The following is a 566,062-nucleotide window of genomic DNA, read 5'->3' on the forward strand; positions in this document are numbered from 1 at the left end:
TGACATTAATATATTGACACCTAAGATTATCAAATGAAAATTGCATAAGGAAAACAGCAAATCTTGGTAATTTAATTTAATGGAATGCAAAAGTTTCTCTGTGGATTTCAATAGAAATTATTGAAAGGCTTTTGAATTAAGAAAACAGTAAATTGTGAGCGTTAACAGGAGTTATATTTAAGGATTTCAAATGATTGTTGTCTCCATCAAGTATTCTTACAGCGAACACAATAATACCCTTGGTTGACTTGAGAATAGATCTAATTGACCTCTATCTTCAGTAAAAATTTCAACTTTCCCGTCGGTATGTAAAAAAAATGAAAACGTTTTTTTTTTATTTATTTACCAATATTTTCAAAAAATTATATTGTGATCAGATTCCAGATACTCAAAAATCAACCATTGTAAAACTTTTAGCAACTTTCGGAAAATAACCTCAAATTTTCATTTTGAGCAATTAAATCGAGGGACAGACCCTATTGAGTTTTGATTAAACTTTAGAGAAACAGAACATACGCCTAGAGTAGAAATATACCTAAAAAATGAGTTTTATCGATAAATTATCGATAATTTATCGATACTTTAAGAAAATCGCCACGTACGAAAAACGAAAAAAAAAAGAATTTTTCTGTGCTAAATCAGCTGAAAAACCGCGACAATTCGGCCGGTAAGTTTTAAATAGTGGCTTTTTAATAATAATAAAAATGCTAATTATATTACTAAAAGAAAAAATAAAGCGAACAAAGGCAATAAGAGGAAAAGTAAATTTTAAGCTTTACCCGGATTTATGTTTAGGAATTTAAAATTTTTGTTCCTGAGAGCTAAACCATTTGCCTCTAAAATTTTACAGGGCGCGCCAGATATTTCGTAGTAAATTTAAAAATGCATATTAAAAAAAAATCATTGGATCATTTCGGGTTCGAGAAGAAAGTGATTTTCCCGAAAACTATTTGACCGATTTGAAAAGTTCTTGTAGCGGGAAACGCCGGAGATGCATGGATATTTTTCGATAATGTACAGAGTGCGTTTTAAATGAATGAGAAACTAAAAATCTAAAAAAATTGAATTTTTCGGTGCTAAATTAAGGTTAAAACAGTGGCGTAGGGCGCGCCGGGGGCTACGATTTTCGTGTTTACGGTGTTCGGCTGTAGTGCAGACTGCGCGAGATATATGAAAAAACAAAGTTTGAAATCGATATTAAATTAACAAAAAAACTCGTAGAAAAGAGTTTTAAAAAAAAGAAAGAGGGAAAAACAACGCTCGATATTGACTCTCCCTCCGCCGTCGCCACCGCCGCCGCCCCCAAGGATCGACTTTCGATCTCGTTTCATTATTAATAAAAATTACTGCAATGTTTTGAAGGGTTGTCGTCGTTTCTATGGCGACCAACAATTTCTTTGTCCCCGGAGTGGCCTCGCGACGCCACTCGGTGCCCGGCGTCGATGCGAGAGTCCATATGTGTGTCAAGCCGAAGAAAAAGAAACCGCCGCCCTGGGGAATTGCATGGAAAACGGGGGAGTAGTCCCCCTGACGAACAGGTGAGGTGGGGGCCGTGTTATACGGGGGTTGAATATTTTAACTTGGAGGGGGGTGAGGGGTAAAGGGTAGGGCGTCGACACTCAAAATAAGTCGAAATTAAACGGCGCATGCGTTGTTATAATTACAGTATGTTCCACCAACCATAAGTAGCGAAAATTTTGAATTATACCAATGTTGGTGGAGTTAAAATATCTTCAAGATGGCGGCGCATCCGGTTATACAGAAATGGAGGCTCTTTGCGCAATCTACAGGGAGTTTTCTAATTGAACGTCAATAATTAAGGGGCCCAATTTGTTATGACCAATTAAATTTTTCTAGAAATGATTGGACCATCTAGGAATAGTTTTTATTTTAAAAGAAATAAGCGGCCTACCATCAATGTCTGCCAAAATAGACAGATGAACTTGCGTACGCCCGCCACTGGTGCATTTTTCAAAAAATGTGGTATACTAAAAACTGTTTACTTTTCTTTGAAAAATGAACCCAAAAATCGCGCCATCAATTATTTACCTTCGATTAGAAAACACCCTGTATATTGACGGATTTCGTTTTTTCAAAAATAAATCTAAAAAGGTTAAATTGACATTATTCATATACTTTTTATGACACATCTCGACTTAAATTTAATTTTTTCGATATTTCTAGTCCACTTTATAAAGTTGGGTCTTCATTATAAACAGGCTATGGCCCATATATAAGTTTTAAAGTTGTATTGAAATAAGTAGTACGTTTCCCCTTGTTAAAATCATCAATGTAGCACCAGTCAAATCGGGAACTTCTTAAGCGAGCTGGAAATTTCACGCTTTCTGAAAGTTAAAGTGGATTGCGAGATAACAAAAGATACACTCAAAAGAGACCATAACCGTACAGGGGTATTTTTATATTTCCCATACATTTATGAATAAACGTGTATATTTGATTTTTTTTTAATTGCTTCTTTCAGCCTAATAAACGAGACATATTACTTTGACATACTATTTCAACACCCTGTATATATGGAAATTTTACGGATCCATCCCCATCGGCCCGTAAATATATTTTTCTAAGTCGCAGGCCGGAATCGTCGAGATAGGCAACCAGATATACGCCGGATACCGATAAAGATGCCCTGGAATCTATTCGCTTTTAATCAACTCGTCAGTAGGTACGTGTACAGAGTGTTTCTCAATAAAATGTCGATCCTCGGATTATTTTGGGAGATCGATTTTCATAAACAGGGTGTTGAAAACTCATTTCAAAATATACTTACTTTTGCGCCGAAACTGCTTTAGGTATTTTGTTCATCAATTGAACTGAGGTGCCTTTTACTTGATGAAAATCCATTTAACAAAATAAATAAGAACTAAAAGTTCAGATTTTCACGAAATTATATTTTTTCACATGACAATTGTTTCGACAACACCTTGTCTTTATCAAATGTAATATTTACAAATTCCAACAAAGCAAGCAAAGTCATCATCCACGTATCTATACCATATCTATATCTATCTATATTTTCTAAATTATCAACAAAGGACTAAGTGGGTTTCCCATAATCAAACCTTCCTTAGGGATGTAAATCTGTCCATTAAATTCAAAATAATTTTGGTCTAAAGATGCTATTAAACAATATAATAAATCTTGTTTCAACAATGGGTTAACATGTTTCCAAGTTAGGGTGAAATCTACTAAATCTATGACATCCATAGATGGAATACTGGGAAATAAGTTTTGTACATCAAAGATAGAAGGGATTTTATCTTTAATTTTGTTGATTATTTCAAAAGAATTTTTTATTGCAAATTTTGGTTTAAAATCTGTGTGGAACTTTAAACTATTTACTAATTTTGATGAGAGTTTAACTGCTGGAGCTGTTACATAAGACACGACTGGTCTAATGGGCATATCTTGTTTATGTGATTTAACTAAAGAATATAATTTCGGCGATTGTAGTTTCATAATTGTTAAAAAATACTTGTCTTTGTCACTAAATAGTGTAAAATTAGCAATTATTTTCTTGACTTGTCTTTGATATAACTCGGTAGGATCGTCTTTGATACATTGGAAAAGTTCTGGTTTAAGAAAATTGTTGGTTTTTGAAATATATTCTTTGAGATCGATAGCTATGACTTTCTTCCCTTTATCTGGGCGTGTAAATATTATGTTATTTTGGTGGGAGTCCACAATACTCAATGTTCATGTCGATCCATTAGAGTTCTTCATAATAGTTACTTTTAGCGATTTTGAAAATGTAGTTTTTTGGTCGATGTAAATATTCGAAATGTTCTGCGCCTGCTCCGACGCCACTGGGGGAAAGAGACGAATAATTTTGACTCAAAAAAAAATTGTTACTACTACAAAATATCTAAAGCAGTTTATCATGGCCAACTTAGTTTTTGAGATACAGGGTGAAATCCAAAACCATAAGAACGTTATTATAGGATTTTTTCTGTAGAACCCAGTGGCGTAGCTATAAAGCAAACTCAAATTTTCATCACCCACTGCTGCAAATAAAATGAACTATGAAAAAAAATAAATTTTCAGCTTTATTTTCAAAACAACTTAATACTAATATATATTTCTGAAAAGTCAACGTAAAAAATAATATAGAGGGCGTTACACTTGAAAAAATATATGTTTGCTTCATAACTACGCCACTGATTCTACGGAAACAATCCTCTAAGAACGATGTTGAAACTGTTAAATAACTTAAAGGACAACGGAGATGTGAGGGTGGTCCTAAAATTGGTAATTTTTGGATTGCACCCTGTATCTCAAAAACCAAGGGAGCTAGGATAATTTTGTTGACGGCATCTTTAATTTCACAAAAAGTAGCACGGTGTCGCGTAAACCGCGGATTTATATCTTAAAAAAAAATCTTTAAGGTAGGCATCTTAACATGAAACACCCTGTATAATAGACGTTTCTGGGTCTATTTCGTGGCTAACCAAAACTAAACCAATTCGGATGGGTAGTGATGACGTCAGGGTATGATTTTGGTCTGTCAAAAATTGGGCCCAATGAAGTTGTTATTTTTCTGCTTTCGACTGTTTAAAAATAAATAAAAGCACAAATACGAAAGCAAAATTAAGAATATTTTAGGTGATTTCTGATTTTTTTCAAATTCAAATGAAAACGAATTTTTTAAATCAGATTTGCTAACCTTTAAATATTCTAGTGAATAACCCGTAGTAACGCCACTGTCGCATTACTTTCATTCACATAAGTAGTTTTTTTATTGCATCGTCTTTTCGGCGCTTGCAATACAAGAATTTTGACAAATATAATACACAAAATAACCCCGGCTAACCTAAAGCTCGAAGTAAACATATCTACGCCATTGACGTCGAGGGCCTGTCAAAATACTGTAATTTTTAAGTCGATCGATGCAACCGGAAACGTCTAAAATTGTTCATCGCGCGTTAAATTTTGTTTTACAGCACGTCAGATAGGAAAATGGCGACTCACCCTATCGATATTTACTATTTCCCGCCGAGCGCCCCGTCCCGCGCGACGCTGTTATTGATAAAAGCGCTCGGCATCGATCACAACGTTAAAATTACCAACATATCGCAGGGGGACCAAATGAAACCGGAATTCTTACAGGTAAACAATAATGACAGTGACGAAAGAACCTTTAAAAACCGCTTTTATTTCTATCGACGATTTTTCCGAGGGAATGTGAAGCTAAAAAATGCTTCGGACCTTTTCCAGTTTTTTTTTTTAATATTATGGAGGTTTGTTTTGACAGCATACTTATTTCTGGTAGCTATAAAGGCAGTTGTATAGACTAATATTTGATATGCGACTAACTTAATCTTAAACAAAATACAGAACAGCTGACCGACCTTTTTTAGGTTATCTTTGATTGTTATTACTTTCTGGAATCAAAATGTCATTATCCAACTTAAAGCCTAAATGAGCAGAATTCTTTTTTTTTCAAAAACTCAACTATTTTCGATTCTTCTAGATTCCTTCTCCTCTCAGTAGTAGATACATGAAGAGAGTTCAACAACACATAATCTCAAACGTTACAATCACCTCCATCAAAAATCAGACCAATTTTCGATTCTTCTAGATTCCTTTTTCTCTCAGTAGTAGATACATGAAGAGAGTCCAACAACACATAATCTCGAACGTTACATTCACCTCCATCAAAAATCAGACCGAAAATTGCGTCATTCTTATTACAGAAAACCAACGCACAGAAAGCGATACCTTAATGAATTGTATCATTACCATCCAGCCCAAAAATAGTCGATTATGAACTCTGAACCAACAACGGACACAGGAGAAATCCAGAAGATTTTTGAATAATATGACTAAAATGCAGAAGATTAAAAACCATTTAAAACGTTAAGCTTAGGACACAATACGACACAATACATTACATTTCACTAGAAGCAAATTAGTTCCAATGAATTATTCGACAAAAACCCTTTTTTAATAGATTTTAATAGGTTCTGTTCTAGATATAATTTATTTTCAGCGAATTTCGGTGAAATTCGAGAATTCTACCTAAATTCTTCCGAATTCGCCAGTAATTCTTAGGATATATTTGACATCTTACTGGTAATAGTAATTATGAATTCTGCGTCGCTTACATAGTCGTCTGGGCAATTATGTATCTGATTACCACAAAATTCTAGGATATCGTTTCAACGGGGCGAAACCCGGGCAGCAGATGCTTTATTCTGAAATCCTACAAGCTCCAAAAGCGTAACGGGGGTTTATTTTTGACGGGAGCAACATGGCGGCCCAATAAATCGCGAAAATGCAGTGCAAAGCGATTTTTCGAATGCACGAAATTTGCCGCTATATATTCGATTATTAATTACGTCGATAATTATATTTCCGATTAGGCACCCGATCGTGCGTGTGATTGCCTCATTTGGTAGCGATTATTATCTCGTACGCTATCGATTCGAAAATTTACATCCACAAAAGGAATTAATAATTGGATAAACAACGATGGAAACATTGAAATGCTACCAGCAGTAACTTTTATTATCTGTTATCCAATTTTCATTTCGGGGCCTTAAACCAATCATCAAAAATATATTGGCAAGTTTTTTGAAGCACCTTGTACAATGCCACTTCGTTGAATCTCCGATCTACTGTCATTTTCTCCAAAATTGTCTAATAAAACCAGTAAGGTTAAACCCTTATATTGAACTGAGGTGGCTTTTACTTGATGAAAATCCATTTAACAAAATAAATAAGAACTAAAAGTATGTAATTTCGTGAAAATCTCAACTTTTAGTTCTTATTTATTTTGAAACCCTTATATGCCTAAAGTTCATTGGAATACTTCGGAACTCCTTGGAGTCTTTGGAAATTTCTTTCAAATTCTTCGTTCGTCAGAATTCTACCGAAATCCCGAGGAATTCGTTGGCATTGTTCGCATTGTATTATACTAATAGGGAACAAAAACTACATTTACGGGCCTTCAAATTCATATGTCATAGTGTCAGTTTAAGTTAATAAATAAATATATTTTAAAGACAAAACTATCTATTTGCAAGGATGACGCATACCTTTTTTTTATCAGTTTATAATGTTTCATACAAATTATTAAATTTTTGCTTATTCATATAAATTCAATTAATATTTATTACTCTATACGTATGATCCTTTTTTTCCCATTATCTTCCAATACAACAATAACAACAAAATAAAACTTCTCAGATATATATAATATTAAAGCAAAACAGTAGTTTCCACGTTCCCTTTTTAACCTTGTGAGACCATTACAGTCCTATGTCGTATGACAACATATCGCTTAAGTTCATAATAAAAAAAAGTTATTTTAACTAAAACTAAGAATCCTAGTGGGACTCCAGGGAATTATGAAGAATTTCAGTGCAATTCCAAGGCATTTTAGTGCAATTTCAAAGAATTCGGACGATTTTCACTGGAATTTCAAGGAATTTTGAAGCATTTCAGCGCAATTCCAAGGGAGAATTTAAGCATAAAAAACGTGAAGCCACTGAACTGCTTAAAAATGAAAATTATTTTCGAGAGTTCTTCATTTTTTGAAAAATTCGCCTACTTAAAAATATGGAAATGTACACATATGCTCAATAAAAGTTATTTTTTACAGTAAATGTTGAGGAACCTACTGGTTCAGCATTTTAATTATAACCTACTTAAAGTAGTTACAGTGGTTACCAACTCTAGTCCTATTTTGTAAGTTCTGTAGATTATTAGTGACGCTTTCAGTACACTAGATCTTGGTACATTTACATATTTTTACGTAGGTGAATTGTAAAAATGAAAAAGCGAAAACATTTCGAAAAAATTGTGATTTTAAAACATATCATTTTTTGTTCTACAACTATTCAACCTCGAAACCAAAAATTTGTTTTATGCTTAAATTCCCTCAAATTCCTCTGGATTTCTTCAGACTTCCTCGAAATCCCTTAGAATGCCACTGAAATGCAACAAAATTCCTTGAAATTCCGATTACATTTTTCGGAATTCTTTTAATGTTCTTCATAATTCTTCGGAATAACCCTGAAATTCCTCAGAATTATTTTTAATTCCTCTGAAGCACTTCATAATTCCCAAAACTTTCACTGGAATTCTTAGGATTTCCTTGAAATTTTACTGGAATCCTTCGGAATTTCACTCGAATTTCTTTATAATGTACACCATACTTTACAATGTGTATTCGTCTGTGCAGATGAACCCTTTACACACCATTCCCCTCATCAATGATAACGGATTCATCATATACGAAAGGTAAGACTATCGGCAACATCGCAACACCAACCTAAATCGCCTGCGTTCCGATTCCAGCAACGCCATAATGAAATACCTGGTTGACCAATACGGCAAAGACGACAGCCTGTCGCCCAAAGATCCGAAAAAGGCCGCAATTGTGGACATGAGGCTGTACTTCTGCGCCTGTCACCTGTTTCCCAAGTTCAGACAGTATTACGTAAGATCGTGATGCGCATCCCACAGAGCTTCGATCTAACGAGAGGCGACATTGTTTATTTTTTGAATTTATTTGCCGACAGATAAACAGGTTTGCAGACTAGGAGGTGTGTCTTTTAAAGTAAGCACAATTTTTGGCATAATTGTTTTTTTGTTTTTCTAAGTGTTGGGTGAGACAAGTGCAAATAGTAAATTTGTTCACCTCAGTAGTAGACATCTGTGTTTTAAAAAAGTTTGAACACAAAACTTGTTTCTAGTTTTTTTTTGTATTATTTCAATTGTCAGTTGTCAAAGAACATGAAAGAGCGTTAAGACTAAGACAAATAATAATCAATTCTTCTGCCAACGAACAATCCGAGAGTCTATAGAAATTTATAAGCAACCTAACAATCTTACCCGCGACTCAGATCTTTACCTGTCACCAATGCAGAGTAAAATGCTAGCCAATTTCAGTCAAGCTCTGAAGAAACCAATAGGATGATTGGTGAAAAATTAGCTAGTTCGACTATCACCTAACTTTGCAAACTATGTATTACTAGATGCATAGAGTTTGTAAATTTGAGATAACTGTCCCATCTCGTTAGATCGGAGCTCTCTGCCGCAATCTTGGCGCCTACTTGACCCACGCGCGTCTTACAGATACCGACGATGTTCCAATCAAAGCCGCCTTCGTCCGAGGCCTTGCGAGAGCTGGAGGAAGTGTTGACGATCGCCGACGGGTACCTAAAAGACCAGCCGTGGTTCGCCGGGCACCAAATGACTGTCGCCGACTTTGCCATCGTCTCGTTCGTGGCCACCATCGACGTAAGTCTTAACTTGCGCCACACCTGCGCGGCTTCGGTGCGCAGCAGAGGGGGAACAGTGACAGAACTTAAAAAATTCAAAGTTTGGGATTTCTGGAAAAATTAAATCCTTACTTGATAATATATTTTGATAACAACGTCTGTTCTATTTTTTAAAGTGCCACCTAGTGATGAAAAAACCTCAAAAATACAATTTTCTAAAAATTTTTTCAATTTTTTTCTTCTAAGTCGGTATCTATTCTGTTCTTAATTCTCTAGGAACTTAACTAAGCAAACTATAGTAATTAACGTAATCTAAGTGGACATTTTCAGATGCCCATTTGTTTCGCAGTTTTCAGATGCCCAATTTTGTTTCATATTTTTTAGTTTTTCTCCAGAAAACCAGGCTTTTCCACTTTTTCACAAAGATGAGCAGCGAAGTAGATGCTTAAAGCAGAGTTCGATAACACATAACCACAAACCTTACATTCTGTCTAATAATTTCGACATTAGAGTTATTATGCGTTCCCCCACAAAATATACTTCAGCACAAACTTCCGAAAGCAACACCAGACTTTCCATTGTTGACCTTCCTTACATCTAAAACCAGATTGGCCACTTGTCCAAATATCTCTCAACATTTTCGTCCGTCAAGAATAAATAAATTCCAAAAATGCTTGATTAGAAACTAGAAACAGAACTTGAATTAAACACTTGTTGTAGTGCGCTTTGCAGGTCACTGGATTTTTTGGTTTTAATCTTTTAAGGCCAAACAATATTGACAACTTCAACAGGATCGTCTATTTTTCGAACACCGTGTAGCCCTGTATTTTGCCCTGTGTATTTTGTGTGTTTGTAGGTCTTAAGACCAAGAGAGAAAGTACCTTAGTACTATACGCGTATACTAAAGAATGGCTGGTTTCTGATGAATCTGATGTCACGTCTGACAAGTCATGTACTGAAAATCCTACTTAACATCATCCGCTCTCGTAAATTCAGAAGAAAACATGAGCATGATGTCTATTCAGGTCCTGATACAGATGGCCAGGGACGTAAGTTGCGATGGGTACACTTGTTTTGGTTAGTTTCGAGAAGCAGTTCGACAAGGAGCAACACCACAAATTATTTCAAATACTAATGGACTCTGGTATAGATGGCAAAATCTGGGAGCGACTATGCATATAGACAACGAAACCTCCCAAGAATCCGGAGTACGCCAGGGATGCATATTATCACCAATTCTATTCAATATTTACTACGAAATACTATTTAGACAAGGGCTTAGTGAAACAGAGGAAGGCATTAAGATCAATGGAGAGACCATCAATAATTAGACCGTGTAGTGGGAGGCATGTAATATGTATGGTATGAGGCGCAACTGCGGGAAGACCAAGTCGTATAACACATACGGAAAATGTAATATAGGAACACTGGGGAAAAGAGAATGTGCGCGAAGGGTCATTTTCTGGTAGTAGCAGCTCCAATTTATCATAATCAATTTATTTTATCATAATTTTTTTAGTTAAATATTCGCATATATTATTATTAGTGGAAGCAAGATGAACAATCTATTTTATTCTGGCTGGTATTTCATTGTCGACTATAACATAGAATAGAATAGAATGTATCGACCACGTTTTGCTCTTACAATTATGGCAAGTCATAAATACAATAAGTAAAAAAAATTGTATATAAAAAACAAGTCAATGAATAAATTATATGAAAGTGTGTTACTTATATAAAACAGTGTATAATACATAAGAACAAGACAGTGTATATAACAAAGTACAGGACGTTTATATAAATATATAGAATATAATATAGAATCATAGAAAGTCATTGCACAGTCACACAGCTCACAGACGCTTCTTTGACTTCAGTCACAGAGGGTGTACTCATGTATTCCGCGACCGAGTAAAAGCAGTGCCTTTTAAGAAAGGTTAAGACGCTTTTTTTTTAATTTTCTATTACTTAAAACTTTCACGTTAGCTGGTAGTTTATCGTACAAGTTTAAGTTTAGTGAATATTTTTGACTGTATTTTTGAATCTTGAACCGCGAAGTAGCTTGTTATTTCTAATAATTGATAATAAATATACAGACAAGGAAGTGGCATAACTTCCAACTTCTTAAAAATTGGTCGACAGCGTTCCGGATGACCTGCACCGGCAATCAAACGAACAACTTTCTTTCGGAGTTAAATTAAATTCATTGAGTGAAAGAGTACTTGAAGGGTCACTTTTTTTATAACAATTTATCTCTGGCTTCAGTTATCAAAAGTTTCTTTTTTTGAATTTACGATTTTTTTTGTATTTACTGTGAAAAGATTTATAAATAAGTTAATATTCTGGCTTTTTAGTTGTATCAGCAATGGTTTTTATCGCTGTTAACTTATTTCTCCTTTGCTTTATGTCATTAGTAAACCAATCCACTGGTGACCTTCTGCTCTCATATTTTTTTAGGGGAATGTTTTGATGTTTTGATGACTATTTCTTCAACATCATTTGACAGGTAGAAATTCTCCCATGAAATGTCATTTAAACATTTTCGATTCCTGTACCATTAATTTTTCTTCTAGATATTTGTCTAGTGAAAATTTGTTTTACCTTTTTCATGGAAATCAGTCGACCATAATGGTCGGACAAACAGGGGTCAATAATACTTGTCTTATATAAAGTTTCATCAATATTAGGCAGGTCGCTGTTGTTGCAGTGACCCTTGATTTATTGTAAACCGAAAACTACCTAAAATACACAGGAAACCCGTAAATTGTTGGAGAATACCTTAAAGTTAATACTGAAGTCACCCAATATTGATATAGATATAGAGATACTATACTATACATAACAATTTTGGAATTTTGGAATGTCACAGGCCGCCGGCGGTGTCGACTTGGCAGCCTACCCAGAGATACTTCAATGGTACCAAAGGGCCAGATCTTCGATGGCAGGTTTCGGATACGACGAAGTCATCAGGCATGGCGCCGCCATATTCGCAGAGGCCTACAAGAACAAACTGAACAGCATTTAAACCACATAGCGTCGCTTTTACGTGTAACAATACTAGTACAAAGTTCTTCTTCTTTTTTGCGATGGGCATTAGTACAGTATCAGTCACTTTCGGTTAGTTTTGTTAGTCGCGCACCGCGTTCTACGTGTTTTCCGTAGCGAATTACAATGAAAATGTCGTAACCTTAGCTAAAAGTAGCGATTCGATGTTAGGTCATGAAAATTTTTTCAGAGCGCATTTCAATTAACATAGTTAAGAGTTTGTGTGAACAAGCAACATCCAACTAACGTTAGGACGTACCCTGTCTTACTGATAAGCGACGACGCACCCTAGATGTAAGATGTTTGCCTTTGTGTATAGCGAAATGTTGTGTCAGCACCGACACCAGAGTGTTTAGGTAGACAACCACCACCCGAGTGTTATTTTGTAGTAATAAACTCTGGCACCGAGCAGAACGTACATTTCAATTACCCAAACCCATTCCGAAAGAAAGGCAATGTAGGAAAGAAAAGAGACTTTTTATAAAGTCGTAAAACTATCTCAATCACTATCTCAAAGAAAAAAAGGTAAAGTCGATGGTTTCTCGACATATTGATTTTTAAACGCATTGGAAAGGTGACGATAAAGTCGATAGTTTATCGATATTTTGCTTTTGGGACAGAACTCACAATATCGTTTCTTTATCAATAACATAGATATTTCGTTATTTCAATGTTACATAGTTTATAGTTGTCGATAGTTTATAGTTGTTTTGATTTTTGAAAAGTCGTTGGTTTATCGACATATTGATTTTTAAACGCCATGGAAAGGTGACGATAAAGTCGATAGTTTATCGATATTTTGCTTTTGGAACAGAACTCACAATATCGTTTCTTTATCAATAACATAGATATTTCGTTATTTCAATGTTACATAGTTTATAGTTGTCGATAGTTTATAGTTGTTTTGATTTTTGAAAAGTCGTTGGTTTATCGACATATTGATTTTTAAACGCCATGGAAAGGTGACGATACAGTCGATAGTTTATCGATATTTTGCTTTTGCAACAGAACTCACAATATCGTTTCTTTATCAATAACATAGATATTTCGTAATTTCAACGTCATATAGTCGATGTCGATAGTTTATAGTTGTTTTGATTTTTGAAAAGTCGCTGGTTTATCAACACATTGATTTTTAAACGCCATGGAAAGGTGACGATAAAGTCGATAGTTTATCGATATTTTGCTTTTGGAACAGAACTCACAATATCGTTTCTTTATCAATAACATAGATATTTCGTTATTTCAATGTTACATAGTTTATAGTTGTCGATAGTTTATAGTTGTTTTGATTTTTGAAAAGTCGTTGGTTTATCGACATATTGATTTTTAAACGCCATGGAAAGGTGACGATACAGTCGATAGTTTATCGATATTTTGCTTTTGCAACAGAACTCACAATATCGTTTCTTTATCAATAACATAGATATTTCGTAATTTCAACGTCATATAGTCGATGTCGATAGTTTATAGTTGTTTTGATTTTTGAAAAGTCGTTGGCTTATCGCCATATTGATTTTTAAACGCCATGGAAAGGTGACGATAAAGTCGATAGTTTATCGATATTTTGCTTTTGGAACAGAACTCACAATATCGTTTCTTTATCAATAACATAGATATTTCGTTATTTCAATGTTACATAGTTTATAGTTGTCGATAGTTTATAGTTGTTTTGATTTTTGAAAAGTCGTTGGTTTATCGACATATTGATTTTTAAACGCCATGGAAAGGTGACGATACAGTCGATAGTTTATCGATATTTTGCTTTTGCAACAGAACTCACAATATCGTTTCTTTATCAATAACATAGATATTTCGTAATTTCAACGTCATATAGTCGATGTCGATAGTTTATAGTTGTTTTGATTTTTGAAAAGTCGCTGGTTTAGCAACATATTGGTTTTTAAACGCCATGGAAAGGTGACGATAAAGTCGATAGTTTATCGATATTTTGCTTTTGGAACAGAACTCACAATATCGTTTCTTTATCAATAACATAGATATTTCGTTATTTCAATGTTACATAGTTTATAGTTGTCGATAGTTTATAGTTGTTTTGATTTTTGAAAAGTCGTTGGTTTATCGACATATTGATTTTTAAACGCCATGGAAAGGTGACGATACAGTCGATAGTTTATCGATATTTTGCTTTTGCAACAGAACTCACAATATCGTTTCTTTAGCAATAACATAGATATTTCGTAATTTCAACGTCATATAGTCGATGTCGATAGTTTATAGTTGTCTTGATTTTTGAAAAGTCGTTGGCTTATCGCCATATTGATTTTTAAACGCCATGGAAAGGTGACGATAAAGTCGATAGTTTATCGATATTTTGCTTTTGGAACAGAACTCACAATATCGTTTCTTTATCAATAACATAGATATTTCGTTATTTCAATGTTACATAGTTTATAGTTGTCGATAGTTTATAGTTGTTTTGATTTTTGAAAAGTCGTTGGTTTATCGACATATTGATTTTTAAACGCCATGGAAAGGTGACGATACAGTCGATAGTTTATCGATATTTTGCTTTTGCAACAGAACTCACAATACCGTTTCTTTATCAATAACATAGATATTTCGTTATTTCAATGTTACATAGTTTATAGTTGTCGATAGTTTATAGTTGTTTTGATTTTTGAACTGAGATAACAATAACGAATAGATCGATTATTTTTAACAACAGTTTAACAGTTTTTTAACAAAACGTAGAATATCGTTTCTTTATTAATAGCATAGTTTTGGTTAGTGTACAGGTACAGTGTCGTTTTTCAGATATTTATTTATAAAGTCGACAGTTAATAATATTTTTATTTTCGTGAGGAGGTAACAACAAAAATTAAAATCGATTGTTAATTAATAATTAAAAGATTTTGGTTATTTTAATACCATATAAAGGCATCAATACATTCGATATCGATTCATAATATATATAAAATGCATCGATATTTTAATTTTGGAACAGAGGGAACAATCTTTTTCAATAATATAGATATTTGTTTTTTTTTAATACCATGTATACAGCCGTTGGTATATCACAATTTCCTTTGTGGATCAGATGTAACAATCCGTGTTTTCGTTTTTAAACCGAGGTAGCAATAACATAAATAATGTAGGTATATCGATTTCTTTGAAAACATGAAATATAAATAGAGACAAGTAATGAAAACGGTTTTGTATTAAAATTAATAAACCTAAGTAGAGAATATAAAACACAACGCCGCCTATATCATTACCAGCAGAAATTATAACCTAAACAAATGTAGAACTGCAGTTTAAACATTTTTTAGTTTTGGTTAGTTGTACAAAAAAAACATTTTTTCCGCAAAAAAATTAAGAACTTCACTTTAACGTTGATTATTATGCTGACATGCTTTAAATAAATAATATTAATATTATTAATATTATAAGTATTATAATGAATATTAATAAATAAAATTCATACGTAGGATCAAACTCTTTTGTATTTAACTCCTTTTCCTTAGTGTCCTACTTATTGAGATAAGGTTTAGGAGCATCTGTTAGTTACTGTTTCGGAACCTTGCAAATATTATGTATTATTTTAAGGATAGAAATAAAGCAACGAATCTATCGAATTAATTAAAAACAAAACGCATAACATTTACACGTTTTATTGAAGCTAATTATTTAGGATAATATACCCCATAATACATACCATCAAGTTCAGTTAAAGCCTAAGCGAAGTGACCTCTGTGCGGCGTTTTCCGAAAATCTCAGTTCAACCGTAAACGGTTCAAAACATTCTCCCGCAAAATAAGACATTGATTTTACGCCCACCGCGGAGCCTCGCTCGCAGCATCTACTTTCACTCGCGTAATTCGGCTACTCGCCCATAGATGGCGCCACGCGTTGAAATCGCTATCGTGAAGATCTCGAGCAATAACGATATACCGACGTGAATTTAATTAAAAATGGGAAGGGGAACCTACTTCGGGAAGCAGCCGCGTAATCTAAACTCTCAGATATTGATAAACGCCTCCAGGTATCAAGGGTTATAATTCAAACTTTCAGCCGCGCCCTCAAATTCACCCCACATCCCTGTAATAAATTATACAGTTATGCTTCAACCAGAAATATAGTGCTTTTACAACGGAACCCTTGATTAAGTTTGGTTACTGCTTATTACTCCAAATATCGCAGCCCCTATAGAGGACCCTTACCTACACAACAAGCGGGATAAAAGTATGTTTTTCAATATTTTTCGCCGAGCAATTCTTGAAACGTGTACATAAAAAAAATAGTAATAATTTATTACGGTCTATTTATTTATTTATTTATTTATTTATATGTCACAGGCCATTCAACATGCAGAAGCAGCTACCCAATTACAGAATAGAAATGTTTTTTTTGTATGCTTTCTATTCTGATGATATATTTACTATAAATAGGATTCCAAACTGTGGATGAGTACTGTAGTACAGATCTTATCATGCTATTATAGACGATTATTACTGATGCTTGTTGAATGCTTTGGTTGTTCTCAAAATGAAGCCAACATTTTTTGACAGTATGAATCAAGAACAATTTTACTCGTTTAACTTGTTTCCGCTGTTTATTGTCAAGCATTAAGTTAATATCTATAAAATCATTTTCCCCTGTAAATAGATCGTATCGACTTTTTTCAAGATTTAAGAATAATCTATGGTTTCTACAATAATCAGCAAATCTGTCAAGATCGCTCTGAAGCTCTAATAAATCGAAATGTGGACGAATTTCTTTTTTTACCTTTAAATCGTCGGCAAAAGAAGCATAAACACAAAGCGGGAAACAAAGGCCAACATCGAAAACAAAAATATTAAACAGTAAAGGGACCCAGATGAGATCCCTGGGGGGCACCCGAAATTGTTTACCATTGACAACAACAAACTGATTTATTTCTGTAATATAGCTTTGCAATATAGCTTTACATTTCTACATAGTATCGTTATTAATATACAAAATAAATTAAATATAATAATAATATAGTATCAGTCACTTAAAAATTCCTGCTGTTGTCACCTAGTTCCATGATCAACTTCGCCACTAATCGTTCTCGATAAAAAATGTCTTCTTTTATTACCCGTTTTTCACACAACATACAGTGATATGGCAAGATTTCATGGCTATTTTGTTATGCTATCTAATGGATTTTGATGTCCAGAAACTCTCCTCAAAATAAAAATCATTTTCGTACAGAAATTCGTTAATTTCTTCTTCATTTGAAGAAGTATTTGGATTTTTCTAATTGACACTTAAATATTGGACGTTCTTCGCAGACAAAAATAAGTGTGAGTTTTCCATGTGAAGCCGTCCAGTACACACTTGTGTCGAACCACATTCCGGCTCATATATGCTGCCTTACCCCGTGACGGAACCTATTGAAAATGGAGGGGCTGGGAGGTCGGGAAAAAATTCTTGAACCAGAAGACGCAAAGGAAACGACTCCATAAACTTTTATTCTTGACAATTTTTGTATTTACGGTGTTCATCTATCACATACGCATATTTGAAAAAATCCGAATGACGCGATGACGTCATTTACAATTGCCACGTACTGTATGGTGTCAGAAAACAAGTAGTTTTTTGAAAACCATTTACTCCATTGGAAAAATTCGGATACAAGGAAACTAAGGAGATCCAGAGCTATATCCACTATTACGAACATTCTTGGAATTATATACAGGGTACGTCGTTTGCGGGCAAAAAATTCTAGTAGAAATTTCCGCTTTAGTGGGTGAATTATTGGCGATACTTGAAAAACTTTTAAAGATGTGATAATTTGATATGAACAGTATCGTAAACTGTGTCGATAGGGAGTTTGAGGTTTCGTATATAATAAATGCACTATATTTTTGGTCATATTATAACTCCTTATGAATTCCCGGTTGTCGCCAGTCAATATTCACCCCCCACCCCCCTTGTCAAGAGTAAAAGTAACATCGCGAAGGTGAGAATTATCTGGTGACGGGCGCTTATTGTTGGAGGTAAATAAATTTAAATAATCCGCTTCAGATAAGGGCGCAATAAAATTTTTATATACGGGAGGTTATAATGTCGTGAATAAAATTAGGCAACGGAGACAACTTTCAGGGAAATTAACCAAATCTTGCGGTTTATGGTCCGCAAACAGCACCAAGTCATTTTATGAACCCGTAAAGAAATATATCAAATCAATTTTCCACTATTGTACAGTCAAGTATCCCTTGGAACCAGAAAAATTGTCCGTGCAAGAAAAGTGTCCGCCTGAGAGACCAGGCGGCACAGGGTCGTCGAAATGACGTCATTAACTAGTCACCAAATGACGAAAATGACGTCGGCAGGACGTGAATTTGACCTACGAATGATGTCATTGGAGTGACGTCTTTTGTACGTCAACTTAAATTCAGATTTTGTTCATTACTGCCGAAAAACATTATGAGTGGAGAAAATCGAAAGTAAATTAAACCAAGTAAAGCAAATTACCTTTAGAAAGTCTTGCGAGTCGTTTTTTTTTTAAAATGTCATTTGATCTTTTGACGAAATTTAACTAACTAACTAACTTCGGGACAAGTATAAACCATTTTATAAAAGTGTTGACATAATACAATTACAGCTGTAAAAAAAAACGCTCAGTATAGACCATAACAAGCCTACGTAGAGTGATTGAGTATAAAAGTATCTATTAATGCCATAATGTACAGTGTTTTTTTTATGATTTACCCTGTATATTTGACAATAATTATAAATTGTTATTAAGTTTAAGGTTCATATCTGGAATTAATAAAGTCATTTTATGACAACATTCCGAGGTCATTTCTTGTGATGTTAATATGACATCCATCCAGAACAAACCGAAATAAAAATAAGAACAAACTCGAACAAATTAACGTTATTAATTAATTAAGTTTATTAATTTCATTGCCAATATGAAAATAACAGTGTTGGACAAACTTATTTTTTTTAATTTCATAACAACATATTTTCCTTCTTTTTTTTTTTTTTGAAGCAGTTAAAAAATATTTTATAGCCACCATAAACAATATAGTACAATATGCATACTAAGTATTCGTCAGAACGCGCTTGTTGCGTTGCATTTTGCAAAAAATACTAGTTTCATCAGCATTTCTGCTAGCTAATCGTTAGTGACGTTTCTGTCGACATCTCGGGCTTCGCCACTTATCTGTCCATAATTTATACAATGTCTCTGTTTGAACAAAGTTTCGCCATATTGAGTTTTCAGTGTATAAAATATTCATAATTTTTTTTATAATAATATTTCGACGCATAAATGTTATGGGTTTTAGAACATAATGAAGTTTTATTGCTCTAGACCATTCCAGAGTAGAGTATATCTGCGCGTTAACCTATCTCGGGCTGACGTACGAATTCCCTCAAATTTGAGCCGTAATCTCCAAGCGGTGTCGCAATTATACGGCATTTTAAATTGCAGTGCAATAAAACGTATTCTACACATTATGTTTATTTATTTTATGGGGGTTTGTTATGATGTGCGAGCGTCCTTCCACCTCGGCATCAACCGAGTCGACCGGCTTAGGCAAACACTGTTAAGCCGCAGTGCATACACGCGACGCAGCTGGATGATCCGTCGGTTTTAACGGTGACGTCATCAGTCGCTAACGCCTAACGGGGAGGTTTTATTAGCAGAAATTGTTTTTTTTTTCATTTTTTACAAAACTTCTGGGTTCCTCCTGCGTCCCAAATTGGTGACAGGTAGAGACTTGAACATTTTTAGGTTGCCCGGTTCCACGAGTGTCTTCCGCAACAGCTGATGAGTTTATTTGTCTTAGTCGTAGGACTATTTCGTGTTCTTTGAGCCTGGTTGATATTTTTCGTCCGGTCTCTCCAATGTACTCTTCGCCGCATATGCATGCAGATGTTGAGAGATTTTTGGACAAGTGGTAAATATGGTTTTGACGATATACTTCTCTAGAACTTTTGATATGTGGTCAGTGATGTTTTGAATGTAAGGAAAGACCACAGTGTAGGATTCCTTTCGGCCTCATTGCTATTGGAAGGTCGTGGTGAAGTGAATAGAATATCTTGTTTATCCGATGTAATGCTTTTTAATAATTAATTAATTAATTTTAATTATTTACGGAGCTGTCAGTTTTCCCTGTGAGCGGTTTTAATAAGAGAGGTAGATGTTTTGCTAGAGAATATATTGGAGAACCAGTGGTGCTGACAATAGGTCGAAGGGTAATCCTGGTTTGTGAATCTTTGGAAGTCCGTAGAGACGAGGAATTTTAGAGTCGTGAGGGGTAACAGATTCTTTCACGGAGTCTGATGGAGAAGAAGCCTTAATAACAGATTTAAGGTTGCCATCCATATATGGCGTAGGATCTTTTTTAAGTTGACGATATGATCCGTCTGTAAGAATATCTTGAATCTTTTCCTGATATTCATTTGTGTTCATGACTACCGCAGCATTTCCTTTATCTCCTTTTAGGATTACATTGTTTGGATTGAATTTTGGAGTTTTTAGGGCGATGCTTTGCAATATTGGATTTAGAAAGTTTCGGTTTCAAATTTTCGGATAATACGTGGCGCAAGGACGAAGTTGGAAACTTTTGAAAGAACTAATTTTTCAGTTTCCGAAAGTTGGTGCGATGATAGATTTATTACAGTGTTTGGTAGTTTTGAAAAATTGTTTATTTTTCATTCCTACAAAATAAATATAAAACGTTTATTTATTTTAAATTTAAAAAATAATAATATTTCTGTTACATGGTTATCCACGGAAATGTTAACCAGACGTCAATGGATTGGTTTCAAACGGATAACGAGTCAACTATATTCGTAAAAGGCAAAATAAAAATCTAGTCATGTCTTATATATATTGTAGCTGGAGCTGAGTGTGTTTTTGAAAGACCGCCTAACAAATACAATCGTCGGGTTTCTTCTTCTTCTTTACGTCTATGGCCACGAACACCAAGATCATTCGGCCAGTCTTCTGGTGACTTTCCTTAAGTACCAGGGGTGCCTTATTTAAAAGTGCCTTATCATCTGTTGACGTTGGCGATTATATTGGTCCATCTATAATATATATATAATCTATAATATATATATAAGTCAATTTAAAGTAAAAAAAAATAGGTTTGCTTCAAAAACTACTGATCAGATAAAAGAAAATGCTGTTTGAAAGACGACGTAATACGCTTTAATACTAGTTTAAATTGATTAAAATTTATTTCCTCTTTTGAGGTTTAGCATAGTAAAATAACTGCACGAGTAAATTAACTTTTTTTGTTACGAAAAAAAATAGGGTTATTGACAATTACCACTCCACTTATTTTTTAGTAATTTTTTTTTTAAAGTTCGCTATTGTTTCTTGTGGAATGTGTTTATTTTTTGGGTCAGATGGGTATACTAAAGTCAAAAGTATACAGTGAGACGATTTCTATGCAAGAACAATAAATGAAAATCTCCGGAAGAGCTACCAAAATACCAGCCAAAGTCAAAGTTACCGCGGTGTAGTTGAGACCAGTTTGGCCGTGCCAGAAAAACAATAACTTCCGTTGCACTATCACCGATGGGGCTTAAGATGGCGGCGTCGAATAAGAAATTGCCAACCCGCTAGATGAATAATAAAGCAGCCGCTTGATGGATTGGCGACTTAAGACGCTTATAGACGATCGATGAAATAAGGAATTTGTCGAATCAATTATTCAAACTGATCGAGTGGGGTCTCTGAAAATCAAATTTTCGAACTTTTAAAGGTCCTTCTGCTCCCGTACTCGTGAGAACTTCGATGGCAAGTTTACGGACGAAAAGTATGGACTTTTAGTTTCAAAAACAATGAATTCTAAACAAACGTGATGTGTTAGCAAAACAGAACATATACATATTCATAGGTTAAAAGAGCCAACTACAAGAAAAGAAAGAAAGAACAAATTCCGTAGGCTGCATGAAGAAGGATTCGCTACCTGGGATCGGAACACGAAATGGGAAAAAATTAAGGATACCGTAGTAACAAGATTGCTTTTGAAAAATCGTCACAATATTTTATGTCTTTCAAATTTTTGCCTATAATTTGAAAACCCTGTATATAATTAAAAAAATACCATAAATAAATGTTATTGCACTGGATCTTCTGCGTCTGCCGGTTAAAGGGTTCTGACGATCGGATGATCGATCGAAAATTATCAAAAAAAAAAAAAATTCAAGCATTTTAAATGTGGACACGGACTTTTACTTCACTGCTAAAGTTGAAATTGATATCTGCAAGTTTAGGACAGTTAACACATTTAGTACCGAATATCGGAAACACCCTGTACAATAGGTGAAAACCTTAAACACAAAAGTTCTTGCTGTATATACAGGCTATATCGCGATATAAAAGAAAGTGAGATCTGAATCATAGTCTTTTAGTTATAACCAATTTTCCATAATAGGGGGACCCATTTTTCAGTTTTTTTGAATTTGCGGCGCACCCTGTATATTTTTGAAAAATTGTCAAGGATAAAAGGTTACAGAGCCGTATCTGCTGCTTCTTCTGGTTCAAGAATTTTTTTGGTTTCGTAAGCAGGGTTTGAAAAATGATGTTTTTTGTAGGATTAGGACTTACAGAGAACAACAAAGGCCAATTATTTACTTGGATGAAACTTGGTTCGACACCTATGATACCCCGGAAAAGGGTTGGGTTGACTCAACTGATAGGTGTAAAACAAACGCGCCATCAAAAAGAGGTAAAAGAATAACTATTTTGCATGCTGGCTCTAAAGATGGTTGGATTCCAAACGGACTTTCTCTGTCTGCGAAAAATATTAAAGATTCTTCTCTGGATTACCATGAAGACACCACCGCTAATTTATTTGAAAGTTGGTTTAAAAACAAACTAGTTCCAAACATTCCTCCTAATAGCGTAATTGTAATGGACAAATGCAAGTTATCGCAGTAGACAGTTGGCTAAAACCCCTTCCTCATGTGACACAAAAGCAACAATCCAAAACTACAAGATTATACCAAAAAGCAAGTAATTGAGGTTCTACAAAGCTTGAACCTACGAAAGGAATACGTCTGTGATACTTATGCAAAAAATCTAGGGCCTACAATTTTAAGGCTTCCACAATACCACTGTACCCATCGAACATGTCCTCAAACTTATAGAAACCGAAGTTTTTAACATCCCTGGACAAAGTTGGGCAAATTCTGTTAAACATATAGAAAAATCAGAACAATCGTATATCCATATTGTAAATAATATAGAACAAATAATAATTAGAACAGGCGATGATAGCGATAGTGATACTGATATATTACGTGAATAATTTTAAGTAATTTAAGTAGGTAATGAAAATAATTTGTAATTTTATTTTATATAATATTGTTTAGTATCTTTCCAAACAAAACCCCAAATAATTAAATTCTATGCAAAGTACGGACCTGTTCGGCCATATTTCATTCTTACAGCTTGCCCGGATCTTTCCTTAATTCGTATCAGCTTCAACTTTCTTATATCTATGAACAGACTTTATCTTTTTCTCAGAAAACGCTCTGCTACCGCCTCAACAAGTATTTTTTCCCTTCATCTCTAGACCCCGAGACTCGTTCGTCGAGCCGCGCGGCATTAATTCCGTAACACCCTGTAGATAAAAAAAAAAAGTTGCGTCGCCGCGCGTGCGCCGTGTCGCGCGTAGCTCTCGTGGAAAAATGGCGCGCGACTGGCGGTAAGTTTCCGCGCAGGCCGAGGCCAGATCGCGCGATATAAACCCGACGGGCGGCACGAACGGCCGCGCAAAATACAAGCGTTCCCGCCGCGACAGCATACACACACGGTTCTGTCCGCGCGTTTTCACCGCCGCACCGAACAGCGAAAGTTTCCGCCGTCAAACGGTGAGTTTCGATTTTTTTTTTTTTTATGTGATTGATCGAATTAAATGTGAAGTTGTAGTTTTAGGGTTTTTGAAAAATTTGTTACGGTCTTTTCAGTTTTTTTTTTGTATCTTATTGTTTCATAAATTTTGGGTTCGGTGTTTAACGTGGGATGGATTCAGTTGATTTACAACAGGCCTTCCATATTCGCATCCCAGAAATAAATTTGACTGATTGATGTATGAAGGGAAATACAAACCAATAATTATATTGTTCTTTGATTTTAAATTAAATTAAATATAAATATAAAGGTAAAACTCGCCCCGTATGATAACATGATACTACTTTAACATATTTTAATTTTGATAATGTATTATTTTTATGTTCTTAATTTTCTTATTGATTTTATTGTTTCTAAAAAAGTTCATAAGCTGTTTTCAGTTTTAAAAGCAATTTTCAAAACCACGTTTAGATGTTTCGAGGATTGATAGATATTTGAAATTGTTTTTTGCAACAGGCCTTCCATATTCTCGTCCCAGAAATAAATTTTCCTGATTAATGAATTATTTATTAAATACAAAACATAAATAAATAAAATACAGGATGATATCGCAAAAATATCTAAAATAAAAGGTAAAACTCGCCCTGTATATTATTTATTCCATTATTATCATTATTATTATAACATGATACTATTTTATCGTATTCTAAATTTGATAATGTGTTATTTTTATATTCTGTATTTTTCTTGCCAACAAAATCGTTGTGTTTTCTTAGTCGCCATATTCTTAAATCCATGAGGTGCAATAACACTGATAGTTAACCCTCCAACTAGAGTCACTGATAGAATTTGTAGTTTAATACATTTAATGGCAATACCTAAAGAAGGAAACTATATTTAAAAAAAAAAAACTGTTCCCCAAATTTCAGATTATTCATTAACACATTTATTTCTGAGTTTTTGGAAAATACATACATAATCTGATCTCTGACGTTTTGGCTCTTTTAAAGGCTTAAAAAAAACTGTGATTAAAGTGATTTAATACAAAATATAAATAAATAAAATACAAGATGATATCGGAAAAATATCTGGAATTATAGGTAAAACTCGACCTGTATATTATCTATCTCATTATTATTATTAGCATGATATTATATTTTAACGTATTTTAGTTTTTATATTGTGTTATTTTTATATTCTTTAATTTAATTGGCAATAAAATCGTCTTTTTTCTTTGTCGCTCTTTCAAACATTACGGAGACTTTGCAAATGCTGTTAAATATGACATGCTGTGTGGTTTTATGCTATTTGGACATATATGACGGATAATAAAATAGTTTTTAATTTTATGTAATTTTTACAAATGTATTAGGTATCCAGAACGAAGACAACCCAATATGAAAATATTCGATAGGCTTAAAACCAACTCAATTAATTTTTGATATTTCCGCAAAGGTCGGCCAAATACGTTTAATAAGCCGTTTTAGCTACAGACACATTTGGGTCCGAAAGACCAACAACGAAGACTTAAATTTTGCCAATAGTATTTACAAAATACTAGAGATACGGATTCTTACAAGAAAACTATCTGGTCGGATGAAGCATATACTAGCGCTTATGTTGTTGCTTGTTTGTAGGCTGAAATTAGGTTAGAATATTTAAAATATTGCATATACCAAGGTAGCCTCGCACCAAATAGGAATTCTGGAAAATATCTTACCAGAAAAGAACTCTCGCTAGCTCAGGTAAACAGTATATTTTCTTCAACATCATACCTTCAAATTTAGACAATAATTTCCCTAATCAAGCAGTCCCTTAAACACTTCATAACTTCTTATGGAGCAATCTTCAAAATTAAATTTCTGCAAAAATCAACATCATACAAGAGAACTATCTTGAGAAGGGAGTTGATCTAGTACCGAGAAGCATTGCTGTACTGCCTACATTTTCATGTACCGCGGCTGGAAGGGATACATCAATCAACCTTCTTACCGCAGTTACCCAGATACAATATCCATTTTCAAAACCCTATTAACAATACTCATGTTACGTTCAACAAATAATCGTCGCGGTGTTAGGTTATCATGGTGTTAACCTTTCCTTTCTTCTTCTTCTTGTTTTAGTTATAAGATTAGTAGATTTAAGACTAGTTTTTACATCCCCTGTAAATATATCATATGATTCATATTTAATATTTCCTCGAATTGGACCAAAACGTACAAATTTCAAAAAGTTTCATGGCTCGTTCTGATATATCGTTCAAGGGAAACGCTCTGATGTTAAAAATTAAAGTATCGAATAAAAAACGGCGCAATGTGTTCAAAAAGTGAGGTGATTTTTAAGTTTTATCAAGAAGTATTTATTTATTTGTCAAAATTAATATTGTCTCGTTCAAGGTGATTCCCCCCAGATATAAGACACTTTTGTCAACTTTTCTTCCAATTGGCGAAGCAGTTCTGGTAAGAACTTCTTCGTATAGCCTTGAGTTCTTCCTGCGGTTTTTTCTTTATCTCCTCGATCGTTCCTTTCATGGGTTTCTTGACTTTTGGGAACAGGAAAAAATACGAATACGAATAGAGTTAGACACGAGCCACGATGAGTGAACAGGTGCATTATAGTGATGCAAAATCCATGAATTGTTTTCCCAAAATTCCGGAAAATTTTCGTATTGCTTCTCGCAGAAAGTATTCCATTAAATTTTTTCTTTGTACCATTTTATTTACAACAGAAAATCGGCGAACACATAAAACATATATTTTAGGGGCAAAAGTCAACTTACTTTTTGAACACACCTCTTACATCAATTTACGCGGCGAGGGAAACAAACGTTACGAATTCGTTGCCTTCGCGGATACGCATATACATGTTAGCGGAACCGAAAGGAAGATAAAACTGTTAACGGAGGCGTAGTTTTTAATTTAACTGTGGTCGAGAATCGCCGAACACCTGGCAAAACAAGAAAAATATTAGCAAAATTTCAAGGCCGCCTGAGTTTCTAGCTTAAATTTAGGTTAGGAGTGATTTTGGTTTTGCTGGACTCACTAAAGTCTACTGTTGAGCCGCTCTAACCTTCAGATCCACCAGTGGCGTATCGTCCAATATGGTCTAATTTATAATTTGTTTAAAAAAAAAAACTATTAAATACAACAGTTATAGTTAAAACTGACAGAAACGAATTAAAATTATTTTCAAATATACAAGGCGAGTCGTAAATATGTTATATATTTTTATATGGAATCGTTTACCGCTCGCTTATACAGGGTAAATCCAAATTAAACATATTAAACATATTAATGCTCTTTCATTTTTATTGAGCATTCCATTTTTACGAACAAAACTCCGAAAATTTTCAAATTATGAGAAAATGTGGCAATGAGCCTATAAAAATAATAATAAATCGGTATCGTGATAGAAGTATTACTTAGTATCACAGCGACAAATGTCCAAATAATTGAAAAGAGTTCTGCAAAGCTTCAGTTTCGTTAATGCTATTACAAAGTGTTCATTTTCAAAGCAATAAAAATTCCTAAGACATTTCGGTTTTGAATTAATATTAAAATCTCCATATCCCCGCAGGCATCACTTTAATAATAAAGATGAGGGTGATATTCTTTACCATTTTTAGAATCTTTTGATTAAAGAGAAATGCAAAGAAATTAGCACACTTGGAAATAGATAATAACGTATTTCACGAACATACTTCTCTTCTATGGAATGAATAAACAATAAATAAAAAAATACGTCTTTATTTTGGAGGACAATTCAACAAAATACAAAAAAATTACTAACTAAACTAAAAAATGGAACAGAGTGTCAGAAAAACGCCGAAATCAATGATTAAATTTCTAATATCTTAAATAACCAGTAGAATAGGTTTGGATTATGGATTTTATTGATTTTTGAAGAATTTAAATTTGCTTTGCTTTACTGATATATTTTTTAATGGCAATTACTGTTCTGTAGCTAATAAACACTGGTATTATACAAAAGTTTCTGCATGAACGAATCACAACTTAACTGATTTGAAATGGTCTATTAATACTAGGCAAAATCTTGTTATACAGATAGGTTGATTTTTTGTTTAATACGATTTTATTAAAATAATAAATGTCCTATTATTATTTATTTTTATTTTATTTTTAGCGAACGAAAGGGAAGGAAGCAATCAAATTTCGAAAAGTAACAACTCATTGCCCTTTAAATTTTAAAAATAATGTATAATTTCTTACTATTATTACAACTTTTAGCAATTTTTATTTTCTGATTCTTAAGACAATTCTTAGGTCGCATTTTTTTCAGATTGCATTTTTTTAACTGTGCAAAATGATATTGAAAACGTTCAAAAACTGAACACCCGGTATATTACGCCGTATGTTTCGTGATAATTTTTAAACAATTTTAATTTTATCAAAACGTAACCTAATTTTAGATTTTTCCTTTCATTGCGAGCCACTCGCGGTTTCTCGAGATGGCCGACGCAAAAGTGGCGACCCCCGTTAATAAATAAATGCCTCGCGCGAGGCGGAAGAAAAGCCATTTGTCCAATTCAATATTGACTCTGAAAACGTTCGGGGTCCTTTTTCTTTTCTAAAATTACATCAACGGTATAACCTTCATCTCGCGTCACTTCGTTAATTCTTTAAAAAAAAAGGAGAGAGATTAAAATTGCTTAATAGTATCTTTAGACCAAAATTATTTTGAATTTAATGGACAGATTTACATCTCTAAGGAAGGTTTGATTATGAGAAACCCACTTAGTCCTTTGTTAGCCGACATTTTTGTGGATAATCTTGAAAATATCATACTAGAACATCCTTTACGTTAAAGTTTTCTGTGGTGGTATAGATAGGTGTTCAATTTTAGAAAAAAAAGAATAATCACAAGTGCTTTTGGATTAATTAAATTTAAAAATATATATTAATTAAATCATTTATCAATGGATTCTGGTCTCTTCCGCCTTCGATAAAAAGAGTATTTCTACTCTGAACCAATCCGATTACACATAAATTGTTGTTGTTTTTTTTCAATTGTTTGGATGCAATTAAATAGGATCTACCATAATCATTGGATTCATCGGTATACCCCATGTAGCTACCAGATAATGTAGTGGCCCTACTACGGTAAAAAATGATGTGCCACAGGTGGCTATGATATTTTCGTAGAGAAAGTATGGATCTTTGGCGCATGCGCAAGTAATTATAATACGACCAAAAATATAGTGCATTTGTTGCTGTCACGTTAGGTATTGATCCTGCGAGCTATTTTTGAATAAATAGAAGGGTTAATGTCGTTTTACCTGAATTTAAATGCCGAAGCTTTAGGTAATAATCTTGTTGCATTGTATGTTAATGACCACCCTTCGATAATCCCACTCAAAAGCCATTGGTCACTTTCTTATATCTATGAATAGACCATACCTGTACTCTATTTATCTGCAGGCAAGTTTTCAAATTCAAGAAGGTTGTTTTCTTCTTCTTGTATTTCTGTATCTTCTACATAGTTCTTCAATTTGTAAACAACAACAGTCTTTTTAAAGACTATGGGTTATCATTATATTATAGTATCATTGAATATTTTACCCGATTAAGATGATTTGAGAAATTGAGAAATAACACTGCACCAAAATTTAATGATAGTACCATAAAAGTAACGAAAATATATATCGAGCACGATTACAGGCGGAGTTGATCATTGAACTCGGTGACGACAGTAGCGATAGTGCCGATTTTTTAAGTGACTGATACTTTATTATTATTATATTTAATATTTTGTATATTAATAATGATATCATGTAGGAATAAATAATAAATTGCTACTTTGTTTTATTGCTTTATGTACGAAACAAAACATACTTATATCTCGCTGGTAGTGTAGGTAAACAAATTCCTAAGCCGGTCCTGGAATGGTTACGGGTAAGGGTCTGCTCGGTAGGGGGTCATAAGAGGCTGCGGTTTTGGAGTAATAAACATTAGGCATAAAAGCACTATATTTTTGGTCCAACAGTACTATTGTCGCAGAACAGTCTATGCCCTGTGTATAAAATTACACTGTTTACACTCACATTTGGACTATTTTCGCGAAAAGGGAGCAATCGCGAAGATTGGTAGATAATCCCACACTAACTGGTAATAATAATAACAGTGCGAGATTTCTGAGGGCCAAGTTTAAGGTTACGATTCGTTGGAAATGAATCGAATAAAATCAAGCGACTTTGAACGCGTCCAGCGACCGAGCGAATCGTGTGCCGCATTGCCAAGTTTCTCGGAAATATTTTTTTTACCGCTGCACACAATCGGCTGTCCGATACGCCATTGTTTAAAAATAAAGGCAATTAATAAAGGCTCCCTTGCTTTCGACTGCCAGACGGAATGATATACGGGACGCTGCGTAAGTGCCTGGGGAATATTCTCAGCGATAAGGTTATCGGAGTACCTTTTCTTGTGGTCAACAAATGGAAAAGGGAACGGGAACACCTCGGGAGACAAGCCTGTGAAGGTATCGGGATCACTGTGAGTCACAAGTGCATAGGGAAATGTGCAAAAGGTTCCTAATTACAAATCACAAAACTTGGGTTAGGAAGGAATATATAGAGATCATTGTCAACTATTGCAGGGGTCTTCAAGGCATTTGGTAGTCCAAAACCTTTTTTTATTGTACTATTATATAATCGATGACTTGCTACAATTGTGCACTTTCTGTATGACACTTAGTTAATGAAGAAAAATTAAAAATAGCAACGATCTTAAATAATAAGAAAAGAGGAATAACGAACCTTCAGAAGGTCTCGACAGCAAAATAAGATCGCTAAGAAAATACGTAAAAGGTTTTGAGAGGAAGAAATCACGCAATAGAATCCGTTTTTTAGGGAGATATCAAAAATCAAAATTTGGGAGAAGATTCTTAAAAGTGCTGAAAGTCCATTCTGCTGACACTGAGGAAGCAGTTGCACACAGGAACTGTTTTCTTATTAGTAGCGGTTGCGTAATTCCTGGTTCATTCTTTGGTGATGTCCACCATTGCGTAAAGAAGCTCTCATCCATCTTCAGTTTTTGCTGGACATATTCACACATTCTTCTGACAGGGAAGAAAAACATTTTGCCTTTTCCTCCTCACAGATACCATTTTAAAAGGCTTGTTGATAACGTTTGATGCCGACCAGATCTAAAAGACTTTTTACTTCGGAGTTTTCAATGCATCGAAACCTCACACCCAGATTTGTTTGAATCTGTTGTTTTAATGTCAAATTGCCATGTGCTATTTTCTTTTTTTCCAGCCATTTAACTTGTTTCCACCTAATGCTCCATTTTCCACTAATTAATACTTAGTTTGTTTATTGTACCATATTGTATAAAGTGACTTTGAAATATTTTGTAATTTCTACAAAAAAAAACTGGAAATACGTATTCTTATGAACTTAAAAGCAATTAAAATCAAATAAATAAAAAAAATCATGATTTCTTTAAATTAATGATTGTTTGGCTATTACTGTTGATTTGTGATAGCATAGTCGGCACTTATAAATCACTTATAATTCAACAGAAGGATATGAATGAATGAAAATGAATAACAAGTGGTGATACCGTATTCTCTTCTTCCCAGTATTATTGTATTGTGTTGTTCAACTGATCTAACTCTCTTTGGTAACTACCTGGAGAGTTGCAGTATCATAGTGTCTTGCCTCACTTTCCATATTTTTATTAAAAAATAGTTTACACTGAGCCCACACTAATAGTTTGGGCACCAATAAAAATTAAAGCAAAACCCAAAAAAAAGAAAATTAAATAAATGTATGTATAAAACTGATTCAATTTTCTTTGGCAAGTGTTTGGAGAGCTGCCTTCCAGTCAGATACTAAGGCAGCATCATCGTGCCTTGTCTCATTTACAATATAATGCCAATTCTATGCCTTTAAATATAAAATGGTGAAAAGCAGTTATTTCGCGTGCAGCATACTTCAAGTTTGTTTTGTAATTTTTGAGAAATTTTATGTTTGCCATGATATCGTGCGTTATCAATAATAATTAAAGGCGGCCTTTCGAATTGCGGCAGTTTTCCGAAAATGCTGCCGGGAAAAAACTACGTCTACAATTCATCAAAGGATATATTTATTACGGAGGATGAGGAGGGCGATTGTAAAGTTTGAGGTTATGTTCGTCGGAAGTCTCTTTACCCATCTACCGACCAAAAAGCTTAGATTATCGTGACAATATCGAAGGTCGCCTTCTGAAAATTTCTATAAAAATCACCGAGAGCATATTCCAAGAAAATAATGGAAGAACGAGAGGTTGATTGGATGGTTAAAAGAAAAGACCATCGTACTAGCCTTGAAAAAGTGTCTGAACGTATTTTGACAGCTGCCAATTTACCGAACCAATTGCATGACATTAGAAGATGGTTATGAAATGCGCTAAGTTTCCTCTAATAGTTTCCCCCTTTAACCATTGGCGTAGGCGTGGGGTATATTCACATCCTTTTAAAACGTCGGAAACCTTCAGACTCCTGCGTAATCATTATCGTTAATATCGACAACTAATTCCCACATGCGCGAGTGTAATTTGTTCGAAAAGGCCGATTTATGAATTATTTAATAAATTTGCACGTTTAATACGAGTGTCCCCGTTCCTTGTAGCCTACTTTCTGCGATTGAGGTTTAAAACTTCGCGCGAGGCCGAAACTTTTCTCTATCTCTCTTGATCTCACTTTGTTCCTCGACCCGCACGGATACCCCAAAATAGCGTTTCATTAAATAGCCCCCCAGCTCCGGTCCCGAGTATCGCTCGCCACTATCTAAACATGGGGAACATTTGAGGGTAATGTATTTTATTCCGCATCTGCGACCGCATCCCCATTAAGCTACCTGGACGCCATTGTTCGTCACGGCGACCCAAACAATACGTATATATGTCGATAAATTGTTATTTGTTACCCCTTCGCCCCCCCCCTAGGGGGGGGGGGGGGTCGATAGACCCGAAATCCTTGGGGTGCGGACCAAAATAGTGCCGAGTTATGTTTTTGCGAAATGTCCCATTTAATATTAAAGAAAAACGTTTGTTTTCCGTACACCATGATGTTTTCTTGTGGGTAAATCCGTCTTCTCACCCAGAGTGTATTTGAATTTGAATTTTGAATGGAATCAATAAATCCTTGTGTATATATCGTGTATATCGAACTATGTTTCATCAAGGTAAATTATGGATCTGTTTTCTAATCTATATCTTTTCATTTCTTGATGTTAATTAAATCTCCAAGTACGTAAGCTGTTTGATTCCGTTACTACTTGCCTTTTGTCAAATGAGGTGGCTCACATTTTTCACGACCTGCCTTGCATCAAGTGACAAATGATCTCAACACTTCCCAAGCATAAAAAAAAAAAATAAAAAAATACTTTTTTGCTCAGAAATTATTTATTTTGTTGCACTTAAGAATACATTACATGAGTCAAAAAAAATCGAAACATACAAAAAATACTGGATTCATTTTTATTTATATTTTACACACACACTTATTCCAAATGTAAATTATGTGGCTGTGGCAGATTCTACATCTCCTTCGGGCTTTATCAGCATGAACAATCATGAGGTGACCTTGATTATCATAACGCACTTCATCTATGGCAGGTGCAAGATTTCTTTGAGTAATTGTTTTATCAGTTTTTAAATGTCGCAAAGCAATGTAAGATTTAAAATAAAATCGGTCACTTCGTCATCAAAAAACGTAAAAAATGTTTCAAGCGCAGTTTTTGCAGAAAGCCTATTTTTTAGTTCGTCACATGACTTAAATTCGTCGGATATAGGTGTGTGAGTGTACTCAATGGACTTGTCTAGACTTGCAATAACAAAGTTTTGTTTGATAGATAGAACCAGTAAATATTTTCAAAATGAAAAATATCTCGGGCACTCTGTCGCATATTTCATGAACACATTGAATTAAAGTGGACCTAAATGCGAACCTTGTGGAACACTTAAAGAGACGAATGTACCTGTTTAGTAATAAATTTTCCTGATTTGCCCGTTGTTTTCTGAACAAATCCCCAAACCCCAAAATAAAAGATTGCCAGCCAAATACGCCGAAACTTCTTAACAAGCGTCCTCGGCAACGGAGCCATTTTTGTTTTCGTCTGTAATTGTTTTTATCCATGGCTGTCGAAAATTTCCCGATGCGGATGATTAAATCCGTATCAATGAAGTCGGAAGCGTTTTGAGCCCCGGAAAAGTATTATCATTCCAAAAAACGTTGTTTCCTAATAGACGACAAATGGAGGCTATGATTAATGGAGGATCATCGAAAATACGAATATTAATGGTGGTCGTTTTGATTAATTCGTCGCCCGCCCCCCGCCGCCGCCATTTGTTATTGTTATTCCGTTTCCAGTAGTGTGACGCGGTACAGGGTGTTTCCAAACAAAAATAGTTCGATAAACGTAGGTTCTGAAAAAATTGTAGATACGGGGTGTTGAATATAAAAATCACCCTGTAGACTTCCGGGTGTCTCGAGTAAGATCGCCATAACTCGCCGAAACCCCAAGTAACTCAAAAACAAGTATTTTTGTTTACTTTAAACAACCTTTCTTGTAACCTACAACAACAAAACTCCCGTGCACAAAATATTCAAATTTTGTGAATTTTATGTCGGCTAAACCAATTAAACGTTTCTCAAAAAGGACCGAAAGGAACAATTTATAAAATATTTTCAAATATACAGAGTGGTTCATAAATATCTGGAAAATCAAATAAATATTTTTTTGTTTTAGAATTTATTTTATATTTGTCTTGTGGTTGGTTCAAATTGTTTATACAGGGTGAGTCAAATTAGGAATTTGTTATTTTATTTAGATTTTTTTTTATAATTAAATTTAATTAATATTGTTTGTTTGTAAGAAACTTTAGTTGGTTGTTTACATTTACAAGTATTATTTGTACTTATTAGGCCAATAATAATTAATTTTAAATAATTAAATATTCTCTAAATCGGAGCACAAAACTCAAAATGTCCATTATAACAGATAAATAATATTCTGATATCAATGAAAATGTAATGTTTGTAGTTTTTTTATATTGTTTAAGTATTTTTTGTACTTAATCATCCAATAATAATTGAATTTAATTAAATAAATATTCTCTAAATTGGAACATCAGATTCAAATGGTTCGTTATAACAGACATCAATGAAAACCTCAATCTTTTGTTATAAGAAAATTTAGTGTAATATAATAATGTAAGGTTACAGCGTCACCTCTTATCTTTTATACTTTTTTACATTTTATAAATATTGTTTGCACTTATTCGCCCACCTGACCAGCATTTCTATTGACACAAAAAATTTTTTTAGTAGAAACACAACGAAATTTAGAAATTCCGATAGGGTGATGGCCGGGGCGGTGGGGGCGCGTACTTATTTCCCGGGGGGCGACTTTCCAGTTCGATCTCGCGCCCAACAATAACGCGCGATGCATTAGGTATATCCGAAAGAGTAACTTTACGAACACGTAATGGAAGTCGGTATACGACGAGAGAATTTTTCATTGATTTCAATTTTCCTATTCAAGCGGAAGCTTTCGCCCGCCGCCCCCCGGGGACTTGGCGGCCCACCCGAACGGTGTATAGAGCTTTGAGCTTAGAATAAGCTCCAGATGTCGGATTTCCGCAGCGGTTTTTGAATGAGTAGTACGATTTTCGGCATGAAGAAGGCTAGTCACTTAGCAATGCCGCTGGGAGTCAAACCGGATATTTTTTCGGGTATTATTATGAACGTATCGAATGTTAAAGGTGGGCTGTGCTTCTAAATAATAATAATAATAATAATAATCAAGGTATGAAGGTACGAGAAATATAAATACCGGATGTCCAAATAATGTATATCGTTCATTATTTATTTTACAGAAAAATGTTAAATAAAAAAGTTATATATGAGACTAAGAGAGACAATTTAAAATTATTTTTAAATATACAGGGCGATTCATAAATATGCGAGAAATCAAACTTTTTTATTTTGTAAATGGAACACCTTGTATATTATGACATTAATAGATACTTTTAATCGTTCAATGTGGGATTGTCATATTGAGTGTTTTCGGTCATTCTTGGCCATGAAACGTATAGCAGCAAAGTTCATTGCGAAACTACTTAATTTTGAACAAAAACGCCGTCAATGATAATCCTGATATGCTCAAAAATACCATAACTGGTGACAAATCACGGGTATATCGTTACGACCTCGAAACCATAGCCCAATCGCCTCAACGGAAGCACCCAGAATAGCCAAGACCGAAAGAAAGCATGTCAAGTTTGATCAAATGCACATTAAGTTCGGGATGATGAAACAATTTGTTATGAAATTTGCTGAAATTTCGGAAGCTTTTGAGTACTGTAAAAAGCTTTTGCCGAAGTTATCAGAAGCTGAAATGTTAGTTGAGGATATGCTAAATTTTCTGGCCGCAGTACCGGTGTAATAAGAATGGTGTAATAACTGGTCTGGTAACTGGTCTAGCATCATTTAAGCTATGACTCACTGTATTTATCAATGCAAGACTACAATATTTGGTGATATTTCGTCAGGCCAGCCAATTTAACTACCCTAAAACCAAACAAACAAACTAAAACCTGGATTAAATTAATCGGCGATTAACGAAACGTTCGATTTTAACTGTCCGCCATTTGGGGGATAAACAATCGGCTCTGTTTAGTCTGAACGGCGGCGTTTATATTTTCAGAGGAAATCAACGCCACTGACCACCGGGAACGTTCAAAGTCGGGCGACATTTTCGAAAAATTCGACCGCTAATTGGAAATCGAATTTTACCTCGCTCGTTACTCGATAACGCCGATTATTAGAAATTAAAATCGGGTTTGAAAAGGTCGAACCTGATATGTGGCTCGCCGAGACCAATTAAGGCGAAATAAGCGCGAAGGTCGCGCCATCTAGGGCGATTTCGGCGCGGAATTACGAGATAGTATACAGTGTTTCCAAGATAAGGATGCACAGCATGGGGATCTCGGAAACTATAAGAGATACAGTGTCGGTTAAATTAGACAAAAGTTGCGCATTTTGATACCGAACAAGATCCCGTTTTACAAATTTGAAAATTCCAAGCCGTTCCGGAAATATCCGAGAAAAACCGAAATATTGCGATTTCGTTTTTATTATTTTTTAAAGCTATTTGAAATGATATGAAAAAACGGAAAACACTTTTCCATTGGCACTTTTTAATCTCTCCAAATTAACGTTAACAAATTTTCATTACAGCGTTTCGATTCCATGGAACCACCATCAACTTTGATTTTTCTTATGGGACGGAAAAAAAGTACACACAGTATTAGGTTGTGCTTTTCATTGCGAATTCAACGATGTACGATACAATACGGTTACTTATGTTTTTATCCAGAAAAATGGATTTTTAGTAAATTTCAGCATTTAAATGGAGTAGGCCATGACAAAATGACATCCAGTCAATTTCAATGACACATTAATGTTATTTGTCTTTGTTATCAGTCGATCATAAGTTTATTCCTTTAGTTATTGTTTTTGTATTTTTATTGTTGTTGTCTTTTTCTAATTTATTTTGTTCTACAATGGAGGGAGGTAATTTTACAAACGAAGAAAAATGTGATATGCTGTCTTGCTACATCTGATGCCAAAGAAATTGTGTGGAAGCCGAGCGTATGTATTCTAACAAATACCCAGAGCGGAGACAACCTGACAAGAGTATTTTTCGGCGTTTGTTATTTAATCTGAAAGAATATGGATCATTTAAGAAGCCTGCATTATCCCGACAAAAACCTTCCAATGAAGAAAACCAATACATTGTTCTACAATCTGTTATCGAAAATCCACAAACTTCTACCAGAGAAATTGAAGACCAGAATGGGGTAGCTAAATCTACAGCTCAGTTTATTTTAAGGAAAAATGAATTTAAGCCTTACAAATTCAGAATATGTCAAGGATTAAAACCGGGTGACGACGAACGACGTAGACATTTTTGTGAGTGGTATACCAGGATGTGTGGTGAGAGTTTTAATTTTCCATATAAAGTGATTTGGTCTGATGAAAGTATGGTGACCAATAACGGTATTTATAACAGGCGCAATACACACTATTGGTCGCAACAAAATCCACGTGTTAATAGACTATCCAGACATCAAGTTCGCTTTGGGTTTAATATTTGGTGTGGGATTTTTGGTAGCAAGATTATAGGCCCTATTTTCTATAATAATTCCTTAACTTCCGAGCGGTACCTTGACATCTTGAGGCACGATTTAGAAGATGCCTTAGATGATTTACCGCTAGGCGCTGTGCAAGGCTGCTGGTTCCAACAAGATGGTGCCCCAGCCCATAACTCCAGAGAAGTTTGATGGAAAATACATTGGGACTTACAGTGAAACACCTTGGCCTCCAAGGTCCCCGGACTTAACTCCCTTGGACTTTTTCTTATGGGGCTACATAAAAAATGAGGTATTCAAAGAATGTTTTGACAACGAGGAACAATTACGTCAATCAGTACGAGCAGCGTTTAATAAAATTACTCCTGAAATGTTAAGTCGTGTTTTGGAGTCTACCGTGAGACGGGCGTACTTATGCCTAGAAAATGGAGGTCATTTATTCGAACATTTGTTATAGAATTTGTTTTTCATTAACTTGTTGGATTTAGTTGTTATGTTAAATGAACAGTTAGAGTTAGTAAATAAATAAACACATTAACTCGAACTTGTCAACCATTTTCTTTTGCCTTTCATCGTTCGGATCTCATGGCCTACTACAATAAAATACTAGAAATGTATTAAAAAGCCATTTTTCTGGATAAAAACATAAGTAACCGTATTGTATCGTACATCGTTGAATTCGCAATGAAAAGCACAACCTAATACTGTGTGTACTTTTTTTCCGTCCCATAAGAAAAATCAAAGTTGATGGTGGTTCCATGGAATCGAAACGCTGTAATGAAAATTTGTTAACGTTAATTTGGAGAGATTAAAAAGTGCCAATGGAAAAGTGTTTTCCGTTTTTTCATATCTTTTCAAATAGCTTTAAAAAATAATAAAAACGAAATCGCAATATTTCGGTTTTTCTCGGATATTTCCGGAACGGCTTGGAATTTTCAAATTTGTAAAACGGGATCTTGTTCGGTATCAAAATACGCAACTTTTGTCTAATTTAACCGACACTGTATCTCTTATAGTTTCCGAGATCCCCATGCTGTGCATCCTTATCTTGGACACACTGTATAATAAAGTATTCGGGACCCAATTCTGATTGGCGCCAATGCAATGGCAGTTTAAAGGAAACATTAACGGCATAATAATAATAACAATAACAATAATAATAATAATAAGAACTAAAAGTTCAGATTTTTACGAAATTATATATGACAATTGTTTCGACAACTCATGTCTTTATCAACAATTATGAATCCACAACCGCCGAAATTATATTCTTTAGTTAAATTACATAAAAAAGATATGGCCATTAGACCAGTCGTGTCTCATGTAACGGCTCCAGCAGTAAATATTTTAAAGTTCCACACAGATTTTAAAGCAAAATTTGCAATGAAAACACACACACATTTTTGACGACAATTTTGATATTTTACATACAGCCACAAAAAGTAGAAAATTAAATTTATTGGCAGCCATGGAGATTAACAAATTAACGATCAATTATATTTAAATGCTTCTCCATTATTAAACTTAAATTCTCACAACAACATTAATTAAGGATTTATTGTGATTTTTCAGTATATGTAGTAGAAGGTAGTTTGTAAATATTACATTCGATAAATATTCGTGAAAATCTGAACTTTCAGTTATTATTTATTTTGATAAATGGATTTTCATCAAGTAAAAGCCACCTCAGTTTCACATATAAACCATTAAAAAACGGCCTCGATTGAATTCCCTCGGCCATATTTTTTTTTCAATTTTTTGGACATTCCTATGAAACGCGATAAATGTCCGAAACTTAAATCTATCAACTTCAAATTCAAAAAGCATGGGGTCGTGAAAATTTTTGGACCAAAATGTACAGGGTGAGCCGCTTTTTCGCGAAATACGAAAATTCACTCTAACGAAACTACTGTTGTCAGTTGTCAGATTCTTTTACATGGCAATATAGGGTAAGGGTAGCTAAAACGTTTAGGGTTTTGTACAATGTGTATGCAAAAAAGCATAGGCACATCTAAACTGCAATTCAAATAATGTTTTTTTAAATTTTCGAATTGTTTTGCGTTATTTTGGAAAAAATATATTCTCGCGAACACTATTAACCCGATCGGCAAAATTAGTAAACCAAAATACGTGAGAGATCCGACTATATTCGGAGTTTCATCATCAAATCAAAATCAAATCGTATCTACAGAAATTTTATTTCTTGATTTTAAAAAAAAATAAAAACCTCTTCCTTGATAGTCATCATTAATATTACAGTATGCAGAGAATTGTTATCATTATTATCTCTTACTTAACAAATTACTTTTGAAATCATTATAATGATTTTTTTTCATTGTAGTAGGCTGTGTTTGTAGGAGTTATTAATTTTGTTGTCAAGACGATTGCTTTAAATTCTGTTCTTCGCGTCTCATTAATATCCGAGCATTTTAAAAAAGAATTGTCGAGTTTACTAATGAGGAGTTGGCAGATATGCATTTTATGTATTGTTTTGTCGATAGCAGAGCGCCGAAATCTAGGCGATCATATCAAGAGCACGTGCTAATAGTCAAGGTTGACTTCAAGGGCAAATAATCTTTTAGAAGGGTCCCTTCAAAGTGCAAAAACTCCAGAAATTGAAAAAGCACTCTTCATTAACGGGTATTTTGTTTAAATAAGAATCGATCATTGTTTATCTTTGCTGTTAGAATGTTATGTATATATATATATATATATATATATATATATATATATATATATATATATATATATATATATATATATATATATATATATATATATATATATATATATATATATATATATATATATATATATATATATATATATATATATATATATATATATATATATATATGGGGTTTGTTACAGCTCGCGCCGTTTTCCCTCTCTCAACCAGACTCTCCATTCATCTTTGTCATTCCAATCTCCGTCTTCCAACCCCCTTTCCTCCATGGCTTCATCTATTTCATCCCTCCACGATCTTCTGGGTCTTCCTCTCTTTCTACGTCCCATAGGGCTCCACTCTGTGATTTTCTTTATCCACCGTCTATCGTCACTTCGTCTGACATGACCATACCATTTAAGCTGTTTTTCTGCTATTGTAGTTAATAAGTCTTTTTCTACATTCATTTGCCTCTTGATTTCTGCGTTACGTATTCTATCCATTGCGTGTTCGTTGGCAACACCTTCTCCAATATTCCATTTCGACGGCGGTTACTTTAGATTTGTTCTTTTTGTTCAATAGCCAGGTTTCTGCTCCGTATGTAATTATACTTTCTACTATTGTCTTAAACATTGTTGTTTTTGTTTTCTTTGTTAATTTCTTGTTCCATATAATGGAGTTCAGTTGTTTTATACATGTTCTACCCTGACCTAGTCTAGATTTGATTTCTTCTTCTGTTGATCCATCTTTTGTTATTATACACCCTAAGTATTTAAATTTGTCTGTTGCTTTTACGGTTTTGTTTTCATCTATTTCTAAATCTTCGATTTCCCCTTCTTTTGTTGTTAGATATTCTGTCTTTTCGAAGTTTATTTCCAAACCTACCTTCTCATATTCCTCTTTCAGCTTTCTGAGCATGTAACTCAAGTCGTCTTCATCCTGCGCTATGACCACCTGGTCGTCGGCAAAGCTTAGGGTGTATAAGTGGTCGTCGCGTACTGGGACTCCCATACCTTGACATTTTCTTTTCCATTGTGTTAGCGTCCTCTCAAGATAGATTTTAAACAACGTTGTTGATGTAGGGCATCCTTGTAGTAGGCCCTTTGATGTTGTGAATCGATTTGTGTACCTATTACCTATTTTGACCGACAACTCGTTGTTCTTGTACATTGTATCTACGGCTTTTATTAGTTCTCTTTCTATCCCAATATCTTCCATTGCTTTCCAAAGTTGTTGTCTGGGTATAGAGTCATAAGCTTTTCTTATATCTATGAATGCTAAATGGATGTCTCTGTTTTTAGCTTTTTTCTTTTCGATAGTCTGCCTTACCGTATATATCTGATCAACGCATGACTTCCCTGCCGTGAAACCGGCTTGATCTTGATCTTCTGAATGTTATGTTATTTCATTAAAATTGCAAAAGTGAAAAGAACATTTTTCAATTTTTTTTCTGAAGGACACTAATTGGTAACTAAAACAATCAAGAATTAAATTTGAAATTTGAAATCAGTGGCGTACCATCAATGTCTTCCAGAGACAAGTGAAATTTAACTGGTGTATTTAAAAAAATTGTTACATGGCACATGTAGATACTTTATAAGTTTTCTTTTTAAAAACGGACCCAAAAATCGCCCCCATTATTAATCAATTAGAAAACGCCCTGCATATTGAAATAATACTAATCGTACCTAGCAGTTCGATTCAAATTAGCCTCGTATAGTGGCAATTAAAATAAGCACGAGAGGCGGATTTTCTTTGAAGCCAGATACATACGGGTACCAACTGCACATTAATTAATCATTTAATTAGCGGCTAGGATTTAAATTTGCGTTTGGCAGCCGCAGCGGATTATAATCAATTTCGTTACAGATTCTTTTGTCTGTTAGCTCGACCCTCGTTACGGCGACCTAGAATGAGTAAATTTGCGCTAAGCAGCTTGGGTTGCTTAACGTCATTTTCCACGAAAAAACGAACTGAATTTTGATATACGTTCTTCATTGGTAACTCCGTTATGAGTAGAGATACAAAGTCGGTTTAGTATCATTTTTTCCACTGACCACGGAGGCGAAAACAGAAAAACAATTGAATGAAAATGTATTCTTTTCAAATGAAACGCCCTGTATGTATGTATTTAATATATATATATATATATATATATATATATATATATATATATATATATATATATATATATATATATATATATATATATATATATATATATATATATATATATATATATATATATATATATATATATATATATATATATATATATATATATATATATATATATATATATATATATATATATATATTCTCACGTATTGATTCACGGATGGAAAAATGTGATGACACTATATTCCGGGATATCATCCGTTCGCTCGTTGAACTCCGACTGGAATCCTGCATCCGACTGGAATATTGCAGACGTTTCGCCAAAATCTCACTTGGCATCTTCAATGCTCGCGCTCCGAAAACACTTCGAATATATATATAAAATATTATATATATTATTTATTAATTTATTTATTATATATATTTATTTATTTTATTTTTATTTTTTATTTATTTATTTAATATATATTATTATATTAATATATAATATTATATTATCCTATTATTAATAATAATAATTTATTATTATTATTAATTATTATTAATATGAATACATATGTATATGTACATAAATGTAATATGTATGTATAAATGTATGTATGTATGTATGTATGGTTGCTTAACGTCATTTTCCACGAAAAAACGAACTGAATTTTGATATACGTTCTTCATTGGTAACTCCGTTATGAGTAGAGATACAAAGTCGGTTTAGTATGATTCTTTCCACTGACCACGGAAGTGAAAACAAAAACAATTGAATGAAAATGTATTCTTTTCAAATGAAACGCCCTGTATATTTTTTACTCTAACGTTCGTAAATCGCCAACAGAACAAAAAAAGTTATAAGCAATATCAGCCCAAAATTGAAAATAACCCAATTATCAGCACATTTTTCTATTAGACTAGATGGCTTTGAGTGGTTGAGAACTTTTAAAAGAAACGGAATTCATTTCCAAATTTTCAAATTTAAGCCTAGCGCCCCTGGTAGTGGCCGGAAACACTGTATTTTTACGAACGCCACCACTGGCGCCGCAGGGCGCCCCATTGTGTTGAAGTTGCGCGATAATAACTTTTCCGTGATGACGCTGCTAAAGTTAAATATCCGTTGGCCCAGCAAAACCCAACAGTCAGATTGCGTATGGAGTTTCCATTAACATACCCATACAAACATGGCTTGGCAAGAAGGGAAAATCCGATTGAAAAGCTCGTCCGATACGCTGGGCGAAGAAGAAGGAGAATATAAAAAGTTAACCTAAAAAAAAGAATCATTGATAAATACGAAAATAATAAAATGCTCATATTAACCGAAAATGGGGGGTTGGGGGGGGGACGAATAAACCTCATTGGTGTGTATTTTTCGTAAAAATTTCAATTTTCTCGAACCAATACAGGCTGAGAAATAATCTTAGAATCTTATGAAAAAAATCGGCTTATATGTTTATAATTTTGAGAATTTCAAATTATTACGTTAAATGCTTTGGTCCGTCCTTCCTCTATAAAAGGATATTAAAAAGATTTCTACAAGTTATACCGTTTGTCGTCAGGAATGGTTGTTGCATGGGGTTGCAAATTTATACAGAATAATTAAATTTGTAGATTAGACCGAAACAAATAACTTTGCGAGGAGAGAAAAAAGAAATTGGCGACTTAAGTCAATACCATAACAATACTCGAAATTATACAAGGCATCTAATTGGGGACACTTTAACGGGGTATCTCAGTTATTTTCGCTGTCCGCTCGACGCTGTGCTACTTTTTTTGTGCAATTAAAAATGCCGCCAACAAAATCGTCATGGCCCTCTTGGTTTTTGAGATACATAGTGAAATAAAAAACTATGGATTTTGGGGCCGCCCCCGTATCTCCGTTGACTTATGAGTTATTGAAGAGTTCAAGAAACGTCCATATAGCGTTTTTTCCGCGAAATCCGGCGGCGTAGTTTGATTGTTCTTTGACCCAACCGTTTTTTAATTATGAAGCAAACATACATATTTTTGAAAGGTACACGCTATAAATTATTCTTTACAGTAATCGGAAATCATTTAGGCTTTTCAAAAATATATATTAGCATAAATTTATTTTGATTTTTTTTTTCATTTTTTGAAAATAATAATGTCGTACTAATATGATAAATATTATGTTATTATTCAGTTAAGTTGGCTATGACCCATCCATTAGAAACAAAAAAGCAAATGTCGAAGCAAATGCGAGACGGTCACTTTTTAGTTATATTTCTATGACGTATCCATTTGTTCTTTCTGTGTTTGCATCATTTTAATTAATTTTCTATAATACCGGCAGTGTATGAAAATTATGAAAAATGTGATAATGTATGTCTGTATGTTTCATACAATGCAATGAAAATGCCCATGGAGCTTCGGAAAAATATTACCACAGGTAAGGTTTTCAAAAGGATATAGTCGGTATAATTATATTATTATATTATAGAAATGTGTTTTGTTTATATTAGATATTCAACCGTTTCGAGATATACGAGGGCAGCGCCAAAATTTCCCAGCCTGAATAATGCCTGTAAAATGAGCTAAAACAGCCTCTTTTAATTCAACTTCGTCGTTAAACCTCCGCCCACGTAAGTCCTTTTTCAAATATCCAAACAAATAATAGTCGCTGGGGGCCATATCTGGACTATAGGGAGGATGATCTATCTGTTGGAACCCATAATCTAAAATGGCAGCTTGTGCAACACCAGCAGACGCACGCCTCTGGTCAGTTTTCCTCGACGTTTTACAAGTATGCAGTCTCGCAATTTATGTAATAATATTGCGTAATATTTACCAATGACAGTGGTATTGGTTTCTTTATAATCCATCAAAAGAATTCCTTCACAATCCCAAAAGATCGTGGCCATCACCTTTTTTGTTGACTGGCAGACTCTGAATTTTCTTAGAGGTGTTTCACCCATAACGACGCCACTCCAATGATTGTTTTTTCGATAGAGGGTCATAATAACGAACCATAGTTTCATCTCCCGTCACAACAGTTTCTATCATAGGCTTCGGTTCCGACCCACAGAGTTCCAAAAAATACCGCGCACACTCGACACGGCGTTGTTTTTGAATAGCCGAAAGGTTTTTAGAAACCCATCTTGCACTAACCTTATGCATATCTAAATGATCATGCAGGATTCAACGAACACTTGTATCAGATCAGAAAGCTTAGTAATTTCTGAGATTTCCTTGACCTTTAAACGTCGATCACTCAATACCACCTCTTCCACAATCGCAACAATATCTTCCGTTATGACCTCCACTGGTCGACCAGATCTTGAATTATCTTCAAGGGACTCCTGCCCCATTCGAAAACGTTTTGCCAGTATCTTGCTTATTCACACACACTCTTATAAAATCGTATATGATATATATATATATATATATATATATATATATATATATATATATATATATATATATATATATATATATATATATATATATATATATATATATATATATATATATATATATATATATATATATATATATATAATATATAATATATTATTATATATATATTATAATATATTATTATATATATATTAATATATATATATATATATATATATATATATATATATATATATATATATATATATATATATATATATATATATATATATATATATATATATATATATATATATATATATATATATATATATATATTTAAAAACGATGTTAAATAGTTTCTTTTGTTCTCGTAGAAAACTTTGGCATTTAACTTGAAACCTGAAACCATGCAAGTTACGACACACGTTTATACGGCAAAACATCAAAATCTTTATATTAAAATTTGAAACACCCCGTACATTTTCGACGGATAAGCGGCAAGAAAAGTTGTCCAATATCCGCCTTTCGACGTTTTCCCCCCTGTGCGCCGCCCTCCCGCCCTTTCGCGTGATTGAACTTTCGGCTTAATTTTCGAAGCTTTTGCGTCTTTGTGGTCCGTGTTATCCGGTTATCTTTAATCTCGGATTAAATGGAGTACACTGAGCGAAAGTCTCTTAGCGCCATTTTTGGTATTTCATATTCATCTCTCGGGAGATTCGTTTCGTCTCTTTCCGCCCCCCCACCCCACATTTTTTTCCCGACGAGCCAAACAGAACTAACCAAATCGCTTTATCCGTGCGCGACTAGAGTTTTCTGTCCACGGGCGAACAAGACAGGTCGACCCGATTATTTAAATATTTATCAAATTGACATGATTCGATATCTCTTAATTATGTATTTATACTTACGAGCTACAACTCGGCGCATTTATTTATATATAATTCATTGCCGTTTTCGTCAGATTAAAATAAGTTTTAATCGATACGACTGGTAATTTCTCGCCAACTACTCTAAAGTAGTGATGGGCGATTATGAACGATACCATTATTCGTATTAATGGTACAGTGGAAACTCTATATAGCGAACTTGAAGGGACTGTTTTTTTTTTTCGTTACAAGAGTTTTCATTATAAAGAGTTATAGGCACTTAAAAAATAACAATACGCATAAGTCTTCTGTAATATTTAATTATTTTGTATACATATTTTACCATCTGTCGTGTTATTGTCTATAACATTTTAAAATAACATATATACGTTTTTTAACACCTTTATTTTCGTGACCTTCTACTAGCATGGCTACCATAGAACAGAGACCCCCGCGAACCATGGAATCTCCCTGGTTGCATCGGTTGCCTGATGGCACACCATCTACTTAGGAATATTTTATATAAATATTTAAGAACTACATTTAATATTTCAAATTATTATTTTGAATTTTTTTAGTATGGCAATACGCATTTCGTACTTTGGCTTGTATTTTCACCATTTCTTCGAGATAAAAAAAAAATTCTTTAGCAGCTTAACTGAATATAGGGCTAGCAGAGCATTTGATAAAGGCACGGTGTTGCCGAAACAGCTGTCATTTAAATATATTTATGTGAAAATCTGAACAACGTTTGCTCTTATTTAACTACCTGAGTTTCTGCTACACCAGTACTTTCCGAAAGGATATTTTAGAAAACTGGCATCATCGCTAATGCCGGAAGAGACGGACTTTCACTTCTTTTTAAGTACAAGAAAAATTATAAATTTAATAAAATATCATTTACTTCCTCCCGTAAATCGAAATAATCTTATAATTCATTTCTTTACTTCTCGCATCATTCAAAAATCGTCACGAGTTATACCCCTGATGAGGAAACAAGTATCAAAAAAGGGTCTTGAAATGCGTAAAATACGAAAAGACTGCCCCAAAAAACATCCGCAAGGTTTTAGTCTGCTCCAGTTGCGATTCATCGGGTCTTTGCTTCACATTAAACGTGAATACGCGCGATGCAACGTTGCCGATATTTTTCGGCTTAGTTTTATTCAGGATCGTGTTATATTCGACACGCCTGCATAGAACAATCGCAAATTGCGACTGATTGGGGAAATTGCACGCCGACCGCATAAACGATGTTCAGGAATTACCGCATTAGGCGCCAATAGATTTTTCTTCCGGCCGTTTTGATTCAAATATTCCGCAAACCGCAACAATCGCGTAGCGACTACTTTTCGCTCAGCGTATACTCCTGTTTTCGTCCGGAAATGTCATTCTAAATTTAAGAACGGGCGATGGCTAGTACAACGCCCGAAAATGCTAATTAATTCACATGGACGGGGGCGTAAAACGTCCATTATCGAATCAGCGGTGGCATTTACCCAGAATGCAACGTTTCGCGCGTCCGTGACAACTAGCATGACAGTCGAAACCGTGCTCCGTTATTTATGGTCTGCGACGCGTCTTTCATCCTCATTTCATGTCGGGAACTTTTCTAATTGCAAAGTTCGCGATAAATACAGGGCAAGAAGATCCCGAACGTCGTCGCTTCAGTTATTAATCGCGAGAAAAGTTGGTTGACGAAACTTGGCCACGACGTAACGCAAAAGTTCCGATTTTTGACTCGCGTATCTATGCAACACACAACGCAAGTTTCGCCGTGCGAACGGGAAAGTGCATCGAGGTTAGAGCGTTTCAAATTACGCGTAATAATTAAGGGTCGCTTTGGGCGTCCGTGATTTGCGTTTTAAATTGAATTAGATTCCAGCGGTAGAGAAAATTGCAGATGTTCCCGGACAATGCTCTTAAGCAAGGTTTGAAGTGCAAAGTCGTTAATTAGCCCTTTCAGGACGGGATACGGCTGTCTCGGGGGTACTAATTGGTGCCGCTGCGTCGTTCGGGCCAGTGGCGTCGCGAATATCTTTAATTACCACGATTTTTCTCCTATTATGCTAGTTTTCCGTTGTCGAATTTGTTACCGTTTAAATCCGCCCCCGATGTTACGAGTTGTACACAAACGCAATACAATCGTTTGTAAATTGCATTCGTGTGCCGTAATTTCGTCGGAATTATTTGATCGCATGTTTAGATAAACGGCCGACAATCGCGAACATGAAAATTTGCGATTTAGCGAAGTAACATTGACAAATAATTATTCCACGTGAGACGTTGCGAAACACGCCCTAATTATTAATATTATAACCGGGTCGAAATCAACGCTAATGGTTTAGTCGCGGAACCAAATTGTTATTCGATAAAAAGCGTCGATCTCGAACGGCCGCCGCCGGCGCCATCTGTCGGTATTCCTCGGCAGCGGCGGTTCTCGCCGCGTCCCATAGATGGCGCGGTACGATTAAAAGAAGATAGGCCTTATTTCTTTCGGATTAATTTTTGGAATATTATACATTCGAAACAATACACTGACAAAGCTTCCGGGCAGTATAACGGTGAATAAAGCATCTGCGGAGCAAATTTGGTACTGATCACAACTCGGTTTGTTAGTTATGACAGCTAAATTTTGAAAGACAAATAAGTAAAATCACGAGGCGATTATGATGAGCACGTTTAATAATAAAAATTGAGGAGGCAAATTACATCGCTTACAACGGAAAAATTGTTATGAGCGGAAAAAAATAATCTAGGAATGAAACTTTTATTCGATCAAAAATATCGATCTTGATCAGCCGGTCGTCGGTGGCGTCATAGGTCGGGTGTTTCATCATCATCTTCCGTGATTTCAATTTTATTTCCATTTTTCATAGAGGTTAAACCTATAAGTTTATTAAAGCAAACGCTTTCTGGCTAAAAATACCTGGTAATTTAATCAAAATACAACAAATTAATAAAAAATACGTACAGAAATACATGTAGAAATTACATTGTGTACGCGGATAATAAATTGACCAAGTTTTCCGGTATCCTAACATTGAATAAAGAACCTGCATGCCAAATTCGGTACTGATAAAACTCGGTTGTCTGTGATTATGTTTTGACAGCGGGACTGATTTTTAAACGATTTTTAACAGTTTGAGTATAAGGATTAAGTTTACCAATAAAAATTAGGTGGGCAAGGTTGGCATCTCAGTATCACAGACGTCGATAATTAAACGCTAATGATCTAATTGTGGAGAAAAATTGTTATTCAATAACAACCATGGATTTAGATCCAACGCCGGCTTCGCCATCTGTCCGCAACCTCGAAAGTCGCTGTTTCCGGCGCGACCCATAAATGGAGCTGCACGGGTAACTTAAAATGCATATTGTTTATATCAGGTTATTAATTTTGAGAATATTAAATGTCTCGAACAACTCCTTATAGTACGCGAGCGTTGAACTGAGAATTTTATTCTGTATTATAATGGCGAAAACTAATTTCGCCACTGATAAAGCTTAGGTCGGTTTTGGTTACGATTTGACAGCTGGCTTTCAAACAATTCAATAAATAAAACCACTATGTTTCAGGTGCTGAATAGAATCAAAAAATTAAAATACAATTTTTTTAGACTTGTTTTATCATGCAATACTTCCAGTTTTTTAAACAAATCGTCCTTTGAGTAGGTTTAAGTGAGTTAAGTTTAATAATAAAAACAGTGGGCAAGGTACGTCGTTCGCATCTCGAGATCACAGTCTCGTTCGAAACCGGCCACCGATAGGCCGACGTCGAAATTTTCCGCCATTGTAAATTAAATCGAGCGAGACGTTAAATAAACGCTAACACGCTAATTACGGGGTGAAATTGTTTTTCAATAACAACCGATTCAGATCAGACGCCGGCGGCGCGACCTGTCGGCCTTCCTCGATAGTCGCTGTTTCCGGCGCGTCCCATAGATGGAGCCGCACGATTAACGTTAAAATGTTTGAACCAGATGATTAATTTTGAGAATGTTAAATGTCCCGTCCTAGTAGTGCGCGAGCCTTAAACTGACAATTTTATTGGGTGGCGTTGGGTTATTTGACAGCTGACTTTGAAATGACAAATAAGACCGCTAGGCGAGTATAAGGGGTATTTTTAATAATAAAACTTAAGGGGGCAAGGTACATCGTTCACAAGGGAGAAACACGTCCGAGTCCAAGTCTCAGTATCACAGTCTCGTTTGTAACCGAGCGAATCGGCGTCGGGGGGCCTCAATCGATGTCGAAATCGGCGAAATCCTGGCCCAGCCACCCCACGCAGATGCAATAGTGCTGGAACAGCTGGACGAGCAGCTCCCGCTCGTCCAGAAACTCGATCTTCTCGATGCGGTGCCGTTCGGTGGCATCGATCGAATGGTACACCTGTACCATGTCCCACGCTTTCGCGCCCGCCCACCCGTTGTTGACGAACCTGCCCTTCTGGGTGTCGAGATTCTTGCACTGCGAGATACCAGCGAGGCTGCACCCGCGCGCCTTCAAGTTCCCCAGCATGATGTCGCCGAACGTGTCGTTTATGTTGCACATCTCGTAATTGACGAAGAAGCCGCTCTCGAAACTGGACGAGATCCACGCGAGGAGGCGGTTCACGCACTCACTCTCGATGTAAACGAGGACGCACTCTGCAATGAACAACGTCGGCCTGTCGAATTTGATCTGCGCCTGGTTCAGTTTATCTTTCAACTGCGCTATGTTACGCAAATCGACCCCCAAACAGTGGTAGTTGCCCGAGTGCAGGTCGACGGGGCTGAAAAACACCTCGCCGTCCTGCTCGTAGATCCTGTCGAGCAACGGTTTGTTTCGTTTGATCACGTAACACTTCTTCGAGGTGACAGTCGGAAAGTCCAGCTCGGTGTAGTTGGCGATGACGACGCCCTCGTCTTTCAGCCTCCAGTAGAGGGTGTCGAAGCCCGCGCCGAAGTTGACTATCTGCGCGGTACTCCCGGCTCTGCTGATAAACTTTTGGACGAACGAGTCGACGCTTTTGATCCGCGCGAAATAGCCCCTGTTGATTTCTGGGGCCCGCCTCTCCGTGTGCTTCACGAAGTACGATATGTAATTGTCGGTCCAGTAGCCCAACTGCACGGCGCCCCGCTTGCACTCGCTCGCGTCGTCGTTCGTCGCTATTACCGGTTGATCGCCCATCTCTGCAACCGAAAAGTTAGGTTATGTTGACGCTACGCTTATTTCGCACGAAACGCTCGCCGAAAAGAAAATTGATTATCTCTCCGCGACGAAACGAACTGAGAAATCGACACGGGAACGGCAGAGCTCGGCCGTAGGCAACACGCCGAGCACGCGCGTTGAAATGTGGGTTATCGCGTTTCGCCGATATTGGAACTACGTACGAGGCTCAGACGCGAATATGACGCCATCGAATGTGCGTTCTTATAGTCGATACGATTGGCGATGGTATGCTAAGCAAAACAATCTGATAATGTACATTTTAAACCGTTTATTCATTATATTTTGACTCCCACCTAGAGGATTATTTTTGAAAACAAACGACCATCGCGAGCTGCGATAATTACAGCAAAATACTTTTTTTTTACTGGAATGCCCTATACATCATTAGGTTAAATCGTAGATCCTTTTTGCTGATTTCAAAAACAAATAGTTTATTGACATTTCATTTAGCCGTTTTCGAGATATCTCAGGTTAAAAATAATCATTCAATTTCTGGCCATATTGTTCAAAAATGTTCTTCATTCGGCAACGAATCAAAACTAAAATTCTGCAGCGTTAGTTACAGAACTTTGGATATTTCAATACTGACGCAGAAAAAGGGCAAATAATAAAATATTATTCGAACGCACATAATGTTGCAAGGGTTAAAAGAGAATATCGACAAATATATCCGGGTACAAGAGTTCCTTCAATAAATACAGTTAGTAATGTAATTAAACAATTTGAGGACCGAAATAGTGTCACGTGGAAGGCCAGGACAATATAGAGAAATTTTGATGACGGTTATGTATTATCTAAATAATAATTATAGACTTTGGATAGGTAGGCAAGGAAGTATCAAATGGCCTGCCAACAGCCCGAACCTGAATCCTTGTGACATTTTTTGTGGGGATACTTAAAAAATAAAATTTATTATAATGGGCCTGAAAGTGACAAGAGAAAGACTTAATATCGTTTTACAAGATCTAAACAGAGAAAACCCTGATTTTATCACCTTGTGTATTAATAGGAAGTTGAAAGGAAATATTGTTCGATGTATAGAAAATAATGATAACTTACGCTTACCTTGATTAGTTGAGTAGGCCATTGTGAAAACACTGATTGCTATCAAGGCAGACTTGACCATTTTTAAACAATATGGCTATTGTCCAGAAATCGAAGAAAAATTATTTTTAAACTGAAATATCTCAAAAACGGATAAAATGAAACGTCAATAAACTATATGTTTTTGGAATCAGGAAAAAAAGATCTACGATGGCATTCCATCTAAATATTTTCATAAGATAATAGTGAAAAAATCTTCAAAATTTTGTCTTTACACTTTTTTTTTGCTACCTTTCAAAAATTAACCGAAAAAATATAATTATGTAATAATGTAAGCGATGGATCCGCGGATAAAAATTCGAAAGCCAATGTCATCGGCGGGCGAGAGGCCTTTCGTATTTCACGCGTATTGCGGGTTGCCTGCGATCATTTGATCGTCATCGGTTTGGTCGCCTTCGAACTGTCGAAAACCGGTCGTTTATCTTTCGAATTTGTCAAACGAACGGCGATAAATTAAAAGGGGCCCCTTTTGTGCGCGCGCGTGTGTGTGTGTGCAACGTCGGGAATTCGTGGAGGTTCCGTTTCCATAAATAATACAGGCACGGGGCGAGAATTGAAGCGAATAGCTTGGAAATAGCTTGCGAAATTCCATTTAGGTGTACAAAAGAAACTTTCGCCGACGGAAGTGAAGGTCGGGCGGTGGAACAGACGCCCCGCGGACGCATTTTTATACGGGGTGGTCCGAAATTAACGGGCCGAACTATGTTTATGGTCTTTGAACTAAGGTGGCTTTTACTTGATGAAAATCCATTTATCGAAATAAATAAGCACTAAAAGTTCAGATTTTCACGAAATTATATATTTTCACATGACATTTCTTTCGACAATGCCGTGTCTTTATGAAATGTAATATTTACAAACTACCTGCTACTATATATACGAAAAAATGACAATAAAACCTTAATTAGTTTTGTTGTGAGAATTGAAGTTCAATAAAGGAGAGGTATTTAAATCTAATTGATCGTTAACCAACACATTTGAATGTCTCATTTTGTTGATCTCCATGGCTTGCAATGAATTTAATTTTCTACTTTTTGTGGCTGTATATAAAATATCAAAATTGTCGCCAAAAATGTGTTTTTCTGTGTTTAAGTGTGTAGGATAATTGTTTTTAAACGCTTTTTTATGTTCGTTAATGCGTTTCTTGAAGGATCTGCCTGATTGTCCAACATAAATTTTAGGATTATTTATAAATTATCTATAAAAATTTCGGCTAACAAAGGACTAAGTGGGTTTCCCATAATCAAACCTTCCTTAGAGATGTAAATCTGTCCATTAAATTCAAAATAATTAGCAATCTAATAAATCTTGTTTCACCAATGGGTTAACCTGTTTCCGAGTTAGGGTGAAATCTACTAAATCTATCACATTCATAGGTGGAACACTGAGAAATAAGTTTTGTACATCAAAAGACGTAAAGGAAGTATTGCGTGAGAAGGGATTTTGATATCTTTAATTTTGTTGATTAATTCAAATGAACATTAATTAAGGTTTTATGGTCCTTTTTCGGTATATAAAGTAGCAGGTAGTTTGTAAATATTACATTTGATTAAGACACGGTGTTGTCGAAGCAATTGTCATGTAAAAATATATAATTTCGTGAAAATCTGAACTTTTAGTTCTTATTTATTTTGATAAATATAATACATTTAAATACCGTACAACCCCAAAAGTAAGTGCAGAACAATGTCAAAGGAGGATGCAGTCTGTTTGGATTTTTTAAATAGAATGAGAATAATAATTTTTTGAAAAACATTTTATGGATTGATGAAAGTTCGTTCACTACAAGAAAGGGTTGTAATAGACAACATACGCGATATTGGTCTTTAAATAATCCTAGACAAATACACGAAATAAAATCCCAGGGGTACTGATCAATTAATGTATGGCGTGGTGTCATAGATGGACATATTTTGGGTCCGATATTTATAGACCAAAAGTTAACTGGAAATCATTACTTGCAACTTTTCGAACACCAAATAAAACAATATATAGAAGATTCACCCCTAAATATATCAGCGCTGAATATATGGCAGCAAGACGGTGCCCCTCCTTACAATGTTCTGCAAGTCAAAAAATGTATTTTTTCTTTTGGGGACATAAAAAATCACGTGCACAGAACTCCTTCAAGGCATTTCAGAGGCCTTCCATCAGTTGAGAGACAATTTCTTAGGTAACCTTATAAATGTAGATGAAAGCCACTATCTTGGAATAACTCCGGTTGAGTATATGGTATTAAAGAGATTTACGAGGTTCATAATTGTCTTCATCCAATTTTTCCATATATTTTTGAAAAACGGTATTATAGATACAAAATAGGTGTATGTTCAAATAAACAACATTGTCAACGGTAGAGTTTGTCACATATGGTTAGGTGGAAGAACAGTCAATACGTCACTAAACTGATCGCCTTTTTCTAAATTGATTTGTTTTTATTTATTATTGGCTTTGATTTTCTTTTTAAAATGGACCCAAAAATCGCCTCGGTAATTGTTGACATTCAATTAGCACCCCTTTCCAAAAAACTACCGTTCCGGATAATACTAAATGCTCTTTATCGGCTTTAAAAAGAATGAGGTTAAGACCATAGATGACGGTTTTGGCATATGTGGTAAGTTATTTCGCAAGTTTGGGATTTGGCTGTGGCGCCACCTAGCGGCCAGAAGGGGTACTACATGTGTGCATGTATGTTTGATCTTCGAAAAGACCAGTTTTTCAAAAATTATACAGGGTATTCTTACCAGATCCGCTAGATGTCCTCTTCCTAAAGGCTTCCAAAGATTTTGTAAATGGTATTGCCCGCGGAAGTTTGTTTGAAAGAAAAAAATCCTACTTTGTGTTGTAATTTCGTTCGACCCACTTAGATCGTTACACCCTGTGTAGGGAATGAATACTTTTAGCGAGGCGGAACAAATAGGTAACGTTTTTCATGACTGTGCGATAGTTGAGAGCGAATTTAAAGAAGCCAAAACGTCCCGATCCTTCTGGCGTGTTTCCAGCTCTTATTCCACGGCCCGAGGCCTTCGGCATTTTAACAATCGATAACATTTTATCGTAATTTTATGCGAACGTAGATACGCGGGCTGCCAAGAATCGGATAAATCGCCTTTTGTCTCGGTACAAATCGATGGTCGCCGATTTCTGCGTTTTGAGGTTAGGAATTTCGGTTCGTCACAAAAAAGAACTTGTCTTAGTCCGGAAGACTTAACTCCCGGGGCGGCGCCACCGATGGGGAGCTCTTAACAGGATTATGGCCAGACAAATCCCATTTCCGTATCTCCTCTTCAAAAATTTGCGATGTCGTCTATGCAGACTTGTTTGCTTTGTAAGTGACCGGCAAATGCTTGATGTTTTTAAAACATCGTGGGTTTGTTGATTTTCCAATCACGACTAGCTTTCTTTTTTCTCTACCACTCATATTGGCAGCTACTAATATTGTTATACGTTCACACTTTTTATGACGCATTTTCGTTCCTCCATTATCTGGACGCCATTTAACGGCGACATAAAACGGGCGGTCATATATAAGTCTTAATAGAACCCACCCCCCCCCCTCTTATACCGGAATGAATGTCATTAAGCCCGTATATAAGTACGCTTAATTAACCCAATTCCGGTCTATTTTCCCGTGGAGGGGGCGCGACGATCGAGGTCAAAGGAAAATTACCGCTCGGCGTCGAAAATGCAAATCCGAGATGATTCAACGACCGTTGTATAAAAAAGTACGACGACCGGAGCTGCAGGGTCATTAACGTCCAAGTTTTAGGCTGCTACAATATTTGACGTTGAAAAACATACTCAAATCGTCTACGAGGCACGAGGGTTGCCACTGGGGCCGCAGAGCCTTATGTTTAGTGTAAATCTACCTTTATAAAGTGTAAAACCACCTTTACGGTGATTGTGTTTGTGCACCGCTTTCCATGGTCTGTACTTGTGAAATAGAAGACATGCCGGGCAAACATGTTTTATTATATTGATAAAATATAAATTTTAAACACATTGAAATCCTTATTACGTTCCCTCGATGTCCAAAACCCGTTTTTGTAGCATCCGTTATCGTTTTTCGTGGAAAAAATATTCGCATTTTACATCCCCGTCCAAAACGAAGTTTACGACCCTTTTTTTTCGCCGTCCCAACAAAAAATTTGTTCGTTTTGTTGTCGCCGAGAAAGTTACACATAAAAAGAGTTATCGAAAAGCTTACGCAACTCGCATAGCGACCTAGTTTTTCCTGACCGCGGTTTAATAACAATATTGTTTAAACATTAATCGATACGTGACGTTATTAGTTACTTGTTGGGCGAACGGCCTACCTCATGTTAACTTGTTTCAACTGGAAAAGCGAAGAATTGTTCCTAACCTCAGTGTTTCAACTTGCCGGAGGTTGTGAGTTTGTTTATATTGGTTGATGCAGTGGCCAAATAAAGCGTAATTAAAAAACAACTCACTGTTTTGTGTCCGGTTGCTGAAGCAGTTCTGAAACTGTTCCAATTGCTCTTCAATATTAAAATGGTTGAACGTAGAGGAAAATGTACAACGCCACAACCAACAATAGGTTACTTTTGCAGCAATTCTGCTTAGTGCATGTGAACTGATGGCGATATTTAAGTGTTGTGTTGTGTGTGTGTGTGGTCTGGTGCCCACAAGCGAGACCTCCAATGTTCTAGAAGGTAATAATTCAGCATCCAAAATGCTTGATTTGTCTGGACGCGGCTGTAGACAATGAGAAATTTTGTGTGTGTTAAGTTCAAATAACTTTTCGTTCGGTATTTTAAAAGGGTTACTGTGATCCCTTATGTACAGGTTTTTCAATCTTTTCCTTCCTTTAAAGGTTGCTTTTGTGATAAATGCGATTGCTAAGAGAAAAATAAAATTGTGCCTCCTTAACTTGGCATTTTATGTCTCTCTCAGTTCCTTTCTTGGTTATTTATATTCAAATTATTTACAATTTTCGAAAAACGTTTTGTGCATTTTAAGCGAAAATAAAAGCCAATATTAAACATTAATGAGACTGGTGATTATTATGAATTATATATTTATACTACTGAATTGTCTAAATGAAAATTCTAAAATTTTTGAAAAATGGTTATCTGCGTATTAAAAGTTTCATTTCATTTAAGCGGATTTTTTCCCAGTACGTCGAACTAAACAAAAGAACCCCCCGACGGGGGGTTGGGGTGCCTCTCAGTCTGCAAATATCGACGCTCCCCATCGCGACGATAAAAAATGATCTCGAAAATTTGAAAAAACCTCCGTCAGTGTGTAATTTATGGTCCCCCGCCGTTGTCGAGGTAAAATGAAAAAAAACGACTTTGAAATTGACCCCGATCAGACTTTATTAAACGCTGCCCCCTTTCACACCCGGATAGGAAAATGCGGTGGAAATATATTCTCCTATGTTTTGGAAATTCTAATCAATTCAGTGAAATGTGAAAAATTGGTATATCCCACACAAATTACCTATATGTGTGAAGTGATCGAAACATATCATCTAATAATTAGAGTTATGATTTTATGTAAAAAACGTCTTTTTTATTATTAGGAATATCAACCCAATATTTTGGATATACCCGTTTTTAGATTAACGATATAAAAAATTACATATTTCACATAAGATGAAGCTTTAGTACAAAACAGTTGGAAAAAAACTAACAGCATAGTGATTGTTCGATTTGTAAATGAAAGCTTAATGGCTTTTTTTTTTGCTCCAGATATTATATGACCACAAAACGAGTCGCCTAAGAAATTAGATGTCAGTTTCCGTTAGCTAATTCTTCGAGTTCAAGTTTATACAGAAACAATGCCAAATGTTAGACGCAGCCTTTTGGAAAAATCAATCATATTTATGCGCATATTTGAAGCATTTTCTGGTACTTTGAAGCTAAAAACTTGTTCACACAGGTTTAGCTCAGTGTGATTTATCTAAATTATCATCATTGAGGATAAGAAATTCGCCTTACATTGTTACATTTTGTTAGTGAAGGACATTTACATACAAGATGTATCCAACTCTTCTCCATCGTGTTTTAGACAGTCGTTTTATAACGGAGGTTCTTTCAACAATTTTAAAAGCTTTTAAAATAATAAATATATTACAAAATCTTTCTTGTTGCGATTTAAAGGGAGATCCACCATGTCTCAGTATATCAGATTATCGTTGAAGGGGCTCAAGTGGACGACAGCCCAATACTAATTATCACATTAAAAACCTAGAAAAATTGATGTCTGCTACAAATTAAACAACAAGGCCTTTCGCACACAAAATTATTAAATACATTTGTTTAAGCGATCGCGATAAGGCCAGACCAAAATTTTTCAGTCTTTTCCTGTTTTCTTTTTCATTGATTTTAGGTTAAGTTTCGGGATGCAATTGCTCCATTCCTGTTAGCTGGCTTCATGCCTGTTAAGTAGATTTTTTTTTTAAATAAAAAAAGAGATTATTATGAAATCAGGCGCATTTTCAGTAGCAGTGGCTTGAAATACGCTTCACTGTTCCTAGTCGATTTTTGATTTGTTCGATACTCCAAACATCTAGAATTTGTAATTTTCCAGGGGAACATGGACAAATGGACCAACGTAAAACACACACTTAAGATAGGACTGACGGTAAAGCATTTTTTTTTTTACTTAAAATAACCCCGACGCCCCCGGGTGGCGGGACCTGCCCCGCCCCCCTGTCGCCGGTACTTAGCGCCCGTCCCCAGATAAATTGCGTCCAATTTCACGGACAAGGAAAACTCTGGCGACGAATTATCGTTATCTCCCTACGCGCCCTTCCAGGTGCTTTCCCCCCATAGGTTTCGTTTACGGAAGGGCCGGGGGGTTTATTTTTATTTTTCCCCCCTAACTCGCCCGGTTACGCTAAATTTCGCGGATCGATTTTGACGCTAGAGAACGGGGTGGGGGACGCGTCTCCCCCTCACTCGCTCCAGTTGCTCCGTTTAATTAGAACGATATTTTAGGTTATGTTTTTTTAAAATTGGAATGTACACCTCGCTAGTTTCGGCTGCCATTAATTTTGATTCGATTTTGATATGACAGAAACGCTACCGTTTTTTTGATTTTTCTCGGAAACCGTTCGTTTTATCGCAAAAAATCTCGGAACGTAAATTGTCCATCAAAATGGTCCTTACGCTTATTTTCCTAGGACTCACCGTTCCTAAGATATCGCAATTTTAGATAGGTATAGTCTGTTTTGTTATTGGGTATACTAGGACCAGAAATATAGTGCTTCTACAACCGACCCCGTGATTAACTTTGCCTACTGTTTATTACTCCAAATCCGCAGTCCCTTACCCGTAACCATTCCAGGACCGTCCTAGGAATTTATCTACCTTCTAACAGGAGAATGTCTGCTTCATTCCACGGTCTCCACATTTTAAAGTGTTCAAAAACAGGAACCTTCAAAAAATTGCAAGATTCTAATAAATATTTATTTTTACTTGAGTGTCGAGGCAGGAGCGGGCCATATTTCTTGAATGTGGCAGTTATTTTACGAGAATATGGCGTCGAAATTGTTTGTCGCTTGATGCAAAACACATTGTGTTTCAAACTTTGATGAGCAGAGTCTGAAGTTATATCCATTAAATTTATCCAGAATGAAATCAAACGCAAAGGGTGTGGACGGCCTCCTCATTGTGGAAGGAGGCTAATATAATACCTGTTGCTAAGATAATTATTAGCTTACTCTGTGTAATGTCTAAAATATTGGAGAGGGTTATATATGATCCACTTAATAATCATGTTGCTGATTCGAATATTTTGCCAGCCTCCCAGGCCTTTTCAGGGCTCAGGATGTGTCAAGAATGAGGAGTGATTTCTAGAATCTCCAAAGCCCAGGGTCTGAAATTAAATGATTCCAAGACCCAGGTTGTTCTTTTTGGCAGTAAAAAAGAGGAAATTATCCAGTATAATGATCTGAAACTTCCTTTGAATGGTACTCCGCTTGAATTTGTCGATAAATTTAAAAACTTAGGAGTCTTTCTTGATAGTAAGTTGCTTTTTGATTCTCACTTGTCTTATTTACTGTCCTATGGGAAACCGAAAGTACTTTACTTAAAGACTATTTATCCACTGAGTTTTTTTTCTTCAAACGAAGCAACTAAAAATGAAAAGGAACTTCGCAATTTATTACAATCGAAACTCTATATAGCGAAATTGAAGGGACTGCTTCTTTTTTTCGTTAAAAGAGTTTTCAGTATAAAGGCACTTGAAAAATTACAATACGCATATATATTTTATATACATATTTTAACATCTACTTAGGAACATTTTATATAAATATTTAAGAACTACATTTAATGTTTCAAATAATCGGTCATTTTCTTTTGAATTTTTGTAGTATGCCAATACGCATCTCTTACTTTGGCTTGTATTTTCACCATTTCTTCGAGAGGGGCATCTTTCCCATGATATATAAAAACTTTCTCTAGCAGCTTAACTGAACATAGGGCTTGTTGAATGGTTGGTGGTTGGTCCCAGATCAACTTCTTCACCTTCTTCTTCCTCTTGGTGCTCTTCCTCACCCTTTCTTGCTTGTTGTAATGTGACTTCCTCTGTCAAGTCTGCTGTTGTAGGCAAATCCTGATTTATTGGGTTGTTCGGAAAGTCATTTCGTTTTTTTTTGGGAACATGAAAGACAGTTTTCGTATAATGAATAAATATTTTATTAAATTATATATTGGCCATTCTGGTCCAACACCTTTTGCCATCTTTCTGGCAGTAACATAATTCCCCTCTCATAAAAGTTTTGGTCCTTGCTGGCAAAAAACTGGTTCAGGTGGTTTTTGACATCTTCATTTGAGGTAAAGGTTTTGCCATCCAAAAAATTTTGCGGAACAAATAGTAGTCGGAAGGCGCCAGATCTGGAGAATATGGTGGATGTTGCAGTACGTCCCATTCAAGCTGTAAAAGTTTTTGGCGAGTGACCAAACTTGTGTGAGGTCTCGCATTATCCTGGTGGAACACTACACCCTTCCTGTTGATTAATTCGGGCCTCTTCTCTTTAAGTGAATCATTCAATTTGTCCAGTTGATGACAATAGACTTCTGAATTAATCGTTGTATTGTCCGGCAAAAGCTCAAAAAAAACGATTCCTTTGACATCCCACCAAACGGATAGCATCACCTTTTTTTGGTGAATGTTGGCTTTTAACACGCTTTGAGCCGGTTCATCTTTTCTGCTCCATGACCTCTTGCGTTTAACATTGTTGTATACAACCCATTTTTCGTCCACAGTAATAATCCGCTTCAAAAATGGATCATTTTCTTGACGTTTGAGGAGCGAATCACACACGTCAACGCGACGACACAAATTTCGCTCCGTAAGGACATGGGGCACCCACACATCGAGCTTCGAGGTTAAGCCCATGCCTTTCAAATGGCCATAAACAGTCGAATTCAACAAATTTAATCTCTCACCGATCTCTCGTGTGGTTATTCGCCGATTTGCATCAACTAATGCCTTTATCGCATCTTTGTCAGTTTCGACCGGCCTTTCAGACCGTGGTGCATCTTAGACATCAAAATTGCCGGATCGAAATTTTGCAAACCAGTTCTGGCACTGGCGTACCGTTAACACGCCTTCTCGATACACATCCGTCAATTTTTTTCTCGCTTGGACAGCATTTTTACCTTTTCTGAAGTAAAAAAGTAAAATATGACGAAAATGCTGCTTATTGCTCTCCATACTTAAAAGGGCACCAACCAAAAACTACTGCGTAGAATTAATAGAACTTTTTCACACACAAGCCTTGCAATATCAGCTCTCAAGACATATAATGGTTATGCGGCTTAAGTGTGAAGTTGGTTTCGAAAAAACGTAATTAAGTCCTCTGACGGGAAAAAACGAAATGACTTTCCGAACAACCTTATATTACCATAAAATCTTGGAAATGCTCACTTGTTGTTTGAAACTGCTTTATCCACTAGTTTAGTGGCTGGTCATCTTTAAATTCCTATTCGCATTCTGTCTCGGTAATAAGTCCTGCATGACGATAGGTGGCATATTGGCAGCTACTAAAACTGTTATTCATTCTTTAGAAAGTTTTTCAACCACACACTTTTTACTTCGAAGTTTAAGAGTTTTATCTGGCGTCATTTTGTAAAAAATGCCAATTTCGTCAGCATTAAATATGTCGTCAGCCGGGTACTTTTCTGCTAGTTTTGGCCACGTCTTCTCCAGTCAATCGTTAGTGACGTTTCTGTCGGCATCTCGGGCTTCGCCGCTTATATGTCCATAATTTATACCATGTCTCTGTTTGAACTTCCCCAACTATTCTTCCGAAGTTCAGCAAACTTTTCTGCTTTTAGTTTTACTATAGGTCCAGAGAGTGGTACATTTTTAAGACGTTGCTGTTGGAACCACTGCAACATTGCTCGATCCAAATCTTCAAATTTTGGCTTTCGTAGTTTTATATTAGAACTGGCTGCCGCTTCAGCCTGAACGATTTTTTCTTTGCACTTCCAAATCGTGGATAAAGTCGACGGTGTAAGTCCGCATCTCCCGAATTAAAGCAACACTTTATCATCTAGAGATAAAATTTTTCACATACTCGCCATGCTCGCCGTATTCACTAAGTCAAATTACAACTGATTGAAACAATGGTGTGCTTTTATACCGATAAATTCATTTCGAGAAAAACACTTAGGACGACCAGGTTCTCGGTAATTAGATTAGTAGAGTAAGGAATTCTGAGGTAAGAGACTATTAATTACAAGTCGGCCTACATAGCTTACTTTGATACATGATGTGCCCTTCTTTCTAACGGTATACAGAGTGAGAAATTCGTTATACAGAGTGGATTGATATATAGCTTTGTATGAAGACCTAATAGTACAACCAATTTTGTTCGTAATACAGAGTTTCGTTACGGGAAGTTTTCCCTGTAGATTAGAATTTATTGCCAATTAGAGGCAAGCAATAAATTGGTTTACTTTTTGTAAAATTTGAAATTGAAAAAATTCTTTCCGGATCGTTCGAAAAACAAATTCCCCCGACATCCTGTATGTAAACAATCAAAAAAATTTCCCAATTTTGAAAAATAATTTTTAGGTTGTGTGGAAAATGTCCGTATTCCGTATTAAAAAACTATTCAAGTGAAAATATAAATATACGATAAGTCTAAATTTTGCAAATTTTTGAAATTTTCAAAATGCGCATGAAAACAATATTTCCATTTTTTTTTTATTGCAATTTTATTACTTACTTTTTTTTCTTCTGTCGGACTGAAATTCAGTAATTCGCTTCATAGTTTCAAACATGATCTAATTTTAAAATAATTACAACTACCGTCTGCTTCATCCTTACGAAGAAATACTTCTAGGGCATTAGATTCCCTTTAAAAATTCAATTGAATGTTTGTTAGTTACGAAATCCCTAAATGGAAAAGTTAAATCAAAAAAGCTCAAGGGCTCTTAGAAAAACATTTTTAATAATGAGATGACGGAAACAAATTGAAATTACAAATTACCTTTTCACATTCGCGATAATTTTTTTTTAATTTAATTAAATTGCTCAAAATTAACAAAATTTGAGCAATACCTTATGATCTGGCAGAGCCGTGAGGACGGAGAGTAGCTTTTTTTTCTTCTTTGCATTTTAGGTTACGTTGGCAAGTCTACTAGGGACACTCGCCCAACGGTGACTAGCTCTTCAATTATTGTTCCGTGACTTTGCTCTAACGTTTATGGACGAGCCGCCCGTCGCGTTTGCTGCCTGAGCTGAAAGACAAATATTTGCTTCGCTTTAATATTTCTCACTCCCAGCTCGACCAACGACGGAAATATTTTTAAACAGATGTAATAGATTTACGGCACTCCCAAAGGCGGCAGTGGGTTTACGAAAGAATTTATTTTCGAGGGACGTTAAACTACAGAGACGGACTGAGATGGTTGAATCGTCAGGAATGTTTTTGTTTACGTCACCTGGTCCAAAAATGACGTCATTCTTCTTCGTTGCATAGTTGGCAACAATGTTCGCAGGTTTTTTATTTCCAGACTCCTAAATACGCCACAGAACACTTCCGACATCACAGCGGACCTGAGCAATCCGACCTGAGAGCTGAGATCGTTGATACAAAACAACTTCCTCATTTACATTGATGTTAATGTCAGCTGAATAAGAAGTTCTAGTCGTACCTTGTCGAAAGCTCTGTTACAATCAAAGCAAAGATTGCTTCTTCTCCAAGTTATCTCGAAAATGGAACTGGGTTCCGCTGATATCTTGTTCCAAGTATCAGCTTCAGGAATATTTTCAACGTATGGCTCGTGGAACTAGGTAGCATGTGCATCGTTTTACATTACTGGTTTTTCTTCTTCTCAACTCCTCCGTCTTTCCTGTTCTATACATAGTTTGCTTCTCACTTAAAGGACAGTACGTACAATAATCTATTAATAATTAATAGTTATGGTCCCCACAACGTCATAAAAAACAAAACTCAGGAAAAACCGACGCAGGAGCTTTGTAGAAAGTATTACATTAACCTGTGGAAGTTTCTTTGAAAACCCTTTAAAACCTGTCTAAACTCATTTTTTATCGGCCTGAGGTCTCAAATAAATCTAAAAAACGCTTAGTCTGAGGATTTATACCATTTAAATGCTAAAATCATAATGCACTGTTCTGAGCAAGTGGTTTTACCTTTTCAACTACTGCATTTCCGAAGGAGACGCCTTAAAAATCAACCGCATCTTTAAGAATCCCAATCTCAATAATTTCTATTGTTGAAAAATTCTATATCCTATATATAGTATTGGTAATTATATCTGGAATCTAGTAATATCCTAAACCTCAAACAGTTTGGCTTTAGGCCTTTCACTGCTTTAATCATAAATTTCCTCCAAACAAACTAGATTGTTGTTATGGCTTTAGGTCGCAGGAACTGAAACTTTCATGTCAATCGTATCAATCAAGTGGTAACGCAACATCCATTACCATCTGTCCAGTAATCTTTTTCTTCATGATCTGTTTCTATTAGCAATTGATTTTCCATTTTTGACATTTTGATTGGTTCAGAATATAAGCTTCGGCAACCAGGTATACACTTCTGCCTTCCTAAAGGTACCTTAGTTATACAACGTGTGTACGCGTATACAAAGAGTGACCGTTTGAGTTTCCGGTATCCCCTTATCAACCGGAACGTACTAGTTCGGCAGTCGAATCCGCATAAAACCAAGATACGTTTACGAGATGCCCGCCTGACCCCGTACGCTCGTAAAATGGCCGCGCATCATCTCCCGCGGCAGTTTCGGGGACTTTTCCGTCTCCTAAGTGGGTTAACGCCTCCCGAGAAATCCTCTTTCCCCGAAAGATAAAACGCCAAGATAACTCGCATTACAGATGACCCGATTCGTTCTACATCCAGCGCAGTAGCGACCCCTATCCGCAACAAACTCAACGAACGTGTTATTTTCAATGAATTTCGCGAAAATCTGAACTTTTAGTTCTTATTTATTTCGATAAATGGATTTTCATCAAGTAACAGCCACCTCAGTTCAATAACAATTTGGGTAAAAGTGAGAAACAAAGACACTTCAGATCATCTTAAATATTTCGTTTTTGCTGCCGCAACTCCTGTAAAGAATTAACTTCAGTGTATACCTTGGTGCGGCTAGACTATAGTAGTGCGTTTGATATGGTCAATCACGACAGCCTGCTGAAACCATTCTTTTCGATCGAACCCAGCAAGTGCTTATTACTGAAACGCGTTCAAATATCCGGAGCACCTCAGGGTAGTATTCTAGGACCCTTGATACTTGTTAAAGAATTTCATGAGGAACTTAAATCAGCCCTTAAAATGGTTCCAGCGTGAATTGTTTCGGAGCTGTTCCAGAAAATATGAAACGTTGGATTTTCTATTTTGATCTATGAAGCCCAAGGCATCAATACAATTTTTTCGAGAATATAAAACAGAATCTTTTCGTTGGTTCTCGAGATGCACCATAGATTTTTGTATGTCCTCTATTCGTATTGCTACGTTCTGGCTGTAGTATAGCATCCCAGTACTAGGAAGGCTTAGCGACAGGAAACGTTATTGTCGAACACCTCTTTGGATTTATATTACTTCTAAGACCATGTGCTCTATTCGTATTGCTGCGTTTTGGTTAGGTTGGCTGCCATTACATTGGTTCTTTACGTATATCCTACGAATGTCCAGCGTTGTTTTGGTTATCAGCATGTCTTTTTTGTATTGTCGAACACCTGTTTGTATTTCCATTTCTTCTGGGATCATGTCCTCTATTTCTTTTGCTGCGTTCTGGCTTTAGAATATTTTTGGCTTCCATTACATCCATAATATCTCAGGAGTCGTGTTTTCACTGCAAGGTTTAGATCTTAGCGACAGGAAAAAGCTTCGTCATTCTTGTAAATGTGCTCTATTCGAATTCGCAGTCATTGTTTTGGTTAGTTCTTCGCGTAAATCCTACCACTGAGGTTTATCTTTCCGTTAACTAACGTTCCTATAAGTAGGTCATGTAAATGTAACTCCGTTCTAAAATTCATAACTCACGTGATGATGTTACATTTAACTTCAACGTCGGGCGGTGACGTCTCGAAATCCCGCTAGGAAAAGGAACCCCCATTAATTAACCAACGGTTAAACAAAGGAGCGTTCGTAGACGTAAGGAACACGGAAGACGTATGGCACCGATTAAGGGATGAAAAATAACGGCGGGATGCAACAGACGAGCTCGATCCGTTTCCGGGTAGAAAAAGTATGACGGTTGTTTTTTTTTTAGATTCATCGCGATTTTAAATCAGTCTTCGATCTAGAATGTTCGAACCCCAACACCTGCCACCAGGCAAAACGTCCCGCCATCGCCCGGTGGGGCATAGTAATTTCTGGTAGGAAAAAAAACGTTTTAAATTAAAAGCTTACACTGGGAACTAAATATTTTGATGGGTAGACATAACATAGGGTTGCTTAATACTATGCTATTGCTGTAATACTATTTACAAACCTTCTGGATTGCTATATAGTAATAACAATAATAAATTTATATATGAACAAATAAGTAATTACTTCGTAGGCCTCTCCTATCACACTGCGGTATGATTCTCATAACTTTATTTTGTTGTAACTGTAACTTATTACCCATTCGGCAATTGGCATCGTTGGTTCTACAATACAACATATTCTCCAGGAAAAACTGATGGTTTCGTACTTATTTCCTTCCATGTCATTGAACGATTAACAACCATTACATTAGATCCACAGGATACTCTAATTAGTTTCATTTTTACTAAAGTCCTTATTCCTCGGGAACAGCTATGGGTTCTTCATTATCACCAGTGATCGCGACTATATTTATGGAAGATTTTGAGAAAAAATTCCTCATGGTCACGAATCCCTACAAGATTTTCAAGCACACATACGTTTTACCATTAAATTAGAAACTATTCTTATTAATAGAAAATTAGATTTAACATTCTGTTTACAGAAAACCTACGTCCACAGATCGGTATCTTAATCCTCTAATAATTTCTACACTGCACCACAACTTTCCAAAGACAATGGATGCGAAAGATGGGGGACGCTGGCCGCATATCAAAATAAAACGTCTAAACATTTGTCAAAAAATCTTTTAACATCTTCGATCCGTCAAAGACAAAATTTCGTTTGAGATACCAGAACGTATTCTTTCGCGTATATGCATTGCATGCATATACGGGACAGAATACATCGGAGAACCGGGACGAAAAATCTGAGACTCAAAGAAAATAAAAGAGCCTTAAAACTAAGACTGAACTGAGGTGGGTTTTACTTGATGAAAATCCATTTATCAAAATAAATAAAAACTAAAAGTTCAGATTTTCACGAAATTATATATCATGACATGACAATTGTTTCGACAACACCGTGTCTTTATCAAATGACATTTGAAGAACGGGCAAAACGTTTTCGAATGGGGCAGGAGTCCCTTGAAGATGATTCAAGAACTGGTCGATCAGTCATCACGGAAGATATTGTTGCGATGGTGGTAGAGGTGGTATTGAGTGATCGACGTTTAAAGGTCAAGGAAATCTCAGAAATTACTAAGCTTTCTGATACAAGTGTTCGTCGAATCCTGCATTATCATTTAGGTATGCATAAGGTTAGTGCGAGATGGGTTCCTAAAAACCTTTCGGCTATTCAAAAGCAACGCCGTGTCGAGTGTGCGCGGTCTTTTTTGGAACTCTGTGGGTCGGAACCGAAGCCTGTGACAGAAACTATTGTGACGGGAGATGAAACTATGGTTCTCTATTATGACCCTCTATCGCAAAAAGAATCAATGGAGTGGAGTCGTAAGGGTGAAGCATCTCTAAGAAAATCCAGAGTCTGTCAGTCAACAAAAACGATGATGGCCACGATCTTTTGGGATTGTGAAGGAATTCTTTTGATATATTTTAAAGAAACTAATACCACTGTCAATGGTATATGCATTGCATGCATATACGGGACAGAATACATCGGAGAACCGGGACGAAAAATCTGAGACTCAAAGAAAATAAAAGAGCCTTAAAACTAAGACTGAACTGAGGTGGGTTTTACTTGATGAAAATCCATTTATCAAAATAAATAAAAACTAAAAGTTCAGATTTTCACGAAATTATATATCATGACATGACAATTGTTTCGACAACACCGTGTCTTTATCAAATGACATTTGAAGAACGGGCAAAACGTTTTCGAATGGGGCAGGAGTCCCTTGAAGATGATTCAAGAACTGGTCGATCAGTCATCACGGAAGATATTGTTGCGATGGTGGTAGAGGTGGTATTGAGTGATCGACGTTTAAAGGTCAAGGAAATCTCAGAAATTACTAAGCTTTCTGATACAAGTGTTCGTCGAATCCTGCATTATCATTTAGGTATGCATAAGGTTAGTGCGAGATGGGTTCCTAAAAACCTTTCGGCTATTCAAAAGCAACGCCGTGTCGAGTGTGCGCGGTCTTTTTTGGAACTCTGTGGGTCGGAACCGAAGCCTGTGACAGAAACTATTGTGACGGGAGATGAAACTATGGTTCTCTATTATGACCCTCTATCGCAAAAAGAATCAATGGAGTGGAGTCGTAAGGGTGAAGCATCTCTAAGAAAATCCAGAGTCTGTCAGTCAACAAAAACGATGATGGCCACGATCTTTTGGGATTGTGAAGGAATTCTTTTGATATATTTTAAAGAAACTAATACCACTGTCAATGGTAAATATTATGCAACATTATTACATAAATTGCGAGACTGCGTACGTGTAAAACGTCCAGGAAAACTGACCAGAGGCGTGCGTCTCTTGCACGATAATGCCCCTGTCCATACTGCTGGTGTTGCACAAGCTGCCATTTTAGAGTGTGGATTCCAATAGATAGATCATCCTCCCTATAGTCCAGATAAGGCCCCCAGCGAGTATTATTTGTTCGGATATTTGAAAAAGGACCTACGTGAACGGCGGTTTAACGACGAAGTTGAGTTAAAAGAAGCTGTTTTAGCTCATTTTGCAGACAAACAAAAAGAATATTTTTTAAAGGGATTGAGTTGTTAATAAGTGTATTGAAGTGAAGGGCGAATATTGAAAAATAATAAAAAATTATTACTGTACTTTGTTTCTTTCATATTCAGGTCGGGAAATTTTCGCGCTAGTGTCTTGATCCATGTCCATTTGACATTTATCAAAAAAATATTGTTTCGGCTTGTTGTTTACGGGTATGCAGATGTTTAATTACTGACGTGCGAAAATGGAGTCCCAAGTTCCGGCTTTTGAGAGCCTCATAGTTGAAGCAATGCGACTTACCCCACGTGGTGTTACTTTTAGGAGCCTCCAAGTGACGTTCCGAAGCGGGAATGGACACTTTGAACTATGGCAAAACGATCCTGCGCGAAATGATGAGCCGCGTGATGCCCCGAAACTTCTTTGGGGTACGTAGCGAACAGTGGCTTCGCATCTCCAGCCTGGAAACGTAGTTTGCTTGCTAGAAAAACGTTCCTGCATGCGTTTAATTTCGCAAATTGCCTCTCGTTACCGCAAAACTCGCGGCCGCCTTTTATTATCTTCTCCGAGTGTTATGGCGGTTTGATAATTGGATTACCTCCGCTCTGCGGTCTTGTGCACCTCTGTTTGCCGGTTATTTTATCGGAGGCAACGCTCCGATGAATAGTAATCCGACTCCGGCTCGAAGTTAACCTAAAAAACTGGTTCTCTCTCGGTCGCGTAAAACCTTCTTTACTTTTTACGTCACGTCGGGCATGTTTGGTAGGGGCACTCGCCCATTGTTACATCCGTCGTCGCTGAACAGATTAAAAACGAGCAAACGGCGGTTCAGCTCACAGAATATTGGCACCTATTTAGTGTTTACTTTAGTAATATTTAGGACATAGTTCGCTTGTTAGGAGAACGTTACCGCATGCGTTTCTGTCTCGATCGCGTCCTCTTTGCATTTTACGTCGCGTCGGGGCAAATTTAGTGGGGGCACTCGCCCATTGCCACTTCCGCCGTCGCAGAATAAATTACAAACGGTCGAATAGCGATTTAGCTATTACCCGAACCTGTTTAGTGTTTAGTTTAGTAACGCTTAGAACGTAGTTTGTTAGGAAATCATTATAGCATGCGTTTAATTTGAAAAGTAATTCGACTCAGGCTCGAAGTTAACCTAGAAAACGGGTTCACTCTCGGTCGCGTAAAACCTCCTTTATTTTTTACGTCACGTCGGGCATGTTTGCTAGGGGCACTCGCCCATTGTCACATCCGTCGTCGCTGAACAGATTAAAAACGAGCAAACGGCGATTTAGCTCACAGAATACTAGAACCTATTTAGTGTTTAGTTTAGTAACATTTAGGACATAGTTCGCTTGTTTAGAAAAACGTTACCGGATGCGTTTCTGTCTCGATCGCGTCCTCTTTGCATTTTACGTCGCGTCGGGGCAAATTTAGGGGGGGCACTCGCCCATTGCCACTTCCGCCGTCGCAGAATAAATTACAAATAATCGAATAGCGGTTTAGCTATTACCCGAATCTGTTTAGTGTTTAGTTTAGTAACTTTTAGAACGTGGTTTATTAGGAAATCATTATTGCATGCGTTTAATTTGAAAAGTTGCGTCTCGGAGTGTCACCGCCGTTTGATAATCGGATTAGACACAGACCGGTATCTGGCCAGACGGTGAACTTCGCTCCCGAATATTTACGTACACACGTACACATCTGTTAAATTTGTGAAGATATGTTGCAAAAAAAAACGTATACTATGTAGGTATCAGAGTATTTTGTTTAATTTTATCGTTGGTATTTTTTATATTTATATATATATATATATATATATATATATATATATATATATATATATATATATATATATATATATATATATATATATATATATATATATATATATATATATATATATATATATATATATATATATATATATATATATATATATATATATATATATATATATATATATTAATGAATAATCATTAAGTATTTTGGTCAAAACGAAAGGCTAACAGCGAGATGACACGGTTTGCATCTGAAACTAAAAAATATCCTGAGTAAGATTAATAAAACAAACTTAATATTACTTACTGCCACCAGAAATCACAGATAACAGATATATTTTGTTATGGCATAAAATCTGGAACTGAGTTTAGGTTGGTACTAAGGGCAGAACACACATAGTACCTATTTCAATAACTAGTGGTGATTACTACGATCGTGCAATGGATACTAAGAGCAGAAACACACGAAGTATCCTGTAGCAAATAATCACACCGGCACTGAAGGGCAGCAACACGCGACAGTGCAAATTCAAGCCATAATATTCCGAAATGCAGAGACACGCGGCAGTATCCATGAATTTTAACCAACAATGTAACAACGTATTACTTTTTGCAAAACTTCTGGTTTCCTCCTGCGTCGGTTTTTGCTGAGTCGAAATTGCTGACGTTTCGCCAATCATCCTGTTGGCTTCTGCAGAGTTTAACTGAAACTGGCTGCTTATACGAGGTTAGCGCCAAAATTGAGTATAAAGCAGTCATAAAGTTTTTGACAAAAGAAGGGTTAGCACATAAAATTATTAAAGAAAGGCTGGATGGTGTGTACGGCCAAAGTTCTCCTTCGTAGTCTGTAGTCAAAGAATGACCAAAACGTTTTCGAATGGGGCAGGAGTCCCTTGAAGATGATTCAAGCACTGGTCGACCAGTGGAGGTCATAACTCAAGATATTGTTGCGATTGTGGAAGAGGTGGTATTGAGTGATCGACGTTTAAAGGTCAAGGAAATCTCAGAAATTACTAAGCTTTCTGATGCAAGTTTTCGTGGAATCCTGCATGATCATTTAGGTATGCATAAGGTTAGTACAAGATGGGTTCCTAAAAACCTTTCGGCTGTGGGTCGGAACCGAAGCCTGTGATAGAAACTATTGTGACGGGAGATGAAACTATGGTTCTCTATTATGACCCTCTATCGAAAAAACAATCAATGGAGTGGCGCCGTAAGGGTGAAGCACCTCCAAGAATATTCAGAGTCTGCCAGTCGACAAGAAAGGTGATGGCCAAGATCTTTTGGGATTGTGAAGGAATTCTTTTGATAGATTTTAAAGAAAAGACTGCATACGTGTAAAAGGTTGAGGAAAACTGACCAGAGACGTGCGTCTTTTGCACGATAATGCACCTGTCCATACTGCTGGTGTTGCACAAGCTGCCATTTTAGAGTGTGGGTTCCAACAGATAGATCATCCTCCCTATAGTCCAGATACGGCCCCCAGAGTTGTCGAAGTTTTATAAAAAGTAACATAATGTCTGTTCTGTTCTGCTTACATGAAGTTTGGATGAAAAAATTGGAGCGGTGGAGATTACAACCCGTTCGGTGGTCTGTGGTCCGATCGTCGGGCAGTCGATTTCACGATTTAAAATTAATTATTCCGCCGCTAGCTCGTCCTCCGAGCGATTATTCGAAAACGCCTCGGTAACATCGTGAAGTGTAGCCGCAAATATTTGCGGTCCTCTAAATAAATCCCGAACAAAAATAAAATCGGGATTTTGACAACGTTTCGAAACTTTGCCGCCATCGATTTTCCGATGACCCGCATTCGAAAATTCGGCCGTCGCTCTTGAATTATTCACGAGATAATTACCACGTGTCGATTCGCGGACGTTTACGTGTAATTTTTACGCAATTAATCGATAACAATTGCCACCTTTCGCAAGCCAGTCTTCAGTTATTGAATGACGGCAAAACAGAAAACGAATTCTTAATTGCAGACGATGTATATATTCGATGTTTTCTTAAAATATTGCCGAAAAAATGCCGCATCCGAACGATCTGTCAGCGGCCATGTTGAGTTGTTGAAAGCCGCAAGGTCTTGCGGGTCCAACGTGAGAATTCGCAATTAGGTTAAATCTCGCGCATGGGCACGTTGAACGGACCTTCAAAAAAAATTACATAGATGCTTTACGAGTTCCTGTACTGTCAGCATTGGGAGGGCCTATGTCTAGTAAGGTCTGTTCATAAATATAAGAATGACTAACTGATACGAATTAAGGAAAGACCCGGGCAAGCTGTAAGAATGAAATAGAATTTAATTATGTATGTATTTATGTTTAAATCTAAAATAAAATTACAAATTATTTTTATTACCTACTTAAATTAGTTAAAATTATTCACATAATATATCAGTATAACTGTCGCTATCATCGCCTGTTCTAATTATTATTTGTTCTATATTATTTGCAATATGGATATACGATTGTTCTGCTTTTTCTATATGTTTAACAGAATTTGCCCACCTTTGTGGAGGGATGTTAAAAACTTCGGTTTCTATAAGTTTCAGGACATTGGAGTTAACACGGGGAAAACATTGTTACGACGAATGGCAGATTTCAGTTGGGACGTATTCCTTTTGTAGGTTCAAGCTTCGTAGAACCTCAATTAATTGCTTTTTGGTTAATGAAAATAAAATAAATGTCATTATTATAACTGTAGTTTTGGATTGTTGCTTTTGTGTCACATGAGGAAGGGGTTTCAGTCAACTGTCTATTGTGATAACTTTCAAATAAATCAGGGGTGGTGTCTTCATGGTAATCCAGAGAAGAATCTTTAATATTTTTCGCAAACAGAGAAAGTCCAACCATCTTTAGAGCCAGCATGCAAAATAATTATTCTTGTACCTCTTTTTGATGGCGCATTTGTTTTACACTTATCAACCCAACCCTTTTCCGGGGTATCATACATGTCGAACCAGTTTAATTTTTTCTAGATGTTACCTGAATTTGACTTCCGAAACTTTAGGTAATAATCTTGTTGCATTGTATGTTAATGACCACCCTTGGATAATCCCATTCAAAAGCAATTGGTCACTTTCTTATATCTATGAACAGACCATAGCTATAAGAGTAAAAGCGACCTCAGTGTTGTTCTGGGTCGCAACCTCCGTCACGTGGTCCGTGACGTAGCGTGCAGTTGATGCACCGTTTCTAGGCGATGATATGGAAAGTACCGCATACACGAATAAAATAGGCGTAGTTACTAGATTCCCGTACAAATTTAGTTGTTTCAGCGATCGAGTTTTCATGCCTGGCCGAATCAAACGAAGGTTTTTTTGTTATAGCTCGACGAAAGTGATCGCGTTAAATTTTAATTTCCTGTTCGCACGTCGAAACCCATCGGATTCGCGAGGAAGATCGAAAGGCACGGAAACGAGTCGCGACGCATCGGCTTGTAGTTTAGAACGGCGCCGGTCGGAAGTATCATTGGCGTAACATTGGGTTTTTCCGTTTCAGAACCGGTTAGCGAACATGCCCATCTCAGACTTCAGGAAAAAGAAACTGCTCTACGTCTTCAACGTATTCTTCGGTAAGTAAACTGTGTTTTTTTAGAATCTCGGCTACCGCTGTACCTACACCGATCAACTATTTGCGTACGGTTAGGCGGCACATTGTAGGTTATAAAAAAAGTGTGCCAAATAAAAAACGTATCATTTAAAAAAACATATATGAAAGGTTTTCTTAAGACACCATGCAGAAAAGTTATATTCTTTTGCCGGGTGATCAAACTTAACTGAGATTCCACCCGATGCTTTCATTTTACACAAGCAAAACTACTATACAATTTGTTTAGCAACCGAAGACAAATGGATCCGTATTTGCGTCGTTTTCCACGTCTTCTTCTAACAGGGGAACACCTGCTTCGTTTCACGGTCTCCACATTTTAGAGATATTTACGTTTCTTCAAAATGTTTGTCACTGTTTTCACTCTCGCGGGCTCTTGGGCAATCGACAGCCCTCAAGGTTAAAAAAACTATGTCCATAGTAGAAGTAGAGAGAGTCTCGGATTCAGTAAATGCATATTCTGTCTTTGACTGATCGAAGATGTTGAGAGATTTTTGGACAAGTGGTAAATCTGGTTTTGACGTTATACTTCTTTAGAACTTTTGATATGTGATCAGTGATGTTTTGAATGTAAGGAAGGACCACAGTGACAATTGCTTCTGGTCTCAATGCTAGTGGAAGGTTGTGGTGAAGTGTATTTTGTGATGGACCGCTTAGTATCTTTAATGTGGAAATTATTAGAGAGAAGAGCAGAGGTAAGGTGTTTTAATTCTGGTTTCAATGACTCGTGGTGAGATAGCTTTACGGCTTTACCCAATGTTAGGTCTGATTTTCCAACTGTCAAATTCCATGGTAAAACGTATGTAAGGGTGTATAGAGTTTACCTGTTTGCAACGCTTATAAAATGGTGTTTTTAAAATTCGAAGCTGTCAAATCGCCGTTGCTTCGGCACTGTTCGGTTTTGGTTAGTTCTCTACAGTTAAGCAGACTGTGACTTGTGTAAGCTCGTTTTTTTTTTTAATTTGCTACATTTTTACGGCGCTTCAGCGACAGCTTGCGTTACGTCAGCAGAGAACGTATTAACCAGTGGCGCCCGTAAAAAAATATGGTCCCGTTTCTTAAATTCGCCTGTCCGCTTAAAAGATCAATTAAAATTTGCATTTTCTTATTTTCCGGGGCCCATTCGCGCCGGCGGGCACGTAACGCGGTGAGGGGGGGGGGGGGTCCATTACGAGGCGAACCTAATTTGGGAGTCCAATTTTATTACCGACAATGGCGGTTGGCCTCCCCATTAAACCCGATTACTTTTTATTTTTTGTAGGTACCTGTCTACGTATATACGTATATCCGGCCTTTATCCTGGTACATAGTACACATGGTACAAAAGTAACCAACAATACAAGTGTTTCCAAACTGCGCATACAGCATCGCATCTCTGACATTTATATTTCCTTTATTTAAAGTACACCGTGTGCCAAATAAAACGAGACCCATAGCGGATCCGAAAAAAGTTTTGTACGAAAGTTTCTTGGACTCTCCTGAAGATTTCAAATACTATAATTTAGTTCATACCGGGTGTCCCAAAAGTGTCCCCTCTGACATCAACTATGTTATTTTTAACATTTTTGGAATCCTAGGTTAAAATAAAGGTCACTTTCTTAAGAAATTCCTATTCGAATCTTGCATGGTTTAGGCAGAAATCGAGGTTATGTGTTTTTCTTCATATTCCAACTGTCGAGGATGATATAGAAACACTACATAGATATTTTGACCTAAATAGCACTACAGACAACAGCCATACATAATTCTGTACACAAGATGCATTCTTTAATTTGTACTTTACATCATATCTTATGAATGCCATCACTCCTCCAGTTCTTCTAAAGGGTGATTCAATAAGGGTTTCCATATTAAAATAATAAAAGAAAAACTCGGAAGAATATAAAAATATACAAACATTTTTATTTGCCATTTTAGATCACTTTTTGACACAGTTCGGGTTCTATGCCGGATATTTCGCGTCTCATCTCCTGTTTCAGCTCTGGAATAGTGTTTGGTTTATTTCTATACACTCTGCTTTTTAGATACCCCAAAAAAAAATCTAGGGGAGTATACGAGCATTGTGTTTGTTTACAAAGCCACCAACGTGAGAATGTGCCTCATCGCTAAAGATGATTTTCATTGAAAACTGAACCCCTTGTTCTCGTATCCATTCTGCAAACACGCGGCGCTCTTGATGATCTCGAGGTTTCAACTCCTGAGTTATTTGGACTTTATATGGGTGTAGATGCAAGTCTTTTGTTAAAATTCACTGTGTGGTTGAATACGTAAGGCCCACTTGCTGACGAATCGATGTGTTTGGATCTTCGGCTACACTTTCGCGAACAATGGCAATATTTACAGATCCAGTTTGCTCAAATTTTTGAACCACATTCCAAATTTTCCTCTCAGAAGGTCGATTTTGCGCCCCGTGTCCCATTTTTTCTTGATCGACCATTTTCATAATAGGCTTGCACAATTTTTACACATTGTTCAGTCGTATATCGCTCCATGACTAATTTTGTTTATGTTTTGAGGTTAGAAATCTCATATGATATTATTGAATGGTTGAATGAAAGCTGAAAACGGCCAAATGAAATGTCAATAAACTATGTTTTTGAAATCGGGGAAAAAAGTTCTATGATTTAAGCTAATAATATATAGGGCATTCCGTTAAAAAAAGAAAGATGTTGCTGTCACTTTGACAGCTCGCGATCGTCGTTTGTTTTTTCGGACATCTGCGTAAGAAAATAAATGAAAAACGTCCAAACTTTTGTATTTAAACCGTTTTTTCTATCTTTCAAAATCAATCCTGTACCGCACGTCTTAATTACCGTAGCAGGTCGGGCAATAAAACCGATTTCCGCCGCACTTAACTGGTCGTTAAACGAAATGGGGTCGCCCTAGCGTCTCGATCGGTATTTAAACAGGTACCTTTAGTCCCCTACGCAATCACTGTCCCGAAACATGGATACCCGCAAACAAGGTATGCCGCGAGTTTCCACACGGTCCGACGATTTGAACTGCTACTCGTTGTCGTTGGATTTGGCGAGAGCTTACGAATACTTCAAGTTCAGGGCCGGCCTCGAGATTTCCAACGATTTCCGCAAGGGAACGGCGCTGATCAAGAAACGCCGCCGCTGCCGCTCGTTCCTGTTCCGTCTGCTGCGCGTTTTCAAGAGACGCGACAATGAAGAATGCGAGAGGTTTTACCGCGACTGCCGCTGCCGCTTCGAAATCGACTGTTTGTGGAAGATGCTACGGGCGCGGCACGAAACTTAATGCGGCCCTGTCACGGATGTTTGACGCATGGCCTCTTCTTTTACGACGTGACGCGCTGGCCAGCGCGTCGAAAACAGCGTGCCATTGTCGCGTAGCGATTGGGATTTTGTTTTGCGTTCGTTGGGTTTCGAATAAACGATTTTGTTTAGTCGGAGTGATTTATTTCCAAAGTATACGTTTAAATAAACATGCGCCGGCCTCCCGTTATAAATTACTAAGCGGATAACTTTGTTATTATTGATCCTATTATGAATTTTAACCCATATTATCCCAAGCATAAAAAAATAATAAATCCAAGGAAACCGAAATATCGGTGGCCTGTTGTTTATTTAACCTTTACAAAAAAAAAAGTTGTGTAATTGGAAGAAAAACCATCCAAGGATCGGGCTTTAAAGAGGATTAAATTTTTAAGGTCGTATAAGCAAGAAACAGCAGGTCCTAACTTTGTTTTGTTTGTACTGATGAGACATGTATATTCGAAAATCGTACAATATTCATATAAAACCTGTAAAAACCACTGCAGTTCACGTGAACGGTATGTCAAATTTCTGTGGGAAACTTAAATTATAAATGTCACATACGTTACTTTACTTTTTGCAAAACAACACGAATACATTGACTCACATAGTCGTCAGAATTGACAAATTTCAAAATCTCCGAAAAAATACGATTACTCCCGGAAATGTCCGAAGTGGCTCGGATCCGTGGGAAACGAAACTGACGTGGTAAAGTGACGCTTCCCGCATGCTAGATCGGCGTGTAATTGGACATTTTACTGACGGGAGTAGAAAAAAAAATGTTTTTTGCTTGGAATCACTCTGTGAGGATGTAATCTCAACTCTGGTTTTGGTTACATTTTAGAAATACCGACAAAATGTCTAACTTTTTCGCTTGTGTGAATACCATTCTAAAATCAAATGACAGTTAACTACGCCGGTTACCATGACAACAGCTGTCATGGCTAATTTGATTTTTTAAACGATAGTTATAGTTATCGACTTCTTCACATCCAATATTAGATAAAATGCGCAATAGGGGAAAAACTGCAATCCATTGACATATTCGAATACGGAGTATTCGATTTAACTTTCCAAAATAAATTTTTTATTTTATATTTTTGATTGCAGAATCGGAAGGTTTAGGAAAAATGCTCCGACTCTGATAATTTAAACATCATGGTAGGACTAATATTAACAAAGTTTATATAATTTATAATTGGGTAACCTATACCTGGATTTTATGATTCGTCATGAGTGGTGTCTTTGTTGCAGATGTCAATCAGAGCGGCACTATCGATAGGAAAGATTTCGAATTGGCCATCGAGGTGAGTTAAAAACAATCGCCGTATAAAGGTATGCATCTTGCGATAGTTTTCTACGACGCCGTGCGGCGCGTTAAAATATAACCTCACTTTTTGTAAAAACATTGAGTTAGATTTCTTATACTCTGTTCGGTTATTAGCGCGCGTTTCTGGTTTCTATTACCTTCTGTGTCAAAGTCAAAATGATCTTTTATTTGAAAAAAGAAACAAACAAGGCATTGTCACAATTGAACAAAGTAAGCATCACAAAAAAAAACGGTAATCTTAACACAAAGTAAATTTGTCCATTTTAAACTCTAGTGCTAGAACTAGTGCACATTTTGCTACCTCTTAGATACTTGTTTTAGTTATTATTAGCTACCGACTTTAAGCTAAAAATCAGGAGAAACAAAAAATATATGAAATTACAAACTTAATTTAGTAACTTTATGACTGAATAAGGTCCTATATATTTTAAAATTGATTTTATCTTGTTTTTGTAAGTACTAAAGCTTTTTTCTAATTAAAACAATTACGTCCTCTCTCTTTCAGTAGTTGCGGGTGTGCATTGGGATATCACGAATCGCGCAAAGTAAATCTTTCTCTATTCTTGCACAAGAAACTAAGAAAAGCTTGAAACATTTATTACCGTGTCATTTGCGCATGACGTCATTGCTCAGAACGTATGTTCTTTGCATCGTGGTTTTTTCTGTGGTCTGTAACGAACCCGAACGACAACTAATCTAACCTTACCGCCAAATTTGATCGATGCTTGCTTAAACTACCATATTGGAAGACTGGTGTCGACAAATAATAACAATACAATTGAAAATGTCCTAATTGCATTCTGCTACCTGTTTTTTCTTCTTTTCTTGGCATAATGCCGTGTGTTGTAATTATTAAATTAAAAGCAAAATTTGGGAATTCCTGCGGCATTGACGAGTTATTTTCTAGAAAATATGCTCGCTGAGAGGCTGGCCCCAGGGCAGCGAGCAATACAAGAGGACCTTCGACAGCATGATCCAGATCTGGGACGGTTTGAGACAAAGGGCCGATTCAAACAAAGACGGGCAGGTGGGTGGGGCGACCATTGTAAATGTCACCTTTTAACTTTTTATTTTACATTTAGAAAAAAAAGTTTAATGCAAAAGTTGTAGAGTTTGGTGTGTAGATTAGACACTTATATATAATACTCTATATCAAATGTTTTTACTTGCTTGGAAAATTCGTTGTGTGTAAAAAAAATGACATTGAAGATATAAAAAATCTTTTAAAAAACATCAGAATAACCGAATATTCATCATGGATGATTGGCCAGCGCGTAGGGGGTATTTAAAAAACAAGATTTATTTTGAGTCGAATGCAGATGATATTAAAGGACGAATTAGTGTTTATATATTCGTATTATCTATATAATTTTTTATGTCAAATTTTCGGAGAAACAAGGCAGAGTTTCCCAAAAACAAGCCATAATTCCTGAAAAATGAGTCAGAAATATTATTAAATCCTGACATTTTATGACAGATGAAAGAACATTGACTCCATTTATCTAGATAATTTAGTGAAATCAGCAGACTTATGTAAAAAATTCTGACTTGTTTTTCAGGAATTTCAGAAATTGCCAAAGTAAACTGTATTTTTGGTGTCCCTTAAGCTGCTTCATACGAAGGAACTTTCTTCTTATGAAAACATACACATCATTATAATATTAATTAATTAAGCCGATTAACTAATCGGGAATTAAACATTTGAACCATGTCTGGGTGGTTATATATCGTCGTTTTAGACAATGAAGGATATATTTTTCGGAAATTCTCATTTAAGTGCGAAATTTTGATTTGTTTCTCAGAAATTCCTACTTGTTTTTGAGGAATTCGGAACTAAGTCAGAAATTGATATATTTCGTAGAAATTCTGTCTTTTTATTTAGAAATTCGTTAGAAGTTCTTACTTATGTAAAAAACTTTGACTTGTTTCTCAGGAATTCTGATTTTTCTCAGAAATTTTTATTTAAAAATTCTGACTTTTTAGAAATCCTTACTTATGTAAGAAATTCTCGCTGGTTTCTCGGAATTCTGACATGTTTCTTAGATATTCCGTCTTCTTTTTGAAAATTTCTGGTTTAAATCAGAAATTTTGACATATTTTCTAGAAATTCTGTCTTTTTATTTAAAAATTCTTACCATTTTTTAGAAATCTTATTTAAAAATTCTGATTTTTTTTTAAATGCGCACTTATGTAAGAAATTCTGGCTGGTTTCTCGGGAATTCTAATTTGGTTCTTAGAAATTCCGACTTGTGTCTAAGAAATTCCGACTTAAGTCAGAAATGTCGGCATGTTTCGTAGAAATTCTGTCTTTTATTTAAAAATTTCACTTTTTTTAGAAATCCGCACTTATGTAAGTAATTCTGGCTAGTTTCTCGGGAATTCTGATTTGTTTCTCAGAAATTCCGACTTTTGTCTAAGAAATTCTGACTTCATCCAGAAATTTCTTGTAAAAATGATACACAAAGCTTCCGATTTTATGAACAACATATTAAATCTACAGAAAATGGAAAATAAGAACGCTAGATTTTAAAAATTTCGGAAACGGGTAGGTGAGCGTCGAAGAATGGGCGTCTATGTGGGACGACTATTCGAAAAGTCCCGAGAACGCGCTCGAGTGGCAGACGCAGTACCAACGTTTCATGTTCGATCTGGAGGACGCCAGCGGCGACGGCACCATCGACATTGACGAGTTCACGAGCGTGTGTTCGTGTTACGGCCTGGAGGCGAAGGAATGCAGGGAGGCCTTCGTCAAAATGTCGGGGGTGAGTTCAACTACTTTGAACTGCTTTGAAATTTACAACCTCTTCCGTAAAATATTGAACATAGGCTTCCCTTCATTATCTCCATTCTTGGCGATCCTTTCCGATCTTTATCCGTCTCAGTTCCGCAATGCGATCTTCTTCCGATTTTATTTTCCCGCGTTCTCCTTGTATCTATCATCTCGTTCCATCATTCATCACTATATCTAATGTTGTGTAGGTGTTGTTAACAATAAACTAATTAGGACTTAAAAACGTTTATTATTTCGACACATTCTTATATTGACGTAGATAAATGGATAAAAACTAAAAACTAAACTAAACTAAAACTAAAAAAGACTAAAAAAGACAGGGATATTATAAAAATATCAAAATGTTGTTATAAAACTCTCTAACGCATACTCGGAAATCATCTGTTATTATAAGACGAGCAAATATAAGCACTCTATTTACTATCAAGCTCCTGAAGCGTATTACTTTCGTAAACAGATACTTAAGGACATTTATTTTAAGCTTGGTGTTGCAGGGCCAAAAGGAGGTGAACTTCGAGCAGTTCAAGCAGCTGTGGAAGCAGTTCTTCGTGTCGGAGAACCCGTCCGAGCCTGGCAACTTTATCTTCGGCAAGACAAAATTTTAAGACTCCTCCCCCGTGTCGTCCCGCGCACGCACACACATATCCTATCGTCTACGTAGAATGGCATGTTGAATGTGACCATAAAAAATATATAAGCGTTGGTGGCGGTGTATTTGTATTTTATTCGCGCTCTTTACTTATTATAATTTAGATTTTTTACACTTACGTTATTATACGTCGAAGTTTTCAATGTCATATTTAATTTGGGAGTTTCGAATGACAGCTGACGTACCGCAGAACGCCGAGGTTAGTTTGGACGGGCTGCCCATGCAAATTCGATCTAATTTCCGACGTAGGGTGAAAATAAAATACGCAGTAGGACGTAAATAAGTGTTAAAACGACGTGTGTTGCATTATGTAAAGTCTATGGCAATAAAACCTGATTCACAATTGTTAGTTTTATTTCTCGCTAGCGGCGCCATCCGGTAACGGCGCGCGAAACGTGCGGTTTCGAAATCGGAACCAGAGATGGCGCTGACTACGATCGCCGGTGTTATAAGAGATTGTTGACCTCGGAGGCAATAAATTCATCAAAGGCGTCAATATTTCGTTCCAGCAAATCTAGGCAGCGATGTAACTAACCGAAACTAATATTATGAATATAAGCTCGATGATTGACCAATGTAACCACAGATAAGGCCAGGCATGAAAGATTAGTTTTTTGCGAGCCCATAACTACCGTCTTATAAGAAGTGTTTCAGAATTATGAGGCAGCTGTTGTTTATAAACGGATAAAAGGATCGAGAAGTCAATAAAGTTTCCAAAGTAATTTCAATGTTCTTGCAACTAGATGTTAAGAATTATAAAAATAAATAGACCGTGTCGAATAAGGCCCTTAGAATGAAAGTCAGACTTGAATCCCCATTAAACAATATAAAGAGTTGTTTACAAGGCTTACGATGACGAATATCAGAATTGATATTTAATTATATCGGCGGTGTCGTTAACTGCCATGGTCAACGCCACCTGGACAACCTTGACCATCATCGCCTAATCCGCAAATATTAGCTAATTACAGGGAGCCTTTAAATTTACCTAGTGCGAATCTGATAATTCTACGGTTTCTAGGTATGATAATAAAATCGTCCCCAAAGCGGCATTTTTATACCTAATGTTTGTGATTATAATGCGTTTTTTTAGTCTGGTTTTTATCGGATTTCACTGGATACAAGGCGAAAAATATACAACTCACACTGAATGTCTTATTTCCGACTAACAAACCTGAAGTTAGCAATTTAATTTATCTGACGTTACGACAGCAATGGCCCGACTAACTAGATGAAACGGACTGAAAATGATTTTAATGTCTGTGATTTTTAGTAATAATGATAGGGCAGAAAATTGTAGTTTAAATGAAAATGTACAGTGGTACTTTCGGAATTTGTCTCGTAAAGCACCTTACGTCACGCGATAGCCTTTCTTACGTGACGCGATAGGCGGCCATTTCGTTGATGCGAACTCTTTTTGTAATCGTTGCGTCTTATAATATTTCAATTTCCGAAAGTGCAAACCGAAGTGAAATGACTCGGCGTTTTATTTTCAGCGTTGGTGTAAAACAAGTACGTCCGTTACGCGTACACTTTCGAAGTGAATTGTAAGAAATCAAACAACTTTAATATGATGAAGTTTATTAGGCGAATCTCATGAAATCTGAACGAAAATTTTTTTTTCTGTATTGCCCTGCATCATTACAACAAATGATAACTAATAGGCTATAACATGCGTTCCATTCTGGTTTTATTTCTGGATCGCCGCGCTACCCATTGGCGGCGGTCGAGACGTGCGGTTTCGAAACTCGTCCGAGAGATGGCGCGGAGGGAAAGCAGCACGCTTGATAGCTAATGATGTCGTTAACCTTCACGACCTTGGCAAACGCGGTCTAATTCGCAAATATTAGCTAATTATTTGTGCAAATTATTTGATTTTAAAAGCCAACAGGATGATTGGCGAAACGTCAGCAAGTTCGACTCAGCAAAAACCGACGCTGGTGGAATCCAGAAAAAGCATTACAGTAGCCTGTGGAAGTTTCTTCGAAAAATTAATGACCTACTTTCCATAAAGCGTAATGTATTAACAATGAACGACAAATTAAAAAAATGAACACGTAACTAATTAACATAAACAAACAGTCTGCCAAATGTCCATGTTAACCTAAAGTTATGTAATAAAATATATTGTAATTAGAGTTTTGGGACATTCAATCTAAATTTCCCTGTCAAAGATTAGCTTAAATTTTATCGAAATCGGATAACTAGGCGGTTAACGCAACCGGTTAAGTACCAATAATTTTCGGGATGATCCGCTGTCACAGACCGGAGATTTTTGTTGGAGTCTAGTTACACTCCAGTTATGCGAGATTTATTAATAATTTATTCATATTTTCATATATTTCATTTCAAAACTCTGTAGTATGACACACACATCCATTTGGCAGTGTATTTTGCAGAGGTTATGTCACGCGATTACGTTCCTGACGCGAGAGCGCCGACTGCGATATTGCGAGGCTCGCAGCTGTTTTTGTAATCATCGCGTCTTTTGTTTCAATTTTAGTGTTACGAGAGCTTATCGTTAGTGCAAACCAAAGAGAAAAGAGGATTTCCCGACGCAAAACGGATGATTTCGGTGCGGCGTCAATCTTCGGGGTAAGTTTTGACAAATCAAACAACGACTTTAATATGATGAAGTTTATTAAACAAATCGCATATAATCTTAACAAAAGTTATTAAAATAAACGACGAACGGCGTAGTATATTTCGGTGGTTTCCCGTTTCGCCCGACGTCAGTATACAACAAATGCTAACGTATTAAACTACAGATAAAAACGACCGGATAAAGTTTTTTCAACAGAATACAATCGACCGCCATCTTTGAGATGGATCGTTCACGCGGGGGCGCGATATAATAGCGGGTTCACTACATTAACATTAAAAAGTTGGCCTTTAACTTTTCATTAGCTGCTTACGTCACGAATTTTAGATTTGTCCCATGTTTCAAACCAGACTTTTTTTTTTTAGTTCATAACCTCAAAACCTAATACTAAACGTCGCGGTAAATCGTAAAACTTCTTTAAATTTCGATGTTAATGTCAAATTCAGTGGATCCACTATCAAGACCACCGCTAACCTAACCTATAACTTTGAGGACAATGCCCAAATTCGATGGGGGTATGAAAATAAAGCAAATGGTGGGGGAGCCCCGCGTAAAGTGGTGGCAAGCGACATGGGGCCCCCGCGTCCCGGCAACGTAACGAACAACTAGCCGGGTCATGTTTAGTTGCTTCCTCTAATATATAATAACATACGCTTCATACGAAAATATAAGTGCCCCTAGTAAGTCAAAACGGACACTTTTTGCCAATTCAGCCCCGTGGTGGCATCTCGGGCGCCGCGAGTGCAAACAAGTGCCTGCGCCATCATTCGCTTTCAATCACAGTAGCGCACAAAAGGTAGAGTTACATTTGGGAGGCGGGACGCCCACAATGAGAGCGGAGTTCGTGTTTTTTCGCCATTTTACACATTTTTCAAATGTATAATCGAAAGGGATAACAGAATACCCCAAAATGGCCACTGTTAAGGACTACAAAAAAGTTACCCGAACGTCTTCGAAGGAATGAAATGAAAAATTTTAATTATAAAGCTAATGTAATGTATTAATGTGTTTTTTTATGTGCTAGTATGCTACGCTGGAAATTTCTTCCCCGGATTTGGATTTTTTTTTACATTCCTTTTCTAAAAAGCGAATAAGAAAAATAATTTCCCTACTTTTAAGGACTACGAGAAACTTACTTGAACATATTCCAACAGTGAAGGGAAAAATCGTAACAAACTAGAGTAAATTTATGTGTTTTATTGCCATTTTATATATTTTTGAAATTTAATATATGCTATGCTGACTCGACTCTTCACATTGGAAAGAGCAAATAATTTTATTGATTAATAAAAAAAACGAAAAATTTGTAATTATTTGGCTAAAGTAAATTAGTTGGATTTATATATGGATTTATGTTTTTTTGGGTTTTATCGCCATTTTATATATTTTTCAAATTTAATAACCTATGGAAATTTCTTCTTCGGATTTTTTTTTTTTTTTTGAAAAAGCAAATTAACATTGGTAAGAGATAAAAGAGTATCCACTTTTAAGGACTATGAAAAACTAACCAAAACTTCTTTGAAGAGTGCATTATTTAGCTAAAGTAAATTAATATATTTTTCCGAAATTTTTGCATAAACTAAATGCTTGTTTTTTTTTAATGTGTTTTATAGCTATTTTATATATTTTTCAAATTTAATATGCTATACAGGAAATTTCTTCTTCGCATTTTGATTTTTCTTGACTCTCCTTATTGGAAAAAAACGAAAAAATCCACAAGAGCGGCCCCAAAATGACTACTTTTAAGGACTACAAAAAACTTACTTCAACTTCTTCGAAGAGTGCAGAAAAAAATTGTAATTATTTAGATAAAGTAAATTATCGTATTTTTCCCAAACTTCCCTATTAATCTATTAATTGATCAAAAAAAAAAAGACGAAAAAATTAACGAGAGTGGCCCCAAAATGGCTACTTTTAAGGACTACAAAAAACTTACTTCAACTTCTTCGAAGAGTGCAGAAAAAAATTGTAATTATTTAGATAAAGTAAATTATCGTATTTTTCCCAAACTTCCCTATTAATCTATTAATTGATCAAAAAAAAAAGACGAAAAAATTAACGAGAGTGGCCCCAAAATGGCTACTTTTAAGGACTACAAAAAACTTACTTCAACTTCTTCGAAGAGTGCAGAAAAAAATTGTAATTATTTAGATAAAGTAAATTATCGTATTTTTCCCAAACTTCCCTATTAATCTATTAATTGATCAAAAAAAAAAAAAGACGAAAAAATTAACGAGAGTGACCCCAAAATGGCTACTTTTAAGGACTACAAAAAAACTTACTTCAACTTCTTCGAAGAGTGCAGAAAAAAATTGTAATTATTTAGATAAAGTAAATTATCGTATTTTTCCCAAACTTCCCTATTAATCTATTAATTGATCAAAAAAAAAAGACGAAAAAATTAACGAGAGTGGCCCCAAAATGGCTACTTTTAAGGACTACAAAAAACTTACTTCAACTTCTTCGAAGAGTGCAGAGAAAAATTGTAATTATTTAGCTAAAGTAAATTATTGTATTTTTCCCAAACTTCCTTATTAATTTATTAATTGATCAAAAAAAAAAAAGACGAAAAAATTAACGAGAGTGGCCCCAAAATGGCTACTTTTAAGGACTACAAAAAACTTACTTCAACTTCTTCGAAGAGTGCAGAAAAAAATTGTAATTATTTAGATAAAGTAAATTATCGTATTTTTCCCAAACTTCCCTATTAATCTATTAATTGATCAAAAAAAAAGGACGAAAAAATTAACGAGAGTGGCCCCAAAATGGCTACTTTTAAGGACTACAAAAAACTTACTTCAACTTCTTCGAAGAGTGCAGAGAAAAATTGTAATTATTTAGCTAAAGTAAACTATTGTATTTTTCCCAAACTTCCTTATTAATCTATTAATTGATCAAAAAAAAAAGACGAAAAAATTAACGAGAGTGGCCCCAAAATGGCTACTTTTAAGGACTACAAAAAACTTACTTCAACTTCTTCGAAGAGTGCAGAGAAAAATTGTAATTATTTAGCTAAAGTAAATTATTGTATTTTTCTCAAACTTCTCTATTAATTTATTGATTTAACAAAAAAGACGAAAAAATTAACGAGAGTGGCCCCAAAATGGCTACTTTTAAGGACTACAAAAAACTTACTTCAACTTCTTCGAAGAGTGCAGAGAAAAATTGTAATTATTTAGCTAAAGTAAATTATCGTATTTTTCCCAAACTTCCCTATAAATTTATTAATTGATCAAAAAAAAAAAGACGAAAAAATTAACGAAATTGGCCCCAAAATGGCTACTCTTAAGGACTACAAAAAACGTACTTCAACTTCTTCGAAGAGTGCGGAGAAAAATTGTAATTATTTAGCTAAAGTAAATTATTGTATTTTTCTCAAACTTCTGTATTAATTTATTGATTTAACAAAAAAGACTAAAAAATTAACGAGAGTGGCCCCAAAATGGTTACTTTTAAGGACTACAAAAAACTTACTCGAACTGCTTCGAAGAGTGCAGAGAAAAATAATTGTAATTATTTAGCTAGAGTAAATTATTGCAGTTTTCCCAAACTTTTCTATGATTTGTCGAAAAAATCAACGAGAGTGGCCCGAAAGTGGCCACTTGGGGCTATGAAACACTTATTCGAACATCTTCCACGGTAAAAATTGTAATTATTCAGCTAAAATAACTTGATATATTTACATCCATGGGGCTCAACAAAAATTAACGACGAAACTTCACCACCCACGCTCACCGCCCAACGGCAGAACCCGCCCCCTCCTCCCGCTCACTTCTTAACTAATATTTGAAACAGGTTGTTCCTGAACGTCGACACCATCTTCTCCAACTCCTCGACCTGCGCCTTGAGCTTGATGTTCCTCACGTGGAGCTCGTCCGCCTCCTTCTCGAACTCGAGCTCCCGTATTTTCCGTTTCAGTCGCGATTTTCGCGACGCTTCGTTGTTTTTGTCGCGCAGTTCCCTGTAGTGGTCCACGCGGCCCCCAGCGGAGCCCCGTCGTTTGGGCGTGCGCCGCTTCGCGGCCCCTTCGTCGTAGTCGTCGTCGGACGACGTCGCCTCGACGTCGATGTCGCGCAGACGCACCGTCGACGGCCTCCTCTTCGACGTCGGAGGCTTGTAGTCTTCGTCCTCGTCGTCATCTTCGAACGAGTACCTCCGTTTGCGAGGCCTCTTCGTCGACGAAGCGTACGAAGGGGTCGACGGGGTAGAGGGGGGATGATCACGTGGGCTCGATAATGACGAGAGAAGGTCGTCTTCTACTCCGAGGGCTTGCAAGTCCTGTGGAAGAAGGGTCTCATGGGAGTCGATCGACCAAATATATTGGTATATATAGGTTTGGTTTATTAAGTCTCCAGATTTTGTTGAAAATTATATAGATAATTTGTGGATAATTAGTTTCTTGGTGTTCTTTCAAGGATTTGACCACGCAAAAGTCTGATAGGAAGATCAGCTGGGATATCCATTCAATAGGTAAATAACGAAATACTTATAGTATACAACCAACGCTGTGCTCACCTAAGACAGACAGCAGACTTTATGGGGATCGATATAAACACTCCCTGCAGAGTAATATCAAGAATGGCAAGAGTTGTTCCCTCCGTAGGTGAAATTTCCAGAAAAACGAAAGAAATTTCCTAGAGTAGTTGATGACGCACTCATAAGAAGAGAACCTCCAGGTAAGGAAGTTTATTTTTAATACATTGTTAATGGCCTTCACACATGTACTTCTAGTGATAATAGGCCGTAAAGCAGAAGTGTCAGAAGTGTAATGTTCTAGCAATGTAAGGATCCGACGTATATTTCATTCTTTCATTCATTTCTTTTCATATATGTTTTGTTAAAGGCTCGGTACTTCTTGGAATATTTTCCGATTTCAAAAAAGAAGAAAAATTTAAGTCCGCAATTCTTGAAAAAAGAAAAAAAAAAAAAAACTCAGCAGAACACGCAAGAGGTTTGCGCCTTTTAAAATGTGGTCTTCTTATTCAGGGAAAAATAGAAGTTGGTTGCCGAAGAACATTTTCGCTCATAAATCCTCGCTAGCGGTGTGGCAAATGATCAAAAAAATCTGATAATCCCTTATAAATAACACAAAAACCTCAATTATTCGTGGCCATATTAAACAAGAAATTTTGCTGGTCTAGAGAAGGGATCCGTTCGAATAAAATTGGAATTTATAATATCATCTCAGTACTATATAATAAGGTCCTCCATTATCATTGCGAATTATGTAGGTTATCATGTTGGCTTTCAGAAAAAAATCCGTCTTTCACTGGGGAGCAAAAATTCCCCTCCCTTTTTTTTTTAATGGAAATTATTCCAGAAATTTTAACATTTTAGAAAAACCACACTTCTTTTCCTTGAAATTCAAGACGTAATTTGATTTCAAGTGAGACTCAGACTCAGAAAAATCAAACTCTTCTTTTGAATATCACCATAATAAAAATGGAATTTTAAAATGATTGAAAATAGGCTGGGGAAGTCTGAAAGTGTAAATATGGAACGTATTTCTTCAATCTTAGCACTATAAATCGATGATAAATTGATTTTCTTCAAGTCTTGTCTACAGTGACATGATTTTCACCTTTTTGTTAATCCTTAAAACTACTTTCTCTTCAACGAAATAAAGATATACAAGAAGTTAAGATGATGCAAGACCTAATTTAAATCTACCACGTCATCTTTAATAACCTACCCGAACAGGCAATTACCCTTGACCGATCTCAATTTAAGAAGAAAGCAAACGACTATTAGGTCTTCTCCTCACTCTCTCAAATTTTTTTCACCTGTACCTTTAAGTATTCCTTTGTAAAGTCAAGTTCTTAAACAAACAAAACAACACGAAAGAAAAAGTAACCTTTTTTATGCAAAGCGTATATTTAACTTTAACTTTTACTTTACTTTTTTATTTTTTACCTCGTTGTCGACCAGGTCCAATATGTTGAAGTTGTCTCCCGCTAGGTCGACCACTTCCTCGATAATGTCGGGCGTGTTGAGGGAAACGGCCGGCTTCGCGGGAGCTCCGCCGAAAACTCCGAAATTCAGCTTCAGCTGCCGCTTCGCGTCGTCGCAGCTGTCGCTGTCCTCGGGCGTGACCGGCGCGCCGTACTGAAGACGGCTCGGGGACGAAACGTCTCGCGTAATATACGTCGGTGCCGCCGCCGTCGTCGTCGAATATAATACGGACGAAGTCCTCTGAACGATCGGGTCGGTTAAAGTCGATATAATCTGATCGCCAGATTCGACGTCCTTATCGCTATATGTATCTAGTAGTATTGGGACTTCGTTTTCGAGTCCGGCAAATAATAAGTCGCCGCTGAATACGTGTTTGTCCGCGTTTGGCGCGTACGCATTGCACGACTCGACTTTTATGTTGTAGGTGTCATTATTATTGGTCTTGGTTGGTTTCCGCGTTACGTAAGTGGTAAAATCGAATGCGTCTTTTTCTGAAACAAAGACGACACGTAATAAGAACTATTACGAACAGATTTTCGGAAAGTTACAAGAATTTTTTTAGACGCTTCAATAATATGAGGTCTTGCGATTTAACGGAGTGACATTCTAAGATTTCAAATGACAACAGGAACAAAAACTAAGAAACTTTTCAAGCCTTTTAAGGCTCCCCAAGACCTAAGGGTTGTTATGACTCTGATCTATCTTACGACCTCGTCCTACAGACTAAGCCAAAATATCATAAAAAGCAGTCCTCACATTTTTTCAAAAAATAGTGCCAACAATGAAAATGAAAGAACGCAAGAACTATTTAGGACAGATTTTCGGAAAGTTACAAGAATTTTCTTAGACAATAATATCAAATCTTGCGATTTTGTGGAGTGACATCCTAAGATTTAAAATGACGACAAGAACAAAACCTAAGAAAACTTTCAAGCCTTTTAAGGCTCCCCAAGACCTAAGGGTTGTTATGACTCTGGTCTATCTTACGACCTCGTCCTACAGACTAAGCCAAAATATCATAAAAAGCAGTCCTCACATTTTTTCAAAAAATAGTGCCAACAATGAAAATGAAAGAACGCAAGAACTATTTAGGACAGATTTTCGGAAAGTTACAAGGATTTTCTTAGACAATAATATCAAATCTTGCGATTTTGTGGAGTGACATCCTAAGATTTAAAATGACGACAGAAACAAAAACTAAGAAAACTTTCAAGCTTTTTAAGGCTCCACAAGACCTAAGGGTTGTTATGACTATGCTCTATCTTACGACCTCCTCCTACAGACTAAGCCAAAATATCATAAAAAGCAGTCCTCACATTTTTTCAAAAAATAGTGCCAACAATGAAAATGAAAGAACGCAAGAACTATTTAGGACAGATTTTCGGAAAGTTACAAGGATTTTCTTAGACAATAATATCAAATCTTGCGATTTTGTGGAGTGACATCCTAAGATTTAAAATGACGACAGAAACAAAAACTAAGAAAACTTTCAAGCTTTTTAAGGCTCCACAAGACCTAAGGGTTGTTATGACTATGCTCTATCTTACGACCTCCTCCTACAGACTAAGCCAAAATATCATAAAAAGCAGTCCTCACATTTTTTCAAAAAATAGTGCCAACAATGAAAATGAAAGAACGCAAGAACTATTTAGGACAGATTTTCGGAAAGTTACAAGGATTTTCTTAGACAATAATATCAAATCTTGCGATTTTGTGGAGTGACATCCTAAGATTTAAAATGACGACAGAAACAAAAACTAAGAAAACTTTCAAGCTTTTTAAGGCTCCACAAGACCTAAGGGTTGTTATGACTCTGGTCTATCTTACGACCTCGTCCTACAGACTAAGCCAAAATATCATAAAAAACAGTCCTCACATTTTTTCAAAAAATAGTGCCAACAATGAAAATGAAAGAACGCAAGAACTATTTAGGACAGTTTTTCGGAAAGTTACAAGAATTTTCTTAGACAATAATATCAAATCTTGCGATTTTGTGGAGTGACATCCTAAGATTTAAAATGACGACAGAAACAAAAACTAAGAAAACTTTCAAGCCTTTTAAGGCTCCACGAGACCTAAGGGTTGTTATGACTCTGGTCTATCTTACGACCTCGTCCTACAGACTAAGCCAAAATATCATAAAAAACAGTCGTCACATTTTTTCAAAAAATAGTGCCAACAATGAAAATGAAAGAACGCAAGAACTATTTAGGACAGATTTTCGGAAAGTTACAAGAATTTTCTTAGACAATAATATCAAATCTTGCGATTTTGTGGAGTGACATCCTAAGATTTAAAATGACGACAGAAACAAAAACTAAGAAAACTTTCAAGCCTTTTAAGGCTCCACAAGACCTAAGGGTTCTTATCACTCTGGTCTATCTTACGACCTCGGCCTACAGATTAAGCCAAAATATCATAAAAACAATTCTTCTCAATTTTTTTCAAAAAATAGTGCCACCAGTGAAACAAAAAAAAAGTAAAGCACGAAAATCCCAAGGGTTTTTTAGAGAACGAACAATGATTTTAGAACCTCGTCCTAAGACAAGTCGGGATTTCATGGAGGGATTTTTGAAACATTAGTGGCAACGTTAGGAAGAAACCTACGAAAACTGATCCTTATAAGGAATGAAAATCGCAGTAAAAAAAATAGCGTTATGAAGTACGCTGAGAAAGTTTCATATTAAGATTGATAAAATTTTTTGAGAAAATGGCTGCAATAGAAAAAAGCCAGTGAAAACTTTAACCACGTTAAGGACCGAAAATCCCGGTCGTTCTTATGAGTAAATTCCCTTAGGACCCCATCCTAACCCAGGGAATTCAACCAGCGCGTCCTAAGCCAAACGTCCATTAAATATCCAAAAAATTCTCTCTCCTCGCAGTAACAGACAGTAATTTCTCGGAAAAATATGAGAAGATTTTGGAATTTGTTGTCGAATATGTGCAAAGCACTCTAAGATCGTCCTCCTATTGCAAATTTCTAAAGAATTTGAAGTCTTCAAAAGTCTTTATGAGATAAAGTTTTCAAGAAATGCATCCATTAAATATTCCAAGGTCTGGAGTTCACTCGATCTTCTAAGACCTACTGAGTTCTTAAAATATCAACAATATTATATCCTTAGATATTATTGTTATTGTGAAAGTGGTTTTTGGGTGAAGAAGTTTGTGAGTCGGTCACCTAAAACCGAAAAACGAGGCTATACGAAGTCTGTGGAAGAATTATTATAATTTCAAAAGATTGACCAAGAAAATATTTTAAGACCTACGGAGTTTTCGAAATATAAAACATTCTAATCAATCCTTAGACTCCAAAACAAGTTTGAGAAAGGAATATCCTAACGAATCCCATTACCAGAAACGCTCGGTACTCAAAGAGAAGTCTTTGGAACATTCAGCTCTTGATGGGAAAGTTCTCTTGAAAAATACTGAAACCTTAGCGCGCATCGCATCGGGGGAGGTCTTACCAAAAACCGGGGTCGATAATTCATCTGTCAAGGGTGCGACGAGGTGCGTGAGGTCGCCGAACTCCTCCATTTTGACTTTGACGTCCGCGAGTGTCGGGGGCGACGTCCCACCCGACAAGCCGCTGTCTACGTCCTCTTGGGTCGGGTACTGCTGCAAACGGAGATCGTGTTTACGCTCGCCATCGACTAGGTTGACACAAATTTAAGCCGCCACTGGGTAGTACCGTTTCTCGAAGGTCGAGTTCCCTACGGAAGCGGTACTACCGGTAAATAAAATTGGAAATAGATACATGGTAAGGTAGAGGACGTCCTCCGACGGTCTAGGGAGCGAGCGGTTCCCGCCCTCCTGACGACGCAGGAAGGAAGTCATCGTGTCGAAGCTCCTGCTAAATCTCTACGCACAAAAAAAATTCAAGGTATCTTCTAGAAGGACGTCACGGTTATCTATATAGAGAAACAAGATCACTGAGCGAGTGATCACTGGGGGGGAGTCCATCTGACGGAGGAATCCTACCTGCAGCGGATCCGTTACGGGCGACATGTTCGCGCCTATAACTGGATTGATTTCGTACGGATTTACGAATTGGACAGATCCTGCGTCTATATAGTCGACCAGGTCCTCCATGGCGTAGTACTGTTGGTGCCGGTGTTGCCTGTTGCGTTGTGGGCGATCTGCTTGTAATGTTTGGTCGCGGGTGGGGGCTCGTTCCTGCGGTTTCTCGCCATGATGCGGAGCAAGCGGGAACGGACTCGGTGAATACCATCTCGAAACGGACTGGAATCATAAACAGGAGTTCCGCGTATTGACACCAGGGCTCCGGCGGCGGCGCCACCTTCGGCGACCTTTTCGCTACAAATGGAGTGCGTTTTTTTTTTTGTCTAGATCCTAGACTTATTTGTGGGGGCCCCTTGAAAAAGTTGATATTGGAGATGTCCTAAGAAGAGAAGTTCTACTCTCAATGAAGGATCCGTGAGATATTTATGCAGGTCCTGTCATAAATTTGATAATTGAGGTATAAGGGGGGGAATTTCTAGTCTCCTTGGAGGATACGTGAGGTATAAAGATCCTTCCAGAAATTAGATAATGGAGGTATAAGAGAGAACTTATAATCTCGTCGGATATGCAATATAAATATCGGTCCCTTCAAAAATATGATATTGTGTACGTGTGATATTTATACAGGCCCTGTTAGCAAGCTGATAATGGAGGTAGAAGTAAGGCAGATTTTCTACTCCCCTTGAAGGATACGCGAAGTATAAAAGTCCTTCCAGAAAGTGAATAACGAAGGATTTGACAGATATTTATACAGGTAATGTCAGAAAGTCGATAATGGAGGTATAAGGAAGAATTTCTATGCTCCCGCTGGTTACCAAACAGTAGGTTATGCAGGAAAATGAAAGGAAATTTCATCGCCAGGTTACGTGACGATGTGCGAAGAGGTCGCGCGGCAAGCCCCGCCTCTTTGACAAAAGAAACCGGGCGCCACGGAATCATGTCCGTTTTAATATCTCACAACCACGCAAATACGTAATATTTGGCGACGGGCAAATGATACAACCAGATAAATGAAATCGCTCTGAAAATAACACACGTTTATGTAAATAGTGCTTACATTACTCTGTCGAAATGTCGCTTAGAAAATAGGTGAACGGTATTACTTACTTCAAAATCGCCTCGTGTGGGTGATGAAATTTTTGGGACCCTAAGGGCTCAGCAGAGAAAGAGTTGAGTGTTCGACACGCTCAACCTGCAACAACGGAAGCCCACAGTTAAATTTTGAGATTTTCCTTAATTTTAATATAAAATGTTCAATTTAATGATCCTTAACAAAAAATTCAAAGCTTTACTGCCTTTCTGACCGTAGGTTGCACACTAGCAATAAAACAATCTATTCAATTGGTACAACTCCACAGGCAACATTTCCTTTTTCTGCAAAATATAATCCTAAACTGGATTAATTTTTCTCATCTTCCACTGGTTCACTGCTAGCACCTATATCTATATTTACACACTATCAAACAGTTTTTAATTTATTTTCTTTTTCCATTCATATTGAAAACGCTTTCTATACTCATTTTATTTCTGTCTGTACTTCTCTACCATCACAATGTGCTGGTGAAGCTTCTACAGCTTCAGAATTGGACAGGAAGTAATTTAGTAGTGAAAATATGTGGAAGACGTATTACTACGTATAAAACTACACAAAACCAATAGAGAGAAACCCGAACAAGCAAATGCGTAACTAAGTAAATATAATATACACTTTTCCGTAAGTCAAGGAATATACATAATGTTTTTTATTCTGATCCAGGTTCGAGACTATTTGATTATATAAGGAAACTAAACAGTCTTGGTTGATAACCCATTGCGAAAGCCAAACTGAGAATTTTAGAAAACTTGCTTCTTCTTTACTACTACTAAAATACTACACGTGATATTTTTTGACTGGATTTGGTCGTATATTTAACAACTCTGTAGCATCAGCATTTGATTTACTTGAGATGCATTTTTCCATTACATTTTCAATAGATTCGACCTTCGACTCCCAGTTTTTTGGAAAATTTTGGATACAATACAATACAATTTGGATACAATTCCTTATTTCTATATGTCCATTGCTCATTTCCATATTCCCCAGTTCATACGAACACATATTGTGCATCGACAAGTTTGCGTAAATCCCGACGCTTACGCAATCGACTAAACGGAAAAAAAATCCCGAGGCGACGAAAAGGTATATTATCAATTAAGATTTTGACGTTTCATGCCGTCGAATAAGATAAAAATTTCCTTTTTAAAAATGAGCGACGGCTCTGAAGGTGCGACCTTGGATAGCAAAGATCGTAGATAGAGGCGCTTATCTATTTAAAACGGGCGAAATAGCGAACATTCGCGGAAAAACAACGCGTTTCGACTTTCGAAGGTCACTTTTCGAGATCCACGAAAAGCGCGCGGCCGAAATTAACCGCGATCGATTCGCGGAAAAACACAACCGAAAGGTGGCCACACACGTACCCTTCGCTCCGGCGCACGATACGCGGTCACGTGACTTGTTTGTATGGCTTTGTCGCAAACGGGAGGGCATAAACCAATAAAAAGCCGACAGTACAAGGAGGCATTTTTATTTTTTTATTCGCACTTTGCCATTAGACTATTACAAACTTTTTGAAAATTGGGTAAAAAATTATCTCCTTCCAAATATATATTTTATGATAATGCTAGTTATCACAGCACTTTAGCTAAAAAGGTACTTAGCATGGTGGTTTTATTTTCAAGATACTTAAACAAAAAAACTAACCAGTTGAACTTTGAAGGGCCAAATCGTATGATAAAACTTATTTTGTAGACGAGATCACAAAAAAAAAAAAAACGGTAATAGTCTCCATAGATTAGGACATTATCACCGAATCTTACAGAAATATTATTAATCGAATTGAACCCAAGGCAGAATTAAAATCAATTGTGTCGTTGGATAATAATATCTATCTATTATTTATATAATTACAATTACACTATGCAATACCACAGAATGTATTTATATATTTGGTGTTGCAATGATAATCCAAGCTGAAATCCTTAACATTCTTCGCAGACAACAGAAAACAGTTTGGGACAAATCCGTCTTCTGTGTGAAATCCCTGCTGTGTAATAACCCATTACTTTGAATACAGTGTCGTGTAAATTATGGATCCGTTATCTAATCGTTTAAAGCGCGCAGACAGTGTGATTCCATTACTACTTGCCTTTTGTCTACTTTGCGGCAATTAAATCCCAACTCCTAGCTTCATTCTCAGGTACAGCGTGTATTGAATCGTGTGCGAATTATGCAAAATATGTGCGAGTCTAGTGTATCTCAGGAGATGCTCCCGCCCGAATGTAGAAAACACTATTCTACTGAGACTAAGGAAGTTATAAACAATGTTTATTTGACTCTCATTGAACGTGGGGCCAGCAAGCAAGCATCTTTAGAAGAAACGGCCATGTTGACGAAAATTCCAACATCAACTGTATGGAAAATTGCGAATAATCCCATTTTACAGAGAACAACAAAGGCCGATTATTTACTTGGATGAAACCTGGTTCGACACTTATGATACCCTGGAAAAGGGTTGGGTTGACTCAACTAATAAGTGTAAAACAAACGCGAAATCAAAAAGATGTAGAAGAATAACTATTTTGCATGCTGGCTCTAAAGATGGTTGGATTCCAAACGGACTTTCTCTGTCTGCGAAAAATATTAAAGATTCTTCTCTGGATTATCATGAAGACACCACCGCTGATTTATTTGAAAGTAGGTTTAAAAACCAACTAGTTCCAAACATTCCTCCTAATAGCGTAATTATAATGGACAATGCAAGTTATCACAGTAGACAGTTGACTAAAACCCCTTCCTCGTGTGACACAAAAGCAACAATCCAAAACTACATGTATAATAACGACATTTATTTTCACGAAGATTATACCAAAAAGCAATTAATTGAGGTTCTACGAAGCTTGAACCTACAAAAGGAATACGTCTGTGATAATTATGCAAAAAATCTAGGGCATAGTTTTAAGGCTTCCACCTTGCCACAGAACAATCGTATATCCATATTGCCAATAATATAGAGCAAATAATAATTAGAAGAGGCGATGATAGCGATAGTGATACTGATATATTACGTGAATAATTTTATGTAATTTAAGTAGGTAATAAAAATTATTTGTAATTTTATTTTAGATTTAAACAGACTTTAATAACATCGGTAAAGTTATATTGGGAGAGGGTCATGATTAACTTAAAATAAAACGCTCTTCCTTGATCGCGTGAAAACGTGCGCGGACGCCTTTAGCGCTGTCGCCATGTGAGCGCAACGTCACGAACGAGTCTCGACTTGTCGCGAGGGCGCGCGATTCAGTGCCAAGGTCGGTGCCGAATTTCTACGTCACACGCCGGCCTAAAGTGACACTGCGATCGATTCGACGCGAATCCGAAAGGCTACAAAACATGGCGACGCCCTGTAAAATTTGACTGGCGCGGCCTACTCGATCGCAACACTTACCCTAAAAACGCTCGGGGAAGCTTTCAAACGCTCGTCGCTTTACGTTAAAACTGCTCGGTAATCTGTGCCGGAACGCACGACAACACACGTCTACACACGGCACGCTTCGATGCAACAATGACGTGGCGCAAGCAGTCGCGAACGTCAATCTACGATCGTCTATTTCGCGCGACGCGATTGGACGACGTTCGGTCACGTTCGGCCAATCGGAACGCAAGATTTTTCGGTGTCACGAGTCCCGTGACTCATCCGGGGAGTGGGAGGGCAAGAGAGAGAGCGCGGTTCCCGGAATCGCAATTGATAAAAGCTTGGGTTGCGAAATCCGCACCGCGATGGATTAACGACTTAATAATTATTATTATTTAACAATTGCCGGGTTAAACCTGATTGCGCCCCGTGGTCGATTAAATCTAACAAAAAAAAAACATCTGAAATTGAACTGAGGTGGTTTTTACTTGATGAAAATCCATTTAACAAAATAAATAAGAACTAAAAGTTCAGATTTTCGCGAAATTATGTATATGTAATATTTACAAACTACCTGCTACTATATATACCGAAAAATGACAATAAAACCTTAATTAATGTTACGAGAATTTAAGTTTAATAATCTAATTGATCGTTAAGCAATACATTTGAGCGTCTCATTTTGTTAATCTCGGTGGCTTTCAATAAATTTAATTTTTTACTTTTTGTGGCTGTATGTAAAATATCAAAATTGTCGTCAAAAATGTGTTTTTCTGTGTTTAAGTGTGTAGCATAATTAGAATCTAGACTATTGTTTTTAAACGCTCTTTTATGTTCGTTAATGCGTTTCTTGAAGGATCTACCTGTTTGTTCAATATAAATTTTAGGACGAGATCCGCATTTCAACCTGTAGACACCTGATTTTTGAGATTTTGGACATTTCGTTTTATTGTTTTTTTAAAAAAATTCCTGTTGTGTTGTTATTTCTGAAAGCTATCTTTAAATCACTTTTTTACTGGGTTCTTCGATGTATGCAATTGTTTTAAATTGTCCGTGTTTTGTATTAGGTATCGGATAAATAGAGTTTACTGTTGTCTGGATTTGTTTTTTATTTATAATTTTTTGCTTAACGATCAATTAGATTTAAATACCTCTCCTTTATTGAACTTAATTTCTGACCACAACATTAATTAAGGTTTTATTGTCATTTTTCGGCATATATAGCAGCAGGTAGTTTGTAAATATTACATCTGATAAAGATGTAAATGAGGAAAAAAAATAATTTGAAGACGAAAACTTCAACTTTCTGCTCAATTTTTGTTAGTTTTGGTTAGTTCAGTTAGTAGTAGTTCAAAACAGCTTTACTTTTCGGTTGTACTTGGTAATTGCCACATTTCCTAGTAGTTTTTGTATACCTGTAAATTGAAATGTTTCGTTGTTTTCGGTTTCTACTTCTTATTCGATGAATCATGCACATTACGTAAATTTACGTATAGGCAGTTTCAAACACGCGACTGTGGACAATTTTCACGCTGTCCCAATATTCCCTACACCTATCTCAAACCATTCAATACAATTCAATATTTTTAATTATTTTTTCTTGTCTACGTGTCTAATGTTTGTAGGAAATTACGAGGTGTGTTCAAAAAGTAAGGTGACTTTTGTAATCGTATCGTGCGTTCATTTTATCTTGATAACATTTGAATTGACTGTAAATTTTTTGTTTTTAGAGATATCAAGGTAAACAAAAGAACAAAATGTAGGGTTACTAGCCAAGTTTTTTTTTTCAAGTGACGTATAAAACAAAACACTATCAATTTTCTGACATATAAGCCTACATCATATTTTTTTAATTGGAACGTCCTGTATATTAAATATGTGTTAAATAGAATACCTTATTCCGATTACAATGATGTGACACACTTCATATTTTAGTCGGGTCGTTTTTGACAAATCGGCGAAAATAGGAATTTTTTATATAATTTCATTCCATAAAATGTTTTTCAAAGAACCATCATCATGTGTATTTAAAAAATCCAAACAAAACTGCGTCCTCCTTTGACATTGTTCTGCACTTAGTTTTTGAGTTTTACGAAAATTAATCTAATCAGAATAAGATATTTTGTATAAAAAATGGAATACATTGCTCCAAATGGTGACAACGGCGTATGGATTCATGGATTTTGCATCACTATAAAGCACCTGCTCAATCATCGTTGTTTCTGTTTTTGGCCAAAAATAAAACCACAATCATGCCTTCAGCCGGCATTTTCACCGGATATGGCCGCCTGCGACTTGTTCCTGTTCCAAAAGCACAATTGTATTAATGTTGATAAATAAATAAATACTTTTTTTATAAAACTTAAGTCACCTTACTTTTTGAACGCACCTCGTATGTTGGCCATTTTCAAAATTTTAAAAATTACCTTCCTACACATTAATCTTTCTGCTATCGGTTTCTTACTTGGTAGTTTTTGAAATAGCACGAAGCCATCGTGTTTTATTATCAAGAATTCCATCTATGTTTTTTATTTTTCTTAAAAATAAATATATAACAATTATGGTGGTTTTATTTGGGAGCAGTAGTTTTTATTGCTAGTCGCTATAGGTGTTATAAAAAAACTATTTTATAATTTTTTTTTATTATTAGCACACAAATTTTACACTAACTTCAGCTCTAATTTCTGGCAGTAATTAATGACAACATTGACTTCTAACCTTAAAATGCTTTTTCGAAAAATACAACCGAAAATTGACAAGATTTCCTTCATAGAACTCTGGCGAAACTTCATCCGTTACTTACGTCATCCTCCACGCGGAACCCATGACGGCGTCCGAACAAAACTTCCTGGACGATTTTCGTTTGTTGACGCAGACGGTGTGACACGAAATATTCCCCGTTGGACAGACGTTTCTTGTTCGCATCAATAATCCGCAACCGTCCAAACTTAAACGCATATTACGGCGGAACGTGTTTTTACGATTCCGGATTTGATTTTTAGCAAAGAAAAATGTCAGCAGCGCGTAACACGTTACGAATCCAACTTATCGAATGGTCCAACGATCGCGAAAACCGAAATCACCTGATCGGCGACGTTGCCGGATTGCGCAATAGATCAGCGAGACGCGACGAATAGTCCGGGCGCAAATGTACGCACACGAGTCGATTTATTGTTTTATTGTAAACAAGGTGCGGATATTCGGTGGTGTGATTAAATTCAAATCAGCTTCGATCGGGCCATGACGTCGCGCAGAGCGGGCCCGATTTGGGCGACGGATTTCGTCACGATGACGCCTACGTCCCTCAATGCCCTGACCTTGTCCTCGGGCCTCCCTTTGCCCCTGGTGATAATGGCCCCCGCGTGGCCCATGCGTCTGTCGACCGGCGCGACCAATCCGGCAACGTAGGCGACCACAGGCTTGTGGCAACACCGATGGTTGTGCTCCCTTAGATAGTCTGATGCTTTTTCTTCTTCTTCTCCGCCGATCTCACCGATCAGGACGATGGCACGCGTCGTTTCATCTTCGAGAAAGATCTTTTTACGCGCCTGTTTAATCGCGAGCAGAGCGACCTCTGTCGGCTACTAATTATACCTGCAAACAATCGACGAAACTGCTGCCCGGGAAAGGATCTCCTCCGATACCGACGCTCCACGTTTGGCCCAAACCCAGGGCGGTCGTTTGGTTGATAACTTCGTAGCTCAACGTGCCGGACCTGGACACTATCCCGACGCATCCTGCAACGAACCGATACGATATTTTGACGAGTAATTGGTATATTGATTGCAATAGTTGATGCTCACATTTAAAAAAAAATATTTTTTGCTAGCAACTGGCCTTTCGTTGAGCTTTAATCGCTTTTTAATGAGTAATTATTAGGGTTTTGTTAATTCTAAAAATTTTTGTTTTAAGAGTAATAATTTACTACTTAACTGTGAAAACGGGTAATAATTTAGGTTGTGGTAACTCTAAAAACATTTTTCTGACTAGCAATAATTTGCAGCATATTGCTGCGAATTTTGATTAATATTTTAACGAATGCTAATTCAGGCGTTGCGGATGTTCATTCGCAAAATCAGCTTTTGACGAGTAATTTTGTTTTAATTAGTACTGCAGTTCTAAAAACGGATGTTTGGCGAGTAATTGAGTAGGCAATGGCTTATCTTGACCGTTGCGTAAATTTTGAACGCATTTTTGCAGGGTTTTACCCAGTACAGTGGCGCTTGGATCGATTTTTGACTAGTGCGAGGAGCTCGAAAAGGTTTTTCGGGGAGTAATCCAACTATTGCATAGTTTTAAATGGCACTGCCACTTTTATAATCGTTTTTTGGCGAGTAATTGAGTTGCGAACGCTTTATTGTGAGCATCGCGTAGATTTTGAACCTATTTTTGAGGGGTTTTACGCAGTACAGTGGCACGGGGAGTGGTTTTTGACTAGTGCGGGTAGTTTTTTGGGGAGTAATCAAATTCTGGTATATAAATATATCTCGAGTACCGCGTTTCGAGACCGCGTTCGGTACGATCCCGATACTGGACCGCCCGGCGGCCAAGACTCCAGGACAATTGGGGCCGATCATCCTGCTCTTACACTGGGAACGAAGCGCGTGAGTAATATACACCATGTCTTTGATGGGAACACCGTCCGTAATGCAAATCACGAGAGGCAGCTCGGCGTCGACCGCCTCCATGATGGCCTCCCTTACTTGGGGGGCGGGGACGAATATCACCGTCGCGTCGGGCTTGAGCGCTTCCTTAGCGCTGAGCACCTGAAAAAACGACGTCATATTCGTGGTGGAGGAATCCCGGAGCTCCTACACTCGAAAACACCGGCAGCCCGAGGTGTCGCGTTCCTCCCTTTTTCGGGGACACCCCTCCGACGAATTTCGTGCCGTACTCAGCTCTGAGTTTCGTGTGAAGCGTGCCCATTTTGCCCGTGATCCCCTGGACGATCACCGTCGTGTCGGAGTCAATTTTAATGTTGTTTCGAGTCGCTTCGTAGCTCGCGCTGCGAGCAATCACGCGTTTACACTTGAATTTCCGAAGCCCTGCCGCCAACATGACAAAATCGCGTGACGTCGGGCTGTCACGTCACGAAATACATTCGGCCGCGGACTACGGCAGTCCCCGTGGCGCAAGGTTGCGCCATCGCTGACATTGACACGCTTACGCGACGTTGCCGCACGTTGTGCCGGAAATTTCCGCAATAAAACGCCAAAACTTAGCGATTTCGCCTTTTAATGTATTTTCTTTTGGCCCCGCCTGCATTTTTCACCCCAGTGCGGCGTTAATAAATAATACATCGCGGCGGTAGAAAATGTTGGAGGTCTGCGGATACGGGCGTCAGTAATCCTGTGGCAGAAGTACTCCCGAACCGCGACGTTGCCAAATCTTTCCTTTCCTGATACTAGACCTCCTAACTTCGAAATAATTTTCATAATCAAATAAAAAAATATTGTTCCGTGTTTTGTATTAAAGAATTTTCGATTTTTATTAATTTTGCTAAAGGAACAAGTTTATTTTAGAAGCCATTGTCGAAAGCAGTAAGAATAATTTATTTTAACTGTAATGGTAGCGAAATTAGATTTAAATCAGTGTGAGAAGGTTTATTATTATTATCAAAAAGTCAATCTTTTTGTAAAATTTGAAGTAATTGTAGTAGTCAAATATTTATCCCAGACCCCAGAAGAAGATGAATTCGGTGAAGTGCATTGATTCAATAAAAAAGACAAACTTATAGCTGAAATATCTTTTAACTGCAATAAACAAATCTGTGGCATTATACTTTCAAAAGTTATTCAAATGTCAGACATTACCACAACATATCATAAGGCGAGGGTATACTGAGTACCAAAGTTAGATAAGAAAATCTAAGCATGCTTGATATTAAAGAATTTGAAATAAGGCACTTTTAAGCAATAAATAGCTTTTTTGTGCTATAGAGAGAAATTAGCAATACAAACTTGATTATGGTTTTTTAAAATTTGGATTTACCAAAAATTTATTTTACTTCTTTAACAACATGCGTGAATCCTTTAAGCTGGCCTTATATTTTTTTTTTAACTGCATGTAGTATAATAATATAGAGTAAGAGTCAAGCTGTTCATGAATTATTATTATTATTATTATTTAGACTAAAACAATGGATCTCAAATTAAATTAAAACTTTACTTTTTAGGTCAGGTAATTGATACAATACGGATTTTTAAGTGAAATAAAACCCAAAAAAGAAAAATATGCCAAAATTCAGGACGGGAAAAAATTGCTATAAATTAATTATAAGAGTGTGATCCTGATTCTGTATAGTTTATTTGTCATTTGGCAGAAATAAAAAACATTATTCATTATTTCAAAAACTATTTAAAAGTAGCATTTTGCTTTATTGGGAAATGTGTTTTTATTCGTATGCCTTTTAATAAACATTTCAATCCTAAAACTAGTTTTTAATTTTTATTCAAATAAAATTTAAGAAAACATAAACACAGAGTACCCGATATAATCGTTATTTTCAAATTCTCTTGTTCATTTTTTATGGAATGTTCTCTTACGTTTGCCTTTTACATTACGTTAAAATTTCTCGCCCAAACATTATGCGACGCATTTGGCAACGTCGCGATACTGGTGTAATTCTTTAGCGGCTCCTGTGATCTGCGTCTGGCGTTCGACCGCAGATCGGGAAAATGTCGGTCGCACCGTGGGTGTGTTGACGTCTTGTTTGGTATCCTGAAATTAAGGTTATAAAAGCAGTCTCGTCCTGAAGCTATGGACGTTACGGAGAATCCTATCGAAGTGGATCCGGATTACGAATGCACGAATCAAGCGATACGAAGCGCGGAGCTGCGGGAAGCGGAAGGTAAGGGTTCGTTTACGTTATATTACGTTTAACGTTCGCGTTGCAGACAGTAAACTAACGGAAGAGAAACTGCGCAAGATATTCAGGGAGGAATTCGACAAGGAACTCGAATCGAGGCAGAGACAGCTCGAGGAGATCGAAGAGAAAGTGTTCAGGGCACAAAAACTGCTCCACCTCATCCGCTATGTGCTTATATCGTCGTATTATCACAAAAAGTCGCTCGAATACGACGCCTTCGCCGATTCGACGCCGGACAATAACGATATCATGAACGGGCAATCGCGGATACACCCGGCTCTGAAGAAGCTAATAGGTAACAACGCGCAGCAGTTGAATTTAATCACGTCTCTGGGTAAGAGGAAGTCTTCGGCCTCGTCGAGCGTCAGTCAAACCCTGTCCGAGCTCAAGACCGAGCCGGAACAGAAAAAAATCAAGTTGGAACCCGAATCGAATGGGGCGTCGAATCAGTATTGTCCGGACGTGGTGACGAGCAGAAAAAAGACCCAACACCGGATAGTGGTGGGGAACATATCCTACTATAAAAAGTCCATCGAGCAGGACAACATGTCTCACAAGTGGATGGTTTACGTTAAAGTGTTCAAGGGGGCCAAGGGAGGGGCGGAGGTGCATGACGTCATCGAGAGGGTGGTTTTCCATTTGCACCCGTCGTATAGGCCACACGACGTGGTTGATATAAAGTAAGTCCCGGGCCTCGAATTTGGGGGGCAGGTGGGAGTGTTTTTTTTTCTTGTGTAGCGAGCCCCCGTTTCATTTGTCGAGGCGGGGCTGGGGCGAGTTCCCGCTGAGAGTTCAGATTTTTTTCAAGTCCGCCACCAATAAGCCCATCGACGTCGTCCATCACCTGAAGTTGAGCAAAACGTTCACCGAGAGGCAGACAATAGGTGGGTGGAATTAAATTGATGAAGAAAAAAGTTATAATATAATTTAAAAGAAATTCTTAAATATCCTAGAGAAATTATCGCTTCATAACATATATTTGCTGAACATAACCTTACTTTATTCGCAATATAACGACAATTTTTCTGTATTCTTTGACTAAAAATTTTCAACTTTGTTTTGGTAGGCTGTGACGTAAAGCCTACTGATGGTGTTTGATGGCCATTCAATCTTTTCGATTCTGCAAAATTAAGTCTGAGTGTGTGAGGTTAGATTTTGATGAAAAAAAAACTTAAAAACAAATTAACTGAGGTTTTTTGTTCTTTTTTTTGCAACTGTTCGAAACGAAAAAGCTTTTTTAAATTTCCAGAAAATTTGAATAAGAATATTGATAGCTTTCTGTATATTTTCTTGACTTTTTTTTTTCTGAAAGGGTCATAAAAAGACTGAAAAGATTTTTCAATTTTTCAAAAATCTGTCAGGAATACGTCTTGATTATTTTTTATTTGTAATCGTTGGCAAAGTTGCTAAAAAATATTGGTTGGATTTATTTTTTCAAGCATTAACTTTTCGACGTTTTTTCTGTATGTTTTTACCAACAAATGTAAGCAAAAAATGTTCCGTTATTTTGTTTTGCTAGTCTGTGAAGTTGATCAGTGTTCAATCTTCAGTTGCAGCCCTATGGTTTATAATTTTGTTTATGATAATTTGTTTAATGACGATCTAAAACGGAAAAGCTTTTTCAAATTGTCAAAAATCCGAAATGGAATATAGTTAATGACAAATATAAACTCAGAATTTGAAAATTTTTAGATAATAATATTGTTTATGATAAAAATTAAATCAGAATTCTAGAATTTTTAGATAACAATATATTTTTTTTAGGTAACAATTTAACAATGTAGTTTATGATAAATATAAAATGAGAATTTTAAGATTTTTATAAACAATATGGTTTATGATAAAAATAAAATCAGAATTTTATCATTTTTAGGTAACAATTTAACAATCTGATGATAAATATAAAATGAGAATTTTAAAATTTGTAGATAATTATAAACTTTGCAATAAAAATAAAATCAGAATTTTAGAATTTTTAGATAACAATATAATTGATGATAGAAATAAAATCAGAATTTTAGTGTTTTTAGATAACAACGTAGTTTATGATAAATATAAAATCAGAATCTTAGAATTTTTAGAAAGCAATGTGGTTTTACAATTTTTAGATAACAAGATATTTCATGATAAATATAAAATCAGAATTTTAGAATTTTTGGAACATAATACAGTTTTTGGTAAAAATAAGATCATAATTTTAGAATTTTTAGATAAAAATGTGGTTTATGATAAAAACAAAGTAAGAATGTTTCGATAACAATATAGTTTATGATAAAAATGCAGTCAGAAATTTTATTTATTATGATTTATAGTTTAAAACTGAAAAAATTTGTCCTTGTATATTTTGTTGTGTATTTTGCGTCGAAATAATCATAAAAAGGCGACGATTGAAAAAAATATATTGAAAAGGTTATGAACAAAAAAGACAAAGAGCGTTTTTTTTAAATGATAATTAAATAAATTTGAAAAAACCGAAAAAATCGTCTGTGTATGTCTTTAAAAACAAAGTTCCGCCGCAATTCGTATTTATTTTGCCTATTCGTTTAGTGACGGTCGCAAAAACCGAAATTTTCGACCTCTCAAGAAACAATACGCGCCGTATATCATTTGCGGGGTTTTCCATAGTTGCATTGCAAAAAGAACGAATTTATAAAGAGAAACGATAAAAAAAAAATTAAATCCTTCAAGGCAACGAGACCGTCGTCCAGGTGTTCCTCTACGACGCGAAGACGGCGCCGACGCCCTTCGACGCCGGCGTCGACGAGGAAGACCGGAAAAACATCGACCTGCTGCCCGAAAATAACCAGGAAGCTTTCGAGCACAACTATTGCTACGACTCCGGTGCGAGCGTCAAGCGCGAGCCGCCCCAAGTGGACCTGGACGTCGTCAAGGAGGAGGTGGACGTGGAGGACTACGCCGAGGACGGCCACGCGTCGGATCACAACTACAGCCTTCCTTATCGCGAAAACGACCACGTGACGCCGAAGAAAACCGTCTCCTCCGTGAACCAGGCGCCCAACGAGTTGGTCCACGGTCTTGGAGGGGGATACGCGGACCTGGGGCACCGTCCCGTCGCCGAGAACGTCGTCAAAGTGTTGAAAACCGCGTCGGGCCAGTCGATTCGGTTCCTGCCCGAGAGTTTCAGCCAGATCCTCCTCAATAACGGCCGTATCGTCCAGATCAAACTCGTCCAGCCTAAGAACGGACCACCGATAGCCTCCGACGACCTCATCAAGATCATGTTGCCCGGAGACCTGGTAAAAATCCAACCCTCGAAGGTGAAGACGTGCCCGGAATACGGGATCTGGTTGCCAGAAAAGCGATTCGGCAATATGGGCGAGGCCCTGCCCTACGCGTTCAAACGTACGCCACTGTGGACGCGGAAAGTGAGCGACGCGAATTACAAAAGCGTCCACCCATTCGCTGCTCGCTCGGAGAGGGAATTCAGGTCGTGGAACGTCGGCAAAAGATTGGCCGCCGAGGTAGGTATACTTTGTCCCGAAGTATGGCGTCTCGGCCTTATCGCGAAGGAGGGGGTTACGGGGCGTGACAGATAAAAGGTGATCGTCTCTTTCTCTCTTTTCGTGGCGTCACGACGTTTGTAATGATGTTTTTTTTAATTATACACGCTTATACATAATGCCTCAAAACACTGGGGTACTTAAAAAAAGTTAAATACAAATAAAAACACAAGCATCAAATTAATAAATTTTTTGTTGTAGACTTTTTTAAAGCTTTTATTTATTTGTTTAGTAAATAACGCAAATAAAAGATATTTTTTTACAGGGTCGTTACAGAACAAAAAAAAATTGAATATATTTTTTTATAAATCTAAACTTTTAGTTCTTATTTATTTTTATAAACGGCGCATAGGTTGACAGGTTGACCTGTTTGGTTTTCAGTGGGGTCGGGCGAAAGCGATAAAACGTCTCTTGTCCGCCGAAAGTTACGGCAGACGTTGGACCACCAGGGCCGTGTTTCTCTACGGCCGCTCGCACTTTTTTTCCCCCGTCACGCGGTCTTCCGCCCTGTTGGCTTCGCACACAGAAGAAGGCGAACTCCTATTGAACTGCTTCCGCGCATCAAAGTCGAAAAAAACGTTCGTAAATCACGACGACAAGCCGGAAATTATATCCGTCGATACTTCCCCTGTCAAAGGTAATATCATTTCATGATAAAGATAAATATATAATTTCGTGAAAATCTGAACTTTTAGTTCGTATTTGTTTTGATAAATGGATTTTCATCAAGTAAAAGCCACCTCAGTTCAATTTTTAGGTACAGAACATTATATAGGAGATTTTCTTAGAAAATGTAAAAGATACAGGATGTTTCATAAAAAAAAGAAGTTGTGTTTACCCAGGCAACACCGAGTGCCCTGTATATAATCCACTTCTACATTTAAAAAGATAATAAAAGAGCTGGTGAGATTAAAGAGAGGCTAAACCGCTTATTTTTTTTTTTGTATATTTGTTTCTTTTTTTTATTGCTTACTGTTTTTCTTTTAGTCTATTTTTTTCTTTCTTTTTTTATCCCCTTTTGATTTGTTTAAAATTGTCAAATCGTAAATCTTGGGTGGACTTAAGGAACTGATTTATATTTGTTACTTTTTTTTCTTTTGTTAAATTATCAATATTTTACTGCATTTTATTTGTGGTTAGATGGAGTACACTGCTGCTAGACCTCGCCACCTGTTCAACTCTATTATAGCATATTCTTTTTCTTCTACTTGAAAACCAAACTTCGTATCAAAACAAATGACTTTTGCATTTAAGATTTTTTCGTACACCCTGTATATTCTGAGATAAGGTATGGGGTTACGCTATATTGGCCACCCTGTACACTTATACGACAGCATTCTAGGAGTATTAATTCTATGTCGTAATCGTTCAGTACGCGACAACAGTGGTCCGTGACTTTTGTTCCAGACGAAGGACGCCTGCCTAAGAACGCGATGGAGCTGGTCGATACGTCGACGAAAGGCGCGTGCGCGTACGTCAAGGAGGAAGCTTTGAGCTGCGGCGTTCTGTTGAAATCGGAAGAGATCGCCGAAGGGGTCACGATGAACGCCGCCGAGAGGGTTATGTTGGAAGGAGTGAGGTGTTTAGCGGAAGGTCTGATCAGGAGGGCGGGGTATTATTTAATCGCCGCAGGCGGCTATCGGTAAGTGGGGGTATTATATATGGAGGGAATGTATACTTTTGCAAACGAGATAGTGCTAGCCAGTTTCGCTACGTTCGACAAGCACGAAATATGTTGACCACGTGACCGTGGGTAACGCACCGTGGTCTTATGGGGCATGCGGTCATGAAATTCTAAATATGCGATTTTTGTGCATATTTCAACTTTTCCAAAAACGTTTTACAATAAAATTTTATTAACAGCAGCAAACATACCATAAAAAAAAATCACATTATTTTAATAAAACATATATAAAATAAAAACTAAACTAATATGGTACAATTAAGTTTAAATAATCATTATAATTTGTTCCTGAACCCTCAATATGGCTATGCCTACTCCCGAATTGAAATTAAAATAGAATTTGATAGATTTGAAGTTGGTAGTCTCGATCTCTCTATGGGGCAAAGTAGCTGTCAACTCGGCTAAGATTTCGCGGATTTTTTCCGAATTTTTGTCCGCTTTCTTGGCTAAACAAGTATTGAAAAGGTACATCCTCGTGAAGGTGCATTTGACCATTTGATGTGCAACAAAAGGAAAAAAATAACCCTCCGTTTTTTTTTGTGCATTTTTTTAGTGTAAAATTGGTAAAATGAAAAGATCCGTGACTAAAGTTGGTTTTGTCTCTAGGCGAATTGTCTCGGAATACACAGTTTCACTGTAGTGCCTAGATATATAATGCACTATAACAAAAACAATGGTATAAATATTTTTTTTTACAAAACGTTACGTTGATATTGCCATTGGAAAAATAAAATAAAATTTAATAAAACGAATTTTGACACTTTATAACCGGGAAAATATTACTATTTCGAATTTTCGCTCCATGGGTTACTACTATTATTTTAACACCCTATATATTGTGTGAGAGGGGCGGAGCTAAATGAGGGGCACGAACATTTTGCCTCGGATGACTGATTCCTATACATACATATAAAACACCTAAAAATTACAAAAAAGTTTTAGCCAATGAACAGATTTGAACAATCTCTATCTCTACCTATACTATGTTTATTAATGGGAGGAAGTAAGATTATATAAATCATTAAACAATCTGGACAACGATGGTAGTCTTTCATATATTTTTTTAAAGACGTACACATACAATAGAAACAGTTTGGTCAGTTTTAGTTTATAAGATTACTTTTTCGGATATTCTTTAGTAGTTGTTGGTAGTCATGGATAACAGAACCATAACAGACCCAGTGCTAAGAATGATCGATCCAATTTTAATGTTAAATTAGTGACAAACTAATCACAAACCGCACTAGTCATTTGCTACCTATTTCACTAATCACGTAAAAAATAAAAATTGTCTGAATTTCAAAACAGTAATCAAAATCACCTTTTGAATGACATATCTGTTAAAATATTTGAGATTTTAACCGTAAAAACCGTGAAGTTGACACAGAATGTACCAAAGCGCGTAATCAGCTGATTATCGCTTTCTCTCTACGCTGGCAGGCCGGGAACATCGACCATAACGTGCAAGGAAGTTACGCAAGCGCTAGAGGAGAGGGAGGAGTTCAAGTCAATCAGGAAGTTCCACCGCGAAAAACTCACCTTGGACTTTTTCTCCTAAACGAAAACCGACTGACTTTTCTGCCTTACCCGGAGAAATAATTTTTTATACCGTATACGTTTACCGTTGTGATTTTTTTGTTTTGTTTTTGGGAGCACCGAGAAATAAATATTTTTTAAATTCGAACTGTGTTTAGTTTACTCCCGAAATGTTGTAGTTTGGCGGTTACGTCGCACACGCAACGCGTGACGTCATCAACGACAATGAAGTTTACGGTAAATGCGCTATATTAGTGTGTTAGTAAAGGGAGTTCGTGTTTAGTTATCCATTGAGTACTATTATTCTGACTTGATGTGTAAAAACTACAATAACTTACCAAAAAACATAATACAGACTGCTTCACCATTACAAAGATAAGAATTTTCGAAAAAATATTTCAGGAACATCTCTTATTAAGAGCGATTTTCACCTTCTAACAAGTTGCTACGATTTGTGGCAAGAGTATTATGTAGACGCTGAAATTGTCCACGAATAAAAAACAAGACTGTAGTGACCATCCTCTAAAGCCTAAATAATAAATTCCCGAGTTAGCAAATGTTACGAACAAAAAATGACCTAACCTCACTCCGCTTTGATTATCCGAGTTATGCCAACTAAATGAAACTTATAAAATGCGAACACATTAACTTACCCGCACATAATTCTTAAAAATAATTTTTTTCCTAACCCAATTTAATTTTCAATTGGCAATGAAGAAAAACGACCTAACCTCACTCCGTGGAACATCCCAGACTCCCGACAGAAGTCTTTGTAATCGTCCCAACCCTGGAGAGTGATTAAATAGTCCAAACCCATTCCTTATCAAGGCATCCTTTGAGAATTTGAATATTACCAATTTTTGTAACCTGGCTGAATGACACTATGTAGTGGGCCCATTAGAAGTAAGGAAGAAGAATAACCTCACTTCGTGTTGATTATCCGGATTATCCCGTTATCGTTAATCGATTTTTTCTAACAATTTTTAGTCGGCACCGAAGAAAAGTAATATAAAGCTATTTTAACGTAAACTAAAATTCATCCTTTTAGAAAATTGTTTTAAATACTTTGAATAGAAATTTTACCTACTATTAATATTGTCCGTGTTCTGTACTTGTTTTTATTCTGAAAAATTTTAGTGTAACTTACTGCCTCGTTTGCATATATAGGATATTTACGAAGTAGTAATTGCGACAAATTACCACGAAGTCAAGCACAAAAACTTTAATCACAGAAAATTACAATGTAAAATCGGTTAAAAACGTCGACAGTTTCACCAATCAAAATGACCGACCAACGTCATCGCTAACTAGTGTCCTGCGGGAGCCGATATAACAAATATTTCCGCATTCGCAGCGCGCCAATTCAAACAAATTTATTTAAGAAAAAAAACAAACAAAAGTAAGAGCTCATCACGATCCCGCAGCGATCCACGTCAAGTTCAAACGCAATGAATGACGTCACCAACCGAACACGTATTCTATGGCCTTGGTAACGATCCCCGTCGATTTCTGGGGTACCGGCGGTGAAGCGACCACCGCGTTAGGGGCTGCCTGGGGCGACACCCACGAATGTTTCAAGGACCTCGCCTGTCTAGGCGTGGTAAACACCGGCACGTTCTCCTTGTCGCTTTTCTCGCGGTACAGTTGCACCCCGATCATGAATTTACCCACGCACTTGCCGTTAAAGGCCAACACCCTCGCCACTTCGTTGAAGTTGCTGAATTTCAAGTGCACCCAGTTACCCTGCGGCGGCATTTTCCTGTCGACTATTTTGCCATGCTCGGAGAGCCACGAAATCACCAAGTTCAGCATGCTCGGAGGAAATCCGAACACCGTCACCCAACAAGTATCTATTTTCTCGACGTATGAAGGACTGAACGTCCGGCTGCAGTTCAAACTTTCCTCCGGGTGAATCCGGGACAAGCTTTCGTTGAATCCGTTCACGGAATCGTTGAGGTGAGCCACTGTGCTGCTCAACACTGTCGGCTTCCTGACCTGCTCGATGGTGTCGAAGAGACCAGTAGTCGGAGGTCCCGATTTTTCCGGCACCGTGGGCGTCAGCACTACCGACGTAGCGGTGTCGTTAAACGACTGCCCGAACAGTTTCTGGCGTATGCTTCTCGACTCGGCGAAACTGTCGTCTTGCCTGGAGTGCTGCAACTGGTTTGCTCTCGGTGGCGAAGCGATAGGGCTCGACGGCGGATGGTGGTCGCCCATCAGATAACCGGGCAAGAAGTGCGGATTTATTTCTGACGTCGGGCTCGACCCCGTGCTGCCCAAGACCATCGGTTCCATAGCTTGAGGGGTTGCGAAACGGTTGGGAATTGAAAATTGACGTTTAACCACGGAACACGATTTTTTTTTGCCTTGTGTGCCGACGCTTTGCTATACTCTGCGTTCATTGTTTACGTCCACTTATTTTACAATTTCTTCGATCATTTCCAATATCTCTTTAGCAATTGCATTCTGTTTCGACATGACAATCGACGAAACACCATTTTCCAACATAGTTATTTGGGTTGGTCAAAAATGGGTTTACGGGTTGCGGAATAGTTGACAATTGAAAATGACGTTTGACCACGGAACACGAAATTTTTTTGCGTTAAGTGCCTAATGCTGCGCTATACTCTGTGTTAACTGTTTACGTCTACTTATTTTACAATTTCCTGAATCATTCGCAATGTCACTTTAGAAATTGTTTTCGGTTTCGACGTGAGAATAATAAGAATAAGACTCGAAGTCTATTATGTGTTGTATACTCTAAATAGGAAAATTTTATCCTATAAAGAATTTATGTTGTAAGATATTTCTAAAAGATTATTTTTAAAATTTTGTGTCCTTTTGCCTCTGGTCGAGTTGATTACTCCAAAATAAAAAGGTTTTCTTTTATTTATTTTTACTCCAGGGTACATCATATTATGAATAAAAAGAAACATATGTACCAAGTTATATTAAAAGAGAAAGCCCGTCGCACACAAAACTACACTTTGGCACGCGGCATAAATGGCGCATGCGGGTAGGATTCGATCCCAAAAACAACCTCTCAATATAATATAAATTTTTATTGCCATTCTCTTTTTTACATACAAAAAACTAAAAGCCTTAAATGTACAACACTAAATATGTTCATTTACCTATATACAGGTCGAATAAAAACAAAACTGGGTTTTTACGTCACCTCCTCTCCACGATTAAAAGTTTTTTTTTTATAAAACACACAAATTAAAGAGAAAAAAAAAAACCTCAGCAAACCTGGCTCTCCGACGCCATTTCCGCCATCTTTTTTCTCAGCTCGGCGTACGCCTTTTTCATCCTGTCGTTGGTCGGGATGCCGCTATGCGCGCTCCTGGCTTTATACGAGACTCTTTTCGATTTCTTGGCGAGCAGACTCTTGTCCGGTGTGTCCATGCCGTGACGTTGCACCTTACGTAATAATATGATATGTAATACATTTGGAAAAAAAGTATCTCAGCGTGGGATTTATCTCGCTATGGGATATAAAATGACCACTTAAAATTACACGGTTTTGAAAACGAGAAACTTAACGTGTTAGTTCTTTTAAACAAGTCAAATTTTGTTTAAAAAATCCACCCATCCATTACTCAGTGGTTCCATTAAGATAAATAATTATCCCCGTCGCACATAATGGCGAAAGTTTGCCATTTTTTCGGTTTCATGAAATGAATTTGAATTGAATTTTTTGTATTTAGATAGACTATCATCTCGAAAATTACGGGAGCTATCGGAAAAAAATAAAGAACATTTCCTGCTTGGATTTACCAGTGGCATAAAAAAAATGCAAAAATATACGGGCAGTTTCATTTAAAATAAGAAAGTTGATCTTATTTCCGGTAAAACCGGAAGCGCGATTCAATTGTTTTACATGTCAAAATGTACGCAATTTACGCAAACATATCAGAATTTAAAGCAGATTATCGCACGGCTAGTACTTTTATCGACACCCGGTACAGTTAGCTAAATGTCTTACACAGAGAAATAAAGTCTATTGATTTTTGTGTGATCAATTGACATTTGGATAGTTTTAAATTAATTAAAAAATTATGTCCTGCGATAAAATACTTTATACATTCATACATTACACTTGTGCCTCAATTTTCCAACTTATTTGCAGTTTACTTCAGCTCGATATGCCTATTTCTATTTCATCTAAGCCATGGGCATAACGGTTATACACATTTTCTTCTTCGTTGCCACTTTAACGCCCAAAATCGACATTTGTAGAATCTGCATGTTAACGAAGACCTATCTCCACTACTTTCTTCGATAAACTGACAAATAATGTTAAACAACGAGAATTAAACTCCTTAAAATTAAAAATAAAAATTTATTAATTAAAAAAAAAGCGTTCTATACTGTGAAAAACTTCTTAAGCAATAATAATATATGTTTATTACAAGTAACAAATATATTTAAATAACTTCTTATAATGCCAACAAGCAAATCAATGCTTGTTAGTGGTAAATTTTCGAGTTGTTTTATTTTATTTACACATTATGAGTAATAGATTTTTTAACCAAAAATACGTGACGGAGAGACCCATGTCAGTTATTAAAATTTCCTAACACGATTCTGTTATCTGGCATTTTTAAGGATTTTTATTTATTTATAAGTTTGAAGCAAGCTGTGACTGCACTATTTTTAAATGCTAGAAGGTCTCTAAGATATTTAAATTCAGAAATTAAACCTCTATATTTAATGTGCGAATCTCATTTCATATGTCCATCAAGCATAGTTTTGGTTAGCTTTGAATATTATACCCGATTCATACCATATTTCAGGTTAAAACTGCAAACTTCTCAAATAATTTGATTTTTAATGTTATTCTTTTAATTTTAGCTTCCTTCCTATTTAGTTTTCAATTTGAACATTTAAGAGTCAAGCTTTTGCTAGACTTCGCCTCATCTCTGCTGTATATATGCATATTCAATATACAACAAAAAAGGCAATTTATTATTACTACTATTATTATCAAACAGCTCACACATTCAACCAACCTACTTGCATATTTTGGCCAATTTAAGTGTTCTAAAGGGATGTTAATATTTAAAACGCTTCCGCTTACTTTACCTTGTGGGTGTACAACTCTCGGTACGACCCGAACAACGAGTCGCACTGGTCGCAGGCCAACTTGACCCCGTGGATGGGCGCCCGGAACGACGTCTCGGACGACGACTTGGCCATCTTCGGCGTCGCTGGGGACCTCGGTTTCACGCACCTCGTCCTCTTGTGCGCGTCGAGCAGCAACCTCGATGGAAAGGTCGCCGCGCACGCAGTACACGCGTACTTTTTATGCGTACCCTGATGGATTTTCAACACCGCATCCGAACCGCACAACCTGCCGCATTCTGCGCACGTCAAACACCCCGACACGGACGCTCTGCTTTTTTTCGGCGACGCGTTGACCACGCCCGTCGTCATGCGCACTAAATTCGATTTCGCGTGGCCCCGTTTGTGTATGTTGAACAGCGAAACGTCCCTAAAGGTTTTACGACATATCTCGCACTCGCGCTTCTCCGCCTTTTCCTTGGGACACGCGTGTCTACCCAACAGCACGACGTTCTTGAACGTTTGCTCGCAAACGTCGCACCTGTGCTTGTACTCCATCGGTGGCGGCTTCGTCTTTCGCCTCTTTTTCTTCTTCAAAGTGTCTTCCAAGTTGTGATGGTGGATGTGTGTGTTGAGGCTGTTCTGGCTCGCGAACGTTTTCGGACAGTTGGGACACGCGATCTCTTCCTTGTCGCCGGGACGCGTCGTCGCCGACCCTTCCGGCTCCTCGGGCACGGGCGCCAAACCTGCGTCCACGCGGTCCTCCGCCTCCGACTCGCCGTCGCTGTTTATCACGTGGGTCTGGGCGGCGCCCTCGTCTTCCGAATCAGTCAGCTCGACGACCGCGGTTACCTAAAAACACACGCGAGAATAACAACACCCAGCTCCGATTTAACCGTTTTTCTGAAATTAAACGCAAAAGAGGCCGCCTAGCGGCGGCTTGGGGAACTGACCACAGAAAGGTCCCGACCGCAGCCGCAACGGGCCACTCACCCAACGATTGGGAGCGCGCGCTCGACATACGCGACCACGACGTTCCGCTCGCAAGCGACCGTTTTCGTCACACATGTAAAATACATGACGTCAGTGTTCCCGTTAATTGACGCACAGCCCTGAACATACGTGGACTTGAGGATTATATATTTCCCATATACATGGCGTTCGAGAATAACATTCAAATTCTACATTAAAAATAAGATTTTTTTTTAAACAAGCCTGCGAAAATGAATAGTTTTCAAGATTTTTAATAAATATCTTAAATATCCCCTGTCGAAATTTGCTGGTGTTGTTTCTGGTCAGGATAGAATTTTTTTATAAGAATTTGGGATATGCAGTAAATTGATTTACACAGTAGTTTTTTCTCGAAAACCTATATCTTGAAAAATATGCATTTCCGGATCACGTAAATATGAGAAATTTTTCTAATTTTTTAAATGAGGAACCTATTGAAATTGGGGTGGCTGGGGGCGGGAAGTATTAAAAAAAAAATAAAATCCACATTTGCAGGGCATCGAGAAAAAAATCAGATAAATATTTATTAGAAACTTAGAATTAAATATTTTTTGAAGGTTCCCGTCTTTTAAAACTTTTAAATGTGGAGACCGTGGAATGAACCAGAAGAAGACATGAAAAACAACGAAGAATTTAAAGACGAAGTGGAGATGGTAGGCTGACCTCAGGAGGGGCCGCGTCTTGTCCCCTTTACCTTTATTCAGAATTTAAATTTGACAGAGTATTAGATACGCTGACGATACTATTCTAATCGCCGACTCGGAAGTGGGTTTGCAGCGACTCGTCGACCGCGTTAGCAATACCTGCGAAGAGTTCGATATGAAAATAAACGTTAAGAAAACTAAGGTAACGGTAATTAAAAAATCAAAGAATGTCCCACGACCAATACAAATAAATGGAAAGGTACTAGAGGAAGTGGGCGGGTTTCAATACTTGGGATGCTGGATAGATAACAAATTAGATCCAGACACAGGAATAAGATCGAGAATAGAACAATCCAGAAACTGTTCTATACGACTCGCGAATCAACCTCGAGCTGCGTTTAAGACTCTCAAAATGTTATGTGTGGTCTACTCTCTTGTACAACAACACAAACCATTAATAAACTAGAAGCTTTCGAGATGCGGACATACCGCAGAATACTTAAAATACCATGGACATCGCATACCACGAACGAAGACGTTTTGCGCAGGCTGGGAACTGAACGAGAACTGTTCAAGCTTGTGAAGACTGCATACCCGGGTCACATCCTGAGAAACGACGAATACCGATACGCACAGCTCATCGTCAAGGGAGAGATCGAACGCAAGCGGGGGCTGGGTCGGAAGAAACTGTCATGGCTGAGGAATATACGTCAGTGGACTGGCACGGACTTCGAGGAGCTCATAAGATCTGCTGAAGACAGGGAGAGATTTGCCACTGTGATATCCAACCTCCACTGATGGAGATGGCACGTCAAGAAGAAGAAGGCTTTGCAGAACCTCAATTAATTGCTTTTTGGTATAATCTTCGTGAAAATAAATGTCGTTATTATACATGTAGTTTTGGATTGTTGCTTTTGTGTCACGTGAGGAAGGGGTTTTAGTCAACTGTGGTAACTTGCATTGTCCATTACAATGACGCTATTAGGAAGAATGTTTGGAATTAGTTTGTTTTTAAACCAACTTTCAAATAAATTAGCGGTAATTCATGGTAATCCAGAGAAGAATCTTTAATATTTTTCGCAGACAGAGAAAGTCCGTTTGGAATCCAACCATCCTTAGAGCCAGCATGCAAAATAGTTATTCTTTTACCTCTTTTTGATGGCGCGTTTTTCGGGGTATCACAAGTGTCGAACCAGGTTTCATCCAAGTAAATAATTGTTCTCTGTAAATCCTAATTTTTTCTAGATATTCCAGTCGCCATTTCCGGAATTCTAAAAGATTCCATTAAAACTTGCCTTTTGGCAATTTTTAAAAATCTAAAACCCGTGTGTCGAATACACTTCCATAAGGTAGTTCTGCCACATTTAACACCGGTTCCGTCTTTTTCAAGCCTCCTAATTAAGATATCTAACGTAGGCACGCTTTGTTCCTCGTATAACTGGTAAATTTTACGCCGTATTATATCTCGATCACTTGCGTCTACACTCGAGAAAATGTCGGCATCGCTTCTTTTTTTCCTCGCTGAAATGGTATTATTCACAATTTTCCATACAGTTGATGTTGGAATTTTCGTCAATGTGGCCGTTTCTTCTAAAGATGCTCGCTTGCTAGCACCAACATTGTTTATAACTTCCTTAGTATCAATAGAATAGTGTTTTCTACATTTTGGCGGGAGCATCTCCTGTGATACACTAGACTCGCACATATTTTTCATAATTCGCACACGATTCAACACACGCCGTATTACACACGAAATAAGAATGATTACTAATAAAGTTAAACTAAGTAGTATACCAAACCAAAGAATATTAAACACAGGTAGGTATAAAATTATTTTCCGAAACTTTAGGTAATAATCTTGTTGCATTGTATGTTAATGACCACCCTCGGAACACGGCCTAACAGCCCGGAAAATCTCACAAATAAAATAAATCTACGTTGAAAAAAAAAATGAAGATTCACTTGAAGTGTCATTCGCTGATAATTGATTTTTTTCGTTCAAATCAAAAAAGTGATTATTTTGATATTTCGCAAAGTCGTTTCTCGCAAATTCGCGAGAACTGCCCATAGATATTTTTATTTCGCTATTCCCGCTCACCTCCAGCTGGTCGGTGTGCCGCAGCTTGTCCGCGATGCTCTCGACTACGCCGTCCGACGACAGCACCACCTCCTGGACGATGATCTCGTCGTCATCGTCCCGCCTCCCGACCGGCCTGATCTTCTGCTTGCGCGGCAAACGGTCCCTGCGGACCGGCGCCTGCGGCACCGTAGTCCTGTTGATGAAATTGTGAAACAGTTTCGCTTCGACCGCCTCCTTGCTCTTGGCGAACCGCTTCTGGAAGCGCTCGTCGCCGGCGGGGACCGTGTTAGTGATGACGGTTTGCATGCGGGGCGCCACCGTCGCCTTTAAGATGCTCCGCGGATTCGTTTTGGTCAGTTTGCGGGCGATCGGGGCCCCCTGCACGTTCTCCTTGTCCGGATAGACCACGTAATAGACCGTGTCCGAGTTCATTCTGCGCGTGCGCGTCTCTTTGACGGCGCACGCGCCCGCCCGTTTCAAGATGTTGGTCTTTTCCAACGCGGACGGCGTCTCCGTCACCTCGTGCAGGATGAAATCTGATGCCACTGCGAAAACGGAGTAGTACTTTTTACGAAACTTGTGCGGAAGGTCGCTTCCGAAAAATCGTATTTCTTTTTTATTTTAAAAAGAATGCGCTCCGCGGTTTCTTGTCCGAGAGGGACGCACTGTTTTTCTATCCTGCGGACCGCTATGGAACTTTCGCAAAATGGATGCTATTTTATTGTGCCACCCTGTATAAAGTGTAATTGCGATTTAATATAATTTTTCGATTATCTCGCGCGCCCTGTATGATAGGCAAAATCTGAAACTCTTTCTCTCTAGCGGGGCCCATTTTTCAGTTTTTTTGAATTTGCGGCGCACCCTGTATATTTTTGAAAAATTGTCAAGAATAAAAATTTATAGAGCCGCATTTCCTACTTCAAGAATTTTTTTGGTCTCGTAAACGAGTTTTTTGTAGACCCTTGCACACGCGATTTTTATTTTTTTTTTAAATACTTCCCCAACCCCAGCCACCCATTTTCAATAGGTTCCGTCACGGGGCAAAGCTGCATGTATGTGCCAAATATGAAGTCGATTGCTTCAAATTTCAGACATTTATCGTGTTTCATAGCAAGGTTCAAAAAACAGTCGAAAATCGCGAAAAAAAGATGGATACCGGCGTCGGATCAGGGCCGTGGAGGCAAATTTTAATTTTGTAGCCCCAACTGTTCGAAAGTTATTCGGGAAAAACCAAAAGACGAGAACGGAGAACGGACAGACAAAAAATTTTTTTCAAATATCTCGCGCCCTGTATAATTGACGAAACCTGAAACTCTCACGTCACGGTTTACGATACTGTTCAAATAAAATTATCCTATCTTTAACGGTTTTCCATTTATCGCCAATAATTTAGCCACAAAAACGGAAATTTTTTGGATAATTTAGATTTTTTGCCCACACACGACACACCCTATATATGATACAATCATTGTATAGGTTATAGCCATAGATTTTCCACGCGTTCTGGTTCAAGAATTTTTTTAAAATACTAAATGGTTTTCGAGAAAATAAGTTTTTTCTGAAACCATGCGCCGTAATAATCAATGACGTCATGGCGTCTTGACAGCCCCCGAAATAGCGATTTCAATATGGATTTTTTTAAATATCCCGACCACGAAAACCGCAAATACAAAAATTGTAGCTCTTGATGTAATGAAATGGGACGAGAATTACTGACATCTAAATTGTCACCTTTTTTGTAAATGAGTCTAAATCTGCTTAAGAAAATAAATTTTATCCGTATCGATGCGGAAAGACGCCCTTTTTAGGGGAAAATTGACAAAGGCGTTCGTTTCGGTTATCCGAAATGTAAAACGCAAAAAAAAAAACTGCATTCAAAAATGTTCCCCTTTCTCTCGGCATTTTCAATTAAAAGATTCTTTTTCGACCAAAATTCTTCTTTCGGAGGTTTAAATCCGGACCGAAACGGATCTTCGACGCGCAAGCGCGAAAAAAAAAATTACCTGCCGCCTGGTCGACCCCGGCGCCGCCGCCTTCGTCGCCGATTCGATGGTGGGGATGGCGGAGGTGGTCCCCCGCCTCCCTAATCCGGTTCTCCTGCACGTAGATCTCTTCGTAGTGGTCGCCGTCGACGTACTGCTGCTCGTCGACGACGTCCTCGTCGTCGTCGTCGCCGACGGTGACGTTTATGTACCGCATCGCCGCGTCATCGATCGCCAGGTGGGCGTGGTCTGCGTCCGCCGCCTCCGGTATCGCGAGTTTTTCTGAAAAATCCGCGACGCCGCCTCCTCCGCCACTCTTAGGCGCCGCCTTCTCGTCTAACACGTCGTCGACGGGGCCGGCGTCGTAGTTCAAGGTCACTTCCGCGTCCCCGCTGTCCCCGAAGTCGCCGAAAAAATCGGGGGTGTCGACGGGCGTCGGCGACCGCCTCTCGCCTAAACAATGGTCGCATTTAGTGGACGTAGCAAAGTGTACGTATACGAATACTTTATTCATGTTACTATCACAGACGATTTACATACGTCAAACGAAAGGGAATAAAATAACAAATACTTAAAATGCACCTGGTATGGTCTGTCCATAGATATAACACAGTGACCACTTGCTTTTGAATGGGGTTATCCAAGGGTGGTCATTAACGTACAATGCAACAAGATTATTGCCTAAAGTTTCGGAATTTAAATTCAGATAAAATTGTGGTCCTTATCCTGTGTTTAATATTCTTTGGTTTGGTATACTACTTAGTTTAAGCCCATTATAACCTCTTAGGACAAAGAATTATGCCCCCACACCCTTGGGAATTATTTTTTACCAGGTGGTTACCATAGCAACCAGCAATTAAATTAAACCATAGCTAACGTTATGCTTGTGTTTCTGATCAATTCCGTTTGATTTCGTCAATACGAAGAAAAATTTTTGATTTTCTAGAATTTAGGTCAAATTTAATGTGGGTGAAAAAAAAAGAGCACCCAACCTTTAATGTAGACCGCTAATAAGGAGTCCTCGGAGTGTCCCGGGGGCTCGACCGCCTCGTCTCGCACCTCCTCGAACCCGTCTTCCTCACAGAGCTCGAGATGTTGTTCTGGTACGAGACTGCGACATTTAACGAACTCCGTGGGCGCCTTAGCCTCGTCCTGCACCTCCTCTACTAATTTTATAGAGTCTGGTATCGCCTCCAGTTGTCCGTCCACTGTGGTGCTGTCGCATAAACCCCGATTTTTCGAGTCGGCCGTGAAATTTGTACGTACCCGAGCTTGAATTGATACTTCCTGACGTTGCCGTGGTCGTCCGTCGCCACCTGGAGCCCGTACAAGTCGTCCGAGCCCTCCATGGTGAAGACGACTACTTGGTTTTGGTCGACGTCGGCCTCGACGGGTGAGCTTTCCGTCGCTGTCGCAACGTCGTGATCCTCCGCGCACTTGGCCCGCTCTATAATCGTCTGCAGATCGTTGAGAGTCATGTCGTCGGACGTCTCGAGCACCGACAGGTACTGCGTCTCGTTGCCTTCGATGGCGGTCGCGTAGCTCTCGTCGATCGTGTCCGTCAGGTCAGAATCGTTAGCGTCCACGTAACGCAGCGTGGGGTATTGCGAATCGAACGTCTCATCGTCCGCGACGACGGCATACTTCGACATTTTCGACGCGCTGGGTTCGGTTGGCCTTTAAAATTTACAGCCGTTACTATAACAACACGACGGTCGGATATCATAGCCGTTACGACGGATCCATCTTGTCGTTTCTCTCGATATCGAATTATCGCGATGATACGGCCCGATAATAACCAAAACACACAACAGAAACAACACGTAAAGATTAAGAAATCAAACACGCCAACAGAGTCACAGACCACCGATTGATTTGACGTTTGCGGCGGGCGATCCGGTGGTCTGAAGATAATACGCGGTCCGTGCCTACTTCTTCGCCCGCCAAGAGGATCGAGACGTCATCGTACTTTTTGGATCGAGAACAATCGAATCTCGTTGCATATTTTGCCTGTGAGAGCATTACATTACATCTAGCGAGGCATTATCAATGGAGTTTGAAACCTGTATTATATTTTACGAATGCCACGTTTCCGATTTCATTTTTAACTTACGAGGTGCCGGAAACGGACCGAAAAAAAATCGGTCGTTAAAACGCACACACCTCTTGCGGGAAATAAAACGCCATAATTCGGAGCGCGTTAAGAACGCATGTCTCGTGGTGCCGTTGCCGCACCCGCACGACGCCAGCAAAACGACGGCGACGGCGTCGCGACGGTCGGCATCCCACAGCATACTACGACGTTTTCGCGCCGCGTGCGGTCACTCGATCCGCCGCCTGCTTGACGCATTGCAGGTAGTTCTTGACCAATCCCAACGCCGCCTCGCTGTAAGTGTGCGTTGTAAACAAGCCGCGCCCTACGTTTGAAACGAAATCGTTCCGCGGCGAAAAATAGGACCGTCGAATTTCGGCGTCGCCGTTCGATTTCGGGGGCCACGGGTAGCCTCGCGCCGAGCCCGACCTCTCGCCGGGTCAGTTTTTCCTTTCGCGACGTCAATTTTCGCGGTCGGACGCGAAATTGTACCGACGTTCGCGCGGAGGAATATTTACTGGTCTGTGGCGTAGACGCGCCATTGCGCTTCGGCACTAGAGGTTCCGGCAGCGGAAAATTTACCCCCACCACGCGGCCGACGGTTCCCAAACAAAACGGAAAGCCAAACCAAACAGTTGGCCAGAGACGTTCGAACGTGACGTTTTGGCGTAGGTGATTACGTGCGCTGACATTTATTTTGTGCTAGTGTAATCTTAAAAAATCGCAATGGTGAGTGGGCTTTTTCGGCGATCGGGTCCGGCAAACTGTCGGACGGGGTCGCGGGACACGCGTGGCGTCCGTATTTTTCCGCGTTTCGGCAGAATTCGTTTCGCAAATAGCTGTCAAAAAAAAAAGGAAACCCGTAGACGGCCGGTTCGAAAATTACCGCAATGCGGAACGATCCGTTTCGCTGGGAAAATACGCACGCCGAGACGCCAATTAAATCGCAACCCCGACACAGTTTTTATCTGTACCGAACGCGTATCGATCCTGTTGCTTACGTACGTCTTCCGATATTTACATTCGCGTCCGGAATACCAATTTGGATTTATTCCGTGAGTGTGTGTGCGTGTGGTTTTTTTGCAGGCCGACCAACTCACCGAAGAACAAATCGCGGAGTTCAAAGAGGCGTTTTCGTTGTTCGATAAGGACGGCGACGGCACGATCACCACGAAAGAATTGGGAACGGTCATGAGGTCTCTGGGGCAGAACCCGACGGAGGCCGAGCTCCAGGATATGATCAATGAGGTGGACGCGGACGGTGGGTTATCTTTTAATCGGAAAGCGGCTCCTTATAAAGCTTTAGCGGACGCGAGTGACTAATGAGGCGTTTAAAAATAGGCGTCGCCTAATTGAAACCGATAACGTGTTATCCGGGAGTGTTTTTTTTTTGTTCGTAGGCAACGGCACCATCGACTTTCCGGAGTTCCTGACGATGATGGCCCGGAAAATGAAAGACACGGACAGCGAGGAGGAAATCCGCGAGGCGTTCCGCGTCTTCGACAAGGACGGCAACGGTTTCATCTCCGCCGCGGAACTCCGCCACGTCATGACGAACCTGGGGGAGAAGCTGACCGACGAGGAGGTCGACGAGATGATCCGGGAGGCCGACATCGACGGCGACGGCCAAGTCAATTACGAAGGTGAGTTATCGACGGCGGTTTATCCAAGAGAAAAAAAAAAGAAATTCTAACCTTAAAATGCCCGGCTTCGCCGTTGCGAGGTTGCCGGATTTCACAAGAAATCGTTAGATATTTGGTTATCTCGTGAAATTAAGTATTGCTAAAGTTTTGTTAGAGTTTTGCGCGATTTCTAATGATTAAATTATCCTGATTAAAAAACCGTTAAGTAAAAATGATACACTTAAAAAAGTTTTGAGAAAGAATGTTGTTACTATAAATTACGTAAAATTTCAAAACGAACGAAAAAATTGAAATGAAGATTCCAAATCCAAATTAGATTAATTTGTTTATTATTTAATTTTTGAAAAATTTTAGAAATAATTTATGATTTTACAGATTTCACATTTATTTCAGTCTCCAAAAATTTCGAAATAATTTTTTTTAGGGATTATTTAAAGATAGTGAAAAAAAACTCAAAATTTCCGAAATGATTTATGATTTCACCAAGATTTCACATTTATTTCAACCATATTTGTAGACTACGTCCAAGGTTTGGTTATTACCGGACGTATTTCGTATTTTTAGTTATAAGATAAAAAAAACCCGCTGTCGTTTTTCTATTTGGCTCCGATGGAAATTTTATTTTATCGACCTATATTCCTAAAGTCCTAAGTAAATGTTTTTCTTTAATGGAGGAAATTACTTAGTTGAATTTTAAAGTAAAAAGATATAATTAATAATAATAAAAAAAAGGAAAATGTAAATAAAATAAAAATAAGAAAAATATCGCCGGAATTCGTACGGGGTGTTTGAAAGAAAGTTAGTGTGAAATCTTTGCGATCTGTGAAATTAGTCATTTCTAACATTTTGTCAGGGCTTTGAGCAGTTTCTAATGATTAAATCATCTTTATGGAACCAAGGAATCAGTCCAAAAAAATACAATTACGTAAAAATAATTATATTGCACTTAAAACTTTTTTTCAAAAAGCAGGAGAGAGCGTTGTCATTATAAATTCCATAATATTTCAAAACCAAGGTAAACATTTTTGGAATGTTTTTTTTAATTTTCTTTCTTAATATGTTTTAAAGCCCATGTTTGACACATTTAGATGATAATTGTTAATTTTCTATAGATAAAAAAATTACAATTAAGGCTGAATAGAAACAAAGGGGAGAAAATATCTTTTATGACCTTATCTTGTAACCTTAAAATAAAGCAAGGGAAGATGATAACGTAGAATATTTTCAATTTTTTGTGTCATTGGTTGAGTGAACACTAAAAAATATCCAAATGGTTTTTTTTAGATTAATTTGTTTATTCCTTAAAAACCAATGGAACGTGATAAAAATTCAAAATTTAGAAATAATTTTATGATTTCACAGAGATGTTGACAGATAAACTAAAACCGAATTCTTAAAGTTAACAGAAAAATTTTTACAATTAACAGAATAAAATTCTAAATAAGTGAAAAGTAAATACCAATCGGGGCCGAAAATGATAAGTTCAAAAATTTTTGGCGAAATTTTATTGCTAATAAAATTGTGTAAAAATGATTTTCCTCCCGCTTGTCATCTTTGACATGTTAAAAAAAATAATTCATCTTTACTCTGCCTTGCCAGATGTAGCTTACATTCCGATGTAAAAAACAAAAAAAATTAATCACCGATGCACGCGCAGTATCAGACAAAATTAAAGCAACTTTTCGAAAATTCGATTGAAGTACTTACGTTGTTGTTGCTGTTGAAAATGCATAATTAGTCCTGGCAGTTAATATTAGGTGCCATATCCTTGAGTTGCAATCACATTTATCGAGTCATAATTTTTTTTTTCAAATTTTCTCTATGGGATTTAAATCTGGCGATTAGGCCGGCCATTTCATCAGCAACCTGATGTATTAACCCGACTTCAATGGCAGAGGAGCAATCTAATACCATAATATTACCCCATCCATGCTTAACTGTTGGGCAAACGTATATAGGATGAAGCTTTTTATGTATCCCATCTTGCACCGTCACGTCCAGATTTACGAAACCTTTTCTCCAATCTCTTGGTGTGCATCGTCGGCCTTCCTGCGCAAATATTAAGCTTGCATCTCTATTTTTTTACCGTTTTACTGTCATTGGTGGCAGTTCTATCCCCTCCACTTGATTTAAAGATGTCAAAATTTTTATTGCAGAACGTTTGTTGGTCGTTTTTAACAATTTTAGCTGTAGTAGGTACAATACGTTCTCGCCGAGCAATATCCTTTTTTAAACAAAATCTTTTGCCCATATTAACTTGTGGAACACGGGATTTATGGGCATGAAATGAACATCACAAAAAAATGAGTATGCAAAACTTCACATCATTTTTGTTGTCTACGTTGAATGAATTGAATGAATTATTTTGTGTGACACTGCAAACAATTTTGAAAAATCCGCGTTTTTTTACCTCATTATTCATTCAAACGTCAGTACTAAACATCAGAAAAAATGAGATATTCAAAATTACACGTTTTTGTCTACAATGAATATGTTTGGTTGAATGAAATTGTTTTTTTTTTTTCGTGATTTCATTCATTATGGACTGAAGCGCCCGTTTATTAGCGATAATATATTATATATTTTACCCGTCGCCATGATAAGCCGTTTTTCATTTTCTGTTGCAGAATTTGTCACCATGATGACTTCCAAGTGAAGCAGTTTACGGTTTCTGCATTTCAGCTTTCCATTAATTATGATTATTATTATTATTGTCATTATTATGATTCACTTTGGTTCGCCCCCCGTCGTCGGTTTTTTGTTTTTCGTCACCAACTATCTATCTCTCACTTACACACACACGTAAAAATGAAGATAAACGACACACACCGTTCGAACGGCGACACGGGGCGTCCCAAGCGATCGTCAATAATTGTTGTTTATAATTTCCGTGACATGTTTTAATTACCGACACCCGTAATAAAGTATTTACGAGAATAAAAAAAAGTATGTGTAAATTTTTGTAAAATATTCTGTTGGTGGAACAAAAAAAAACAAGCCGCCACCCCTGCGGGGGTTTTGTTTCGCCGCGCGCGCGCCGCTGCCCGCCGAACGAGCCGCCCTTGATTTTTTTTGGAAAAAGCGCCTCGTTCGGAAACCAGGGGCGCGCGCGCGCCTCCTAGATAATACGTATTTTAAATTATTCTTTTTTTTTCGTTCTACATGGTATAATATAATATAGGTTTTACATTTTTTAGTATAGTATTTTTCCGATATTTAAATGTAAGGGAGAAGTTTTCTGCGGTCCGGATCTGTATATCTCTCTCTCTCGCAGGCGCGAGATACGCCCGCGAGACGCGGCTTTAGCCATTGTGAAATTATTATTAAATGTTTAAATTTGAAAATAAATGTGACTAGAAAAGTTTACCCGATGGATTTTGTCCGTTTTATCTCGTCCCAACACTTGCTACTTATTATTTTGTTAGGGAAATCGATCATGTTAATTTTTATTTGAAATAAAGACATTCGAAAGGAGGGTTTGGCTTTATTCGCGGCCGCGCGACGTCACGCACGTCACTCGTCGATCGGAGGTGCTTGGTTTCGTTTTGCCGAAACGAGCAGTAGGCCGTGGCGACGTGTATTGTCAAAACAAGTTTGTGTGTGCCGCAGTTTGAGGTAAGTGCTATTATCGATAACAGAATTAAGTTTTTTTCGGTTTTTTGGGAAAATTTAACGGCTCGACATCGATATCGTGTCGGTGCGCGTTGGGAACTTTTGAAAATTTCAACTTGACAGACTAAAACACATTTAGCGCCATCTAACGCGAAAATTTTGAATTATTTTAAGAAGCCGGTAAAATTCGAAGGATTCCTTTTTTTATTAAACAAACGAGTTCAAGTGGGTGAAAAAGAGTTAAAAGACATTGAGGAAAACATGTATTTTTTTACATAAAGCAGTGTAATACTATGTTGGGCCAAATTCGACAGAGGAAGTTTAAAACCTGAAAAATATTTAGTAGACACGCACTTAGAATATAACTTAATGTGATCTCAACAATTTTATGACGATTATATACGTATAAAAGGAAGTTGCTTCTAGTTGCGTAAAAAAAGAAAACACAAATTACAAATATAATTTGTCTATAATGTCTTCAAAATTGATATTTGTGAACTGTAGAAGTTTTAGATTTGACCGAGGGCCTCAGTATAATAATTGTTGTTTATTGAACGTTGTTTATCATCTGGAGATAAAATTTTTGACTTACTCGCCATGCTCGCCGTGTTCACTAAGTCAAATTAGAACTGACCGAAACAATGGCGTGCTTTTATACACACTTGGCCTACCAGGTTCTCGGTAATTAGATTATTAGGGTAAGGAATCCTAACGTAAGAGACTATTAATTACAAGTCGGCCTACATTCCGTATTTTGTTACCTGACGTGCCCTTTTTTCTTTCGATATAGAAAGTGAGAAATTAGTTATACAGAGTGGAATAATACATAGCTTTGTATGGAGACCTAATGGTACAACAAATTTTGTTCGTAATACAGAGTATTACGTTATACAGAGTTTCGCTATAGGGAGTTTTCACTGTATATTAATTCAATACGAAAATGTTTCAAATATTGTAAAATACTACTCTTCGCCGACGACCTTGAGAATATACACCAAGATCAAAACCTCCGATGTATCATCTTTTCATGAATCCCGCCAAACGTTTTAGCATATCCTTCACCAAAAATGTAAAAAAAATAAACTCTTTGATGTCGACCACTACCGAATCAAAATAGGACAGAACTCTCCGATCACTAGATTACAAATTATATTTAATTCTCATAACTCATAATAAAGGTTTTAAATGCTTTAAATGCTTAAAGGTTTCCAGGACATAATACGACATTAATTAAAATGTAAACTTGTAATAGTAATGCATCAATTTTGAAGGAAACAACGTCAATGATGATCCTGATATGCTCAAAATGGTCATAACTGGTGACGAATGGGTAATATGGTTATGACATCTAAACCAAAGGCCAGTTATCAATAGAAGAACCCAGAATCGCCAATACCGAAAAAAGCACGTCAAGCACTATCAAATGTCAAGGTCTCGCTTACTGTTTTCTTTGATTATCATGGCGTAGTATACAAGAGTTCTTACAAGAAAAAACGTCCGGAATTGTGGCAAAAAAATTCATACTCGCGCGTCGTTGCTTGTGTCTAACTTTTTGGCGAAAAACAAAAACAGCCACCATATTTACCGGAGCGACTTTTACCCGTTCCCAAACCTGAGGATACTCAAGAAAGGAACGATTGCGGAGGTGAAGAAAAGAGAAGTCCTTCGAGGAAATAGAACACATGAAACCGATCTTCTGGAGGTTTTATTAACTGAAGGCGCCCAAGTATTCCAAGATTGACCTGACAAATGTCAGCAATCAGAGATAACTCTCAGCAGAGCATGCAAACTTGGGAGTATTGGAAACGAAAAAAGGGGGGACCAATGTGGGATCTTTGAGGGATTACCTGCTGTGATTACTTGTCATTTTAATCCACTGTAAAAGAGAAGAGGAAACGGTGTTGAATAGAACCTAACCTAACATGAGAGAGAGTGTTAATTTAAAATCAGTGATTCATTATTATTAATAAAGTTATTTTAGTTTAATACATCCGTGTGTTCATAAATTCACAATATTACCGAGGTTTTTCTACAAAGGTCAGAGTTTACACCTTACGCGTTGTCCCTATTTGTAATGTAGTTCCACGCTTTGTTTTTCTCTTGAAAAATTTAAAGTTGTTGGTTGTTCCGCCAGTGTGTGATTCAGATTTTGATCTCGTATAATTTTTTGTGTTTCGCAAAGGAAATGGGTTCCCGAGAGTTCCGTTTGTTAATTGGTGGGTTATTCGGGCGTGAATATTTTATTTTTTTTCTATATTTCCTGTAACAAAACGATACCTAATGTGCAATCATTTAACTTTGTCTCCATAATAAAACACTTCTAGCTATTGCCAATTTTTATTTTTTACTCTTTCAGCGTTGGTCTAGGGAAAGATATTTGATAGGAAGATGATCCAGGGTCCGGTCAAAATTGGGTAATGTTTTTTGAAGAAGCACCCGTTTGATTTATGAAAAAAGAACATTGGCTGACAGCGATAATCGTGGCTAGGGTTGCTCTATTTTTCAGTTTACCACAAGATTTTGAGAGTTAATTATTAATATTCTTTCAATTATATATATGCTATATACTTTTCAAATGACCGAGACAAATATATTCAGAGAATAAATATAAATAACATACATTGTACTATATATTTAGTAAAAACTCTGTGGTGTTTCCGCCTTTTCGATAAGTTGATTAATAACGGACATAAACGTGAAATTTTCAAAAGTCCTCTAGTAAATCGAAGTTCTAAATTAGGCTGGAAATTGGTAGGTGGCATCTCTGCCTCAATTGATGGAATCACGATATGAAGTGTCTGCACAGGTCTGAAGATCAATTGATATAAAATGTTTATTTGTTAATTAATTAATTTTGTTAATTATGGGTAGGTATAGGAGTGCTATTCAAATGAATTTGTCAATTTTGAATATCTAATAAAACTTCTCTCCCTGCGCATCCGCCGCCTTTGGTTATTTACTTTCTGCCAAAATACAGGTCGTAGTTTCTCATTCCTGGCGCATTCGCCTTTGTTGAAAATGGAATATAGATTGTAAGGGATAATTGCTTACACTTTAGCGTCAACCCATATTATTATTTTTAAACGGTTCGAAGAACGTCAGCCCGATTTGAAAAATATTTTAAGTGGTAACATATCTTCATTTGCTTAGTGCTTCAATCCAGTATTTTATACCCATCTTTATGATTATTCGCAAAAATTTTCAGTGTTCGCACCGTATTAAATCAAAATCGTAAGCCAATATTTGAAGTAAAATCGGAACCTAGGTTCGTCACGTCACCAGTTTATACGAATTGGGAGTTGCCTATAGTTAGTTGCTCTTAAATATAGCGGGTGCTTTCTTGGAATATTCCCGCTGAGAAAAAACAATGATTGTAATGTTTATATATGGATATTCTAAACAATATAATTGTAAATGTTGTGATTTGCTATTTTTTAGGAATTTCACCTGGCGGTAACAAGCAAAATTTTTGTTTTCGCAAATTTTGTCTAGGGGAGGACATACGTGTGGTTACGTTTCTGATGTATTTTTTTTATTAACAATTTTTTGACAAGAATCTTATGAGAAAGCTTTTGTGTAATCTGCGTAGGCCGAGATTAGTGTCATTAATTAATTCAATTAATGAAACGCTTTGAGAACACCCGAAATATACTTTATCAGTTTGGCATGCGAGTGATGTTCCCCCTTGCAGAATAAAACGACACATATATATTAATTATTTATTTGTTACACGGTTCAAAATGCACATTTTTACAAGCGCAATACGCATTCATCGATCTACACATAGAAAAATAGACGCGGGACAATTTACACGGTTTTTTTTTTTTGCCCTCGGGATCGTCGCGCTCGATCAACCGAACCCCCTCCCCACTCTCGTATAAATAAACAGGTTCGTAAAAAAATGCATATTTTCGAGCGCACTATATTCCACCTGCTCTGGTTTTTTTTTACTATGTTATTTTCCCTCGGAAACATATGTACATTTTGTGATTTATATACAAAAAATGCGTATCATAAAAAAATTATTTATTTACACTGCAGCTAGCATCGGGGGCGGAGTTTTTTGCTACATCTTAGGCCCGCGGGAGTTGATTTTAATTGAAAATTATCGACCGAGTCGATACGGGGGGGGAGGCCACGTGGCACGGACCATAGAAAAAGTAACAGATGGGGAGTGCCCAAACTCTCTAGTTTCCGAGTCTGTGGTGGTGGTAAATGGTTCTTAAAGCTTCAAAATTAACTTCCGTTTTTATCTACGTATTTATCGATCCCGTTTTGTGGTCAGAGAGGTCAGTGGTATCACCTTTGCTATTGTTAATATATAAAAAGCAAAAATATCTCTGGTTACGGATACAGCAATGGGCAACACGGAAGAAACGGTAGTTATTCTAAAAAAAAACAATAAAAACAATATCGAGGATCTGACTTGACTGTCAAAAAATTATAACAAAAAAATTAAACTGAGATAAACTGGAACTGGAAGTTTTAACAATACGAGATTTGTAAATAGTATTAAGGAAAACAAGTCCTGCGTTTCCTCAGATTTGATCAACCTATTTTTCTCTTAAGTTCCTTAATAAGTCACCAAATAATTTTAAGCAAATAAAACTGAAGGCTTCGAACATAAAAATAAACACGTTCCGAAATTAAAAAGCTTTCTATAGTGGGGATACCTTTAAATTAACTAAAACATTATGCGGTCGATGAAAATCTCCGTTTTAAATAACCCGCTTTGATTTTCCGTCGTCCGCGTAGGTTTCTGCTTTATCGTAGTTCGTAGTTCTAGTTACGTCCGCCGGAGTCGCTTTGATCGCAGGCCAAACGGTTCTTATTTTAAGCACAGAATCGGGAATAGAGTTAATACTCTTAGAAAGGTATGTGACGTAAAGTCTGTAATTAAGAAAAACTATAAAGTCAGTTCAAAAAATCGTCTTTTTAAGTCGTTAGTGATTCGAGTTGTGTACAAAATGGTCCGAGAAACTTTAACAGGGTATTCATCAGGTAGAAATATGTAAAAAAGTTCATAAAAGCTGTAAATTTGTTTTTATGGGGCAAAAGTTATAATTTAGTTAAATATTTGATTAGGATATTTAATAGAATCGTTAAAACTGTAGTGAATGTAGTTTTCCGAATTGTCGTTTTTTTATGTGGATGTTTGTCGATTTCAGTTTAGATTCGATATGGATTAGGCGAGACCTTTTCTTAGGAATTTTGAATTATAATGTTGAATGATCTTTAGCGGCGGTAAAATGTAGACATCTTTTTAAAAATAAAAAACGACTAAAAGAAAAACGCAAATTGCCACTTGAATGTCAAAAATTTACCGCTCCTACGGCGATATCGATATTGCCGTATCGATATCGATTTTTTCTAGTTAGTACCATTTTCAGTTACATAAAACGACGTGGTTATCTATGTGAACTTTTTCCTAGGAGTTTTATTTGTATGAAATAGGACACTTTCTTTTATTACTTTCTCTATGGCGCGGACTAAGAGAAAAACGTAAAATGCCACTTCAATGTCAAAAATTTACTGCTCCTATGGCGATGTCGATATTGCCGTATCGATATCGATTTTATCTAGTTAGATACTATTTTCAGTTACATAAAACGACGTGGTTATCTAAACAAAAGAACCGGGAAGAAAATGGCCGAAACGACATAAGTTTCATGCGAACTTTTTTCTAGTAGTTTTAATTCTATGAAATTCTATGAAAACTTTCTTTTATTACTTTCTCTACGGTGCGGACTTAGAGAAAAACGTAAACTGCCACTTCGATGTCAAAAATTTAGCGCTCCTACGGCGATATCGATACTGCCGTATCGATATCGATTTTTTCTAGTTACTTACTACTTTCAGTTACATAAAACGACGTGGTTATCTAAACAAAAGAAAGTGGAAAAAAATGGTAGTCTTTCGCATCCCGCGAGCGCAGAGCAAAACGACCGCCCCGCCGCCCAACGCGCGTCACTTACACTACGACTCGAGGTCGTCTTCGCGCTGACTCGAAAAGTACGACACCAAACCGCCAAATTCGCCGCCCCCGGCCTCGGGCTCGTCCTCGTCGTAGGCCTTGCCGTTGTCTTGGGGCGGACCGCCGTCGCCGCCGTATTGACCGACGGGCGGCGGATACGGTTGGCTCTCGTATTCGGGAGGCGGCATCGCGTGATCTTCGAGGGGTGGCGGCGGCTGCTGCGGCGGGTAACCGTCGTAGTACGGATCGGGCGGGGGCGGAGCGCCGGTCGCGGCCTGCGCCGGCGCGTAAGGCATCATGGGCGGCGCTCGCGACGGCGCCTGACTCATGGGCGGGTACCGGTGGGGCGGCGGCGGCGGCGGCAACGGATGGTACATGTGCGGCGCTGCCCGCATGTGTTGCTGCGGGGGCGGCATCGTCCTCGGGTAGTGGTTCATGGCGGGCGGGCGGTATCCCATGCCGAGGGGCGGGCCCCGCGCCCCTCCGTAATGGTTCGGCATGGGCGGGGGCATGTGGTGGGGCGACGAGTCGCGAGAGTCGGGCGCCGCCCCCGACGGACTCGGCTCGTCCGAATCGTCGTCGGGCATCGTCGCGAACTGTTTAGGCCTTATGCTTCCGATGGGGTACATCGTCGCCTGACCCGGGTGGTTCTACGGTTAAAGAGTTAAAGAGTTTGTATTCGACAGTGTTAAACGTAATGTTATTTTTTGTTTGCGTTCTAATTAATACGGGCCGATAATTTTTAAACATTCGAAAGTCGATTTCGATCTGATCGTGTATAATTCAGACATCCCAAATTTAAATCTGATGAACATTTCAACCAGTATTGGGCAAACGTTGATTTCTATAAAAAAAAAATCAAAAATCATTGAATTAAAAAAAAAAACATGAATTTGTTTATTTTTGTCTGAGGAGCGGAACTAGCGGAAAACAGGGTATTAGATGAAAACATTTAAATAGCTGGAATGAAAAGAAAATATCATATGGTTATTTTAAATTAAAACGACAGATCCAATTAAATCTGGGTATAGAACGATTTGTAAAATTTGCAACAAAGAAATTCAAGGGATAGTTCAAAAACTTTGTGATAATAAGCAGCAAGAAACTAAGTAAATAATATTTTGTTTTAGTATTGCTTATTTCATTTTTATTTAAATTTAAAATGCCATATCCTTTTTGGTCCTTTTATATTATATCACAGAAACGAAGTCAAACTTGAACTTTAAGGGATTGTGAAACAAGTTTACTTTAAATATGATATTTCTTTTATTTCAAATTAAAAAAAAAAATACACACCAAACAGTGCTAGTTAATAAATTCTCCCAGTCATGCTGTACTTGCTTTCAACTGTTCATTTTCCGGCCTGTCATGTCATATGGTTGACAAATAATTTTTTCTTGGATACCACCCTCGACTTTTTTAATATCTCCGTTTTCTCATCAATTATCGTTAATGTTTTAAGTTTTCGCGACGAAGGCCTCTAAAATAGGTCGAAGATACAGAGAGATTCGAATTACAGAGGTTCGACTGTATTCTATGTTTACGTTAATTTTGAATAAAGATGAACCAGCAAAGTCAAAGCAGTTGTAGAATGAAATAACGATTGATTTTGATTCGGAAAAAGATGACAATGACAATACTGACTTGAAATTTGAAATTTTGCATTCTCCTTTTGTACCAAAAAAAAGCTTTTATATTACGTATTGTAAATTTGACTTTAAGGCTTAAATTCTGAATTTAAAGACGAAATCTCCAATGGAAGGGAAATGACGTTGACGTTCGGAAGACTAAGGAACGGTCCGTATCGTCGTGCGTGTAGAAAATATTTCCCTCGCAGAGCTTGTGTTGCACCATCAAAGAAAAAGTTCAAAGAGCCTAAACTAACGTCATTTTTAGCGCATGTTAGATGAAAATATTTTTAATATTTTTTTGTATTAATATTTTTTCCGTAAATCTTATTACGCATTTAAATATAATAGTACTGCTTGTTGTTTGTTACTTTCTGTATTATTTCTTTGATTGTGTGTCCTTAATCTCAAACCCCGCAAATGTGAACACGCCCTCGAAATAGTAAAATAAGTTCGCTAAATAGCGACTTCACAAGAGGAAAGCGATACGAGCGCCGACGTCACCACTAACCAACACACGCTGTAATTATCTAATTATAATATATTAATGGCGTAAGGGGCGAACTCACCTGGAGCATGCGCGTGATGACCGAGGGGGCGGGCTGCGCCTGGGAGAACGGTTGCGGCGGCGCGGCGATCTCGATCGCGGGCTTCCCGTCCCCCTTGACCGCCCCCCGACCCGCCAGACTCGCCAGCGACTCCTCCAGACTGCGTTTGTTCTTTCCCGGTCCCCTGCCCCTCCGTTTCCGCGCGTCTTCCGGCGTCTGCGCCCTATTGCCCAACTCCTCGAACAACGGCAACGCTATACCGGGCGGTTCCGATAAATCGTCGTTCTCGTCGTCGTTCCTTATCAGCGCCGTCACGTTGCTGACTATCGGCTCGTGGACGATCTTCGTCGGCGGCGGAGGCGGGGCCAGGTACGTCGGGGGCGGTTCGGCTACGAGACCGCGTTCCGCCATCCGCTGAGCCTCGAGGTCGTCGTCCTTTTCCAATTCCTCGGCCGCCTCCCGTAACGTCCGCTGCAACGCCGCCTCCATTTCCGCCCGTTTCAGCGCCTGGAGTCGCTGCTCCTCCAGGTCGACGCCGCTCGGCTCCGGCGCGGCCGCCGTCGCCGCCTCCTGGTGGTGGTGCCTGTTGGACGTCTTCGTCGTAGGCCTCCTGTCGCCCGACGGCTTCTTGATGTAGATCTTCGGCACGATCAGGGCTCGTTTTTCCATTCTCTCCTCTTCGTAGTCGTCGTCCACATCGTCCCCGTCCTCGTCTCGTTTGCCCGCACTGTCTTTGTCGTCTTCGTCGGCGTCGTCGTCGTCGTTGGCGACGAAATCCTCGTCGTCGTCGTCGCTCAGAGGTTTGCGCGCGTTCTTCCTGTTTCGGAGGAAAGTTCGCAAAGAACGTAAAGTTCGGAATTCAACAGTTCGTTTTACTACTATAACTATAACTGTAACTATAACGATTACCATCGTGCCATCATAAATTCATCGGAAGTTTTTATTGCTTTTATTTGAATCCAGAGGTTTTCGGTTCAATAGAACAAAAAATATCGGCTGACCCGCCGGATTAGTCGAAAGATACTAAAGTTGTGGTTGTTGTAGTCAAATTGCAAACAAATTACAAACAGTTCGTTTATTTTTAAACGCCGTTAAGGCGAGGAAAAGAAAATATAAAGTGAAAGCTATTTTCTTGAGAGGAACCAGACAATACTGCATTACGAAAAAATAAAAAGAGAGTTTTAATTTCTTTTTTTATTCGTTAAAAACCTGAGGGGCCACCTGGATTTATTTTTAATCTAAAACGGCGAATTTATAAATCCTTCTCAATTTAAATTAGAATGGTGTCGGATGGCTCAGTAAGTTGCTAAATCTTAAAACCCCATAGGATTGTATTATGGCTTCAAGTTACTCTGTTCTTCAAATGGAGCAAGAGTACAGGTTAGTGGATGAAATGTAGAGGCATGCGCGAAAAATCGTTCCCTTCTCTATGAAAATATCAAAGCCGCCTGCGGCACATCAATTTTTATTGTAGCAGGGCCACTATATTATCTAATAAACAACAATATCAATCAATTGCGTACTGGATGCATTCTGACTTGGGAGGAAAGTTTACGGCCTTTAAGCAAGCAAGTACTAGGCTGCCCATATCCCATTCCCATACCAAAATTTCGTTGATAATCATGAAAAAAAAAAAAAAAAAAAAAGTCAAAACTACAGCCCATTATCTCAATTTTTGAGTTAACGCTCGCAAAAATAAGAATTTTTTTAAAGCAAAAAACTGACTCATAATTTTTTTTGTTATATTTGGATATAGATTTTTTTTAAATTCCTGCTTTTTTGACATTAACCGTCATTTTTTAATGTAAAACTTAGAAAAATCAATGTTTATGGTATAAGTTCTACAATTCCATGAATGTATGAATAATCATTGGTATTGTGATAGTGTGGAGGTGAAATATATGAAAAACGAAAAAAAAAAAAATGAAAAACGAAAAAAGAAAATTATTGTAACTTATAACAAAAACTGTCTTTGTTCTTCATTATAAGTGCCACTATCATTATACTTATCAATCGATGCTACAGCTCTTTCGGCTATGTCATTTTCAACCTTAATTGATCGAACAATTTCTAAAGAAGCCTGATGATCGTCATCAAATTCCCATAGATCTACACGTAAATCAAGAAAACTTGCAGACAAACCGAATTTCTCAAATAAAATCATTGACTTCTTAGTAACAAAATCACTTATAGCGACAATAATTTTTAAGCTAATCAAATTTATTAACAGAAAACTATAAATGAATGAAAACTATTTATTTAGATCCTAAATAAAATAAAAAAAAATTATATGAGTCAGTTTTTTGCATTAAAAAACTTTTTAGTAAGTGTTATTAAAAAGATGAAAACAAAAATCTTAAAGAAAATTGAAAAAAATTTTTTTTTTTGAAAAATTCTTATTTTTGAGATAATGGGCTGTAGTTTTGACATATTTGTTGTTTCAAGATAGGTTAATTTAAGTAACTAACTTTAAGGCTAGACTTCGCTTTGCAAGACTTGTAGTAGTTGAAGGCCATCATCATTATTAGAACAAGAAACTGCGGAACGGAGTGAAGAGACCACGTAGACACGATGGACGAAACCATTAACAGAAAGAGAGAATCAAGATTGGGTCTAAATTCTCTCGTTTTACTTCCATATCCAATAATAATAAAAATAAATAAAATAAAAATTAAGGAACTTTAATGGTGCTGGCTACATATCTGTTAATTCAAAATTAAATACCTGTTTTTTATTCTTTGCTCACAAAAAGTAAGATGCTAAATGGATTTAAAAAAATACTTGGGATCGACAAAAGCTCTAGCTCTGGTTCTAAATGCTTCCTCCAAAAATTCTAAAATCTCTAGCTCTAAATGTTCCCCTGAGAGTTTTAGCTGACAAATGTTGTCGTTTCTGCCCTTACTAAGCCGTTAAGTGCGAGTAGAAAATAGAATAGAATAGAAAAACATTTTGACTCGATTTGAAATTTTACAGTCTTCTTTTGTACTAAAAAAAGCCTTTTTTTTCTTATTTCATTTTTAAATTCGACTCCAAGGCTTGAAATCTGCAGTTGCGATTAAAGACTTTCGGAAGACTAAGGAATGGGCCGCATCGTCGTATGCAAAAAAAAAGCTCTTTGAAAAACTATATGTCCGCGGTCGTTTCTAATTTTTGATATGCGTAAGAATATTATGAACAATATTTGCATTTTTTGCTATATACTGCATTTGTTTTTAATAAAAAGTTTGTAGATTTAATGTATTTTAGCATGTAAAACAACTGAAAAACGGTTTAAAAAATTCTGAACAAATGAATTGTGCTAAAACCATTGAATACTTTGACTTGAAATGTTACACACTTCCTTTGTCCAAAAAAAAACCTTTTTTTTCTGTAGCAGGAACGTCAGAATATTTCATATTATATATCTAGTGGTACTGGTTGAACTAGTTGGTCTTCCCTTGTCTACAAACGCGAAAGACGGAACGATTGAAACTTACATGTTCATTTCAAAATTAAATTTCTGTTTTTTATTCTTTGCTCATAAAAAGAGGCTACATAAATTATACGTGAAATATGACACAGAACTCCAAAATGGGTTTAAAAAATGGCGTTCTCTAGTTCTCTAGCTGTAGTTCTAGTTCAAAATACTTCTTTCATAGTCTTGGGTTCAAAAATTCTAAAATCTCTAGCTCTCTCACTTGGAACAAAAAGTTGTCGTTTCTGCTCTCAGTATGAGTTGAAATTTGCATTTGGTTTTAACAAAAATTCTTTAGCTATTATACTCTACGGCCCTTATAAAAAATTGAAAAACAATTTGAAAAATTCTTAACAAACGAATTGTCCAAAAACCTTTAAATACTTTGACTTGAAATTTTACATTCTCCTTTTATACCAAAAAAGGCTTTTTTTTTCTGTAACAAGAAGCATACAATTTTTTATGTTATGTATCTCTTCGTATTGGTTAAAATTGTAGTCATTTTTTTGTCTACGAACATCAAACACAAATCAATTGAAACTCCAACCACCAGGGTGGGACGTTAGACCGACCTTATTTCATTTGTAAATTCGACTTCGACGCTTAAATTTTGAATTTAAAGACGATATCCGCACCTACAGGTGTGACTAGAGAGTCGACATCATTTATGGGTGGGAATGCTGACGTTCGGAAGACTAAGGAATGGTCATATAGAAAATATCTCCCTTGCAGAGCAAAGTGTTTTCCGGATCATCTAGTTTTTCCTGCTAGTATGAATATGGCCTAGAATATTGTAAAACGTCTAGCTCGTAAATAAAAGGTAGAAAATTAAGAACTTTAACTGGTCCTTACCTGATCATTTCAAAATTAAATTTGTTTTTTATTCTTTGTTCATAAAAAGACGCTGCATAAATTATACGTGAAATATGACACAGAATTCAAAAATGGATTAAAAAAAAAAATGGTGTTCAATTTAAAAAAAAAGACCTAGTATTAACAAAAGCTCTAATTTTACCTCAAAATACTTCTTTCAAAGTCCTAGGTCTGTTTTTGTTTTTAACAAAAAGTCTATAGCTTTTATTTACGCACTTATAAAAAAATTCAAAAACAGTTTACAAAATTCTTAACAAATAAATTGTCCAAGACTCTTTAAATCCTTTGATTGAAATTTTACATTCTCTTTTACAAAAAAAGGCTTTTTTTCCGCAGCAAGAAGTACAATATCTTTTATATGATGTATCTCTTCATATTCGCTGAATTTGTAGTTCAATTGCAGATGAATTGAAACTCCCCCAGCAGGGTTAGATGTTAGATCGATCTTATTTCATTTGTAAATTCGACTTTAAGGCTTAAATTTTGAATTTAAAGGCGAAATCTCCAGCGTGCGAGATCATTTATCGGTGATGATGTTGACGTTCGGAAGACTAAGGAATGGCCCGTATCGTCGTGAAATATTTCCTTTGCAAAGCAAAGTGTCCTCCCGATTATTTTGAAATCGTCTCCCCTTTTAGTATGAATATTAGAATATTGCACAACGACCATTTTTGTCAGATAATCTATTTTCTATGTCGTATCTCGGAATATTAAGAACTTAAACTGGTGCTAGCTACTCGTCTGATCATGTCAAAATTGTTTTTCTATTATTTAAAAGAATGAACTTGTGTCGACATCGACCCTTTTGACCCATCCTGATTATGCAAATGAATTGAAATGAAACCGGTTCGTTGCGGAGTAACAGAGAACAGACAAACATAAAGCCACACCCACCTATAGACGTCCTCGTCGGTGTCGGAGCCCAGCGTGTCGACGTAGGTGGTTTTCTTGCCGCGGGTGCGACGCCCCCGACCCAAATCCTCTTCCTCGCTCGAGGTCAACCCGCCGTACTTGATCCTCGGCCGGCTTTTCTTTTGCCGCGGCTGCTGCTCCAGGTCCGAGTCCTCCAGGCGTCCCGGTTTCTTCTTCTTCTTTTTCTTCTTAGCGCCGCCACCTGCGCGCCGTCTGCGGCCGCCCGACGCGTCGCTCTCCGACGTCTCGTCCCAAATCGAGCGTTTTTTCTTGCGTCGCGGCGCCTCCTCCGAATCGCTGTCGTCGTTAATGAAGTCGGCGTCGAAACGGCGCACCCTCGCCCTGGCCGACCTCCTGGCGGGGGCGCGGCGTCTGCCGCCCCCTTTCCCGCCTCGGAAATCGTCGCTGTCGTAGCTGGCGTCGTCGTCCTCCTGCTCCTCCTCCTCTTCTTCCTCCGAGTCGGAGCTGGTCCCGCGGAAATCCTCGTCGGAGATGTCCTCGTCCTCGCTGTCGATCTCGAGGCTGTTCAATTTGCGGTGCTTCTTGCGAAGCATCTTTTGCAGGTTGCCGATCGGGGGTCGGTTGCGACGCGCCCCGTCGACGGCGTCGTTGTCGTCGTCGTCGTCGTCGACCGATCTACCGTTCGGCGCTTTCGGCTCCGGTTCCAGGCCCTTGACGATAGTCTGGATGTCTTTGCCGCGGCCCAAATTGCCGGCCGTGTCCTCCGGACGGTCTACGTCCTCGCCAATAGCCGTTTTGATCATCTCGTCGTACTCGTTGAACTTGTAGCTCTTCGCTTGTCTGTGAATACGAAACAAGGAACAATTTGAACTCTCCCACCAGGATTAGACCATAGGCCGATCTTATTTCATGTGTAACATACACTTTAAGGCTTAACATCTGCAGGTGTGATTAAAGATTGAAGAACATTTGACGTTCGGAAGACTAAGCAATGGTCCGCATCGTAGTTTTACTTAAAAAGTTGACTCCCTAAATTCTGAATTTATAACTCATATCTCCATGTCTAATGATATAATGGGAGAAACAATTGCTCCAAGCTGAGTTATGGCTCAAAATTTTGTTTACTTAACTAAGTAAATTTGTTATTAGACTGTCCTGAACCCACTTAACCAGCGAAGTTGCAACTTTAAATTCAAAGTTTTACTTACTTAATTTTATTTACAAAGTTTACTCCCTAAGTTCTGAATTTATAACTCATACCTCCATGTCTAATGATCTAATAGGACAAACAATTGCTCCAAGCTGAGTTATGGCTCAGAATTTTGTTTACTCAACTAAGTAAATTTGTTATTAGACTGTCCTGAACCCACTTAACCAGCGAAGTTGCAACTTTAAATTCAAAGTTTTACTTACTTAGTTTTACTTAAAAAGTTTACTCCCTAAATTCTGAATTTATAACTTATATCTCCATGTCTAATGATATAATGGGAGAAACAATTGCTCCAAGCTGAGTTATGGCTCAAAATTTTGTTTACTTAACTAAGTAAATTTGTTATTAGACTGTCCTGAACCCACTTAACCAGCGAAGTTGCAACTTTAAATTCAAAGTTTTACTTACTTAGTTTTACTTAAAAAGTTTACTCCCTAAATTCTGAATTTATAACTTATATCTCCATGTCTAATGATATAATGGGAGAAACAATTGCTCCAAGCTGAGTTATGGCTCAAAATTTTGTTTACTTAACTAAGTAAATTTGTTATTAGACTGTCCTGAACCCACTTAATCAGCGAAGTTGCAACTTTAAATTCAAAGTTTTACTTACTTAGTTTTATTTACAAAGTTTACTCCCTAAGTTCTGAATTTATAACTCATACCTCCATGTCTAATGATATAATAGGAGAAATAATTGCTCCAAGCTGAGTTATGGCTCAAAATTTTGTTTACTTAACTAAGTAAATTTGTAATTAGACTGTCCTGAACCCACTTAACCAGCGAAGTTGCAACTTTAAATTCAAAGTTTTACTTACTTAATTTTATTTACAAAGTTTACTCCCTAAGTTCTGAATTTATAACTCATACCTCCATGTCTAATGATATAATAGAAGAAACAATTGCTCCAAGCTGAGTTATGGCTCAAAATTTTGTCTACTTAACTAAGTAAATTTGTTATTAGACTGTCCTGAACCCACTTAACCAGCGAAGTTGCAACTTTAAATTCAAAGTTTTACTTACTTAGTTTTACTTAAAAAGTTTACTCCCTAAATTCTGAATTTATAACTTATATCTCCATGTCTAATGATATAATGGGAGAAACAATTGCTCCAAGCTGAGTTATGGCTCAAAATTTTGTTTACTTAACTAAGTAAATTTGTTATTAGACTGTCCTGAACCCACTTAATCAGCGAAGTTGCAACTTTAAATTCAAAGTTTTACTTACTTAATTTTATTTACAAAGTTTACTCCCTAAGTTCTGAATTTATAACTCATACCTCCATGTCTAATGATATAATAGAAGAAACAATTGCTCCAAGCTGAGTTATGGCTCAAAATTTTGTCTACTTAACTAAGTAAATTTGTTATTAGACTGTCCTGAACCCACTTAACCAGCGAAGTTGCAACTTTAAATTCAAAGTTTTACTTACTTAATTTTATTTACAAAGTTTACTCCCTAAGTTCTGAATTTATAACTCATACCTCCATGTCTAATGATCTAATAGGAGAAACAATTGCTCCAAGCTGAGTTATGGCTCAGAATTTTGTTTACTCAACTAAGTAAATTTGTTATTAGACTGTCCTGAACCCACTTAACCAGCGAAGTTGCAACTTTAAATTCAAAGTTTTACTTACTTAGTTTTACTTAAAAAGTTTACTCCCTAAATTCTGAATTTATAACTTATATCTCCATGTCTAATGATATAATGGGAGAAACAATTGCTCCAAGCTGAGTTATGGCTCAAAATTTTGTTTACTTAACTAAGTAAATTTGTTATTAGACTGTCCTGAACCCACTTAATCAGCGAAGTTGCAACTTTAAATTCAAAGTTTTACTTACTTAGTTTTATTTACAAAGTTTACTCCCTAAGTTCTGAATTTATAACTCATACCTCCATGTCTAATGATATAATAGGAGAAATAATTGCTCCAAGCTGAGTTATGGCTCAAAATTTTGTTTACTTAACTAAGTAAATTTGTAATTAGACTGTCCTGAACCCACTTAACCAGCGAAGTTGCAACTTTAAATTCAAAGTTTTACTTACTTAATTTTATTTACAAAGTTTACTCCCTAAGTTCTGAATTTATAACTCATACCTCCATGTCTAATGATCTAATAGGAGAAACAATTGCTCCAAGCTGAGTTATGGCTCAGAATTTTGTTTACTCAACTAAGTAAATTTGTTATTAGACTGTCCTGAACCCACTTAATCAGCCAAGTTGCAACTTTAAATTCAAACTTTTTCTTAGAAAGTTCACTCCCTAAATTCTGAATTTATAACTAATATTTCCACGCCTAACGGTGTAATAGGAGAAACAATCGCTCCAAGCTGAGTTACGGCTCTGAATTTTGTTTACTTAATTAACTAGAACCGGATCGATCTGGATTGTGATTGGAAAACTTGAATTCTGAATTTCGCTGCTCCCGGCTCGAAATCCTCGAATTACCTGCGTTGCCTCAGCTGATAGATGGGTTCGTCGCTGTCGCTGTCCGAATCCGACCTCGAATATTCCGACTCGTCACCGCTAGACGTCAACCCGGCCGTCCCCGACAGTCTCCTCTTCTTCTTCCGATGTTCCGCCGGCTCTTTGCTGGGCAACACGTTGTTCAGGCTGATGCCGACGTACGCGAGGCGTTCCTTGCGTCTGTCCTCGATCTCCTTCTTGTTTAGCATCTTGTCGTATTCGACGAGTTTCGCGTGGAGCTGCTCGAGGAGACGCGAGTGCTGACACGGCGGACAAAACCACTCGCCCTCTGGTATGACGAGCAGCGGTGGGCGGAGACACGAACAGTGCCACCCGTTGTCGCACTTGTCGCACAGAAGGATCCACTCGGGATGATCGGATTTGCCGCATTTCTGGCACGGACAGTCGTCCGCTTCCTCGGCGTCCGATTCTGCGAGGGACAACCGTGAATACGTCGTCATTAATACTCGATTCGAAACTCACCTTTGCGGGCGGTTCGGGCTCGTTTCATGGGTTGCCAGTCTTCGTCGTCGTTTTCGAGGTCGCTCTCGGGCGAAAACTCGTGGTCAGATTTCGGATCGAGGTCAAGCACCAGCTCGTACTCGTCCTCGATGATCTCCTCCTCCTCCTGTCGGATCGGAAACAAGATTGCTTTCGAAAAATGGTTCGTAGCGCGTGGCGGCTTTGTATATATATATATATATATATATATATATATATATATATATATATATATATATATATATATATATATATATATATATATATATATATATATATATATATATATATATATATATATATATAAAAGCCGCTTCGCGGTTTCTCGTCCGAGAAGAACGCATTGTATTTCTACCGTGCTCCTGCGGACCACTATGGAACTTTCGCAAAATCGATGTAATTTTATTGTGCATACACCCTGTATAAAGCGTTTTTTACGTCTCAATTAACATCAAAATCAAAATATAATTTTAAGTAATTTAAGTATGTAATAAAAATAATTTGTAATTTTACTTTAGATTTAAACATAAATACATACATAAATAAATAAATATTGTTTAGTATCTTCCCTAACAAAACCCCAAATAATTAAATTCGGCCATATTTCACTCTTAGAGCTTGCGCGGGTCTTTTCTTAATTCGTACCAGTTAGTCACATTCTTATGTCTATGAACACACTTTAGCTCTTGTAGACTTTAACGAAACTCGGTTTCATGAAAGTAAATTTGACTGGACTTACCTCTTCGACGGCGTCTTCGTCGTCGCTGTCGTCGCTGCTCGACTCCCATGGCCTGTTCTCGTTGAACAGCTGACTGAGCGGTTTCTCTTTCCTCTTCTTCTTCTTCTTTTTTTCCACCAGGGTTTCAGTGTCGGATTGGCCCTCCTTGTCCTGCTTGTTTCTCTTCCTTTTATCCACCTTGTAACCGTCGGCGTCGTCGTCGTCGCCGTCCTCTTTGCCCTTTTTTTTCGAGCCCGACGTCACCTGGTCGGTCTTCTTTGTCTCGAACTGCTCCTTGATCTTCAGCTGGGCGAGTCGCCGCGACTGCCTGATGGGCGGGTCCGCGACGAATTGCTGCTCGCTAGGGATGTCCAAGCCCGCCAACATTCCTACGCGGGAAAGTCGCTTATTTTTGTTTGTTTTTATATAGTATAGTGCTTTCACAGACGAATTGGTTTTCACATAATGACTGCAATAAATAGGGGTGCTACCTGTAACGGTAAATGTGCATTACCAACGGTTTTTGGAAGGGGCTTGAAGATGATATATTGGGAGTTTTTTATTTTTAAAGATTCAGCATTGATTTTTTCCGAGTACCGTTTACAAATCTTCCGAATTCGTCAATAGAACTTACAGAACCTTCCGCCAATCATCCTGTTGGCTGCTTAAATAATAATAATATTGAAAATCAAAATATTACAATACAAGAGTGGCGACATTCGCAAATTGCGCTCTTCCATGTAACCACAAGAACAACAGCACCATAATTATCAACAAAATAAACACTCGTATATACATCGTAAAGAGAAGTGGCGGACCATCCAGCTCTTCAAATATCCGGTGAAGTTTTTACTCAATTTGATAGCGAAACTAAAGGTTTTCTTAGCGAATTTAATTACGAAAAAGCAGATTTTAAAAAGCTGTATACGAGGGTAGCGCCAAAATTTCCCGTCCTGAATATGAAAGAAACAAAGTGGAGTGTGAGTCACAATAGATCCTCTGGGTCGCAGTGACGGACACGCTGACTCTCCACTCTGTATATTGTGAAGAGAATAGTGTGCGATCCCATTGAAACAAGAAGGAAGCTTAAAAATTTTGGCTTCAGAAGGATACCACGGCAGAAATTTTAGAACAATTTCTGCCGTTGTATCTTGCTGAAACCAAAATTTTTAAGCTTTTAAGTGAGCTTACAGAAATTTTCATTAAGTATAAAAAAGTATATCTTCGTGACCCTTTAGCTAGCAGAGGGACTGTACTAAGGCCACCATATCATTCTGTGGTCAACCCTATTGAGCAAAATTCAAATTGGATGTATTAACGAAAATCCAGAAAAAGGTGGATTTTGATATGATAAAAACGTTATCCAAGCTCAAATGTTAAAATTGCCGTTTTTTTTTATCGAAGATTTTGAAATTATCTACAAAATGGTTGCGATAACTTTTTTTCTCTAGAACTCACCTAGAACCGCCATTTTAAAGAATTGCGTTTTGCACGATACATTGTGTCCCGTGTCACGATGCAATATCATGGGGATATCAGAAATCATAGGAGATACAACCTGAGAAATTGAGGAAAATATAAAACGTGGGATGTTCTATTTTTGTATGTAAAACCCAAATAATAACCTTGGAATAAAGGAAAACAGATTTTTTCCATTTGTTTTCTTATGGGCGTCACATTGATCATTAGGTAGAGCATTAAAAATGCCAGAGGTCTATTATATTTTTATATTGGACAAATTGTATAAGTGTAGATTGACATAATAGATATGCAAGTAAATATCATCGTTTCCTTTCTATGTTGCTCATTTTCAGCATGTATATTGTCCAGCAATTGCGTCCAATAATCAAAAACCCACTATTTGCGAAAGCACTATACCTACCTTCATTTTTAATGGATCGTGATATTTAATAGCATACATTATTTAAAAATTGGCATGTCAAGTGTAACGCCATTAAAAAATAATTTGGAAAACGGCATTTTGTTACGAAATAATATAAAATCATTACAGTCCACTCACTGCTCTTCCGGGGAGTTTTCTTTTTGGGGGGCGGCGATTTCGCGGCCGCCTCCACCGACTCGGCCCGGTTCCCCTTCCCGGGCGAGTTTTTTTTCGGGTGAGGGGCGGATTTTTTGCCCCCGTCGGCGCCGCTGTCTTTGGCGTCGCTGCTGCTGCTGCTGCTGTCGCCGTCCTGTAACCGTTCCTTGCGCTGCTCGACGCTCCGTCGCAAGGCCTGGTCCACCTGGCGGCGACCCTTAAGTTTCATTCGTTTGCCGCCGCCGCGCTCCGCCCCCGCAGAGGACGACACTCCCGGAGGCCGCCCTGTATATATGAAAAAAAAAAAAAGTCTTTAGAGTAAATTCCGATTTTTTTCTTTCAATCAATTGAACTACAATTAAAATTTTTCTCTTCAAAATTTAAATTATTAAAAAAAAACTCAAAAGTGCCTAATATTGTAATTATTTTATATTGCGGTCGTGTTCTTTATCTGGAATGGTATTATACGAGGGTCGTTCGATAAATCCTTAGTAATTCGGACAGATGACGATCGTTGCGTAGAAAAATATTTTTTAGCTCTAGCCACTAATGTGTCTCCAGTTTCAAATGTTAAACAATTAAAAAATATATATCCTACATGTCTAAAGTGCGCAAAATTTTATAAATTATTTATTATACGAAGTTTTTTTAAAAAAATTGCTAAAAATAGCCATCATGGTATGGACAATAAATTTTTGTCTCTAGTCTCTAATGTTGAAAAATTAAATTATTAAAAAAAATATATTTCCTATATTCTTAAAGTGCGAAAATTTTATAAATTATTGTACGAGGGCTTTTAAGATTACTAAAAGTAGGCATAGTATTGTGGAAAATAAATTTATGTCTCTAGTCTCTAATATTAAAAAATTAAATTATTTAAAAAAATATATTTCCTATATGTCTAAAGTGCGCAAAATTTTGAAAATTATTTACCATACGAGGCTTTTTGATAAGTTGTTAAGATTGTTAAAAGTACCCATCATGGTATGGAAAATAAATTTTTGTCTCTGGTCTGGAAATTTTATAAATTATTATACGAAGTTTTTTTATAAGTCCCTTAAGATTGATAAAAATAGCCATCGAATTGTGAAAAATAAATTTTTGTGTCTAGTTTTGGTTAGTTTATTTATTATTTATTATTATTGTTTGGTAATTCCTTAAAAATTGCTAAAAATAGCCGTAGTATTGTGGAAAATAATTTTTTGTCTCTGCTCTCTAATGTTAAATTAAATTATTTAAAAAAATATATACCCTATATGTTCAAAGTGTGGAAAATTTTGTAAACTATTTATTATACGAGGGCTTTTTGATAAGTCCTTAAAAGTTGCTAAAAATAGTCATCTTGGTATGGAAACTACATTTTTGTCTCTAGTTCCTCTGAAAAATTAACTTATTAAAAAATATATAACCTACATACCTAAAGTGCGGAAATTTTGTAAATTGTAAATTGTAAATTATTATACGAGGATCTTTTGATAAATCCTTCGAAATTGCTAAAAGTAGTTATCAAGTTTCTATTGAAGACCAAAACGGGACTCCAGAGTTTCTTTCTACGTTTCGCTGAGGATTTAACGAACGACCCTCGTACATGTTCACTGTGTAAAGAAATAGAGACGTTATTATTATCCGCGCCTCCGAGGACTACCAACCTCGTTTCCGAAAATTTCTCATGCCGGTGGGGGCGACCGGGATGGGCGGCGCCGGCGCGTTTTCGTCAAAATCGAGCGAGAACGAAGTCAAATTGACGGGCGGCGGCTGTTTCGCCGCCTCCTCCGCTTCGGAAACTGCCAACGGATCCTTTTCTTCCTGCACCGCCTCTGCGGCCTCGTCGATGTCGCCCGCCGCCGGTTCGACGTTTTCGACTGGGGGCGGCGACTCGTTTTCCTCTTTTAAATACAACGCAAAGGTTACATGCGCGATAAAATCGAGCAACGAAGTTAATTAACACCACGTATATCGCTTTCTTCCCTTGACAAATGGCAAGCATGTGCGTCACGCGTAAACATCTCCTTCCACCAACATATACGCGTTCGGTCAGTCTTGTGGTCTGTGAACGTCGCACGGTCTGTGACGCGCGGTCCGCTCTGTAGTCTGTGACATGTCAGTTAAGAAATGTCTAAATTTCGCTTGGGAACGGAATGTGACGGTTAAATTATCGCGAGATACGTGACGCTGTGTTTGGATATTGTGGGTCAAGCCGACCAAGGCGGCATACACTAGGTATAATGTTTCAATGTCTTTCAGCGAAAGCTACCCGACAAAAAAGAATTCGTTACCAACCCCAACCCTCCAGAAAATACTCCTAAGAAGCCCGGCCGGGAAACCATCAAGGTGGGTGATTAACCGTTTCGGGTGTTGTATGGCCTACCGTTTTCTTGCCGCTCTTTCCCGTTTGTTTTGAGGGTGATTTACAACCATCTTCCCCCAACCCTTTACATAATATTTACAAACTACCTGCTACTATATATACCGAACAATGACACAATAAAATCTTAATTAATGCTGTTGTGAGAATTTAACTTTAATAATGGCGAGGTATTTAAATCTAATTGATCGGTAACCAATGTGTCATTTTGTTAAACTCCATGGCTTCCAATAAATTTAATTTTATACTTTTTGTGGCTGTATGTAAATTATGAAAATTGTCGTCAAAAGTGTGTTTTTCCGTGTTTAAATATGTAGCATAATTAGAAATGCTCTTTTATGTTCGTTAATGCGGATCTACCTGTTTGTCCAATATAAATTTTAGGACATGATCCGTACTTCAATCTGTAGACACCTGATTTTTGAGATTTTGGACACTTCGTTTTATTGTTTTTTAAAAATTTTCCTATTGTATTGTTAGTTCTGAAAGCTATTTTTAAGCCACATTTTGACAAATGTTTAGAAACTTTTTCTCTGGGTTCTCCTATACATATGCTTGTTTTAAATTCTTCTTGTTCTGTGTTAAGTTTCGGATACAGAGTTTTACTGTTGTCTGGATTTGTTTAATGATATTATGTTGTAATTTTCTGTTGAGAGTGGCCTATTAAAAAGTGTGTGTATAAAAGAGTGACATGCAGCCATTTTGTGTGTATAAGGGTGATTTGAGTTGTTATGTATGACTGTGTGCGTGTGTGAACGTTTATGGTAAATGGAAAAATCTAATTTGTTTTGCGTGTTCGTAATAGTTAAGTCCAGAAAATTAATAGAGTTATCCTGTTCAATCTCGATAGTAAATTTTATACGATTATGTAATGAGTTAATGTAATTTAATGTCCGTTCCAACAAAGCAAGCAAAGACATCATCCACGTATCTATACCACCATAGAAAACTTTTACTTGAAGGATATTCTTGTATGATATTTTCAAAAATTATCCATAAAAATCTCGGCTAACAAAGGACTAAGTGGGTTTCCCATAATCTAACTTAAAGATATCACTGTAGGTGTTAACATCCGCGCACAAACCATAATAGTGTTCTCCACAGGTAAAAGTGAAGTTGGACTTTATGATACACTTTCACCCAAAATGGGGCAACTCCCGTCAATTTGTTCGCAAGTTATGGACTTTTAAACAGTGGATACGTTTTTTTATTTCATATATCATATTTTCTATATCAATAATCTTATCGTTTCCGAGAAATTTTGAATTTCATGTCAGTGTAGTTTGCAGGTCTGAATATATCTACTGATTTCCCCTACTGAAAATCATTGTTAGGTTACGCCCCGAAGAAACCAACAGGATGGTTTATGAACAACCAATCTCGAAGCTTTGTAAATAGTGTCCAAGTGTCTTTGAAAAATTAACACTTTGGTTAGTTTTACATGAAACCAAGAACCCTTTAGATCTTTTAACTAACCTTTCGCGTTACTCTCCTTCTCCTCCTCCTCCTCCTCCTCCTTCGTAGAGGTCGTCTTTCTGTCGTCAGAAACTTCTTGCGTCGCCTTTTCTCTATCTTCTTCTACCTCTTCGTCGGCTTCCTCCTTTTCCACCTTTGCTTCTTCTTTGGTTTTCAGCTCGTTTTCCCCAATCTCTTCGATCTTCTTATCTTCCGTTTTATTAACGGCGTCGTCGCCATCGCCGCACACGTAGGCGGTTTTCTTAACGCAGATCGGCTCTTCCGCTGGCCTATTCGTTTCTTCTTCCGACGAAGGTTTCTCTTCGGGTTTGGCAACGTCAGTCTTGTTCGTCTCTTTTTCTTCTTCCGCGCACTTCTTCGTGATCTCGTCTTTATCCGCGGGAGCTTCCTCGGTGGGTCCGTTGCACTCCTTCGGAGGGCTAATACTGTTGATTTGAGGCGCGGAGGCGGTTCCTTCGGTCTCGTTCCCCGTCAGACACTCGTTTCCGCTGCCGCGACCGCTAAAGTACATGACTTCCTCCTCCACGACGTCCCCCACCACAAACGGACACTGATTGTCGATTCCCGAGCCCTCCCCCTCCACAGTAACCACCGGTTCTACTATCACTTCACTAACTTTCACTATGTCCGATACGACGACGTCGAGATTTTTGATTTTGTATTTGGAGACGAGCTCGTTCTCGTCGAAAGTACTCTTGGGTTCCCCGTCCTCCTCCTTGGTCTGGTTCGATTCTTCGCCGCTATCGGCGGGCGTCGTTTTCTTCGACTCCGAGTCCTGCTGACCGGTGTCGATGATTGGCTTCTCGGAGAGGCTGTTGCTATCCTCGTTGCCGGCGGAATCGGAGCTGATTTTCGCGTCGCCGTCGCTGAGGGCGTTTATTAAGGAGACCAAGCCCGCCCTGTCCCTGAGGATGGATCGCGAGTAGTTTACAAATCGTTTGCGGAAGAGAAGCAACGAATGGGAGCTTTTTGTTTCTTTTTAGAGACACTTTTTCTACTGTAAGAGAGGTATTGTGAAAGGTCCCGCGTAGTTGGCTTAGTGTAGTGACGACAATCAACAATATCCAAATCTTATTCCAATTGCAAAAAAAAACACTTCTTGAAAAAAAATTTCAGAAATACATTATGAAAAAGAACCACTTGGGAATGTATATTTGAATAAGCCTCTTTGTAAATATAAGAAATAAGGATGACAGCACTGCTAAATAGAGAAGTGAATGTGTGAAAACGTGCTGCTGATGTTTTTGCAGAGCACTCAGCAAATGCGCCACATCACTGGTTTACTTGAAACAAGAAGCAATTTCAAAAATATATGATGAGATATATATTGGAGATCTACCGACAACTCAAGACACGAACGTATGAGAAATCAGTAATGAAGTGGATGCCCACAGAAAGAAAGAAGAGGAAGAACGCTCTGAAGACCCATAGTTACGGTTTAAACTCACTTTGCGACGAGCGTCCATTTCTCGTCGTCGAGGTCCTCCTTGAACACGCGTATTTGGTAGTTCTCGTCGGTCTGGCACCAGTACGCGTGTCCGGACTTGTCCCTGCCCAGCGGTTTCGAACGCAACGCGTCCGAATCGAGTTTGTTCACTTCCGCCTTGAACTTTTGGTTGTAATCGAACTGCATCTCGAGCAGTTCCTTTAGGATGCGCACCTTGGAGGCCAGTTTCGCCTTCTTGTAGCCGAACCTCTCCACCTCCCAAGCGTCCTGGCTGCTGAACAAGTGGCACACCTTGACGAGGGTCTTCTCCCAACGGTCGATGTGGACAGTCTTTTTTATCTTTCTCAGTAGTTTCAGGTGCAGTTCGGCTAGATATTTAGGAACTGAAAGGGAGTATAGAAGCTAGCACCTCCAAATCAACGTAATAAGGTCAGGTTATTTAACTTCCTTAATAAACACGACATATTAAGTTTAAGACAATTTGGTTTCCTCAAAATGAAGTCTTAGTCTACCAACAGTTGTGAATTTTTTAGACTACACAAAAGCTTTTGATACAGTTGATCACGTTAGTGTCCAAATTGCAGAATAAGAGGTGCAAGTCATCTGAAACATATACGCCGTTTAAAGTCGGCAAGTAAAACAAATGTTCAAGTGCCTCAAGGCTCAAAACTTGGAATAATATTGTTCATCTGGTTTTGCAAGATACCGTAATAGTGTATGCCGATGATACTGCAGTTCCAGTGAAAGCAAGACCATGACCTGAACTTTTAATAGCCATGCCATTTACTCTGGATATTATATACTACTGGTTATAACAAAACAAACTAGTACTGAACACAGACAAGTCTGTTTTTATCTCTTTTGGACACTATAGAGACTCTGTGTGAATCTGAAGAGTTACCAGTGGTAAATATCTAGGAAAAACTTATATAACTTATATAATAAATTATATAACATAAAATAGGATTTTCGACAAAAAAGTGCTTGAAAAAATGCTAAAGAAAAAATTAGAAGTGTTACAATGGACTAAATAAAATGTAAAAATAAAAGTCAAAATATCGATAACTAGGCTAGGTGCAACTCGCAAAGAATAGCAAATAGTTACAAGTTATTTTAGGGCCAACCTATGTATGGGCAATATTTAGGCCTACAGGTTCTTTCCTGTAGGAAGATTTTTTATGTAAAAAGAATTTTTTTAAATAATTATTATTATTATGTAATAGCTCTTGCTTTACTGCATTAACTTAGTTGATTTTAATATATACCAGTTAATATTATATAAAAATTTCCTATTTTTGCCGATTTGTCAAAAATGAGTGGACTAAAATATTTTAAATTTTTTTAAATTTTTAAAAATTTTAAAATATAAAGTGTAATCGGAACAAGGATTCTATTAAACACATTTAAAAAATTATATGATGTGGGCTTATAGGTCAGAAAATTTATAGCGTTTTGTTTTAAGTGTCACTTGGAAAAACGCTTGGCTACTAACCATACATTTTTTTTTGTTTTCCTTGACATCTCCAAAAACCAAAAAGTTACAGCCAATGCACCTTTGGTGTCATTAAACCCTGAAGAGAAACTAGGCATCCATTTGCAGTTTGGATCCTCTTATTATGACGTCATTGTCTTTCATAATATTCATGCCCAGGTATTTGAAGTTAATGAACTAAAATCAAGAGCTTATATATAATAATTATTATTCCCAAAAATTACTTTTATATAAAAAATCTTTTTACAGGAAAGAACCTGTAAAGTAAAGGTCGGTACACTACGTTAACGTTAGGTTAGGTTAACGTGTAGTCCAGTGCAACTTTAAATACTTCATTAATACGTTTTTTTTTTTATAAAACCATTATGCAATTACTGTAATGTAAAGAAGCTAGAAATGGGTGGTAATGTTTCTGTTTGAACAATTTTAATCAACTGGGATAGTATTACGAACAATCTAAAATATCTAGTCAATACAAAAGCGATAATGACAAATCTGCACATTGATCAATGCAACTTTTTGAGGGAATCGGCTGTAGCGGAGTAACCAAATTAGCCGTAACTTATATACAGTCAACGGATAAAAAATAGAACAACTTTATTCAAAAATTAGATATTGGGTTTCAAAAAAAAAAAAAATGGTCGAAAACGTCCAGAAAGTATACGGGGTGGCTCAAAACGTAGATGTCGATACTAAGTTTAAAATCCATTTTCGTATTCCGTGTCAAATTACAGACATAATTCACGTAGTAATAGCCCATCTCATTATGAACAAGAAAATAAAAAACACAAATTTAATTTTGAAATTAACAGGCAAGTAGCTAGTACCAGTAACGTTCTTAAATAAAGAAAGTGGATAGGCGCATCTACATGAAACTCAGAGAATAGAAATTTTAAGACCTCAAGAAAAAGTTTGTAATTTGTTTAACGCAGGATATCCAGAAAGATACATTGCAAGATCCACAGTAACTAAAATTGACAGAAAATTTATAGAAATATGATATGTAAAAAATCCTCTAAGGCCTGCTTCTTCAAAAACTAATGAGAACACAAGATTAAACACTTGAAAACCACAAAATTTGGCATATTGTCAACACCTGATTTTCACATGTATTTGTAAATATTTTGACCGTGCATTGTACATGGAATAAGCAAAAAACACTCCCACGTTTCAAGACTTAAGCGCCACCTAATTTTTTTAACTTTAACATCAACATAACCTCCAAAAAGTGAGAAACCCTTTCGGGACTACATTTGTTGGTGGCACGGGATGCCGTAAACATGCAACAACTGAAAATTCTCGTTCGTTTTCGCAAGAAAACGCGCTTCCCAAGCGCGAACGCCTTTAACTAACAAACATCGTGCCGGATTACGGTGAAATTTTCGAGAAACAATACGAAATAGAGCCAGGGTCACGGGAAAAACGGGCGCGTTCACTAAAATTCTTGCCTTCGACGACGTTCTCGAGCATCCGCTGCAGCTCGACGAAATCGACGTCGCCGACTCCGATCTGCGAGCCGAATTTCTCCAAAAAGGCACAAACGACGGCGAAATTCGGGTCGTCTTCGCAACAATATTCGTTCTCCGACGCCATTGCGTCGAGTCGTTTCGCTGACGAACGAAAAATGCACTAGACTTAATCATCCGGGGCAATTAAAAATGGTCGAGTCGGGCCCCGCACATTTCCGTTCTTCGTCGCGCGGCATCACACCGTCAACCGATATTTTACAACGTCCCGCGGGCTTCGAAAAACGATTCCGATATCAAACCCAAAACGTAAATTTTGCGGTCCCTGTCATTGAAAGCTCGCGCATTGTATACGCAGTGGTAAGGTCGTACGCTCGTGGTCCGTGACTCGTTTGATTATCCGTTCCTTCCGTGGTATTTGTTCCAACGGCCCTCATTAACTTCCCCATTGCCGATTAGAGGGAGGAATAGATGTAATTATTTCCAGCAAGTTTATGGTTTTTGGTGTTCGCAGGTTTCAAATAAATAGCAAAACTTTATGCAGAAATGTTTTCACCGCGGATATAATAATTTATTTCCTCCGCAAACACAGGTGTAGATGACTTAATGCACGTACTTACTTAAATGCTGTAAAAAATCCGAACGTTAGAAAATGCAAAAAAATGGGTATGGGTTAAACGTGAACAGAAAGTAGCACAGAAGCCCAATAAATCTTCGCACAGTGAACTATTGACTTTACGGTGGCTAAAAATAGAGAAAGAAGTGGCGATCTCTACCTTTCCGTGAACTTTTGATTAGATCATTCAATTGTTTTTCTCCATTTTGACGCCGCCGCTCTTCTTGAAAAAAATCGAATTCTTTTCGTAGTCGTTTCTTGTACAACGTACGGAAGAAGTGTCACGGGAAAAGGTAGAATTTCTCAAGTAAATCTCCAAGTGATAAACAAATTGCGACTGCATGTTTCAAAAAATAAGTCGTTTAAAACTTAATTACAAAAATAAGGTTAAAAACATTACATATTTTTGAGTAATCCTGCAGTGTACGTTCGCATTTAGTGCATTGAATCATAGATACCAAAGTGGTTCTTCATAGAGATTTCCCTCGCTCGTTGCCGAATATTTTTGAGCGCAAGCTTATCTTGTTTTCTGTTATTTTGACAAATGACAAATACTATGTTGTGTATTGAGAATTTACAAAATTTATTTTCCAATTACTCTGTTAATTGTAAAAATTTTTTCATGATAATTTTGAATATTGTTCCAATGATTAAATAAAACTACCACTAAAAAACTCGCCTTTTCATCCCTGCTGGTACATAAGTATCTGTCTAACATTTTTGATCCAGTATTTTCGGCTCACGCGTTTACTTCGCATTTTGAAATCATTGCCATTTTTTTTTTGGTTAGGAGAAGTCGGAATTTTTCACGAAACTGCTATTTTTTCTAGTTTCCTGGCTAACTCGAATAAATATGGCAGTCCGGCAACACTGCGTAGCTGAATGTCATTTGGCAATCACAGTTAAAATTTCATGGTACAAGTATTGCGGAGGTTTTTTTGGTGCATTTTATCCATTACTTTTGTTTTTATGGATGCACGGCTTATTGATATTTAACGTTTTTAAGTTGTGAATAAAATTAATTTGTGTGTGCTAGTTTTGCTGTGGGTAAGGACCAAATAAATTACGTTTTAGGTAGAAAATATTTATTATACATTCACATAGTTGAACACGTACATTCAATGAAAAAGTGTGTGTTTAACAATACAATAACTGTCTAATAAATATATATCTAATAGGATTATAACAAAGCACGTTAATATTGTGCCACCTATACGTTACTATATACAAAACATCTAGTTGTCTCTACAAACATCCCGTCAAGTCGGACATAGCCACTACGGTTTTTGGTTTCCCATGCGGTTTTTTCAGTCTATAACGATATAGCGAAACGTTTTCGTCGTCAGACGCGTACAATGGTGCGCGGGTATTTTTTTTATTGCTATTTTGCGCCCGCTTGTGTTTCAGTGAGGACGAGAGTCGTTTTTCACGAATTTCAGGTTAGAATTTTTACTACGACACATTCTATTCTAGAAGCAGCGGCAGGGAAGGTAAATCTTCGCAGCACTCGTATCCAATCGAGTTACCAACTTGATAAAACCAAATGCGCGGTTTAAAACGCGTAAAACGACAATCGCCGCGTCATCGAAATCTACAGGGTGCGTAAAAAAAAACGGCGGCACTATTTACGGGACTTCCTATAAGCGCGAGTTCAGAAATGCACAGGTACGGGGTGTTATTATATTTATTTAATAATCTTTTTTTTTTGTAATTTCGCGGCGTACTTCGTAGTATTTGGTCCTAACTATGTTAAAATGTGTTTAAAACCCCTCGTGTACGTTTCGCCGTCGACCCTACCGATCGGTAATAATATTTCGTGCCTAAAATACCCTGTGCGATACAGTTACGACGAATGTAAAAGTTTTGTGCGTCATGTCGAGTCCACGTTAAAACCGCTACAGTATATGTGTAATACACGACGGTGTACGGAAAATACAGTGTAGAAAATTGAACGGCCGAGAACATCGAAAATCTGAATCTGGAGACGGTAGTTCAAATGACCCGGCCGAATAGAAGCTGTTGTTGGTCGGACCGCCCAAGACAAACGAATAATCGGCGGGCCCTATCGAAGAAATAAATATGTGGCTTAGATAAATGTTGTCACCTTCGGAAGGGTAGTTCATTTGACCCGGTGAATTAAAAAAAAGAATTGAAAAGAAAAGTGGCTGGTGGAACGCTGTTGAATTGTTATTGTAGTTCAAATGGCCCGACCGAGGAATACTTAAATCGACATAAAATGAACAAATATGGGGCGTATCCCAACGAAGAAAGTAAATATGTTTCCAGGTCGTCACGGAGTTTGCCTTTTTGGAGCGGTAGTTCAACTGGTTCTGTAAATTCAAATGGGAATTCCTACCTATCGTAGTTACCGCATTTAGATTTACTTAAATAGTTTTTAGCAACTCATTCAATTCCAAGACAGGATTAGAACCGCAGATACGGCAATAGTATCGACTGAAATTAATCCTCGGAAAAGTAGTTCTGTGGTTCAAATGACCTGGATGAAGAAAACCCCAGTCCCGATGTAATCGACATAAAAGGAACATTAATGGGCGGATCCTATTGAGGAAAGTAACTATGTTTCTATTGAAATTAGTTTTCGGAAGAGTAGTTCAATTGACCCGGTAAATTCAAAAGATAATTATAACCGCAGATATGAAAATAAGGTGAATTAAGGTTAACTCCAAATCATAAAACACGTCACAATTTGGTTAATGAAGTATGCTCGAAGTCGATTGACAATTGTGACGCGGTGCAACTGCGACTGTAGTTCAAATGGCCCGGTCGAAGAAAATCTGAATCCCGACATAATCGACATAAAATTAACATTTATTATTGGATAGAGCGCCAAAAGCAAACGCAGAAAGGGCCCGATCCTATTGAAGAAAGTTAATATGTTTCTAGATCAATTAAAAAGAGAATTATGGCCTTATGATTTGTTGAAATTAGCAAATTCAAAGCGGAACTACAATCGTAGGTTCGAGATTAAGGTTTACTCGGATTAGCCTTCAGAAGAGTAGTTCAACTGGTCCGGTAAATTCAAAACAGAATTATAACCGTAGATATGACAATAAGGTTACCAAAATTACACCCAAATCTTGAAATTATTGCCGCTATAAATGGGACATCACAGTTTGGTAAATAAAGTATGCGACTGCGACTGTAGTTCAAATGTCCCGGTCGAAGCAAATCCGAATCCCCAACTGGCCCGTTAAATTCAACAGCAAATTGCAGCCACGGGTACGGGATTAATATTCAGAACAGTAGTTCAATTGGCCCGGTAAATTTAAAACCATTGCCATGACACAGTTGAACCAGATTCAGATTTTCGCGGTACGACAAAATGGCGCTCTGTTGGTCTATCGACACCTCGTGTTTTTTAAAGGAGAATTAGAGGGAAAACGAGTGTAATCGGGGACGTAGAGGCCTTAATCGTTACGTAGTATATATACACTTAGGCCTACTGCTCCTAATTGTTTTTGCACAGCACAAGGTCGGCAGTAGCCAATATCACTTTAAACGTCAAGTATTGCATCTGTTCGAAAGTCGCTTTCTAACGGTAATTTACAAGATATAAAGAAGAAGTTGCGGAATATGCGATCGGCATCCGAATGGACGAAGGTCGAACATTTCCTGAGCCTCGAGAAACTTAAAGAGTAAAACTTGTTAAAGCGATATATTTTTCAATTTCATTAAAACCTTTATGCACGCCATTTTCTTTACAAGTTGTTTGTCGACGCCGAAGTCATTTTATTAGTTGCTTCTAATTTTAATATCGAAAGGTCACTAGGTCCAACATAGCCCAAACTTAGTGAAGAAATTTAAGGGGCCATTTTTTCTCAAAAATTGATTTTTTTTAGAAGTTGTGCGTTAACGCCATTTGTTTTTGGCTGGTTCTAATTTTAATGAAGGTCAACATACTGTAGACCCGCTGATGAGGTTCACAGGACTCCCCATTTCGTCAAAAATCTTCCCGAAAAATTAGATATTTTTTACCTGGCTAATGAGGCTTATTCATGAATTTTTTGAAGAAAGAAAACTGAAGAAAACAGCCACCAAATCTTCTCTGGATTTTTTTTTTACTAAAATCGAGTTCGCTTTTTTAACGAACACCCGGTATAGACTTTTATCGCAAAATCGCCATTGTGACGTGGTTTTTCTTAAAATAAAATCATTTCAAAAGCGGAGGCAAAATATTCGGTTTCGTCCATTCGCGTATAGGATGCCTTAGCGTCAGGGCGTGGCAGGTCGGGTTGGGGGGGGGGGAGGAGCTAATGTGGTGACGTCGTCGGGGCCTTTGGCGCGTTTTCCTGCGACGGGAAAACCGGGGCAAAAGGTCCGCGCGACGCCAAAAATTGATATGTTACGTTCTCACGAACCTTGGCAAGAGAATTGACACGCGCTGTTCTTCTTTTTCCCTCAAAAAGAAGAAGAAGAAGATAGGGGGTGGGGACTGGGACCGAAGGCGTCAGTTGTGGCACGTGCAAACAAGGGATGGGAAGTGAGTAGAACCGCCCCGATTTTTCCGCAACTTCGTTGCTCACAACACGACACTTATTATTACTATTAATATTATTATTATTATTATTCTGGTAGTAATTATCGTAAATATAGGGAACGACGGTCGAGAACTAACGTATTCAGTCTCTCATTCCGATTTTGGCACACTCACGACGTCACTTCCGGCTGCCGCGCCTTCTTCCCCGCCCCGAACGTGAACCACGTACCCACCTTGCGTCCCAGTAGGGACTGCGACTGGTGGCCCGTGTTCAATTGAAGCATCGAAGACGAGCCCACGTAGCCCGGGTCGTGCTTGTATCCTTTGACGTCTAAAAAAAAAAATGGTTTTCTTCAGCCTACGTTCGAGTCAACGATATTTGTTTACTGGCATGTGACGTCAGCGTAGTAGAGCACAGCCGTCGGGCAGTTGTGCGTGTTACCGCCAATGTTTTTAATCTTTACTCGTGAAATGAGCACGCCGAAGGATTAACAAATTCTACTAAATAAAGTAAATAGCACAAATGTGCAATATGGACTGTTTGCCGTTTGCAACGATTTGTTTTTTGCCCATAAACGCGACACCCTGTATATTTCCGAGTCAGCTACATTTTTAGAACCTTTAAAAGAACGCTGCCCACTGATAAAAACCCTAAACCCTACTAACTAAAACCAGATTCGTCCTACTCATACGGGCGACTGCGCAGGGTGCAGTCTTGTTTTTTATCCGAATTCGGCATCAGAACCGTGTTCTTATTGTAGGACTTCGTTTCGATAACACTCCGTATATCTCGTAGTATACTCACTTCTGAGTTTGCGCGGCGGCCTTTTCTGGCACCTGGCCGCCACCCGAGCGAGTTGCCTGGCAGCCAACGGGAACGCGAAGCCGTCGTTCTTGTCCCGGTCCACCAATCGTCGCTCCTCGGCAAAGGCCTCCAGCCAACGTTGCTTGTCTTTCGCGGAACGGCAGCAGAACATCAGCCACTTGTCCCGGGCGACGTTGAGCAGTTTGATCGCGTGACGTACGGTCACGCCAAGGTTGCAATCTGCAATCGTTTTTAATTAAAACGTCGGCCGTTACGGCGAGAGGATCGATGACGTCACCTTTGCCGTCGGCCACGTCGATCACTTCGCTAACGTCCAAACATATCCGTCCTTTATATACATAGGTGTTTCGCTTAAGAATATCCTTTTTACAATAGATGATTTGGTGGTCGAACAGAAACAAGGTGATATTATTGGTCCACATGCCGGTCGTTACCCTGATCACCTCGCCCTGGTGGATTAGCTGCGTGCTCGAATCGATCAAATCCTCGCCCTGAAACGATCAACCGTTACTCCGGTGAGAGACAGAAAGAGTGCGTGAGAGAGCGAAAACAGAGAGTGTCCCTTTTTATCTTTGGTTAATGCTCGGTTGTCCTTGAAACGCGCGCAGAAGCTAATATAACCATTAACTCTGCTAATTGCGTCATTAAACATCGGGTCGTCATAATCAAGCCAAACATTTTTGAAGAATTGATGTAGACCAAAAAAAAAAGGTGATGAAAGTTCCGCTGACGGATCAGATTCCTTAAAATCACTAGTTTGTGTCACAGTTCGTACTCACCTCCCAACTTTCTACTCGGCGCTGCCAAGCTGCCAACTTCTCGAGACTTTCCATGCGTCGTTTGCGCTCGTTGATCAGCGTCGCGACGCCGCGCATCGCGTCCAGCGCCTCTTTAATGCTCGCGTGGTCCGGATGATCGAGCCTGGTGTACTTGAGCAGTTCCGCTAGCTGCAGGGGATACTTGCAGATCCGCTGGACGGGAGTCAGCAGGTACCCGTCCAACGGGATCTCGATCAGCCCTCGCATTAGGCGGCACGCCTCGAAGAACTTGCTGTAGTTGTTGTACTGGTAGAGCTCCTGGAGTGCGGCGGTCGCCATCGGATGACTGACCACACGAACGAAACGATTTTCCGATAAAAATTATTTTCCGATTGCTACGTACGGATCAGTACAATATCGTCAAACGAAATATATGAAATGTATCCAAAAAACAACAGGAAGAAAAAATAACCGGTGTGGTATCATAAGAGAAAATAAATTTTACTTAACTGAGAGCTTCTGAATCGCTTACATGGACTTCTGGGGTTCCTCAGGGTTCTAATCTGGGGCCACTAGTTTCTATCCTCTTTAGCTAGAGGTTAACTCATTTCCAGTCAATAAATACCCAGTGGATTTCTATCTCTTAACCATTTTTATTGACCTACCGAATTGTAGTGTGTGACTAGGAGCACATTGTGTTTGAATAAAACAAGGGCAAGGCAAGAATAATAGATAAAGGTGCGATATAGATGTTGTCTGTCGAATCTTCCGCTTTGCTTACTTTTAATATTCTAACCTTCATGTAAGAAAATATAGTATGTTCGGAATAAAGATATGAAAGAATCTTTGTATAGGAAGGTGGACTGATGATATAAGAGAAATGAGTATCTCTAAAGAGGAAGACAGATTGAAAATACAAAAGAACGAAATATAATGTCTTCAAGAAGGAAAATGGAATAAATATATGAAAGAACAGACTATATTCTATGAGGAATAGTAATTATCCTCAGAGAGGATTGAAGACACAAAAGCAGAAACAGTGCTAGAATGTGTTTTTTTTTTTTAATTTCCCACGTCTTGTTCAGAAGTTGTGGTCTTATCAATTTCTATAATTTCCTTAACCAAAAATTCTTCTGGACGCTGTTTGACAATGGCGTCATCTAGTTGTTATATGTCAAATTTGATATTTGATTATTATTTTGATATTGATTATCTCCAGAGAGAACGGACTGAAGATACAAAAGAAGTGTCCCCGTAAATTAACTGGCGATTTAAGAGCGTGGATAGAACAAATAGCCTTAGAATGGAGGACTACCAGGTGACAAATAAAGAAAACCTTTATATGTCGGAAAATATAGTATCTTTTGAATAAAGATATCAAAGAATAGACTATCTGGATTGATGAAAGAATGAATTGTCTTTTTGAAAGAAGAGCGTCGACAAAAAAGATGGATAATCTCCATTCGAAGTCATACGAGATACAATTTCTACAAAAGAAAGAGAGATGAAAGAACAGAATAAATTCGTTGAGGAAGATGGATTAATTATCCCCAGAGAGGAGGGATCGGATTGAAGGTACAAAAGAATGAACTGTCTTCCTGAAAGAAGACGAACTGACAGTTTAAGAGCGTGGACCAGTTGAGAAATAAAGGATCGATCACCTCTATCTGAGGTCCTCAGAAAGTATAATATCTTGAAAAAGGAGAACTGAATAAAGATATGAAATAACTTTCGTATAGAAAGATGGAATGATGATATGACATTTGATTATATTCTGAGAGGAAGACGAACTGACCATACAATTGTGCCTGTTGTCTGAATAGTCTTTTTAAATTTATCCCACCTGCCTTGGTCATGAGTGGTGGTCTTACCAATTTTTCTAATTTATTTGGTCAAAGATTCTTCTAGTTGCTGTTTGACAAGGACGCGATCTAGTTGTTTAATATCTATTCTGTTATTTCAGTGCTTTTTCCCTTTTAATTTTATAATTTAACCTCAAAATTGCATAGAACTGGGCTCTGATCTGTGGAAACTTCAGCACCTTATCATGTCGTTGATTTCATTGAATTATGGTTAGTTTTTTCTTTCTTTCTCTGTTATCATATCGTTGAGTGAGTCTGCAGGGAACTTTTTTAAATAATTCCAAATAAAGTTAATGGTCAGTTACGTGAAAAGTATGGAAACCGTGGAATACCTGGGGAATTACTTGACTTGACTTTAAATATTGAACCTCAGCCCACTGGTGGTGGGGGAATCTTAAATGGATTCTTCCTAGATGTCAAGAAATGCGATGCCGTCTCTAAAATGCGTTTCTACTCACCTATTGCAGTAGTCGGAGTACATCTTGAAGCCTGCGCTGTGCTTCAGGAAGCACGCGCCGACGCAGCTCTTGTGCGGGGAGTCCCAGTCGACGCAGTTCTCGAGGTCGCGGAGGAAACCAGCCTGAAACTCGAGGATGCCCTCCAGGTTGATGAAGATGGTGTCGATTTGGTCCGCGGTGAACATGTCCTTGCGTTTGCGACACTCCGATATGTAACCCTCGACGACGTCGCGTAGCACTTTGACGAAATCGCGTTCGGTGTGTATCAGTTCGCGTACCACGCTCGTGCGCACTTGGTCGTTCGATAACAACGATATGCTCGTCCTACGTCTGATGTGGGAGGAGACTGAACGACCGGACGCGATGGCCGCCAGACAATCTTCCACTGTATCCTCTTGGCTGACGCGCAGCCTCACGAACTGAGCGGGAAACCATCTGAAATCGGAATTGAAACCACCTGACGGTAGAGCTAAATATATCTTCAAAAAAGAAGACGGAATAAAGATATAAAAGAACCGACTATTTTCGACTATATACGAAAGGACGTACTGTCTTGGTATAAGAAGACAGACTGATGAGGAACATTCTGTAATGGCACGTGGCAAACATAGAATGGGTCATCTCGATTATGAATATACATTGAAAAATGAAAACGCAATAAAGAAAAATTGGGAGATGATTAACTCCAGAGGACTAAAGACACAAAAGAATGTACCATATTGGTATAATAAGATTCGTCGATTCTACAATGGCACTTGGTAAACACACGATTCGTCAGATTATAAACATCTTAAAAAAATGAAAACGCATTAAAGATATCAAAAAATCGAGAGATGATTTTGTCCAAAAAGGAAGACGGTCTACAGATCCAAAAGAATGTACTGTATTGGTATAAGAAGATTCACCGATTCTATAATGGCACTTAGCAAACACACGATTCGTCACCTAGATTATAAACATATCTTAAAAAGTGAAAACGCAATAAAGATATCAAATACAGACAATCTTCGTCGAGGAAAATCGAGAGATGAATATCTCCAAAAAGGAAAGCGGCCTAAAGATCCAAAAGAATGGTATTGGTATAAGAAGATTCACCGATTCTATAATGGCACTTGGCAAACACACGATTCGTCACCTAGTTTATAAACATATCTTAAAAAATGAAAACGCAATAAAGATATTAAATAACAGACAATCTTCGTCGACGAAAATGGAGAGATAATTATCTCCAGAGAGGAAGAGGGTGTAAAAATACAAAAGAATGTACTGTCTTGGTATAAGAACATTCTCTGATTCTATAATGGCACATGGTCATCTCGATTATAAACATATCTTTAAAAATGGAAAACCAATAAAGATATAAAATAGCAGACTATCTTTTTCGAGGAAAATGGATTGATAATATAAGACAAATGTTTATCTGCAGAGAGGAAGACGGGTTCAACATACATACTAAAAGAGGGTAGACTGATGAGAACCAAAAAAATTATCCCAGAGCAAAGGATGACCAGTTGGCAAACAAAGGATGAATCATTTCGAATGTAACATACTATTTTTGTAACGGAAGACGCATACACCAAAGATACAAAGGAATGTACTGCCTTCCTACATGAAGACTGGTGAGTTTAAGATTATGGAGCAAAAAATGGTCCCAGAATGTAAGATTATAAGTTTACAAAGAAAGTAGAAGATATAAAAAAATGAAGTAGAGAAAGATGGACTTAATAATGAAACGGAGGGCTCCACTGATGATATAATTTATTACCATCCGAGATACAAATGAATGAACTTCGGAAATAAAGACGAATCGACAGTTTAAGAGGTGGTTGATCTTCATAAATGAAGACGGACAACAAATTGAAAATATTGTGGATTAGTAGAGAATGAACCATTTTCAAAGAAGACGATATAAAAACGCATGCCTGACAATATAAAAAGATGAAGTATTTTAGGAAGACGATATGAAAAAATTGTAATGACCAGAGACTCGACTATTGGTAGTAGTAGATGGACTGGCGATGTAAAGATGGAAAAAGTATTAAGGATATAATAGATTGAACTATCTTCGCAAAGGAAGAAGGAATAACGTTTCATAGAGGAAAACTGACAAACAATTTAAACTGATGACGATGAGCGGAAGGATGAACAAAAAAAAAGGCGGTTTGACGATATAAGAACATGAATTATTTCATTTTGGATGGGAAGATCATAAACAATACACAAAAAAATGTAATGACTATGGAGTTGACTACCTACAGAGCAGAATGAACTATTTTCTGAGAGAAGGGCGGACAGGCGAGTATAGAACAATAAGAAAATAGAGAAGAAGATGGACCGATGATGTAATAAAATCGATTACATCCAAGAATGAACTACTTTCGGAAAGGCAAAAGGACTAACCTTAACGAACTATTTTGTGAGATGAAGGAGGACTATACAGACGAGATAAAAAAAAACGTGGTTAAGGGGATAAATTATTTAACTTTGGAAGGGAAGATCATGAACAATATAAAAAAAAAATTAATAACCTGAGAGTGGACTATTTATCTTCAGAATAGAAGATGGATTGACGATGTAAGAAAATCGATTATATCCAGAAAGGAAGAAGTGGTAAGGATACAATAGAATGGTCTATCTTCAGAAAGGACGGACTAAAGTTAACGAGCGGAGGATGAGCTATTTTTAGAGATGGAGGACGGGCGACTACAGACGATATAAAAAAAGACGGATTGATGATATAAGATGACAAATTATTTAATCTTGGAGGGGAAGGTCATAAATAATAGTTAACATTAGTTATAACCAGCGAGTGGACTATCTAGGGACTCTTCTGATAAAGAACAGATGATATAAAACCCGTGCGATGATTATGGAAGGAGAAAGATGACGAGGCCCGTTTCGGATGCGAAAGAACCGGAGCTCGATTTAGCACTACTCACCCCGACTTGCCCCTCGTCGAGCCCCACCACCATTCCCGGTCGGCGGTTTCCTCCACTTCCACGACGTCCCCCGCCCGGAACGCCAACTCGTCGGTCTCGATGGCCACGTGGTCGAACACGGCCTCGGCAAGGACGACCACGTCCTCGTCTCGCGTCAGTTCGAGCGATTTTTTGCGTCGTTCGGTGAAAGACGTGACGGACGATTCCGAGTCGGACATGATCTCCTCGTCGGAGGTGTTGGCGGCGCATACGGTGCCGCGGTCCGCCTCGTCCTCGCTGAGGACGGCGGCGTTGCCGCCTCGAAGACCTGACGAACGAAAAATTATATTATCATTAATCCGGTGGCGTTCGCTCCCTCCCCCTCCTCTCTTTCACCCTTCTCTCTATCTCTTTTTCTCCCTTCTTTCTATCTCTTTTTCTCTCCTTCTCTCTATCCCTTTTCCTCCCTTCTCTGCCTTTTATATATCTTCTCTCCCTTTTTCTTTCCCCTCCTTCTCTGTCTCTTTCTCTCCCTTATCTCTCTTTCTCTTTCCCCTTCTCCCTCTCCTCTCTCTCTTTGTCTCCCTTTCTCTCCCTCCCTCCCACCACCCCTTTCTCTCTTTGTCCCCCTTTCTCTCCCTCTTCCCCTCTCTCTCTCTCACTGTCTCTCTTACTTGCTGGCGACCGCAGCCTCATGAGCGGCGACAGCTTGTCGATGTCGAGAGGTTGGCTGAGGGAGCGTCGCAGCGCCGGCGGCCTGGCGGGGACGTCGCGACGCAACTCGACGTCGTCGTCGGCTCGCAGGTCGTCGGAGGGGCGCTTGCGCGGACTCTGACCGCGTCCCGGCGACGACGTCGGCGCAGCCATCTTGCGCAGCAGCCGCTGCGTGGCCTGGCGCTGTTCCCAGCCGAACAGACGCTGGCCGCCGAGGTCGCTGCGCGTGCGCCGTACCTGCTTGGAGCCGCGCCCGCGATGCTTCAGGTCAGCCTGGAAAACAAATGTTCGAAATTAATTAATTAACGAATTAAATTTGGTGGTAAGTCAGACGTCTGGCGCAGCCGGATACTTAAGACGGAGGAGTGAGAGTGGCGGGTAATTAAGGACAAGGAAGTACCTAAGTAAGAGTATAATTTGATTCAGATTGTAAGAGGCAGCCATCCGCCTGTCCGTGACTGCTATCCAAAGGATCTATTGTGACTCTAACATATGTAACAAAATATAAAAATAATATATAACAAAACATTACCTAAGAATAAAAAGCTCTCTGGGTCAGCGAAATTCAACGTAAAATTTGATGGCACCCAATTTCTTCCACCCAAATGGTTGGGTGGAAGATGCACTACTTTTGTCTGAAAAAAACGTCAAAGATTCAAGTGGGGATAATGCCTCGTATCATTAAGCCCAAATTAGAAAAATTCCAAATACTTCTTCAAAAAAAGAAACTAAAGAAAAAACAACTTCTGGAATTATTAAAAATAAAACATTTTAATAAAGACTACAAAATCTTGAGATTAGCGTCGTTGCCGTTACCATCGAAAATTCCCGCGTTTCACGTAATAAAATGAATGTACATTAATGTACTGTAAAAAATCCGAAAAAAAGGGGTTAAAAATGTACAATCCGTATTAGATATTAAACGGGATATCTTGCCGCTCGGGAGGTCGGTGGAGGTCGCGAAGACGCTGCCGAATAAAAAATTCAATTTGCCTCGAAATTCGCCACTGAATAATTGAAAAATTTTATTCAAACGGGGGGCGGGGGACGCAAAGTGGAAACCGGCAAACTAATCTGGGTTATGCAAATTAGATTTACGACGTCCCTTTTCCGGATATAACCGCAACCTAATATTATAATTTTTGGGATGTTCATTTTTCTCGTCGTATTTAAAAATGAAAATGTCCCCTCCCGATCGATATTATGTTATTATACGGGACATCCCTTTAATGGTGTGCTTGAAGCAAAACGATTCTTATGTTATAGTCTAAACTAACTAACTAACTAACTAACCAGGAGGCGCAGAAGATACGGTTCCATAAACTTTTATTCTTGACAATTTTTCAAAAATATACAGGGGGTCAAAAATTCAAAAAAACTGGAAAATGAGCCCCCCCTTTTATTGAAAATTTGATATAACTGAGAGACTATGATTCAGATGGCACTTTCTTTTACGTTGCGATATCACCCGCATAGACAGCTAAAACTTTTTTTTAAAGGTTTTCACCTATTGTACAGGGCGTTGCCGATATTCCGTGCTAAATAAGAAATGTATTAGGTGTCCTAAATTTGCAGATATCAACTTCAAATTTAGCAGAGAAGTAAAAGTCCGAGTATTTTGAAATAATTTTTGATTTTTTTTTTTTGGTAATTTTGGTTTCCAGAAAAATATGTTTTCCTCCATAATCGTTCACCCGATCGGCAAAATTCCTTAACCGGAAGATCCAGTGCAATAAAACTGATTTCAGGCATCTTTTCGATTATATACAGGGTTTTCAAATTATAGGCAAAAATCTAAAAGGCCTAGATTGTTCTTTTACAGAGTGAATTATTAACCGCAAATCAAAAACCGTAAAAAATACGGCTCATCGGTTCAAACAGTGTCATGGACCACATCAAGATGCGATGACGTCATTAATTATTACGACGCCCCGAATGGTTTCAGAAAAAACTGAATTTCTCGAAAACCATTTACTATTTTGGAAAAATTCTTGGTCCAGGAATCGTGGAAGATCCAGAACCATAACCTCCATTTGCCATGAATTTCTTTGCGGAAAAAAGGTCTTTAAATTAATTTTAAATGGTGCAGTCCAACAATCCTTTTTTCTTTTGTTTTTTTTCATCATGTTATCCCCCTTACCTTATCTTTGCAAGCATTTCATAATGTCACGTTCTTTCAAATTTTCCATTTTTCTCAATAGCGTTTAAATCAAAAAACTGCCAAGTGAATACTGCTTAATGTAATCTGAAATTTTAAAAATTATTTTTTTAATTTTAATAAGTTAACATTTTATATAAGTATTTAAGAACTATATTTAATGTTTCAAATAATCGGAAATTTTTTTTTGAATTTTTTTTAGTATGCCAATACGCATCTCGTACTTTGGCTTGTATTTTCACAATTTCTTCGAGAGGGGCATCTTCCCCGTGATACATAAAACATTTCTCCGGCAGCTTAACTGAGTATAGGGCTTGTCGAATGGTTGGTGGTGGTCCCAGATCAACTTCTTCATCTTCTTCTTCGTCTTGGCGCCCTTCCTCATTCTTGCTTGTTGTAATATGGCTTCCTCTGTCAAGTCTGCTGTTGTAGGAAAATCCTGATCTATCACTGATCTATGAATTGTTTCAGCTGTCACCTTTTTCCAAGCTTTACTAATAAAGTTGACCGTTTCTAGCATATTAATGGAAAATTTGTCTTCGGACTCTATCATTTCCGTTAAAATGTTTTTCCTGTGTCGACTCTTACGACTTTTTATTAAGCTCTGGTCCATTGGCTGGAAGAAATGCCAATCCCCCCCCTTTAACTCTGCGTCCCATTTCCGTATCTCCTCTTCGAAAGACTTGTTTGCCTTGTAAGTGACCGGCAAATTCTTGATGTGTGGGTTAGTTGATTTTCCAATCACGACTAGCACTGTTACACGTTTTTTAGAAAGTTTCCCACCCACCCACTTTTCGCCTCGAAATTTAAGGGTTTTTTATCTGGCGTCATTTTGTAAAAATTAGCAGCTTCGTCAGCATTAAAAATGTAGTGACGTCTTTAAACATTTGAACATGGTAGAGAAGAAATTTTGCTCAATAGTAAATCGATTAAATCGTGTTACGTCATTAATAACGTCCCTTTGGAAAAAGTGTCGCACCCGAGAGCGGCGCGGGGTGTTAAAGCACAGTGGCGGCGTCCCACGTAATCTCATCAATTACCCGCTAACAATATTCCCCATCCAATTTAGCCGAATAAAGTTATCAATACCATTAGCGCTGATCTAGTTATGTGGAGTGTGGGAGCCGCCTAAATTCGATCAAAACGTACCCGACGATATCGGAAAATCAACTCGCGCATTATGTACAGGGTGTTCTTTTTTTAAAGAGGCGACTCTTCGTGTGATTTAGAAAAAAACTATTTACCAAACTTCTGGATTCCAGAAGTTTTGTACACTTGACACTGTATATTTGGATTTTAAGCGTGCTTTCGAAACAATAAGGAGAACTAGACTGTTAAGAAAATTGTACAAAATTTTATATTTTGTATTTTTTATGTAGCATAATGCTAAATAAAGATTATATTATTATTTCATCAAAATTAGGGGCTATTTTATAAACTAAGCAAGAGTTTAGCTAATTTACTTGAAATTATTTGATAAACTATATGAGCTAGTTAGTTTATAAACTATCCGTTGCAGTTTAGCTAATATAAGAACCATAATTTATAGTAATACAAAATAGCCAGTTCATAAACTACCAAATCATTTCACTGGCTAAACAAAGTTAGGTTATGTTAGTGCTTTTCTTTTTGGTGTACCGGCCGGCCGTGTTTATATTTTACACGTTTACCGGAATAAAATGGACCACAAAGGAAAAGTTTCCAGTAGTTTTCTTGCCCAAAAACAACACACCCTGTATATAATTCAAAAATTATTCGAAGTCGACGTTACAGCCAATCTCCCACGTTTCCAGGTCCATGAATTTTTCCCATAAAGTATTTTTTTTTTTTTTTGAAACTATGCGTCTAAACCGATCCCGAGGACTTTTTCAAATATCTCGAGCAGCCTACGTGACCTACGTTCGAACATATTAGTCATATTTTGTACGAATTTTGATTTACAGCTAATAATTGTATAATAATAATATATTGTATTTTATTGCAATTTTCAGTTATTTGAAAAAAGCGCGGACACCCTGTATATTTTTGAAAGTTACCAAGAATACCACCGGATCTTGCGGATCTTTTCCTGCAATCTTTTTTCAATAACATAAACGGTTTTCGAGAAATGATTTTTTTCTTAGACCCTTGCACACCCGATGTTTTATTTTTTAAATCTTTAACGTTTTTTTTTTTAATTTTGCTTTTTTTTTTCTCTGACGGTATTCGGAATGTGTTATTTTGAAAGCCCAATTATTGTCTATTATTTGGTCTAGCCAAAATGTATACGTGCGTTGTAACCAATATTTTCTAGTCATTTGCGTGATTTCAAGTGAAACCAGGTTTCGGAATGTCGCGCGACACCTTGACGCAGGAATGCGGCAGCCTAATCTGTTTCGTTAAATTGGATTTTAAACGTTTCAACTAGCGTGCGCGTTGCTAGATCGAAATTTGTCGTCCAGAATACATAAAAAAAACGTGATTGGTCTTTTGTATCCTACACGTATATAGACATTGAACACAAATTCAGTACATTTTTTGATATACTCATAAACGAAATTAACTGTGCTTCTCCCCTCAAGAACAAAATAGTTAAAAATACCAAATCAAATATTGAAAAGCAAAATCCAAAATTTCCCATTATTAAAAATATAGTAAAATCTCGTAGGACTGCTTACAGGGCGAAAACAAAATTAAGTAAAAAGTCTGCTAACTCGTCTACACAAATAAAAGCAATAACGCTTCTAAGGCAGCATGGGGAGGTCATCACTAGGAAACTCGAGAGTGGATCAAATTTCCATTCACTGGGTATCACTTCCGACAATTTTAATGAATATTTTTCAAATGTACCAAATATTGCTAATACTGAGTCTATGAGGGCGCATACGGATAAGCGTTTTTCTTTCCGTGAAGTCTCATTTATTGAAATGAGAGACATCCTGACCAGTTTTAAGTGTAATGATAGTGATAGTCATATAAATATCAATATTATTCAATACATTAAAGACTTAATTGTTATTCCATTGACTAAGCTGACGAACAGGTGTTTTAAACGAAATTTCGAGGCGCGTTGGGGTTGGTGCGAAAAAAGGAGGTTATGGGTTAAAGCATCTTACATTCGATCTTCCGATAATTTTGAAGCGGATAAGGAATCCACGAATTTGAATTTTGATGGTGAATGGTACCTTTCGGACAATGCTTTTGCTAAAATAACAAGTAAATTGGGATTTCCATAAATCGAACTGTTTGCTTCTCGCCTAAGTAAGAAATGCAGAAAGTTTATTTCCTGGTTTCCAGATCCGGAGGCGACAGTTTCTTCTATGCTTTCCCCCCGTTTTGCTTGTTGCCACGGGTTTTACGAAAAATCAAGGCTGATTGAGCTACAGGGATCGCAGTTATCCCTAATTCCAGACAAATTACCTTCTTCTTTTGACAGGAGAGGTCACCCTTTGTGGAAATCCCTTACCCTGGCTGCAGGGATTTTGTCAGGCAAACATTCCAGAAGATTTGCTGGATATTTTTCTTTTATCTGTTCAGAGCGCTACCTTGAGGCATTTAATACCTGCATGCATTTAAACTTTGGCGGAGCTTCTACAAAAGGAGAGGAGTGGAGTGTTATTACTTCTCACCTAGGCTGTATTAGATTTTCTTAATATTCATTTTAGACAAGACAAGTCCTATGGCTCATTGAGTTCTTTCAGAATAGCACCGCCTGCAATGCAAATCTAACTAGGTTTTTTAAGGTGTTTATAACCTAAGGCCAAGTAAACCAAGATATGACAGAACTTGGGGCCCGAGTTATGTCCCTGACTTTGTAAAAGGGTTACGTTCTAATGACTTGTCATTAAAGCAATTAACTGTCATTAAAAAAATTAAATTAGTTTTCTTAATGGCATTAATGATTACACAAATTAGGATTTCAGCTATAAATAAGACTGGACCTGTTTTTAATTTTGCATAAATATGAAGATGTAAATCTTTGTGTGCTTTCAAATATTCTGTTTTATATTGAGAGGACCAGTGCTTTAAGAGGCAGTGAATCTCCTTTACTCATTACATTTAAAAAGCCTTGTAGGGCAGCAACTATACCCAACAAAAGCAGATGAAAAAGATAACTTTAGAGGATAGTGGTGTCTACACTTCTATTTTTACTACTCACAGCAGTCGGCATGCCTCAACATCGTCTGCGTTTTGTGTTTCAATTGATATGATTGGAAAAACGGCAGATTTGTATTTGTACTCGAGGCTTTTATAATTTCCTTATATAGCCGATTAAAATCGTTTTATAACAAATTTGCTGAGTTGCCTTTGAAAGTCTACGTATATTGATTTCATAGAAGAGGTGTAACATATAATTCGATGATCAAACGAACTTACCTGGTAAGTGAAGTTCGATCGTAATTATATGTTACACCTCTTCGTAGAAATCACCCATTCCCGCCCAATTTACTGTTTTGAACAGTACTAAAATGCCCTTTGGCAAATTTATTATAAACGGGCTTTAAAATAGAATGAGGTTAAGACCATAGATGGCATATACCGTGCATGGTAAGTTATTCCACAGTTTTTTGGCTTTGCTTTAAAGCTGTGGTGCCACCTAGCGACTAGTAGGGGAACTACGTATACTGATTTCATAGAAGAGGTGTAACATATAATTACGATCGAACTTCACTTACCAGGTAAGTTCGTAAATTCGTACAAACAATAGCTAATCCGTTCAAACAGTGTTATAGGCCGTATCAAGGGCTACAATTTTTGTATTTACGGTGTTCGTCTATCACATATGGATATTTGAAAAAATCCGAATGAAAATCACCATTTCTCGCAATAAATCTAGACGCGATGACGTCATTTACAATTGCCACGTACTGTATGGTTTCAGAATACAAGCAGTTTTTTGAAAACCATTTACTCCATTGGAAAAATTCGGATACCAGAAAACTAAGGAGATCCAGGGTTATATCCTCTATTTCGAACATTGTTGGAATTATATACAGGGTAGTTTGTGGCCAAAAAATTGCAATATGATGTGATGTGATAATTTGATACGAACAGTATCGTAAACTGTGTCGAGAGAGAGTTTAAGATTTTTATTTTCGGAAATTTCTGATCAATTCCCTATCATTCTACCATTCGATTTTTGCACAAAGTTCCCTTATCACTAACAATTACGGCTTACTTACGATTGACAGCGATTTAAATAGCGACGACAAAAGCGAGACGATATCCCTGGCCATAATTCACGGCATTTTTTCTTCTGGCAAATTTCATCGAACGGAGGAAAAAAACACAATTTTTGTAATGTTCACAACGCGATAGAAGACGAACTGGAACAAGAAATTAATTGCGGCCGTTACTAGTCAGCCAAACGATATCGTGGCAACTGGTGTTTGTCGAAGGCCCTAAATCGCGCGGGTATCGTCGAAAGTTTCGACTGCACCGTTGCCGATTCGTCGTTAAAAATCCTAAAAACCGCGACAAAAAAAAGTTTCTCCAAATTTGAAAAAAAAAATTCGAAAGTTTACGCGCTTATCAACGAAACTGATTTTCTCTGAACATTTGGCTCCTTTTAAGCAGTCCACGAGACACATATGAAGCGTCGTTACCTAATGAAGCTTGCTGAAACTGGTGGGGGGTCGGGAAGTATTTAAAAAAAAAAAATAAAAACCAAGTTTACAAGTGAAGTGAAGACCAGAAGTACCTTTATTCTCGATGATTTTTTGAAAATGTACAGGTTGCACCGGTTATTTCAAAAAATCTGAAAACTGGATTCCCTATATAATGTGTTTCAGGTGTCATTTTTTTTTACATAACCATATAGCCCGTATGGACAGCTAAAACTTATTTAACGCATTCACATATTGTACAGGGTATTCGGAATATTCTTTGCTATATTCAAAAATGTAATGAACGTGTCAAATTTCGCAGAAAAGTAGAAGTCGTCCATACCGACTCAAAAAACTCAAAAAATCGAGCACAATCAAACCCCACCAAGTATTTTTTTTTTAAATATTGAAATTTTTTTTGGGGAAAACTATTAGCTCAATTGACAAAATCCTTTCACCAGGAAATGCGGGAGATCCGGTACTTTAACTCTCATTCCAGGCGTTTTTTCCATTATATACAGTGTTTTTGAAGTATAGACAAACTTGAAAAAGACCCTGAAAATTGTTCTTCTCGCAAAATTCGTCAAAAACATGGCCAATTGGTTTAAACAGTATTGTGGGCTACATCGAGAGCTACAATTTTTGTATTTACGAGATATTTAAAAAAATGTCATGCCTTAGACCTGATGACTATTACTACATGGTTTCAGAAAACAAGTGTTTTATCGAAAACTATTTAACCTATTGAAAAAATTCATATACCGAAAAACATGGAAGATCTAGGACTATAACTTTTATTATGGGCATTTTTTGGATTATGTACAGGGTGTGTCGATTACGAAAAAAAAAAAGCTGAAAATTGCCGTTTTCGTGGGTAAATGATTAGCCGTAAATGAAAAACCATGAGACATGGGATAATTGGGTTTAAACAGTATCCAAAATTGTCTCGAGAGAGAGTTTCATGTTTCGTCTATTATACAGGGTGCGCGAGATATTTATCAAAATTACATCGATTTTACGGAAGTTCTATAGTGGTCTTAGGGAGGGTTTAACAGTAGTTGCGAAAAAGCTTTTGTAGGACGAGAAGTTTTGACTTTCGGCGCTTGATTAACGAGATAATGTTGCGGCTTTTGGGCACTGGAGACTCGTATCAAAGTCTAACGTACTTTTTTAAAGTTTCTAAACAACTGATATCCCCAATGGATGGAAAGTTCTAATATTCGTGCAGATTGATACCAAAAGGCCTTACAAATAACCTTAACTCCAGTGGTTTATCTGTTAGAAAGCGAGTAGCCAAAAGCAAACCAGTGAGTTCGGCAACGTCGCGATCAGACGTCACTATAGAACGCGAAACAGCTGGTCCCGGTAGGGCCAGGTGCTTTGAACGCGTGTTAAGGTGCCACGAAAAATCTCGGTCTTCATCTGCCGTTTGTGCCGACGCGACAGGAGCTTTGTCAAAAATATTAACCATAAAGCGGTTTGGTTGAAAACCGGTAAAACATATGAAATTAAATCGATTGCCGAAACGGAAGCCTTTCATTTCCGAATTGTCATTTTGATGGACCGCATATACAGGGTGTCTCGCACAAAAGCCACTATCTCGAAAGGAATTTTTGTAACTATACGGGAGGTTACAAAAAGAAGGCTAAAATAATGAGACTTCTTTCGTTTTAATGCTTCACTGTCGATATACATATTTATTAATATTTCCGGTGAATTTTGAGATATATCTTACAGTACAGTGTCTGTGTGTTTGAAAACAAATTTCTATTGACAGCCATTTTTTTCTGACGTACGTCTATGGACGATTCACGGTTTATAGGGCGCTTTTTGATGTTATCAAAATAATTTGGCACAAAATATAATAACATTTTTGTTTAATTATTTTAATCAAAATAAGACAGGATGTTTTTTGTTTTGTTTTCATAAAGCGAAAGGTGCTAAAACGGCTTTTTTTTTAATTTTCTTTCAGTTATGTGTTAATCGGCCTGGATAGGCTTTTTTAAGTGGAATCTAGTGGCGGAATCAGTTTTCCATACCTTTTAATAATCTTATTACGGTTGTTATTAGCGCATACATAACCATATACCATATAGGCAAAAACAAAGCCTATATCATTAATTTTATTATTTAATTTTAATTATAATGTACAACATTTATTTCAATAATTAAATTCGTATTGACAAAAGTAAAAAAGATAAAAAATATTCAAAATCATCCCGTATCTAAGAATCCAAAATACATATGGTGTTTTTATTTGTAAAGTCTGTTCATAGATATAAGAAAATGACGAACTGATACGAATTAAGGAAAGACCCGAGCAAGCTGTAAGAATGAAATATGGCCGAACAGGTCCGTACTTTGCTTAGAATTTAATTATTTGGGGTTTTGTTAGGAAAGATACTAAACAATATTTATTTATTTATTTATGTGTTTATGTTTAAATCTAAAATAAAATTACAAATTATTTTTGTTACCTACTAAAATTACTTAAAATTATTCACATAATATATCAGTATCACTATCGCTGTCATCGCCTGTTCTAATTATTATTTGTTCTATATTATTTGCAATATGGATATACGATTGTTCTGCTTTTTCTATATGTTTAACGGAATTTGCTCAACTTTGTGGAGGGATGTTAAAAACTTCGGTTTCTATAAGTTTGACAAAATTGGAGGTTTCCACGGGGAAAAAGATTGTTACGACGAATGGCAGATTTCAGTTGGTGCCAAACATGTTCAATGGGATTAAATATACAGTAGTAAGGTGGCCTTAAAACTGTATGCCCTAGATAGAAGAACCTCAACAACTTTTTGGTATAATCTTCGTGAAAATAAATGTCGTTATTATACATGTAGTTTTGGATTGTTGCTTTTGTGTCACACGAGGAAGGGGTTTTAGTCAACTGTCTGCTGTGATAACTTGCATTGTCCATTACAATTACGCTATTAGGAGGAATGTTTGGAACTAGTTTGTTTTTAAACCAACTTTCAAATAAATCAGCGGTGGTGTCTTCATGGTAATCCAGAGAAGAATCTTTAATATTTTTCGCAGACAGAGAAAGTCCACAGCATGCAAAGTAGTTATTCTGTTACCTCTTTTTGTTGGAGCGTTTGTTTTACACTTATCAGTTGAATCAACCCAACCCTTTTCCGGGGTGTCATAAGTGTCGAACCAGGTTTCATCCAACTAAATAATTGGCCTTTGTTGTTCTCTGTAAATCCTATTTTTTTCTAGATATTCCAGTCGCCATTTCTGAATTCTAAAAGAATCCATTAAAACTTGCCTTTGGTCAATTTTTTTAAGTCTGAAACCCATGAGTTGGAAGTGTATCCATAAGGTAGTTCTGCCACATTTAACACCGGTTTCAGCTTTTTTAAGTCTCCTAATTAAGACATCTAATGTAGGCACGCTTTGTTCCTCGTAAAACTGGTAAATTTTAAGCCGTATTATATCTTGATCACTTTCATCTACACTCGAGAAAATGTCAGCATCGCATAAGAATTTAAGTTCCGAAACTTTAGGTAATAATCTTGTTGCATTGTATGTTAATGACCACCCTTGGGTAATCCCATTCAAAAACAATTGGTCACTTTCTTATATTTATGAACAGACCATACCACATTTCGGTCCAAGAAAAAAACAGCCACAAAACCATCAAACATTATTAAAATATGATGAGTTCTTAGAAGACGGAATCTATATCCAGAACAAAATACAACACATAATAATAACTCTCATTTTCTTTAAACACATATACAGGGTGTTCCAAAAAAAAAACAAGTTTAGTTTCTATATCAAATTTTTGTGAGCGTCAATTTAGTTTTCGGCTTATCGATAAGCATAATGGACTTACAAAAAGAAAGGAAAAATGTTCAAAATCACTGCGTAATGAATTCAAGATGGCTACGACATTTCTGTTTTTACCACATTTCGTTTCACAGAAAACCTTCCACAAAACTATCAAAAATGGGAGATACGGGATAAATCTACATCCAGAATAAAACACTATTTAATTTTTAAGAGATAGTTGACAAATTAATAAAAAAAAAGACAAAAACGTCCTCTGTCTCTCTGACGCTCCAAAATTGAAAACTGTGTTTTCCGCAGTTTTTTTACATTTTAAATACAAGTTTGGTTTTTATATCAGTTCAGTTCAGTTCAGTTCAGTTTTCGGTTTTTCGATAAGCAAATTCGAATTACAAAAAGTGAATTAAAAAAAAAAGCAAAAAATGTAAAAGTAAGTAAAGTAAAATAGTAACTAAAATTTTATTTTATTACGTTTCCATGGTTTTCGATAAGCATAAACAAATTACAAAGAATGAATTAAAAAAAAAAAGAAAAAGTGTTCAAAATCACCGCGTGACTATGAACCCATTTCGTTTCATACCCTCCGTAGTCCAAAACCGCGTTTTCCCGTTTTGTTTTTTTTTTTAGTTTTCGGTTAAATTGCATTCGGAACCACGCCGTATTCGTACTAATAACCGAAACCGTCAATAGGCCTGGGGTAATGCAAAATTGATTCGCATATATCCAATCTCGCGAAATGAAAACATCGTTCCCACTGCAACTATGCGAAGGTTAATGTAAATGTGTCGGTGTAGATTTTATTTTATTGTATTTTGGAATGTTTGACGCACCGCTCGTCGAATGATGACCCATAAAAATGTAATTGAATCAACATATTCCAGTAGGAGCACTTGTGTACAGTGACGTAATCAAAAATCGTCCGTATGTCTTAGCTAACCAGTAATGAATTAAAACTAGATAAAGACGTCATTCTAGTCCAAGAGACCGATTTGGACGAGGTGTTTCACACACTATAAAATTGGAAACATCGTACAATTTGAACGTATAAAGGTCTGGCCTCACATGAACGAGACGAGCACGTGACGGCTGTCGCACGAAACTCGCATGATGTTTATTTTTTAGTAATTCCACAGGTCTAAACGCAAAACGTCTAAACAACAAAATCAAAAAAACCACTGCAAAAAAGTTATATGAAACATGCCAGAAAAACAACAGGAAAATGTATAAGAAAGATACAAAGAAAAAAATACCATTCTGTTTTTTTTCTCTATGCCTGATATTTTTCATCGAATTTTTCTATTTTCGAAGAAGAAGAATCCCAAGGAATTGAAAATATTGTGGAAGATGAGAGAACTATCCCAAACACTTCAAATCAAGAAGTAAACGTGTCCCATAGTAATGTCAATTTATCACAGAGAGTCCATCGTTACAAGAGAAAAAATCTGAGAATGCTAACCAACGTCTACCTCCGTCTGAACCGCCTCATCATGTTGATGATTTCTTACAGACTAAATCGCTTACTCTCAAAAGGTTAATGAAAGAGAAATTGTACTATCTGGATCAGCTCCATCTTCACGATAACTTGGACTCACCTCGAGAGTATTCTTTCAAACCTCATTCAGCGCCGTCTTCGCAATCAACCCAGCCCTGTGATCGAGATAACTTAGCGGCACCTTCAGAAGGATATTGTCTCACACCTCTTCCGAGCACAGGTTAACGCGTGTGTTGGTTTGACTGTTTTTTTTAGAACAAACCTTTCCAGTTCTATCTCAACATAAGTAGTTAAGTTAGCTGAATTTTTATTTTTGTATTTTTTGAGGTTAAGTAAATAAATTTAAATTTGTATTTTTTGTATAAAATCAATGCATTTTTTACATATTATATAGATTGTTGAATAAGTAAATTTTCTATTATCTTTGAATTGAAGATCTCCAAAACGTCTCTTCTTTTTTACTTATATGACTTTGTAGTGTTTCAAAAAGTTCATGAAATGTGGCTTGGTTCATTCGGAAATATTAAAAAAAAAAAATCTCTTATCGTCCATGAAATGTGTCTGCATCTGCTTTTCCAGGTGTTCTGTACCCATATTTTTCTTTTTCAATAATTTCACTGCACTAATATACTCTAGAGAAAATGTTTAATGCACTGTCGATACATTGGCCATAACAAATTTGGAGTCTACACGCAAGTCGTACGTAACCCGGAACAGTACGGGCTTATGTCTCTGAAACGAGTCCCGTGCGAGTCTCGTTCTAACTATCAACACGCAAACCTCTCGTACGCGTCCTGAATATGTGTGGCCAAACCTTTTTTTGAGTTTATTTTCCTTGGAAATTTCCTTTTTATTGATGATCCTCTTCTACATCTTTTCTTCCTGTTTCTTCTAATATAGTTCCCGGAAGTTACTCACTGCCATTTGTCTTTTTCTGTTCTTTCCTTATTCTGTCTACTTAACTGACATTTGTTTTCTTCCGTATATTTTGTTCGTTCGTATAAATACGCCACTGAACTAAAATTGAACTGAGGTGGCTTTTGATTGATGAAAATCCATTTAACAAAATAAATAAGAACTAAAAGTTCAGATTTTCACGAAATTATATGACAATTGTTTCGACAACACCATGTCTTTATCAAATGTGTACATACCAAAATTGGTGAATTATTAGATCGCTTAATAGTATCTTTAGATCAAAATTATTTTGAATTTAATGGACAGGTTTACATCTCTAAGAAAGGTTTGATTATGGGAAACCCACTTGGTCCTTTGTTAGCCGAGATTTTTATGGATAATTTGAAAAATATCATACTTGTAAGTAAGTTTTTTATGGTGGTATAGATACGTGGATGATATCTTTGGTTGCTTTGTTGGAACGGGCAGACAATTCAATTTTTTTAAATTTCACTACCGAGATTGAGCAGGATAACTCTATTAATTTTTTAGACTTAACTATTACGAAAAAGCATACATAACAGCTCAAATCACCCTTATACACACAAAATGCAAAATCCATGAACTGTTTTCTCACAATTTCGGACGTTTTCTTCGTATTGCTTCGCTTGTTAATTAGAGTGTTTTATCGGGAAAAACCTATTTCTGAACTGGACAGAACAAAATCGTCAAGGATTCGATTTTTGAGAAACATTTAGTGATTAAAAGTAACCCACTTTTTTGGATTCAGATGAAACATTATTAGGGCATTTTTTAAGGCAAATGCAGTGGCGCACTCATTTTTCTGCAGTTCTGTGAAGGACATTTTATACAGGGTGCATGCACAATTAAATTACATCGATTTTTCGAAACTTCCATAGTGGTTACCACACGGAAACCGCGAACTTGCCCCGCCTAGTGACGATTTTTCGAAAGTCCCCTACTGATTAAAGTTTTTCAACATGCAAGAACATAATATGAATAAATAAAACCTTATTGTCTATTGTTTAAGCATATTAACAAATATACAATATACCAAGTACCTACGTAACTGAAGAACATCCGTATGGTTTACAATGAGCCTTCTGGACAACCAGATACTGATGAAACCCTAATTTGAAACCAAGAAAATTAACGAAATTAAAAATTAAAGCTATATGAAAAGAAAAAGGAAGAAGAAAAAAAAGTGAAATACGAGTGAAAGAATTAGTTTAGTGAAACGTATTTACTGCTTAAGTGATATTTGTCCGGGTTATCGAACTCGCACTGTATCGACACTCAACGAAACCGCACTGTATCCGAATATCGACTAGACGTAGAAAATCGAAACGAGTGTCATCTCTCTTTCCGTTTTACGTGTACTAATTTAAAGATGGCGAATGTGCTCGGTTGTGCACGCCGTGCGTTTTATTTATCGGCGACTCGCTGCCGCGTTTGGCTTCCGATTACGATAACGAACAGGCCGGCGGGAGGGCGGCGATCGGGGGGAACTTTAGGATCGTTTTAAAATAGAATTTAAAGTTTGCGAGGTTTTTTTTGTCTTTTTTTTTATTTGGCGGAAATTTTGTGAGCGCTACACCATGGCGTATGAGATAGATATTTATTTAGTTCAATAACGAACTTGCCCATTTTTTGTATTTTGCTAAAATGCGTGTTTGTATATAAAATCACATTATATCTAACATGAACAATAATAATAATAATAATAATAATAATAATAATAATAATAATAATAATAATAATAATAATAATAATAATAATAATCGTCTTTAACGACCATCGCAACCTGTCAAAGTAACAGCAACATAATTTTTTAAAAGTGGAATGATTAAATTATTGTACTATTACGACACTTGACATCATGATTTTGAGTTCTATTTTCATAATTTTTATATTTATTATTTTTATTTTTATAGTTCAATAGGGAACTTTTTTTATTTTAAAATGCGCCGATTGTATATGAAAATACATTATACCAAATATGAACCCTTAAATCGCAATACTTATTTCGCAAAAAATACAATAGCAAAATGCGTGGCAGCCTGTGTCACGTCACACCGCAGGAAAGTATAACGGCCATTTCAAGCAATCGTCATTGATTTCTTACCAAATTTGCATCGTTAGGCTCAGCTTTTAAGTGTGGAATGGTAAATGTTTGTATTTATTATAGAAACTAATTGCATTAATGAAACATTTTTAATTTTAATTTTAAAAAATGTCTTGTTCTTTAATATTTTTGACCTAATATTTTTGGGACATTTTTATCCATTTGCTTCGTGGGTATTGTAGTAAAGTTATGTGAATTATAAGTAAGTATTAGTCGACTGAGGTACTCAGAGATGTCTTCAGTGTAATAGGCAACCGTCTTTTGGACATTATAAATACTTCACTTTCTACCGGAGTATTTCCGCACGAGTGGAAGACATCAACTGTGATTCCAGTTCCAGAGGTTTAAGGTACAAATCAGCATGGATAATTTAGACCGATAAACACTGTTGAGGTTTATGAAAAAATATTGCATTCTGGGTGAGTCTGTGATAGTTAATATATGTGACAATTTCCTGAAAGCTGGAAAAGCTGGGCATACGAGGCTCAGTTTTAAATTGGTTCAGATCTTATTTATATAACAGAACCCAAAAAGTTAGATTTAAAAATAGTGTCGATACAATGTACGGAGTGCCGCAAGGAACTGTACTGGGGTCTCTATTATTCCTATTGTATATTAATGACATAGTTAAAGTAATTAACGATAGCAAAATCGAATTATTCGCAGGTGATACAATGTTATATATGGTTGGAAGTGGCATAGATGAAACGTAGTATTAACAGTGATTTGAACCGAATACAAATGGTTATATAAACACTTAATACTAACTAACTAACTAAACTTAATATTAACACGTCAAAGTCTAAATTTTGTATTTTTTGAAGAAAAAAAAATTGAAATAAGTAATGAATAAAATAAGTAAGAAAATAAAGTACCTTGGAGTCATGTTAGACTCAGAACTAACGCTACGACCGCATGCCGATTATGTAATGAGAAAATTTTCAAAAAAGTAGGATTTATATGTAGAATAGGCTGTTTCCATGTACACCAAATACCTTTTATATAACAGCATTGCGGCACCTCACCAATCTCAAATTTTGAGGGATAGAGCATTAAGATCGATCTTAAAGTGTAACAGATACACTCCCGTAAACCTAATGTCAAATGTTGTTAATGTCATGACGGTTTAACAAGGAATTATTTATAATGCAAATACTTTTATTAACAGCGTGCATAGGTGCTATACGAGAAACCGCAACGATTTTATTTTAGTAGATAGGTATCGCTCCAACTAAATGACCTCCGAAAGTAACTATCAACTATCAAATACCTTGAAAAATTGTGATAATTTCAGTAACTTTAAAACTATGTTGAGGGAGTATGTGATGTCTAGTATAAATCATTTATAATTTAGCCTGTATGTTGATTTTTGATTATAGTTATGTTGTTTGTTGGTATTGTTTGTTCATGCATTTTGTAAAACTTTGTAAACAATTGTTTTTGTATGTAGCATCCCAAGCCAATAAATAAATATTATTTTTATGATTATTATTTTACCAATATTGTAATTTTCCGGTAATTGTACAAAACCCATCAAATTTAAAAAATATAAATAGCATCGGTAAATATTTTTTTACATGAATCATGTAAAGCTACAAGTGAAATGTAAATTTAGCGTGACTTTTGCTGGCATCACGTAAACAATGATTTTTGTTGGGTATCGTTGGGATTGCCATGAGTGCAACGGCTGTATCATCAAATCCAATATAATGCAAAATTGGCCCTATGCGAATATTGACTGGAAATATGACAAAACGTTATGGAAATTTAATTGTTTTTTGCTTATAGGTCTCAAATTATTGTTGTTGTAGCGTTCTATTGCTAATTGGGAAAGCAAGTAAAATACGAGGTGTGCTCAAAAAGTAAGGTGACTTTTGTAATTGTTTGTTTGTTGTTATGTTGGTCCCTAACGTATGTTTACAGTTTCAGCCAGTTTGTAAGTTTACTTTTTTTTTTCGTGAGCCAGAAGCGTTAGAAGTGTTTTGTGTGCTTGGCGATTTTTTGCTGTTAAAAAAATGGAACAAAGAATTTGCATAAGATTTTTGTGCAAAAAATGGAATGCAGTCTTGCAAAACACTTGAAATCTTGACAAAGGCAATATTTTATTTATTATTTTTATTATATATTTATTTTTTATTATTTTATTTATTATATATTTGTTATATAACCGGTGCCCTTAACCACACTCGCCGAAACAGTATAAAAAAAGACGGTAGAAAAAAATCCATTTTTTCAAAACACCTTACCGACTGGTGCGGCGTTTTACCGCCACCGCCCCGTTAACTCGACGATTACGCGGACAAAAGCCGAAACGATATACTTCGAGACACACCATACGTCACTATACTGCCTCTTCCGTAGCTCTCGGCGTGTGGCTTCGACGCCGATATACGGGGTGATTTAAAAAAACTATGCGATTTTTTTTTTGCTCACTTAAAACGGGGATTTTTTTCTCCCTAGATGGCGTTCGAGTCTGTCCGGTCCTACACGAATATAATTAACAATTGATCGGGCGTCCAAAATACAATGATGGCGGCCGTTCGATACACGTTACGCTCGCGTCCCGCCGGTTGTGTTCTTTGTTTCGGTTCAAACTCCGCGCAGGGACGGGGAGTTGTGGGGGGGGGGAGTTTGGGGGGAAACCTGTCTGGAAAATGTAGAATGCATTTCCCGACCGCTGCCTCGCCGTAGAGAAGCGCTTTCCCTATTTTTGACATCACGTCCATTAAAAGCGTGCCTACGTCCGACGTTGGTTCCGAAAAAAAGAAGAAGAAAAAAAAAAAAAGGGCGACGCGCATTGTTCTCGTAAAAAATTCGTTATTTTAAATTAGGTCCATTAAGATGCTAAGATCTTAATAAGTAAGACACCGAAGGAAAATGGTTAAATACAAATAGTGTTTGACATTAAATATATTTATAATAAATATTTAGAAAAATTCTAATTCTTCCCTCGATTTTGAGATTTTTGTCATTATATGGCATACGAAATTTTAAGTAGTTTTTCAGAAAAATGAACTTTTCCATTTTTTTTGCGGAAAACAGGTCTACTTTCAAAAGCCGCGTCTTAAAGGGTAATTCTCATTTGTTGAACTGAGGTGGCTTTTACTTGATGAAGATCTTTTCTCTGGATGCGAGATGTCAGCATCTCGCATCCAGAATGAGAAAAAACGTTGGCACAACTGTATTATATCTGGGGGATTCGTTTGAAGGGAACAACATCATTTTTAATGAATCAATGATATGATAAAACTTAAAAGTTACCATACTTTTCAAGCAACCCTCATAGATAAAGGTATTCATATAAACCTATATGAATATAGGTTGAAATGTTGCAAAAAAAACGTCCTTTTTTATTTTAACGCCACGAACGCCACTGGTTGAACAACAAGTTTATCCATGTTATAAATTCTTTTTTATTTATAAAATAATTTTTTAAAAATAGGAGAAAACCTTTCAACGTATTTGTCGCTTCTGAATACTTTTGAAATCAGCAAAAATACACCGAGAATCCTATTTAAATAAAATTAAATAGTTTCCAATCACTTGTTGACGCTAACAGCGAAAAGGCGTTGAAAAAAAAACGGGATACGAGGGTGATCTGAAAAGTGGTCGCACCGTACGTAGAAAACACCCCGTATGTTATATAAGACGATGAATAAAGCTTACCTTGAGTTTATCAATAAGAATCTGATTAATAAGTTCGGAATGGGGGCGGTTGTTGGGGCCGGGGGCGGCGCCCGAGCGATGGGGCGGCCGACGGCGGACCGCCGGGGGGCTATCGTCGCCCGGGGGGCCGTCCGTGTCGTGGGACTCGCTGCTGTCGCCGCCCGTGGTCCCTCCGTAACAACCGGGCATCTGGAACGATAACGTCAAAGATCGCCATATGATTATTATTATTATTACCATTATTTTAATAATTCGGCGGCATGGCGAGAATAAACGAAAAAAAACTAAACGGGCTTAAAAGAAAATTAATAAAATAAAAATTAAATACCAATTGAAAATAATGAACGACTAATTAATACTTCGCACCGAAACGAAAAGAAACGTCCGTCGACTGTTTCTTTTCGAAAATGTCGCCGCAAAACTTGCAAATTAAATTTTTAATTTTTAAATTGAAACGATATAATTGAGGATCGGTCGAGTTCGATTTCGTTCGAATTAAAAGAAAAAAAAACGCGCTTTTCGACGATTCGAGCGAAGTGCGGGGGGTGGAGGGGGCAGTCGAGGGGGCATCGAGTGAACAACGAGGCGTGTTTTCTCTTGCGCCCCCCATTAGGTTTTGCGGAACGCCGACGAAAGGTCCTTTTAACTCGAGCAAGCTTAATTGAATTTTAGTTTGGCCGGCGTTTCGTGGCGGTCGTCGCCATTAAACGACTAAAAAAAACTGTAATTATATTGTCGGAAAGATACGATTTTAAAGTACAAGCTACATCGACTGACATCGCATTGAAACGCAGATTGGAAAGGTTAACTTGTGTAGTTTGTACACTCGCAACTAACGTGCCAATGTACAACAATGTACAACAACTGTTTGGTCATATTTACATATTTAACAAACACGCCATTATTAATGATATTGAAATGGCCAAAAAGAAACTAAACGCGTCGATCGCCTTAGCTGTATTTAAGCGGTAAGCGCGACCATCGGTGATACGATACGAGATACGAACGATTAGTTTGTACACTCGCAAAATAGTTTGTATACTCGTAACTAACATGCCAGTGCACAAACCAACAACTGTTGGGTCGTATTTACGTATTTAACAATCGCACATTTACTAACGACACCGAAATGGTGAAAGAGGACCCCCGTAGCTATAACTTAGAGGTTAACGCGACAGTCGGTGCGGGTGTACAGAGTGACCGGATACGAATGCAAAGTCTTTGAGATTGGCGATAAAAAAATATTACCAAGGCGGCCGTATTGGAATCCAGATACGGACGGTTAGTTTGTATACTCGCACGTTAGCTTGTACACTCGCAACTAACGTGGACAAAGTAAGTTAAATAACTCGCAACTAACCTGCCAATGTACAAACTAACAACTTATTTATTTTATTTTTATTTATTTCGTATTTACGTATTTAACAAAGCCCACTTATTAACGACATCGAAATAGTGAAAGAGGACCTCCGTAGCTGTAATTTAGAGGTTAACGCGACAGTCGGTGCGAGTGTACAGAGTGATTGGATAGGAATGCAAAGTCTTAGAGACGGACGATAAAAAACTGAGTTCAATTTTTTTTGGAAAAGAATGTAGTTTATGCGATTTGCATTTTGTATTCTCAATGTACGCTCGGCAGGGTTACAGCATAAAATTACACCAGGCAATTTGCGAGTGGACATATTGCGAGCGAGGTTGCAGTATATATATGACGAGGTGGAAACCAGATAAATCTTATTTCTTATTTTTCCCCCTACCAATAATGTGACAATGTGACTACGACCCCTGGCGGATATTCTAAAAACATAAAAATCATTTAAAACATTTTTTCTTGTCCACTTTAGTTTTTTCATCTCAAGTCTTTAATGGTTACAGTCGGTAAGTTGCGAGTGTACATGCTATGCGCGAGTAAATACTTGCCTTTCTATGAGGAAATATGAGAAAACACAAGGTTACTTACAATTTTTTCTATGGGGAGAAGATTATCCGAATTCTCGTATTTTCCCCCTCCACATATATACACTGTGCAAGTTGCGAGTGTACACTTGTGTACGAACGAGACGTTCCGGTCGGGTTATTCGTCGCCGAACTTCGTCTTTGCGAATATTATACCTTTTCAGCGATTTTCTTTTCTAAAGCACCGCGGGAGATTAAATTCCCGAACTCGCGATCGAACGTAGGTAAAGTACACGTAAACTTGCTTGACACTTTAACGTCCCCAGATGAGCTTTTCGCAAATATCCCGTTCCGGAATAAGATGTTGGGCATCTCCAAAAATAAGCGCGTCTCTCTTAGGTTCGAGTTCCCGATTAGAACGGTGGTAACGAGACCGGATAATTGGGTGGGGGAAATCCGGAGCGAGTTCTTTGAAACTACACGCTTAATTAAGCCGCAGACAAATTTGCAACAGCATAATGCGATAAATCGAATGTTAAGGCAGATCTGAGAGCCTGGTTTCGTTGTCATTTCAGTGCCTCCGCCCCCTCACCCATACATACTATTTGGAATTTTATAAACTTTGTTCCTTTGTATTTGTTTTCACCCTTGGATGGTCAACTCGAGATTTTTATTAGCGAAAAAAAGATCTGAACACTTTGAGGACGTGGTTAATCAACAAAGGGGAGGAGTCACGGGGCGGGACTTCAAAGAAAACTACGCCCATATAAGAAGGCTTGGACAATACGACGCGTTGCGTCGTGTGTTGACCACGCCCAAAACTAACAAAGGGTAATAGATAACAAATAGTAATTTGTTCATTGTTTCAGCTACACTGTGCAGTAGCTAGGTCAGCATTTATAATAAAACTAAGTAACAATTCAATAAAAGAAACACTAATAATTTAAGATGTAGGAAACAAAGATATACAATAGTTTTTTTTTTGCACTTTGTTTTGCATTTGTTTTCACATTCGTGGTCTTAAATTAATAAGTAACTGAAATCAATAATCCACTTTATTTTTCAGTTTTCGAAAAGGTTCGACAATTTATCAACAAGCCACGGTCCAACTAACAGACGTAGTCTGACCAATGACTGGTCTAACTTAACCTGTACAGGGTGAGCAGAAAATTGTAAAGATTGTTCAGATGCACAATTTAAAATTATTTACAACTATACAGGGTGGCTCAAAAAAGCGGGACGAATAACTGAATTATCGAATTGGTTTTGAATTTTGTTTTGGTTTCCTTTTAAATCCTTTAACTTTTTCTATTTCTCCAATATTCTAAAAAAAATACTGGTTTTAATACTTCCAAACAATTAACGATGTGTTATGATTTTCGATGGTAGATCACTGGATTTTTGTAAATTTTTACTTTTTTAAAATAATGTTTTCTTAAATGCCAGTCATGCTGATTGGCAGTAAAAATATCCTTTACTTAAGCTTATTTCATGGCAAAACTACATTTTCAAAAATGTTCTAAATCGGAAGCCTCAGTCAACCGCCAAATAAACTTTAGGAGCGGCTTTCGCCGAGACACGCCCTATTTGGGCGTGGTCTCCTTTATACCACGCCCCCGACGGCAAAGTGGTCGGATCGCGATGAAATTTGGCAGGGGGGCAGGCAAGGACAAGACGATCATCTTTTTTCGTGTTTCGTATGGTTTGACATTGCAGGCTCGACATGTTTTATCCGTAAAATAAATCCATGAAATGAGTGATGTGAAGCGATGCGAACGAAATTAATGTTAATATAAAAAATTTAATAAAAACATCTTACCAAGCAAGCCTGGCGGTGGTCTGGCGAGAAATCGGAAAATACCATTAGTGTGCTTTTGCCGCCCTACCGCGGGAAAATTAAAAAAAAAAGATTTTGAAAAGCGCGCCATCAAACATACGTACTTTTCGGTTCGCAGTGTATACGTCGTCGGTCGGAGCCGCGCGAAACGGACGTATTATTTGTGCGAAGCAAACGGTGTGTAAAATAGAAAATGGAAACGTGAAAAACATTCAAACCGCCTCAGAAGTGTCCTTTAAACGACTTTCGTCGGTTGTCGATTAATCGAATTTGCTGACGTTAAATAAAATTAAATAAATTAACGGTCACTTTCTTAAGAAATGCCTATTCGAATTTTGTACAGTTTAGGCAGAAATTGAGGTTTTGGATTTTTTTTTCATATTTTGAGCGGCCCATATAATACTACTACACACTTTAACAGATTTAATTTAATTTAATTTAATTATCTAGTTTGATTGAAAATACCCAACAACAAAAATAAATAATTAAACTAAACGAGGTAAGAAATTTGAATAAATAAATCCATAAAACAAAATGCGAAATAAAATTGAAATAATTGAATCCATAAATTTTAGTTCAAAATGTTCCTCTTAAAATACTCGTTTCATCTGCCATCAAAACAACAAAGAAATATCAAAATATTTAAAAATATAGTTGGCTATGACATCACAATCTTTTTTTTTTGACGCATTGAGTTATAAACAAACTTTGACATTTCTGTTCGTTTTTGTTGTTTTTCATATTTTTATTTAAAAAGTATGGAGCATTATATCTTGAAAAGAAGTAGTATCGTGTCTTTGCTATTTAAAAAATACAAATGTGGCAGCTTTAAATTCAACAAGAATTTATACGGGTGTTATCTTAAATTTAAAAATATTAAAAATTACAAACTTATCTGGGTGTTTCATTTAAAATAACAAAGTTGATGTCGTGGCGGACACTTTTGGGACACCCTGTATGTGGGCCGTTTCATTTGGCACACGGTGCACATAGAGGGTTGACTGAAACAGGTACTTTGAGGGCAAAGAATAATTTAAAAAGGGTCCCATCGGAGCGTAAGAGCTCTAGAAATTGAAGAAGCAATTCTAGTGATTAATACCCTAGAAGAGTTAAAGGATCGCACATGAGTTTCGTGCTATTTAATAAGCAACACTTGAGGTATACTTCAAAGAGGCAATTTGAGGAAAAGCGCTGAAGCGTGCATCCTTCAAGATGGAGGACACTTTCAACAACTTACCTAGTTTCTATGTTGTACTTTTTTCCAAAAAGGCTTTTATTAATGTATTAACAGAAAATTCTGTTAAAAATCAATAATAGTAGCTAGTTTTTTTTTTAATCTTATTAGTTATGTTGTTTCCTCAAAACTGCAAAACATTTTTTTTAAAGGAATCAATAAATCAAATTTCCTCAGATATGATTGGAGATCGTAAAAATAATTTTTATTTTAAGAGAAATCCGTGGCGTACCATCGATGTCTGCCAAAATTAAAAAAAAATATATATTTTTTATTTTTGAAAAATTTACCATTTTTGACGTTCGGGACATGTGTTCACGTGTAACTTTTTAAACATGGTGCCCTTAATTAATAGAAAACGCAGTGTATAAGAAAAATAAACGAGCACGCGAGGGCGGCGTCCTCTCGATCGTCAAAGGACACTTCTAGCGGACGGAGATAAAAGGCCGTCCCGGGGCAGGGGGTGGGAAAAACAATCGCAACAAAGAAGGCAAACCGGAAAACCGAAACAAGGGGGAAGAAAAAAAGAATATCTTCAAGCACTAACCTCGATCTGGATCCCGCTGTCGCCGCTGTTGCATTTAGCGTTTCTAGCCGCTTTGTTTAGTTTTTTCCGCTCCTTGCTCGAGCGCCAGATGAGAGGTCCGAACCTGCAATAGAAACGTTGATGACAAAAGAAATTCGATTTTTGTTTTTCAAACGTTCAATTAGGCTTGTTCGCTTTGTTCATTAGTCATCTTAAATAAGTAAAAAATAAAATAAATAAATAAAATAAAGAAATAAATAAAATAAAGAAATAAATAAAAAACTCAATAATTTTTCAGTTTCTTAAACGGCCATGGCTTGGCCAAAGTTATGAGAAAATGGTAAATACAAAACACATTTTAAAGTTATTTTAAAGTATACAGTGGCTCTAAAAAGCGTGAAGAACAAAACAATTTTTTTTTTAATGGAACAACTTATTTTTAAATTGTGTTTTGAACTCGTGTTTAAATTATTCAACTTTTTTATTAATAATAATACATTAATAATCATAACAGTTTTTCCAATATTTTTATTTTTCTAAAAAATACTAGTTAAACAATTTTTTTTTCTAAAAGACGAAATTAAAAAAAAAACTGACTACACCACTGAATTCTACCTTAAAAAAGTACCAAAATGGGACACAGTGTATAAGGTTTTATATTACATTTTCTCACCCACCCACAGCGGATGGGCAAAAAGTTTTCATACAGAAGTTGTATGGTTTCTTTTATATATTTTGGAAGTTGTATGGTTTCTTCTCTATTATCTTCTAGAACATACCAATGAAAACAAATGAGCGCTTGGAATGAATGAAAATTAACAACTTGCATTTGTTAAACAGAACACCCTGTATAATCCTACTTAAGATGAAAGTCCTTTTCAACCCGATTTCAAAAATACATCGTTTGTCGGTATTTGGTATAGCCGTTTTTTCTTCTATTCCTTCATAATATGGAATAAAAGATAAATCAGAATAAAAATATGCATATAAAATACATTGAAAATTGCAGTGTTTTAAAACAAAACCTAAAATATATTAAGCTTTTTTATGAGAAAAGTAACTATATATAAAATATATTTTTTTTATTACTTTTCCCATAACAGATTGACGACACTCCGTATCTATAATTAACAAGCACACAATGATAATTGATAGCACAGACCTCTAAAAATGGTGACAGAATTTTCAGATTTAGAAATGCCGTCTTTGAAGGGCATTTTTGGCTTGCATATTTTATGCGTTACTTCAAAATTAAATATAAATGTATATATTTTTATTTTCATTTCTTACGAGAATTGTTTGACTGACTTTTCAAGTCTTTGTAGACTGATTCGAGTAAAAACAAATAAAATATTCATTCAGAATGGTTTCACACTAGTGTCTAATATTTATATTATTTTATTGTTTATAAAATTTTATAAAATATGTATCTGTTAATTTTGAAAAATATGAATACGCATTTAGAGGGTAATTCAGGGAGAGATGTTCCGGCGGTTTGATATATATATATATATATATATATATATATATATATATATATATATATATATATATATATATATATATATATATATATATATATATATGTTCGAAGTGTTTTCGGAGCGCGAGCATTGAAGATGCCCAGTGAGATTTTGGCGAAACGTCTGCAGGATTCCAGTCGGAATTCAACAAGCGAACGGATGATATCCCGGAATATAGTGTCATCACACATACATACATATATATATATATATATATATATATATATATATATATATATATATATATATATATATATATATATATATATATATATATATATATATATATATATATATATATATATATATATATATATATATATATATATATATATATATAATATTCCCAAAATTTCACCGGTGTTGAAAATCTGAACTTTTAGTTCTTATTTATTTTGATTTGATTTTCATCAAGTAAAAGCCACCTCAGTTCAAGGCCAGAGAAATCGTGGCACGCCGCTGGTAACGAAAACGGCACACACGTTTACCGCGCCGCCATTTTAACCGACATTATTATCCGTTTCCGTTGATTTTCCCCGAAACCGAGCCCGCTTTTTTTTTTTCGTACATTTTTAGAGGTCCGTAGCAAAATAAGGAAAAAGAACTGACAGCATAGGCGCCCGTTTCAGGATCCCGCGAGCACTGTTACGTCACGGCGTTCACGATGCGACGACCGGAATTAACGATACTAATACGCGGCGACTATCTGTGCAAAAACATGGTCGTCCGGAGTGCTAAATTTATATCTAGGTGCTTCGTGATCGATAAAAAGTGGAACAGAAAGAGGGTTGAGGCCCGTGGATCGCCGTATATATATAACTCGGTCGGTTAAGTATATTTACGTGCGACACAGCCGAGTCGTGGTCACAGAGTACCTCTACGGGCAGACGCGACGGTGACGGTGTCCTTGGAACAACGTAACGGCCGAATAAGCGGAAAAAATTGACATATCAAATGTTTATTAATTTTTTCTATTAATCGTCACTTTAATAGTGAATAGTCGTAACCCACAAAAAAAAATTGGCAATGGGCGTAACCCACATTTTATTGCAGTAAATAGGCATCAGTTTAACTTAAACCCTTTAGCAACTAAGACAACGGAAACGGGAATGGTCGAAATGGAAGCGAAATATGCAATGAACTTTAAAGAAGCGTATAAGAGACGGAAAGCAAAACAAAAAGAAGCCAAAACAGTAAAACGTATGTGTAATTGCAAGTGTAATGACTTTTTTTCTAAAGAAACGGGACGCCATATTTTATTAAAACGGAAGATGGCAAACTTTCGTATGCACAAAAAGAAGGTAATAGAAGACAATTTACTTTGGTTCGTAAAGTAACTGTAGGGCAACCAGTGTATCAAGTATGCGAGACGTTTTTCCTTAAAACCTCAAGGAAAAAGTCCTGATAGACCTTGAAAAAAGCACGGAAACGGAGTCGTTAAACCAGACCAAATAGAAAGAAAAATGCCAGTGCAAAAAAGGATTAAAGCAACAAAAAATATGATAAGAGATCACATTAAATCGCTACCTTTAATTAATTACACCAAGAAAAAACAATGACACAAGAAGTAACATTTTCTGCTCTGACTTTTGATTTTACTTGGTTCTGCTCTATGGGGTTAAACATGCCATGACGAAGAGAAAGACGTAAAACACTATTTAAAATAAATAACGGTTTCTAACAAATATTGCTTTGCGTGGAATTACGACTGTGGTAGCTTGCGTTATCCACGGACAATATCACGGTTACTGGGAATATTTTCGAAAAGATCGTTTTCAAACTAATTTTCAAAAAGTTCAGCCAGTTCATGATAACCCAAGCTGGAATCTTCAATATTCTGTGCAGACAACGGCAAGCAGTTTGGGACAACAGAAAGAACCAAATATACCTGGCCCACCCCTGCCTCGTGACTCAAGTAAATATAAATTGTTTACTAATGGTTTTACCCAATAACAATAGGTAATAACAATGATACAAGACATTTTTTCTCAATTCCTCGTAACTCCTTACAGTTGTTGCCTCCTCATTTGACGAAAACCTTTGCCCTTCGAGCGCAGTTTTCAGATGAAGGAAGAAAAAGAAGTCGCTTAGAGGTAGATCTGGTGAGTAAGGCGCCCTTCGAGCGCAGTTTTCAGATGAGGGAAGAAAAAGAAGTCGCTTAGAGGTAGATCTGGTGAGTAAGGCGCCCTTCGAGCGCAGTTTTCAGATGAGGGAAGAAAAAGAAGTCGCTTAGAGGTAGATCTGGTGAGTAAGGCGGATGGTTCAAAGCATAATTCGTGGGTTTTCACCATGACAACCACCGAGGTATGAGACGGCGCGTTGTTGGAATAAAAATATGAACAAATGTAACAGAACCTTCGACTTTAAGCGTTTTTCCTACTCAAACCGTCTCTTAAAATAGAGAAAAACATTGTTTTCCTATTAGTTTAGTCCCTGTAACTATGAAAATTTAAAAAATACAATTCAGAAAGACTAAAGAAAAATCAAACGTCTAGTTTGCACGAACGTAATCTGAGGTCCCCTTATCTTTCCCCTCGGCGCAGCTAATTTATTTCGTTGCCCGCCCCGAAACGTCACTTACTTGCTTTTATGGTCGAACGACGTCCCGTGGGAATCTTCGACGCCCCGTTCGTCGACGGGGACGGCGTCGAGACGCCCGGGCGACGAGGAATCCTCTTCGGAATGCGGCGCGTCGGACATGTTGTCTTCGGACGCGCAGCTGTCTTTACTCGATTTCCGTTGGAAACGTAACGAAAACGTTTTCCTAAACTTTTGCAGGACGCTTTCGGCAGTTTGACCTGGAACACAAGTCGACGCAACCGTCAAATTTATTACTTCACGGCTATGACGTATCCAAAGGGGCGGGGCGGGCAGAAAGACGAGCCCAAAACTGTCAAGGGATGTGTGGGATTTATCGTTTTATCATAATCATTCCTTTATTGAACCTTACAGTCAGGATAAACAATTTTTTTTGAATATCTCGCATAGAATGTTATAAGGTTGTTCGGAAAGTCATTTCGTTTTTTCCCGTCAGAGGACTTAATTACGTTTTTTCGAAACCAACTTCACACTTAAGCCGCATAACCATTATAATGTCTTGAGAGCTGATATTGCAAGGCTTGTGTGTGAAAAAGTTCTATTAATTTTACGCAGTAGTTTTTGGTTGGTGCCCTTTTAAATATGGAGAGCAATAAGCAGCATTTTCGTCATATTTTACTTTTTTACTTCAGAAAAGGTAAAAATGCTGTCCAAGCGAGAAAAAATTTGACCGATGTGTATGGAGAAGGCGTGTTAATAGTACGCCAGTGCCAGAACTGGTTTGCAAAATTTCGATCCGGCAATTTTGATGTCGAAGATGCACCACGGTCTGGAAGGCGGGTCGAAGCTGACAAAGATGCGATAAAGGCATTAGTTGATGCAAATCGGCGAATAACTACACGAGAGATCAGTGAGAGATTAATTTTGTCGAATTCGACTGTTTATGGCCATTTGAAAGGCATGGGCTTAACCTCGAAGCTCGATGTGTGGGTGCCCCATGTCCTTACGGAGCGAAATTTGTGTCGTCGCGTTGACGTGTGTGATTCGCTCCTCAAACGTCAAGAAAATGATCCATTTTTGAAGCGGATTATTACTGGGGATGAAAAATGGGTTGTATACAACAATGTTACGCAAGAGGTCATGGAGCAGAAAAGATGAACCGGCTCAAAGCGTGTCAAAAGCCAACATTCACCAAAAAAAGGTGATGCTCTCCGTTTGGTGGGATGTCAAAGGAATCGTTTTTTTGAGCTTTTGCCGGACAATACAACGATTAATTCAGAAGTCTATTGTCATCAACTGGACAAATTGAATGATTCACTTAAAGAGAAGAGGCCCGAATTAATCAATAGGAAGGGTGTAGTGTTCCACCAGGATAATGCGAGACCTCACACAAGTTTGGTCACTCGCCAAAAACTTTTACAGCTTGAATGGGACGTACTGCAACATCCACCATATTCTCCAGATCTGGCGCCTTCCGACTACTATTTGTTCCGGTCCCTGCAAAATTTTTTGGATGGCAAAACCTTTACCTCAAATGAAGATGTCAAAAACCACCTGAACCAGTTTTTTGCCAGCAAGGACCAAAACTTTTATGAGAGGGGAATTATGTTACTGCCAGAAAGATGGCAAAAGGTGTTGAACTAGAATGGCCATTATATAATTTAATAAAATATTAATTCATTATACGAAAACTGTCTTTCATGTTCCCCAAAAAAAAAAAACGAAATGACTTTCCGAACAACCCAATAAAAAAGTTCAACTAACCAAAACTGTTAAGAGACTCGTCTGTGAGATTCATTATTTTATGATAATCATGTTGATAATGGGCTAATGGTTAACAAAACACTTAAGCCCTCGTTTTGTATAAACGGATCATGAATGAATTTTATATGGAAACAGTAGCCAAGCAAAGTCTAAGCACAGGAACGACTTATTCGGAAATGCTGATAATAAATAAAATAAATAATAATTTATTCACGTATTAATATAAAATGAAAAGGACACGGTTCAGATGAACAAAATAAGATATTTTGAGCATCCGTTTTTAAACCTAACCTAAGAAAAAGGCAGGAAAAGTACACATAAAAAAAATTAATAAATACCCAGTACGATCTGTGCGAATGGAGGGACTTACACTTTGGAAATAGTTTACAGTAGACATTACTTAAATATTTAATGATAATAATACCTCACGCAGGTGTGTGGAAAACGTATTGTTTAGCAATTTAAGAGACTGATCCAATGCATTATAACGGGTGGTTAAATTGTAAGGGCCGATGTTGAATGTGAACCACACCTAAATGCCAAGTTTTTTTCCGAATTTTATTTGACATTTCTCTATTTCAGACTTACTCAATTTGAACCATGGAGAGATACACAATCCAACAACGTGTTAAAGTTATCCAGACTTATTATGAAAATGGGCGTTCAAATCAAAATGCATATCGTGCACTTCGTGATTTTTTTGGTCAATTTGATCGTCCAAATGTGCGTACAATCGCAAAAATCGTGAAAAAATTCGAGCAAACCGGGTCTGTAGAAGATATGAGAACACCAGTGCATGCTCGTACAGCTCGTACTGCAGAAAATATTGCTGCTGTTCGCGATAGTGTGGCTGAAGAGCCGTCCACCTCAACTCGTCGTCGTGCCCAACAATTGCACCTCTCACGCTCGTCGTTGATAAACATTATGCATACAGATGTGCATTTACACGCTTACAAGGTGCAATTGGCTCAAGAACTAAAGCCTCTCGACCATTCCAAACGTCGTGAATGGGCAGAATGGTGGCAAGAAATGGCAACAGTGGATGATCAATTTTCGAAGAAAATCATCTTCAGTGATGAGGCACATTTTCACCTCAGTGGATTCGTCAATAAACAGAATTGCCGCATTTGGGCGAATGAGAATCCAAGAGTGATTGTCGAAAAACCGATGCACCCCCAAAGAGTGACTGTTTGGTGCGGTTTATGGGCTGGCGGCATCATCGGGCCGTATTTTTTCCAAAATGAGGCCGGTCAGGCAGTTACCGTGAATGGTGTTCGCTATCGTGAGATGATAACGAACTTTTTATGGCCCGAATTGGAAGATATGGATGTGGACGATATGTGGTTTCAGCAGGACGGTGCCACTTGCCACACTGCTAACGAAACAATCGCTCTTTTGCGCAACAAATTCGATGGTCGTGTTATCTCACATAATGGCGATGTCAATTGGCCGCCAAGATCATGTGATTTGACACCGTTGGACTTTTTTCTTTGGGGTTATTTGAAAGAAAAGGTGTACGTCTATAAGCCAGCAACAATTCAAGAGCTAAAGGATGAGATAATTCGGCAGATTAACCGCATAGAACCTCCATTATGCCTCAGGGTCATCGAAAATTTGGACCATCGGATGGAGGTGTGCCGCCATGGTCGCGGCGCCCATTTGGCCGATATTTTATTCCATACATAATTGAGTAATACCAATATATCATAATAAAATAAAATTACAATAATTTCCTAAATAGTTTGTGTTTTATTCAAAATCAACATCGGCCCTTGAAATTTAACCACGTCATATGTAAAGGACCTTTCAAAAATTCCAGAGGTGTGACGTGGAGGGGTGAGCAGGCCTTTAAATCTTAAATTTAAATTGATAAACGTCCGTGCGAAAGCTGATTTTTTTGAAAAGACAGCGTGGAGACTTCAATCTTATAATTTTGCAATGAACATTACATTTATCGAGATATGTCGATGTTTCATATTAAGCCATCGAAATTCCTTCGAATCTTAGACAGTATTTCTGGATTTTTTGAATCCGTTCTGAGACAGCCGCCTCAGACATGGGTCATAGACGACATCGCAGTGGTTAAAAGAAGATAAAACTATCGAATCACACAGGACAGAATCTTTTTTAATGATGTAGGACTATATAAGCAATAGATTTTTTAATACATTGTGTAACGTGACCATTAAATCTTAGCTCACTGTCGAGCATGAGCCCAAGGTTTTTTGCCTCCGTTTTCCGAGGAATGCACACATTAAATAGTTGAGATAATCGATCAACATCCACGGGCCTACCAAAGAACATTACTATAGATTTTTTTGGATTTAGATGGAGTAAATGTTCTAGGGACACCCTGTTAACGATTTCTAGATCATTATTTATGATTTGACAGCTTTCCAGAATGTTATCTGCCGAAAATGAGTAATTAACTTGCGTATCATCTGTATAAATTTGGGTTTTGCAATGCTGTATAAAACTAGGAAACGCGGACGTATATATACAGTATTAAGATTGGCCCCGGAATGGAGCCTTCAGCCCTTAGAACCACTTTTTGTGTACGACCTTGTACGAAGTACTTATTGATTTCATTAATGTTACGGAGCTGAGGTGGAATATTTGATTTTTCCTTTGTCCACACTTCTTTCGAGCTACGATTTAACGCATGTTGCACATAGGCCATTTTTTCCTTCTTAATTGTCATACTTGTAAAATTTCTGAGACCATTGTTCAAAATCAACGACATTTTTAGTTTTTTTATATTTGGTTGTAGCTTTGTTTCGGGTTTTTAAAGGTAGCTTAATGTTAAAAAAACAAACACTTCAGCACCGGTTTTGTATAAATGAATCGTGAACGAATCTTAGAATCAGGATAAACAGTAGCCCAAGCATAGTCTAAGCACAGTGAAGATTTCACCAAAAAATTTCACCGACTTTCAAGAATTCAACAAAGATTTCAGCGATTTGTAAATGATTTTCAAAATTTCGCCGATTTTAAGAAAATATTTTTAGGTTATGAGGGAAATTTTTGTATTCCGTCATAATTAAAGGATAATATAGATGATATATAATCTTAGAATCAGGAGACGTAAAATCATATAAGATGTGCTTTGGTTTAAAGGCGTTTTACTTTTTAAAAAACTTCCACCGACTACTAGATTCTTACTGCATCAGTTGTTCACAAATCAAAATTGCTGACGTCTCGCCAATCATCCTTATATATTGTATGTTTGTTTTTTCTGGTAAAAATGACATAGAACCAAATCAAAATGACATCAATTTTTTCATGCGCAATGGTTTTGGGACGTGAGCTGTGTATACCGATACTCTGCTCCAGCTATCGCAAAGCTATGTTACAGAAAGGAGTCTGTTGGATCTCAGGGATCTCATTTTTTTTTCGATGTTGACCTTTGTTTCGCATTTCTATTCGTGCTTCTTTTGCCGGCGGTTTAAAAGTAAAAAAAGAGATTGGTTCGTATTTAGACGCATTTGAGCGTCAGAGCGATCTTGACGGATTTACCTATTATTGAACAAACCGCAGATTGTTCTTAAATCTTGATGAATGTCGATATTACAAGGATATAGATATTAACTTAATGCTTGACAATAAAAGGTTTTAGAGAGTTAAGCAAATAAAAGACTTGGGACGTGTTTTTCAATGATAAGGTCTGTAGTAGAGTACTCATAGACAGTTTGGAATCCTATTTACAGTAAATATATCATCATGATACGAAGCATACAAAAAACTTTTTAAAAACCTGAACTTTAGATACAACAGAGATCGGAGAAAAGTTAAAATTTTCCAATTTGAAGTAGCTTGAAACTCAAAGAAACTGCTCCGAACTGCTCAAACTTATAATAATTGTTTTTTACAAAACGGCATAGATATAGATATGTTTAATTTAATCCTTGGTTTTTTTAAAAAAAAAAAACGTATATTACTTCCTAGTTATCATTTATTTTAATCTAACCTTTATAAGAAATTTATTGCTCATTTTGCCCGATTTATTATTATCTTTATGTAAAGAACTCGAGCATTTGGCGACCAGTTCATTGCCGGGTGACTCTCTTCGAGGTCTACGAGGGAAAGTTTTCCCCTAAATTTGCGAATGCAGCGATAAACAAGCGCATCGCCTTTGTTTACGCGTTCCAGCCAGTCAGCATTCCGACTATAAACCCGCTGGTCGGCCAATTTGCGAATAACAACGGCATATATCGAACTAATTAATACGGGTGGCGAATTCGATTTCGGCTCCGGGTACGCGAAATTGGGACAAAAAGGCTTGTTATGCAGAAAATGTTACGGAACACACGATATTTTTGAAATTTTCACTGAGCGGAACGTAAAGAAAAACCCAAAAAAGTCTCCCCCATAGAGAAAAAAAAAACAAATTCTCAATTGAAGATTATATTATTATTATTATTATTATTATTATTCTATGCTTGAAAAATAAATAGATTTTTTTTTCATTGTAGTAAATAGCCTTGTTTTAAAATATGGAGTGGATCGTATAAAAAAAAACCTAAAAAATCTCCTCTATACAGAAAAAAAAAACTCTCAATTTTAGATTATTATTATAGTATGCTTGAAAAATAAATATAAAGTATTTTAAAGATATGTTCTTTATTGTAGTAAATGCCCTTGTCTTAAAATATGGAGCGTAGCGTCAGGAAGAACCTAAAAGAGTCTCCCCTATGCAATAAAAAAATTAATTGTAGGTTGTAGATGCGTGGAAAAAAATTTAAGATATTTTAAAGATATATTTTTCATTGTAGTAAATAGCCTTATTTTAAAATGTGGTTATTAGTTTCATCTTTCTCTGGCTTCTTATTCGGTTCATTCAACAACTTCGCTTTGATAAAGGCAAGATAGGTTTCTTTTCAAGCTTATTGTTTGATAAGTCCTCTACTGATTAAAGTTTCACCAGAAAGAAAGAAATATACCTGGCCCACCCCTGCCTGCTCACTCAGTTAGGAATAAATTTTTTTGTTAATAGCCTTCCCGATAACAATAGGTAATAACATAACATCGTTCAAGTTATATTGGAGAGGATCAGTCGAAAGCCTACACGATGAAGACTGTGACAGTCTATACTAAGTCTAGGATGATATCGTGCATTATCCATAATAATTAAAGACGGCACTAAAAAAAAATATAAGAAATACAAGTTGAGGCTATATCTTATATACCTTACTCTTTGCGGATATAAACAGATTCATTTCAAACTTTTCAATTCTACCGGTAACTAATTCTGAATGAATGACGTAAGAAGCTCCGACGCAATCCGGATAATTCGAGGAGTGGGGGAACGAAATTTATCGAGCAGATTACCTTTCCGTCGTTTGAAGGGGGAGATTTGTGTCCGCCTAACAAAATAAGCCTCTTACGAAAAATATTATTTATAATTCAACAAAAGACGGAACTCGATGTCTTAATTAATTAAAACGCGGAAAATTAATCGGCCAATTCGCGATTAAAATTTAAAAATTCCAAGGAAAATTGTCACTTTGTACCGCATTTCGCCGCATTTCCTATAGCAAAATTTCCGAATAATATTTGCTTTTAGAAGATAACTTCGAAACTCCGCCCCTCGGGGCGTGGCCTACCATTCAACTCCGCCCCTTGGGGCGTGACTTTAGATTTGACTCCACCTGCTGTCCTAACAAGCCACGCGCCAAAGGCCAGTTTTGAACTTCGCCATACTGCTGAGTAGATATAACCTATAAATTTCAGTCAGTGAGTGACTGACAATATGGAGCAGGGGTACCTGAAGGGTCACATTTCGGTCCCTTATTGTTTGCTATTTTCCTGTATGATATTGGCCAGTGCTTTTCAAACTCGTATTGTATTGTTGCAGAGAGATTAGTCAAATTTTGAAGAATAGTGTTGTCACTGTGTTTGTTTACAAAAAAAATACCACCTGAACTTTTAGGACTCTTTAAAAGACCTGGATGTAAATTGGATTCGAGGCTTCTTTTTGAGATGCACGTAGAACGGCCGGAGAGTGTACAACAAAAATTTGTAAATGCTCTAAATTATAGATTTAATAGGCAGAGACATTTTTTTAGTTATAGTGAACACCTTCGTTTCTATTGCATGCAGTCTTTGGAAAATCGTAGAACAAATTTTCCTATCGCTTTAGAAAAAAACTTATAACAGGGTAGAGAACGCGTTTCCGGATCTTGATCTATTTGCACTGAGCTTTGTAATTAGTTCTTAAACTAGTCCACTGGCAAAGTATTTCTTTTTTGTGATATTTTGTGCTTTCCTTGCGCGGCTACGTCTGTCTGAAGGAAAAACTTGTTAATAAATAAATGAAGCAACGAGATCGATAACATAGCAGCACAGTTTTTGCTATTGCATTCCAAGCGTTTAAGTGATTTTAAGATGTAAGAAAGTAGACTGAGGAGGAACCACGAAAGCGAGGGCTTTCATCTCCAAGAACCGATGAAATTGTGGACAGAATTCTGGATCTGGAACAGTTTAATTTGAACCGCACCACCACACCAATTGGGGAACAGAAAGAAAACTTTCGCGAAGCCAACAGGACTTTTTTTTAAAAACTTTTGAAATGTGGTCAGTGATGATTTGAATGTAAGGAAAGACAACAGTGTCGGGTGTAGGATTGCTCTGGGCCTCATTGCTATTGGAAGGTTGTGATGAAGTGTACTTTCTGATGGAACGCTTAATATCTTCAATGTGGAAATTAATAGATAGAAGAGCAGCGGTAAAATGTTTTATTTCTGGGTTCAGTGACTCGGGCTGAGTTACGAGAGAGCTGATAACCGATGATTTTTGGACCGGATGGTGATGTGACCATGCATTATAATATCGGTCTGTGTGCGTAGGGTTTGTGTAAACATAATGAACCAAGGTGTAGAGAACTTTCTTCTCAAAGGCTTCCATAAATTCATTCGCGGTGACTGGTGATAATGGAGAAAACACAGCTGTTCCTTATTAATTGTTCAGTGAAATAAACGGAATTAAGTACGAAACCATCAGTTTTCCATGGAAAAAATTTTAATATAGAATTGCCACAGAAGATGTTGGAGAACCAATGGACAATAGTTCGAAGGGATAATCCTGGTTTGTGAATCTTTGAGAGTCCGTAGAGAAGAGGAATTTGAAAGTCATGAGGTGAAAGACTTTTTCAAAGAGTCTGATACAGAAGAAGCCTTAATAACCGATTTAAGGTTGCCCTCCATAGATGACGTAGGATCTTTTTTAGATTCACCACCTTGCTAAGGGTAGCCATTTTTCCTGTTTCAATAAATTTTCTCACAACTTGAGTAGCTGTGGATCTTGTAATGGGCCATTCTCGATATTATAAGTTAAAAAATTCTAAGCTTCTTGAATCTATATCGAATAAAAATTAAAATTTCAAAGCTCAGAGTTTCATTTAGATGCGCCATATTCATTTTTTTTACGTCATTATGAGAATTTAAGAACCTTTCGCGTAATAGTTGCATACCCGCTCATTTCGAAATTAAATTTCTTGGTATATACATTTACATTTTGACCCACCAATTTTTTAAATTTATTCCAATTCAAATTGGCGTTTTCTATCACGCGCTGTTGACTGTCCTCTAAAATTCGGTTTCTAATTCCCGGCGTATTACGTCACGGGAAGATGCTTATCTCAAACAGGGGCGAGCACTATGCGCGAAATCCATTAACGTCGTCGTGTTTATCGAAGGAAATTAATATGACGTTGCAAGGCACCGCACAGTCGACCTTGTTTGGATAACCATTCCAAAAAACTTCCACTTACCTCGTTGGTGGTGGGCGTGGTGGTGTTGGGGGTGGTTCGTCGCTTCCCTCAGCGGTTCAGGGTTCAGCGAAAAACCGCCGCCATCTTCGACGGCGTCGCTCCACTTCCTGGGGAACACCAAACGGGGGCAAAGTTAATACGGACGCGGCGACGAGGTTAAACGAAATGTCAAATTTGACGGGTTAGATATCAAATACGCCAAAAAGTTTGGTAATTGACAAAAATGACGTGCTGGCGACAAAAGAAATATTAAAGTTTGTCAAAAATGGAACCTTCTGGCTTCTAGCGATTCTACTGGTATTCTCTTCATGAGCACAATTGAGCAAAAAGTTTGGAATGTGATAGAAGAGCGGAGAGGGAGAGAGTGAGGGGGGGAGGGAGGAGGGAGTGAGAAAAGAAGGGGGGGGGAGAGAGGGAGGGTTTTACAGGGATATGAAGGTAAAATTCGAAAGCGTCAGAGGACAGTTAACTGGTGTTCCAACCTTGGGTCATTTTGTTAATAATAATTTACTAGACAGGAGGGAAAAATGCGACAAAGAAATAATGAAAGTGTTTAGGAGTGGATTTGCAGGGAGGTGAATGCGATGTATGGGAGTTATCAGATTATGGCATCATTGCGACAGAAATTAAAAGACGAATATTGACAAGCGCATTTGTATTAAACATCTGTTCAAAATTCATTAAATTCGTCTAAAAAAAACAAAATAAACATTATTTTGACGGAACTTGACACCCAGTCAGGTTTAAAAAGAAAGCTTCATATGGACATGTCCCAATCGTCTTCACTTTCGAGATACAGGGTGGTAAAATATATATTTTTTAATAATGTATTATAATATTTTCTTCAAGTTAGGAAACAACTCTGTGAGTCGTTTATTATGTCTGCATTGTTATATTGTTGTATTGTTTTACCCCTGTTTAACCCTACTTCATCGTCAACGCCTTCAAAAAATACAAAATATGCAAAATATGACCACCTGTCCCACCCTAAAATAAAATTGTTGCAGTGGTTGAAAACTATATTAAAAATTATTATTAAAAATTATTCTTAGTCAGCATGACGCAGGAGGAGAGAGCAAGAGTTGTTTGATAAATATAACCCAACTAATCGATTTATTAGTCGCTAGCGATATTGATTTCGCATGCAATCCTCTAGTTAATACTATGCAAGACATATCCCATCACGATATCATGGATATCTTGTGATATTAAAATACAAAAGATCCGATTTTAAGTGACTTTAAGACAGTTTTCTGCATAGCATTTTCCCAAAACAACTTTTACTCCATGGACATTTTGATATGACTTGAGGTGTATTTTTTATGTCGCCACTCTTGTGTTTAATTTTCCTTCAAAGACGGTAATTAATATATCTAATTATACCTAGTAAGTTTTTAAGAAATAGCCTGTACCTACTTTAAAAGGTACTAATCATAACGCTTTATAGGTTAAAGAAATGCGAACAATTATACTATTTATTTGTTGATAAATCGAACTCGCTGAAGTTCAATTCAGTTTCAATTAACCTCTGAACAACCCAAACAAGACGATTCAACAACAACCAAAGAAGGAGGATTCCAGAATATTTGTAAATAGTATTACTGTAGCTTGTGCAAGTTTCTTTGAATAAATAAATAAATAAAACTAACATAAAAAAATAAATAAACACCGTCTCGGAAGTTTTATAAAAAGTATTACAGTGGCCCGTGGGAGTTTCTTTGACAAATTGAGTTCTTTGTTAGTTGCAAAACTTTAAAGCCAAAGAGTTAAATTAAAAAAAAAACTTATGAATGTTGAAGGCTTTATTACATGAAACGCCCAACAGCTTGACGGTATATTTTTTGATCACTTTGAATGATTTTGTCGATAGGTTTTTATTTAAAAAAAAAATCAATTTTTTTGGCTCGGTCCGGTTTATTGCCAAGCTCTTGTATATACAATGGCCATAAGCCATAATTTGCATGCGAAAGCACTATACAGTAGCGTGCGGCCGTTTTATGTTACGATCCACCCGACTGCGCCACTATGCGATAACGGATTATTACAACATTTTCTTTTCCGACGTCGCGTTCTTCACAATTTCGTGTGTATAAACCACGAAACTTTCGCAATCCTTAATAGGGAAGTAAACCCTTTTAATATTCCCCCGGAAAACGTATCGCGGTGTGTTCCGGGTTGGGGCGTAATTAAAACGCCCTTAATGGACGAAAAAATGGCTAATTAAACGGAATCGTGATTTTGCACCGCCAAGCGGCACTAAAGGTTCGATTCGTTAAAAATATATAACGGGATAATCATCAAACGGTTTAAATATTTGAAAAAAAAAAACTAGAAAACGGACAGCTGTAGGAAATCGCCTTAATGTTTCGTCTTAATTATTATCATTAATTCATAATTCAGTAAGAATACCATAGGAAAATTTCTAAAAAACAATTAAACTAAATCACGGAAAACTCAAAAATCCGGAGTCTACAAGTTGAAATGTCGATCCTATCTCAAAATTTATATCGAACAAACATGTAGAACATTTAAGAAATAGATTAACGAACGTAAAAATCGAATTTCGAATTCTAACTACGCCATTCAATTGAATTCAAATTTACATTTTCGGTTCTAACTTAATTGTGCCATAAAAAATATTTACTTACACAGCACATTGCTAAGAGTATAATTGTATTCTTAATTTTGCAAATAAACGACCACAGGCTACTGTAATACTTTTTATAAAACTTCTGGCTTCCTCCTGCGTCGGTTTTTCTTGACATCTTCGATCCGTCAAAGACAAAACTCCACTTGAGACGCCAGGAGTTTACAGCATTCCACGCATATGCGGCAAAGAATACGTCGGACAGACCGGACGAACACAATCACGAAACCGATCATAAAACTAAAATTCTTGCATCGGAGTTCGAATTGGTAACGCTTTGTCACTGCCACAAAACGTGCCTAGTGGTGTTCCCCAGGGATCGGTGCTAGGACCAGTGCTATTCTCAGTGTACACTGTGGATTTGCTCTCCAGCATTGATTCTCTGATTGAAAATCACATGCGGAGAGACTTGAATAATATTTCCAAGTGGTATTCGATTTGGCTATTGCCGCTGAATGCTCAAAAGTGCTCTGCGCTGCATGTTGGCAAGAACAATGCCGGTGGAAACTATGTGTCAAGTGTCGATATAAATTTATTTTTTATTTGTTGTCCAGTTATTGTGAATTTATACACATTGTATATCTAGATTTAGTATATTATGACGTTATATACAATTTTATGTTAGCGTATACTCAATTTAATTTTTTTTCCTTTGTATGACTTGCTACAAACAATGACCTTGTAAAGTAGTCAATAAACCATCTATCTATCTGTCACCAATATGGGAATCAGTCGTCCGAGACGGTGTTTATGTCCCTCATTTATCTACGCCCTCAAACAATATATACGTAGGTACAGTTTCAGTCAAGCTCTGATGAAGCCGACGTTAGCTGGATCGTCTCAACAAAAACCGACGCAGGAGTTTTATAAAAGTTTCATAAAAAGGGGTTTATATTTCCTAAAATTGCCATTGTCATTGTCATTCTTTGTTCCAAATTTACTTACTGGCACCGGTAGAGGAGTTCTAAACTATAAGGTTGTTCGGAAAGTCATTTCGTTTTTTCCCGTCAGAGGACTTAATTACGTTTTTTCGAAACCAACTTCACACTTAAGCCGCATAACCATTTGAGAGCTGATATTGCAAGGCTTGTGTGTGAAAAAGTTCTATTAATTCTACGCAGTAGTTTTTGGTTGGTGCCCTTTTAAATATGGAGAGCAATAAGCAGCATTTTCGTCATATTTTACTTTTTTACTTCAGAAAAGGTAAAAATGCTGTCCAAGCGAGAAAAAAATTGACGGATGTGTATGGAGAAGGCGTGTTAACAGTACGTCAGTGCCAGAACTGGTTTGCAAAATTTCGATCCGGCAATTTTGATGTCGAAGATGCACCACGGTCTGGAAGGCCGGTCGAAGCTGACAAAGATGCGATAAAGGCATCAGTTGATGCAAATCGGCGAATAACCACACGAGAGATCGGTGAGAGATTAAATTTGTCGAATTCGACTGTTTATGGCCATTTGAAAGGCATGGGCTTAACCTCGAAGCTCGATGTGTCGGTGCCCCGTGTCCTTACGGAGCGAAATTTGTGTCGTCGCGTTGACGTGTGTGATTCGCTCCTCAAACGTCAAGAAAATGATCCATTTTTGAAGCGGATTATTACTGGGGACGAAAAATGGGTTGTATACAACAATGTTAAACGCAAGAGGTCATGGAGCGGAAAAGATGAACCGGCTCAAAGCGTGTCAAAAGCCAACATTCACCAAAAAAAGGTGATGCTCTCCGTTTGGTGGGATGTCAAAGGAATCGTTTTTTTTGAGCTTTTGCCGGACAATACAACGATTAATTCAGAAGTCTATTGTCATCAACTGGACAAATTGAATGATTCACTTAAAGAGAAGAGGCCCGAATTAATCAACAGGAAGGGTGTAGTGTTCCACCAGGATAATGCGAGACCTCACACAAGTTTGGTCACTCGCCAAAAACTTTTACAGCTTGAATGGGACGTACTGCAACATCAACCATATTCTCCAGATCTGGCGCCTTCCGACTACTATTTGTTCCGGTCCCTGCAAAATTTTTTGGATGGCAAAACCTTTACCTCAAATGAAGATGTCAAAAACCACCTGAACCAGTTTTTTGCCAGCAAGGACCAAAACTTTTATGATGCTGCCAGAAAGATGGCAAAAGGTGTTGGACCAGAATGGCCAATATATAATTTAATAAAATATTTATTCATTATACGAAAACTGTCTTTCATGTTCCCCAAAAAAAACGAAATGACTTTCCGAACAACCCAATAGATTGCTCCGCAGAGTGGATGTTCTCTTCATTTCATTTATTTGTAAATTATTTTTACTTTTGATTAATAACGTCATATTATTAATATTTTGATGGCACCCGTGAACCTTGTTAATTTGATAAAGACGCGGTGTTGTCGAAACAATTGTCATGTAAAAATATATAATTTCGTGAAAATCTGAACTTTAGTAAAAGCCACCACCGAATTAAATCTTGGCAGCAAAGGGCAAAATGGACAATTCAGCCAGTTCAATTTTTTGAACACTCTCATAACTATATTTTGCAACTTTTGTCGGGCCTCTATAGAAGAAGAAGAAGAAGACATAATTAAGTAATTCAGTCCGATCAACGAGCAGACAATTATTCTAGGAGCAACAGCGGGTAGAGTGAAAAAGGGGGAGGGATTCTATGCTAATTTAATGGCGTGCTCACCTGACCAAATCTTCTTGGCACTCCGACAGGTGGGGCGTCGAAGTAGCCTTGACCCTTCGGTCGACCTCCAAAGGCGACCTGTTCCGGCGACCCTCGTGCAAGGGCTGAAACAACATTAAAACATCGACCATGAAGACCATGAAATATATCAGCATCCAATACAATTATCATCTCGATATAAAACTTTCACAAATTGCTTCATCAGCCTCAATTTGATAGGCAAGATTTTTTCACTGAAAACCAAAAGGGGGATAATTAAAAGTATATTCCAAGTGTTACAAAGTTTGATTCAGTTATTTCTGAATGTACCGAAAACACACCTTTTAAATGTTTTTTTTTCGTTTTAGTATTAAGAATATTTTTTCTCAATTTCCAAAAAATTCAAAATTCACTTCAATTTTTTATCCTCCCCTTTCCATATTAATTTTTGGCTGAAATTTAAACCGTTAGGGATGTATATTTATTCCTTTTTTTTGGCTTTTATCAAAAACAATTAACCTGTATATCAAAAATTGGAGTTTGGGAGGAATGAAATTCAAAATTAAATCAAAGGCAACTATTCCGGACGTTTTCTTTTGAAAAATGTTTAAACTAAATATCTGGGTTATTTAGTTAAAAAGTATGTTTTTGATACACTGAAAAAGAAATGAATCAAAATTTATGAGAATTTTCGTGAAAATGAGAAAAAAAAGCACGCACATTGAAAAAAAAAACTAAAAAGTGGATCTCGTATTTAGGAAAAAAAGTTCGAAAAGAAAAAAATTACAGGAGAATGACCACGAACAAACACAAAAAATTATACGTAATATAGTGTCATGTTTTATAGTCTAAAATTAATTTTAATTTTTCTGTTCACTTTCTCACGTTTCAAATAACGTTCTGGCGTAAATTGACAATGTAATTATTCGTATTTCGTATATTAATTAGGCAAGGAATGTAAAAATGTTAATATTGAAAATAAGAGAAAAAAATTTTTCGCGAACCTGAATTACATTTTTTGTTTATATAAGTTTTGAGAAATTGAGACAAAAACTGTTAAAACTGAAAAGAAAAGAAAAAAAATTTAAAAAGTATGTTTTTGATACACTGAAAAAGAAATGAATCAAAATTTATGATAATTTTCGTGAAAATGAGAAAAAAAAGCATTCACATTGAAAAAAAAAAAAGCTAAAAAGTGGATCTCGAATTTAGGAAAAAAAGTTCGAAAAGAAAAAATTACAGGAGAATGACCACGATCAAACACAAAAAATTATACGTAATATAGTGTCATGTTTTATACTCTAAAATTAATTTTAATTTTTCTGTTCGCTTTCTCACGTTTCAAATAACGTTCTGGCGTAAATTGACAATGTAATTATTCGTATTTCGTATATTAATTAGGCATGGAATGTAAAACAAAAAACAAACAGCTTGTGTAAGTAAAATTTCCGATAAACAACGAGATTGCGTAATAAACAAAGGAGACAGACGGACCTTTCCTTTCATCTGTTGAACAGGGCCATTTTTAAAATTCACTTAATACAGGCTACATTAAATGCTTTTTCCTGTCAACAGTGAAATAGTAAAAATAAATATTAAAACATGTTTTATAAAAAATATTTAAAAAATCGGTTGTTTTTGGAAATACCGAAAAATTTTATTGGCAAAACTTTTTTGTCCAATTTTCAAGAAAATCGGACTTTTTGTCAAGTTTCAAGTTGATGTTTGCTGACGACCTGCGATTGTGTATTATAGTATTTTATATACAGTGAACTCCGTTTATAACGTACATGGGACATAACGTACTTCCGGGTATTACGTGCATATTTTACTGGTCCGGAAAATACTGTTGATTTTTCATCGGATATTACGTACCATATATAACTTCTACTACGGTTATTAAGTAGAATATTTTCATTATTAATTCCATTCTATTGTGTTGGTACTTTTCTCTAAATTAGAATAAAATTAAATTATTCTTTATGTTTTTGATTGCTTTCTTCTTTCCCTCTGGGAAGATAAATCAGTCGTTACTTACAGATACTGATTTCGCTGGTGATTTTACCTTGCGAATTTTATCCTTTTCCTCTGTGTTCGGATGTATAAATATGTAATAGATATCGAAAAGACTCCTTTTGCTGTTCTTCGAGCTGTAGTGAAATACGGTAGAATCAGCAATTATTCTTGAAGCTTCGCTGGCAGTTAAAATCAAAATTGCTTACTTACATACGGCTGATTGCTTTAAAGTCAATTTCGTACCCCTGATATTATCAGGGGTATGACTTTTTTATTCTCATAGTTGGAAAAAAACCAAAACATTAATAATATTTCTAGGCACTATGACAAAACCAAACGCTTTTAAAGTATAGAACTTCCATATGATGCTACCTCTTCAATTTTAAGATTTGTGTTTGTCTCTTTTTGGTAAGGTTCTTTGTAATTCCGTTTATATAAATAAAAAAAAAGATGTGTACTATAACATAATTTTAGATTGTATCCCTTTCTGAAGAAGGTCATAGAAGACCGAAACGTCAATATATGGACAAAAAATTATATATATATATATATATATATATATATATATATATATATATATATATATATATATATATATATATATATATATATATATATATATATATATATATATATATATATATATATCTCCTGCAGACGTTTCGCCAAAATCTCACTTGGCATCTTCAATGCTCGCGCTCCGAAAACACTTCGAACACTGGCACTGACACTTCGCAGTGTTTTCGGAGCGCGAGCATTGAAGATGCCAAGTGAGATTTTGGCGAAACGTCTGCAGGATTCCAGTCGGATGCAGGATTCCAGCCGGAGTTCAACGAGCGAACGGATGATATCCCGGAATATAGTGTCATCACATTTTACCATCCGTGAATCAATACGTGAGAATATATATATATATATATATATATATATATATATATATATATATATATATATATATATATATATATATATATACAGGGTTTTTCACTTAAAACTCCGCACGCCAATAAGTCCAAAACGAAAAGAAATATTTAATTTATGTAAAAAGTAGTCAAAGTTTGGGGTCAAGTAGATATTTCCTAAAGTTTAAAAAATTCGACGCCTGCAAAGAGCTGGGCGTCGCGACGCGTCGAAAAATTATTCGATTACAGAGACTTTGGAAATACGCGCATACAAAAGTACATATTATTTAAAAACTTTTTTGTTATTTACTCAAACTTATTTACTTTACCCGTTTCTAAGTTATACCGATTTAAAGTAAACATTTCTTGATTAATAAAAAATGTGATTAACGCTTATTTTTACAAGTATGCCATGAATGTTAGTTACTATGGCAACCATTGTTATCGCAGTTGTCTTAAATGCAATTACAAACAATAGATTTCAACTATTTTAGTATGATTTTATTTATTATTTTTTATCGATTTAGTTCTGATAACATGATAAATAAATGAAAAAACAGTAAAATACCTACAAGTTAATAACCAAAATTATTATTGCAATTAACTAAATAATAAGACATTTCAAAAATTTTGTTCAAAATTATCTCCATCTGCTCGAACACAACTATCAAAAACTTTTAGCAGATGAGCTTGGGTCACTTGTAGGAGAGTCCTTCTTGTGATAGCGGCACACGCTGCACTAATTTTGTTAATGAGATCAGCCATATCTTCGATAGGTTCTTCATAGATAACGTTTTTTAGGTAGCCCCAAAGAAAATAATCTGGTGGTGTAATGTCCGGGGACCTCGCCGGCCACCTTACCGGTCCATTAGTACCAAACCATCTATTGAGATATTCTCGGTTCAAATACCTCGTTACTATTTGGGCATTATGTGCAGGCGCTCCATCCTGCTGTAGCCACATATTCATTCTAGTGTCAAGAGGCACTTCTTCTAATAGTTCCGGAAGTGTAGTTTGAAGAAATCTTAAATAGCGATCTGCATTTAAAGTTCCTTCGTAAAAGTAAGGTCCAAGAAGGAATCCATTTAATATGCCGCACCAAACATTGATACTAAAAATTCGTTGGTTACCTCTTTCTGTAATCCAACGAGGATGGTTTTCGGACCAAAAACGACAGTTGTGTCTATTAACGATTCCATTATTTTGAAATCGACTTTCGTCGCTCCATAAAATTTTCGAGAGAAAATTTGCATCTTGGCTATACAAATCGGACAATGTCGCTAAGAAATACATTCTTCCAGCATAATCGCCTAGTTCTAGTTTATGAACTAGTTTACTTTTGTACGGGTGAAAAGAGTTTCTATGTAGAATTCTCCACGAAGAACTTATGGTAACACCGGTATTTTCTTTTATCTATGATAGGGATATCTTGGGGTTATTATCAACCTGCTGAATTACAGCAGCAGTATTTTCCTCATTTGTAGCCGTCCTGTTCCTATCTCTTTTAGGTTTTATGAAGCTGCCATATTCTCTTAAGTTTTTACATAAACTTGAAAAGGTTTTTGCATCGGGGACTCTTCTATGCGGATAACGCCGTGCGTAAACTCTTTTTGCTTCTCTACAATTGCATCTGCATTCTCCAAACACCAGTAACATGTCTACTTTTTCCTTATTGCTAAATTGCACCATTTTCACATAATAATTCTTAGTTTTTTTTAAACCAAACAAATTTGGATATTTCTTGTGACAAAATGTGACAATTTTTTGATACAGCAATAACAACTTACGTTTGTAATTGCACTTAAAACAACTGCGATAACAATGGTTGCCATAGTAACTAACATTCATGGCATACTTGTAAAAATAAGCGTTAATCACATTTTTTATTAATCAAGAAATGTTTACTTTAAATCGGTATAACTTAGAAACGGGTAAAGTAAATAAGTTTGAGTAAATAACAAAAAAGTTTTTAAATAATATGTACTTTTGTATGCGCGTATTTCCAAAGTCTCTGCAATCGAATAATTTTTCGACGCGTCGCGACGCCCAGCTCTTTGCAGGCGTCGAATTTTTTAAACTTTAGGAAATATCTACTTGACCCCAAACTTTGGCTACTTTTTACATAAATTAAATATTTCTTTTCGTTTTGGACTTATTGGCGTGCGGAGTTTTAAGTGAAAAACCCTATATATATAAGCGTACTTCCACTTTTTTTTTTCGGCTCCATAGAGAGTTCACTGAATTTTGTAATATATACTATAAATATTAAACAATAAAAAGCGGTATATAAAAATTACATACGCTAAAATACACCACCATGTTGCGAAGTCACATTCTAATTCTTCCTTTGACTGATGATGAAGGGGAAGGTGGGGGTGCGCTCGCAGGGCCGTACCGCCGATATTTGCTTACGCCCGAATATTCCACGGGGCATAAAAAATATCATCAAAATTTCAAACAGCCTGTGCTTTTATTCCGCATAGAGGTGCTGTTATTATTATTATTTTCCAGCGTTAAAATTCCAATTAACTTTTCGGCATGTTTACATTTTTCGTCACGGCTATTCGAAAATATTATTTAAAGCGTATGTCATCGTGAATTTTATAGAGAAATAGTAAAACCTACAAAAATAAAGTTTAATGCGGGCTTCTTGTATCGATTGATGCGGTGCTGGAAAATGCTGATTAAAAATGATTTTTTTTTTACATGAACGGAATCTCGAATTTACTAAATAAAACCTCAATTTATTATTGAGCATGTCAAATTATAAAAAAAATAATTATTTATGTTAATTCCTTTTTTTCAATAGCATCGAAAAAAAATTATACCACCTTGGTCACTACTGCTGAGGAATAACTATGTAACCCTGTAAAAAAGAATAAAAAATCTTTTTTGAGAGAAATAATTCACCTTTCATGTAGTTATTTGATGCTTGTCGGCATGGCCAGGAATCCCTTATGAGAATGATGGTCCGATCCAGTAGAAAATTTAGTTCGACAATAACCACCTAACCAAAACTGACGTTACTATTCTGTGCATGCTAATTTAGCATAATTTAATGGATCTTTGACTAGGATACAGTTGATGGTTACGCATAATTAGTACCTAATTAAAATCAGCTTATTTCTGGCGTATTTTTCTAAATAAATATATTCGGTCAGTATGTATTTCTAGATTATTAAAAGAATTTAATTTATCTTTATTATTTCAAATGTGAAAATAACTCTTATAAATGCCAATAACTCGAAAGCAAACGAAATAAAATATAATTATAATCAAAATAACGTGATCTGTTGATTACTGAAAAAATAGACATACAATTTAAAAAAAATATCTGTACTTTTACTTTTTACTGTCACTCTTTTGCATTTTATATATTTTAACCTGTACAACATGACAGATAGACATATAGATAGACAGATAGAAGATAGACCTTCTAGATATATCTATCTATATCAAAGTTCCACCATTTGTGAGATTAATTGAATTTTATGCCAAAACTGTACGCTTATATAATACGACCAAAAATATAGTGCATTTCTTCCAGTAAGTACGTATTTATGTACTTGATTCTCGAGCTTTGACTCTGCGGGGCTGTTTTCACTGGATAGTTCAAAGTGCCTGTCGATTAACAACATTCTTCTTATTGTATTTTTGTGTCTCATACATGGTTCTTCGATTTGTAAAGACTATAGATTATATTTGCGGTAAATAAGAGATCGTCATAAGAATACAGATAAATATATATGAGAATCCTACAATTAAACATGTTCTGAACGTTTTTTTAAATGACATACTATATTATTATTATATTTAATATTTTCTATATGTAGAAATGAAATGAAATAGAACGTAATAAATTGTACTGGATGTTCTATAAGGGGCACCAGTATTGAAGTATTAAACCGTAAGCAAAGATAATCGCTTGTAAAAGCAGTATATTTCTGGTCGAAGTATAATAGGATATGCGCTTCGGTGGTCTGTGTTAACATATAAAAAATAAATAAATACAAGGTGAACAGAAAGTGATATTAAACATTTAAATGAAAAAATATCTATTTTTTTGTTCCCAAATAGAAACAACCCATTTTTTAAAATTCTATCGTATTTCGCTTTTTTGAAAAAGGGTTACTTGCACAAGGTCGCCTTCGCTCAAAACGTTTTTTATTAAAAATCCCGAAACATAATGTAACGCTCGTAAATGCCATCGACATCTTTAAAAACAATCCAAACACCCTGTATACGCGAAAATAGCATATTTAAAAGTTTAAATCAATACGAGAAACGTCTGTATTAAACTTTTTTTGTAGGTCGTTTCCAGAATCGTATTTTTTTTGTTTTATCCGTATTTGTGTTATCACTTTTTTATAGCAGGCACCCTACATCTCGAACACATTTTTATATTAAATCCACCCGAGGGAAGAAATCAATCTATTCATTTCGGTAAATTAAAAAAGTTCCAAACTCTCGCGAGAAGGTGCGCCCCAGAAACCTTAGGAATCCTCGGAGGGGATAACGTCCACAAGCTACCGCCACACTTTTTTAACTCCCGAAAAAGAAAAACAACACAAAGGCGACGAAAAAGCGGTCGCGAGATATAAAAGAAACCGAATTTCACGCCCGTAGTTTAAACAATTCCCGACCGAACAGACCGACTATCGAACATTGACTATGTATTTGGGTGTCGCACGGTAGACGATTCAATTACCAGTGGCGCGCTTGCTGCCTGAAGAAAGTCGAAACTATATACCGCCAAGGTTAAGGTGTCCGGATCAGCTCGCCGAGGCCGGTCAAAAACAAATACAATTTCCGCATCAGTAGAAGTCTTCTTCTTCTGATGCTGGTTCAATATAATTTCGTTCATTTTGCGGTTTTCCTACATCTACAGCAGTAGAAGGCTTCTTCAACTAATCACTACTGTTTCAATATTAATTAATTCACGTTATTCACTTCATTTTACCGTTAAATAATATAGATAATACGGTTTTTCTACATCTAGAGCACTAGAAGGCTTCGTTTACTGGCCATGGCTATTTCAATATCATTTCTTTAATTTTATTCATTTCATTTTACTATTAAATTCTACATCTACATCTACAGCAGTAGAAGGCTTTTTCTACCAATCACGACTGTTTCAATATTATTTAATTCATTTACCGTTAAATAATATAGATATTACGGGTTTTCTACATCTACACTAGCACTAGAAGGCTTCTTTTACTGGCCATGGCTATTTCAATATATTTTTTTTTTATTTTATTAATTTCATTTTACTATTAAATAATTTAGATCTTGTAGTTTTTCTACACCTACACCAGTAGAAGGTTCCTTCTACTGAGCATCTGATTACAGTTTTTTACTGTTAAATAATATAGAGATTGCAATTTTTCTACATCTACAGCAGTAGAAGGCTCCTTCTACCAATCACGACCGTTTCAATATTACTTAATTCATTTTACTGTTAAATAATATAGATATTACGGGTTTTCTAAATCTACATCACTAGAAGGCTTCTATTGCTGGTCATGGCTATTTCAATATCAATTGTTTAAATTTATTAATTTCATTTTACTATTAAATAATATAGATTTTGTAGTTTTTCTACAAATACACCAGTAGAAGGTTCCTTCTACTGAGCATCTGATTACAGTTTTTTACTGTTAAATAATACAGATATTGCAATTTTTCTACATCTACAGCAGTAGAAGGCTTCTTCTATCAATCACGACTGTTTCAATATTATTTAATTCATTTACCGTTAAATAATATACATATTACGGGTTTTCTACATCTACACTAGCACTAGAAGGCTTCTTTTACTGGTCATGGCTATTTCAATATCATTTTTTTTTATTTTATTAATTTCATTTTACTATTAAATAATTTAGATCTTGTAGTTTTTCTACAAATACACCAGTAGAAGGTTCCTTCTACTGAGCATCTGATTACAGTTTTTTACTGTTAAATAATATAAAGATTGCAATTTTTCTACATCTACAACAGTAGAAGGCTCCTTCTACCAATCACGACCGTTTCAATATTACTTAATTCATTTTACTGTTAAATAATATAGATATTACGGGTTTTCTACATCTACATCACTAGAAGGCTTCTATTGCTGGTCATGGCTATTTCAATATCATTTGTTTAATTTTATTCATTTCATTTTCCTAATAAATAATATAGATTTTGTAGTTTTTCTACACCTACACCAGTAGAAGGTTCCTTCTACTGAGCATCTGATTACAGTTTTTTACTGTTAAATAATATAGAGATTGCAATTTTTCTACATCTACAACAGTAGAAGGCTTCTTCTACAAATCACGACCGTTTCAATATTATTTAATTCATTTTACTGTTAAATAATATAGATATTACGGGTTTTCTACATCTACATCACTAGAAGGCTTCTATTGCTGGTCATGGCTATTTCAATATCATTTGTTTAATTTTATTCATTTCATTTTCCTAATAAATAATATAGACTTTACGGTTTTTTTTAAATCTACACCAGTAGAAGGTTCTTTCTGCTAAGCATCTGATTACAGTTTTTTACTGTTAAATAATATAGGTATTGCAATTTTTCTACATCTTCTTCATTTCATTTTACTATTATGTAATATAGATATTGCGATTCTTCTACATCTATAGCAGTAGAAGGTTTCATCTGCTGAGGATATGATTCTAGTTTTTTACTGTTAAATAATCAAATAATATAGATAATGAGATTTTTCTACATTTACTTCATTTCATTTTACTAGATATTACAGTTTTTCTACATCTGCAGCACTAGAAGGCTTCTTTTACTGGTTATGGCTATTTCAATATCATTTCTTTAATTTTATTCATCACATTTAACTGTTAAACAATACAGATATTGCGATTTTTCTACATCTACACCTGTAGAAGGTTCCTTCTACTGAGAATCTGATTCTAGTTATTTAGTTCTACGCCAGTAGAAGGTTTCTTCTTTCTTCTACGAACAATTTGAAACAATTACATACATAGGAGACCCTAGCGAAAAAGTTCCAAACCTTTGTCAAAATGTGGTTTAAAAATAGCTTTCATAACTAACGACAGAATAGGAAAATTTTTCAAAAATAATAAAACGAAATGTCCAAAACATCAAAAATTAGGTGTGTACAGGTTGAAATGCGGATCTTGTCCTAAAATTTATATTGGACACACAGAAGAAAAACATTAACGAACATAAAAGAGCGTTTAAAAACAATAGTCTAAATACTAATTATTTCACATGCTTAAATACAGAAAAACACATTTTTGAAGACAATTTTGATATTTTACATACAGCCACAAAAAGCCATGGAGATTAACAAAATGAGACATTCAAATGTATTGCTTAACGATCAAGTAGATTTAAATACCACTTCTTTATTGAACTTAAATTCTCACAACAACATTAATTAAGGTTTTACGGTCATTTTTCGGTATATATAGTAGCAGGTAGTTTGTAAATATTACATTTGATAAAGACACGGTGTTGTCGAAACAATTGTCATGTGAAAATATATAATTTCGTGAAAATCTGAACTTTTAGTTCTCATTTATTTTGATGTCTCACTTTCCAGATATCTGGCACTTTTCACTTCTCAGGCACGAGCTTTGCTAACTGTTCTATGGGAATACCCTCAGACCTTTGTTCCTTGTTCCTTGGGCGTTTCTAATAGCAAGTTTAATATTGGTCTCTTCGGTTGATGTCTTGAATCCTCTTGACCTTGGGTTAAAAATCAATAGCCACTTTTCAACAGAGGGACCTCCTATTACAGTATCAACTTAAACAATTGTTAAATAAACGTGTAAAAAAAAATGTTTTTCATCGTCACGTAACATAAATTTCGCGTGGCGCGCCACTGGTAGCCGCCGTCGAAATCATATACACACACATGCAATTAGGCACATTCTTTTGTAAAATGTTGGTCGATTTAGAAACGACATCGTAAATTGCGTGAGTGCGGTGCTAATCGAGCCGCACGCGTATACAGTGTGTGCTACAGAAAATGGTTCCAATCAGATTTTTATTAACGCCGGCAGACGTGGAAATTTTGTAAGTGCTTGTTATTTTAAGGATATAAAATTGCCAAATTAATTAGTTTTTTGTTTCTGAGTCTTCTTTTTTTTATTTTTTTGTTCAAAAGTTCCCACTCTCAATAAATTTTGATGATTTTAGTAACAGCGTTATATGGTTGACAGACGGGAACACCAGTAAGTTTCCAAACTTTCATAACACCAAAATCAAAAATAATAAAAAATAGTTACTCTACTTTGTTTCTTTCATATTCAGGCTGGGAAATTTTGGTGCTGCCCTTGTATTTAGTAAACCATAATAAGTTTATATTTATGATGATACATCTTCATCATCAGAGCCAAAATTGGAACTGCTTTTTCTTCTCCTTCTTCTTCCTGGTGTGCCTATCCGTCCCAGATATTGGCGGTAAGCAAAGCGACCTGAACTTTATTGACTGCTGCTCTGAATAATTCTCGTGTTCGCAGGGAAAACCAAGTTCTAAGCTTTTTCAACCAGTACATTCTATGTCTGCCAGGTCTTCTTCTGTCCAAGAGCATCAACTGAAGCAGACCATCTCCCTTTTGGTTCCTACCAGAAAATGATCCTTCGTCTGCCTGTTATATCAGTTCCCAGTATTCCATAATTATATTTTTTGTATGTCTTATACAACTGATACAATTTTCTTTGGTAACTATCTGGCCTTCCAAACAGATTCTACTGCAGTATCAACGTGTCTTTTTTTTTAAATATTTTGCACTGAATCCACATTATTGGCATTAAATATACCACGGCAGCATACGGCAAGATTATTTGTAATTTTTGACAATTTTTAACAATTCACATTTTAGACGATTTACTTTACAGGCGTTTGATAATTTTATCGGTTCTCGTCGATGCAATTGGTACACTTTCACTTTAAACTAGAATCTTAATGCTTCAATTTTAAATTCAAATTCAATTTTAAATTAATTAAATTTAATTAATTTTTTTTAGTATACTTTCAAAGCAAGTTATTATACACACTCAATGTACACCGTGTGCCAAATATAACGACCCACTATAAGATCTGGAAACCCATAGGAGATACGAATAATAGTTTCGTACAAGTTTCTTGGACTCTCTTAAACATTTAAAATATTATAATTTTCTTTATACAGGGTGCAATTTTGCAATTTTATATGGAACACCCTGTATATTCTTTAAGAAACTCTTATTCAAATTTTGTACAGTTTAGGCAGAAATTGAAATTATGGGCTCTATAGGTTTTATTCGTATATCTGCAATATTATATCTTTAAAAGAAGTAGTATCATGTGTTTGCTATTTACAAAATACCTAATATTGCCAACAAGTGGGCAGCTTTAAATTCAACAGGAATTTAAATATAAGAAAAATTACAAACTTACCTTATTTTTTGTCCTAGAATTGATATCTGAATAAAAATATAGGGTGGTCCATTTGAAAATCTTGACATTTTGTTAATTGAATACGCCAAAAAGGCACCACCTATTTGGGACACTCTGTATCAGGTGAGACGCATCTGTCAAACTGATTGTGTAGTGCATCATCTCCTTAGTCTGTGGTTAAAATCTCGTTGCAATACCTGGACCAGTAGCGTCACAACACAATTTTATACGGGGCAATCAAAATATGAAAAAAAAAACACTCTCAATTTTTGCCTGAACTATGCAAAACGTGAATAGAAATGTCTTAAAATAGCGACCTTTATTTTAACCAAGGATTCGAAAAATGTCGATATATATAGGTAGTTCCATTTGAAATCACAAAGTTGATGTTGGGACACCCTGTATCAACAAAATTATAATATTTTAAAACTTTAGGAGAGTTCAAGAAACTTATGTGCGAAACTTTTTTTCGTATCTCCTATGGGTGTACTTTACTCGATATATTTTCCGCACTTGTATGGCGTCCGTCCTGTATACAAGCGCGCTTAATCGACTTTTCATGTAGCGAGGAAGTTGAACGAGCGACAATTTTCTTTTCGTTTCTTCGGTACACGATAGACAAGAGAAAAAAATTAGACTTACCGTTACGGGAGCGGTGCGGACCGCTTCCGGAGTCGGAATTTTCCGGGAAAATCCGGGCGACGAGTCCGGACTGTCCGCGTCGCTTCGTTGCGTCGGAATTTCCGCCCTGCAACGAAATTCCAAATTTACCCCATTTTCCGATAACGATAACGATCTCTTTTAACCCATCAAGTCCCAGTGGTGCGTTAATGCACCACCCATTCTATGATTTTTTTTGTCACATCCAGGAAATATTAATATATTTTTAATAAAAAAATAAAATTTATCGTCTCTTAGTATAGTTTATGGATTTCTCAAATTACTCTTTGTGGGAAAAATTCAAATAATGAAATTATATTAAAATATGTTTATTTTTATTACTACCTAATTGTTTCAATAAAAAAATAAAATCTACGTTTTTTTGGTTTAGTTCAGTCCGTTATTTTTTCAACCGTTAGAAAAATGTCAAAAATAATCATTAAAAACTTTTTTTTTTCTCAGGTAAAAAGGTTTCAAGTATCTTCCAAAAAAACGTTTTCCATTGCATTCCAAATTAATCGTTTCTGGGAAAAGTTGCAATAATGAAATTATATTAAAGTTTAACATTTACATAAAACGTAGAAAAAATAATAAAAATAATAAATAACAAAAACTCCTAAATTGTATTATTTGAAAATAGCCGTTTAACATCTGTCTCTTTTAGATATTTTATTTTTTTGCACTATGATTTTTTTTTAACTGTGATAAATCCATTTATACTAAAAAATAAAAACTTCAACACTATTTTTAGGGAACTATTTAGAAAAGCGTATCTTTTTTTGTAAAAATTGATAATGTAAATACTAAATATTAACAAAATGCTAGTTCAAAGCGCTTTGCCTGAAGTTTCTCAGGCTCAGAACTAAAAGAAAATTGTATCAGGAAAAATAATTTTGCCATAGAGTGACATTGTTTAGCACTAATTAACCCTACAAGGTCCCCTTCAAGTACGTCGCTGCGGCATCAGTGTTCTTACAAACGGTTTGGGGGGGGGGGGATACTCGGGGTGATCGATTAGTGTCGAATAAAAATCTGTGAGGCTCAACTCGGTTCTACATTAAAAAGCGCTTTAAAAGAAATTAATGGAATATTCAGCGGTCGCGGAAAAAGAAGGTACTCTTCGAGAAAAACCCGATAATTAAATCAAAATTAAAAGGGGGCGCCCTCTCCCGACCTTAATTGACTCGAAAAAGAAAACATTGGCGAACAATATATTTTTTTTTTGCAAAATGCGGATAAAAATTAGATAAATTAGATAAATTTAGGTGCGATTTCGCAATTTTCTATTTTTTGGTTAGTGTTTTCTTCTTCGTTGGCATTTACATTAAATGGAAACCAATGAAAAAAAGTAGATAATAACAATACGCATAACAAACAACTTTTCAGGGGCGATAAATAGCGATAAATCATCGATAAAACGATGTAAATCATCAATAAGCTGTGCTAAATCCCCGTATTTTTTTCATGCCGCAACCCAAAGTCTCTTTTTGTCAATCAATCAAAATTCACGCAACAAAATTCGAAATTAAAAAAGATACTAGATAAATAATCCAATAAATCTACGAGGATCGTCCAATTAGTGCCGGAAAATAAATATTTTTAAGCTGTATTCATCGAATTGTTAAATTATTGTTGTCGATTTAAACAAAAATGGATACAAGTGATATCATTTGCAATGTTCGACGATTCAAAATGTGGGAAGTAGTTGAGGTTAAAAGGTCATGGCAACAGTGTGGTAGACTCTGAGTCTGTGCGTTTTTCCGTAATAATCCTGATCAGTTTCTGCATCAATATACGAGGGCCACTTAAAAAATTCCCGACCTAAGAATGATACAAGACATTTTTTTTATTTTTCTAAATAGCCTCCTTGTAAACCTATACCCAGACTTGGGGACAAAGATTTAAGTCTAACGGAGGAATAATCGCCTAAACAAAATCCTTATTTTAAGGACATTCCTGCTTTCTAGACGGTTTGTATTGAGTGGAAAGCAGATTGTGTTGAAATTTTTTGTCAAAAATGATCCAAAAAAGAAGCTTTCTTTAAGGTTTTTCTGATGGATTTCCTACGGCACTGAAGCTACGGGCTATGGTTTGTGACTGCACAATCAAATCGCTGTTGTTTCCGTAGATATTTAAAAAGAAATTGCTTTCCCGCACTACCATTTCCGTTTATGCATAACGTATACGTTTTGCATATCGATAAGGCCAGCGAGGTGGGCTCGGCCGGCGCGCATAATTTCCATTCAAGGTTTTCCCCGAGAGATTCCTCGATTGCGTAATAAACAGATAAACATCGGAGACGATTCGGATATTCGGGAAAATTTCGTCGCCCGATTTCGTTTACCGACAAACCGGAAAAGCGACGTAGATTCCGTTACCCGATGCCTATTTTCCGGCCAATAAGAGGAAAAACGTCGAATTTTCCGGAGTTTTTCCGTTTTTCCCTCACGTTTTCGTCGTCGTCGTTGATCCCCGCGGTCGTCAATAATTTAACAAAAAGAAAACAGCGCTTCCACCAACTTAACGTAACAAAACTAGAATATGGCTACACAAACAATAAAATAAAACTATGGTGATAACGAAAGAAAATATAAAATACATTTTCGATAGGTGAGTTTTTTCGAAAAAAATACTTGATAAAACAGATTCAAACAATTACCGCGATTTGCGCTAATTTATTGGAGATTTACAAAGATTCATTAGGGATTTATAGTGATTTATCGTAGGGAGTTTACAAGCGCACCAAAAAAAAAATCTACCGAAAACTGGCGTAAACTTTATAGTAACTAAGTTTTACCGGGCTAGTTTGTTAAATTTTCACGATATATATATATATATATATATATATATATATATATATATATATATATATATATATATATATATATATATATATATATATATATATATATATATATATATATATATATATATATATATATATATATATATATATATATATATATATATATAACATTTTTGTCTTAGTTTAAATTCCTACCTTGACTCTTTAACAACCATTTTACGTGAACGATGGTGATTTACCGGATATTATTAACGTCCAAAGAGAATTTGCACGGATTTATAAGAATTTATTTGTTGCAGGTGTGATTTGAAATTTAGACATGAATTAGGAATGATTTAAATTTTAAAAAATCCCTAAAGATTTTCTATGACTCTTTCAACCTTTTAATTAAGTTTCGAAATTTAATTAAGTTTCGAAATAATATATTAACCGAAAACGCGCAGATTGTAATAAATTTTACGGGACTATTTACTAATTTTCCAAGAATTTTGTAAAATTATGCGTTCCCATAACATGTTTTGTATTACTTCAAATTCCTTTCCTGCCTCTGTAAGGTATAGTAGCAATGTATTGGTTGAAAGTCATTTATCATTAACAAAAATCCGAGTAGATATTGAAATAATTACTTGGAGTGAGGTGGCTTTTACTTGATGACAATCCATTTAACACAATTAAGTTAGAATAAAAACTGCGAAAATATAAAGATTTTCTTGCTTTAATTACTGTGATTTACGCTAATAGGGGATTTATAGTGATTTATCGACGATTTGCGATAATTTATCGATTTACAAATGGCATTAATTTTTTTTCTATCGTTGGTTAATAATAAATTTTATGGTGCCGGCTTATTAATTTTCCAGGCATTCTCATAACATTTTGAACCTTGGTGATTTACCGGATGTTATTGACGATCCAAAGTGGATTTATAAGAACTTATTGGAGATTTATAGTGATTTATCGGCGATTATTCACTAATAATATACAAATGGTAGTTTTTAAGGTTGGTTCAGCTGCTTTAAAAAAAAACTTAACGTTAGAAGACCTTACATCACAGCTTGACCTTTTTTTCCAACAACAAATTAAGTTCCGAATAAAAAACCACCGAGAATGTAAGTCACACTTCATAATAAATTAAAACTACTATTACCCAGATATTTTAAATTCCTTTCCTGGCCAGGTATCGAGGTAACCTAACATTTTACGCGACTGATGGTGATTTACCGGGTATCATCGATGATTTAAAGCGGATTTATAAGGAGTTATTGGTTAAAAGCTATAAACAAAAATTCGAGCAGATATTCAACAATCGGAGAAAATACAATTTTAGAAAGCACACAACAGTCTATGATGATTGACTTATACAGGAAAATTGAGGATTTATATGGATTTACTTGTTGAAAGAGGTAATTATTACTGGCATTCGGTGTTTTAAATAATACTCGAGAAAAAAAAAACAGACGAATAAATAGGTGAGCGATTATAAAGACGTGCACGGTAGTCGGTCCAAAATGAGACACTTGATACGCGACACAGACGATGTAACAATTAACCAAATTAAGTGGTCAGCGGTCGTGGCGAATGGACATTGCGACCGCTGCCGGGTCAGCTAATGATATTCCCGTGAAACTATTCCGGCAATTCGCCTCGCAACGATTTTGTTTACCTCTGGAGAACAACCCGGGACTTAATGGCGAATAACGGGCAAGTTGAGTTTGTGAGACTGGTCCACATTTAATATGTAACCCGAGTTTTGCCCTCGTTTCTGATTGTTTTATTTACTTTTCACGCCACCCTGATTCGATTCAAGTGTACATAAACATTTTCGACATTTTTTGGCCCGTTTCCCTTGTCGTTAAATCCAATTCTTAACTTTTTAAAACCTTTTGCTCTACCATTGGCAATGTTGAAGCTATTTCTAGAAGTTATTTAGCAATTGTAGTTTGTAGTGATTTATTAATGAATTTATTTCTGATTTTTGAGTATTGGTGATTTATCACAATTTGGTAGTAACAACGGCGATCTAGTGATGATATTCGAACATTTGTCGATGACTTTCGCGTAACTACGATGCTGTATTGATAATATGCACGGTTTAATTATGTTTAACTGATGATTTTGGAGTATTTACAGCGATTTGTTGAGTATATAGACCGATTAATGCATTTACTAATGATTTTGGAACATTTATTATATTATATAATTATTTTTTGGGAGTATGAATGTGATTTATTGACAGTTTACAAGGAATAACGGTGATTTAATGGTGATGTTCGATAATTTCAGGTGATGTATTGATGACATGCGTAGATTAATTATGATATTAAGGATTTTCGAAGACTTATTTACGAAATGATGATTTCGAAAGGTTTTTAAGGTTTTGGTTTGGTTTTTAAGTATGGTTGGTGGTTTATTCACAAGTTAGTAGTAAAAATGGCGATCTATTAACAATTTCCGAAGCTTTGTTGATTATTGCGTATTTACGATGATATATCGATCATATGCACGGATTAATTATGACAACTGATGATTTTGGAAATATCTATAGCGATTTATGAAGTATATACAATTAAGTATATATAATGCATTTCTTAATGATTTTGGAAGATTTATTATATTAAATTATTATTTTTTGTGTTTGAATGTGATTTATTGACAGTTTGGTAGGAATATTGAAGATTTATTGATGATCTCCGAAGACTTATTGTTAATATTACCAAATTTACGATGATATATTATAAATTGTGGTTTATTAATGATTTTTCAAGTATTTACCGTGACTTATTAATGATTTCGAAAGGTTTATCATGATTTTTGAGTATTGATTTATTCGCAATGGTGATCTATTGACGACTTCCGAAGATTTCTTGATTTATGCGTATTTATTAATGATTTTTGAAGACTTATTATATTAAATTAAATTATTATTTTGTGTGTGTTTGAATATGATTTATTGACAGTTCGGTAGGAATAATGGTGACATATTGATGATTGTAGAAGATTTATTGATTTTCCCGAATTTTCCATGACGTATTCATACGATACACGGGGGGGGGGGGTCAATTGTGGTTTATTGATGAATTTCAAGCATTTACTCATTTCCAAAGATTTATTGATGTTTTTAGAGTACTTTTGGTGATTATTTATTTTAGGGTTAATGAAAAGCTAGATTTTTACAACCTGTTTTCTAATATTTGTATTGAATGCTTCTTCATTTAAAAAAACTGGTTGGGGTGTTTGAACATTTAGAGAAATGACCTCAAAACGGATTGACATATTATAATAATCTTGCAGTCGTTAAAGAAATATAGAATTTTACATGGTTGACTAAACGATCCTGCACTTCCGATTTCCCCGGTATAATGGTAAATTTTAAATATGGCAACGTCGTTGGCGCGCTTCTAGAACGCTACGTTGCTTACGTAACAATTACACCTCGTCGTTGTCCCGAACTTTCCGTGAACTAAATTGGTCCGCCGTATTATAAATACTGCCAATCCTGTTCCTAATAATAAACCGCCAGCGAAATGCCAATGATCAATATTATAGGAGGCGGGGCTAGAGGCGGACATAATTGAAATACCGTGTGTGATATAGACGCGTTACGCTGCGGTCGATCATTTTATTTTAATCGTAACGCAAACAACAACGAATAATTTAATAGGAAATGCCCGCCTCTCGATCGGTTCGAGCCTCGCGAGTTATATTCAACTGTTTCTTTCTATTAAATGGGTTGCGGATTTATTTACGCGGGACATTCTGCATCTGTTTAAGTGTTTTCTATTTTAATTTCTTCCGACAGCTTCTATGCTTCTAGTTTTAATTTTTTGGGTATAAATAAATTACCGAAAAAAACTAAAAATTCATCAATAAATCTTGAAAAATCATCAATAAATCAACATCACATTAATCAGTTTTCTTTTCTATTTTTGAATTTTAATTTTTTGGCAATTTTAGTAATTTTTTGCTTAACTGTAATACCAGAAATTTTGATTTTTACTTAGTAGCTGATTTCGATGAGTCGCTGTAAATATTCATTAAGGGTTGTAAATACCCGAAAATCATTATTAAGTAAAAGTATTAAAAACATCAAATCTTAAAAAAATCATCAATATATCACAATTAATTCTTACATATCATCAATAAATCATTGTGATATCTCAAAAAACGCAAATTAACCAGCTTTTTATTTATTCATTCATTTTTGAGTTTTAATTTTTTTTCTTTTTGCTTAATCGTAACACCGGAAATTTTGATTTTAACCAAGATATAATAGACACAACGACTATGTGCATCTGTAAATCGGTAAATGGCTGTAAATATTCATTAATAGTCGTAAATGGCTTCAAATCGCCTTAGTTATTCAAAACTTATCAATAAATCACCGAAAATACCAAAAATCATAAATAAGTAACAGTATATACTCCAAAATCATCAAGAATTCTTCGGAAATCATCAATATTTTACAATTAACTCTGACATGTAAACCATTCCGAAACCTAAAAAAATATATCGTTCGAAATTTTGTTTCAGATTTTGAGTTTAGTTAATTTAATTTTGGCATAACCGTAATGCCAGAAATTTTGACTTTAACGTAAACTTAAAATCTATCCGTACCTTCGAGGAGTCACTGTAAATCTTCATTAAGAGTAGCAAATTCCTTCAAATCACTGAAAGTACTCACAAATTATTAACAATTATTAAATTATCAACAAATCTTCGGAAATCATCATTATGTTACAATTCTTTATTAGATATTATAAATACACCAAGGTAAATACTCGAAACTCATCTTCGGTCATCGCAAACTCACTAACACTCCTACCGAATTGTTAATAAATTACTGAAATTACTAGAAACTCATTAGAATCATCAATAAATCACCATTAATCCTCGAAAACCATCAATAAATGATGTAAATACTCGAAAATCATCAAGAAATTAATCCTCGGAAACCGTCACTAAATAAGTAATTAATGAAAATGATTAATAAATCTTCACAAATCATCAATAAATCTCTGAAAATTTTCACGCCGAATGAAATTAAGACAAACCTACTTCTTGGTCGTATCATTTCGGGCCTTACCTTTCATGACGACCTTCAACCACGCGCGTTCATAAATATCACCCTTCACGGGGGGAGCGGTGGCTTTAAGTAGTTTATACGCTAACTTAAATTTAGTTTAGCGAACGCCTATCGCAATAAACCAGTCTTGAAAGTTGGACGCCGATTCGTCTCCCACTCCCTGGCGGAAACAGACGTTTTCACAGAAGCGACCGGCACCGAAAACTAAACAACCCTCCGGGATTGCGGAGATCTACGTAATTGCTTCTCCCGGTAACGCGTGGTTGACGGCGAGATGTTGCGTGGGACCCTTAATTGACGGATGGGGCAATAATGGGACATTGTTTGGTTACCGTTAGGTCCTGTCGTAACTGTATATTGCACGTTTGTTTCGTGTTTTTGGTGTTTTTTGTACTATTGCAGTTGAGCAAAAAAAAAAAACAAAATGTCAAAAAACTAAAACTCAAAGTATTAATTTCTAAAGAAATAATACAAAAATCCGATCAATGGATTAATGTAATTTCAGTAATTTATTAACAATTTGGTAGGACTATTGTTAAGATTTGTTGATGATTTTCGAGTATTTATTATTACTTATTAACAATTTTTGAGTATTTTCGGCGATTTGAAGGAGCTTGCGAGTCTCAATTAACATTACAGTCACTCCTCGAAGTCTCAAAACTCAAAATTTAAAACGAAATTTCGACCAATATTATTTCTAAAGCTGGCGCAAAAAATTAAAAGAGAAAAATGATGATTTTCGATTATTCGAAGATTTATTGATTATTTTTGAGATTTACAATGATTTATTGATGACAGCTAAGAATTAATTGTGATATATAGATTATATATGAAGATCCCTTGATAATTTTGGAGTATTTCCTGTTATTTTTGAGTATTTTTGGTGATTTATTGCTAAGTTTTGAGCAACTGAGTAATTTGCGACTCTTTGTGAATATTTACATTGATTTATCGAGGATATACATAGGCTTTAAATCAGCTATTAAACCATGGTGAAAATCAAATTACGTTTAGGCAAAAAAAAAAACTAAAATGTCAAAAAATTAGAAATCAAAGTATTAATTTCCACCATAGTGCCGGTGGAAGCTGGCGGAAGAAATTAAAAAAGCGGAAACTAATTAATACATTAATGGTGGATTTGTTGATAATTTTTGAAGATTTATTTTTGACAATTTACAATGATTTATATAAGAATAATTTAACAAATAACTGTTATTTATTGATGATTGGTGAGTATTTTTGGTGCTTTACTGCTAAGATTTGAGTAACTAAGATGATTTAGAGGAATTTACAACTCTAACTGAATATTTACAGTGACCCATCGAAGATACAGAAAGGCTTTATATTAACTATTAAGTACAAACCAAATTTCTGGTATTAGGGTTAAGAAAAAATAAATTAAAATGTAAAAAAAAGCAAAACTCAAAATTAACAAGAAAAAACTGATAAAAAAAATAAATTCCGTCATTATTGCAAAAGTTAAAATTAACATTACATTTACGTCCGTCTTAAAAATACACTTTCCTACTTTTCGAAAATAGGTTTTCAGTGTATTTTTTATATATTATTTTTACTTGATGGTTTTTTCATTACGACGTGATACGAAAATTTACGACGGAACCTGAAAATTAATTTTCACAACGCTGTGAAATCTGGAAAATCATTTAGAAATAAATCTGTGAAGTCCATATAGAGATAGAGATATACGTGAAAATAATTTTTCACCCAACGAAGTTAAATTTGTTTGTCAGCGCGACTAATTTCCTTTCCGAAAGGGGGTCGTTATCCAGTCAATAATTAATCGGGGCCTATTTGAGAGAGTTGCGGAATCACGGATACATGAGCGGACTTTTGGCATGTTAAATCGGATATACCCGCAAAATACTTCAAACGGTCAAAAACCGGTGATGCCCCAACTCCCCCGCCCCCGTAGGGGATGTTTCCCTGACTTTTCGCTTAAACCTCGACGGTTTAAAAAGCAAACCCTCCACAAACCCCATAGGGTCGACCCAGATTACTCGTAATCGTATAAACCACAAGAACTTCTAACATTTAAACAAAAAAGAGCAAAAATGGCGGTGAAAAATTGATATGTTTGGGATTTTCGACTATTTACGTAATTTATTGATGCTTTTTAAGTATTTTCGGTGATTTATCTTCGGTTTTTTTAAGGATTAATGAAAATTGATTGTTGATTTTTGAGTTTAAACGAAGATTTATTGATGATTTTGAAGATTAGTTCATTTATTGATTTTTATAGATGTATTAATTGTTGTCTAGTATTTACGGTGAATTCTGAAGATTTATTGATAATTTTCAAGTATTTACTGTAACTTATTGATGATAGGCAAGGTAGATTATTTTATTTATTATTAAATTTATTGATGATTACTAAGTATTTTCGGTATTTTTTATTATAAATTTTGGTTGTGGTTATAATTTTGGTAAATGTGGTGTTACAGTTAAGTAAAAAAATTTAATTTTGAAGTCTATTATTGAATTTAGATTTGTGGCCAACCAGCTAAAAAATTACTGATGATCGTATAAGTCATAATAAATTTGTTTAGGGTCAATTGTGAATATTTTGATTATGAATTGCGAGAATCTTCGGGGATATTTCGTTGATTTATGAAGATTTATTGATGATTTTCGAGTATTTACGGTAATTAATTGACAGTACGCACCGCTTAATGGAGATCTATTGATGATTTTTGAGTATTTTCGGTAATTTTTTGATAAGTTTTAGCAAATGCAAAATAATAAGCTAGGTGAGGCTAATTAACCTCTAAATACCCTATTTTTTTAGGTGTATCAGTATATTGGCAAATCTGTATTTATATTTATCGCAAATATTTATATTGATTAATATTGCATAAAATTAATCGATTGACAAGCCCGTTGTTCATAAAAAATTCGAGTCAAATGTTACGTATTTATATTACCATATTATATTATTTATATTTCATATTATTGTTCATAAAAAATATCGTGACAAATGTTATGAATTTATAATTATTCTATTATTACTATTGGATATTATTATTTAAAAATAATCGGCAAGCACGCCCGTGGTTCATAAAAAGGACGCCAGGATTGGCGCCGTCCCGGTTGGCGAAGGGTGGTGCGACGTTGCCAGACCAACCAACTTTTCCCGAATACTCGGAATCGCGCGTGTTGGCAACGCTGCAGCCACGCGAAAGGCGCGACGACATCGGATAAATATTTCGCAGCTTTCGGCGAGAGTCTTGTCGTAGGTCAGCGTCGCACGTCGTTCCCCGAATTCGGCGACGGCGACGCTTCCTACGGGAACGTCGTAAAAGCCGCACGGTAATAGGGATCGATAGGACTCGGAGTGCGCAAGCGCCATAGACGTTCGCCCGAGCGAATCGTTAAATTAATTATCGCAATTACTGTATTACGTCTCGTGTAATTGGGGGCCCGCGTTCCCGCGATATATACAGAGTGTTTTCTAATCGAACGTCAATAATTAAAGAGGCGATTTTGGGGACCTAAACGTCTTAACTTTTAAGTTACAGAGCGGTAAAGTTTTCAAAAATAAAATATATTTTTTTAATATCTGTAATGAACATTTTTTTAAAGATACACCAGTGACGGGCGTACGGAATTTCACCCCAACTATTTTGGCAGACACTGAGGGTACGCCACTGAATTCTGTTAAAATAATCAATGCTATCAACTACAATAACTTTTATCTTTTATAAACAATTTTTTTAAATCCGAAAGATGCCAATTTGAAACTACAGCAGGATGTTTTTCGCCAACATTTTTTTCATATACGGGGTGTTCGAAGAAAGTACAAAAGAGAGGGGTGAATAATTTATATGTTGGTGATTTTCGAACATTTACGTGATTTATTAATGCCGATTAAGTATTTTCGGTAATTTATTGACTATTTTAGCAGATATTTTCGGTAATTTATTGACTATTTTGGCAGACATTGATTTTACACCACTGACTTCTGTTAAAATAAAAATGCTTCTTTCAAGAAATGATTGGAGATGAACAATAATTACTCCCAATCCTATAAACGACAATAATTTTTAAATAAATTTTTAGAATTCGAAACATACCAATTTCAAACTACAGGATGTTTTTCGCCAACAATTTTTTTCATATACGGGGTGTTCGAAGAAAAGACAATAAAGGTGGGTGAAAAAATTATATGTTGGTGATTTGCGAGCATTTACGTGATTTATTATGCATTTTAAGTATTTGCGGTAATTTATTGACTATTTTGGCCGACATTGATGGTACGTCACTGATTTAAAATAAAAATTATTCTTTCAATAAATGATTGGAGATGAAAAATGATTACCAGCAATCCAATAAACCACAATAACTTTTATCTTTTAAACAAATTTCGAAAGTTACAATATGAAACTACAGGATGTTTTTCGTCAACATTTTTTTCATATACGGGGTGTTCGAAGAAAGTACTAATTTATTGACTATTTTAGCAGATATTGATGGTACGCCAACTGATTTCTCTTAAAATTAAAATTATTCTTTCAAGAAATGATTGGAGATTTCTAAAGAAATTTAATTTCTTGATATTTTTCTATCCAATGTAGGGTTGTCGCTTAAAAAAAATAAAATGAATTATTATAATTATTATTTCTTACTTTATTTATTTATATGTCACAGACGCAGCTATCCAGTTACAGAATGGCACAATATAGGCTTATACTATTTAAGAAAATCGGGAAAGTGAGCAATAACTTTCTTATCTCTACAATGAAAGCAAAGGTTGGATTTAAATAAATTATAACTACGAGCTATAAACTAAGGATTAAACTAAACATATCTATATCCATTCTATATCTATTCTATATCTAGAAAAACACAATTATTATAAGTGCTAGCACATCTTATTATAGGAGAGTTAGAAAAGTAATTCGACCTAAATCGCTCAATAGAAAACGTCAGTCTGATACACCTGATATAGATTAGCTTTAAAGCTCAGGCAATTCAAACAAAAAGAAGAATCCACACAGTTTTTTATTGACAGCATTTTAAACAAGACGTGTCCGAAAAAATGTCGCAAATAACGCAAACTGAATATAGAGCAGTCATAAAGAATGTATATATATATATATATATATATATATATATATATATATATATATATATATATATATATCGCGGCGGACCTTAACCATGACCCCCAGGTCACCAGATTTAAATAGCTTGGACTTTTTCTTATGGGGCCATCTTCAAAGTCTAGTTTATCGCACCACGTGTAATTTCAAATTACAATGAACAAGAATCCTGAAACGTAAAAAAAAACTAGCATTGATTGATGTATGGGCATCCAGTTAGTGCTCGTTAAGTTCGAGAATTAAATGGGTTAGCTGTTCCTCTCACAAACTGCGTGGCTCCTCTGTTAACTCCCTTTTTTTCGATGGGTTTAAATCGTTCGTTATTTGTTTATCTTCGATCACCCGTCTACGGGATTCGTCAGCTAGCTAACATATAATACAGTGCGAATACACGCGGAGCGCCCAAAACACCGGTGAACTAAAGCGGTTTAGGTTTGTTCCAGCGGGGGGGACTGTGTAATTCGTACTTCGGTAATGGATCACTTTTAAACTCTGCAAGCGCTTTCACTAAGAGGGTCTCTCTAAAAATCGCATCCGTTGCACGTATTTATATATTTGCTTTGTTTCGAGCGTCGATTATTTTACTGGAGTCCGGAGTCAAAATAATTTTTTTAATTTAAAAGGGTCTGCATATACTATTACGTAATGGTGTTGTGTTATGTAAAAGGTTAAATTAGTTCCGGTTAGTTTCATTTTCTGTGTTAATATAGGGTGCTTTTTTTTTTCGATGTATAGAACTTTAAGTTGCAATAAAACAACGATGAATTATTCGATTGACATGAATTTTATTTATCCGAAAGATAATCTTGTGGCATTACATTTTAAATATGATTTCTGGCATATGACCGCGACGGCTGGCGCGGATGTTGTCCAATCTGGAGGACGTCCAATTTTCGATGACTTTTTCCAACATTTGTGGTCGTATATCGGTAATAACACGGCGAATGTTGTCTTCCAAATGGTCAAGCGTTGGTGGCTTATCCGCATAGACCAATGACTTTACATAGCCCCACAGAAAGTAGTCTAGCGGTGTTAAATCACAAGATCTTGGAGGCCAATTCACAGGTCCTAAACGTGAAATTAGGCGGTCACCAAACGCGCCTTTCAATAAATCGATTGTGGCACGAGCTGTGTGACATGTTGCGCCGTCTTGTTGAAACGACATCTCCTGGACATCATAGCTCTATACCGATCACCATTGACTGTAACGTTCTGGCCATCATCGTTTTTGAAGAAGTACGGACCAATGATTGCACCAGCCCATAAAGCGCACGAAACAGTCAGTGTTTCTGGATGTAACGGTGTTTTGACATACACTGGAGGATTAGCTTCGCTCCAAATGCTGCAGTTTTGTTTGTTGACGTAGCCATTCAACCGGAAGCTTCAATTCTTGCACGGGTTGGATTTTGTAAGCACGTAAACCAAGATCCTTCCGCAAAATCTTCCATAAAGTGGATGGACACAGATCCAATTCCTGTGCTCGATGGCGGATGGACTCATTGGGGTCTTCCTCTACAGCAGCAATAGCTTCTTCTGTACGCACCGTACGGCGTCTCTGGGGATGCGAGTTATCAATAAGAGTAAACGTGGTGCGAAAACGTTCCATGGTTAATCGAATCAACTTCTCTGATGGACGATTTTGTCGACGATAAAATGGACGTAGTGCGCGATACGTATTCCGCACAGAACCGTTTTCGAAATAAAACTGCACTATTTGCAAGCGTTGTTCAGACGTGAGTCTATTTGATGATGAGAATAAACCACTTGACAGCTGTTAAATCGGTCGCCATCTTGAACAGTAATGCCAACTTAAAGTTCTATACATCGAAAAAACACACCCATTATTTGTTTTTTTTTAGTAGTTTCCTTGTGATGTTTTTTTTTGGGGGCAATTAAAAAATAATAATAAAATACCACAACGTACGCCTTCAGATTATTTTATTGTCTAATGTAAAAAGAATATGTTTCTAGTATGTAAAATGTAGGTGGTGGGACGAGTGGAATCTCGACTGAGACACTCAGAGATGTCTTCAGTGTAATAGGCAACCGTCTTTTGGACATTATAAATACTTCACTTTCTAGCGGAGTATTTCCGCACGAGTGGAAGACATCAACTGTGATTCCAGTTCCAGAGGTTTAAGGCACAAATCAGCATCGATAATTTAGACCGATAAACACTGTTGCGGTTTATGAAAAAATATTGCATTCTGGGTGAGTCTGTGATAGTTAATATATGTGACAATTTCCTGAAAGCTGGAAAAGCTGGGCATACGAGGCTCAGTTTTAAATTGGTTCAGATCTTATTTATATAACAGAACCCAAAAAGTCAGATTTAAAAATAGTGTCGATACAATGTACGGAGTGCCGCAAGGAACTGTACTGGGGTCTCTATTATTCCTATTGTATATTAATGATATAGTTAAAGTAATTAACGATAGCAAAATCGAATTATTCGCAGGTGATACAATGTTATATATGGTTGGTAGTGGCATAGATCAGATGAAACGTAGTATTAACAGTGATTTGAACCGAATATATAAATGGTTATATAAACACTTAATACTAATTAATTAACTAAACTTAATATTAACACGTTAAAGTCTAAATTTTGTATTTTTTGAAAAAAAAAATTGAAATAAATAATGAATAAAATAAGTAAGAAAATAAAATTAAGTACCTTGGAGTCATGTCATGAGAAAATTATCAAAAAAGTAGGATTTATATGTAGAATAGGCTCTTTCCATGTACACCAAATACCTTTTATATAACAGCATTGCGGCACCTCACCAATCTCAAATTTTGAGGGATAGAGCATTAAGATCGATCTTAAAGTGTAACAAATACACTCCCGTAAATCTAATGTCAAATGTTGTTAATCTCATGACAGTTAAACAAGGAATTATTTATAATGCAAATACTTTTATTAACAGCGTGCATAGGTGCTATACGAAAAACCGCAATGATTTTATTTTAGTAGATGGGTATTGCTCTAACCAAATGACAAATTCTATTCTGTATAAGGGTCTCTCCGAAAACAATACACTGCCAAATACCTTGATGGGTCCGCTCAAACCACGGCGTCCATCTTTTTTTTAGATTTTCTTCTGTTTTTTTTTTACTTACATCCACTTGAAATTTGACACATAGATAGGGTTTAGCTCCGTAACGAAGCCTATTGAAACCCCCCAGTTTCAATAGGCTGGGGGTCGAGAAGTATTTTTTTTTTTAATTAAAAACCGCACTTGAAGAGTGTCGAGAAAGAAATCATTTCCCCAAGACGGTATATACGGTAAACCAAACGACACGCAAGATCCGGACCAAACACCTTTATTCTTGATAATTTTTTCTAAATGTACAGGGTGTGTTGGTAATTTGCAAAAAACTGAAAATTCGCCTCCCTTTCTAATCATAATTGACCACAACAAGAAGGATGTGATTCTGTTGCCAGTTTTTTTTACATAGCTATATAGCCCGTATGGATACCTAAAACTTATGTATTTAAAGTTTTCATATACCGTACAGGGTGTTGGGATATTCCGTGCTATATTCAAAATTTTAGAACCAGGAAATGCGGGAGATCCGTGGATATGACTTTTATTTCAGACATTCTTTCGATTGTATACAGGGTTTTTCAATTATGGTCAAATATCTTCCAACATTGTTTGAATTATATACAGGGTGTGCCGATTATTGGCGGAAAATCTAAAAGTTCCTTAAAATTTCCGTTTTTGTGGGTTGGCGATAAATGCAAAAACTGCTAAAGATGCGATAATTTGATTTAAACAGTATCGTAAACTGTGTCGAGAGAGAGTTTCAGGTTTAGTCAATTATACAGGGCGCGCGAGATATTCGAAAAAATATTTTTCGAAAACGCTATTATTTGTACAAATTTTAATATTTAACAAAGTTTGCCGTAATTTTAAAGTTCGACGGGACATGAAAGACACTTTATACGGGGTGCATGCACAATTAAATTACATCGATTTTGCGAACGTTCCATAGTGGTCCGCACGAGCACGATAGAAAAGCAATGCGTCTCTCAATGGCAAAATCGCCGAATTGGCTTCTTTTTGAAAATAAAATCTTAAATTAAATTTTTTTTTCGTCTGTCCGTTCTCTGTTCCAGAATTTTTCAACAATAACTTTCGAACGGTTTATGCTATATATTTCAAATTTTGCTCTTTTTTGACAGTCCACGGGGTACATAAGCTATGTTAAAATGGCTGCGGTAAAGCTTCGGCGTCCATCTTTTTTTTTATTTTTGACGGTTTTTTGGACATTCCCATAAAACACGCGTGTCCGAAATTTGAAGCCATCGTCTTCAAATTCGGCAGGCAAATAGCGCTTGGTCCCCCAACGGAACCTATTCAAAATGGGAGGTAGGAAAGTATTTTAAAAAAATTAAAAAATCACGTTTGCAAGGGTCCAACAAAAAAGTTTTCAAAAATGTTTTCAAAAAACTGAAAAATGGGTCCCCCTAATAGTGAAAATCGGCTAAAACTAAAAGATATTCAGATGTTAGCTTCTTTTACAAGACGATATACCCCGTATAGAGAACTAAAACTTTTGTATTTAAGGATTTCACCTATTGTAAAGTGTGTTCCTGATATTTCGTGCTATATAAGAAAGTGACCTAAATTGGCAGATATCTACTTCAAATTTAGCAGACAAGTAAAAGTCCATGCCTACATTTAAGCAGAGGAAATTAGTTGCAATCAAATTTCACCAAGTATTTAAAAAAAAATTTTTTTTTGGGTTATTTGGGCTTCCAGGAAAGCCAGCAGACGCGGGAGATCCAGTGCTAAAACATTAATTTCAGACATTTTTTCGATTATATACAGGGTTTTTCTAATTATAAACAATATTTCAAAAAATCCATATGAAAATCACTTATCCTCGGGTTCAGTTAAGACGCGATGACGTCATTGATTGTAAAGGCGCACTGCATGGTTTCAGAAAAAAACGCAAAGCGGCTTCTTTTTGAAATACGCGCGCTACGTGCTACGAACTTGGCCTGCCCAGCGACGATTTTTCGCAAGCAATCTAGTTTATCGCACTGTCGCGTGTTGCTGTCCCTCAATGCCGTTGTGGTTATTTGCTACAGGACACTTCGTGCGTCTCCGCCCTTAGCATCCATTGCACGATCATCGCATAAACTCAGTTCATTAATATTAAGTTTTATTTTATTATTTTTAATAATCTTACTCGTACTCGGGATATTTTTTAGTTTCAGATGCGAACACACATATCACATTTCGTGATCAAAAATACTTAATGATTATTCAATAATAATAAATAACTATATTATACATTTTCAAATTAAAATTTAATTGTCATGTTTACCCTCTCTTCCACTAATTACCTTTAAGTCGCAAAATCAAATAAAAAATCTTTTTTTTAGATTTTAAAGTCTGTCCAGGATTTTTATAGGCAACCCATTCCTCATATATTTTCTAATATACTAAATTCAGCTCGGAGAAGGCTGATTTACGGATCTTAGACTATCAGTTTCGTCCCGGAAAGCAGCTTCACGCATTTAATCGACAAAACGAAAATTATAACCTTAAAATTCCCCGTACACGCAAAAACAAACGGCTAGATGACTTACAGGGAAAAAGATCGTGCGCCGCCGAACGTGGTGTCATGGCCGCCCCGTTTCCATGACGACGACCGCCGAAGGAGCGCGTCTGGCCGATCCAGCGGGGGAATCGAGTCGGCCGGGACCGACGAAACGGGAACCCGGTATGCCGTTTCCATTGAAAACGTCGTCGCGCGACGACAAACAAAACCAACAAAAACAAAGAACGGCCGATACGACACTACGCCATTTTGCGCGACCGAAATACAACCGCTACCGACAAACGCGAGGCTGACGTCTGCTTTCGCAGCCGCCTTCGATGTTGATCGTCGGAAACGCCGGAGTCGTCAACGGGCGAGACAAGGACGGAAACGACGAGCACGCGGTTTCGTGCGAGCGACGTTGCCGCGTCGCGCGCTTAATTCTCAGTTCGCCCGTCTTGCACTTTCTTTTCTGTTTGAGACGCCCGAGAGAGGGAATTAATTCGCAGGAACAGAAAACGCGAGTTCGATTTCGGGCGGGGACCTTTATTCGTTAAGTTAATTATTGTATTTTCACGATTTACCTGGGCTTTAATTTTTCAAATATTCCTCCCAGTTGCGACCGTATTTTTTGTCGCAATTTAAGCACACTGTTTAGCTTTTTTTGAGAAATTGTCAATAAAACTTCCTTTGCCGTGATCTTTTTTTAAGTTTCATGCCGTTTTAGCAATTACTTTTTGATATTGTTCTACAAAATTCCATTTGAGAAATAGTTAAAATACGTAGTGTGTTGCATCAATTTTCTTATCATATTCGATGGGCTATAGCTATAGCTAGCCTTTTTGAGAAATAAACACAGTCATGATGAAATCTTAAAGTGAATCAAAATTTTCGTTTTTTCTTGACGTCCCCGCCCTTTTAGAAGGTACTTTTTAATAAGGTCCTGAAAAAATCTTATTCGATTTCAATTCTAGCCAAATGTTTTATTTGTGCATTAAAAATCTCACTGCATTCGCAGACCAGACCAACTGACTTTTTTTGTCCACATTTCTGACTCATTTTTAGCCTTTTTAAGAAATAAAAACAATAACGTAAAAAATCCAAAATCGTCTCTTCACACGTCGCCGGTTCAAACCCGAGTGCAAAAAACATTTTTTTTTCGATAAAACATAATTTTTTTAACATATTAAGAGAGCAATATTTTTTGAAAAATCCTACTTACCCCAAACAATAAACGACGCCGCCGTCGTGCCCCGCGACCGCCTCCGCGCCGCCGCCGGTCGACAAAAACGACTTGGGCAACGACATCGACCTCTGCTGCGCTACCATAACGTCCTCAGATACCTCGTTGGTGGGTGCGCTGCCTGGCCGTCTGTGATCGGGATAATAGTCCACCGGAGTCGAAGTCCCGGAGCCTTTCAGGGACGACACTCTGGAGGCGGTCAGCCACACGTCGCTACCGGACGATGAGCCGCTCGCGCGCGGCGATGACTTTTTCTCTCCGGTCTAGAGAGGAAACGCCAAGCCTTACAGATCAAAATGATATAATATTGATAAATAACGAGATATTACTTTTATTAACCGCTTCGTTGGTAAGCCGGTTTATCGCGTCCCAGGTTCAAGCCTACCAAAGTGAATTTTTTTTTGTTTTTTTTCTAAACGGCGAGTTAGTATTTTTTATATAAAGTCTAATTGGCGCATTTTTTTTTTATTTTTTTGGCCATTTAATTCGCTTTTTTGGCTTTATCGATACCCTTAATGCGTTGTTGATCGCAGTTTCAAGCCTAATTCTTGAAAGACTCTTTTGTTCACAATTTTAAATGGTGAATTAGTATTTTTTTATGAATGACCAATTGCGCCTAATTTTTGGGCCGGTTCAGAATTGTTTGTACCGTTTAATTCGCTTTCTTGGTTTTATCGATATCCTTAACGCGTTGACGATCGCAGGCTAAAGCCTACCTTTCTTTTTCTTTTAAAAAACTTCTTTTTTTCACACTTCTAAATGCCGAGTTAGTATTTTTTTTATGAAAATCGATCTGCGCTTTATTTATTGGCCGGTTCAGAACTTTTTGTATCATTTAATTCGCTTTTTTGGCTTTATCGATATCCTCAATGCGTTGACGAACGCAGGTTCAAGCCTACGAGAGTTACATCTTTTTTTTTTTTGAAAAACTTCTTTTTTTTCACACTTCTAAAGGGCGACTTAGTTATTCTTTTTATGAAAGTGAAAATGCGATCACTTTTTGTTGCGTTCGAAATTTTCTGTGCCATTTAATTCGCGTCTCTGGCTTTATCGATATCCTTAGTGCCTCGACGACGCAAGTTCAAACCCACGAGCGGAGCATTTTTTTTTTTCGAAAATTTGTTTTTTTAAATACGTTTATTTTTTTGAAGTTTTCTTCTACTTTAAGCGCACTATCGATTAATAAAATCTACATATTTTTTTTAACGGTGGATCAAACCCCCGTGGGTCGTCGATTTTTTGTTGTTGTTAAACGTTGCCAAATGTATTTAAAAATCGTAAAAACCGTTCTCGTTCAAATTCTTAAAACTATTTGTACTCATGCGGATGCAGATTTGCTCAAAAAATTTTCAAAAAAACTTCGAAAACCGCCACATACATGCATATGCAGCGCGAGGTCGATTCAGAATTCGATGTCAAATGTAGTGACGGTTAGCGACGATGGGGATCGTTTTTTTTGTCATACGCGTTGATACTATCTGCAGATAAGAAATTGCAGTGTGTTATCTCTCAATTTTTGTGCCTGTTTGAGTTTTTTAAAAGCTGATGATATACTGATAGTTTTTAATAAAAAATAAACAATTTTTGAAATTGTTAGGTTTTGTCGCATATCATTGCCATGATTAATAATGCACGATTCACTTTGAGAGTCGTATTAGAATTTCTGAAGTACTAAATTTGGTATATATTATAAGGAAAATATTTTAGAAGAGATTTTGTAGATAAATTGTTGAACTTCTAAATGACATTTTTGTTTAAATGAGTTGTTACTTATTTTTCAATTTTTGGGACATCGGTAACTAAAGTATCACAAAACGAATATGCTCCAGTATAATCAACGATCCCCATTCCTTTGTCTATCGTTAAATTGCCAAATCCAGAGATCGAGTTCGCTGGTCAAACGAGACGACCTTGAAAACCGAACGACCTCGCATGAACGTCATAGTAAACACACGCCACAGCCGAGAGATAAAAGGTATATACTCGATGATACTCTGGAGATGAAATGGATGATCAATTCAAAAAGCACAATATGAGAGAGTCGTATATGAATCGATACGGGGGGAAAATACTGGCGGGGGGTTCGACAGACAAGAGGGTGCACAACAGTAGTTTATATATATGTAAGCCACAAAACGCAAGGCGGTGGGGGGCAAGAAAGGGGGGACGCATCTTCATCAACACGTATTTAACCATATCCATTCCCATCCACTGTGCAAGAATCTCCATTCGCGTCGTTATAGCACCCGACGCTCTATGGAGTTCGCCTACTAGACCAAACGGGTAAATTTTTTACTTCAATTTTTTTTTGTTTAAATAAAATGATAACACTAGAAACCGTACTGATTTCATCCTTAATTAAAAATTATGTATTGTCTGAAATTTTATTCGAATCTTTTTTTAAATAATTTTTCTGCTGTTATATACTCTTGTTCAGTGTACTTTTGTACTTTTATACTTATTTAAATGTATATTTAAAGTGTAAATACAATTATTTTCTGTTTTAGCTTTATGCTAAATAAGTAAAGCATTTACTTATTTATTATTAAAAAGTCCGTCGTGCCTTTAATTTTGGTTAGTTCTGGTTAGTTTTATATATGCAAGTAAATAAAAGAAAGAATAATAAAGAAGTTTTTATTTTAATAATTTTCTATGCTGTTATTTCCTTTTATATTATCTTCACGGTTTTCGTCTGTATTAATCTGCTGTTTCCCTTGGCATTTGATTTTTTAAATCATTTTCTTCGTTTTTTATAACTGTATCATTTTTTCTTTCAATACTCTACAGGGTGATTTAATGATTTGGTAAATAAAAAAATTAGCCTTATTAGAAACATGCTTTCGTGAAATAAATCAAACGCGTTGATATTTATATTTTTCGATTTTTTAAAAAAAGACACGAATTTTTCTATTTTTTCGAAATTTTTAGACTGCTCAGATATTACAAACAATTTTTTTCCAAATAGTGCGCACTTAATTTTCAAACACGTTATTTTCTTTGATATTTTCATCGCGATTTTCGTTTTTTTGTTGTTGTGTATTTTTTCTAATTACTTCCTTTCTTCTTTATCGTTTCAGCCTAATTAATTACATTCTTTGGTAAAAAAATAAACCTTAACTTTTCGAGAAAAAAAAAAAAAACGCGAAATGCCATTATAATTTTATCAATTTTTTTGAAAGCCTCGAGCTCTATATACATTAAAAGTTATTTTTTTCAAAAAACCTCATTTAAATACCTTAATATTCTACAAGGCGATTTATTCATTAAACAAATAAAAAATCTGATTAATTAACACCATTATTTCGTTAAAAAATAAACTTTGTTGATATTTAGATTTTTCCAAGTTTCTAAGAAAAAAAAATATCAAGCCTCGCCGAAATTTTGAGAGACAGTTTAAATGTCTTCCATTTTCACAGTTAATTTTCTATATTGTTATTTTTGTTGTTCGTTTTATGTTTGTACTCCTTTTATTTTGTTTCGCACCTTATTCAAAGCAAAACTAACGTTCACAGTTTGTTTTTTACATTGTTATTTTCTTCTACTTCTACTTAATGAAGGGCTTTTGTTAAAAAGAGTAACCCGAGAAAAAAGAAACTAAATTTTCAAACATCTTAAGTTTTCAGATTTATTCGAAATTCTCAACGTGTTAGTTAAAAATTATTTTATTCAAAATGAAACTAATGTTCACTTTTACTTTTACTTTTACTTAAAGGATGTGCTAGTATGATATTTTAAAAATTATCCATAAAAATTTTCTTTAGCATTTTTCTTAGAGTTTTCAAAGAGTGTTTTAACTTTTCAGCTGACAACAACTGCCCGTCTAGCCTAGCATGCGAAGGGTCCGAAAAAAAGAAAGAGCACCTATGCTTCCGCGTGAACTCTCTCTCTCTCTCTCTCTCTCTCTCTCTCACCTTACCACAGACCATAGTGTAACGATCTTGAGGCGACCACGCGAAAGTTTGGCAGAATGGAGGTCGCGGTGATGGTGGTGTTGGAAGTAGTGGTGGTGATAGTGGCGAATAAAGTGACGAAGAAGATAGACGACGACGTTCCGGCACTCCTAGGGCATCGAATCCCGCATGGGCGGGTAGCCGAAACACTGGCCGAAATTTTTTCTCATTCGATTGAAGTTTTGAGATAGGAGAGACGCTTGGCTCAGTTTGCGTGGGTGCCACTCTTTCGGGAACTGCAAACCGCCACACAAAACATAATCTTTACTCTATTTATGACTCACCCTGTATACTCTTTCTTTTAAAAAAATGGAGCACTATTTCCGTAAATCCTAAGAAATTTTGCAAAGGGTGATCATTTATAATTTATAAGTTAAGCTTTTTGGAAAGGGACGTCAAGTACAAAAATTGTTGGCGGAAAGAATGAAAAAAAAAAAACGCAATTTCCACAAATAATTAGGCGACATTTTTTTTCGTTTTCGCGTTTCCCTTTACGGGATTCTTTATTTACCTGGAAGGCTAAAAATTATTTTAAAAACCACAGAGTACCGTTTTAAATCGCTCACTTTTCCAAAGAACCTTTCAAAATCTACTGTAGTACTATTGACAAACACTCTTCTGGAACAAAGTCATTTAAGCCCTGAAAAAGCCAACAGGATGATTGGCGAAACGTCAGCAAGTTCGATTCAGAAGGAATCCAGAAGATTTTTAAATAGCACTATACAACAGACCGCGGTATGACGTCACGCCGAGCTAAAAATTTGAATTGGATATGGTGCAATTGTTAAAGTTTGTTAACTATTGTTGTTAGGATAACGAGTCCCTAATATAAGTGTAGAAATCAAATATACAGAAACATCACAAAATCGTCACGTTTTGCTTTGTAAAATGTGTTATCAAACTAAGACTGTTGGGAGTAGGTATTATACATGAAGTTTTGGTATTATAATAATGGATTAAGTATCATTTTTTTAAGGTTTGATTAAAAATCTAGGTGCTTTTAAAATAATTTCTGTATTGTATTCTTCTATATATATTCGTATCTTATGCAAATATCAGCAAAAACGAACCACGATCGCAAGCTGTCAAAATGGCAGCACCTTTTTAGGGAATTTCCTATGTATTACTAGCTTAGATCGTAGATCTTTTTCATCTGATTTCAAAAACATATAGTTTATTAACATTGCGTTTAGCCGTTTTTGAGATATTTCAGTTTAAAAATAATTATCATTCGATTTCTGTCATATTGTTTAAAAAAGGCCAAGTCTGCCTTAACAGCAACCATATTATCTATGCTTGCAATAGTTATAAGGGAAAATAATTTTTCATAACTCCGAAATAAGTTTTTTTTTCTAAAACCTAAAAATGGAGGTGTCAAGTAATCCTGAAAATTAATTACTTTTATGAAATCACTCGAAAACATGTTTTTTTTTCGCCACAGTATAATAATTAATCCAAACCACAAAAAAACACAAAATACACGACCCGTTGGACATTACTTTGCTTGGCGGCCATTTTACTTTATTACTTTTCTATTAATTCTTACTAATTAATGAACATTTGCCTAAAAAAAAATGTATTCTCTATTTTACTAAAAACTATATCACAGTTTTCTATGTGGCAATATTTCACTTAATAATATATTTTCTAATTCTCAAGAAATAATGTTATTTTCGACACATTTTCCTTAAAAAAAATGACAGCACAAAACCTTATATTTTCTTTAAAAATTAGTTTGCAATTATTTATGTATCTATGTGCTATGTTCCTTGATGGATATTTTATTTGCTAATATTTTACTAAACAATGACTTTTTTTAAATATGAAATTGGGAGAGCATAAAAACTTATTTTTTTATTAGTCAAATTTCTAATATTTGTCTTAATATTTTTTGTAATACAAGCCATTTTTCACGAATAATGTAACTTTCTATGCATTTCCCTATTTTTCAAATTTTTGACAAAAAGCTAGCTCTTTTGTACTTTTTACAAAAAACTTCTGGATTCCTCCTGCGTCGGTTTATGCTGAGTCAAACTTGCCGACGTTTCGCCAATCATCCTGTTGGCTTCTTCGGAGCTTGACTGAAACTGGTTCGCATTTTACTCTGTACCCGCTTATATATTGTTTGAAGGGGGCGGAGCTAAATGAGGGGCATACACACCGTCTCGGATGACCGGCTGCCATATTGGTGACAGGTAAAGAACTGAGTAGCGGTTAAGATTGTTAGGTTGTTTATAGATTTCTATAGACTCTCGGATTTTTCGATGGTAGAAAAATTGATTACGTGCAAGAATTTTAAGTCTTATCGAATAAAATTTTATATCCGGTAGTTGATATTTTTCGTCCGGTCTCTCCAATGTATTCTTTGCCGCATATGCATGGAATGCTGCAAACTCCTGGCACGTGGAGATATTTTTGGACAAGTGGTAAATCTGGTTTTGACATTATACTTCTATAGAACTTTTGATATGTGGTCAGTGAGGTTTTGAATATAAGGAAGGACCGCAGTGGCAAGTGTAGGATTGCTTTCGACCTCATTAGTTGTGATGGAACGCTTAATATCTTTAATGTGGAAATTATTAGAGACAAGAGCAGAGGTAAAGTACTTTAATTTCGGGTTCAGCGACTTGGGCTGAGATAGTTTTGCGGCTCTGTAAACAAGAGAGTTGATAACCGCTGATTTGGTGGTGTGACCATGCATTAAGGTATCGGTCTGTGTGCGTAGGTCTTCTGTAAGCATAATGACCCAATGTTAGGTCTGAGAGTTTCAGGAATGGGAACTTTGGTAAAGTAAAATGCGAGCCAGTTTCAGTCAAGCTCTGAAGAAGTCAACAGGATGATTGGCGAAACTTCAGCAAGTTCGATCAGAAGTTTTGTAAAAAGTATTACAGTAGCCTGTGGACGTTTTTTTGAAAAATTAACTTGCTCTTTCATTACAAATTAGGTCGCAAATATCTATCTGCCAATTACGTCCTCTGATGGCCATTTTATTTAGTCATATTTTACTGAACAATCACCTTTTTAAAATATTTTTTAATTTTTCTCAAATACAATATTTTTTTAACTTTGAAAAAAATGTCAATTTTGAGAGAGCATAAAAACTTATTTATTTATTTATCTAAATAAGTTTTTTTTAATAAAAATAATTTTCCCCGAGTAATGTAACTTTAGACACATTTTAAAATATGCGAAAACGCGAATTTTGACAGAACACAATAACCAACGATTTACTAATATTTTACTGTGCAATGGATTTTCAAAAATATTTTTTAATTTTTCTCAAATAAAGTAATTTTTGACATTAAAAAATGTGAATTTTGATAAAGCATTAAAAATTGCTTTTTCATTAAAAATTTGGTCTCAATTATGTGTCTAGAAATTATTAATATTTATCTTAATAATTCTTTCTGAATTAAAATAGCAAATAGCAAAAACTTGCTCTTTCATTAACAATTAGGTCGCAATTATCTATCTGCTTTTTAAAAATATTGTTTAATATTTCCCAAATAACGATTTATTTTCTTTTATTTTATTTTCTCATAAAAACATTATGTCCCTTACGACAATATTACTTAATAATCTTTTACTTAATAACGTTTATTAAATTGATTCTTAAATTTCATTAAATAAAAAAAAAAAATAAATAAATAAAAATACGATCGCCTTTACCGCCAGAAAGGGAAGATACTTTCCTCGGTCCCGGGACGAGTGTCGGGCGTCGCGACGCCCCCCTGGGGCCCGTGTTCGACGAACGCAATTAACTTGTTCGCGGAAATTTTCCGACCGATGCAATTAACCCCAATTTTCCGCGGCGTGCCCCTCCCCGACCCCCCGCCCCACCAAAACCCCTACGCGGGTCGGCGTCTTCGCTTTCTAAATTTTTTATGATGCCGCGTTTCGGAAAAGGATGGGGGTGAAGGTGGTGGCGGGGAGACGCGAAATTAACGGACCATCTGGTTTAAGCGTTCGCAAAAGAGAGGGGGCGGTAAGACGTATATTAAGTGCGATTAGTAGAATCAAAAAACTTGTAATAGCTTCCTTCTTGAAAAAAAAAATCTACTTAGAGCTAAATACAAAAGTTGTTAATATTAAAATGACCTTTTTCTTATTTTCCTAATGGTCATTTTTATATATACAGGGTGGTAAAACAAAATTACGTTTTATTACATCTTTGGATAGACCTTTCAAAGACAAATTCAATGATATATATCAATATGGGTCTGTGATGCACCGTTTCGAACTTATTAGCTATCATCTTCAGAATTCAGGTTATGTTTAAACCATCGTTGTTGGATTGTTTATTAACTTTTTAAACTTTTTTCCATCTATATCATATTACGATCAAATTCAAAATATTTTCTTAAAATACGCGGTGTTGCCACGTTTAGCAAAATGATACTTTTCTCAGTTTTCTTAAATGAGACTCCCTGTATATTATTGGATTTTCGGATAGCCACTTTAGCAGCAATTTTACTAATATAGTACGGGTCTCTGACTTACCGTTTTGGCTTAATTGGCATTGATTTTCCAATAATACATAAATTATTTTACAATCATAATTTAAGAATCTTGTAAATAAGGTCCTTAAATGGAAAAAAATTTCAAAAAATAATCACATTCATATTAATGTAATGTAATGTTTAAAAATCAACAGTTATCAGCCATTTAAATTCGCACCAGTACAAAAACTACAAGAAGCAAAATTCAACTTAAGAATTTTGCAGTATAATGATGAATAGGCTCATGTAACATATTTCGAAATATGATCGATTTATTTAGTAGAAAAAATACGCATTATTGGAGTTTAGAAAATAAAAAAATGTGTTTTTGAAGTAAACAAACAAAGCGTGGTGCGCAAAATTTCAGAAATTCAACTGAAGTTCAGATTTTCACGAAGTTATATATTTTTACATGGTAATTGTTTCGACAATTTGTTAAATATCATACCAGAACATCCTTTAAGTAAAAGTATTCTAAGGTGGTATGGATACGTGGATGATGGTCTTTGCTTGCTTTGTGGGAACAGACAGACAATTGAATTCTTTTTTAAATGACACTAACTCATTACATAATCGTATAAAATTCACTATCGAGATTGAACAGGTTAACAAATAAATTAATATCATTAAACAAATCTAGACAACAGTAAACTCTATTTAACCGAAACCTCATACAGAACACGGACAATTTAAAACAATTACGTACATTGGAGGACCCAGTGAGAAAATTTCAAAAAATACTTGTCAAAATGAACAGAACTAACAACACAATAGGAAATTTTTAAAAAAACAATAAAACGAAATGTTCAAAATCTCAAAAATCAGGTGTCTACAAGTTGAAATGCGGATCTTGTCCTGAAATTTATATCGGACAAGCAGGTAGATCCTTCAAGAAACGCATTAACGAACATAGAAGACCGTTTAAAATCAATAGCCTAGATTCTAATTATGCTACACACTTAAACACAGAAAAACACATTTTTGACGACAATTTTGATATTTTAAATACAGGCACAAAAAGTAGAAGATTAAATTTATTGGAAGCCATGGAGATTAACAAAATGAGACGTTCAAATGTTCAAATTAAATCCTCGTCATTTTTTGGTATATATAGTAGCATGTAATTAGTAAATATTACATTTGATAAGGACACGGTGTTGTCGAAACAATTGTCATGAAAATCTGAACTTTCAGTTTTTATTTATTTTGAAAATTTCACAGACTGGATCGGTCGGCGAGGAGTCCAGATTTGACCCCGATGGACTTTTTTGTGCGGGGCGGTTTACACTATCTGAATGAAACGAATTACATCCCAAATGCCATATACCATTTAGAAATAGCATATACTACTTGTATTCTTCAAAACGGCGGACATATTGGAAAACAAATTTAATTAATTTTACTTGTAGGTAATCTCCATTAGCAGTTAGTGTTAATTTTTGGTAATCATTTCACGTAGACATTTAAACGGTGAAATGAGTATTTTGCGAAATTTGGCAACATTGTGCAATGCTTAATATTTTGTTTTTAATATGACTTCTTAACAATGCTCTAAAACGGTTGTGAACAAATTGATAAGGTGCTAATTCCCAGTTTCATATCTTCATGATTTAAATCTTATACCCAGTTTTTAATTTTATCTGCCAATTAAGCCAAAACGGTAACTTAGGGACCCGTACTACGTCATACAATTATAATTGTTATTGAAGTGGCTATTCGAAAATCCAATAATATACAGGGTGTCTCATTTAAGAAAATTGGGAAAAGTATCATTTTGCGAACCGTGGCAACACCGCGTATTTTAAGAAAATATTTTGAATTTGATCGTTGCCTAAAGAAAAGCATTATTTTATTTTTTATTTATTATTTAAAGTTTAACTCGAATTATGACGATGAAAAAAGTGACAATTAGGAAAATAAAAAACATAAAGGTCATTTTAATACGAACAACTTTTGTATTTAAATTTTTTTTAATGGTACCGAGTGTTGTAAAATCGAAAAAAGAGGCAAAAACGCGGAAATTAAAAAAAAATACTTTTTTTGTTTCGCCTCCAAATAACTCCGAAACTATTCAACATAACCGAATGATTTTTCGTTTGACTCGAAGAGCGATGATAAATGAGGCGATATAATTTTCTGATTTTTTATATTCCTTTTTTTTTTCACTACCTCAAAATATGAGAATTGGAGTTTTGGACTTTTCAGGAAATAAATGTCTTATCTATATTAGTTCTGAAATATGATCTTGAATTATTTTTGTGAAAAATTAAAATGCGATTAAAATTGACGAAAATGTCAAAAAAAAATACCGTGATGTGAACGTAACGCGAAAAAAGCTAAAACAAGTGGTTAAAAAAAAAACAAAAATCGTAAAGGACCATAAACAAGACGCAAAACATTCAAGACGATCCAAATAAACGCAACATAATGACTGGAAATTGATGGAAGAGGAAGAAAATTCCCAGAAATTGCCTTTTAAAATACAAAATTGAAGGAAACTACTAAAACGTAAAGCAGTAAAGAAAGAAGACAATGCAAGGCGATCAAAATAACTCCGAAACTATTCAACATAACAGAATCATTTTTCGTTTGATTTTTGAAGAAAAAAAAACGCAGCCTCTTCTCTATAACAGTTTTTGGAATACAATTTTTTTCCTAGGTCAATGGACGTCCCAGCAAATACTACTCCTACTAGTCTAGTCCGTCCAATTATTATTATTTTTGAAGAAAATAGTAGTCACAACATAATCGGTGACACGTCGCGAAGAGCAAAACGAATCAAATTAAATAAGAAGATTTACCGGGACGTCGGTGGAGCCGTTTCGCTTGAGCCCGGGGGGCCCCGGCCTGCTGGGGCTCAGCCTGCGGAACTCCTGCTGCTTCAGCGTCCTGCCGTCGACGTCGAGGCGGCGCCGGTATTGCTCCTGCAACGGCGACCTGTCCACCGGCATTAACCTAAAATCAGGACAACGAAAACAATTAATAAAAAAAAATAAATATATAAATGCAAATACAATAAATAGAAGAATTCATCTTTGCAAGGTACCTGAGGAATATATTACATAAATAAATAAATATAATTGGATAAAAACGAAAATAAATAAATAAATATATATAAATATAAGAATAAAGAATATAAGAATAAAGAATAAATTTATATAGTTAAATATAAATAGATAAATAAATAAATAGATAGATAATAATATTAATAAATAAAGAAAATAATTTTATAAATTGATCGTCAAAGCAGCCCCAAAAATCATAAAATAACCGTTAACAATCTAAGACATCTATGTGGATAATAGAAATGATTTAAAGAAATATTAAAAATACTGGACAAAATCACAAGATTGAAGAAAATGAACTGAAAGTGACGTAAGCGAAAACCAACTTTGAAACATTTGCTCACAAAAACAAATTGACGAAAACAACAAAAATTGCGGAAACCATTCAATTAAAAATATCTAAAAATATTAACGAAAGGTTCAGAAAATGGCATCTTCAAATCTACCCCAATAAAAGCAATAATGAAAGGAAAGTGATGTGAACGATAGAAAGCTCCAAAAAACTACCAAAAAAATACCAAAATGGAAAACAAAACTAGTATAAAAAAGTTTCCACAAGGCAAACAACAAATAAACAAAAATTAAACCTAATAAAATTACCGAGAAAATATAAGCGATCCGAACTAAATAGAAACAGGAAAATGATGTAAGTGAAACAAAGCTACAAAAAACTAGCTAAAAAATACAAAAATGAAAAAAAAAAAAAATGTGAGGAAAAGTATGGAAAATTAAATTAACACCATGGAAAACGATTAAATTTGATTGAAAAGCAAAAGAAATACTTGAACTTGACGTGTTTTTTAAAAAATGAAAATAATATTAAAAAAGCTAGCTAAACAATACAAAAATGAAAAGTAAAAACGACTAAATTATTCAAAAAATACCTGAACTTGACGTACTTAAAAAAAACTGAAAAATTCAACAACAAAAATCCAAAACAGTACAAAAGTTTCCACAAAACACGCAATAGAATTACTGCAAAGCGATGTAAGAGGAAGAAAACTCCCAAAAATTACCTTCAGTAATATAAAATTAAAAAATAAGAACAACAATAAAGCAAAGGAAAACAATGCAAATTAAAGGAAATGTCAAAAAAATAACTTAAGAGTGAACCATAGCATTGCAAATAGCAGTGAAAGAACAAACAAAAGTTCAAAACGGTCCAAATAAAGCCAATGTAATGTACGTAAGCGTAACTCTCAACGCTGATCTTCAAAAATGGAATGGAACCTAGTAAAATATGAGACAAAGTATAGAAAATTAAATTAAGACCGCGGAAAAGGGTTAAAATTGACGAAAATATGAAAAAAAATTAGCTGACATAAAATATTCAAAACGATCGATATAAACGCAATATTACGTCTGAAAAGCATTAGAAAAATAATCCCACGTGAAAAAAAAATTGTCAAAAATTTAAAAGTGTCTAACAAAAAATATCTCAAAGTGGTACGGAATGGCATCAAGAATAGCCTAAAAAATTTAAAACATTCCAAGTCAATACAAGAACGTGGAGAAAATTGCCCATAATTATATAACCACAAAGTAAGAAAGTTTTAAAAAAGGCGAACAAGATTCAATTAAAAAAAAATTCTATACAGTTTTTTTTATTTTTGAACTTGCGACAAGGCTGGGCTGAAATTTGTCCAATGTATATTTCGAGCCCAACCGGGAATAAATAAAAACTTTTATTGAGGAATCAAATCCGGGTGGGGTGGCAACGTGACCCTGAGTGATCCGGAATTTTAGCAATCCGATACAGTTGTCGACGAAGATTCTAGGGGTTTTTATTTTATACGAAATCGATCCCCTTTTTTTTTAAACGAACCCGATTTCACGATAAAATGTTCCGAGCGTCTTTGTGATGCAAAAAAAAAAACGAAAGACATAAGAAAAAAATAAATACCTTAATCCAACAATGAAAAACGAAAAGTCCATCGATTGCTCCGAATATAGAAAAATAGAAAATAAAATTTAAAAATATATAAAATAAAAGCGAAAAAATAAATAAATAAAATAAATTTAAAAGTCTAAAACATTTGACGACTTAGAAAACATAAACGTTAATTGCATACGAAAACAAAACAAAAAAAAGGAAGGTTCAGAAAATGTTAAAAATATATAAAAGTCACATTCAAAAAAATGTAAAATTTAAAAAAAAAACGTACAAGATAAACCCGCAACGCAAATATTCTTCGAAAGCTCAGAAAATATAAAATTCGATGGCTGAGATAGTGTAAAATATAGAAAATAAAATTAAAGAAATATATATGAAAATCCAAAACAACAACACAAAAATTAATGAAATAAAATAAATGTTGAAGAAACTATTCTTAGATAGCTCACAAGAAAAGCAAGAATAAATAAATAAATTTTGTTAATAGAAATTAAATTCGTTCAAAAAATATAAAAATCTGCAAAGAACAAAACACATATGGTGAAATTAAAACAAAAATAGCTAAATTAAAAAAATATTGAAATAAGAAAAAAGCGAGTATAAGCGGAATAGAAATCACAAAACTCTATACTATAAAAAATGAATAATTAAATTTCGAAAACAAAAATCAAACCCCTAAAGAAAATGTACTTCGATGGGTCAGAAAATATAAAAACATAAAATTGTAGGAGTACATAAAGAAAAAAATTGTCAGATCCAAAACAAAAAAATAGTTTAATAAAAAATGCTTCGGGCCGCAGAAAATAAAAGTATATAAAATGGAAAGAAACAGTACACAAAACATATGTAAAATAAAAGAAAGGAAAAAAATAAATAAATTCAATTAATTTCGAGAATTAAAACTAAACAAAAAATCAAATGAAAATAAAAAAATATGTTATTAAAAAGGAAATGAAATAAAACCAAAAAAAAATCAATTAATAAATTTCGCTAATAAAACCCAAACGCGTAAAGTAGTTAAAATCATGAAAAAAAGTTGTGATATCCAAAACAAAAGAAATATCAAAAAAATTTAAATTAGACGCCAAAAAAAAATCTCGGATTAGCAGAAAACATAAAAATATATAAAATAAAATGAAACATTACAAAAGGAATTTGCAAAACAAAAGAACAGGAAAAATAAACTTAGGGAACAAAAACTAAAGAAAAAACATTGAAAAAGCAAAAAAAAAATTAAAAGAAAAGACAAAAGAAACGAAAGAATAAATAAATAAATAAATTTTTCCAGAAAAAACGAAATACACTCAGAATTCATAAAAATATATACAGAAAAAAAATGTGACCTCCAAAACCAACAAAAAAAAAACATAAAAAATTAAGAATAAACGCGCTTCGGGAGGGCAGAAAACTAAAATAAAATAAAAATAAACATTACATAAAGCATTCGCAAAACAAAAGAACGGAAAGAAAATAAGTAAAATAAATTTCGAGAATAAATCTAAACAACAATATAACAACAAAAAATAAGTTAGTTAAAAAAAAACAAAATAAAGCGAAAGAATAAATAAATCAACAAATTTCGAGCATAAATACTAAATGTGTAAAGTAAATAGTAAAAATTAAGAAAAAAATTGTGAAATTCAAAACAAAAAAACATCAAAAATATTTCAATAAAATGAAAATTTAAAAAGAAAACATGCTTCGGAAGCGCAGAAAACATATAAAAAATATATAAAATGGGAAAATAAAAGTCGGGAATAAAAACTAAAAAAACAATAAAAATTAAATATAATATTAAAAAAGAAAGAGTCGTGCGGGGGACGGGAGAGGGTTTACCTCGGATCCACGGTGGCCGAGTCTAGACTTTTCGCGTGCATCGGGTAACTTTGAGACGGTCGGATGCCGTGCTGATGCGCGTCCCTTACGAGGGGCGGGCGGTGGGAGCAGTGGGGCCAAAATTCGCATGTATCCGGATTGCAGGGACGTTTGGGAGAATCGAAACTGCCCCCGTTTCTCGGCGAAGCGTCGAAACTCGCCTTGTTTGACGACGGCATGTTCGGACTTGTCGAGCCCCTAACCAGCAGTTTTTGTCGCTCCGATTGATTGTTCCCCACGTAATAAATCGTTAATTCGTTGTTCAGTATGGGTTTGCTGTACTCGGCTTCCTCTTGTGATATGTTGTTGTTGTTGTATCTGGGGAGAACAAAAAAAAATGGCAATAACAACGCGAAAGGCAAGAAATTTTTAGAAAAATCCAATATATGCTGATTGTTAAAAAAATGCTCACAATCTGAGCAGAGAAGAATAAACAACCAGCTATTTGGGGAGTAATAAGAAAAACAAATATACCTGTAAGTGATAAAATAACGTCACAATACATAAAAAGCGTTCGAAACATATCATACTTAAAGTCCAAAAGTAATAAAAATAATCTAAAAAAAGACGAAATCAAGAAGTAGAGTCCCAAAAATTGGAGAAAATGCTTAAAATGTGAGAAAAAAGTAACAAACGAAAAACGAAAATTGACAGAAATGTCATAAAAAAGCGACGGAAGTGGAAAAAGCTAATAAAATGAATACACAAGACAAAAATATTTTAGAATGAGAAAAAGGTATCAAGAAGTAAGTTAAGACAAAGGAAAACGATCAAAATGGACGGAAATGTCAAAAAAATTAACTGAAACTGATGTATGTGAAAAAAGCGAAAAAAATTACATAGATTAAAACACTAAATTAAGACGATGGAAAATGATTATAATTGAAGGGAATGACAAAAAATTAAAAACAATCCCAATACACGTATTCAAGACGTAAAAGTGACGTAATAGGGAAGAAATTTCCAAAAACTGAAGATGGTAATAGTCATAGAAATAGAAAATTGAAGATAATAATAACCTAAAAATGAGGTAAATAGAAAATAAATTTGACAAAACACAAGATAATAATGTATTTAAAATGATGAAGATAGAGAAGAAATCTTCCAAATCTGAAGATAATAGTGATTTAAGAATGACGTATTGGAAAAAAATCCAAATACTGATGATAATAATGACCCAAAAGTGATGTAATACAGAAGAAATTTTCTAAAACCGAAGATAAAAATTACTTAAATAAAAAACGAATTTCCTAGTACTGAAGATAATAATGACCTAAAAGTGGCGCAATAGAGGAAAAATGTACTTGAGAGAAGAAAGTTTCCAATACTGAAGATAATAATGACCTAAAATTGGAATAATAGAAAAGGAATTTCCTAGAGCCGAAGATAAAAATTACGTAAAAGCGACATAATAATTTCCTAACTAAATCTAAAAGGGGCGCAATAGAGAAGAAATCTCTAAATGCTGAAGATAATAATCACCTAAAAGTATAAAAGAAAAGAAATTTCCTAAACCTATAGATAACAAAGGCCTAAAAGTGACGTCAGTGGGAAAGGGAAGCATATACGAACCTGTGCATCAGGAGGGCGTGCGCCGCCGCCCTGCTTCTGCTGCCGTAGAGATAACTTGCGACCGCCTCCGCTTCCCGGAGCAGTTCCTCGTCCATGATGTTGTCCTTCGCCGTCTCCAAGGACGCCGGCTTCGTGTACCGCTTGCGATCGGGCTGGTTGCCCATCTTGAGGAACGCCTTACCGCGTTGCTGCTGCTGCTGCTGCTCCGGGTGCTGCGGGGACACTTTCTGCGACTCGCGCCGGTCGAAGCTGGGCGGCGGTTTCTTTTCCGGCAGCTGCAGGCTCCGGGAACGGCGCACCTTTTGCGCCGGATCCTCCTGCGGCGACCGGACGACGTTCTGGTACGTACGAGACGTCGCGTTGCGTCGCACCTGCTGCTGCTGCTGCTGTTGAGCGGGGGCGGTCGGAGAACGCGGCAGGAACTCGTTGCTGCTCGAAGACGATGACGATCCGGGCGACGGCTTATTCGTATCCGAGCCAGCTGGAGAACGTCTCGCCTGACTCCTGCAACGCGAAAAAACGGTTTCGCTCGATGATATGGCGTACGGTATGTAAGTAGATAAGTAAGTAGTATTTAATGCCTTCCCCTATACCGGGTGATGTATTGCCGAGCGGAACACAGGAAATGTTTAGGTGCTCAACTATTGGCTCCCCTGTAGCAAAGTTGCAATACTATTTTTTGAACTGGTGCAATTAGAAAAATTTTAAACTTAGGTGGTAAATCAAATACCAGTGAAATACATTTTGATAATGACAACATGAAAGTTCGTGACAGTAACGCACTTTTATTAAAGCTAAATATGAGTTATTCAACGGAAAAAAAATGAAGCATAATTATGCAGGAAAGAGTCTTAGAGCAGTGTCATTTTATTTTCCTGCTAAAACCATATCTTCGATTTGAATAATTAAACGTATTGTTACGTAGTTTGAGTCCGAAGGCATCTTAATAAATAACTGCAAAAATTCAGCTGAAAATGTCGTTCATAGAGTAGAAACAAATGATTAGTATGATTAGGACAAGTTGTAAATAAGCATCGAACCACTGCGTTGGGCACATTAAAAAAACACAAATATTTTTCCTATTAATGCGAACAGCTCTAGAAGCTCCGGGAAGGCAATGAAGGAAGCATTTTGCTTTGAAATTATGGAAAAGCAAATAATAATGGGGATTTTTTAACAAATTTTTGTTTCACTCATGAATTTACATTCATACTCAACAACAAACCAAATGTTCAAAACTATTGGCATCGGAGCCAAGGCAATGAATACTCCAAGCCAATATCCTCAAAAAATAAATGTTTTGGGGGAATTACAATTACAAAATGGAGGCGATGAAGAAAGAAGGGTCGCATTTTGTTTTGAAATCATGGAAACAGCTGACGAAGATTAAAAAAAATGTTTCACTGATGAATGTACATTCACCCTTAACAACGGACCAAATGTTCAAAATTGTTGGTACTGGAGCCAAGACAATGAATTTCGTCTTGGTATATGTCCCCAAAAACCTCACGGCAGAAACCTATTTGGACTTATTATCCAATTAAATTGAACCTGCACTAGAAGAAGTTTTTCGCGAAGGGAGGATTTGGGAATATTATTGGCCCAATATGATGATGAAAACGAATTAAATACGTGAAAACATACTAACAATTAAATAAATGTCAGAAAACATATCAAAGAATAAAGAAGCTTCTAAAAATAATCCAAAAGTTCAAAACCAGTAATGACCAAACAGTGACGTATGCCAAAAAAGCTTTAAACACATTTCCTTTAAAAAAACCACATAAACGTGAGAAAATTACCAAAAATTAAATCAGATGATGAAACCCTGGAATTCAAAAGAAGCTTTCTGCAAAGGCTTGCTCCTACTGTCAAATGGAAGAAAGGTCAGATTGAGTACACTCACACACCTATACCCGATAAATTTAGATCACGTGAGCAGCTAAAAAATAGGCTTTCTGGAAAAACTCCGCTTGAAATATTTTTTATGTCTTTTGATGACGAAGCGATTGATTTGATTTTAAAATTTTCGGTAAAACACGCTCAAGAGAATAACCGCCACGAATTCTCGTTGTCAAAAAATGAACTTTTAAATTTTGTAGGCATTTTATTGTCGGGTTATCATTCACTAACACATATTTAGCATTTTTGGTTTACTGATGAAGACAAAAGAATTGATCTTATAAAAAAATGTATGAGCCGCAATAGATTCCAATTGATAAAGCAAAAGTTGCACTTATCTGACAATAATCTGTTGAGCTATTATTTTGATTTAGGTTTAAAGGCCGTCGTCGATTGGAATTACTTCCTAACGTTTCGCTAGCACGAGTGGCGAGCTTCTTCAGTCTACGTCCAACATCGGAGATGGAAGGACCTCTGAAGAAGCTCGCCACTCGTGCTAGCGAAACGTTAGGAAGTAATTCCAATCGACGACGGCCTTTAAACCCGAATCAAGATAATAGCTTATCAACGGGCCGCGAAAGCCTTAACCAATTTATCAATAATCTGTTGGATAAAAATGATAAATTTTCAAAAGTTAGACCCTTCTTTGATGTAATAAATAAAAAAAAAATCTTTGGTTTGGCATATTTTCGTTCAACTTATCCATAGATGAACAAATGGTACCTTTCTTTGGCCGCCATTCCTGCAAAATGTTTATAAGGGCCAGTTAACTTTAAAATTCTGTAGGCATTTTATTGTTCTCGGGTTATCATTCATTGTCACATATTTAGCATACTCTACTGATGGAGACAAAGGAATTGATCTTATAAAAAAATGTATGATCCGCATTAGATTCCAATTGATAAAGCCAGGTCGTTCTGGCTTCAAGTTTGGGTACCTTTGTTCATCTGATGGGTACCTATTCTATTCACTTCCATATGGCGATGCTCAAAATAAACCTCGTTCTGACCATGGTCCTGGAGGTGGCGTTGTCATGAGTCTACTTTCTGTTGTAGATAAGCCACCAAATTTTTTTTCATCATTGTACATTTAATCAGGGAAAATAGAACAAATAAATGTCCAATGGAAAATTGTAAATCATTTGGACCGCGGATCCTATCTTTCAGCATGTGAATCTGAATCAAAAATTTCTATTGTCCGTTGGCACGACAATTCAGTTGTAACTGTGGCGAGTAATGTTTCTACTGTAGATCCTGCCCAAAATGTAAAACGCTATAATAGAAAAGAACGGAAAGATGTAAATATACCCCGTCCTTATGTAATTGCCCAATACAATAGATATATGGGTGGGGTAGATTTATAAGACAACGGAATTGCTAATTACAGGTGGTGGCCTTTATTTTAAATCTTACATTGCTTTGTGACTTTTAAAAACTGATAAAACAATTACTCAAAAAAATCTTGCACCTGTCATAGATGGAGTGCGTTATGATAATCAAGGTCACCTCACGATTGTTCATGATAATAAAGCCCGAAGGAGATGTAGAATCTGCCACAGCCACACAATTTACGTTTGTAATAAGTGTAATGTGCATTTATATACTTCATGCTTTGTAAAATATCACAAAAAAATGAAACCGGGTGTTACCAGTGGTGCGCTAAAGCACCATAAAATATTATGCTATTTTTTATATCAAATCTAAAACAAACCAAAACTTGGCTACTAACGCTACATTTTCTTTTTTCGTTTACCTCGATGTCTATAAAAACAAGAAAGCTACAATCCCTACTATACCTGTGATGCCCTACGGACCGTCCTCCCCTGCCGGACGGCGACAGTTTCCTGCTGGCCGCGTCCTGCTGGCCCTTCGTCCGATTCACGGTCGCGACGTTGATCGACGAACTGTTGTTATCCTCGTCGTCGGCGTCCGCGCAAATGTCCGCGGACGAGTCCGTGTGCTCGGACAGTCGGGACAGCACGTTGCCCGTCCGGTTGAAGGTGCTGTCCAAACTCCTGAACCCCATCGAGCTGGATGAGCTAGACGACGAGCCGCCGTACTGCAACTTGAACTGCATGCGTCGCGACGCCGTGGTCTCCTCCAACGACTTGGTCGTCTGCGGCATCTTCTTGAACATTCTTGGAGGCTTCTCCGCGTTTTTTTGCAACTTGGGCACCCGCAACGGTAACGGCGGAGCGGTAGTTTTCCATTTGCCGACGTGGGGCGGCGACGGCGGCGGACTATTGTCGCTGTCGACGATGGCGTCCGACCTCGGCAAGAACGGCGTCTTGCCGAAAAACGTCCTTGACGTCTTCATCGGGCTCTTGGCTCCTTTTTTCTGGTCTTGGAACGCGGGAGGCGGCGATATTATCGGGGTCACCGACGGCGGGGAGTCTGGAGGAGGCGGAGGCAGCGGCGGAGGCGGCGGCGGAGACGGCGTTTTGGCGGTACGTTGCTCTAGGTCTCGAGTCTGCAGTACTAGACACGACGGCCGCGTCTCCTGTTTCTGATGGTGATGTTCGACGCTGCTTGAACGAGGCTGCTGCTGCTGCTGAGTCTTGGGGATACCGCCTATCGAGCAGTACTTGACCGGCTCGCTGTCGAAATGATAATGAGCGAGACGGACGCCCGTGCGACGCGACTGGAGCCAGCTGGGGAAATTGGCAGCGTAACTGTTGCGCCTGTTATCGTCAAGCGACTTTTGTTGGACCTGGACCCAGCCGGAACGACCCAGATAGACGCCGTCCACTTCGCGGTCACACCACCTGCAAAGGACGGACGGAGAACCATTTTACCACTGCGTGGAAGCAAATTAGCAAGAAAGAAACCACTTCTGGGTCTTTGTCCTTGCACTATGGAACTTTGGCGAAATCGATGTAATTTGATTGTATAAAGTGTCTTTTACGTCTCGTGCAACTTCAAAGTCACGACAAACTTCGGTAAGTTTTAAAATTTGTACTGATAATTGCGATTTATAATTATATTTTTTCAAATATCTCGCGCACCCGGTATTATATTCGAAAACTGAAACTCTGTCTGGGCACCGCTTCCGGTACTGTTCAAATCAAATTATCCCGTCTTTAACAGTTTTTCATTTAACTCCAATAATTTACCCACAAAAATACTTTTTTTAGATACTTTTTGCCCATAAACGACACACTCTGTATATAATTCTGACAATGTCCGAAACAGACGTTATAGCCCTGGATCTCCCACGTTTCCTGGTATATGAATTGTTCCAATAGAGTCAATAGTTATCTGAAACCATTCCGTAATAATAAATGACGTCATTGAAAAACCCACTATATAATCGCAGCATGGCTTTGACCCTGGCAGATCTGTCATATCAAATATATTGCCATGCTCGAATCACTGCACATCATCTCTTGACTCGACGCTTGTTATTCAAACTTGAAAACGTTGGAGCGGGTTGTAAGCTGCTAGAGTGGATAGCGGCGTTCTTAAGCCACCGGTCGTTCAGAGTTCGAATTGGTACCGCTGTTTCACTGCCACATAACGTGCCCAGTGGTGTTCCCCAGGGATCGGTGCTGGGACCAGTCCTATTCTTAGTGTATACCGTGGATTAAATTATTTGAAAATGCTTCAACACATGCGAAAGTATTGCAGAGGGACTTGACTACTATTTCCAAGTGGTGCTCAACTTGGCTATTGCCGCTGAATACTCAAAAGTGCCCTGTCAAGAACAGTCCCGGTTTGAATTATTATATCGGTGGAAACTTAGTGTCAAGTGTCGATTCTCAGATGGACCTGGGTGTGATGGTAACTAATAGCCTTGCGTTGTCTGCACATGTATCAAATATTGCAAAGAAAAAGACTTTTAAAAATCCTAGTCCTGGCATCGCTCGCAGGCTTTTCACCACTTACATTGGCCCCATCCTGGAATTTGCTTGCCCAGTGGGGAACCCAAGGCTATTGCGTGACTGTGATGTTCTGGAAAAAGTGCAACGAGCCGCTGCGCGCTGGCCACTTCAGCTTAGACATACACCTTACGATGACCGTCTCAAAATACTTAGTCTGCCAACATTAAGTCAGCGTCGGCTGCGAGGGGATCTCATTCAAATGTATAAGTTAACCCATGACCAATTTCCATCTGACGTGCCCCTTTGTGATCTTAAGCAATGATGAACGCTTACGTGGTCATCCATTTAAAATAAGGAAGGGACAATTCAGGACTTCACATCGCCTGCATTTTATAAGCAAAAGGACTTTCAGTTATTGGAACAGTTTACCACCAGATGTTGTGTGTGCGCCGAACTTGTCTGTATTTAAACGTCGCTTGAACAGTGTATTGTTTCACAGCAATAACTAAATCATTATTATATGTGTTATGTTACTAACTATCCATGTGCATAATAGGTTTTCCTCTGCATTTTATATTTAGTAATAATAATAATAATAATAATAATAATCAAAAAAAAATATTGCAGTAAAAATCATATTATTGGATCTGCTTGTAGAATAGTTTTTCCGATTGGGTTCATACTTTTGGAGAAAATATTTTTTTTCTGTAATCCAAAATAGCCCGAAAAAATAATTCATTTTGTTTTTAAATACTTCGCGATATTTGATTGCTCCCAATTTTAAGAAATTAAATGTGGGCCCGGACTTTTACTTCTCTGCTCAATCCGAAATCGAAAACTACAAATTTAGGCCACCTAATTAAGTGATTATTGTACGAAATATCGCGAACACTCCGTACAACAAGTAGAAACCTGAAATACAGTTTTGGCTGTTGGCGGAGTTAAATGTGGCAGAACTACCTTATGGAAGCGTATTCAACACATGGGATTTAGATTTAAAAAAATTGACAAAAGGAAAGTTTCAATGGAATCTTTTAGAATTCGGAAATGGCGACTGGAATATCTAGAAAAAATTAGAATTTACAGAGACTACCAAAGGCCAATTATTTACTTGGATGAAACCTGGTTCGGCACTTATGATAGCCCGGAAAAGTGTTGGGTTGACTCAACTGATAAGTGTTAAACAAACGCGCCATCAAAAAGCAACAATCCAAAACTACATGTATAATAACGACATTTATTTTCACGAAGATTATAACAAAAAGCAATTAATTGAGGTTCTACAAAGCTTGAACCTACAAAAGGAATACGTCTGTGATAATTATGCAAAAAATCTAGGGCATACAGTTTTAAGACCTTACCACCGTATATTTAATCCCATCGACCATGTTTGGCACCTGAAATCTGCCATTCGTCGTAACAATGTATTTTCCCGTGTTAACTCCAATGTCCTCGAACTTATAGAAACCGAAGTTTTTAACAACCCTAGACAAAGTTGGGCAAATTTTGTTAAACATATATAAAAAGCAGAACAATCATATATCCATATTGCAAATAATATAGAACAAATAATAATTAGAACAGGCGATGATAGCGATAGTGATACTGATTTATTATGTGAATAATTTTAAGTAATTTAAGTAGGTAATAAAAATTATTTGTAATTTTATTTTAGATTTAAACATACATAAATAAATAAATATTGTTTAGTATCTTTCCTAACAAAACCCCAAATAATTGAATTCTAAGCAAAGTACGGATCTGTTCGGCCATATTTGATTCTTTCAGCTTGCCCGGGTCTTTCCTTAATTCGTATCAGTTAGTCACTTTCGTATATCTATGAACAGACTTTACCCAGGAAGTTGGTTTTGCTTTTAGAGAACTTTCTGTGAAGTCTTTAAAGCAGCGATACAAAACAGTTATACTATTAGGCATTTTCATATTAATGAAAGGTGAAATTGATTCTGCTAACCTGCCTAGTTAAATCAATATTATAATTAAAATGGCTGGTTTCAACGATTTTCCAATAACAAAACGAGTATAGTAAATTTTTCTCCAATGAACTCATACCAATTTGATATACTTAATAGTACACAAAAGTTAAAAACTTTCCCAAACTGATTTAAACTGTTATTAATATATTATTGATTATTTGGTGGATTCCCACTATATGGAAACAATTTTTCGAAAGAAAAAAAAACTCTCTATTGCTTATCCGGACGCCACTGCTACGAGTAGAAAAACACTTTAAAAAAATCAACTAACTCTATGCCAAAAAAAAAATATATTTCTTGAAAGCATCCAAGGATTCACACAAGTAAGGATCGGCATCTTATTGTGAAACACTCTGTATTTAATGTCTTTTCTTCTGTGCAACGGGTTAACATTCATTATTTCCCCTTTGTAATTTTGTAGTAGATACTGACGCGTTATTTTGACTCATCAAGTGTCGCGCGGCGTTGCCAAGTTAACGAATTTTCCTGGAAACTCACCTGACCGGCGAAAGTTCCCTGTTGTAGGCGGCGTTGCCGAAAGTAAATATACCGGGCGACGCTTCCGATCGTGAATGGAAACTGGGCGAGTTGGTCCACTTTTTGCTTTGCGCGGTTCCCAACGATTGGTGCTTGGTCAGTGGCGGCACGTTGGCGGCGGTGCTGCTGCGGTTTGCCGAAAAATACGACCTGGCGGTGGCCTGATATGTCGACGACGTTCTCCTCTCCCAAGGCTCGGTGTTGCCACGTAGGTGTACCAACGCAGGTCCCCTGTAACAAATCGTGGACCAAGTGTCATTTTTATACATTTAAATATTTTATAAACATTTCCTGCATTTATCGTTATTGTTCTCTGGTTCCTCACAATATTTTTTAAAAAATATGTTTAAAAATAATTTTTGTACACTAAAAAAAATAATTTTGTACTTCAAACCAAAATATTTCAAACACGCTTATAAACGTCAACGTCTACACTATTTCAAACGTCTTTGAAAGTTTCAAAAAACCCCCGCTTACCAATTTTAGTTCGGAATTCAACATTAGTTCAAAAATAATACCCCATATACAGGGTGCCCTGAAATTACATCTCAATAGAAGCTCTTATAAAGCAGAGTTCACTTCGTTGTATAAGTTGCAGGATATTGAATGTGGAAAATTACCAAAACAACAAAAATAAGCTGCATATTTTATAATAATAATAATTATTATTATTATTTTGTTTTTATTTTTTCTATTTAATATTTCCATTTAATTTTTCGATACCTAGTACTATGTTTCTTTTTCATTTTTAAGTATATATGTTATTTTATTATTTGGCTCTCTCTCTCTCTCTCTAGGAATTCTTTAATCTCTGTGTTTTATTTTAAAAATTCTTTTTACTCCTTCGCACTAATTTAACGGATTTATACAAAAAATATAATTTTCAAAAAATTACTTTGGCTCTGTCTCTAAGAACTCTCCAATCTATAAAGATAACGTGGATGTCCTGTCAAAGTATTTAAAATGCGCAACCCTGTTTTATTTTAAAAAATCCCTTGATCAGTGTCGCATCTTTTTCGTAGTGACTTAAGGGTATTAAACGAAAAATATAATTTTCGAAAACTGACTTTGGCTCTATATGTTCTCTAAAATACGCGGGATGGTTTAAAAGTTGGAACCCCCTATAAGACAGACGACGCAAACAGGTTTGTCTCTAAAGATAACTGAAAAGCCCCGTAAAAATATTAAAAATTAAAATACTTTTTCAGTGGCGTACTTTTTTCGTAGTAACTCACCAGTTTTAAACGAAAAATATAAGAAATATTTTCAATTTTCGAAATTTTATAGAGCCGCCCCGTATAGCCGAACGAGATTTCGCCTATATTTAGCACCTCGACGACAGGTTGCCGAAATATTCGCGAATAAAGTTTTCGCTTAATTAAATCGTCTATATAGCAAAATGGCGCCCGGAGGCGGCGGTTGCCGCCAAATACCCCGACATTGTTTAACGTAAGGGGGCCGAAACGTTTCAGGCTCGCTAAAACTGGCCAAGTTTTAAGCCGCCCGCACCATAAATCCGTCCCCAAAGTCGGCAAACAAGCGCGGCCCGGGGTGGAGATGGGGGCGCTCGCGACGAAAGCATTATTCTAGGCGCGAGGGCTTCGGCAATAAGCCCGTTTGAATAAGCAACCTCGGGGCGTAAAATTCCGATACTTAGGGTATATACGTGAGAATATTTTTGAAAAATAGCCTCGGGGTCCCACATTGAATTTCAATTTCGAGATTTGATGCAAAACATTATTTGAAAAAAAATTATATATGCCAGAATAATACAGAACGGTTTAATTTTTGAAAAAAATCAAATAGACAAAAATGTTTAAATGTTTCGAACCTGTAAAGGTGTAATTTTGAAAAAATAAAATGAAAAAAAAACAATCAAATGTAAAATCAGCGCTAATCTTTCGGATCAATTATTTTCAAATTAAAAAAAAAATGCGAATATATTTCGAATTACGAAATTTGAATCGGTGGAAAACAATAAAATGAAAAAAAAAAGTTTTTGAAATAAATAAAAAAAAACGCGTGACGAAAAGATTAATTTCATCAGAAACATGCCAAAATAATGAAATTAAAAACAAACGCAAATATAAAAGAAATTGAATTTAATATTTTGAAAAAACGTTTAATATTAAACAATTCTGAAATGTGGAATTAAAATTATAATTATTAATAATATTATATTATTAATAAAATTATTTAAAAAAATAAAACAATGTAAGAGATCATTTTGAACGATTTAACATTGCAAATTAATTCAATTTAAATTTGAAATGACAAATTTATGAGACAAAATATGAACGAATATTTCTAAATCAGTTAAAAAAAATCAAATTAGTACAAAAATGTTAATGAAAAAAAAAGCGAATATCAGTTATTTTTTAAAGTAAAAAATGCAATTCAAAACGTTTTGCATTGAAATTCAATTCTCAAATTTAAATAATAAATAATCAAATAAAAATATATACAAATTTAAAAAAATGCAAATATTATTTTGTATTATTTTCCAACATTTTAATATTAAACAGTTTTGAAATCTGGAATGAAAATTACAATTTGAAAAATGCAAAATTAAATAAACAAAAGAAATTAATTTCCGAAAAAGCACAAATATTTCAGGCGATTTAATTTTAAAAATTATAAATACAAGAGAGTATTTTGAACGATTTAACATTGAAAATCAATTGAAATCAAATTTGGAATAAAGAAGTCAATAAAGGAAAATATAAGCGAACGTTTTTGCAAATAATTTCCAAAAAAAATCCTAAATAACCAAAAATAAGTACGAAAAATTTAATTTATAAAAAATCGAAAATAAACAAATAGGAACCTAAAAATTAAAAAATAGTGAACGTCACAAACTGTTTTTTCCAACAAATTTTCACTCTATACAGTATATTTTTTTTATATATTTTATACTTTTGTATGTTTTTTTTTTATCGGAAAACGCAGAAGTTTATTGGGCACTTTTTACCCAAAGTTCACTACACCACCGGGTTAACAACAAAGTAAATTGTTTATTTCCGATACACGGACACCCTATTTATGTATATGAAAAATTTGTTAATCCAGTGGTGTAGTCAAATGCAGAAACTTCCTCTTTACGTTTGTTAATTTTAGTATATAAAAAACTCGTAAATCCAGTGGTGTACTCAAATACAGGAACCTTCTCTTTATGATTGTAAATTTTCGTATATATGAAAAACTCGTAAATCCAGTGGTGTAGTCAAATACGGAAACTTCCTCTTTACGATTGTTAATTTTCGTATATAAAAAAACTCGTAAATCCAGTGGTGTACTCAAATACAGGAACCTTTTCTTTATGATTGTAAATTTTCGTATATATGAAAAACTCGTAAATCCAGTGGTGTAGTCAAATACACAAACTTCCTCTTTACGATTGTTAATTTTCGTATATAAAAAAACTCGTAAATCCAGTGCTGTACTCAAATATAAGAACCTTCTCTTTATGATTGTAAATTTTCGTATATGTGAAAAACTAGTAAATCCAAATACAGAAACTTTCTCTTTATGATTGTAAATTTGTATTTATATGAAAAACTCGTAAATCCAGTGGCGTAGTCAAATTCGAAGACAAACAAAGGAATTTTCCCGTTAAATTTTATCGCTTTTGCTTGGACGCCACAAACGCAGACGAAAATATGGAGATTTTCGATTTGGAAAAACGAGAAACGCTAAAAACATGGCGTGGGCTTTTCCTACGTTCAAGGCGATATCGCATATGGCAAGCCGACACTGCCCACCGATTTTTAAGGTTCATTGTCCATTTTATCGAGAATTTTAGGCGAGATCGTCGAATAGGTTATTAAGTTATGTTCGCTGAATGGCAGAAAATCGTTTATTTACTTACACGAGACTACTAAATATTCGACCGTTTTCTCTATTCGCTTGGTCAATCGTTAAAATTAAACGCAGCGTACGAGGCGTGAGCTACCTCGTGTTCGTTTGGTTAAATCTTAATCGATTATTATTTAAATTAATGTATTATTATTATGCATACATATATATACGATAAATGGTCGACTACCGGTTCAAATAAAATTTCCGTTATTCCGTAAAAATCTGATTGTTATAACGTTAGCGTTTTTTGTTTGCGGGGTTGAAATTTACTCGTTCGCCGCCACTGTGCAACTGTTAAATTTGTTTAATCGAATTAGAAACTAATAATAATGTCCCATTTTCCAAAACAATTTATGCCACTTTTAATTTCCAAAATTAAGTGAGGATTCCCCTGATTTTTACTTTTGCATATTGGTCTCTCAAAGTTTGATTTCCATTAAACAAATCAAAAAACATTTATTTATTTTTTTAAATCATGAATATATATTTTTTTTTAATTTCAAAATTTCATAAAACAATTATATAAATAGGAGAACCTAGTGAAAGGGTTTCAAATTCAAAACATTTGTCAAAATGTAGTTTAAGAACTAACAACACGATAGGCAAATTTTTAAAAAAGAATACAACGAAATGTCCAAAATCTCAAAAATCAGGTTGAAATGCGGATCTTGTCCTAAAAATTACATTGGACAAACAGGTATAGTCTGTTCATAGATATAAGAAAGTGATCAATTGCTTTTGAATGGGATTATCCAAGGGTAGTCATTAACATACAATGCAACAAGATTATAACCTAAAGTTTCGGAATTTAAATTCAGGTAAACTTGTGGTCCGTAATAGAAAATAATTTTATACTTATCTGTGGTTAATATTCTTTGGTTTGGTATACTGCTTAGTTTAAGTTTATTAGTAATTATTCTTTATGCAAAATATGTGCGAGTCTAGTGTATCTCAGGAGATGCTCCCGCCCAAATGTAGAAAACACTATTCTATTGAGACTAAGGAAGTTATAAACAATGTTTATTTGACTCTCATTCAACGTGGTGCCAGCAAGCAAGCATCTTTAGAAGAAACGGTCACATTGAGGAAAATTCCAACATCAACTGTATGGAAAATTGTGAATAACCCCATTTTCAGCGAGGAAAAAAAGAAGCGATACAACTTACCACTCTGTATTTAATCCCATTGAACATATTTGTTACCAAATGAAATCTGCCTTTCGTCGTAACAATGTTTTTCCCCGTGTTAACTCCAATGTCTTTAAACTTATAGAAACCGAAGTTTTTAACGTCCCTCTACAAAGTTGGGCAAATTCTTTTAAACGTATATAAGAGCAGAACAATCTTATATCCATATTGCAAATAATATAGAACCAATAATAATTAGAACAGGCGATGATAGCGATAGTGATACTGATTTATTACGTGAATAATTTTAAGTAATTTAAGTAGGTAATAAAAATAATTTGTAATTTTATTTTAGATTTAAATATAAATAAATAAATATTGTTTAGTATTTTTCCTAACAAAACCCCAACTAAATAAATTTTAAGCAAAGTACGGACCTGTTCGGCCATATTTTATTCTTACAGCTTGTCCGGGCCTTTCCGTAATTCGTATCAGTTAGTTACTTTCTTACATCTATGAACAGACTTTAGATCCTTCAAGAAACGCATTAACGAACATCAAAGAGCGTTTAAAAGCAATAGTGGAGATTCTAATTATGCTACACACTTAAACACAGAAAAAGACATTTTTGACGACAATTTTGATATTTTATATGCAGCCACGAAAAGTAGAAAATACAATTTATTGGAAGCCGTGGAGATTAACAAAATGGGACATTCAAATGTATTGCTTAACGATCAATTAGATTTAAATACCTCTCCTTTATTGAACTTAAATTCTCACAACATTAATTAAGGTTTTATTGTCATTTTTCGGTATATTTAGTAGCATGCAGTTTGTAAATATTACATTTGATAAAGACACGGTGTTGTCTGAACTTTTAGTTCTTATTTATTTTGATAAATGGATTTTCATCAAGTAAAAGCCACCTCTGTTCAAGTTTTGGAGGTTCCCCCGTGGGAAAAGTGCTTTGGTGGTTTGTTTTATCGAATGCAAAAGTGTATTGATCATCAGGGTGAATATTTATAGAAACAATAAATTCATATTTGATGGTAGCTTGTAGTTTTTTATTACAAATCCCGATATATAAAAGGTAGCCCTCGTATACCCAGAGCTGCCTTTTGTTTTTATTTGTGAGTATTCGTGGTAAAGGTAATTTTTTTTCGAAGATTCCAAGTCACGCACTCATATTCACTTTCCTAAAGGTTGCTCTTTAAACTTCTGATGCGAACGTTTCGCCAATCATCCTGTCGGCTTCTTCAGAATTTAACTTAACAGTCTTAACAGGATGTCATACGTAGATCGCGAAATTCAAATTGTTGAAAATTTTATGCTAAAATGAAGAATATGTATTTTAATTCCTTTTTAATAATAACTTAATCTTATAAAAAAGCAAAATATAAATTCTAAATATAACGGAAACCAAATCATGGCCCTATTTTGAACAATCTGCAATTGCTCTTATTGATAATTAGGTAAATTTAACAAAAGTGTGGAACAAAGTTCTAAATGGCGAGCAGCTAGGCTGTTAGACAAAAAGACTTTGGTGTCAATTGACAAAATTTTCACTATTCTAGATAGAAATTAATATAAAACTAAAATATAAAAATAAAAAATATAAAATTTTGACTTGTCCGTGTTTATACAAAGGTTATTATTGCACAGCCTTCATTTTTATTTGCATTTGCACAATAAAAATCATAGTGTCATCAGCAAATAATACCGCTTTAGTATCATCTAACATGTTTACAATATCATTTATATACATAAGAAACAACAATGGTCCCAAAACTGCCCCTTGAGGAACACCATGTCCTACAGTTATTTTACGAATAAACATTTTCAAGGTCAAGAGTGGTGAAAGAATCTCGCCCTTGCTTTATGAATTAACGCGGTCGTCGTTGCCCAAAGTGGCGATAACATCTTCAACCTAATTAGAAAAGCAATCGAAAACCTATACTGGCGCGAACGCTTCTACTACCGTTCAAAGTAAAAGTGAAAATCACATTCCTCTAAAACGAATTAAATGGAATGCATGAGCGGCACTTTTTTTAAATACGGAAATTCTTCGCAAAACTGTTGAAAAATGAAAAGTCTCATACGTTCCTAATTTACACCGTATGTTGTTGTTTAGATTTTCATTTTCCAAATACAGTGTGTCAAATTTTGTAGAAAAAAATATTTCTTTTTTATAAGATTCGATTTTCATTGCATCATCCAAAGTTAATGCTTTTGATATGTGGATTTACAGAAGAATCCTGAAGATACCTTCGACTGATTACACAACAAATAACGAAGTCCTGAACAGAATAAGATGCCAGTGACAACTCTTACTTACAATTAAAAAACGAAAACTTGAATACTTTGGGCACGTCACGAGAAATGAAAATAAGAATGCTTGTATTGGCAATGCCAGTACTATTTAGAACAAAATCAATATAAAAAAAATAGGTATCCCTTTAGCGGCAATAGTAAAAGATGGTCATCCACCACAAGTGGCTTTTATATACAACAGAATTTAGATTTTTATATTCTGCAACTTTTTCTAAAATATGCCCTACTAAAACCATATACTAAATACACAACCAAATTTTAAAATTTACAAATAGTGCGACGTAACTTAAACTAAATTTAGAAAAAAAAAAGGTAACAATTGATTGATATATTTGACGTTTAAGTTTTGTGTTGGTACTGTTAAGTTGTCAGTAATGTTGTTTAGCTTCTTCATTCTGTGAAGCTTGTCTCAACTCAATCCTAATTATTTGTACTTCATAAAACAACAAAAGTATTCTTATACCGAAATGTGATTTCTTACAACTTTCCTAGCAAAGTAATTATATATTATATTATATATAACAAAGTGTGATCTAGTTGTTATTTATCTTGTCCATTACAGGTGCTGCAGACTATTTCAACTTGTTGCTAACATGCGTGATAACTAGCAACTTATGACGTGGCTATTTCTTACAATTGTTGTCCACAATACTTGTTCTCTTAAGTCTCTCCTTATCTATCACAAGTGTAACAGACAATTTGAACTTGTTACGAACAGGCATTGCGATTACTTATAAAACATCTGTGCGTAACAACTTGTGATAACAAACTGTAATTTCTTATAATTATTCTCAACAACTAAACTAAATCTTTACTTTATATACGATGTTGTTAAAAATTCTTTTGAGTCTCTCCTTTTCCGTTGCAAGTGTTACACACAATTTGAACTTGTGATAACAAGTGGTGATTTTTTACAATTGTTCTCAACAATGTACCTTTGTGAAATAGGCCCCAGTTTTGAAAACATTATGTACGATATTATTGACAAGTTCTTTTAAGTCTCTCTGTATCTGTCACAAGTGTAACAGACAATTTGAACTTGTTACGAACAGGCGTTGCGATTACTTATAAAACATCTGTGCCTAACAACTTGTGATAACAAATTGTAATTTCTTATAATTATTCTCAACAACTAAACTAAATCTTTACTTTATGTACGATGTTGTTAAAAATTCTTTTGAGTCTCTCCTTGTCCGTTGCAAGTGTTACACACAATTTGAACTTGTGATAACAAGTGGTGATTTTTTACAATTATTCTCAACAATGTACCTTTGTGAAATAGGCCCCAGTTTTGAAAACATTATGTACGATATTATTGACAAGTTCTTTTAAGTCTCTCTTTATCTCTCACAAGTGTAACAGATAATTTGAACTTGTTACGAACAGGCGTTGCGATTACTTATAAAACATCTGTGCGTAACAACTTGTGATAACAAATTGTAATTTCTTATAATTATTCTCAACAACTAAACTAAATCTTTACTTTATATACGATGTTGTTAAAAATTCTTTTGAGTCTCTCCTTGTCCGTTGCAAGTGTTACACACAATTTGAACTTGTGATAACAAGTGGTGATTTTTTACAATTGTTCTCAACAATGTACCTTTGTGAAATAGGCCCCAGTTTTGAAAACATTATGTACGATATTATTGACAAGTTCTTTTAAGTCTCTCTTTATCTCTCACAAGTGTAACAGATAATTTGAACTTGTTACGAACAGGCGTTACGATTACTTATAAAACATCTGTGCGTAACAACTTGTGATAACAAATTGTAATTTCTTATAATTATTCTCAACAACTAAACTAAATCTTTACTTTATATACGATGTTGTTAAAAATTCTTTTGAGTCTCTCCTTTTCCGTTGCAAGTGTTACACACAATTTGAACTTGTGATAACAAGTGGTGATTTTTTACAATTGTTCTCAACAATGTACCTTTGTGAAATAGGCCCCAGTTTTGAAAACATTATGTACGATATTATTGACAAGTTCTTTTAAGTCTCTCTGTATCTGTCACAAGTGTAACAGACAATTTGAACTTGTTACGAACAGGCGTTGCGATTACTTATAAAACATCTGTGCCTAACAACTTGTGATAACAAATTGTAATTTCTTATAATTATTCTCAACAACTAAACTAAATCTTTACTTTATGTACGATGTTGTTAAAATTTTCTTTTGAGTCTCTCCTTGTCCGTTGCAAGTGTTACACACAATTTGAACTTGTGATAACAAGTGGTGATTTTTTACAATTATTCTCAACAATGTACCTTTGTGAAATAGGCCCCAGTTTTGAAAACATTATGTACGATATTATTGACAAGTTCTTTTAAGTCTCTCTTTATCTCTCACAAGTGTAACAGATAATTTGAACTTGTTACGAACAGGCGTTGCGATTACTTATAAAACATCTGTGCGTAACAACTTGTGATAACAAATTGTAATTTCTTATAATTATTCTCAACAACTAAACTAAATCTTTACTTTATATACGATGTTGTTAAAAATTCTTTTGAGTCTCTCCTTGTCCGTTGCAAGTGTTACACACAATTTGAACTTGTGATAACAAGTGGTGATTTTTTACAATTGTTCTCAACAATGTACCTTTGTGAAATAGGCCCCAGTTTTGAAAACATTATGTACGATATTATTGACAAGTTCTTTTAAGTCTCTCTTTATCTCTCACAAGTGTAACAGATAATTTGAACTTGTTACGAACAGGCGTTACGATTACTTATAAAACATCTGTGCGTAACAACTTGTGATAACAAATTGTAATTTCTTATAATTATTCTCAACAACTAAACCAAATCTTTACTTTATGTACGATGTTGTTAAAAATTCTTTTGACTCTCTCCTTGTCCGTTGCAAGTGTTAAACACAATTTGAACTTGTGATAACAAGTGGTGATTTTTTACAATTGTTCTCAACAATGTACCTTTGTGAAATAGGCCCCAGTTTTGAAAACATTATGTACGATATTATTGACAAGTTCTTTTAAGTCTCTCTGTATCTGTCACAAGTGTAACAGACAATTTGAACTTGTTACGAACAGGCGTTGCGATTACTTATAAAACATCTGTGCCTAACAACTTGTGATAACAAATTGTAATTTCTTATAATTATTCTCAACAACTAAACTAAATCTTTACTTTATGTACGATGTTGTTAAAATTTTCTTTTGAGTCTCTCCTTGTCCGTTGCAAGTGTTACACACAATTTGAACTTGTGATAACAAGTGGTGATTTTTTACAATTATTCTCAACAATGTACCTTTGTGAAATAGGCCCCAGTTTTGAAAACATTATGTACGATATTATTGACAAGTTCTTTTAAGTCTCTCTTTATCTCTCACAAGTGTAACAGATAATTTGAACTTGTTACGAACAGGCGTTGCGATTACTTATAAAACATCTGTGCGTAACAACTTGTGATAACAAATTGTAATTTCTTATAATTATTCTCAACAACTAAACTAAATCTTTACTTTATATACGATGTTGTTAAAAATTCTTTTGAGTCTCTCCTTGTCCGTTGCAAGTGTTACACACAATTTGAACTTGTGATAACAAGTGGTGATTTTTTACAATTGTTCTCAACAATGTACCTTTGTGAAATAGGCCCCAGTTTTGAAAACATTATGTACGATATTATTGACAAGTTCTTTTAAGTCTCTCTTTATCTCTCACAAGTGTAACAGATAATTTGAACTTGTTACGAACAGGCGTTACGATTACTTATAAAACATCTGTGCGTAACAACTTGTGATAACAAATTGTAATTTCTTATAATTATTCTCAACAACTAAACCAAATCTTTACTTTATGTACGATGTTGTTAAAAATTCTTTTGACTCTCTCCTTGTCCGTTGCAAGTGTTAAACACAATTTGAACTTGTGATAACAAGTGGTGATTTTTTACAATTGTTCTCAACAACGTACCTTTGTGAAATAGGCCAAAGTTTTGAAAACATTATGTACGATATTATTGACAAGTTCTTTTAAGTCTCTCTTTATCTGTCACAAGTGTAACAGATAATTTGAACTTGTTACGAACAGGCGTTGCGATTACTTATGAAACATCTGTGCGTAACAACTTGTGATAACAAATAGTAATTTCTTATAATTATTCTCAACAACTACACTAAATCTTTACTTTATGTACGATGTTGTTAAAACTTCTTTTGAGTCTCTCCTTGACCGTTGCAAGTGTTACACACAATTTGAACTTGTTACAACAAGTGGTGATTTCTTACAATTGTTGTCAACACACGAGAGAAGTAAAATTGGGGGTCAGTTCGATGCTCAAACATTATTCAAAGAAAGAAATTTTCAAAATTAGCCTTTTTCAGTATAGTGGCATGAAAAAAATTGAAAAATCCAGCCATTCTGTCCGACATGGAGTTTAAAAATAGGTTTCCACTTACCGGCGCCGTCCGAAATTACGCTCGGGCGTCGCGACGGTGACGACGATGCGTCTAAATTCCCGAAGCTAATCCGAAATGCGTCGGGAAGACATTTAAACGTTTGTACGCGAACATCTGCGACGAAAACCGTTGTCGCACCGGTGGTTTCGAATTCCGCGGTATTACTGACTCCTGCTGCAAAAGTGCCGCGGTCGCGTACACGTGAAGGCCGTCTCCTGCGAGGCGAGCGGAGAAGAAGGAAAGACATGGCGGCAACGCGAAGCCGGTGAAGAAGAAGAAACGCCACGAGGGGAAAGTGATTCGGAATCACGTGTTTGAGTTTTTGTTTGACGACGCGGCGGCGGCAGGAGTCGGAGTAGCAGGACGGACGTCTGAAAACGTCCGGATTTCGCGAACGCGTCGGGGAAGTTTTTGAGACGCCCCGGTAGCACAAAGTCTCGTCGATTTGACTACCAAGTATCTTGCTATAATTTTTTTCTTAATTTTCTCGTTTTTCTTTTGTCTAATGTTTAAGTATAATATTCACTTTCCCAAAATATACAGGGTGTTTTGTAATTGAATGTCATAAAAAAAATTCATTTAAACATATGTCCTAAACGTCTTAACTTTTAAGATACAGGGTAGTACAGTGTTCAAAAGTAATTTTTTTTATATCTGTATTGGAGGGTGGGGCAAGCAGGGGGGCCAGGAGGCCCATCTCAAAAATTATCCAAATTTTTTTTTTCGTTTTCTCTTCTAGTAGCTATAAATTTTGATTATTTGTACATTTTTAGCCCTTTGCGTAATACCGGGGGTAAAATGGACCTTTTAATTTGTTGAAAGTGTTATTTTTTGGATAATTCTAGCTTTCGAAAATCTTATAAATACTAATAACAAATTTGTTAATCGATAGAAAAATAGTTACTCATCGATAACGTTGAATATGATATGGGTACAATAGAAAATCGTTTGCAATTTTCCTGTAATTTTTCTAGTGCTAAGTTCAGGATTTTCATCAAGAGAATTTAAAACTGCTTCTTCAATTTCCGGAGTTCTTGTAGTCCGATGGGACAATTTCAAATGACTTTTTACCTTCAGACTACTTGTTTTAGTCAAGCTTTCGTGTATAGGGTGGGCCGTAAGCCAAAAGTTAAATACAAAAGTTAATTGTGACATTACAAACCATCAATTTATTTAATGTTGTGTATACAGCGTGTTTCATTCTTCGTGGGCGAGTATCAACTTTCTTATTTTAAATGAAACGCCAGTTATGTTACTTCATTTTTGAATTCAACACGAAATTGTAGATGTATTTTGTTTATAATGTCCTATACCGAAGTTTCTGACATTTGACGTTTGCAAGGCTTAAAATATCTCCCAACTTTTTCATTGGGAAGCATTTAGAAGCACTGCAGTAAGTTTTGTTGTAGAAAAAGGACTCTACTAACGGAATTCATGAGAAATATTGATACATTTTAATACAGGGTATGCGAAAAATAAGATTAAAAACGAAATTAAAAAAATTTCCAAAAAACTTTTATAATCTCGTCAAATTTACCGTCAAAAATTAAGGCAATTATATATAAAGTTTGTAACAGGTTGACCCATTGGTGGAACAAGATTTATTATATTGCTTAATAGTATCTTTAGACCAAAATTATTTTGGACAGATTTACATCTCTAAAGAAGGTTTGATTGTGGGAAACCCACTTAGTCCTTTGTCAGCCGAGATTTTTATGGATAATTTGGAAAATATCATACTAGTAAGTAAAAGTTTTCTATGGTGCTATAGATACGTGGATGATGTCTTTGCTTGCTTCGTTAGAAAGGACAGACAATTGAATTCTTTTTTAAATTACATTAACTCATTACATAATCGTATAAAATTCACTATCAAGATTGAACAGGATGACTATTAATTTTTTAGACTTAACTATTACGAAAACGCAAAACAAATTAGAATTTTCCATTTACCATAAACCTTCACACACGGACACAGTCATGCATAATCACCGTTATACAAACAAAATGGCTGCATTTCACTCTTTTATACACAGACCTCTTAATACGCCACCCTCAACAGAAAATTACAACAAGAAACTTAATATCATTCAACAAATTGCACCGAACAACGACTACATCGGTAAAATTATAAATAAAAAACAAATCCAGACAACAATAAACTCTATTTCTTCGAAACCTAATAGACAACACGAATAATTTAAAACATTTACAAACATAGGAGGAGCTAGTGAAAAAGTTTCAAAATATTTGTCAAAATGTGGTTTAAAAGTAGCTTTCAGAACTAACAACACAATAGGAACATTTTTAAAAAACAATAAAACGAGTGAAATGCGTATCATGTCCTAAAATTTATATTGGATAGGTAGATCCTTCAAAAAACGCATTAACGAACATAAAAAAGCGGTTAAAAACAATAGTCCAGATTCTGATTATGCTACACACAGAAAAACAAATTTTTGACGACAATTTTGTTATTTTACGTGGAACCACAAAAAGTAGAAAATTAAATTTATTGGATGCCATGGAGATTAACAAAATGAGAACAAATGAAAAACGATCAATTAGATTTAAATACCTCTCCATTATTAAACTTAAATTCTCCCAACAACATTAATTCGGTTTTATTGTCATTTTTCGGTATATATAGTAGCAGGTAGTTTGTAAATATTACATTTGATAAAGACACGGTGTTGTCGAAACATTTGTCATGTGTATATATGTAATTTCGTGAAAATCTCTACCTGAAATACCTCTAGATACATAGTACATGTGTACTTCGGTAAAATATATAAAAAGTGGTATTGCAGATATTAAAAAAATATATTTTCTCTTTAAGTTAAGACATTTAGGACGTATGTTTTCATTTAAAAACAGACCCAGAAATAGTTTCCTCAAGTATTGATATTAAATTAGAAAACACCAGGTATATTACCGTCCCGTTCCTACCATAAAATCAAAATTAAAAAGTAAGTCCCAAAAATAAATATTTTTTTAAATATCCACAAATGTTACGAAAAATAATTCCAGAAAAAAAAAACGGTAAAAAAAGACTGTTTTTGATCCTATAATATGGAACGACGTAAAAAACAAATTATTCCAAACAATTCATTTGAGAGCGTTATTATTAATTTCAAAATTTTATAGTTTTTTAACACTTAGTGCCGCTAATGCGTGATAGTGCAAAAATTGAAGTTGTTTTCACCGGTGAAAAATAAAAGCTAAATTTTTGAGTTTCATTTTTTTTTTCGTTTAGCTTCGTTTTTATAATTTTTACTTAATAATACAATATAATTATTATACAGGGTGTTCACAAAGAACTATATTTACAAAGAGTTTTTAATTAAATTAAATCAACGGTTTAATAAGACTACACAAAATGTAGAAACATTTTGAAATAATTATGTTTAAGTAAAAAAATAATAATACAGGGTGTCCTAAAAGTAACAATTTAACAAAAAAAAGGATTTATTCAATATAGATTAAAACAAAATATTGTAATCGGATTTTTTAAAATATTTAAGTTTATTCGATTGAAAGGAACGAAAAGTTAAGCACTTTGCTCTGTTTTTGTTAAAATCTTTGCATTATTCATAGCTCTAAAAAAGTTAAACCAATGCTTTGCGATAAGCGTGTTCGTTTAAGGTTTTGATTTATAGTTAGTCTTAATGTCACAAAAACAATAGACAACCCACTATTGAAATCAAACTTCAGTTACGCTATCGCACTATAAAAAAAAGGAAAACCAATTTATGTATTAATAGGTCAAAAGTTATAACTAAAAACATTTTTCTCCTTTTTTTTTGGCCACCTGGCAAGTTTTTTAAAAAATATTTTTTTTAATGGAGCAGGTGGGGGTAAGATTGAGTCTTACATATAGTATCAACAGCATCCCTAGATTATAATGTAATTATAACATATTGCCTAAAAAATAACAAACTTTTTTGGGTAATTTTTCTAATATGACTCAAAGCAATGTAGAATTGTTTAAGGATGATTGCCTTTTAGTACCTTTGCTCGCTTCCTGCATTTTGATTTTTGTCAAAAGCTAATTTCTTAAAAATAAAACCCTCAACTTTTCACACGGAAAGCTGTATAAATAAAACATTCTCAAAATGACACTGACAGCAAACGTTACGAAATTCTTGTTGACGTTTCCATGGTAACAAGACCACTTAGATCGCTTGCTTTGTGAAGGTTCATGGCTTACTTAATTACTAGGTGACAAGGAAAGCGTGCGCCATCTTGCACCTAGTTTTTTCTTTTATTAAATTTTCCATTATTACTATTACGATAGAACACTTTCGTTGTTGATAATTCGGTATTGGAACAATTTTATTTTGGAGATATACATTCAATCGCGAAATTCCAGTAACGGTTTTTTTTTTTAATGTGTCACGTGACGTTCACGCACCGATCCCGAGGAACGGAAACGCGAATAACTAATCGAGGAAAAGTATACGGGATTATGAAAATTTAACGCTGCAATGTGACACTCGTAAAATTCAATCTCGCTCGAGTACACGTGAATGAAATAAAAGCGGAACCCAGACAAAAGTGCTACCCCCCACCACCACACGATTGTCTTTTAGTTGAATATCATTTCATACCATTATCTATATAGAGCTTTCGCGAATATACGGTTTTAACTTGAACAATTCAATTTAATCACTTTTGGCTACCCCACTTTCCGTATGGATGTTCATCACTTTAATCTAGGAAAAAATCAAAACGACATCGAACAGGGATGCTTCAAAGATAATTTTCTTATAGCATTGCACGTACAAGAAATAATTTAAGCCTTTCCGATTTGATAATATCAACCGTTTGTTTGCTTCTTAGCGTGATTTGTGATATTTGTCTTTGTCACTAAATAGTGTGGAGTCAGTAATCACTTCCTCGACTTGTCTTTGATATAACTCGGTAGGATCGCGTTTGATACATTGGAAAAGTTCTGGTTTAAGAAAATTGTTGGTTTTTGAAATATATTCTGGGAGATCGATAGCTATGACTATCTTCCCTTTATCTGCACGTGTAAATATTATATTATTTTCGGAAGCTTTGTTTCTGATAGTTTTTACTAGTGTAGGCTTAATGTATTGCTTAACGATCATAAAGATACATGTTGAAATGTTTTCATCGAGTGAAATAAAAATAAGTAATTTTCTTCAGATCTGTGTGTTTATAAATAAACTTGAGATTTTGAATTTAGTAGCATTTGAATCGGAAAATTCGAAACAATGAAGGGGACTTCGCGAACACACGGGCGTAGCAAGGTCGTGTTAACGAGCTAGAAACAGAAATATGCGCGACACACACCGTTAACGGCACATATCTAAACCGTTCAGTCACACCCGCCGTAATTTAAGCAGTTGACTGGCTGAGCTTGAAACTTAAAGGAGAAACGTCGAAAATCTTTTTTTTCTACTGAGTAAAATCACGTCAAGTGAACCCCCCATTTACCCCCATTAATCTATATATTTTGATTTCTGATTTTAATAACATTTTTTTATATAATGAAAATCAGCATCTCGAACCGCATTGAAGGTTTTAACAGTGATAATTTAAAATAATAATACAAAATATTATTATAAAATTAATTTTATTATTATTTATATTATTTTACCGAGACCCGTCCTGTGCAAAAGTGTTTTTTTTACTTAGGAACTTAAAAATATTATAGATCTGGCAAAATCAAATACAAAGGCCATAGAACGAAAAAAGAATTGTGCACGCTCCTCTGCAAGAAAAAGTTAAAAATAAAAAAAAGAAACGACAAATATGAAAACCAAGACCTGTTTTTTCTTTTATTTGGAGACGAATAAAAAATAAGTGTTTTTTTTTACTTAAGAACTCAATAATATTATGGACCTGGCAAAAATCAAATGCAAAGGCCATAGAACGAAAAAAGGACTGTCCACGCTCCTCTGCAAGAAAAAGTTAAAATTTAAAAAAAGAAACGAAAAATGTGAAAACCAATCCCCGTCCTGTGCAAATGTTATTGAAACCTTTTTTTTTAATTAGGTTTTATCAGTGATAATTTAAAATAATAATACAAGATATTATTATAAAATAAATTTTATTATTATTTTATTTTTTTTAACAATATTAACTGAGTAGAACAAACAAGCTTAAATAATTTGACATTAAGTTTATTTATGTGTACGAAGAGGTCTGTGAAAAAGAAATCAGAAGGCCACGTTTTGTTTTCTAAGACATCAAATTGATTACGAATGCCTTTATCAAGAAGAACATTCACAATATCGTCTTTTAAATCCCAAATTCTTTCAAATAATCTTCCAGCACTTAACCAACGAACTTTTGAATACTGCAGGATACCGGAATGATCAGCATGTACGGACTCCAAAAACTATTGAAACTGGCGATGTAATAATACTCAATATTTACTAGTTTTACAACAATATTAAGTATATGGTCAATATCTAAAGCCGATTTACAGAAAGCATCCTGATGTATGAAGCAATGCAAAAAAAACAACATCATTTTCCGAATACTTGGAATTAAATTTCCCAACAAATGTTTCATTGATTCTAATTATATTAGGAGCACCATATGTAGTTACATTACGTAACTTATCAATAGGTAAACGAAGTTTATCGATGCGATATCTGTACTTTCATCCAAGGCAATTGAATAAAAAATAAATTTTTGAGTTTTTGTAGTCAGTTGTGAAATTAGATTTTTCCGGATCTTTCGGGAAAACAGAACAACGGGTCGAAAATGCGAGAGTGTCTGGAAGTTTCGAGGGAAAAGGAGTCGAGGGAAGTCGCGTTCAAACATTCTCACCTTTCAGTAGTTTCCCGATCACTGCACTATACGGTAACGACAATATAATAGTTTGACTATTAATTAAGAGAGAATATTAAATCGCCCTATCTATCTTTTTTTTTTTTTCAACAAATTTATTAATTTTCGGAAAGAACTACAAAAAAAATTCTGGCAAGACGCTCAATATCTCGCTCTCTTTCAAAAATCAAAAACTGTGCAGCATTTTTGAAAAAAAAAATATTTGTGCACCTTTTCATAAAAATATTTAATTTTATCCAATTTTAATGTTTAAAACGTACCACATACATAAAAAAAATAACATTTTCCAAAAAACGATCGGATAAACAAAAATCAATCTCCTAATTGGTTGTTTTTTTATCAAAAATCCAAATGCGTGAAATGATATTTTCATTTTCCACCAGAGACGGGCGCACAAATTCGGTAACCTTAACGAATAAAGAACTCCGATACCGAAAACGCGCTTAAAACGCCACCCGGCGCCCCCCGAAACCGCCGCGAAACGAATAGCAAGTCGGAAAGTAAATTACTACTCACTTTGCGGCGGGTTTTTCGCTCTCAAAAGACGAGGGGCTTATCCGGATGGATCCCCCGATAATAGAGCTCTTCCTTGCCGGCTCGTCCACGCTACGGACCCACCGTTTGCTGTCGATGACGCCCGAAGGGGGCGGACGTCCGCCCACATTCGCGGAAGCGTGGTGGTCCATGGCGCTGTCCACGCTCCTCTGAAAGAAAGAGTTAAAAATAAAAAAAGAAACGACAAATATGAAAACCGAGACCTTGAAAACAGCTGGACGCACTCTTCTGCAGGAAAGAATTAAAAATAAAAAAAAAAGAAAGGAAAAATATGAAAACCGAGGCCCGACCTGTGCAAATGGTATAGAAACCTGTTTTCTTTTACAAATAATTGTTTTTTTTTTACTTAAGAACTTAAAAATCTTATACATTTGGAAAAATCAAGTACAAATTCGAAAAAAAAGAACTGTCCACGCTATTCTGAAAGAAAGAGTTCAAAATAAAAAAAAATAAACGACAAATATGAAAACCAAGACCTATCTTGTGCAAATGGTACAGAAATCTGTTTTTTTTTTAATTTCGAGACGTATAAAAAATAAGTGCTTTTATTTTCCTTCAAAACGTAAAAATATTATGAATTTGAAAAATCAAATGCAAAGGAAATAGAACGAAAAAAGAGCTGTTCACGCTCCTCTGCAAGAAAGAGTTAAAAACAAAAAAATCAAAGGCAAAATGCGAAAGCCAAGGCGCGTCCTGTGCAAATGGTATAGAAATCTGTTTTTTTTTTTTTACTTGGAAATGAATAAAAAATAAGTGTTTTTTTTTACTTAGGAACTTAAAAATATTATAAAAAAGAAACGATAAATATGAAAACCAAGACCTATCCTTTGCAAATGGTATAGAAACCTGTTTTTTTTTATTTGAAAACGTATAAAAAATAAGTGTTTTTTTTACTTTAAAACGTAAAAATATTATGGATTTGAAAAATCAAACACAAAAGACATAGAACGAAAAAAGAGCTGTTCACGCTTCTTTGCAAGAAAGAGATAAAAATAAAAAGAGAAAGGAAAAATACGAAACCCAAGGCCCGTCCTGTGCAAATTGTGTAGAAATCTGTTTTTTTTTTATTTGGAGACGGATAAAAAATAAGTACGTAAAATACAAAGGTCATAGAACAAAAAAAGGAGCTGGCACGCTCCTCTGCAAGAAACAGTTAAATATTTAAAAAAAGCAAAATACGAAACCCAAAGCCCATCCTGTGCAAATGGTATAAAAATGTCTATTTTCTGTTATTGGGAACGAAAAAAAAAAATTGAAAAAGGAAAGCAAAAAAATGAAAACCAATATCCATCCCGTGCAAATGGTACAGAAATCTGTTTGTTTTTTACTTGGAAACGAATAAAAAATGTATTTTTTTTTCTTAAGAACTTAAAAATATTATGGATCTGGCCAAATCAAATACAAAGGCCATACATCGAAGAAACGACTGTCGACGCTCCTCTGCAAGGAAGAGTTAAAAAATTAAAAAAAGAAATAAAAAATATGAAAACCAAGCCCCATCCTGTGCAAATGCTCTAGAAACCTGTTTTTTTACTTGCAAACAATAGGTGCTTTTTTACTTAGGAACGTAAAAATATTATGGATTTAGCAAAATCTAATACAAAGGCTATACAACGAAAAAAGAGCTCTCCACGCTCCTCTAAAAGAAAGAGTTATAAAAAAACTAAAATTATGAAAACCAAGGCCCATCCTGTGCAAATTGTATAGGCATCTATTTTTTTTTTTGCTTAGAAACGAATAAAAAAATTGGTGTTCTTTTTATTTTATTTATTTGTTAATTTGACAAAATCAAATATAAAGTGTTAACATCCGAAATCTTACTTAAAATATAGAAATCTTTTTTTTTTACTTGGAAAATAAAAAACTTAGTTTTTTTCAATCTTTAAAAAGTTAGTCCAATAGAAAGCCATTATGTAAATAAAAAAAATTAAAAAGTTACTTCGTAAAGTATAAAAATAAATAATATTTTATATTTAGTGTCGTCTTAATAAATTCTAATAATCTTTTTAATTTCACGTACTGTCTCTCTTGTGTCTATAGACATCAACGGTGGTCCGAAATCTAATATTGCAAATTTAGATTCTATTATTAATATTATTATTGTTATTTTCGTAATAAAAAATAGCTAACTTGGTTCTATATTTGCGGGATTGGAAAACCTCGTCATTGTCGAATGGGGGGGTGGGGACTTATATTTTCCTGGAACGGGAAACAGGAGAGGCTATTAACCGGCGGGCCAATACTTGTAAATCAGCCAATCGGCAGTAAAAGCAATTATTATTGAAATCCTCTGGGCTATCAATTTGTTTTAGTACCCCCGGAGATGGTCCGGTTTTATTTTTCCAGCCGTTCGCTTTCATCAACATGGCGGCCGTTCGGTTCAACGATGGGCAGGGCCCGGCCCTGTCCGCGTTCCACGAAACGGAGCGCGATAACGGAACGCGACTGGAATATTCGCGACAAGGCGCTCTTTGCTATTTTTTTGTGTGTGTTTTTCTTTTATTCATTTCATTCTGGCTGGGACGGCACTGCAACCGTACAATGTTCAGGGTTGGTTCCGGTAAAGCAATGTAAAGGTTGTCTAATAGTCAGCACAATCGTTCAACAAAATGAATTTATTTATGACAGCGCGCCGGACACGATTTCATAAATTTATTTGTTACGGTTGATTTTTAATCCATTTTTTAATTAAAAGCGCTTAAAATTTTCATTATGAAAACAAATGTCGTTAAAATCAAAATTTTAAAAAATCGTTGATTATCATAAGTACTTATACTTATAAAAAAATATATATAGATTAAATTTTTATGATCAAGTGGTAAATGGGGGGGTCCACTTGACGTGATCTTACTCAATAATAAATAGCCTTTATTAAAATACAACAAAAATAATATACCACAATGAAGTGGGACAGATACAATGTAGTAAAATATTCAGAATTTAACAAAAAAAAAACTAACACATATAATTAAGTCCCTTAGGTCCACCCAAGATTCGCAATTTGACAATTTTAAACAAATCAAAGGGGGATAAAAAACACACTGGAAAAAAGCAAGATCAATATTCAAAAACGACTAAAAGAAAAGCAATAAGCAAAAAAAAAACAAATATACAAAAAAAAAACAGTTCAGTCTCTCCTTAATCTCACCAGCTCTTATAATTTCTTTTTAAATGTAGAAGTAGATAAACAAGATTGCTTTCGAAAAATCGTCGGTGTAATTTGATTGTGAATACACCCTGTATAAAGTGTCGTTCACATCTTCAAAGTTACGGCACACTTCGGGAAATATAAGCGAAAAAATTCGTGAATGGCATGATGAATGGCTTCGGAGGAAAAGATGTTTTTCTAGATGCAAAAATAACCACAAAAAGAAATTCAAAAATAAAAAAAAATACTTCGCGTTATTTTATTGCTCCAAATTAAATGAGTCTAAATGCGGGTCCAGACTTCTACTTCTGTCGCAAGTCTGAAGTCGGTAGCTGCGAATTTGGAGTACTTATTATGTTTTTTAATATTGCAAGGAATATCGCGAACACCCTGTACAATACTTAAAAACCGTAAATACTATATCGGCTATATCGTCATGTAAAAGAAACTGACATCTAAAACACAGATTTGAAATTATTGCCAATTTTCAATAATAGGGGAACCCATTTTTCAGTTTTTTTGAATTTGCGGCGCACCCTGTATATTTTTGAAAAATTGTTAAGATTAAAAGTTTATGGAGTCGTTTCCTCTGCGTCTTTGGTTGAAGAATTTTTTCGTTCTTGTAAACGGTTTTTGAAAAATGTAGACCATGGCTTAAGAGATTTTTTATTTTTTTAAAATACTTCCCGACCCCCCCCCCCATTTTCAACAGGGACCGTCACTGGGCAAAGCTGCATATATGTGCCAAATATGAAGTCGATTGCTTCAAATTTCGGACACTTATCGTGTTTCATAGCAAGGTCCAAAAAACATTCGAAAATTGCGAAAAAACGATGAGAACGGAGAACGGACAAACAGACAAAAAAATTTTTTTTTTCGACGGAGATCTTTTCTGTACCAACGGCGATCCCGTAGGACTTGCCGTTACCCAGATATAAAATTTTTATAGGAGCGCAGATACTTTCGAAAAATTCGATCGATTTTCGAAAGTAACAAGTAATATCTTAATAGCGTTATATGTGAAAGAGCTCTGAAACCCAAGCATACAATGCTTGGGAACATAGAACAGGTTACGGTAACTAGTCGCCCTGTTATGTATATCACTACCCCTAACCAGCTTATCATAAATATACCGGGACTTTTCGTACCTAACAATTTTATACACCAAAGATAGATAGATGCACAAAATACCTTTCAGACAGATTTAATCCCTGAGAATCCTGTGCCGTAAGCCGTAAGCTATATTGGTCTTTCCGTCTTAGAGTCGGCCAACAGAGAGAGTATAAGAGAGTCACACAATTTAAGTCTAATCTCAGTAGATAAGTAGTCTTCATACATGTCAAGTACTTTCAGTTTCAAGACTCTTAAGTTTTTACACTTACCGACAAATTCAAGCGGAGTACCATTCAAAGAAAGTTTCGGATCAGTATACTGTATAATTTCCTCAACCTGCCTCTTGGAATCATTTAATTCCTGACCATGGGCTTTGGAGATTCTAGAAATCACTTCAAGTTCCTCATTTATGCCATTGAAAGACATCTTTGACAGAGAATGATAACCATATTTGCCTGCATTTCGGGGCGTAGAGAAGTCTTACTTTACTCCGGAATTACATTTTGTTATAATATATTTTATGTATTTCTTGTAACTGGTTAAAGTCTAAATAACTAAGACTAAGTCGTTTGCCATTTCCTTTAAATAATAATATATTTTCATTAACGCCCCTTAATTAATTACCGTTATCGGATCGTCAGACATCTATATGTAAAAAAGAACAAGCAATACCGTCTTAATTCATACAAACATTACATACAATACGTAGAGCCTGTTAGACAGCCATCACTTGTCATTTTAAAATATTTTTTAACGATATCATTCTGTCCATTCTATTTCTATAAAAGGCGAAGCACCGCTCCCTGAGCGGTCGGTCCAAAAGTGAAACCGTTGTGCGACGCGTTTAATCGTGATCAATTTCGTCAGTTTCACTTAATATTATCATCAAGCGAACAATATATAGACCAACCGGGAACTCGGGTTGAGTTGCCCTTCGGTTATCAATAAACGGGAACTTACCGTAGGGAGGGGAACAATGCGAGGATGTCGTCGTCATCCCCGAGACGTTTTGTTTTCCTTAGAAACGGGCTCTGAGATACAATGCGAACGAAGTTATCTGAACAGGCGCGGTTTAAAAACTTATTCGGTGAAATACGAATTTCCAATTAGAGAACAAAGCACCACGATAAATAGCACTTTCAAATTTTACGTTTGTGCGCTTGACGGGGGAAGAGGGGAGATCACTTCAAAAGTGAAAAGGGCCTCGAAAACATTATTTAAAAAAATTCCTGACATTTTAGTCACGCGTCAAAACTGTTGAAATAAATCTGGCATCAATGCGAAACTCTTTGATAGGCGGTAATTATAAGATGTCTTCTTTATTCCCAATTTGTTTTCTTATTCGTTATGTTTATCTCATCAGATTTTCACGAAATTATATATTTTTACCTGACAATTGTGTATTTACAAACTACCTGCTACTATATATACCGAAAAGTGAAAATAAAACCTTAATTAATGTTGTTGTGAGAATTTAAGTTCAATAAAAGAGAAGTATTTAAATCTAATTGATTGTTAAGCAATACATTTGAATGTCTCATTTTGTTAATCTCCATGGCTTCCAATGAATTTAGTTTTCTACTTTTTGTGGCCGTACGTAAAATATCAAAATTGTCGTCAAAAATGCGTTTTTCTGTGTTTAAGTGTGGAATCTAGACTATTGTTTTTAAACGTTTTTTCATATTCATTAACGTGTTTCTTCAAGGATCTACCTGTTTGTCCAATATAAATTTTAGGACAAGATCCGCATTTCAACCTGCAGACAACTGATTTTTGTGATTTTGGACATTTCGTTTTTCACTGAATTCTCCTATGTATGTAATTGTTTTAAATAGAGTTTACTATTGTCTGGATTTGTTTTTTATTTATAATTTTATCTATAATGGACGGATTGTAGCCGTTGTTCAGCGCAACTTGTTTAATGATATTAAGTTCTTTGTTGTACTTTTCTGTTGAGAGTGGCGTATTAAGAAGTCTGTGTATAAAAGAGTGAAACGCAGCCGTTTTGTGTGTATCAGGGTGATGACGGTGTAGGATAAATGGCAAAATCTAATTTGTTTTGCGTTTTCGTAATAGATAAGTCTAACAAAATTAATAGAGTTATCCTGTTCAATCTCGATAGTGAATTTTATACGATTATGTAATGATTTAATGAAATTTAAAAAAGAATTCAATTGTCTGTCCGTCCCAACAAAGCAAGCAAAGACATCATCCACGTATCTATACCGCAATAGAAAACTTTTGCTTAAAGGATGTTCTAGTATGATATTTTCGAAATTATCTTAACAAAGGACTAAGTGGATAATCAAACCTTCCTTAGAGATGTAAATCTCTCCATTAAATTCAAAATAATTTTGGTCTAAAGATACTATTAAGCAATATAATAAATCTTGTTTCACCAGTGGGTTAACCGGTTTCCGAGTTAGCGTGAAATCTACTAAATCTGTCGCATCCATAGGTGGAATACTGGGAAATAAGTTTTGTACATCAAAACACAATAGTGTTGCGTTAGAAGCGATTTTAACATCTTTAATTTTGTTGATTAATTCAAAAGAATATTTTATTGCAAATTTTGGTTTAAAATCTTTGTGGAACTTTAAAATATTTACTATAAGGTTGTTCGGAAAGTCATTTCGTTTTTTCCCGTCAGAGGACTTAATTACGTTTTTTCGAAACCAACTTCACACTTAAGCCGCATAACCATTATATGTCTTGAGAGCTGATATTGCAAGGCTTGTGTGTGAAAAAGTTCTATTAATTCTACGCAGTAGTTTTTGGTTGGTGCAATTTTAAATATGGAGAGCAATAAGCAGCATTTTCGTCATATTTTACTTTTTTACTTCAGAAAAGGTAAAAATGCTGTCCAAGCGAGAAAAAAATTGACGGATGTGTATGGAGAAGGCGTGTTAACAGTACGCCAGTGCCAGAACTGGTTTGCAAAATTTCGATCCGGCAATTTTGATGTCGAAGATGCACCACGGTCTGGAAGGCCGGTCGAAGCTGACAAAGATGCGATAAAGGCATTAGTTGATGCAAATCGGCGAATAACCACACGAGAGATCGGTGAGAGATTAAATTTGTCGAATTCGACTGTTTATGGCCATTTGAAAGGCATGGGCTTAACCTCGAAGTTCGATGTGTGGGTGCCCCATGTCCTTATGGAGCGAAATTTGTGTCGTCGCGTTGACGTGTGTGATTCGCTCCTCAAACGTCAAGAAAATGATCCATTTTTGAGGCGGATTATTACTGGGGACGAAAAATGGGTTGTATACAACAATGTTAAACGCAAGAGGTCATGGAGCAGAAAAGATGAACCGGCTCAAAGCGTGTCAAAAGCCAACATTCACCAAAAAAAGGTGATGCTCTTCGTTTGGTGGGATGTCAAAGGAATTGTTTTTTTTTAGCTTTTGCCGGACAATACAACGATTAATTCAGAAGTCTATTGTCATCAACTGGACAAATTGAATGATTCACTTAAAGAGAAGAGGCCCGAATTAATCAACAGGAAGGGTGTAGTGTTCCACCAGGATAATGCGAGACCTCACATAAGTTTGGTCACTCGCCAACATCCACCATATTCTCCAGATCTGGCGCCTTCCGACTACTATTTGTTCCGGTCCCTGCAAAATTTTTTGGATGGCAAAACCTTTACCTCAAATGAAGATGTCAAAAACCACCTGAACCAGTTTTTTGCCAGCAAGGACCAAAACTTTTATGAGAGGGGAATTATGTTAATGCCAGAAAGATGGCAAAAGGTGTTGGACCAGAATGGCCAATATATAATTTAATAAAATATTTATTCATTATACGAAAACTGTCTTTCATGTTCCCCAAAAAAAACGAAGTGACTTTCCGAACAACCCAATAATTTAATATCCTCGGCACAACGTCTACAGTGATCTCCTAAACCCTTTTTTTAGTTCGGTGCAAAATCACCCATGAAGGAATGGAACCATAAGTCTATCGACGGGTCGCTTCCAATTTAAGAAGCACCCAAGCGAAAGAAATGCAGGCCTATCGAGAGTGCGTCTCTATCTGCTGGCAGCAACCGAATGAAAGGAAAAGATGTACCAAGGCGAGCACCAAAAGACGGAGGTAAGGAAGAAAAATGTGCATGAAGGAAGCATTGAAGCGGACATGAACATTTCATAAAATCGGAAATTTTTCGACATAGAACGAAAAATTGCGTTCTTGAACATACGACTTCCTTTACGAAACGAATTGCAAAATGCTTGTCCATAGGTCTCATACGAAATTGTAATTAACCTCACATTAAATCTCCGCGATTGTTATTTTGGGTTTTAATTGCTATAGGCGATACTGACGCATTAGCAAATTAAAATGCAGTTGAAGATAACGAGAAACCTCATTTATTATGTAATTATTTTGCGATGACGGATAGACCAATCGGTAACACTCGCAAATCGCAAATTTTAAAGACTTGATGATGGCTCCAAAATGTACCAAGACGTTGGAATAGCATTTATGGAGAGCAACAAAATGCGGAGGTATCAATCGGTCTTGGCAACGATACTCGAAAGGAAACAACTTCTAAATAAAAGAAGCCGCGAAGGCGATAACAACGCCCTAGGGGCGCTATTCTCGAATCCATGCGAATATTTATAACGAAAATGAAAAATTGTGTTCTTAAGCTTACGTATAGAACTTTCCTAGACGGATTGCAAAATGTTTGCACTTAGGTCTCATGCGAAAAGATAGTAATTAACCTCATACTAGATCTCTGCGATTGTTCTTTCGAATCTTTTTACTATAATTAGTTTCTGTTTAATATTATTATAGTATTAAGTATTAGTTACTGTATTGATGCGTTAGCATCTTGAAATGCATTTGGAGATACTTAGGAAACTGAGTTCTTATTTAATAACTTTAATCGTCAAGTGTATATCGATTGACCTATTCAGTTAAATTTTGAAAAAGACAACAGGCAAAAGATATTGCACTAGCCCGTAGAAGTTTCTTTGAAAAATTGGGTTAGGTGTGGTTACCATGTGAATTATGTGAATTATGTACACTCGTGGTTGTCGAGGCTCGGATAGAAGAACTGATTACACGCAAGAATTTTAGTTTAATCGAATAAAATTTTATGTCCGGTCTCGTGATTGTGTTCGGCAACAGCTGATGAGTTTATTTGTCTCAGTTGATATTTTTCATCCGGTCTCTTGAATGTATTCTCTGCCGCATATGCATCGAATGCTGTAAACTCCTGGCATCTCAAATTTGTCTTTGGCGGATCGAAGATGTTGAGAAATGTTGGGACCAGTGGTAAATATGGCTTTCAGTTTACATTTCTTTAGAACTTTTGATATGTGGTCAGTGATTTTTTTGAATGTAAGGAAGGACAAAAACGGCATCATTGCTATTGGAAGGTTGTGGTGAAGTGTATTTTTTGATGGAGCGCTTAATATCTTTAATGTGGAAATTATTAGAGAGAAGAGCAGAGGTATGGTCTGTTCATAGATATAAGAAAGTGACCAATTCCTTTTGAATGGGATTATCCAAGGGTGCTCATTAACGTACAATGCAACAGGATTATTACCTAAAGTTTCGGAATTTAAATTCAGGTAAAATTGTGGTCTGTGATAGAAAACAATTTTATACTTACCTGTGTTTAATATTCTTTGGTTTGGTATACTACTTAGTTTAAGTTTATTAGTAATCATTCTTATTTCGTATGTATTACAGCGTGTGTTGAATCGTGTGCGAATTACGCAAAATATGTGCGAGTCTAGTGTATCTCAGGAGATGCTGCCGCCCAAATGTAGAAAACACTATTCTATTGAGACTAAGGACGTTATAAACAATGTTTATTTGACTCTCATTGAACGTGGTGCCAGCAAGCAAGCATCTTTAGAAGAAACGGCCACATTGACGAAAATTCCAACATCAACTGTATGGAAAATTTTGAATAATCCCATTTCAGCTAGGAAAAAAAGAAGCGATGCTGACATTTTCTCGAGTGTAGATGAAATTGATCAAGATATAATACGGCGTAAAATTTACCAGTTATACGAGGAACAAAGCGTGCCTACATTAGATATCTTAATTAGGAGGCTTAAAAAAGATGTTTGAACTAACTTATGGAAGTGTATTCAACACATGGGTTTTAGATTTTAAAAAATTGACAAAAGGCAAGTTTTAATGGAATATCTAGAAAAAATTAGGATTTACAGAGAACAATTATTTACTTGGATGAAACCTGGTTCGACACTTATGATACCCCGGAAAAGGGTTGGGTTGACTCAACTGATAAGTTTAAAACAAACGCGCCATCAAAAAGAGGTAAAAGAATAACTATTTTGCATACTAGCTCTAAAGATGGTTGGATTCCAAATGGACTTTCTCCGTCTGCGAAAAATATTAAAGATTCTTCTCTGGACTACCATGAAGACACCACCGCTGATTTATTTGAAAGTTGGTTTAAAAACAAACTATAAGGTTGTTCGGAAAGTAATTTCGTTTTTTCCTGTCAGAGGACTTAATTACGTTTCTTCGAAACCAGCTTCACACTTAAGCCGCATAACCATTATATGTCTTGAGAGCTGATATTGCAAGGCTTGTGTGTGAAAAAGTTCTATTAATTCTACGCAGTAGTTTTTGGTTGGTGCCCTTTTAAATATGGAGAGCAATAAGCAGCATTTTCGTCATATTTTACTTTTTTACTTCAGAAAAGGTAAAAATGCTGTCCAAGCGAGAAAAAAATTGACGGATGTGTATGGAGAAGGCGTGTTAACGGTACGCCAGTGCCAGAACTGGTTTGCAAAATTTCGATCCGGCAATTTTGATGTCGAAGATGCACCACGGTCTGGAAGGCCGGTCGAAGCTGACAAAGATGCGATAAAGGCATTAGTTGATGCAAATCGGCAAATAACCACACGAGAGATCGGTGAGAAATTAAATTTGTCGAATTCGACTATTTATGGCCATTTGAAAGGCATGGGCTTAACCTCGAAGCTCGGTGTGGGTGCCCCATGTCCTTACGGAGCGAAATTTGTGTCGTCGCGTTGACGTGTGTGATTCGCTCCTCAAACGTCAAGAAAATGATCCATTTTTGAAGCGGATTATTACTGGGGACGAAAAATGGGTTGTATACAACAATGTTAAACGCAAGAGGTCATGGAGCAGAAAAGATGAACCGGCTCAAAGCGTGTCAAAAGCCAACATTCACCAAAAAAAGGTGACGCTCTCCGTTTGGTGGGATGTCAAAGGAATCGTTTTTTTTTTGAGCTTTTGCCGGACAATACAACGATTAATTCAGAAGTCTATTGTCATCAACTGGACAAATTGAATGATTCACTTAAAGAGAAGAGACCCGAATTAATCAACAGGAAGGGTGTAGTGTTCCACCAGGATAATGCGAGACCTCACACAAGTTTGGTCACTCGCGAAAAACTTTTACAGCTTGAATGGGACGTACTGCAACATCCACCATATTCTCCAGATCTGGCGCCTTCCGACTACTATTTGTTCCGGTCCCTGCAAAATTTTTTGGACGGCAAAACCTTTACCTCAAATGAAGATGTCAAAAACCACCTGAACCAGTTTTTTGCCAGCAAGGACCAAAACTTTTATGAGAGGGGAATTATGTTACTGCCAGAAAGATGGCAAAAGGTGTTGGACCAGAATGGCCAATATATAATTTAATAAAATATTTATTCATTATACGAAAACTGTCTTTCATGTTCCTCCTAATAGCGTAATTGTAACGGACAATGCAAGTTATCACAGTAGACAGTTGACCAAAACCTCTTCCTCATGTGACACAAAAGCAACAATCCAAAACTACATGTATAATAACGACATTTATTTTCACGAAGGTTATACCAAAAAGCAATTAATTGAGATTCTACAATGCTTGAACCAACAAAAGGAATACGTTTGTGACAATTATGCAAAAAATCTAGGGCATATAGTTTTAAGGCTTCCACCTTACCACTGTATATTTAATCCCATTGCACATGTTGGGCAAAGTTGGGCAAATTCTGTTAAAGATATAGAAAAAGCAGAACAATCGTATATCCATATTGCAAATAATATAGAACAAACAATAATTAGAACAGGCGATGATAGCGACCATGCATTAAGGTATCGGTCTGTGTGCGTACGTTTTCTGTTAACACAATGACCCAATGTTAGGTCTGATTTTCCATTGTTAAGAATATCTAAGAATGGAAGGCTATTATTAGAAAATCTACTAGGGTTCGTTGACCGTGAGGCCAAATAGCAAAAGTATTATCGAAATAGCATTTCTATAATTTTAGTTTTGAATGAAAGGTGTCGAGAGCTTTCTTCTCCATAGCTGTTCCCGACGTTTAAAAATTTGACCGTTATAAGAAAAATACGTTTCAGGCAACCATTTTTAATATGTCTGAAATGATGGTTTGAGTTTCAGGAATAGGGATGACAGACTTTTTCAAGAAGCCTTAATAACAGATTTAAGGTTGTCACCCATAGATGACGTAGAATCTTTATTAAGTTGACGATATGATCGATTAATATTTTCCTGAACTTTGACGAAACCTCAACAAGGTCGACTCAGCAAAAACCGACGCGGGAGGAGTCCAGAAGTTTTGTGAAAATTATCGACAATTTTAGTTCGGTCCCCGTCAGAGACTATAAGAAACTGCCAAGGGTATATGTCCGTTTTTACATATCTCATTCAATAAAAGCGCACATGGGGCTTTTTAACAAAAATCTTCACGTCCCGGTCACGTAGACGACAGAAAATCAATCGACACGGCGACGTGCGAAGTGAAAATGTTGATTTCATCGTTCCGGACGAGAATTTCGCCTTAAACGGCGAAAATTATTAGAGAGAAGAGCAGAGGTATGGTCTGTTCATAGATATAAGAAAGTGACCAATTCCTTTTGAATGGGATTATCCAAGCGTGGTCGTTAACGTACAATGCAACAGGATTATTACCTAAAGTTTCGGAATTTAAATTCAGGTAAAATTGTTGTCCGTAATAGAAAATAATTTTATACCTACCTGTGTTTAATATTCTTTGTTTTGGTATACTACTTAGTTTAAGTTTATTAGTAATCATTCTTATTTCGTGTGCAATACAGCGTGTGTTGACTCGTGTGCGAATTATGGAAAATATGTGCGAGTCTAGTGTATCTCAGGAGATGCTCCCGCCCTGATTGAAGGTGGTGCCAGCAAGCAAGCATCTTTAGAAGAAACGGCCACATTGACGAAAATTCCAACATCAATTGTATGGAAAATTGTGAATAATCCCATTTCAGCAAGGAAAAAAGGAAGCGATGCTGACATTTTCTCGAGTGTAGATGAAAGTGATCAGGATAAAATACGGCGTAAAATTTATCAGTTATACGAGGAACAAAGCGTGCCTACATTAGATATCTTAATTAGGAGGCTTGAAAAAGATGAAACCGGTGTTAAATGTGGCAAAACTGCCTTATCGAAGTGTATTCAACACATGGGTTTTAGATTAAAAAAAAATTGACAAAATGCTAGTTTTAATGGAATCTTTTGGAATTCGGAAATGGCGACTGGAATATCTAGAAAAAATTAGGATTTACAGAGAACAACAAAGGAAAATTATAATACATAATAAGTGCCCCAAATTTGCAGCTACCGGCTTCAGACTTGGGAGAGTAGTAGAAGTCTGGATCCGCATTTAGACTCCTAAAATTGGGGGCAATAAAATAACGCGAAGGATTTTTTTTGGTTATTTTGGAATCCAGAAAAACATGTTTTCCTCCAAAACCATAGCAGACCCAGAAAATTGTTCTTTTAGAGAGTAAATTATCGCAAATCAAAATTAGTAGAAAAAATTGCTAATTCGTTCAAACAGTGTTGCAGGGCGTATCAAGAGTTACAATTTTTGTATTTACGGTTTTCGCCAATTCGATGACGACATTTACTCTTACCTCGTACTGCATTGTTCCAGAAAACAAGTAGTTTTTTGAAAACCATTTACTCCACTGGAAAAATTCTGATTCCAGTAAACTAAGGAGATCCAGGGCTATATCCTCTATTTCGAGCAGTGTTGGAATTATATACAGGGTACGTCATTTGTAGGCAAAAATTTTCCGCTTTTGTGGGTGAATTATTGGCGATAAATGAAAATAAAAAAAAATTCGGTATGAACAGTATTGTAAACTGTGTCGAGAGATAGTTTAAGGTTTCGTCTATAATACAGGGGACGCAAGGTAATTGAAGCAATATAATTTTAAATTGCAATTTCCAGTACAAATTTTTATATTTACCGAAGTTTGCCATAACGTTGAAGTTCGACGATATGTAAAGGACACCTTAGGACAAGAATCCGCGAGGCGCCTTCTTTTTAAAATAAAAAGCTGATTCGCGCTACTTGCGAAGTACTCGCCCCGCCCAGCGACGATTTTTCGAAAGCAATCTTGATTATCTTGTTAACTTTTTGGATCATCCTGCCCCACATTGTTCCCCCTGCCGCCGTGTATGACGAAAGCGTTTCCCTCGGTACGGGCGAAGTTTCTATTATTAAAACGCGCTCGTGTAAATAACAAAGTGTCAAGGCGGAGGAGGATCGTTTCCCGAACGACCGAGTTATCTTCCTTCTAAAATTCATAGTATGGACGTCTGGGGGCGCGCGGAGACTCTAGACCCGCCGGATTTTTCACTTCGCCTACGAAAATAGACGGCCGAGTTTTTTATTTCGTCCCCTTTCCTCATTTCTTTTTACTTTATTTTCGGCATTCATTTTTTTCAACCGATAGGTGCTTTTTTTATCCACAATTGCGCTAGTCATCAAAGATTTTGTTTTTTTTTAGTTCTTTTCTCGTTCCCTACGCCTACCTTTTATGGGCAAACTGTAAGTACAAAAAATTTGAATTTGATATTTAACAATCCCGTTCAAATATTATGGCGGTACAGCTGGATATAGCGGAAGTGGGTGTCAAGTTTTCCATTTTAAAGGAAACCCCCTGTATATTACGGCTTTTTTCTGGACATGTTTAATATATGTATGAGGTGTGCTCAAAAAGTAAGGTGACTTTTATCAAAAAGTATTTATTTCTCAAAATTAATTACATTAATACACATCCCTGTGAATATGGTGGCTGAGGCATGATTGTGGTTTTATTTTAAGTCAAAATATCAGTTATTCACGTGCTGGGGCGTCCAGAACGAGGTTCGTCATCGGCCGTCTTGGAACGGCGTGTCCACTTTTAAGCATTTTTTTCATTCAAAATGGATCACCATATGCCGTGGTCGACATTCCAAGTGTTTTGCACCACTGGATTATTAAACAAAATTTTATGCAAATTCTTTGTTCCATTTTTTCACAGCAGAAAATCGCCGACACAAGACACGTCCAACGCTTGGGTCTCACAAAAAAAGTAAAAGTGCGAAATGACTGAAACTGAACATATATTAGGGACATGCGTACCAACATAACGAGAAACACCTCGTATGTGCGTAACATCACGTCAAGTGGACCCCCCATTTGCCACTTGCCATCATAAAAATTTAATTTGATTTTTTTTTACCATGGTATGGGGAATCAATTTTCCATCATGAGTACTTATAGAAAATATATATAGATTAAATTTTTATGATCAAGTGTTAAATGGTAAGTGGTAAATAGGTACTGAATCATGAATGATGATGACGATAAAGTTTTTTTGTCAAACAGGACTTAACAATATTTGTAGATTTTTCCCATACCACATTCTTGAAAATTTTACTCTATTAACTTTACTCTATAAACTAGTTCGTACCAATAAGTTTAGCTAGCAATTTCAATTATTAACCTTAGAGGACTTAAACTGAAAGTAAAAGTACAAAATAACAATTAAAATAAAAAAAAAACTGACGAAAATCTGTTTTTTTTTTTTTAATGAACCACCTATTTTTAGAGTCCAACCTCATTTAAAATTAAAATATTTCGCCTACTTTGTGTTGGGTTTCATTTTTTCTTCGTTCGTTTTTGTTCTGCTACTATGGGTTCCTACAGATGGACGTTGATGGCCAAGTTCATGAATGTGCATTCAAAAACATATATGCAAAAACGTTGGTTTTTTTTAGATTTACATAGAAAAACAAAAAAGTATCAAGGATTTTGTATGTTGTCAGTTACCAACTATTTTTGTTAGTTTAAATAATTATGGACCCGCAGATTATTTGAATTTAATTCTAGTTAATGGAAAAAACTGGAACAAACGATACGTTTGTGGTTCGTTATTCGCAAAACTACAGTTAAGTAGATTAAACCAAGTTTAAAAAAATGGTGGTATAGATACGTGGATGATGTCTTTGCTTGCTTTGTTGGAACGGACAGACAATTGAATTCTTTTTTAAATTACATTAAGTCATCACATAATCGTATAAAATTCACTATCCAGATTGAAGAGGATAACTCTATTAATTTTTTGGACTTAACTATTACGAAAGCGCAAAACAAATTAGATTTTTCAATTTATCATAAACCTTCACACACGCACACAGTCATACATAACAACTCAAATCACCCTTATACACAGGAAATAGCTGCATTTCACTCTTTTATACACAGACTTCTTAATACGCCACTCTCAACAGAAAATTACAACAAAGAACTTAGTATCATTAAACAAATTGCACTGAACAACTGCAACAATCCGTCCATTATCGATAAAATTATAAATAAAAAACAAATTCAGACAACGGTAAACTCTATTTATCCGAAACTTAATACAGAAAACGAACAATTTAAAACAATTACATACATAGGAGAACCTAGTGAAAAAGTTTCAAAACATTTGTCAAAATGTGGTTTAAAAATAGCTGTCAGAACTAACAACACAACAAGAAATTTTTTAAAAAAACAATAAAACGAAGTTTCCAAAATCTCAAAAATCAGGTGTCTACAGGTTGAAATGCGGATCTTGTCCTAAAATTTATATTGGACAAATAGGCAGATCCTGTCCACATTTTTGACGACAATTTTGATATTTTACATACAGCCACAAAAAGTAACAAATTAAATGTATTGGAAGCCATGGAGATTAACAAAATGAGACATTCAAATGTATTGCTTAACGATCAATTAGATTTAAATACCTCTCCTTTATTGAACTTAAATTCTCACAACATTAATTAAGGTTTTATGGTAATTTTTCGGTATATATAGCAGCAGTTAGTTTGTAAATATTGTTATGTAAAAATATATAATTTAGTGAAAATCTGAACTTTTAGTTCTTAATTATTTTGTTAAATGGATTTTGATCAAGTAAAAGCCACCTCAGTTCAATTATTTTATTTATTCTATTTTAATTGTTTTTTAACATCCCGTATTATTAATTTCCAATTAAAATTGTTGATAAACGTCATTGGAGCCATAAAAAGTTAAATATCTCAGAAACCATCTTTTGCCAATTTTAGTTTTCTCATAAGAGATCGAAGAATGTTCCAGTGGAACACCCTGTATATTCCGGCGTTTTAACATTCTTTCGAAGTCTTTGTTTTAACGAGCACCTACTTGACGCGAAATCCCAGACAGTATATATCGGGAATCGAGGCAGGCTAGGATAACGATATACAAGAGACGTGACCGCCATTGCTATTCGATGGTTGAGCCGCCAACGTTTTCTTTCGGCGGAAAAATTTGAATCGTCGCGTCGGGTGACTTTTAACTCAATACTTGTCAATACTTAATCGTGGTATATGAATGTCATTATTAAATATGGCGGACTTGGTTCGGCGAGTCAACAAAATCCACCTGGTTTTAGTTTTCAAAAAAGAGTCGTAATTTCCTTCAAAATGAATATTAATAAATAAAATAAAATAAATAGTATTAAAGTAATACGATTTGACATTGGCATTAAGAGATTTAATTGAGTTATTACATTGTCAGTAAGTATTAAATCGGTATTTTTTTTGTTACGCATTTATTCAGCACCAATATTCGGAAAAATACGATATAATTTTTTTTTTAATTTTATTTACTTCAAAATATCTATCGAAGAAAGGTAAGAATACCTCTTATACTGTCAGTTGATCGAGCATAAACTATTTAATTGCAACTGTGCCACTCTACTATGCTTCTACGTCGTTGGAAGAGAAACCTTTGATATTATTCTCCTCGGAAAAGCTTGATAAAATTACACTTCATATCCCGGAGTCAAAGCAACCGGATCAGCTAGTTGTTTTGGCCATTTACAGGGTGATGCTTAAAGAATAATCAATATCTACACTGGAGGCATTAAGCTCAACATGTCTCATTATTCTGAATTTTCTCATTAATTGAAAAAATAAATGAAATCATATTTTTCTGAAGGAATTCTCAATTATTCAAAGACAAGGTACTTGTTTAGGCCGTTTAACTTGTTGCCGGTTTTTGACATATTTTCATTTAAAAATATCAAATACAATTTTTTCTGTTTTTTTGTGGTAATAGTAATAAATTAAATACAAAACTCTATTATTTCTTCTTGTGTTTTTCGGCAACATTTTTTTTAAAGAAATGACTTCTTCGTATATATCAGATATCAACTCTTTCAAGTATGGGAAGTATTAAAAAGTTCAGAGGGTGTGGTGGTCAAACAAATTCAGTTCCACTGAAATCCCACCACGCATTTTCTCTTAAGGCGAGTCGTACATCTTTTGAGCGCACTTTAAATTATCTGTGGGATTTTTCGGGCTATTAGGCCGTGGTCCATTGGTTTTGCTACCAAAGCTTTCAGCTATTACTGCGGCAGCCATCTTCAGTGGAACGTAGATTGTAGCGCGACGACTATATCGGTACTGTTGCCGGTTGTCGAAGTCGTACCTTTTTCGAACCGCTCGGACGGATGGCGGACTGAACGGTCGTTTGAGCGTCCGGGCCCCCCTCCGTGTTGTTAATATAAGGTTTTGTTTGCGTTTTTTGCAAGACGTTATGCCATATTTTGTTTAATTGTAACCCCTCTTCACGTTTGTTGAAACTGTTTTTGTGTTTGTGTATTTCAATTGCTTCTCGATGTAGTCTTGCGTGGTAATGTTTCCCTGTAGGCAGAACTTCGGTGTTGTCGAATTTGATGTTGTGATCGCCATTAGTAAACACGTGTTCTACCACCGCTGATTTTTCTATTTGTCCCAAGCGACAGGATCTTTTGTGTTCAGTCAAGCGCGTAGATATGGTGCATTTTGTTGTTCCAATATACACGTGTCCGCATGAACATGGAATTCTGTATACCCCTGCCGAAGACAGCGGTTTTCGGGGATCTTAAGTAATGTTGTATTAGTCCTGTGGGTTTAAAAATTGGGTTTATGTTATGTCTCTCCATTATTTTGCCGATCCGGTCCGTTACTCCTCCGATGGGAGGAAAACCAAACCGTCCGGAGGCGTTTCTTTGTTAGGCTCCCGTCTATTTTGTTTCTTCGGTCTTATGGCCCGTTGTATTTCGTTGGTTTTGTAGCCATTTGCTTGAAACACTCTCTATAAATGTCCTATTTCCTCTGGCAGATATTGTGGATCGGATATTCTAGTTTCCCTGTCGACTAGTGTTTTAATAACTCCTCTCTTTTGTTTTGGATGGTGGTTAGATGGGAGTTGTCGATCCTGTTCCATTCCGATAGTAAATTTGATTTTTGGATGTATACTGTTCAGATGCCCGAGGAAGTTCTCTAATTCTTCCCGACCGTGGCTCCATATGACAAACGTGTCGTCGACGTGCCGTAGCCAATGGCTAGGTCGTTTTTTGACAGTTCTTGGTGCCGTTTCTTCGAAGCTTCCCATATAAAAATTGGCAAGAACTGGGCTAATGGCGTTCCCCATAGCGACTCCGTCTCTTTAGCTATTTTCAATAATTCTCTTTTCCCGCTAATACATAAAGAAATTAATAAACGAACAAGTAAACTTTGACCCCCCGTATAACCGATTTAAACGCGCGACGCTCTGTATAGGGCCCGCGGAGCGGAAACGCTCGTGCTAAATGCAAATACACAAATCCAAAAGGGCGAAACTCTCATCCGATATACACACACACACACTTGTATTTCTCGAAGCGCGCCCCCCATTCGCTGTCGCAACAAAAAAAATCAATAACATAACGAAGTAAATCCCCCATCTGTTGCTTTTCGCGAAAAGGCCCTTTGTCGCGGGCTCTACCATCGAAAATTGAATCAAATACGTTCCGATGAATACGTACGGATTAAAAGTGCTCCCCAGGTGGGGGCGGCGTCAGGTGAAAACGAAATTAATTTCTAGGGCAGGGGGATTGTCGACGTGGCAAAGAAAAAATTGCGAGTTCCCCCTACCCCGCCCCATTGCCACTCCTCCTATGTGGCGTTTTATGTGCGTCGCATAGCAAACGAACGTATTCGAAAGTCTTATGATGCGGGAACACCGACAGAAATAATTATTTTAAGAAATACCGAAATTCTTTTTTTTTTTCATTATCACTGCTTCATGCGTTTCTCTCAATGCTTTCCCAGAAGCAGTCGGGATGTTGAAGGTACCAGGTGGTCCAAGTGTATATTTTTCCTCTTTTGAAATCTTAACTAACCGATCATTGGTCATGTTATCTACGTGGTCCTTTCATTCCTTTTACCGGTTTCCTGCCTATGTTACTACTTGAGTCTTCTCACACACGTCCCTTATTTTTTAGGTCCCTTTCGGTCTAATACGAGACGAGACGATCAAAACTGTGTCGTCGCAATAAAACCGATTACGGAAGAAACTTGATTGTTTGATGCTTCCAACTACCCATTCGCTGTCCGCGCAGCGAGGGTACAGCGTCGAACGGAGAGTACATTCGCAACGCGACGTTACCAACTGTACCGAAAATTTACATAATTTAATTCTATTGGTATTCGCATAGTGTTATGTAGTCCGAAGAAGACTTTCCGCAACGAGTGTACAGCACCGAGCAGCGCGTACATTCGCAACCCGACGTTGTTGGAGTGTATTGAAAGCTTATATAATTTGGATCTCTTAGGAATTCCTTCGTCTGATATCGTCCGAAGAAGACCAAACCATCGTATTTTTTCAATTTTCTTATTCGAAGTTTACATTCGGTACTCCATTCCGCGCGACGCGTATATTCGCAACGCGACGTTGCCAAGTGTACCAAAAATTTACATAATTACATAATTATATAATTGTTTCGTGTGATGTAGCCCGAAGACGACCTTGCTGTCATATTTTTCAATTTCATGAATAAAACTTTACATTCGCTGTTCGAATCCGCGCAACGAGTGTACAGCGTCGAGCAGGGCGTACATTCGCAACCCGACGTTGTTGAAGTGTACCCTTCGTCTGAAATCGTCCGAAGGCTATCAAACCATCGTATTTTTCAATTTTCTTAATCGAACTTTACATTCGGTACCCCATTCCGAGCGACGCGTAGATTCGCAACGCGACGTTGCCAAGTGTACCGAAAATTGATATAATTTGATTTTATTTGCAACTGTTTCGTGCTGCGTCGTTCGACCTTACCGTCGTATTTTTCAATTTGCCGAATCAAATAGAGCAGCCATTTCGAAGCCGGCCAGAAATCGAGTCTAATAATAACCTCGCGACCTTTGTCGAGCTCTCTGACAAATGAAAACCGAAAGGCCAAGTTTAATATTGACGTAGGATCATAATTCGGTTTGCTTTTCATACGCGTCCCGTACGGGACCGAAGTTTAACTTTTCGATTACAACTCGATCTTCCGCGGTAAAGTTTCACGATCCGTCGGGGCGGGGCGCCACTTGCAAGTGCCCCAGTTTAATGTAGTTCGGATGTAAACACCGGGGACGCTAAGTTTTTCTTTCGCCAGTTAACCGGAATAAGTTTAATCGATCACCGGATCCCGTAGAGACAACAACCTTCCAAATAAATTGCAATATTAAAATGTTAAAAAGTTTCGCGTTACAATACTGAGGCTGGACGAGGTTGTACTTACATTTATGGGGCCCATTCTGCTACCCTGCCTTTCCGTAGACTTCTGATGGAGGTGCTTGCTGAGGGCGAACATTTCGGCCAATCGGGACCTGGCCCTTGCCACCCCCGACGCGGTTTGCTGCGCGGAGGCGGCCGCAGGGCCCGCTGGTGCCACCTGCTGCGGACTGCGTCTTTTCGGAAACACCAGATGTTCGATGTCGGGGGTATACCTATCAAGGGAAACAAAAAGTAGCTAATTGTAACGCTCGAGGAAGCTAAAAGGTATTCCGTAGGTGTATTTAATAAAGGCAGGTGAGCTTCCTATACTCATTTTGGATACTACAAGAGCAAAACTACAAAAACAGTTATTAACGGATAACGGGGCAGGTGACACGCACCAGGAGGCTAGGAGGCATTCCCTCCTTTATCTTTCTAACCGCACGCGAGCTTCCGAAATGCATTTTGCAAGGTATTCAAAATAGAAGCTAGCATTATTTTAAGAGAAGTAGATAACTGTGACGATGACCACAATTTTACCTGAATTCAAAGTCCGAAACTTTAGGCAATAATCTTGTTGCATTGCGTGTTAATGACCAGCCTTGGATAATCCCATTCAAAAGCAATTGGTCACTTTCTTATATCTAGGAACAGACCATACCTTTCATAACCGCACGCGAGCTTCCGATATGCATTTTGGAAGGTATAGGTAGAAGCTAGAATTAATTTCAGAGAAGTAGATCACTGTGACACCACCCCAGCAAAATTACGAAAACTGTTATCAACGGATAACGGGGCAGGTAACCCACAGCACGAAGTAAAAGGTATTGCGTAGGTTATTTAATAACTGATTTCTTTTTGACAAGTAGATAACTGTGACGGTTCTGAGACATTACGGCAAAAAATTAGGTAAACATTTAATAAATTTTGATTTGGCGGAACCGCTAGAGCGATGTCACCAATTTCAGGTGATTTCTTATCTGAATCAGTACCACTTGAACTATAGATATTCGGTGAAGTGTCTACTAGATATTAATTATCATTTTCCATGTCTTCCTCTGTTTAAGTTGCAAAATAACAATAAGTTTAGTATTGATTTTTTGAGAAATTCCGAAAGACTCATAAATGCTTATATAAGTTCTTTATATTCGAAATAAAACCATTTTTGCTATTAAAATTTAAATATTTCTTTATGAACGATTATTATGTATACGTTTTTTCATTCGCAAAGCAACAAAACCTACATTTTCTTTATGGACGTCTGCGTACGAAACAAACTGGTTTTCTGCAATGGCCATATATCCACAATATCAAACCAAGCACACTTTTCAATCTTAGCGTTGAAACACTTTATGTGCTCTTTTTTGGTACTGTCTGAACTCTTTTACTACGATAACGTACTGGGTTTGCCTGACTTTTCCATGCTTCTGTAGGTTCATAATTAGACAGCAGTACGTTGCAAGCATGGCTTGAATTTTCACTTTAAGTGATTATGATTGAAATATTCTTGTGTATTTCCAGTATCTGCTTATTCAAGCTAATCAGATTATTTAAAATCAATATCATGGTCCCTACGGCTTACCATTATTGTGAAAATACGTTTCAGCACAATAATGGCGCCTACGTCTGCCACAACCTTTAATAAAATTGAATATATCGGGACAATATTACTGTCAGCCGTTTGTCGAAAAATTTTGCGGAGTTTAAACGACGTCATTGTGCCTACGGAGAAAATGCGATTTCGTTCGCCTATCGACGCTGTCGCCGTCAGATACGCCGCCATTTTTGCGAATTGTTTGCCGAATCCATTACGGTAATGATTCGGTTCATAGACTTCCTCCTAACAACGTGCTCATAAAAGTTTCAATACGCTTTGAAATATGCTGGTCCATTTACCGGCAATACAAGCAAATGCAAATTCAGTATTGACTGCGATGTAGTTCTCCTAGTCTCGTACGCATAGTTAATAACAATAGCTTCATTTTGAATTAACGCTCTTAATGCTCTCGGTACGTAATATCTAGTAAGTTAGCACATAAAATGGCGAACAGTAAATCAGGAATACAAAGGAGCTTCTGTCAAACCCAACTCACTAAGAAACTGGTTCATAAAACAGATACATAAGTGAGCACCAAATGAAACGAGAACCTATCAAGCAGAGAATAGCTAACACACCATTTCAACATACCACGTTAAACTGGAGATGTTACTCGGTATGACTAAATAATGAAATTGTGATTTGTTGAATAATGTTCTTAATGTATCCTTTGTTACCTTGCTGCTAGCTGTCCATATTTTGTTCCACCAAAAGATCCAGTATGACCAGGTATCTTATTCCATATTTTTAAAGCAATTTTTCCAGGTTCCTATCATTATATCGAATTTTGGTGGTGGCGATTTTTCGAAAATATATTTTACTACCCAGAAGAAGGCAAAGCCGCGGTACCTAATTATAATTCCAATTACCGATTGATGCTTGAACCTTCAAAATGGATTTTGTCATGAACCTGACGGAATTCCGTCAGTCTTGATTAGGAATTGTGAATATATTTACTATCTTACTTAAAACTTATTACTTATCAGCAACAGGATATTCGCCATCCTTAGACATCGACATATCGACATATCAAGATGGTTCGAGGTATCATGCGGAAAAACTGTTTAGTGATCTACCACAACGAATACTCAAGGTAAAAGGGTATCTAGTCAAGAAAAGTCACACTCAGTAGAGGAGTTCTAAAGCTACAGACGTCATTGGTCAAAGAAATTGTAAAAAACGCCTCTTTTGAGATTACACTAAATGATGAGATTGTCTCTCCTTCTTAAGATGGGTGTAAAAATTTATGATTATGGTTTGACGGTGACTTGCGGTTTTCTAAACATGTTGGTATGGTGTTAGAAAATTTTTTCTACAAGTTGAGGACATTGTATATTCATAAACATTTTCTCAGTAAAGAAGTCAAACTTCAACTCTATGCTATGTTAGTTTTATCCGATGTCGCTTATTGCAGAACTGTCTATTGGCCAGCTATACTTAATCGAGATAAGGAGAGACTCCAACGACTTGAGAATGCTTGTATTCGTTCGGAGAGTATGACCATATTTCCCAGTGCCTCTCTGATTCGGGTTGGCTCGAGCTGGAGGACCGATATAAAGTTGAGTTCGCCACTTTTGCTTTTTTACAAAACTACAATAAGACGCCACCGTACTTGTTTGATAAACTTTGCAGAGGAAATGATATTCCTAATCGAAACACCCGTCATTGTTTAAGATATTGCGTAGCTCGGGCTAGACATTTAAACTACCCGTATGCCTGACATATACTTCCACATATATCCTTTTATAGTAGTATGTATGGAGGTATAGGAGAGGTATATGAAGATACAGGAGAGGTATACGGAGGTAGAGGAAAGGTATGTGGTATAAAACAGGTATATGAAGGTAGAAAGGTGGTATGTGGAGATATCGAGGTATTTGAGAGGTATGTGAACGTATACAGAGGTATACAGAGGTAGAAGAAAAGTATAAAAGAGGTACATGTAGGTGGAAAAAAGGTATGTGGAATTATAGGAGAGATTATTGAAATTATTGAGATATACGAAGATAGAGGAAAGGTATATGAGGTATATGCAGGTAGAAAACAGGTTAATAGAGATATGGGAAGAGTAGTTCAAATGTACCGACCTGGCCTGAGCGACGCAATACCTACTTAGCATGGTCGGGATGTATCGCTGAGAACTAGGATGAAGCTTCAGAGGTCGAGGCTGGATATACGGGGGGAGATACGAAAAAATAAATCAGAAGGGGGAAGAATGTTTTGCCTATCTTACCCGGGATCCATGCGCACAAAATCTTGGACGCTGAGCTTGCCGGGGGCGGGGCCGCCCGCAGTTTTCGACGTCTGCCTCGACAGCATCGAACCCGATTTCCGTTTGACGTTTGACAGGGGCGGCCTCCGCTGCCCCCCCGACGACGCCGACGCCGACGTCTCGGCCAGGAACAACAACCTATCGCGGATGTGCTGGATCTCATCGCGGGACATCGTACCGCGTCTCGTCGTTATTTCCGGCCGAGCGTCGCGACGCCCCGGCTCACTTCCGGCGCGACGCCGGCATCGCTGCCGGTCCTGACGCGACGACCGTTGCCGATGAGAGCCGAACCCAGAGGGCGGGCGTGTTACATCGCGGCGAATTCATCTGCAAAACAATATAGTTTTTTGAAAAAGTTGGTTTTATAAATATTGATGGTAAATTTCAAATGCAAAAAAAAACAAAATTATAAAAACAGAGGTATCCAAAAAATTTTAGGGAAAATACAATTGATATTTAAAAATATATATTTTTTATATTTAAAACTGTTTTGGTTAGTCTTTAATTTTAATATCATGCAGAAAAATAGATTAGTAAATGTATATAAAAATTTGCTTTGGGAAAAGAAATAAGCAAAAAAAATTTTTTTTGGTGGATATTGGTTTGATACCAAATTTCGATTGGGAAAATCCATTTTTTGAAGTTTCCATTGAATGTTTAAGGATAAAATTTAAAAAAATATATTGAAATTACGGAAACATTAAAAAAAATTATTTTGATTAACTTAATCAAAATCAAAAAATTTTTGTTGAATGTTTGTTGTGGCAAAAAAAGAAAAAACAAATGCGCACAAGAAGAGAATTGTGAAAAAAATTTAGTTAAAAGAAAAAAATCTCAGACAATTTGTTTTGATTCATATTAAAATTAAAAAATGAAAAAAATGGTTTTTGGAGAAAAAAAAATTAAATTTTCTGTTTAGTGTCTAAAAAAACAAAAAAATATGTACTAAAAAAATTAGGAAGAAAAAATATTGGAATTTTATTTACAATTCTGGAGAAACATTTCCTTTTAACGTTTGTTTTGACTATCCAAAAACATTAAAAAAAAAAATGGTAAAAATCGGTCTTGGAAAAAGTTTTTATAAATTTAGGAAAAAATAATACAAAATGAACATAAGGAATGAACATTTTAGAAAAACAAATGAAAACAAAAAAAAAATGGGGGAAAAATATAGCTGACAAAAATACTCCTTTTTAATTGGACAAGTAATTGTATAAATTCATAAAAAATATCAAGAAACATTTTATGAAAAATAAAAAAATAGAAAACATTTCTTTCAGATTTTTTTTTTGAAAAAAATGTTTTTGGGTATTTCTATTGAATGTTTAGAAAAATGAATCATTTAGAAAAATTCATATATTCAAAAAAAATTAGGAAAAAGAATTATTGAAATTATTTTTATAATTTTAGGAAAACATTGTTTGATACATTTGTTTGAACTAGCTATAAACATTTATTTTTTTTAGCGCTAAAAAATAAATGCCCAAAAATTTTGGGAAAAAATTACTCTTTTTTATTTTTTTTATGAACAAATGATTGAGATATATTCCCAAAAAATATCGAGAAACATTTTATTAAATATAAAAAAATGGAAAACATTTCTTTTAGTTTTTTTTTAATTCATTTTTTTTTAGAAATTGAGACGTTATTGGATTTTTCTATTAAATATTTAGAAAAATTAATCACTTCATATATTTAAAATAATTTTAGGAAAAAGATTTATTGTAATTATTTTTATAATTTTAGGAAAACATTGTTTGATACATTTTTTTTTTACAAAACTTCTGGATTCCTCCAGCGTCGGTTTTTGCTTAGTCGAAATTGCTGACGTTTCGCGAATTATCCTGTTGGCTTCTTCAGAGCTTGACTGAAACTGGTCAGAAACAGTTGGAAGTTTCTTTGAAAAATTGTTTGATACATTTTATTGAACTAGCTATAAAGATTTTTTTTAACGCCAAAAAATAAATGCCCAAAAATTTTGGGAAAAAATGTACAGTTTTAAAAGATTCTCTTTTTTATTTTTTCCTTATGCACAATCTGTGGTTAAAAAAATGAAAAAAAAACCTTCAGATTTATTTTGAAAAAAATGTGGTTCCGAAACTTTTTTTAGAAATTTTAAAAAAATATTTTCGGACATTGTTATTGAATGTTTAGGAAAAAAAAACACTTTAAAAAATTAATGCATTTAAAAGATTTAACACATTTGTCTAAATTATCTAAAAACATGTTTTTAAAAAAACGTTATGTTAAATGTTAAAAAAAAACATTTTCGAAAATTGTTTTTGGTAAAAATATCAGAAACGAACGAAAACTTTGGACAAAATCTTTTTCGTTAGTTTTGGTTAATTTAATTTTACTAAAAATATCCGGGGAAATTTTATTGAAAGTAGCAAACTGAAAAAAACAAAATTTGTCAGGATTTATTTTGAGAAAATTTGGTGCTAGAATCTTTTTAAGAAATACGGAAAAATACATTTTTCGAAAATTGCTATTAAATGAAAATTTTTTTATATACTTGTTTTAACTATCAAAAAGCATATTTTTTTAAATGTTTTCCAAAATGTTTTTAGTAACGAACGAATGAACGGAACGAACATTTTAGAAAAATAAATGATCCAACAAATTTTAGAAATTGAAATTTTTCTTTGGAAAACGAATATTTTTAATTTTTTTGCCGAAAAGTCCACGTAAACTTCGAGCATTTTCCCGAAATGATAGTAACAAAACACGAAGCTTCTACACACACACACATACACAGAGTCAGAGGCACGCGATTCCGAAACTACCGACGATTCATCTAACAAAACGGCGTCAGATATGGGCGGCGAGCGGCGTTAAAACAATACCTTTGTTGTAACCTGGGGGAAGGGAGGGTGGGGCGAAAAAAAAAAATGCAACCGCCCCCGCTCCAAACTGAAATTTCCCTTTACATCCGCGCCAGTTTCGGGACAGGCTGAAAGTTTCTTTTGTGCGCGAGCGTGTGTGTGGGTGTGTGTAAAAGTCCGGCTGCGATCGGAATCTGCTGAAGCGTCGGGATTATTAGGGAATACTTCAAATTTTTGGATTGGATGACGCACGTCGCTGGATAATAACCATTTTCAAAAAATTCTTACAAAACAAAAAATGAAAAAAAAATTAATCAAATATCAAAAAATCTAAAAAATAATAAAATCAAAACTATATCAAGTTAAATTTCGATGTAAAGTATATTAACAACAAAAAATTGTTGTGACTTGTTTCTCAAAAATTCTGCTATGTTCTTCAGAAATTTTGACCTAAGTCAGAAATTCCGACGTGTTTCTGACTTAAGTCAAAAATTCCGACATGTATTGCAAAAATTTCCAGCGCTTTCGTGAAATCTAAACTCAAAGGTTTTTCTACAAAACGTGAAGCAGAGACAGTTGGTATACTTCCACCAGAAATATAGTGCTTTTCCAACCGACCGCGTGATTAACTTTGAATAATGTTTATTACCCGTGACCATCCCAGGACCGTTCTAGGAATTTATCTTACTACACTAACAACAGGGATATAAGTATGTTTTCAATCTTTTACCCCGAGCAATTCTTGAAACATTACATTTCTCCATAGTATCATTATTAATATACAAAATATTAAATATAATTATAATAAAGTATCACTTAAAAAATCCTTCGTTTTTCACATTTAGACCAACTTTGTACTGATATTTTGGGTACCTCTTGCCGAATTACTTTTATGGTACTATCACTAAATTTTGGTGCAGTGTTATTTATTCTTATATGCGATTTCAACTGAGACCAAATCATCTTAATGGGACAAATTCAATTAAAACAAAAAATGTTCAGATTTTGACAGTTTTTGATGCTTTTTAACAGCTGTTTCGGCAACAAACTTATTATAATATTTAAACGTCACATCCGCAGAAACCAAGACGGTATACTTTGAGACATACTATACGACAGTTAACGATGGCGGGTAATTTTAGAAAAATCGCCTGAAAGGATAGGTGGTAAATTTTTTAATGAAATTTGGCCCTGTTTAAAAAAAAACATCTGACACCACCGCGGAATCACGTTTAGCAGGTATCCTCTTTTTTCAATTCCAGCCGAATGTAGGTCGGTGTTTTATCGGGACGCTTTTGCGCAAAAATTAAATTATTGGCAAACCGTTGACCGTATACAAACACTAATACACGCGCGTGCCGCTCTAGATAGCTCTATATATATAAATAGAGCAGGGAGCGGCAAAAGGATTCTTGCAAAGTCACTTAGTACTAATACGATTTTATTTTACTTAAATAAACGTAACGTAATATTTAATTTTTATATCTGTTAAGCACAGTAAATCTCCGTCCGTGATGCAAAACCGAAACGACATATTTCGAGACATACCATACCCAAGTTAACGATTAAAATTGAATCGCTCATTTCAAAAACCAAATAAGTCAAAGAATTAAACTTTTCAGGAATCAAACAAACCACATTACTCGAATAATAATTTCTTTATCATACATTTATTTTTGTTATTTAAAAATGCTATGATATTTGAATAAATTTTTTGATAAACGGGTTTTGGAAATATTATTTTTTACGATATATAATTTAAAAAAATATTCGGGACATATGTGGTTTCTGCACGAAGTGGAAACTCAAAACTACGTTTAATTTACAAAAATGTCAGGGTTTTTAAGGCACATAATCGAATTCTTGGTCACACTCAACATTTGGGTCTTCATCGGCCAGTTCAGCAGTCGGCCAATCGAAAATTTTCTCATAAAATGGCATTTGATATTTTCGATTTTCTTAGGGTTTAGAGGAACATTTCCATTCTGGTAAGCCTGTAGAACTGGCAAAGAAATAGGAACCGATTTATTCCTGGATAATTGAAAAGTGTTTGCTTAAACCATCAATGAAAGTTTGTGAAGTGGCTGCACCTTTTTTGCTTTGATCATGTTGAAATGCCATAAAAGTGAACCTTTTTAATTTTTCTTTCTGCAACATCAAAATCTTGGTCATCGGGCAAGAAGGAGTGTCCCCTTATTGGAAAAAAATGTGTTATTTTTGAATATCTGCTTATGTCTCTCAAAGTCCAGAGAAATCTGATCATTGTATAGTTCTTGTTCTGTCCCGGACAGAGAAAAGGTATAGCTCGTGCACATCATCATTCAAGAAGGTCTCCAGAAAATGAAGGAGCATTGAGCACACTTCATTTGCTCCTTTATATCCTAATCCCTCATGGTAGACGTAAAACACAGTTCCATTTTATCTTAAGATTTTTTATGTCATAACAATTCACCCACAGTTGTCTTAGGTAAAACATTACCTGTAACGAGACTGCATGACGTCAAAAATGAAACTTTTGTGCTCTTCTTTTGTGAATAGTCTCTTAAATACTGGGAACATCAGTGGCCCAATTGTGTAGATTGAAAAATGGTTAATTGTTTACTCGGTCAACAGAGTGGATACACGAAATACTCGTGCATTATTTGTATGTGGGACGGTAGAGCAAAGCAACGTCATTGGAATAAAGATGTTTGACTTGTGAGAGATTCTTTAACTGTCGGTAAAGCCAATGTAATAAGAGAACCATTGGTGAGCAGAGACAAAATGATACTCCCACCATTACATATTACGTTAGGAATGATCAAGCAATTTGTAAAAGCATTAGACAAGGACGGAAACTGTTTTAGTTACATTTGTAGAAAATTTCCTAAGCTGAGCTAAGTTGAAATGTGGAATATTTGATGGTCCTCAAATGATGAACGACTCAGATGTTATCAAAGTTATGACTCTTCCAAAAAGTAAAGCTCGGGAAAGTTTTGTGTTGGTAGTCGAAAATTTCCTAGGTAGTCTTAAAGCACCAAATTATGAAGAAATTGTACAAAATATGCTGAGAAATTTTCAGAATCGAGAAGCAAATATGAGTATCAAGTTACACTATCTTCGCAATCATCTAGATAAATTCCCGGATAATTTAGGGAATTATAGTGAAGAACAGGGGGAGCGATTCCACCGGGATCTAAAAATGATGGAATGGATCAGGGTAGCTGGGATTGTCACATGATGGCAGATTACTGCTGATCTTAAGAGTTATAAAAGAAAAGCTAATAAAAGACGTTTTATGGAAATAAAGTATGTTTTGAACATTTTTTTCTCTATTTACTTCAATGTTTGTAAATCTTTCAAAATAAAACTAATATTTTTTAATTTTTTTTTAATTAAAATGAAAATAAGGATTTTGCTAAAATTGAGAGCAAGTCTTACAAAATCATTGATAGTTTAATGAATTGTGAGCATAAATATATAGTAATTTAGTCTCATATCCAGGGCAACAAAACCACTGTATACCAGTGTTATCAGGTTTGAATGAACCTCTCTCACCAAGTCTTCTGAGTATGTTGATGAATGTCTTAGGAGATTGAACGTTTGTTTCTATTGGGATAAGCCTCGATACAAAGCCGTCGTCCTCTTTCGTAGCAAAAAAGCACATCGCGATATTGAATATTCCTGACGGGCCATCACAGTAGCGGTTGGACAATAAGCTCTTTTAATAGAAACAAATTTTTAACGGATCGTGACAATGACTTTTTCAAATCTCCGGTAAAATTCGCCTCAAAACGAGAGTAACAATTTTCAAGGGTTTGTGTTTCTGTCCTATTTTGCAATGTCAGTCTAAATAAATAAAATACAGGGGAAATAGAAAAAATATGTTCCAGATAAAGTGCCCTCTAGCGACAGATTTCTGAAACAGTTTCATTTTGTAACGACGACTTTTACTATGGGTAAAATACCAGCCTATTTCGTTGAGAATTAGGCACACTGCGTTAAAAATAAAATTAAACAAAAAGAAATTTGGAAAAATATTACGATTTCGGATTTTTGTTACACGACTTACTACCATTGTTTTATCACCCTGTATATGATGAAACATTTCATAAAAGGAAATACGGACAGTATATTGGGGATGACTACTCCTCACTGACGATTGGTTCTCTAGGCAAATTTCCACCCCCACCCCCTACCCACGAAAACCGATTCTGGGGCAACAAGTTAAATGTTCCGGAGGTCCTTCACCCTCGCTCAGCTTCCCCCCCACCCCCCGAAGCACCTACCACGGGCGCTGATCTCGGGGGCCCCTTTCAGCCCCCTAGGCGACCTCCGCCGCCTCGAGCGACGCGCCTTCGTCCCATTGTTCCTCGATATACGGTCCTCTCTCTTTCTTTTCGTATTTTCTTCTTCTTCTTTTTTTTCCCGTCTAGCTGTGGAATTCCGCGCGATCTATCTAGGCGAACGCACGCACACACACGTGAGAATCGCGGACGCACACGTGAGAAAAAAAAATGTCCGCGAAGCAGCGTCCCGATCCTTCTCTACGGTCACCGTAACACTGTCGATCTCGTTGTCTGAAAACCGCGCCGATCCAGAAGCAGATGGCGCCACCGCGAACCTCTGGAACACAGGGGCGAAGAGGTGCTGAAAGGAAAAGACACCCCCCCCCCCAACCCCTACTCAAAGCTCCGCCGCGATGGTTAATTGTCTAATGGTAACATTTTTCTCGAATTAACCATGGCCGCGTTCGGAGGCGGGAAAGAAATATCACATGGAATAACAACTGATATCTTGAAAAAAGATACAACTCCTTCAAGCTGTAAAAGGATGTTTCCCAAAATTAAATATTTTAACGTTTCTCTCTTTCTTTAACTTGCAGGTGCCAAGTCATAAGTTGGGCAAAGTAGCTAACAGCCCTACGATTTTACCAATAAAACCATATAATAAGTTGCCTTCGTCCGTCAAACAGATACTGCCTGTCCATTTATTTAAGCAAAAATCAAAACTCATTTTAAATAAGAACGTTTTTTTATTCTATCGATGAATACTTTGATTGTAATAATGCCGATCTCTCAGTGTGATATACTTTGTGTGTTTTTTTTTCTTTAGTTGATGTATGCTTGTACGTATCTGTTTTTAAAGTTTGTATTTTAGTGTTCTAATGTATTTTTTTTACTTGTTGACATTATCCGATACTTTCGTTAAAAGTCTCGGGCTTAAGTTTATTAAAAAAATGGAAGTCATTCGAACCTAACCTAGTCGCATTAAGACGGAAGAAATCGGGTCTGAGGTTGTCTCTATTCCGTGTTTTATAGGGGTGCCCTTCAAGGTAAGCGTAAACTGGACAATTTCGATCCGACATCCTCTCGGTATTTGAGGTTTGCGATTATTCTATTTACCCTGCAAACCGAAGACTCTTGCTGCAATTTATCAGACTAAGGTTCCTGGAGGTATTATGGCCCACCATAATAACCTCGGGATATCTGACGGACCATGGAGTATATCCTAGGGATATACTGTTTCAATTAGGGGATATCCTTAAGACGTCTCAAGGATCTAGGATGTTACTAATTGGAACGTGCACAGTATATCCGATACATATACCCGTAGGATGTTTCTTAGGACATGCTAAGGATTAATCTATTGGGTATGGTTTGTCATCACTGGATTAACAGGAAATATTTAATCTTTAATTTTGCTTTTGATGGTAAAAGTGAAGGACTGCCGAATCAAACCTTGAAAACACATTGTACACATAACCGAATTTTTTTCTATTGTAGATATGAAAAAAATGTAGGTGAATAATATATCAAAAATATAGAACAACCTAACCTAGAATATCTTAAATATAGAGAACATACCATATCTTGAACTACACTCTAAAAGAGAGAACAAGCCTTAAAAATAGAGAAAACGTTTTCACGAATTAAAGCAACCATTTTAATGTTAAAATATGATTGGTCAGCAGGGGACGTAATGACTATCTTGAATTTTCAAATCCGCCAGATGAAGTTTTCTGGCAATTAAGTCAAAAAAGCAAACAAAATAACCAAGCAAATAAACAATAAAATGTTTATCATTAACCAAAGGCTCAAAAAATAGTTTGATTTTGAGAAAAAACAAACCCTTGTAAGTTGTTGCTAATTCCTTATTATGTCGAATTTGCCAATTAGCTTTGAGTTGTATTAATTTTCCCAAAATCCAACTTTTTTTAGCATTAAGTTATACTATTTACAAATCTTCTGGAATCTTCGCTGACGTTTCGCCCATCATCATGTTGGCTTCTTCAGAGCTTAACTGAAACTGGCTGGTATTCTCGGATTTTTCGCTGGTAGAACAATTGATTTGCATCTCCAATATTCTCGGAATAACCACCATGCGGCGCAACAATCCGATTTAACTGATTTTTTGAGATTGTTAAATTTGGGGAAACAGAATACAGATTGTTAGCCGTCGTCCTTCGTTGGTCTTACTGGGACAACCTGTACAATGAATACCTGAAGACATACGGCTATCATTGAAAAGAGGAAAAAACGACGACTACAGAAAATAGGATAGGCCGAGCAGTTGAAAAAATATGTCCGAACGAGACTTTGGACCAGAACCGAAGACAATAGAAACTGTTAGAACCATGGAATATATTTTATATTTAAAAATTCAATATATAGATATCAAAACAAAAAATAAAACGCGGACAACAGAATGAGAATATCCTCTGAACGCGCACAGCTTCCCGCTGGATTATCTACAGTTTAAAGACAGACGCCGGCGTCCCGCGTCACTTCGCCTATATACAATATAATTAACCGGATATTTTTGTTCACCGCCTACCCCTATACCCGTCCACGCTCGATTTACCCCGTTTCTAAAATAAATCTCGTTACAATGCGGGTTATAAATAACGGCGCTCGATGGCGACAAAAACGTAACCGGAAAATTACCCACATTACGCCGTTTAAACGTTTCGATCGACTCGTAGAAAACGCGAAACCTGTGCGCTCTCTGGCGACAGTCGATGACGTCATCCGCCGCCGCCTTGCGTTAATAAGCGCGCTCGAACTGTGTCTGTGGTCCGTGTCGCGTGGTGCGCGTACCGACCGTCCGTCCGACGGATCTGTGCGTTCGCGGCCGTCTTGCGTTGCAGTCAGCTGCGGTCAGCTGTTCACATTTTGCGCTCACGTTTGTTGTTACGATGGCTGCGGGTTGTTGTGGTACCAAAAAGCAAAAACTGAACAATTCGACCGTGACGGTGTCGTCGTGCAATGGTACCTCGCCAGCCCCGACCAGCGGAATGATAAACAGCTGCGTGGTGACGACGGGTGGTGGAATGGTGGCCTTGCCCGAGATGTGTTTCTTTTGTTTCGACGTGCTCTATTGTCACCTGTATAATCTGGCGCCGCCGAAAACGCCGTCGTTTAGCAACGACGCATAGTAAGTAGAGACGCTCTCGATTTGTGCTAAGGAAAAAATATTCCGCACAGGTCATTCAACCCGAGGCGCGCTGGTCAGTTTTTCTTTGTGTACGTGTCCCGTCCCCGTCCGTCGCGCGCCCTCCCACTTGATTCCCGAAAATCGCATTCCGATAATAAAACGTTGATTTTTTCCCACGCGCTTCGCTTATATTTCAGCTCTCGCCTCGTTCGGCTAGCGTATTTGATCGATTAATTACGCGTTTTTTTTTGTGTGTTTTTCCTATTAAAATAAATAACGGTTGCCACGCTTTTTCTCTTAAATTCGCTTTCCTTTGCGGGACAAAGACGTCACGTGGCGCGGACTACCAAAACGATCGCCGCCGTCCTTCGGGCAGAGAATAACGCGGTCTTTACGCTCTTCGTGCAGTGCTACCAACGTAATTAACAGAAGATTTTGAGTCATAATTTGTCTAAAACTATTTCACTCGCGCAAACAAGAACCTAACCCTGCTTATTTTCGAACGAGTTTGTTTTTAGTTATTTTTAGTTAAATATATTGATTCAGATGAAAATGGGGAAATACATAGGGAAAATTGGAGACGGAGACACCGAATGTTTTAAAACTTTTGGACCATAGTTTTTCCAAAAATATATATTGTTAGAGTTCCGTCATAATTTGTGCTTAGGGTTTATCTGTATCTGAGCAAATCTCGCTTCATTGTCAATTCTCATTGTGTTTTGGATGTCGCTATGATAAAAGTATTAAAAAGTAGCCGTACGAATTCATTACTTACTATAATGTAGTCATCAAAGCATGTCTCTCTACATGTAGATTTCCAAGCCCTTTAATCGCTTGTTCTTTGATTTTGAACCTACACCGACTTTTTTTTTTCATAGCTGGTCCATTTTTTCCCATCCACAGAATGACAAAAACAGCTCCAATCTGCATTCTGTCAATATAAAAAAAAAGATATTAAAAAAAAAAGTCAATTAGAAACCCAAAACAATTATATCTCATTACCTTTTGCTTTTTTCTCTGAGCTGCCCGCCGTAGCGGGAACATCAGAAAAATAAATGTTAGCAAATAGACAAAAGACAATATCATTTTATTAACTAACTGTTTACTAAAATTATATTCGTCAATTTTTCTTTAAACTGAATATATGTTTTAAAAATACACCGCTAAAAGAAAACACTAATTGTAATTAACGAATCGTTTTGTCTGTCTAGATACAGCGGTTAGCCTAACCTAAAATTATGGCACTAATGATGCGTATGCGGGTTGACGCAGAAGCAACCTAACCTCGAAAATGGCCTACAATAGATCGCTAAATAAGGTTACAAATTGCAGTCCCCTGTTTGTGACGTGGAAAATCGGCAAGGACAAGCGTTTGCGCGGCTGCATCGGCACGTTCAACGCGATGAATCTGCAGTCCGGACTCAGGGAGTACGCCATCACCAGCGCGTTCAAGGACTCCCGGTTCAGCCCCATAACGCGCGACGAGTTTCCTAAGCTGAGCGTCTCGGTGTCGATACTGAGACACTTCGAAGATGGCGACGACTACCTCGACTGGGAGGTAGGCATACATGGCATAAGGATCGAGTTCGTCAATGAAAAGGGCAACAAGAGAACCGCCACTTATCTACCCGAAGTGGCTTCGGAACAAGGTAAGTCGGCGCCTAGATCTTTTTGATATAAAATATTGGCTCCCCTGTACATTTTATGGCAAAATTATAATATAGCTTTTTGAATAACATTAAGTTTGAATACATTTTAATTATATTTCCAAAATTTAACGTCAAGCTGGACTATAAAAGTTGGTTTACAATAAGTACATGCCCATCTGCTATCACACATTCAAAATAAGCTAAGTATGCATGTATATCATTGTTTTTTTAGGATTAAACTCGTACTCCGTTCTTAAGACCTCCTTGTCCCTTAAACCGGGCATTTTATTTAAAGGACGGTTTAAGCAGCAAAAAAGCTTCAGTGACCGACAATAAATTTGACCCTCAAGTCCTTTATTATTAATTATTAACAATTATAATAAATTTTTAGGTAAATGTTCAAACAACCCTCCCTTAACAGTTAAACAATAATTCATTTCTGATCCTACAGAAAGGCGGCGAGAGGTCAGGTGACTCCCTAACCATACGGGAATTATGGGCGGGACCTCCATCCGTTTGGTATCAGATCTTCTTCTAGTGCTGATTCAATTGTAGAAATTCCCGTCGTTGTTCGCTTTGTCCATAACTTTGCTTTTCGTGTTTATAGGAAAAATATTTTTGTTTTTCTCCGTATGCAGTAAAATGTTTAAATATTTTGATAATAATGCTTTTTAATTTAACAATAAATTATTGAAATCGAATGTATGGTTTTAGCAGGAAAATAAACTAAGACTCTAAGACTGTTTCTTGCATAATACCACTTAATTATGGTTACTTTTTCTTCAATCGAGTAACGCATATTTAACCTTAATTAAAGTCCGTTTAATAACAATCACAAATAAAAACATTATTACTGTCCCGATTTTTCATGTTGTCATTGTCAAAATTTTACTAGTGTTTGGTTTGTTACCTAAACTATGAAAATGTTCTAATTTTAACATAATGTTTTATGAAATACCTGAAGATCAGCTCATTAAAATTTAGTCAACTCGGCACACGAGTTAATCATTCAAAAAGTCATATTACAACTTTTGCTATGAAATGTACGGGGCAGCCACGTTTAAAAAAGTGTAATAGAATGTTTGTTTTTTTTGATAAAGGATTTGTAGTTGGAAATTAGTATGGAGACTTTTAATCATTTCTACTCGAAATTATTTGGTCTTGATTCAACAAAATATTTTAGATTTTTTAAAAATGGGGGGAAAAAAAGTTGGTAATTGCAAATTCTAATTTCTAAAAGTGCTGTAACAAAAAAATACGAAAGTGTGCGATGATACAAAGTTCATGTTTTTTTTTAGAACTGATAGATTAATAATTTTATTTGTCACTGCAATTTAATTAGTAAAAATTCTGCAGAACAATGATTTCAAATATGCGGTCAAGTTAGGGAGAAATACGTAATTGTACTTGAATGACCATCCCAATGGCCAGATCTAAACCCCATTGAACATCTGGGGATGCCTATTCGAATGCAATTCCAATTATAAAGATCAAGGAACAAAAATTGATTAGATAAATAAACGTTTCCGCACTTCTTTCCGGTTTTTATTTGAAACTTCCTTCAAAATTCTTTAATACATTGCACAATGACCAAATACCGGTAGTTATTATACGTGATTATTACGGAAATGGTACTATAATTTGCAGAAATTGATTTGCTCGTGATATTAAAAAGTTTCCATACATCTTCCACCATCGCATATTGTACTAATGAAAAGACGTCTAGGTTGGGACCGCCTCCAGACGATAGACTCTCTTCTGCGCAAGGGGGGCTATAAATCGGCGATCTCAGGCGACGTCCGTCGCACAATCAAATTGACCCGTTACCAGAGCGAGAAAATAACCGTGACCTACCAAGACTACATGAACCACTGGAACAACCAGCGATGCTAGCAGATAGGGTGGGGGCAACCGGCCGTGCCGGTGCCCCCACAGAATCATTCGACTCACCTTCACGTAAGTTGCGCGCGCATCAAACCAGACCTTAAAATCCCTCGGAGACAAAGAAGAATTTTAACATATTTAGATTGCAATCGTGAACACTTCAAACCCCTTCGTTCATGTTTACGTGTGCAATTTTTTATTTTATGCACCTAATATTTTGTGTGGATAATTTTTAAAATTTTATTCGTAAAATAATTCCGGGAAAACAATTCTTGTTCGTGTGTGGTAAATCCGGATTTGTTTCGTTAATTTTTTATACATTTTCTAGCTATGTTGAATGCTGAATGAATTATGCCAAAGTAATCCAGTTTTCGGAGAAATTTGCTTTTATTGCAGAAAGCACCATTTAGGTATAATAATAATAATAAAACTTTTTATTAGTGTTCAAAAAGTGACTTTTAAGTTTTATCCGTACGACCTACATTTTGTTGTAAACGTCTAATGTGCCAACGAACGTAAAACACCCGGTATATTGGATATTTATGGTGGCATAAAATGGGAAGCGCCCTCGTTAAATATGAATTATGCACCGCCGCTGACGTCACGTGACAGTGTTCCATTCTGACATTACTCTGAGGGATTAGCCGTTTCCGCGAACGTTTTACAAAACTTCTGGATTCCTCCTGCGTCCGTTTTTGTTGAGCCGAACTTGCCGACGTTTCGCTTCGTTTGGCTTCTTCAGCGCTTGATTGAAACTGGCTCGCATTTTACTCTGTGCCTGGTTATATGTTGTTTGAGGGGGGGCGGAGCTAAATGAGGGGATCGGTAAAACCTGAGTCTCTCTTAAGATTGTTAGGTTGGTTATAGATTTCTATAGACTCTCGGATTTTTCCTTGGTAGGATTGTGTCTTAGTCTTACGACTCTTTCATGTTCTTTGAACCTAGTTGATATTTTTCGTCCGGTCTCTCCAATATATTCTTTGCCGCTGGAATGCTGTAAACTCCTGGCATCTCAAATGGAATTTTGTCTTTGACGGTGTTGACAAGTGCTAAATTTGGTCTTGACGTTATATTTCTTTAGAACTTTTGATATGTGGTCAGTCCCTTTGAATGTAAGGAAGGACAACAACAGTGACCTCATTGCTATTGGAAGGTTGTGGTGAAGTGTATTTTGTGATGGAACGCTTAATATCTTTAATGTGGAAATTATTGGAGAGAAGAGCAGAGGTAAGGTGTTTTAATTCTGGGTTGAATGACTCGGGCTGAGATAGTTTTACGGTACTGTAAACAAGAGAGTTGATAAAAGATGATCTTTGTGCCGGATCGGGCACATTGACCCAATGTTTGGTCTGATTTTCTACTGATAAGAATATCTAAGAATGGGTGGTTGTTATTAGTTTCTATTTCAATGGCAAAACGTAGGTTAGGGTGTATAGAGTTGAAATGTCTAAGAAAATCTACTACTGACACATCACTTTTGTTTACAGAGCAGTAAAACTATCTCAGCCCGAGTCGCTGAACCCAGAATTAAAACACCTCACCTCTGCTCTTCGCTCTAATAATTTCCACATTAAAGATATTAAGCGTTCCATCACAAAATACACTTCACCACAACCTTCAGATATGAATGAGCTCGAAAGCAATCCTACACTTGCCACTGTTGTCCATTCTTACATTCAAAGCACCACTGACCATATATCAAAAGTTCTAAAGACATATAACGTCAAAACCAGATTTACCATTTGTCCAAAAATCTCTTTTACAGTCTACAGCATTCCATGCATGCGCGGCAAAGAATACATTAGAGAAACCGGGCGAAAAATATCAACTAGCCCCAAAGAACATGAAAGAGCCTTAAGACATAAAATTTTATTCGACAAAACTAAAATTCTTGCATGTAATCAATGTTTCTACCAACGAAAAATCCGGGAGTCTATAGAAATCTATAAGCAACCTAAGAACCTTAACCGCGACTATTGGAATCAGTCGTCCGAGACAGTGTTTACGCCCCAAATTTAGCTCCGCCCCCCTCAAACAATATATAAGCAGGTACAAAGTAAAATACGAGCCAGTTTCAGTCAAGCCCTGAAGAAGCCGAACAGGATGATTGGCGAAACGTCGGCAAGTTCGACGTAGGAGGAATCCAGAAGTATTACAGTGGCCTGTGGAAGTGTCTTTGAAAAACTAATAAGTACGATTTGCAGCCATTTTCCCATACGGTGCATCGTCTGCCGTCCGCTTTCGTGGTCGTGCAGCCTCAGCCGCCACCCGTGCCACTGCCACCTCCGTTGTTCGGTTCGCACACGACATCCTCTTACGTGTTGCCCGCCCCCGTATGGTGGCCCGCCCACCACCGTTGTACCGCCGGCGTCGACTACTCGACGCTGTCGCCCATCGTCACCGACCCGCCATTTTACGGTACCACCACCACTCACAACACACAATATTTCGCTAAATACAAGTGACCCATGCGGTGCCTTATGTGGTTATGTTATTGTTCCAAGCGATAGGTTCTCTATCGGTTCTTCGGGAGATCTCGGCTATCCGCGGCGTCGGCTTCGGGTGTTTTCGCATTTCCCCGCCCCCGAATCGGATAATCGTTAGATAAATCGCGATATTACACATAATACTTCCGGAATGCTGATAGAGAGAAAAAAACACCGTGTATGAAAGGTACAGTAAAAAAGCCAGACATGGCACTTTAGTAAGTAAATGCCATTTTAATGTTCAAAATGAAATATTTTTATTCTAAATTTAGAATTAATTCAAATGTGTGCAGTAGTCACGTGACAGCAAAATCTCATGATTATTGTACTAAAGCTTAAAAAAAAAAACTTCTAACCAATTTTTTTCACGTCACATTCATTTTTATAACAAATAATGTTTCGCGTCACACCCCAAAGCCTTAGGTTTTTGTCACACCCCAAATAAGACTATTAACAGTGAAATGGAAAATGACAAAATTGTTTTCCTCCTAGAGAATCGCAAAAAATTTCCAGTCCTGCAATGTCGTGTTCAAAGTAGGAATTTAATGGCACCTATAACTAAATTTTTGAATAAAAAGTAACACCAACTTGCTACAACGGGGCTCGGGGGGCGCAGCACACCCTCCAAGCATCGGAGGCGGAGCGAGGGCAATTGTTTTGAGGTTATGTTCGTCTGAACTCTCTTTATGCATCTGGTTTATAATAACTGAGCATTTTAGGGATCAGGGGTAATCAAAGAAACTTTCAGTCATACTAAAATTGTCAGAAATTATGAATATTCCCTGGGATTTCCCGTTAATATTGATAATAACCAAACATTTTATGGGAATAACGCGTAATACCTGGGCATTTGGTCATTAACCAAAACTCTTTTAGGGTCGATACTGGAAAAAGCAATTTAACCCATAAAAATCAATTAATTTAATAAAACGCGTCTTTTTAACAAATTGATTTTACCTTGGCTAATAGTGCGTGTAGTGTAGTTCTTCCCCTTAGCATTTTAATTCTTAATCAGCAGTTACCGCCATTATTATGACAAACAGTGCGAGCACTCAAACCTAACCTATATTTGACACGTGCTCAACATTCACAAATTTGTAGATATCAATATTAATAGAATATCTTAGATGATATCCGCGCTGGAGCCAAATAAACGAAAAATCCCACTTGAGTAATGCAGTGCAGCAAAGCTCATAAAAAATTACAGAAAAAAATCGTGAAGAGATTTCACTCAACTCGTTCGGTAAAAAATCCAATTTCTTGGGTTGGTGTACTTCTTGTTTAAAATATTTTAATATTTTTCCAAATATGAGGTTCAAATGTTGAAAACCTACAAAACTATGAGCTCCTTCCCTGTGAGTGTACTTGTGTATTCTTTATACCAGCATTCTAGGAGCACTAAATCTAAAGATAAAAAAAAGCGACGCCATTTTCTTATTCTTTTTCGATTTCGACCGGGTTACGGACCACTTGCCAATTTCCTCGCGATTTTTTCGTTTTTTTTTTTTATGTCGACATTGGATTTGTTCGAAATTTTACTCGAATCATACGATCAACCTTAATTTAATCCGTTAAAAAATTCCCGCGCAACTTCGAAAGTGTGACGTATGCTGTAGGATTTCCGTTACTTCATTATGTCCATGAAATCTCGGTCAAAAATCCGAATGCAAAATTATTCGAATACAAAAAATTGGTAGAATATTTCAAAAGGTCGAAAGTATTTTTTTCATTACAATTTCTCTGCTTAGTCGTAACAAGAAATGTAAAAAAATGGCCACAAACATTTTATGTTTAGAATATCACCGAAATTTCGGCCAACCACTTATCACTATGAACAAGTTGCCACTAAAAGAAGTTTCTTTTGGAAAAGCTTAGTAGATAAAGCGATCTTACTAACCTAGTAGTACCTAAAATTAATTAAAAGAAACTACCGGAAAATTGGAAGCATTTGAACTGTGGTTATACCGAAGAATATTAAAAATATCTTGGACACAAAGAGTGACCAAGAAGTGCTGCTAACAATGAATAAAAGGAGCGGAATTGATAGACAGCATAAAATGTCTACAAGAAATCCTTCAAAGCAAAATCAACAAGAAAAGTCATAATCGAAACAGAATGTGGTTCTGCAAGACATAATAAAAATAGTCGTGTAGATATATTATGATAATATTATATAATATTATCGCCTCTATCACTTTCACTTTTTATTTTTTATTAATCCATCTAAAAATGTCCTCCGTATTCTGTTTTCTAAACAACGTTCTAGCATGGAACTCTCTGTACCTTTCAACATCTTCCTAAGCTTCTTCACTCAGCTGTCCAATCGAACTCGTGAATTATTATTACATGATTTCAGAGCTAAAAAGACAGACTTTTTTGAAAATCTCTGCGTTTACCCCAAAGCCAGATATGATGGTTTGCAAAATATTCCGTTCTCTAACTCTCAGGTCATATTGCCATCAGATCTAGGCCTTCAAATTTTAAAAATAAATAAATACCAAATTCTGTTTTTATTTTTATTTTGGGCTACTTTTTCATGGTTTTCTTTAATTTTATTTCTTAGTAAGTTTACTTAAATACCACAAAATGAAATATTTTTGATGAATTTGTCTCCAAATCATGAAAATGTTCTTATATATTGTTTACGCATCTTCTCTTCTGTTGATAAATCGAATTTGCCGACGTTTCGTCTAGCATCGTGTTGGCTTCTTCGGAGCTTAACTTAAAACTGGCTAAAGGTACCTTAATCTCATCGCCACCCGCTGCCTCAAATCAAATCGCAGGATTTTTTTATTTAACCTTTCGTAGGATTCATCGAATAAACGGAGCTAATGAAATGAAAAGCATCTTTTTCTATTCTAGATAGTAGTCCAGTCAAATTAGTCCTTAAAATGGAAGTAAGGCCACAAAAATTCCCATAGAGCTAAAAAGTAGATCATCAGATTCTCTACACTTTTTGTCGTTGTCATTTTGGTGATATAGTGGTTCAAAGAATTGAATAAATTATTTTATTCCTAATATGCGCGTTAATGTACTTTTATGTAAATTTTTGAACGTCAAAAAGGCCTCATGACCTTGAACACAGTCATTCTTCCGTTCAATTGTTTCAAAGGTTTCAAAAAGTTTACCTTCTTTGATAAACCCTAGTACTTACTTTTTGCAAAAAAAAAACTCTGGTGTATCATTTTTAGAAGCAGGAAGAAGAATATGAAGACCTGAAGTTTCTTTTCGTCAGTTTTAATACTCCATTTGAACTTCATAAAATACTGTTAAATTCAATAGGATCACACATTTAAAAATAGCGCCAAATTCTTTGAACCGCCATATCACGGAAATGTGGTGTAAAGAAATTTTTTGTAGAGAATCGGACAATCTACAACTTTTCTTTGAACTTTTGTTGCTACAAAACTCAGCTTTTAGCGGAAAAACGCGAAAAACCTATTTTTCAACATAAAAACTTTTGCACAGGTAGGATTTACTTGTCCCTAGGGAAGGGGTCGATTGCAGTTTTTAAAATCACGCCACTTACAGCAAATGTCGACATGTATTTCTGAATAAAACTGCGCTAATGGACTTTGCCCGAAACCTCTGATTTTTGGCCGGGATTTCCCCGAAATTCGTACAGTAGTCGCATTAAATGGACGATCATTGTTCGTGAAGCGCTTAAAAATAACACTGAGGATCGTCGGTCTCATAATTTCACTAACGTAGGTGAGAGAAAAAGACTAATTTTAGTTTTTCTTCTTTGGGGGAGGGGGTCGCGACGCAAATTACCCGCGCCGACGCTCAGGTTCGTCGAGAGAGGCGTCGAAAAGATTCCAGCCACCGTTTTCGCTATTGTTTCGAACAGTAAATAACTCGTAAGACAGCTTCGGATCCGACTCGAACCTCGTACGCAAAACGAATCGATTCACAAATGGAAGGCGAACGCGAAATCTACCTCCGACACTGCCAAAAACGAACCGAAAGAGAAACGTCTGAATTATTGTGCAACATCAAAAATAAAGAAAAAAAAAACGCGAATTTTTCACTTCATTTGTGGATCGCCTGGTTGGGCGGTGGGGGAGGGGGGTTGTCGATTTTCGAATCGTGATTAAACGATTAGTTGCCTAAGATGTATACACTTTTTTTACCGTTAACATTGTCGTCCGCGCACGCGCAGCACTCCACGCGCCATCTGTGATATGGTAAATAGATGTACATATGCTATCCGAGTAGGGGAAGAACAAAAATTAGCCTGAACCGGTGCTGCGCGCGTTCACAAAGAACCGAAGGACGAAAGCGGCCACGACCGTGTAAAATTTCAAAGTTTACTTAACTCCCATTTGCGTATTATAACCACGTTACGTTCGTGATAGGACTTACTAATTTTCGACCTTTCGGAGCCGTGTATTCATTTTGTTTTGGTTCTTGATTAAATGCCGTTTGAAAATTGCTTACCTGTGTTTTATTTTCGCCAATTCCCACATCTCTTTTCGATACCGAACTCTAATGTCACTAAACTGAATTTGAGTCGGCTTTGGCCGAATGACAGCAGTCACGGACCACGGTATCAACTTTCTCGACCGCATTCACGATCAATTCGGTACCGGCTTAAGATAGCTAAAGGCACACACGGATTGATACATTGACCTTTTCTGAGTAAAACATCCCAAGTTTTAAAATAATTAGATATCGTGTGACATGGGTGCTACGTAAATTTTGAAAGTTTTCTTAACTTCATTTGCGTATTACATTACCACTAAATTATGTTTATTGACTGACTTTTAGATGCCGTGTATTCATTTTCCTTTGTACTTGTTTAAATGCCGTTTGGGAATTGTTTACCCGTGTTTTATTTTCCCGAAATACCCTTCGCTCGTACCGCGTATAACTTATTTTCGCCAATTCCCGTATCACTTTTCGATACCGAACTCTTTTAATGTCACTAACCTGTATTTAAGTTGGCTTCGGCCGCATGAGAGCAGTCACAGACCACGGTTTCAAGTTGCCCGGTCGTATTCGCAATCAATTCGTTGCCGGCTTGAGATACCTGAAGGCACATATGATTTAATACATCGAGTAAAACGACAGCAGGTTGTAAAATAATTATATTGCGTATGACATTGCGTGTCAAATTTTAAAGTTCTCTAAACTATTTGCGTATTATATTACACTTAAATTACATTCGTCGTAGGACTTACAAATTTTTGACTTTTCGAAGTTTGGAAATTGCTTATCTGTGTTTTATTTTCCCGAAATACCCTCGTCCCCATATAATGTTTTTTTTTAATTCCACATCACACCGAACATGTTTTATGTCACTAAACGGAATTTGAGTTGGCTTTGACCAAATGACAGCAGTCACGAACCACAGCATCAACTTTCACAACCGAATCGCAATCAATTCGTCACCAGCGTGAGAACACGAATTGCACATATGACGAGAAACGTCCACGTTTTTGGAGAAAAACGACGCCAAGTTATAAAAAAATATGTTGGAGGTAAAATTTAAGGATACATTTTACGAGAAGCCGCGAATTATGGCGTAATAACGTTGCTTTCGTCATGGAACTTACTAATTTTTGACTTCTAAGGCGTGTATTAATTTTGTTTTGTTTCTTTACTAAATGCCGAATTTGAATTGGCATTGTCCAAATGACAGCATTCACGGACCATACTTTCGATTATGCCGATAGCATTCACAATAAATTCGTTACGGGCAAATATGACTTGGATCGGTACTGCGTAAAATTTGAAACTTTTCCTAGCTCCCATTTTACGCATTATATTATAACTCGTGAGAACGCCGCATAATTTCTTAGCGCCATCTGTGGTGTAGTAGCAGATTTATAGAATATGCATTTTTACGCAAATTTTAAAACATTTTGCATGAAAAATGTCGAAAGTCTCATTTTTTATATATTATACTGCCCTGTCACTTGTTTGCTGTTCTTTTTGCGAAAAAGGTAAAAAAAAAATTTGGCCTGTCCAATTATGCGCTAGGAAACCCGTCGTGGACTACATCCGGGATGTCTAAATCATCATTGTATATTTAATCTTCCATTCGGTCCATTTTAACTAATTCGCAATTCTGTTTTTTCTTCTTTTTTTTAAAGAAAACTGCCACCATCAAAACTCAACCTCACTTTTCAAGCTAATAGTCGACTACTGTTTTGTGATTAAAATTCGCTTCGTAGATAAGAACTTAGCTGCTTGTTAAAATATATAATTTTCGGCTTTTGGAAGCTTTGTATTCATTTTGTTTTGGTTCTTGATCAAATATCGTTTGAGTTGTAAAGAGATTATATTGCATGTGAAATTTATGGAAACCGCGTGAAATTTCAAAGTTTACTTAACTCCGTTCGTGTAAAATATTAGAATCGCGTTACTTTCGTCATAGAACTTACAAATTTTCTACTTTTCGAAGCCGTGTTTTCATTTTGATTTGATTCTTGATTAAATGCCAATGGCAATTGTTCACCCTTGCTTTCTTTTTCTCGAAATACCATGTACAACTTATTTTCTTCATTTCCTGCATCACTTTCCATCACCAAACTCGTCAACTGGCACTAAACCGAATTTGGCCGTGGCGAAACGACAGCAGCCACAGACTATGGCATCAACTTTCCAGATCGCATTCGCAATCAATTCATCATCGGCGTGAGAAAGCTCAACGCACATATGACTGTAGTTGACTTTTTTGGAGTAAAACGACGGCAAGTTGTAAAACAAATATATTGCATATAAAATTTCAAATATACTTAACTAGGGCATACTAATTTTCAACTTTGTTGACCGCTGTCATGAAACCGAATTTGAGTTGGCCTTGGCAAAATGACAGCAGTCACGGACCGTAGCAACCACTTTTCAAATCGCATTCGCAATCAATTCGTCACCGGCGTGACAACACAAAAGAGATACAACTCGATACGTCGACGTTTTTGAAGTAAAACTACGGCAAGTTGTAAAAAAACTATATTGCGTGTAAAATTTATGGATACATTTTACGAGAGGCCGCGCCTACCACAGCATAGATTCGACTTGGATCGAGTACTTGTACCTCGGCAGGCAGACGCCTCTCAGCCACCATCATGCTCCCTCCAGCAGTTTGTAGTTCTGCTTGAACCCTTCCGTCATGGCGTAAGTCTCGTTGGTGTAAGCTCCCGGCTGATTCCTGTGCGAAAAAACGTCTTTCGGGGTTTCGTCGTGAGCGCGGTTTCGCACGTTATCCCTCGACTCTTCGTTGTGGTGGTAGACCCTCGTGCAAGTCAGGATAGTGCTCAGAAGTACGGCGAACTCGACGAGTACGACGCCCAAACCGATCCCGAGAAATACGACGTAGTGCTGACGGTACCATTGTTCCAAGTGCGCTTGGCAACCCTGCGAATTGGAGACGTGAGTGACGGCTGACTTCTGTAGTCCGTGGTGCTTGCCGTGACGTGTCTGTGGCCTTCGTGACGTTGTTTCTCCAACGCTTGGCACAAATCCGAGTCGTTGGGGATAGGGTTGAGGTACGCTCGTGAGTCGTTTTGATTGTTGAGGACGCAACAAGTCAACGGGATGGCCAGCGAGGCGCCGAGGGCTTGTAGACGCCATAGCGAAGTGTCGTATTCGTTGGCGGAGTCGATACCGCAGCACCGGAACTGAAAACGAGATTTCACGGTTTTCTAACCTACAAAATCGACGCCCAATTACGAAGAGGGAATTTGCCCGTATTTTTTTTATTTTACTAAAACGTGGGTTTACATATAAAAACACGTTACACCATATATCAACCCTTAAATCGCAATACTCGTATCGCAATGAATAGCAAAACAAAATGCGCAGCAGCCGGCGTGACGTCACACCGCAGGAAAGTGCCATTCTAAACATTTCTCATCGATTTCTTACTAAATTTGCATCGTTAGTCTCGGTTTTAAAGCGTTTAGTGTTCAATTTTTGTATTTATTGTGGAAACGGCTCGTTATAAGTACTGTACGGTTCCTTTTTGTACGAGTTCAACTGCGAAAAGTGCAGATAAAATTTTCATTCGGGTACAGTAAGATAAAAATCGACAAATAAAATCGCTACAAAAGCATGCGGAAGGATTATTCTACGAAAAGCACACAAACATGCACGTTTGTAAAGATCATTTCAATGTAGGTATCAAATGTAAAAAACAACCAGATACTAATTTTATTTAAATATAAGTAACTATCTAGTAAAAGTATTAGTTTTACTTTTATGTAGCCTTAGCAAATATATTATGTAGGTATGGTCTGTTCACAGATATAAGAAACTGACCAATTGCTTTTGTATGGGATTATCCAAGGGTGGTCATTAATATACAATGCAACAAGATTATTACCTAAAGTTTCCAAAATATTTTTTTTCTACGTTTAGTGTTAAATATAAAACAAAGAACGTAGCAGTTAGCGTTTATAAGTTAGACTCGACTCACGGTGGTCTGTGCCAGATCGATCGCCGCTGTAAATTGGTCCTGACCGCTAACGCCATAGTTGCGTTGGAGTTCTTTGGCGAGGTGGTCTGCATTCAGCCCCAGGCCCACGCACTGCGGCCATATCCAGGCGACGATGTATATGGCGCACTCGCCGACCAAAACTATCATCACCAGCAGAAAATACTGAAAAAATGAATCATCGAACGCGGTTAAGAAATTTAACCCGACGTGACAACGCGAGCGAGACTAGCCGCGGTTAATTGTCTGTGGTCTATAGGCCCCCTGCGCGAGTTTACATTAATTAATCAAAAAAACATCAATATTACCAAAATTATCATTTGTTGTCCTAATTTGAGCATAAGGCACATTCAAATTAATCGTAATTAAATTTAAAACAGTGCCTACCTCACAAAGACAATAATTTTGGCTGAATGATCCTGGTAGTCTTGGCCATAGAAGTAAAGAAGAAGTGAGAGCACAATAATTGAACTAAGGTGGCTTTTAGTTGATGAAAATCCATTATTTAGTTTATGAAAGTTTATCGGATTATATATAGACAGGTAGTAATAGATTATCAATTAACGTTGTATAATTATAAATTTAAATTTAAATAAAAAAAAAAAAAGTAAGTAAAACTTTTCAAACTAATTTACATAACGTAACGTAATAAAACCTCTATTATAAGAATCTGTCTGTCTTTCTGTCAACTGACGTCGTAACTCGATTAACATAAAATATAACAGTAATACAACAAATTGTAATAAATAATAATAATAAGTATTTTGTTAGGCCTAAAAATAACTAACGACTAGTTCAAAACTGTTTATCGCACCTGTAGTGACTAATCATGAAAAGTGTAATTTAAATGTGCCTCAATTTTTTTTTCAAATTAATTACACAGGCTAACAAAGATCTGGTATTTTTCATATTTTTTTATTTTTATTTATTATTTATTTTTTATTATTGATTAAAATTCTATTGCGCCTAAAAGTTTAAAAATTGTCGACCTGCGTTATTTAGCAACGGTTAAAAAATTCACCCAATACCTATATAAGTTTTAAAACTTAAATATATCTTAATATTACTTTTTCTTCAATTCGCGCATAATATCCTACTTAAAAAAATGTTGATCGCCTTATATTATCAGCGCTGTCTGTATCGAAACCCTCTTACCGACATAAAACATAAACAATATAAGAAACGTCATTGCGCAAATAAATGCCAGCATCTCATAAACCTTTACCGTCACCAAAAGTCACGGATAACACGATGAGTTAGTGATCCGCGATATCGTCGCGTGGTCTGTGGTTTTGCTCTGCGTGCGGGACATCGTAAAAGAAGAAGAAGGGTGGACGGGCTGTCAAACGTCGAACGCGATGACAAAAACCAACTTTTATCGCGGAATGTGTGAAAAACTTGGGAGATCGGAAACTTACGAACGTCAGCAAGTAATAGTTGTGTAAACACGAAGCCCAGCAGCCCAATATTCCTGCAGCTGCGAGTGACAGGCCCAACAGGGCGAGTCCTATGGCACCGTAATAGAAAAGGGGATGGGGCAGGTCCTCGAAGGGGCCGCCCGAGAGTAATCTGGACAGCAGGATCCTGTCGGCGTCGAATAGCACTAGCATGCCGCCGATGACGAGGGTAAATCCGCACGCCTAAAAAGTAAAAATGGCGTTTCGAGAGTCGCCGCCGCGGGTTGCTTACCAGCAACAGGAAGTTACAAGCGGCGAGAATGATTTTGCTTCCGATCAGCGAAACGGCCGCCATATCCGCCCGAGATGATCGCCCTCGACTATAACGGATCGCGGCGTCTCGTCGGGAACATTTTCGACGACTGAAATCTCCCTACGCACTTTTCATATTAACGCCAATAATTGTTTAATTCGATCGGGTTATTTCATTGACCGGTGGTCCCGGTAGGCCGCGACGGAAAATTGTGACGCGCTGACCGACGCCAACTGAGCGACGAGTGAAATTTGTTAAAAATCCCCGCGCGAACGGAAGGAAGTAGCGATTGGCGGAGCGTAGAGGGCCCAGCGGCGTAACGAGCGGGGAAAATCTCGAGAAAAAAAAACATAAAATTCGTTTGCTTTATTTTTCATTTGTTCTCGTTGTGGCGTACGTAGTTCGATCGTGATGTGGATTTGCAGTGAAATCCGTGTCAATATCAAAACTTTAAAATTAATTAATAATTAGAAGAAGAAGAAAAAATGTCAGAAGACCCCTTTTACCCTTTAACGCAAAACCATCTGATTTCTGAAAATTATTAATTAGAAGTTCTGTTAAAGCAAGAACAGTACATCCAACATTAAACATGACTGACTGAAATGGCAGAGAATACTGCACTAAAACGATGTGCAAGAGAATGAGAGAGAGCGAAAAGATTCGTAATAAACAATTGCACAGACAGTCAAGACGCAATAAACCGTAAGGTCCAGAAAAATAACATACAATTTACTTTTGGATTGTCATAAGGCATTTAACTAAAGCTAGTCCAGTTGGACCAGTGGGGTAGGTAAATCCATTGGCAAGAAAAAACAGATGGAAGAAAAACCTTCGGCAATTGTAGAGACACGTAGGGCAAACGAGTCAAGCGATTCCTCAGAAGAAGCCTTAACAATAATAAAAGATATACTGAGGCGCCGCTGTCGATTAATGAGAATAGAAGGAAACGCCACGGGCGAAGATTCACACTCTTACAATAAAAAAAATGGTACCATATAATAATAAAATAAGGCAACAGTTGTGATAACAAATGCATTTACTGAGGTCGCCATCAGCGAGTCTTTTGGTCGTCATAGGCTATTCTAGGGTAGCCTTCTATATTGTGTAATAGGTTTGGGTTCGCATTCAATCCAGTGTTGACCAGGTTTAATGCGACAACTCAAATCTCGGTGGTTTTTGGCTACTATTTACACTTGCATTCCTCATGCTTAAGAAATCTTCCCAGATCAACTGTACACACACCCTAACATACGTTTTAGCCTTGCATTAGAAAGTAATAGTAATAGTCATAATTCATAACATTGGGTTATTCTTTTTACAGAAAATATACGGACACGCCTGAATGCATTGTCACATCACCACAAGGTCCAAAAATCATCGGTTATCAACGAGTCTTACTTTTCTCTCTAATAATTCCTACATTCTATGACAAAATACACTTCACCACAACCTTCCAAAGTCAGAAAGCAGCTAAAAAAAAACATGAGAAATACTAAAATACTAAAAACAAACCAAAACGATGTTTTAAGAACATCAAGCATTTTCCGGTCACTTACAAGGCAAACAAGCCTGCGTGGATGACATCGCAAATTTTTGCAGAAGAGATACCGAAATGAGATGCAGAATTAAAGGGGAGGGAAATATTACTTCTCTTAGATAACTGCCCTGCACATCCACATATTCCAAATCTACGGAACATTGAAGTGGTATTTGTTCCAGCCAATAAAAAGTCGTGAGAGTCGATAGATAACTGCCCTGTATATCCTCATATTCCAAATCTACGGAACATTGAATTGATATTTCTTCCAGTCAAAACAACAAGTGTATTACAGCCGATGGCGTAATAAAAAGTCTTAAGAGTCGATACGGGAAAAACATTTTAATGCAAATAATCGATTCCGAAGACAAATTTTCCATTAATATCCTAGATGCAGTCAACTTTATTAGTAAAGCTTGGAAAGAGGCGACAGCAGAAACAATTCCACACTCCTACCGTTATACAGGACTTATTACCAAGACAGAATGCGAAAAGGACTTGGAAGATGATCAGCCATTAAGGGAGAGGATAAAGCAGTTTCAAACAACAATTAAGTTTACAAGTGAGGAGGTGCAAGATTTTATGGTGATAGATCAGGATTTGCCATATTGCAACAAGCAAGAAAGGGTGATGAAGAGCACCAAGAGGAAGAAGAAGTTGATCTGGGACCACCACCAACCATTCAACAAGCCCTATATTCAGTTAAGCTGCAAAAGAATTTTTTTATGTATCATGTGCCCCTCTCGAAGAAATGGTGAAAGTACAAACCAAAGTACAAGATGCGTATTGGCATACTAAAAGAATTCAAAAGAAATAACCGATTATTTGAAACACATATGCGTATTTTTCAAGTGCCTACAACTCTTTATAAAGAAAAAAAAAGCTGACTTGGATAAAACTCTATAAATATGGAGGTAGGCGCCATATAGACGTGCAAATTTTCCGAAAAAACGATCGGACACGCACGCCACTGGCCCGCCGCTTAGAACACGCGACCACGCTTGAGATCTCGCACAACGAATCGGACCCAATCAAAACCAGAATGAAATGATTTACACCAGACGTTTAAGCAACCCAGTAATATGCAGTTTCCTTTGGTTCGGGGGGCTACGACGTACGGCGACTCTTTTAAGTGCCGAGAAACGATTGTTATTTTATGCGAGAGCGTTCGTAATTGCACTGGGTCAACGAAGCTCATATCCTGTAAGTATGGGGACCGCTCGGTTTGTTCCTTCAAATTTCTCATATGACCGTTTTCTCTTTGTCCTCTCATGTTGTTCTGAGTGTCCCGAGTTATGGTCCTCGTGGTTCATCGACGAGTTCATCGATGATGATGAAATTTAGACTACCAATAGTTTGGGTTAGTTTGACTTTTTATACTTTTTTGTTTATCCTAGTGTCCAAATTGCAGAGTATGGGAATACGGGATACAAGTTGTAAGGATACATTGTATTAAAAGTCAGCAAGGCTCAATACTTGCGCCAATATTGATTATCTTATATATAAATGACTTGTTGGGTTTTGCAAGACACTGCGCAGCCATATCATCATATACTCCTGGCTAGTTGGTCTAACGTAGCAGCCAGAAGTGCTTCCTGAGTTTGCTCAATTCTCGATCTGATCTGGGGTCTTGGTCCTCGTGGTTCATTGATGAGTGTGTCCAGTTATTTGAAGCTTAAATGCGTCTTTGAGAATATCGATACTCTTTATATTATTGTATTCCGCAATGAGGTCCGTTAAAGTTCTGGTAGGCTACTGGCTATTACCATAGGATTGGGGTTTTTCCAGGAAAACAAGCACGATTTACAGCTGCGCTCGCGTACGCATAGGCACTGACGGCAACGGTGCCAGTATTATTGTTTTGTTGATGGTGGAACGACAAGCAGGTTAAGATTACCTTTACCGTGTTTTATTATACTTCACAAAATCGAAGTACGTAAACTCTGATGCGTATTTTTGAAACCTTTAAAAACTTCTATGTTCTACTTTTTTTTCAAAAAATTGTTATTAATTTATTAACAGACAATTTTGTTAGAAATTATTAATGGTAGGAAGTGTTTTTTTTTTTTAATCGGGAACTAAAAACTAGATATTTTTCACAAAAAAAGTTCTCGATTTGACGAGTACAGTAGCGACCTGATTAAAATGTTATTTACTCATGTGCAGTCAGTGACACGCCACTGATTTGATCTCCTAATTTTTTTTAGTTCGTCCCGCGGTTTTCACTAAAAAATTAAAAGTGTGAAAATAAATAAACTCAACTCATAATAAATAAATATTTACCATTATTTCGTATTTGTATGTATTTTAGATTCCGCAAGGTTGAAGAAAAAAAAACTATAAGAACAACATACTTTTAAAAAATACGTATGTAATATGAAACGCACTAAATCTAGTTTTTAATACCCATATTTTTTCTTCTTAAATCACCATTCGAAGTTTAAAAAATACAAAAAGAAGCTGTTATTACTTATTAAAAATTCTATCTTCTACAGGCAAACTTTTTCAAAATAAATACAAAAATATAGTTGCCTAAAAAATAATAAAAATAATATACATATAAATATTGTTTTTTTTAAGCGTTGTTTCTAGTGACAAGGATCCGATTTGGACCTAACTGAATAAAACACAGTGGCGTTAAGAAAAGGGGGCAGCATCATAAAATTTATTGATAAAAATGTACGAGCAAGATCCAGTGGAAGTGGTGGTCACTTTCAAACAGTTTTTGTAAATATTTTGTATGATCAATATTAAGTTATTTTTAGTCGAATTCGTCGCAAATATCATTGAAAATAGTTTTTTTATTTTTTTTTAAACAAAGCAAATTCGAGAAAAATTCAAGAGACGAAAGAACACTAGTCTTAGTCGCTCTATATCAGGGAAGTATCGAAATTAAATTGAAGTCAGTGGCGTACGTTTCTTTGAACAAATTTTACTATTTTATTATTAATTTTTATTTAGTTTCTGCAAATCAGCATTTTATATTTGAATCAATCTAAACAACATTATTATAACTCCCTGTATCTCGTGCATTTGAGGACCTACATTTAAGGGAACTTCTTTTTAATAAAATAATCTGACCTTAAATAGTCCCGGGTCTTTTTTAAACACCCAGTAAATTTCCTTATAGCGCCTAATAATTAATTGATTATTTTATTTAACCTGACCTGAAGCTTTGATCGCGGCGTTGCCAAATCTCGATTAACTTAACAAAAATAATATTAATATATATCATGTTAAGATTTTTGAAAACATTGTTTTTGTCAGGTTATTCAACTTCCTTAATAAACTCAACACATTGACTTGATGAACAGTTGTGACCTTTTTAGACTAGACAAAAGCTTTTTATACTAGTGTGCAAATTGCAAAATATGGATCTAAGAGCGGAAAATTGTAAGGGTATATGGTATTAAAATTGAGCAAGTTAAAACAAGTGTTGGAAGTGCCTCAAGGTTCAATACGTGGACCAATATTATTCATCTTATATATAAATGATTTATTGGTTTTGCAAGATACCGTAATAGCGGATGACACTGCAGTACCAATGAAAGCAAAACCATGGCCCTGGCTATATCAAAATAAACTAGCACTCGACACAGAAAAGTCTGTTTTTGTCTCTTCGGAAACTATAGAGACTCTATCCAATAGAATTTTGAAATCAAGATTAATGGAGTGAGTCTGCAGAGTTTAAGGCAATTGGGTTTCTTCAAGAAGAAAGCTCAACTTAGCAAATTTATCTAGGAAAACTTAAGTCTCAGCTTACCAACAGTTGTGACTTTTTTAAACTGCACAAAAGCTATTGATTGCGTTATACTAGTGTTCAAATTGCAATTTTTCTTGAACTTGTTACATCCTTAATTAAGAAGAAAGCAAGAATCATAACCTCAAAATCGTAGTAGCTGTTACCGGGTCTATAAATTTTATGACATTTTTTCTAGATGCTTTAAGATGAAAATCCATCCATCCTCTAAAACTAACCAAAACCGAAGTAACTATGACGAATTTCGGTAGCTCAAACAACTATTTTCTTGTATTGAGCAAGATTTTTAATTTAATTTTGACTCGGAAAGACGGATAACCTCCCGAAAGAGATAAAACATCCTAGTCCGATCTCTCCCTAAAGTTCCTTCGTTTCGGATACAAGTGGCAACGCCGCGAAACCGTTCAATATATTGCGCGCGACATCACGACAAACAGATATCGACGGAATGACCCAAATAGGTTTTGGGGAAAAAACCAATGAAAGAAAACGCAAAATTTCACCTGTTCTATTATAATATTGTTATCGACGTATAATCGTTATCGTAAATTAGGCGGACGCGACGGGAAAGGAATATTTCTTACTTTTTTTGGAGTGATAACGCGTTATCTTTGTGGGTTACCGGTTAGGCGTCGCTGAAACTGAACTGAATTCGATTTGACAAGAAGGAAAGAGACCCCGTTTTGCTCGACATGACATTAAACTTATGTCAAATGTCAAAAAATAACCTCACTTTTCAGGCGAATGTCAAATGTGAAATCATAACCTCACTTTTCTGTCGTTTGGGCACTTTAAATGAGTTAAAAACGTCTGATGTTGGTTAGTTTTGGGTTACTTTTGGTTTTGACGTGCGTAAGGAAGATATTGATGATTAATTATTAGTGACAGAAAAAAAAATCTGACTGACTAACTGAGTAGTATATTTAATTTATTAATTGTTTTAGCAAAAATGCAAAATAAATGCAAAGCTTATAGATAAGACTAAAAGAAACAACTTAAAATTATTTTCAAATATAAAAATACGTAGAAAACCAAACATATATCTTTAAACGGAACACCCTGTATATTAATGCAATGGATATTTTTTTTGCTCAATCACAGAATGTCGACAATGTTTAAAAAAATCTTCCGTCAGCTGCAATTTTGTATTCTAACAATTTTATAAAGTCATTGGTACAAAAAAAGGTATCATAAGTTTAATCAGGAAGGTACGATAAAATTTTTTCAAAAAATAAATACATTGTCCTTAAATCAAAAATTTGGATCTTGAATAGATATTTTTCCGACACCATTGAGATTTGCTTTTGCGTGAAAGAAGTAATGATTAATACAAAACTTCAATTAATAAGAAATAATCTTTATCTGCTAAACGATGACTACCCCAAGGCGCATCTTACAGGAAATATTAACAGCTACAACAACTTTTACGAAAATGAAATAAAAAACCAAAATGCGAATATTTTAAAAATATCAAAATAATTCTCATACATAAAGGTGGGGAAGTTACTGCAAACAACTTTGGACCTATTTCTATGGTACGACTCTGTGTGGACTCTATCGAAATTATTAAAAATAAATTTAAAAAATGAAAATATTACAATTTTGACACTTTGAGCCGAAGGCTAGTTGGTTCATTTATAGCTGAGTATATTGGCAGTGAGAAAAGCTATTTTTCTTAATGAATGCTCAAAATATTGACTATGATGATTTCACGACCCTAACAAATAGTACACTTTTAATGTTAAAATTTAAGTGCAGTGAAGAAGATATTATTTTGTAAAAGCTTCGATAGCTTCGGAAGGATGGTTGGGGAAGTTCAAACAGAGACATGCTATAAATTATGGACATATAAGTGGCGAAGCCCGTGATGTCGTACAGAAACGTCACTAACGATTGGCTGGAGAAGAAGTGGTCAAAACTAGCAGAAAAGTACCCTGCTGACGATATTTTTATTACTGACGAAACTGCTACTTTTTAAAAAATGACGCCAGATAACTCTTAAATTTCGTGTGGATGGAAAACTTTCTAAAGAATGTATAACAGTGTTACTAGCTGCCAATATGAGTGGGAGAGAAAAAGGAAAGCTAGCCGTGATCAACTAACCCACGATGTTTTAAGAACATCAAGCATTTGCCGCCCACTTACATGGCCAACAAGTTTGTATGGATGACATCGCAAATTATCGAAGAGGAGATACGAAAATGGGATGCAGAATTAAAGGGGAAGAAAATACATATCACTTCTCTTAGATAACTGAGAGCGTAATAAAAAGTAAAACATTTTAATGGAAATGATCGAATCGGAAGACAAATTTTCCATTAATATTTATATGTAAAGCTTAGAAAGAGGCGACAGCAGAAACAATTCAACACACCTATCGTCATGCAGGACTTATTAATGAGACAGAATGCGAACAGGACTTTGAAGATGATCAGCCATTAAGGGAGAGGATAAAGCAGTTTCAAACAACAATTAAGTTTACAAGAGAGGAGTTGCAAGATTTTATGGTGACAGATCAGAATTTGCCTACAACAGCAGACTTGACATAGGAAGCCATATTATAACAAGCACAAAATGGTGAAGAAGAGCACCAAGAGGAAGAAGAAGATGAAGAAGTTGATCTGGGACCACCAGCAACCATTCAACAAGTTATATTCAGTTAAGCTGCTAGAGAAATGTTTATCTATCATTGGGAAGATTCCTCTCTCGAAGAAATGGTGAAAATACAAGCCAAAGTACGAGATGCGTATGGGCAATTCAAAAGAAAATGCGATTATTTGAAACATTAAATGTAGTCCTTAAATATTTATATAAAATGTTCCTAAGTACTTCGATCCACCTTGCGGAACCTTTATTTTCTTAGGTTATGATTTTACGCGCATGCCTCTGAATCTCACACACTGAACAGCGATTTCCGCGCTCTTAACTTAAACACTGCCGCAGAAATGCCGCTTCTGAACATACTGAAGATCTGTCAGCGGCCATGTTGATTGTTGTGTTGTGAATCTCGCGCATGCGCATGTAGAACAGACGTACTAGTTACGTTTTGGTTGACTGCTTGATATCGACAACCGTATTTTAATTACAAGGGAGTCGCGTCACGCAACATTAATCGCAATTACATGCGAACCTAACCTAAAAACCTTGTACCGCAATGATAACGAGGGCGGGGCTTCGAAACCCAGGTAATTTCCGATTACGATAAAACGCAAACGTTCTCTTGGTGTCTTTTAAAAGCGACCCGCGAGAGTTGATCCGAATCAGTGCGGTCTTGAAACGACAAGGACGAAGCTATGAGAAAACTTTTGTGTCTTGTGGCGGGTATCGTATCTGTGACGTATTTCTCCAAGGGTCGGGGGCACAAGGAAGATACCGGGGGCGGCATCGAAGATGATCAGATGCGTGAGTAGCGGGAAAAAACGAGTCTTACGTCACCGCCGTTGTTTTTGTCGCACCTTTCACGCGGAAAATATTTTAATTAATCACCGGTTGATTTTTAATTGCCTCGCGAGAACCGCCGACCTTTGTCTCTCGCTCCGGCGGATATACTGGGTGTTATGCAAATGACGACTAACATTTTAAAGGTATTTTGTCCTATCGGTGTCGGATTTGGGGAAACAAGTTTGTCTTTTTGTCTAAGAGCCAGAATTAAACACCAGTTTGCCTCCAGCAATCAGTGACAATTTGATGTCAAACATGAGTTAAAGAAAATAAAGATAATTTGCGTGCAGCTCTATAGAGTACACGGGCATCGAATAATTCTGGGACAGAAGTATTTTTTTATTTCTTCTTGTAATTCTATTTACCATTCTTCTGGATTCATCCTGCGTTGGTTGTTGATAACTGACACAGCTTCAGGAGTCAACAAGGTGAACCATCTACACAGAAGGAATCCTTGATGTTCTAAGATCCATAATCACCTTCAGGAATTGGTATCTAGAGGCCTTTCTTCTTTTCACTAGTCGCAGCAATTCCCTTTCTCTTCCTATTTTGTTCACCTTCACATTTGTCCAAGAAACTTTAAACACTGTTCCCAACACTTATGGTCCATGTTATCATTCCACATTAGCATGATTATGCTTGTCTAAAGCTTGGAGACATTTTGGATATTTTTGCATTTCACTGTAATACTGAGTCATCTATCATTTTGTCTTGAGGTAGCTTTATTAGATCTGTATGTTTAGCAGAGTTGATAATATATGGAAGGCGCAGGCGTCTCTAGCTTTTTTGCAATAATACATTCAAGCTGAAGAGTGTCAGATCAAATTAGGCGTGGGCCCAATGTCTCTTTCACATCTGTTCTAAATTCTCTACATAATTTTTAGGAAGAGATAATAAGTAATTTATCTCGTTGCCTTTATGGACATTATTTGTGCATTGTTGTTTCCCCAGATATGAAAAACAGTTTATCTAGCACTGCGAAGCAAAAAAAAATCTATAATTTTCTACCTAATAGAGGACTGCATTATGGAATTTGGGACCCTTGCCTTCAGTGAAAAGAATACATTGTCAAATCCCATTAAAACTGCAAATGTGTTGTCTTAATTTGTGGTACTACTCTACGAATTTTCTATAATTCCCAGTGGTACTCCAAAAGCAGCTGGCCCGAGTACTCAAAGCCAAGTCGTACCATGCGTTAGACCCCGTCCGGTTCGAGGAAGCCCTCACGGACTTGAAACTGAGCCCCCAGACCCTCAAGACGAGGCTCGCGGGAGAAAGGGTAATCTGCACGACTTGCCGCCTACTCGTGCACAACATCCAGACGGGAGTGGTACCGCTGGACCAGGTCGTATCGACCTTTTGCAACCTCTACATCACGTTCCAGACGTGGACGATCAGCGATTTTTGCCACCAAATCATCAAAATCAACAAGGTGAGACGGGAAACACCCCCGGGTCGTTATTTTTGAAGTCTAAGGAACGGAAATGGTGGGAGTTGATAGCCAAAATGTTAAAACAGGGAAATTTTTACTCCCCACGGAGAAACCTGTTCCAGTTGTGGATGATAGAAATTGGGGAACAAGGGAAGATCGTAATCTAAAAATTTAGAAATAATAACAGAGGACTCAACCAATGCCGATTTTGAGGAAGGTCTAAAGAAGAGTGTGAGAGGTGCCTATTCAGGTGTCTAACAAAAATTTAATAAAAATATTGAACATTGAACGATCGAAGCCCATAACTAAAGAGGCTTTTTTGCATTTGTAGAGTTTTAACAAACTGAATATCAAAGTCATTTTTACTCCTAACGTTATAAGAATGGTTGTACGACCTAGGAATTAAACAATCTTGTAAGTAGGATGAAAGTAATTTATTTTTTATTTTACATATTAGCAAAACTTTAGAGAACTCAATACTCTAAGACCCTGACAACTAGCCTAAAGACCCAAGCCTTACACGAATGGGAGTGTAACGTGTACAGATGTTGAGGTCTTTCTTCCTCAAAATCTTCTATAAATATATTCGCGATGCCTGGTATTTAGTATCCTTGAAAAATTAACCTTAGCTGTAATTAGCCACGACTGAGATCCAACATTTGATAACGTGGTCTTCAAAAACATCAGCATTTTTATCTTCACGATACTCTCCAGTCCGTTTTGTGTGAAAGCCACCACCAATGTGGGTAATTATTAATCTTTTAACTTTTGTCGAAGGTGCTTTCATTCCAGCGGACCATCCATCATTTACCCAAGTTTCGTCCACATAATAGATATTCTTGTTTTTCCTTCGAAACTGTCTAATTGTTCTCGAACAATCGTCATCGTCAGCACCCAAAGATGGAGTGAAGCCAATCTTTTTCGTTTCACACGTTATTTTGTCCAAGGTGTTGTTTTTGCGAAGCCAGCCTTTTCAGCCTCATCTATTAGTCACTTTTCTTCCTGGTGATCTGATGGAACCATATTGGAACACATTTCAACTCCGAAAGTTGCATAGTTCAGCGTCTATCTGCCACTGTCAGGAACAGAACACAGTCCTCAATAGAAATCTTAAAGTCTCCCTGGGGACTAAATATTTTTCCTTTCCTCAAGAAAACATAAAAGCAAGTAAACGTTGACTTCCAATCCAGCCGATTTTAGACTACGTCATTCGCGGCAGCTCGATCCTGAGCCCGGAGTACGCGTGCGCAGTGCTCCTGCAGAACGAGAACTGCTACGTGGAGCACCCGGCGCTTCTCTGGCGTACGAAAGTGCCCGAGGGGCCCCCCAAGGTGCCCCGGGTGCCGCCGTCGCCGCCGAAGAGGCCTATCAAGATCCTGCACGTCAGTGATTTTCACGTGACGCACGACTACGAGGTAGGGGGCGTGGCCGACTGCGGTTACCCCGTGTGCTGCAAACGGGGACTGGGCAACAGGCTGCGGGGCGCCAATGCCGGCGTCTGGGGCCACTACAATTGCGACGTCCCGCCGTGGATGTTCGCGCATGCGCTGACACACATCTCCGACGTCCACAAGGTATTACGACGTATCTTCAATCGTTATCAATAGAACAATGATAAAATTCTTAAAAGTACGAATCTAAATATGGGTCGGCAGGATTGCTAGTGGCTGATGCGTGACATCTACCGTTGCTGTTAGACGCGACAAACCTATCATTGATCATGGAATTATTTGAATGTTGTATCCATTCTTATTTTGAAGTAAACGACACTTTCTGCTCACAAGTGGATGAGCTACCCATGGGATCGCTATTGTCTCCGGTCCTCGAGAACATTGAACTGGTTTGAAAAAGAAGCTATCAAAACAACCAAGACGATACCTTCATCATTTAGAACTACGATGAATAACACATTTAAGTCACACAGGAAGAAAATCAACCCCACGATGAAGCAAGAAGTCGTTGGACTTGTTGGACATTTTTTTAGCACAACATACTGTTCTCAGAAAGAGCTCATCTCATTCCAAATGTCCGGGCACCTATAGGGAAGAAAACCAGCTGAGCAGTCTCTTGTCAATGTGTCTTGCGTAGGATTCAGTGGCGTAGTCATATTTCCTCCCAAACATACAAATTAAATTTCATTAAGCTTGCTATGAGCAGATACAAAATATACAGGGTGCTTTCTAATTAGGGGGGGGGGGGGAATTTTGGGTCCATTTTAAAAAGAAGACTGATGTCCTAAACCTCTTAACTTTTGAGATACAGGCGGTAAAGTTTTAAAAAATAAAATATATTTTTTTTACTTATATCAGAAATACCAGTTTAGATATTTTAAGGAAATTTTTGTCATACTAAAGATATTGTTATGACATTAAGACTAGTGTATGAAAAATATACACGTGGCGTAGAATTAAAAAACATAGGTATATCGTGATCTACACGGTGAAGCATGCTTATTCTTGTCTATCGGACGCGTTGTGATCTTGTAAATAATCATCACTTTCAGTCTGAATGTGGTGCAGTGCAGTTTATAAGTGTCCTGTGTTGTATATATGGTGATTTGGTGTGGTTCATAGAAATAGGATCGTACGAAACTGAACAGTCTAGATTGCAGAGAATATGGGAGGAAGTTTCTGATATGAGTGAAGATGAAGCATTTGCAAATGAGCCTGATGGTGATCGTGAATATGAGTTGGAAAGCTCCAGTAGCGGAAGTTGTACTGCCATCCCAGGTAGGAAAAGTACGTGCTTGTAAAACCCGCGATAAGAAGTAGAAACAGAAAATTTACGATTTACTTGAAAAAATAAAGGCAACGTATAGATTCTTATTTCTGTAAATAATTTTCAGATGATTCTATTCCATGAAATAGAACATGTTTTCTTTATTTCGATTATGTATTTTTTATATTTAGATATATGCTCAAACTCGTGTTTTATTTCAAAATAATATAGTAGCTAAGCAATTAAATTATTGTATAAAAAAATAAAAATATTAAAAGTCAGCGCTAAAAACGTTTTGGTTAGAAAAGCACGTAAAGCGAATTACTGTAGCATATACGCGACACAATATTAGTGGTTACACGTGTATACCAAAATATACACGTGGCACCCTAAGCCAAGTCACTGAGTATAGTTAAAGATGCACATGGCAGTCAAAGTGTTAATTGTTATTAGCTTATAACGCACTGTACATAATTTTTATACAAATTCTTGCATTTTTGAAATAAAAATGATACCTTTTTCCCTTAAACAAGTGCCTTTTGGCGACCTTTTCTTTAAAATAAATTGTTACGTAAGTACCGTACATACCTTTACCGTGTGAACGACTGCGACGTTGAAAATCCTAACCTCAATGTGACAACCGCCTCCGCCGTCTATGATTTTCGTTCTCTATCCGGCAGGATATCGACGCGATCTACTTTACCGGCGACGTCATAGACCACAGTGTATGGAAAGCGTCATCGATGGAGAACTCGAAGCAAATCGCTTACGTTTATCAGAAACTGGCGTCCAGCTTCCCGAATACGCCTGTACTGCCCGTCTTAGGCAACCACGAGGCGGCACCTTTAAATGTGTACGTGCAACTTCCATACGTCTACCCGTCAAAATCTTACTTTTTAGGTTTTTAGGTTCGCCCCGCCGAATGTCACTCGGGCCGAGTTTTCGCAGTCCTGGCTTTACGGTTTGAGCGATCGGTTGTGGAGTCGCTGGCTAGGAGATAGCTCGAAAACCATCTCCAGACAGGGCTACTACTCAGTGATGGCGAACGACAAGCTAAAAATCGTCGGCTTGAACAACAATGTCTGTTACATATACAACTGGTACGTCGTTTAGTTTGAGGTTATGTCGAAACGTTACCACTTCTTCTTACGTACGTAAACCCAGCCATATTAGAATCTTCCTCTTTACTTTTTACGTTACTTTGGGCAAATGTACTAGGGACACTCGCCTATCCTTTGTACATGTGTACATGCCTTTATATTGTCTACTTTGTTAACTAACCAAACTTATATTATCAGAAACGTCAATTGCCGCTTTTAAGTCCGACTTGCACTTTTTAGATACCGGACCATTTAATTGCAAGCAACCGAGTTGCATCAAATTAGAACTTGTTCGGGCGGGAACGAACGAATTTTTATCGTAGTTTCTTTATAGCCAACTGAAAGTTTACCTTGATAGCCTTTAGGCGTAATAAAATTGAGTTAAAAAAAAAATATTTTTTAAGGATTATGTAATTTTATGTTAATTTATTCAATGCAATATAAACGTGACTTTTGTTTAGTTTTTTTTGTTGTTAGAAAAATACTAAATATACTAGAAATTATTTATTAACGCTTAATTATGTATAAATAACTTAATATGGTAATATGAGCTGATAGGTTCCCAATTTATTTGGCATTCAGGTGTACATAACCGATTCATCGACGCGGCGTCTATCAACATAACCTAAAAAATCGAACTAGAATATGATAAATTAGAACAATGATATGATATATGATAGTTAGAACAATACGTGCAGCTTTTATGGAGCTATAGAAAGTGAGGTTCTCGAATTTGATGGAAGTCTAAGATCAAGACCTCTGTTTTTTTTTGTACAATGACCAATAAAAACCAATAAAAAAAATGGTGCGTTATCAGGTGGCTGCTGTACGATACGACGTTTCTCGTGGAGCAGCTCGATTTCCTTCGAGACGAATTGCTGGACGCCGAGGACAAAGGTCAGTTCGTTCACATATTGGGTCACGTGTTTCCTGGAGAGCGTGAATGTGTCGAACCTTGGGAGGCGAGCTATAACGCGTTGGTCGCCAGGTACGAAAGTCGCACTACCCTTAACCGCTTTTCTAAATGAAAAAGCGACGAACGGAGAACACCTCCACACCTCTCGTACCTGTTACCCTTTCCTGGGTGCGCAATGCAACTCATTGGGTTTACGGATACCGACCTAGATACCTTTGGGGTATGTTTGCAGATTTTCGCACGTGATCAAAGGTCAATTTTTCGGACACACGCACACCGACGCGTTCAAGATATTCTACGACGAAGGAAGGCCTGTGAGCGTGGCTTATAACGGCGGCAGCCTCACCCCGTACACCAACTACAACCCTAACTACAAGATCGTCACCGTGGACGGGCACAATTACGTGAGTTCTCGGCGAAAAATTACAACACCGCCTAGTTCACAAGGTCGTGTAACGGTAAAGTATGAGTCATCACATTAAGGGATGTATAGCGTTGATAACATCAGTATAAACAGAGCATAAAATAACGTTTTAATCACTGTATACTTTAATAATAATATAACAAGAAGTAATAAGTATGTATACTATGTACTGAAGTGTATGGTACTTCAACATGTTAAACCAGTTAAATATAAAAAAGGCAACAATAATTTCAGTCTAAGCCCACAGATTGGACGATGATAGGCAATGCTAAATGGCTGTGTTTGTGTAGTAGTCTAGCGTTTCTTGACATATATAAATAATTGTCTTGTTCCGTCTCAATGGTGAATTTAATGAGACTATACAACGAGTTGGTGTGATTCAAAAAAGTCTGTAGTTGTTTTTCAGGTTCAGTGAAGCGAGCAAAAACATTATCCGCACATCTATACCACCCAAGAAACCTCTTAGAGGATGTTCATTTTAATTTTTCCGTCTTCAACACTAGCGTTTTTGTTACTCTGTTATCCCCAATGTCCCATAATGTCAAAACCTCATCCGCTTATAAAATTCTTCGAAAATCTAGTTTCGCTTTACTTCGAGAAGGAATCCATCATACCCGTAACGAAATAGACCAAATCAATAAGACTCTTCTGTCTCTATATATCTTGAAATTGCTTCCATTTTGTATCCATCCAAGTTTGATCCTTTCCAAATACGATTCATGACAAAGTTGAAAGTCTTCTACCCAAAATCACATTTAGAACTACACTAACTTACACTAGACACCATCAAACTATTCTCAACTGCCAAACGTTGTGATAAATGTATTATGGCACCAACTTCCTAAATGTGTCAGGTTCCAACTTCGTCTATCCTAAACAAAATGCCATCTCAAACAGCTAATGAAATTCGATTTGAAACCGCAAAAATCATTAAAAAATCTAAACCTCCCTAAAAGATAAAGATAAAGGAACTGCTACGGTGGTCATGAACACAAATCGATATCAGGAAAAGATTCAAGATATTCTTACAGATGGATCATATAGTCAACTTAAAAAAGATTACCTATCTATGGAAAACAACCTTAAGACTGTTATTAAGGCTTCTTCTCTATCAGACTCCTCTCCCCTCATAGCAAAATATGTAGCTTGCTTATTAAAACCCTTAGAAGGAAAACTGATGGTTTCGTACTTAATCCCTTTCATTTCATTGAACAATCAAAAAGATTACATTAGATATACAAGATATTCTGGTTAGTTTCGACGTAGAATCCCCATTCCTGAAACTGGTATAACATATAATATACAACATGTATAGCCCAAATCATTCTAACGTACTAACGACCACAATGTGATCTGGATAGTTTTGAATTTGATCTTAGACTCCTATAAAATAAAAAAAACCTATTTTATTTGCATATAACCTGTGTGTTGAATACTTAGAAAGAGTTCATTCCAACAAAAATCACCTTAACACAGAACATCATCTCATTAGAGAATATAGGAAATTAACTACAATGAATTGGGTGATATAATCAAACTGCAACTAAACTAAATAGCTAAACAACAACACAAATTAAATTTTTACATTTATCATACGTAATAACTAAAATCACACACACAAAATGGCTGCCTTTTACTCTTTTATCCACAGACTGCTTAATATACCAGTTCCTATAGAGTTTTTTAAAATAAATTTTATATTACAAAACAAATAATTTTAAATAATGGTCAAGACTCCTCTTTGATAGTATAGATAAGATCGTAACCAAAAAACAGTTTCAAATAACTCTGAACTACATTTACCCCCTATTAAAAACCGATGCACAAACTGTACAATACATAGGAAAAGAAAAGTAATAAAACTTAATCACGAAAATCTCAAAAATCTGTAATCTAGAGGTAGAACATTCCAGAAATCAATTACGCCACATAATACCAATTATGCCATCCATTTAAATTCAGAAATGTACTAGTTTGAGGATAATTAGATCAAAATTAAGGCATCAGCTACACTCATTACAAGATATCGAGATTAACAAGATGAGATATTCAAATTTATTACTTAATGTGGATTGGATTTACTGGATCGTCGTTAAACCCTACAATAACTGCAATTAAGAATCCATTACCAACTTTTTATAATTATAGACGTGGGAAGATGTTATGCGTTCAATAAAGAAACGGTGTTGCCGGAACAGTTTCGAAAAGCTGAACATCCTTTGTTCTAATTTAACTAAACTCACAAACTAATTGTAAGCAAACTATTCTCACGTTTTCGCGAATACTCTTGATTTTTATTTGCCACCTTTTAAATTTTCCTCCCTTTTCGTGACGACTCACCGATTGTTTGCAGTCTATCGTTACTATGCCTTAATGTAGAAGGCGTGTTCCACAGCGCTGCGATCAATGGAAACGTCAAAAATTAACCTTACTTTTCGAAGGACGTTGTCGATATAGACACATACTACTTCAACGTGACTCAGGCCAACTTGCACCCTAACATTACGCCGAGATGGCGAAAATTGTACTCGACGAGGGAGGCGTACGGTCTTCCGGCGCTGTCACCCGCGTATTTCGACGCCCTGGCAAGAAAAATGTCCGAAAATGACGCGCTGTTCGACAAATACTGGAGGTTTTACGTCAGAGAAGGCGACGTTTCGATCGCGCAAGGCTGCGACCGCGATTGCAGGCAGATCCTCCTTGATAGCATAACGAGGACAGTTTCATTGACAGCAGCGTAGTACACATCGATTCTCACCGTATGTGTTCTGTGACATTTAATTAGAAAAAAACACACAAAACGTCACTGGGTTTTATTTCCAAAAATAATAAAAAAATACAGAAATTACACACGGCGCACTGTTCCGCGATTAGAACCGCGAGTCCAAGTCAAAAGCGAGATAAATGCCGGTGTCCTCCTTGCAAAAGCAGCCGGGGTATCGTCTGACGCACTTGTCGTTGTTCCTCCTTTTGAACATATTCTTGAAGCGAAACGACAACGAGCTGCACGTCGAATTGCCCGGCAATCGTTCCACGAAAACGCTGGACTCGCGCACGTTTAAGTCTTCTTCTTTTTGAACGTTCACCGAGGCGATTTGTTTCTGGGTATTCGGCCGTCTGCGAACTGTACTTTTTCTGGTGGCAAAACCCGATTCTATCCGCACGCCTTGAGTTTCGAGACGCGCCTTGAACTCGAGGTACTGTTCGCTCAGCGCGAACGCCTCGCAAGCGGCGAGGTAATTAAGATCCTGCAGGTGAGTCGAGGTTCTGCGCAGGCCGCACCTGCTCTCTTTAACATTTTGGATCTCGTGCTGATTCATCTTCGAAAGTAGGTCGTCGCGCAATAAACACGCCGCAGCGCCCGTTTTCCGTTTAAATATGCGTAACTGGCCCTAAGCTCGTACTACTTACTTAATTACAGTTTAATGCGTGAGGGCACCTTCGTAATTGTGCATTAATGACCGCTTAATAACCTCGCCAGCTTTAACCCTCGCTTAATTATGCAAATGATAAGCCCTAATCTGGGATGTAACGACATATTAATTAAATTTAGCCGTAACGATTCATTTATCGTTGAAGATGTGTACGCGCCTTTACGTCGTGCGCTGTGTTAACCAGCCAAATTTATATTAGCGAAAACGTCAACCACCGTACATAGTAAGATTTTAAGTTTTAAAACTTGAAGCGTCTTGACTGCCGGTTAGTCGCGTGCCATGGAACTGCATCAAATTGGACCTCATTGCAGGCGAGAAGTTTAAGCGACTTTACAATTTATGTAGTACTTTGTTGCCTACTGAAAATATGCGTTACCTAGCATTTGGACGTAATGAGATTGGGTTAATTTTTTTTTTTTTTAATAATTAAGAAGTCTAAGTTAATTTCGTGGCATTTTGATGGGATAACTGCACACAGTTAGCGGTATTTAGTAAGTTCTGAAGTTATTCTTCAGAGGTTGGTCATTACAACCTCAGTACGCAGTCTTTAATCGTAGCGACGTTAAAATTAGCCTTTAGACTCATAATGTTTCATGAAAGGTGCGATAGCAATAGCAAAAGTACAAAACACACTATAAATTATTTATTAACGGTTAATTATGTACAATTAACTTAATATCCTAATATAGGCTGATAGGTTCCCAATTTATTGGGGCTTCGCGCGTGAATAACTGATCCGTGGGCACCGCGTCTAACAACATAACCTAAAAAATCGAACTCCTCAGGTTTTCCACTCTTAGTTTCGCACCGGGTTGCCGCTTACGTGTTTCCTGACGTATCTCACTAGCATCTCAAGGTGGGGCAGTTCGACGTGCTCCATCCGATAAAACCTCCTCCAAATGGCGCTCGCTAGCACTGTATCGTCGCACTCGAGACCTTCGTCATAGGCTATTATAACAGCCTGAAGCTGTTCCGAACATTCATTAATCTGTTGCCTCATAATTTTGGGACTGGCGGCCTGAAAATAAAATATCAATGCGCGCCGACACTGATGCAGAAAAACATACACCCAGTTGCTTCGTTCTCGCGGCTACATCGAGCCAGAACGCCTCGAACATGGCGTTCCGGACGACCTTCCCTTTGTCTCCCTCCGCCATCATACGAACCGACATCATCCAAAGATGTAGCTCGGTCACGATGAACCACGAGAAAAATGTGTCGGGTAAATCGAATTTCTCAAAAAAGGCGACGTAATCCACCTGATCGGCGATTTTCTCGTACAGCACGCACGCGACGATCCTCAGCCGCTGCAAGGACGAACAAACCGTGGTCGCTTGCGACGAATTCGCGGTACGTACCTCTCTTTCGAACTGCAAGAACGGTATTTTCGTCAAAATCCTAACGATCAAGCTCTCTTCTTTGGGCGCGGTAGCTATTTCGTACGTGGACACGGACCTTTTCTTGTCCCGTTTCTCGTTTAAGGCGACGCTCGATACTTGCCTCGCTGTTTTCATGTTCCTGTAGCGAACTGTCAGCTCCTGAAAAAGATACGATTAACGCGATTCCTCAAGCACGTCGGATGACGCACGTAACCGCGCCTTAAAACGCTGACGCTTCGTTGTAAATTCATGTCGCGCCGACTTAAAAGTACCCCAATAAATACTAATAAAAATATCGTTTCATAACTGCTTAACCTATATTCGCAAACGCCGTCAAAAGTCAAATGTCAACACACGCCGATCAGTTTTTTAAATGGCAGGATTTAGAATGTTAGCTATTAATAATATTGGAACAAATTTAAACATTATATAAACAATATAATATATGTCCGTTAGAAAAACAGAATATTTCGAAACTTATAAAAAAAGTAAATCACTGCCATCTTACGGAGGACTCGCGAAGCTCCAACCACGCGACGAATCCGCGAGAGGGCAGGCGCGACAGTCGTGTGGATGAAGTGAATATGCCAAATTACAATCGGGAACGGTGAGAAATATTTTAGAAATTCTTTGCTAATTTAAAATTGTTTTGCGCGGCGAGTGTCGCCTCGTGTTCCTCTCGGACTGGAATCCGCGTCGACGTGCGAAATTCGCGCGACGAACGCTAATCGAATCGGAAAATTGAGGGAGAGACGTCTGCTTGTGACCTCTGACTAGATTGCACATCCGAACGAAAATATTTTTATATAACGTCGGAACCTTGTAGGTGGGCTTTCAGTTCGTACGGGCCAAATGATTCGGCGAGCGTGACGCGCCTTTTTCGCGAGGAGGTGTGGCAGTTGGTTTTGTTTGCCTATGGTAAACCCTGGCGTTTAAGTTCCACCCATATAAAGGTCCTTAATTATCCCTTGACGTACCTAAAGTGTCTTTAAGACCGACAATGAGTCTGCCGTTTCGCTACATTTCGTACCCTGCCTTTCAGCTGAGGCCGCCGAGCTGTTTTGTAAGCGTTAAACGTTCAAAGGAAGATGAGTGGCAAAGCGCCGAAAAAAGCGAAGAAACCCGTCAGCACGACTTTGGGCAAGGCGCCCAGTCAAAACAGCGAAACTGAGCACGATGTTTCGAACCTGCAGAGACCCATCGAGACCAGCGTGACGGGGTTCAGGCAGGTGTTGGCGCTGCTCGAAACCGCCACCGATGAGGTGGGTCCGTTTGAAGTCAGACGGGGTTCCTTCATGCCTTTTTTTTTTAGGTGAAGGGGTACGTAATGCACGAGTGCGGCATCATGTATGAGTGCAAGGTGTGTCGGAGCATTTACAGGAGCCTTGCCAATTTCGTGCTGCACAAACGATGTTATTGCAAGGAGAGGTGCGGTTCCATCGACTATTTAGGCAATGCCGCCGCCTATCAGGTGCGTCATCCAAGTAATCTGACCTTCCTATAAAATTTAAACTCTCGGAAAATGGGGAAAACGCCCAGGAACCATAGATAACGAAAATCGGTGGGTTTTGGTTAGTTTGTCGGCTTCGTATGCCCGGTAAATTGACAGTAAAGGTGGCGGTAAGACGTAAAGCTTATAGAAATTGCACTCACTTGCCGGAGTGCATTAAAGCAGCAATTAAAACGGAAAAGGCTGAGGATCTGGGCGTTCACGGAAACTCTATAAGACTTAAATGCGCGGAAAATGGGGGAAAACGCCCGGGAACCATAGATACCGCCAGCCGGTGAGTTTTGATTAATTGATTGGCCAAGTGTTCGAGTAATAAGACGTAAAAATTTAAAGAAATCAATCGTAATTGTCGTAGTGCATTTTGAAAATAAAAAATATTTAAGAAAAACTGTAGGAAATGACAGAGTAGTAATTCAAACCCAAAAAATGTAGAAGTGGTGCGTCTTCGCGGTAATCTGGTGTTCAGGGAAACTCTACAACACTTAGAGGCGCGGAAAATGGGGGGAACGCCCGGGAACCATAGATAACCGAGATTGATGTGTTTTGGTTAGTTTATCATGTGCTTATTCGAGATAATTTATGACGTAAAGCTTATAAAATTACGCATATAAAAGAAAAATTTTATTTAACGGCGTAGCAGCGATTAAAACGGAAAGTGCGCATTGTGGCGCATGCGCCAGTTTTATGTCCCGCTTACCGCTACGATTTAAGTTTAAATTACGGAGCGTTTTTTTTTTAAACCTTCCGATTCAATCAATGAAAAATATAAAATAAATCCCTTGCATTTGAATTTGTCAACCGATTCCACTTTTTCTCCTGATTTCAAATATATATGAAGCAACAATATGGTTAATATGTGTAATAAGTGAAAATTAATGCAAATATCTTTTTGAACAAATAATATGAACAAACATATTGAACAAATCATGAATATTAATTAGGTCGCTACTGCATTGGTTAAATGGAGAACTTTTTTTGGGAAAAATGTAATACCTATCTAAACCAAAATATCTAGTTTTTAGTGTCCTTCGGAAAAAAAAAGCATTAGTAGGCTGTTGGTTTTACTTTTACAGTTTCAATTAAATAAGACAACATCCTAAAAGCAAGATAAATAATAAACGATTCTTATTAAAAAAAAAAAACACTACCTGAAACCTAATTTTTTACAAAATTGTCTATTAATAAATTAAAAACGACCTCTTTGAGAAAAAGTAGAACACAGTTGTTGAAATTGTCTTCCACATTGAAGGATACTGTTTAAATTCTTCGACTCCGGGGGGGTTTTCATGTGGATTCATCTGGAAATAGTATTTCTTGGTCGAGCAATGGGTAATGAGCAATTTTGTTCAAAAACCATTGACAAAAATTAACAAGCATTTTTTTTTCTTTTTGAAATGGACCCAAAAATCGTCGCCCTAAATTATTCACATTCAATTAGAAAACACCCTGTATATTTGAAATCTGGAGGAAATCGAGTGACACGTTCAATTGCAGGGTATACCATTGATAATAAAATATTGACAGATACAATTTTCGTTTTATATGTTTGATTGCAGAATCGGCAGGTTTGTGAAAAACGCTCCAACAAAGTTATCCATTATCCACGTTTTTTAAACACCGGAGAAAAAATAAACAAATAAAAAATACTTCATTTATTTAGCATAAAGCTATAACAGAAAACAATCGTATTTACATTTTAAATATACGAGCCAGTAGCAAAATTTAAATAAGTATAAAAGTAGCAAAGTATACAGAACAAAAGTATATAACAGCAGAACAATTATAAAAGAAAATTCAGAATAAAATTCCAGATAATACATAAGTTTTAATTAATTTTCTAAAAGCATTTAAATTATCACACTCCTTAATATTTTTTGGCAGCACTAAAAAACCTTTATTTAAAATGGTATTCAACGTATGTGTAGTTTTACATCGATTGACTAGTATGAAACCAGTACGGTTTCTAGTGTTATATTCGTGAGCATTCTTAATCATTTTATTTTTTATCTTAAATATAAATGTATCAAACATTACTTTTTCCTTTACAGTTAATATTTGTAACACATTTAACATAGTCATCACAGGTGTATATCTATTACATTTGAAAATTGCGCGCATTGCCCTGTTTTCTATTTTCTGAAGTTCCGTTAGTCTATAGTTAGGTATACTAGGCAATAAAGTTGAACATTATTGCAAATATGTCGCCGCCAAGCTATTTTAAATTTAAAATTTTGTGGAACTTTTAAAATTTTTGCCTGCTCTAGGTATGAAACCCACCTTTTGCGAGAACTTCACAATGTGAATCAAAATTTAATTGTGGATCTAATACAATTCCCAAATATTTTATATTATGTATTTCTCATACTGCAAATTAACGCCATTTATATTTATATTAACTTATTGCACAGCCATACAAACATTCGATACAGGTCATTCTTACCAACGCCACATATGTCGGCATATAATGTAATTTTACTCTTTTTCCCAACTTGAGAGCTAGATCATTATTATACAGAAGAAACAACAAAAATGGCCTCAACACAGTCCCCTGTGGTATGGTCTGTTCATAGATATAAGAAAGTGGGGATATTTTAGCCAATCCAGGGCTAAAATATCCCCGTTGACTGTCTCAAAAGCTCTTCTAAAGTCCAAAAACACAGCCAACACAAAACTATTGTCATCCACAGTTCCTTTCGAAATCCCGACTGACTAGAGACAGTTCAATCGTTTTCGTCTCAATCTCTCTGCAGCTGCTCCTTTGCAACGAGGTCCAATAATTTCTCGTACACTGGCACAGTGTTGATGGGTCTAAAACCACCAAAGATGACTTCCATTCCTCTGGAAAATGCCCTTTGACGCATTGATAACGTCCAATATTCGAGTCCAAATGCCAGATTCACTCCCTCCAACATTTTTGATTTTGATGATTCGTGACAAACAATTTTGGTTGCAAACAAAATTGGGGTATTGCAGGAGCGCGTGCGCACGCCGTCAGGAAAATCGAACCTCGGATCGCCGGATATCGATCGGAAGAAAAAAATCGATACCGTAATCGATAAGCTGGTCGATAGGCGGGAGGTGGAGGCGCTCGTTAAAAAAATCACCGAGGAGGACTTGACTGGAGACGACTCGAACAAAATCGTCAAGGACATGAAGGACCTGGAGGTCGCGGCGTCTCTCAACAATAACGTCGTCCTCGAGAAGATCGACACGAACGGCGCCGCCATGTTCCAAACGGTGGTTCAAAATGGCGTCGAGAAAAGCGACGAAGACGTGAGCGACGCGGATCTGATGAAATCGGAGGTGATGGAGGTGCACGGCATCCTGGAGAATAGGGACGTAGTGCTTGGCGAGGACGGCAAGGTGTCTCAGTACCTCACGGCCGCGAAGCTCCGAGAGAATCCCCTATTTCCTAAGTCTAACCTCGCGTGCGGCGAATGCGACCTCAGGTTTACCACCCGCAAAACTCTGATCCACCATGTCAAGGTAAGTTTTGGAGGTCTTAGAGTAAACACGTCCCAGATGCGACGGTGGGCTTCGGATGGCCTTGGGAAAGATGTACGTGCGGCCATAATTGCTATTTTAAATCTTAATTTTTTAATTTAATCTTTAAATGGTTATAATAAATTCGGCCACTTTTTCGAAAATCGCGAGGGGTCCTCCAAAAAAAGGGCGAATTTGGAAGTAAATCGAAGAAAACATATTTTTTGTGCTTCAAACGTCTTTGTTGGGGTCTACGATTTCACAAAATCGCAGAAAATAAGGAAAAAAATGGGATAAACCACGAACATTGTTGATTTTTTCAAAAAATGGGAAAACAGGAAAACCCGCAAAAATAATTGATTTTTTTAACAGGAAAAACATCTTAAAAAAAGACAAAACTCAAAAATCAATGTTTTTTGGAAAAAAAAAATGAAAAACTTCATATATTATTGATTTTTTCTAAATAGAAAAATTCTTAAAAATTTGCGTTTTTTTTTTCACAAATTCTCTATTTTTTTATATGATAAAAAACAAAATTACGAAATCCTCAAAACTTTGATATTTCAAATAACAGAAAACCGAAACCTCCAAAGCTTTTTCATTTTTTAAAAGGAGTACCTCAAAATGTTTCGATTTCTTTGTTTCTGAAAATGGGCGAAATTTCCCGTTACAGAAAAAGTTGAAATGAAAACTGAAAAACCTCAAATATTCTTTGTTTTTTTTTTTAATATTAAAAAAACGGAGGAACCTCGAAGATTTTTTATTTTTTAAAATTGTTTCATATTTTCTAAAAACGGAAAAAGTAGACAAACCTCATTTTTTCGAATAGTAAAAGAACAAATTAGAAAATGTTTAAATGTTTTTTTTTGTTGGAAAACTTCAATTTTTTATGTTTTCTAAATATAGTCAAAAACTCTCTATTTTTTCAAAAGACAGAAAACTATATTAGCAAAACCTTCAGAGTTTTTTTGATTTTTTAAAATAAATAAATCAGTATTTTTCTTTTTTTTTTTGTTTCTGAAAATTGAAATGTAGGTGAAATTTTTCATTACAAAAAAAGTAGAAATAACAGTAAAAAAACCGCAAGTGTTCTTCTTCTTTCAAAAAATATAGATTCTTAATATGTATTTTAAAACTCAAAATTTCTCAACATTTTTTTATTTCTTTTATAAATAGAAAAAAATAGACAAACCCCAAAAATAGAAAAAGATCTAAGATTAGATTTTTTCTTAGCGTAGACCTTTAAAACCTTATATTTATTTTTTTCTAAAAGTAAAAAAATTGTATTCGATTTTTTTCCAAAAAATACAAAAAAAAAGAAGAAAAACTTAAAAAAAAAAGAAAAGAAAACCTTCAATGTTTTTTAATTTGTTAAAAGTTAGAAGTACCTCAAAATTTTTTGATTTTTTTGTTCCGAAAAAATGTAAATATAAACGAAAATTCCCGTTACAAAAAAAAATAGAGACAAAAGTAAAAGAACCTCAAATTTTCTTGTTTTTTTCAAAAAGTATAAAATATACCCAACCTCAAAGAAAAATCTCAACATTTTCTTATGTTGAGGTTCAAATCAGAATCAATAATTCTCGTTATTTTCAATAATTAGTACCCAAATCTAGCAAATCCTGAAAGTTGATTTGAAAGGAAAAAAAAGGAAACCCTCAAAAGTTTTCTATTAAAAAATTGAAAAACCTCAAATGTTGATTTTTTCAATACATAGAAAGACATTAAGGACATTTTTTTTATTATTTTTGTTGAGGCTTTCGAGTTTTTATTTATAATCCCGTACGCGCTGTTTATTCTGTGGCCGGTCCGGGAGTGCCAAAAACTTCTAAAAAACAGAACAACAACAATAAAAGTTAGAAGTTTCTCAACATTTTTTGTTTTTTTGTTTCTAAAAATATAAATAAAAGCAAAAACATAAGAAGAAAAACCTCATCTTTTCTTGTTTTATATATATATATATATATATATATATATATATATATATATATATATATATATATATATATATATATATATATATATATATATATATATATATATATATATATATATATATATATATATATATATATAAAAGACACGAAACGCCAGAGAATCTTGATTTTTTTAATTAGAAAATAAAAATTAGAAAATTAGAAAAAATTTTCTTGTTCTTAAAATACAAAAAATGGGCACCTCAAAAATTATTGTTTTTTTTCTTCAAAAAATTAAAGAAAAATGTTGAAAAACTATTTTTTTATTTTTTCTAAAATAGTCAAAGATTCTTGTTGACTTCAATAATTGTTATTATTATCAATTGATTTATTTAGCATAAAGCTATAACAGAAAAATATCGTATTTACATTTTAAATATACGAGTCAGTAGCAAAATAGGAGTAGTTAAAAAAGTAATTAAGTGAGTAAACAAATGCAGAAAATCGTTTTTTGATTTCAGGGGGATTAAGAAAAGGAAAACCAAGACAAAATTGTTTGATTTTTTCCTATTTTTAAAAAATTGAAAAGCCTCAAATGTTATTAATTTTTTCAATATGTAGAAAAGTATTGAATGCGTTATTTTTTATATTTTTTCTTAAAAAACTCAAACTTGTTAACGTCCAAGGGAACAGGGGCTTTTGCGTTTTTATTTGTAATCCCGATTTTTCAACACCGATCGTCGCATCCTTGCGTCGTGTTTATTCTGTCGCCGGTCCACCGCAGTGGACACTGTAACACTCGGTTTGCAGAACCAACACAACCAGAGCCGGATCATGTACGTTTGCCCAACGTGCAAGGACGCGTTCGCGAACCCCTGGTGCGTCTACCGCCACTTGCTCAAAGTCCACCGTATGACCAACAAACAAGTAAGACGTATGCGGGAGCAGGTGCACAACAGTTGGATCCGCCGCGACGAAATCAAGGAGAAGAAGACGACCGACTGCGTCGTCGTGGCGGAAAAATCCCAAGAAAATCAGGTCAGGACTGGATTTTTTTTTCATTTTGTTTCCGATCCCCGATTTAATCCTTTCCACTATTTTCTGCGTTAAACTGAATTCACCAAGGAAAGAGGATCGCCACGTGTTGTCAGTTGATAGTTCCATCTCTCGTTTTTTTTTTATTAAATTTCGTAAAAAGATTATTTTTTTTAGATCTCCGTCATGGGATAAAAGCAAATTCTCTCCATCTTCTGAGGCTTCGATTTGCAATTTTTAATTGTTATCAATTATCTACGGCTAAGCTAAGCAATTATTTATATGTAGTTACGAGGGTGGGGCGAAAAGTTTCCGGTTTTCCGGATTTTTAGTTATTCTGGTTTCCAGAAAAACATGTTTTTCTCCATAACCATTCACCCGATCGGCAAAATTTTTTCACTGGCAGACGCGAAGGATCCAGGGCTTTAATGTTTATTTCAAGCGTTTTTTCGATTATATACAGGGTTTTTAAATTATAGGCAAAAATCTAAAAGGCTTTGAAAATTGTTCTTTTCTAGAGTAATCGCTAATCAAATATCGTAAAAAATATGGCCAATCGGTTCAAGCAGTGTCATAGGCCGCATCAAGACCTACAATTTTTCTATTTGCGGTTTTCGTCTATCACACACGCTGGTCGAGAAATTTGAAAAAATCTATATGAAAATCAGGGGGCTCAGTCAAGACGCGATGACGTCATTGATCATTACGGTGCACTGCATGTTTTCAGAAAAGTCTTATTTTCTCGAAAACCATTTAATATTTTAGAAAACACAGTCTGTATTTCCGGTATTGTTTTAATTATGTACAGGGTGTGTCGATTATGGGTGAAAATATCTAAAAAAATGGAGATTTTTTATTTTTTAAAATAGGAAAAGTAGACAAACCCCTTTTTTTTCGAAAAGTAAAAGAAAAAATTAGAAAATCTTCAAAGATTATGGATAGCTTCATAATTCAAATTTGTCCCTTTTTTTGTAAGAAAACTTCAATTTTCCATGTTTTTTAAAAATAGTCAAAAAATCTATATTTTTTTCAAATATAGAAAACAATATTAGTAAAACCTCCAAAGTTTTTTTGATTTTTTAAAATAAATACCTCAGACGCGATGACGTCATTGATTGTTACGACGCACTGCATAGTTTCAGAAAAGTTTTGTTTTCTCGAAAACCATTTACTATTTTAGAAAAAACGTGAAAAATCCAGGGCTATAACCTCCATTTCCCTAATTATTTTAATTATGTACAGGGTGTATCGATTATTATTATCGAAACAATTTACTATTTTTAAAAAAATCTTGAATCAGGAAACGTGGAAGATCCAGGGCTATAATCCTATACAGGGTGTGTCGTTTATTCGCAAAAAATGTAAAAGATCCTAAAAATTTCCGTTTTTGTGGGTTAATTATTGGCGATAAATCAAGGAACCGTTAAAGATGGGATAATTTCATTTGAACAGTATCGTAAACTGAGTCGAGAAAGAGTTTCAGGTTTCGTCAATTATACGGGGCGCGAAATATTTGGGAAAATATCGCAAATTTTAATATTTACCGATGTTTGCTGTAACTTTGAAGTCTTACTAGATGTGAAGGACATTTTATGCAGGGTGCATGCGCAATTAAATTACATCGATTTTCCATAGTGGTCCGTACTCCTTTTACCACACGAAACCGCGAAGCACTTTCTTTTTATAAAAGAAAAATCTTGTTTAGCATTGTCTTGTTTTCCTCATTTCTCGCTTGCTGCCGTAGGTGTCTTTTCCCTACGAATTTTGTTTCAAATAATAGTCGTTTATTATTATCGTGACGGTCGTTTTCCAGTGGATCGACGTGATGGAGGCGGGCAACGACCTCCAGATGTGCGGCGGGTGCGGCAAGCGCTTCGAGCGCAGGGCCGCTTTGCACTCGCACTCGCAGATGTGCGCGAAGCGCATCGCGCTCTGCAACGCGATCAAAGAGGACGGCAAGAAAGTGGCCGCCGCCGCCGCCGTCGCCGCCGCCCCCGAAGAAAAAAAACCGGCCCCCGCGGACGAAGACGCGCCCAGGGGCGCGTCCCGCAGGAAACCGGACGTGCTACGCATGTACGAGCGCAAACCCCTCGACGACGACGACGACGACGTCATCTTCGTCGGCGAGGAGCGCGTCGAGAACGGTTTCGCCGGTTTCGACCTGTCCAACTTGTCGTACAACAACCCGCTGCGCAGGAGGTCGGCGAAACGCGCTAGCGACGGCGACGACGTCGACGGCCGGCACACCAAGTCGACGAGGACGTCGTGCGCGGGTCTCGTCGACCGTGCCGCCCCCTACATGGACGACGAGAGGACGCGGTGCCGCGCGTGCGAATCCCACTTCCCGTCGACGCGTCTCCTATTACGTCACATGTCCGGCCACTTCTCCTGGTTCCGGTACCAGTGCGCCAAGTGTTCGTACGTGTCGTTCGCGCGCGCGGACTGCGTCGCGCACGCGCGCCAACTTCACCGTCGGGACGACGACGTCGTCGTCCCGGTGCCCGACTGGAAGACCGTCCTCATGTCGCACGACTTCAAGCCCCTGGAGAATCGTCCGGACCTGTCCGAGGTCGTCGTCGACCTCGACGAAGAAGACGACGTGGTCCCCGTGCCCCGCCTCGCCGTCGTCGTCGAAGACGTCGACACGTGCGGGTTGTTCGCGGAGCGCGTCGCGCCCCACGAAGACGACGACGACGTCGACGTCGGGGACGACCTCCACCGGCTCCCGGAGCCGCCGGAATTGGCCGTCATGCCGGCGGACGTGTCCGGCGCGATCAAGGCGGTCGAAAGGCGCGAAGTGGGCGGGGTCGACGAGTTCGAGGAAAGGGCGGGTCCCGCGGCGTGCGATTGGTCGGACGGGTCGAGCGACGCGGAAGATTTTTACTACGACATCGAGCACCACAATTGCGACGGCGCCGTCGCGGACGACGCCAAGGGCGAGTTCGCGGAGAACGCGGTCGATCCGCTCGACACGACGCAACGCCCCTCGCGGATACGCACCAAGGCGAGGCAGGACGAGGACTTCTTGTATTACGGCGGCGCGAAGGGTTGCGACGCTTTCCAGGTGCCGCGGGCCAAGGGCAAGGCGGCCAAATCGACGTCCGGCCCTTTGGCGAAGAAGAAATGATCGTTTCGTTACTTGTGATACCGTTTTTGTAAATTATTTTTCAGAATAAAGATTCGTTTTTGTCGGCGTAGTTTTGGGAGGCACGAGGCGACGTATGAGAATGGTTACGGTTCGGTTGTCCAAGCAAAGAATAAGATTTTTAAGAATCTCGAACGATCGTTTCGTTACTTGAGATATCCTTCTTGTAAATGATTTTACAGAATTTCGATTCGTTTTGGGGGGGCACATGGTGACGTATGAGTATGGTTATGGTAATGTTTCGGTTGTCCGTGGCAGTTCGAAGCATAGAATAAAATCGTTAAGAACCTCCTTTATGATGCAACAATTAAAATTGGGGTCAAAAGTGACGTCGTAATACGATTTTTAGTCACATGATCGCAGTTGATAGAGGTCCTGCTTATACTGATGATGAAGAAACGATCGTTGCGTTACTTGTGATACTGTTTTTGTAAATTATTTTTCATAATAGAGATTCGTTTTGGCGGGCACATACATGGTGACGTATGAGTATGGTTAAGGTAACGTTTCGGTTGGCCGTGGCAGTTGGAAGCATAGAAAAAAATCGTTAAGAAGCTCCGTTAGGATGCAACAATTAAAATTGCGTCGAAAGTGACGTCTTAATACGATTTTAGTCACATGATCACAATATAGTCAGCCTATAGCTACTAGAGCTTATAGAGGCCCTGCTTATACTGATATTACAGGAAGCTTAGGAGCGATTAAATCGAAGAAGAGCCATTTGACGAAGTCGATCGGCTCGTTCCTTGTGATGCCGCTTTCGTAAATTATTTTTCCAAATAAAGATACGTTTTTGTGGTCGTGGTTTCGAGGGGGCGGGCACGCGGTGACGTATAAGTATAGTTATGGTTAAATTAGGTAGAAATTCGATTAAAATAAATTTTCCGCTTGAAACCCAAATCACATGTACCCACGCTAAACGGGCAATGATGTCACCAGGTCGGTGCTAAAGATGCTGCGTTCGGTATCACGGCGTAGACGAGACGGATTGTTAGTCACGTAATTGCAGATCAATCTGACCATATAGCTACTACAATATAGACGCCGGAATTTTGAAAGCACGTCGGGCCCTTTGGCAAGAAAATAAAGACTGTTTCGATACTTGTAATATAACTTTTATAAATTAATTTTCTGAATAAAGACCTAATTTTATTACTATAAATAGAAAAAAATCTTTTTTTCGTTCGTATTTACCTGTGCTTTTGTTTTGTAGTTTCCTTCATTTCTTTTTATTCATCTGTTCCAAAAGTTACATATTTTCTGTGACTTAAGTGATGACCGGTGGCCTTTTTGTTTAAAGAAAAATACATGTTTATTGCGTCCGCACATATTTATAATTCATTTTTGCATAAAGCTTAGTATTTGGCACTAATAACCACTAAAAATTATCGTTTATTGTACTAAAATTTAAAAATCAACGACAATCAAGCCCGTTCCGTTTAAAAAAAATTGCATTTTGACTACCCGATCAATAATCGAATAAAAAGAAAAAGCGGGATAATCAACAAACTCGGCATAAAACTCTGCATTATGACCGATTGATTCTGGTTAGTATGCCATGGAAGTAAAAAAGAAGAAGCCCGCGTTCAACAACAAACCAACCAATACTTATTTAACATCGACACTTAATTTGGGAAGCGTTTTATTAATTTTTTATTAAAAAGTACAAAATAACTACAGCTAAAGGTCGGGCCCGTTAATTAAATAGATCGCCTCGTTATCGCACCCGCATATAACCCTGCCCTTGCACATGTCCAACGAATTGATGGGTTTGTCGATGGTCGACATCAAGGTAAACACTTCCAGGTTACTTTTGGCGGAACCCGGAACGAGCCACACGCTTGCGTCCTCGTCGAACCCCGAGGAAAACTGTTTCCGACCCTTGCTCGCCCAGTGCCAGACTTCGCCGGCGCTCGAACAGCTAAATAGTTTATTCGGGTCGTCTCGGTTGAATTGGATTTCCGATATCGAGCCCTCGTGCGCGTTGAAAACGTTCACGGGAAACGTGTCGTGGCGCAGATCCCAAACGCTCAAGGCGCCGAGCTCGTCGCCGGCGATCACCAGGTGCCGTTGGTTCGGATGGAATGCCAAACAAGTGGGGATCACTTGGTCCCCGTTGAGCATAAAACTGTTGCTTGGTTTGTCGTCGGGGACTCTCAAGTCCCATATTTTCATTTGGGCGCGCAGGTTGCTCGTCAGTATTTCGTTGTGTTTCATGAAAATGACGCTTTGGATGGAACAGCTGTCGGCATTTTCTGTAAAAATCAATGACTCAGGACACGTCACCGAGTAACGCACGAAGCTCAACTTTCGAAATGTTGTCTTCTCTTCACTGATGGATATTTCACATAGTCAAAATCATTAAAGCTTAATCCTTATTTTAAACATTTGCAGAATTAAAATCTAGCGGATGAAGCACTTTTTCCTATATTTTGATAATGAAAACGGCCAAAAAACTTAGTTAAAATCGCATTAGGTCAAAATATGTTTAGAATTAAAAAAAAACTTATTGGTTAGTTTCAGTTTTAATGAAACTGAATTCGGTTATTGTAAGCTTCCGACAATGAAAATTTCGGCATGTTTTATATGTTTATGGAACTTTATTTTACATTTTCAAAAAAAAAGTTTAATACAAAAGTTGCAAATTTAACGTGTGGATTTAATATTACATACTTATTTATACACAAGGTCAGCCAAAAAAACAGTGCATCAAAGCTATATTTTTTCAAATTGAAAGCACTATACATTATTTCATAAAAGGAAAGGTCCTTTTTCACTGATTTATTAAATCTATACATCAAACGCTCCAACTTTTGAATTAATTTTTTTTCCAAAATGTAAAAGAAACAAGTTACGGTACCTATCGTACGGACCACGTTTTCCATTTGAGCTGTCAATAAATTAATCCTGCCGTCTTCTCCCACCGTTACGATATCGCTCTCGTACAGAGCCAAACCTGTGCAGCTACTCCGGTCACCGTTGAAGAAATAATGGATGTCCGTCCACTTGTTTTCCTGTTTTAAACCGACATCGTCGGCCGGTCCAGTTACGATCGTTTGCAAATGGACCGAGCCCGAGGAAGAACTGCTGACGAAGTAGTTGGGGTTCAGAAACTGCAATGGGAGACCTCAATACGATTCGCAACCCACGGCGGAAACCGACGTCTTACTTTTATTTCAGTCACGTCCCCGCAGTAGGGGAGGGACGCGACCGCGATCGGAAAAATGTCCTCCTCGATTTCGCAAAACTCCCACAACCTTACGTTGTTTACGTCGTTGTCGGCGCTCCCCGTTACGAAGGAGTTGCTCTCGTTGAAGCCGTCCGGTCGCCATCGGATTTTACTTATTTTTTCCGATACGAAATTGCCGTGAACGTTATACGACATTACATCTACAATGTTTTGCGATTAAACGGAAACCGAACGAAATTTTAACGCTTTTCTTAGATTTTATAGGTTATCTCACCACTGAACACGAACTGGTGGTTTTGGGACTGTGTCGTAGCCATTGGCAGCAAAGTCCAGTTGTTTGAAAATCGGGTCTTTATTAAACGGGTCTGTTATGTTACAATCGCTCACCAGGAAAGCAAAATCATGCTTGATATGATAAAAGTAGGCAATTGGGAGCGGCGCTGCTATTTAGCAATTTTTTTACTTGTTTTATAATGAGGCTATGACTGTGATTTTAAAATGAAAATTTTATCATTTAAAGAAATGCTTTTTGTTTCAACACTTTCGTATCGTATGCCTATGATTTCGTTATTTTATTCAGTGTTGGTACAGAATATAGAACAATACTATCACGGAGAAAAGACGCAACCGAATTATTTCAAAAAAGGTAGTAGCCTAAAGTCAGTGTAATTTGTTTAGAAAATCGGTTTCTTCATTATGTTTTTTTGGTAAAGAAACTATTTAACAACTATTTTAAAAGAATTGTGTAATTCCTAAACAAACCAATTAAAAAGATTCTTATTTATAATGCACCTGTGATTTTTAAATTAAATTTTAGTGAAAATATTTTTGCTTATTTAATTTCAGTACACCTCAAAACAATATCTTACTGTTTTCTGTGCAAACAAGGGAACTGGACGAATTAAACTTTTGTATTATTCAATTGCTTAAACTTTAAGCCTTAAAGAACAAAATTGCCTTCTAGGTTCTTCAAACCGAGACTAACCAAATTTCTACATTTGCACCTAACCTAAAAATGCGTAGTTCACTATTTATACAATAAACTAACATTAAAATAACACGCGCTCGTGTTTCACGTAAGAAATGGCGCTCGCGAAAGGGAATTACAAATCGATCCCGGAAGGCGCGGTCGTACTTTCGGAGAACGAGGCGGTCCGTTACCAGCGAGAATTCATTTACAAATGGCCCAATTGGGTTCAAGGGTTTCCGCTAAAATTGGGGCCCCACCTGCTCGGGGTGGCGTCCGCGTGTTGCGGTATATTCTATAACAACTATTACAGGAGAAGGTTGAGGCTGTTTCACATCGGCAGAGTTGTTTCTTATCTGCCCGTTTGTTTTCTGCCAGCGACTTTATCTGCCGTGATGCACGCTGAGGTAATGAAGGTCGTTATTTAACGCTTCAAAACCGCGGTGACTTTTAGGCCATACAGAGGCCAATCATCCTGTTAAAGGCAGACGTTTGTCCCGTTTGCCTCGAGGTTAAAGCCGGGTTACTGCAGGCCGCTTTGGGATTTTTGTTGCCGTTTTTACTAGCCCCGACGGGGTCCATGGCGGTAAGTCATATTTTTCGTACGCGCCCTAAGGCTGAAGATGTTCTGCGTTAGCTGGCTCATCAGTCCGGCTGTTACAATATGCCCCAAATTACCCAGCGTCCAACAGAGGCGATACAATTTTATAAAAAGTTGCTTAAGCCGATAGGAAGCATTTCCTGGAAGATTTGTGCGGGTCAGGCGTTGCTGGCTAGCTTTATGACGTACCTGGAAGCTCGAGCAATGTTGCAGATCAATAAAGAACTCCACGACGAAGAAAAATCGGGAGAATTGTTGTTGTAGGCATTTTATTAGAAAATATATTTAATTTTAGTTTATGCATGATTTTTTCTCCATTTGCATGCTATCACCATCCCGAATCGAGTCGGCACAAAGTTTTGAAAAAGTATTATGTTCGATCTTTTTTTATTTCCCTCTCCAACCATGGTCGAGAATCATACGCGTGGAAACGAAGTAGAACCGAAATCACCTGACCGTTGTTCTGTGACTGCCAGTGGAAGCAAAGTACAATTCTGTTATCTGTGATTCGATCGGCCGTGATATGTAACTGGCTACGTTGTAACTCGAAATTCACGTAATTGGCTCGTGGTAACGCGTAGTTTGCTTACGCCGCGATGTCTGCAATTTACACGAGGGGCATTGCGGTCCTCGACCGATTCGTGCCGCCGAAATTGCAGCCGTTGTGGCAACATCCGGCTGGTGAGTTTGAAACTACTACCCGAAAACTCGTTTAAAAATATCGTTTTTAGGACCCAAAACGATATTCTTCTGGGCGCCGGCCTTCAAATGGGTACGCATTAAAATCTCCCGTTGCCCCGTCGTTGATATCGCATATTTTAGGGCTTGGTAATGGCCGGTATAGCGGATCTGGCCAGACCCGCGGAGACTATAAGCCCCAGTCAAACTACGGCGTTGGCCGCTACCGGAGTGATCTGGTCGCGTTATTCGCTAGTGATAATTCCGAAAAATTACAGCTTATTCAGCGTCAACGTGTTCGTAGCAGTCACGCAGCTGTTCCAACTGTACCGGGCAGTTAAGTAAGCAATCGGTTACCGATTTCGAGGTAGTTCGATTAAAGTTCGTCCCATTTGCAGCTACCGGATGCAACAAACTAAGAAACCCGTCGCGTAGCGAGAAACCTCGGGGGCCGTATAATCACGTTAATGTTGTTTATGTATAATTTTTATTTTGTTATCCTCTATTCCAATAAATATCGAAAACAGGGCCGAAATAAATCCAACCTTCCCTCCTCTCAAACCCACCTTTTTATTATAAAATTTGTAAATGCGAAAAACAACCAACAACCATCTTCTTTAAACTTAAAGAACAAAATGTGTATGTTTGTAAGGAAAGCTTTGGTGAAAAATTAGGCTAGTCCTATCGAGTCAATCAGCGACTGGACTTTCGCGACGTACTGCTCTTTGGCTTGGTCTTTGGACACGCCCTTCTTGCCGCTCCAGGCGTCCCACTTCGCTTTGCCCTTCACGTCCAACAGTCCCGGACGATCTGAAAAAACCCGTAATAGATGAACCACTTAAAAACCGACGAGTCACTTCGAAAACCCGCGCACATAACCTCAATCTTGAATTATTATTAAAAAAAAGACCTGGGTACCTGTGTTGACGTCTCCGACCGTCGCCTGCTTGTAGAGAGCGTAAATTTCTAGCAGGTCCTCATTCGAAGGCTTCGACTTTAATTTGTTCACGTCTTCCGCCGCCTTGTTGAATTTCTACAAAATCGTTAATATTTTACAACCACTCATAATTGAGTCACGCGTTTCAATAAGTTATTTTTAAAAACAATTGAACTTTTACCTCGTCGAGCGACATGGTTTATCTGAAAAAAGAGACGGCGATGAGTTTTCTCGAGTGTTAGGAAAATATTAATTTTTAAGATAAAAGCGATAAAAAACTTCGTGGGGTTCAAACGAAGGCGCGGCACGGGAATACAAATTAAAAATTAATGAAATTCGCGACTTTTTCGGTTCAACAAAACGTACGAACAGTTTCCGAATTTATCAGACGTTTGTGCATTCCCAATTTATTTCGTGTACCAGAGAAACACGATTGGGTAGCGATAATTTATGCGAGGCATTCCAATTAACTACTCGTCCGTGAATACCGAAATACGAAATACAGAAAAATGATTAAATTATTATTAATTAAAATTACTATCAAAAAAATTATTTTACAAGATTAGCAACGTATTTAATTACGCGGTTAAAAATACATACTTACGGGTCGGCAATTAAAATATGAAAGCTCACTAAAAACAAAACACACGCTACACCTGCGAAAGCTGCGCACCGAATGATAACGTGGCGGTTACTAGCGGAACATTTAGCGGTTACGCGTCCTACCTACCACGTTATATACAAAGGTCGCGGCATCGTTACGCATATCGATCGGATTAATCACCCCGTCGATCATGATTCCGACGCCAACCCGATGGATTTACGATATTTGTTCGATCAGCGAGGCTTCGCTTTTTATCCCGTATTTGCGGCCATCAGAAACGTGACGTCACCGATCCGCGGAGCGAAAGAAACGAAACATTGAAAGGCGGATTTTATTTGACAACTTTGACCTGCCGCTTGAAATGCAATATGAAACGGAATTCCTTCTTGAGCTCCTCGCCGAATGTGGTATTTGACGTTTTGCACCTCCTGTACACGAAAACGGCCGACTCGATCAAGGAACCGGCCAGGGCGACCATAGAACCAACGAACAGCACGAGAAACACGCCGCCTACGTTTTTCAAATCGAGCGCCGTCGCTTCGGCTTCTTCTTTTTTCGTCTGAAACGCGGGATATAACAGGGACGTCGTAGAAGCGTCACAGCGCACTCACCCCGCAAGTCGAGCCGCCCCTTTTCTCTTTCCACCATTTAATTTTGAGTTGGGTCAGTCGGCCGCTCTCTTGTAGCTTGAGGATGGCCGTGCTGAGGTCGTTACGGTACGGCGAAACTGTAACCACGCGTTCTCAGAACTACGTAGTGATGTCAGCGCCTTGTTTGTGCCGGCCGGTGAAGTTGAGGTTAGGTTTTTGTTTATAATACGTACCAAGTTTATCCTTACTACTTTTAACAATCCCAATGAAAAAACTCCACAAACTATCACAAACTATGGAGAACAACCTTAATTGCTTTACATCGTTGGCGCAAATAAAACACATGCATAGAAAAGAAGAAATATTCGTAAGAGAAGGTACGTGCGGCATTTAAAAGTGTTTGTTTTTTGTAGTTGTTGGTTGCGGTTCGCCGTAAGTCTGAGAACGAGGCTTTAGATGGAGAAGGCGTTAAAGGTTGGTTGAAATATAGTCGTCCAGGCCACGGCATAGTGGCGATGAATTATAAACACCGCAGAAGTAATAAAAATGGTTATTCTACTTAAAATGACTGGATGTTTAACGTCTGGAATTAAAGCCAAGGTCTAAAAAACTGGGAGGTTGATCTCGATTAGAATCCAAACATTAAGGTGTTCCTTTTTACATGTGCTGAAAAAAAGGTTACATTAAACTTAAAGACGGCAGCTTTGTGATTATTGGAAATTGTACTTCTATAAATATGGACCCCTAATTTGTAAACAATATTCTAAGAACGGTTTCTATTGCCGTCTTGTTTGTTTTCTGTGGTCTGCGGCTGTTGAACTTTTGACAAAAATATATAAATTAGGAACCACGAATGGGAAGCCATACCCACGGGCTCTGGAAAGGTAGAACCTTGGTGTATCATCAATTTATAATTCTTTGCGTAGGTATGCATAGTAGTTTTGGTTAGTTGGTTACTTTAGAATTTCCAATAGGAATAACTATGGTATTAAGAATTTGGCTCTGTTTAAAGGTTATTATTAACACCCTTTTTTGATATGAGTGTGTAGACATTAAAATGTTCTTTACAGGGTATGCTAATAAATATTTTTCTTCAGTCACAACATTCCCGTTCTCCTTTCACTTTTTTTTGTATAATCAGTTGTTTCTAAGCGTTCTACTTTGTATTAATCGCACTTACGCTTAGTATCCGTTGTTGAAGTTAGAGAAACACAGACTAACCAAACCCAACCTAAGATTACGGTCAAACATTCAGCGCCTGCGGTTGCCTACATTTTTTCATCGCGATGCCGTAGCCCTTATCATCTAACAGTCCGCCGACCTGGGCCAAACTGCAGTGTCGCTGCGTCACGTATTCTATGGTAGTCGACTCCATCAAGTAGGCGTAGTTTTCCTGTTCGACTCGCCTCACGCCTTCGTCGTTGTCCGACACCTGAACCTCGGGGTGTTTACTCATAAACTCCCAAACCCTTTTGTAGGTGCTGAGGTTCGAGTCCTAGAGGGAGCCCCAAGTGACTTAAGGGTCGCGAGGATCGACATTCCTTACGCACCCTGAAGAAGTACTCGGTGGAACCTTTCTTTTTCGCTCCGTACTTGATCTCGTCTTGACGCGCGAGTTCGTCGATGTTTTTGAAAGGCGTTACCAGCGTTTCCACCGTCAGGAACGCCGCTAGGTTCGCCGTGTACGACGAGACCATTATCAGGACGAAAAACCACCAGAATCCGGACGCCGTCCTAGTCGATACGCTTCTAGAATGCGAGGTTAAAGTTTACTGAGTTTTTTTTTAAGAAACTTCCACAGTCTACTGTGATACTCCTGCGTCGGAAAAATTGTAAACTGTCACACCTATGTCCATCTGAGAATCGACACTCGACTCGAAGTTTCCATTGATATAATTGTTCAAACCGGGATCGTTCTTGCCAACATGCAGCACAGAGCAGGTTTGAGTATTCAGGGGCTATAGCCAAGTTGAACACCACTTGGAAATAGCATTCAAGTCTCTCTGTAATACGTCGCATGTGTTGAAGGATTTTCAATTAATTTAGCATAAGCGCTCACACGAGAATCAATGCTGGAGAGCAAATACACTAAGAATAGCACTGGTTCCAGCACCGATCCCTGGGGAACACCACTAGGCACGTTTTGTGGCAGTGAAAAAGTGTAACCAATTCGAACTCTGAACGACCGCTGGCTTAAAAACGCCGCTACCCACTCTAGCAGTTTACCCCCACTCCGGCCTTTTCGAGTTTGAATAACAAGCGTCGATGTGGCACTTTTTTGTATTAGTTTAGTGACCAAGTAACAGATGGCGCTTCCCATGAAGTGACGTTGTCCCCCAACGACGTCACATCCGACAAGAAAACATAAAAACACGATTCCGAGCACGCTAGAAATGAGTAGTAATGTTTTAGTTGTTGTACACTATAATTAATAAATAATATTTTAATAATATGTGTACTTTACTACCAAGTACGCCCAATTCGAGTAGCTTTTCGCGGTAATCCCTTAATGATTTTTGTCAAAGTAAATTTCCCAAAATAGATATTCATTGAAATATTAAATTCGCTGTCAATAATAATAATAATGAGAGTTTAATTTATTATAGATAAGATATGGAGGAATAGGTAATTTATGGTCCTGCGAGTGGAATTTCGACATTACATTGGTTCATACGATAATTCGTTATTAATAATGAAGGAAATCAGATTATGCTTTATATACGGGGGCCGCTCACTACGTAATATCATTTTTGGATTATATTGCATTAAAATAGAAACTTGAATTGTTGTGCATCCAAACCAAAAACAACATGCAGGGTCTGGTTTTTAAAAAAAGCAAAATGTTTCAGTTACAAAATAATGGAGATATGCAAGTTCTAAAATTAGAAAAGTGCCATAATTTTTTTTAGCACATTGCAAAAACTTCATATTATCTTAACTTTTGAGATACAGAGTGTCTATTTTGAGGTAACTCAATCCCATTTGACCAGCATATTGGTTTAATCTTTTTCTAGCTTCTTTTTCATTTAATCCAAGGTAGGAACAACTTCGCTTTGATAAAAACAATATGTTTTCTTTCTTATTAGGTACTGATCACTATTATCCATACAGTGAATTTGAAAATCACTACGTTTATTCCTTATCTTCAATTCTCCACTATTTTGAAATTACACAGGTTTCTTTTAAAGCGTCTTGTTGAATAAGTCATCTACCGATTAAAGTTATATTATTCGATTATTCAACACTGCCACAAATGGTCAACACTCAAGAAATATGTCGGAAAGAAGGAAATGTAAAGTCTGTCCATAGATATATGAAAGTGACTAACTGATACCAAGTAAGGAAAGACCCGAGCAAGCTGTCAGAATGAGATATGGTCGAACAGGTCCGCACTTTGCTTAGAATTTAATTATTTGGGGTTTTGTTAGGAAAGATACTGAACAATATTTATTTATTTATGTATGTATTTATGTTTAATTCTAAAATAAAATTACAAATTATTTTTATGACCTACTTAAATTACTTAAAATTATTCACATAATATATCAGTATCACTATCGCTATCATCGCCTGTTCTAATTATTATTTGTTCTATATTATTTGCAATATGGATATACGATTGTTCTGCTTTTTCTATATATTTAACTGATTTTGCCCAACTTTGTGGAGGGATGTTAAAAACTTCGGTTTGAAGACATTGGAGTTAACACGGGGAAAAACATTGTTACGAGAAATGGCAGATTTCAGTTGGTGCCAAACATGTTCAATGGGATTAAATATATAGTGGAAGGTGGAAGCCAGGAAACTGTATGCCCTACATTTTTTGCATATATATCACAGACGTATTCCTTTTGTAGGTTCAAGCTTTGTAGAACCTCAATTAATTGGTTTTTTGTATAATATTCGTGAAAATATTATACATGTAGTTTTGGATTGTTCCTTTTGTGTCACATGAGGAAGGGGTTTTAGTCAACTGTCTACTGTGATAACTTGCATTGTCCATTACAATTACGCTATTAGGAGGAATGTTTCGAACTAGTTTGTTTTTAAACCAATTTTCAAATAAATCAGCGGTGGTGTCTTCATGGTAATCCATAGAAGAATCTTTAATATTTTTCACAGACAGAGAAAGTCCATTTGGAATCCAACCATCTTTAGAGCCAGCATGCACACCTCTTTTTGATGGCGCGTTTGTTTTACACTTACCAGTTGAGACAACCCAACCCTTTTCCGGGGTATCATAAGTGTCAAACCAGGTCTCATCCAAGTAAATAATTGGCCTTTGTTGTTCTCTGTAAATCCTATTTTTTTCTAGATATTCCAGTCGCCATTTCCGAATTCTAAAAGATTCCATTAAAACTTGCCTTTTGTCAATTTTTTAAAATCTAAAACACATGTGTTGAATACACTTCCAAAAGGTAGTTCTGCCACATTTAACACCGGTTTCATCTTTTTCAAGTCTCCTAATTGAGATATCTTATGTAGGCACGCTTTGTTCCTCGTATATCTTGATCACTTTCATCTACACTCGAGAAAATGTCAGCATCGCTTCTTTTTTTCCTCGCTGAAATGGGATTATTCACAATTTTCCATACAGTTCATATTGGAATTTTCGTCAATGTGGCCGTTTCTTCTAAAGATGCTTGCTTGGTGGCACCACGTTCAATGAGAGTCATATAAGCATTGTTTATAACTTCCTTAGTCTCAATATATTGGGTAGTATACCAAACCAAAGAATATTAAACACAGGTAGGTATTAAATTATTTTCTATTACGAACCACAATTTTACCTGAATTTAAATTCCGAAACTTTAGGTAATAATCTTGTTACATTGTATGTTAATGACCACCCTTGGATAATCCCATTCAAAAGCAATTGGTCACTTTCTTATATCTATGAACAGACTATACCTGGCATACTCCTGCCTTGTTTCTCAATTAAGAATAAATTTGTTGTTAATGGCTTCACCCAAAAACAACAGGTAATAACATCGTTAAAGTTTTATTAGGCTATACACTATCCTAAACTTGAACTGAAGTGACTTTTACTTGATGAAAATTAACTTTCAGTTCTTATTTATTGTGTTAAAAAATAAATAAGAACTGAAAGTTCAGATTTTCACGAAATTATATGTTTTCACATGACAATTGTTTCGACAACACCGTGTCTTTATCAAAATTTCAGACATTTGATAAAGACACGGTGTTGTCGAAAAAATTGACATGTCAAAATATATAATTTCGTGAAAATCTGAACTTTTAGTTCTTATTTATTTTGATTAAGTTCTTTGTTGTAATTTTCTGTTGAGAGTGGCGTATTACGAATTCTGTGTATAAAAGATTGAAATGAAGCCATTTTGTGTGTATAAGGGTGATCTGAGCTGTTAGGTATGACTGTGTCCGTGTGTGAAGGTTGATGATAAATGGAAAAATCTAATTTGTTTTGCGTTTTCGTAATACTTAATTCTAAAAAATTAATAGAGTTATCCTGTTCAATCTCAATAGTGAATTTTATACGTAATACAATAATCGTCTTACATTGGCGCTAGTTCCGATCCCTGTTGCATGAGGGCGCCAATGGTGAACCACAACGAGTTCCTGATGCTGAACTGGTTGATCAGATACTCCGGCTCTTCGACGCAGGGAAACGGGTTGGTCCACTCGCTGGGCGACAGCCTGCCCATGATGAAAATGGCGAAGGAGACCAGCAGATATGCCACGCCCAGCATTACCCACACCGACGTGGAAAACGGCGACGTAAACATGAAAAGGCTGGGCGGCACAGGCTCGGGTTTCCTGTACAGTACGCTGATACCTAGAAGTACCCTTTTTAGTAGAAAAGGACTTATAGGTTATGTAGTCTCACCCAGGTTCATAAAGGGCATGGTGAAATCCACCGCATTTTCCCTCTCCGACGTTATCGTCAAGTCGGCTATGGCCAGGTCCGCGTTCTACTGACAGAATGCGACATGTAACGGATGATCATTTAAATAATTTTATTTGTTAAAGCAAATGAGAGGGCTAAATTAGTTCAACCAAATCCATTTCATTGAATCTAGTTAAAAAATCAACCAATATGTAGCCTAGCCAGAAAGAAGAGAACACTGGAAAAGGATGAAGATCGTGATTTAAGGACTTTACTAAAAACTGAAGAAAATCCCAATATTGATAAAAAAATATATATTCTAAGGAAAGATTCATACCACCCTCAAAAAAACAGGATACAAGGCAGATATCGAGAGAAAAGTTTTTGATGTCTATGCGGGCCATATCGCAATATAAAAGAACGTGAGATCTGAATCATAGTCGTTCAGTTCTAACCAATTTTCAATAATAAGGGGACCCATTTTTCAGTTTTTTTGAATTTGCGGCGCACCCTGTATATTTTTGAAAAATTGTCAAGAATAAAATTTTATAGAGCCGTATCTTCTCCTTCTGCTGGATCCATAGTTTTTTTGGTCTCGTAAACAATTTTTGAAAAATGATGTTTTTTTGTAGACCTTTGCGGTTGCGATTTTTCATTTTTTTAGAATACTTCCCGACCCCTCAGTCCCCCTTTTTCAATAGATTTAGTCACGGGGAAAAGTTGCGTATATGTGCTAAATATGAAGTCGATTGCTTCAAATTTCGGACACTAATCGTGTTTCACAGCAAGGTCCAAAAAACAATCCAAAATCTGGAAAAAAAGATGGATACCGGCGTCGAATCAGGTCCATTTCTTATAAGCTTATGTGCCTCGTGGAGGGCTAAAAAGGAGGCAAATTTCAATTTTGTAGCTCCAACTGTTCGAAAGCTGTTCAGGAAAAACCAAAAGTCGAGAACGGAGAACAGAGAACGGACAAACAGACAAAAAAAATTTTTTTTGGCGGTGGTCATTTCTGTAGCAACGGCGATCCCATAGGACCTACCGTTACCGAGATATAAAATTTTCATAGCGCAAATATTTTCGAAAAATTCGATTTCATCGGTTTTCCAAAGTAACAAGAATAACATTGAAAATCAAATTTTAAAGTTAGCAGTTTCAACTTGAAATATTTTTTAAAGAATTTAATTGAATGTGGTTTTACTGAATCGGGTGTACTATTAAAACTTACAACAGCGTCATAAGAAAATGATCTGCGGAACAAAGATAAGCGATATCGTGGCAGTGAGAGTCTGTAGGGGCGCCTTAAAGCATCCGATTACGAAACTACAATTTAACTCGTAAGTAGGACGGATTGGATGTGCTTATAATTTGGAAAACCGTAGACGCCAAAAAGTACTTGGAAGTTGTGTCAATTTTTAGTCAGTTAAGTTCCTGGATTTTGTGGGAAATCCTTCCAAATTTCCTCAAGCCGAAATCAAATAAATAACAGCTGTTTTGAACATTTGGGATACTTGTCCAATGTTAGGTTTGGGAGAAAAGAACATTACACTGCATTGTTTAGCAATAAGTTGAAGATTATGCCCGGAAGAATATAGAAATGAGTAATGGAAATCCAAATTGGTATAAATTGAAGCAACATCAAATAATTTAGGATCGAAGGAGTATAATAACCGAGTGTCATTAGCAAATCAATACAAATTCAAATATTCGAAGCATGTATAAATCTCACAAACACAAATTAAGAATAATATAGGTCCAAGGATAGAACCTTGCGGTACACCTGGCTAAGTAGTTTTCAAAAAATCGAGTCGAAACATCATCGAAGCCGTAGTAACTCAATTTGGCGCACATAAGCTTATGGTCAAGCCGATCAAAGGCTTTAGTCAGTCCAAAAGTCACCGTCTGGTGTGCAATCTCGGAGTTCGGCGTGTGGGGTCCTTACTTTTTCGAAGAAGATGTAATAACGGTAACAGTCAACGGAGGTCGATATTTTGATATGCTTAACAATTTCCTGCTTCCAAAAGTGAACGAGTTGAACCATGATCAAAGAGAACATCTTTGGTTCCACCACGATGGTGCTACATCGCACACAACGCGTCGTTCACTAAATCTTCTTCAAGAAATGTTCCTAAACAAAGTGGTGTCTTTACGGGGTGAAGCGAGAGTTTTCACACATCGTCCGCGGACTTTGGAAGAATTAAAGGCAACCATAAGACAAGAAATTGCCTCAATTCCCCAAGAAACGATCCATCGGGTAATGATGCGCTTCCGCGAGAACCTACAAGAGTGCATCGACAATAATTGCCGTCATTTAAAAGACATGATTTTTAACAAATAACGTTCCAAATGGCATAAAATGTACATCCCAAATAGTACCTATGATTTTGCCGCACCCTGTAGTTTTTTATTACAAATCCCTTAAAAAAAAAGTCGTTTTACCGAAAACAATTTTTGTATTCAAAAATAAGCTACTCTTAAATCGACTATCCTGTAACTGGAGTCCCGTTTTACTCTTACCCCGTCGATGATCTCCCTGATCATTCCGTTCCACTCGTACGTGATCCTGTTCAGGTCGCCGTTAGCACCGTCCGCTTGTATGATGAACGTGTAATTAAAGCCCAACATGGCAGACAGTTCTTGGATGACGTCGACGCAGAAACCTTCGAACCTGTCGTTGCCCGTCAGCTGCGCGGTAGTCTCCTTGAGCATCGCGTAAGGCGCAGTCTGAAACACTGCCCTTTTGACGAAGCGACGCGTAGCTAAAGTAACATTTTACCAGGGTCGTTATCACGGTGAAGGTCCGGTTGAAAGGATTCGCTATGGCAGGTTCTTGGTGCACGCGGACTCGAGATCTGTCCACTTTCAGTTCACCTACCGAGCTGTTCCACTGTCCGACAACGGACAACCCCGCCGGGGTCAGCTCCACCACCTCCAGCACGAAATTCCTCCTGAATCCTTCGTTGTCGAATTGGATCTGGCCCGTGATGCCTTGGAACTTTTTCTGAAACCACTCACCATCACCACCACCATCACGATTCTAAGATATTTTCACCTATTTTTTTTGCAACATCGGTTGTTGATGAACTACTAGATAACGTTTTATGAAAAATTAGATAAACATGTATTCCGGTCAATAATTACCACCTCTTTATTCTGCAAAATCTTTCCAACCCAATGTCGACTGCAGACCTTGAAAATTTCCATTTGCAAAAAAAGGAATAAAAATATGTACCCTTCATTTTATCATAAAGCTTTCAACCCCCTTGGTTGACACACTAGATTATACAATTTGAATTTAGTGGTGACTTAACTGATACTGTTAAGTTCTGAAGAAGCCAACAGGACGACCGGCGACAAGTTTGCACGTTCGACTCAACAAGAACCGACGCACTGTGAGCCAGGGAGAGCTCAAACCATTCGTACAATGAATGTGTTTTTTGCTGGAGAAAGTACCATACTTAATTAGGAACTGAATGAATAGTGTTGCAGTAAGAGTAGACTGTTTCGTATGGGGCCCGGGTTGAAGGTTCATATAAAAGTTTCCGCGATTTATTACTTCCCTCTGCAAGGAGAGTGCTAGGCCATCCTAATGCCAAATATGCCAAGCAAACCCTAGATTTAAGATTTAGGGAGTGGGGATCACTCACTGGAGTGATATTCTACACGCCATTGTTCCTTTCTATTCACTACAAATGCCAGGTGCCCCAGGGCATATTGCAGGCCCAATTGGGACCTGTAAAAAAAGAGCTCTTACCGCTTTTATGGTGTTCACAATGGTGTAGCCGAAACGCCAGTACTTGGTACCGTCGCAAGACAATGATTGCGTACTCAGCAGTTCGCTTTGAGTGTCGCCGAACTCTCCGATGGTCTCGTAAAACAGACGTACTCCGTCCAAGAGCAGGGCCGTTGAAAGTTTCATTTTCCACAGGCTCTCAGCTGGTAAGCCTAGTGCGTCCAACATGGCGTCTTCGTATTTGGTCGCCTTCGGATGCGACGGGTCAAACAGCCAAATCTAGGGAGCATAGATCGGTTTGTGCGTTATGATAATCAAGGTCACCTCATGATTGTTCATGCTAATAAAGCCCGAAGGAGATGTAGATTCTGCCACAGTCACACAATTTACGTTTGTAACAAGTGTAACATGCATTTACATACTTCATGCTTAAAACCATAAAAATTATGCGTTTTTTTGTATCAAATCAGGTTCTATCCACTTTTAGTTTACTAACCAAAACATTATTTAATGTTTTTTCCCAGTGGTTCGTTTACGCACCAGTATTTTTTTGTATGTTTCGAGTTTTTATTATTATTTAAATAAATAATTTCAGAGCAAAAAAGTATTTTTTAATATTTTTCATGCTTGGGATAATATGGGTCAAGAATAAAGAAAAAATACTCTTGAATGTAAGGAAGGGCAACAGTGACAGGTTGACAGTGGAAGGTTGTATTTCATTGAATTGATGCTGAATGGTTTGAGTAAGGTTTCTTCCGTTTATAAGTCAATAGAACGTTGATAACCTCTACCTATGATGCGCAATAGTTGGACTTACCCCAGTAAGATTGACGCCGCTGTACTGGAAATCAGTCAGGTCCAAAACACCTACGTCCAAGCTGGTGACGATGTACCGATACCTATCCGTCATCAAACCGACCTGCTGGGCTTGCTTCAACACCTTCCCCAACGTCTCCACCGAGCAGTCCAAGAGCAAGTTTGTCTCCTCGCTACTCTTGATAGCGTTGAGCACACCTCTATAGCTCTGCGACTCGTCAAGCTCCAACTGCCTCAGGATGATGTTGACGCCGTGGTAGATGTTCAAATCGAGTAGCGGCGCTGTGCGCAGCAAACTGTCGTCGTCTTCGAACAGCACGACCATCCGCTCCCATCCGAAACGTTGCACCAACTGAACCAGAAATCTCGCAATCACCCCCGGGTGAGGATGGAGGTTCACCACGCACTTGTTTCGCTCGATTTTGTCGTCCCAGTGCGTCTCCAGGTGGGGGATCTCTTTGTGGTCGCATATGGCTTGGATGTAAGGGGAGGAATGCTGCGAGCTGGGCCCGAATATCCCGATTACGCCGTTTTCCAGAAGTCTGCAGGCACCAAGTCGGGCGACGAATGTGTCGGAGTAGGAAACTCCGAATGTGTCGGCGACCAAGTCGAATGATGAGTTAGGGTTGGTGTTGAGTTCGTCGGTGATCACTTGGAAGGCGGCTTCTTGGGTCCGATCGTGGAAGAGGCCGCCTGCGGCCCTCGTGTTAGAGATCGCGTGGAACTTATGTATCGGCATCTTACCTATACGGTATTCACCACGTTGATAGGCTAATGACAGCGGTAAACAGTAGAATAACAACGGGAGCAGCATTTTAAAAGAGTGCGTCGTCGAGCGTGGCTTTGTAAAATCATCTGGCGGGTATATTTTTAGACTTAGACGCGGGGAGCATACGAAATTAGCGACGATAAAATTAAAGCCTCGCGATCATGAAATTCTCACGCTGATGGGATATTTTCCAAGGCAAATACATATTTTTAAACTTTAATATCAATAAAAAAAATATTTATTTTAGAAAAGTAAAATTTTATTAACAGCAAGAAACATATCTCACATTATCTTAATAAAACACATAAAAGTGAAAACTAACCCAATATGGTACAAGTAAGTCTAAAGAATCTTTACCAATTGTTCCTGAACCTTCATTATGGCTATGGCTATGGCTAATTACACCCGAATTGAAATTGAATTGAATTTATAATGTTATAATGAGTATTGTAATATAACTGAAAGACTCATTACAAATAATCATTTATGGCTCTCTCAGAAAACTTCTGCTTGTATCCACTGTGCCCTGAACTACCCCCATTTTCCTATTAACATTGAGTCTCCTTGGAGTGGAAGACTGCAGTTCCACTTCTGCAGATGTCTCTGACACTTTTTCATCCGGATAGCACTTTTTCTTTGTCTCCAGGACTTTGTGATAGGAAAGAAAGACATTTGAGGGCATTTTTGAATTAACAAAATCTATAATTAATGTATATTGACGCCTGGTCAACTTAGATTCAACAAAAAGCGCGAGTATTTCGTCTGCATTGATCTGCGAACTGGAGGTTTTGGACTGATCTTGTTTTAAGTATTTAATTGCAGAACTATCAACTTTAGATAACTCGATTATATATATATATATATATATATATATATATATATATATATATATATATATATATATATATATATATATATATATGATGACACTATATTCCGGGATATCATCCGTTCGCTCGTTGAACTCTGACTGGAATCCTGCAGACGTTTCGCCAAAATCTCACTTGGCATCTTCAATGCTCGCGCTCCGAAAACACTTCGAACTAAAAAGGGGCAATGGTTTGAAAAAAAAAAGGAAATATGTATTAATTACATTAATAATTCTCAATATTAAAGATACGCGGGATTTATAATTATCAGAAGAAAAAAAAATTGGTTAATTTTTGAGGTGGACACTATATTACATATATTTATGCAAAAAATGGTATTTCCTTTTCGAAAAATCATAAAATAAACCTTGGGACAATGAGTAGAGATAGTAGAGTCATGTCATAATTAAAAACGTACATAAATCGAACTCCTAAATGATTTTTCGCACTTCCGGAAGCCTCGCAGAGAAAATAAGCGACACGTGGTGGAGATAAAGCATCGCCCCTTTGTGAAAACGTCGCGACACCGTTGGTCGGCGTCGGCAACCCGCCTCCGGTCGCGCCCCGCCCACTTCGTGCTCCGGATTTATCCGGATCTCAGCGAAAATGGCAATTCAATATTTCCGGGCCAGTGTGACGGAAGTGTCTAATCGCTCGGTGGTATCCCACGCGAACATACCATTCGCGGTGGCGGCCACCCATACCGTGGTAACACCCCCAAGCCCATGGAACCGCCATGTCCTCGCCCAAAGAGTTCTTCAGGAAGATTTACGGAGACCTGGAGGAAGAGGCGAGAGGAGCGAAGTCCCTCGGGACTCTGGCGGTACCCGTACCGGTACTGGCTTCGCAATGGTCGTCGTTTTTACGGGAACCCCGCCATGCGACTCCGATCGGCAAGCAGTTCTCCATATCTCGTAAGTTTTTGCAGTCTTTTGAGTCCTTTAAAATTTGTCGAGTTCTCAAATCGAATGTCAATAATTGAGGAGGAGATTTTTGAGTCATATGAACATATGCCCCAAACCTCTTAACTTTTGAGATACAGAGTGGTAAATTTTTCAAAAATAAAATATATTTTTTTAACATCTACAATACCACTTTAGATATTTTAATGTAATTTGGCACACACGCACTATGTATCAACAGGTATTATTTAGTATACCAAATTTTTTTCTAAATACACCAGTGGCGTGCGTATGGAATTTCACATTGATTTCTCCTAAAAGAAAATTTACTGTAACGATCTCCAATCAGTCCTAAACAATATTGATGTTTATATTGTTTGTATCCTCTGTGCTCTTAAAAAAATAAAAACCTCTGAATGTAAATGTAATTTAATTCAAGGAAATCAGTGGCGTCTATGGACAAACAATATGTTGGTTTGTTGGCTGGCCACTGCATTGGTTAAATCAATTAAACAAATTAGAAGACTGTTCTTTTCACTTTCACTTTTATTAAAAAAAAAACAGCACCCACTATTAAAATTTTTAACAAAATTTTCTGTTAATAAATTAATAACTTCTTGGAAGTATACCTCAAGTGTTTCTAATTAAATCCCAGGAAGCTTTTATACGATCTTTTAACTTTTCTACAGTATTAACTGGGATGCCCATAAAAAAAAGTTAAAACTATTTAAATCTGGGGTCCTGTGATTTAAATGTTCTCTTACTGCAACACCAAAGTGAACCACATTCCGTTCCTAATTAAATATGGTACTTCTTACAGCAATATTGGCAAATCCTCTTCTAAAAACTAGCGACAATTATGGCCGTTTCGCGTTTCTGCCAGGAAAAACGGTCCAATAAAGTAATTTCCAACAATTCCAGTCTAAACGTTTACCGAAAACTGTTAAATGGTTATTGTGAAAATTTCTGAATGCATTCAAAAACCATTGACAAAAAGTAATACGCAAGGGAAAAATATGGGTACAGTAGAAAATCGTGCAAAAATTTAAAATTTGTCTAGTACTATGTTCAGGATTTTCACCAATAGAATGTAAAACTGCTTCTTCAATTTCTGGAGTTCTTGCAGTTCGATGGACTTCTTTCAAATAATTATTTGTCCTCAAAGTACCTGTTTCGTCTATCTGGTGTGACTCTATTAAGAAAGCGCTCTTGATATAATTGCCTAGCTAGACATCAGTCAAATCATACATAAAATACATATCTACCAACTCCTTAAAAGTAAACTCGACCATTCTTTTTGAGAATAACAATGCTCCGATATTTTCAAGACCAAATTAATAAGACCCTCGGAACTGAATTTAAAAACTGATGTCAAACAACTGTCAAACAACCGACTTGATGAGAGAATTAATGATTCTTACAGGCACAGCCTACTACATAAATACATAAATACACCTCAGAATTTGCACAGGCTACTGTAATCCTTTTTACAAAACTTCTGGACTCCTCTTGCGCCGGTTTATGTTGAGTCGAACTTGATAACGTTTCTGACTTCCTCAGAGCTTGAATGAAACTTGCTCGCATTTTATTCGGTAAAGTCTGTTCATAGATATAAGAAAGTGACTAACTGATACGAATTAAGGAAAGACCCCGGCAAGCTGTAAGAATGAAATATGGCCGAAGAGGTCCGTACTTTTTTTTATTTATGTTTAAATCTAAAATAAAATTACAAACTATTTTTATTGCCTACTTAAATTACTTAAAATTATTCACATAATATATCAGCATTACTGTACATATCATCGCCCGTTCTATATTATTTGCAATATGGATATACGATTGTTCTGCTTTTTCTATATTTTTAACAGAATTTGCCCAACATTGTGGAGGGATGTCAAAAACTTCGGTTTCTATAAGTTTGAGGACATTAACACGGCGAAAGACATTATTACGACGAATGGCAGATTTCAGTTGGTGCCAAACATGTTCCTTAAAACTGTGTGCCCTAGATTTTTTGCATAATTATCACAGACGTATTCCTTTTGTAGATTCAAGCTTTGTAGAACCCCAAATAATTGCTTTTTGTACAATCTTCATGTTATTATACATGCAGTTTTGGTCAAATGGGAAAGGGTTTTAGTCAACTGTTTACTGTGATAACTTGCATTGCCCATTACAATGACGCTATTAGGAGGAATGTTTGGAACTAGTTTGTTTTTAAACCAACTTTTAAATAAATTAGCGGTGGTGTCTTCATGGTAATCCAGAGAAGAATCTTTAATATTTTTCGCAGACAGAGAATGTGCATTTGGAATCCAGCCATCTTTAGAGCCATGCAAAATAGTTATATTTTTACCTCTTTTTGATGGCGCATTTGTCTTACACTTACCAGTTGAGTCAACCCAACCCTTTTCCTTGGTATCATAAGTGTCGAACCAGGTTTCATCCAAGTAAATAATTGGTTGAACTCTTTAAAAATAAAGAAAAAGTACAAAATGTTGAAAGGATTCTTATGAGAACATAAAAATGTTGCAGATTACTTACATAAAAGTAAATCAGTTGTCTGGTTAATACGTAACAGAGGTTTTCCATGTTCGATGTGTTCTACAATAATCTTGAGCTGCTAACATGTCAAATTTCTTGCAATTTAGTAGTAGAAAAAATCCAGGAAAAAGTTACTCTTACTTTTGAACCTTTTGAAATGGTTGAACTGTTTAAAAATTAAAAAAAAGTACAAAGATTTGAAAGGATTCTTATGAGAACATAAAAATGTTGCAGATTACTTACATAAAAGTAAATCAGTTGTCTGATTAATACGTAACAGAGGTTTTCCATGTTCGATGTGTTCTACAATAATCTTGAGCTGCTAACATGTCAAATTTCTTGCAATTTAGTAGTAGAAAAAATCCAGAAAAAAGTTACTCTTACTTTTGAACCTTTTCAAATGGTTGAACGGTTTAAAAATTAAAAAAAGTACAAAGATTTGAAAGGATTCTTATGAGAACATAAAAATGTTGCAGATTACTTACATAAAAGTAAATCAGTTGTCTGGTTAATACGTAACAGAGGTTTTCCATGTTCGATGTGTTCTACAATAATCTTGAGCTGCTAACATGTCAAATTTCTTGCAATTTAGTAGTAGAAAAAATCCAGGAAAAAGTTACTCTTACTTTTGAACCTTTTGAAATGGTTGAACTGTTTAAAAATTAAAAAAAAGTACAAAGATTTGAAAGGATTCTTATGAGAACATAAAAATGTTGCAGATTACTTACATAAAAGTAAATCAGTTGTCTGATTAATACGTAACAGAGGTTTTCCATGTTCGATGTGTTCTACAATAATCTTGAGCTGCTAACATGTCAAATTTCTTGCAATTTAGTAGTAGAAAAAATCCAGAAAAAAGTTACTCTTACTTTTGAACCTTTTCAAATGGTTGAACGGTTTAAAAATTAAAAAAAGTACAAAGATTTGAAAGGATTCTTATGAGAACATAAAAATGTTGCAGATTACTTACATAAAAGTAAATCAGTTGTCTGGTTAATACGTAACAGAGGTTTTCCATGTTCGATGTGTTCTACAATAATCTTGAGCTGCTAACATGTCAAATTTCTTGCAATTTAGTAGTAGAAAAAATCCAGAAAAAAGTTACTCTTACTTTTGAACCTTTTGAAATGGTTGAACTGTTTAAAAATTAAAAAAAAGTACAAAGATTTGAAAGGATTCTTATGAGAACATAAAAATGTTGCAGATTACTTACATAAAAGTAAATCAGTTGTCTGGTTAATACGTAACAGAGGTTTTCCATGTTCGATGTGTTCTACAATAATCTTGAGCTGCTAACATGTCAAATTTCTTGCAATTTAGTAGTAGAAAAAATCCAGAAAAAAGTTACTCTTACTTTTGAACCTTTTGAAATGGTTGAACTGTTTAAAAATTAAAAAAAAGTACAAAGATTTGAAAGGATTCTTATGAGAACATAAAAATGTTGCAGATTACTTACATAAAAGTAAATCAGTTGTCTGGTTAATACGTAACAGAGGTTTTCCATGTTCGATGTGTTCTACAATAATCTTGAGCTGCTAACATGTCAAATTTCTTGCAATTTAGTAGTAGAAAAAATCCAGAAAAAAGTTACTCTTACTTTTGAACCTTTTGAAATGGTTGAACTGTTTAAAAATTAAAAAGAAGTACAAAGATTTGAAAGGATTCTTATGAGAACATAAAAATGTCTCAGTTTACTTATATAAAAGTAAAATAGTTGTCTTGTTAATAAGTAACAGAGGTTTTCCCTGTTCGGTGTGTTTTACAATATTACAATAATCTTGTTCTAGAATATTAAAAAAAAAAGCAGATTACTTCTAGGTGACTGCCGATAGAACCCATTGATTTTGAAAAAGCAGAGTTTCTTGTCCGAGCTCGCCGGTAAAAACATGGCAACACCGCGTGTTTCGCGGCATTGCCAAGTTTTTACCGCCGCAACGCGTGTCGCTGCTTCGACGGCAAACAGGTGTTCGGCTCTCACCGACACAATACGAACCTATCCGAGCGCGTAATGTAATCTTATAACCGTAATATTTTAAGTTTTAAATTGTACCGCTTGTCGGCTTATTCCGGCCCGTTTCCGTGTTTCCAGTCGAACGGGGATAATTCGCGGCAGCCATTGTCGTCCCGATCCTGCGATTGTTGCTGACGTTTCCGCGAAAACGATTCGGTTCGAAATCGAATCGGCGGAAAATTCGACGCCAGAATTTATCGCCGTCATGAAAAATTATCATAATGCGCGTTTATATTTTGACGCTCGAGCTTTGTTTACCTCTTCTCTTCTTTCTCTGCTCGTCTTCCTTATCCCTTCTTTCGGTCTATTGGCCAATAAAGCCGGAATCATTCGGCCAAACTTTCCCACAGCTACGGGTGTCAAAGTAATGTATCTCTTTTATTGTTTGGTTTAGAAAAAAAAATGTTAACTACCAAAGTTGTAGACAATATTCATTGCGTTTCGTAAATACAGGGTGTTTAGTAATTGAATGCCGACAATTAAGGGCAGCGATTGTTGAATCCATCTTAAAAAGAAAACTTCAAATGAATATATGTCCTAAACATAGGGGGTGGTGCAGTTTTCAAAAATAATTTTTTTTTTTTTTTATTTATTATTATACATTAAATATATAGTGGAAGGTGGAAGCCAGGAAACTGTATGCCCTACATTTTTTGCATATATATCACAGACGTATTCCTTTTGTAGGTTCAAGTTTTGTAGAACCTCAATTAATTGGTTTTTTGTATAATATTCGTAAAAATATTATACATGTAGTTTTGGATTGTTGCTTTTGTGTCACATGATGAAGGGGATTTAGTCAACTGTCTACTGTGATAACTTGCATTGTCCATTGCATCTCCTGAGATACACTAGACTCGCACATATTTTGCATAATTCGCACACGATTCAACACATGAAATAGGTAGTATACCAAACCAAAGAATATTAAACACAGGTAGGTATAAAATTATTTTCTATTACGGACCACAATTTTACCTGAATTTAAATTCCGAAACTTTAGGTAATAATCTTGTTGCATTGTTTGTTAATGACCACGCTTGGATAATCCCATTCAAAAGCAATTGGTCACTTTCTTGTATCTATAAACAGACCATACCGAATACAATGCAATACAATGCAATACACATAATACTTTCATTGTTTGATCGGACGATCTTCGGTACTGAGCAAAAGCAAATGATGACGCGGAGGTTTTCCCAAATACAGTAGACAGACGGAAAAGGCGCGAATCAAGACCCAGACGGCAACGCACCACATTCACCAACGAGCAGACCCTCCGATTGGAGACGGAGTATCATGCCACGGAGTACATCAGCAGGGAGAGGAGGTGTGCGCTTGCGTTGGATCTAGGACTGACGGAAACTCAGATCAAGGTGTGGTTTCAGAATCGCAGGGCCAAAGACAAGAGGATCGAGAAGGCGAACCATTACAGGTCTTTTATAGCGGTACGATTTGACAGGTAAATGACGTTTCCGTTGCAGGGAGTTGATCGATTCCGTCAAGGCGGACATTTTGACGTGCGCCGCGCGCAAAGCCCACGCCTACTCGATGCTGTACTCTGAGATGTTTGCGAATCGCCGGAAGTGGTGGTAGGTCAGACCAAACCGACCAAGTTGTTTATCTGTGGATTATAGACGTGGGCCGCCATTTTTATTATTATTACACAAACTTATCAATGGCGGTTAAGGTGACGTGTGGATGGTGAGTCAACCGTAGAACAACCTTCATTACATCGTTCGTTTCGAAAATTATGAGAAAATAGTAAATACAAAGGTTGTAGAGATTGTTATGGTGCACAATTTAAAGATATGTTAACGTATACAGGGCGGCTCGAGAAAGCATTATAAATAAAACATGCATTTTCTTAAATAAAAATTCTTAAACTTTTTTATTAAAAATGAAACATAAATAAAAGTATTAGTTTTTTGAAATGTTTTAATTTTTAATGCTAATGTTTTAATTTTTAATGCTAATACTAAATATGATGGTATGTTATTTGATTTTACTTGGTTCCGTGCTCTATGCGGTTAAACATGCAATGATATGGAGAAAGACGTAAAACAGTCTGCCCAGCCTGTTCAACCCAATTATCGCATATAGTATTTTAATTGCGTATGAATTTAGGAGGTCCAAAAGTTGCGTTTTTTTGTAACCGAATTCAAAATAAATATCATTTTCTAACAAATATTGTTACTGGGGATAAAAGATTGATTTGAAACAAATTTTCAAACAGTTCGAGACATGTATCGTCCAGATAATCCAAGCTGGAATCCTTAATATTCTTTGCAGATAACAGCAAGCAGTCTTCTGATCCGGCGTGCATTATGAGGATGCGTTTTCCTTTATTTGTAGGTGTTTTCGTCTGGCAGTCTTGAGTGGATTCAACCCATCATTTGGATACAGTATTGTGTAACGAACCATGTTTTAACAAGGTAAATTATGGATCTGATGTCTAATCTATATCGTTTAATTTCTTGAAAGTAGTTAAATCTCCAATTGTCTATTTATAAACAACTCTGTGGAAGGTGGCATGGCTTTTATTTATGTTATTTTCATCTTCTTCTAGCGCCTTTTTCAATATATGCAAGGTAGGAACAACTTCGCTTTGATAAAGACAATACGTTTTCCTTCTTATTAGGTCCTGATCACTAGTGTCTATAAGGTGAGTTCGAAGTGTATTAAAGATAACAGATTAAAGTTTCATACTCATTTTTCACAACTTGCTTTGCATCAAGCGACAAATTATTCAACACTGCAATAACACTCAAGAAATAGTAACAAATTTTAAAAATTTTTGAATATGAAATGTGAACGATATTGAGCCTGGTGTGAAAACTAATACAGTCGAAACTCTATCTGGCGAAATTGAAGGCACTGCTTTTTTTTCTTTATGAAGAGTTATAGGCACTTGAAAAATAACAATAGGCATATGTTTTCTGTGATATTTAATTACTTTTTATACAACTCCTTCATCTTCTTCTTCCTCTTGGGGCTCTTCCTCGCCCTTTTTTGCTTGTTGTAATATGGCTTCCTCTGTCAAGTCTGCTGTTGTATTTCCATAAAATCTTGCAACTCCTCACTCGTAAATGTAATTGTTGTTTGAAACTGCTTTATCCACTCGCTTGGTTGATCATCTTCCCAGTCCTGTTTGCATTCGGTCTCGGTAATAAGAGTGTTCAATTGTTTCTGCTGTCACCTCTTTCCAAGCTTTACTAATAAAGTTGACTGCATCTAGCATATTATTCGAAAATTTTTGTTAGGACTCGATCATTTCCATTAAAATGTTTTTCCTGTATCGACTCTTAAGACTTTTTATTACGCTCCGGTCCATCGGCTGTAATGCACTTGTTGTTGGAAGAAATGCCAATTCAACATTCCGTAGATTTGGAATATGGTGATGTGAAGGGCAGTTATCTAAGGGTTTTAGGTTAGGGTTTTCACTGTACATGTAAAAAAAAAATTAAAGTATTTGAAGAAGTATTAGATTAAGGTAAGCAATATTGCCAATGAAAAAATCGAAGAATTTCAAAAAGGAATTCAAAATTTGGTGTTCAATTATAAAAATGTATGTTTAGTTCGGTACTCTTGATTTTAAATGGTGCGTTCGAACAATCTGTGAAACTTTCGCGTTTACCATTTTATTGGCTCAATCTTTGACTCACACTGTACAGAATAAAAATTATGCATCTCGGGCGACGATATAAAATAAAACCCTGTAATCTTTAATATTGTTTTTCTACTCCCGTCTGTAAAATACCTAATTACCTCGACCCCTTCGGACATTTCCGGCATTTAAAGGCACGGATTTGGGAGCAATCGGATGTTTTCGAAAATATTTTCCACGCTTTGAAATTTGACGTTTGTCAACTCTGACAGTCATGTCAGTAAATGTATTCGTGTTGCTTTGCAAAAATGTGCCCAAAAACTAATACACAGAAAAATGTTATGCAATATATCAGACAATTTAAATACTGCGTTCTATAAGGTACAATTAAAATCTAGTGGACTAGTCGGTAAGTAAAGTGACATTTATAATTTAAGTTTTCCACAGAAATTTTACTTACCGTTCTCATGAACTTTAGTGTTTTTTTTTACAGTTTTTATATTAATATCTTGCCAAGACGAATTGACCAACAACATTTAAGGTTCCTCTTCTTTTTTACTTCCAATGGCCACTACATAAGGTCATTCGGTCAGGTTACAACAATTGTGAACATTATTCAAAAAGCCTATACGATGTTTTCATAAGAGAACTGTCTAGACCATCCTCCAGGTTTGCTAACATATTCTTAATAGGTTCTCAAAAAAAAGGTACTTTGAAAGGTAGCAAAAAACGGCCTCCCCCGCTTCCGCCACGGACCATCCGGTCTCGAACTGTCGTGGTAAACATTCATTAAACACTAACAACACTAAATCCACACAGTGGAAACCGATTTCAAGTTTTTTTGGGGACAATCGACAAAGAGCTCTATCCTCGCATGGTTTTTCTTCCAATTACAGTCTTTCCCTTTAAATGAACTATTTAATGATCAATTGTAAAAGTTAAATGAACAACATTCCGTTGTCTATATGACATATCCAATAATACATCTCTCTCTGTCTAACATACATGTTTTTTTTCTTGCAATCTCAAGCTGCAACCAATGAACTTAGATCTTTTATACTCTTTTGATGATATAAACGTACAAGTTGACTTTCTTACGAATAATATGAATTATTGATTTGATATTCATGCTCCATTAAAAACAGTTAGAATTAAGAGACCCCCAGCCCCTTGGCTTACCGAAAACCCTTTACGAAGTTTTGTGAATTCCTGCGTGAGAGCCGAGAAAGGGGCATATTCGGCAAGTACATTTAAGGCTGATCCTCAAAATTTTTGCCGTACTTTGAGGAGACTTCGAGCACACAGTAATCCTATCTTAATGTTTGAAAACAGTTTTGGCCAACCTAATAGTTTTAATGGTGCTTTTACTTCTTTTGGAGCTGTTGGTGGTATTGATCCTGGGGTTGTGTCGGCAAATTATATTGATAAAGAATTTGGTTCTAATTAATTCCGTTTTGCTAAAGTTCACCCTGAGGACGTTAATAATACTTCAATTAGTATTAAAACTAACGATCTCGAATCACTTTCCTTGTTAGCAAGTGTCTGCTGGCCGGGGTTTTTCCGGGCTCACGGAAGCAGGCTGAAGTTATACCCGTTCCCAAGAAAGAGTGTCCATTAACGATTTTAGACCAATCAGTTTGCTGCCACCAATCTCAAAGATTATTGAAAAAATTGCAGGTAAACAACTTCGTCAGTTCCTATGCGACAACAAAATCCTCCCAGACACTCAATCTGGTTTTCGACCTCTTCACAGCATTATTTCCTAAATTTAACTCTTGACTATAGATAGATAGATAGTTTTATTCACAAAGCCCAGTACGTACACAGTGGATGTTTCGTCAGGAAACGAGTACATATAAAGATACATGAAATTATGTATATAAACAATACGATAACACACATTTAACAGTACAGTGTAGAACAGTTACAAACGGATATAAAAATAGTACAAACATATTGACAAAATGTAAAGAAAATATCACTAAACTCATTAGGGCACTCCTGTAATATATGTTTCAAATTCAAATGCTTTTATGTTTGTAGGAATCAAATTATAGTAATAAGGTCCTGCGTAATTTAGCGACTTTTTGTAGAACATGTGGTTCAGTCTTCGCTTTAGAAGGTGTTCTCTGTTTCGGTTGTTATAACCGTGGACATCCGTGTGTTTCTTGTGAGAGCGTTTATTTTTATGAACGATGATGAATAATTTAAATCAATATATGCAAGGCACTGTTAGTATTTTATACTTTATAAATATATCTTTGCAAGATAGCCTCGGGGGCAGTCTGAAAATCAACCCTCCTTTTTGCTGAACAAACACCTTCTCCGCATCACTCGCTTGTCCCCAGTTTACAATATTGTAGGATATATATCATATATATATATATATATATATATATATATATATATATATATATATATATATATATATATATATATATATATATATATATATATATATATATATATATATATATATATATATATATATGATGACACTATATTCCGGGATATCATCCGTTCGCTCGTTGAACTCCGACTGGAATCCTGCATCCGACTGGAATCCTGCAAATCTTGCATCCGACTGGAATCCTGCAGACGTTTCGCCAAAATCTCACTTGGCATCTTCAATGCTCGCGTTCCGAAGTGTTCGAAGTGTTTTCGGAACGCGAGCATTGAAGATGCCAAGTGAGATTTTGGCGAAACGTCTGCAGGATTCCAGTCGGATGCAAGATTTGCAGGATTCCAGTCGGATGCAGGATTCCAGTCGGAGTTCAACGAGCGAACGGATGATATCCCGGAATATAGTGTCATCACATTTTTCCATCCGTGAATCAATACGTGAGGATATATATATATATATATATACATATATATATATATATATATATATATATATATATATATATATATATATATATATATATATATACATACATATATATATATATATATATATATATATATATATATACATACATATATATATATATATATATATATATATATATATATATATATATATATATATATATATATATATATATATATATATATATATATATATATATATATATATATATATATATATATATATATATATATATATATATACAGGGTATTCGGAAATTGAATTCGGAAACTTGGCTGACTTGCTAACGGAATAAGCTGGTATTTTACACACGGCCCAGATTTGGTGTTCCAGAAATCTATCACTAGAGGGCGCTTTACCTAGAACATTTTTTTATTTTCGCTGTATTTTATTTATTGTGAGTGATATTCTACAACAGAACAGATTGCCTTAAGCGGAATCACAAATGATGATCGTTTAGCCGCAAATCGACATTGATATATGCATTTCTGTTACGGAAAAGTAAAAGTCAATGCAATAAAAGGTTTAATTTCTTCTGTTTTTCTTATTCCTACGTTAAGTCCAATGCCTTGTGTTTATTGGGTTATATTTAATCTTATTTGCGATTCTGATGACCAGCTATCTTGCCATCTTTTTTGTGGTCTTCCTATTGGTCTTTTTCCCTCGAGTTTTCCATCTCTTGTGATCTTTCTAATCTGTGCTCTTCCATTCCCGTTACGTGTTGATTCCAATTTCTTCTTCTCTCTCATCCCCATCTTACTATATCTTGAATATTACATTGTTGCCGGATATCTTCGTTTCTTACATGGTCTCGTCTAGTCTATTATGTATCTGAATGTTTTCATTTCAGCTATTAGCGCTTGTTCTTGGTCTTATACATATTTTATAGATTCTTGTTTTCGTTTCTATTCCTAGATGTTTATTTCTCCGCACTATATCCCTTAATGCACCTGCCGTTGCTGCTGCTTTGGAATTTTACGGGACACAATACAAATCGTGATACATTTAATTTGAAACACCCGGTATAATGTCATCCTCTTATTACATAAATTTGTCATTTTTTCAAAAAAACTTCGACAGGCTACTGTAATACTTTTTATAAAACCTCTGGATTCCTCCTGCGTCTGTTTTTGTTGACTCGAACTTGCTGACGTTTCGTCAATCATTCTGTTGGCTTCTTAAGAGCTTGACTGAAACTGGCTCGCATTTTACTCTGTAGCTGCTTATATATTATTTGAGGGGGGCGGAGCTAAATGAGGGTCATAAACACCGCCTCGGATAACTGATTCCTATGCTGGTGACACGTAAAGATCGGTAGCACCATCGGTAAAATGTGTATTGATTTAATCAGTAGAGATATTTTTAATGCAATAAACACAATCGCAATAGGATAATTTAAGTCCAAGCAAGAAATGAATTACTTGGGCTAAAGGAGGTTTTTTTTGCGTACCTGCTTAGTTTTCCCCTTTTTATTACTTAAATACTTAAAACTATGCCAACCTGAATCACAAATCTTCTTGATTCGTCCTACGTCATTTATTAATAAATCAAACTTCCTGTTGGCATCTTCAGAGCTGAACTGAAACTGGCCCTGACCTGCTTATATACGGTCTGAGGGAGGACGGAGCTAAGGGAGGGGCATGAACATCGTCTGCGATGACTGATTCCCGTATTCGTGAAAGGCAAAGATTTGAGTGGCGGTTAAGAGTGTTTGATTGCTTATAGATTTCTATAAACTCTCGGATTTTTCAATGTGAAGGCTCTGTCATGTTTTTTGAGCCTAGTTGATACTTTTCGTCCAGTCTCCACTATATTCTTTGCCGCGTCTCAAATGGAATTTTGTCTTTGACGGATCGAAGATGTTGAGAGACTTTTGGACAAGTGATCAAAACCAATAGTGAGCAAGTTTAAGTCAACATAAACCGACGCAGGAGGAATCCAGAAGTTTTATAAAAAGTTTAAATTAGTCCTATTGTGCTCCCTTATAATTAAATATTCAATGACAAATATCTGTTTCCTTTAATATATATAAATCCAATATTTCATTTTCTGAATACACTCTGACACGTAAATTGTTATTTTTATTTAGCTTTTGATAATATCGTTTGTAGTTGCCGAATAGTGGGAGTTTTCAGACACAATTTTTGTCAAATATAAGATAAGGAATGGGTCGGTCTTTACACTGTTTTACGACACAGACCGAAAGCGTTCGAGCGCGCAGAATCCAAGCAGGCCTCGTCCACGGGTATTCGATGTTCGCAGCGCCATCACCGGGACGCAGTTCGAATTAACAACACCGAGTAAATGTCAGTAAATATTTTAATCGTCTCCACGGAAGTTATTACACACAACTATCGAATTTATCGGACTTGTGCCGCTTTTATTTTTGTACATAATATAATTATATAAAATTTACGTGGTAGTTGAATATACAGGAGAGACAGAGAGGCCTCTTTGTACAAAAATTTACAGAATTTGAGCCGGTACACACGAATTCGTGGTCGTTTCGGGTTTTGAAAGGAACATATTTACATCGCTACGTCATAATAAGTTTTATTAAATACGGTTTATTAATAATTAAAAATTCTCCCAGTAACATAAGAAACCAGCGAAGTCTACTTTATTGGTGGAAACCATAACTTAATTCACCACGTTTCGCTTAAAACGGCGTAATCAGACCCGCAAAAAAGTCAGTAGCGGACTTGGCGAGTTTCTCGGGTTACTCGCGTCCGGAAAAACCAGTGGCGTGACCGGCGACGTATAAAAATACATTTTACCAAAAACGCACATCTAAAATGAAAAATAAAAAAAGTGCTTGTAACGCAGATCCTTTTATGAAAAAAGATGTTTTCCTTTTCAAATAAATTTGCCGAGGTGGACCTCACTTATGGCCTGCACGATCTCCGGATTTAGACCCTCTGAATTTTGTCCCGTATCCTGGAAATAGACCTGCATTTATGAGAACTTTTTTCATAAAATGATCTATATAATCAACAGAGAAAAGATTTTTTTTTCAGCGCCTCATCTATGGCTAGACGTTCTATTATTCACTGCCTCTGCCCCCTACCTTTCGTATAGCCTGGACCGAATAAACTTTTTAATCATTATCATCATATCAGATCACCCGTACTCCAATTTACTTGGCAAATCACAACATAAAAGTTCATTTTATCGGAAACAAAGTTGTTTGTATAAAAACGCTGCTCGAAAGGAGAGACTTCTGGAAAATTTTATAGTAGGTTATTTTAGGTCAACAGTTTGTGTTGTTCCTACACATATTTTCAGCGGTTTCTTGTCATTCCTCCAAGGGTTCAATTACGAAACTAACATCAGATAACAAGTTTAAAAATAATGAGAATTTCTGAAGTTAAAACATTCCCTTGTTGAATATTGATTACACAGATTTGACTCCATTGGATTTTCTATTAACCATTTTTATGGTTAATAGAATGGTATTTAACAAGTATTTAACAACTGCACAAGTAGAATATGTTTCATTTTTTAATATGACGCCTCATATTGACTACACAAAGGCTTTTGAACTTTTTAAACCTTTATTTACTAACCTCAGTATTTTTAACTATATTGGCTTTCCTAACCAAGCTACGGACCTCTACCTGTATACTATGGACACCAAACTTCTGAATCCTTGCATTTGAAAAGAGAGTTCCACAGGGTTTTGTACTAGGACTTACTATATTCCATATACCGATTACACAAATTCTTTTGATAATATAAATGTTCTTTTGCTAAGTGACTCCTCAATACTTGAAATTATTTTATATTTATACTTCAAATTTTCCATCTGCTTTTTTGTCATGTTCTTATGAATATTTTGCATAAGCAGGAAGAATCTCAGCTAGTGTAAAATAGCAGAATTTTCGAAAAAAAACTTGTTTAAACCTTGTTTAAACCTTAATAACAGCAAATCCATCGAAATTATTTTTGATAGCCAGGCAAATAGAGAATACTAATAGAGAAAACTAACTTTGATAATGATTTTATTAAATTTCAATTATATTGAAAATGTGGGTTTACATATCGACGAAGAGCTTACATCAACTTAAAACTTATATTTATTAAGTTAGAAGTTTTCTTATAAAATAATATAATAATAATATTAGACACAAATATACAAAACAAACTTCACTAATTCCTAAGCCGGTCCTTATTAAGATTAAAAAAAGTTAGGTAAAACCTCAACCTCTATAAGAGTTGTTTACTTTATATAAATATACAAATTTCACACAATTTATTGTTATTCTTTTCTTTTATTTTGTATTTATGTTGGATCAATAAAGTCTTTTATTATTATTATTACATCCAAAATTGTATCTTTCCAGTGTCGTAGTAAAAAATATAATCAAGACTATGTTTTGGTCGAAAACAAAACAGTCATTTTCAAACCTTTTATAATTAACATATCCAAGCAAGTATTTGGATGAAGAATTTAGTAGAATTAGTATTTGGACCTGAATAAAGTCACCATGACATGGCGGAAATTGATTAATGTACTGGGTGTTTCGAGATACTCATGATATACTCTGACCAATAAATACTTTTTTTGAAGCAAACTCTGGAGATATAAAACCGTCTTTTCGTTCAAAAAAAATCCGATATTTGTCATAGTTTTTGAGATATGATCTGTTTCGCGGACAGTTGCGAAGGCGATTTTTATTTTTTTTTAAATACTTTCCGACTACCCAGCCCCCCCAACCCCGCAGTTTAAACAAGTTCCGTTAGGGAACTAAACCCTATATCTACGTCAATTTTGAACTCGATAGCTATAAATTTCTGACGCTTGTTCGAAAAAAAAACGAAAATTTAGAAAAAGAGATGGACGCCAATGTCCGATTGCGACTGTTTCTTTTGGACTTATGTGGGCCGCGGGCTATTTAAAAGGAGCCAAATTTGAGCGTACTAGCTTGAGCTGTTCGAAAGTTATTCGCGTTTATATGAAACGTCTACAGAGAACAGAAAACGGAGGACAGAGAACAGACAAAAAATCGACGCTGATTCCATTAGTTTGCATGGAAAGTAAAAAAAAACAATTAAAAGTTCATTTGGTCCTAACACTATTCAGTTGCGCAATTATATGAATAGAGGTCGCCAGATGGGCATTTTTTCGTTGACTTTTCTTGTGCTAATAGGATCGTTATAAAAAATAACAAAGGACTGAGCATTTGCTAGAAAAACAAAAGATGCTTTAAACGTTTGGGGGGCGCAAAGGGGATAAGCAATTTAGGGAGTATTAAAAACGCCAATTGTAAAAACAAAACATAAATAAATTTTGACCCCTCGTAGCTCCGCTACTGATCGACATCGGACTTTTCTGACTTCTGTCAACTAGCTAATCTCTTCGTCTCTTCAGAATAGCCACTAGTCAAAATTAATTACACATTCTCATGGGACACACACACACACACACGGAGATTTTACACCAGCGTCTCTCAGTTGGGCGGAAACTTCGAAGTGGTAGGTTCGAAATCTTCGAGAGGCTTCACCTTCTCCGGCAGACTTTGACCGAACAGCCACTGCGAACAAAATCAGCGCGTCGTGAAATCAAAAATGGCGGACCGCTACAGGACTTTCCGAAATTAACGCACCGGACTTTTACGTAATCAGCGACGTCCGAACCGTATTTGTAATTTTTTCATGAAAAACATGGGGCGCCACTGCTCTTTCCCAAAACAAAAATTATTTTTAAAATCCAGGTTCGATACGGAGCAAATTCTCTCTCTTCAATTTAAAAAAAAGTCAAACTTATGATAACAATTTTAGACTATTTGCAAACGACGAATAACGAATAATAACTATTGGAGTTTAACTCAACTGAAACTGAAGCAAACTTAATATTTCATTTTTTTAAAGGATGAACAAATCATATTTTGGTTAATTACGTCGCCACTGCGCTGGTTAAAAATTCTGCTCAAAAAACATGAAAGTGTCTTAAGACTACGAAAAATAAACTCATCAGCTGTTGCTGTCTCCATACAAAGCTATGTATTAATCCACTCTGTTTAACACTCACAATTCAACACTCCCATCGTCATGTAGGACTTATTACCAAGACAGAATGCGAACAGGACTTGGAAGATAAGTGGATAAAGCAGTTTCAAACAACAATTACGTTTACAACTGACGAGTTGCAAGATTTTATGGTGATAGATCCGGATTTGCCTAAAACAGCAGACTTGACAGAGGAAGCATATTACAACAAGCAAGAAAGGGCTGAGGAAGAGCACCAAGAGGAAGAAGATGATGATGACATATCAGTCATCCGGGAACATTTGTAAATAGTATTACAGCGGTCTGTGCAATTTTTTTACAAAGTATTTCACATCGGAAACCCTGATTTCCCGCTTCATAACGGCGTACAATACGTTCAGAGTGGTTTGAAAATTAGAATTTATACATCCTGAAGTTTTTAGAATATGCCGTAAAACAAATGGTGCGCTAATTTCAAAACCCCGTCTATAAAGGGTGATTTATGTCGCGCGTCCCATTAGAATTTCTTTTTCAAATGTTTACGCACTTGCAGCGTTGCGAATTCAACTCGCAGCAGACGATATTGGAAAAACCCTTTCGTTATTTTGAGCAAAACCTGGGTCATTTTTGATATATAGGGTGTTTCAAGGTTGAAGCTTACTTAGACGTTTAAGGCTAACAGTAAATTGGAATGTTCCGGAAATTTTTCGAAAAAGTAGCATCCACATTGAGATTTTGCTTTGACTGTTTACTAATGCATTTTCGAATCCGCTAATATTTAACTTTAATTATTAGCTTATGGTCAAAACTTATGATTTGTCTACGAGATACAAAAAATGTGAAAGGTGCATTTCTTATAACATAACACCCTGTATATTATCTACTACATAGATGGATCTATTACAAATATTTGCGCGATTTTAAAGCAACTTCATAGATCTAATGGCGTTATATCGGGCGATCTTGCTGGCCAATCCCACAACGACTAGGTATAGAGACATGGTACATCATCGAAAGAGAATTTAATTTGCTCTTGGGATATTAAGAGAATCTGTTAGATTCCTCCCTAAGCCTTGTCCGCAGTTTTAACTTTCTACTGGCACCTGTGTTGTAGTAATAAAAATTTATTTGAAGCTAAGTTTTTATCGGAATAATGAAGAAAATTATTTTTTTCTTGGAACGTATTATTCAGAAATCTTTTTTACGTAAATATTTGAAACTTTATTCTCTGAAATACCGACGGGTTTAGCAATATACACGGTAATTTTGTATAACAAATAACAAAAAAGGTTTAACTGTTGCTTCTTTTTTTAAGAAATTATAGACAAAATAAATTTTAACTCAGCTCAACTAGAGATAATAAACACAGCAAAATGTTAAAAACTTTTGGTATGCTTTTCGTATTATTATTATTTTATTCTGTTCACTTGTATGTAAAATTTATTGAAATTGTCAAAACGGTTGTTTTTTTCTTCAAAAAGAAGAAGAATCTTAGTTGACGCAATTTTCAAACAAATAAACAAAATCATATTTTTATTAGGTATTGCCGCTTGTTTTTTTAAACACCCTGTATAACAAATTAGCATTTATTTTAAGCAAGGAATCAGCCCTTAAGAGTTTTCGCAGTTGAATTTGAAACACCTAATAGGACACGTGACGTGAATCAGTCTTTTTACAGTATACTACACTATAGTATACAGTACTCATAGCATACTATATGCGCCCTTACGGTAGTTACGTGGCGTGCAGTATACCGCTCACCCTTTCTTCGACGGCGACCTTGCGCGACTTCCACACAAACTCGCAGACGGCTATGACGCAGGCCACGCCCATCCCTCCCATCAGCACGACGAACACGCCCCCCACGTTCGCTAGGCCAAGCTCATTGGCCGTACTGCTCGTTTTAGTCGTGTCGTCCTAAAATTTAACGGCTCAGTGGCGCAACCGCGCACGCGCGTACCCAAATACCCGACAAGCTCCTCCCCCCCGCTTCTCCTTCCACCAGCGCGTTTTGAGGATGTGCAGTTTGCCTTCCTCTTGGAGTTTGAGGATCGCCCCGCTGATCGCCGTCCTGAACGGCGAATCTGTGAAGTTAGGGCGAGCGTTACCATCAATAATCAATTAATTGATGTAATTAAACATTTTTGTTAGTAGTCTAAGGAGGCGTACTATAAGGTTTTTGGGAATTTACATATATTATTATCTATTTCATCTTGATCTGTTCATATTGACTCCCTCTGTAAATCACATTGTCATCCGCACTGTTTATGCTGCGAAAACTTCAATCTCTCTTAATATTTAAATGAGGTCATCATATGAGGTCAATCTAGTTTTACAGTAAGGAAAAAGATCTCCGAATTCTTGTTGGTTTGGACTATAGAGAATAGTGCAAATAAGACTTTATAAATCAATTAGGAGTTCATTGAAATTGTAGCTTTGGTGACCATTGAACAACATTGAATAATCATGTTATACCTAATCGCTTGAGATAGATACATAAAGGGGGTTCAGACGAACATAACCTCAAAATATAAACACAAATCAGGAATACGCAAATACAAATTAGGAATATAGTCTTCATAAAACAATGTTATGTTTTAGATACGCTACAATAACAAACATTAAGTATTTTTATTTACTTCTTTCATCATACTTAACGCATATAAATGTTATATTGTTTCATATATTTTATAACTGAATATAATTACATATAATGAAAAGTACGTTTTATTTGCAAGAACGTATTATTAATTTCTTTCTAATCTTTCTATTTTACTTCTTTCTTTTTTTTTTCTCAATACCACTTGAAAACTAATACTGGCTGTTGAATTAGATTTTAAAGTGTTTTTTTATAATCTATGCCTAATCTGTTCAGTTGGTAGCTTTGTGAAATATTGACAGCATACTGAAGACCCGTCTTTTAAAATAATTTTATTTAAAATTTTAAATACGGGAATCCAAACAATTACTTTTTTTATTGCTTAACTCATATGAAACTTGTGGGTTTTTAAATTTAAACTTACGCTTTGTTTGCAAAAACGCAGTTATTTTCTCAGTTCTTTTATTTTTTTTTCTTTCTTTCTTATATAGCAACCATAAAGTTTTTTGTATTTACTTTTATTCTCATATGAGTTTGTAAATAATTGAGAATATACTGCAGACCCGTTTCTTACAACAATGTTATTTGAAATTTTAAACACGCCAATATAAACAATTTACATGTGGAATAAAGCTTTCAGGTCAAGTTTAACTTATATAATTGTTATGTTATTTAATTACATATATTACATAACGTAATAATAATTACATATAATTAAAATTACAATTTGTCTTGCCAGAACGTATTAATTTCTGGTATTCTTTCTTTTTTCTTTTCAAGCAAATTTCGTTAATTTTTCTATTATATATTTTATGTCATATTCTGCCAGCCATTTGCAATTTCGTTTAGATATACAAACATGTTAAACAAAGTTGGCGATAGACAGCAGCTTTGTTTCTGACTTTTTATTGGTTTAGCGACCCCAGATAATCTTCTACCCATTCTTATTCATGTCTCTAAAGCTGTGCATAAGTTTCCAGAACTCTGAAGAGATATTTGAGGGGAACTAAAAGTCAATGAAAATTAAATGTGTTCTTTTAGTTCCCTAGTCTTCTTTTCGTAAAGTCCTCCAATAGTTGCACTTATATTCCAGTAATTTTGACATTCCTTTGTTGCTCCTTTGTTTTGTAAGGGTGTAAGATATTTGGTTTTTTGGACTGTTCAAAAAAAAATCAAAAAATCGTACAAATCCAAAAAACTGACGATTAACTAAACAACACCAAATCGCCTAGTGTCTTGAAACAGTTCTTCCTGTCGGTAAAATTTGTGTTGTCGGTTTGGGGCATCACTGTCTATTTCAGATCACACGTCAGCTAGACGCGCCTGTCAGTCCCAAACGCCATGTTACTTCGGCTGGGAAGCCGTAACTTCTACCGGACCGTAAGCGTATTCCAACGACAGGCCCACACAGATATAAAGTGTCCGGATTTTTCCGAATACCGGAGGAACAGCGCTAAAGATCCGACGGTCAAGTCGTCGACTACCGAGGACTCCAGGAAGCTGCTCAGCTACGCTATCTCAGCTACGCTGACTACGGTCAGCCTCTACGCCATCAAAGGTGAACTTATAAGGTACCGGGTTGTTTTATTTTAATTTTTGACGTCATTCTTGATTCTTCTTAAATTAATGAAACACATTAATGTAGAGTAAGTTCTTTAAATATGGACCAGGCGAAAACACATTATATATTAGTTTTTACGTTAGTTGGAAACCATTTAAGCTTTTCGAAAAATATGTGTTAGTATAAAGTTTTTTAAAAATTAAGCTCATTTTTTAATTTATTTTTAACACTAGACCACAGTAAATCAACTAAATCAACTTAGAAGCAGCAAAGGGCTCGTTACTTAATTACTTAATTTCCAAGAAACAGGATGAGAATATAATTTTTAAAAATAGTAATGTTCAGTAGATAGTTACCTATGACTCAAAACAAAATAAGCAAATGCGTTAAAAATTTACGAGTCTGTCAGTTTTTAATTATATTTTTTACCTATCCATTTGGTCTTTTGAATTAATTTCCTATGATAACGGGAGTGTATAAAAATTCTGAAAAATATGATATATTGGTATGTTTCATACAATGCAATGAAAATGCCCAAGAAGCTACGGAATTATATTACTATTATTATATTATGAAGAAGGAATTCATTCCAGATGACGCCTCAAGTCATAACTCTTGACTTTTAAGACCATTTTTACATGACCACTTCCCTCAAAAGTAGGTAAGTACCAACAGACCTGTAAGATGGCCTCTACGATATCCGGATCTTTCAGTTTTGGAGTTCTTTTCATGAGGATATATGCAAAGTAAAGTATATAAAACGCTCTATGAAGGAGACTAATGTTCTTTAGTATTAATTAATGCAAGGATGGACTATAATAAGTTGAAAATCATGGCAAATAGCATTTCATAACATATAAAACACATTAAAATAATTGAATTTTGAGCATAATTTCAAAATCACCTTTATACGCATATATGTTTCTGAAAAGCTTAAATGATTTCCAATAAATGTAAAAAATAATATACAGGGCGTTCCATTTAAAAATATATATGCTTTATAACTAATAAACGATTAGAGAATTTATTCAAATGCCACTGGATTTTAATGAAAAAATCTTGTAAGACAACTACTAGGATGGTCCCCAAATCGATAGTTCTACAAAACACCAAGAGGGCGATGATAAGTTTGTTGACGGCATTTTTAGTTTCACAAAAAAGTAGCAAAGTGCCGCGTAAACCGCAACTGTCTGTCTTAAAAAATAAACGAGATAGTCAATAAAAGTGATCGGAATAAAGATATTTTTTCGTCAATTTAGAAAAATTCCCACGGTAGTCCATATTTAGTGAATCAAAAAAAGTTTGCAGTTTTTCCAATTTGTTTTTCAGGGACGCGATGGTCTTCATGCCGGCAGCTAACGTGCTTGCCGAGGCCCAGATCGAAATCAAACTCTCGGACATACCCGAAGACAAAAACGCCACTTTCAAGTGGAGAGGCAAGCCGCTCTTTGTCTGGCACAGGCCGGAGCGCGTCATCAGGCAAGCGAGGGCGGTCCCCCTGTCGGCCCTAAGGGATCCCCAGACCGACGAAAAACGTGTCAAGGATCCCAAGTGGCTCGTCGTTTTGGGAATATGCACCCACTTGGGTAACACTTAGACCTCTACCTTTCCTTTGCATTGCATCCCAAAAAACCCAGTTCTCATATTGAGTTGCGGGGGGCAGATGATATTCAAATGATAGCAACACAAGACCTGTGCTTTGAGTTGGGGATATGAATTCTTTGACCTGTGCTGCCATTTGTGGGTGGTCTTAGGTTAATACTCTGGTTAGTTAGAAGTCGGTAATATCGTTTGTACCGCCACCTGTCACTTATCAAAGAGTTCTTCATGCGCTTTAGTAACGGTGAGCTGAAGGAAGATAAAGGTATGAGAGAACCGTACCACTGGAAATGAGATGAGGGATGAGAGTGTAAGTGTGGGGGCAGAATTTCTAAAAACAAATTGATTGAGTAGTAGTAGTAGTAGTAGATATACTCACTTTCACATCCTCTGCCTACAGTGAGAGATCTGGAGATTAGGAATTCCAACTAAAGATACCTCATATAAGTTACAGATAGCAGCACTGGACCTGAGTTTTATAAACAAACTTAGGTTAAAACTTTATTTAGTTAGAAATCGGTAATTGTGCTTGTGTCGCCATCTGTTATAGTAACGAAAACCTGGGGGAAGTAAAAGAGAGAGTCTACTACTGGAATTTAGATCCTGGATCTGATGTAGAAACTGTTTCTCGCGAGATGACGAAATTAGGACTAAAGAGTAAAAAAGCTACTTCAACTTTTTGATAAATTAGAAATCGCGAAGGTCAAAAAGAGCGCTTTCGATTCTGAGCAGATGTTTATTTTTTTATTTTAAATTTTTTTCAGTTCTTTTAAGTGAACTGGATTCAATCTTATATGAGTTTGAATTGAGAAAAAATTTCTTCTGATGACAGCTGCGTGTGTAGCGTTTTGAGCATATTATTTTGAGTATTTTTGCATCTTGATATTTTTGTGAAAACAGCTCATTTTGAGTACGAACGACTCGTTTTATTTTCGTTAGAAGAGAAATTGTGTATGTCAAGGTCATCTCTGGGCTGGCGGAGGGTGCAGAAGTAAGGCACTCCATCTACTGAAGTTATGGAAGTAGGAATAGCGGAAAAGAGGAAACTAAGCCGAATGAATTTTTATGCAAGATTCGTGGCGTAGAGTCAAACTAATGAAAACGCGAACCGGATACATTTTGATTTCACAGAGCGCGGAAAAGTGTTCCGTTTTTCCGAGTTTCCGCGGGCGCCTCTCCTTTATTGCCCGACGTCGGAAAATTGATTTAAAATTATTAAAATTTTCGGTCCCTACAAAAAGCTTTCGCATGCACGCGCGAGCATAGAAGTACTTTTCGAGGAGAAACCTCTTACTTTAACGGGCGGCGGCGCCATATTTGCATATTTGCCGGGGACACTATTATCCCGTATTCAGGTCGGAAAACGTTTTCCGTGTGCGTTTTGTTTCGTATTTTCCGCGCAATTGATATTGCAATACGTAAATACGTATAAGGTGGGCCGTCTGTCTGGGGAGACTACCTTATCTCAGAATCTATAATGGATGGAGCCAAAATTTAAATGCAAAAGTTAAATGTTGTATTACAAACCTTATTTTTTTTAATATATACTGGGTGTTTCATTTTTAGCGAATCTCAACTCAACTTAAGCGATAACGTTTGTGAATTTTTTTGTTAATGAACGATCAATAAAAAATTAACAGCTTACAAAGGATAATAATTATATAACAGTTGTTCAATATGTCCGGCCTTTTGAGCAATACAAGTAGTATAAAGGGTTTTGGCAGTTCTAACAGATTCTGGTTAAATCTTCAGGGGTCTCTGCAAGATGCAAGAAAATATTAAATCGCTCATCATTATTGAAACTATGACGACGTCTATTTTTCTGTCGAAGATCTTCCAGGGTTCGTTTTTTATTGTACGATATGTAACTTTCTAATATATCAATCTTTTCCTCTGTGGTAAACATAATACGCAAGCAGCATATTATTTATCTGTTATTCAAATCCTTTGCCTACAACAAAACTTACTCAAATGAAACAATAAATGCTTCCGAATGAAGAAATTGGCAGATATTTTAAGTCCTGCAAATGTCATTTTTCGTATAAAAAATTTAAAATGTCAGAAACGGTTAGTTTTAGGTATAGGACGTTACACACAAAATATGTATAGAATTTTACATAGAATTCAAAAATTAAGTAATATACCAGGCGTTCCATTTAAAATAAGAATGTTGATACTCGCCCACGAAAAGTGACACCTGTATAAACAACATACAACACCCTGTATATACAACATTAAAATAAATTGAAGGTTTGTAATAATAATTAATAATGTATTTGACTTTTGTCCTATTTCCTATAGTTTCTGAGATAAGAGAAGAAGATGAACGGCCCACCCTATACATTTAGTTGCAACGGCATAATAACAAATAATCATTTTGCGTGGTTAACTGCGAAATGAGTGAAAAAAAGAAAACAAAAAAGAAAAAATTAGTTAAACCTCTGGTTAGCAATTAATAAAAATGCAGCACCAGCAGAAATTAAGTGCCAAGAAAGTTTATTGTCAGAGTTTTCGTTTTTTTGGATTTTTCTCGAAAAACCTAAGCTTTATCGAAAAAATAGTTTTGGTAAGTTTAGTAACGAAAATGAATACGCAAGTCTGGAAATCGAAACAAGTGAGTGAATCGAAAACTGTTTGAGTAGTAGATTCAACTAACTTCTGCACCCTCCGTCTCCCAAAGGGAAGAAAGAAATTTCGGACACCTCATCAGAGTTGAGGCGCTGATTTACTTTTTGCAAAAGGACCGTTTTTGTAGACAATTTTATGGTCCATAATTTGAGTTTTAAATATTTTTTCCGATCGGATTGAAGAAAATTAAGAACTTAAATTTCTTTGAAAATGATTGAAGTTGTAAGAATAATTTTAATTTTTTTATTTTTGCCAAATTTCATCAAAATATTTAAAGTGGTATTACAGATAATTAAAACTATATTTCATATTTGAAAACTTTACTCAACTCAATAGTTAGGGCGTGTTCTTTTTACAATAGACCCAAAAATCGCTCTCTTAGTTATTAACATTCAATTAGAAAACACCCTGGATATTCGGAAAAATATAATTCCCCTAGAAACTGAATCAAAATATTAACGATTTAATTTTCCGCCAGGGTGCGTTCCCATCGCCCATGAGGGCGACTTCGGGGGCTACTATTGCCCATGCCACGGGTCTCACTTCGACGGTTCTGGACGCGTCAGGAAAGGCCCAGCCCCCACAAACATGGAAGTACCGCATTACGATATCGTAGGCGACACTCTCACTGTTGGTTGACTATTTATTTTAAAAAGAATTAAAGGTACTGTTTTCCTATTCGGTGTTTTGATGGTGGGGTCAGGGAGAGGCTTACTCGGTGGCATGGCGATACCGTAGCCCTTGGAGTCGAGCATGCCGCCGACTTGCGTCAGTTCACAGTTCCTCTCGATGACGTACTCGATAGAAGTGGACTCCATGAGGAACGCGTAACCGCCCTTGCCCTTCACCACCTGTTCCACGCCTTCGTGGTTGCTCGAGGTGAACACGGAGGGCCGTTGGGACTCCATGAACGCCCACATGCGCTGGTAGGTGGAGAAATTCGAGTCCTGCTCAAGCAAATGTATCAGGACGGGTCCCCGTGTAATAATTTTTGTATTTACCATTTTCTCGTAACTTTTGAAACCCATGAGATAAGGAACTTTATCGTTGACTCGCCGTGTACAGCGTGTTTATATTTACTTTTATTTTTATTTATTGAAAAATGGAAAATATTTTTTTATCTATTATCTTATGGCAATTGTGAAATAGAAAAGAATTCATCAAATTAACATAACTTGCGTTGCCTTAAACATAACATGACCCAGTTTTTAAAGTTTTTGGCTACAGATATGGTGCAAAATATAAACAAACACTTTGTGATATAAGAAAGAGCATTGTGGGCTATACCATAGACGTACCCTGAAAAACGCAACTGTGGAGCCGCCCCTCAGGGCCCCATATTTGATTTTCGTCTGCTTAGCCAAGTCCTCGGCGCTCTCTATAGGCGAATCCATCCTTTCGACCGTCAGGAAAGCAGCCAGATTAGCCGTGTAGGACGATATCATTATGAGAGTGAAGAACCACCACATTCCAGCCACCATTCTCGTCGACACGGCCCTAAAAATTGGAACAATGTCAGAAATAACTAGACAAAAAGAAATTTAGACTGGGCCTCGAAAGTCTAATGGTTTCTGAAACGCTCTAGGGAATTAATTTGGCTGGCTGTGTCGGAAACTGGCTGAAATCGTGACTTTTCTTGAAATGTGTGTAACCAATCGGTCTCTGATGATTAGTGAATTAATAAGAGTTTCGATATATAAATTTTATGCCACGAGCTTTTCTTTTTAATATAAAGCGATGTGTTTTGTGATGATTATTTCACAGTGAGAAATAACATTTTCTTAGATAAAGCCACTTTTCACAATATACCGACACCCTGTAGAGAGAGATAAGAGTAGATTTGACCATAGTTAACACTTTCACATAATTTAGTTGTAATCACGGAATTTTTTCCATCTTAATTATATCTCAATAAGTCCCAATAGAAAAATATACGAGGTGTGTTCAAAAAGTAAGCAGACTTTTGTTATTGGGCGAGCTACGTATATTCGATTTTTTTTTGTTATGTTGGTACACATGTCCTTAGCATAAGTTCGCAGTTTCAGCCAGTTTGTACGTTCCCATTTTTTGTGAGACAGGAGCGTTAGATGTGCGTAGAATGGAAGAACCCAATGGAATTTTGATCAAATGTCACTGTTTTCCCTGATTGTTGTGGCGAAGTATATCAAGAGTTTTTACCACAAACTCGTACGGTCAATAAAGAGTATTACCTCGAAATTTTGCGCTGTTTGCGAGAAGCAATACGAGGAAAACGTCTGGAATTGTGGGACAACAACTCATGGATTTTGCATCTCGATAATGCACCTGCTCACCTATCATTGGTCGTGTCTAACTTTGTGGCAAAAAACAATACTACAGTCATGCCCGAGCCACCATATTTACCAGACATGGCCCCCTGCTACTTTTTCCTGTTCCCAAAGCGCAAAAAACCGATCAAAGGAAGCGGGCTTTTAATAATTGAGGAAATAAATAAAAAATTCTCGGAAGAACTCAAGGCCATACCAGAAGTGCTTCTGGGATTTGGAAAAAACCTTGGCAAAAAGGGGGCGAGAGGTCACTTTGAAGGGGACAACATTAATTTTGATAAAAAAAAATGCTTTTTGGTAAAAACTTATTTTTTGAATAAATTTATATTAAATTTGAAAATATATGTTTAAAAACTAAACAAAAAAGGGTACTAGATTTGCCCGGAGCGCCCCGCCCCTGGCAAGCCTTTTAACCAATTAAAGGCGGCGGCGGCGGGCGGGTCGAAGAGGAAGCAAAAAAAGTTTCAATCTAAAAGTTTCTCTGATTCAATTTTATTCCAGTGCCGCAGCGCCAGAAATTAATGGTGGGCCTTCGTCCTCCGCCACCCCCACTTACGGCGAAATTCGGTTAATTAAATATAAAGAACGTAGGGAACGACGGGAAAGTATTTCCGCGGAGCGGAAAATCTAGACGGTCAATTACGGTCGGTACCCTTTGAAGCTCCGATGCAAAAGCGAAATTAATATTAACTTCGAGGACTGTGGACCCTTTCAAATATTTCGAGTTATCGTAGGCCGTTATTGCGGTTATTTTTTTACGGTGTTTGCCTTTCAATGACGTTTCGAAGACTTTGAGTGGCGACAAAATGCGGTACTTTTTCCTCGACCCTCGGATCAATGTAACATAAATAAATATAATTTTTTTTGTGTTTCAGTAATGCCTTTTTCTACAAAAGTTAGAATGACTTACTCCACTTCACTTCACTTATTTATTCGACGTTAATTTTTGATCGCCCCGTATTTATTTATTTTTAAAATATCAGACAGACCGCTAAAGAAGAAAATCAACGTCTAATACAGGTTTGCAGTGCGAGAAATACATAAATTAAATAAAAAGATTTTCGAAGAAGTTCCGAGCTATTTATTGGAAGACAGTTGTCGTTTGTCCACGAAAATACAATATTTAACTATCCGATATTTTAAACCTTTACAGAAAACTTCCAAAAACCAGAAGAAAATCGATGTCAAAGATGTGATTTGAGCAGAAACATTGCCGTTTTAAAACAAAACAACACACGTTATGTTGGAGGAACTCCAAGATTTTATTTGCAATTTAAGTTGAAGTTAATGTTTGTTTCGCCGTCTATCGAGCTTACCGATAAAGCTAAATCACATGCACGTCCTCAATTCTGTAGCCGACTAGGAAGAAAAAGGTGAAGAGATGCGTAGTAGACGTCAATGGCAAACCACACTGAGAGTGAAAACCCGGAGGAATCCAGAAGATTTGTAAACAGTAGCCTGTTTTTCTCTATTTTAACAGTTGAATATGGTCATGTTCGTGACAGCCACCTTTTGTAAAACTGACTTGAAATTCAAACTTCTTATTGAGATGAACAGAGTAATTAATAAAATGACAGTCGTAACCACGCAGGTTGTGGATACACTGTGCAAAGTGATTTTTAAGAAAGCACTTAAAAAATAAAATAAAACCACGTTGTACTGATATTTATAGAACTGTTAAAAACAATCTATGGATTCCCTGGTCTTTAAATTGGAGAAGAATGAGCCCTTACAATGGAAGACTCTACGGCAGCTTTTACGAGGATCCTCCGGCTTCATTCTCGTTTTGTGGGTCGAATCTCACCAGAAAAGAAATATATGTAGAGAGTATGTGTAGATTACGAAGCAACCACTGCTGTTACCCAGTCCATCTGTACCCGATGAATGTGAGGGCGTCTGAGCTGTGTGAAAGCGGAAAAGTAGGAGATCCCCATTCATATACTGTTTGGTTACTTAAGGCAGTGGAATTACTCCTAATCTTTTTATAGAGACTAATTGACTTTTCTATGCGGGCAACTAAAATTTTACTGCCTGTTATTATTGTCCCTTAAACCTTTAAGAAGAAGTAGAAGAAAAGGGATCCGTGGTTAAGCTCTATCGGTGAACAGGACAGAAGACGCAGCAATTGTAGGAATTCCTGCGACAGTCTTCATATAAAACTTGCTAGGTTAACGAAGACTATAGGCATGCAACGAACTAGGAATAGATTATCTAGAAACGGAAGTCCGTCGGAAAGCGCAAGTTCACCCGGTTAGTTTCGACACGCAAAACATCAAAACAGCGACTTACTTAGGCGCGATATCTGAACCCTGCTGCATCAGGGACCCGATGGTGAACCATAGCGAGTTTAACAGGGTGAACTGGTTCTCCAGAACGTCCGGTTCGCTGTTGCAGGGATGCGGGTTTTCCCATTCGTAAGGGCTGAACCTGCAACCCAAACAGCGTCAGCGGAGCGCAAACCGCGCACTTACTTGGGCAGGAAATCACAGCCCTGCTGCATCAGGGACCCGATCGCGAACCACATGCAGTTGTTCAGACTGAACTGGTTCTCGAGGTGGTCGGGGTTCGGGTTGCAGGGGTGCGGGTTGTGCCACTCGTACGGGGTGAACCTGGAAACGGTCTCTGGAGATGGGTGCCTCTTTTTTAAAGCAGTTTACCGGTAAATTTCCAGGTTTCCGGGTTTGTATGTGTTCAAAAATAAAAATCCACTCTTGAGAAACTCAGAGTTATTTCTGCGTAAAGATCAGTTGGTCGAACATTTTATATAAAACGTCGAAAAATATAATTCCAGTGAGTTTTAACAAGCTAGCCGCAGAAATAAAAAAAAAAAAGATTTTATAATTATGCTATGTACAGGGTGGTCCAAATTCGAGGTGCCTCTACGGCTTTAAGCATTTGCAGCATAGTTAACGCAAAACTAATATGCATGTTACGGCTCGATTCGACCGACAAACCGCTGGTGAGCTACAGGGTGATTCTTAAAAATGTGCGTTGCTAAAAACCCTCTATAAATTTATAATTTGTAAAGACAGAGATTTTTATTAAGGACAAATCTAGCTGTTTCACTGATTTTATCTTAAAGCATTTAGTTCATGAGATAAAACACAAAGTTAATTTTTTTTAAATGGAATACCAATTTTTTTTTAAAAAAATTAGTTTTCTAATAAAACTTCCTGTCAAACGATGTGACATACTATTAAGTAGTTCAAAAGATATCTGCAATATTTAATAACTACTTAATTAATGATTAATAATTAGTAGCTTGTGCTTAACTCTGACTTATGCAGTTTTACGGTATCTATCTAGGTAGCTATGATCAGATAAAAACAATCGCCATGATACACAAGCCCAAGTGTCAAAAGTGGCGTTTCGTCGAGCTATAAAGATGTTTGAAAACTTTGAAAAGTAAGACATGATAAAATGTTATATTGAAAGTAACGAAAATCGACAGACGGCTTTAAATCTCAGAAAGAAGTAACTTAGCTCCGCCGAAAACTGGATCGGATATAAAGGTCATATGTATTGGCAGAATTTCGTTTCCGATGTTACCTTACATTTCGCAATTTGTTTGTCTTAACAAGATACAAGACACAAGATTTTATTAACTACGTTTTACAATGGACTAGTCAAAAGAAAGAACAATACAAATTAGATAAGTAAGTACTCTTTAATTCTCCTTATAAAAGAAATCTACTAAAATAATTATCCTGATTCTCAAATTACAGAAGACAACGAGAATCTGTCCCACAAAATTATACCGTAGTTCAAATGAGAGTGAAAAAGAGAATGACATGAACTAAGTTTGCTTTTTTTCATGTGTTTTGACCAATTTAATCTGTCATCAATTACGACACCAAGTAATATAACTGAATTACCATGAGTTACTCATCGATTGCATTAGATTGTTAGGTGTTGGGTTTCATCACGGTTTAGTTTTAAGCCTTTTTTTCAAACCAGACATTTGCCGATTTTTCTAGTTGCTCGGTGTTTTCTATTTACTCGTTTTCATTTTTCATAGAGACGCTGTTGTATCATGGTAAAACTGAATTCTGAGGGGCCCCAAATTCAACGTCTTTGAGAAACCTCACTCTGAGAGAAAGAGAGACTTCTTTAGAGCTGAACCCAGAGGCCTTGCCCAGATCACACATAGTCAAAGTCCTTCACTTTCATAATTGCTTCGTTCAAAAGGAGGCATTGATGCTAGCAGATTGTTTAAAACAAATTTATCGTTAATGACACTTAAGAGTCCCATACAGGAGAGAACTGAAACTCTCTTCTGTGTGAATTATCTGTATTTGCTCTCACAGATCAATATTTATTTTTATGTCCATAAAATAGAATCAGGAAGACATAACATGGGACCATCCTCGTCCTTAATTGAAGAGATAGATCAGGACTAGTTAGTAATTTTATCATTTTGATGGAACTTTCTCTGCCTTGATCGATACCTGACAGAAATAGTTGTTTGTTGTTTGTTGTTTTAAGTGTTTGTATTAGGAATAGTACTAGTAAAGCGCATTGTTTTCCAAAAACTCTTATTCCAGTTGGTGGTAGAAAGGGTTAAACCTAAACGTCAACTGGTTTTGATGGTGTAAGAAACTTACAGCAAATACATCGTTTCATTCCATTCACAGTCACTTTTTTTTACCGATTCGGGAAAAGTTACATTCGGCATTTTGTTTTCTGGAAAATATTATTTTCTGGTCTATTTTGGTCCGTGGTTTGCGATTCCATTTGTTGCGGTCTTCCGAGGACGTCCCGATTTGGTACGGATAGTCGACTTTTCGTGGTGCGCAACAGATGCTCCGCATCTACAATTTAATTAGTAAAATGTCGAGCGGACGAGAGCCGACAGGCGCGTCAGTTTTCGAGGGCCTCAATTAGTAAACATTAAAACCGCCGGCTGCCGCATGGCCGCCACAATAGTTTCGACAAATTCCTCCATGAATATGCATCGAGACACTCGGGAAAAGAAGTCGCATTATTTTCGGACTCCTCTCGGGCGATTTTCGTCAGCGGAAACCGTATTTTCGCGGTAACTTTTAATACTATTTTTTTAATACCAATTTTGGGTAGTTTCGGTTTTAGCGACAGTATGTCACATTTTCGTAACATCACATTCTCGTAGATTTTTTGGAACACCGTATATATGCTATAAAATTTGTCTTTTTTGTCATTTCAGTGAATGTATTCGTGCTGTTTTCCAAAAGTGCAATCAAAAACTGACGATATAAGAAATGGTATAGTATACAACAACTTTTTAAGTCACTCGTTCATTAAACACTCATAATTCACACGCAGTTCACCATACTTGTTGCATAATATACTCTTCATAGAAAACATACTTTTGCTATGAGCACTGAAAATTGAATTTCGTTGTAGTTTTCGACAAAAATTTCCAATGAAAAATCCCTTAAAAGTTCCATTTACTTTATTATGTGTCCAATTTAAAATAATTTTTATAGTAAAGCGTTTTTATGTACCTCCAATACTCTAAGTTATTTGCAATTTATATTTGAAATTCAAATTAGATACCAAAAAACATATTTTTTTGAGCATGACACTATCGCCACTGAAACGAAACTTACGATTTTCTAAATAAAATTATTGAATCCAAAAGAGCAATTACTCCAATAAAAATAATTTTTTTTCGAAGAACACATGATTTCATGTTTAAATGCGAATGCGAATAATGCACCGTATGAAAGTTATGAAAAATATGATATGCTGTTATATGTTTTATAGAGAATATTGAACATTTTGAATGTTCTTTGCTTTTGGTGCCTAGTTAGTTTTCTAGAGTATCCATTTTTAATTATGTGCGTTTCGTATATATTGAAATATATAATGATAATTGCTGATCCATAGAGGGCGAAGATTCCACTGCGTTAGGTAAAATTCTGAAGAACAGGAGTTCAATTACATTCCAAGCGGTAAGTGCCTCGCATGAGGCTACATCACTGTTACGCGATTGGTGAAACATTTGGTCCTTCGAGCCGGATTCTGAATTTTTCTTGAACTAATTTTCTACACTGAACACAAACGCTAATAGCGCAAACGTTAAAACCCTTTGCATCTACGTACCTCGACAATTTCAATCATCAAAGATAGTATAGTTCTGTTTACATTTAGAAATACAATTCGGAATCAAAATCAGTCCACTTAACTCATCTATAACACCAGCTATCGGGGTGACACGCTGAATAAGTCGTTCACCACCATCCTAAAGCAGAGAACAAAAAGAAAAAGCAAAGAAAATCGAACTATACGATTTTTGAAAGAGGTGAAGTTTCTTCGTAACTGTTCAAAAATGTTCTGGTCCTCCATACAAAATAAAATATACGGAATGCGAATGAGGAAATTCATTTAGCCTTTCAAAATCTTCAAATGTTTTTTTAATTTTTTTTTTGGTGTTACAAACTTACTGTTATAAAAATTCTATAGTTTTTTTTTTGAAAACGTTGCGCTTTTATACAAAGATACTTTGTGTGCAAGGTATCCAATTGTTCGTAACTGACGTGCAACTTTCAACTGTTTTTTATTCTATTTCGTGATCTATTCTTAAATTACACATTTAATTTTAGAACATTGTCATTTCATGCCCTCCATTAAGTGACAAGCTAGAAAAACTCCAATTTTATAGTCAAGTTTACTTAATAAAAGCGGAAGTTTTGGTTAGTTTCGGTTTCTACGGAAAAATCTTTAACGTTTTCGATAGGCTTAAGGATATCGGAGATGCAATAAAGATAAAGAGCTATTAACGATCTTTATTACCGAAAAAAACTCTGTAAAATATCCAAGGAACGGATGGTCACATGATACGTACCTTGCCAAAATGAAGAGCAGGACAGAGACACCCAAATAAGCAGTGGCCATATAAATCCACACGTCGAGCGACAACGGCGACAGGAACGAGAATAGATTAGGCGGCTGTTTTATGGGTTTGCGGTACAGGATGCTGATGCCGAGGTTCATGAACGGCATCGTAAAGTCCACGGCCTGCTCGCGATCGTACGTGATAGTCAAATCGGCGATCGCCAAGTCGGCTTTCTGGTCCAGAAGTTCCCTGTGATAAAACCGCTCTCGTCAAATTAAAGTTTAGGTCCGACCGCTAACAGGTTTACCTTATCATGCCGTCCCATTCGTTGGTTTCGCGGTTCAAAGAGCCGTATCGGCCGTCCGGCGCAAGTTTGATGGTGTAATTGAAACCCAATACGCGCGATATCTCGTGAATGAGATCTACCGCGTAGCCCTCGAACTGTGCGTTCCCGATCAGTTTCTCGCTGGCTTCTTTTCTCATAACGTAAGGCGCGCTCTACGACAATAAACGGAAATGACGTCGTTTGTTTGGAAAAGGGGTGGGGGGCGTAATCGAACTCCGCAACCGGAAACGTCTGCGAGTTAAAAATGTGCATCCGAGATGTTGGTAAAACTCTGTGAGTAATTGAATGCGTTCGGCTGATGCAGAGATTTTTCTTCGTACCGTCGACAGTGCGGAATGTATCGGTGTTTGTCAGTTTGTAGTAAGTCGATTTAGATTTATGTATCGTCGAAAACGGCAAGGTCGGCATTCTCGAGCGTCCGAGAATTCGCGACGCCAGTTTCATCTTCAGGGAAATTTGAAAGTTAAGAATATTAACCCATATTATCCCAAGCATAAAAATAAATAAAATGCTTTTTTGCTCTGAAATTATTTATTTTGTTGCACTTAAGAATACATTACATGATCTAAATTCATCGGATATAGATATGTGAGTGTACTCAATCTGACCTTTCTTCCATTTGACAGTAGAAGCAAGCCTGTCGTTTGCAGTTTTCTTTTGAATTCCAGGGTTTTATCATCTGATGAGGCCCATTGAGGTTAAGTAGTTGATGAATTACAGGACTGTTGAAGGAGAGCTGTATCGTTCGGTGTATGTAATTCGAAAGTTCCAACTATATCAGTTAGTTCCCCAAACTCTTGTAGATTTATGTTATCGTTCATATCTTCTTCGTTAGTCAAGGTATCTACGTCGGGTGGAAGATAGACCGCGACAATATATTCTGTAAATAATTGTTCACGTCATTTTTAGCATAAATTTACAAAGAATGAAAATTCTATAATACATAAGAATACGTAGATCCAAATAATACTTAAGACTTTCATTGTTATTGTCCTCATCCATCACGATTTCCTCCATCGGCGTCTCTAATTCCTTTTGAGTCAAATACGTCGGAAATGTCATATTTTACGAACTGTAACGTTCACTGCACAAGGCCCAAACTTGTACTAAAGAACACGCTAATTGTTGGATGTTTATTCCGCATGCGCTGACTTGTCTAGACTTGCAATAACAAAGTTTCGTTTCACAGATAAAGCCAGTGGTGCATTCACGCACCAGTAAATATTTTCAAAAAATAAAGGATAATCAATTTAGTATTTCCAATGTATGTTTTCTGAGATTTAATCTCAAGGCTATGGACTTAACAAAAATGGCAATACAAATCTAAAATTTTTTTTTTTTGGATTTACTTGAAAATGTGCGAGACTCTAGAAGCAGTGTCCCGGAACCACCTTTTTTAAACTACTAATTTACCGAAAAATTTCGTGAACGAATAGTAAATAATTTAAGTTTTGGATCTTAAACTAAATTTAATTGTCAAATCACTTAAATGAGAAAGTCACATTTTTTGTTATCCAAGTCAATTCCATTGCTTGTTCAAATTGAAATTTATATTTGTACTATATTTGACCCATCTATGGCGTTCCTCAAGACTATTTTCTATTTCAAATGAGCAACGTACTGGATCATTTCAATATTCCCAAAACCATAACGTATAAAACCTATATGAACACTAGAATTAAAGGTATATATGCAACATACACAAATACGTCGCAACTTATGTTAATTTCTAATCTAGCTTTGAGGTTCAAACCTGACTCCTCAAGCCTCAAAACTAAAAGAAAAGTGTTCGAAACTCTCGAAAAGTCCAAAAAATAATGTTAGCTTAACGATTTCGGTTTTTCTACGGTCCATGGGCAGACTCAGAAAGAATTCACCATGTAAAAAAATCTAGTTCATGATGTATCTCACAAATTAGCCTCTACCAAGAAGCCTACGTGTCCTAAATGGTCTTGTTTAGGAAATAGCAATACACAGCCTTAAGCTGATAGCAGCATTGCTGTTTTGATATGGTCATACCCATTCTTTTTGGACAATGCAAATATCAAAATAGACAGTTCCAAAATAGAATTTAAAAATATAACAAGATATGACAAGCCTTTATTTTGGTGTAATGAAATTACGATTAGTAAATTCCACGCTAAAATGTATATAGCAGGTAAGCTAAAAGAAGCAAGTTTCTTTTTCTATAAAACATTGAACCATACCTCAGTAGTCAGTATCGGGGAATTAAATTTCATAGATCCTGCATCTTCGTATCCGGATTATGCGGTCATACAAAGGAGCTTTATTTGTTTATTTGAGAGTCCGTAGAGATTATGAATGTTAGAGTCCGGGGGGGGGGGGGGTAACAGATTTTTTCACGGAATCTGATACAGAAGAAACCTTAATAACAGATTTAATTGTCAATATTGTGTAAATTAGCACAAGACAGACGGAGACCACTCCCAAATAAGACTCACCAGAATCGTAGTTACGACGAACGTCTTATTCTGGATGATCTCGACGATTTGGGTGTAGGCCTCGCCGTACGTCCTGGTGAAGTTGACTCCCTCCGACGAATTCCAAGTCCCGATCTTCTTCAGGCCCTCTCTGGTCAGCTCGATGATGTCGAGGACGAAATCGCTCCTGAACCCTTGGTGATCGAATTTGATGATGCCGGTCAGACCACGCATCTCGACCTGAAAGCATCGACGCCCCACGTAATCGCGCAAAATTCCGATCACGTCCGGCCTTTTGTTCGGCAACTCGCGTCGTCATACGCCGCTACCGAACCGAAGCAGCGATTAATCAATCCACTCACCACTTTCATGTAGTTAATGAGGCTGTATCCGTGAGGCCAAAAGTCGACTGCGTCGCAGCTGAGCGGCTTGATGTCGATCTGCTGGCTAGTGTCCAGGTCGTGGAGGGCCTTGGCAAACAAATGAACCGCGTCGTACATCAGGGCCGTCTCCGCCTGCGAAATGATAACGTTTGGTTTGCGGTAGACGTTTTGGCTACGGACGAGGGAACCGATTCAGGGTCTTTATACGGTGTTCGGCACACCTGAATTGAGCTAGGAGGATCGAATATCGTATAGAGTGTAATATTTATGATAGTAGCTGCCAAATGAAACGATTAATATTGATAAAAGGGAAACATCCTGCAGAGAACTTGGCATAGCGATCGGCTTGTGGTCGAAGAAACCAAGCAACTATTTGATAACAGGAAATTTCCAAAATCATCTCTGAGCTGCCTACGAGTTTGCCTCTACAGATAAACGTAATGAAAATAAATAAGAACTAAAAGTTCAGATTTCCACTGAATTATATATTTTTCCATGACAATTGTTTCGACAATACCTTGTCTTTATCAAATGTAATATTTACAAACTACCTGCTACTATATATAGCACGAAATGACCATAAAATCTTAATTAATGTAGTTGTGAGAATTTAAGTTCAACTCTCTGAAACTCATTTTGTATGTATATTTACTTTTTGTAACGTTGACGAATGAAAAAATTGAAAAAAAAAAAAACAAAATTTTGAAATATAAAAAAAAATGATATCGAAAAATCGTGATAGAAAAAATCGGCCAACAGATACAGATAGATCCAAAACGTTTGAATCATTATATTTATTATAAAAATTGATAAAGGAGGATTTCATTACCAACCAGTGTTAGATTTAAATACCTCTTCTTTATTGAACTTCAATTCTCACAACAGTAATTAAGGTTTTATGGACATTTTTCCGTGTATATAGTAGCATAGTAAATTTCTGAAAATCTTCAAAATTTTGTTTTAAAGTTATGTTAATATTATTGAAGTTGACATTGTGTTTTATGTGGCAAATAAAAATCAATCCTTGTCAAATGTTTCGTCTTATTTATTTTATTTTTTTATTATTCTACCCATTAAAATCAGATAAAATCGATTAGACGGCAATGATCCGTTTTTCTGACGTAGTTAGTAATAAGAGTGTAGTTTGTGACACATCCTAACAAAAGTGTCCCAGAACCACCTTTTTATACTACTAATTTACCAAAAAAGTATTGAGAAAAAGTTCGTAAGCGAAATGTGTGCAAATAATTTAGGCTCTAACTTAAACTATATTTATGCGTAAAAATATTTCGATACATAAGAAAGTAAAATATTTTGATCACATTTGTTATTTTTTGTTTTGTGAATCTATTCCATTACATGTTTTAATTGTATTTTGACAATCGGATATAGCTTACAATTATGTCTTTCTTATCAAAGATAAATGTTACATTTTGATTGATAGATCAGTAGATTTCAGAAAGTCTTCCAATTTCTCTTGATTTTGTTCTTGATCCAGCAAAAAGCAAAACTTTCGAAGGCACAAATAAAACGGATATAAATATTGTTGGATCTACATGTTTTAAAGTTATGCTTAATATTATTGAAGCTGACATTGTGTTCTATGTGGTAAATAAAAAATCAGTTTTTGTCAAATGTTTCGTTTTATTTATTTTATTTTTTCGTTGTTTGTATTGTTGGTTAGCTTTGGTTACACAATTATGTTTGAAATTCAAATAAATTAGATTAAACGGCTATGGTTCTGCTTTCCGCATTAAGTAGAATATGAGTGTAGAATAAGTGTCTCAGAACCACCTTTTTATACTACTAAGTTACTGAAAAAGTATTGAGAAAAAGTTCGTAAACGAAATATGTAGCAAATAACTTAGGCTCTAATACCTGAACTATGTGAAAAAATAATATCTCGTTTGATGGGAAAGTAAAGAAAGTAAAGAAAAAGGAACATTTGGTGACATCATTTTTTTTGGAATCTATTCCATTGCACGCTTAAATCGTATATACTTTACAATTGTCTCATCAAAGACAAGTGTTACATTTTGATTGATGGAACAGTAGATTTCTGAAGAGTTCTCTTGATTTTATTTTTGATCCACCAAAAAGCAAAACGAAATTAGATATTCTTGGATCTACATGTTTTAAAGTTATACATGTTAATATTGAAGTTGATTTTGTATTTTTTTTGGTGAATGAAAAAGCAAGGGATTTTATAACAGGCATGTGAAGAGAATGAGATTACACCGAATATGCTGATTATGAAATCCTAAACATTGATTAGGTTGATAAGAATGAACAAGATTTAAATATTAATTCTTTTCTTAGTGATCCTATTCGTGAAGAATTTGTAAATTTATTTGAAAATCATTATACAAAATGTCACTTTTGAAACTCGTACTGAGAAAATATTGTGCAAGATTTCGCAGCTGAGACGCTGAACAATGTAACATTGTTCAACAACAAATAAAATTACTTTTACTTGAAAACCATTATTTTGCTATTTTGTTTAAAGTTTTCCTAAATTTATTTCAGCCGTCAGTAGCATAGATGCTACAAATGTTTATGAGGGTTGACAACCGGTGTCGTTTTCTAGGTTCAAATGCCGTATTAACGAGACGTCCAAATGGCCGCCGCAGCGGCACCATAAATAACATGGCACGTTAAAACAAACAATGCGGCTCAAGATTTGTTTTGATATTTTGCTCGTTATTTTATTTCGTATCTAGTGCCGTCGGCCATTTCAAATGACGCCGCCTAAACAAACGAGTGCTACACAATGGCGTTTTGTAAAATAGCCGAGGCAGATATTGATATGAGTCGGCGGACGTGAATGTTTGTATCGTCCATAGACAGGGTGTCCGAAAAATCCGTTCATATAAATGTCACCGTATGTGAATCATAATTTTACCATTATGATTTAGCGTAAACTGCGCGTCACCGAATTTGGGACACCCTGTATAGCTTTCGGGGTAAAAAACTAAAGAGTATTTGGCTTACCTTAACGAAAGTTTCGTTGTCCTTGGGGTGGCAACAGGGAAGAGTAAACAAAATCGAGTTAAACGAAAATACGTTCCAATCGGAGAAATACATAAAAGAAATCGTTTGTGCGCGGTTATACAGGGTGTCCGTTTTTGAGGTGCGTTTGTGGGAAGTGCGATGTTCGAAATTTACTTTTTTTTAAATAAATAATCAGAGTGTCGACGATTTTCCTTACCCTGTTCATTAGGGGAAAGTCCTTCTTGTTTTTCGCGTCCATCCCCAAGTTCCAGTCCCTCGTGATTTTGCGGACTTCAGGCCCTTCGGGGTCAACTAAGCGAAAGGCTGTTATGTTCGTTCCGCCGTACTTAAACTCCTCGAGATCCACACCGTGCAGGTCCTTCGGAATAATTTTAATCACGACAAACTTTACCGCTAGTTCTCCGAACTTTGTACGAAAACGAAAGAGTGCTAACGCCAACTTACGATGGAATTTATTTATTTGTGTATACGAGGTGTGTTCAAACAGTAACGCGACTCTTTTAAGTTTTATCAAAATGTATTTATTTATAGATATAATATAATTTTGCCAACGTTTTCTCCAATCCCAGAAGTACCTTTGATAAGCACTTCCTGGTATAGCCTTGATTTCTTCAAACAATTTTTTCTTTATCTCCTCAACAGTACCAAACCTCCCTCCTTTTATGGATTTGAGAACTCTGAACATATGTTAGGGACATGTGTACCAACATAACAAAAAAAATGTCGAAGAGCGAATGAACGTAGTACGACAAAAGTCACCTTACTTTTTGAACACACCTCGTATATTCAAGAAAAAACCATATTATCATTGGGACTATTTGGGACAATCGCGCATACTATTCACTAGCTTGCACACAAACAATACCCTAAACGCCTCTTTACAGAAATGCTCCCTGCAACGATGGTATATAATAACTACCTCACTTTTAAAAACATAAACTATCAAAAACCTGTATTGCACTCTTTCTAAAGAATCCACGTGACCACTTTAACACAAACGAATATAAACCCAGTAAAAGTTTTTTGAGATAATTATAACACCATTTTCTCTAACTCAGTTTAAGTAGTTGGTTTTGTTACTTCTACATCCTACGCAATTTGGTATGTCAAAACATATTATTTACAATTTAACTACACTATTTACAAAAACAACAAGTTTTATTTATGCAGCTATCTCTTTTTGTGAAGCTCTCTGTTTAACGACTAAGCCACCTTCTTTGTTTAGCTCTCAACACGGAAAGATATAGCATTCGAGTAGACCCAGCGATCCTCACGAAAACAGAATTCATGTGCTATGCGATTTTTGAACCAAGTCACGCCCAAGTCCTTGATTAAGGCTCTTGAGAACCTGACTGCCAATTATGTAAGTTAACCGATACTGAACTAATTCGAAATTGGTCACAAAAATGAATAGTCTTTAAAACTTCAAATCGTCTCCAAATTTTACACATATTCCATATTCCTAAAACTTCTTATTAAAGTGAGTTAACTCTAATTTGTCTACTGTAATATTATCTACAAATTTTCTGGATTCCTCCTGCATTGATTGTTGATGAATCAAACTTGCTGATCTTTTGCGTCATCCTGTTGATTTCTTCAGAACAAAACTGAAACTGGCTGGAATTCTTCTCTTCTTCTTCTTCGGCATTTTCCTTCACGAGTTCGCCGTTTTTATCCTCCGCAGTTCTCTTACATTCCGTTCCCTTACTCTCAGATCTCTATCATGCATCGCATCTTGGTGCCCGCCGTCCTCTTGGTCTTCCCCTGCAGGTTCCCATTGTAGTACTCGTTTTGACCACCTCTGTTCTGGCATTCTTTGTCAGCGATCTTCTTGTTGTCGAGCATTCTATTCCCATTCGATGCCAAATTTCCGTAGTTCTTGTGATTTGTAGACATGTTTTCATAAAGTCCAATTCGACCGTTCTTATTATGTATTCTTATCTTTCGTTATTGTCATTGGCGATACTTCTGCTCCATATTAGGTGACATTTTGTATGCTTTGGAAGATTCTTTTTTGGTGTTTTGTGTTCTTGGGTTTATTCTATTCTATTGACTTCTACTCTGTGCCTGCTTATATATTGTTTGAGGGTGGTGTAGTGTAGTTCATTGTCGCTTATAGATAGATTCTCGGATTTTTCGATAACGGAAGAATCGAATACATAACAATGACAATGTTCGTATCCCTCCTTTACATAGTGTACAGGTTCAGCTAAGCTCTGAAGAAGTCAACAGGATGATTGACGAAACGATTTATACACAATCGACGCAGTAAACAGTAGCTGTAATATGATTAGTCTTTGGTTGACGTTAATATAAAACGAAATAATCATCCACACGCCGCCCGTATAACTCACCAGCGACGTCAGGAGATAGCTGTGATAATCGCTCATCATGCCGATCTGTTGCGCCTGTTTCAACACGTCGTAAATCCTCTGAGTCGAGCAGTCGAGGACTATGTGGGATTCCGCCGAGTTTTTGATTTGCTTCAGCAGCGGCCTGGGAAAATATACCGCGAGGTAATTGGGCCGTAATCTTTCGCCCTATAAATTCACCGACAAACGCGGAACGGACCACGTTTCGATTTATGAACGCGTTCCGAACAACGCGCGCGGATGTTTTTCAATTTGCCCCCGCGCCGACGCTTATTTATTATTCACTTTTCAATTCGCCCGGGTCGGAGATTAATTCAATTGCGACCGAAATCGGTTGTTTCGGTTGTTTTTCTTTTTTTTTTCGCTTCGGATAAATGTAGTTTTCGGCGGTCTGCTTTTGACTAACGTCCGCGGTATAGCATAAAATAACTAGAAACATGAACGTACGCAGGATTCAATATTTTTGTGAGATAAAAATAAAGAAAATGCGTTAAGTTGTTTCTTTCGTTACTTTTGCATCCTCCGTCTCCTTGAAGTATAAAAAATTCGTAAGTTTAAGTTTACGTAATTATGCCTCTTCAAAATGATCTGCGTCTTCATTTGTCAGATTAAGTGCTTTTATACAATTGTAAGTAGTATAGTCGAATAGTTCGGTATGCCCACTCCTCTTGAGATATCCAAATTTCTTAAGTTCTGCTGTTGCTATTGATTTAAAAATCAGTGTTTATGTCAAAAGTTGATATTTACAGTTATACTGCACCAACAGCAGAGACAGGTGGATATTTTTAAAGCGGATGTCTCTTTTTTTTTCTTTTGGACACAAACCCACGGACGGGAATACCAAAGAAACTGGACTACATATTTCATAAGCTAATAGACAGTTATTAAAATAATGTTTTAGGCTTATGTCGAATTAGTCTGTATCTCTACTAATTTCCTATGTAAAAATTTCATATTAACAATTAAATAACACCAGTCAGATTTGTTGATGCAAATTTTAAGTTGTCTCTTCGGATCTTTCTGCATGCTGCGTTCTCTCGAGATATCAAAACTTTTTAGGTTCGGCACTAACCCTAATCTCTTATGTCAAAAGTTGGTATTTACAATGAATCAGCATCACCTACAAAAATAGCTAGAATTATTGACGTACATTGTAAGTAGTGTGTTCGACAATTTGTGCATCCTCCGTCCTCTTGAGATATCAAGTTTAGCGCTAGCGCTGATTTTCGACAATGCTCTAGTCATTTCCTATATCAAAATTTGATATTTACGAGCTCCAAAAGCAGCAAGATTTGTGGGCAATTATACAGAACATATTATAGGCAACTGCAACGTTCGTTCTAATAATAATTTGATAACTATAGCTTGTACGTTATAAAGCAATGTTTATAGTAGAGCATTACAATTATAAATTGAATAATTCGAATTTTCCGCTGCCTACCTGTAATCGTTACCTTCTCCCAGTTGCCTGACGGTGATGGGAAACTCGTACGGACCGTGGGCCTTCAACAGTTCTTGGAGCCTGACCAGGCCTTCGTTGTTTTCGTAGATTATCGTGAACGATTTCCAGCCCCAGGCCTTCACTAGATCAACGTAGGCCTAAAACGTCACGAATGTTTAACACTAGCGCCGTTTTCAATGAGAGGCGTAAATTCGTTTCGACCGAATGCGACACCGCGATAAACCGAAAAACGATTAATTTTTAAATCCTCGCATATTTCGTTCTACGCGCCGCCATATTTATCTACGTTTTAAAATAAACCGTGCAATGTGTGTTTAAATTTTGGAACGTATTGCGACGAGAGTTTCGTATAATCAATCATACCAAATTAACAGGGCCCGTTCGATTATAATTATCAATTTCCCCGGAGAATTTCAATAACCAGCGTCGGCGGTAATTAATCTTTTTTTTTTCTGCGCGCTGCGGTCAAAATTATGCGGCGTTCAATATAAACTTTCATTAATACAGGGTGTTACGGAAATAACTGAATAAACGCGAACTCCGAACTAGTGTCACTATTTTGGATTTTTTGGGTCGCCATGGCGACTCTCTCTGTCGATTCAATAGTTCCCTGTATAAATGGCTCCCTCCGATCGAATTTCTATAAGAAAATCATATCTCCGAGAGCTGTAAACTGCCGGGTTTATGTTGTCTTTTATTCGAGGATCGTGGCGGTCACATTTTACGACCATATGAGACGTTTTGTGGCCCATAAAATCGACACTCGGATTCGTCAAACAGTTATGGGGATTGCAGATATTTTGCGTCGAATGCAAAAAATTGTTGAAAAATGACTGAAACGTTTGAAAACTGCTTTAGGTTGTTCAGACAATTTATATCCCAATCGTCATCTCAATGTGGATGAAACTTCTTGTCTTGAAGATTTTAATGTTGTTTTGACAATCCGTTAGTAACTTTTAAGACCTTACAACTAACGGTGCCTTGATTGGTGCGTTTTCTTGCAAGTGATTCTGGCATTTTGGACCATAAATTAATTTTTTGCGTTTTGGATTTTCTTAAAAAGCGCACAGAATTCAAAATTTTAAGGTATTGTTGCTTTAGAAACTTTTCAACGCGACTTGTGGGACGATATTTGCTATGAAAACAAAATCGATGAGAAAATTAGAATAGTTCATAATTTTCTGTTAGATCCAGTTACAAAATCCCGTATAAGTGAATCAAAAGCTCCTTGGTTGACCCAAAAATTTTAGAATGTTTATGAAGCGGAGCGGAGAAAGATTAGGGATGATTTTCTTCTATATAAAAATTTTACACTGTAAAAAATATAATATTAATTCAAATAAATACCCTACCCTTAGAAGTAGTTCGATTAATCCTAAAAAAATTAATACGTTTTTTGTGCAGTTTCTTCAATAAACAAATATTATCAGAGCAATTCTTTCAATAACGGTTTACTGAAAAAATTTCTGAAATATATTCATGAAATTATAAGAAATACCACAGGGTTGGACGAAATATCTCCATTTACGCTTTAATACTGTAGTTCTTTCAGTTTACAGTTTTAATGACTTATGAAAATATTTGAAAAAGTTCTCTATAATGAATTGTCAGCAATTTCGACTCCGCAAAAACCGTCGCAGGAGGAATCCGGAAGTTTTATGAAAAGTGAATATTGTTATTAAATGAAAAATGTATTTGACAAACCGTTCTGTTTGTTTCATGTCATTTCTTGTCTAGTAGACAAACAAAAACACGACGCATCGTAAGCTCTTTCGAAAATGCACGTCAGGTCGTCTTATTGCAAAATCAATCGAAATGGCACGCTTTGCCAAAAAAGGTCTTTAGTATTATGGCTCCCTGGCTACGAGCCAGGAGCAACCGCCGGCTTAACTCGCACCCCCCGAGCTTAAAATAAATTCCGAGTCGAAATAATACGGCGAGGGAAGTAAGCGATATCTTTGCGCGTCTCCCGGGAGGAGCGCGGCCATTGTTACTGCTTCGCAAAAACCGCGAAACTTTTCTCGAATGACATTCAAATTCTCTTGTCGCTCGAGCGCGTCAGACGAGAGAAGTACAAGAACACGACGATATATAAAAGCCTGACGAATACCTTAGAAAGCGTAGTCGGATGAGGGTACAGATTGACGAGACAACTCTCCCTGCGGAGCCTGTAGTCCCACCGCGTTTCCAGATGGGGGATTTCCATCGTGTCGCATATCGACTGCACGTGGCTCGCGGTGTGCGCCGATTGGGGGCCGAAGATGGCCGCCACTCCAGTCCTTAGCAGGTGGCAAACTGGAACAAATTGATATCGACTTTTGAATTCGCGTTTTGGAAATTACGGGGGAGCAGTATCGTTCCGTCGGTAAATCGCGGAAATGTAGTTCAGAGGAAGATTGAACTGAGATGGCTTTTACTTGATGAAAATCCATTTATCAAAATAAATAGGAACTAAAAGTTCAGATTTTCACGAAATTATATATTTTGACATGACAATTGTGTCTGTATTACATGTAATATTACCGAAAAATGCCCATAAAACCTTAATTAATGTTGTTGCGAGAATTTAAGTTCAATAAAGGAGAGGTATTTAAATCTAATTGTTCGTTAAGCAATACATTTGAATGTTTCATTTTGTTAATCTCCATGGCCTCCAATAAATTTAATTTTCTACTTTTTGTGGCTGTATGTAAAATATCAAAATTGTCGTCAAAAATGTGTTTTTCTGTGTTTAAGTATGTAGCATAATTAGAATCTACTTGTTTGTCCAATATAAATTTTAGGACAAGATCCGCATTTCAACCAGTAGACACCTGATTTTTGAGATTTTGGACCGGTGTCTACAGGTTGATATGCGGATCTTGTCCTAAAACGGGTAGATCCTTCAAGAAACGCATTAATGAACATAAAAGAGCGTTTATTGATATTTTACATACAGCCACAAAAAGTAGTTTTAGTCCACTTGTTTTTGAAAAATCGGTACAAATAAGAAATTTTTATATAATGTCAAAGAGTGCCCTGACTGACAAATAAAAATATGTCTTTCTTTGACATATTAGTAAGCTACGTTGATGGATGGCAAGACAGTGCTCCTCCAAACAATGTTGTTTAAGTTAAAAAATTTCCTAACATGGAATATCCCAAGGGTGGGATGTGGAACGGCGGGACTATGGGTCAAAAACGAGTGTTCTAAAATGTAAAGTGTGTTACATTATTGTAATCGGAATAAGACATATTATTAAACACATATATAATATACAGGGTGTTCCATTAAAAAAATATGATGTACGCTTACATGTCGGAAAATTGATAGTGTTTTGTTTTATGCGTCACACACAAACAAAAAAGTTACAGCCAATTAAAACGTTATCAAGATAAATCGAACGCACGGCACCTAAGTAAATGACATTGTTTGCGAATGACCGTTTTATTATCGTGTTTTTAGTAGATTCTACCATTTATAACGCGATAACTAACGTTTACCTTGCAAATACCATTAAAAAATAAAATTTTAATTTAGTGTCTACTTTAAACTAACGAATTAATTAAAATCTTAAAATTAAAATATACGTTAGGCATACGGATCAAATTTGATTACGTCACTGTACGTGACGTAACTGTACAAATCACGTGACTGGAGTATAATTGTTTCTTTCTAATACATTAAATATTATGAATATATCGTCCTTAACAGAAAATGACATACTGACGAAATCGTCGTTAATCAATACAATTAGTACAATTTTTTATTTTAATATCCCGCGCTACGCTACTGAACTCACCCGGACCCGCGCCCTGTCAGACTTATTCATATTTAGATTCGGAAAATATTCCGGCGAGCTTGGAAAACACAAATTAATTCAATCCCGTGATCCGGTACGAAAACTCGATCCGTACGGCGGCAAATAACAATAATGCCTACTAATTACGAGGCGAATTTACAAGTTGGAAGTTGTTTTCGCGTTGTTCGCGGGAGGGCGTGGTCCGGAAGTTTCCCGGACTAACTTATTCGGAGAAAGGGGATCACGTGTGCCAAAAGATAGAGTCGGCAATGGTCGCGAGGAAAGTTTCCCCGCTTGAACATTTCCTTTCGCCGAAACTTGCGAAAGGAAGCGTTAAAACGTCGAAGTAGACAGTTTCCTCGTTTGCTACGTAAAATTGCACGGGAAAAAAAAGCGTTTTCGTCGACCACGGCAGAACTTTCGCGAATAAATGCAAGTTTTTTGCCGGCGCCCAGTACGAAATGTGTAGTATAGCCGACGATCTACCGATGTATAGGTTTCAAAAAGGTGATAGTGCAAGTATATTCATAATTTCTTCCCGGATCTATGCATTGTCCATGTCCATGTCCAAGCGTTCCATAAAAAATACACTTCACCACAACCTTCCAATAGCAATTAGGCCGAAAGCAAACGTACCCTTGCCACTGTGGTCCTTCCTTACATTCCACATATCAAAAGTTCTAAAGAAGTATAACGTCAAAACCAGATTTACCACTTGTCCAAAAATCTCTCAACATCTTCGATCCATAGAAGACAAAATTCCACGCGAGGAGTTTGCAGCATTCCATGCATATGCGGCAAAGAAAACGTTGGAAAGACTGGACGAAAAATACCAACTACGCTTAAAGAACACGAAAGAGGCTTACGACTAAGACAAATAAACTCAAACTCATCGGCAGTTGCCGAACACGAAACAAAATGTTATTCTATAAAACTAAAATTCTTGTGTGTAGTCAATTCTTCTACCAACGAAAAATCCAAGTGTTTATAGAAATCTATAAACAACCTAACAATCTTAACCGCGACTCAGGTCTTCACCTGTCACCAATAGGTGAATCAGTCTCTCAAACAATATACGAGGTTAGCGCCAAAATTTCCCGGCCTGACATAGATGCACCTAAAGTATCACGATAAAACTTAATGAAAGGCTGGATGGTGTGTACGGTCAAAGTTCTTCTTCGTATTCTGTAGTGAAAGAATGGGCAAAACGTTTTCGAATGGGGCAGGAGTCCCTTGAAGATGATTCAAGAACTGGTCGACCAGTAGAGGTCATAACGGAAGATTTTGTTGGAAGAGGTGGTATTGAGTGATCGACGGTTAAAGGTCAAGGAAATCTCAGGAATTACTAAGCTTTCTGATACAAGTGTTCATCGAATCCTGCATGATCATTTAGGTATGATTAGTGCAAAAACCTTTTGGCTATTCCAAAACAATGCCGTGTTGACTGGTCATTTTTGGAACTCTGTAGGTCGGAAGCGAAGCCTGTGACAGAAACTATTGTGACAGGAGATGAAACTATGGTTCTCTATTAAGACCCTCTATCGAAAAAAGAATCAATGGAGTGGCGTCGTAAGGGTGAAGCACCTCCAAGAAAATTCAGAGTCTACCAGTCAACAAAAAAGGTGATGGCCACGATCTTTTGGGATTGTGAAGGAATTCTTTCGATAGATTTTAAAGAAACCAATGCCACTGTCAATGGTAAATATCACCCTACATTATTACATAAATTGCGAGACTGCATACGTGTCGTCGAGGAAATCTGACCAGAGGCGTGCGTCTTTTGCACGATAATGCACCTGTCCATACTGCCGGTGTTGCACAAGCTGCCATTTTAGAGTGTTTTTTCAAGGGGATTGAGTTGTTAATAAAGAGAAGTAATAATTGTATTGAAGTTAAGGGGTATTATATTGAAAAATAATAAAAAATTGTTACTCTACCTTGTTTCTTTCATATTCAGGCCTGGAAATTTTGGCGCTGCTCTCGTACAGCAGGTAAAGAGTAAAATGCGAGCCAGTTTCAGTTGGTTGGCGAAAGGTTAGCAAAAACCCACTCAGGAGGAATCCAGAAGTTTTGTGAAAAGAGCTATTGTTTCCTTGAAAAAATTTTATCCCCAGTAATTGAACGAATTAATCACACTTGTCAAAACGAGCGGCACAGAATTCAATTTCGAGTCCGTTACGCCAGTTATAACTTATATCGACAGGGTAGGGCTCTTGGGGAGAGCAAACCCTGCCTGTCCCGCCCGCGGGGTTCGGCTGGCAGAACGATGTACAATAATAACGGGGATCTCTAATTAAATCCGGTGCCCGCGGTTATCGATATCTGAGCCATTACTAAGTGGTATTGCAAACTACCTGCCGCAAATTGGATTTGGAACTTCTACATCGAAATCGAATTATTTTTGAGGCCGAGCGTGGCCAGCTTCGACTTTCAAAAAAATCTAACGAGAACCATTCGGGTGGGGGCTGAATCGGATGCCCGACGAATTTCAATCCGAGTTTAAATTAGTTTGGCGGGTTAACGAAACGCTCATCGATTAACCCCTCCCGAATTTACTTCTAATCGAGTTTGCAGCTGCGAAATCGGTCGACGAGTATTTTTGTTAACATGGAATCGAACACAAACTTCTAATATAACGGCCGCCGCGAAGGGCGGAGGGCGGAGGAAAATATCAGATTTGGGTATGCGGTTAGTTTCTCTTTTGATATATCTATGGACAGGCACCCAAACAAGTTACCAGAGAATCGCTCAACGTTCTATCTCTTGAAGTGAAAGATCACAGCACTTTGGCCTCAACTGCTCATTGTCACTCCTACTGGACAGAGCACTCAGCTTTACCTCAAGTATATTGCTCCACATAAGCGATAACAGGTTCAAGAGTTATTGCTGTAGGGGGCATAGTCAGATATAGTTTAGATCCTGTTTCATTTATATAGCTAGCCAACAGTTTTCTGATTCATCTGATTGTTTTTAAAATTGTTACCGGAAGTTTTTCTATGTAAGCTGTTTAATGGCTGACGTCTGCAGTTAGACACTAGGTTTGTTCCTATTCAATTTAACATTAAGTTAATCCCGTTCCTGATCCTAGTTGGTGCGTATATCTAAACTCCATCAATTTTATTCTAAACTGTGATTTATTTTTATAGATAGCCCTGAATTTTGTTATTTGGAAGTGATTGTGACGAAAACAATTTAAATCAATCGGGATTTCGGACGGGACATTCTTGCGAGACTGTGATGGTTAGTATATGTGATGAATTTGTTGAGGCTGTCGACGGCAATAGTTTTGTTTTTACTGTGTTTTTGGACTTTAGAAGGGCTTTTGAGCAGAAATCAAAAAGTAAAGTATGAGTCATCTGTATCTGAGTCTATCTTGGTGGCATGAATTCATCTTGTTTTATGCTCTAAACACGGAATCTGATATACAAATAACTACCACACGTAGGTTTTTAATTTAATATTTATTTCATCAAAAAACAATATTATTAAAGTATAAATTATTATAAGGAAATAAAAAAATGTTGCGGCTTAAGTTTTACGGTAAAAAATATTATAAACTGTTTTAACCAGATCGGTCATGATATGTCGCTGTGTTTTTAGTATGTATTTTCTTTTTAGAGGTTCGCATCTCACATTTCTATAAGTCTGATGATGCCAATTTAAGCGAAACGTGGCACCTGTTTTATGAACCCAGTTAATGTGTTGTTTTAATTAAAATAGAAATATTATTTGATGATCACGTGGTATGGATAAGAATGTTGTTCATTTTCTTCACACCTCCTGTCAAGTGTAGGAATGATTTTTCGCAACTTAAAATTTTTGCTATAACATCGTTCTAATGTTATATACGTATGCCCATTTTGCAAATTAATCCGGGCCAAATAGCAACTATCCCGACGTCTGTCGTTTACGCGTCGGGGATCCGGATTAAGGTTTTACAAGTTCGAGAAACTACGGGAAGCGCGTTACAATGTTTATTCATTAGTCGAGATAGTCGGAACGGGCCTTTAATTACTTTAGTATTTCGCGTCACGAACATTTAAACTAATTAGCAGTGTGCATGTCGCATTATGTTCCTAATTGGCCTTTAGCGCATTAGCCGAGAGTAACTGGGCCCGGGTTGTTGAAATACGACCTCGGACGTTAAACGGAAAAACGCAATTACCCTAAGATTCTTCGGATTCGCGAGATGTACGAGTCCTGCAGTTGCGACGCTCCGTATTTCAACAAACTTTTCACCGTACGTTCCGGTTTACCGCAAAGTAGGGGCAACATGTGTTGTTCCGCATAGTTGTATTCTCTTCGTTAGAATAGATCGGCCGGGGCCGAATGCCTCGGGATTAATTTAATCAGGGCGGGATAGAACCTTATGAGTTATCGTTCGGGTTGCTTCATAACTGTAGTTACTATTATTAGCGGTCGCCGAAGCGCGTAGTATTGTTAATTCAACCCCAAGCGCGGTTGCCCTATTACCATTTGGTGCAGTATATTGTTGGACCGTTAATTCTTGGAAAAAGCGACGAAAATAACTGAGAAATTTATTTTGTATTGCAAACTGGTGATACAATATGTTTTGCCAAACTTTATTAAAATAAATATTAAATACACAGTGGTAAGGCCCTAAAACTGTATGCCCTAGATTTTTGCATAATTATCAGAGACGTATTCCTTTTGTAGCAAAAGTAATTGGTCACTTTCTTATATCTATAAACATATATCCATATTGCAAATACTATAGAACAAATAATAATTAGAAAAGGCGATGTCGCTATCATGATACTGATATATTATGTGAATAATTTTAAGTAATTTAAGTAGGTAATAAAAATAATTTGTAATTATATTTTAGATTTAAACATAAATGCGGACATAAATAAATAAATATTGTTTAGTATCTTTCCTAACAAAACCCCAAATAATTAAATTCTAAGCAAAGTACGGACGTGTTCGGCCATATTTCATTCTTACAGCTTGCCCAGGTCTTTCCTTAATTCCTATCAGTTAGTCACTTTCTTATATTTATGAACATACTTTACAATTTCCTCCCTTCGCTGGTAGTGTAGGTACACCGGCTCTCGTATAAGTACGATTATATCTACTAAAACACTACTGCTACTCTACTAAAACACACCTAACATTTGACTAAAGCTCCTCCAGCCTTTCCTTATGTTCCTTTCAAGCAGGTATAACATCAACTGTATTGGGACTTGATGACGACTCTTTAGCATTACTTGGGTACATATATGACATGGTCGGACTGTGGCATTTAAAGAACAAGTGGTTTGGGTAGAGACCCAGTAAAGGCGAGCTTTACTGGCATTTATCGCAAAGAGTGATTTTGCAATGATTTATTTTCATAGCCGAATAAACAAAGCATAAATGTTTTTCTCTGCATTAGTTTATGAATACACAGGGAATCAATTACTAGGGGTCCCACACTTTGGCAGGCTGATTGTATTTTTACATTAGCTATAAACGTGCGGTCACAATCGCTTCGGTTTCCAGATACAGGGTGTCAAAGTTTTATATATTATTACTCGAAACTCTAGGAAACATCGGTATAGCGGTCAAAAAATAAAATGTGCGTCGTAACACTCCAAGTTGTGGAAGATATTAATGATGTATTTCATCGTTAAACGCGTTCTCCGAGGATATATATAATAATTTTCTGCGGGCACCGAGGGTACGATAAAGTACCCCGCCCTCCCAGAAAGCGTATGATTTACGTTAGAAAATATCGCGGTCTGTGTAAATCATTTTTTGGCGCTAGGGTTGTGTCGGTGTTTTACGAGGCCGGCCCCCGTTTCATATTACAACTTAAACGTCAGCACCGCGAGATTTACAACTCTCGAGCGTTATATTTGCGGAAATCGACGAACTCAAGCCGTACAAATTTTCGAAACATCAATCTGAAAATTTCGGCGACAGTAAAATTAGTGTTAAAATTAATTATCGTTGGCCAGTGTGGGGGGAAGGGGAGGATCTGCTGGCGATTAATTCTGTAAAATTAAAATTTTTGATAGACGGCGCAGTCACTCCCAAATCCTGCGACTGGGCGAGGGAAGTGACAAATCGCGTTCATATTAGACGAATAGTAGGAATTTTTTTGAATAATATTTTTTTGTGTAACTGCTTGGGAAGAGTTAGTGTTTCACATCATATTTTTGATAATTTATTCTTCTTCTTCCTATTCCTACGTTAAGTCGGACGACTTGTGTTTACAGGGTAATATTTAATCTGATTTCTGATTCTGATGACCAGCTATCTTACCTACCTTTTTGTGGTTTCCTCTTGATCTTTTCCCCTCGGGTTTTCCATCTCTTGTGATCTTGTCTAATTTGTGCTCTTCCATTCTTGTTACGTCTCGTCTAGTCTTTCATATTATGCATCTGAATTTTTTCATTTCAGTTATTCATAGCGCTTGTTTTGTTTTCTTTGTATCGGCTCTGGTTTCTATGCCATACGTAAGTATTGCTCTTATACATGTTTTATAGATTCTTGTTTTCGTTTCTATTCCCAGATGTTTATTTTTCCGCACTATATCCCTTAATGCACCTGCTGTGGCTGCTGCTTTCCTTACTTGGTACGTCGTCTCTTGGTAAATATCTCAGTAGCTTGTTACATTTACTCCTAAGTATCTTGATGACATTACTTGCTTTATGATTGTCCCTTCTATCTCCAGCTTACATCTCATTTGTTTCTTGGATACTTAGTTTTGTTAAATATGTGTAACATTATTTGTAGGTTGTCTTCGCTATTAGCTATCAGTACCGCATCGTCCGCGTAACATAGAATCATGACATTTGTGTTTCCTATTTTGTATCCTGTTAGCCTTTTTACTTTTTCTATCATTTTGTCCATAATCAGGTTAAATAGAAACGGACTTAAGCTGTCTCCCTGTCTTATTCCTGTGTTTACCATTATTACTTCAGGCGCTGTCGAATTGAATTATAAATAAATGATTTTTTTTGTTAGTGAGGTGTATATTTTTATCCCCTGGTAAATTGTTTAGCTTGCAGGGTTTTGTTTTGCAGGATGTCGACTTCCAAATCACACTTGTCATATTTGAGAATACGTTTGCGGGCCATTAATTTCAATTACTTAATAATTCTCCAAAGTATGATGTCCAATTTAGCTCTATCTACAATCGTTCCTTAGAAGTCAAAAAGCAAACACGATTTGGTAAACGTGTAATTTGATTTACGGTATGAAAAAACATTAAGAAAAAGTTTTCAACGGAATTCAGCGTTTTGCTATAAGCGAAAATTTGAGGCAGATAAAATCCAGAAGAGGTTTACCGGATACATTCTCGGCGAATACGGGCCTTAGACAAGGATGCTGCTTGTCGCCAACGCTTTTTAAGATATATCTAACGAAAATATTAAAGGAATGCTGTCGGAAATGTGAACATATGGGAGCTCAAATTTGCAGAAGACATAGACGATAGGTCGTATATGATGTGCAAACTAATTTAACAATATGAAAAATTGGGACTCGAAATAAATGTCGAGAAAACTCAATATATGACGATAGGGAAATTATTTGACAAGAGAAAAAGGCGCCGTAGAGAAAACGTCAGAGTGCAAATGGGACAACATTATCACAAAAGCACAAAAAAAGGACTTTTCTTTTTGTTACTTATGCCTAATCTAGGAAAAAATGGAAAGCAAAAAATTGTCCTGACTTGGTCAAATGAGAATTATGCCCGATCATAGGTCGCCAAAGGAAATATGGAAAAGAGGAACCAAAGGAAGATCAAGAACTTGAAGCCTAATCGAAAATACCTCACAAAATAAATATGAATAGCTTACGGCCACGAAGTCTGCAAATATCAATAAACTTTAAATATCAAAAATTGGATCAAAAAATGTCTGCATTCGTCGCATTACGATTCGTTTTTATTTTTCGACGTTTAGCTGAAACGCAAATTTAACGGCCTTTCCAAAGCCCGACGAATTTCGAGCGAAAGCTGGACACGCAGCGAGCGAACGAATAACGACCTTTGTCCTCCCCGCTTCTCGGATTAATAGTCAATATTCGCAGGTATTTTTTCTCTCTGCAGCGTTCCGGCAACCAGAATTATACCCTGTTGCGTTTATTTGCATACAGCCCGAGGCTACCGTCGGCAGCGACAAAGAAAAAAATGCAAAAATGCAAAAATATCGTCGAGTCCTCGCAAATTGCCTCGGCTCGCTTTGCAATCGGCGACTCCGTCGTAACTAACATTTCGCTTTAACTAACGTTGGAAAACGGCGATTTTTTTTTTTGGTTGCCGTTTTTATTTTGTAACGTTTCACCGCCATAAAATGCAGGTCCTCTGGTCCTCTATACAAACTGTTGAACTCGGATCGATGATGATGAGTCGTTTTTCAGCTTAATATTACGTTTCCTGCGGGAAAAATTGATACGATTTTCGGATTTTCCTCTCCCGATTTGTCCGGAATCACGTCGTAATAAGCAGGCATCGTATTGAGATGCCATTGCTTTTCGAAGGTTTCGTTTATATGCATTTCTTAAAATATAATAAATTTGGTTGCAAATGGAAATGAATTCCTCCATATCTTTGTTCCATCTCTATCAATAAAAAAATTGAATATAACGACTCAGAAGGAACTTTCAGAATAATTTGGGTGTATGCGACAAATCAAAATTTCCATCCAAAAATGGCTTAGAACCTGCACTACTATACTACTTCGGTTCGGTATGTTCCGTGGGTGTAGAGGAAGAAAAAAACGTCCTGATCAGAAATATATAAGGTTGTTCGGAAAGTCATTTCGTTCTTTCCCGTCAGAGGACTTAATTACGTTCTTTCGAAACCAACTTCACACTTAAGCCGCATAACCATTATATGTCTTGAGATCTGATATTGCAAGGCTTGTGTGTGAAAAAGTTCTATTAATTCTACGCAGTAGTTTTTGGTTGGTGCCCTTTTAAATATGGAGAGCAATAAGCAGCGTTTTCGTCATATTTTACTTTTTTACTTCAGAAAATGTAAAAATGCTGTCCAAGCGAGAAAAAAATTGACGGATGTGTATGGAGAAGGCGTGTTAACAGTACGCCAGTGCCAGAACTGGTTTGCAAAATTTCGATCCGGCAATTTTGATTTCGAAGATGCACCACGGTCTGGAAGGCCGGTCGAAGCTGACAAAGATGCGATAAAGGCATTAGTTGATGCAAATCGGCGAATAACCACACGAGAGATCGGTGAGAGATTAAATTTGTCGAATTCGACTGTTTATGGCCATTTGAAAGGCATGGGCTTAACCTCGAAGCTCGATGTGTGGGTGCCCCTTGTCCTTACGGAGCGAAATTTGTGTCGTCGCGTTGACGTGTGTGATTCGCTCCTCAAACGTCCAGAAAATGATCCATTTTTGAAGCGGATTATTACTGGGGACGAAAATGGGTTGTATACAACAATGTTAAACGCAAAAGGTCATGGAGCAGAAAAGATGAACCGGCTCAAAGCGTGTCAAAAGCCAACATTCACCAAAAAAAGGTGATGCTCTCCGTTTGGTGGGATGTCAAAGGAATCGTTTTTTTTGAGCTTTTGCCGGACAATACAACGATTAATTCAGAAGTCTATTGTCATCAACTGGACAAATTGAATGATTCACTTAAAGAGAAGAGGCCCGAATTAGTCAACAGGAAGGGTGTTGTGTTCCACCAGGATAATGCGAGACCTCACACAAGTTTGGTCACTCGCCAAAAGCTTTTACAGCTTGAATAGGACGTACTGCAACATCCACCACATTCTCCAGATCTGGCGCCTTCCGACTACTATTTGTTCCGGTCCCTGCAAAATTTTTTGGATGGCAAAACCTTTACCTCAAATGAAGATGTCAAAAACCACCTGAACCAGTTTTTTGCCAGCAAAGACCAAAACTTTTATGAGAGGGGAATTATGTTACTGCCAGAAAGATGCAAAAGGTGTTGGACCAGAATGGCCAATATATAATTTAATAAAATATTTATTCATTATACGAAAACTGTCTTTCATGTTCCCCAAAAAAAAACGAAATGACTTTCCGAACAACCCAATACAATAAAGATCTCATTCTTGTTCATCATTGTCCTTGAAGATAATACAAAAAAGAATTCGAGAAAAATGTGGACAAGATACAACCGAAAAACAAATGGGACTTCGTGAGGGACTTGGCACTAGAGAAGCCTCGTGTGTATAGTCAGTACTTCTGCAGAAGTGTGGAGACCAGAGAAAGAAAGTGTAAATGTGTTTCATAAATTAAAGATTTTGCCTGCGTAACCCAAAAGAAATTACTGAGAATTCGAAACAACAACGCTACTCATAAAACGTGGAATTAGACACGGTTGTGCTGAGTCCTACCCTGTTTAATGTGTACTCAAAGTTGATATTCCAAAAAAACAAATATCATCGCAATAAATCGTAATCCGAACCAACGCACGAACATAACTGTAGATGGAATACCAATACCAAGGGTATTTGGGCAGTTGAATCAATCACACAAGACATAACTTCGTCAAATGTTACGTGCACTGCACACTTCTTCATGGTGAACGAATACAATGGATAAGCTGGAAGTGTTGACAATCGTTTGGGACGCGAGCTTTTCGATACAATAAAAAAAAGAAAATCAGCGTATATCGGTCATCTTATGAGACATTCGAGGTCAGCGCCAAAATTTCCCGACCCGACATAGATGCAGCTCCAGTATCAAGATAAAATGTTGTTTTCTTTTAAATATATATCTTAGTAGGCTGCGAAAAAAAAAATGAAGTCATGCGTCAAACAGTTTTTTATTGACAGCATTTTAAACAAGACGTGTCTGAAAAAATGTCGCAAATAAAGCAAATTCAGTATAGAGCAGTCATAAAGTTTTTGACAAAGGAAGGGTTAGCACCTAAAATTATTAATGGATGGTGTGTACGGCCAAAGTTCTTCTTCGTATTCTGTAGTGAAAGAATGGGCAAAACGTTTTCGAATAGGGCAGGAGTCCCTTGAATATGATTCAAGAACTGGTCGACCAGTGGAGGCCATAACGAAACATATTGTTGCGATTGTGGAAGAGGTGGTATTGAGTGCTCGACGTTTAAAGGTCAAGGAAATCTCAGAAATTCTGCATGCTCATTTAGGTACCCATGGTAGTGCGAGATGGGTTCCTAAAAACCTTTCGGCTAGTCAAAAACAACGCCGTGTCGAGTGTGCGCGGTCTTTTTTGGAACTCTGTGGGTCACAACTGATGTCTGTGATAGAAACTATTGTGACGGGAGATGAAACTATGGTTCTTTATCACGACCCTCTATCGAAAAAAGAATCAATTGAGTGGCGTCGTAAGGGTGAAGCACCTGCCAGTCAACAAAAAAGGTGGTGACAACGATCTTTTGCGATTGTGAAGAAATTCTTTTGGTAGATTTTAAAGAAACTAATACCACTGTCAATCATAAATATTACACAACATTATTACATAAATTGCGAGACTGTATACTTGTAAAACGTCTAGAAAAACTGACCAGAGGCGGGCGTCTTTTGAACCTGTCCATACTGCTGATGCTGTACAAGTTGCCATTTTAGAGTGTGGGTTCCAACAGATAGATCGTCCTCCCTACAATCCAGATATGGCCCCAGCGACAATTATTTGTTTGGATATTTGAAAAAGGACTTAGTGGACGACGAAGTTGAGTTAAAAGAGGCTGATTTAGCTCATTTTGCAGACAAACCAAAAGAATATTTTTTTTAAAGGAATTAAGTTATTAATAAAGAGATGTAATAAGTGTATTGAAGTTAAGGAGGATTATATTGAAAAATAATAAAAAATTATTACTCAACCTTGTTTCTTTCATAATCAGGCAAGGAAATTTTGCATCAGAGATTGGTTTGGCCTCACACACATTACTAAAAAGAGCACAAAATTGAGAAGAATTTTCCATAATTGTTGTCGATCGTCACTGAATGAAAACGAAGAAAGTTGTTTGTATTCCGCAAAATGAATAAACTAAAAAAAGCTATTAATTATTTAATTAATTAACAAATTCGTACCTCAAGAATCTGTTGTCCCGCTTATAGTTACGTAAAATAATCTGATTAAGTAATTTAAGAAAATATTAATTATAATTAAAAATATTAAAGATTGTCCTACAAGGCAAATGATAGATAATGGAATGACACAAATCAGTTACTACCCCCCCAATAAATTATCACATACCCGTGGGCGGTGATCGGGATTTACGTGAAAGCGGCCAGAAAACAAATCCGGAAACATCCAAAGGTACGTTGAAGATATTCGCACAAAAGTCTAAACCGACCAAACCAAAATCTCACCGAAAAATTCATTTATTCCAAGGAACCCATTTGAACTGTACGAAAATCAAAAATCGTCGCACAGAAAGGAGTCTCTCGCAGGGAAAATAGACTATCACTAACGGATATGATCAAGATATCCTTGTCCAACACCCAAGCAGCGCCACTGATGGTAAAAGGTTCTATCGAGGTACCCAAACACTGAAAAGTAATTAATTTTAACATAATCGTACAAAATGTTGGTGAGTGATAACGAACACCAAACGCGCACTAAATGGCAAACTGACGGAGAACGTTGTAACCCAAGAATCTTGAAAACTCTGTGGGCAAATTGATAGAATTTAACTTAGAGATACACATTTCACAGTAAGGACAATATAACCAGGTGGTCCTTGAACTGAACACATCTAGAATCACAAAGATACTTTTCCGGCAAGTGACAATATACCATTGCAGTAGGACTGAGAAAAAAAGTCTTCAAAATGACTAGAGATGACGTCACCCATAATTATAACAATGATGATCAGACTAAGGCAGAACCCATTAGCAGAAATCGGAAGTAATATTTCAAAGATAATATAAGATAATGATATTAGAGTGGGAAATCCACATGTTGTCATGGAGGCTGAAAAAGCAAGGAGGTGCGGCTGAAGTATTTTAGGAAATACGGAATATTTCGGCTTGTTTGATTATTAAAATTGCTTTTAAAATATAATTACCCACAATGCTGGATAGTTGAGGGGTGTCGTGAGATGTGAAATTGAGTTCCAAGTTATCGCGTCGAAGTGTTAGTAATAGTTTCCACGATCTCTCAATGGTGCTTAGTCCCTAAAATCGTCGTCGTTTAGGAACACCGTCTCTTCCTAATAGATAATTAATTTCACCTGCCAGAATCAGCATTAAATAGTTAACGAGGGTACTTAAGCCCACAGATTACGTCTAGATGCGCCGCCATTTATTTCGAAACTGAAATGGACGAAATCAAGTTTTTTTTGCTGCGATTAATAATTACGATAGTAGATAAACAAAGAGAGTTCAGACGAACATATCCTGAAAACACAATCGCCTCCCTCGCCTGATGATTCTTTTAAAATCCTAAATTTAAAGATATTACACGGAGTGCAGTCGGAGGATGGTCCGCTGGATCTTGTTTAATCGACCACCTGTGGCGACGGTTTCAGGGGAGACTTTTATCGAGTGGCGCGAGCGGCAGCGGCGTCCGTGAAAATTAATTAGCGCGCGAACCGGGAGGGCGACAGGTAGTTTTTTGTTTCTCAGACCGCCCGCGAAGTGCCGACATAAAAAATTCATAGTCTCGGAGACGTCGCGTCGGCCATTTTGAGTTAAAAGCGTTCCTTATTAAATTACGTTTGGAGGGATGCTTTATTACGGAACTTTGTCGGTGGACGACGTTCGCGAGCCAAGCGGGTCACGAAAAAAGAAAGAGATAACATGGAACACTCCAGTCAGTGTAATTATGCAGTTACCAAAAATGATCCGTATGTCCTGGCTGCATTGCTTCCATCCAGTAACAATTGCTCTGACTGGATTTTATCAAATTTTGACGTAACGGAACGATAACGAACGGATAACGACGATAATATTGACCAGCTCGCAGTAAAATGACAGCGATGGACGGTAACGGGACCTACTGACCCCTGATATAGTACAAGGGGCTGGTAAACGATATTAACGCTCACATCATATGAATTTTTATTATAAAGGCAAGCTTTTGTCTGAGTTTGCAGGCTGCGTAATGGGTCAAAGGTACTAGATGTTAAACCAGGAATGCAGAAATCAAAATTATCTGTAGCTTACATTGATATGTCCCTAAAATCTCCCATAATGAAACGGTGTAAAACGCACACTAAGCGTAACTTACCGAAACTACCTAAAAAAATCACTAAAGCTAAACGAAAAAGTGTGAAAAGGACAGTGAAAAATAGAAACCCATCACCAAAAAGTATGGAAACGCTACGTGGATATTGGTTATACATATATGGTCAAGGATTCCCAGGAAATTTTCTTAGTCATTTAAACTCTATACTCTTTTAGATATTTTCATCAATAGAGAATCAGACGCAACATTGACGTTTTTCCATTCTGATGGTCATGTCTTTTAATTCGTTTGTGTTGTTTTACAAAAGGTGCCCAAAAACTAACCATCGGAGAAAAAGTATAGTAAGCAACATGTTTGGTAAAATCGTTGGATAATAACTATTTTCAGAAAACTATTTTTTTTACGATTATGTTAAAAAACACCTGGTTACAAGTTAAACAATCGCAATGGCGCCAGTTATAGCTAAATTGATAGGCTAGGAAAATACTTTTTAATGACTCCAAGGTTATTAATTAAAATATTGACATTTATTTACGACAAAAATCACACCCGTACCCCTTCCAATGCACTTATTATTGTAACATATTTTGTTTTGGTTCAGCTTTCTTTAAATTATTTATCAAAGACCGATTATCGCACTTGTTGCATAATATACTATAATCACAACCTTCCAAAGACAATGAGTCCGATAGCAACGCCACACTTGCCACTGTTATCCTTCCTCGAATTCAAAACTTCGCTGAGAACACATCGAAAGGAAATATAACTTTAGAACCAGATTGTCCAAAAACCTCTCAACATCTTCGATTTGTTAAAGGCAAAATTGCTTTTGAAGTACGAGGAGGAGCATTTTATTTATATGCGGTAAGCAATACATACAAAAAGTCTTAACACTACCAGAAATTAACTCATTAGCAGTGGCCGAACACATTCATGAAAATGGGCATCAAATGTTATTCGAATAAACTAAATTTTTTTCATTTAATAAATTGATGCACCAAAGAAAAATCCGAGATTCCATGGACATCTATAAGCAACCAAACAATCTTAGCCGCTACTCAGGTCTTTACTATTCACCAAGCACAATGAGTACAATGCGAGCAAGTATGAGTTAAGCTCTGATGAAGCCAACAGCATGATTGGCAAGACGTCATCAAGTTTGATTTATAAACAAACGGCGCAGAAGGAATGCAGAAGATTTGTAAAGACTGAATTACATTTTCCCTCTCTAACTTAACACTGACAGGCCAAACAACGATCTGTTGACCACTTCCTTATGATTTCTTAATAGAGGTTTTAACCTCCTTAAGCTGCCATTCTTGATGAAATATCTCAGTATCTGTGTTAGCTTCCTGCAAGACCAGGCAAAAGTTTGACTCTATAATGAAAATCCGTTTAACTGTGAGTATCAATATCATTTACCCGCTTCCTCTACTATATCGGGGGTGTTATATTTGTAAAGTACATTTTTTTTGAAAAAAAAAACAAGTGTCATTGTGACGTGACCCGCGAGCAAAACGCTAGATTCAACAAACTTACCCTTTTTGGAGGCGTGGAAGCTGTCTTGCGGCGGAATTTTTTCAATTTGCGCGCTGAGCTTCGACCGGGGCAATATGGCACGGTCGCTGTTTATTTTCTCGACAGCGTATCTGAAGGCTATTTCTTGTTTATCGTCGCTCGGGTGAAAGAGACCGCCTGAAAAACCGATATCGACTTTAATAATATACATCCCGATTTGAATACCGAACGAAATCGTCAACGCGATGTTCCGCCGCGGTTCGCGACAAAAAAAAAATTACGAATGGCTGTCGTAACCGGGAAAGTTTTGAAAAAATTATTACTTATTCAGTGGGAAGTTGTTTGCGGAATGAACTGCTGCGGTGGTCGGAACTGATTTTATATTTCACTAAGTGAAACGGCCGATATCGAGTTTCATAAGTCATAATAATAATTGATAGTTGAATATTAATAATATCAATGTTAAATTTATTTTTATTCTTTGGGTATTTTTCCATGTACATACGATCATTCCAATTAATACTATTTACGAAACTTCCGGATTCCTTCTGCGTCGCTTGTTGTTGAGTCGAATTTCCTGATGTTTGGCTGACTGGCAGAGCTTAATTGGATGATTGGCGAAACGTTAGCAAGTTCGACTCAACAACAACAGACGTAGAAGAAATCCAGAATTTATTTAAATAGTAGCTATAATATCATTCAGTATACGCAATCAGGCTGGAGGCAGATTGAATTACTAGTACGTCTCCCTTAAAAGCCGGCGATTACATATTCATTACTAGCGATGTAGGTTTAAATAACTGTTTAATGTTGCTCGACTAGCGAAGCCCTTGACGCACTTTACCGCCATTTGTTATTCATTAAATTAAAGCATTTTGCACTTGGGAACAGTGCTGTGGAGTTTCTCAAAAGTTACATCTCCGATGGGTACCAAAGAATACATTATAATAACAATTATTCTGATTATGTCCGTATGTCCAAAATGAACATAGCATAACTTTACTGACTGTACAAATTTAGGTACGCTTTGAAGACGTATCCTTTTTAGTCCAAAAGTCGTTCCATTAATTTTGGATCCTCTGTGTGAAACACATCCATTAAGTTAAAAAAATATTGTAACATAGTTTACAGGCTTGCCTGACTTCAGAAAGAAAAATTCAGCCTTCAGCGTCTTCAGAATACCTGCCTGAGATTCTCTTATGGTAGGTTTGATCATATTTCAAGTTTTAGTTTCAACTAAGAATATTACCACCGTGCGAAATCCAATCTATTTACTTGAGAAACTTACTCGTGGTTCGAATGTCGAATCCCAAGCGTAATTCAGTCCAATTAAAACCCTGCTTTAGCTACAACGCGACCGAAGTTTACAATAAACTTTCTCTCCGACTTAGATCAGTAACATTATTAACTACTTTTAAACTAGAACTTGAGCAATATAGTGCCTGGAAAGCATAAAGACCATTTATTAATAATATTATATAACAAGGTGCCCTAATACTAAAATTTACAAAAGTACGCTAAGGACACAGTTACCTTTATTTTAAAGAGTAAGTAAATCCAAAAAATGAAAACCAAAAAGAAAGTAAAAACAAATTTAATTCACTTTGATTGCAAAGAGCTTACCGTTTACACTTGTTACATTTGCTTCATACCAAACGCTTAATAGATTGCCGTTATATCTAAAGTTCATATAAACTATTGTTGAACGTTTTCAACTCTATTGGGGACTCCATATCTCGCTGGAGAATTCAAGATGGCACCGCACATAGGCATTACGCAGTATGCTTGGCGTATCATCTTAAAATTCTTTACTAACCCTTATAATAATCCCCAAGTTTTAATACGCTTTTTTCACTATGTTTTCAACATGACTTTTGAAACTCACTCTGGTGCCTATAATTATTCCAAGATCCCTGCTATGGTGTCCTTTTTAATACTTACACCATAAAAATGACTAATCTGACGAAATAGAAAAAAATGATGTCGATCGATAGTCCATAATATCAATCTTACTGCCACTCTGATAAACAGGTACTATTTTTTCACATTTGTTTAAAAAAGGTCTGGGCAATACCCAGAGTTTATAGTAACAAAATAAATAAGAACTAATAGATTTTCACGAAATTATATATCTTCACATGACAATTGTTTTGTTGTTTTTGTTTTTAATGCGGATCTTGTACTAAAATTTATATTGGACAAAGAGGTAGATACTTCAAGAAACGCATTAACGAACATAAAAGAGCGTTTAAAAACAAAAGTCATTATTCTAATTATGCTACACACTTAAACACAGAAAAATACATTTTGGAGATTAACAAAATGAAACATTCAGAGGTATTGTTTAACGATCAATTAGATTTAAATACCTGTCCTTTATTGAACTTCTCATAACAACATTAATTAAGGTCATTTTTTGATATATATAGTAGCAGGTAGTTTGTAAATATTACATTTGATAAAGACACGATATATAATTTCGTGAAAATCTGAACTTTTAGTTCTTATTTATTTTTTTAAATGGATTTCCATCAAGCAAAAGCCACCTCAATTCAAGTTTATAGTAACCGTGTAACACAGCATATCTTAACAGTTTCAAAAACAACCTCGAATTATAACTTTCGATGAAAATATAATAAACTGAGCATCGTAGCAGCGCAGATTGTGGATGAACGTCAAACAATTATTAACGAGTTTCGCTAGTCGGCACGCCCAACCGAAACTCCGACAAAAAGAGGGGAAACTTCGCTTCCGAAGGGATTTGCATGGAGGCAACAACCTGCCCGCCTTTTCGGGGTTGTCGGCCGTTCCTGTCGGGGCAGAACAAATAAATTGCACCCGACTTAAGCGGCCATAAAGGCAATTGCGGAAGCCGTTAGTAAGTCGAGCGAAACACAACTCGAACTACTCAATTAAACCGTTATTCCAAACCCTAAACTATTCCTGAGTCCGAACCCGAACGCTCCCGCTAACGATTTTTATCTCTCTCATCCTCAGTATAATCGGTGAAGCCATTAGCGTCACTACCGGTTCTGATGTGCATCAACAATTTACCTAATATATACTAATTTATCTTGATAACATTTTAATTGGCTGTAATTTTTTTATTTTTAGAGATATCAAGGAAAATTAAAAAAAAAATAAAATGTGCGGTTAGTAGCCAAGTTTCTTTCCAAACAAAACACTATCAATTTTGTGACATATAAGCCTACATCATATTTTTTTTAATGGAACACCCTGTACATTATACATGTGTTTAATAATATCTTATTCAGGTCACATATGGCAGAATTTAGAATAGTTAAAAGTTAAAGATGTAGGTTTATATGTCACAATATTGATAGTGTTTTTTTATACGTCACTACTACTTACCCTACATTTCGTTTTTTTTTTTACCCTGATATCTCTAAAAACAAAAAGTTACAGTCAATTCAACTGTGAGCAAAATCAAATGCATTTATTTGCTAAAATTATCTTTGAGAAACTGATTAGGTGTTTTCAAAAATATTTCGGCGTTGTTAACGTACTTTAACGTCCATTAAAGATCGTTTTACTGAAAGCCAACACAAGAGAATTACAAAAATTCCAATGAATTAATAATAACGACATGGAAAACAAAAAAATCGATTCCAACTATGATAAAAATAACGTAATACAAAAAATGATCCTTATTTTTGGGAGGTATATAAATCCTTAAAAAACAAGGATAAGATGTCTATCTCTACTACTAAGAATTTCGAAAAATAAATCCAGATATTGCTAGAAATTGTTAGCGCTGAGAAAAATCATTAAACAACCAAAGCAATAAGTCATTACCGGATTCGTCAAAACATCAAACTGATTACTTGCGTAAAATACCATCGAAACAATCCAGTTTCTTTTTGTCTCCAGTTAGAGTTTACAAAGTTTTCAATGCTATCAGAAATCTAAAAAATTCAGCCTCAACTGATTATATTAACGTAAGCACTATTACGCTGCAGGAAACTGTCAATATATTGGCAGCTAGAGAACTATAGTCCTATATCCATTATGGTGACCTTTTTTAAGATAATGGAGAGGAGAGCCGCTTCTCAGTGAGGCCCCGTTTGGTTTCAAGTCCGCTGAGCAATTTTAAAGAATGTGAACATCATAGTTGGGGGCTTGGAGGGTGGCTCGTACCCTGTTCTTACGGTGTGTGATTGGTCCGGGCCCTTCGATTGTGTTTCCCAAAATTTACTACTTAAGAAACCTTCGATCTATGGTATTAGAGGAACTCAGCTGTGGCTCTTCGAATAAGTCTGTTTTTCAATTTTGGGATCAACACTGTGTGTGATCTACACTGAACTTTGCAATTTTGTGATACAAACCAACAGCGTAATATTTGCGGACGGCACCTCTACCGACCATCGCTGAGAATATTTTGGCCGTTGCCCAAAGTTGGTGTACTGCTGCATCTGGGAAGTGTAAGTTTATAAATAAATGTAGGTTGTTGGGTATTACAACTGACGACTCGGCTGACTGTGAGGTCTAAGTTGTCTAGTTCACACACACACACATAGTAGGGTAGTGCTCTGGGAGAGTTGCAGCGATGCCATTTTTATCTTTCGCCTTCAAAAGAGTCGGCCACTGCCACTGAAGCCTCTTCCTCCTCTCTATGTTTACCACAGTTTGCTGGAGACTCGTAGGAGGAGAGATTTCTGAACTCTACATCATGATATACATGATCACCAGACGAGATCAAGTAACTTAGTAAGAATTTGACATTGTGGTCTATCTATATCTGTATCTATATCTATATCTACAAATAAAATACACATTATAAAAAGGAATATATATGAATTATGGATCAGAGTATTATTAGTGTAGTGTTTTGACGTGTGATTATACAATTTTCGGTGGTCTGTAATTTTGTTGAATGTCGAAATGTTTTAATATTTTGAAAACAAATCCACGTGATTTGTGTTGTCTAAGTATATGACCTGCTACAACCCATATATATGTATATATGTGTAAAGTAGTCATTAAATAGTATTATTATTATTGTTATTAGCAGGTTAAAATTTAAAAAATGATTCTACAATAAATTGGTGTGGAAGAGTAGAAAAAAAAATTAATTTTCCCTCGATAGAGTAAAATTTTGCAACATCTTCATCCCGGTTTAGTCAACTTCCTAGGTTTCGGCGGCACATCAATCATCCCTGGAACAATCACGGCCGAACGACGCCGCCGAAAATGCATCTGCTCAGGCGACGCCGACGTCCCGACGCTTAATTCCGGAGGACGCGATTTCGCAGTTTTATCACGACAGGCAGAGGACAGACGAATTGCCAAAGTGTGACCCGAATCAAGATAAATTTTGGCCCGACTATGGCACAATTACGTGGGCCAAGAAAAGCACTTTGTTTCGCTGATTACGGTGCAAACTTGGGCGTACGGTTTTGCTTTCTCCTAAATTTCCCAACCAGCTTTTTGACCGACACGAGGAAAGAGTTTTCCGAAAGAATAACTTAAATTTTCCATATCACTGGCCTTAAAAAGATATATTGTTTACCCTCTTATTTCTTTAATGAAGGTCTTTTTTTAATTGTTAATGTAGCGATTTTATATTAATGGTCATTATCTGGTCATGTGCCGCAGTTACTTTTGAAAAAGTGACTTAAACTACTTTGTTGAAGGGTCAGCCTCCACATTTTGAAGTATTCTTACTTTTCTTGCTTATTGGCCATCACAGTAGCAGTTGGATAATAAGCTTTTTTAATGGAAACTAATTTGTAACGGATTGTGACTATGACTTTTTCAAATTTTATTAAGTTCTATTAGGTAAAATCGAGCCGAAAATAAAAAATCGATTGGTGGCTAAACGATAACCCTTATCGACTTAAAACAAGGGTAACAATTTTTGGGAATTTGTGATTCTGCTGAAGGCAAATAGACCTATTTTGCAATATAAGAATATAAAAAAAAAGTTCTCCCCTGTACGCTTTATTTTATAACGACGATTTTCCCATTAACCCAACTGCGTTAAAGGTAACATTTAAGGTTTCCGAAAAGCCTGTATAAACTTTTCATTGAGATAAACAAAAAATATTAATAAACTGACCGTCATAACCATGCAAATTGTGGATCAAGGTCGAAAGCTTTTAAAACTTTGCAAAGTAATTATTAGAAAAGTATTTATTTATATTTATTTCACGAAATTTCGTGAAAATCTGACCTTTTAGTTCTTATTTATTTTGGCTAGCTTAATTTTGACAAGCTAAGGCAAATTAAAAACTAATTGTTTGATACAGTGCGTTAATTGATATACCATCTTAACTTTCGTTTAGAGCCTTCAAAGCTCAGAGCAAACAAGTCAAGAACCGGAAACGCGTTCTCTACCCTGTTATAAGTACGGGTATATCTGATAATTAGACAGTTAGAAGCATAGTTTGAGTGATATATACATAAGGTTGTTCGGAAAGTCATTTCGTTTTTTCCCGTCAGAGGACTTAATTACGTTTTTTCGAAACCAACTTCACACTTAAGCCGCATAACCATTATATGTCTTGAGAGCTGATATTGCAAGGGTTGTGTGTGAAAAAGTTCTATTAATTCTACGCAGTAGTTTTTGGTTGGTGCCCTTTTAAATATGGAGAGCAAAAAACAGGATTTTCGTCATATTTTACTTTTTTACTTCAGAAAAGGTAAAAATGCTGTCCAAGCGAGAAAAAAATTGCCGCATGTGTATGGAGAAGGCGTGTTAACAGTACGCCAGTGCCAGAACTGGTTTGCAAAATTTCGATCCGGCAATTTTGATGTCGAAGGTGCACCACGGTCTGGAAGGCCGCGATAAAGATGCGATAAAGGCATCAGTTGATGCAAATCGGCGAATAACCACACGAGAGATCGGTGAGAGATTAAATTTGTCGAATTCGACTGTTTATGGCCATTTGAAAGGCATGGGCTTAACCTCGAAGCTCGATGTGTGGGTGCCCCATGTCCTTACGGAGCGAAATTTGTGTCGTCGCGTTGACGTGTGTGATTCGCTCTTCAAACGTCAAGAAAATGATCCATTTTTGAAGCGGATTATTACTGGGGACGAAAAATGGGTTGTATACAACAATGTTAAATGCAAGAGGTCATGGAGCAGAAAAGATGAACCGGCTCAAGGCGTGTCAAAAGCCAACATTCACCAAAAAAAGGTGATGCTCTCCGTTTGGTGGGATGTCAAAGGAATCGTTTTTTTGAGCTTTTGCCGGACAATACAACGATTAATTCAGAACTCTATTGTCATCAACTGGACAAATTGAATGATTCACTTAAAGAGAAGAGGCCCGAATTAATCAACAGGAAGGGTGTAGTGTTCCACCAGGATAATGCGAGACCTCACACAAGTTTGGTCACTCGCCAAAAACGTTTACAGCTTGAATGGGACGTACTGCAACATCCACCATATTCTCCAGATCTGGCGCCTTCCGACTACTATTTGTTCCGGTCCCTGCAAAATTTTTTGGATGGCAAAACCTTTACCTCAAATGAAGATGTCAAAAACCACCTGAACCGGTTTTTTGCCAACAAGGACCAAAACTTTTATGAGAGGGGAATTATGTTACTGCCAGAAAGATGCCAAAAGGTGTTGGACCAGAATAGCCAATATATAATTTCATAAAATATTTATTCATTATACGAAAACTGTCTTTCATGTTCCCCAAAAAAACGAAATGACTTTCCGAACAACCCAATAGATACAGCGAGGGTTTGCCTCTTTCAAAAAAGGCAGTGATTAAAGTTAAAATATATTTTTCCAAAATGAAAGGAGATTCAATAAAAATGTTTACAACCTTATAAAGAAAATGTTAATCAAGATTTATTCTACGATTTTCCAAATACATAGAATAGAAATATAAAAATTCTCATAATTCATAGCAATTAAAAATTTTGGTTGGATTTTTTATAATTAAATCCATTAGTAACCCGCAGAATAAATCCAAGTTAGTTTTTGTTAAAGTGAGTTATTAGAAAAACCAGAGTATTTTTAAAAGCTGCACTAGCAGCGTTGCGTAAACTAATTCATCGCTTTATAATTTAAATCTCACCGTACCTACTTTTTTTTATTCAAAATTTAATTTTAACGGTAGTCGAACTTTCGAGACACTGTAGACTCTGGCAATATAATATTTGCAGCGCGTTTTCTAGTCACTCCCCCCAGGGGCATATTGAATTTTTTTTCATATCACCGTTGCCAGATCAAAGCAGAACTTTGCCTTTATAGAGATTTTCGCAAAACGGCGGGGCATTACAATGGAACTTTATGATGCAAACGAGATAGACCAGCGAGCAAAAAAATATCAGTGCGCAGCAAACAAATTGAAATTAAATGAAATCTACGAAAACGTTCCATCCATTGTAATCGTTTTTAACTTGTCACAAAGCCAGCAGTTTATCGTAAATTATAAATTAACCTGTTAAAGAAAGAATTCATAAAAATAACAAAAAAATAATGAATAAACAACGTATGGTGAGTTTCTATGCAACTTATAATTTTTAACTAACCAAAACTAATGGTAGGTTAAAAAATCAGTTAATTTATTATCAGAAACTCATATTGCGTTTATAAAAAGAAATTATAATTCATAGCGAATTATAAATTGGGATTAGCAGCTAAAATATGACCTAACAATTTATGCTGGGTTGCTAAAAATTGAAAACTAACTAAACTAAAACTAACCAAAAAAAACTTATAGGGATTAGCAACTAAAATGTGTCATAACAGTTTGTGTTACTACAGTACACAACTAACCAAAACTAATCAAAACAACTGGTTGGTTAAAAAATCAGTTAATTTATTATCAAACCATTATATTGCGTTTATAAAAAGAAATTATAATTCATAGCGAATTATAAATTGGGATTAGCAACTAAAATATGACCTAACAATTTATGCTGGGTTGCTAAAAATTGAAAACTAACTAAACTAAAACTAACCAAAAAAAAACTTATAGGGATTAGCAACTAAAATGTGTCATAACAGTTTGTGTTACTACACAACTAACCAAAACTAATGGTTGGTTAAAAAATCAGTTAATTTATTATCAAAAACTCATATTGCGTTTATAAAAAGAAATTATAATTCATAGCGAATTATAAATTGGGATTAGCAGCTAAAATATGACCTAACAATTTATGCTGGGCTGCTAAGAATTGAAAACTAACTAAACTAAAACTAACCAAAAAAAAATTAATACTTCTAGGGATTAGCGACTAAAATGTGTCATAACAGTTTGTGTTACTACACTACACAACTAACCAAAACTAACCAAAACTAATGGTTGGTTCAAAAATCAGTTAATTTATTATCAAAACCTCATATTGCGTTTATAAAAAGAAATTATTATTCATAGCGAATTATAAATTGGGATTAGCAGCTAAAATATGACCTAACAATTTATGCTGGGTTGCTAAAAATTGAAAACTAACTAAACTAAAACTAACCAAAAAAAAACTTATAGGGATTAGCAACTAAAATGCGTCATAACAGTTTGTGTTACTACAGTACACAACTAACCAAAACTAATCAAAACTAATGGTTGGTTAAAAAATCAGTTAATTTATTATCAAACCATTATATTGCGTTTATAAAAAGAAATTATAATTCATAGCAAATTATAAATTGGGATTAGCAACTAAAATATGACCTAACAATTTATGCTGGGTTGCTAAAAATTGAAAACTAACTAAACTAAAACTAACCAAAAAAAAACTTATAGGGATTAGCAACTAAAATGCGTCATAACAGTTTGTGTTACTACACAACTAACCAAAACTAATGGTTGGTTAAAAAATCAGTTAATTTATTATCAGAAACTCATATTGCGTTTATAAAAAGAAATTATAACTCATAGCGAATTATAAATTCGGATTAGCAACTAAAATATGACCTAACAATTTATGCTGGGTTGCTAAAAATTGAAAACTAACTAAACTAAAACTAACCAAAAAAAAAACTTATAGGGATTAGCAACTAAAATGTGTCATAACAGTTTGTGTTACTACACAACTAGCCAAAACTAATGGTTGGTTAAAAAATCAGTTAATTTATTATCAAAAACTTATATTGCGTTTATAAAAAGAAATTATAATTCATAGCGAATTATAAATTGGGATTAGCAACTAAAATGTGTCATAACAGTTTGTGTTACTACACTACACAACTAACCAAAACTAATGGTTGGTTAAAAAATCAGTTAATTTATTATCAAAAACTTATATTGCGTTCATAAAAAGAAATTATAATTCATAGCGAATTTTAAATTTTGGATTAGCAACTAAAATGTGTCATAACAGTTTGTGTTACTACACTACACAACTAACCAAAACTAATGGTTGGTTAAAAAATCAGTTAATTTATTATCAAAAACTTATATTGCGTTTATAAAAAGAAATTATAATTCATAGCGAATTATAAATTGGGATTAGCAACTAAAATGTGTCATAACAGTTTGTGTTACTACACTGCACAACTAACCAAAACTAATGGTTGGTTAAAAAATCAGTTAATTTATTATCAAAAACTTATATTGCGTTCATAAAAAGAAATTATAATTCATAGCGAATTTTAAATTTTGGATTAGCAACTAAAATGTGTCATAACAGTTTGTGTTACTACACTACACAACTAACCAAAACTAATGGTTGGTTAAAAAATCAGTTAATTTATTATCAAAAACTTATATTGCGTTCATAAAAAGAAATTATAATTCATAGCGAATTTTAAATTTTGGATTAGCAACTAAAATGTGTCATAACAGTTTGTGTTACTACAATACACAACTAACCAAAACTAATGGTTGGTTAAAAAATCAGTTAATTTATTATCAAAAACTTATATTGCGTTTATAAAAAGAAATTATAATTCATAGCGAATTATAAATTGGGATTAGCAACTAAAATGTGTCATAACAGTTTGTGTTACTACAATACACAACTAACCAAAACTAATGGTTGGTTAAAAAATCAGTTAATTTATTATCAAAAACTTATATTGCGTTTATAAAAAGAAATTATAATTCATAGCGAATTATAAATTGGGATTGGCAACTAAAATGTGTCATAACAGTTTGTGTTACTACACTACACAACTAACCAAAACTAACCAAAACTAATGGTTGTTTAAAAAATCAGTTAATTTATTATCAGAAACTTATATTGCGTTTATAAAAAGAAATTATAATTCATAGCGAATTATAAATTGGGATTAGCAACTAAAATGTGTCATAACAGTTTGTGTTACTACACTACACAACTAACCAAAACTAACCAGAACTAACGGTTAGATAAAAAATCAGTAAATTTATAATCAAACCATTATTTATATTATGTTTATAAAAAGAAATGAAAACTTATAGGGAATTATAAATTGGGATTAGCAACTAAAATATGTTTCTTGAGGTTTTATAAGAAAAATTATCTGAAGTATGAATAAAATCACACAGCAAAACTTTAACAATTTTCTTCACATTTATGAAATTCAATTTTTTTGTAACTGTAACAGAAAATTACCATATTTTCCGTAGGAAGCCAATTTTAACGCCCACAGTAATTGAAATACCGGATCTTTTTTTCAAACTTTGACGTTTTTGCGAAATACGACCGAAATTAATGCTCACGTGAGCGGCAAAGGATCCTTGTGCGAGTCTGCAAATTAAAATAAGCCACCGAGCAAATCCTTTTTCGGATTTTTAGATTGAGAAACGTCCTCTTACGGCTTAGGCGGAACCGTATAGGATTAATGCTCCCAGATTTGTTACTACTTTGCCACGAATGTGCACGAAATCCTGTCTGCAGTAAGGGGCGTCCATGTTTATCTTGAATTCGAGCCCTTTTTCCATTTTTGTGGTAGAAAAGAGGCTTCTCTAGGCAAAGTTTTGTGCTTATGCTGCTATGACATTTTTTTATTTTTTTTTTTAAGTTCTTTATTTATCCTAAGATAAATAAACGCCTGTGCATCAGATTCTTAGGTAGACGCAAGTTCTGTTGTACATACACGATGAAAGCACTTAATATAACTAAAAAAACTTAGTCGAACATAATGATCTAAAAATAGTCAATATAATAATAATAATAACAATAATAATACATTCATTGTTGTATCAGAAACACAGTTAAAATTACCATAATTTGTATTTAATGCATGTCCAACAAAGGGCTTTTTCTTTTTTAAACAAAAATATGAAGACAATTTTTTACTATTTACACCCATATTGCATCTGTTGCTGTAAGCCAATTTTCGATTTGCATCAGCTGTTCTTAATTTTATTTTGATGTGATCCCACCAAATCTAAACTTTTTCATGGTATGTGAATACGGAGAGGTGCGCCATAATAATAATACTGACGATTTAGTTGGGTTTAGCTGACACAGATGATCATAGGCAGTTTTCTTAAGTTACCATAGAGCAGCATTAATGAGAATTTTGGCTTTTTAGTTTAAGTAAAAGGAAATGAATATTTGATCTGAAATGCTCCTGTAAAATTAGAAGCATCAATATATGACAAGAGAGCCAGGATACTACACTGTGGTACTTCCAGTCGAATACTTGTTACTTTCGAAAATCGATGATACCGAATTTTTCGAAAGTATCTGCGCTCGTATAAAAATTTTATGTCTCGGTCCGTTCTTCGTTCTCTGTTCTCCGTTCTCGTCTTTTGGTTTTTCCTGAATGGCGATATAGCGATTTCGTCTATCACATACGCTGTTCGAGATATTTGAAAAAATCCAAATGAAAATCACCATTTCTTGCCCTCAATCTAGACGCGATGACGTCATTTACTATTACCACATACTGCGTGGTTTTAGGAAACAAGTAATTGCTTGAAAACTATTTACTCTATTGGAAAAATTCGTATACCAGGAAACTAAGGAGATCCAGGGCGATATCCTCTATTGCAACGTTATATACAGGGTACCTCGTTTATGGGCAAAAAATTCTAATAGATTCTAGAAATTTCCGGTGTTGTGGGTGAATTCTTGACGATAAATGAAAAACTTTTGAAGATGTAATAATTTGATATGAACAGTATCGTAAATTTTGTCGAAAGAGAGTTTAAGGTTTCATCTATATCACAGCTGATTAAAATCTGTGGAGTTTTTTGTTTTTGAAAGAGGTGTTACTTTCTCGTTTTTTCCTTCACTTTGTTTTCAGCAAAACCTTTTTGCTCCAAATTGTTGTGGGTGGTTGGTAGAACTACTCCAAATTTGAATTTCAGAACGAAAGATAAAAAAATAATAAACTGACCGTCATAACCTCACAGATTGTGGATAAACGTCGACGAAATCAATACGCAGTTTTGCGAGGATTACGCGGGATACGTACCTATGGGAATCATCTCCGGTAATCCGTTTGAACACCGCCATTGCAGTGCGCACAAGATCAGAAGCGTCCGCAAATTGATGGCCATGACATCTGAAAACAGAAGAGGGCGCCGTCAAAAGCGTTTGAGAAATAACGAGTTCGAAGTTTGAGATAACGAAACTATTCGTGACGACGAACGCGCAGGGTTTTTTTCACCCTAATGCTAATGATCGTTAGTCGGAAGACACTTTAGCGTATAAAAGGCTTCGAGTGTATCGTTAGCGTTCCATTTGCATCGCGAAATGGAGAGAGTCGCGCCTTGGTTCTGCGACGAGAGATGTTTCGTTTGTTTGCCACTCCACGGGTTTTCCGGCTATTGTTTCCGAAGGTCCCTTTAAGTTAGTAACATGTTGTTGTTTTACATTGAAATTAATAATTTCATCACGTCAGAAAAATGGCACTATCGACAATCTCGTCTTCTAAGCTTTTGTTGTTTTTTAGTTTAACTCAAAAAACTCGTAAAGATTTCTAGCAAATTGGACGTCTGTACTGCAGGATTCCAGTCGGATGCAGGATTTGCAGGATTCCAGTCGGAGTTCAACGAGCGAACGGATGATATCCCGGAATATAGTGTCATCACATTTTTCCATCCGTGAATCAATACGTGAGAATATATATATATATATATATATATATATATATATATATATATATATATATATATATATATATATATATATATATATATATATATATATATATATATATATATATATATATATATATATATATATATATATATATATATATATATATATATAAATATATATATATATATATTTGATCAAACCCTTATGTTGCGTTTATAACAACTTATTGGGCATTTATAAATCAGCAACTAAACGTCGAGCTAACCGCTTTTGATGGGTTTATGAAAAAGCAATGAAATTATGAAATATTAACTTAACAAGTACAAAAAAAGCAGATTGTGTATTTTTTTGGGGTTTTATAAAAAAAAATCTGAAGTATGAATAAAATAACACAGGAAAACTTTAACAATTTTCTTCACATTTATGACATTCATTTTTTTTTGCAGCAATAACAGAAAATTACCATATTTTCGGTAGGAACGCCAATAGTAATTGAAATACTGAATCTTTTTCTCAAACTTTGTGGTTTTTGCGAAATAGGACCGAAATACACTCTCACGCGAGCGGGTTGGGTTTGTAATAATTTAAAACTAATCAAAACTAACCAGAACTAATGATTAGTTAAAAAATCAGTAAATTTATATTCAAAATAATCAAATGTTTTGTTTAAAAGAAAAAATTACAACTTATTGGGCATTTATAAAACAGGATTAGCAATTAAATGATGGCTTAACCACATTTGAGAGTTATAAAAAAGCAATGAAATTATGAAATATTAACTTAACAAGTATAAAAAAAACAGATTGCGGATTTTTTTCGAAATTTATAAGAAAAATTATATGAAGTATGAACGAAGTAACATAGCAAAACTTTAACAATTTTCTTCACATTTGTAAAATTCAATTTCGTTGTAATAATAACTGAAAATTACCATATTTTTGGTAGGAAAATTATTTTCTCAAACTTTATGAGCTGAATATAAGTACCGCCAAACTAGCGACAACTCTAGCTTACTAAAAAAAAATTTTTATCCCCAAAACAGCTCAGAAAGCTACAATTTATGTACAGAATATAGAATGTTTCGCAACAAATTTGAAGGATATTAACGAAAAAAAATTTCTTAAGCAAATTGTAAGTAGTACAATCGGGAGGGGTGCGTAGTCAGCATTTATCATTCGTAGTTTCTACGCTTCCAAGTATTTAATAATAAAAATCCTTTTTGCGTCTCGAAAATCTGCAGATTCCGATCTCAATGCCGCTAGTCACAAAACGTCTCAATGGGATCAGGAAGTTTTTCAATTTATCAACGCTGGGGATGACGACTTCCCCGCCCACCCTAAGTTTCGAAAACACAGATGGAGACGTCTTGAGAAAGTCGTTACAACCGCTTTGAATTTTGACACTTTCACTCGTTTTGAAACGTTCCCTTTACAGTTGGACGAAATGCCGGCAAAAACGATCGCGTAATGGCCACATTTTCGTTCCAATTCAAGGAATATTTTTATAATAATTCTTCTCGTAATAATTTGATCTACGAACAGTAATTGCAATAATAAACAATTAATTGTTGTTACTCTTATAATTATTATTATATCTCTAAATAAAAGATACATCTTCAAATTTTATATATACAATATATACGAAATTCTAGTCAGTATAATAGGAAGCAAATTAAACATTGTGGCTTTAGCAATGTAGATCAAAATTACATTTCGATTTCAATGCAATTTAAATTAACGGGACTCTTTAATTTTTTAAGATTCTATGATAAAATGATTCGCAAACTTTAAGTATAGTAATTTTATACGGGGTTGACGTGTCCTAATTTAATTGGAATTTCAAGTTGCTATAATTTGATTAATTTAAATGAAACATCTTATGTTGTAGCTTACCGGAGGCCGGAATCCTACAGTTTTTTATTTATAAGGTTGTTCGGAAAGTCATTTCGTTTTTTCCCGTCAGAGGACTTAATTACGTTTTTTCGAAACCCACTTCACACTTAAGCCGCATAACCATTATATGTCTTGAGAGCTGATATTGCAAGGCTTGCGTGTGAAAAAGTTCTATTAATTCTACGCAGTAGTTTTTGGTTGGTGCCCTTTTAAATATGGAGAGCAATAAGCAGCATTTTCGTCATATTTTACTTTTTTACTTCAGAAAAGGTAAAAATGCTGTCCAAGCGAGAAAAAAATTGACGGATGTGTATGGAGAAGGCGTGTTAACAGTACTCCAGTGCCAGAACTGGTTTGCAAAATTTCGATCCGGCAATATTGATGTCGAGGATGCACCACGGTCTGGAAGGCCGGTCGAAGCTGACAAAGATGCGATAAAGGCATTAGTTGATGTAAATCGGCGAATAACCACACGAGAGATCGGTGAGAGATTAAATTTGTCGAATTCGACTGTTTATAGCCATTTGTCCCATGTCCGTACGGAGCGAAATTTGTGTCGTCGCGTTGACGTGTGTGATTCGCTCCTCAAACGTCAAGAAAATGATCCATTTTTGAAGCGGATTATTACTGGGGACGAAAAATGGGTTGTATACAACAATGTTAAACGCAAGAGGTCATGAAGCAGAAAAGATGAACCGGCTCAAAGCGTGTCAAAAGCCAACATTCACCAAAAAAAGGTGGTGCTCTCCGTTTGGTGGCATGTCAAAGGAATCGTTTTTTTTGAGCTTTTGCCGGACAATACAACGATTAATTCAGAAGTTTATTGTCATCAACTGGACAAATTGAATGATTCACTTAAAGAGAAGAGGCCCGAATTAATCAACAGGAAGGGTGTAGTGTTCCACCAGGATAATGCGAGACCTCACGCAAGTTTGGTCACTCGCCAAAAACTTTTACAGCTTGAATGGGACGTACTGCAACATCCACCATATTCTCCAGATCTGGCGCCTTCCGACTACTATTTGTTCCGGTCCCTGCAAAATTTTTTGGATGGCAAAACCTTTACCTCAAATGAAGATGTCAAAAACCACCTGAACCAGTTTTTTGCCAGCAAGGACCAAAACTTTTATGAGAGGGGAATTATGTTACTGCCAGAAAGATGGCAAAAGGTGTTGGACCAGAATGGCCAATAAATAATTTAATAAAATATTTATTCATTATACGAAAACTGTCTTTCATGTTCCCCAAAAAAAACGAAATGACTTTCCGAACAACCCAATATAAATGGTCTAAAAAAGTCCTCCTTTTCTGCAAATGCATTTAACGCCCACGCGAAAAATTGAATTAGATTGTGAAAATCATTTGAATCAATTTAATAGCCAAAAGCAGAGGTTTTATGATATCTAATTTCGTAAAAATATTTTATTCATCTTATATCAATATTATATTTATTTTTATTATATTATCAATATACATAATTTTAATAACTGAGATTTGGAACAGAGTCTACTGTCACAATCTGCTGTAATCATTTAAATGCTTCTTATGTATTTGAGAAATTAAAATAAGATTACACATTCACAAAATTCAAATTATTTAGGAAACATTGAGGATTAGATAATGAAAACCACATTGAAACACATTTATTTTGATCGTTTTAGCCAAAAATATTATAATATGCAGCAAGATCTGTTTTTAAAAAGTAAAACTGTAATGCTGTTAGCACTTTTGGGGCAACCCGTATAGTATTGACATATCCCAAAAGTACAACCTGTTGAATTTAGAATTCTACGGAAAAAATCTTGCTACGTTAGACATTTTGTTATACAGGGTGAGTTAGAGTAAAGTTCATTTTCTCATTGGTTTGAAAAGTAATGGTAAATGCAGTAGTTGTAATGATTGTTAGGATACACACGTAAAAATTATTAGTATACAGGGTAGCTCGAATTAAACAACATATTTTTAAATTTTCTTTTGAATTCGCTTTGAAATTCCTCCACTTTTTTATTAATAAAAATACGTACATAAACCTAATGGCTTTTCTAATTTTTTACACTTGCAAAAAATTTCGATTGCGCAATTAATTTTTAAGGTAGATCACTCATTTTTGATATTAGCGTTTTTCGAAGATGACGTAAAAAATATATGTATATTCCGATGATTTCACCATACCATACATATCTTTTTTCTTGGGGATTTTACAAAAACCTACAACTTTTATTAATTAATTTATTATAATTGTTTTTCATAATTAATGTTTTAGCAATAGTCTTAGACAAAGACAGGGTGTTGAAAAAATTAAAATAAATATTAAAGTATAAAAATAGGTATAAGACGTACTTAAAAAAAGTTGTAGGGCTTACGCGAGATTTTTAAGAAAAAAAAAATGGTGCGCAAAAATATTCGTATGGGCATGTATTATTATTAATAAAAAAGTTGAAGAATCGAAAACAAAATGTGAAATATTAAAAAAAAAAGTTTTATTCGTAGCGCATTCTTGAGCCACCCTGTATACTTTCAATTATTTTTAATTAATTAATAAACTTTTGTGTTTGCCATTTTCTCATAACTTTTGAAACCAATGAGACAATAAACATTACGACGCACCTTGTATATATGAAAGTGTTTGGCCGCTCTGAGATTTTAAAGTAATTTTGACTAAATTTCAACCGGACTACGACTCATACGATCATTTTTAAACCTACTGTTATTATTCTCGTCATAAGTAGTATGTCTAGAGGGGTTCTGAGACCGCGGCCGCGGCCGCCGGTATATCCGCCAGCGGTCGCCCGAACTTCGATCAATGGCGCGCGGTACAAACGCACAACGGTGCATAAAATCGAGCGCGTTCCTCTTCGAACTTTGGTTATCTCGCGGCACGTTAATAATAAAGAGACAATAGCTCTCGTGGGACCGTAATAGATCAAGCGGCTCAGCGATACGGCACGAACCGCCTCCTCTTAATTTGTTTTTCTAGCCCCCGCCTAGCGGGAGTAAATTCCAAGTTTGTTTGCTTGTTTGACTTGCAACGTCGCTCGGTTAATATCAGCAGCCAGCAAATTTCGCTAGTGTGTGCGTCCTCGAGATAAATTAATTTCATTGTTTGAAGATGCGCGCTTTATTAGCGAAAGATTCCGTGCTTCGGGACACTGATGGATGTTTTCTGGTCGTTTCGGAGACCGTCTAAGCGAATCCTTTATCGCTGCGGTAAAAAATTTCACTAGGAAACACTCTACTACGTCGGCCGCGAGATTTATCGTCGGGCGAGGAAATGAAAGTGGGAAACAAAGGGTCTATTGTCTTGGCAGGGAGGATTATAAGAATTTCGCTGGCCGGTGGTTAACTGGACACGTAGCGTCGTGAATTTCGACCTGTACGCTTTTAATTGTTTAAAAAGGAAACGTTTTCTGTTGAATAATTTTTAGTAATGACAAACGAGCACCGAAAATTTTGCCACAAAAACGATATATAAAATGTACCAAAACCAAGATTTCCGGAGAATTTTTAGGATTTCTAGAGGTGTGGAAGGCATAAATCTTACTGACTGAGGCAAAGTGTATAAGATATTCTTAGTAGCTGATACACAAGCGGACTTGTTGACCATTAATCCCCATGGATTATGGAAAAGCAGAAGAAATGAAGGAAAATGCAACAACGTTAACCCTCGTGGAAGAAAATTTTCCAAGCAAATCAGAAATGAATGCTCGAAGCAGCGGTTTCCTTTCATTTTGCATCTGAAATAGAGGGAAAATTTGCACATAAGTACGTTCCATCTTTATTTAAAGCTTTAACGTACTGTTTGATTAGTAACAATTTAATATGCAACAGTGGTTAGGAAAGAGATTCTTTCATGGATCAATTAGGCTATCATGAAAAATATTTTGATCCGGGAATTAAATTGGCCCTTTTTGGTCAGTTCTTTTTTGTACCCCATGTTGCTCACACAAAAAACAGGGGTACTTCCTATGTCCTGACTGCTGATCTAATAGATGTCCCACAATTTTGAAGTTACCTCCAATCACCGAACTTTCAATTTGATTTTCTCAAGTAGTCGTAGCATGTTTTCATTTGCGTTCCGTAAAAAAACAGTATTTAAACTTTTCTTGGATGAGTCAATAAAAAGCCCCTAGTTTTCATAATTGTAGTCTGGCGATGCAATAAAAAAGTAAACCGCTATATATCACCATCATAACTAAGGGTATCTTCATCTGTTTTAGGTTCAGAAAAACTGGTGATATCTTCTTCCAAACTGGCTGGATTCTCAGGAATTGGGACATCTGGGCCATGGACTATGGACCAAATTTCTTTACTAGATTAGGAATATCGATGCAATAAACAAGTGGACCACTTTGTTTAAAATAGTATATATATTCTGCTCTTCCTGGAATATAGGATTATAACGTCATGTACTAGCAAATTTTTCATTGGTAATCTAGATGCTAAAAAATCGAAAATATCCTGAAAATAACTGTGGTCAGTAAACTAAGCAATATCATTTTTACCACTATTTTTGTCGAAAAATTCGGTGCTTATTTATTAATCTTCTTTTTCAACTTAATATCTCATCTGGATGAAGATAAGAAGAAATTCAAGGATTCCTCAAAATCCCTTGGTTCAGATTGCATGAGTCTTTTTCAGAGGTCGTTGATCTGTCAACCTCATAAGATCATATTGCTATGTTCGGCGTAGGGCACAAGTGCCAGTCAAGAGTTTAAATCAAAATAACCCTCTGTGGGACCCATTGAGATACCTGGCAGTTTATGAATATTTCAACGGCGTAAAAAACAATTTAAACGTGAGGGGGTGTGTTAATTACAGAGCGCGGCATGTGTGTATTATCTGCCCTATAATAACGTCGAAACAATTCGATATTTGCGGTATAGGACTTTTTAAAGCTGCTGAATTGGTAAAGGCGATATCAATGACCGCGGGTGGGGAGTGGGAGGTCGTCTCACGTTTTAAAGCCTCTACTTATCCCGAACGAAACCAGTAAAGGGTACACCGCCTTGGGTGTTGATGGGGTAGATGTCCTCCAAGAAGGGCTACTTTGCTTATATCAGATTCCTGATGATGGTTGTCGGAATTTGGCGGATAGAACATTGGGGCAGCCGGTCCAACACTGGGAAAGTGGTCTACAAGGCATATTCCGTAACCTTTCAGTTGATTTGTTGGTCGGCGATGGTTTCATTGGCGGTTGAGCTGCCCGAGCTGATCCGCACGGATACGGTCGCTGGTGAGGTGATTTTTTATAATGTTTACACTCTGTGTTCTTTAGAGTTTGAATTTTAAAATTTGCAAAGTCCACGTCTAATACGTTTGGAGTTGAAGAAAAATCTTCTCTTGGTCTCAATAAACTAAGTCTAATCATAATCCGATGTAATTTTTATCGGAAAATTCAATTGATTTATAAATTAATGTTGCTTAACGTAATATATTTGTGTTTTTTTATACTTGGTATATTTAGAATAATGGAAAGTGGCTACCATCTTTATTTATTTATCTTCTCTTTCAACTTAATTTCTCGGAAAGATTAGTTTTGAGCTGTTATTAGAGAAAATCAAATTCATATTTTTCAGTTCTTCTTCAGTACTCTAAAATATACTATACTAAATATACTATACTTAAAACAGAGTTAGTAACAAAGAAAACTAACTAAGACTATCCTATGTAGATCAACGTACTTATATAAAACAAAAATGTTAAAAACAAAACCAAAAAAAAAACAATACACAACAGGAAAGAATGAATGCATACATACATAAAGCAATGGAAACCATATACTGATATTCTTTTTTCATATTGGTTAATTATACATGTAAAGAAATGAAAAACAAGTAACAAATAACAACTAAAGTCAAATTCATAAACAAATTAACAAAAAGGGGGACTGTTAGATCCTCCCCCGTCTTTTTTAAAAATTATCTTCCTGTGTGTCCAATATAAATTTTCTCGCATTGCTTACACGATATTTCAATCATTGCAGCTTTTTATGAAGACACATTCGACATTAACATCTTTTAGAGATAAAGGAAGTCCCTAGGTGCTTATTTAGGTCTCCTTTCTATGAACTATAACATAAAGTCGCTTGTTTTTTTTTTTGGTCCCCCTTTAGAATGAATACCCAAAAAATATCTGGGATCTCTCGAGTTGGCGGCCTTTAGGTTATTGAAAAGATACCCAAAGAACACCTGAGGTCTCTTAAAAAGTTAAAGAAAGCGGAACCAAAAATATCCGGGGCCTCTTGAATCAGTCGATTTTAGGTTATAGAAAGAATACCCAAAGAACACCTAATGACTCTTGAGTCAGTACAATTTAGTCTATGGAAGGAGGACCCAAATTTCAGTTCATTTTTCGTACGCAGCGATGGACAACGTCGGCAGGTTCATAATCCTGGGCGTCATAATTTTCAAAATGGTCATGTGCCAGTCGGAACGGGTGTTGAAGCTGCTGAGGCTGGCGTTGGCCCAAGACGCTCAAATTTTGACCGAGACTAACGCTGCAGTCAAGATGATCTACGAACGGCACGTCAGTTACGACAACAAATTCGTATCGCTGCTTGTGACATCGGCAACTTGCATGGGTGTGTGCGTTTCGATTCTGGGTACCTACCCCGATGCCCTTCGAAATTCCGCCATTCCGTTAGTCTGTTTTTTAGGTGACGTCAAATGCTACGAGTTTTTAAAGCGCGCAGAGAATCGCAACGTTTCGGACAAGCCTGTGAGTTCACGTTACTGGTACCCGTTCGACAGGGACGACCACTACGCGTTGGTAATGGTGGACCAGAACCTGCGACCCACCCTGGCGTGTCTGTGCATGGGTGTGGTGAGTGCGTTTGTAAACTGCGTCGTCGTTTTCCTGAGGTTGCAGCTGAAACTGCTGCAGTACGACTTCAGACACGTCGGGAAATTTGACGAAAAGTTGAAGACGGCGTCGGCAGAACGTACGGTGAAAATGCTCTGCCTGAAGCATCAACGTCTCATAGAGTAAGGAACCCTTGCCAAATAGTACCCTTTACAATTCGCATCAAGTTCGATAATTCACCTTCAAAAACATTGAACCGTGCGGACCTGGACGACATGTGATGCTTCCAGCTTCCAATTGGCCTGTCACAACTTTGAAACAATTTTTGAAACTTCGTAGAAGACTTCTTATAGGTTTTTAGGTCACAACCGGGCGGGATTTTTGCAACGTCTCGGATAACTTTTGATGTCTATGGTGTTCTCTATTCTTCTCTTCTGTACTGTTTTCAATTTCACTTGTTTTTTTTGATATGCAATGAAAGCAAACACTCGTTGTGAAACCAATTTTGGAATTTTAGATACGTGGGAGAGTTCAACTACTCCTTAAAAGACATCATCTTTCTGGAATACATGGTAACGTCCGTTTCATTCGCAACTCTCACCGTTCAAATCATCGCGGTAAGTGTTGTTATACCGTAATTGAACTGAGGTGGCTTTTACCTGATGAAAATATATTTATTAAAATAAATAAGAACTAAAAGTTCAGATTTTCACGAAATTATATATTTTCACATGACATTTGTTTCGACAGCACTGTGTCTTCATAAAATGTAATATTTACAAACTACCTGCTACTATAAATACCGAAAAATGACCATAAAACCTTAATTAATGTTATTGTGAGAATTTAAGTTCAATAAAGGAGAGGTATTTAATTCTAATTGTTTTTATTTTTATTAATCTCCATTGCTTCCAATAAATTTAAGTTTCTACTTTTGGTATGTGAAATATCAAAATTGTCGTAAAAAACGTGTTTTTCTGTGTTTAAATGTGTAACATAATTAGAATCTAGGCTATTGTTTTTAAACGCTCTTGTATGTTCGTTAATGCGTTGATTTAATTAATTTAATGCGTTAATGCGTTCAATCCCGATACTGAATTTTATACAATTATGTAATGAATTAAAGAAATTTAAAAAAGAATTCAATTGTCTGTCCGTTCCAACAAAGCAAGCAAAGACATCATCCACGTATCTATAAACATTTAGTTATTATTTGTTATACCGTGCCGGTAATTCTGTGGAATGAAATGCTATCGCAGGGACAGCAAGTAATCTTCAACCTCACAGTTTTAATGTTCACTATCGTGCAGCTGCTCACGTTCGCTTGGAATTCGAACGAGATCATCGCCCAGGTAAACGATGTGTGATTTTGACGGAGAAGTGGAATGTACGCAAAATGTTTTCTAGAGCTTGGAACTCTCTTTCGCGCTGTATGAGAGTCGCTGGTACGAACAAACGTCGGCTACCAAGACCCTTATCCACATCATGATGATGCGGTGTCAGAAATGCCTGTGCCTGAAAATTGGTGTGCTCGGAGCTATGGATTTGAGCGCCGGTATTTCGGTAGGTCTGATAAAAGTTGATTGCAAATATAGCTCTGTATTATGTATACCCAGTAATAGGGTATTAGGAAAAAGAATTTTGAAAAAAAAATGATTTAGTTTTGGTTAATTGGTTAATGGTTTTTAACTATTTAACAAATACCAACAACAACCTGTAAAGTGGACTTTTTTTTTAGTATTAAGTTCTTTTATTCATATTTTAGGTTGATATTATTAGCAATACATCATAGAAGTCTACACAAAAGAGGCACTAATTAACACAACTATAGGCACTACGCTTCTAACAATTTAATCAAAGGATGTACTGAACAAACAACGCAATTTTTCAATTGATTTCTAAGTTTCTTGGAATCGGGCTACTTCAATCAGTATTTTAGGTTAGAGTGAACACATCGAAGTGCGCTGTTTCTGAGTTGTCGGGTACTCATTTGACTATATAACTTTTAGTTTTTGAGAACTTACTGATTATTGACATCGTTATATTACAGTTGCTCCTGTCGCAACTATCAACCATACATACACTGGATTACAGATTTTTTACATTCATGGAGGGGAGAGAAAAAAATACTGCTGAACAGAAACCCCATGAAGTCGTTCTAATCGTAGATTCAAAAATTTCCCGTGCCAACCCAGGCCTAACTAATAATATGCTCCGCCACGGGAATTATAAAACTTTCTGCAATCTAATCTAATACGAACAATTTAGCATTTTACTCGTACTTTATCTTATGGTAAAGGTGCACCACTGCATTTTTCCATGTTTTATCGGTATATGTCGATGAGTCTGTAATATTACTAACTAATGCAGCGTAATAACTTAGGTGTTCCCTATGCAGGGTTGAAATCATTTTATTACAGGTAGAATATAATTCTCAGTCTTGTTGTTTGTATTGCCAGCTTTCGTAATTGAATAAATTGCGCTTTGATCACTGTTTTTGATCATTCAAGACAATTCAAAATTTTCCGCCAAAAGTGGCTTAGAACCGGCACCGCTACACAGCACGTATTTATCTGAAAAACGAACTACATATCTTTGTGAAATTTGGTAACTTACATTTTCTCAGATGAATAATTTGTATGGATGACGTAATTAGTGAATTCTACATATCAGGTTTTCGTAAAATGATGTAGTTGCTAGGGCGAGTATTTTTTTAGAGACTAAAACTGGGGTACTCGTATACGTCGCTGATGAAAACCGGGGAGTAGAATCGTGGAAACTTACAACGCCGCTGAAGGAATTTTTTTATTGTATATAATATATATCATAATATATAATAAACAGTGTCCCCATTATTAATTGTTTATTTACGTTTATAGTTTAAAAAATTGCTACCTAAGGCGAACAACTTACAGACTCTTTCGGAATTTCTGAAATTAATAATGGCTATGGGCGTTTTATTGATAATTTATTAAATTGTATAAAAAAATGCCACTAATTTGAAGAAATTTAGTTGTTTTGTGATAATCCCTATTGTCAAACTTCTTTAACCGCAGTGCCCTCACGCGCACTACCGTCCAGTCGCTGTTTCTCGATTCCCTCGGGAACTAGCCACATTTCGCGATATCCTGAACGTCTATAATCAATAATTGCAGTCCCTATGATTACGGGCCCCTTTGTGCATATATTAAAGTCAAATGTGAGGTTTTCCCATAAACGTATTATTAGGGATACCGTTCTTTAAATCTGCAGCACGGCAGGCACAAGCGTTGCAAAATTTTTTGCCCGTTTCATCAAAAGAACGGTGCTAAAAGCACCTGCGCATCACCGATCGTTCTTGTACAGGGTGTTTGGTTATACTTTGCGCTATACCTACAGCTGAATCGATGAAAATAACCATATTAGGTAACTAATTGAAATCACATCCGGGACACCACCAATTTCTAAACAAATGAATATTATGGAATTTATTTAAGTTTCAGTAATTTCACTTTAAATTTACACCTGAATATAATAATTTAAAATAATTTAATATGTACTAGATGTTATATTGAGAACAATGCAAGTTATGTTGTTTTTTGTGATCTATAATTATCATAAGAAACTAGATGAAAAATCCAACATTTTCTCTGCTTTTGTACGATATAAACAAACACCCTGTACAATTATCGTTGTTTCGCCTTCCCGAACACGGAACGGAACAAACGGATTCACCCTGTACATCGTCATCATCATTAAAATGATAGCGTGGCAGTCGAGACGGATGGTAGACCTGCTCGGAGTACTCTTACAGCAAAATCAGCAGATACAGGAAGTCTCACGTACCGAACTCCACATACGCCGGTTATACAAAAAATACGCGAGGTACAACCACACGCTCATGTTCCTCCTCGTCACCTCTGGGATGGTCATAGCGATCAGCATCGCTGCAGTAGGTAAGTTTCTCGTGTGGAAGATGGAAGACACCACAAGTCTCTAGGAATTAATTTGAAAAGAAGGAAAATAGAGGATTGGTTTGACTGCGAAAAAAGTGAAATTTCACTGGCAGCGCATGGTAATATATCGGTTGAAAACCTGATAAGAAAATTCCAGATAGACCTGCAACATCTTCGATCAAGACGCCAAAAGTGTAATTGGAAGAAAAATACCCAACTATCATCTATTTTTGCTTGTTGGTTCATATTTTCATCACTATCTTCGGCCATGTTTCGGGGTATTTCTACTGCATCTGCCATAGTATACCCTTCCTGTTTATCTTCTCATTTCCTCCTTATGTATATGTTCTATTTTTAATGTTCTATGCAATAAATCCAATTCGACTATTTCTATTTTTACATTCTTTCTGAAGTTGCCGATAAATCCAGATTGCAAAACATCCAGAACAGATGTGGCCGATTCGTTAATGCTTTGAGAAAGTTTGACCGTATATCAGAAAAAATATTTGCCATGCAATGGCTTAAAATGAAAAGATTGTCTAGTGTTCTCAGCTCAGTTCTAGTATTTAGGAAAAAATTTAAGGTCCACTTATTGGAATTGCAAAAGTATAAACAAATTATGTTTGCCATTTTCAGAGAATAGTCCCTTTGTACAAGGTTTCCTGTTTCAATAAATCTTATAAAAACGTTATCAACATAAAGGTTTTTAAATTTGTTTAATGTCTAAAAATGGAACGAATTACAAATCCAGATGGACAAAAATCCACAAAAAACACTATTTCAAAGATTAGAAACATATAAAAATATACACATGTTACAAATAATAGATAATTTTATGAAAAATTTTATTTTTATATATTTTTGTGAATGCTGTAATAGTTTTGTTGCTAATATATTGTAACTTTCGAAATAAATAAATAAATGAAGTTGTTATTGGTCCACCAAAATACAAACCCATTTTTTTACTGGTTCTTTTAACTATTCTTTACAGATTCTCAGATATACTGCCCCATAATAAACGGACCACCCTATATATCGGGCCCAATTTGTATTTTGTAAAAATTAAAATTCTTTTTTTTTTTGTTATTTTCCAGTTCTTCTCTTTCTGCATCCATTGTCTGATGTTTCTTGCTAGTGATAGCTCTTTTCTACACATTCCCTTCCTTATATTTTCAATTGGAGTATGAGTATAGCACGCTCTCCTTCTGCATCATGCTGAGTACTTTATGTTTATCTTTTCCATGGACACATAGACCATATTTCAGGTGGGGTGAACATTTATCATTTCCTAAAATCGCCTGAAAACATCAACGCCACCGAAAAGCCACTGCCCTACAGGTACTGGTACCCCTTCGACCGCAACAAGTACTACTTGGTCGCCTTGGTGGACCAAAATATCAGGCCGACGCTGAGTTTGTTTTGCATTGGAGTCACTAGCGCGTCGCTGAACTCATTAGCGATATTCGTCAGCGTCCAGTTAAAAGTGCTGCAGCACCAATTCGAGCACTTTCACCGGCAGGGGCAGGAAGCCCTGGATAGCCTGAAGCTGCTGTGCGAGAAGCATCAACGTTTGATCGGGTAAGTGATCACTGCCATTTGTTTCTTGGTGATTTCTTTGCAGGTTATATTTCAGATATACCACCGAGTTCAGCGAATCGTTCAAGTACATTGTGATGCTGGATTATACGGTCTGCTCGCTTACGTTCGCGCTGCTGATCCTCCAGATTATAGCCGTGAGTGATGGACTTTCGATTCGAAGAGTGATTAAGTAGTTTTTTTTTATCAGGGTGAGGAATTGTTGATCAAGTTCACCATACTGACGTTCACCACGCTGCAGCTGATGACATTTTCGTGGAACTGCAACGAGATAATACTGCAGGTGATTGCGGTCTATCATTGTAGCATTTTGTGAACGGAGGGGTATTTTCAGAGTATGGAGCTAGCGAAAGCTCTCTTTAACAGGGACTGGTATAACCAGAATCGACACGCGAAAATTTTGATCCACGTGATGATGATGAGGTGCCAGAAACCGCTGAGTCTGCGTATCGGTTGGTTGGGAGTGATGGATTTGGATGCCGGGATATCTGTGAGTGTCTACGGAGTGCCTACGAACATGAGATCAAAATCTTCAAAATTTCAGAGGCTGAAATTGGGTTATTCGTACACCTCCATCATGAAAAATTAATGGCTCCCAACGAAGTGGATATAGGATGTAGGCTTTAGAAATCGAAATAAAATGTGCGTTTAAAACATTATATTTGAAAACTTTAAGATTTAGAATTGGGAAATTAGGATAAGAATAATCCGGGATGATTTGCAACTTTAGTGCGATTGCCATCTTATATGGTTCAGAGTTATTTCCCAAAATCGATGGTGCAGGTGTGGTTGGTGCAGAAAATATTTTTTGTCTGTCCTTTCTATGTTCTCCAGTTCTTGTTTTTGACTGTTACCGTTATAACTTTTGAGCTGCGCGATTCAGATCTGGCTCCTGGCAGCGATCCGACGACGGCGTGCATCTTTTTTCAGCGATTTTTATGTGTTTTTCAAACAACGCTATGAAACGAAATAAGTGTAGTTCAAGATATTTACTGGAAATTTTATTTATGATTTAAAAATCACATTTGTAGCGCCGAAGAAAGAAATCAGTGGAACATAAAACTCGGTTTTAGTTGTCATATTCGGGACATTCTGTTCTATGAAATGTAATAATTATCTCAGATTAGCAGCGGTTTTAGATTTGCTATGGTGTTTTTTGGTTATTTCCGGAAAAAAATCCACTTCTGGTGGGAAAAATTTAATTGTCATGAATGTTCCGGTGTCTTCGGATTATGTGCACCATTGATTTTATTTAGGTTTTCACCAAGCTCCTGTTTTTGACAACTTCCAAACCCTTGAAGAAACAAGTTGCCATTAATCCCCCTTGGAGAAGAAGACATCGCTATATTCAAGTTGCTTCTGTAGTAACTACTCACTAATAAATCCACATACCTACAGATTTTTACCATTCATGGAGGGGACAGAAAAAATTCGAACAGAATCCAATGAAGTCACACAGTTTTGAAAAATTTCCGTGCTAATTCGCTCACACCCGACAGTTCACGACAATTAAAATTTTCCCGCGAAAAGTGATTCAGAACCCACACTACTATACTACTTGTATGTTATCTGATAAACAAATAAAATTTCTTTCTTCTGGTTAGTTTTCATCGGGAAACATGTCCATGGGTACAAGGTTTTTTGTTCTACTCTTGCTAGTGGCGTCCGTGTCCGATTTGCATCACATTTTTATGAAGCAATAGACGGGACGCTACTGGCATTTTCTCAGATGGATAATTTTTAGAGACTGAAACTGGGGTACTGGTATACGTCGCTGATGAAAACCAGAGAGTAGCCCGTAGTAATGCGCCGCTAAAGGAAACTTTTTTTTTATTGTATATAATGTGTTAATAATTGAGTGTCCCGATCGTTCATTGTCCAATTACTTTTTTAGTTTATTGTATAGTACTTTCGCAGATAAATGAAAACTGGTCAACAACTTTTTCGGAATTTCTCAAATGAATAATAGCCATAGGTGTTTCACTGCTGGTTTTTTGCTCAATTAATATTGTAGAAAAAAAATTTTTAAGAAATTTAGTTGTTTTGTGAGAATCCCTACTGTCAAAAATCTTTAACCACACCGCACCAACACGCACTACCGTCCAGACGCTGTTTCTCGATTCCCTCGGGAACTATCCACATTTCGCGATATCCTGAACGTCTATAATCAATAATAACAGTCCCTATGATTACAGACCTCTGTGTGCATATATTAAAGTCAAATGTGAGGTTTTACCTTAAACGTATTATTAGGGATACCGTTCTTTAAATCTGCAGCACGGCGGGCACAAGCGTTGCAGTTTTTTTTTTTACCGTTTCACCAAAAAAATGGTGCTAAAAGCACCTGCGCATCACCGATCATTCTTGTACTGGATGTTTGGTTATACTTTGCGCTATACCTACAGCTGAATCGATGAAAATAACCATATTAGGTAACTAATTGAAATCACATCCAGGACACCACCAATTTCTAAACAAATGAATATTACGGAATTTATTTAAGCTTCAGTAATTTAAAACAAAATTGGAACCCGAATATAGAAAAATCAGGAGAAATGATATTTCCAAATAATTTAAAATATACTAGGTGTTATGTTTAAAACAATGCAAGTTATGTTACATACATGAAAAGTCTTAAATTTTTTCTGTTTTTTGCAAAATATAAACAAACACCCTGTACAATTATTGTTGTTTCGCCTTTTCGAACACCCTCTTGAAAAAAAATAACGAGACGCCGCTGAACAAGCCCCCCATCGCCGCTACATAAAGGCGGTCGCTTTCGCACTTCTCAGACATGAACGTAGACAACTATTTTACGCACGTTAGAAGACTGCTGATGGTGATCGGGATCTGGAAAGTGGAAAGTCCAGACGCCTCCGTTTTCGGGAAACGAATCTACCAGGTCTACTCGCTGTCCTTTCAATTATTTTGCTACTCGGCGGCTCTCTCGTTGCTCGTCGAAATACCTTCGTTGGTGAAGACTGACGTGGCGATAGGTGGGGAAGTCACCCTTTAAAAAATAAGCTCTTCGGAAAGGTTTTAAGTTGCAGCGATGGACAACGCAAACAAATTCCTCGTGTACATCGTCATCATTATCAAAATGATAGCGTGGCAGTCGAGACGCATGGTAAACCTGCTGCGAGTGCTCTTGGAGCAAAACCGGCAGCTGCAGAAAGCTTCCCGTACCGAACTCCACATACGTCGGCTATACAGAAAACACGCGAGGTATAACCACAACCTCATGTTAGTCCTGGTCACCTCTGGAACGGTGATAGCAATCAGCATAGCTACAGTAGGTAAGTTTCTCGTGTGGAAGATAGAAGACATCATAAGAACCTATTAATTATTTTGCAAAACTATGTTAAGTCACTAAAGTAGGGAATTAGGAGATTATTATGAAGTGGACTCCAGGTTGACCGGGGAAATGGAGTTCCCAAAGCATAATACCAAAAAAAGTATTAAAAAAAGATACACTCATTCGAAGATAAGGTTTCCATAGAGCTCAGAGAGGCTGACCGTGTTGTGTTGTCTAGAAAAACCTTTGCGGCCACTTAGAAAAATATGAATTTTGCTTGAGAACTATAAAACTATACTGGAAACAAAAATGTGGGTTTTATATAGTTTCCAAAGTTAGGCAAGACTCAAATATAACCAGTGTTCAGCATGCTTTGGAAAGCCTGTCAACGGGAAATATGGTTTCATCAGGAAGTGTCATTTTTTAAAAAAGGTTAAAGGAATTCGGATGTTTTGCAAGGTATTTCGGTAAAATCGTAATGAAAATGGCTAGAGGAAACTCTAACTCCATCTTGAAGAAAACAAGATATTATTGCATTCTTCTTCTGCTTGTTGACTTCCATCACTATTTTTAGCCGTTATCCAAGGTTAATCCTTCCTAAGAGGCAAAACCACTTTTTTCTTTCATAAATTTGTTCTCTTCTGGAGTTCTTTGATGTTTTCTCATAGACACAGAAAAAAAATTTTAGGCGGCGTGAACTTGTATCATTTCGTAAACTCGCCGGACAACATCAACGCCACGGAGAAGCCGCTGCCCTACAGGTACTGGTACCCTTTCGACCCCAGCAAATACTACTTGGTGGCCTTGGTGGACCAGAATATCAGACCGACTTTCAGTTGCTTCTGCATTGGTGTCACTAGCGCGTCGCTCAACTCGTTGGCTATATTCGTCAGCGTTCAGTTAAAGGTGCTGCAGCACCAATTCGAGCACTTTAACCGGCAGGAGCAGGAAGCCCTGGATTGCCTGAAGCTGCTGTGCGAGAAGCACCAACGCTTGATCGTGTAAGTGATGTCTGCAATTTCTTTCTTGGTGATTTCTTTGCAGGTTATATTTCAGATACACCACCGAGTTCAGCGAATCGTTCAAGTATATTGTGATGCTGGACTATACGGTCTGCTCGCTTACGTTCGCCCTGCTGATCCTCCAGATTATAGCCGTGAGTGATGGTCTTTCGATTCGATGCGTGATTAAGCCGTTTTTTATCAGGGCGAGGAATTGGTGATCACCTTTACCGTACTGACGTTCACCACGCTTCAGCTGATGACGTTTTCGTGGAACTGCAACGAGATAATACTGCAGGTGATTGCGGTCTATCATTGTAGCATTTTGTGAATGGAGGGGTATTTTCAGAGTATGGAGCTAGCGAAAGCTCTCTTTAACAGCGACTGGTATAACCAGAATCGACACGCGAAAATTTTGATCCACGTGATGATGATGAGGTGCCAGAAACCGCTGAGTCTGCGTATCGGTTGGTTGGGAGTGATGGATTTGGATGCCGGCATATCTGTGAGTGTCTACGAAGTGCCTACGAATATGAGATCCAAATCTTCAAAATTTCAGAGGCTGAAACTGGGTTATTCGTACACCTCCATTATGAAAAATTGATGGCCCCCAATGAAGTATACGATATACGTTTAAGAAATCTACATAAAATGTGTGTTCGTTCAAAATACTATCTTTTAATAATTTAAAATTTGGAATTGGGAAAACCTTATCGAATAATCAAAAAATTGGGATAAGAATTGCTCTCTTATATGGAGCAGAGTTACTTTTCCAAAATCGACGAAGCAGGCGGATTCGGTTATTGTCAAAAATCTGAAGTACCTAAAAAATTGTTCTGTTCTTGAGTAAATTATTGGAAATCGAAATTCGTGAAAAATCAGACAATTTTATTTGGTTATGTACAGGGTGGATCAACAATAGAGAAAAGTTACTGGAATATGGGAAAATGGTAAATACAATTTTTTTTAAATTGTTAGGATGCGCATTTTAAAATATACAAGGTGGCTCAAAAAAGTGTAACGAACAAAACGGTTTTTTTTTAACTTAATTTTTAATTTAATAATAATTCATATCCCAACCCAATACTTTTCCAATATTTTAATTTGCTCGCTTATATTTGATATTAGCGTTATTCGAAGATTACGTGAAACGAAAAAATTTCTACTTTATTAAACACCGTGTATATATATATTTTTCCAAAAGATCTTAGAAAAACCTACAACTACCTTTTTTTATTCATTAATTTTTTATGCTTTGCGATTTATTTATTATTATTTTTTGCGTCTATTGCTATAATATTAGTTAAAAAATGACATTATCTAATTTTTACCTGAGAAATGAGCAAATAAACTCATAAAATTTAATTTTAAAAATTTAAAATTTAAGTAATTAATGCAAACAAAAAAATCAATTTGCAAATAAACGAATATTAACGGATCTTATTTAAGTTTTAGTAATTTGACCTAAAACTGGGTGTAACACTTCATGTGCCCTTCGGGGTTGACAATGTGTGACCTTAGCAAGGTCTTCCACTGTAGCTCGCACGATCTTGTTGAACAGAAGCTGTTTAGGTATGGGCGGGGTCCCCCAAGGGTCCGTGCTCGGCCCTGTGTTTCTTATAGTGTATGTCGCTGATCTATGCCGTTTGATGGGGCATGTCAAATGTGCTTTATTTGCGGACGATGCCAGTTTTACACAATATTATTGGAGAATTGGTTTCAAAATGATTATTTGAAATTGAATACGGACAAAACTCAAAACATATTCTTATCGCTAGTAGTCGGCTAAATTACTTGGCATTACACTTGATAGTAGACTTGACTGGAAAGTTCATATTTTATCTCTTAAGCGAAAACTATCTTCCAGCTTATTCGTCCTTAGAAAAATTAAGGAGAGTCTGGAAGAAAATGCCACAACGACAGTGTATTATGCTTTATTTCATTCCCACATATTATATGGCACAATATTATGGGGAAACCCTGTCAATGCTGTTCAAATATTCGGGATAGAGAAAAGGGCTATAAGAATTCTTGCAATTGTTGAAACACTGCCCTGGATCTATATTCTCTATAATATTTTACAAATTCACAAGCATACTAATATATTTGAAGGTGTCTCCTAGTTATCCAGCACGTGTAAAAATTCTTATAAGAGTTCTTTAAGAATTCTTTAAACATTAAATTGTAGAATATGCTGCCAGTAGGTACAGACATATGGCTTTTGAGGTGTTCAAAACAATTATTAAAGTATTTCTTATTGAAAATTGTTTCTATATTGTGGACGAATATTCCATCAAAATAAAAAATCTAAATTAAAATCGCTGGCTTACTGAAATGTGTGAAGATCATAGCAAAATAAATAAGAACTAAAAGTTCAGATTTTCACGAAATTATATATTATGACATGACAATTGTTTCGACAACACCGTGTCTTTATTAAATGTAATATTTACAAACTACCTGCTACTATATATACCGAAAAATCACCATAAAACCTTAATTAATGTTGTTGCGAGAATTTAAGTTCAATAAAGGAGAGGTATTTAAATCTAATTGATCGTTAAGCAATACATTTGAATGTCTCATTTTGTTAACCTCCATTGCTTCCAATAAATTTAATTTTCTACTTTTTCTATGTAAAATATCAAAATTGTCGTCAAAAATGTGTTTTTCTGTGTTTAAGTGTGCAGCATAATTAGACAATATATAGACTATATATAGAGAGAGGGATATGTGTCCCTTAAACCAAAATTCTAGTTACTAGTACACAAAAGGAAGCGTAAACGTTTCGGTACCTTGGAAGGTCTAATGAGGAGAGAGTGTTGGCTTCTGACAATAAAACTTTTGCCTACTGTAATTGGATAAAACCACCAACAAAAAATTTATTCCTACTTGAGTGACAAAGCAGGAGTGGGCCCAGGTATATTTCTTTCTTTCTGATATATTTCTCGAGTGTTGACCATTTGTGACAGTGTGGAATTAACGTTTTTACTGTGCGTTTCGAAGAAGTTATTCTACGTATTGTGAGAAACGTGTATGGAAACTTAATCAAACTGATCGCCTAGACAATAGCGATCGGCATCTAATAAAAAGGAGAATATATTGTATTATCCAAGCCAAGTTGTTCCTGAAAAAGAAGCTAGAAGATGAAACAAATATAAATATAGTCCGTGCCACCCTCCACAGAGTTGTTTGGAAAAGGGAATTTAGGTCCTCCTCCATATCAATGCATGCTTGACCTCATAGAGCATCTGTGGAACCAAGTGAAGTCAAAGATCAGATCAAAAAATGATACTCCTACTTTAAGTCCCAGTGTTATAAATTTGATAAAAAATGTATTAATAACATACCTGGGCCTGGAAAAATTCATAATATATAATTTCCTGAAAATCTGAACTTTAAGTTCTTAGTTATTTTGATAAATCGATTTTCATCCATTTCCTGTACGATTTACATTTTATTTTTGTATTTTACCTTTTATTGCAATTGTATTATTATTGTACAATGTGTGGTTAATAAAAAAATCTTCTTCTTCTTCTTAATTCTTCTTCTTTCTTCGGTTGAGATAATATAGTCCCCACATAAATTCGAAATAGAAATAGAAATAAAGTGCAATTTATTTTTTTTCTTATACTGATGTTTCGGTTATTTAGTTGGGGTAGTTTTCTGCATTTACGTTATAAATTGTAACATTTTTTGGAAAAGTCTTTTACATTATTTTATATCAACTTTTCATACAACAATTTAACCTAAATCGGGGTAAATTTTTTTTAATTAAAAAAATGTTAATTTTTTGACTTTAAATGAAATTTCCAATGAATTTCGTCTTTAATTTTTCTATAAAACTGCATGTTTATTAATTAATTAAATTCGTTTTTTGAGTTGTGTCATTTTTTAAGCCACGGTGTTATATACGTGGTGTATTCAAGAAGTAACCTATATTCACAGTTTCAGCAATAAGAAGAAAGCGTCCGGACTTTATGGCCAAAAAAAAAACCACAATCTTGCCTTAGCAACCATATTCACCGGATTTATTTACCTGATGCCTTTTTCCTGTTCCCAAAACTCAGGAAACCCATGAAAGGAGCGTTTGAGGAGATAAAGAAAAAATAGGAAGAAATTAAGGCTATACCTACATTAATTTTGATGAATAAATAAATACTTTGTGGTCAAACTTAGTAGTTACTTTACTTTTTGAACACACCTCGTATTATATTGTTATAAGCATCTTTATCTTATTAAGAGCGTCTGCCGGAAGAGTTACAGAAATAATAACAACAAATTCATTTTGTGTTCGCACTATTCTGCCAACTGAAAATTTAAATTTTCGTAATTAGTAGCATCCCAATTAATTATAGTCTAATCATACTAACGTCCTTTTCGTCGCCCGCATTATCATAACTTCACTACGTAAGGACGTAAGGAAATGTCCACCCATAGACTTCAAAGCGAATAAAAACACAATTCTCTATTGCAAAGCGATATCCGCAACCGCTAATTTTAGACCTTGTGATTACAGGGCCCAAACACGTGTGTGGTTTCCCCTCGCCTTATCATTAAGAAAAAACGTTTTCCGATTCTGACGACAAGATATTCAGTAGCGGAACGATTTTTTTTTTCGCGCACAATGAGCCGTAAAGATAGGTCGACATGGCATATACGAGGGTAGCGCCAAAATTTCCCGGCCTGACATAGATGCAGCTCCAGTATCACGATAAAACTTTGTCTTGTTTTAAATATATCTCTCATTAGGCCGCGAAAAAACATTATTACTTAAATTGCGAAACTGCATACGTGTAAAACGTCGAGGAAAACTGACCAGAGGCGTGCGTCTTTTGCACGATAATGCACCTGTCCATCCTGCCGATGTTGAACAAGCTGCCATTTTAGAGTGTGGGTTCCAACAGATAGATCATCCTCCCTATAGTCCAGATATGGCACCCGGCGACTATTGTTTGTTTGGATATTTGAAAAAGGACGAAATTGAGTTAAAAGAGGCCGTTTAAGATCATTTTGCAGACAAACCAAAAGAATATATTTTTTAAAAGGTTTGAGTTGTTAATAAAGAGATGTAATAAGTGTATTGAAAGTAAGCGGGACTATATTGAAAAATAATAAAAAATTATTACTCTACTTTGTTTCTTTCATATTCAGGCCGCGAAATTTTGGTGCTGCCCTCGTAAAATTGGTTTCGAAAATTAATTTGCGGGTCTTTCTTGTTATCTTATCAATATTAATAGAAAAAAACCAAATTTTATACTTTTGTCATTGGCAGTTTTTAATAAACTTTCAATTTAGTAATTATACAAAACAAGTTTCAACTTCGATTCGATAAAAAAACGATCTGTCTTCATTTGTAGAGAAGCCTGAATCGCTTTTTAGAGAGACGCATGCGACGCCACTGACGATCAGCCCCCATAATTTTGTAATATATAAATGCGGCGAGTTCCGCACCCCGTCAATGATGAGGGCCGACTATTTCACGCGCGTCAGGAGACTGATGATGGTGATCGGCATCTGGAAAGTCGAAAATCCACGCCACTCGGTGTTCTGGAAACGGGTCTACCAAGTCTACTCGGTGTCGTTCCAAATGCTGTGCTATTCGGTGGGGTTTTCGTTACTTGCCGAAATACCCGCGTTGGCTAAGTCTGACGCGATGGCTGGTGAGTGTCTCAAAAGGAAGCACGAGCCCCAGACATGCGTTTCGGTTGCAGCGATGGACAACGCGAACAGACTCACCGTGTACATAGTCATCATCATCAAGATGATCGCGTGGCAATCTAAAAGAATGGTCGATCTGCTTGCAGTCATGTTGGAACAAAACTCCCAGATACGGGCGGCCTCACTCGTCGACCTCGCCATCCGTAGGTTGTATCGACAACACGTGAGGTACAATCACAAGTTTGTGTTCGTCCTTGTCTCTTCAGCGGTAGTCATATCGGTTAACATCTCTGCCGCAGGTAAGTCTGCAATCTTACCCTTGGACTCCATTCACTCTCCACTGTCTAAAATTTATTGCCCGTAGCCTCGCTTTCTTCAAAGTCCTCTAACGTTCGTTTTTACGACATAATTTTATAATGTGCTGTATTGAATTTTTCCAGGTCCAGGTATGTTATTAATTACATTTTTTATCAAATTTATAACACTGGGACTTAAAGTAGGAGTATCATTTTCTGATCTGATCTTTGACTTCACTTGGTTCCACAGATGCTCTATGAGGTCAAGCATGCATTGATATGGAGGAGGACGTAAATGCCCTTTTCCAAACAACTCTGTGGAGGGTGGCACGGACTATATTTATATTTGTTTCATCTTCTAGCTTCTTTTTCAGGAACAACTTGGCTTGGATAATACAATATATTCTCCTTTTTATTAGATGCCGATCGCTATTGTCTAGGCGATCAGTTTGATTTCGAAACGCACAGTAAAAACGTTAATTCCACACTGTCACAAATCGTCAACACTCGAGAAATATATCAGAAAGAAAGAAATATACCTGGGCCCACTCCTGCTTTGTCGCTCAAGTAGGAATAAATTTTTTGTTGATGGTTTTATCCAATTACAGTAGGCAAAAGTTTTATTGTTAGAAGCCAACACGATGAAGACTTAGGCAGTCGTTTATTCTCTGATCTGACATCTAAAATTCTTACATTTCTGTCCTCAAGGTACCGAAACGTTTATGCTTCCTTTTGTGTACTAGTAACTAGAATTTTGGTTTAAGGGACACTTATCCCTCTCTCTATATATAGTCTATATATAGTCTAATTATGCTGCACACTTAAACACAGAAAAACACATTTTTGACGACAATTTTGATATTTTACATAGAAAAAGTATAAAATTAAATTTATTGGAAGCAATGGAGGTCAACAAAATGAGACATTCAAATGTATTGCATAAAGATCAATTAGATTTAAATACCTCTCCTTTATTGAACTTAAATTCTCACAACAACATTAATTAAAGTTTTATGGTCATTTTTGGGTTTATATAGTAACAGGTAGTTTGTAAATATTACATTTGAAAAAGACACGGTGTTGTCGAAACAATTGTGATGTAAATGAAGGGTGTTTTTTTTCGATGTATAGAACTTTAAGTTGGCATTATTGTTCAAGATGGCGGCCGATTCAACAGCTGTGAAGTGACTTATTCTCAGTTTGGTTTGGCAATTCATCATGAATAGACTCACGCCTGAACAACGCTTGCAAATAGTGCAATTTTATTTCGAAAATAATGGTTCTGTGCGGAATACGTATCGCGCACTACGTCCATTTCATCGTCGACAAAATCGTCCATCAGAGCAGTTAATTCGAATAACCATGGAACGTTTTCGCACCACGTTTACTCTTATTGATAACTCGCATCCCCAGAGACGCCGTACGGTGCGTACAGAAGAAGCTATTGCTGCTGTAGAGGAAGACCCCAATGAGTCCATCCGCCATCGAGCACAGGAATTGGATCTGTGTCCATCCAGTTTATGGAAGGATTTACGTGCTTACAAAATCCAAGAATTGAAGCCAAGCGATCACCAATAGTCAATGGTGATCGGTATAGAGCTATGATTACTAACTCTTTGATTCCTGAATTGAATAACTATGATGTCCAGGAGATGTGGTTTCAACAAGACGGCGCAACATGTCAAACAGCTCGTGCCACAATCGTGACAGATACGTTTGGTGACTGCCTAATTTCACGTTTTGAACCTGTGAATTGGCCTCCAAAATCTTGTGATTTAACATCGCAAAACTACTTTCTGTGGAGCTATGTAAAGTCATTGGTCTATGCGGATAAGCCACAAACGCTTGACCATTTGGAAGACCACATTCGCCGTGTTATTGCTGATATACGGCCACAAATGTTGGAAAAAGTCATCGAAAATTGGACGTCCAGATTGGACTACATCTGAGCCAGCCTTGGCGGTCATATCCCAGAAATCATAATTAAAATGTAATGCCACAAGATTATCTTTCGGATAAATAAATTTCATGTCAATCGAATAATCCATCGTTGTTTTATTGCAACTTAACTTAGTTCTATACATCGAAAAAAACTCCCCTTATACATAATTTTGTGAAAAATTGAACTTTTCATTCTTATTTATTTCAATAAAATCGATGCCGAGTATATTTTAGGATTCATAGGCGTATATCGATTCATCCATTCACCGGAAAATCAAAACCATACCGAAAAACCGCTGCCCCTCAGGTTCTGGTACCCATTCGACATACACAAGCACTACGTGCTCGCCTTGGTGGATCAAAATCTCAGACCGACGCTCGGTTGTTTTTGTCTCGGTGTCACTAGCGCGTCGCTCAACTCCCTGGCGATATTCGTCAGAGTACAGTTGAAAATGTTGCAGCATCACTTCCAGCACTTTAACCGGCAGCGGAAGGAAGCAGTCGACAGTCTGAAGTTGTTGTGCGTGAAGCATCAACGCTTGATCAAGTAATTAGTATGGCCGTTTAGTTATCTCGATGTGCCCCAGCGGATCTTATTCCAGATATACTATAGAATTCAGCGAATCGCTAAAATACATAGTACTCCTGGATTACAGTGTGTCATCGGTGACATTCGCGGTGCTGATCCTCCAGATAATCGGCGTAAGTCACTCCTACTAGATTTCGCAAGATTGTGAGTAGTATCTTGGTCCAGGGAAAAGAATTAGTAATCAGTGGCACCATATTGACGTTCACCACGCTCCAGCTCATGACATTTTCGTGGAACTGCAACGAGATAATAGTGCAGGTGATTACGAGCAGTTACGGTAGGATTTCGAAAATGATAGGGTATTTGCAGAGCACTGAGCTGACCACAGCGCTTTTCAAAAGCAATTGGTACTACCAAGATCGATCTGCGAAAGTGCTGATCCAGATAATGATGATGCGGTGTCAGACGCCGCTTTGCTTGCGTATCGGCTGGTTGGGAGTGATGGATCTGGATGCGGGATTATCGGTGAATATAAACGGGGAAGGCTCCCTGACTAAAAGATTATAGTTTAAAACTTTTAGAGGTTGAAATTGGGTTATTCCTACACGTCGATTATCAACAAATGAAATGACAAATGAACGTCGTCAGCCCAATACAAATTAACGCACCAAACTTTTAATTTTAACATAACTAGTAGGGGTAGAAAATTATTTAATGTATGATACACTTTTCACGTGAAGACACTACATAAAATGTGGAAAAACTCTTTTCTTTTTTTTTGTGAACACGTCCGTGACCGATATGTGGGCGATTTTCCTTAGGTATCTGTTATTGCTTGGTTCCAAATTTCTTGTAAAAATAAAATTTCAAAAAAATGGCAAATTTGCATTAGGTTTTGTCCGTTTGTCCACGCTCCAGCTCATGACGTTTTACGATTACGAACAGTCACGGTAGGATTTCAAAAATGGTAGGGTATTTTTAGAGCACTGAGCTGGCGAAGGCCCTTTTCGAAAGCGACTGGTACGATCAGGATCAATCTGCGAAACTGCTAATCCACATAATGATGATGCGGTGTCAGAAGCCGCTGTGCTTGGGTATCGGTTGGTTGGGAGTGATGGATTTGAATGCGGGAATATCGGTGAGCGCTGCTAGGAGAGGTTCGATGGAAACGGTATGGATATGTTTAAGTTTCAGAGGTTGAAATTGGGCGATTCCTACACCTCCGTCATGAACAGGCTCCGTCAACCAGGCTGCTCAGAATTGCGAGATAATACAATGTGCACGATTTTTTATGAAATCAAAATTACTTATGTCTCTGGTATTTTGATGTTGTCTTTTGATTCAGTATTAAAATTATATTTGAGCCTTTGCAAAATGGATTCAAATACAGTTGCCGCTTAAATAAAAAAAAACCTAAATCGGTTGATCCAACCTGTTGCTGAAAATGGTTTAGGAGAAATGACGAAAAGGGAACAAGAAGAAATAACAAGAACAGAAAAGAGCGAGGAGGACAGGGACAATAATGAACAAAAAATATCTCGAAGAAATCCGAAATCCTAATAGGTAGGTACAGAAATAATAAGAAAATATCTATTGTCTATAGAAACATTATCTGGAATGGAAAACCTTTCTTACCAAATGAAAGTCAACTTCATTTTAGAACTTGAAACTCCTTATCAATTTCCAGAGGGCTTATGCTCTAGTTTGATATGTAAAAGAGTTTGCAGGCGGATTTTGGTAGCGAATTATGAGAAGATTTGTGTAAAAGTGAAATTGACCAAGCAGTTTAGCAGTACAAATTGCAGAAAGACGAAAAAATGGACTGACTTTAGCTTGACATAGATCGACATTGTGCCATACCAGCGTATGTAGTTTTTGACAGCGGCGATATCATTCTATCAATCAAAGGGTTCATCAGAGCATTAAATAAATATACTCTAAAATAAAAATAGAAAATCAAGCAAAGATAAACCAAGTGTTTCACCTCTTCTTTGCAGGAAATAGTTTGCAAGTGGCTGGCAATTTTTTTGATAATTATCTTCTATATATTCATTCCTTGCTTCGCGATTCAACAAAAGGTTTGATTCCGGTCGAGCCAGTCTGTCTCAACATCCAGAGTGCTTCAGGGTTCTAATCTCGGACCATTATTATTTAAGAATGTATAGATCTATTGGTTCAGAGCCAGCTCTCTAATGTCAATAAAGGCGTGTACAAAAATTTTATCCTCAACATCTCAAAGTTCAAGGTGTGTCATGTACTTCTACTACACACTAACTTATAACACATACTTTATCTGTTAGAGATTTAGATTGACTTTCGATTCACAGCTTTCGTTTGTTCAACACATTAACTTTATAGTTGAATTATATGGATTTATTTTTCGTAGCTGCTCAGCATTTTCTGGCGTTGCTGGCGTTTCGTAAAGTTCCTTGCTTTTTGGATGAAGGGTGTTTACCCATGATGGTGAAATATTGCGAGACAGGTTTAATATTCAAGCCTTTGATCATAGTTCAGTAAACGGCTTGTCTAATCCTCGTACGTACTTGTCGAGATTAACTTTCGGATTCCGAGAGCAAATGCAAGACATACTCTCACATTCAGCTTAAGAATTCCCAGAACCAATCTATTGCTTAGTCAGTAAAGTGATATTTTGTATTATCGCTTACCTAGATTAGTATTAACATGTAACAAACATTACAAAAGATTTGCTTAACATTCATCAATCATCTGCCTCAGTTATATGTATGTTATGGTGCTATTGTATTTTTATTTTTCTCTTTTTTTACCTTCTCTATATTACATATTCTCTTTTAATTGAGGTGAACTGTTGGGAAAAAATATCTATGGTTATTATTATCAAGTAAAACCTTTTGCTTGCAGCTCTTGCTTTGATTATAAGCAATTACTACATTGTCTGTTGTTTTTTCTAGAAGTTCTATTTCTATTTTCTTCCTTTTAGTGACCCATTGTCTGCTACCAAGTAAACGTTTGTCACAGCAACGCGAACTTTTTCCATTGGAAACAATAAATTGATTTGATTTCTGTAAAAATGAACTAAACTGGCGTCTAATCAAGTTCACCGCAAACAAAACCTCCCAGGGGATATGCCAACAATCGATAATAATAGAGTACCCCTGATGACAGGTCTCCTTGTGCATACATTAAAAGTAAATACGTTCCCCTACCGTATCATTAGGGGGCATAACTTTTGCTTTACGATAAATTGACGGTTTTGCCGATTCTCCCTTGTATTTTTCTCTATCGTAATGTCTGGAAAAAGCCATGCCTATCCAGTCCTCGGTTGTCGTTTCAAACATGAACATCGATTATTTTACGCACGTCAGGAGGCTGATGATGGTGATCGGGATCTGGAAAGTAGACACCGGGATGTCCATCTCCCGAAAGCGGATTTACCGAGTCTATTCTCTGGTTTTCCAATTGTTCTGCCATTCGGTGGCGCTCTCATTGCTAGCAGAAATACCGTCGCTGGCAAAATCTGACGTGGTGGCTGGTGAGGATGTCACCACTGTACAAAACTAACTCCCCCTAAACCTCTTTGTAGCGATGGACAACGCGAATAGGTTCATAGTGTATATCGTTATCATCATCAAGATGACAGTCTGGCAATCGAAAAGGATGGTCGATTTGCTCGGTGTCGTCTTGGACCAAAATCAGCAGATGCGAAGTGCTGCTAGGACTGACCCGGAGATCCTCAGGTTGTATCGGAGACACGTGAGGTACAACCACAAGTTCATGTTCGTCCTTGTCTACTCTGGAACGGTTATAGCGTTCGCCATCGCAGCTATAGGTAAGTTTCTGTGATGAACTCAAGCTACCACCACTTCCTCAGCACGTGGAACTCTAGTAGATCAGCACTTCGCGATAGGTCAAAACGTCTTCTGTTACGGAAGTCAAGGTCATTTCATAAAAAACTCGATTTTAGGTAAATAAATAGGTTAGGAGTTATGGGAGTTATGAAATGAAACGATTCTTCTTCAGGACTATTTACAATTCTTCTGGATTCCTAATGGTTCGCTTGCTTATAAATCAAACTTGCTGCTTCAGAGCTTAATTGAAGGTGGGAGTAGCTAAATGAGGGGCGTGAACATTGGCTGACCTAAGTCGCCTTTAAGATCGTTTAATTGCTCATACATTTTTATGATTTTTCTTTGATAGAAGAATTGGTTACATGCAAGAAACTGCTGATGAGTTTATTAGTCGTTCTCTTAAGTTCTTTGTGCCAGTTGAGATATCTCTGGCTGTCTATAGAATGTATTGTTTGCTTCATATTCATGGAATGCTGTAAACATAGTGGTAAATCAGGTTTTAAAGTTATCTTTCTTAAGAGAATTTTTGATGTCGTTTTTGGAAGGTTGTGGTGAAGTGTGTTTTGTAATAGGACTCCTAATACCTCTAATGGGGAAAATATTAGAGTCAAGATCAGATAATTTTACGGCACTGTAAACAACCAATGATTTTTGAGCCGGATGGTGATGTGATCTGTGGTAATAACGCATCGGTCGGTGTGTATGCGGAGGTTTTTTGTGAAGAGAATGGTAAGACGTATGTTTTGGTGTATATCCTTAACCAAGAGGCCAAATAAGAAAAGTTTCATCGACCCAACTTTTCCATAATTTTGGGTTTAGATGAAAGGTGTTGAAGACTTTCTTCTCAAAGGCTTTCCACATGTTGAGCGTTTCAGAAATGAGGACTTTAGTAAAGTCAAACCTAACCAGAATATACTGGATTTTAAACAATTTTCACTGTAAAGGGTTTTAAGATAGATGCTAGAAAATATGAGTTGACAATAGGTCAAAGTTTGAGTTCCATAGATGACGTACGATCCTTTTTAGGTTGACGATAGGATAGTCGGTTCCTTACCACCAAAGCACTTCTATTATCTACTTGTAGAATTTTAAAGATTTTAGAGTAATACATTCAGGCTTTGCAGTATTAGATTTAGAGGATTGTTTAAGGATTTTTGCGGTTTCAAGTCGAATTTCGTTAGCTGTCTGAGATGGCAGTTTGTTTAGGATTCCATTGACAGGATTTGCTTTTTTGAAATAATAGGTAGGGCTAGGAACAAGTTTCAACCTTTTATATCCCAGTGTGTTGACGTTGACTTTTCAAATTTTTTAACTTGATACTTGATAAACGAAGATTTACAACTCTGGATTTGGATGGATACAAAAGGGAAGCAATTTTAAGGTGTAGAGACAGAAGAGTCTTTTTGATTTATGCCCTTTACGGGTATTATGAATATAACTTTCTGCTTTTCTTGCTGCTCTTCATGCGCCTTTTTATAATTTTTAATTATTAAATTATAATTCGTGAGCATTCATTTGCATTGGTGCTCCTAACTGGTTTCCAGGCAAGCCGTTTGGTGGTGCTTTTGTTTAGACGTGAGGTACATTTCAGGCGGCACCAACATCTATCAATTCATTCAGTCGCCTGAGAATGCCAACGCTACCGAGAAACCATTACTCTATCGGTACTGGTACCCTTTCGACAGGAACAAGTACTACTTGATCGCCTTGGCAGACCAACACGTCAGGCCGACGCTCAGTTGTTTTTGTCTAGGGGTCACGAGCGCGTCGCTCAACTCCCTGGCGATATTCGTTAGTGTCCAGTTAAAAGTGTTGCAGCACCACTTCCAACACTTTCACCAACCAGATGAGGAAGCCCTCGACAGCCTGAAGTTGTTGTGCGTGAAACATCAACATCTGATAGAGTGAGTAGGACAATGAACTCGTTATCTTGAGGTTTCCAGCAGGTTTTATTTTAGATATACTATAGAGTTCAGTGAATCGCTCAAATACATAGTGCTGTTGGATTACAGCGTGTCATCGGTCACATTCGCATTGCTGATCCTTCAGATCACCGCAGTAAGTCACTCTTATTATAATTTCATCCACACGTGAGTAACTTCTTTGTCTAGGGTAAAGAATTAATAATCAGCGCCACCATATTGACGTTCACCACGCTCCAGCTCATGACGTTTTCGTGGAACTGCAACGAGATCATAGTGCAGGTGATTGCGAGCAGTCGCGGTAGGATTTCGAAAATGGTAGGGTATTTTCAGAGCACTGAGCTGACGAAAGCGCTTTTCAAAAGCGACTGGTACGATCAGGATCGGTCTGCGAAAGTGCTGATCCACATAATGATGATGCGGTGCCAGAAGCCTCTGTGTTTGCGCATCGGTTGGTTGGGAGTGATGGATTTGAATGCGGGAATATCGGTAAGCGCTGCTAGGAGAGGTTCTATGAAAACGGGATTAAAATGTTTCGGTTTCAGAGGTTAAAATTGGGCTATTCCTACACCTCCGTCATGAACAACTGACCAGACTGGCGAGATAATACAATGTACACGCAGCACAAATTTTTATGAAATAAAAATAATTTATTATGTCTCTGGTGTTTTGGTTGTCACTCCATATCAAATCACAAACTAACCCTGCTAGGAAAATATCGCGAATTTCCAAAAATTTGTATCGGTCCTTTAAACCACTAACCTTACCTAACTCAAAGGCCAAAAGGATCAACAAACGGAAACAGCAGTAATAAAATTATATTTGATCTTATGGAAAATGGCTTCAAATAGACCTCTAAAATAAAACCTAAATCTGTTGATCCAACGTATTGGTGAAAATGGTGTAGACAAAAAGACAGAAGGAGAACAAGAAGAAATAACAAAGGACAACTACAAGAGTAGAAGAGAGCTGGAAGGACAATGAAAATAAAAAAAGAAAAAATCTCGAAGAAACCTAATAAATTTAAAAAAAAGGCAAATATCTATTGTCTATAGAAATATCATCTGAAATGGAAAACCTTTCTTACTAAATGAAAACCAACTTCATTTTAGAACTTGAAACTCCCTTTCAATTTTTACTGGACAATTTAGTTAAAAAATTATTATTATTTTTATTATTTTATTTAAAAATAGATGTTCTATAAGTGAGTGAAATAATCCAAGCGGTCTAAGAGTACAAGTCGCGGAAAAACTACTGATTCAACAGAGTGCAGAATTTTGAGAGCAGCGATATTTTTCTTTTAATTAAAGAGAGAAATTGATATTTTTTCTAGTTCATAATTGCCATACTGCCATAAATGATAATAATCAAAAATCATGCATTTATAGGTTAACCCAGACCTATTTTTACCCACATAACTACAATGACTTTTGAAAATTTGTTTCACCGCTGCACATTTTACATTGATTGTATCTATTCTCGAAATCCACACTGACTGTTTTCTTCAACCAACGTGTTTGGCACGCCGGTAACTTGCTCAAGCAATATCAATTTGGCATGTTTTCGCCTTAATGCAGATTTAGATATATTTTTTTGATAAGAAATCTAAGACCACAAAACTTTCTGATATAACCTTTTCATCTGAGAATGCTTAAGCAAAAATGAGCTCAGATCAACTATTAAGGAAGCGCATTTTTTTTAAAAGAATGAGACCGGAAGAATGAGTAAGGCGACAAGAAGAAGAAAATCTAGAAGATTTCTTAGACATTTTAATAAACAGGTAGAAAAACAAAAGTATTGTTGCAATCTCTTAGCTATAGAAATATAATCTGGAAAGGAAAACCTTTCTTACTAAATGAAAATCAACTTCATTTTAGAACTTAAATAAGCAGAAATTTGTGAAGACAACATTTTAACATAAACAGGACCAGAAAGACATTTAAAAGGAGATTGATGTCTTCGATTCGTGGTCATGGAAGGAGTTTTGAGGTTTTCTTCAAGCGACAATTATTTCATAGATCTGTTCATGGATATAAGAAAGTGACCAATTGCTTTTGATGAACCCGGTGTTAAATGTGGCAGAACTAGCTTATGGAAGTGTATTTAACACATGGGTTTTAAATTTTTAAAAAAATGACAAAAGGCAAGCTTTAATATCTAGAAAAAATTAGGATTTACAGAGAACAACAAACTCCGATTATTTACTTGGATGAGACCTGGTTCGACACTTATGATACCGCGGGAAAGGGTTGGGTTGACTCAACTGACAAGTGTGAAACAAACGCGCCATCAAAACGAGGTAAAAGAATAACTATTTTGCATGCTGGCTCTAAGGATGGTTGGATTCCAAATGGACTTTCTCTGTCTGCGAAAAATATTAAACATTCTTCTCTGGATTTCCATGAAGACACCGCCGCTGAATTGAATATATTTGAATCTACAAAATAAAAATTATGCAAAAAATCTAGGGCATACAGTTTCAAGGCTCCCACCTTACCGTTTTATATTTGATCCCATTGAACATGTTTTTCACCAACTGAAATTTACCATTCGTCGTAACAATGTTTTTCCTCGTGTTAACTCCAATGTCCTCAAACTTATAGATACCGAGATTTTTAACATCCCTCCACAAAGTTGGGCAAATTCTGTTAAACATATAGAAAAAGCAGGACAATCGTATATCGCAAATAATATAGAACAAATAATAATTAGGACAGGCGATGATAGCGATAGTGATACGGATATATTATGTGAATAATTTTAAGTAATTTAAGTAGGTAATAAAAATAATTTGTAATTTTATTTTAGATTCAGACATAAATACATAAATAAATAAATAAATATTATTTAGTATCTTTCCTAACAAAAGGCCAAATAATTAAATTCTAAGCAAAGTACGGACCTGTTCGGCCATATTTCATTCTTGCAGCTTTCCCGGGTCTTTCCTTAATTCGTATCAGTTAGTCACTTTCTTATATCTATGAACATTTTTTTTGCTCAAAATAGATTCAGCATATGCCGTCGTGAACATTGCACGTGTTTTGCAGCACTGCATTCCATTTTTTGCACAAAATTTTATGCAAATTCTTTGTTGCTCCAAGAATTTCGTTATCAAGGATCAAGATTGTTCTTATCTCCAAAGTAGCAACTGTGTGTTTTATTCCACCAGCGCTTTTTATTTAAATAGACTCCGTACCAATGTCTACAAAACTCGTTCTGGGAGACTGGAAGATCTTATATACGGAAAATGTGACTCTATCCCCTTGAACTTTATGGTTAATTATTCGACAAACTGCCTGGAAATTCAGAGAGTTTCTGGTGACGATAAGGATCTACCGCCTTCTTACTTGGTCACAATTCTCTCTTTTTTAGGTTTCCTTCTATTTTATAACGTATTTGCCACATTATTTTGGGGGGGGGGGGCTGCATTGGTAGCTGCTCAAAACTTTGAAACAAAGTGCTCTAAGAGCCGTGTCCGTTTTTTATTAAACCAGTAATTTAAATTCAATAACTCAGAGGAACAATTCCTCGTGTTCGATAACTGTTGTCTCTCTGATTACGGGCCTCTTTGTACATACAAAAGTATATGTGCGGTTTCGCTTGCCGTGTCATCAGGGAAAACGTTTTCGGAATCTAGCACGCGCAGAGGCGTTACAAATTTTTCGTCTCTCTTCAAAATATGCGTTTTCAAAACAAATAATAATAATAATGATGATAACATTAATAATATCAATAGTAATAATAATAATAATAATAATAATAATAATAATAATAATAATAATGATAATAATAATAATGATAATAGATAGATAGATATCGTTTATTGACCACCTATAAATACATGTATTTGTGAAGTCGAAACTCAGTAATATAACAAAATAGAAATAACAGCAACAATAACAAAAAGAAGAAAATATAAATACAACAACAATTTGATAAATTTAACAAGAAATAGAAAAAATAATATGTATATAAACATATGTTTATAGAAAAAAAAATATAAATAAAAATATTTGCTTGAGTTAACAGTATACACTATATTCTTGGGATATGCGATAGAAATTCCTCAACTGAGTAAAAACCATAACTGGAAAGATAACTTCTAACCGATAACTTAAATTTTCTTATCGTAATTGCTTAGCGTTAGCTTTAAACAAGCGGTTATAGTTGTTCACAAATATGTTATATATGTTCAAATTTAGTTTATTTTTCTGAGTAGTGGCTAATCTAGACTTAAGTGGAACAATATTGCTAGATCCGCGTGTGTTGTAGCAGTGGTAGTCACCATGAGTAGGATACCTCTGCAAACCAGCATGGACCTCCAGAAGGTTGTAGTATATGAATAGGGAAGGCAGAGTTAGAATCTTAAATTTAATAAAAAGCTCACGACAATGTGCTCCAGGAGGAGCCCCTTGGAGAATGCGAACTGCTGCCTTCTGAAGCCGAAAAACCCGATCAGCATCTGAAGAGTTACCCCAAAGAAGCACGCCATAGGTCAGATGACTGTGAAAGAGTGCAAAGTAGATAGTCTTTAAGGTCTTTTGCGAAATGCAGTCTTTTAATTGCCTTAATGCAAAGATTTGAGACGAGAGTTTGGAACATAGATACTTGATATGAGCCGACCAGGTTAGGAAGGTATCGAGAAAGATACCTAGAAGCTTAGCAGGCTGTGACTTTACAGCTCTTTTGTTGGATGTTATTAGCATTATTTTCGTCTTCGATGTGTTAAGCTTAAGTTTATTGGCGGCGAACCATTGGTCAACCACCTGAAGATCAGCGTCAGCCATCACCTTCAAAGTCGCAATATCCATGTCCGAAGAGATCAAGGTCGAATCATCGGCAAATAGAATGCAGTTCGCCGTATCGACGGCCTTTACCAGATCATTAATATAAATTAGAAACAGGAGGGGACCGAGGATGGATCCTTGGGGAACTCCCCTATTAACCGTTACCATATTAGACTCGGTACCGTTAACATATACATATTGCACACGGTCTGCCAAATACGATTCAATCAGACTTAGTGAATTGCCTCTGACGTAGTATTAATAATAATAGTATTAATAATAATAATAATAATAATAATAATAATAATAATAATAATAGTATTAATAATAATAACAATAATAATAAAAATCAATTCAGAAATGTACACCCCAACTCATCAACATAAATATAAATATAAGGAAAATTGGCAGAAATCAGATATCTAAAATTGGAGCGAAATTACTAGAATCTACATGCCGTATCATCCAGTCTATAAGAAATGCTGATAAAAACTCCACACCACTCAACTTAGGTGTGCCAATAGTAACCGATACAACATCAACACTACATTAGGAAATACAAACTTGGAATCATCATCGACAAAACATGTAGCAATTATTAAGTGAATGCCTTTGTTTTTTGAATAAAAGCTAAAAGCTTTGCATGGACCAAGAAACTTCTGTGTCTGTGTTCCTAATTACTAATTTGTCAACGAAATGTTTAGGAATTTGAAAACATATATGGTCAAATTTGAGTAAAATTTTCTGTAGTCGATAAGAAGTCACAGTGTGTAAACAGGGGTAATATTGCACCAAAACAAACGAGGGAGAATAGGACTCTTATGTAACTGTATTTCCATGTCATAGGACTCATTTTGAACTTGAATAGGTCCAAATATAATTTCATCCTGGACTTGACGTTGACTTTCGTTCTCTTGGGAGCAAAGCTAAATCTAAAAAAAACTGAGCTTGGTACTCTGCAACCACACCTGCCATATAAATCAAAAATAATAAGGGACCTAACACTGAGCCCTGCGGCACCCCCCATAAAATATTTAGCGATGACGAGAGAGGAATGTAACGTTATTTCATCAAATCCAATTTGGCAGTCGACAATTTATGATTGAAAGCTGTCGCCATAAACTTGTCACTTGCCCTCACACAATTTCAATAGGGAAGTAACCACCTTGGTGAATTGGAAGCTACCAATCCACAGCCACATATTCATTAATCTGTTTATATATAACTTTTTCCAGACCAACAATTCACTAAATGACCAATGTATTCATCGATTGCGGGCTCCATTTTGATTTGAATTCAAAATTTTAATGGATTTATAGGTAAAATTAGATACACTATTGAATTTGCCAGTATTATAAAAAAATGTCGCACATTTGGTATCACATCAATTTCTTCTGGCTTTGATATCGCGTGAAAAAAGAAGGTGCGACGCCGCTGTATGAGGCCCCGCCCCGACGTATATAATAGCGGCGAGGTCCGCGTATCTCCAATCATGAAGGTGAGCAGCTACTTCACGCACGTGAGGCGACTGATGATGATGATCGGAATCTGGAAAGTGGAGAATCCAGATACTTCCAGGTTCCGAAAACATGCCTACCGAATTTACTCGCTGTCTTTCCAACTATTTTGCTATTCTGCCGCCGTTTCTTTACTGGCGGAAATACCTTCCTTGGCGAAGACGGACGTGGCAGCTGGTAAGCGTAACACCGACTAGCAAAACCACGAGTCAATTTTTATTTGCAGCCATGGACAACGCGAACAGAGTAACAGTGTACATAGTCATCATCATTAAGATGATCGCGTGGCAATCGAAAGAGATGGTCGAGCTGCTTCGAGACATTTTGAGGCAAAACTCGCAGATGAGAGCTGCCTCGCGGACCGACCTCCGAGTCTGTAGGATATATAGAGGTCACTCGAGGCACAACCACAAGTTTATGTGCGTTCTTGTGTCGTCAGCGATTTCAATATGGGTCGCCGTCTCTGGGATAGGTAATGTTTTATACTACATTTAATTTAATTTAATTGAATTTAACTTTATTTATTTGGTGATCAATGGAGATACTACAGCTTTGGAGCCATTAATGCGTGCATAAATTTATATGTACAGGGTGGTCGTAATTGGAATGTTTTAAAAGAAAAACCTATTTCCGAACTAGATAGAGCAAAATAGGGCTACATGTCAAGGGCTCGATTTTTGAGAAACATTCGAGGGTTACAACTGCTCCGTTCTTTAATTTTCGATTCTTTTGAAAATTGAACGTAACTTTTTGAGACTTGCCATTAATTCTTGGAAGTAGTGCTTATTATCAACAAGATGGTCGCCTAGCTCATAACGTAGGGATTATAAGTGAATTTTTAAATGTAAAAATGTTGTATTAGAACAATATAAACATCTAAAATTTAAATCAAAAATATTTAAATTCAATATTAAAAATAATATCTAAAATTAAAATTAAAATACTGGTTATAGGTTAGATGTTTTTCACTTGAGCTGTTTTAAATTGGCCTTATATTTTTAAAGGTTTCTCTGTGACGTCTTCACAGATACCAACAAATCTATGTGGCTGGGCCATAGCCAACCATGATTGCCATGTAATATCGGAAAGTTGTATTCATTTCTGAGCAATCGGAGAACTGTAGAAAAAATCTGAATACGTTGATTCATATATATATATATATATATATATATATATATATATATATATATATATATATATATATATATATATATATATATATATATATATATATATATATATATATATATATATATATATATATATATATATATATATATATGGGGTTTGTTACAACTCGCGCCGTTTTCCCTCTCTCAACCAGACTCTCCATTCATCTTTGTCATTCCAATCTCCGTCTTCCAACCCCCTTTCCTCCATGGCTTCATCTATTTCATCCCTCCACGATCTTCTGGGTCTTCCTCTCTTTCTACGTCCCATAGGGCTCCACTCTGTGATTTTCTTTATCCACCGTCTATCGTCACTTCGTCTGACATGACCATACCATTTAAGCTGTTTTTCTGCTATTGTAGTTAATAAGTCTTTTTCTACATTCATTTGCCTCTTGATTTCTGCGTTACGTATTCTATCCATGCGTGTTCGTTGGCAACACCTTCTCCAATATTCCATTTCGACAAAGGTTACTTTAGATTTGTTCTTTTTGTTCAATAGCCAGGTTTCTGCTCCGTATGTAATTATACTTTCTACTATTGTCTTAAATATTGTTGTTTTTGTTTTCTTTGTTAATTTCTTGTTCCATATAATGGAGTTCAGTTGTTTTATACATGTTCTACCCTGACCTAGTCTAGATTTGATTTCTTCTTCTGTTGATCCATCTTTTGTTATTATACACCCTAAGTATTTAAATTTGTCTGTTGCTTTTACGGTTGTGTTTTCATCTATTTCTAAATCTTCGATTTCCCCTTCTTTTGTTGTTAGATATTCTGTCTTTTCGAAGTTTATTTCCAAACCTACCTTCTCATATTCCTCTTTCAGCTTTCTGAGCATGTAACTCAAGTCGTCTTCATCCTGGGTTATGACCACCTGGTCGTCGGCAAAGCTTAGGGTGTATAAGTGGTCGTCGCGTACTGGGACTCCCATACCTTGACATTTTCTTTTCCATTGTGTTAGCGCCCTCTCAAGATAGATTTTAAACAACGTTGTTGATGTAGGGCATCCTTGTAGTAGGCTCTTTGATGTTGTGAATCGATTTGTGTACCTATTACCTATTTTAACCGACAACTCGTTGTTCTTGTACATTGTATCTACGGCTTTTATTAGTTCTCTTTCTATCCCAATATCTTCCATTGCTTTCCAAAGTTGTTGTCTGGGTATAGAGTCATAAGCTTTTCTTATATCTATGAATGCTAAATGGATGTCTCTGTTTTTAGCTTTTTTCTTTTCGATAGTCTGCCTTACCGTATATATCTGATCAACGCATGACTTCCCTGCCGTGAAACCGGCTTGATCTTCACCTATTTTCCCTATTATCTGGTCTTCTATTTTGTTTTTGATTATCTTTCCATATAGTCTTCCCATGCTTGATATAATGCTAATTCCTCTGTAGTTGGTACACTTCCTACGATCCCCCTTCTTGAAAATAGAGCTTATATATGCCGTATTCCACTCCCTTGGTAACGTTTCTCCATTTATTGCTCTTTCAAACATGTTTTTCAATATTCTGAATAATTTGTCCGACCCATACTTAATAAGTTCATTCACTATCCCCCCTGGCCCTGGTGATTTTTTGTTTTTTAATTCTTTAATGGCTTTTATTATTTCTTTTTCTTCTATTGTTACATGCTTTAGATTGTTGTTAGGTTGTATTTGGTATGTTAGTTGTTGCCAGAATTGTGGTCGTGTCTCCGTTAGTAGTTGTTGATAATAATTTTCCCATTCGGTTTCTTTGATAAACTGTATATTGACTTTCTCTTTGGTATTTGATCTGACAGATCTTATTGTTCTCCATGATTCCGAGCATCTTGTACCTCCTGTATACTGTTGTATGTTTTGGCAGAGTCTATCCCATTTTTCATTTTTTTCTTTACTAATTAGTTTTTTTGTTTCTCTGTTTTTGTCCTTATATTTCTGTAGGTCTTCTCCCGAATTTGTACAGAGCCATTTTTGGTGTAAGCGCTTTTTTTTCCTGAATAGCTGCAATAGCTTCCTCACTAAGTTCTTCTGTATATTTTTTGTTCTTTCCGTCTTCCTCTCCTAATGCTTCATAAGCTGCCTCTTTAATGCTCTTCTTCACGTGTTCGTAAGTGTCTGTTAAATTATTAAAATTGAACTCTATTAGTTTTTCATCAAGTCTACGTCTGTACAAATCTCTTATTGTTTCTTCCTCTAGGAGGTGAATTTTAAATCTTTTGTCTTTTATTTCCTGGTTGTTTTGGTTGTCTTTTTGTTGTTCTTGTTTTGCTATCTCTTCTTTGTTTTTCTTTGCTACTCCATACCAAGGAAAGTGCATGTACGCAACTACTAGTCGATGATCGGTTCCACATTCAGCGCTTCTTTTAACTCTTACATCCTGTATCTTAATTGTTGTAGTTATCCTAACAACTATGTAATCTATTATGGATCTTAGATTCCTAGTTTCTTGTATCCAGGTGTATTTGTGGATGTCTTTATGTTTATAGAAGCCGTTGGTAATTTTTAAGTCGTTTAATTCGCAAATTTCAATTAATCTTTCACCATCATTCATTCATTCATTCTATTCATTTCATTCATTCATTCATCTACCCCAAAAAAAATGTTTCCATCTAAATCCAAAATTTCAAAAGAGTCGAAAATTGAAAAGCGCCCTATTTTTCCATTAAATGTTCCTTCCTTTGAATCGAGACACATTCCTTATTTTTCAATGATGATGTGGAGAGGCATTATATTATTATTTTGTATAACTAACTAAATGCAAGCTCGAATGTGATAATTTGGTCTTCGATGTACGTGAAATCAGAGAAAATTTGCTTTTAAAATCGATGGTGAGCAGTCATTACTTTTAAAAAGTTTAATATACCGTTCCTAAGTCCACTAAGTTATTTATCAGGCATTTTCTCGGGCAAAATCGCAAGGTTTAAAATTAAGTGTTCGTAGTAGCTTTTTGATTGATCTACTCGCAATTCGGAGGTTTTTCATCTGCCTGAACCGTCTACCATTTGTTTCTCGGAAATTTTTGAATAACCGTCTAGGATTCTTAGGTGAAAATATGTACAATAACATGACTAACATTTTACTCTGTACCTTAATGAGGAAAATAAATCAAACCAGGATTACCCATGCGACCTTTTGTTAGCATCAACATATTTTATAGCAAAATAGCTTCCCATTCACTTCAGATATATTACAATTAGAGAATCTGGAAGTAAACCTTTTCATATTAATTGAAAAATGGAGCATGTTATAGTTGTAACGGTCAAATTTATGAATAAAAATTTGGAACAGCCATGGGTTCTTCATTATCATCAATCACTGCGAATATATTTATCGAAGCTTTTGAGAAGAAAGCCTTCATACCTTCCATCTAGAACCAAAATTATGGAAAGGGTACGTTGACAGAAAAGCTAAGCACCTTGTAGCCCAACAATCATTGGTTACTAACTTTTTTGTTTATAGAACCCTAAAAGTATATCAGCCATAGCCCTTTAATATGCTCTTCTCTCCAATAATTTAAAAATAATATACGTTCCATCAAAAAATACCCTTCACCATAACCTTCCAGAGACAATGAGTTCGGAAGCAACCATACACTGTTTGCCTCCTCTACATTCAAAATATCATTCACTACATGTCAAAAGTTCTTAACAAATATAACTTTAAAACCAAATTTACGACTTGTCCAAAAATCTCTCAACATCTTCTCTCAGAGACAAAATTCCGTATGAGATACCAAGAGCTTACAGTATTCGATGCTAGGCCATAGGAACATGAAAGAGTCTAACACAAATAGACCAATCACCAACACAATCACCAGTTGCCCAACACAATTATTCTTGCATTTAACCAGATTTGTAAATATTATTACAGTAGCCTGAGGAAGTTTATTTGAAAACTTCTTAATTTCTTCTGCTTAATTGGATTACATTATGTTTGTCAAATTGTCTCATCAATTGCATTCAATAAGACAACTTAACCAGTATCTAATATAACAAATTGGGGGGCTGCTAACTCAAAGTACCTGATATAGTCGCTATTAGGAAACCTCCAGGTTTATCGGTTCATCCGTGCAGCGGAAAACGTCAACGTCACCGAAAAACCACAGCTCCTTAGGTACTGGTACCCCTTCGACAAGCACAAACACCACGTGATCGTCATGGTTGATCAGAACGTCAGGCTTGTACTCAGTTGTTTTTGTCTTGGTGTCACGAGCTCGTCGCTCAACTCGCTGGCCATATTCGTCAGGGCCCAGTTGAAAATGTTGCAGTATCGTTTCCAGCACTTCCACAGGCGTGACCAAGACGCTCCCTACAGCTTGAAGCTGCTGTGTACCAAACATCAACGCTTAATCTCGTAAGCGGTCGTAGGGCTGATTTTTTCTGCTGATTTCAGGCGATGTTATTATAGATACACCATCAATTTCAGTCAATCGCTCAAGTACATAGTGCTTCTGGATTACACGGTATGTTCGGCTACGTTCGCACTGCTGATCCTTCAAATCATGGCAGTAAGTGAATCGTACTCGGCTAGGCTAGAATCTCAATCGCCTGTTGATCCAGGAAGAAGAGCTGTTAATCAATTTCACCATACTGACGTTCACCACGCTCCAGCTGATGACTTTTTCGTGGAACTGCAACGAGATCATAGTGCAGGTAATTGCGAGCTCGAAGCTGTCAACGGCGCTTTTCAAAAGTGACTGGTACGATCAGGAGAAATCTGCGAAAGTGCTGATCCACATAATGATGATGCGGTGCCAGAAGCCGCTTTGCTTGCGCATCGGATGGTTTGGGGTGATGGATTTGAATGCGGGGATATCGGTGAGCGTAGATAGGAAACGCTTAGTGAAAAGAGTTGGACAATTTGAAAGTTTCAGAGGCTGAAATTGGGATATTCCTACACCTCTGTTATGAACAAATGAGAAAAGTGATATGTCGATGTTGCCATTCACTCGTACCATAATCTTTTGTAAAATAAAAATAAAGTATTAAGCTGCTCGTGGTTTTTAGTTGCTTCTCTTTCGGAACATAAAAATATTTTCAACTATTAAATTAGAGCAAAAAACTTTCAAATTTTCACAATTATTTATCGATTGATGGTAGCAAACTTATATTTTTATACGTTCTTTGATGTTCGTTAAGACATTTCCCGAATGTTCTACTTGTTTGTAGGTTCTTTTATTAATTTTTATTATTTTTTTCATTGTTCCAATGGACTCTTAAGATCAAATTTAGGTAGAAACTTTCTTGCTAGGTTCTACCATCCATTTTACTGGTTCATAAATTTTGAGTTCGGTGTCTAATATGGGAGGGACAGTGGGTTATTTGAAACTGCTTTTTGGTTACAGTCTTATCTGTCAAAGAGGGGTCGTAACCATTGTTAAAAGCTGTTCGTTTTATAATATTAATTTATTTTTCAAAATTTTTGGTGGGAAGTCTGGGAAAAAGAATAAAATGAAGCCATTTTGTGTGTGGGGGTGATTTCAGCCATTATGTCTTACTGTCTCCGTCGCTACGGTAAATTTTATACGCTTGTGTGTGCACTTAATATGATTCAAAAGGGAGAGTGGTTGAAACAAGCAAAAACATCATCTACCTATCTAGACCACCAAAGAAATCTTTTACTTATATAATGTGTGTGAATGATATTTTTGAAATTTCTGCAGACTAAGTGGGTTTTCCTATAATTAATCCTTCCTTAGCAATAAACATTTAATTAAATTAACAAACTAACCAGAACTATTAAACTGTCTAGTAAGTTTTGTGTTATGAGGGGGACGACTGAGCGAGAATATTGACTATTATGTTTAGTAAGTTTATATTTATATTATTATAATTATATTATATTATATAATGTATATGATATTTTAAGTTTTTTATTAGTTTGCACCTGTTTATATATTGTCTGTGTCCCATATTGTTGACAGGTAAAGATCTGAATCGCGGTTAAGATTGGTTCGTTGTTTATGGATTTCTATGGACTCTCAGATTTTTCCTTGGTAGAAGAACTAATGACGTGCAAGATTTTGATGTCCGACCCGAGAATTTGGAGGCAAACCTCCTCATCTTAGTTGAAATAACCTCGTCTAAGAAATATAAAATTTATTTGGTTTCAAATTTCATTATATTTTTGTATAGGTATGGTCTGTTCATTGCTTTTGAATGGGATTATCCAAGGGTGGTCATTAACATACAATGCAACAAGATTATTACCTAAACTTTCGGAATTTAAATTCAGGTATAATTGTGGTCCGTAATAGAAAATAATTTTATACCTACCTGCGTTTACTATTCTTTGGTTTGGTATACTACTTAGTTTAAGTTTATTAGTAATCATTCTTATTTCGTGTGTAATACAGCGTGTGTTGAATCGTGTGCGAATTATGCAAAATATGTGCGAGTCTAGTATATCTCAGGAGATACTCCCGCCCAAATGTAGAAAACGCGCCATCAAAAAGAGGTAAAAGAATAAGTAATTTGCATGCTTACTCTAAAGATGGTTGTATTCCAAATTTACTTTCTCTGTCTGCGAAAAATATTAAAGATTCTTCTCTGGGTTACCATGAAGACACCACCGCTGATTTATTTGAAAGTTGGTTTAAAAACAAACTAGTTCCAAACATTCCTCCTATTAGCGTAATTGTAATGGACAATGCAAGTTATCACAGTAGACGATTCACTAAAACCCCTTCCTCACGTGACACAAAAGCAACAATCCAAAACTACATGTATAATAACGACATTTATTTTCACGAAGATTATACCAAAAAGCAATTAATTGTATATTTAATCCCATTGAACATGTTTGGCACAACTGAAATCTGCCATTCGTCGTAAACAATGTTTTTCCCCGTGTTAACTCCAATGTTCTCAAACTTATAGAGACCGAAGCTTTTAGCATCCCTCCACAAAGTTGGACAAATTTTGTTAAACATATAGAAAAAGCAGAACAATCGTATTTCCATATTGGAGAATAATATAGAACAAATAATAATTAGAACAGGCGATGAAAGCGATAGTGATACTGATATATTATGTGAATAATTTGAAGTAATTGAAGTAGGTAATAAAAATAATTTGTAATTTTGTTTTAGATTTAAACATAAAGTCATACATAAATAAATAATTATTGTTTAGTATCTTTCCTAACAAAACCCCAAATACTTAAATTCTAAGCAAAGTACGGACTTGTTCGGCCATATTTCATTCTTACAGCTTTCCCGGGTCTTTCCTTAATTCGTATCAGTTACTCCAAACTCATAAGATATTACGCTGCCTGGTGGGATATTTGAAAGAGGAGAAGACTATATTCGTTTATTTTGCACACCCTGCATCTGAAAACAATTTCCGTTGAATATACTTCCATTTACTACATTACCTCATAAATTATTATGAACCGCACGCTATTGTTGACTTTCATTTTTATGTGCAATCCGCCAAACCCAAGCAATCTTAATTCACAATAACTCTTGCTTCCAGCTCTTGCTTTCATTTTATACATTTACCACAAAGTGTTCACTCTGATGGCTCGTTGACTGAGAGCAAGACACGAAAAATGTATCTGATTTCGATATAAAACGCCACGTTTCGCAAGGGACATAGCCAATATCCGATAATGATAGAGTTCTGTGTGCATACATTAAAACCAAATGTGTAACTTGCCGTATCATTAGGGGCGTAGGTTTTGCGTCGCGAGGAATTTCCGGGTTTTCCTTTGTGTTTTCCTCCGCCAGTAGCATGCCCAGTTCTTCATTGTCTCTTGGAACATGAGCTTGGACTATTTCACTCACGTCAGGAGACTGATGATGGTGATCGGGATCTGGAAAGTGGACACCACGATGTCCATCTCTCGAAAACGGATTTACCGAGTCTACTCTTTGTTTTTCCAATTGTTCTGCCATTCGACAGCGCTCTCGTCGCTCGTAGAAATACCGTCGCTGCTGAAATCTGACGTGGATGCTGGTGAGCACGTCATCACCATAAAAAACTGACTCCCCAGCCAAAGCTTCGTTGCAGCGATGGACAACGCGAATAGGATCGTCGTGTACATCGTCATCATCATCAAGATGATCATCTGGCAATCCAAAAGGATGGTCCGATTGCTCGGCGTTGTCTTGGAGCAGGACCAGCAGATGCGAAGTGCTGCTTTGAATGACCAGGAGATTCTCAGGTTGTATGGGGGACACGTGAGGTACAACCAAAAGTTCATGTTCGTCCTCGTCTTGTCTGGGACTTCAATAGCATTCGTCATCGCAGCTATAGGTAAGTTTCTGTGGTTGGAGCAAGGTACCACCACTTCTATTAGCTGTGGAGGGGCCAAGGTACAGCATAACGTGGAACCTAGTGGACCACCACTTTGGGGTAGGTGAGAACGTCTAGAAAATATTGAATAGTTGTTCACGTATAGCATAGGCCACTACCTTATCTCAGAAACTGTATGGGATGGAACCAAAAGCCAAATACAAAAGATAATTGAGGTATTACAAACCTTTAATTTATTTACATATGGAATAATACTTTATGTGTAAATTCTATACAAAATTCTAGATATATTATGTCCTGAGTCTAAAAGTTTTTGATATTTTAAATTTTTTAGGATTTTCCAATACTTCAGAATATATTTTACCTTGAACAAAGAAAAAATATAGACCCCGTCGTGTTTTAAATGACAAAGAGCAACTTAATATTTTGTTGAATTTTGCAGTCATCCCGAAGATTCAGCCCGAAATGCGTCTTTAGATCTGGATGTCAAAAGAATAACCCTTCGAAAATGTTTACAAATAAACAACTGGAAGTCCTATAAATTCTGTCCAGTGCGGAAATTGCAGCAACGGAATTACCACATCAGGTTGTATTTTTGCAAAATAAATAAGAACTAAAAGTTCAGATTTTCACGAAATTATATATTTTGACATGACAATTGTTTCGACAACAACGTGTCTATGAAATATAATTTGATGACATTTGATAAAGACACGGTGTTGTCGAAACAATTATGTCAAAATATATAATTTTCTGAAAATCTGAACTTTTAGTTCATATTTACTTTGATAAATGGATTTTCATCAAATAAAAGCCACCTCAGTTCAATTATATTTTTGCAACAATCTTAGGGAGAGACACTTTTCAGGAAATATTATTTGAATAGATGAGTCCATATTTACAAGCTCAACTAAAATTTTTAATGGGAAAAATACCCATTAGTGGAGCAACAGGAATAATAAAAACATGTGGAACTTATAAAATCAGGTAGAACTTCTGTCAAAGTATGGTGCAACATTTAGAGGTTCAGAATAATAGGTACAGTATTTATTGATAAGAATTTCAATTCTCAATACAACTTAGAGCTTTTAAATATTATCCAACCATTTGTTGAAAATGAAGTGCCCGAGAGGGAACGACGAAATGTAATTTGGCAGCAGGATGGAGCTCCTTGTCACAGAAGTCCCGAAATTAGCACCTATTTCAACGCACACTACGGAGAATGGATTGGGGAGAATGGTAGATACGCGTGGCCTCCAAGGAGCGCGACTTATTTCTCCTAGATTTTATTTTATTTTACACTTAAAAATTTAATTTACAAACACAAACCGATAAGAAAAGGTATAGGATATTTAAATGGTACTGAGTCTGTTAGAAATGCTATTATGTATAACGTATTCTGTATAAATAATTCATACATACATTTACATAATTTTTGGATCTTCATAAGATCTTGCATCATCAAGATTATGTTCAACTATGAAATGATAAATCATAGTGGCAGCCCTTTGGCACTTATATGGCAATGAACTAGGTGTTTCATTTAAAATAGTAAAATTGATACTCGCTCACGAAAAATGAAAGACCCTGTATATAAATTAAAGGTTTGTAATACTTCAATTAACTTTTGTATTTAAGCTTTGGCTCCATTTCCAGTACATATCTTTCAGGAGACATAAACGTCTATCAATTCGTTCAGTCGCCTGAGAATGCCAACGCTACCGAGAAACCGTTGCCCTGCCGGTATTGGTACCCTTTCGACAGGAACAAGTACTACTTGGTCGCCTTGGTAGACCAGCACGTCAGACCTACGCTGGGTTGTTTTTGTCTTGGTGTCACGAGCGCATCGCTCAACTCCCTGGCGATATTCGTTAGAGTCCAGTTAAAAGTGTTGCAGCACCACTTCCAGCATTTTCACCAGCAGCAGGACAAAGCACTCGATAGCCTGAAGTTGTTGTGCGTGAAACACCAACTGTTGATAGAGTGAGTATCAGAGTCGTTTGGTTATCTCGAGCTGATTTCGTTTTAGATATACCATAGAGTTCAGCGAATCGCTCAAGCACATAGTGCTGCTGGATTACAGCGTGTCGTCGGTCACATTCGCGGTGCTGATACTCCAAGTCACAGCTGTAAGTGTTTCGTGCTAGATTTCGCCCAATCGGAAGTAGTTTCTTGGTTCAGGGAGAAGAACTGATAATAAGCGTCACAATATTAACGTTCACCACGCTTCAGCTGATGACGTTTTCGTGGAACTGCAACGAGATCATAGTGCAGGTGATTGCGAGTGATTGCTTTTCAACTTTGTGAATATCTGTGTATTCTTAGAGCACTGAGTTGGCGACAGCGCTTTTCGAAAGCGACTGGTACGATCAGGAGGAATCTGCGAAAGTGCTGATCCACATAATGATGATGCGGTGCCAGAAGCCTCTATGTTTGCGTATCGGCTGGTTGGGGGTGATGGATTTGGAAGCGGGAATGTCGGTGAACATAAACCCGGAAGAGTCTTTGACTGGAAAACTATAATTTAAATCTTTTAGAGGTTGAAGTTGGGTTATTCCTACACCTCCATTATGAAGAAATGATGAGCCCGTTCGTCGGCAAATTAACGAAGTAAAATGAACCTCCGCATCACTATTCAGATCAGGGCACTAATATTAGTATTTATATATAATTAAAAACGTAAACTGAACAAAGAGTTAACTAAGTTTAACAAACTGTAACTCCTATAGAAAATAAAATTACTTAATGTATAGTCTTGTTAGGGAGACACTAAATGAAATGTTCTTTTTTAGTCATCACCTCCGAATGCCTCAATCAAACTCAAACTCTACTTGACATTGATCGTCATTGATCATGGAATTCTCTGTATGTTATTTTCAGATTTGAAAATAACATACAGAGTCTTCCATTTAAAAATTGAAAGTTGATATACGTTACGAGTGTATCTGGCAACACCGCATATGTGGATTTTCGTAGGATCTTTCAGAAAATAATGATAATATATATGGCGTGCCATTTAAGAAAATAGAGGTTATTCAATTTGAAATGATGCAAATATATTCGTTTATTTTGAATGCCTTATAGCATTTACTTGAAATTCTCTTTTTTAAGAAGTCTCCGAATAACGCTAGTATCAAATATGGAATGCAATAAAATGAAAGTTGGTATTCTACATACCAACATACCTGAAATTAATAAATTTTAGATACGTATTATTTTTAATAAAATCTTTTTAACTTTACTTTACTCTATCATTGACTCACTCGGTACAAAAGGGTTCTACTTTGCATTTTCTTGAGCGACGGTTGATGTTTCAAATATTTTGTGTTGGAAAGCACATATAATTTGTATAAAAATTTGGTTAAAAAAACTGCTGAGTTCGTTGTGTTAATGCGGCACTACATGTTATATATTATATTTATTTATTATACGCCTTTATCTTAGTGGAACTCTTTTAAATCAAATTACTGCCCGAAGAATTATAGAAATAATAATATTAAATTCATTTCATTCATGTCTTCTTAATTAATAGTCCCACATTAATTATAGCTTAAACATACTAACCTCAGTTTTGTCGCCTACATTATTACAGACCCACTACGTAAGGAACTGTCCACCCCTAGACTTCAAGGCGAATAAAAACACAATTCCATGTTGCAAAGCGGTATGTACAACAGATAATTATAGACCTTGTGATTACAGGGCCCTTTGTTCGCGGTTTTCAAACACGTGTGTGGTTTCCTTTCGCCTTATCATTACGGAAAAACATTTCCCGATCACAAACTCGAAAAGGTTGACAAGACACTCAGGAGCGTAGCGAATTTTTTTTTTTCTGTCTAAGGCAAATGCTATAATATTAGTTGGCAATGACAAAATGACAACTGAGTAAAAAAATCATACAATATTTGTGGTGTCAGAAAAATTAGAAAAAAAAATGTATGGATTTTCCGAAACTTAAATTGATTGATATGACCTTTATACTGCTTGAGGCGGAAAAAATTATGCGGTTGTTTTTGTGACATTGAACATGTAAACCGGAATATTACCATTGAGGAAAAAGAAATGGAAATTTTAATTCAAGCCCAGGTCAGTAGCTAAATGGTATGATACATCCCAACCTATCAAATGTCATCCTTTCCATATGGAACTATACCAAAAACTTTTAGAACAAGGGGTAAACTTCTGCACCGCTATAAATGAGGCCCCATTGAGTAGATAACCAAAGGGGGTTGCACAACACATAACCTCAAAAATGCCGAATTCTTAAATAATTATAACCCCCAGAAATGGATCGGTAGGTGCGGATTCGTTATATGGCCTCCCAGATCATGTGACTTAGCACTAATAAATTTCTTTTTGTGTAACGTCCACGATATTGTACAAAAAAGATTAAATAAGTGTATTTAAGTAGGAAAGTATATTTCTTGCGCTTTGATAATAATAAAAATACTACCTTTTCTGTAGCTCCAACAAAGTTCTTTCCCCATTTCATTTTTAAATTTTAACCTGTCCTGTTGGGTAAGACAGAAAGAAGTTTAAATGTCGGAAGAGTTAAAATAAATCTCAAGGTACTGAAAAAATTTCTCGTAACTTTTCCAACTAACCAAAACACTATCTTCGATTTATCCTGAACACCGTTACCAACCCAAATTTTATCAATGAACGTCTCACTCATTCACATTAACAATATCATAAAATTTCCAACAATAATGAAAAGTAAATATATATATATATATATATATATATATATATATATATATATATATATATATATATATATATATATATATATATATATATATATATATATATATATATATATATATATATACATTTCTGTGTGTTTCTTTATTATTTCATTTTCGCAAAGACAATATCCCAAAAACTTCAGTTATTATCAAAAATAAACGAGCGTATTTATTTACAAAATTTACACGAAAAGCGTAATTGATAAGATGATTCTGCGCAGCAAGTTTCTACTCGCCCTGTATAATATAATAGCGATAAAATTTGTAGGAAACCAAGGAATATTCCAGTCGCATACTCTTAGCCAGCGTGCGACGCCGCTGGCGATCAATCCCCATAATTTGTACGTAATATATAAAGGCGGCGAGTTCCGCACCCCTTCAATCATGAAATCCGACTATTTCACGCACGTCAGAAGGCTGATGACGGTGATCGGCATCTGGAAAGTGGAAAATCCACGTCACTCGGTGTTTCGGAAACGGGTCTACCAAGTCTACTCTGTGTCGTTCCAAATGTTCTGCTATTCGGTAGCTTTGTCGTTACTCGCCGAAATACCCGCGTTGGCAAAGTCTGACGTCATGAGTGGTGAGGGTCGAAAATGAAGTTTGAGCTCCCGACATGCGTTTCGTTGCAGCGATGGACAACGCGAACAGGTTCACGGTGTACATAGTCATCATCATCAAGATGATCGCGTGGCAATCTAAAAGGATGGTCGATCTGCTTGGGGTCATGTTGCAACGAAACTCGCAGATTCAAGCAGCGTCACGAGTTGATCTGGCGATCCGCAGGTTGTATCGCAATCACGTGAGGTACAATCTCAAGTTTGTGTTCGTCCTTGTCTCCTCTGGGGTTGTCATTTCGCTTAGCATTTCTATGGCAGGTAAGTCTTTTGCCCACGTTTTTATTCCGTAGTCCATTCAATCAGAGAAGCTGCTTATCCACTCATTGGCCACATGACCACAAAACATCTGCTTTCTTCCGACTCTACTATCGTTTTCTTTCCCCTCCAAAATTAGTTGCAGCAGTCGTGTCTAAAAATGCTTCCTCTTTTAACAGCTCCACTTAATCTTTCCTCATTGGTTACCTCTGGAAGCGTTTTCTGATGTGGTATCAAAAATTGTCACTTTTCTCTTTTTATTAGACGTTGTTGTTGGCATTCGTCATCAAGCTCTTTGGACATGTCGTAAACTATCTGTCAAACTAAGCCCTTGTCGCATATATAAATCCATTCAATGGGAAACCATTTATCAGGAATTACACTCCCAATGCACTGGAAATTAGAATTTTGATTTGGGAGGTATCATGGAAAAGGAATGCTTATCATTTCGTCCCCTTTTGAGTATTGCTTCAATGCGACTCCAAAGAACGCACAGCAGTAATGTCGTGTTGGAACCTTTTCTTGAGGTTTACAACGCAACGTTAAAGACAATTATATATCTAGTGTGAAAAAGTTTCTATTGTAATAAGAAATATCAAATCAACGCAAAATTCTGATTCAGAGTCAGTTTTGTCTTTGACTAAAAAAATGATCTGAATTGATTCCAAGAATATCAAATTGAAAATTCCTGTTACCTTTTGAAAGATTTACAATTTGGGTAATGTTTTGTCAATACGTTTTCCTATATCGGGTAAAGTTCAACATTGCGCATTGCCATTGCTCTTTTGCTGAATTCATTTACTTGATTTTTAGTTTGGTTGTTTCAGAATGGTTTGACTCTAAATGCATATACTGTAGGTTTTATATACACAAAGGTGCTGATTGAGCCATTCTTTCCACTATCTATGACAGGGGTAATTTTAATAGGGAAAGGAATCTAGCTGTCCAGGTGCAGCGAAGCAAGATCCTGAGTTTAACAATTGACGCATCTATAGCGTGAGTTTCAAACAACTACATGTATATATTCCAAACCACCAGAGAGAGGGGGGAGCCCATCGATAGCTCATCACGTTCTGGATTAAACTGGACTTGTAAGTGAGAGTTATGCAGACAGCATATAAGGGCTCCATCACTTTCTCCTGTTGCAAGAAGTTCTGGCGCCGACAATGTCTAACGATTTCTCCATGTAAACTTTCCACTTCAGAGCTAACAAATTTGTCTGGAGGACACGATCTTCCTTTTTTTCCGTATCTGGACGATTTGAAGAAGAAATCTGCTAGTCGAAGAATCCTTCAAACTGACGATAGGTCTTAGTGGTGCAATATCTACAAGATGTGGTGGTTTTGTATCATGCTCAATAAGTTCCACCTTCAATCTTTGCAGTGTTCCTGAATATCCATGATGGCTGTCCACTGTTCACCGTCTTTTGCAAGTCTTTGATTGCTGCTTGTTCCTCGTGTTTTTTTTTTTTTTTTCATCTACCAAAGAGTTCAAACTTTTCATCGCAGGTCTTTGCTTGCAGTTGTAAAGTCTAACGAGGAGCAAGGAACAAGTCAATGTTTGTTGTTCAGTATTGGAAAGGTTGCTTGATGATTGGTTTAATATTGTGAGTTTCCTTTTTTTGTTGTTGTTTGTTGATTAAAGCAGTTGTTTTTCAAATTTGAGCAGCTTTCTTTTATTTCCTCTAACTTCTGTTGGATTTACCCCATCAATTACCAAGATCTCTGCGAGACTAACAGTGTGTTTTAGGATTTGTGGGCGTGTATCGATTCATCCATTCGCCGGAAAATGGAAATGGCTCCGAAAAACCGCTGCCTCTTAAGTTCTGGTACCCTTTCGACAGCAAGCAGCACTACCTGCTAGCTTTGGCGGATCAAAACATTCGACCGACGCTGAGCTGTTTTTGTCTAGGTGTCACGAGTGCGTCGCTCAACTCCCTTGCGATATTCGTTAGGGTCCAGTTAAAAGTGTTGCAGCACCATTTCAAGCACTTTCGCGGAGGGCTGGAAGCGGCCATCGACAGTTTGAGGCCGCTGTGCATCGAACACCAACGTTTGATAGCGTGAGGCGCTTATTTTTCTGTTCGTCTCCCGGCGACTTTCATTAGATTCGTTGTAGATATACGATAGAGTTCAGCGAATCGCTCAGGTATATAGTGATGCTGGATTATACGGTTTGCTCGGTCACATTCGCTTTGTTAATTTTCCAAATAGCAACCGTAAGTGTCACCCCATTAGGTGCGTAGCTAGGCAATGTTCCGTTTTCCAGGGAGAGGAGCTATTAATGAACTTCGCCCTGTTAACGTTCACCATCTTCCAGCTGATGACGTTTTCGTGGAACTGCAACGAGATCATAGTGCAGGTGCGTCTATGTGATCAGAGTTTGTTTTGTCGTCCAATGTGGGCCCTAAAGGCGGGTTCCCGCAAATAATTTGAGAAATAAAAATTAATAAGTGGATTTTTAAGGGTTCAGCAGTTTCGTCAACTGGCGCAAGAACGCGTATATACCGGGTGCATTGCAGAACCAAACATAGAAAATATTGTTTCCCTTATACATTTTAAAGCAAAACTCGTATGCCGAGTTTGAATAAATTATTGATCAGTCTAATTAGAAATTGTTTACAGCATAGGTAATAAATCAAGCACCAGTAAAATAAAATTTGACAATGACAACACGAAAATTCGCCACAGTAATAATATTTTTATTTACGATTGTTATACGTTATCAAACACGTTTTAATCAAAGCTAAATTGAAGAAAAAGTAACCATAATTAAGTGGTATTATGCAGGAAACAGAGCAGTGACTGAAATGGTTTCGGTTCATTTTCCTGCTGAAACTGTACCGTCGATGTCAACAAATAAAAATTAAATTATTACCCAATTCGTGTCCAAAGGCACCATAATAAACAACTGCAAATGTTTAGCTGTCGATAATAGAGCAGAAGACAGAGACAATAGCAACTGCATGTAGAGGAAAACAAATAAACATCAAACCATATTGTTGGGCACATTAAAAAAACACAAATATTTTTCCTATAAATACGAAAAGCACCAAGAGCTGGTAAAAGGTAAATAATTATAGATTTTTTAAAAACCATAACGAATCAAATGTTCAAAAGTGTTGGTATCGGAGCCTCAAAAAATAAATGTGTTGATGGGAATTTGCGGACGTCATGTTATTGGGCCATTGTTTATGCATTATAACCTCACGGCAGGAACCTATTTGGACTGATTACAAAATCAAATTGAATCGACACTAGAAGAAGTTGTTCGCGAAGATCAGATACCAAACGGATTGTTGTCACGCCCATAATTGCTGCAGGTATTTGGGAAATACAGTCGAAACTCTATATAGCGAAATTGAAGGGACTGCTTTTTTTTCTTAGGAACATTTTATATAAATATTTAAGAACTACATTTAATGTTTCATGCTGAAATTTATAATCTTCTCTTGAAGCTTCCTTGTCGCTTTAAGGGACGAGAAGATCTTAAGTACCGGGTATGAGTTTGATTCTAAGAAAAACATAATAAAACCCACATCCCTTTTTGCATTTCTAAATTGTAAACCAACCTTTATTTGATACGTCATTGTCCAGCTTGACTTCGTCCACTTTTGGAAATATCGTGATGACAAATATTCGCTGGTGTTTGTTGTATTGACCTTTTGTATTTGTATTTATTCAAACTCGGCATATTGCAATGCCGTTGCGTGAGTCACATCATAACTACGAGAAATGACGAAATGATCTTGAAGTCTTCATCGCTTCGTTTGAAAATGTTTTTGAAGAAAGAAGGCACAATCCATATCTAATATATTCTGCACTGTACTGTTGTTTCCTGTATTTATTTATTTTTTTTGATTCCGACATACCTTGGGTTTCACAAATACGTAAATTAAGTGTGTTCCCAGAGCACCGGGCTGGCAGATTCGCTTTTCGAAAGTGACTGGTACAATCAGGGTCAGCACGCGAAAGTACTGATCCGCATAATGATGATGCGGTGCCAGAAGCCTCTGAGTCTGCGTATAGGATGGCTGGGAGTGATGGATTTAGATGCGGGACTCTCGGTGAGTACGAAAGAATCTATAAAGACTGGAATAAAATTTCAAAAAGGTTTCAGAGGCTGAAATTGGGTTATTCCTACACCTCTATTATGAAGAACTGATGAGCGTTTCGAAACTTTTTGTACGAAATTTAATGGAACGCAAGAACCAATGAGATAAATCCCCGGTGTTCTAGTTTTGTAGTTTTTGTTCAAGTGTATAACTGTAACAATTAAATTAAAGAGAATAAATAATAATCAAAATATATTTTTTTTACAATTCGCCGGTACTGTGTGTTTCGATTAAACAGTCAGACTGTGCGTTCCTGTGCATAACATTGAGTTTTGGATTTTTGGACATTTGGCATTTGGTATTATACATCAAATGGCATTATTTCGGGTACCCCGATTTTTCAAAAATACACCAGTGGCGGGGGTACGGGATTTCACCTGTCTATTTTGGCAGACATTGATGGTACCTCACTGATTCTCTCTAGAATGAAAATATGACAACACGCAGAGAATGATCATTATCATTATTGTTATTTCTTTCTTAATTAATTATATGTCTGTTTTATTAAAATATTGTAAACAATCTACTTACCAAAATAAATAAGAACTAAAAGTTTTTTTTGATTTTTTGATTCGGTACTCTCGCCACTGGTTTGTTTTTTTTTAAATGTGGCACACTAAATAATATTTTTTGATGCATAGTACATGTGTGCAAAATTTCATTAAAATATGTAACAGTCCCCGCTTCCCGCACTTCAATCTCCAGATCTTTCTATTGTGGCAATCTTCTTTCCCTTCTGTTCAAGATTTACGGGGTCTCCCTTTTTTCCTCCTATTTATCGGTGTATAATCTAGAGGTCTGAAACATCTTATTTTATGCCTGATCTCAAAAATTCCATATCTCCAGCTTTGAGTTGTTCTTTCGTTCTAGATGTTATTTGCCAATGATCCATATGTAATTATAAAAATAGCTTTTCAATGTTGATTGTTGTTATCTTTGTGATGTTTTTTCTTTTTACAAAACTTCTGGATTAATCCTGCGTCGGTTGTTGCTGCAGTTTCGGTCAAGCCCTGAAGAAACCAACAGGATCATTGGCGAAACGTCAGCAATTTCGACTCAGCAAAAACCGACGCAGGAGGAATCCAGAAGTTTTGTAAAAAGTACTGGAGTTCAGTTGTTGGAACGCCCTACGATCCCATTTAATTCTGTTGTTAATATCTTTTTCGGTGTTTTCATCTTCACTAATTAATCTTTCTAGGTACTTATAGTCTCTACAGCCTTTAATTATGCTATTTCCGAGAGTTGTTTTGAACTAGGCTAATAGATGTTCAGTTTATGATGTGTTTATTTTGAGTCCCCACTTCGAATATTCTTCCATCGGTCTAGTCGTTATCATTTGCCATAAGTATATGATCGTCTACAAACAGTAACACAAACACACAACACAAGACATAACATCCCTTCGATAGTATGAACAGTGATATTCAATTTCCTACCTTCATTATGTCAAGAGAGTTTTGGTATATGTTTCTTTATCTTGTGAATCGAACTAATACATGCAAATCCACAATCATTGGAAATATTGTCTCTAATTAATAGGAATTTGTTAAATAATTTTGCTATCAGTCCAACCAGCTCATTGGGAATACCTCCAGGCACTGCTGCCTTTCCATTTTTCATATCTTTTCAGGCATTTTGAACTTCTTCCACTGTTCATCTTCCAGGCTCAACTCTTCTGGTTGATTGCCCTTTCTTCTGTAAATAGATATTGATAAAATGTTTCCGGCTCATTGTAGTTATATTTGTCCTATATTTCTCTTCGTTTCTTATATTTTTCAAGATTTTCCATGCCTCTGATAGTCTGCTTTCTGCAAAATACCTATTCAACTTTACACCCTTCTTTTTCTCCCTTCTTCCCTTTTCACTATTTTATTTATTCTGTTATACAGTTTTCTGTCTTCATTGTCTCGTATTTTGTTTGTTTTAACCAAAAATCTCAATGTCGTTGAGTTCTTGTTCCCCAAAAGGATTCTTTTACTGCACTATGCATAGCTTGTTTCAATTGCCCATATATCCTCCCGCCTCCTGCATGTTTAATTTTGATTTTCGTCAAGTATTTATCATTTTATTTTCGTCCTTTTGTTGGGCTGGGGTCTGTGGCATGTATAATGTATTTTGTTAAAAAAAAACTCCACACTCACTCACGAAACTGGCGTCTAATCCATTTCACCGTAAATAAAACTTCCATAAAGCTTTCGCAAGGGACATAGCCAACTGCCGATAATAATAGAGTCCGCCTGATGACCGGTCTCTTTGAGCATACATTAAAAGCAAATGCGTTGCTTTACCGTATCATTAGGAGGCATACCTTTGGCGTTACGATAAATTGCAGGTTTTGGCGATTCTCCCTTGTATTTTTCTCTATCGAAATATCTGGAAAAAGCCATGCGTAACCAGTCCGCGGTTGTCTCTTCAAACATGAAGGTCGACTATTTCACGCACGTCAGGAGGCTGATGATGGTGATCGGGATCTGGAAAGTAGACACTGGGATGTCCATCTCCCAAAAGCGGTTTTACCGAGTCTACTCTTTGTCCTTCCAATTGTTCTGTCATTCGGTGGCGTTCTCGTCGCTTGCAGAGATTCCATCGCTGGTAAAATCCAACGTGGGCGCTGGTGAGGATGTCACCACCATACAAAACTAACTTCCCAGCAAAAACTTCCTTCTAGCGATGGACAACGCGAATAGGTTCGTCGTATATGTAGTCATCATCATCAAGATGATCGTCTGGCAGTCCAGAAGGATGGTCGACCTGCTAGGGGTAGTCTTGGAGCAAAACCAGCAGATGCGAAGTGCTACTTTGAATGACCAGGATATCCTCAGATTGTATCTGAGACATGTGAGGTACAACCACAAGTTCATGTTCCTCCTTGTCTTCTCTGGAACCATTATAGCTTTTGCCATAGCTGCTATAGGTAAGTTTCTGTGGTAGACCCACGGCACCACCACTTCCATTTCTTTGTTAATGCTGATAGTAGATAGTAGACGAGGATATACCCTTAGCATAAGAAACCCTAGCACTGCAATGGTTATACGTTTTCCTCTTATGCATCTTATATTTTAGGAGACACAAGCGTATATAAATTCGTTCAGTCGCCTGAGAATGCCAACGCTACCGAGAAACCGTTGCTCTACCGGTATTGGTACCCTTTGGACAGGAACGAGTACTACTTGGTCGCCTTGGCAGACCAACACGTCAGGCCGACGCTCAGTTGTTTTTGTCTAGGTGTCACGAGCGCTTCGCTCAACTCCCTGGCGATATTCGTCGGAATGCAGTTGAAAGTGTTGCAACACCACTTCCAGCACTTTCGTCAGCAGCAGGAGGAAGCATTCGACAGCTTGAAGTTGTTGTGCGCAAAACATCAACATCTGATAGAGTGAGTAGTACAATAGGCTCGTTATCCTGAGGTTTCCGGCAGGTTTTATTTTAGATATACCATAGAGTTCAGCGAATCGCTCAAGCACATAGTGCTGCTAGATTACAGCGTGTCATCGATCACATTCGCGATGCTGATCCTCCAGATCACCACCGTAAGTGATTCGTGCTGGATTTCGCCCGATTCTAGGTAATTTATTGATCCAGGGAGAAAAATTAGTGATTAGCGCCACCATATTGACGTTCACCACGCTTCAGCTGATGACGTTTTCGTGGAACTGCAACGAGATCATAGTGCAGGTTATTGCGAGCAGTCACGGTAGGATTTCGAAAATGGTAGGGTATTTGTAGAGCACTGAGCTGACTACAGCGCTTTTCAAAAGCGACTGGTACGATCAGGATAAACCTGCCAAAGTACTGATCCACATAATGATGATGCGGTGTCAGAAACCTCTGTGTTTGCGTATCGGCTGGTTGGGAGTGATGGATTTGGAAGCCGGAATATCGGTGAATATAAACGCCTCTGTCAATATGAAGTTAAAACTTTAAAGTTTTAGAGGTTGAAGTTGGGTTATTCCTACACCTCCATTATGAACAAATAATAGGTGCCTGAAAATTAACGAAGTAACGTGGAAGTTTCCGCCACAATATAAATTAAAGCACTATAATTTTAGTTTCTTCTCTAATTTTGACTAAGTATAAACGAATTAGTAATAAAACAAGATCACTTAATGGGTACATCATTGTCCAACAAGCAATCTTTCTTTTTGAAATGTATGTTTATTCGACACGGTTTTTTAAGCCGCCCTGTATATTTTAAAATAACTTCAAATTGGGCATCTACGCAACTTTTGTATTTAGCATTTTCTCAGAACTTTTTTTGCACAGTTCCACAGCAGTAAGTAAAGAGTTAAATTTAATACCATCGATCTCAAATGGGCACCATACTTTTTTATTAAAAATAAAAGAAAGCGGGGTTAATAATTCAAAAATTTTGTACTGTAAAACAGTTTCATAGCAGTATTTATATAAAAATTTGGTAAAAAAAAAATGCTTGGTTCGTTGTGAGAAATGGGTCAATTTTAATGCTGCAATACGCTTGCATAACATTTGTTTACAATTTAAGCCAGTTCGCATGTTTACTTTTTTTTTGTGAGACGGCAGCGTTAGACTTTTGTGTGCTCGGTGAGCTGTCAAAAAAACGGAACAAAGATTTTGCGTAAAATTTTGTGCAAAAAAATGATTTTGAACAAAAGGACTGTGGGAGGAATATCGCTCAAGAGCTGTTAAACGTCCATCAATCATGAACTTGCCACCATATTCACCGGATATGAACGCCTTCGAATTTTAATTTCATTCATTCATGCTAACCTCGCTTTTGTCGTCTACATTATTACAAATTCACTACTTAAGGAACTTATCCGCCCTTAATTTTCACTGCGAATAAAATACCCGATTGCAAAGCGGTATCTGCAATCAATAATTATAGATCTTCTGATTACAGGCCCCTTTGTTCGCGGTTTTCAAACACGTGTGTGGTTTCCTTTCGCCTTATCATTACGGAAAAACATTTTCCGATCACCCATACGATAGGGTTGACAAGACACTCAGGAGCGTAGCGAATTTTTTTCCGTCTAAGACCATTGCTATTACATTAGTTGGCAGTGAGAAAATGACAACTGAGTAAAAAAAATCATTAAATTGTTGTGGTGTGAGTAAAAACAAAGTATGGATTTTCCTAAAGCTTAATTAATTGTTGTGGTGAAGCGGAAAAAATACTTTATTGGCAGTAAGACTTTACAAGGCGAAGTACCCTTAGGTATACGAACTAATAATAGAAAGGTTTGATGCTAGTGATGGTCTAGCAGGTCAGTAGCCGTCAAGTAGATTGCTTATGTGATACATCCCAATATGGAACAACACCAACAACTTCTTGAACATTCTTCTTCTTCTTCATTTTTCGTCTAAAATAATGTTTTCCGATGAAGCAACTTTTCGCAGTAATGGCGGAGTTAATGGTTATAAGATGCATTACTATTCAACAGTTAATCCATTCTGGAACGGAAATTGAAAAACTAACACCATTAAGTATATAACCAAAGGGGGTTCCACAACACATTACCTCAAAAAGTCCTTTCATTTAATTTAAGCTTTTTGCAGACTGATTTACCACAACTTCTTTAAGAGCTTGATAACATTTAGATCCAGGAAATGTGGTTTCAGTACGACGGAGCTCCTACGCATACCCATTTTTCGACAAATTTTAATAATTATAACCCACAGAAATGGATGAGTAGAGGTGGATTCGTTAGATGGCCGCGTCGATCCCGTGACTTAGCACCGCTAGATTTCTTTTTGCGGGAATATGTTAAAGATCGTGTTTATGTGAATCCGCCTACAATACCAGAAGCGATGGGAAATGGGATTTATGCATGGGGACGTCCAAAAATATATACAAAAAGGGTTAAACATATGTATTCACGTATAAAAAATGGTACCAAAAAAGTTCTTTCCCCTGTTCATTTTTTAATCTTAACAGAGCCCTGTTGCTGAAGACAGAAAGAAGTTTAAATATTGGAAATGTTAAAAAACCTTTCGGAAAATATAATTATTATTACGGTGTGAGATTTTTCCATTTAAAACATTACCACCCCAAATTTTATCAATGTACGCCTATGGTCGTACTTACCTATTGACAATAACAGTAGTATAAAATAGTAAAAAATTACTTTTATTCTATACATACTCTTAGCCAGCGTGTGACGCCGCTGACCATCAACCCCTATAATTTTGTACGTAATATATAAAAGCGGCGAGTTCCGCATCCCCTCAATCATGAAGGTCGACTATTTCACGCACGTCAGGAGGCTGATGACGGTCATCGGCATCTGGAAAGTGGAAAATCCACGCCACTCGATGTTGCGAAAACGGATCTACCAAGTCTACTCGGTGTCGTTCCAAATGTTCTGCTATTCCGTGGCTTTGTCGTTACTTGCCGAAATACCAGCGTTGGCAAGGTCTGACGTCATGGGCGGTGAGTGTCCACAATGGGGTTTGAGCTCGCGACATGCGTTTCGTTGCAGCGGTGGACAACGCGAACAGATTCACCGTGTACATAGTCATCATCATCAAGATGATCGCGTGGCAATCTACAAGGATGGTCGATCTGCTTGGAGTCATGTTGGAACAAAACTTGCAAATAAAAGCTGCGTCACGCGCTGACCTCGCGATCCGCAGGTTGTATCGAAACCACGTGAGGTACAATCACAAATTTGTGTTCGTCCTTGTCTCCTCCGGGGTTGTTATATCGCTTAGCATTTCTACGGCAGGTAAGACAAGCTCGTACACAAGGCATCTGCGTTCTTCCAACTCAACTTCTACCTCCAAAATTAGTTGCAACATGACATGACTTTAAACATGACAAGCCGCTTTTCTTCCTTTCTTTCTGTCTGAACTCTCCTTAATCTTTCCTCATTGGTATAAAAATTGTTACTTTTCTCCCTTCATTTCACGAAGTTGTTGGCATTCGTCATCAACAGTAGCCTTGCTCTTTTCACATGTAAACCTTTTGCTTAACTAGACCCTTGTCGCAGACATAAATCCATTTAATGGGAAACCATTAATCAAGCACTGGGAACTAGAATTTTGACATATCATGCAATGATTGTATAAGGTTCACAACAGAAGGTTAAAGACAATTATGTAAGTGTGAAAAAGTTTCTAATTTCTTAATAAATCTTCTCAAATCTACATAAAATTCTGTTCCAGACTCAGTTCTTCTTTGAGGGCATCTCAATGGGCCGAGAAATGATCTAAAGCAAAAATTTAATAATCTTCATTGGAAATACTTCACAGCTTCCTTGAAGTTGCTCCTTTTCCAATGGCGTTCCTTCTGAAGAACCCTTGCTTCCGACCATTTGATGTTATGTTGTTTGGTCCATACATGTTTCCCGATTTCTGATCTGGATTTTACCTCTCCTTTTCTCTACTTACTTACTACTTTACTCTCCTTCAATAGTCCTAGTGCTACTGAATATCCGTGATGATTGGCCACTGGGAGGATCTTGATACCCATTTGTTCCTCGTCTTTCCATCACACTTCTATCCCCTCATCGGTACTATGCAGCTTATAATATCTAACATTAGAGTCTATCGAGGCGCAAAGACGAAGTCCCTTGCCCAGTATTTGTTGTTCAGTATCGGAAAGCCGTTGTTTTTTAGATTTGAGCAGTTTGCTTCCTCTCATCGTTCCTTTTGATTGACCTTTCAAGTCAGTAGTTTTATTTCCTCAAACCTCTGTTGTGGCATTTTTTATTAACCGATCCAGTACCAAATAAGAGTGAGAGTAATAGTGTGTTTTAGGATTCGTGGGCGTGTATCGGTTCATCCATTCTCCGGAAAATAAAAACAGTACCGAAAAACCGCTGCCCCTCAAGTTCTGGTACCCTTTCGACAGTAAGCAGCACTTCCTGCTAGCCTTGGCGGACCAAAACATTAGGCCGACTTTCAGCTGTTTTTGCCTCGGTGTGACTAGTGCGTCACTCAACTCCCTGGCGATATTCGTTAGGGTCCAGTTAAAAGTGTTGCAGCACCATTTCAAGCACTTTCGCGGTGGGCTGGAAGCGGCCATCGACAGTTTGAGGCTGCTGTGCATCGAACACCAACGTTTGATAGCGTGAGGCGCTTATTTTTCTGTTCGACTCCCGGCGACTTTCACCAGATTCTTTGTAGATATACGATAGAGTTCAGTGAATCGCTCAGGTACATAGTGATGCTGGATTATACGGTTTGCTCTGTCACATTCGCGCTTTTGATTTTTCAAATAGCAACGGTAAGTACCACCCTATTAGGTTCGCAGCTAGGCAATAATCCGTTTTCCAGGGAGAGGAGCTGTTAATCAACTTCACCATATTAACGTTCACCATCTTCCAGCTGATGACGTTTTCGTGGAACTGCAACGAGATTATAGTGCAGGTACGTCTAAGCCATCAACGAGTAAAAGAGAATAGAAATTCTGTCCATACTTCAAATGGTACCAATTCCTTGCGATCTATTGTACGGGATCTCCCATTGTGGTGACTTGTGCAGGGCATCTCTATTATTTTTATAGATAGAAGAGAGAATTGTGGTTTTTGTGAAACTAAAGAGCTAAATTGAAAATATTGACTATTTTCTTAAAAACTGATACGGCTCAAAAATTACACAAGTGACGGGGATTGCTGTGAAGTTGACAATATTAATTTTGATAAATAAATAAATAATATTTGATAAAACTCGTCACTCGTCAAAAAGCCACTGTACTTTTTTAACGCACCTCGTATATTTTGAACTTTTTTCTTTTGCGTCCGGCTTACCTTAGGCTTCACAAATACGTAAATAAAGTGTTGAACGTGAATACTTGGTTAAAAGTTGAGTTAGAGCTAAATCACAGGGTATGGTCTGTTCATAGATATAAGGAAGCGACCAATTGCTTTTGAATGGGATTATCCAAGCATTACCTAAAGTTTCGGAATTTAAATTCAGGAAAATTGTATGGGTTTAATATTCTTAGGTTTGGTATACTACATAGTTTAAGTCTATTAGTAATCATTCTTATTTCGTGTGTAATACAGCGTGTGTTGAATCGTGTGCGAATTATGCAAAATATGTGCGAGTCTAGTGTATCTCAGATGCTCCCGCCCAAATGTAGAAAACACTATTCTATTGAGACTAAGAAAGTTATAAACAATGTTTATTTGACTCTCATTGAACGTGGTGCCAGCAAGCAAGCATTATGTTTGGCACCAACTGAAATCTGCCATTCGTCGTAAGAATATTTTTCCCCGTGTTAGGCAAAAGTTGGGCAAATTCTGTTAAACATATATAAAAAGTAGAACAATCGTATATCCATATTTTATTTTTTATTTTTTATTTTATTTATTTATTACAAAGGTGCCCTAACATGAAGAACTAACTTCACAATTTACAAGGACACACTAACAATTATACCATTATTTAATTAACAAAGTAAAACTTATAAGTAAGTACCTACCTATATCTACGATAAGCAGAAGATAAAAATAATAATAATAATAATAATAATAATAATAATAATAATAATAATAATAATAACAATCAAACTTACCAAACTAAACCAAAACTAACAGTGTATATTAAGTGCTTGAATTACAAAAAACAAATGTGAAAAAATAAGGAAAACAAATCAAAAATTAAAATAAATTAAAAATTAAAATAAATTTATAGAAAAACCCTAATTGCTTGATTTCGAAACGAATTAAGTGATAACGCAAAGATGTCAATGTGCGAAAAATAATTATTGTAATGTCTATGTAAAAGAGATATTGGGGAATTGTTACCTAAGTTTGTATTAAATCTAGGCACGTAAAATAATGAAGGAGTTCTTGTTATAACGACTTTGGCATTGAAGGATAGTTTTTCCAACAGTAAAGGACAGTCAATCCTATTAATAATATTATGCAAAAATATAGCACTGGAGATAACAGATAACTTCAGTATATGGTAGAAATTAAGACTAGCTTCATACGAATGAGTTAGTAAGTTACGGTTAAATCTAAAATTTAAATGGAAAACAAACTTTTTTTGTATTCTCTCGATTCTGTCTACCATATCACACCGCCATAGTCAAGGTGAGATCGAACGTAGGAATTGTATAGAATAATAAGCGATTTGTGATCCTGAAATTCCTTGCTAACTCTTAATATAAAACCTAAATTTTTATAAGCTTTTTTTACTATATTCTCAATGTGGATATCAAAACTTAATTTTACATCTATAGTTATTCCAAGATCCCTAATCTGCTCTACTTTTTTTATTTTTACACCATTGAATGTGTAGTCAAAGTTTATATCATTTATCCGCCTGCTGAACTTAAGACAGTAACATTTATCAATATTTAAAAATAGACGATTTTTCACACAGTATTCATAAAAACGATCAAGATCTTCTTGAAACTTATGACAGTCGTTAAGGCTTTTCACGGGCGCCTATGATTTCTGATCATCTGCGTATGATGCTGATTTAGCAAAAAGAAAACATTTACTGACATCTGCGATAAACAGTGAAAATAACAATGGTCCCAAATGGGACCCTTGAGGAATTCCAGATGTGATGCGGGCCGTTTGGGATTTTGCAGAATTCAATTCTACAAACTGAGTCCGAGGACTGATGTAGGATTGAAGAATTTTATAAAGACAACCATATATTGCAAATACTATAGAATAAATAATAATTAGAACAGGCGATGTTAGCGATAGTGATACTGATATATTATGTGAATAATTTTAAGTAATTTAAGTAGCTAATAAAAATAATTTGTAATTTTGTTTTAGATTTAAACATACATATATAAATAAATATTGTTTAGTATCTTTCCTATCAAAACCTCAAATAATTAAATTCTAAGCAAAGTACGGACCTGTTCGGCCATATTCCATTCCTACAGCTTGCCCGGGTCTTTGCTTAATTCGTATCAGTTAGTCCCTTTCTTATATCTATGAACAGACTTTACACAGATATCCAAGGTGCGATTTAAAATATTGTGATTTTGTGGTCAAACTTTCAAAAATGGTTTTTCCAGAGCACAGGGCTGGCGGACTCGCTTTTCGAAAGTGACTGGTACAATCAGGGTCAGCACGCGAAAGTACTGATCCACGTAATGATGATGCGGTGTCAGAAGCCTCTGAGTCTGCGTATAGGATGGCTGGGAGTGATGGATTTAGATGCGGGGCTCTCGGTGAGTGTGAACGATTCCATAAAGACTGGATTAAAATTTCAAAAAATTTCAGAGGCTGAAATTAGGTTATTCTTACACCTCGATTATGAGAAACTGATGAGCTTTTCGAAACTTTATGCATGAAATATAATGGAATTCAAAAAACAACGAGATAAATTCCTGGTGTTCTAGTTTTGTAGTTTTTGTTCTATCCAAAACCGTTTTTCTCAAAAAAATCGCTGTTTAAGTGTATAATCGTGGCGATTAAGTTTTTAAAAAATAATAGTAATTAGGGATAATATTGTTGCCATTCACGAAGTTACATTTACACTTTTAAGAATCATATTACGTGAATTCGATTTTGTTTATATTTTCATTAGAGGTTAAACCAATAAGTTTATAAAAACAAACTGTTTGCGCCGATGTGCGTGCACAAATTCGGAAGAAATTAGCTGGCATCGTGTCTATAGCGCTTAAAGAACCGAAACGCCAAATTGCTTGCAGAATTCTACTAAGAACGCCGATCCGTATGCTGTAATTCGACACAATATTAACCCTGCACGTGTCGCTAATTTTTTTAACAACGCTTTCCACACCTTAATTCCTTGTATTGTATACAGGGGGTGTCGATTATGGGCAGAAAGTCTAAAACTTCCCTAAAATTTCCGTTACTGTGGGAAAATTATTGACAACAAATGAAAAAATATTAATGATGGGATAATTAAGAATGCCGCAAAGTATTTTTAACAAATAATTTTTTTTTTTTTGCTTATTTCAGTGTTCAGAAAAAAAATGTTTTCTCTAAAACTGTTAACCCCATCAGCAAAATTCTTTAACCAGCTTACGCGGAAGATCCAGTGCTATAACACTTATTTCGGGCATATTTTTAGATTATATACAGGGTTTTTTAATTACGGACAAAAATATAAAAGACTCTAAAAATTGTCCTTTTCCAAAAATTATTAGTCTTAAATCAAAATTCTAAAAAAAGGACAAACAGTATTGCCACATGGAGAGCTGCAATTTGTGTATTTACGGTTTTCGTCTATCACGTACGCTGCTTGAGATATTTGAAAAAATCGAAATGAAAATCGCTATATCTCGCACCCAATCTAGACGCGATGACGTCATCTGCTATGGCGGCGTACTGCATTGTTCCAGAAAAGAATTATTTTCTCGAAAACCATTGACTCTATTGGAAAAATTCATGGAGTGGGAAACGTGGGAGATCCATTACCATAACATCTACTTTTCGCAGTTTTTCAGTTATATACAGGGTGTGTCAGTAATGGGCAAAAAGATATAAAAGAACATGAAAATTGCCGTTTTGTAGGTAACTTAACAGCCGAAAAAGAAAAAATATCATTCATTTGATCATTTGGTCTAAACACTAATGTCAATTGCGTCGAAAGGTAGTTTCAGGTTTCGTCTATCATACAGGGTGCGCGAGATAGCGGCTTCTTTTTAAAATAAAACTCTGATTCGCGTTACACATTAGACACTTTTTCAAAACGCACAGTACAAACCATTATTTGACACTGAAACAAATGGTCAACACTGAAGAAATATATCATTCACGATTCTGCCAGAAGTAGACAGCATAGAATACCCTAAAAATCGTCAACGTTTTTTATGGCCCAATTCTAATTTTAACTTTTCATTGAGGTATTCCTCTGCCAACGAGGCCCACCTTCAGTTAGATAAAACATGAAACATCCACCAACTCCACAATCGTCAGAGGGGATGTGAAAACGGGACAAACAGAGGAAGAAAGGGAGACAGACGCGTTTTTTTTTAATATTAATATTTTAACTCCCAACAATCGAAGAAGCATCCCTTTGATTACAGGCTACGCTGAAAATAACCAGTCTCCCCCTGTCATTAAGGGATTGCGTTTATCGAATCGCGTCTGCCAGTGGCGTAGAGCAAAACTATTTGCAAATCTTCTAGGATATTTTTTCTTTTGGTAAAAGAGTTGATTACACTCAAAAATTTTAGTTTTATTGAACGAGATTTGTTCTCAGTCTAAATGATATTTTTCGCCCTGTCTCTCCGAGAGTATCGGGAATAAGAAGTTCAGTGGAATACCAGAAACTATCAATTATTATGGCGGAATAAGGTTTCGTCACGAAAAATAGGAATATTATATAAAACAAACACATAAAATATATGTAATAATAAATATAAAACCCGACTAACAGGGAGATAAAGTGTCTCGTAGAATAGTATATAAGAGGTTAGCGCCAAAATTTCCCGGCCTGACATAGATGCAGCTCCAGTATCACGATAAAACTTTGTCTTCTTTTAAATACATATCTTAGTAGGCTGCGAAAAAAAAAATGAAGTCTTGCGTCAAATTGTTTTTTATTGACAACATAACGCAAATTGAGCATAGAGCAGTCATAAAGTTTTTGACAAAAGAAGGGTTAGCACCTAAAATTATTAAAGAAAGGCTGGATGGTGTGTACGGCCAAAGTTTTCCTTCGTATTCTGTAGTGACAGAATGGGCAAAACGTTTTTGAATATGGCAGGAATCACTTGAAGATGATTCAAGAACTGGTCGACCAGTGGAGGTCATAACGGAAGCTTTTGTTGGGATTGTGGAAGAGGTGGTATTGAGTGATCGACGGTTAAAGGTCAAGGAAATCTCAGGAATTACTAAGCTTTCTGATACAAGTGTTCATCGAATCCTGCATGATCATTTAGGTAATATTAGTGCAAAAACCTTTTGGCTATTCCAAAACAATGCCGTGTCGAGTGGTCATTTTTGGAACTCTGTAGGTCGGAAGCGAAGCCTGTGATAGAAACTATTGTGACAGGAGATGAAACTATGGTTCTCTATTATGACCCTCTATCGAAAAAAGAATCAATGAAGTGGCGCCGTAAGGGTGAAGCACCTCCAAGAAAATTCAGAGTCTGCCATTCAACAAAGAAGACGAAGGCCACGATCTTTTGGGAATGTGAAGGCATACTTTTGATAGATTTTAAAAAAACTAATACCACTGTCACTGGTAAATATTACGCAACATTATTACATAAATTACATAACCAAAACTGACCAGAGGCGTGCGTCTTTTGCACGATATGCACCTGTCCATACTGCCGGTGATGCACACGCTGCCATTTTAGAGTGTGGGTTCCAACAGATAGATCATCCGGTTCAACTACGAAGTTGAGTTAAAAGAGGCTGTTTTAGCTCATTTTGCAGACAAAGAATATTTTTTTAAAGGGATTGAGTTGTTGATAAAGAGATGCAATTAGTGTATTGCAGTTAAGGGGAATCATATTGAAAAATAATAAAAAAATGTTACTCTACTTTGTTTCTTTCATATTCAGGCCGGGAAATTTTAGCACAAATGGTAATACACTACCCAACTTCTTGAAGATAAACTGCAAAGTACAAACACGATGTTAACAAATGTCACGCCTATTACCAGTATTCGGAAAATACTCAAACAATTTTGTTTACACCTAATTTATGAAGTTATTAATATAAGGTAATGTTTAAAGAACAACATATAACTGAAAGGTGATCAAAATAGTGTAGAATATTTTTATGAGCCATACTAGGTGTTACTCTACTTTGTTTCTTTCATATTCGCGCTGCCCTCGTATTTTTTTATTTTTTTCTATTCCGATGGTCTACCAAAAACATTTTTAATTTCATATTTTTTTTAACTGGAAGGTAAATTTGTTCCTTGTCGAGTAGGAATGAATTTCAGGTACTGTTTGAAAGAAAAATATATACAAATGGTGATGGTGAGTAGTATACATTCAAGTGAAGAATATTTCAATTTTTTCGAGACATTCGCTAAAAAAAATCCCGACGCCACTGGACGTGTGGATATTTTATAAGAAAGCGCGGAGACATGCGAAGCCCATATAGTCCGCCATGGTGGCCAAAAACTATTTCACGCACCTGAGGCGGCTCATGATGACGATAGGGATCTGGAAAGTCTACGAGCCGGGAGTTTCAAAACTAAGACGAAACATCTACAGGGTCTACGCGATATCCTTCCAGTTGGTATGTTACTCGGCGATGGTGTCTTTGGTGGGAGAAATGCCATCGTTGGTAAAAACTGATCCGGTAGCTGGTGAGTATCATACCACGTGGTCTTTTCTACATCTTCCGGGGTTTTTTTTACCCAGTTGAGTTCTTAACTTGCATTTTATCATTTTCCACTTTTCCTGGGACATCTTATTATATTTTTGGGTAAAAAAAATTAATTTTGTGATAAATATCACCTTATTAGAAGTATATGCGAGCTACTGGTTTCGAAATTGTGTGGTTTGAAGCGATTGATGCAAAAATGAAGCAATTCTAATAAGAAAAAAAGATTTATCATTTATAATACAATATTTATACAATATAATATCCAAATACAATAAGATATTTATGATACATCATCTACAAAAATATAGTACACCCTTTCTTTCTTTTTTTCATGTTTTTTGCCTTCTCTACGATAAAATGCATTTTCCAATCTGAAATATAGGTTACATTGTTGCTTGTCTTGCGATATCACCCTGGCAAATAAATCCGCTCAAATTCCACGCTTGCAGCGATGGACAGCGCAAACAGATTCATCGTGTACATCGTCATCATCATCAAGATGTTCATCTGGCAGTCAGAGAGGATGGTGAAGCTGCTGGATGCCGCACTAGAGCAAAACTCCGCTATACGGAAGTCTTCTGAGAGCGATCCGGTAGTCAGTAGGATATACGAGAGCCATATCCGATTAAACAATACAGTGATGTCGCTGCTTGTCACTTCCGGAACTTCCGTGGCAGTCACTATCTTCGCCGTCGGTATGTCGAATTTAAAATCCAGTTCGCACTTGGCTTGAGTTGCAAATAAATAGATACAACACATTTAAGATGGACACCTGATTTGAGGCTGTGCTGTGTATTCTGGTTACATGTGATGCAAATTTCAGTATGATCGGCAAGGTATGACCCTATCGAAACAATAAAAAACCATTTACATGAGGCCCAAACGATATCATATATTTATGAAAGGCCTTGACAAAATAAGCCCTCGACATCTTTTATGTGCGCCATTATAATTATAGATAGCTTCAAAGGAAATATACTGATTACATATGATGCAAATTTCACTGAGATCCCCAAAGTACGACCCTCTTAAAACAATTAAAAACAATAGATCCAAACGATGTCATAAATTTATAGAAGCCCTTGAGAAGATAAGGCCTCGACATCTTCCATGTAAAACTGCATCCAAGTTTAAAACACCTCACATCTGGTCTTCTCTCCAATCATTTCCACATTAGAGATATTAAGATATCCATCTTAAAATTCACTTCAACACAACCTTCCTAAGACAACCACCTGTTATCCTTCACTCCATTCAAAACATCACCGACCATATCAAAAGTTCTTAAAAAATATAACGTTAACACCAGATTTACCACCTGTCTAAGAATCTCTCAGCATCTTCAATCAGTCAAAGACAAATTTCCGTTTGAGATAGCAGGAGTTTACAGCATTCCAGACCTATGCGACATTGGAGAGATAGGAAGAAAAATATTAACTATGGTCCAAGAAAATGAAAGAGCCTGGTAATCTTGCATGTAATCAATTCTTCCACCTAGGAAAAATCCAAAAATCCATAAAAATGGGGAACCAAACAATCTTAACCGCGACTCAAGTCTTCATTACATCAATATGCAACTCAGTAATCGCGCGCCCCTCAAACAAAATATAAGCAGGGATAACGTCTGAAGAAGCCAACAGGATGATTGACGAAACGTCAGCAAGTTTGACTTATAATAAATCGACGCAAGAAGAATGAGGAGGTTGCTTCATATCCCTAGTTTGTTTAAAGATGGAAGATAGTAAATCAGTAAACAGGTTTGTTAGCTTTGACGTGGAAACCTTATACACCAACGTACCAGATTGATAGAGAGAACTTCGCTATTTTTTGCTTTCAAGCCAGAGATAAGTTTTGCGCACGAGATGAAGGCTTGCCTTTGGGTTGGCCCCTGTCTCCGTTTGTAGCGAATATACGAGGTGTGTTCAAAAAGTAAAAGTGTTGATCCTGATTTGCTCATATGACTATGATGTCGAAACCAAGGCTGCAATGGAAGACCGACAAAACCACGTCAAGTTCGATCAAACGTAAAGGTTTTGCTTACTGTTTTCTTTGATTATCGTTGCGTAGTGTTCAAGAGTTCTTACCACAAGGTCGAACGGTTAATAAAGAGTATCACCTTGAAGTTCACCGCTCAGCCATCGTTGTTTGTTTCTAATTTTTGGCCGAAAACAAACCCAGGATCATGCCTCAGCCACCATATTCACCGGATATGGCCCCCTGCGAATTTTTACCGTTTCCAAAACTCAAGAAACCGATGAAAGGAAGCGGGTTTGGCTCCATTAAAGAGAAAAAGAGAAAGTCGCTGGAAAAACTCAAGGCTATACCAGAAAGCGCTCATCAGAAGTGTTTCTCGGATTGTAACAAACGTTGGCACAAGTATATAATATCTGCGGGGGATTTTTTGATAAATAAATAAATATTTTTTTGATAAAACTTAAATAAATAAATAAAAAACTACTTGACGCAAGACTTCATTTTTTTTCGCAGCCTACTAAGATGACAAAGTTTTATTGTGATACCTATGTCCGGCCGGGAAATTTTGGCGCTAACTTCGTATATGTGAATAACTGATCATTTATCTCCCCACTTTCCCCTGCCTGAATAATTTTTGACCTCGTAGGCGACGTAAACCTGTACCGATTCGTCCAATCGTCAAACGGCACCGACGTTACCATCAAACCTTTGCCCCACAAGTACTGGTACCCTTTCGACAAAGATCGGCACTATCTGATCGCCCTGGTAGACCAACACGTCCGACCTACCCTGAGTTGCTTCTGCATCGGCGTTATCAGCGCCTCGATCAATTCGCTAACGATTTTCGTAAAGGTGCAGCTCAGAGTGTTGCAGCACCAGTTTCGCGGTCGATGGGAGCGCGGAGCTTTGCGCAGCTTGAAGCTGCTCTGCTCGAGACACCAGCGCCTGATCCGACACGTATCAGATTTCAACCAATCGCTCAAATACGTGATACTGCTGGAATACACGGTGTCTTCGCTGACCTTTGCTCTGCTGATACTCCAAATCACGGCGGTAGGTGACAGTGTCGAAGCTTAGTTGTGAAGCTATAAACACGGGTTTCTAGGGTGAGCAGCTCACCATTAATTTCACGATATTGGTGTTGACCACTCTGCAACTGCTCACGTTTTCCTGGAACTCGAACGAGATCATCCTGCAGGTAAATACCTACTTAATTTATAACAAAGACCAGTGGTAGATAAAACCAGTTGGCTTTTGAATGATGAGTCCTCAATATTTTCAGAGCATGGAACTAGCCAGCGCACTCTTTAGAAGCAACTGGTATACTCAGGATCGGCCCGTGAAAGTGCTGATCCACATAATGATGATGCGGTGTCAGAAACCTCTGAGTCTGCGTATAGCGTGGCTGGGAGTGATGGATTTGAATGCGGGAATGTCGGTGAGTGTGAATCGGTGTCTGTGCTTTGATAACTCATTTGTTTCAGAGGCTGAAGCTGGGATATTCCTACACGTCCGTAGTAAAGAATTGATGTACGTTTTGAGCTACAATTATTTCCAATTTTGTGTACATATTAGGCGCTTGCCAATTGTAGATTTCGTATAATAAATTAAGTTTCTTTGCTTTGTTTTTTGCCAATTCTAGTCGCGCCATCGGCAGCTGATATTGGGTAATCGAAAAATAAACGACCTATGTATGGCGCAGTCGGTAGGATATATTTACTAATTGCTAGCGTACAATATTTGCATTTTATGTTCAGGTTAGAGGAGAACAAAGAAGCAAGGACTCGGTTAGACAAAGCCGTTCATTAGGTGGCGTTAACAGTGTCGTTTATATGTCAAGCGTAAACTCGTTATCTCCAATAAACGGACTGATCTCCACGTTGCATTGCCCGCGTTACGTGCAGCTCGCCGATACGTATTCGAATAGGCTATCAATCCATTCGCAGTATCTTTTGATGGCATCGCAATTGAAATTGAAATGAACATTTTAAGGTGGCGGATTTTTGCTTAAAATCCGTTTGACTATTACTTCAAAATGCTCTGAATCTCTCTGAAATAAAAAATGTCTAGAGTCTTTGCCGCGCTCTGTAGTGAAAATTATACAATAAAATGACAGGTAGCTTGACCCCCTTAACTTCAATACACTTATTACATATCATTATAAACAACCCAATCCCTTTAAAAAAATTATTTTTTGGTTTGTCTGCAAATTGAGCTAAAACAGCCCCTTTTAACTCAACTTCGTGGTCAAACCGCCGTCCACGTAAGTCCTTTTTCAAATATCCAAACAAATAATAGTCTCTGGGGGCATATCTGGACTATAGGGAGGATAATCTTTCTGTTGGAACCCACACTGTAAAATGGCAGCTTGTTCAACATCAGCAGGATGGAAAGGTGCATTATCGTGCAAAAGACGTACGTCTCTGGCCAATTGATGTAATAATGTGCGTAATATTTACCATTCACAGTGATATTAGTTTCTTTAAAGTATATCAAAAGAATTCCTTCAAAATCCCAATTCCCATGGCCATTAAATTTTTTGTTGACTGGCAGACTCTGAATTTTGTTGGAGGTGCTTCGCCCTTACGACGCCACCTTTTTTTGTTAAAAACTTTATGACTGCTCTATACTCAATTTGTGTTATGTGCGACATTTTTTCGGACACATCTTGTTTAAAATGCTGTCAATAAAAAACTATTTCACGCAAGAACTTAATTTTTTTTTCGCAGCCTACTAAGATATATTTAAAAGAAGACAAAGTTGGATCGTGATACTGGAGCTGCATCAATGTTAATTTTTTAATACATCTTTTTTTTTCATTGCTGAAAATACGATTATGTTGAATTACTATTTCATTATATATTTATGGTATACCAAATAATAGCTTTTTTATATATTGAATTTTTCTTATACAGAGGGTGTACAATATTTATTTTTTATTTCAGAAAAAAATGTTAAAAACAAAAGTTATAGATAACACCAAAAGAAGCAATTCAAAATTATTTACAAATATACAGAGTGATTCATAAATTCAGGGTGTTCTCTAATTCGGTGTTCATAATTTTTGGGGTCCATTTTAAAAAGAAAACTTCATATGGACATGTCCTAAAAACTTTTGAGCTAGGGTGTGGTGAAATTTTCATAAATAAAATATATTTTTTGATATCTGTAATACCCCTTACGTATTTAAATTAAATTTTGAACACATGTGCTATGTATCAAAAGGCATTATACTGTATTTCAAAAGTTGAGACGTTTGGGACATATATTCATATAAAGCTTTTTTTTTAATGGACCCTAGTAATTACCATTCAGTTAGAAAGCAGTCATTGAGGAAATCCCGAGTTTTCAATTTAAAATGACACAATTACATTCGCGTATTCTGAACACCCTGTAGCATCGAAGTCAAATTCCGTTGCACATCTTTTATGTTATCTTCGAATAACATATAAAAAATAATAAAAAAAATAAAGAAGAAACAGTAATCACATTGTAATTTCAAACTACCACAGAAATTTAGAGGTTATGATTTTAATTTTTGAAGCGTTATCTTGTGATTGTGTCACGTGTCAAACATAAGTATGTTTCATAGAAAGACACAGACCACTGTCGGTGTTAAAAAACATATAATAAATGAGGTTAACACTCACGCGTGTGTTATATTATTCTTTAAACCAATAACCAAGAAGTTATAACACGCGAAGCGTGCTTAAATTGGTTGAGACGCGTACCATAGCGAACCTAACCTAAAAAACTAATTTCAGGCGCGTTCGCCACGCGTTAAGGTTATGTTTGAGCGTAGAGCGGGTCAGTTTCGCGGCCTACTTCGATGCGACGGCTTTAAACAGTGACGTACCTGCAACGAAGTCGGATCAGCAACCACAGACCTCTGATAGACGCGAATGGCGGCCAGCGGGGGGCAGAAACGACGCGATTTTCACCTCTCCGAACCCGAAAATGTCGAACGGCTTGCGACGACGGACTAGGGGTCCTCACTGCTAACCGGGATTCCGTATCCAGCATCCAGGCAGAAGGATTCTGCGCAGCGGCGCACGCCGGGGGTGGTGTGGGGAATAAAACCCACCGATGCCGAAAAATTATAATATAAAATTCGGTTTATGGGCGGATGGGGGGTTGGGGGGAGCACGGTGCGCTGGAGCTCGAAGCTAGGTCCGGTATACGGGGTGTTTCACCTTGGACGTTTACCGGCAAATTTTTAAAATACCTGGTAAGCCGCCACGTTGCCGATTCTTCGAAAAAGTAGCTTCAACATTGAAATTTCCTATACTTATAATTATGAAATTTAGGTAGTATCTTAGGGAGGTACTGTATATTATAGAAATTAATTCCATATCATACAGAGCATGTCAAAACTAATAATTTTCCTACTAGATAGCTACTACCAATACTAGCTGTTTTCAAATATTTAGTATCGATACTTTCCGTTAAAAATTAACTTTAAACACTAATATTTTTGGGTCTAAGTCCTACCTGTTAAATTTCAGTTTCTCTTAGAATAAAAACAAGAAGAAAAATGTTTTTTGAATTAAAGTTTGATTTTCTATAAACTAGAGCTATTTTATATATTTTCTGCAAAAATCACTAAATTTTAAGATGAATATGAATGAAACAAAGTGGAGTAACAATTTTTTTTTATTTTTCAATATAACCCCCTTAACTTCATTACATCTCTTTATTAACAACTCAATCCCTTTAAAAAAATATTCTTTTACTGACCACGCCGTTGCAAATCCATCAAATCTTGGTGAAAACATTCTCCTTGTTCCTCAGAGTAGTCACCGATTTTATCTTTGAATTCGTCTAATGAGAATGTAACATGTGAAGTTAATGAGACATTCTGTAGCCCATAGTTGTTTTCAATCAATTGTCATCTCTGTGATTTCGGAGGAAGCCATCAACTACTGCTTTAAAACTCTTCCAGGCTCGTTTTTCGCAAGCAATAAGAACCTTGGCGAAGTAATCATTTTTCATTATTTTTTATTTGTGGTCCAACAAAAATTCCAACTTCAACATTAACTGCAGATAACTGTTAATTTGTCTCAGTCACGTTGTTAGAGCAACAAATACCGGCTTCTTTTGTGAAAAAAGATGATGAACTTTTATGGCGCTCTCTTCGGTCGGTTCGAGCAGGTTCCCTTGCTCCAGTCATGAACCTAGAATTTCCAGTTTACTCTCACATAGGTTCAAGCCTCGAACCAAATCATTAAATTCACTTGGACTGATAAAATGTGGTCGAAAACTTTGGGATCTAATCAGTGTTGGCTACTTAAGTGTACCGGATTCCGTTGAACTTAGTGACGCTTATATTTCAGAGCTGTCTGAACGTAATGGCACAGGAAAATTGTCACCATGTAATATCGGGGCGAAGATTGAAGGAAAATCAGGATAAAACATTTTTCAGCATTTTCACCACTCTAATTTGGATTAACCATATAAAAATAACAGTCATATTCGTGATCACTAGGTTCCTTCGGTTTTAGCTTCTATACAAAGCTACAAATAACATAAGCACGACTATTGTGATTAAAGTTTAGTCGACATTTTAAAAAATGTTAAATTTTCACACTGATGCTGATTTTTAGGGTTTAAATAGGCTTCATATCATTCGCAAAGTTTCCAGCTTGTTGACAAAGCAAATTTTTTACTTCTAACTTTAACGAATTCATCACAAATGAAACAAAATGAATCAACATCATATTTACACTGTCTTCAAGCCATTGCCTAATTGAGTACTACACAAATACAGTTGTTATAGCTTGATTCAAGTATACTTAACGACGTAAATCAGATAAAAGCAAACTTTATGAACTCCAAATGAATATTTGAATGTATCTTTTTTAAATGTCTAAAACATGAATCTACCCTTTTTTTGTTGATTAATGGTAACGTTTGACATCAACAAGTAGCCCGTGACATGGAGCACAAAATCGCACTTTCTTTAGGGCATCTTTTTTGATATTTTAGGTTAGGATGAAGATATTGAGATGCGGTTTTCTATTCTATTCATTTTGGATTTTTTTGCGATTATATAAGAAAATTCCACTTTTTGATAGATTATTTCGTAACAAAACGGAAAATTCCAGTTTCGGGCTCGGTCATAGGCGTAGGTAAATTTAACTTCCTTTAATAATAAGTACCCTTATCGCATTTTCAAATATTTGGAATTGAAGGAAAATAAATAATAATGAACGGAAACGGGACAGATGGAATTCGCGTATATATAAATTAATTAGCAGCAGAGCGGCTTTTGATCCGTCATTCCTTTCTTTCAAACAATAATTTTCTGCGAACGTGCGAGTGCGGAGGACAAAGAAATATGGCGCCGTCGTTTGAGTAAAGTCTGTTCATAGATATAAAATAGTGATGAACTGATACGAATTAAGGAATGACCCGGGCAAGCTGTAAGATTGAAATATGGCCGAACAGGTCCGTACTTTGCTTAGAATTTAATTATTTGGGGTTTTGTTAGGAAAGATGCTAAACAATATTTTTTTATTTATGTATTTGTGTATCACTATCGCTGTCATCGTCTGTTCTAATTATTATTTGCCCTATATTATTTGCAATATGGATATACGATTGTTCTGATTTTTCTATATGTTTAACAGAACTTGCCCAACTTTGTGGAGGGATGTTAAAAACTAATTATCATAATTATCTGTGTGTAGGTTCAAGCTTCGTAGAACCTCAGTTAATTGCTTTTTGGTATAATCTTCGTGAAAATAAATGTCGTTATTATGCATGTAATTTTGGATTGTTGCTTTTGTGTCACATGAGGACGGGGTTTTGGTCAACTGTCTACTGTGATAACTTACATTGTCCATTACAATGACGTTATTAGGAGAAATGTTTGGAACTAGTTTGTTTATAAACCAACTTTCAAATAAATCAGCGGTGGTATCTTCATGGTAATCCAGAGAAGAATCTTCAATATTTCTCGCAGATAGAGAAAGTCCATTTGGAATCGACCCATCTTTAGAGCCAGCATGCAAAATAGTTATTCTTTTACTTCTTTTTAATGACTCGTTTGTTTTACACTTATCAGTTGAGTCAACCCAACCCTTTTCCGGGGTATCATAAGTGTCGAACCAGGTTTCATCCAAGTCAAAAATTGGCCTTTGTTGTTCTCTGTAAATTCTATTTTTTTCTAGATATTCCAGTCGCCAATTCCGAATTCAAAAAGGTTTCCATACAGTTGATGTGGGAATTTTCGTCAATGTGGCCGTTTCGTCTAAAGATGCTTGCTTGCTGGCACCACGTTCAATGAGAGTCAAATAAACATTGTTTATAACTTCCTTAGTCTCAATAGTAATTGTTTTCTACATTTGGACGGGAGCATCATCTGAGATACACTAGACTCGCACATATTATGCATAATTCGCACAGGACCACAATTTTACCTGAATTTAAATTCAGAAATTTTAGGCAATAATCTTGTTGCATTGTATGTTAATGACCACTGCATTAATACATATTCTAACACTTGCCACAGCTTAGTTTATGGGACGATATCGTATTATTTTTGAAGGTCAATAAATACGATATGTGTCTCCATATCGTTTTGTTTTATTTATGGTGAATTCGTAATAGTTAGAAACAAAAAAAATTGCCGTGTTGACAAATTTGAAACTTCGCGAAGCCTTTGAAGCCAATTTTAATCTAAATTCAGTAATCAGGATCAAAACTAGGTACCAAACTATGCCTATATTAATTGTAAAAATACTTTAGAAGGTAACAAACTGAAATTTAACATTTTTGACAATGTCGAATAGTCACAATTGTTACTTATAGTTTGGCATGCTGATCAGGTCCATGTCTGTTATCAGTCTTTTCTAGCAAATTCTGTATTGCTGAAAGAAAACTATGACGGCTTGAAAATAATACTAGAAAAATTGAAATAGGTACACAGAACACCAGTGGTCAGCGACTGGTGCAGTGCAGTATCAACAGCGTATATGGCCTGTTCGAGACGAATTTTATATTGGAAATCAATTTGTAAAAGCTCTGAATCGGAATTCCGAAGTCTCTAACTATTTGAGAGAATTTTTTCCTAAGTTATATGAAGTTAAAGTTAAAGGGGTTACTTTCGTTAGAAAACAAGTAAAACGTTTAAAGTTAAACTACAAAATGTAGAGAGGTGTTCTAAGCTAATTTTTAAGTAAACAACTGACAGGGCTACCCTTTCGTTTATTGATTTTTTTCGGATTCTGTTTGGTTTTCGAGAAAAAAAACATTTTAATTTCTGACTACGCCACTCGACCCTACGTGAAAAACTGTAGCTAGACCGGTGGTCGCTTTTTCCATCGAAACCATCAAAAACGGGACACACTGTATATTTTACGCCCAATGAATGCGTACCAAACCTGCAAATTTTTGCAACTCAAAATTGCCGATAAATTCCCAATTGTACGGAAATATTAATTTTCCATTGGTTCCGTAAATACCGAATGAAATAAATAATGCCCGGTAAACGGTCCCTTGCAGTTTCGAAAGCTCAGCTAGGATCGATACGATTTTTTCCGAAAAAAAAAACGATTCCGCTTTATCACCCCTAATAAACACGGATATACAGGGTGTTTTCTAATTGTTTTGGGTCCATATTAAATTATATTTCTTCTAAATCGTGTATTTTGGCACAGCACAGTGATAAGACAATAGATATTCTACACAACGCATGTACGTTGTTTGGACGTAGTTAAAACTTGTGTTTGGTTAGTCATCTTCCCCTTCTTTGCTTTTTGGGCAAGTCAAGCAAGGCCACTCGCCCATTACCACGCGATACTACCCACAGAATAAAGTGGTCAATAAAAATCCTTGGGGTAACTTAAAACAATTTTATTGACGCTTTAGAATAATGTATGCATTTTTTTAAATAGAACACAATATTTTTAAATGTTGATATGGTCTGTTCATAGATATAAGAAAGTTACCAATTGCTTTTGAATCGGATTATCCAATGGTGTCATTAACATACAATGCAATAAAATAATTACCTAAGGTTTGGGAATTTAAATTCAGGTAAAATTGTGGTCCTGTGCGAATTATGCATAATATGTGCGAGTCTAGTGTATCTCAGATTATGCTCCCGTCCAAATGTAGAAAACAATTACTATTGAAACTAAGAAAGTTATAAACAATGTTTATTTGAATCTCATTGAACGTGGTGCCAGCAAGCAAGCATGTTTAGACGAAACGGCCACATTGACGAAAATTCCCACATCAACTGTATGGAAAATTGTGAATAATCCCATTTTAGCGAGGAAAAAAAGAAGCGATGCTGACATTTTCTCGAGTGTAGATGAAAGTGATCAAGATATTATACGGCCTAAAATTTACCAGTTATACGAGGAACAAAGCGTGCCTACGTTAGATATCCTAATTAGGAGACTTGAAAAAGATGAATCCGGTGTTAAATGTGGCCGAACTACCTTATGGAAGTGTATTCAGCACATGAATTTTGGATAAAAAAAATGACAAAAGGCCAGTTTTAATGGAACCTTTTTGAATTCGGAATTAGCGACTGGAATATCTAGAAAAAAATAGAATTTACAGAGAACAACAAAGGCCAATTTTTGACTTGGATGAAACCTGGTTCGACACTTATGATACCCCGGAAAAGGGTTGGGTTGACTCAACTGATAAGTGTAAAACAAACGCGTCATCAAAAAAAGGTAAACGAATAACTATTTTGCATGCTGGCTCTAAAGATGGTTGGATTCCAAATGGACTTTCTCTGTCTGCGAAAAATATTAAATGTTCTTCTCTGGATTACCATCAAGACACCACCGCTGATTTATTTGAAAGTTGGTTTAAAAACAAACTAGTTCCAAACATTCTTCCTATTAGCGTAATTGTGACACAAAAGCAACAATCCAAAACTGCATGTATAATAACGACATTTATTTTCACGAAGATTATACCAAAAAGCAATTAATTGAGGTTCTACAAAGCTTGAACCTACAAAAGGAATACGTCTATAATAATTATGCAAAAAATCTAGGGCATACGGTTTTAAGGCCTTACCACTGTATATTTAATTAATCCCATTGAACATGTTTGGCACCAACTGAAATCTGCCATTCGTCGTAACAATGTTTTTCCCCGTGTTAACTCCAATGTCCTCAAACTTATAGAAACCGAAGTTTTTAACATCCCTGCACAAAGTTGGGCAAATTCTGTTAAATATATAGAAAAAGCAGAACAATCGTATGTCCATATTGCAAATAATATAGGACAAATAATAATTAGAACAGGCGATGATAGCGATAGTGATACTGATATACTATGTGAATAATTTTCAGTAATTTAAGTAGGTAATAAAAATAATTTGTAATTTTATTTTAGATTTAATCATAAATACATACATACATAAATAAATATTGTTTAGTATCTTTCCTAACAAAACCACAAATAATTAAATTCTAAGCAAAGTATTGACCTGTTCGGCCATATTTCATTATTTCATTGTTAGAGCTTGCCCGGGTCTTTCCTTAATTCCACTTTTTCCAATATTTTAATTTTGCAAAATATTTATTAGTTTTCGCACTTGCAAGGTCTTTAGGAAAAAATAATAAAATTTGTAGTGTACCTATATGGCTGCTAAACATATGGAGGCTCTGCATATGCTGACAGTACAGGAACCCATCAAGCAACTATAAAAAAATTTGTACGGCAATATTTTCTCAAAATATATCGAAATCCTATTAAGTTTCCAGGCAAAAGAAGAATTAACGTCGGCGTTAGTATAATTCAATAATTAATTTGGGGTGTTTGTTTGTTTTGTTTGTTTTGTTATTCTAGACATCTAAATGAAAAAATGTTCAAGAGGTACGTCCCATTGACAAGGGGATATTTCTTATGCTTGTTCTAGTAAAGATTCAACCTGTGTAGTTTAATTGCTTTCTTGTTAAAATCCTTCGTAACTACTTAAGTGCACCTAATAATGTTTTGAATTCTGTCAACTAAATTCGCTTGTGAATATTTTTATATATATTTGCTGTAATTTCGTGAAAGAAGGAAGTATTAGAAGCACAAATTATACAAGTCAAGGTAAACAAAAAAACAAAATGTAGGGTTAGTAGCTATTGTGACGTATTAAACAAAACACTATCAACTTTTTGACATATAACCCTAAATCATGTTTTTTTTTGGAATATCCTGTATATTATATTTTAGTAAACTCGATTTTGACGATTCGGCAAAGATTAGAAATTTTTATATAATTTCATAGAGTGCCGTGACAATTAAAGTAGAACGAAAACAGTAAAAATGACGAGACACACTAATGTAAAAAAATTCTTTAATTATTCTAAATACTGCTGTATGTGACCACCGTTTTAATTGTATAAGAGAACAGACAGAAAAGAAAGAGTCCCTATCATCTTTATACGGCCAAGTGAGTGGGTATCGCCCAGAATTTATAAGAGAGAGTCAAGACGAGAGAGTGTAAGTTTAGATAGCTCACTTACGGAAGAAGATTTAATAACAGAAGAAGTAAGAAAGGCTCTTAGAGAAATGAAAAATGGACGAGCTCCTGGGCCAAAAGGAATTCCCATCGAACTTTTAAAGAATGGACCAAACTTACTCTTTCAACTACTTACATTTGTTTCAACTGTTCTTACCCTTTACCCCCAGAATTTAAAACTGCCTACATATCGAACTTACATAAAAAAGGTGACAGGAAATTATGCGCAAACTATAGAGGACTTAGTGTAACAAACTCCCTTCCAAGACTATATGGAAAAATCATTAAAACACGAATCGAACAACAAATTCATGACATAGATGAACAAAATGGTTTCCGTGCAGGTAGATCATGCTCTGATAACTTATGCTGTGTAAAACAACTACTAGAAAAAAGAATGGCTCATATGATATTTATAGATTTAAGAAAAGCCTATGACAGTGTGCCCCTCAGTAGACTGTGGCCTGCAATGTCGGAAAATGGTGTAAGTAACATCTATATACAGGCTGTCAAAAATTTGTACACTGATATGACTCTAGCAGCATTAAATTGAGAATGAAATTATCGGAGGAATTTCCAATATCTAAAGGCCTACGGCAGGGCTGTGCAATCCTTATTTAACATCACGTTAAGACATTGGAGACGCAGCTGCCGAAACTTGGGAATTTCTGTTGGTAATGATAAACTCTTCACAATGCACTTTGCCGATGACCAGGTCATTTTTGCTGAGGATGAGGATGATATAAACTATATGGTCAGGAAACTGACCGAGGGGTACAAGTCTTGGGGTCTATCAATTAATATGGAAAAAACAGAATATCTTATCGTAGGAGGCACAAACAGAGATTTAATCCTAGATCAGGGAACTATAAAATGTGTCGATTCCTACGAGTACTTGGGAGTAAATATTACAAAAAGTGGCACTGGTGGAGCTGAAATTAAGAACCGCATCCGACGGGGAAAACATGCAACAAAGCAGTTAAATGGGATACTATGGAGTACCCAAATTCGACCAGAAACAAAAATTAGGATTTATAAGACAATTGTAGAGAGTATTACAACCTATGGGGCCGAAGTATGGGAAATGACTGATTATTTACGTAAAAGATTATTGGAAATGGAAATGGACTACTGGAGACGCTGTTGTGAAGATAGACACCACCATTGTTGACACTACCGAAGCCAAAAGTTTAAAATGGTACGGCCACGTATGTCGAATGCCGGATGATAGATGGCCAAGAAAAATATTGAATTGGGTTCCTCCAGAAAAAAGGAAAAGAGGACGTCCCAGAAACACATGGGGAGACGGTATAAGAAACGCAATGACCCAAAGAAATCTGCAAGAAGAGGACTGGAGAGACAGAAAGCGTTGGCGAGTAGGATGCGAGAAACGACTTTAAGTTGTATTAAAATCGCAAATATATATATATATATATGTATATATATATATATATATATATATATATATATATATATATATATATATATATATATATATATATATATATATATATATATATATATATATATATATATATATATATATATATATATATATATATAT

General features: G+C 36.5%; 33 protein-coding genes across 69 annotated transcripts; 20 read left to right on the top strand and 13 right to left on the bottom strand.

The window, feature by feature from the left end:
* The first annotated feature begins 1,378 nt into the window (after positions 1-1,378).
* On the top strand, positions 1,379-12,704 carry LOC132700452 (glutathione S-transferase 1-1-like). 2 transcript variants are annotated; one of them, XM_060667776.1, is made up of 7 exons: positions 1,388-1,538; positions 2,483-2,683; positions 4,959-5,124; positions 8,204-8,262; positions 8,320-8,461; positions 9,100-9,264; positions 12,115-12,704. In XM_060667776.1, exons 2-7 carry the CDS (start codon positions 2,643-2,645, stop codon positions 12,268-12,270), a joined length of 729 nt encoding a protein of 242 aa, XP_060523759.1. In that variant the 5' UTR covers positions 1,388-1,538; positions 2,483-2,642; the 3' UTR covers positions 12,271-12,704. The 2 variants fall into 2 exon arrangements, with proteins under 2 accessions (XP_060523760.1, XP_060523759.1); XM_060667777.1 differs by lacking the exon at positions 2,483-2,683 and having other exon boundaries at positions 1,379-1,538.
* An 11,278-nt stretch (positions 12,705-23,982) lies between these two features.
* Positions 23,983-84,528, top strand: LOC132700622 (calexcitin-1). Of its 4 annotated transcripts, none has more exons than XM_060668056.1 (7): positions 23,984-24,125; positions 76,138-76,247; positions 76,310-76,382; positions 80,950-81,002; positions 81,933-82,052; positions 83,575-83,787; positions 84,311-84,528. In XM_060668056.1, exons 3-7 carry the CDS (start codon positions 76,325-76,327, stop codon positions 84,419-84,421), a joined length of 555 nt encoding a protein of 184 aa, XP_060524039.1. In that variant the 5' UTR covers positions 23,984-24,125; positions 76,138-76,247; positions 76,310-76,324; the 3' UTR covers positions 84,422-84,528. The 4 variants fall into 4 exon arrangements, with proteins under 4 accessions (XP_060524038.1, XP_060524039.1, XP_060524036.1 ...); XM_060668053.1 differs by lacking the exon at positions 76,138-76,247 and adding an exon at positions 71,350-71,453 and having other exon boundaries at positions 23,985-24,125; XM_060668054.1 differs by lacking the exon at positions 76,138-76,247 and adding an exon at positions 60,123-60,176 and having other exon boundaries at positions 23,988-24,125.
* Positions 50,429-79,423, bottom strand: LOC132700621 (leucine carboxyl methyltransferase 1). Of its 3 annotated transcripts, none has more exons than XM_060668051.1 (2): positions 79,331-79,423; positions 50,429-52,426 (listed from the first exon to the last, which is right to left on the bottom strand). In XM_060668051.1, exon 2 carries the CDS (start codon positions 52,422-52,424, stop codon positions 51,495-51,497), a length of 930 nt encoding a protein of 309 aa, XP_060524034.1. In that variant the 5' UTR covers positions 52,425-52,426; positions 79,331-79,423; the 3' UTR covers positions 50,429-51,494. The 3 variants fall into 3 exon arrangements, with proteins under 3 accessions (XP_060524034.1, XP_060524033.1, XP_060524035.1); XM_060668050.1 differs by having other exon boundaries at positions 79,231-79,410; XM_060668052.1 differs by lacking the exon at positions 79,331-79,423 and adding an exon at positions 79,274-79,318.
* A 3,924-nt stretch (positions 84,529-88,452) lies between the features above and the next one.
* Positions 88,453-104,551, bottom strand: LOC132700316 (uncharacterized). Of its 3 annotated transcripts, none has more exons than XM_060667537.1 (6): positions 104,297-104,551; positions 98,147-98,231; positions 96,998-97,258; positions 96,484-96,634; positions 92,981-93,510; positions 88,453-91,345 (listed from the first exon to the last, which is right to left on the bottom strand). In XM_060667537.1, the coding sequence occupies exons 3-6, from the start codon at positions 97,106-97,108 to the stop codon at positions 90,836-90,838; spliced, it is 1,302 nt and encodes a 433-aa protein (XP_060523520.1). In that variant the 5' UTR covers positions 97,109-97,258; positions 98,147-98,231; positions 104,297-104,551; the 3' UTR covers positions 88,453-90,835. The 3 variants fall into 3 exon arrangements, with proteins under 3 accessions (XP_060523520.1, XP_060523521.1, XP_060523519.1); XM_060667538.1 differs by lacking the exon at positions 104,297-104,551 and adding an exon at positions 101,527-101,683 and having other exon boundaries at positions 96,484-96,631; XM_060667536.1 differs by lacking the exon at positions 104,297-104,551 and adding an exon at positions 101,527-101,683.
* A 140-nt stretch (positions 104,552-104,691) lies between these two features.
* On the bottom strand, positions 104,692-106,580 carry LOC132701010 (succinate--CoA ligase [ADP/GDP-forming] subunit alpha, mitochondrial-like). Its single transcript, XM_060668626.1, has 4 exons — positions 106,309-106,580; positions 105,989-106,259; positions 105,088-105,230; positions 104,692-105,029 (listed from the first exon to the last, which is right to left on the bottom strand). The coding sequence occupies exons 1-4, from the start codon at positions 106,549-106,551 to the stop codon at positions 104,712-104,714; spliced, it is 975 nt and encodes a 324-aa protein (XP_060524609.1). The 5' UTR covers positions 106,552-106,580; the 3' UTR covers positions 104,692-104,711.
* Positions 106,581-108,166: 1,586 nt separating this feature from the next.
* LOC132701004 (uncharacterized) lies at positions 108,167-115,142 on the top strand. Its single transcript, XM_060668614.1, has 7 exons — positions 108,167-108,343; positions 108,390-109,041; positions 109,100-109,245; positions 111,050-111,843; positions 112,264-112,519; positions 113,290-113,524; positions 115,007-115,142. The coding sequence occupies exons 1-7, from the start codon at positions 108,253-108,255 to the stop codon at positions 115,122-115,124; spliced, it is 2,292 nt and encodes a 763-aa protein (XP_060524597.1). The 5' UTR covers positions 108,167-108,252; the 3' UTR covers positions 115,125-115,142.
* Positions 115,143-115,784: 642 nt separating this feature from the next.
* On the bottom strand, positions 115,785-117,613 carry LOC132701005 (nucleoporin Nup35). Of its 3 annotated transcripts, none has more exons than XM_060668617.1 (3): positions 116,190-117,613; positions 115,957-116,131; positions 115,785-115,889 (listed from the first exon to the last, which is right to left on the bottom strand). In XM_060668617.1, exon 1 carries the CDS (start codon positions 117,395-117,397, stop codon positions 116,561-116,563), a length of 837 nt encoding a protein of 278 aa, XP_060524600.1. In that variant the 5' UTR covers positions 117,398-117,613; the 3' UTR covers positions 115,785-115,889; positions 115,957-116,131; positions 116,190-116,560. The 3 variants fall into 3 exon arrangements, with proteins under 3 accessions (XP_060524600.1, XP_060524598.1, XP_060524599.1); XM_060668615.1 differs by having other exon boundaries at positions 116,186-117,613; XM_060668616.1 differs by having other exon boundaries at positions 115,887-115,973; positions 116,024-116,131; positions 116,186-117,613.
* A 558-nt stretch (positions 117,614-118,171) lies between these two features.
* Positions 118,172-128,400, bottom strand: LOC132701598 (uncharacterized). The gene is made up of 6 exons (XM_060669671.1): positions 127,153-128,400; positions 126,879-127,102; positions 125,908-126,339; positions 123,923-124,449; positions 120,191-121,021; positions 118,172-118,525 (listed from the first exon to the last, which is right to left on the bottom strand). Exons 1-6 carry the CDS (start codon positions 127,536-127,538, stop codon positions 118,346-118,348), a joined length of 2,580 nt encoding a protein of 859 aa, XP_060525654.1. The 5' UTR covers positions 127,539-128,400; the 3' UTR covers positions 118,172-118,345.
* Positions 128,401-128,556: 156 nt separating this feature from the next.
* On the top strand, positions 128,557-133,095 carry LOC132701599 (calmodulin). Its single transcript, XM_060669672.1, has 4 exons — positions 128,557-128,707; positions 129,065-129,239; positions 129,379-129,621; positions 132,249-133,095. The coding sequence occupies exons 1-4, from the start codon at positions 128,705-128,707 to the stop codon at positions 132,275-132,277; spliced, it is 450 nt and encodes a 149-aa protein (XP_060525655.1). The 5' UTR covers positions 128,557-128,704; the 3' UTR covers positions 132,278-133,095.
* Positions 133,096-137,785: 4,690 nt separating this feature from the next.
* Positions 137,786-162,093, bottom strand: LOC132700619 (remodeling and spacing factor 1-like). The gene is made up of 11 exons (XM_060668046.1): positions 161,748-162,093; positions 158,809-159,190; positions 157,361-158,265; positions 155,169-155,405; positions 153,502-153,804; positions 151,503-151,870; positions 150,746-150,890; positions 150,245-150,692; positions 146,605-147,423; positions 141,405-142,200; positions 137,786-139,857 (listed from the first exon to the last, which is right to left on the bottom strand). The coding sequence occupies exons 1-11, from the start codon at positions 161,890-161,892 to the stop codon at positions 139,210-139,212; spliced, it is 5,196 nt and encodes a 1,731-aa protein (XP_060524029.1). The 5' UTR covers positions 161,893-162,093; the 3' UTR covers positions 137,786-139,209.
* A 1,370-nt stretch (positions 162,094-163,463) lies between these two features.
* LOC132701359 (uncharacterized) lies at positions 163,464-328,943 on the bottom strand. Its single transcript, XM_060669196.1, has 23 exons — positions 328,682-328,943; positions 321,550-321,915; positions 317,745-317,952; positions 295,574-295,761; positions 276,444-276,713; positions 271,927-272,895; positions 268,230-268,733; positions 266,619-266,975; positions 262,625-262,778; positions 251,354-251,637; positions 231,546-231,651; positions 218,576-218,679; positions 213,259-213,365; positions 203,770-203,986; positions 199,687-199,789; positions 194,173-194,361; positions 174,376-174,688; positions 173,723-174,029; positions 170,784-171,218; positions 168,485-168,809; positions 167,983-168,196; positions 167,685-167,924; positions 163,464-167,210 (listed from the first exon to the last, which is right to left on the bottom strand). The coding sequence occupies exons 2-23, from the start codon at positions 321,759-321,761 to the stop codon at positions 167,050-167,052; spliced, it is 5,967 nt and encodes a 1,988-aa protein (XP_060525179.1). The 5' UTR covers positions 321,762-321,915; positions 328,682-328,943; the 3' UTR covers positions 163,464-167,049.
* A 2,586-nt stretch (positions 328,944-331,529) lies between these two features.
* On the top strand, positions 331,530-342,653 carry LOC132700885 (nuclear protein AMMECR1). The gene is made up of 4 exons (XM_060668461.1): positions 331,530-331,829; positions 333,162-333,478; positions 335,205-335,434; positions 337,567-342,653. The coding sequence occupies exons 1-3, from the start codon at positions 331,591-331,593 to the stop codon at positions 335,369-335,371; spliced, it is 723 nt and encodes a 240-aa protein (XP_060524444.1). The 5' UTR covers positions 331,530-331,590; the 3' UTR covers positions 335,372-335,434; positions 337,567-342,653.
* Positions 342,654-344,799: 2,146 nt separating this feature from the next.
* On the bottom strand, positions 344,800-348,112 carry LOC132700447 (tetraspanin-11). The gene is made up of 5 exons (XM_060667771.1): positions 347,978-348,112; positions 347,707-347,928; positions 346,271-346,453; positions 345,264-345,473; positions 344,800-345,210 (listed from the first exon to the last, which is right to left on the bottom strand). The coding sequence occupies exons 1-5, from the start codon at positions 348,038-348,040 to the stop codon at positions 344,920-344,922; spliced, it is 969 nt and encodes a 322-aa protein (XP_060523754.1). The 5' UTR covers positions 348,041-348,112; the 3' UTR covers positions 344,800-344,919.
* Positions 348,113-348,327: 215 nt separating this feature from the next.
* On the top strand, positions 348,328-366,118 carry LOC132700446 (sphingomyelin phosphodiesterase-like). 2 transcript variants are annotated; one of them, XM_060667768.1, is made up of 8 exons: positions 348,328-350,738; positions 357,879-358,168; positions 359,359-359,742; positions 361,567-361,739; positions 361,795-361,986; positions 362,804-362,974; positions 363,135-363,306; positions 365,768-366,118. In XM_060667768.1, exons 1-8 carry the CDS (start codon positions 350,618-350,620, stop codon positions 366,065-366,067), a joined length of 1,803 nt encoding a protein of 600 aa, XP_060523751.1. In that variant the 5' UTR covers positions 348,328-350,617; the 3' UTR covers positions 366,068-366,118. The 2 variants fall into 2 exon arrangements, with proteins under 2 accessions (XP_060523751.1, XP_060523753.1); XM_060667770.1 differs by lacking the exon at positions 348,328-350,738 and adding an exon at positions 354,780-356,697.
* A 1,270-nt stretch (positions 366,119-367,388) lies between these two features.
* On the bottom strand, positions 367,389-368,598 carry LOC132701188 (ubiquinol-cytochrome-c reductase complex assembly factor 1). The gene is made up of 5 exons (XM_060668921.1): positions 368,349-368,598; positions 368,119-368,298; positions 367,828-368,067; positions 367,584-367,778; positions 367,389-367,524 (listed from the first exon to the last, which is right to left on the bottom strand). The coding sequence occupies exons 1-5, from the start codon at positions 368,388-368,390 to the stop codon at positions 367,441-367,443; spliced, it is 741 nt and encodes a 246-aa protein (XP_060524904.1). The 5' UTR covers positions 368,391-368,598; the 3' UTR covers positions 367,389-367,440.
* Positions 368,599-368,697: 99 nt separating this feature from the next.
* LOC132701187 (zinc finger protein 800) lies at positions 368,698-379,272 on the top strand. 4 transcript variants are annotated; one of them, XM_060668917.1, is made up of 6 exons: positions 368,698-368,746; positions 369,182-369,401; positions 369,452-369,610; positions 372,623-373,135; positions 375,859-376,086; positions 377,897-379,272. In XM_060668917.1, exons 2-6 carry the CDS (start codon positions 369,228-369,230, stop codon positions 379,208-379,210), a joined length of 2,388 nt encoding a protein of 795 aa, XP_060524900.1. In that variant the 5' UTR covers positions 368,698-368,746; positions 369,182-369,227; the 3' UTR covers positions 379,211-379,272. The 4 variants fall into 4 exon arrangements, with proteins under 4 accessions (XP_060524900.1, XP_060524901.1, XP_060524902.1 ...); XM_060668918.1 differs by lacking the exon at positions 368,698-368,746 and adding an exon at positions 368,757-368,965; XM_060668919.1 differs by lacking the exon at positions 368,698-368,746 and adding an exon at positions 368,955-369,092.
* A 1,569-nt stretch (positions 379,273-380,841) lies between these two features.
* LOC132700850 (nucleoporin Nup43) lies at positions 380,842-382,895 on the bottom strand. Its single transcript, XM_060668421.1, has 4 exons — positions 382,693-382,895; positions 382,398-382,618; positions 382,089-382,341; positions 380,842-381,483 (listed from the first exon to the last, which is right to left on the bottom strand). Exons 1-4 carry the CDS (start codon positions 382,733-382,735, stop codon positions 380,909-380,911), a joined length of 1,092 nt encoding a protein of 363 aa, XP_060524404.1. The 5' UTR covers positions 382,736-382,895; the 3' UTR covers positions 380,842-380,908.
* A 520-nt stretch (positions 382,896-383,415) lies between these two features.
* LOC132701261 (uncharacterized) lies at positions 383,416-384,285 on the top strand. Of its 2 annotated transcripts, none has more exons than XM_060669055.1 (3): positions 383,416-383,792; positions 383,840-383,971; positions 384,023-384,285. In XM_060669055.1, exons 1-3 carry the CDS (start codon positions 383,502-383,504, stop codon positions 384,248-384,250), a joined length of 651 nt encoding a protein of 216 aa, XP_060525038.1. In that variant the 5' UTR covers positions 383,416-383,501; the 3' UTR covers positions 384,251-384,285. The 2 variants fall into 2 exon arrangements, with proteins under 2 accessions (XP_060525038.1, XP_060525039.1); XM_060669056.1 differs by having other exon boundaries at positions 383,849-383,971.
* A 149-nt stretch (positions 384,286-384,434) lies between these two features.
* On the top strand, positions 384,435-385,208 carry LOC132701264 (mitochondrial pyruvate carrier 2-like). Its single transcript, XM_060669058.1, has 4 exons — positions 384,435-384,667; positions 384,718-384,758; positions 384,809-385,005; positions 385,063-385,208. The coding sequence occupies exons 1-4, from the start codon at positions 384,583-384,585 to the stop codon at positions 385,097-385,099; spliced, it is 360 nt and encodes a 119-aa protein (XP_060525041.1). The 5' UTR covers positions 384,435-384,582; the 3' UTR covers positions 385,100-385,208.
* Positions 385,209-385,215: 7 nt separating this feature from the next.
* Positions 385,216-386,332, bottom strand: LOC132701265 (putative acyl-CoA-binding protein). 2 transcript variants are annotated; one of them, XM_060669059.1, is made up of 4 exons: positions 386,206-386,332; positions 385,783-385,804; positions 385,583-385,697; positions 385,216-385,474 (listed from the first exon to the last, which is right to left on the bottom strand). In XM_060669059.1, the coding sequence occupies exons 2-4, from the start codon at positions 385,795-385,797 to the stop codon at positions 385,335-385,337; spliced, it is 270 nt and encodes an 89-aa protein (XP_060525042.1). In that variant the 5' UTR covers positions 385,798-385,804; positions 386,206-386,332; the 3' UTR covers positions 385,216-385,334. The 2 variants fall into 2 exon arrangements, with proteins under 2 accessions (XP_060525042.1, XP_060525044.1); XM_060669061.1 differs by having other exon boundaries at positions 386,202-386,299.
* Positions 386,333-386,410: 78 nt separating this feature from the next.
* LOC132701260 (glutamate receptor ionotropic, kainate 2-like) lies at positions 386,411-398,058 on the bottom strand. Of its 6 annotated transcripts, none has more exons than XM_060669051.1 (11): positions 397,955-398,058; positions 397,212-397,903; positions 396,416-396,673; positions 395,438-395,662; positions 395,179-395,385; positions 392,662-392,746; positions 392,334-392,610; positions 388,346-388,544; positions 388,068-388,290; positions 386,817-386,932; positions 386,411-386,764 (listed from the first exon to the last, which is right to left on the bottom strand). In XM_060669051.1, the coding sequence occupies exons 1-11, from the start codon at positions 398,022-398,024 to the stop codon at positions 386,537-386,539; spliced, it is 2,580 nt and encodes an 859-aa protein (XP_060525034.1). In that variant the 5' UTR covers positions 398,025-398,058; the 3' UTR covers positions 386,411-386,536. The 6 variants fall into 6 exon arrangements, 4 of the variants coding, with proteins under 4 accessions (XP_060525034.1, XP_060525036.1, XP_060525035.1 ...); XM_060669053.1 differs by lacking the exon at positions 397,955-398,058 and having other exon boundaries at positions 397,212-397,562; positions 397,618-397,817; XR_009618749.1 differs by having other exon boundaries at positions 386,627-386,764; positions 388,117-388,290.
* A 1,526-nt stretch (positions 398,059-399,584) lies between these two features.
* On the top strand, positions 399,585-405,901 carry LOC132700803 (homeobox protein rough-like). The gene is made up of 3 exons (XM_060668351.1): positions 399,585-399,762; positions 405,515-405,740; positions 405,790-405,901. Exons 1-3 carry the CDS (start codon positions 399,585-399,587, stop codon positions 405,899-405,901), a joined length of 516 nt encoding a protein of 171 aa, XP_060524334.1.
* Positions 405,902-413,099: 7,198 nt separating this feature from the next.
* Positions 413,100-556,996, bottom strand: LOC132701259 (glutamate receptor ionotropic, kainate 2). Of its 2 annotated transcripts, XM_060669049.1 has the most exons (18): positions 556,870-556,996; positions 477,043-477,132; positions 463,734-463,889; positions 446,409-446,593; positions 444,278-444,435; positions 442,819-442,960; positions 440,661-440,822; positions 440,444-440,464; positions 437,432-437,584; positions 437,091-437,309; positions 434,590-434,780; positions 434,292-434,531; positions 429,937-430,074; positions 426,458-426,656; positions 425,875-426,106; positions 418,741-418,856; positions 418,534-418,689; positions 413,100-416,318 (listed from the first exon to the last, which is right to left on the bottom strand). In XM_060669049.1, exons 2-18 carry the CDS (start codon positions 477,125-477,127, stop codon positions 416,235-416,237), a joined length of 2,637 nt encoding a protein of 878 aa, XP_060525032.1. In that variant the 5' UTR covers positions 477,128-477,132; positions 556,870-556,996; the 3' UTR covers positions 413,100-416,234. The 2 variants fall into 2 exon arrangements, with proteins under 2 accessions (XP_060525032.1, XP_060525033.1); XM_060669050.1 differs by lacking the exon at positions 440,444-440,464.
* On the top strand, positions 420,519-425,866 carry LOC132701263 (cytochrome b-c1 complex subunit Rieske, mitochondrial-like). Its single transcript, XM_060669057.1, has 4 exons — positions 420,519-420,624; positions 420,673-420,942; positions 422,262-422,518; positions 425,638-425,866. Exons 2-4 carry the CDS (start codon positions 420,713-420,715, stop codon positions 425,796-425,798), a joined length of 648 nt encoding a protein of 215 aa, XP_060525040.1. The 5' UTR covers positions 420,519-420,624; positions 420,673-420,712; the 3' UTR covers positions 425,799-425,866.
* Positions 484,510-489,215, top strand: LOC132701060 (odorant receptor 49b-like). Of its 2 annotated transcripts, XM_060668716.1 has the most exons (7): positions 484,510-484,796; positions 485,925-486,164; positions 486,219-486,546; positions 486,882-486,981; positions 487,624-487,716; positions 487,772-487,927; positions 489,082-489,215. In XM_060668716.1, exons 1-7 carry the CDS (start codon positions 484,589-484,591, stop codon positions 489,130-489,132), a joined length of 1,176 nt encoding a protein of 391 aa, XP_060524699.1. In that variant the 5' UTR covers positions 484,510-484,588; the 3' UTR covers positions 489,133-489,215. The 2 variants fall into 2 exon arrangements, with proteins under 2 accessions (XP_060524699.1, XP_060524698.1); XM_060668715.1 differs by lacking the exon at positions 489,082-489,215 and having other exon boundaries at positions 487,772-489,056.
* LOC132701366 (odorant receptor 43a-like) lies at positions 491,377-492,541 on the top strand. The gene is made up of 5 exons (XM_060669205.1): positions 491,377-491,877; positions 491,933-492,032; positions 492,086-492,178; positions 492,230-492,385; positions 492,440-492,541. The coding sequence occupies exons 2-5, from the start codon at positions 491,973-491,975 to the stop codon at positions 492,482-492,484; spliced, it is 354 nt and encodes a 117-aa protein (XP_060525188.1). The 5' UTR covers positions 491,377-491,877; positions 491,933-491,972; the 3' UTR covers positions 492,485-492,541.
* LOC132701143 (odorant receptor 49b-like) lies at positions 494,704-500,258 on the top strand. 3 transcript variants are annotated; one of them, XR_009618722.1, is made up of 8 exons: positions 494,704-494,891; positions 494,940-495,191; positions 495,879-496,191; positions 496,247-496,346; positions 496,397-496,489; positions 496,541-496,696; positions 496,751-497,141; positions 500,140-500,258. XR_009618722.1 is itself a non-coding variant. In XM_060668848.1 (7 exons), the coding sequence occupies exons 1-7, from the start codon at positions 494,732-494,734 to the stop codon at positions 496,793-496,795; spliced, it is 1,119 nt and encodes a 372-aa protein (XP_060524831.1). In that variant the 5' UTR covers positions 494,704-494,731; the 3' UTR covers positions 496,796-497,446. The 3 variants fall into 3 exon arrangements, 2 of the variants coding, with proteins under 2 accessions (XP_060524831.1, XP_060524832.1); XM_060668848.1 differs by lacking the exon at positions 500,140-500,258 and having other exon boundaries at positions 496,751-497,446; XM_060668849.1 differs by lacking the exon at positions 500,140-500,258 and having other exon boundaries at positions 494,946-495,191; positions 496,751-497,446.
* LOC132700598 (uncharacterized) lies at positions 501,469-506,179 on the top strand. 4 transcript variants are annotated; one of them, XR_009618663.1, is made up of 8 exons: positions 501,469-501,854; positions 501,906-502,151; positions 504,324-504,636; positions 504,692-504,791; positions 504,844-504,936; positions 504,988-505,143; positions 505,186-505,756; positions 505,807-506,179. XR_009618663.1 is itself a non-coding variant. In XM_060668022.1 (7 exons), the coding sequence occupies exons 1-7, from the start codon at positions 501,653-501,655 to the stop codon at positions 505,242-505,244; spliced, it is 1,155 nt and encodes a 384-aa protein (XP_060524005.1). In that variant the 5' UTR covers positions 501,471-501,652; the 3' UTR covers positions 505,245-506,179. The 4 variants fall into 4 exon arrangements, 1 of the variants encoding a protein (XP_060524005.1); XR_009618661.1 differs by having other exon boundaries at positions 501,471-501,854; positions 505,200-505,756; XR_009618662.1 differs by having other exon boundaries at positions 501,471-501,854; positions 505,200-505,756; positions 505,813-506,179.
* LOC132700597 (odorant receptor 49b-like) lies at positions 506,193-513,135 on the top strand. 3 transcript variants are annotated; one of them, XM_060668021.1, is made up of 7 exons: positions 506,193-508,129; positions 508,181-508,426; positions 510,037-510,349; positions 510,392-510,503; positions 510,557-510,649; positions 510,701-510,856; positions 510,913-513,135. In XM_060668021.1, exons 1-7 carry the CDS (start codon positions 507,901-507,903, stop codon positions 510,955-510,957), a joined length of 1,194 nt encoding a protein of 397 aa, XP_060524004.1. In that variant the 5' UTR covers positions 506,193-507,900; the 3' UTR covers positions 510,958-513,135. The 3 variants fall into 3 exon arrangements, with proteins under 3 accessions (XP_060524004.1, XP_060524002.1, XP_060524003.1); XM_060668019.1 differs by having other exon boundaries at positions 510,557-510,856; XM_060668020.1 differs by having other exon boundaries at positions 510,404-510,503; positions 510,557-510,856.
* LOC132700807 (uncharacterized) lies at positions 516,608-528,604 on the top strand. The gene is made up of 12 exons (XM_060668354.1): positions 516,608-516,848; positions 516,898-517,143; positions 521,864-522,176; positions 522,231-522,330; positions 522,383-522,689; positions 525,299-525,345; positions 525,556-525,781; positions 525,836-526,081; positions 527,752-528,064; positions 528,111-528,210; positions 528,263-528,355; positions 528,407-528,604. The coding sequence occupies exons 1-12, from the start codon at positions 516,647-516,649 to the stop codon at positions 528,602-528,604; spliced, it is 2,391 nt and encodes a 796-aa protein (XP_060524337.1). The 5' UTR covers positions 516,608-516,646.
* On the top strand, positions 531,233-535,983 carry LOC132700730 (odorant receptor 49b-like). Of its 7 annotated transcripts, none has more exons than XR_009618680.1 (7): positions 531,233-531,412; positions 531,462-531,707; positions 533,454-533,766; positions 533,823-533,922; positions 533,973-534,065; positions 535,604-535,770; positions 535,824-535,962. XR_009618680.1 is itself a non-coding variant. In XM_060668235.1 (7 exons), exons 1-7 carry the CDS (start codon positions 531,250-531,252, stop codon positions 535,919-535,921), a joined length of 1,176 nt encoding a protein of 391 aa, XP_060524218.1. In that variant the 5' UTR covers positions 531,233-531,249; the 3' UTR covers positions 535,922-535,983. The 7 variants fall into 7 exon arrangements, 4 of the variants coding, with proteins under 4 accessions (XP_060524218.1, XP_060524220.1, XP_060524219.1 ...); XR_009618682.1 differs by having other exon boundaries at positions 533,823-533,852; positions 533,918-534,065; XR_009618681.1 differs by having other exon boundaries at positions 535,817-535,933.
* On the top strand, positions 538,199-547,043 carry LOC132700808 (uncharacterized). Its single transcript, XM_060668355.1, has 13 exons — positions 538,199-538,432; positions 538,487-538,732; positions 538,882-539,194; positions 539,237-539,348; positions 539,401-539,493; positions 539,545-539,700; positions 542,035-542,227; positions 542,277-542,522; positions 543,556-543,868; positions 543,925-544,024; positions 544,075-544,167; positions 546,791-546,946; positions 546,999-547,043. The coding sequence occupies exons 1-13, from the start codon at positions 538,204-538,206 to the stop codon at positions 547,041-547,043; spliced, it is 2,295 nt and encodes a 764-aa protein (XP_060524338.1). The 5' UTR covers positions 538,199-538,203.
* Positions 547,043-554,657, top strand: LOC132701231 (odorant receptor 49b-like). Its single transcript, XM_060669010.1, has 6 exons — positions 547,043-551,019; positions 551,489-551,734; positions 553,660-554,066; positions 554,119-554,211; positions 554,296-554,451; positions 554,498-554,657. Exons 1-6 carry the CDS (start codon positions 550,818-550,820, stop codon positions 554,540-554,542), a joined length of 1,149 nt encoding a protein of 382 aa, XP_060524993.1. The 5' UTR covers positions 547,043-550,817; the 3' UTR covers positions 554,543-554,657.
* Positions 556,997-566,062: the final 9,066 nt, after the last annotated feature.

The sequence above is a fragment of the Cylas formicarius genome, unplaced genomic scaffold, assembly GCF_029955315.1.
Source record: "Cylas formicarius isolate icCylForm1 unplaced genomic scaffold, icCylForm1.1 PGA_scaffold_4__25_contigs__length_36172078, whole genome shotgun sequence".
NCBI classification, from domain to species: domain Eukaryota; kingdom Metazoa; phylum Arthropoda; class Insecta; order Coleoptera; family Brentidae; genus Cylas; species Cylas formicarius.

Coding starts and splice junctions, on each gene's coding strand:
- LOC132700452 (XM_060667776.1), top strand. CDS start 2,643: ATGCCCTGGAATCTATTCGCTTTTAATCAACTCGTCAGTAG. Junction 8,263..8,319: donor GGATTCATCATATACGAAAG/GTAAGACTATCG, acceptor TTCCGATTCCAG/CAACGCCATAATGAAATACC. Junction 8,462..9,099: donor CCAAGTTCAGACAGTATTAC/GTAAGATCGTGA, acceptor CGCGTCTTACAG/ATACCGACGATGTTCCAATC.
- LOC132700621 (XM_060668051.1), bottom strand. CDS start 52,424: ATGGGCGATCAACCGGTAATAGCGACGAACGACGACGCGAGCGAGTGC.
- LOC132700622 (XM_060668053.1), top strand. CDS start 71,379: ATGGACACTTTGAACTATGGCAAAACGATCCTGCGCGAAATGATGAGC. Junction 71,454..76,309: donor TGCCCCGAAACTTCTTTGGG/GTACGTAGCGAA, acceptor TTTCCGTTTCAG/AACCGGTTAGCGAACATGCC. Junction 83,788..84,310: donor CCTTCGTCAAAATGTCGGGG/GTGAGTTCAACT, acceptor TTGGTGTTGCAG/GGCCAAAAGGAGGTGAACTT.
- LOC132700316 (XM_060667537.1), bottom strand. CDS start 97,108: ATGGAGGACCTGGTCGACTATATAGACGCAGGATCTGTCCAATTCGTA. Junction 93,511..96,483: donor ATTATCGACCCCGGTTTTTG/GTAAGACCTCCC, acceptor TCTTTGTTTCAG/AAAAAGACGCATTCGATTTT. Junction 91,346..92,980: donor TGGACCTGGTCGACAACGAG/GTAAAAAATAAA, acceptor CTTCTTCCACAG/GACTTGCAAGCCCTCGGAGT.
- LOC132701010 (XM_060668626.1), bottom strand. CDS start 106,551: ATGTTGGCGGCAGGGCTTCGGAAATTCAAGTGTAAACGCGTGATTGCT. Junction 106,260..106,308: donor GGCTGCCGGTGTTTTCGAGT/GTAGGAGCTCCG, acceptor TCGTTTTTTCAG/GTGCTCAGCGCTAAGGAAGC. Junction 105,030..105,087: donor GTTTCGTCGATTGTTTGCAG/GTATAATTAGTA, acceptor GCGCGTAAAAAG/ATCTTTCTCGAAGATGAAAC.
- LOC132701004 (XM_060668614.1), top strand. CDS start 108,253: ATGGACGTTACGGAGAATCCTATCGAAGTGGATCCGGATTACGAATGC. Junction 111,844..112,263: donor GCAAAAGATTGGCCGCCGAG/GTAGGTATACTT, acceptor TTTGGTTTTCAG/TGGGGTCGGGCGAAAGCGAT. Junction 113,525..115,006: donor ATCGCCGCAGGCGGCTATCG/GTAAGTGGGGGT, acceptor CTACGCTGGCAG/GCCGGGAACATCGACCATAA.
- LOC132701005 (XM_060668617.1), bottom strand. CDS start 117,397: ATGGAACCGATGGTCTTGGGCAGCACGGGGTCGAGCCCGACGTCAGAA.
- LOC132701598 (XM_060669671.1), bottom strand. CDS start 127,538: ATGTCGAAGTATGCCGTCGTCGCGGACGATGAGACGTTCGATTCGCAA. Junction 124,450..125,907: donor CGGGGTCGACCAGGCGGCAG/GTAATTTTTTTT, acceptor CCGTTTTCGCAG/TGGCATCAGATTTCATCCTG. Junction 121,022..123,922: donor GGCACACCGACCAGCTGGAG/GTGAGCGGGAAT, acceptor GTGTGTTTTTAG/GTAACCGCGGTCGTCGAGCT.
- LOC132701599 (XM_060669672.1), top strand. Junction 129,240..129,378: donor CAATGAGGTGGACGCGGACG/GTGGGTTATCTT, acceptor TTTTGTTCGTAG/GCAACGGCACCATCGACTTT. Junction 129,622..132,248: donor CGGCCAAGTCAATTACGAAG/GTGAGTTATCGA, acceptor TTTCTGTTGCAG/AATTTGTCACCATGATGACT.
- LOC132700619 (XM_060668046.1), bottom strand. CDS start 161,892: ATGGCGTCGGAGAACGAATATTGTTGCGAAGACGACCCGAATTTCGCC. Junction 159,191..161,747: donor GCTCGAGAACGTCGTCGAAG/GCAAGAATTTTA, acceptor ACTCCCTTTCAG/TTCCTAAATATCTAGCCGAA. Junction 158,266..158,808: donor AAATGGACGCTCGTCGCAAA/GTGAGTTTAAAC, acceptor ATCCATCCTCAG/GGACAGGGCGGGCTTGGTCT.
- LOC132701359 (XM_060669196.1), bottom strand. CDS start 321,761: ATGTCCCGCGATGAGATCCAGCACATCCGCGATAGGTTGTTGTTCCTG. Junction 295,762..317,744: donor GCAGAATGGGCCCCATAAAT/GTAAGTACAACC, acceptor TCTTTCTTTCAG/AGGAGCGTGGACAGCGCCAT. Junction 268,734..271,926: donor CGGTCCGTAGGGCATCACAG/GTATAGTAGGGA, acceptor TTCGCGTTGCAG/GAGTCAGGCGAGACGTTCTC.
- LOC132700885 (XM_060668461.1), top strand. CDS start 331,591: ATGGCTGCGGGTTGTTGTGGTACCAAAAAGCAAAAACTGAACAATTCG. Junction 331,830..333,161: donor TCGTTTAGCAACGACGCATA/GTAAGTAGAGAC, acceptor TACAAATTGCAG/TCCCCTGTTTGTGACGTGGA. Junction 333,479..335,204: donor CGAAGTGGCTTCGGAACAAG/GTAAGTCGGCGC, acceptor AAAGACGTCTAG/GTTGGGACCGCCTCCAGACG.
- LOC132700447 (XM_060667771.1), bottom strand. CDS start 348,040: ATGGCGGCCGTTTCGCTGATCGGAAGCAAAATCATTCTCGCCGCTTGT. Junction 346,454..347,706: donor ACTATTACTTGCTGACGTTC/GTAAGTTTCCGA, acceptor TCATTTTTTCAG/TATTTTCTGCTGGTGATGAT. Junction 345,211..345,263: donor AAGGCCACAGACACGTCACG/GCAAGCACCACG, acceptor TCCAATTCGCAG/GGTTGCCAAGCGCACTTGGA.
- LOC132700446 (XM_060667768.1), top strand. CDS start 350,618: ATGCAGTTTCCTTTGGTTCGGGGGGCTACGACGTACGGCGACTCTTTT. Junction 358,169..359,358: donor AAATCATCAAAATCAACAAG/GTGAGACGGGAA, acceptor CTTCCAATCCAG/CCGATTTTAGACTACGTCAT. Junction 363,307..365,767: donor CCGTGGACGGGCACAATTAC/GTGAGTTCTCGG, acceptor TACTTTTCGAAG/GACGTTGTCGATATAGACAC.
- LOC132701188 (XM_060668921.1), bottom strand. CDS start 368,390: ATGAATTTACAACGAAGCGTCAGCGTTTTAAGGCGCGGTTAC. Junction 368,299..368,348: donor GCGTTTTAAGGCGCGGTTAC/GTGCGTCATCCG, acceptor TATCTTTTTCAG/GAGCTGACAGTTCGCTACAG. Junction 367,525..367,583: donor TGAGATACGTCAGGAAACAC/GTAAGCGGCAAC, acceptor TCGATTTTTTAG/GTTATGTTGTTAGACGCGGT.
- LOC132701187 (XM_060668917.1), top strand. CDS start 369,228: ATGAGTGGCAAAGCGCCGAAAAAAGCGAAGAAACCCGTCAGCACGACT. Junction 373,136..375,858: donor CTCTGATCCACCATGTCAAG/GTAAGTTTTGGA, acceptor CTCGGTTTGCAG/AACCAACACAACCAGAGCCG. Junction 376,087..377,896: donor AAAAATCCCAAGAAAATCAG/GTCAGGACTGGA, acceptor GTCGTTTTCCAG/TGGATCGACGTGATGGAGGC.
- LOC132700850 (XM_060668421.1), bottom strand. CDS start 382,735: ATGGCTACGACACAGTCCCAAAACCACCAGTTCGTGTTCAGTG. Junction 382,342..382,397: donor GGGACGTGACTGAAATAAAA/GTAAGACGTCGG, acceptor CTCCCATTGCAG/TTTCTGAACCCCAACTACTT. Junction 381,484..382,088: donor AAACGTGGTCCGTACGATAG/GTACCGTAACTT, acceptor TGATTTTTACAG/AAAATGCCGACAGCTGTTCC.
- LOC132701261 (XM_060669055.1), top strand. CDS start 383,502: ATGGCGCTCGCGAAAGGGAATTACAAATCGATCCCGGAAGGCGCGGTC. Junction 383,793..383,839: donor CTGCCGTGATGCACGCTGAG/GTAATGAAGGTC, acceptor GGTGACTTTTAG/GCCATACAGAGGCCAATCAT. Junction 383,972..384,022: donor CCCCGACGGGGTCCATGGCG/GTAAGTCATATT, acceptor GTTCTGCGTTAG/CTGGCTCATCAGTCCGGCTG.
- LOC132701264 (XM_060669058.1), top strand. CDS start 384,583: ATGTCTGCAATTTACACGAGGGGCATTGCGGTCCTCGACCGATTCGTG. Junction 384,759..384,808: donor GGGCGCCGGCCTTCAAATGG/GTACGCATTAAA, acceptor CGCATATTTTAG/GGCTTGGTAATGGCCGGTAT. Junction 385,006..385,062: donor CAACTGTACCGGGCAGTTAA/GTAAGCAATCGG, acceptor TCCCATTTGCAG/CTACCGGATGCAACAAACTA.
- LOC132701265 (XM_060669059.1), bottom strand. Junction 385,475..385,582: donor GGTCGGAGACGTCAACACAG/GTACCCAGGTCT, acceptor GGGTTTTTTCAG/ATCGTCCGGGACTGTTGGAC.
- LOC132701260 (XM_060669051.1), bottom strand. CDS start 398,024: ATGCTGCTCCCGTTGTTATTCTACTGTTTACCGCTGTCATTAGCCTAT. Junction 396,674..397,211: donor GCGGCGTCAATCTTACTGGG/GTAAGTCCAACT, acceptor TATGCTCCCTAG/ATTTGGCTGTTTGACCCGTC. Junction 386,933..388,067: donor CGGCATCGCGATGAAAAAAT/GTAGGCAACCGC, acceptor GCGTGGTTACAG/TTTCGCCGTACCGTAACGAC.
- LOC132700803 (XM_060668351.1), top strand. CDS start 399,585: ATGTCCTCGCCCAAAGAGTTCTTCAGGAAGATTTACGGAGACCTGGAG. Junction 399,763..405,514: donor CAAGCAGTTCTCCATATCTC/GTAAGTTTTTGC, acceptor TCCCAAATACAG/TAGACAGACGGAAAAGGCGC. Junction 405,741..405,789: donor GAGAAGGCGAACCATTACAG/GTCTTTTATAGC, acceptor TTTCCGTTGCAG/GGAGTTGATCGATTCCGTCA.
- LOC132701263 (XM_060669057.1), top strand. CDS start 420,713: ATGTTACTTCGGCTGGGAAGCCGTAACTTCTACCGGACCGTAAGCGTA. Junction 420,943..422,261: donor ATCAAAGGTGAACTTATAAG/GTACCGGGTTGT, acceptor TTTGTTTTTCAG/GGACGCGATGGTCTTCATGC. Junction 422,519..425,637: donor GGGAATATGCACCCACTTGG/GTAACACTTAGA, acceptor ATTTTCCGCCAG/GGTGCGTTCCCATCGCCCAT.
- LOC132701259 (XM_060669049.1), bottom strand. CDS start 477,127: ATGGCCATCAATTTGCGGACGCTTCTGATCTTGTGCGCACTGCAATGG. Junction 440,823..442,818: donor GCTATCTCCTGACGTCGCTG/GTGAGTTATACG, acceptor ATTATTCCGAAG/GACCTGCACGGTGTGGATCT. Junction 430,075..434,291: donor CTGCTCTTCATTTTGGCAAG/GTACGTATCATG, acceptor GACCGTTTCCAG/GTTCACCCCGTACGAGTGGC.
- LOC132701060 (XM_060668715.1), top strand. CDS start 484,589: ATGTCCTCCAAGAAGGGCTACTTTGCTTATATCAGATTCCTGATGATG. Junction 484,797..485,924: donor CCGCACGGATACGGTCGCTG/GTGAGGTGATTT, acceptor TTTCGTACGCAG/CGATGGACAACGTCGGCAGG. Junction 486,982..487,623: donor TCACCGTTCAAATCATCGCG/GTAAGTGTTGTT, acceptor ATGCTATCGCAG/GGACAGCAAGTAATCTTCAA.
- LOC132701366 (XM_060669205.1), top strand. CDS start 491,973: ATGCTGGATTATACGGTCTGCTCGCTTACGTTCGCGCTGCTGATCCTC. Junction 492,033..492,085: donor TGATCCTCCAGATTATAGCC/GTGAGTGATGGA, acceptor TTTTTTTATCAG/GGTGAGGAATTGTTGATCAA. Junction 492,179..492,229: donor GCAACGAGATAATACTGCAG/GTGATTGCGGTC, acceptor GGGTATTTTCAG/AGTATGGAGCTAGCGAAAGC.
- LOC132701143 (XM_060668848.1), top strand. CDS start 494,732: ATGGTGATCGGGATCTGGAAAGTGGAAAGTCCAGACGCCTCCGTTTTC. Junction 496,490..496,540: donor GCAACGAGATAATACTGCAG/GTGATTGCGGTC, acceptor GGGTATTTTCAG/AGTATGGAGCTAGCGAAAGC. Junction 496,697..496,750: donor ATTTGGATGCCGGCATATCT/GTGAGTGTCTAC, acceptor TCAAAATTTCAG/AGGCTGAAACTGGGTTATTC.
- LOC132700598 (XM_060668022.1), top strand. CDS start 501,653: ATGATGAGGGCCGACTATTTCACGCGCGTCAGGAGACTGATGATGGTG. Junction 504,637..504,691: donor AAGCATCAACGCTTGATCAA/GTAATTAGTATG, acceptor ATCTTATTCCAG/ATATACTATAGAATTCAGCG. Junction 505,144..505,199: donor ATCTGGATGCGGGATTATCG/GTGAATATAAAC, acceptor TAAAACTTTTAG/AGGTTGAAATTGGGTTATTC.
- LOC132700597 (XM_060668019.1), top strand. CDS start 507,901: ATGCCTATCCAGTCCTCGGTTGTCGTTTCAAACATGAACATCGATTAT. Junction 508,427..510,036: donor GTTCGCCATCGCAGCTATAG/GTAAGTTTCTGT, acceptor GGTACATTTCAG/GCGGCACCAACATCTATCAA. Junction 510,504..510,556: donor TGATCCTTCAGATCACCGCA/GTAAGTCACTCT, acceptor TTCTTTGTCTAG/GGTAAAGAATTAATAATCAG.
- LOC132700807 (XM_060668354.1), top strand. CDS start 516,647: ATGAAGGTGAGCAGCTACTTCACGCACGTGAGGCGACTGATGATGATG. Junction 522,177..522,230: donor AAACATCAACGCTTAATCTC/GTAAGCGGTCGT, acceptor ATGTTATTATAG/ATACACCATCAATTTCAGTC. Junction 528,211..528,262: donor TGATACTCCAAGTCACAGCT/GTAAGTGTTTCG, acceptor TTCTTGGTTCAG/GGAGAAGAACTGATAATAAG.
- LOC132700730 (XM_060668235.1), top strand. CDS start 531,250: ATGACGGTGATCGGCATCTGGAAAGTGGAAAATCCACGTCACTCGGTG. Junction 531,708..533,453: donor GCTTAGCATTTCTATGGCAG/GTAAGTCTTTTG, acceptor AGTGTGTTTTAG/GATTTGTGGGCGTGTATCGA. Junction 533,923..533,972: donor TAATTTTCCAAATAGCAACC/GTAAGTGTCACC, acceptor TCCGTTTTCCAG/GGAGAGGAGCTATTAATGAA.
- LOC132700808 (XM_060668355.1), top strand. CDS start 538,204: ATGCGTAACCAGTCCGCGGTTGTCTCTTCAAACATGAAGGTCGACTAT. Junction 539,195..539,236: donor AAACATCAACATCTGATAGA/GTGAGTAGTACA, acceptor GGTTTCCGGCAG/GTTTTATTTTAGATATACCA. Junction 544,168..546,790: donor GCAACGAGATTATAGTGCAG/GTACGTCTAAGC, acceptor TGGTTTTTCCAG/AGCACAGGGCTGGCGGACTC.
- LOC132701231 (XM_060669010.1), top strand. CDS start 550,818: ATGGTGGCCAAAAACTATTTCACGCACCTGAGGCGGCTCATGATGACG. Junction 554,067..554,118: donor TGATACTCCAAATCACGGCG/GTAGGTGACAGT, acceptor ACGGGTTTCTAG/GGTGAGCAGCTCACCATTAA. Junction 554,212..554,295: donor CGAACGAGATCATCCTGCAG/GTAAATACCTAC, acceptor CAATATTTTCAG/AGCATGGAACTAGCCAGCGC.